This window comes from Rhinolophus ferrumequinum, chromosome 12 (assembly GCF_004115265.2).
Source record: "Rhinolophus ferrumequinum isolate MPI-CBG mRhiFer1 chromosome 12, mRhiFer1_v1.p, whole genome shotgun sequence".
Taxonomy (NCBI): Eukaryota; Metazoa; Chordata; class Mammalia; order Chiroptera; family Rhinolophidae; genus Rhinolophus; species Rhinolophus ferrumequinum.
The window spans coordinates 41015256-41541045 of record NC_046295.1 but is presented as its reverse complement, the minus strand read 5'-3'; the positions used below and the strand labels follow the sequence as shown (position 1 = coordinate 41541045).

Here is a 525790-nt window from a genome sequence, read left to right as displayed (position 1 = left end):
CCAGGGAAAAGTTGCAGTTCAAATTCAAAGGCAGTCTACTGGAAAAATTCCCTCTTTTTCTGGGGAGATCAGTCTTTTTGTATTAATACTTTTAACTGATTGGATGAAGCCTACCCACATTATAGAGGATAATCTGCTTTACTCAACACCTACTGATTTAAATGTTAATCTCATCTATAAAATACTTTCACAGAAAGATCTAGAATAATGTTGGACCAAATATCTGGGTACTGTCACTTAGCCAAGTTGACACATAAAATGAATCATCACAGTGCTTTTCAAATTTAAAAACATTGAAAAAGCACAAAGAAGCATTTTTTATTCAATTCCACCCCAAATCCAAACACATAGGAACAAGAAATCTCAATATTTATTTAGTAACCAATGTTCTCAATATTTCTATTTTTAAGATAAAAGTTTATAATTTAATATTTCTTTGAAAGGAGAAAAAGGAATTAAAATGAAAATTCAAATAACTATTTCTTTGCTATAGATATAATATGTTCATTCCCAAAAGATCCTTCTGCGGCTCAGTAAACACATGATGTAAAGACATTAAGAAGCTGGAGTATCTCTCTCTCTCTCTCTATCTCTCTCTCTGACTCTCTCTCTCTCTTTCTCTCGTTTCAATTTTAGACAGAATCTCCTTTCTATTAGGGAAGATAAAGAAATTACCACAATACACAACCTCCTGACTGCCCCCTCTCTCTAGTTTCCAATATTCATCTGTATTTGTAAATTATGTTAGTTTTACATTGTTAAGGTTTATAAAACTTAGATTATGTGGTGAATTAGAAATCCCACAGTTGTTTCATTTTAATTTTATACATAAATGTATTCAGTGTGTATTACCATTTCTTTTACCAAACCTATATTTCTGACCTCTTAATTTTGATTCTTCTCTTGGTTGGCTAGATTTTGTCAATGAATCTTTTACTTTTTCATGAAAGATTCAAGAGTGCTATGTACACGGTGACTAACCATCCTCTTCTATCTGGGACTGTTGGGTTTTAGCACTGAAAGTCCTGTCTTTTCGGCCTTGAAGCCCATCAGATTCTTTCTTTAGTTTTGACATTCAGTAACTTTTCTTAGTTTTTTTCTGAAGACAGGATATACTCTATCATTATGGAGCCTAAACTCTTTCATTATTTCAAGTAAGATCTGTTCTTGTTTTGCATCATCAATTTTTTTTTATGTTCCATTTCATTCTTTTCTCGTCTCCAGGAATTCCAGCTATATATATATATATATATATATATATATATATATATATATATGTTTTCTCTCTTTATTTTTCTATGTTTCCTTTTAAGTGAATTCCTGGGTCCTACCATGCTTTCTCAATTCTGTCCCATGCAACGTTTCCCCATCAGATGTTGGACTTCATGAGGGCCATGACATTAGTAACTGAGGGAGAGCAGAGTTTGACACCTCAAAATATAAGCCTTTTTTAAGATATTGATTATCTTCAGCTAGTTATTTTTAAAAAATGAAAGATGGGGGTGGGGGCGGACTTTGATCTTCTCCCTTACTGATTAAAAGAATTTAGAGGGCCGGCCCGGTGGCTCAGGCGGTTAGAGCTCCATGCTCCTAACTCCAAAGGCTGCCAGTTCAATTCCTCGAGTCCCACAAGGAATGGTGGGCAGAGCCCACCCTGCAATTAAGATTGAACACGGCACCTTGAGCTGAGCTGCCCCTGAGCTCCCGGATGGCTCAGTTTGTTGGAGCGCATCCTCTCAACCACAAGGTTGCCGGTTCGACTCCCACAAGGGATGGTGGGCTGTGTCCCTGCAACTAGAAAACAGCAACTGGCCTGGAGCTGAGCTGCGCCCTCCACAACTAAGACTGAAAGGACAACAACTTGAAGCTGAACAGCACCCTCCACAACTAAGATTGAAAGGACAACAACTTGACTTGGGGCAAAAAAAAGCCTGGAAATACACACCGTTCCCCAATAAAGTCCTGTTCCCCTTCCCCAATAAAAAAAAAGAAAAAAAAAAGGAAAAAAAAAGAATTTAGATAGAGGATCTTTCCCAGGAAGCCAACTATTATCATAGATAACTATAGTTTAATGTGACCTAGTGTGTGACAGACAGGGAGGAACCTAGCAAGGCACAGTTGATCAAAGTCTTCTCTGTGTCCCATTGTTCAAGATGGCCCAGGAAACATTTACTTACCAAAAATTTGCTTTTCCAACTCCATGTGAGTTGCGTTCCTGCCCTGTGAAGTCCCAAACCACTATCCCCGCCTCCTTCACCTTAGTCCTGGCAAATAACCCTTAACTGCCCAATGTGTTTTCAGGTCCCATATACTTAGGGGACCTCTGTATGTACTTACATAATAAATTTGGTAATTTTTCCTATTCTGTCTCATGTCAGTTTGATTATAAGACCAGCCAGGAAGAACTTTGAAGGGTAGGAGAAAAATTATTTTTTTTCCCCCACATAACATTTACTATTTACTCCATCATCCCACTTGTGAAAACCTACCAAGCACACTGCTCTTGTATATGCTACTCCATTATACTTGATTTGTGCTCCTTGAAACTTTGAACAATAAGGAAATGTTGAAGTGACTTCATTCTGTTCCTATTACTTAAATCATTTATTTGGCTCCTTTATTGAACACCTCCTACATGTTAAATATTATGCCAGGTGTTAGAAATGTAAAGACATATAAAATAGGATCACTGCCCTCAAAGAAATTCTAGTCTGGTGGGGTGGGGGAAAAAAAAGACATACATATAAACAGGTAAATTTTCATCTTCTTCAGTAAGTGCCATAATAGAAGAGTGAACTAATTGCCATAGGATCACAGAGGCTGCAGCGTCCCTTGAGCTGTGTCTGGAAGGATGAGAAGGAGGTGTTCAGACAAGGTAGTAAGTGTGAAGGAAGAGAGCATATTTGAGGCAGAAGTAGTGACACGTACTGCTGACTTGAAAAGAACATATTCTTATGCTCAAGAAATAATGACAAATTCAATATGGCTGGCGCATAGGAAATAACATGTAAAACATGTGACTGGGGAGGCAAGTTAGGGCCACATGACTTCTACTTTGTCCTAATTAACACTTTGACCCTAGAAAACGGATGTTGATGAGTTTAAAAGTTCTTGGGAAGCTCATACATACTCAAATCAAGCTTTCTGCATAGCACTGCATATCTTCACATCAGTTATTGGTTTCTTTCAGGTTCATATTTTATATTTTCAGCTGATTATAAGAATGTTCTTCTATTTTTGGTTTTCTTCATTCAGCCTGGATGAGGACTGGGGGTAACTTGATGTTCCCCTCTCCTAAAGAAATCAATCCCATCCAGCAACCTCTTTCCAGTATAATGTGAGCAACATGAAGAGAGGAGAGGACAACTACAGAAATTTAAGGAAAGAGTTCTTTTCTGAGAACATAGTATGTTTTTTGTTTTGTTTCGTTTTGAATCTGAGATAAAGTTTCTGGCAATACCTTTCCATCAATGAATAATTTGTTCAAGGTGTTACTCAAGGGAGGGTTGGAAGGAAAGTTAAGTACATTTACTCAGTTGATTTGTATTTTCAGAATATTAGAGCCCACAGAACCGTACTCCTTGATTCTGGAACCTGCACAAACAACATGGTATTTTTTAGAAAGAAAAAATGTAGAGTTTAGGGTTGATGCATATGTACCCATAAAAAAATGATAGCTTCTTCCTTTTAAGAAAAATCATTTTGAATGCATAGTCGGTAGATATAGTTTTTTCAAAATAGTAAATCCATTTTAGAAAACAATTTGATAACTTAATACATATAAAATATCTGGCAAATGATTAAACTTACAGGCAAATTTCCAGTGTTAGTAAAAAGGCCGATTTGGATGGAACTCAATGAAGTAATCCAGAGGGGACATAAGTGATAGAAGAAAGAAGCAATTGCTGGGAGGGTGGGGGTGGAAACAGAGGAAAGCGGTTACCGGGAACAACATATCCACTAGTCACTGTAGGCATAGTACCTGGGGCCCACGATACTTTTAGAAGCCCACAAAAATGATTTCCATTTTTTTTAATTAGAAGAAAAAAATGAATATATTATAATGACTCCAAGGTGGATTATATTCAGCTTTATACTATTACAGTTGTAATGTAAAATGTAGTTTTTCATATTTTTTAATGGAGGAAGGAGCCCATGAAAGAAAAGTGCTTAGGGCCATGAAAGACCTAATGTGGCTCTGGGGGTTACTATGGATGTTGGCTCAAAGGAAAACATAACCCTAATATCTTCAGTTATATTAACATTGGTAATGCTCACTTTTCACGGGCTGTGCGGCCCCATCCACAGAGCTATAGGATCTCAGCTCACCTCGCCAAATTTTCCCAGCTGTTTCTGAAGACTGCTTCCACGTGCTCAGTGACAGGAACAATCAGATTCATCCGTGCCACCCCTTTATTACATCCTCTGCCAAGAAGCCACATCAGGAGATGCCCCACCAATGAATGGTACTTGAACTGTCACCTACTTCAGCTTTTCTATCTAGGTGCTGTTTCCCAAATTCCAACTCCTCGAGGGGTCAAATGGCACCATAGTGCCTTCCAACCAAATCCAGTGTTACAGCTGTGCTGCGTACATCCAGGAACACAGCGACTCCTCAGCCCACAGATCTGAATGGCAGGAACTCACTGAAGAAATCCTGGAACGGCACTGCTTATCACTGGAGCCTCCACAAGTCCCTTGTGTAAATTAGCAGCTCCTGTTAGTTCCTGGTCTCTGTGCCTACACTAGGGAACAAGCAGTGCCCTGTCTGCCCCTTTCCCATTGGTTCCTGTCTCTTGTCCCAAGCATCTCTGAAAGATCCATCCTTTTAGGAAAATATACACATAGCACCTTGGGTGCTGCCCATGCATTGATATACGTTTCGTATATATAATTACAGCCAAATATTTCAAAAATAAATATAAACTTTCAAGTATTTCAAAAGCAAACACACACATGAAACAAACCTTTACCAAGATTGTTAATGCGGTATATAACTAATATTTTCTCTTTTTAGCATTTAAGTTCTGGTGAATAATTTTGATCTATGACACCTGACAAAAGATGTACAAATGACAGTTCTAGACCTACAGCAAAGAGATAAAGGAAGACTATCATACTGGATTTTGAATCTCAATTGGAATAGCAGGTCCAGATAACAACAAAGAAATGGTCAAAGAAACCAAGGCAAAAATCACCTGGTAGCAGAGAACTAAGAAAGAAAAACCCCGAAGCAAGGTAACTCCTTTCTCACTCTCAATTACTGGCAGTGACATAAGAATCTAGGAATTTAGAACCAATGAAGAGGGAAAGCGATTAGGAAGAAAAGCTCTGGGAAAAGGTATACTCCTCATGGGATAGCCATTTAACTCCGAAGAATCCAAAAAATTAACTTGGATTATTAATAGAATTAAGATTTATTCACAGAATTAATAACTTAAACATTGAATAGAATTAATATAATTAAATGCTTCTTTCAGGTAGAAATAGGAGACATGATCTTCCAAATAAATTTATTTCAAATTAAAATTATATTTTTCACCCCTGAATTTTGTGTACTGCTGCGAGTATGAAATTATACTTGTTACAAAGTGATGGCATGTTTAAACATATAGTGTCTACACACAGGCTCAAACTCCCTGAAAGTAGGAGTCATGCATGAGGAATGATTTCATCTATCAAGTCTGACATGAGTCCCACCAACAACTTGGGAGAAAACACAGCTTTTGGATGTGAATCTAGGACTGTAGTTTCAGAAGAAATCTGTATGAGTTGGTGCTTATGGAGTGATCTGGCCCTGATACACAGGATATAGAAACATCTCATGGCAAATATGAAATGGAAAACAGAGCAGATAGCTGTGTTACGATCTGAAACCATCTTCTGAAATTTATGTTTCTCATATTTCCTGACTTACATTCAATTATCTCCTTAATATGTTTGGCAAGGTGTTTTTGAAAATTCTAACCATACTAAGGGAAACCAAGAAAAGCAATTTTGTTTCTGTCTGCTTGAGAGATTTAGAAGGGAAATCATGCTCTCCAGGTACTGGTTTGTTGATGGCAGCAGTGACGAGAAGATTCCCCAAGTCGGGAGTGGAACTTAGAGGCACAGATGGGTCCTTCTCATTTGCGACTTCTTTTGAAATGGAGAATATTTGTCTTGCTCTTTCTTAAAATTACATAATTTTATTCACTGTAGAAACATTTGAAAGTGTAAATAACATATTTAAAAATATGAAATCATTTGTAACCTCCCCACTCAGTTGACATAAAACTGTCAACATTTTAATGGGTATCTTTACAGATCTGTTTCTACACATTCATATGTATGTATGAATATTCAAAAGTAGGATCACACTGTATATACTCTTTTGCAATCTGATTTTATGTAACTCTTTTTTCATGTCAATACATGTTTGTCTCACTCCATTTTCTCAAACTTGAGCATGCATTAGAATCACAGGAAGAGCCTGATACAACACAAGTCCCAGCAGACATTGATCCTCTAGCTGGCCTGTCCTCATGCCAAATGCAAGAGAAGCAAGGAAGGGAAGAAAGTACCCCTACCTTCTATTCCTTGTTTCCACAAACTAGTAAATAGTACTATGAATAGTGATGTTCTGGAAACTAAAAGTGCTTAGTTCAGTTTTCACCTGGGTCTATCAGCCCAAAAATGATGTAACAATTCTCAGCCAAGCATTGCTCATAGCAGTCCTAAGCTAATTTCAGTAGCAGATGCTCAGAGTTGTTAAAGGACAGTTTGGTTTCTTTATGTACTCACACAAGGATCATACATAAATTTGATAATTGGAAAATGGGTATTCATTTAAAATAAGGTGTGTTAGTTTGAAAGTGTTTGTTTCTTCTTCACTGAAATGCCTGTATCATTTAAGCAAGAGGTAATGAAATTTGATATGGAGATGTATTGATATGGAGATCATTTTTGACATAAAAAGTGACTACAGTGAAAGGGTTTTCCATGTCTCCATGAAGCAAACCAAAGAATTCTAAAGAATAAAAATATTTGAACTTCATTGTCTTTCCCCTTTGTATTAGTTTCCTATTGCTGTTGTAACAAATTACCAGAAATTTAGTGGCTTAAAATAATATGAATGTATCCCCTTATGTTTCTGGAAGCCAGAAGTTTGAAATCAATTTTATTGAGCTAAGGTCAAGGTGTCCATAGTGCTATTTCCTTCTGAGACTCCAGAGGAGAATTCATTTCCTCACCTCTTCTGCCTACACTGCATTCATTGCATTCTTTGGCTCATGATCCCTTCCTCCATCTTCAAAGCCAGCAGAGTAACATATTCCGATCTCTGCTTCTGTCATCACATGACTTTCTCTCTGACTGACTTGTCCTGCATCCCCCTTATAAGGACCCTGTGAGTTTGTCACGCCCACCCAGTATAATCCAAGGTAATCTCTATGGAAGCCCCTTGATTTAATCACATCTGCAGTCTCTTACCCAGAAAGGTAACATAGTCACAGGTTCTGGGGATTACGATGAAGACATCTTCGGGGGCCATTGCTCATTATTCATCCTTCCATGTCATTTTATAAGTTAACAATGTAAATTGAGAGAGAAATTATAAATCAAGAGATATTTAATTTAGATTGGTAAGGAAAGTTACTGAAAACATGCAACACATCAGGTGCTCCTTGTTTAGCTCCAAAATTTCTCTCTTAAAATTTTGTTGCCTGGAAAGTACACTAAAAAGTTTTTAAGAAGTTTTTTTGCGGTACAATGTACATCTAATAAAGTATACATACCCTCAATATAGTCAGATTAATTTTTGCACATTCTGAGCTAAGGTGGAATAAGGCAAGCTTTGCCTTCTTACTTCAGCTTTCATACTGTGATGTGCGTTGTTCACAGTCTATTTACTACTATGTTTTTCTCGTTTTTGTGCTTTTTCTTGGTAATTTCATTGTTTAAAATGGTCCCAAGTGCAGTGCTAATGTGTTGTCCAGTGTTCCTAAGTGCAAAGAAGCCTAGGATGAGCCTTACGGAGAAAGTGCATGTGTGAGAGAAGCTTCAGTCGGGCATGAGTTTTAGTGCAGTGTGCCGTGAATTCAATGTTAATGAATGCCCAATGTCATACATCCAGGAAAGGAAAAGGAAATTTGCCAATTTGTGTGTGAGGCCACTCCTGAAAGTGCTAAAGTAACACTTATATTGCACGCTGAAATCCTGGAAAAGCAGCTAAATGCGTGGGTTCATGAGATGCTGACAGGTTTTGTTTTTCTCTTTTTAAGCCAAGGAAATTTGTGGTCATGTTATCTAGAGTCAAGAAATGTTAAGCTTTTTACGGCTGGTGCTGCCTGTCTCACACGTTCAAAAGACGATAAGGCACAAAATATGTTAAATTTGCAGGAGAGGCTGGTTCTGCAGATAAGAAAGCTTCGAAACAATTTTTAAAATATCTGCTAAGTGTTTTACAGCAAAGGGTTAGGTGGATGAGCAGATTTTTAATGCTGCTGAGACATTTGTTGTATAAAAAAATTGGCAGACAAATCTGTGTAAGGCCAATAGTATTTCGGTTGACGAAAATATTGTGAGTGGAGGTTCCTGGGAACCCTGTATTTCCTCTAGGAGCAATAGTTCAGTATTGGCTAATTTAGTGTTTGCCTTGACTTTATAGAACATAACTACCACAGAGCACAAGAATCGACTGTACTTGTTTCACCCTCATAAATTTTGAAACATGAGGAAAGACCCAGATATCTGTTTTTTATCAACCCTTTCATTTGCTTCTGAAGCAGTCTAGAATTTGAGGGTCATTGATATAACTAGTTTCCACATACTTCTGAAAGCCTATCATATCTTTCAGAGGTATCTTTGTTTTCTGATCTTTAATGGGATCTGATGGTGGACTACTTGGTCTACGTGATCACACAAGGATTGTTTTTAACCTCCTGTGATTGGCTACAGAGGAAGTTGCTTGTGTAACTTTTTTTTTTTTTTTTTGCAAATACTGGCTGATGATTCCTAAGAGAAATCCCATCTAACTACTGAGACATCCTACATCCATCTATTCATCTTCTCACCCATCAGATTTAAGATGCATGTGGGCAGCAACCCTGAATATTTGGTTTATTTGGGTAAATCTAATACCTTCTCAGTGATTTGCCCATGATAGACACTCTCCCCAGGCATTGTGATAGGAATTGAATTCTTCCTATTAAATCATTGGTTCTCAAGCAGGGATAATTTTGCGTCCCAGAGTACGTCTGGCAATATCTAGAGGTATCTTTGGTTGTCACTGGAGCTGGGGGTGGGGGTGCTAAAGATATCAAGTGTGTAGGGGCCAAGGATGCCACTAAACATCCTCCAATGTACAGAACAGCCTCCGCTCCCATAACAAAGCATTATCTGACCCAAAGTGTTCATAGTGCCCTGGTTGAGGAAAACCGCTGCAATGGATATAACAATCACAGTTGGCCATTTCTCATCCTCTGACACTGCGCTCCTGCCAGAGACTGTTGGAATAACACAGCAGCACTGAATCGTGTCCCCCCCACCCCCACAGACCACCTCCCTTCCATGCAGCAGTTATATGGAGAGAGACCTGGGGAAGGCTTTCCTTGCTCCTGTTCCACTGGTTTGTTGGTGCTCATCCTAAGCCAAGAATGCGTGTACTTTTCTCCCCAAGTTTTTATAAACACACATCTTCCCTGTTTTTATTATCCATCCCTATTTCCTTGTTTGCACCTCACACAAAATACAGTCCAGCTTCGGAGGAAGCAGGTGTACCCTGACCCCCTCTATGGAGTTTCTATAAATGGCTTGGTGAAAAAATGCATTCAGGGGCGCACGAACATGCATTGCCTTCTCTTTCTCCTCCTCCCTTGCCTTCCCCCAGTGAACAAAAGGAAACTCGACCTACCAGAAATGCAAACTGCAACGGCATATATGCTGGATTGCCCTCCAGTTACCTTAGTCACATGTTCAGGCAGTGAGGAAAGAACACCAGATTCCTAAAGATCAAATTTCCTGAACAGAAATATTTGTGAGCAGGGGAAAAGAATGACTGGACACTTTAATTCAGGTGCAGCGTTTAGTTTTCAGTAAGGTGTGGTTTCACAGAGACAATAAAGACAAGCTGAATGTAGCCAAATGTTATATGGTTGTGAGGAAATCTATATATTTTCCCCCTCTATTGTTATGATTTCTGTCTATTTGGGAGTAAAATAATATATCTAAGAGGAGATATTGTTTTCCTTGAGAGAGGTGAATTAAATTGAGCAAAGTAATTGTCTTTATTCCTTTGTCACATATTTAATGAGCATTTACTGTATATGATGCTCTGTGCCAGGCCCGGAGATAGAAAAATGAAGGGGACACTGTCCCTGCCCCAAGGAGCAATATTGCCTCTTAATTTAACATTTTAACATGCATTTTTTCATTAACAATAATACAGTCACAGACTGAGAGGAAATATTTGCAAAACACATACCTGAGAAAAGACTGTTATCCAAAATATATGAGGAATTCTTAAAATTCAACAAGAAAATGAGCAATCCAATATAAAAATTGACAAAAGACCTTAACAGACACCTCACCACAGATGGCAAATAAGCATGTGAAAAGATGCTCCACATAATATGTTACCAGGGAATTGCAAATTAAAATAATGAGATACTACTACACACCTATATGATCAAAATCAGGAACACCGATAACACCAAATGCTGGTGAAGATGTGGAACAACAGGAATTCTCATTCTCATTGCTGGTAGGAATGCAAAATAGTAGAGCCACTTTGAAAGACAGTTTGGTGATTTATTATAAAACTAAACATACTCTTAGTATATGATCTAGGAATCATGCCCCTTGGTTTACCCAAAGAAGTTGAAGTTATGTCTATACAAAAACCTGTACACAGATGTTCATAGCAACTTTATTCATAATTGCCAAAACCTGGAAGCAACCTTGATTTCCTTCAGCAGGTGAATGATAAATAAAATGGGATACATCCAGGCAATGGAACACTATTCAGCACTAAAAAGAAATATGCTCTCAAACCATGGAAAGACATGAAGGAAACTTAAATGCATATTACTAAGTGAAACAAGCCAATGTGAAAAGGCTACATATTGTATGATTCCAACTATGTGACATCTGGTAAAGGCAAAACTATGAAGACAGTAAAACGATCAGTAGTTGCCAGGGGTAGGGAGGGGAAAGATGAATAAATGAAGAACAGAGGATTTTTAGAGCAGTGAAACTACAGTGGTGGATACATGTCATTATACATTTGTCCAAACCCACAGAATGTATACCAAAAAGGAATCCTAATATAAACTATGAATTTGGGGTGATAATGACGTGTCAATGTAGGTTCATCTATTATAACAAATGAACCGCTCTGGTGTGGGATATTGATAGCGGGGGAGACTGTGTGTATGGTAGGAAGCAGGGGATAAAAAGGGAGTCTGTAACTTCTGCTCAATTTTGCCGTGAACCAAAAATGATCTAAAAAATAGTCTATTTTTTAAAAAATCACACCCAACTACATATAGGTATACAAGTAAGTCCAAAGGCCTCTTTTACATGGTGGCAATAAACTCCACACATGGTACTGTGGAAGCCACAAATCAGAGTGGTTATTTATATAAGGCGGGTGTGTGTGGTAGAGGGATGGTCAGGAAAGGCCTCATAGAGGAGATGATGCCGGAGTTGAGTGTTGACAGGTGAAGGCATTCTAGTCTGAACTCCTGGAGAAATGTGTTCTGGCAGAGTATATATTGTGAATGAGAACCTTTTCTGATGTATGTCCTTTAAATAAATTCAGCTAGATCTCTCTTAAGCAATTAAAGGCAGAATTTATTGGATCTTATGAATGAACAGGGCTGGGCTCAGTTTTGGTTAGGCTTCTCAGGTACCGTAAGATGAGGCCCTTGTCATGCCCTGATGGGTTATGATTCTCTCCTAAATCAGAAATTTCTCCTGTATGTGTCTCGACCTATTTGTGGCCCCCTACTCTTTCTTGTCCCTGCCTACAGGCCAATTTCTGAATTGTTACTTCCCGGAAAGCATACATTCCCCTCTCAAAACACTGATTGAGATTTTCTGAAGATATGAGGGGAATGATAAAATCAGGAGGACCACTTGTCCTGGTTGTAGCACTTTAAGTCCAGGGCCCTAGGAACTTCTCCAGTCCTGGGCAAATCAGAATGATTGGTCAGCTGAGATCAAGGAAAGGGTTAAGACTCCCTTCACAATCTCCTCTTGCCCTCAAATTCTTTCCTTAGGCTGCTGCCCCGCCACGAACACCTCCATACCCTGCACAGTCCTTTGTGGTCTTTGAACTGGTACCTCTTCCCCTCACCTTCCTTAGAGAAAAACTTCAGCTTGCATAATTCCCTCAGCAATACAAAGCCAGCCCAATATGGCTCAGCCAAAGATTACCTATGATTCCTCACAGCCCCTAAGGCCACTCTTCTTTGTGTGTGTGAGAATATATTTATTACATTTGTGAGAGAAACAGTGAGCAACTATAGGAAAGTATACTTAAACGGGGAGTATGGCTGGAAGTTGGAGGTTGATACTTGCCATGTATTTTATGCCAAAACATTTCCCTCTCAAACCTTCCATGCTTTTCTCAAGTGTTAAGATTGACAGCCTTCTCAAAACTATTCCCCTTTCTGGCTTCTCCACTCCTCTCTCTGGCTTTTCCTCCTACTTTTTAAGACTATTACAGTATGTCTCAGGAATTCTCCCCAGCCACTTCTCAGGAACACCCTCACGACTGACAGACGTTCACCAGGCTTCCACTCTTTCTTTCCTCTCTCCCTCCACACTCTTTTGGGGGTGATATCAGCAAAACTCAAGAATAAGCATTAATTCTTTTTGTTTTCATCCCTTTTCTTTCTCAGTAAGCATTTGTTTATTTATAAAGAAAGAAATGTTATACTCAAAGTAGGGGAGGGTCTGGGAAAAGAGATGGATAGTTGAGATGGTAGAATGGAGATGAACTGATCTGAGGAAAAAAATTTTTTAAAGGTGCCGTTCGTTACAGATTCTTGTACTTCTCAGATTCATATACTTCTTTGTCCCCTTTGTAAATTGAGCAAATAGCAACACCCACTCTGAAGGTTGTTGTGAAACAATGGATGAGGACAGCTTTCTCTCCATTCCTCTTTCACCCACACCAATGTTTTCAGGTTTGAGCTTTGGTGCTTAGCAATGTGTCCCGAGGCCTTATTCTCTGAATAACCTGTAAGATATTCTGATTGTATAACCTCGATGGAGAGAATTCTTACTGAGAAAAAAAGGGATGAAACAACAATAGTTGTGTAAAATGCTTAAAATGTGCAGTAAGGAAATGCTCAACAAATGTTTACTGTTATTATTATTACCTCAGTGGGCTTTAGAGGACATATTTTAAAGAGTATTTTTCTCTGAGTGTAGGGGTAAGGAAATCTTCCCCATAAAGAAACATTTCTCCTTTGAATCAAGTTAAATAAAGCAATTCTGGCTGGGCCAGGAAGAGTTTATTAATAAGTGTGATGACAAAGAAAATAAATTAAAATACCAAGTACCATTTAAGGTAGTAATTAGTTCTGCAGAAATAAATCCTTTTTTTAAGGAAAAAAAAATTTGTTTTTTAAGAAAGCATCAGTTTCTGTTTCTTAGCTAATTTTAAAGGCCTTCCTAACAAGGCCTTCTTAAAAGCTAATCTTAAAGAGCCTTCATGTGAAATGCGCAGAATCCTCGAGTTAAACAAGATCCCCCTTTTGCACCAACATTGGTCATCAAAGTTACTCCCAGGATCATATATTCTGGATAGACGCTAGCAGAGACTGAATATTTTCAAGTTCTCTTGCTGAAGGGCACATCTGTTTTGCATTGGCATGTAGCTGAAAGAACCAGACTATTCTCACCTAACAAGCAATTAAATTAACATGTACTTGGTATCAGAAAATGAAATTCCATACATAGATTCTAAGGAGCTAGAGGCAGACTTGCTGCCAATCTAAGCATCCTGAGATCTTGAAGGCAGGTTGACAGTTCCTTGTAGGATTGGTTAAATTATTTTTCTGGTTAGAGCTACAGAATTCTCTCCATCGAGGTTATGCAATCAGAGTATCTTACAGGTTATTCAGAGAATAAGGCCTCGGGACACATTGCTAAGCACCGAAGCTCAAAGCTAAAAACATTGGTGTGGGTGAAAGGGGAATGGAGAGAAAGTTGTCCTCATTCCTCTCCCAAGTAAAGGCTGGGAGTGAGGAGTTTCAATAGGACTCTCGAAGGCAAACCATATGTGGAAAATGCTCCAAATAAATATTTGGTAAGCAACAATTATTTGGAGCTGGAAGGAATCACTCTCAAAATATCAAGAAGTGATATTTCAGGGAAATTCTGAATTCTCCTTTGTGTTCAATATCATTTTTTTTCTTTACAGAAATCACATTACATGTGATTTCTTCCATTTTGCTTACTTCACTTAACCTATAGTAATTTTCCATAGCATTAGGCATACTATAAGAATATTTCATAATAGCACATCATGAATATTTTTTTAAAAGTGCATAATTATTCCTCTGTCCCTGGACATTTATGTATTTTTACATTTCCTCACAAATAGGATATGACAAACATTGGGTGTAAATGTGGATTCAGTTCTCTGATTATCCCTTAGGATATTTTCCAAGAAGTGAATTATCGATCAAAGAATTTGAATGTTTTAAAGGCTCTTCATAAGGTCAAACTGCTTTTTCAGGAGGTTTTAACATTCTTCCATGCAATATGAGCATGCGTTTCTTAACATAATATCATAAGTATTGAGGATGAATTTAAAAATAATAAAAAAAGACCCTGCTAATTTGGTGTTATAAAAATTGTGTTGTTTTAATTTGGATTATTCTTTTCGCATTTCAATTTTTTATATTAGTCATTTGTACTTTTCTTATTTCATATTCTGTGAATTGTTACATCCTTTGTTCACTTAACTCTTGGCATCTTAATTCTTTTTAAAAATGTAAGGGAATTGAGGGGTAATAAGGCATGACCACTAAAGGGTACAGGATTTTTTGGGGGGTGATGAAGTGTTCTAAACCTGACTGTGATGGTTGTACTAAAAAAAATCATTGCATTGTAAACTTCAAATGGGTGGATGATATAGCATATGAGTTATATCTCAATAATGCTACTTTTTAAATATCAGCATAAATAACTTCCATATTAAGGTAGTCAGCCTCTCTCAAAGTTTGTTTGGCAAATTTTCCTATTCTAATTGCCTTTTGCTTTTTCATATTTAGAAGACAGATACTTGTAGTTCAATCTATAATCTGTTCCTTAATGAATCTTCCCATTGCTTTTATTTGGAAAATTACATCACATGCAGAGATAGTCACTGATATGTTCTAGTTTATTTTGTTTCCTAATCCATCTGGAATTTGATGTAAAATATGAGGCTGTAATCTAAATGTTCTCCAAGTAGGTACTTATTGAGTAAGTTTACCCTTTCCTTCCTCACTATGTTCTGATGACTCCTTTACAATAATTTACACATACCAACATGTATTTCTGGGTTATTATAGGTCTGAGAGTTCAAATTAGCAGTACACTTTTAATATTTTTAAGCTTTGAAATATGGCTTCATATCTAGTAGTGCAAGACTTCATTATTTTCCTCTTTCAAAGCATTCCTAGCTATTCTTGCACATTCTTTCAGGTCAAATTTAGAACAATTTTATAGACACTTTGAGAATATAACTAGGCTAACATTTAACTGATATACTGATTTTAGAAGAAGGGACACGTTTAAAATACTTATCAACTAGGAGCACAATGTATTTTTCCATCTATACAGGTCTTCTGTTTTCTTCATAGAGGTCCCACACACATTTTACGTTTGTCTACACCTTTGTCAGAGTGGAGAGGGGGAATTCCCACTCCCTTTACCCTTCTTTAGATCTTATAGCTAGACTAGTAATAAAATAAAATTGAAACAAGACTAGATTAACAGAAGAAAACCCTATTTAATACATGTGCACAGGAGAATCACAATATGATGCTCAGATCATAAAATGAGGCTCAAAGAAATGATTGAACTAGGCACTTTTCATATTACTTAGACAAAGAAACAATAAATTTCTAAGAAATTGACACAACCAAAAAAAGTTAGTGCTCATTAGAAAAGAATGTAAGTGAGGTTTGGGCATTTGTTCGTGAGGAATTTAAACAAAGTAATACATTAGAAAAGAGGCGAATAATTTGATTGTACAGACTCTTCGACTGTTTAACTTTAACAATAAGGAGTGTCTTCTAGATGTGGGGAGATTATTTCACATGGGAGATTTATTTCCTTCATTCCAGGAGACAAACGTCAAAGTGTCCTTCTGGCACCAAGTAACTTTAATTCAAAGTACTCAGTATGCCATTGTGGGATATTTGGGGGCAGCCTGTCTTGGGCCCTGACAGTTCCCTCCTCTGGAACTTCCTTGGAAGTCTCATATATTAAAAGGTTTACACAGAAGCGATGCTTTTCAGCAATGATTGCATAAGCTCATCCTTGCTGAGCAGTCGGTGTATCTAGAGCATGATGATTTTAGAATCAAATACAGGCTCAGCTGTTAACTTCTGAAGGGAGTGTTCCCAAAGTTTTCATAGTGGTGTTAAACTCTTGTTCTGTTACCATGGAGAGATTTAAGATCACTTTTTTCCAATTCATAATCTCCAAAGCTGGGGAATAAGACTCTCAATCTGTAAAGAACTTGGAGTTGTGATATGCCAGTGGATTTTCTATGATTTCTCAACTGGCACATTTATGTGGCACAACTTTATGAACAAAGGAGCCCAAATTTGTAATTTGGCTGGCATTTGGAGTAGAGTATTTAGTGACAGAAGAAGCTAAGTCTCCAAGTCTATATCTTCCTGACCATTTATGTAGTTTATAGCCACATAAAATAAAGAGACCAATGTGGTTTATAGACAAGGTTAAAGTAGAATCTGTAATTCCCAGGATCTGAAATACTTCATGATGTATGTCACTATCCATATATCTCCAATCTCCACATGCTCCTGCCAATCTGTGAGAGCAGAACAGACTGTGAAATAGCTGGCATAGATGTCTGGTTTTGGCAGCTATAAACCTCGATTCTGTCACCTGGCCAAAAAATCCAGATTTTTGGTGTACCAATATATAGACTGTGGTATTGGGCAGCTTAATCAGGAGAGCAGCTGCAATACCATCAAGTTACACAAGAGTGGCTTGTGAATCTTCGGAAGCATTTGGTGATTTGACAGGAGTCTGTGTCCAAAAGGGTAGTGCTAGTCACTTACAATCTTTTTGGCAGGCTTGAAGATGCCACCTGTGGAATCAAACCAGAGTTTGCAATGTTGTCTTAGTATGTCACCCAGGAAAAGTCCAGTGTTATGCTTGCTTTCAATGCAAAGGAAATTTTTTTTCACCTATAGACTTTATCTGGGTAAGAGACATTCCTTGAGCTTCTACAGCTTTCCCCAAACCCAAATGACTCACTAGAAAAGGATGCAGAATGACGTTTGTCTTGTCATAGATACTATACCTTGTTCATCTATCTTGTGTACTTAGCATACCAGGTGTTCACATCAGCAGCAACAAAGACTAACTAGTTCAGGTTCTTTTGCACTATTGAGATGTTGACACACAGTGATCAAATTGATTAGTTATTGTGGCCAGGGTTAGGTAAACTGGCATAAAGTGATGTTTAGTCTTTGCTCAACATGTTGAAAAAAAGATTATTAATAAGAGCAACACAAAGGTTGAAGAAGAACCCAAAGTGGACACTTAGAGAGAGGAAGACTTAGAGAGAGGAAGTAGGATAGAGACGAGCACTCTCCAATCAGCCTTCTAATAAATCATTAATAAATGTGGGAAATCCTAACCAGAGCAATCAGGCAAGAGAAAGAAATAAAAGGCCTCCAAATTGTAAATGAAGAAATAAATTGTCACTTTTTGCAGACCCCATGATTCTTTATATAGAAAAGCCCAAAGACTCCCCCAGAAAACTATTAAAAAATAAACAAATACAGTAAAGTTGTAGGATACAAAATCAATTATACAAAAATCCATTGCGTTCCTATATACTAACAATGAAATTTCAGTAAAAGAAATGAACAAAACAATTCCTTTTGCAATTGCAACAACAACAAAAATATTAAGAATAAACTTAACAAAGGATGTGAAGAAACTATACACTGAAAACTATTAGACATTATTAAAAGAAATTGAGGAAGACAAAGAAATGGAAAGATATTCCATGTTCATAGATTGGAAGAATCAACATAGTTAAAACAGCCATGTTACCCAAAGCAATATACAGAATTAACGCAACCTCCATTAAAATCCCAAAGGCATTTTTTAAAGAAATAGAACAACAACAAAAAAAGTCATCAGATTTGTATGGAACCACAAAAGACCCTGAATAGCCAATGCAATCCTGAGAAAAAATGACAAAGCCAGAGGTATCACACTCTCTCACTTCAAATTATACTACACAGCGACAATAATGAAAACAGAAAGGTATTGGCAGAAAAACGGACACACAGACCAATGTAACAGAAGTGAGAGCCCAGAAATAAACCCACATATATATGGGCAAATAATTTTTGACAAAGGAGCCAAAAACATACAATTGAGAAACGAAGGCCTTTTCAATAAATGGTGCTGGGAAAACTGGAAAGCCACACGCAAAAGAATGAAACTACACTGCTATTTGTCACCATATTCAAAAATTAACTCAAAATGGGTCAAAGACCTAAATGTAAGACATGAAATAATAAAATACATAGAAGAAAACATAGATGTTAAACTTATGGACCTTGGTCTTAGGAGGACTTTATGAATTTGACCTCAAAGGCAAGGGAACTAAAAGCAAAAATAAATGAATGGGACTATATCAAACTAAAAAGCTTTTGCACAGCAAAAGAAACCACAACAAAACAAAGTCAACCAATCAAATGGGAGAAGGTATTTGCAAACAACACCTCCAATAACGGACTAATATCCAAAATATGTAATGAACTCATATACCTCAACAACAACAAATCAAACAATCTAATTAAAAAATGGGCAGAGGACCTGAACAGATGCTTCTCCCAAGAAGACATACAGAGTGCCAATAGATATACGAAAAGATGCTCACCTTCTCTGTTAGGGAAGTGCAAATCAAAACCACAATGAGATACCACCTTACACCTTTAGAATGGCTATTATCAACAAGACAAGTAATAATAAGTGTTGGAGAGTAATAACAAGTGTGGGGAAAAAGGAACCCTCATACTCTGCTGGTGGGCATGTAAATTGGTACAGCCTCTATGGAAAACAGTATGGAGGTTCCTCAAAAAATTAAGAAGAGAATTACCATATGACCCAGCAATCCCTCTTCTGGGTATCTACCTGAAAAATTTGAAAACATTTATCCATAAAGATATATGTACCTCTATGTTCACTGCAGCATTATTCACGGTAACCAAGACATGGGAGCTTCCAAAGTATCCTTAAATAGATGATTGGATAAAGAAGATGTGGTACATATATACAGTGGAATACTACTCAGCCATAGGAAAAGATGAAATACTGCCATTTGCAACAACATGGATGGATCTTAAGAATATCACCTAAGCAAAATAAGTCAGACAGAAAAAGTCGAAAATAATACAATTTCACTCATATATGGGGCATAAAACTCAAAGCAACAAGCAAACAAAACAAACACTCATAGACACAGACAATAGTATGGTGGTTACCAGAGGGTAAGGGGGGGTGGAGGGTGGGAGATGCGGGTAAAGGGGATCCAATATATGGTGATGGAAGGAGATTTGACTTTGGGTGGTGAACACACAATGCAACATACAGATGACGTATTATAGAATTGTACACTTCAAACTTAGATAATTTTATTAACCGATGTCTCCCCAATAAATTTAAATAAATAAATAAATAAGGGAAAATGTGTTCATTAATGAGAGGATTTTTTTTATGTTGTTTTGGGGTTTTGTTTGGGGGTGCTAAAAAGGAGGGGAATAGATAAAAGCAAAGTTTCTTGATGTGTGATCTTGGGAAAATATGTGTACATCATGGTGCCATCTGCTTCCAGGGTGTGGGAATTAGCCTTGGAAAACCTTAGATTAAAGTCCCCTTTACTGATTGTCTCCCAGTTGTGAAAGTGATGGGCTGGGTCTGTTTTGGCATGGCTTGCATGAATCCAGAGGATTTTTCTTTCACTTTGATGGCAGTGTAAGTGGTTAGCAGTACCTCAGTAAGGTCCCTCCCAGTGAGGTGACAGTGTGTGTTCTAAAGACGTCATATACATGTGACCTCCTGGCAAGGCTCGTCCGTTGGTGGAAGCCATGCCTCTTTTACCCATTGGTGATATGCTTCCAGCATACTAGTGAGTTCTTCTACATAGCTAGTCATAGCATCAAATTGTTCACTTATGTTTCCATAATGTTAGTTTATTCCAGGAATGGAAGGTTTAGAGATACCATCGGGTGTCCACATACTATTTCAAAAGGGGTTAATTCATATCTCCTATTTGGAATATTCCAGACCTTTATAAGGGCCAAGGGCAAAGCTTCGGGCCATTCAAGTCCGGTTTCTTGACATCTTTCTTATAGTCCTTTTTATGTCTAGATTTTTATGTTCCATTCACCCTAATGATTAAGAATGGTATGGGGTACGAAATTTTAATGAGTACCCCAGAGTTTTTGCAAGCAGGTGGTTTATCTCTGCTGTAAAATGAGTTCCTTGGTCTGATTCAATCCGTAAAGAAATGCCAAAGTGAGGAATAGTTTCAGTAATTAATTTCTTCACCACTGTTGTGGCATGCGCACATCTAGTTGGATGGTATTCAGTTCATCCACTAATCACAGACAATAACCAAACAGTGAAAATAACCTACAGCTGGAGCCAAGTCTATAAAAACCCATTTGGAGGGCTGCAAAGCACACTGAGGTCTTAGGAGGACTTCCTGAAATATACTGATTTCTTCCAGAAGTTTGGTGAGATTTACAAGTTGTACACTGGGAAATAATTTGGTCAGAAATTTTGTGGATCCCAGGGCATAACCCGTTGTCTTTTCGTTCCGTAATTATCCCTTGTCTCCACATAGTATGTCCCATTTGGTGGAATATAAATGCAAGCCAAAAAGCCAAAAGGAAAGGAGCTACATAAGTATGTCTGTTAGGCCTGACATAGAATCCATATGATAATTGCCCAGCACACTTTTGTATCCATTCGTCTTTTTCAGATTGTGAAGTATTTGCCTGGTAGCTAAGAAGACCACTGAGGGGTTAAGGCAGGTTTAAAAATTGGGTAGGGAAAAGATAAGGGGGTCCGTTTTGAGCTGCATATTTAGCAGTTCGATCAGCCCACTTATTTTCTAAACATATAGTATCAGTTTCCTCAGTATGGGCTGGAGAATGAACAACAGCAATTTTAGAAGGAAGGTGAATAGCTTGTAAGAGGGAAGCAATTATACCATGTTTCCCCGAAAATATGACCTAGCCAGACTATCAGCTCTAATGCGTCTTTTGGAGCAAAAATTAATATAAGTCCCGGTCTTATTTTACTATAATGTAAGACCGGGTCTTATATTAATTTTTGCTCCAAAAGACTCATTAGAGCTGATAGTCTGGCTAGGTCTTATTTTCGGGGAAACATAGTATGCCCATTAGCAATAGCAGTACCTGCAGAAGTTAAGAATCTATGGCATTTCTGAATTGTGCCAGCAGCATGACAGATTTCAAGGGCCTATTTAGAGTCTGGAAATAATGGCAGTTTGTCCTTTTGCTAATGTGCAAGCTCTAGTAAGAACTCTGAGTTTAGCCACTTGGGCTGAGTGGTCTGGCAAGAATTGTTTATCAAACGTTTGTGCTTTGTCATCTACCTGTGAATGGCCTCCTTTCCCTTTGAAGTCCCAGGCCTCTGCCCCACCTTCTTAGTCCAAAATGGCACATAAGCCTCAACTGCCAGATTTGTCCTCAGGTCCCATATTCTTAGGGAAGCTCAGTATGTACATACATAATAAATTTGGTTATTTTACCCTGTTAACCCGTCTCATATCAATTTGAGTATTAGACCAGCCAGGACTTCTAAGGGTAGAAAGAAAATTATTTTTCTACCCTACAAAGGCAATCACATAGAAGGGGGTAGTAAAATAGCTGGATTTAAAGTATTACAATAAAGTAAAATGGGGGCGGGGTTAGTTAAAAGTGCCTATTTACAGATTGACTGTCGCGGTGTGGAGAGTGGTTGTTACATCCTATAAACTTGCAGAACAGTAGACACAGCACGGGCAACAGAGATAAGTGGAGGAGCCTAATGTTAGAGTACTGGCTCTGTCAGGTGTGGCAGCTGTGCTTACCACAGGGCAACATGCCGGCATGCCCAGGGCTATAGGGCCGATTTGGTGTGAGAAACATGCTCTAGGACATATCTGAGAGGCAATATTGTCCTAGAATGCCTGCAGCAATCCCATTATTTTCATGGCAGTATAAATGGTTTGTCTAAATTAGGTAAAATAAGAGCTGGGGCTGTGGACAGAGCTAATTTCAAGGGTCCAAATGTGGTTAATACCTCTGAAGGCTAGGAAATGGGCTCTGGGAGAAGGGGATACAGAGGTTTAGCAAGGGCTGCGAAACTACCATGTTTCCTCGAAAATAAGACCTAGCCGGGCCATCAACTCTAATGCATCTTTTGGAGCAAAAATTAGTATAGGACCCAGTATTATATTATATTATATTATATTATATTATATTATATTATATTATATTATATTATAGACTGGGTCTTATATTATAGTAAAATAAGTCTGGGTCTTACATTAATTTTTGCTTCAAAAGACGCATTAGAGCTTATGGTCCGGCAATGTCTTATTTTCCGGGAAACATAGTAGGAATCCACGGATGGCCATAGCTAGCTGCTCCTAAAAGCTTATGTACGTGTTTTTTTTGGGGGGGAGAGGAATGGACAAAACTGACTCCAGGCATTTCAGAGTGAGTTTTTGAATGCCCTGAGATATCTCATATCCTAAGTAAATAACAAGTTGTTTGTTCCCATTGAAGTTTAGATCTGGTGGCTTTATGACCTCGTTCAGCTAGTGCCTTTATGAGAGTGACGGAATCTATAAGAGTTCCCTGCTCAGTTTTATTACAGAGCAAAAGGTCAATATATTGCAGTAGTGTGAAGCAACAGAATCTAAGTTGGCCTTAAGGACTTGGGAAAATATTGAGGAAGACTCACAATATACCAGAGGTATACAAGCCCATGTTAATCGTCTCCCTTTAAATGTAAATGAAAAAAAGAAATCATGAGCTGGGGTGCAAAAGGATTGAAAAGAAAGCTGAGCAGAAGTCAACTACTGTAAACTAGACTGCATTAGCAGGAATGGAGACGAGAATAGTAGCCAGATTTGGGACTACAGGGTGCCAAGGCATTACAAGCATTTATGGCTCTTTGGTCCTATACAAATCAATAACTTTGATTCCCACCTGAATCAAATTTGCCTTCTTTTTTTACTGGCAAGATTAGACTGTTACAGGGTGAGGAAGTAAAAATTAATATACGATGTTTTAAGAGGGAGTCTATTACAGGATTAATTCCTGGTTTTGTATCTATAATCACTTGATTACACAAACTTTTCAGCTCTGAGTTGTTTAACACCCAGATGCAGGGAGGAAACCTTTCACCTGGGAGATTTATTTCCTGTACTGACGGTAATGAGGGAGGGTCAAGGTGCTCTTCTGGCATGAGCTGCTTGTCAAGTAACTTTAATTCAAAGTAACCAAATTAAATATGCCATTATGAGGTATGTGGGGGCAGCCTGCCTTGGTCGCTGACACATTTTACAGAGTTTGTTCCCATGATAAAAGGTAATACACTCCCGTTATGTCTTAAAACTTTTTTTTTTGCATAACTATAGAAAAACTATTAATTTTAGATATCTGGAAGTATTTGCTTATTTCATGTTACTTCTAAGACAGATTCCTGAGCTTTTTACTTGGACAACCATGTCATCTGCAGTAATAAAGTCTTTCCCAATAGTTATAACTCTAGTTTGGGTCTTATTGCATCAAAAAATTTAAATCAATATTCTTATGACAAGCCCTGAACACTTTAAGCACATATTAAAAGTTATTTGACGAGCAGGCTTATAAAGGATATATAAAGGTCTAAAGCTTTTGAGAAAGGTCTGAGGTCAATCAATTTTTCCACTTTCTAGTCTGTTTCATCTAAAATGGGGCTGGGCTAAAGTGTACCCAGAATGGTTTAACTGGTGAGGAGAGAGGACATTTGGAGCTGACACTCAATATTTGGTGAGAAGGAGCTTCCCCTTTCCATCAGCTGTGCCTTACACATTGCAAACCACAGCAAGTACCAGATCCTGTTTAGGGTCATTCAGTAGAAAACCTTAGTGGAAGACTGCTCTCCACCCTCAGCAGACAAGCTGGAGCTAGTAATGCCCTAGAATGCAATACTGGCTATTAAATTGCATTCTTCTAAATCTTTTTGCACAATCTGTGTTAAATTTTCTGCCCTTGCCATACTCTCTTCCTCACAGACGTTTCCGCCTGTAGAATTAATCTTATATTTTTAATCACTACTGACACACAACACTAGTTGGTTACAAAGTACCACATCAATGACTAAATTTAATATCTGAGTGCTGGTAGCTAACAAAAAAAGAATAATTTGTGGAGACAAAGCATTGGTTTCTGAATGGCTGATTTTAATGGTGGTATATAAGTTCCAAATGCATTCAGTCATGCCCACATTCAAAAGAGTATAACCATGTTTACCATGAAACAGTATTATATTTATTTTATATTTAACATAATGAGAAATGATTTTTATTTTTCTAAGCAACTGGAAAAGTCCAGTTCAATTGATCCTACAAATGAATTAGGGGAGGCTTCCGCCTCCCCTAATAACTACAAAAGAAAACTCATTTATGTTATTTCATTTAAATGAATTGTATTTGACAAATGATATAAATACATTTTTAGAGACAGTAATGCTTCACATTTGCAAGGCTGAACAGCTGTCTACCATAGTCTGGGAAAAGCCTAGGTAATTGCCTATAAAAAAGAACCATTTTTATTAACTTGCCCTTAATAAGTCAGATTGACTCTTTTTGCAGTACTTCATTAACTAGAATAATCCTTCTATCAAAAAATTGCAGTCTATGTATGTTTAAGGATTTTTTTTGAATGATTTCTAATAATTCCCTACAAAAGATCTTAAATGAGAGTAAAATTTGTGTTTAATAACTGATGTATATGAAACAATTTAAATAATTTATCTTTCCCAAAGAATTTGTGTTTTGCCCCTCCTGAATGTAATATGGGAATCCTTTTGAAACTAACTTTTGATTCTTTACATTGCTTGTCCTGGGGGTATAAATTTCATTTGCTTTAAGTTAAGTTGAAAAGTATAAAAATAAGAGTCCTGATAAACAAATTCTGTATAGTCCCAATAACAGGCATTAGCAATAAGGTAACGTTCAGCAACATTTCAACAAGTGCCGTTCTAGAAAGATGAGGTACCACAGCTCCATAAAAGATGATGGGGTCCAAGTTTTAATGTGGGGTTTGAGGCCATGGACTCTAAAGTCATAATTTTTTATCTGTGTTGGAAAAAAATCCCTCAAAACTTGCCCATTCAAATGTAAATCAGATGCAATAATACTGTAAGTGTTGAAATGAATGATAATTTTGGATATTTGTAAATAATTTTTTTTTTAATTTTTGATTTTACTAAAGTCAAAACTCCATACAATTCAAAGCAAATGGCACAATGTTGACAACCAGTGACTCCAGGTGAAGCTTATATGGTGTTCCCTGTACTATTGCTGTTAACGTTCCTATTGATTTGCAAATTTTCAAAATAAAAATGTCCATAAGACAAGACAACAGGAATGAAGTAAAAATATAAGACATAGACACAAAGTATGTGTCACTGAATATCACTGGTTTTAGAGTACAAAAAAACCCACAAAAGCCCTATCTTATAGGTAAAATCTTTCTGCTAAAAGAGAGAATGGGAGAAACATTTGACATGCATTAAAAGAACAACCTGGGTTAGAAAGCATTAGAGGTGGAACGCTATGCACATAGCACCCTCACTGCTGTCATCTCTAGAGTTTTCAAAGCTGCCATATCAAATCACACAAAACATGGCAATCCACTGACTTGCATGTTTACAAATGATGATAAAGGTTTGGAAAATGTGAAACTTTCAGGAGGATCCGTATAACAAAGGTCTCCATAAAATGAAAATACTTTCTAACTCTGAGGAATAAAAATGTTTTCTGGGTTGAAGTCCTGAAAACCATCTGATATTATGAATTTCTCATGTGCCGTTTAAGTTGGCTAGGCTTTAAAAAGTAAAGTACATGGTTTAGATTCTTGTTTAAAGTCTTGGCTAAATGGTAAAGCTTCACATTTCCTGTTAGATCTTTGGCTGAACAGTATCAGTTTAGCAAAAGAACAGGGTTTGTTTTTTGTGTTTTTTTTTTTAAATCTTCATTTACTTTGAGAGGAGACAGTACAAAAGCAACCTCAATTCATCTCTTCTGGTGAAAAAGTAAAGTAAAAACCATATGGTGTGAATAATACCAATATTGAAACAATCTGCCCCAGACTTCATGGTCCCTTTTGGATTCCCAGGCCTTCAAATACACCATGTAGAACAATAGCACACCTCTTCCCTCCTCATACGTTCCGAGAGAGACGAAAACTTACAACCCAAGGGCTAAGGAGCAACCAATGCGCAGGTGACATGGAGAACCAAGGACAGTGGAAGCCAGTTCCTTTCAAAGGGAGACACAAGTGACATTAGGATACAAGACTCTGGGAGGTTAGACACAAGCAAAGAGCAACAGCCTTAACATCTGCGGATAGTGCCAAATGCTGGTTTTTAACACTCATCATAGGCCTCAGAAGTTGTCTAAATGTGACTCCTTCTCTTCCCCACTCCACACCTATTTCATCCTTTCTGTTTTAGTTCTTTCTGTTTTCTGTTTTAGTTCTCTACACTAATTATTGTCAATCCAATCATATAAGAGAACTGAAGCAATCATGAAACTGGGGTACCATGAAAACAAGTTCTTACATAGCTTAATAGCAATGTTTGGGGGGAGGAGTAGAGACAAATGTTTGGAAAATTGAGTGTTACTCTGTAGAAACTATAATAATAAAGATATCTTAACTCTTTTAATAACCTAAGATATCTTTTCTAATAATCTAAGATGATTCATAGAATCAACTAAACTAGAAATTGCCCTTTTTTGTTTTTAAAAACATATGTACATTGGTAGAAGCAAAAATTAGTCAGAAATATTTACATTCAGTCAAGCCCATTTTCTCAAGTTCCCTGAGAAGACATACACAGATACACTACACAATGCAATGTTACAGCAGAAAGTAAATTATCCGTAAGAATCCTTTATAGTAAAGGCAAATTTCTAATTCAACAAATATAACCTACAATATAAATTATATCCTTAGGATTGGTTGTTACTATAAATTCATTCAGATCAGGAAAACGATCATATTTGAACCTCTCAAAGTAATTTTGGCACAGGTCAAATCATCATTTTGTTAAGTCCCTGAGCTCTTTTAACAGGCTGGTTTTTGCATTCGGCCTCTTTCCCGGCCACATGGGCCACCTCTCCCCACAATGCCTCACATCCTGCCCTGGCCTCATGTTAACTCCAAGCCAATGTTTAACGCCATAAGCTTTCTAACGGAATGTGCTCTGCAGACACCATGTCGCTTCTCTGACATGGAAGAGTTGAAGTCCCTGGTCCAAAGAGCTCCCCCTCCTGTTTTTCTGAGCAGAAGAATCAGATGAGGGTACGTCTCATGTAGCCTTACTATCTAAAATTGCGTACAATGAATGGTCAGTGTTTTAACGTCTCCAGGGCTTTATGCCTCAAATGCTCATCCAAACACTGGATGGCAAAGAGGTCGATATCTGTGTCAAACTTATTAGCAAACAAGTGGTGCTTGCGCAACATCCAGTTCAAGTCACCTGCTCCAAAAACACACACGGAGCGTACGTGGACACCACTGCAGGGCGGGTAGGGGGCGCCCTTGGAAACATCACCTTCAAAGTACTGCCACTTGACAAACCTAGCAATTGCATGCATGTCGGACATGTCATACTTATGGCTTAGGGACAGTGAGCCTGGGACTTCAGGGATCCTCTGAATAGTGGCCCAGAGATACTCATCTGGGCTGTATGTGTCTTTTGCCCACTCCATAAACTTTTGGATTTTTTCATTCTCTAGCACATACTCCACATAATTCCTACTGACCACAAAATAGGCACTGCCTGAAAACAGAGGTGTTTCAAGAGGAGGCTGTAATTTGTCTGTCCCTGTGTTTGTCAGTTTTCCATTAACAATGGTATAATGCTTTTTCCACCTTTCTTTTTTATTGGATGGCATTTTCTCAGTTTCTAGGTTGTTTTCTCCGTTTAACGACTTGAGCGTCCTGACAATTTCCAGGTTGGTTTTAATAGGAAAATCCATACCACAAAGATTTATCAAGTACTTCCAGTCTGCACTCATTCGGTAGAGGTCCTGCATACAGTTGAGATCCGCCTGAACCCGACTCCACGATGCATACACGACAGTCTCCAGCCGACTGGCCACAAAGACGTTACTGAAACAGGATGCAATGCCAATCACCGCAGCCAAAAAGGAATCCTCTGATTTTTTGTCCACATGAATGCAATAGAAATTCTGAGGCATGTAGATGGCCCTCAAGAGCCTGTCAAGCATTTCAATTTTGTGATGAACCACTATGGAATATGCTATTGGAAACTTTTCCTCTTCTTTACTAAGGGGTTCTACAATATACTTGCGCTTCTTGATGAAAGAAGTACAATCACTAGTCATGTTTATATAGTCAAAGTTTGTCCACCGAGGTCGCCTTCCAAATTTCACTGTTAGAATCTCAAGTTTTGCCTTTTCGATTTCATTTATATCACCCTGTAAAACTTTGGTGCAGTTAATATTACTACTAGGATTCTCTCCGACCAGCTCCAAATGTTCAACACTGACAAATTCAGGCTTTTGATAAATTCTTAAAACAGAGAAAGTAACTAGGGAAAAAACGAGAAGCAAGAAGTAATATTTAGTGGGATAAGAAAAAAGTCTCCTTCGTAGCAACTTCCTCAGCATTTCAAACAACAATCAGGGACTTTCCTTTATTAAGGGTGGTCTTCTAGGCTTCCAGGAGTAATGATTTTTCTGTCTGTCGTGTCCTTGAGAGTTGTCAGTTTGCATTTATTAGTACAAAGGCATCTTGAAGTGGAAAAGAGAACTAAAACAAAAATAGAAATGATACATATAAATACCGTCTATCATGACATCTTCTCAGGCTCAAAGACTGTCCTCTTTGCTGCAAGGTCTGATGTTTAAAACAAAAACAAAGTAGGTCAATCAGAGGAAAAGGGGTAGTATTATAGGAAACCTTCAGTCTCTAATATTAATGTCAAATTGTTTTAAAAGAAATTTGAGTACAAGGATTTGCTAAAATATCCTACAATAAACATTTTACCTCTCAGGTATATTAAGGTGCAAAACACAGTTGAAGACCTCGGTTGTGATTATTGAACTCTCCATAGTTGGTGGGTTTTTTATCCTGTGCCAGTTCTAATTAGTCCCCCTTGACTAGAAATCATTAATAATCTGGGTTCCTCCTGACAGATCCATTAAAGCCCATCAGTTGGTAACAACAGCCTTAAATATTTGAAGAGATCAGATCCATTCTGCCCTTCACCAATTTAGGGGTGCTCTTAAGGACAAGTTCAAAAATGGCTGTAACTTCTAAGAATCTTTGAAGGAAAAGCAGGTCAACTGAATTTTCAAATTGGACCAGAGAGACTCAGTTGAAACCAGGCCAGATTTGTGACTGTTTTGGGTTGACCTTACGACATACACAATCCAAAATAGAGACACAGCCTGAATTTCTTGCATTGGTTATATAACAGGTTATAATAGTTAAGGCTTGCAGAAAAACAACAGTTGTATATAAATTATAATTTATGACAGAACTTAGTCTTATTTAAATCAGGAACCAACCCACTTTTATTATATAAAATGTTTACAAATATTTAGATATTGTTTTGTTTTCAAAAATCAATTTTATAACTTGGCAATTGGTTCTATAAATAAAAAATGCTATGTTCTAACAAAGAAAGTCAAATACCAGCAACTGTCGCCATGCCAGATTTTTAGAGATTTAAAACTTATTTTTAACACCAGAATTAGCACTAGAACTTTAAAGTATTTAATTAGGAAATAAATTGTGAATATTAATAATACAAACAAAAGTAAATGTTGACAATTATTAATACAGAATAATGTTACAAAAAGTATTCAGACTTTTTACCTTTTAGAATTAAGGAAAGTCTGGCTCATTTAGTTCTCTGATTCCAGGTAATAGCCTGTTGCCCATGTAGACTACATCTCATGCAGCCAGATTTCTTAATTTTACCAGACATCCAGCAATGGTGTTATGCCTCATGAGGCTTTTTAAAAAATCTGTGAAATAAAAAGGGAAAAGTGTGAAGGGATGTGATGCACATGGAAGTATACACATACTCAGAAATTATGCTAGTGATCTAATCCTACTTTTTTCCTCCAAATTATGGTGTGTTGATTTCTCTCTTTTAAAATTTCCTTCTCTCCAGTCTCACTTATTTTTCTAATGCTATGTTGTGGATTGCTAAAGGTTTAAAAACACCCTACAAGTCAGATCAAGCTTTTTCAATGAAAACTCTAGTAGCATGTTCCAAAGTGTGTGCCAAGGAACAGTTCAATGGTCCAATATGATTGGAAAATTCAATATATTCTGTTCCCATTGTGAAGCATCCCAGTGCTGAATGGTTCATTAGAAGACAATCCTGCAATTGAATTAACTGCGTATCTTCTTCCAGTTCTCTTGCCACCCCACTCTAAACTTCTACTAGAAAGCAAAGACTGGGAAATTCTGCTAAAATGCTTAACCATCTCAACCATTAAAACATCAGATTTTTAAACAAAACTATGCCCTTAATAAGCAATCCCTGCCTCTTATTGGTTCAAAGCATTTGAGAAAATCTCTGTCTAATCATGGCCTCACATAACAAAGAATGTAAACTTTAGAAAATTAACTCAGGAAAGTCACTAAACAAGCAAATAGCAACAATAACAAACCCTGGGTTGAGCAGGAACAGAGGTCTGATTTCCAGAACTGACATATTATAAAATGTCCACTTTCAACGAAAAAATTACAAGGCACATAAAGAAACATGAAAGTCTGGCTCATATACAGGAAAAAAGTAGTCAACCAAAGCTATCCCTGAGGAAGCCTAGGCAGTGGACTTAACAAAGACTTTAAGTCAGCAGTTATAACTGTTCAAAGAGTTAAAAGTGTAAGAATAATATGTAACCAAATTGAGAATTTCAACGAAAAGATAGAAATTATAAAAAAGAACCAATAAAAATCTGGAATTGAACGTACAATAACTGAATTGGAAAAACTGACTAGAAGGGCTCAACAGCAGATTTGAACTGACAGAAGAAAGAATCAGTGGAACTGAGGACAGCTCAAATGCAGTCTGAAGAAAAAAAGAAAAAAGAATTAAGAAAAATGAACAAAGCCTCAGAGACCTGTGAGATACCAACAAATGTGTAATAGGAGTCATAGAAGAGAAGGATGGGGGAAGAGAGGGGTGGGGAAGAGAAGGAAAAGGGGGAGGGCTGCATAAACATGTATGGGGAGAGGGGTAGAAAAAAAATTTATATAATGGCTGAAAACTTTCCAAATTGATTTTTTTTTTTTTTTTTTTTTTTTTAGGAGAGCACAGCTCACAGTGGCTGGTGCGGGGATCAAACCGGCAACCTTGGTGTTATTAGCACCACGCTCTAACCAACTGAGCTAACCAGCCACCTGCCAAATTGATTTTAAAAAATTAATCTGCACATCCAGGAGGCTCAATGAGCTCCAATTATGCAAAATGGTATAATAACTTTGGTAAACAGTTTGGCAGTTTCTTACAAAGCTAAACATGTGCTTTTTGATTCAATCCAGTAATCACGCTCCTACGAGGTATTTATCCAAACTGAAAACATACGTCTACACAAAAACCTGAATGTTTATAACAGCTTTATTTATGATTGCCAAAAAATTGGAAGGAATCAAGATGTCTTTCAGTGTACCACAAATTGTGGTACATTCACAACATGGAATGTTATTCAGTGATAAAAAGAAATAAGTTATCAAGCTATAACAAGATTTGGAGGAAACTTAAATGCATATAGCTAAGTGAATGAAGCCAATCAGAAAAGGCTACACACTGTATGATTCCAACTATATGATATTCTGGAAAAGGAAAAATTACAGAAACAATAAAAAGATCATTGTTTGCCTGGGGCTTAGTGGCAAGAAGGAACAGATGAATAGGTAGAGAACAGGGCATTTTTGGGGCAGTGAAACCATTCAGTATGATGCTATAATGGTGGTTACAAGATGTTTTGCATTTATCAAAACTCACAGAGCTGTACAACACAAAGAAAGAATGACCCCTCTTAATTATAATTAATAATGATATATCAATATTGTTTCATCAGTTGTGTTATGGGGTACATGGGAATGCTGTATTTTCTGTGCAATTTTTCCATAAGCTTAAAACTGCACCAAAAATAATCTATTAAAATCTAAAAGAATTAATCTGCACATTCAAGAAACTCAATGACTTCTAAGGATAATAAACTCAAAGAAATCCACATCTAGATAATTCATAGTTAAACTGTTGAAAAACAAAGACTAAGAAAGAATCTTGAAAATGGCAAAAGAAAAGTGATTATACAAAGGGTCCTAAAAATTAATAGCTTCAAATAGAAACAATAGAGACCAGAAGGTAATGGATAACATATTCAATGGACAGAAAGATAAGTATACAGAATATATAAAGGATTCTTACAATTCAAAAATAAAAAATACAAATAACACAATTGCGGCACCGGTGGGATTTTTTAAACAAGAGAAGTAGAAGAACTATCCTAAATAGATTTTTTAAGAATGTGAGTACATAGGAAATCACCCCAAGATTCCTACAGAATATGCAGTTCTTAATCAAAAAAGGATCTCACTTCAAAAAAGGCCTAGGTCTTTACCATACTTACCCACATCCTAAACATCCATCATGCTTTGAAAATGCTTTTTAAAATGTAAAATCATTAGTCTTAGGTTTTAACAAGATGGATAAGTGTTTAAAGTAGATAAGTGTGTGAAGTAACAAGTCTATTTTATTAATAATGCTTCGTGTATTTATCACTATGGTGAATAAAGAAGATAAATTATTGACAGAAATTTTATTTAATCAGCCTAACTTCAAGACATAGAACATTCTCTTAACTAAAACTTGGCTAAGAGTTAGGATAAAGCTGAAGGGGAAATAAGATTTCATAGAGAAAGGATTTCTATAAGGAAATGGGAAGCAAAATGTGCACATACTATACTATTTTAATGGAACTTCAGTCATCAAACATTACTTAGTTTAAGCACACACACAAATAATATTCAAAATATTAAAAAATGAATAACAAAACATGGCAGAGGTTAATATTACTGGGCTCCATATTCCTTCACATTAAGATTTCAAACAGAACATAGAATACTTGAAGAATGTCGAGTGGGAATAGTCATTGAGGCCAACGACTGAACAGTAAGAACCACTCTAAATAACAAAAGCTCATGAATTCTGCGAGAGTAAGAAAAATATAAGTCCCCCACACTAAGTCTTCTTCACCCAGACTCTACTACAGGACTTGGCAACAGTCTTAGCAAGTGTCCTGGAAAAGGTCCCTCACTGATGCCTTTCCTAAACAAGAATTCCCTGTGGATTCCACCATGAATATTTTTAAGTAGAAAAACACAACCTAAGAAGAAATGGTGGAAGAAAATAATTCTACCGTATAAAGAAAAAAAGGAAAGCCAGTACCTAAAAGCAATGGTTCTTAATACATGGCTTTTTGAAATTAAAACCAAGAAGCACAAGAATACTAAATTCTATAAAAACCAAAAGTAAATGATGCTTTTTTATAATGCTAGTAATAAGGAGAGATAATTAAGGAAGGGATGAGAAGAAAAGTATCAAATGCACTGAGGTCACTAGAAGTGTTCCAACATAAAATGAACAACTTCAACTGGTCAAGATCAGGCTGCAGTTGAGTACTTAGTGGAGTGGGAGGACAGACAAAATGACATCAGGCAGAGAGAGAGAGGAGGCAGCAAGTAAAATTTGAAAAGCAGATGGAGGAAAGATAACCAATTAAGCAGACCCAAAAATCCCAGGCTGACAGTAGGGAAAGAAAGAACCAGCTCTATTTATGCTACAGGATCTCCAAAAGGTTCAGGGAAATGGTGGCACAGATATCAGTAAGGGATACGTGTGTTTAAAAAAAAAAAAAAAAAAAAAAACAATATATATATATATATATATATATATATATATATATATATATATTCCCTTCCCCTTGAATATATATATATATGACTGACCGGCAGCTGTTTACAAAACAGTAGGATCTCCACTGCAAAACCTGGCAGAGACCCAAAATTTAGTCTGCAGAGGTACTCTAGGCTGGGGAACACCAGGCATATTGGAAAGCAGGGTTCCTAACCAGGAAATGATGGGACTATGTGAACCCAAGGACAATGAATATTGAGATCTCATTCCCTATTTCCAGGTGTCAACTCCCAGAACTTAGACAGCCAAGCCAACACAAGAGTTTATTTACTAGGGAATCCATTCAGGCCAAGACTTAAACATGCTGCTTACATTGGGAGTTCTCCCAAATGTTCAGAGGAAACAAATAGATCATACACAGGGTGAAGAAAACTAATAATATCCTCAGAGAGTGAAGAAAAGATATTACATCCAGTCAATCAATAAGTGAGGCAGATTATGTTGTCTGAAAATGGGAAAAACAATACTCCCATCCCACCCACTCTTCTGCAATGTAAACTTGCCACCTCCAATCAAGAACTAGGCAAAATTCCCTTCTCCTTGAATTTGGACAACAGTAGAGTCTGGCAGAAGTGACACTAGGTGGCCAGCAAGGTCACATCAAGTAAAACCATGCAGCTGCCACCTGGTTATCTTGAAAATGTGCTCTTCAGAAACTCCATTTTAAAACAAGCATCCATGTTGTAAAGAATCAGCTTCCATGTTGTAAGAAGCCACGTGGAGAGACTATGCATTGGTACCCAAGTCAACAGTTGAACCCACTCTTCAATTCATCCTAGCCCAAGTGCCTGATATGTAAGTGAAAAGGCACCAGAGGAATCTAGCCCCTAGTCACTCAATCTTACGAAATTTCTGATCCACAGAATGTGTGCTAAAAATAAAATAGAAAACTTTATGTGACTACGTTTGGGACGGTTTGCCTCATAGCAATGACTAGAACAAACAGGAAACCACATAAAACAGAATACTTAGCAAATAAAAAGAGCTCTTAAAAATGAAGCTATGATAGCAAAAATTGAAAAACTCAATAGAAGCACAAAGTTGAGAAAAACTTTCAGGGAGTGAAGCAAACAGGCAAACTAACTGATGAAAAAATTAGAGAAAAAAAAGACAGAAATTTTAGAGAACCAGATTAGGAGACCTACCATCTGATAATAGGACCTCCAGAAAGAGAAAATTAAAAAATGAAAGGAAGTCATTAATTAAATAATTCAAGACTCTTTCTCAAAATGAAGGAATGGTTTTAGCTTGAACAGTCCCTTGGAATACTAGCACAATGAATGAAAACAGACCCACAGCAAGACACATTCATTAATCATGAAATGTCCGAACATTGGTAAAAAGAAGGATTCCAGAGAGGGGGAAAAATAAGCCACATAAAACGTATTCGGAAGCAGAAAATGCCTTCACATTTCATAAAAACCAACCACAAAAGCCAGATGATTGTGGGGCAATGCCTTCAAGGAAGGAAGGAAACTGAAGGAAACTGAATTTCAGAAAAGAATTCTTAGAACCAGATGAACTACTAAATAAATTAGGGTAAAATAAAAACATTTTACACTTTAAGACAGGTGAAATCTTAAAATATTTACCTTTATGCACCCTTTCTCAGGACACTCTAGAGGATGAGCTTCATGAAAAGTAAAGCATAAGCCAAGAGAGGGGAAAACCTTAGAATCAGAAAGGGTATCTAACATAAGTAGGAAGAAAAGGAAATCCCAGGACGATAGTAAAGGAACATCTTAGGCTGTGTAACAGGCCAGCAGACAACCACAGCTGGCTGGGGCAGATCAGAAGGCCCTGGGATAGATGTCTCCAAGAATATGAGACTGATAGAACAACTGATGGGAATAAACATATGGAAACCCGATTTAACAACTGGCAGAGTCTGGGGGGAATTTATAATAACTACATTGAAAACAAAGCAAATGAAGGGGGTTGGAGAGATAATTATTGACTCCAAAGAAATGAGTCATGCAATGAAGAAAAAAAAAAGCAATCAGAGTATACAGCGTGGCTTAGCTCTGAAGAACATCAGTCCTAATAATGTAAGCACTATTCTTCCAATCAAGATTCAATAAACTACATCAGGGGCACAGAGCAATGGGAAAGATGGATGTGAAAAGAAAGAGGTTGTACACTTTCCCCAGCATCACATAACTGACCATTGTGGGGATGTTTTGAATTACATGCTGCTCCAAGCCAAAGTCCTCTTTCTAATTTTAATCCCCCACGTCTCATCTTCAACAGCTCAAAATGGTAAGGATCAGACAGAAAATGTCAAGTGGAGGAAAAGGGTGCAATTCAGTGCAAGATTGTTTTCAGTGATAAATGGATGAGGAGGTACATGTAAAGAAATCCAAAAACCACTGATTATGAAATCTAGATTTCAGCTTGGAATAAGTAAGAAACATTAGAAGCCTTTACAATGTAAAAGATAGTGTAGTGGTATTTTAAAATTAAAATCTACTGGATATGACTAGCATATGCCTCCGTATTTTAAAGTGAACCAATTCTAAGAGATGATATTCATCCCAATCACACACGTACTAGTTTAAGTTAATTTAGGAAGTATCACTATATAAAGAAGAAAATGGAAAAAAAAAAATTTGAAGAAATGAGCTACATGTAGCTCGGGTTATATTTTCCTTAATTCCTTTTTTAATAATAAAAAGAAAGGCAAAGGAGGAAAAGGGAGGCAGAGGGGAATAATATATATTTGATTATAAATTAGTATGACATAACATATTCAGAACTTGAAGGGAAGGGTCTAACATATTTACGTGACTATACACATCCATACGTGCATACGTCTAAGAATAATCAGCATTGTCCTGTTCAGCCTCTAATTACATCTGAGACTCCTAGACAAGGAGCAAGATAAGAAGGGCTCTCCATGGGTTAGCTTTGTTAACCTTATTTGTTAAGCTTAAAGCTGACAGATATACTGTCAACTTAAAATAAAGGAGAATTCAAAAAAGTAAACTCTTTGCAACAATTTCCACCAAAGTTATTCTGGTTTAAGTCCAAACAAAAATATTAGAGATAAGAATAATTCTACCTATTGCTTTTTACCATTTTTAGAAGTAGTGGCAAAACTCTTTCTTAAAAAAGTACATATGCACACACAAATAGATGCACACATCTGTGTGTCTGCACAGGTATGCATAAACAAATAGCTTGGTGGATGAATCGGGGTCCATAAGCTATTGCCCTTCTGTAGTAGGAAGCATGGTCTACATTAGGTCAGTTGCCTCTCATCCCACTGAATACTCCTCCAGGGCTCAATTTCACTGACTCTCCAAGAACTATTTTTTCTGTGGCCCAAAGGCTGCTGTGAGTGGATCGAAATACCCACTATTGTGATTGATGCCAAAGCCATGCAACTATCTCAGAGAATCGTGACTCAAGCAAGGGTGCCCAAATGCCAACCCAAAGCAGGCCAAAGGAAGGAGCAGGAAGCAGCTAAAATGCAAGGCAATCCCTTCTCATTCAGGGTGCAATTCTTTCCACCATCTGCGCCTCCTGATCTGGGGGTACCTAGTCTCTGCTCCCACCCACAGGTTTGCCCTGCCAGGAGGGTGGTCTCTGCAGCCTGGCTGCTGTCTGTGACTTACTGCAGTAAGCTATGTAGCATTTCTGCAGTCTCACATTGAAATAAACTCCTGAGACCCCAACCATGCCTGCCCCTCCAGACTGGCCAAGAAAAGTTCTTGGGGTCCCCATAACTTAGCACCATGAATAAAAGCACCAGGCTCTACAGTGTAGGCTGTTATCTCCCAGAATTCATCCCAGAGTTTTCTTGAGCTCCAGCTAAGGAAACATAGGCCATAGGGGACCTTCTATAATCAGCTGTAGACCATGTTTCCTGTGCCCCTTCTAAAAGGGGACTTTCTACATGACGTAAGATATTATAACTAAGCCACATGATGTGATGAAGGGAGAGAAGGGCCCAAATCACATCTCCCTTCTCCAGACCCCCACATCCCAGAGCCCGGAACAGAATGTGGCACAGATAATGACTCAATTATGTTTGTGGAGTGATCAAGTCCCTTTCTATGTTCCTCTGCTAAACATTTAACATCTATCCTCTCTCCCTTTTAAATGTCAGAGAAGACTTCTGTTTCTGGTTCTCTATACTTACAACAAGGACTAGCTTATTTAGAGAGTATATCTAAAAGTATGATCTGTTTAAAGATTAAATGATAAGTGATTTTTTTTTAAGCCCAAGCCCCTGAAACACAAATAATATAATTGAAGAAACGGCATCAAAATTTTGAAAGGTAGAAGGGGTGAATGGGAACTGCCTTGGCAATCTCAGAAAGCTAAATCTTAAAGCAAGCAGTGGGGACAGCTGAGACAATCCAATTTATAGCACAAAATTACAAACCCAAAGTACAGCTTCCACCTCCTCCCCCTTAACAGCAATCACCACCCTTTCTACAAAGGCTCCGAAATTGGCAGCACAATTCCTCTGAAAGCAGTGGTGAAATGAAGTTAAAAATTAATGACAGCTTGAAAAATCTATTTAAGAGGCAGTTAAAATGACCAGGTCCCTCCCTGTATTCATCATAACCCAGTGTATACCCTTCTTAGCCCCAGTAGAAGACTCTGGAAAATGTAAAACAGAGGGTATATGGCCTGGAGAGCGCAAGTCACAGTTGAGAGTAGCAGTACCAGGTTGAAAACAAGGCAATTGAATCAAACTTCCTTGTTCCAGAATATTGGTAGGAGGCGTATACCTTCCAGGCTTATGCCTCAGAGAACAGAGAACTACCTGATATCCAAGAAAAGCTCATGACCCAAAAGAGATCAAAACAAACAGAAAATGAAAAACTAGGGTATCAGTTAACGATTTCTGTATAACCAACCACAATCCTTAGTGACTTAAAACAACAACGATTTCTCACTACTTTTAGTATTGATTGGGCAGTACTTCTGGTTTTCCCTAGGCTCAGCTAGGCAGCTGCGTTTACATGGAAGACTGTCTGGGTTGAACGGTTTAGTATGGCTTGCTCATGTCTGCACATGGTACTAGATGACAGCTGGGTGTCTCTCATCCTCCACTAGGCTAGACTTGCTTCTTTACATGACAGCCTTGGGCAGTGTTCCAAGAGAACAAACGCAGCAGCTCCAAAGCCTTAGAAAGCCTAAGCTCTAGAAAATGCACATCACTTTTGTCACATTCTATTAGAGAAAGTCACCAGGCCTGCCATGATTCAAAAGGAACTAAGGTTCTACCTCTGGATGGGAAGAAGAGAAGCAAAATCTGTACAAAATATTGTGAAGGGGCATTTATACTGCAATAGGCAAATTTGTACCCATTAAATATTCTATCACATGGAGAAATTAAGGTCGTGTAAAGAGATGAAAATTTCAACAACAGAACCCTAATACTATCTGCAGAGACATAAGAGAAACTATTACAGCCATGAATCAAGAATAGGCTACAAAAAAGCAATAAAGAACAAAAATGAGCCTCTAAAGATGAAAAATATGATAACTGAAATGAGAAAACTCAATTGAAAAATTAGAAATTAAAGTTGATAAAAAGCTCCAAGAAAGGAGAGCAACAAGGCAAATAATGGAAAATAGGAAAATTAGAGGATTAATACAGGAGACCCAATATGCAAATAACAAGGGGTTCTACAGAGAAAGAAGAAAATGAAGGGGAGAAATTCAAAGACAGAATTGATGGAAATGAAGAACACAGGTTTTATCAGATTGAAAGATCCCTATTGGTGTATATCACAATAGATTAAAAACAGCCCTAACCAATAGATACCTCATGATATTTCAGAACACAGAGAAAAAGAAGATCCTACAAGCATTCAAGAGGTGATGTTAATAAATTCAAAGAATCAAGAATTTGAAAAGGCATTGGACTTCTTCAGAGCAATACTGGAAGCTAGAATAAAATAGTTCAATAAAATAGAATAAAGTTTATCATTTATCCCCTCTCTCTTTTGAATGCCAAAGAATTCAAAATTGAGTTTAAAATTTCAAGGGTAAACTATTTCAAACTAGAATTCTAAATTACCTGCCAGGCTACTGGTCAAATGTGATATAAAATAAAGACTCATACATGTGAAGTCACATGCACCTTTTCTCAGCAGGCAACTGAAAGAAGCATGGTGCCAAAAAATGAAGTACACCAATAACTATAAAAGCAGTAACAACAACACCACCACTTTGGAATGCTCAGTAAGCTCTAGGAACTCTTATAAGTGATTTACATAAGTTAACTCACAGAATATTCATGATAACTCTACACAAAAGGTACTATTTCTCCAGATAAGGAAATGGAGGCATAAGAAGGTTAAATAACTACCAAGGTCACATAGCTGGTAAGTGGAAGAGCTAACATACACAATCCAGCTCCCATGTTTGTGCTGATATACTGTCTATCAAGAAAAAGACAAGAACTAATAATCAAGAGATTATTGTAAAAGAGAGGCAATAGAAATCCCCAGGATTACCCAGGATTACGAGGAAAAGAGATCCCAGGATATGTATGGGTCTTAGGAAGAAACCAGTCTTAACTGAACCAAGTCAAATGACTATAGAAGATATTTCTTTAAGACAAAATCGACAGAACCCCTGTGGTAAAGGAAGAGGTTTTAATATCTACGGTAGAGGTCAGAGTTGAATTAGTAAAATAGACACAATAAGCAAAAAATATGAAAATAAGACATCATCTCCAGAGAAAACAAAAAAAGTACAATAAAAGAAACTATAGTATCCTACTATAGTTCAACTTCTACATGGTCATAAAAATATAAACATTGAGTTGTGGTCTAACAAACCTTATGATAATATACAGAGGATCTCAAGACTACGTTCATAATACTAGGACATCATTGACCTTTTTCACTTCCATTTTCTTACAAGTATACAACGTACGTTTCCAGAGTTGCATGATCTGTGATTTCTCAACAGAATGAGTGCAGAAACAAGTCTTTTCTATTAAGCTGTTTTCTATTAAGCCAAACATTAAAGAGATTTGCAATGCAAACCATCGCTACTCTTCTCACTAATTTCTATGAAAGCGGTTTTCATTAAAAAAATATTGTGTTAATATGTAAAAACTTATCGTTATTTTCACATAAACAACACTTACTTCTTCTCTGTTTGACTAACAGGATAAATACTGATCAATATATGCCACCTAAACCAAAGCTCTTTGTGATCAATAATTGTTAAGATTGTAAAGGATGCTGAAAACAAAATTTTCAGAACCCATGACTGGGGGAATGGGAAAAAGGCTGGGAAGTGAGTACATGGGGGAAGGGGTTTGGAGATAAAAGAGAATTAAATCCTCTTTAATAGTACAAAGTCAATAGGAAGAATCTAAAACTGAAAAATCTAGGAACCGTATAAGTATGTTATTTAGAAATATGGACATACACACTCAAAGAAATCTGTAAAAAGTTGTTCTAGGGATACGCGGGTCTCCCAAAAGTTGTCTCTTCAATCCCTAGTAAATGGTTGTTCTAGGGATATGCGGGTCAGTGTGGTAGCCACCAGTCATATGTGGCAATTGCACACTTGAAATGTAGCTTTTTAAGTTTCGACTCAGAAAATGAGTTTTTTAAGTTTTATTTTAATGAATTTAAATTAAATTTTAAAAATTGAAGCAGTGTAAAGGTCTTTATAGTAAACACAACTTTATTCTTTTGATAGGAGTCCATGTTACTTTAATGGCTGCACTGTGTTAGATATTAATGTTGTTTACATGTATTGGTACACAGGTGTCATTTTAATACCTCATTAATACTGTTTTTAGACTGCTTATACTGTATACTGTATTACAAAATTTTGAATATACTGGGTTAAATATAATATTAAAGTTAATTTTATATGTTTCTTTAATGCTCTGTACCTAAGTTTTTAAGTTAGATGAAATTAAGTAAAACTAGATTTCATCTGTGTTATCATATACAAAGCAAAAAGGGGAAAGTCTGCATGTCTGAATTAAATGGCATGAAAAGTTCTATACAATTTTTTTTCATTTATTCATTATACTACTTTGGGACAAAATGTCACTTAAATAATTACCTCTCGCATTTCATTCATTACTGGAAATCATATTTATTTTTTTCTGTTCCTGACACTTTCTTCCCTGGACACACAACCGGAGACACAAGCAGCTTATAGCCTGAGAAAGAAACTGAAACCTAGTACTTCTGCCTACAGATTTGGCAGAAGAGATCGAATACAAAATACTCCCCATTCTATACCACAGAGTGGAAGGCTGGAAGTCCATCCAGAGGAAAAGAAAGGATCTAAGAAGGCTTCCTCAATCACAATTGACCTGATTCTTTTAAAAGGGGTAGGATGTGGATACTAGGAAACAGGAGAGAGATGCATTCTCTACTTTTATACTTGCTAAGGAAGTGGAAGCCTGAAGCAAAGGAAGCCTGAAACGAAGAAAGTGTGATGTGCAAAGAAAAGCAGTTTTAAAAAGGGAAGGTGAGTAAGAGATAATTACAGATAATATTTGCCACTCAGTTTCCATCACCCTAAAGACCTCCTTCCCCATTGTATTATGACACAAAGTCTATTTCTCAATATGGCAAACTACCACAATGAATAAATTTCTAAGCACATCTGTGGAAACAAGGGCAAGATTTCAGAAACGAAATCAGAAGAGAGATGATACACATGGGACACACACACAACAAATGATTAAAATGCTCACTCATGATAAAGAGCCCATCTGAGAAGTAGCCTGGTAGGCTGTAGAAAAGTTCTGCACAGAAGCAGCAGCGGTAGTGGACTGGCTCTAGGGTCAACTCTGTCCTCCCCTGGAATGGCCCCTCATTCATAAAATGAGCTTTGTTTAGTAATAATGAAAATGCCCAGACCTTCCCCAGAAAGGAAACTGGGGGAAACCAAGACACTATTTTAGAAATTTCCTTTGCAGATATAAAGCAAAAAGTAAGTACACGAGACCACAGAGACTAGGCTTCATTTGTTGTTTGACCTCTGAATGCCTTTTCCTTATCCACCCTTTACACACACACACACACACACACACACACACACACACACCACACCTTGAATGTTTGAGCCTAAAGACCCATGTTCTTCATTCTTCATCTGGATCTTTTTATAAATATCCAATGATTGCTTGAAAGGATGAAAGAGGACCCAATAACTGGATAACTGGTCTGGGTTAGTCCTTTTCCCAAGAACCCAGAGATAATATATTAATAGACTCAAAAAAGAAAAGAAGAAAATGGGATGAAGTCATCAGCAGGGCCAGACACGAAGCATCAGAATGAACTTGCTGAGGGCTTCTCTTTCCCAGGTCCATCGCTCTGTCCCATCGAATTGTCTGTGTCCTTTGACCATCAGTGGGGCCTGTGACTGAAGAAGCAGGGCTTGAAGACACTGGCTCCAGCTCAGTATTAAGGCAAAGATGGAAACGAGGAAATGCAGGGCTAGAGCAGCTCAGCTCAAACAGGATTCTATGATCATGTGTCCTTAAAACTTAATATTTGTGTTTTCCACAACAACATAAAAGTCCCACTATCTCTCTACTATTAGTATTAGTGCTTTCTCAATATCCTTCAGCCACCTTCCCTTTAAAATAAAATGTAGTGCTAGAAATATATATATGAATTTACCCCTACCAGTTTTATACACTCCCTTGAAAGTCAAAAGAATGCCCAAGATTATACTGAAATATCAGAATTAAGTGTGATATACATATACAATGGATTATTTAGTCTTAAAAAGGAATGAAATTCTGATACACGCTATAACACAGATGAACTGAAAGCATTATGCCAAGTGAAATAAACCAGTCACAAAATCAGAAACACTGTATGATTCCACCTATATGAGGTACCTAGAGTAATCAAATTCATAGAAACAGAAAGTAGAATAGTGGTCACCAGCGTCTGGGGGCAAGTTATTTTTTAATGAGTACAGGGATTCTAGGATGATAAAAAGTTCTGGAATGCAGAGTGGCACAACATTGTGAATAATGACACAGTTTTAACCTCGAGGGCTATTAATTTTTTAACCTCTTTGTTCTGATTTGAAAACAGATGTAACTGGCTTACAACTTCACTAGACACCTCCGGAGTTGGTGAATACAGTTAGACAGTGCTACTTAGAAGCTTTTTAAGAGAAGACGGACATTAAAATAATTAGGAGAGTATGGAGAGGTGTGACCCCAGGTTGTCTGAAACGCCCCCCCCCCCAAATAAAAAGGATCTTTGCGAGTTTAGCGTCATGAAAAATTTGGGAATAAAGAACAATGGTCACATGACTGCATCCCTCTCAAAGACCGGGGTGTTTCCTGTTGCCTGCATGGCTTTATCCTGTTTTATTCTTTTTCTTTAAAGTATGAGTAATGGCTAAACCAACTTTGGAATGAGAGAAATCCTGTCCTCTAAGGCAATGGAGTTCATTTGCAGAGGATGACCTTGACAGACTTGAACAGGAATACCTATATTTATTTAAGTACACACACACAGATAGCTGTTTTGTTTTGTTTTTAAGGAACCTTCAAACTCATTATCACTGCCAGCCAAAAATAAGTATAAAAAGTTCTCATTGTTCACTTCAAAATTCCAGATTGAGGAGTAATAAACTTTTTTTTCCCTTCCTTTGTAAAATTTTCATCCAATACTAGGTAGTTTATAATACAGAATGGAGCATCATAGTTTTATGGAAACAAAATTTTACATGTGAAAAGTACTTTAAAGTTCATTTTGTCCACTCAGGTTTAAAGATGAGGACACTAGGGCTCAGAAGTTACATGGTTGGCAAGGCCAAAAGTCAAGAACAAACCTTTAGCAGAGACATCTAAATGGCGGTCCTGGGTCAGTCCCACAGGCTTATCACGTAGCCCATACGTCCTGGGTGTTCTGAACAATGCCAATGTTAAATGCTCTAGCCTCCTAAAGGCTTCCTGGGTTCCAGAAATTCTAATTCCAAAATACTAGATTCCCTCATTTTTATAGAAAGTTCTAAAATTCCAGGTCATACCATATGTCAAGATTTTGGGCTTGCTAAAAGTGATTGTCAGAGGAAATATTCTCATTTCATACAACATAATATAAGGCTAGCCGTTACCAAGAAAGTGTTCTTTTTGCCTGACTTCTTTCAACGTGTTAAAATCTAGCTCAATCTCTTAGACATGGTCCCTTTCCTGAACCACAATGATTGCCCGTTCTTTAAAATCCAACCTCATTGACTACTGGAAGCCTCCAAGCAAACCAAAAATGTGAGGTCAAACAGAATTGAGTACAGTTGACCCTTGAACAACACAGGGATTAGGGGTACTGACCCCCACACAGTCGAACATCCGTGTATAACTTTTGACTTCCCCAAAACTTAAAGTCTACTGTTGACTGGAAGCCTTACCAATAACATACAGTCAACACATATTTTGTATGTTACATCTTTTATATACTGTATTCTTATAATAAAGGAAGCTTAGAGAAAATGTTATCAAAAGCCTAAGAGAAAATACATTAACAGTGCTGTATGTATTTATTGAAAACATCCCCATATAAGTGAACCCACGCAGTTCAAACCCATGTTGTTTAAGGATAGACCGTATAAATCCTAACTATGCCAGATCCTAAAGTGTGGCTTCAGCAGGCTACCTAACCTCTCTAGGCCTCAGTTTCCTCATCTGAAAAGTGAAGCTCAGAATTACCTTGATTTGGTTGGTGTTGATTAAAAAACTTATAAAGCCCCTAGCAGGGTGATTGGTACATAGCAGTTGTTCGATGATCATGAGTTATCACCACCATCTCACTAACTCAGCGAACAGAGCCATACATGTGCTTGGTGAGCTCCTAGTCACGGGGGTCTAGTCTTAGGCTTCTTACCCACCTCCTCTACTCACATTTCCTGGGCCCCACACAGGCTTATTCAAAAAAGAACTATTTCAACATCCACTAGCACCCTCCCCAAAAAGGTAGGGCAGTTATCTTGGATGCTTTTTGCTAAATGTGCCTTCCAGCTCTTAGTCTTATTCTGATAAGTAAACTGAAGTACAGTACTTAAATACTCTAAATTATACTGTCAGGGTGTACCATGAATTCAAAGGAATCTGTGTTGGTTCTTACAGGGTATCTATAAAGAAACCCAAAACGACTGGCCTCATACTGGGTGGCTCTCCTCCTGTCTTCATGATTGACCTTACCTGTCTTAACCTTTCCGCACGTTGGTCTCCTCACTTGTGCACAAGAGCAGTTGGGTTCGGTCAGGGGATCCCAGCTCCTGAGTGATGCAGCACTTTGCTCTTCCTCAGCAGAGGGGTGATGGACAGGGACAGGGGAGGCTGAGAGCTAACTGGGCTGCGTGTCAGGAGAATGGAGGATGAGAGGGAAGTCCTGAGGCAAGACAAAATGCTAATCAGACTGTATGTCCACAAGTCCGTGAAGAACCTCCAAGTTCAAAACAGGCCTCCACAACAGATGCCACTTTGGTGTGTGAATTATTTTGAGCTGAAGGCAATCAAGACCCCACAGGCTCTTGAAAAATTTTTACCTCTCCTTAAAAAAATTTATATTAGGGGCCTTGCTTATAAGACTTATCACCAAAGATAACTTTTTTTAAAACTTTATGGGGGTATATTGGGGAACAGTGTACTTCTCCAGGGCCCATCAGCTCCAAGTCGTTGTCCTTCAAACTAGTTGTAGAGGGCTCCAAGTCCAGTTGTCATTTTCAATCTTTAGTTGCAGGGCGCAGCCCACCATCCCATGTGGGAATTGAACCAGCAACCTTGTTGTTAAGAGCTCACGCTCTAACCAATTGAGCTATCCGGCCACTGCAGAGATAACTTTCTAATGCGATCTATAGGGCAGGGTAAACTTGTCACTGAACGTCTGCTCATCCTGTGAATGATCTTCCTTCTCTGAAGCCCTGAAGCACCTTACCTCATCCTTAGTTCAGAATGCCATATATATTTATCTCCTTTTCCCGTTCTGTCTCTGAACCTCTTGTGTATGTGGGTTTCCCACATGTATGTATGTAATTAAATTTGGTCATTTTCTCTTGTTACTCTCCCTCATGTCTATTTGAATATTAGACCAGCCTGATGAAGCTAGAGGGGTAGAGGAAAGTTTCTTCCTCCCCCACATCTGACAAGTTGTTTTCTTACATTGACTTTTTTTTTAATTGATAGCCATTTGATGCACTGATACAATATGTGTTCATTTCATTACTATTATGGTATTTCTTCTATTTCCTTAAAAGCTGATATTAAGTTGATGGTGCTTTTACAACCAAAGTTATCTCAGAATTAAGGAAATTGTTAATGTTAGTAGTTAGCAAGTACTTTGCCAAGCATTTTACATACATTTTTCTCTTTCCTTCGCACAACAAACCTATAAGTAGCTATTTTTATTCTCACTTAGCAGTAAGTAAGGAAACTGAGGCTTTAGGTGTTTTGAAAATGGTCATTTACTCCAGAAAAGAGGTGGGGTGGCTCAACCCAAAGCTGACTCCCCAGGGGATACAGGGTACAGAGCAGTCTCACTTTCTGGCCAAGAATAACACTGAATCCAGTTATTAACACCTTTGAATTATACCTCACCCAACCTCCTAACCTTTCAAGGAGCCTCAGAACTTTCCAAATATTCCTGAGGTATTGAGCTAGCTGCACTTCAGTTTGTACAGAATAAACCAAAACAAGCCTCCAAATAAACTGTAAATGTGCCGTGGAAAAATTTGAGAAGCATACACCCAAACTATGTAGTGACCATCTTTTTTTTTTTTTTTTTTTTAAATGTTTTTCCAGGACCCATCAGCTCCAAGTCAAGTAGTTGTTTCAATCTAGTTGTGGAGGGCGCAGCTCACAGTGGCCCATGTGGGGATCGAACCGGCAACCTTATTGTTAAGAGCACCTTTCTCTAACCAACTACCGGCAGCCCCAGGGATCATCTTTTTATTTGTGGGAGGCGACGGGTACTTATTCAAACATTCTGTAATGTTTGAATTTTTATTTACTTCAGGAATTCTTTTAATTGCCAATTGACATAAAATGGCCCCAATCCTCCAACATAATAAGCTCCAGTTAAATATGGGTACAAAGCATTAAAGATAATTTCCAAACAAACAAAAAGCCCTGTACAGGCCCAGTACAGGTATCATAATTTTCGTGCTCCCTTCCGATGCCTGTGCAGGGACACGACTGACTTGCATTTGGGCTCAGATGTAGCAGTAGGCTGGGATTCAGTTTGCGATTCTGCTTTTTCCATTTAATGGATATCAAGGTGTCTTCATTATTTTGGCACAATTAGTTTGTGGATTGTGGTTTGATACTAATAGTATTTCCAAATTATATTGTTATAAACATGAGCTATAAACACTTATGCATATTCTCATAGCTTTGTTTTCTCTTGGCTTTTGAAAGCATTTCCTTGGAATTCCCAAGAGTAGGATTCTTGGATCAAAACAAATTTCTAGGCTTTTGATTGCATTCCAAATGGAGTATTCTTACTTATACTGCCACCAGTAATGTTTGAGTACCATTTTCTCTACATTTACTATATAATTATCTTAATTATGTACTACATATTCATATACTGTATAATTATTTTTGTCAATGTTGCAACAGTAAAATGGTACATCACTGAGGTTTCATTCTGCATTTTGTTTTTATTACTAGTCGCTCAATATTTTCTCTTGAGTATGTTTACATGTAAGAGGAAGTGGGGTTTGGTAGCAATGATTTCAGCTCTGGCCCCAGAGCGCCCAGCTCAAAAACTGGGCACCATTACCCACCAACTCAGACTTCAGTAAGCCCTTAAACTCTCTCCAAGCTTTAGCTTCTTCACTGGTTAAAAAAACAAAACAAAAAAAAAATTAATTAATTTTAAGTGATTTAATTGGGATAAGGATCATATATACCTTAGTTTTTATAAAGAATAAGTGAGCCAACCTGTAACATGCTTATACTGTATTTGACACATAATGAGCCCTAATGAACATTAGCAATTTATTCATTATTATTGTTTATATTTTTTCTTGTTTGGACTTGGGTCAACTCTTTAATTGATGACCAAATGTAACTTTTTCAGACCTCCCAAAATGAGAAACTGTATTTCAAGTTTACTAACAAATACCTGTACACACTCAGTTTAACTCCATACCAAAAATCTATTATACAAAATGGAATCCTAGGTTCTCAGGGAAAAACCCAATCATACAATACATACTACATCTCCCTGATATCAAGGAATTCGTACAATGGATATTTGCTGAGTCTTCTAGGGGAAATTATAGGCATGGTCAATATAGTTAAAATCTATTTTTGGAACAATGCATCCATTATAGAGCTGAAAGGAACTTTGGAGAGCATCTAGTCCTGCTACAAACACCAGCTATGGGAGCAGTTACTAGGTCATGGGGGTGGAGTGGATTCTATGATCCAATATTAAGAGAAATGGGGTCATAAAGAAACACAAGATTCTATCCTCATGGGTCTCTTATTTCTTAGCGTTTAAGACAGTAATGCTCACTGTGGATATTGAAAGATAGGGACATGGTATTTAGCGTTCCTCAAACTTATCTGACTGAGAAAATATTTTAGAGAAAGGAGCATATTACCAAACCATAAGGAAAAACTCCATCTAGTCCCAAATCCCACTCTCCTCTTTAAGTCACAAGGAACTTGGGGCCCAGGGGATACAAGTGATTTCTAAGGGTCAACAACAGTGAGTGAAAGGCTGAGGCTAACCAGATCCTGGAATCTCACCCTGTCAGAATGTGTCCTTTCACACCCTATTGTATTACCTCGACTGAATCCTTTTTTTTTGGGGGGGGTGGGGGGATGCTAGTGGTGGTGGTGGGGGACGGGGTTGGGAGAGCCACCCAAAGAACCTCAGATGAAAAATATGACATTCCTTTGTGGTCAATGTCCATTAAACATTGGTTCCCCTTTTTCCTTTCATTCTTTCAATACAGATCAAATTTCATAACCAAAAAAAGAAAAAAATATCTGTATGAGTCCAACATGAAACCTAGCATATTTTTTTTAATTTACATTTTATTTTTAACCCCTTTCAAAAAATGGTATTATTGAGCATGATCAGTCTACCTTGTAAGGCTGACTTTTGCACTGTTCCAAAAATCATATCCACCATCAGTAGGTCCCTTTCCTACTGAGTCCAATTTGGCGCAATGTCTGTAGACACACACACACACACACACACACACACACACACTTATATATAATATGTATATTATATATATATATATATATATATATTCCTGTATTTTTACAGCCACGTCTCCTATTTTTAGGGAGCTCAAAAGTTCTAATAAAAGGCTATCAATACAACATGGTTAGATTGTCTATAATGTACTTTTAAAATACTTCAATATAGACAGTAAGATGTAAGTGCGTCAGGATTCATATCCTGGGAGCTGGGGAGGTTAAGAAATCCAGACACAAACACAGTCCTGGGATGGTCACACTCCAGTGGCAGTGACTACTGAACATGTGCTTCAGGCATTTTCATTGCAAACAGAGGTTTTGCTACTTAGCAGGAGTGTTAGAACTGGATCTCCCTAGGTGAGTTTAATGACTTCGATTGGCATAACAGATATGAGAAACAAGTGAAGAAAGATGAGATCAGGGTGCTCCATCTATGTGGATGGATGAGGGATATTCCAGAGCCAGGTTCTGCATTTATATCAAAAGGACAAACAAGCCTGGCAAACAAGTAGCCTGCAATTGCTCCCTAGGCACATTCCTGGGTCCAGCTGCTGATGCCAGGAAAATTCATGATTACTTGACTCCAACCCGATGGTCAGCTAACTCCTGCTGACGCCCGTGCCTTAGGTGAACCTTGTGTGGGAGTGTGAGACATGCAGTCAGAGCCCCTTGGCCAGGTGACCTGAGACTTGCTTGCCTGGAGGAAGGTAGCCCTCACCAACCTCTGTTTACCAGAAAGACCCAAACTGCCTTGGGCTGGTTTGTGGACCACAGCACCAAGTTGGCTAGTGGATGAAAGACTGAGACAGCACGTGGCCTATGTTTAAGTGACTTAAAACATTTATTTACCTCTCTGGAATCAAAGGACTGACACGATGATCATTTAAAAAGCCCAAACCTAATCATCTCTTCTTCCATTTAAAACCCTTTAATGGGTTCCCACTACCTTTCTGTTAAAGTCCAAAATCCTAAAAATGATCCAAGAGGCCTCACTCATCCCAAGCCACATTCCTGCTTTGCTCTCAACTCTTTCAGCCTGGAACTTCAACCCCTATTTCACCTATTTCCTACTCATTTCCCAAGCCTTTTAAAATATCTGTTTTTAGGGAGCTCTACCCTGAGTAATGCCTTCTGCTAAACTAGGTGAGGTCCCCAGGTTAAATGTTCTCTGGACATCTTGTGCTTTCCTGAAGTGCCGCTTATAATGTGATAGCCTGTGTGACTATGTACTTGTCTGCCTCCCCAGCCCCATCTCCTCTAGCCACTAGACTAAAAGTCTCATAAAGGCAGGGAACCCTCCCTCCTGTTCCCAGATGTAGCCCCAGAGCTGACAATGTGTGGCAACTAACTGGTGCTCAGCAATAGCTATTTAATGAATGCATAAATAAATAAGTCACTCAGATACCCAAGACACTCAAATTTGGCTACCTCTTTAACAAAGGAAAAATTAATCACTGGAGAAATTGCTTAGTAAATTTAGTGCATTGATTACCAAATATATGTAGGACTCCTGACTGAAAATGTTAGTATAATCAATGAATCAGAAACTGTAGGTGTTTTGTGGAAGCAATAACATTTTCTGTTTAGATATGCATTTGTGATCACCATCCTTTTGTGAGTTATTGACAGAGTTTTACATGGTTGTGCAAACTGTGCAGTCACACAAGACCCTTTGCTTAATGCTCACCTGCCTGTCACCATCTTGAAATTCTTCATAAGTTTTAAACAAAGGGCCCCACAAATTATGTAACCCGTCCTGAGTCTTACAAATTAGTTTGATTTTTGGAAGAGACCCAATGGATAGCCAATCTCTAGCTAAGGACGCATCTTGTATAACGAAGGCTGTGTTTTCAGCCTCCCGAGCTTAAGGTCTGAAAAAGAGGGTTAGAGTTTCAGGGCATTCTTTTTTCTGATATAAGCTATATTATGTAGGACTCTCTTTCATAAAATTAGGATTTTTCAGACTACAGAAATACGTGATTGTTTTAGTTCTTACTGTTAGGTTAAAAGCTTTTTAATTTTCCTAGAACTAAATTCTAGTCTGAACATGATTTACACTGAGTCTCATTATTAAAATTTTTGCTTAGAATTTTTTGTTTGGGGTCCTAATATTAGGGATTGTGTCAATTTTCCCAATTCACCAAGCATAGTCCATTAATTTTATCACCTTAAAAAATGGAAAACCATTGAGTATACTAACGGGAGAAAAATGAGAACTGTAGAATTGCTTTTCAGCTTCCAACATTTTAAACTTTAATAACTACATCAGAATTTTTGGAGATCAACATCTCTGGAGATAAAACCTGGCAGGACACATGCGACTGTTCATGAAGAGCACTGGTTTAGTCACCTTTATTATAATTTCTTTTTTTAATGTCAGATATTTGGTTAAACTTTACAAACAGCTTCTCTAGTTATTAGAAGTTTAAAGTTATTTGTGTTTACTTATAATTTATTTCATAAATGTCTACAGCATTTTAAATAGTGGCTCATTTTTTTTCTCAATTGAGTGACTTTGTCTTCCAGTGGACATTTGTCAATATCTGGACATATTTTTGGTTGTTATAACTGGAGGAAGAGGACTACTGGCATCTAGTGGGTAGAGGCCAGGGATGCTGTTACACATCTTATAATGCACAGGACAGTCCCCACAATAAATGATTATCTGGCCAAATGTGTCAAAAGTGCCAAAGTTGAGAAATCGGTCTAAACATACATGGCATTTGCCACAAATAGGCAACAAGGAAACATGACAACCCTAAGCTATGCCTCCCTTGTCACAAATAGGCAACAAGGAAACATGACAACCCTAAGCTAGTCCCCAGAAGAAACACACTGATTTATATGAAGTCATTTGGGAACTCCCTTTTTAAGGCAGGGAGTTAAGCATTGATGTCCTGAGCTAGAACCATGAATATCATTAGAATGAATATTAAAGATAGTGACATGATTCCTTGGTTGGCCCATAAAGGACTACTTTACTCAATGCAGTGGAAATAATATACACATCATAGATAACAGAAATTGAGAATTAGAAGAGATCGTTTTCAACAGTATTAATTTGTTTCCTAATACCTCGTTTCATGAAGAAATATACAGTATCTACATAATAGATCAGAATTTTTCATTCACCTGAGAATGCAAATCACCAGGTATAGCAGTTTCTAAGACAGAGATTTGAAAATGGATGATGTGTGAACCAATTTTATTCCTTGTGTTTTTTTTAAATATGAGCCATTATTTATATTAAATCAGATTACACATTAAAAAAATATTTTTTTTTTCAGTTATTTGTGGGGGAGGAGGCCAGTAAAAGAAACTCTGGCCTAACTGGGCCAGAATTTCTGCATGGTTATGAGGAGGGAATGGCTGATACCCACCCAGATTTTAGCAGGTCCTTGGCAGGTCACCTGGGGCCAACCAAGGCCCACTTAGCTCTCTAATACATGAAATTCAGTCCCTACAGATAGTTGATTGTGTCAATAGTTGATAGCGAAAACATTTTTCTCAGTGTTTAACAACTAAATTACAAATGGAAAAGAAGCAACTTGTGACTCAGAGGAGTTCTATAACTAATCAAGAATGAGTTATCATTAGTGAAGGATGGAATCTGGTACGTATTCTGGTCAAGGCTAAGGAGCTTTCAGGGCCCAGCTGAAGCAAAGGCAGAGGAGCTGACAGGTAAGCTTCAAACCCTAGTCATGAAATGGAAAAAAATATCAACTTCTTTCATCTACCACTAAAACTTTGTAAAAGTAAATTCACAGTATGTTACATTGTTTTTTAAAATAGAGAAGTTAGCCATTTCTAAGATTTCGAAGTTTCCCAAAGCTACAATTTTGAAAGCCTGTACAAAATTCATTAAGCACTAGCAGATACCCTGAGCTTTTCCTTCTTGCCAGAACTGAAATCTGTTACCAAAATCTTCTGGCAGGGGGGCTTGTCTGGAACTGCCTGGGCTCCTAGCAGGTAATTTACACTGATCTTTAAAAACCATTCACCCCTCCTCCTCCCTTCTATAAAACAAACCTGCCTTTCAGAACTGTTCTGAAAGGGGGGCAGAATGCCCAGAGGAGGGGACAAGTTCCTGACAGAGTCCCTCACCTACCACTCACTGAATTCAGGCCACAAAAAAGCCGTGGCCTGTTCTCATCTCCAGACACCATCGCTTTCTCTGAACAATGTATATCCTCCCAATTCTCCTCTTGTCCTACTATTCTTCTAGAAAGAAATAACATAAGCAGAAAGTGCACAGGATGCCAGGTGACTACGAAACTCACCTTCACCTGGGCAGCCCATAATGTCCAGCCTGGATCTGCAGGCAACATCGTCCACCGTGAAAGATGAGAAGTGCGTGGCAGGCAAGGGTTTCTGGGGTTTGCTCTGCATCTGAGAGAAAGCGCTATGAGCGAGAGCTAACACTTCAAAAAGCTAATAACCAAAAATTGGAAGAATCTGAATCAGAAATTGGGTGCTAACAAGACAAAATCAAAAACGGAAACCTAGGAAAGGAGTTGACTGTTTAAGAAGAATCACCTGTTTTCATAATATACCCAGCAGCGCGAGTTTCCTAGCCTTGCACGAAAAGGACAGGGAGGGAGCCGGAAGACAGGGAGACGCCTCAGGACTTCGGAGTCCCCCAACTTGAGTCTATATTCCAGTTGTTCCAGTCGCCCAGGGTAAGTCATTTATCAATCTGGCATCGGCTTCTTTATTAGTAAAATGAGGGTAATGTCTCTTGGCAGGGGTACGGTTAGGATTAAATAAAGTTAAAGCCGCTGGCACCCAGGGGACGGCAGTGAGTAACTGTTCGCTCCTAGCATATCCACCCCAGCAGCCGACTCTTCTGATTCCTACTCTCTGCGGACAAGGGGGAAAGAGGCCAGAAAAAGTGGCTTCAGGTGACACTGGACACCAGAGTCCTGGCCCCGGGCACCACTGATCGGACGGAAGAGTAAGGTCGAGGTATGGTGTCCTGCGCCATCCCCGGCCCCGGGCGGACACGCTTGTTGGCGATTCCTACCAGACGATCTCTCTTCCAGCCCAGGCTCCGCTTCCTCCGCCCGGAGAGCGCCCACCCCGCTCGGGGCAGCTGGGCCCAGGCGAAGAGCCGGCTCCCTCCTCCCATCCTTCCCATCCCTCCCCCGCCGCCGAGCGGCCGTGCAGGGAAGCCGATGGGGAGTCGGTTACCTGCATCAAGAGTATGGTCCCGGGGCGCCAGAGGGTGCGGTACCGCGCAGCGCCCCAGAAGAGCCACGCGGAGCCACCCCTCACCTGCCGCGCACTCGCCCAGCGCTGCGGTGCGCTGGCAGCGGTCTGGTACCGCACCTCCGGGTCTCAGAGCCCCAGCCCGCGCGCCACGCCCCTGGGGCCGCCCCTAGGCCCCGCCCATAGCCTATGCGCCTCGCCTACCTCCGCGTGTGCGGGGCCCCGCGCGCGGCTCCTGGCCAAGGTCAGCGCGCCCTCTGGGCATTACCGGTCTCTGGGAGGGGAGCTGGCGTCCGACTACTCCTCTCTTTGATTTCTCAGGATCGCATTCGTTCTTAGTTCTCCAAATGGCTGGGCGCTCGAGTGGCGTCTTTTTCAAAACTTTGTGTCCCCTTCTTCAGAGGCAGGAAGCGCGAGAAGTGCTGCCTTTTATGATTTTAAAAATGAAAATACTTTTTATAACAAAAAAGAAAACAATGCCGATTCTTTATATCATATATAATTTAGAGATGACTGTGTATTTTCTTCCTGATGAGCCTTGCTTACCAAATTAGCATTTCAAAACTCACTACATTCATGTCTATTTTCACATAAAAACTAATATTAAATTAAGTGTAGAACAATCCACAGTGTCATGCAGAGTAGTAAACACATCTCTCCCATCCTTACAGCATAGAGCATGTGTCATTTATAAAAGCTGATACAGTCTCCTTTGTAGCAAAAGGAATGTTGTGTGTCTTCTTCCACTGGTTTTTTACCTCCTGGAGAGCAAAACAGGTTTTTATTCATCTTCGTGTCACTTATTAATTTAATACACATGTATTGAAGTAAATGAAGGAACTAACATTATACGCAGTGCCCTCCCACCGTGTCTTGCTGGGGTTGTAGGTAAAGCTGAGACCCTGTGAGCAGATGGGTTTCCCTGTAACTGGAAGATTGCCTGCTGACCATCCTTCTAACAAAAGAAGGTCGTTGCTCCGGGACCACCAGGTAAATGGAGAGGGTAGGGCTGGACTGGTCTGGAGGGAATCACTGTCTCTGAGGCTCAGAGTCGTGAGCGACTGCTAAGCTCACAGTTCATGTTGCAGTCTCTTCCTGCAAGTCAGGGAGACTAACCCCCCAGAGACTCTCCCCAGAATCTACCTGGCACTAACAGGCCTCCACCGTAGCCGTGGCACCAGCGAAGAGCAGAGCACGCAAGATCTTAAATGCCTTTCAATAAGCTCTTTATTCAAACATCAACCATCAATACACCAAACAGTAAAGCACACAGAGTAATACAATAATTGGATATAATAGAGTAAGGAACAAGTCCCAAAGTCAATCAGAGTCCTGGTAGAGAGAGGCAGGGTGGCTGGTCTGGGAGGTTGGTCTGGCAGAGGTTCTGTCACAGGGGAGCAGAGCAAAGTGTAGGATTCTCAGAGCAGAGTGACAGCATGTCTCAGTCGAGACTCGCTCTCTGAGCTGCAAAAGTCCTTAGTTCTTATGCAGTTCTGAGTGCCTTTCAGACGCCACTTTATCAGGTCAGCCAGCACTCTGACATCCTCTTATTTTCCGTAGTAGACATTCGGAGTGTAGCTGATCACACCCAATTACAGGGCAACCAGGCAGCTCCCTGAACGCTGCTCCTAACTTTTCTTTGCATGTCCAAAATGGAGTTACTCTTGCTCATTCAATATGGAGGCACTCTTGCTCACACAAAACTCATTCTAACAGCTTCCAGGGGCTCACTCACTGTCTTGGGCTTTAAACCTGATGAGGTCAGATGGGGGAAGGGGTAGGATTCTTGTTTAGAAGTGTCCACACAGGATGACAGTGCCCCATAATTGAAGCTAATAATAACAATTACAAGCAGAGTTAATGAAATATTCCTGGGGGAAGGTAAATCTTACCTCTTTCCCAAGGAGATTCCTCCTCTAATGACAATCTAGGAAAATCTTGCTTTAATTATTTTAGGAAAGTAATCTTATGATACATTATGTGCAAGACATAGAACAAGAGGAACACATGAGCTCTTTTTAAACTTTTATATTTTTATCATGGAAACAAAAGTACAAACCCAAAATATCACAGAATTTGCATTTTGGTCAGAACTAGAAAAAAAGTAATTGCAATTTGTTTTCTCCATCTATTGCTTATCTGGATGTCTTTTTTTACTAAGGGAAAAAAGGATATTTTAAATTCCTTAAGTAAAGCCATTGTGAAGGCAAATATGTTATGAAAACCCTCATAATGCATTGTGAAATTGAATTTATAAATTTTATCAATTTAATATCTGAAACTAAGTATGTCACTTCTTTCCACTAGACTAAACATGTTTCCTCTATCCTCACTTGACCCGTTTTTTTCTTACTGGGCTTATGTCAAGGATATTTTAAGCTTGTTTTTAATCATCAATAGTTAGTATGCCTACAAGAATACTCTTTTTGATTTCTAAAGGGATGATCAAATTTGCTTGCATTTGAATTATCTACTCATATCATTAAACACTCCTATCTTAAAAAGGAAAAGAAAAGAAAATACGCCTATCCTATAACGCAGCAATTCTACTCTTTGGCATATATTCAACCATTGTATTTTTTAATGCAGTAACCACTATCCACATGTGGCTATTGAGCCCATGAAACATATCTAAACTGCATTGAAATGTATGGTAAGTGTAAAATACACAGATTTTGAAGATTTAGTATAAAAAATTTTTTTAAATATCTTATTTAAATTTATTTTAAAATATCGATTATAGTTGAAATGGTAATATTTTGGATATACTGATTTAAATATTAATTTTTAATTAAAAATAAAAAGGTGAATAAAATTTGTTATTAGCATAATAATTGGAACTTTAAATATATATTGCTGTTAAAAAAAAGAAACACAGGCCAAAATGGAGTCATTTTTGCTAAGCTGAGTCACCAAACCAAAGCTTAATAACTAACCTAATTGCAATTTCAGCCTCTCCCAAAAGTGGGATTTTAAACTAATCACTCTGGAATTTCCTGGTGAAATAGTGAAGTACTACTCTGCCCTGTAAACCCTCTGCTTTCTATTAAGAGAAGGTGTCCTTACCTGAAATAATTCACTCTTTTAACTTCTTAGTCCCACGCTTTTTCTGCATATAAAAACCTTCCCTTTTGTACAACTTGTGCAGTTTCCTTCTAGTGGCTGGGTGGGATGCTGCCCCATTTATGGATCACTTTGTGAAGCCAATTAGATCTTCAAATTGACTACATTGATTTCTGTTCTTTAACATTACCAAAGCAGTGTTAATTCTGCTCTCTAACAGAATTTGTACTATTAATATATTGTACTTCAGATATATTATGAGCATTAATGGATTGATCTAATCATCTAACTTTAACGTGTGATTTTGTTTTGATAGGAAGATTAATTTCAAGATCCAGACAATGGATTTACAAATTAACTTTTGGAATCTTTTGTCAGTTGGATACTGCATGGATCCCATAAATGTAATCTACTTATTTTTAATCACCATGATAACATATACCAATGATAAATCTATACAAGTGGTTCAGAAAGTATTTCTGGGTTTCTTAGCGTGTCAGCGTCCAGTCAGAAAACAGAAATCACAGCAGTTATTTTTACAGGGAAATTAAGGAATTGTTTAAACAGGCAATGGAGGGTTGAAAATGCAAGAAGGGAAACATTCTGATAACAGAGAGATAGTAACTGCGGGAACCAACTGCCATTGAAAGATCTGGAGAGATAAGTGTGCGGATTATCAAAAACTAACAACTGGAAGTCCCTAGGCAGCTGTGACTCAGACCTCCAAGGAAGCAGTGGTACCCAGCTGCTGGTGGTATTTCTAAAGGTAAAGGTTGAAGGTTGCTGGATCTAAGAAGGTAGATTAAAAACTAGGAATTGCAACCAACTTTTACATCCAGGGAAAAGAACCATTGCTGGGTGACACTGGCAGCTACAGCAAGCTAATAACAAGAAGCAAATGTTTCTCCCTCCTCCAGACTTCCAGTCTCCTCAAGCACCCCTTTTGGCAAAACCTTACAGGAAACATGGTTCGCTGTGCCATAAGCACAGCATCACCAAACAGGGTACAGAAGGATGGGTTTGAGCTGCAAGATATACTTTAATAACCAGCACAAGGATTGAACTTATGATTACAAATATCAACTCTCCTAGTATTATAGATGCAGGGAAGGGCTGATAAACACAGCTGTTATAGCGGTAATTGATAACGATTGTAATACATTTTAAAAATATTATAATAAAAGTGGTTAAAAGTACAACTCAAGTAAGGCAACAATGTTGAACTTGACCCAAACCTGTGCTCCCAGAAGACAGCAATGGTTAAAGAAACCCTCACACCCACACTGTTTTGTGTTCCAGGAAACAGCTTACTGTGAAGAAACACCACATTTGCTCAAATGACTTAGATAAGACACAGAGAACTCACTTGTTTATCTGTAAGGAGACTAGATACAGACCCTCCAAATTCTCTTTTTTATCTCATAAATGATTAGCTGAGCTGTTTGTCCCCACTGACCAATCTGCATAAAATGCTTGCTCACTTTACTTGATCAAACTTTATTCAGGCTTCTCTCCTTCCCTGTCTTTGAGCTTTCATCCACTCTCAGCCTAAGCCAGTACTGGAATGCAGAATAAACCCCTAATGGCCCCTTCCCAGCTGATCTCAAAGAAAACCATTCCTGATCAATTAATTATCCATCATGCCACCTGCTTACCCCACTCCTTGAGACCATTTCTTTCCAGCCTTGTGGACTCCTCCCTATGAAAGAAAAGCCCTTTTCTTCCTGACCTTTCAAAAGTTTGCAGATCTTACAAATGAAGCATCCTCCCTATTCCAACCCCTCCTCCCCCGAATGCAATACACCCCTTCCTGATTGTAATAATCCTTTTGAATTCCGTATCTCCCCTTTACCTAATTCCATATTTGGTGTTTATTTGACAATTTCATGGTGTTGTGACTCAGCTCAAGATTAGAGCTCATCTAGAAACCTCTATCATCCCCACGTAGGTAATGGTACCACGTTCAGCAATTTGAGGATCCTTTGGTGAGTGCAGTTCTCCAGTTAGTGCTCTGGACATCTTGTCTGTTGAAGAGTTATTTCAATTCTTTCCAGAAACAAGATAATCGTTTTCAGCAAAGGTTCTTTCTTTGGCCCTCCTGTGAGACCTCTTCTGTTTTACCTTGGTCCCCCAAACCAGGGCTTGGTCCAGGTCATTAATCAAGTGGGACTCTTTCTTAGCTCCTTTAAAGTTTATTGCTTTGGGTTAACTGTTAATCCCACAAGTAACTCTTACCCTATCAGGCACTGGCTTTCCTCTTCTCTCACTGACTGCATGCCATAATGGCACTAGTTTAATATCTTCAAGAACTGGCAACATGTACTAAAGGCAATTCAGAATTTCTTTGGAAAATTTGGGATCTTCCCAAACTGGCTCATCTGAGACCTCTTCCTCCCACTATCTCTATTTCTCCTTTTTATCACTTGAACCTTCTCTTCAGCTGCCTTAAATCCTTTGGTCTGTTCCCTTTCAACACCTCTATCCACTCCACCTCCTATCCACTCCTGTCATACCCTTCCCTACCCAGTCCAGCCCCTTGAGATTTAGGTCCCCTCTATTATGCTCACCTCCTCTTCACCCCTGCCCTAGATAGCATGAGATGGCCACACACACCAATCCAGATACTGGACAAATGAGATTGATAACAGTTTATTAGTCACATGGACTCACAGCCTGGGGGAGGAGGACACTGCCTGCCTTCAGGGTCACATGGGAATTATACTCAAGGGCAGAGTGAATCCACAGGGGCTGTGGGAGGCAGGCTTTCTAGTAATATGTGATGACTTGTGTAATTTGGGGGGCTGGCAGGGAACTAAAACTCCTTAGATTGAGGATCAAGAGGGTTACATATGATCTGGCTAATAGGGGAACTAGCTGAATGGGGAGACATTCCTCCTGGGTGGGGACATCTCTGGCAAGAGTAGGGAAACAACCTTTGGGACGCTGTAAGGATCAAAGATGTCAAGGCAGCACTTGAAATTTCAGACCCTACAATACACCCTGCCTCCATCAGAGGCTCTTGAGGGGCTCAGGGACCCCAACAACAACCACTTGATCCTGAAAAAGGTTGTTGGAAACACAACGGATATTTTAGGGTATTTTCTCCATTCATAGGCTTTGGAAACACACTCATGGCCACTAGTCTTTCTTCAGTCCCTTGCCTAAAGTTTAGTCCACAGATTCCATAAGACTTCACATCAGGTTTGATGTCTATTCACATCAAATAGAGTCTACTTCACAAATATTGATGGAAACGCTTAAGCCTCATATTGAGCAAGTAACCACCTGCCAAAAACACAATCCTGGGGAGTGGCTGGTTAGCTCAGTTGGTTAGAGTCTGGTGCTAATAACATCAACCTTGCCGGTTCAGTCCCCACATGGGCCACTGTGAGCTGCACCCTCCTTAAAGAAAAAAAAAACACAGTCCTGCTGAGAATGCAAAGGTGGAAAAATGATGAACAAACTAGCTCTGTTATATAACCAATGAGTTGAAATGTTGAAGTTATAAATTCTCTATTTGTCCCTGTTTCTATGTTTGTGTACATATGTTTATATATCTATATTATTATGTACGTACATTTTCCTACCACCAATGCTATCACCAAATTAGATAATAAAATTCCTTAAAGGTTCTGAATTCTGATTGACTTGGAGATAAGTAAGTGCTTATATAAATTAAATATTCCTAAAATTCCCAGAAATTAAGAAAATTGAACTTCTAATACTTTCAAAAGTATTCTTATAGAACCTATCCCAAATATTTTTAAAATTCAAGTTCACATAATAGGTAAATCTTTGGCAAATGAGACTAATAAGGTTTAATTAAAACAGCTACATTTTCTGTGTTGTGAGGATTAAGTATAAAACAAGCATACATTTTTATTCTATTTGGTAAGTTCTTCCTGTACTTATACTGGTTTACTGATCAATAAGTTAGTGTTACATCTACTACATGTTTAACATTATAAAATATGTAAATTTGTATTTAACCAAATTGAACCATTATCCAGACAATAATTTCAACAATAATTATGTATTATAACATGTCAGCTTGAAGATAGTTTCTGTGGTATTTTAGGTATCTTAAAACCTTAGACTTATGTTAAATTAGATGAGCTAATAGATATTCACTAAATATGTAGATCATTTCTGAGTAAGACAGAATGCTAGAACATAATTTTAGGTTTGTGTAAACTTAATTTTTTTGCCTCATTTTATGGTACGGAGAGGCTAAATATATTTTGATCTATTAATAAACATGTACATTGCCACATTGAGTAATTGTATAAGGAAGTGTATGACTATAAAAAAATTCATGAGATGTATATTCTTAAGCTCAGCTAGTCTGCTACAATATGCTGGTGTATGACAGACAGCTCACAGTTAATGACCTCATAGTTTTCTCTGTGAACATATTAGTTTGCTAGGGCAACCGTAACAAAGTACCAGAGACTGGAAGGCTTAACCAACAGAATTTCATTTTCTCACAATTCTGAAGGGTAGAAGTTCAAGATCAAGGTGTCAGCAGGGTTGGTTTCTTCTGAGACCTTTCTCCTGGGCTTGCAGATGACTGTCTTCGCCCTGAGTCTTCTCATGGTTTTCTCATTGTGTGTATCTGTGTCCTAATTGCCTCTTCTTATAAAGACACTAGTCATATTGGATTAGGGCCCACCCTACTGACCTCGTTTAACTTAATTACTTTTTTAAAGACCCCATCTCCAAATACAGTCATGTTTTGTGGTACTGGGGGCTAGGACTTCAACATAAGAATTTTAGAAGAACAAAAGTCAGCCCATAACACTGGGTGAGATGCTATTTGGAGAAATAATGCCAAAACGAAACAACTTTGTATGCAAAGTATGAAGGATGTATTCTTTTTTACAGAAAGGGAGAGTAAATTGTGTCCCAAACTAAAATTACTGGTTGTTCCAGGATGAAAAAAGTGGACAAAACTAAAAAGGATGTAGAAAGTTGTAGAAGGTTCTCAGGGAATTTTGTTTGTTATTGTCAAAGCTGGCTAAGATTTAATGGCTTTATTTATAAGAATTTTTTTAGTGCTTTAGTATCAAATATTATATTGATATAAAACCAGAATTTGGTGTTTTTCCTGTTAAAGTGACAAAATTTTCTTGAATCACTGGTCTGCTCTTAATAAGAGATTTTCCTTTACTTCCTGAGTAATCTGCCTAGAAGGCAAAGATTCTGTGTCTTAGAATAATTTTCTGTGCCTGATGTTGACTTTATTATGTTCTTGATTATTAAAAAAAAGTCTCATTTTGGAAAGAGTCATGTTCTTTATAATCATTTTATCTCATATGTTTACTTTTAAAATCTTCCATTGCCACTTTGACTTTGGATTAACTTCATTTTTGCGTGCCACATAAACACATTTTTTTGCCAGTTGCATTATTTTTGGAAATAGTCAAGGACGACCAACAGGGCTGGAATTTATAACCCAAAGATGTATGCTATAGATAATGTATAGTGTTTCAACACTGTTTTTTAAAACAAGTTTCATCGAAAGTGTAGGGGTTCACAATGGGTTACCCTAAGATATGCCTCTCTGACGTGCAGATTATTTCAAGTTGAAAACAATCATGGCCTAGAAGGTTCAGGAAGAACCTTTGATCTTTCCCCTTACTGCCTGAAAGAATTTAGACAAAGGACCTGCTCCAGGAAGGACTGTATTTTAATATGAACTAGGGATGATAGACAGGAACATAGAAATGTCCGTTTGATCAAAATCCTTTCTGAGTCCCATTGTTCCACGATGGCCCAATATACATTTGTTTATTAAACAATAACTCTTTTCATCTCCCTATGAATTGCCTTACTTCCCTCTCCTTAGTTCTGAATACATATATACTTCATTTTGCCTTACTGTCTTTGGCATTTTCATGCTTATGTGAATTCCCCATGTGCAAATAATTGAGACGATTTTTCTCCTCTTAATCTGCTGGATGTCATTTGAATTTTTTGACCAGCCAGAAGAACTAAGAGGGAAAGGGAAAAGTTTCCCCACCCCTGACAGTAGAAATATGGTTATGTTGTGATAATATCATGTGGCTGTTAAAAAAAATGGTGGGGATATCATGCTATATTGTCATAGGAAATAATGTTAATATATCACTACACTCACTATATGCATTATTACTCATGACCAAAGATACAGATAAGTAATGCACATACGGTCATTTCCAGGGATTTTTACATTCTATTTCTTAAATGTTTGAGTGAAGAAAAATATACATATAAACTTTGTTTTGCAATTGCTATACCTTTAAAAATATATTTCCATTTTGAAAAAATATCAAATACACGAATAAATAAGCTAGCACGTAGAAAATGTAACATTTCTGTCAAAAAGGAAAAAAAATGTACAGTGAGCAGATGCCTATCATGATGTTCACCAGGAAAAAAACAACTTAAAAGAAGTAGCTGTTGGATGGGATTAAAAAAAAAAAATGTGGCATATCTGTGCAATGGAATGCTTAGTTAAACAAACCAACCAATCAACCCCAAAACTGATTCACACACAATATGGATAAATCTCACCAACCTTATGCTGAGGCAATCATGCCAAGTATATAAGAGCACATACTGTTTGATTCATATTTATATATTTGAAATTTTGAATACATTAATCTAATCTGTAATAGCAGAAAGGAGAGTACCTTGTTGCCTGGGGTGGATGGACGTACTTTTGGGGGTAATTTGTGAGGCTAGGAGCAGAAACCATCCTATCTTAAAAGCTATCTTGACTTGCTTTGTACCTTGAACTTGCCGGCTTGTATTTGCCTTAGGCCTGGAGAAGTCGCCTGGAATGAAACCATCTTATTCTAAAATCCATCTTGACTTGCTTGCTTTGTACTTTGAACCTGCTGGCTTGTGTTTGTCTCCTGGGGTCTTATGGTCAGCAGGCCTGGGCATTCTAGACTGCGGCATTGGGCCAGGATGTGGAACAGGAGGGCATGGTCACACCCCCAAAACCCTTTGTTGCGGGACACAATGCAACAAAAAAGCCCCTCAAGCATTGAAGGGGGACACAGCCTCTTTTACCCCCTCCTATAAAACTCCATACCCCTTTTTGCTAGGAGAGGTGATGATGCTCTTTTCTAGCCTGACCTCCCATGGCTCAAACACGCCAAATAAATTCTAATAGACCACGTTTGATCTCCCGTGACTTACTCCTCCAGCCATGCTCAACAGTAATTGAAATGTTCTTTATCTTGATCGTGGTGGTGATTACATGGATACATACATTTCTCAACTCAATGAACTATATACTTACAATGCATACATTTTATTGTATGTCAGGGGAGGAAAACTAATTTCCTCTCTACTTTTCTAGGTTCTTGGCTGAGATACCCTTCCCCTGTAAAAAAATGATAGATTAACAGGAGAAAAACAAACAGAAGTTGAATAATGTGGGAGACACCCAGGAAAACTGAGTAACTCTCCAAAATGGCCCAGACCACCACCTTAACTACCATCTTCAGCTAAAGACAAAAGATGTTGGTGGGGGATCAGTTATGAGAGGTGACAGGTAAGGCACAGTAAATAAGGTATGGTCACCGTGAAGAGTTAAGTCTTTAGGTTGCTGTTTTCTCCACTGAGAAGAATTTCTAGAGTTTTAGTCACCCGCTCTTCCTGATACAGAGGAGACACTTTTACAAATGGAGAGTTCCTATATAAATGTAAATGTCTCTACAAAAGGGTAACTTCTACTTAGTTTTCAGAGTTTCTCTTGTGTCTGCTGTTTCTTAAAAATAACCAGCTCAAGATAATCCTTATGCCAAACAGGCATACCTATTTAGGGGTGACAAATTCTACTTTCCATGTAGACTATACCTCAGTAAAATTGATTTTTGTCTGTTTAAAAAGACTAGAGGGTGTAAGCAGAAAGAGAGCATGTGTTTGGCAGGATCTGGACACACTGAGTTTGCAACAATGATGAGCTCTAGGCTTCTGGAAATACGCCTGGCCTCCAGTATTTCTTATCTAGAAGCTACCTGGAAAGGGATGGCTGGTGCAGCTATGCGACTAAATGAACTCTTTTGAGGGTGAGAGGGCCTCAGAGAAATTGTGGGACATTTTTACAATTATGAGGCACTGGCACAGCAAAGGAAGGGAAAGGGGTTGGAGAGAGCAGAGCAGAAACATATTAACACTGTGTCCAGGACACCAGAGAAAGCGGGCTGATATGTTAAAAGATACAGAAGTGTCAAGTAGATTCACAGAGTATTTCAAGCTGAGCAGTAAAATTCTCATGGTAAATGAACAAGAACGTTCCAGATACAAAATTGTTTAATACTGACTTTCAAGTTGAGGTTGAAATGTAGCAGAGGTGCCCTCTGGTGGTAGAATCCAAAACCAAATGTGTAAACATAAAAACATTTGAGAAACGGGATGAAAATCGACTCTAGTTTTTATATACATTAGATCTGAGAAGTAAATATAATTCATTTGTACCATGGGAAAATCCACTGCAATTAGCTAGCATTATGTAAAATAAAGATTATAGATAGACTTATGCGATGTGCTTATCTGATAGACTTCCATGTCTAGTCAAGAGGGAGTAACAGGGATCAGATTTGCCTTCTGTTAAAGACAACAGTCCCAAAATGCAGTCGCTAATGCTAAGTCCAAGATTAATTACAATTTTGGCTCTCCCAGAAATGGAATCTTCAACAAGTGTAGGGCTGCAGAAATTTTTCTTTTTACCCTTCTCAGTTCTATGGTTGGTCTAATCATCAAATTGACATAAGACAGGCCAACAGGAGAAAAACAAACTTAATTTAATACATATAAGAGTCTCATAAAAGTAGGAGTCCCAAAGGCAGCCAGGTAATTGAAGCTTATATCACATCCTGAGCTAAGGAAAGGGGTAAGGATCTGGGGGTACAAAGTGGAGGAAGGCCATTCACAGTAAGGGGGAGGAGATGTTTCAAAAACAAAGGTTGCCCTGTCATGCAGGTAATTTCATAGGTAACAAAGTATCTTTGATAATCGCTCTCTTCCTGGTACAGGCCCCCTTTCCAATGTAAATTAGGTAGTTGTGGGGGAGGTTAAGTTTTTCCTGATTGCCTTTAGCTCAAAATAATACCCACACCAAAGAGATATTTTGTACTATAGAAGCAAATTTCTTCCCCTTAACTAGTCTATCAAGAATTGTTTGATCAGCACTAGTTAGGTGATCTATCTGATAGACTCCTGCCATCCCCTAAAGGAAAGTGACCTTGCAATAATAAACAATCTGCTTTTTGCTTAGTCCAACTTTCTTATTCCTGCTCAATTCTGCCTATAAAAGCCTTTCATTTTATATAGCCCGTTGGAGCCACTTTCTATCTGCTGGATTGGATGTGCCTCATTTATGAATTATAAAATAAAGGCAATACGAGCTTTAAATTTTACTCAGTTGAATTCTGTGTTTCAACACTTCCCAGCTGAAACAAATAAGAAATCATACAAAAATACATTAAAAATTATTTCTGAAATCAACATTTTTCAAAATTAGACAGCAGGCAGCACAGGGTAGTGATCCCTGAAAAATGGGAAACAAATGAGGTGAGCCCTGTGATTGCCCTGGGAGATGTGTCTAGGCTGCAGCTCAGGAAGGGGTAACTCAGGCAGAGCTCAGCAGCCTCCCTGAGATACCAGATGGATCCCATACCAGACACATAACACTGCTACCCCCTCCTTCAATCCTCATCCTCATTTGCTACCCTCATACTTTGAAATTGATAAATTTCCTGCTTTCCTCAAAACTTCTTGTCAGTATTTTGATTCCTTCCCTTCTCTGTCCCTGAATTTTGAATGTGCCTAAGACTTTGTCATAAAGTCACAAAATGTCAGGGTTGGCAGAGATCTTAGACACTATTGAGTCTGACCCACTCATTGCTGAATACTTGAGTTATGCATACAACATTTTGATCATATATGAGCGTAGTTGTCCAGCTTCTCTATGAACACTCTCCATGCTGGGTTCTTCCTCTCTATTCCATCTTCAGGAGCTCTAATCTTTAGATTCTTCTTTCTCATGGTAAGCTGAAACAGGCCTCTCTGAAACTTCTGCGAAATGGTCTAGTTTCTCTTACTCTCACTCGTTTCCGCTCTAATCTAGACCGAATAACAGCCCATGCATGGACTACTTCAATCGTTGGATGATCTCCAGTGTATTCTGTCTTTCAATTAATTCGGTATATAGCAATTCTTACCTGATTAATCTTAAAACACGGTTTTGATCCTGTCTCTCTCCTGCTTAAGAACTTATAAGGGCTCCCCCAATATTATTCCTTTCAAAAAAAAATGTATTATTTTCTTAAATGTATTCTTTTTATGAATGCCATTCGTACACAGATACAGAATTCAAAATATGTAAAAGGGTATATACATACTCTTCCAATTTTCCTTCAGAGATCACCACGGTTGAAAGTTCTGGGGGGATTGCTATTGTTGTTTTTCCCCCCGGTATCTTTCTAGGGCATTTAATTAAATGTATATCCTTTGCATGCCTCTAATGGTATGTTTCACTGATCAATTTTGCCTTGAACCACACAGAGGGCAATTTAGCCATATCCATCTAGCATATCTGTTCTTTACCTTGCTTTTTTTCACGTATCATTTTTTGGAAATCACTCCACAACAGTTTATAGAAAGCCTTTTAGCTTTTTTTTTTTTTTAAGTCTGTACAGCACAGGGGATTACTAAGATATTTAAATAGATCCCTAATTGGCATTTAGGTTTGTTTCCAGTTTCTTGCTATTACAAACAGTGCTGCAATGAATATCCTGGTACACATATGAAATGTATGTGTAGAATAAATGGCCAGAAGTGGCATTGTTTGGTTAAAATGTGCATGTACAAATTTGACATTGCCCTCTGTGTAGTTTTCTTCAAGGGTGAAAGTGATTTGCAAAAGATACCACCAGACACAGGTCAAGGAAACAAGTTCCTTAAACCTAAGTAAAAGGTACAAGAATTTAAACTCTAAGAAGAGCACACAGAGCTAGAGATTCAGCAGCCAACTCTACCAGAAGGTAAACTTCCCTGGACACTGTTAATTGGGTGAGGAGCCTATTAGGTCTTCAAGAAATTTCCTCTGCTGTACTCTCAAGAGGGTTCATGCCCTATCTGATTCTCTGCATGGTCTGGAGACCACAGTTGTGTGTTTGACCAGTGATGGGAACTGATAATAACCCCAGCTCATTCCTGAATAATCATTGCAAGAGTGAATTGAAAGTCAGTTTCACAGGATAAATTTCCTAGGTGGACAATCCCCTTAGAAGGCCCAGGCCTGATGCTATGCTTCCCATATAGACTCTGAACCAATTTACGCTCTCACTAAACAAACATATGACTGCCTGTTTTGACACATACTCACCTACAGAGCAGAGAATCCAAGTTTTTACCTTTGCCAATTCTGATAGGTAAAAATGGAAATACATGGTTTAAATTTAACATTTCTGTCATGTGCAAAGTTGCACATCTTTTCATAGAATAACAATAAAAGACATATAGGTCTCTAATCCTAGCAAAGCCAGCTCTTCCATTTGGGCACTTGAACCCCACCCTTCTGTCATGCTCCAGAACATTACCCAACAATATTCTCTTTTGCAACATCAATATTTATTCTTTCTACTGAATCTTTCTTATCAGCATACAATAATGTTATTTTGCCTTTCTTTATAAAGCTTTTCTGGAGCCCCTTCCTCCTCTAGCCACTGCTCTAATTCATATTCTCACTCTCTTTCTCTCTCTCTCAGCCACAAGAGTCATCTAAGAGACTCAGAGAGAGAGAGAGAGAGAGAGAGAGAGAGAGAGAGAGAGAGAGAGGGAGAGGGAGAGAGAGAGAGAGAGATAGAGAAGAGAGACGATGAGAGGAGCGAGAGAGAGAGAGAGAGAGAGAGAAGAGAGCGCAAAGTTAGGCAATCTTTTTCTGGAAAGGGCTAGATAGTAAATATTTAAGCATCGTGGACTATATGGTCTCTGCTGTAGCTACTTAACTCTGCGCCTGCAGGGTGGCAGCAGCCACAGACAACACGCACATGATTGAATGCCGCATAGCCATCGTTTGCCTTAGTTTCCTCCCAGCTTTGCAGAAAGCTGACATCAGTTCACCCTTGCAGTGATCAGTCAGGATGTTGTTGCAGCTGTTCCTGTGCCTTGTATTTTGGCTGGCGTCTAGCTGGGATCTCCAGAACGATTACAGAGGGTCCCGGGGACATAAACCTCCCATGAGTACAGCAAAAGGGAGTTTCTGGAAGAATCTGACTGTGTCAAAAGCATTGTCTGTATCTGCTCTCTCCAAATTCTGTTAAACCCTCTGTAATCTAGTGCTTCCTGGCACGCCCTTAGGTAAAGGGCTCTTGTCAAATTCAGCTTCACAGTACTACATCCAATAGGCGTTTATCTGAGCTCATCTTCTTGTCATCTCAGCAACGTTTTAGACAAATAAGCACTCTTTGTCCTTGAAACCCTTTCTTCAACTGAGCACTGAATCCTCCTGTTTTTCTTCCGTCCTCCTTCTAAGCCTGCTGCTTCCTCCTCAACTTCTAGCCTCTTAATAACTGCAAAGCCTCAAGGCTCAGGCCTCAGATCTCGTCCCTTTCTCTCCTGCACTCCTTCCTTATGACCTCATCCAGCCTCCTGCTGTTGAACATATCTATATGTATCATCTATGTATAACATTGACATCTACCTAATTTTTATCTCTAGTGTGGAGCTCTCTTCTGCACTCCAGGTTCATATTTCCAGGTGCTTAGTTGACATCTCTACTTGAAGGTTAAATCAGCACCTCAAACAAGTCCAATAAGCAGTCCATAATCTTCTCCCACAGCCTGCTTCTCCTGCCCTCCTTTCCCTGTTAGTTATTCACAAGTCTATCCACCTAGTTGCTCAGGCCAAAAACTTTTGGAGACAGGCCTATCTAGCCTCTCTCTCTCACATAGCACATACCCAATCTGTCAACAACTGTTTGGGTTCTGTTTCAGATTATATCCAATTTATGATCCCTTCCATCTACCTTCATTGCTGTTACCTTGGTCCAAACCACCACCTTCTCTCTCCTCCATGCCTTCATCCCCCATAAGCCTAGTCTCTACCTAGCCACAAGAGTCATCATTTTAAGATGTAGGTCAGAGCTCTCAACTCAGGGTAAATGCCAAAGGTTTTACAGTGGCCTCTAAAACTCTGGCCCCACAATTTCTCTGGCCTTATCTCCTGTACTCTCCCCTCACTCACGCAGCTCTAGGCACACAGCCTGCCTTTCCCCATACTGGGCCACACCACGCATACTCTCATCTCTGAGGTTGTGTACGTATTGCTCCTCTGCCTGGAAGACTCCTCCTCCAAATACCAGACTGGGTTCAAATATAACTTCACAATGTTATCTTCACTGACCACCACATGTAAAATGACAGTCCATCTCCCCAACTCTTCCTGTCGCCTTTCACTGGTTTATTCTTCCACAATAGCATGTATACCATCTAAAATGCGCAACAGTACATTTTACTTAATTTTTTAAAAAATCTGCTCCCCTTCCTTACATAGAAAGCTTTTTGTGAGAGCAGAGGTTGTTTTAAATCTGTCTTGTTCTTGGTATATCCGCAGCATTTATAAAAGTGCTTGACTCAAAGTAGGAGTTCAGCAATATTCGATGAATGAATAAGGGGGGAAATGAAGGAATGAACACTTTGTGTTTACCACAATTGTAATGACTTAACAACACAGATTTATCATCTTATAGTTCTGGAGGTCAGAAGACTGACACAGGTCTCACTGGCCCGAAAGCAAGGTGCTGGCAAGGCTGCACTCCTTTCTGGAGGCACTAGGGGAGAATCCATTCTCCTTGTCTTTTCCAGCTTCCAGAGGCTGCCTGCATTCCTAGGCTTGTGGCCCCTTCCTGCACCTGTAGCCTAGCAGTGGTCTGAGGCCTTCTCACATCAAATCTCTCTGCCTTCATGTCTCCTTCTGACTATCTCACTCTTTGCCTCCATCTTCTTTTAAGGACCCTGTGATGTCACTGGGCCCAAGCAGATAATGGAGGTAATCTCCCAAACTTAAAGTCAGCTGATTAGCACCTTTGGTTCCATCTGCTATCTTCATTCCCCTTAGCTGTGTAATATAATATATTAACAGGTTCCAGGGACTAGGATGTGGGCGTCTTGGAGGCAGGACATTATTCTGTTCACCACAGGAAGGAATCTATAGGACTTGCTCAGGAAGCAGAGCTCCACCTAAATCAACTAAGAGCCCAGTAGATCGAAGTTACTAAGCGCTGGCTGCTCTGTGAAGGAGGCTCTCCCCAGAGAGCAGCTTCCCCTCCACTGCCTTCTGCGAGCTGTGCCTCTACTCGGGACCTATGGCGCCTCGCAGTGGTCATTCAGTCAAAACTCCCTCTCAGATAGCAGTCCACAGACAAGATGTCAGTAAGCGCCTTCAAATCGAGGGGTACGTGTGTTAAGGTTTCCTCTTCACAGCATTCGCATTTTTAAAGAGTTTATTTCAGCTGTAAGTCACAGAAAATATCTGGTTTATACAATTAAGAGTTTATCTTTCTTACAAACCAGACCTCTGGAGGTAGCAGCTGCTGGTACTGGCTCAAGGACTTAACATCAGCACCAGTTGTCTGTGCAGTCGTCTTTGTTTGCCCTGATAATCTGGAGGGGGACCTTCTCCACCCAAGAGTCACATCTGTTTTCTAGGCAAGAAGCAGGGGACAGAGCAAAGATGGCACCACTAGTCATATCTCTTGCCAGAAAAAAAAAATCTTTCCAGACATATGCGTAGACTTCCCTTAATGTCTCAATGGCCAGAACTTGTCACATGGATGCTTGCAGCTCCAAGAAACTCTAGGAAAATAGGGACAGTATTATCATGGTTGATTTAGACCAATCATGATTCAGTATCTGCAGATCGGCCCTACTGTTGCCAAAAACAGAATTTCCATTTGGTTTGCACAGGGGGTGTCAGGCTTACTAAATATATAGGATACCTAATTAAATTTGATTTTCTGACAAACAACAAACACTTTTTCTTTTCTAATTGAACTGGCATTCTGTGCTTTATCTGGCAACCCTAAGTTAGCAGCAGAAAGGGGGGAGTGGATGTTGAGCAGGGAACTCACAAGATCTGCCACGAGGGAGATGGCATTTTATTCCAAAAGCCAAATCTACGTGGGAAGAAATTACAGGCTTCAATCACAGTCTGGTGAGGAAACGCTTTTGTGACAAAGTCTCTTAGGTGCATGTTGGCCTTCCACTCAGGCAGTTGTAGGATATCCTGTGCAATCTGTAGGTCAGACAGGTCTTCAGTGGGGTCAACAGGAGGTTTCTACTTGATAATCCCAAATCAAATGGCTTCTCCTTTCAGCAAGTGTCTGTCCTGCTCAGCCAAGGCAGAAAATTGTTCAACAGTGGAAAGCAAGATAAGAAAATGACAGAAGCAGGGAATGTACAGTTCTGTTCAAATTAATCTGTGCCATTTTGACTCATTCAAGTACTGGTAATGATGGAGTTCGTAATTTATAACGTTAGCATTCAATCAGAAAAAAAGGTAATTAAAATATGAAATTAAATTTAAAACATTAAATTTTAGAATAAAAACTGTCCCTATCAACTCCTTTCCTCTCATTTTCCCCACTGTAATTTAAATATTCTGTAACCACCAGTTATGGGTTCTGTGGCCTGACAGTGTCTTTGGTCTGGATTTTTTGACATTTGTTTCAAGCCAGAGCTGTGAACAGAAATATCTCCAGAATCACACGGTATGAATTGCTATACAACAAGATTAAACTAAACTATTTTGATGTTGATTCTGACCACATGTGAGCCATTTTCCACAGCTCTGAGTCACATTTTATTACTAAACCAAAACCATATTATTAATTAAAAAAAAAAACCACTATCACTTTACCTCTTCAGGTTTCAGCTTTCTCAGATATTAAGCTTTCATATTAGTTTCATAATTCAGAAATTAATACATGATGGTGATTCCATCAAATTACCTGTTTCACTAATTAAGAATCTCCAAATTCTTTTTGATCCCAGGAAACTCAAAGAATAATACAGCATTTATCATCTCTTATGCCCTAATGGGAGCAGTAGCTAGTCGAAGGCGACACCTTCTATACACCTTTATTTAACAGTTCATCTGTGGTCTTCCTTGTATGAGTCATATTTCTCTTGGTGTCTCAAATTTCCCATCTGTGAAACAGAGAGTCTGACGGCAATATAACTGTTATTTGAAGTACTTTGAACAAAATGGTTATAGTGTCTTAGCATAATGTGTGTTTTTGTACACCAAGTAGTGCAGCAGTCTCAAACTTGCTGCACATTGCAATCATTTAGGGAGCTTTAAAAATACTGGTGTCTGGAGTCTGCACCAGGGATTCTGGTTTAACTGGTGTAGGGTGCGACCTTGGGGATGGAATTTTTAAAGCTCCTCAAATGATTCTAATGTGCAACAAAGTCTGACACCAGGGAGCACTCCTCCCAGGTAGCTAAAAACAGGCCTCTTTCAGATGTGCCACTTCCTGGACCAAGTTCCTGAATATTCCCCAATTGATGCAGCCTTTATCCTCTGGATAACCACCAGGAAGGAGGCAGGTAGGTCAGTGGGATCCAGGACCCAAGCCACACTAAGGGGTACTCAGGTTGGAACACCGATCTAAAAAGGACCCTGGAGTCTGACCAAAACGAACCATAATACCATTGTGACTTATACCATCCTCCCCACCAAGGTGGGGATATGTAAATTGATGTCACCCTCATTCAGCAGGGTCTTGATGGATTCTGGGAACTGGGGACGCTTTGTTCACAAGGCAAACAAATCTTCAGTCTCAATATAATCCCTTCAATTGCCTTGAAGATGGTATAGCTAGTAGGTGGGATAAAGCCTTTTGAAACTTTTGTGGGGCTTGAACTGAATAGTTGTTAGGAAAAAAGGTCAGAGAAAAGGTGTGGAGTCAGTTGCAGGAAGAGAAAGGCAGCCCAAGAGCTGCCAAGCCAAGATAAGAGGTTTGGGAGAAGAGATATCTCAAAGGGGGGATTTACTGTTTTAAACGCAAAACCCTGACACCATGTTATCCCGCCGCGCTCCTCCAGCTCCACTCTAAAACCCTGAGTAAATTTTATTTTCCTCACTAAGGCACTATCCTAGTGCAAGGAGAGCATGTTTTCGAAGAGCTCAAAGAAGAGGGGAGAACATCAGAGTATGAGTCACAATATAAAAAAAGGGACATGCACCATTTACCGAAAGTTGGTTTGCCCCCATCTCCACTAAATATAAGCAGACAATAATGAAAGATTATTCCCTTAAAAGAATACCAGGTATTAGCCCGCCCAGGCACCCACATGCCCCAGATCTGCAATGGGCAGAAAAATAAAAAGGAGGAGGAGAGGGGAGTTAGAGTTATGAGAAGGTTACAGCCTCTGAGTCACCAGGAGGGTGGATTATGACATAGATGGCTGACTCCACTGCCAGAGTTTCTGTGATTTAGTAGGTGCGACCCATTTCTAACCAGTTCCCAGGTGATGCTAACATTGCTGGCCTGGGGATCACCCTTTGAGAACCATTGGTGCACAGTGTTCTCATAGACATTATTTCCTAGTCTACTGTTTATTATGGTCGGTTCTTTGAAATTTTAACAAGTTTTATGAGAAAAGAAGAGTCTGATAGTCAAGTGAAGTGGGGAAATACTGGATTAAAAGAAATTAAAAGAGGTTTCTTTTGAGAAATGGAAATAACTTGCTCTCTACACATACACAGCTTACCGTCTATATTTATCTGATTTTCCCATTCCAGGAAATTCTTACTCCGAAAGATGAAAGGGCAAATAATTTTGTTGTTTGTTCCAGGAACTTCCTGAAAATCTATTAACCCAAATACTAGACTATTCAGTTTACCCTCATTAAAGTAAATATACTTTCCCAGGAAAATAGGTAGCATCTAAAGACTGTTTGCTCTTAAGGATTCACCTACAAATTCTCGCCTCACTGTGTTCACCAATTCTGCATTGCTATGTCACAAACTGCTCAGTTTTAATGAAGCTCTGCATCAAAACAGCCACCTTAATCCAGACCCCACAACACCTCATAAATAACTTGTCTTTGCCCTCACCTGAGAAACTATTGAAAAGTCTGCGATGATACTGATTCCCCTTACCTCGACAAGCACTGAAGTAAGCCTGGCCTTCTCCATGGGTTATTTTTGTGGCATTTTCAGGAAGCCAGCCAGCATTCAACAACCTACTGTCTTTGAAAGTTGCTAAGAGAGTAAATCTTAGAAGGTCTTCTCACAAGGAAAAAAAAAAAATTGTAACTGTGAGGTGATGGATGAACCAAACTTGTAGTAATCATTACACTACATATACATATATCAGTCATTATGTTGTGTATCTTAAACTTATGTAATATGTCAATTATATCTTAGTAAAACTGAGGGGAAAGCTTGATAACAACAACAACAAAACCAGTCTATTACCTTAACTTCCTATACTAGGTTAGATCCCTCCTCTTGACTCCCTGTCTTATTCACAGCCCAGCAGAGTGCCTGGAAAATAGTAAACATCCAATGAGTATTAACTGAGTAAATGAATGCAATTTTTATGCTATTATGCATTGTGACTTTCTAAGTAGGTAAAAGTGTGACTGTCCCAATGTTTCTATGACTTACAGAGGAAATGCTCCTCAGAACACCCTTTGGAGAACCCTGTCCTAATTTTGTCTCACAGGTATCTTTTGAAAAGGTATGGGAACTACTGATTAAAACTGCCATTTTTTTTTTTTTTTTTAAGTCAAGATATATTTTATTTAAGTCCCTACATCTAGCAAGATGTATTAGGTTGACGCGAAAGTAATTGCAGTTTTTGCAATTGTTTTTAACCTTTTAAACTGTAATTACTTTTGCACCAACCTAATACCACTTGCCTTTTCATGTACATGAGGCAAGAAAATCCCCTTTGTTCTTTTTTTAACATTATAGATTTTTTAAAATGTATTTTTCAATTACACTTGACATACAATATTATATTAGTTTTAGGTATACAGCATAGTGATTAGACATTTATACGCCTTATGAAATGATCACCATTATAAGTCTAGTCACCCTCTGACACCATAATAGTTATTACAGTATTATTGACTGTATTCCTTATGCTGGACTTTATATCCCATGACTATTTTTATAACTAGCAATTTGTACTTCTTAATTTCTTTCACCTTTTTCACCCAACCTCCCTAAATCCCCTCCCTTCTGGCAACTATCAGTTTATTCTCTGTATCTATGAGTCTGCTTCTGTTTTGTTTGTTCACATTTTTTGTTCTTTAGAACCCACATATAAGTGAGATCATAGGGTATTTGTCTTTCTTAGTCTGGCTTACTTTGTTTAGCATAATACCCTTTAGGTCCATCCATGTTGTTGCAAACGGTAAGATTTTATTCCTTTTTATGCTGACTAATACTCCTTTGTATATATATGTACCACATCTTCTTTATCTAATTGTCTGTTGATAGGAACTTAGATTGCTTCTATACCTTGGCTATTGTAAATAGTGCTGCAGTGAACATAGCGGTGTATATATCTTTTCGAATTAGTGTTTTTTTTATTTCTTTGTGGAAATAAAGAAGTGGAATTGCTGAGTCATATGGTAGTTCTACTTTTAATTTTTTGAGGACCCTCAATACCGTTTTCCAAAGTGGCTGCACCAATTTACAATCCCACGAACAGTGCACGAGTGTTCCCTTTTCTCCACATCCTTGACAACACTTGTTTGTTGAACACTGCCATTCTTATTCCTAAAGGCAGCCATCTGATGGCTGAATTTATTGGTAAATTTAAGACGCTTCTCTGTGTGAAAACGCTGATCTCAGGAGCTCCTTCCCATTCATGATTAGAGTCTTTATTATGGACTGAATTGTGGTCCCTCCTCCCATCCAAATTCATATGTTGAAGCCCAAACCCCCAATATGACTATATTTGGAGATAGGGCCTTTAAAAATATAATTAACATTAAATAATGTGATAAGGTTGAGGCCCTAATCTGCAAGGACTGGTGTCCTTATAAGAAGAGGAAGGGACACCAGAGTTTTCTCTCTCTTTCTCTCTCTGTACACGCACAGTACAAAGGCCATTTGAGGACTCAGCAAGAGGCAGCTGTCTACAAGGCAGAGAGAGAAGGTGTTACCAGAAACCAACCCTGACTGCACCTTGATCTAGGACTTCTAGCTTCCAGAACTGTAAGGAAGTAAAATTCTGGTAATTCACCTAGTCTGTCGTATCTTGCTGCGGTAGCCCAAGCTGACTAATATAGCTATTTTAGGGCTGAACCCGGAACTAGTGAGTCAGATGAACACAACCCTTGACCTATGGTTCAGGGAAGTCCTTCTAGCCCACCTTCTCCCTGATATCACAGCTGCTGTCAATGATGCTAATCATATTATTACTTTTGTATTACTTTGCATTTTACAAATTTCCGTCACAGGCATGAGCTCAGGGGACTTCATAATAATTGAGGGATGTATGGAGTTTTACTGATGGACTGGTAACTGAAGACTTACTTAAGAATCACAAACACTAGAAAATGGAAGGGCAGAATCTCGTGTTGTTTCATATCTATCACACATCATCCTGTCTGGTACATGAAAAGGAATATTAAACTAGATACTAAATATTTTTAAATATAATTGCCAGTATTTTAACGAGGTAGTTTTAATTTTGATGGGCCACATTTTTTTGACTAATGTAATATATTATATGTTACATAATAAAGCATGTGTCTGGTCTTTGTCCCAGGTTCCTTGCACAGAGCTTCTAAAACCCTTGGAATTTCCGGAGTGACAGAAGTGTCTTTGTTATGCTAACGATATGACACCTGACCTCTGGGGATGGGAGAGAGGCTGCAGGTTGAGTTTAGTCATGTGGCCAATGATTAAACCAGTCATGCCTCCATATTGAAACGCCAATAAAAACTATGGATTTGGAAGCTCATTGGAGTTTCCTGGTTGGTGAACACATTAATGTGCAGAAAGGGTGACATGCCCTGATTCTACAAGGGGAGGGCAAAAAGCTCTGCATGCCTTCACAGACCTCACTCTGTGTGTCCTTGATAGAAACTATAATTATAAATATAGCACTTTCTTGAGTTCATTGAGTTGATCTAGCAAATTATAAAACCTGACTGTTTCATGGGAACTCCTAAATCTATAAACAGTAGGTAATAAATTCAGGTAACCTGCGGACATTACTTGGGGCTGGCAACTGAAATGAGGGCAGTCTTGTGGAGAATGCAGCTTTTAATTTGTGGAGTCTGATGCTACGGTCACTCCAGTTGGTTAGTGTCAGAACTGAATTGCAGTACATTCAGATTGTGTTAGTCCAGTTGGGGATTTTACCAAACACTTTTAACACGCAAATTTACTTTTCTAACCTTTTTCCAATAGTAAAATGTTCCTTTTAGAAAATACAGACAAAAGAAGATAAAAATTATCTATAATTCCACTGCCCAAATTGAACTATCCCAATATATATTTTTCCAATTTTTTTTGTATGTATGTGTATGTTATTTTAAAACATGAGCACTATGCCAATAATTATATGAAAAGATGTACAATCTTTCTAAGAAGAAGAGAAATACAAATTAAAATGGAAACAATAACAAGACCCTGTTTTATCCTTTTCAGATTGGCAAAAAATTAAAAAGTCATGTAACACCAAATGCTGTCAAGAATGTAGGGAAATGGGAACTTTCATCCACTATAGTACATTGCAAAAGAAATAGCCACATATTTCTCTGATTTCTGTATGCATGACGCTTTGCAATGTTACTTTGCTACTTCTCCCATCAAGTGATGGACTATATTCCTCCCCTCCTTGAATCTGGCCTTGGCCATGTGACTTGCTTTGGCCAATGGGACATTCACAAAAATGATAAAAGCAAAGTCTTGAAAAACTTCTGTTCATTATACTTGTCTGGAACTTAAGCTAGAACTGACCCCTAAATGGTGAGAGGCCATGTGAAGAGAGGTTCCCAGCTGCCCGGCCATCACAGATGAGGACTTAGACATATAAGTAAGTCCATCTAGAAAATCCAATCCCAGACAAACTTACCAGACCTGAAGAACTGGTCAGTTTGCCAACCTAAAGAATTGTGGGGGAAAAAATAAATGTTTAGATCTAAGCCACTGAGTTAAGGAATGGTTTATTACACAGCAAAAACCAACTGATACACAATGGAAGTATAAATTGATACCACTATTTTGGAAAGCATCAAGGTAATATCTAGTGAAGTTAAAATGCATTATTCAGTCCTTAACAATTCAAATCTTAAATATACACCTGGGAGAAAACCTCACAAATATACCCAAGGAGATATGTACAGGAATGTTTGTTGCAGCCTTGTACATGTCATAGGAAAAAAAATTGTAAAATCTCAAGTGATTTACCAAAAGGAGAAGACAAATTTATGTTATAGTGTATTCATATAATGGAATACTATGTCACAATTGGAAGGAGTAAGCTAGAGCTACATCATGATTTAAAATGAATGAATCTTGAAAATAAAAGTTGAGTGAAATTAATGTTTGAGATTGGTTATCTTTCAGGCGATGAGGATGTTGGTAGGAAGAAAATACTATTGAATTGGGGCACGAAGATCATTCAGCTGGCTCTTAATATTTTAGTTCTTGAAAAACTAATAAGAAAAATGTATGTCAAATATTAACATTTTCAATATCAGAGTGGTAGGTATTTATATCATTCTCTCCACTTTTACGTATATTTGAAATCACTCATAAAACTAATAAATTTACATGTATCTATTTCATCTGTAAAACAGCATTTGTGATGACGGCTTAATAGTCTAACGTAAGGAGCCGACATTTCTTAAACTAATCCGTTAATTTTTGTTATCTAGGAGATTTACAATTTTTCACATGCATAAAAGGGGCTGTAATGAACATCTTTGTATAACACTGATTTTTTCATATGATTTATTCTCAGAAGTATAACTAGTGGCTCAAAGTATTCACTTTTTAGATTTCTAATACTTATTTTCAAATTGTCCTTCAGAAAGTAATACCAGGGCCGGCCCGGTGGCTCAGGCAGTTAGAGCTCCATGCTCCTAACTCCGAAGGCTGCCGGTTCGATTCCCACATGGGCCAGTGGGCTCTCAGCCACAAGGTTGCCAGTTCAATTCCTCGAGTCCCGCAAGGGTGGTGGGCAGCACCCCCTGCAACTAAAATTGAACATGGCACCTTGAGCTGAGCTGCCGCTGAGCTCCCGAATGGCTCTGTTGGTTGGAGTGCATCCTCTCAACCACGAGGTTGCCCGTTTCAACTCCTGCAAAGGATGGTGGGCTGTGCCCCCTGCAATTAGCGATGACAACTGGACCTGGAGCTGAGCTGCGCCCTCCACAACTAAGACTGAAAGGACAACAACTTGAAGCTGAATGGCACCCTCCACAACTAAGACTGAAAGGATAACGACTTGACTTGGGAAAAAAAAAAAAAAGTCCTGGAAGTACATACTGTTCCCCAATAAAGTCCTGCTCCCCTTCCCCAATTAAAAATAAATAAATAAATAATAATTAAAAATAGAATTACAAAAAAAAAAAAGAAAGAAAGTAATACCAATTTCTACTGCTGCCAGCAGTATATGACCACTTTAACTGAATAATTTTGTTGTTTATTTTCTCTTTGCCAATTTGAGAGGTGCAATTGCTATTTGATTTTGCATTGTTTTAATTATAGTAATGGTATATTAGTTTGTTAGGGTTGCCATAACAAAGTACCGCAAACTGGATTGCTTGAACAACAGAAATTTCTTTTCTCAAAATTCTGGATGCTGGAAGTCTGAGATCAAGCAAGGTGTCAGCAGAGTTGGTTTCTTCTGAGGTCTTCTCCTTGCCTTATAGATAGCTATCTTCTCCCTGTGTCTTCACTTGGTCTTCCCTTTGTGTATGTCTGTGTTCAAATTTCAAAATAAGGATATCAGTCTTACTGGATTAGGGCCTATTCTAATGAACTCATTTTTACTTAATTACCTCTGTAAAGACCTCATCACCAGATAGTCACATTCTGAGGTATTGAGGTTTAGGACTTCAATACATGAATTTGGGGGTGACACAACTCATAAGAGACAGTGAATATTTTTTCATAAATTTATTATCCAAATTAATTTTTCTATTGCAAATTTTCATATTTGTGTCCTTCGACCTTTTATTGTATCCTCTTATTGGGATTTTCACTTATTGATTCCTAGCTACTTGTCATAAAAATTGCATGTTGTAAAAAAACAATTAAAGAAAATTTAGGTGATACAAACAAACGGTATTTAACACTTCATGAAGTGGATAGTCTCCTTTTAGAGAACTGCAAAATGGGGTGGAAGCAGGAAGCTTTTATTAGATAAAGAATAAAAGACAAGGATGAGAAAAATAGAAAATATCTTACTGGCTAGGGCCATATAGTCAAGTTTGTTTGGGGTGAGAAGGAGCAAGGAAGTATAGAGCCCAGGGTCGCCTTGGTGTGGGGGACTGGCTGAGTGGATACACTGTGTTTCTGGTCAAGCAGAGCATTTACAGGGACATGAAAGTTATCTAAGTTTTGGTTTGCTAACAATCCCCGGAACAGGGGAGCCTCCATCCTAGAAAGTTATTTCAACAATGTACTTTTTCTTAGTTTGTCACTGGTTATTTAATTTATATATGATAAATTTAGGATTTTTGTTTTCCTGGCAGAAGTTTTATGTAGTCAAATGAAACAATCTTTTCCTTTGTAGTTTTCTACATTGAGTGTCCCAAAGTTTCATAAAAATATATATCTAATACACACTAAGAAACTTTACTTATAATTTATAGGTAATTTTACCTATAATTTATATTACTTTTACAGTTTGTTTTTTACATGTAAATACTTAACATTTTTGACATTTAAAATTTCATACAGATGGAAGTCACTTAGTATATGCTATACCCAATGGAACTAACTTTATTTTTTCCCAAATATTTAGCCACTTACCTAAACTTGGTAGCCCATATTTGGGTAAATATTAAGTATACTAAAAATAAAATAAAAATAAAATTACTGTCACTTGTTAGCCTTTTGGTAATGTTCTTCATGTGTATTTTTGTGATGGTTCAATGTCCTTTATTAACTGAAAGTTCTGGAAAAAGTACATTTGACTATTGATTTTACTTGTAGGTTGGCTGATTTCATTTTTAGTGTTTTCTGAGATGGGGTAAATGAATCATGTTTGCCTTTTACCGATATGTAACTTTTGGCCTTTCATTTTGATTAGGGCACAAAAACAGATCTAGCTACCCATCACCCAGTTCTATATATTCAGAGCACTCTGCAACATACAAATGTTTAATTTTAACAAGTTCTGTTTAGCTTTTGAAAAAAGGAAGGACTTTTTAAGTATTGAAATACTGGATACTTTTCACAACACTAAACAGGATAGTAAAGACTGATTTTTGTCTATCAATAAGGATGGATTTTTTTTCACTAGGATGAGAAAATACCTCTTCAATGCCCTTCTCCTCACCCTTCTACCCCCCACTTGCTGCCAGTGGCTCCTTAGAAACCACCGAAATTCAGAAAATGTGTACACAGTCTACTGCTATTACCTTTTATTCAAGAGTAAACCACTCTTTTGAATCTCTACTACCTAGTGCTGAATGCAAGGTAGAAAGGAAAATATCCACACATAGTTCTAATAAGGTAAATTTCATTGTGAACCAACTCTCCAAACTCTGTCAGATTTGAACAAAAGCAAACCTTTGACCAAATTATTTCAGAAACATACACCTGATGCTGAAGTTGAATAATATCGAATGTCAACTATAATTAAATATATATACATAATATATATATATATTATATATATATAATATATATATACTATATATATATTATATATATATATATCTATGGAGGGGGGGAGAGAGAGAGAGAGAGAGAGAGAGAGAGAGAGAGACTCACAGGATGTGGAGTGCAGCATAGGGAACATATCAACAGAATTGTAACATCTATATACAATGTCAGACGGGTAGTAGACTGGGGGGTTATCACTTTGTGAGGGGTGTAAATGTCTAACTATTACATTATTTTGTACACCTGAAACTAATAAAAATAAATTAAAAATAAAAATTAAAAAATTGTTTCAGAAACAATCAAAAAGTATTCTATCTCAATAAACTCTTTGCCATTCCACATTGTGAAGTTTAACAATAGTATCACATTGACTCACTTCTACCGGTTTCACCCAACTATGTCATAGCTTTTGTTATCCTTAGAAGAGTTGTTGACCTCTCATCTCACTGAAGAATGGAAAAAGTCAGTAATATTATCTGTCCCTTTCTTGTTGCAGATATGCAAGGAACATGCTATCTAGGGGGGGGAAATCTCATAATTCTTTTATTCATTAAGATCTTTTTAAACTGGTAACTGTAATGACCTCAAAAAAGGAAAATATGGCTACAGGCAAGGTGGGTGGTGGGGACGGTAGTAGGAATTTACTCTTCACTTTATATCATTTGTACCTTTTCAATTTTATACCTTGTGCATGTATCATATATTCAAATTAATTAGTTCTTTTAAATGTCATTTTTAAACAGCAATTTTTATGTTAGGGATCAACTGCATTTGGAATAAATACAAGTCAGAATATACTAATATGTTCTGTACCACTGTTCCAGATAGAAACAATTGATTAACATTTTAAACAATTTATTTTTAATTGCTTTCATTAATTCAACCAATAAGTATTTAGGTAAAAACTCTGTGCCAGGCATCAGCCAGTAATCATGAAATAAGATGGTGATGATTGTGATGGGCCTAAAAGGGATTATGCACAGAAAATCAAAATGGAGAATGTTGAGGTTATACAGATTATGCAGCAATCCATAAAGCAATCATAAAGGTGAATGATGTGTGAGATTTGCCATAATCTTGCTGGGATGTGATGAGGTGCTGGAAAAGTACACTATGGTAAACACTGAGATGGGTAAAAAAAGATGAGGACATATTTTGTTGGATATGTCACACTTCTTTATCTGCTGCAGGAATGGCATTTTTCATTTACATTTTTCTTTTGCTGCCTCCCTAAATTATAATCCTTGCTTTATAGTTTGAAGAGGGAACCGAAGTGGAATTCCTTTTATTACTAATTGTTATTAAGGCAACTATTATAATTTTATATATTTCATAAGTAACTTTATAAATGATTGCAAATAAAATTTTCTTGCTTCATTATTTGGATTTAAGGCAGATAAAAGACAAATTCATGACCATATGTGGTTCATACCTTCTTAATTTCTAAGTGCCACAGAAGAAGTATTCTAATTCTCTTCAAAACTTAAAAAAAAAAAAGTCTACATTCTAGTGCAAACAAACAGAAAGTTGTGCAAAGTTTGCTTTAGTTACATATGAGGTAGTTGCTATTGCTTCAGTTACTATTATTACCAGGAAGCAGAAGATAAAGTTTGGCAATAGAACTCAAAACACTGAATAACAGTGATTTCAGAGCAGAGCATAGGAAATCACAATGGAAAAACAAATATGGTTTGAAAAATCACAAAGGAAATCACAAAGGAAATCTCAGTGGGGGGCATGTTCGTTTATTTTAAGAAGGGTGGAGAGAAGTATGTTTCTATAACACAAGTATTAAATTATCCTTAGTGTCTGATTACCTTACTCAATAATTGTTAGAGTTTATCTCCTATTATTTGTTTTCAAGACATGTTTCCATTTCATTAAAAACTGTTCAATCTTCTAAGCAAAGCTCAAAGGCTATGAATGAAATTTGACCACATTCTTTTCACATCTGTAATAAAATTTCAAAAATTCAGAGAAGTAAACTTTTTACAATGTAAACAAATTTTTCATCAAAAGTGTCTTTTGATAGCACAATATAACTTATTTTTTAAGATAACAGATTTAACAGGGATCTCTCAGTTATCCCACTAACAGAAGGAAGCTATTTAATTTCCCGATGTATTAGAGTTTATAATTTGGTACCAATAAATCACATTTTATTGCCAACAGAGGAATCATAATACCTTGGTGTACTATAGAAACCAAACGAGATAAACAGAACATTCTCTCTTAAGCATCTAATGTTAATGTTATGACTATATTAACATTTTCCAATTCAGAGCTTTCTTTTCTAACTACTATAAAATAGAAACACATTAGAACTGGTACACTGATTTGCAAAACACAGTGTTACTAAATATAGTATTTAAATTTTCTCCAAGAAGAAGCTTAGTTTACTTCTGGCAAATGACAAAAATAATACAATTTAGTAATGAGTTTGATGTCCTTTATTGAAGAGAAAACAATCCATGGACTGGGGGAGTACAATGCCTCATAAGCAGTGAAATATTCTCTCTTAGGAAGTTTGGGCAAGAGTGAGTTTTATAGGGGGTGGCCGGTTAGCTCCGTTGGTTAGAGGGTGGCTAATAACACCAAGGTTACCAGTTTGATCCCCATATGAGCCATGATGAGGTGTGCCCTCCTTAAAAAAAAAAAAAAAGAAGTGAGTTTTATAGAGTCTTAGAAGGGACAACACAGAAAGAGGGGACAACACATAAACAGGAGGTCAGAGAGGTCCTTATAAGTCTAGCAGGTCCTATTTTCTAGGGTGAGATAAATAAGCTAAAGCTGAGTTGGAGGATTGTGATTGGTATATGTTACGCTTCCTTGACAGGTGTACAGCCTGTAAGTACAGGCTGATTTTTAGGCTGCGATTGGTGATGTGGGCCCAGATACTGGGGCCACCTGCATTTTGTGAGTCTTGATATACATATTATACATATTAACTTTATCACTTCACTGCTTACTTGACAAAGGAAATTTTCATTTGCAAAGATATCTCCCTTTCCCTTGCTAAGAAAAAAAAAAGTCTTAACAACTGTTGTCAGTGGAGAAGCCATTCTATACCCTTGTTTACCATAATTTTCCTAGTCACCATCCTATAACTTGCCTCCCTGAGCCAGAATCACAAACCCCTTTTCCTTTGTTTTAGCCTAAGATGGTATATAAGCCTGAGTTCTAACACCCCTTTGGGTTACTCATTGCTGGCTACTCCATTTGTATATGTACTACATACATGTTGATAAACTTCTGTTTGTTTTCTCTTATTAGTCTGACTTTAGCCAGTCTCATTTGTGGGGACCCAGATGGAGAACCTGAGATGGGTAGAGGAAAAGTTTTTTTCCCTCTCCTAAAATATAGAAGGTCTAATTCACATGTGCTTTGGTATTGAGTGCTTCATTAAAAGAGAGATGGAAAGAGTCCCATTTTTACATAGTGTTATATAAATTGAAAACTACAGACTGTCTTGCATCTTGCTTTGATCATTTAATGATAAAGCACTGGAAAGTATTTGGAGGTTGAAAACACTTGGGGCGTTTTAGTTCTAAGCATTAATCAATACAGGAAGTACCATCTCTTTTTCAAAACCTTAAAAGCAATAGCAAATTATTATGTGGCATGTTGTGCAGACAATTCCCACCTGCCTACTGCTCCTTATACCCCATTTGTTCCTTTTTAATGACTGAGTTTATGTGTCTATGGTCAGATGGTCAGAATACTACATTTGTCCTTCATAGGTCCATACCAGGCAGTTTTTCTTACCTAATCATCTTTGGACCCATCTGCTAAAATAGACTATGTCTGGGACTGAAAAATGGAGCAAGAAGAACTAGACACTGCATTGACAAACTTAAAAATTTTTTTCACATCAACATCGCAATTACACTGGATAGAGTTGGAGGAAAAGTAGATGACTGGCAATCCTTAAGAAATACATTCTATAATGTATATTCACTACTCTCTCCTGTACTGCCTCAAACAGTGATGTCAGGCACTCAACACAATCTTATTGTTTGACTAACACTACTTTGGCCACCAAATCACGTTTTTCTTTTTTTAAAAACAAATATTGGATCATCAAAGGGACTTTGGTTTCTGGCCTGACATGTAAGAAGATTAGAAGTTACCATTCCATCCTACCACAAGAAAAAAGCTGAACAAACTGAAAAATCAATAACTCTTAGATCTGTCAGAGAATTGAAGTCACAGGGCAAATGGCTGCTCCCAGAATTGGAAAGACAGATAGGCAAATACAAACAATCACAACTGACTGGAGCAGGAACCTCCTTAGAACCATTGTCGGGGTAGGAAAACCTGAGCTGTAATTAACGAGTTGGCAGAGTGCTCAAGAGGGTCAAGTCTGAGCGATAACATCTCTAGCAGGGGATGTGAGTTTTACTTCCTGGAGCTTTACCAGGGAGGTGCTGATAGTGAATATCAGAGAAAAATCCCCTTTTGGCAGGGTGAGGGAAAAGTAACCATTTTAAATATGACAGCATTCTGTTCTTTTTAACAATGTCTGCCCTCAGGTGAAATTATACGTGTGTTTTATCAGGGGCCTAACCTACTGGGATTTTATCAGAGCCTAACTGAGCTGGGTGGAGAGAAATACTCAGATCCAATGCTCTCTAATGATCCTGTTCCACCTAAGGTGGGAAAAAACTAAGAGGCACTTGTGAAGGTCATATCCCATGAGTACAGGCTCACCAAAAGACCAGAGATCTAATCATAGGACTATAAAATACCCCCCTCCCACCACTTACCATCACATTACTAAAGGCCCATTTACAGCAGTTCCTTTTACTTGGTATATCATGTCTGACCATCAACCAAAAATTACAAGGCATACTAAAAGGCAAACAACAACAAACAAAACAAACAAAAAAAACAACAAAAAAACATAGTCTGAAGAGATAGAACATGCATCCGAACTAGACTGATGGCAGGGATGTTGCAATCATCAGACACCATGTATTTAAAACAACTGTGATTAATATACTAAGGTCTGTAATAGAAAAAGTAGGCAGAATGCAACATAGGTGGGCAATGTAAGCACATGGATGGAAATTCTAAGAAAGAATCAAAAAGAAATGCTAGAGCTCAAAAAGAAAAAAAAAACTGTAACAGAACTGAAGAATACCTTTGATGGGCTGAGAAAAGAATCTCTGTGCTTGAGGATATATCAAAATAATCTTCCAAAACTGAAAAGCAAAGAGAAAAAAATATTGGAAAGGAACATCTAAGAAATGTGGGATGACTACAAAAGGTGTAACATATGCATAATGGGATTTCCAGAAGAAGAAAGGAAAAGAAGAAATATTTGAAGCAATAATGAGTAAGAATTACCCCAAATTAATGTCAGATATCAAACCATAGATCCAGGAAGCTCAGAGAACACCAGGCAAGAAAAATGTCAAAAGAACTGTGCGTAGGCACAAACTGTAGAAAATCAAAGACAAAGAAAAAATTTGAAAGAAGCCAGAGGTAAAAACATCTTACCTATAGAGGAGCAAAGATATCTTACCTATAGAGGAGCAAAGATAAGAATTATATCTAATTTCTCCTCAGAAACTATGTGAGCTAGAAGAGAGTGGAGTGAAATAATTAAAGTGTTGAGGAAAAAAACCCCACCAATCTAGACTTCTGTATTCTGTGAATTATCTTCGAAAGTGTAGGAGAAATAAAGACTCTCTTAGACAAATGAATGTCAAGAAAATTTGTTGTCAGTAGCTCTGCCTTTCAAAAAATGTTAAAAGAAGTTATTTAAAGAGAAGGAAAATGATATAGGTCAGAAACTTTGACATGCATAAAGAAAGAAAAGCATTAGAGAAGGAATAAGAAAGGTAAAGAAAAATTTTTATTTTTCTTATTCTTAACTGATCAAACAGATAACAGTTTGTTCCAAATAATGATAGGAACAATGTATTTGATTATATATACTTATCTATAAGTGAAATAAATGACACTAAGGATACACAGAACAGGAGGGAGGAAGTAGGAATATTTTGTTATTATAAAGTACTTGTATTATCTGTGAAGCAATATAATGTTATTTGAAAGTGGACTTGAATTAGTTGTTAATGTATATTACAAAGTCTAGAGCAATCACTAAATTTTTTTAAAGATGTATAATAGATATGCTAAGGAAAGATAAAATGGAATCATATAAAATGCTCAACTAAAACCACAAATGGCAGGAAAAAAAAGGAAGACACAATTATTAACAAAGAACAGGTGTAATTAATAGACAACAGTGTCAAATGGGATGGATTTGAATCTAACTATATCAATAATCATTTCAAACATCAATAGTCTAAATATACCAACTATAAGACAGAGTTTGTTAAATAAAGTGATTAAAACATAAGATCAAACTGTGTGTTCTCTAAAAGAAACCCACTTTAAATATAAAGACACATACAAATTAAAAGGATGGAGAAACATATGTCATGCTAATACTAACCAAAATGAGTGGGAGTAGCTATATTAATTTCAGACAGCAGACTTCAGAGCAAGGAAAATTATCAGGGATAAAGACAGGTATTACATACTGATAAAGGTATCACTTATCTAAGAAGACATAACAATCCTTAATGTGTGTGCACCTAACAATAAAGTGTCAAAATATGTTAGCAAAAACTAATAGAACTGCAAGGAGAAACAGATAAATCCACTATTATAGTTAAAAACTTTGACACGCATTTATCAGAAATGGATAGATCCAGCAAGTAGAAGATTAGTTAGGATCCAGCACGATCTAGCAACTGTATCTAATTGGTATCTCCAGACTACTTCGTTCAACAACAGCAGAGTACACATTCCTCTCAATCTCACAAGGAACATACACCAACAAGGACCACATCCTGGCCATGAAACACACCTTAACAAATGTAAAAGAATAGAAATAATACACTGTCTGCTCTCAGACCACAAGGGAATTGAACTAGAAGTCAATAACAGAAAGAGAGCTGGAAAATCACAGCTCCAGTATTACTTGGAGATCAAACAACACAATTTGAAATAACATGTGGTCAAAGAAGAACTGCAAGAAAATTTTTGAAATATTTTAACTAAATAAAAATAAAAATACAAATTATTAAAATTTGTGGGATGCAGCAAAAGTGGTGGTTAGAGTGATATTTATAGCATTGAATATACTATATATACAGAGGGTGCCAAAAAATGTATATACATTTTAAGAAAGGAAAACTGTATTAAAATTGTAATAATATATATCCATAACAAATGATGAATACAAGTCATGTTTGACTTCTGCAATTACAAGAGGTGCTCAAAGTGGTTACCATCAGCATCCAGACACTTCTGATTACGGCGAACTACTGCTTGAGCAACATTGACCAAAGTGTCCACTTGCATGCAGTTTTAGACACCCCCAGTATATAGATGTATATTAAAAAAGAAGACAAATCTAAAATTAACCATCTAAGTTTCCATGTAGGAAACTAGAAAAAGAAGACTAAATTAAATCCAAAGTAGAAAGAAGGAAAGAATAAAAATGAGCAGAAATCAATAAAATTGAAAGTAGAAAATCAATAGAGAAAAATCAATGAAACCAAAAGTTGTCTTTGAAAAGATGTATACATTTTTAATCTACACAATTTAACTGGTGACACGTTTTCAATTTAAACCACTCTAGATGTGCTTTTTTTCTCTCTTCAAAATATAGCTATAGTCCATGCTGAAAACAACAGCAGATTAATTTTCTGTGCAGCTCTATTATTTTATAAATTGGGCAGAAAAAATGGCAAACCTTGAAATTTTATATCTTAATTGTGTAAAAGAAGAAAGGAAACATCAATAATTTTTGAAACAAACTGAAATAAATAAATATGTAATTACTTCTGGTAACATCGATATTTTTGCCATGGTTGTCACATGAAATTGAGAGAACACAGGATAGAAGGCTTTCATTGAAGGTATAGAATGGCCAATTTTATGATAAGTAAATCCTGCCTTTAAAGGGATTTTTAATTCTGAAAAGGTAGTTAACCTCTCTTGCTAGAAATTTTTAGCATATCTTTTCTTCAGTATAATTATTGTAGCAAATATATAATTAACATTTTTTTTAATGAGACAGAGTCTGCATTCTTCCATTGTATAATTCTGGCTTCTCTCTCTACCTTATCGTTCTTAATGAAACATATATTCAAAGGAAGCTCCAAATATCATAACTTTTCAAATTAGAGCAATCTATTATCAAATACTTCTGTAATTGAGAAAAGAGGAAATCTAAGTGCATGAATTGAAAAAAGAGCAAATCTAAGTGCATAAAGCAGTAAGCCAAACCTTTCTACTAAGTATAGAATTCTTCTATGCCTAGCATAGTGTCTAAGGTGAACATACTTTCTTAACTTTGAATTTCCATTTGCCTTTTTAATTTCAAAAGTCAGTATGTGAAAAAAAATGAAGTGGTAATGTGCCACCTTGTGGATGCATGAGGAATGGACTTATATAGGTTTTTGTGTGTGTGGTGAGAACTTAGTATTGTACTTTTTGTTTTCTTCCAGTTATACAAGCAATAATTGTTCAGTGCAAACAATAGTTTTGCAGCTTCTTTTATGCATTTGAAATTAAGGAGGGAGCGTAAGATTACATGGAGGTGGGAGAGAAAGGCAAGGGGATTGGATTACAGGATAGTTAATAAGATTATGTGCTCTCTTGAGGGTGGTTATGGCTAGTTTCAAAGGTGTGTTAACCTAGATATACAGAAACAATGGTCAGGGATAAGACTGGGAGCAACTAATCATGGCTTCATATCCTGATGTCAGTCATGGCACTGTTCTGTCCGGTTTCCAGGGCATGCGGTCCAGGGGCCGTTTCGCTTTTATGAGTCCAGAGCTGAAACATAACTAAGGCCAAGTTGTTATCTTTATTTAACTAAAATCTTATTCTAGTTTAAGTTTTGGTTATTATATCTGGTAATGGTTGATAGACTTGAAACTTTATTCTTAATATGAGTTTGATACTGACCAGAACCTAATGTCCTAAGGGCTTAATTATTAGGTTGGTGCAAAAGTAATTGGGTTTAAAAGGTTAAACATAATTGCAAAATCCACAATTACTTTTGTACCAACCTAATAGAAGGAGTGGACATACAGTACATGCACTGGTAGGAGGACTGGGAAAGAATGCAAAGTGAGTTATAGTTCTATCCAGCTAAACAGAGCTAGCTTGATGAAATCAGAATGCATGTTGTCATGCAGGGTCTCTGGTCCCGCTCCCCACATAAGAACGCAGGATATGGCAAGGCCAAAAAGGAACACCAATGGAGCCATGGATGGGGGATTCATACCACTATAGTCTGCCTGGTGGCTGGCTTGGAGACACAGGAAGCAGGCTCCACATGATGTGCAATCTGCCGTCCGCTTCTCTGCCAACCAACCAACCCCGCAACATAGCCACAGTAGTTATATTAGTGGCTAATGGCTAACCGGTAACAGCTGATGGCCACCCAGCCACAGCGGCTGGCCATCTAATAACCGAGCCAGCACCTTTCCACGTGAGGTCGAGAGCCTGGAAACTGCTCTCTAGGACTCTGTCCCTACACATTAAAGAAATGAAGTTCATATGCAGTTACGTGGTGGGGGAGTCAGTTATGGGAAGTTACCTGGAAAAGCTTAGTAAAGAAGGGGAAGATTGTTATGCAGATTTAAGCCCGAGCCTTCTTTACTGATGAATTTTGTAGAGATTTAGATCCCCTCCTGTAGGGACAGAGTCCCAGAGAGCAGTTTCCAGGCTCTCGGCCTCACGTGGAAAGGTGTGCTGGCTCGGTTATTAGATGGCCATCAGCTGTAACCAGTTGGCCATTAGCCACTGTGTTTTGTGTATAACTGCCGTGGCTACGCTAGCAAATGGATTACAGTTAGTAAGCACGGGTTGTGGATGGTGCAGATTGTGTGGATCCTACTTCCTGTGTCTCACACGGCTGCCAGTGAGACTGTTGCAGAAGACCCCTTGTTGGGGGGGGTACTGGCGGATGTTTGCTTCTTGGGTCCCGACCAGCCGCCATCAAGAATATAGTAGTATGGAACCCCTACCTATGGCTCTGTTGTTCCTTTTCGGCCTCACCATATCCTGCGTTCACCTGCCAGGAGCAGGAGCTGAGTCCCTGCATTACACCTCCCCTTCCTGGTACAGTGAAGGAAACACACAAGTGGAGTTTCCCTTACAAATGTCCTTTTGCAAGGGTAGGTTTTCAGAGCTCTTCCCACATCTGCTGTTTCTTTAATTACCCATCCTAAACTAATGTCCCCAAAGAGGCATTTTTGGGGTAGCAAATTCTGCTCCCCTTCAGTAGAAAAAGGTAAAAGAGAAAAATTGAAACTTCTCAAGAACAACAGGGTGACCTTGTGATTGACTCAGTCAAGTACTGTGTTTCCCCAAAAGTAAGACCTAACTGGAAAATAAGCCTAGCATGATTTTCAATGACATCTTCTGACATAAGCCCTAATGCATCTTTTGGAGCAAAAATTAATATAAGACCCGGTCTTATTTTGGGGAAACACGTATCTTGTGAACCCTACTTCTAGAGGAAATGTTTACAGTTTCAAGGGTCAGCAGGCTCACAAATTTGCCTTGCAGTAGAAATCAAACTTTTCATCAAGTTTAAGTTCTCAAAGACACACCCTACAGAGAGGCCACTTGGGTATATGGCTGCATCCTCCTCAAAAAAAATTAAAAATAAAAAAACAAAAATTGCATAATTATAATCTTCCACTAGTTAACTGAGGTTACAGCATTACAGACAAAGGCATGCTCCCCTGGAGCATATATTATATTTATATTATATTTAGATTTATATTTATATTTATATTTATATTTATATATTTATATATATATTATATATATATATTTTGTTATTGTTGTTTTCTCAACGTAAGACATGCTCTTTGGGTTTTCATGGAGCTTACATTCCAATATAACTTCAGACCAAGATTAAGTGGAGGGCCACTTCCGGCACGTAGTCAGAGAAAGCCTTTGTGAAGAGTTGATCTCTGAGCTGGAATTTTGGAATCTCAACAATGTTTAAGAGCGGAATGAGTAGCGAATGCCAAGCAACCTAGAGGTTGCCAAGGAGGTATAGAACGTCTCTCTTTGGCGTCAGGATCGTAATGAAAAGGAGGAAAGAAAAAGAAATACTCAGTTCTTTCACAGCCCCCTGGCTGACAAATGGGTTCCCGCACAGTTCCAAACGCTTGGAGCGGGAAAAAGCTGGAAGTGGCTAACGGGCTGGGGGCGGGGCCACCTCGGGGGCGGGGCTACGGAAGCCGAATGAGTGGCAGGCCGCTCGGCGGAGAAGTCCTGCGCAGGCCTGTGACGCCCTGGGGCTGCGGGTCCATCGGCGCTAGCCTGCCCCCTCTGCGGTCCTCGCCCGTACCCACATTGATTTCCGCTGCCTCTGGGGACGCTGAGACGCAGCCTCTGAGTCGCGGGAGAGCTTCTGTTGGGTCAGCAGCGCAAGGGGCTTGCCGCGGCCCGTCACCGGCGCTTCCTGGCCTGGCCTGCTGTGCGCACGCCCGGCGGGCCGAGCTTCCGCCCCTGCCTCCCGGCTGGGCCGGGGTCCGAGCACCGCCTGCACGGCGGCTCCGCCGGACCGGCGGACCGGGCCGCAGCCCGCGCCCGAAGCGGACGGCGTCATGAGGCACCTGCCTTACTTCTGTCGCGGTGAAGTGGTGCGGGGCTTTGGCCGCGGCTCGAAGCAGCTAGGCATCCCCACCGGTGAGCGCCGGCGGCGTGGATCCCGGGAACCCGGCTCACGTGGGAGGGGGACGTCAGCGGTGGCGGTGGGGTGTCGGGGTGGTGGGGTTGGGGGGGGTGGGGGTGGGGTTGGGGGGTTGGGGGGGGGGGGTTGCGAACAGACTTTCCGCTGTGTTGAAGCGGAGGACCTTTGGTCGGGCTCAGGGATCAGGTCCTCGCCCGTGGCTTTGAGCTCTCCGGGGACCTGGCTTCAGGAGTGGTAAGGGTAGGAAGCTGGCACTGGTTTCCCTGTCCCCTTTCCTGCCTCTCTTTCCAGCTTTGACAGAGCTGCCAAGTATGGCACTAGTCTTGCCCATGCGATTGTGAGCCAGATGGGCTGCATTCTCAAGCCAACTGTAGGGTTTTCTTTTCTTTAAATCTGTTATCAGAGTGTATTACAGGGATCACGCAGGCAGTTGAATGAGAGCCATCTTTTTTGGCCTGTCTTAGGTTAGTTTTAGTAGTCCGGGCCTGACGGTATGTTTAATTTAAACTTAAAAATACGTATCAGAGCCTCCCCTGGACCTACTAAAGCAGTCTTGGAGCCTCCGCGTGTGTATTTCGAAAATGAGAATCTTTTCAAGAGATTGCGAACCTCCTTAAGAAAGGTCAGGTCTAAAAAATCTGCTGGCTGTTCATGTACTTGTTTTCTTCTACCTCTAGAGTGGCTTTTTTTGTTGTTTTGTTTTGTTTTTGGAGAGTTTTATACACTTGTATAATCTGATACCTTGTTCCTAGTCTGTCCGCATGAATAAAAGGAAGAAATTTGACCCAGAATACAGAATGATGGAATTGATAATATTAGCAAAGCCCTAAGAATTTTGTGACCCTATTTTTTTAGACTAGCCTTGCTTGCGATTTTTATAAATAATACCATGCTCTTAACACTCAGAATGTTTACTTCTGTTTTTAGCTAACTTTCCTGAACAAGTAGTAGATAATCTTCCAGCTGATATATCCACTGGCATATATTATGGCTGGGCCAGTGTTGGAAGTGGAGATGTCCATAAGATGGTGGTGAGCATAGGATGGAACCCATACTATAAGAATACAAAGAAGTCCATGGTAAGAATTGTGTTTTGCTCTGTAGCTGAAAATCGGATGATGATTTAGAGTAATATGCAGTGTTAGACGTGCATACGAGGTCTGACAAAATTAAGTTCGCAAGCAGCACTGTAAAAACAGCTCAATAAGGTTTCATAACCTTTGTATATCCGGGCCTCACAGCTGTGTTCATGTTGACGCGTGGCAGTGGCTTGCTGAGTGGCGTTCATTATTGTTATGTGTGTTTATGTGTGCCATCGCCAGAATGTCTGAGTTTGAATTAGAGAAACGAACAAACATTGAATTTCCTGTTAAACATGGCAAGAGTGAAAGCGAAATCAGGAACATTAGTCCAAGTTTATGGGGATAATGCCATGAAGAAAACGTCAGTGTACAAATGGATTAAACGTTTTTTTGAGGGGAGAGAACTGATGAAGAGAGGTCAGGGCGGCCAGTAACAAGCAGAACTGATGGAAACATTGCAAAAATTCATCGAATTGTGCATCAAAACCGTCAGCTGACTGTGCAAAGCATAGCAGACCAAGTAAACATCAATAGAGAAACAGGAAAATCTTAACCAAAAATCATGGCATGAGAAAGTTGTGTGCAAAAAACGATCCTGAAGGAGCTCACCAATGAAAAAAAGCAAAGGGAGTTTTTAGCCAGTAAGCAAATAACTGTATTGGAACACCCTCTCTACTCACCTGATCTGGCCCCCATGACTTCTTTTTTTTACCGGAAGATAAAGGAAACATTGAAAGGAAGACATTTTGATGACATTCAGGACATCAAGGGCAATACAACGACAGCTCTGTTGGCCATTCCAGAAAAAGAGTTCCAGAATTGCTTTGAAGGGTGAACTAGGCACTGGTGTTGATGCATAGCTTCCTAAGGGGAGTACTGCAAAGGTGATCATAGTGATAATTCAGCAATGAGGTATTTAGCACTTTTTCTAGGATGAGTTCGTGAACTTAATTGTCAGACCTCGTACAGTGGTATGTATTACATTAGTGGTAATCACAGCATAGTCCAAATATTACATTTCTGGCAGCATACTCGAAAGATTAGAAAGTGAAGTATTTAGTTACTATTTGAATGAAATAACCTTTTTCATCCTTTAATTTTCAGTCTATTTGTGTCTTTGGCTCTAAAGTGAATCTCTTGTAAGTGTGTAGTTGGATCCCTTCTTTTTAACCATTCTGCTAATCTCTGCCTTTTGATTGGAGATTGAATCCAATTACATTTAAACTAAGTACTGATAAGGAGGGACTTAACGTTATTACTATTTGTTTTCTGTATATGCTTTACAGCTTTTTTGTCCATCATTAGGCTTTCCAGCTTTTTTGTCCATCATTCCCTCCGTTACTGTGTTTTGTGTTTAGTTGATATTTTTGGTAGTATTCCCTTCTGATTTTAATTCTCTTTTGATTCCCTTTGTGTATTTTCTATAGATTTTTTTTGTGTGGCTACCATGGAGTTTGCGTTTAATATTCTAAAGTTGTAAAAATCTAATTTAAATTTACACCAATTTTAATAATAGTATACACAAACTCATAAATTATATTTTTATATTTTGTGTGCCCAATAACAGATTAATAATTTTTATGCATTTTTAAAAATCATGTAGAAAATAAAAAGTGAAGTGACAAACCAACTTTACAATAATGCTAATTTTTAACAGCCCATGTATTTACCTTTACTGGAGATAAAAGTGAAATTTTTAAGAGCGAGTTTCATAACATTGAGCTTGCTCCAGTTAATGTAGTTCATTCACCCTTTAATTAGTTGGTTGCCCTGTTAAGATAGGACTGCTTACTACATGGGTGGTGCTTTCTGATTGGATTGCAGGGTACTTTTTTTCTCTTTTAAACCACTTTGAGAGTATATAGTCTGCTCTTCACAGGACCCACACAACTGAAGTGCTTAAACTTTTGGTTAGCTCAAGTGTGTGGAAAAAACAGTTACAGTTCATGTAAATTTCATCCTCTTTGAAGAGTTTATAGAAGTGTGTCACATTTGGAAAACCAAAGGGCTAAGTGCTGGTACAAGCAATAGAAATGGCCCAGAACTACATAATGAGGCAAAGAATTGAAAGAACAAAATATTTGTTTTCAAGTAGGAAGAGAGAGGAAATGTAGGGAAGCCCATCCCATGACTAATTTTTCCTTATTAGCTACTCAGATAACAGAACTATTGCTATAGAGCCAGTTAAGGAATGCCTTGGACGTCCTTCCATACTTAGGAGAAACTCAGTTTTTCATTGGTAGGAGGTTCATGGGTTTTTCTTTTTCTCTTTGCCAATAACACACATATATGATGTGCCTGTTCCAGTCCTTTGCCCTTTTTAGAAAATTGGGTTATCTTACTGACTTAAAGAAGTTCTTAGTATGTTCTAGATCCAATTCCTTTGTTGGAACTATGTCTTGCAAATATCTTTGCACACTGTGTTGCTTCTACGTTTCCTTCTAAAAGCTTGTCTTGCTTTTCTCATCAGATTGATTGAGTACAGTGTAGGGGTGGGTCAAAATTAATTGTTGACCCACCCAGCTCTTGAAAATATTGTCTTTCCTGACCCCCTGCAGTGTCACCTTAGTATCAAATCAAGTGACTTTATATGTGTGAGTCCAAATACACTCATACATTGACTTGGTCTATTTCCTAGTTTATCCTTGGGCCATTACCATGTTGTCTCAATTTTCATAGCTTTTTAATAGGTCTCTATCTGATTGTATAAGTCCTCCAGGTTTGTTTTCAAGATTTCTTGGGTAATTTTGGCCTTTTGCATTTCCATATAAATTTTAGAATCATTTATCAGTTTCTATCATTTAAAAAAGACTTGCTAAGATTTTATTGGGACAGCATTGAGTCTGTAGATCAATTTAGGGAAAATAGATATCTACTATTTCAATGTTTTGTAATAGTGTAAGGTCTTACATAGCTTAGTTTCGTTTTTATTCAAAATTTTACTGAAAAGAAAGAATGTAAGTCAGATTTATTGGTTCATAGTATTAGGTTGGTGCAAAAGTAATTGCAGTTTAAAAGGCTAATAATTGCAAAAACTGCAATTACTTTTGCACCAACCTAATACAAAGCAATGGGGCACTTTATGTTTTCTAACTCTAACCTGTCGATTACAGATGAGAAAACTGCGCCCCAGAGAGGTTAAGGCATGCCTTTAGCCAAGTATGGAACCTCACATATTGGATTCTTAACTCAGTGCTCTTACTACATTACTGCCCTGCTTCGTAAACACTTTGAATTTAACGTAGTATAATATATAATTTCAGCTCTTCTGTGAAATAAAGCTCTGATAAGAGCTTTATTATAAAGAAGAGTCCTGTTTCTAATGTCCATATTTCCTTCTTTTAAATTGCTTAGAGTCCTTTTTTTAATGGGCTTCATAAAATCCCTAAATCCATTAAGTTGATGCAAAGGTTTACTTAGGAACACTTGGAGAGAACCTATTTTAATGACCTCAAAGGATCATGACCCCCACCCCCAACAAACCAAAAAGGTCATGAAAGATTAGGTTATTTTTTTAACAGAGAGAAGAAAGCTCTCCTTAATATAAAAGTCTCATGTGATGTTTCCTTTTGTTTTTGAATAAGACATTATTAAGTAAGTTACTCTTACCTTTTGGTTTTATTACTGAATGATCTAGCAGTAATCTTAGCTGATTTGTAGTAGATGTTTCAGATTTAATGATCACTTCACAGATTAGATTTTTTTAAAATCGCACACTTCAAAATATACCTCTAGTCTCAAGTTACATGTTTCTAAATTGTTTCAACTTCTCAGTTTCCAGTGCCAACTAGTCCAGCCTCAACTGTTGTGTATGTGCTTGCTCTCTACATTAATTTTTCCTACATTAATTTTTTGAATTCAGATTTGTTCTTTATAGGAGCCTACTGAAATTCAGATTTTAGAGTATCTTGTACCTCCTGCACCACTTTGCTTCAGCATGTGTTGTACTTATTTGTTACCTCATTCCTAGTGAGGAATGGGCTCTTTTTGCCCTACGTCAGTCTTCAGTCTTCTAACCCTGAAAGGTTTCTATAACTGGCATGTGTCACAGACACATGGATCCTGATTAACTTTAGCACTAGTTCTGTTACTAGCATCTCCTAATACTTCCCTCCTTCTCTTTTTGGTATCTTTGCTCAGTTTCTTCATCTTGATAAGACTCTTAGTCACTTTGGTGCATGTTAGTTTTTTCTATAAACAGCAAATCATACCAGATTTGTGGATAACGTCTACCCCAGTAAGAATGGTTACATGTAAGGTCAGGAGCAGGAACACGAGCAGTGGAAGAATTCAGGAAAAACTGCACTTACATTTTCACCTGTCTTTAGAAATATAATGAGGGTTGGTTGTTTCATTTAAATTACCCACCATAAATGTGAAGATAGATTTCAAATTTCAGGCGCTCTATAAATCTGTTTTGATCTTGACTGCAGGAAACTCACATCATACATACCTTCAAAGAGGACTTCTATGGGGAAACCCTCAATGTGGCCATCGCTGGCTACCTCAGACCAGAAAAAAACTTTGATTCTCTAGGTAAGTTCTTATTTAGATCTTAAGTATTACTGCAGCTACTTCTACTGCTTCTACTAGTAATAACCATGGCAGGACAGACAATATTTGAACATTTAATATGTGCCAGGCTCTGTCTCAAGTGCCTTACATAATGTAACTCATTTCATCCCCACAACAAACAGATGAGGAATTATTTTGTCCATTTGCAATCAGGAAATTGGCACAGATAGGTTAAATAATTTACCTGAGGTCACACAGTAAGTCCTAGAAAATTCAAACCGAGCAGGCTGGTTGCCTCTCCCACGTTAGAAAGTTAATAAAATCTTTATTTCCTTTTCATATTTTAAGGAACAAGTAAGAATTAATAAGCTGTGATGACTAATGGATGCTTTGCAATACTTGATATAAGAAATAATAATAAACATTTGAAACAAATGGTAATCAAGTACCTTAGTGTAGTGTGATAGTTTTAATTCTGTTATAGTGATTCTTTTACAAGTAAATACTGAAGAGAATTGATAGTGAATATTTGTTTCTTCCATTTGGTATTTGCAGTGTATCTTTTTGCTAATTACTTTCTCTAAGAAATTGCAATAAGATTAGGGACATCTTTTGTGTACCAATGACTTTTTACTTAAACCTGGAAGGAGGGATAGAACAAACATTTATTGGGCATGTACCCAGAGCCAGAGACACTGCCAGCCTGTGAGGAGAGATTTTAGGAGAGGCTGAACAAAGGAGTAGTAAAAAGCAGCAGTTTTTCCTCATTTTTCCCTGTTATGTTCTCTCTGCAGAGTCACTTATTTCAGCAATTCAAGGTGATATTGAGGAAGCTAAGAAACGACTAGATTTACCAGAACATTTGAAACTCAAAGAAGACAATTTCTTCCAGGTTTCTAAGAGTAATATAATGAATGGCCACTGATGAAAAATCACCTTATTTATTCATTCACTGTTTTCAAGTATTTTACTGCTCATAACTATGTAATCTCATCTTGATTATATTTTAAAAATCAAACATTTTCCTACAGCTGTGAATTAGTTTAAACAGTACGATGTAAATGTAGTTACCTTATTATACTTGAACTGTTCAATTAAACCCATCATGCTACAGTACTAAAAAGATTCATTTTAAAAATCAAGATTCTTTTTATGTAAGATGTTGATTAAAATTTACTGCTATAAAGGTCTTAAGTGTCTTGTAATGGAAATGAAATGCATATAGCTATGGGTAAAAAGGCAAGTCGCTAGTTTGAGATGAAAACAGTTCTCATAGTAAAGTACTAGTGTGTATGTACTTGTACAGTACGTGCTGCTAAACACAGAAGGCTTATAAAAGTAAATGTGTTAAATAGAGGTTTGATAGTTTCTCTAAACCTAAGGGCGGAAATTCATACTTTGTATTTTTGATATTTTGTGCATTAATATATTACAAACATGAAGACTTGTGAAATTTTCATTAGTCATTTCCTTTATGAGATCAAATCATTGTATTATGTTCATTTTTGTTATAGCTGCCTTAGTTCTAATTGGTCTGGACTCTCTCTGCCTATCTTTTTTTTGGTCTGTCTTTTAAAACATTAAAATGAGTGTTTTTCGGATATCTAGGTCTCATTTTTGTTTTGTATAAATCTTCTCTCTTTTTAAGAGTAGATATTCAACATTTTTTTGACTTTGATTCTTTTTTCTTTAAACAATTATCAGTGTCAGGTTTTCCATTTAGACTATCCTACAACTTAACAAAGGATTGCACTGTCTCTACCATTCCATATTCCATCCCTTCACTATATGAGCAGTGACTAAGTACATATCTGTTTTGCATTTTAGAAAAACCTGAAATCTTCATCTTTAGGTTTCCTCGAAGTTTAAATGAACACGTAGTAGTTCATTTATATGTATCAGTTTCTAAAGAACACAGATTGTTTACTTTCCCCAGTAGGGAAACTATTTAAGAGCCAATTAAACTACAAAATAGAAAGTTATTTATGTTTAATGTAATTATATGTTCCTGGGCAAACAGACCGTTGTGGTTGTGTATGCACAATGTAATTTAATGATAAGAGTGCTTGTAGCTTCCTGACAACAAAAAAGGGATATTAGGCCACTTGAGGTTTTCGTTTATATAGGCAGAAAGTTGAAATCTTTGGATACTTAGAAAATTAAGATTACAGATTGTTTGGACCCCTGAAACAGTACATTGCATTTTTCACTTTGGCACCAGATTTGGTGAGGGGGGATGGAGACAAATGTTGGAGAAGGAGGAGCATGGATAAATTCTGTTGGATTGTGGTTTACTTTTTGGTGTATGAATTTATGACAAACTATGTAGTATGTGTCTTTCATTTCTTCTCTATAAACATGCTTAGGAAATGTAATTTAATGTTAGAGATCCTATACTTGAAAGAAGCCTCAGTGGCTTTATTAAGCAAAGGTAAAAACAAACATTGAAAATAAAAACATATCTGTGTTTGAATAGATTGCTGCTTTGTATGTCCTCAGTGAGTGTGAAAGTTCTTTGATACCTTATATTTTGTTATGTAGCAATCACTTGAAAATTGTATGTTGTGCAAGTTAGAAGTTACTTAATAGTGTCTTACGTTATTTTTTCAGTTTTAGTTTTATTGATGTATTATAAGAAATTGCAGTAGCACCATTTTTGATTGGAATGATTTCAGGCTTTGAAATAAATCTTGACTGAGTAATGTCATACGTTTTCCATGTGACCTTTCTAAGTAGCATGGCGTGATGAAATCGCTCTCCATCCCGTTCTGCCCCACCTGGAATGTGACTCACCCTTTGTGCAGTGTATCCACACTGTACTCACTCCCCGCCCCTTAGTCACTCAGGAGCTGGCTGGATTATCAGATCAGTTCTCAGAGAGACCACATTCACATACCTTACAGTATATTGTTAGAATTGTTCTATTTTATTATTATTTATTGTTAATCTCTTTTCCTAGTTTATAAATTATACACTGTGATTGTATGTATAGGGAAAAACGTAGCATATATAGGGTTTAGTGCTATCCACTTTTTCAGGTATCCACGGCGGGTCTTGGAACATATTCCCTGCAGGTAAGGGTGGACTACTCTACTGTACAGTATTTAATTAGATTGAAAGGAACTTAACAGAAGGGAGGTGAACGTATGTGAGTGGCACTTGTGAATATATGAATTCACGTACTAACCCCACAATGTTCTCTTGATAGCCTCCCAGAAACTACAATGTCTTGTGTTTTTAATGGCCTTAACTTTCACCTAATGTGTAAGTTTCTAGAGGCCTTGGATTATTATTCATTCTTTTAGCACCTCTGTATAGAAAGTGCACTGTATATAGTTGTACATTTATTAGAAATAATAAATACTGGGCCCTTCATACAGCAGCCATCCCCAGAATTAGAGATAGCTTCACTGGGAACCCAGCTCGTGGGACAAATAATTTTTTAAGCTTCCCTGGCTCTACCTTTTTTGGTTCTGTTTTATTTTCCAAGTCAAAATCTAGGCTATGGATGAAACCTCTAGGGCTGGAATTTTGTTATTTTTTAAGGCCTAGTTTAAGTCTCGTTTAATTATCTCGTTTTTCTTACAGAAAAATTGTGACTTCTAAAATTTTTTATTTCTAATCCTTCATGAATTAATACTTTAAAAAAATAAAAGTTACAAGAAAAATAGTCACATTTGGATGTCTTGGCAATGTCAAAATGCTCTAAAACATTTACGAACACTCCCAGTTTCAGTAATAGATAATTCATAGGCCAGTAGCAGTCAGCAGACCACGCTGGGTGGCGCTGTAAGCTTTCCTGTTTTGCTATAGCAGGATTGGCAAACCTTTTGTAAAGGGGCAGAAGGTAAATTCTTTAGGTTTTGCTGTAGTGAACAAGCAACCACAGACAATACATAAATAAATGGGCCTGGCTATGTTTCAAAATTTTGTTGATGTGGCAGGAAGGATTTGGCTCACAGGCCCGTAGTTGGCTTATTCCTGAGTGAGAGGGATAGTTTTTCGATCTTTATTAGGGCATGGTAAGATAGTAACCTCTTTCCCAATTACTATGCAAGTTTTAGGTAATTCATGTGAACATGTATAGGTGTGAAAATTAGGGGAGGTTAGGTATGGATTTAAAGTGGTATTGGCATTTTAAAATCTGGAGTTTCCAGGTGAATTTAAAATGTTTACTGTTTTAGTTGGAGGTGTCGATGATCACAAGATGCCAGCATTGGAGGGGAACTGAATGTGCCCCCCCAAATCCATATATTGAAGTCCTAACACCCAACGTGTTAGGTGGGGCCTTTGGGAGGTAATTAGGCCATGAGGGTGGAGCCTTCATCAGTGGGATTAGTGCCCTTATCAAAGGATTCCAGAGAGCTCTCTTCTCACATGTGAGGATACAGTGAGAAGTCAGAAGTCTGAAAGGAAGCAGTTTGCCACCCTAAAATATGCCTTTTGGGATATTGTTTTAAGCTAGTTACGTTTAAGAAAAGAAAGACTCAGGAAAAACCTTTGACTTTCCCCCTAACTGCCTTAAAATAATTGATACCTCATCCAGAAAGGGAGAGATCATCAGATAATTACAGTTTAATATGACTTAGGTGTGGTAGGAAGGAATCTAGCAAGGCCCATTTGATCCGAATTCTCCCTGGGTCCCATTGTTTCAAGATTTCAAGATGGCCCAACAAACATTGGTTCACAAAACATTAACGTGAGTCTCCTTGTAAATTGTCTTACTTCCCTTCGAAGTCCTAGACCCCTACTTCACCTTCCTTAGTCCAGAATGACATATATACCTCATTTTGCTTTACTACCTTTGGAATTTCCGTGCTTATGTGAATTCCCCCTGCACACATACTAACACTTGATTTCCTCCTGTTAATCTGCCTTATATGTCATTTTAATTATCAGTACAAACAGAAGAACTTTATCATGATAGGGGGAAAAATTACTTCTCCTCTGCCACATCTGTAACCCAGAAGAGGGCTTTCACCAGCGCCTGACCCTGATTTTGGACTTCTAGCCTCCAGAACTGTGAGAAATAAAGTTGTTGTGTATGGCACCCAGTCTATACTATTTTGTTATAGTCGCCTGAACAGACTAAGACATGAACGCTGATGTGAAACTTAAAATAGACGACCTCTTTCCTCCCTTCCCCTCCATTTCCCTCTCCTTTGTTGTCTCTTCCCCTCCCCCTCTGCCTGCCCCCCTCTCCTTTTCTCTCTCTGATGGAAACAGGCCTGAGCAGTGAATTAGGAGTGAAGAAAATATGAACTAAGACATCATCTATAAAGTATTTGTAATTCTCTTTGTAATGAGATTTGAGATGTCAAATTGCCTGCGTCCGGGATATTGGTCTTCATAGAGTGTTTTAAAATACCAATGTTCTGAACCGGTACTATTTCCCTGGGTTAGCCAGGACAATGAGGAGAGCAGAGCTGCTCAGGGGTGTGTGGGAAGGGTGGGTACCAGTCCCTGTACAGTTAAGAGTCTTGAGCAGTCACTGGGGTTGTCTTATACTGGAGCCTCATCTTAGGAAGGAGTTAGGTTGTAAAGTCAGCAAGCATGGCCGAAAGGCAGATAAGTCAAAACTCCCCTTGGAAACTTAATTTACTTTTAGTTACTAAAACCTGGGCCTTTTGAAACCCAAACCTAAGATTTTATTCTTTTGTGTCTCTGTATTTTGGCTAAGGCCTCATTATTCTGGGATATTAGAGGCCTGGTTGAGTTTGAACAGGTAAAGATAACTGAACAAATAAAGATTATTTATCTCTCCCATACTCTGTCAAACGAACCCATATACCATATTTCCCTGAAATAAGACCTAGCTGGACCATCAGCTCTAATGTGTCTTTTGGAGCAAAAATTAATATAAGACCTGGTCTTATTTTAATATTATGTTAAATATTTAATATATTAAAATAAGACCAGGTAATATAATAATAAAATGTAAATAACATAACATAACACCAGGTCTTATATATTAATATATAATATAATATAATATACCAGGTCTTATATTAATTTTTGCTCCAAAGACGCATTAGAGCTGATGGTCCGGCTAGGTCTTATTTTGGGGAAACACAGTAGTTGAATTCTCTTAAGTTAAATACAAGTGTTATGAATGCACTATACGCGTATTTTGTCTATTCCATAGCAGACCTAAGCCTCATATGTTACTGTTTTGGTTGGTATCTAACTGGTAGTAAGTAACAGAAATGGATTCTGGCTGATTTGAGCAGGAAAGGAATTTATTGGGAGAATAGTAGCTCAGAAAATGGATGGAAAATTGGGAACTGGGTGAGAAAAGGGGTCCCAAAGGGTCAGAACCAGAGCCAGTCACATCACAGAGCCAGTTCATTGAGGACAGTGGCATTGGTGCTGAGTGAGGATGCCACATCTTCCCACCAAAGGCCAACAGAACCACATCCTACACACTTCTGGCTGTCCCTGTTGCTCAGGAAAGTAATGTTTCTATGATTAGCATCTGATTGGCAAGCTTCGGTCCCCTGCCCCTGTGTTAGCTGCAAGGGGGGGCTGGAAAACTGAGTACTTGGCTATTTTAGTTTTTATACATGATATATTTTTCCACCAAGACTCATAGAGGGAGAAAGGAATCCCTAAACATGAGCGTGTCAGATGCCTGGCAGTAAAACAAACAAAGCAACAACAACAAAAAAACCCACTACTATTATCTACCACTGAAGGAAATGAATTCTTCTGAGTGAGTACGAGCTAGCCAGCCAGTCCTTCAGCCGTTCCAATAAGCATTTCTTATACTAAGTTACAACGCTCCAGAGACTGATAAAACCTCTTGTATCATCTGAAGAAGAAAAAATACATAATCCATAATGTTTCCCTTTTCATCTTGATTTACAGGAAGCTCAGGGCTACTGTTTAATCACAGTAGCTCTAATAAGTCCCTAGAACTGGGATTTTCAGAATGTTCCCAAAGAGCCCTCGGGGCCTCATGGAAGTGCGCTGGGTGATGGGCACGCAAGGGGATCTCTGCCCCTCCCCACCTGCTTGCTTTAAGGCAGCTCTCCTTACTGTTTTATATCTATAGGTGCTACCAAAGACCACATTTGATTAAAGGCCTCCATTGCTAAGTATACTTTTGCTCGGACTGATTAGCCCACTTGCCTCCTCCTCTCGGGGTTCCCATTCTCTATTTCCATGTCAACAATCTCATTTTGTACACATAGTAGATCACAGCAGGACAGCTCCCAAGCTTTTCTGGAAACAAATGGATATAAATCCTAAAAGGTCACTCTGTCTGGGATATTGAGAATGATTTCCTGGTGTGGGTTCTGCTCGGATCCATGTAAACAAACAGCTACTGCAAACTATGAGTCACTCATGGGAATTCCAGGTGAATCTCAGGGTCCTTTCAGGCCTCTCTGAGCCTTCAAAATATTTTCTATAGCTGCCCAGGGAGTTGTTTTTTGTTGATAGATTTGCTGGTGTTTTCTAACTTATTAAAGACTCCCCAATCCAGGACAGTATTTCTGTCAAATGAAATTTTTTGTTTTGTTTTTGAACCTATCTCCTGACCCCAACAAAACCTAACACCAATATTCTGAGGTTTCCATCATATTTCCGAACAGGATTTCCCCCTGGCCCTTAATAGCCTAACCACCTAGACCTGTTCTCTTCTGTTCCTATAGATTTAATTTGAATACTTTTTTTGAAGTTTTAGAAGATGGAAGGAAGTGTTATATTGGATTCTCTGCTCTTTTTGAAAGTTTATCTTCCTTTTCAGACAGTCTGGCAAAGGGATAGGTAATATGAAATATCTATTACTGCAAGCAGTTTAGGCCACATTGAGGATATCATGTTCTTTGTAAGAACACAGTTTTAAAAGTCAAACACAGATAATCAGGTACACACTGAACTATCAAAAGAGCAGTAAGTCCCCCAAGTTTCACGGTAGAGATTCAAGATGTGAGTGATTACATTCTCTCCATTTCATCTCCTGACCAAGTGGTAAATTTTAGAATTTTTAGCAACAGGAGCTTCAATGTGCTTTTTATTTACAGCACTTCATGGTTCCCTACCATAAGTCAGAGACATCTAGCTACATGTCATCGGTACCACACTTCAGATGAAGAAACTGGAAGTCCGAGATCAACTCAGCAACTCAAACTGCAGAGGTAGAAAATTTCAGAGCCAAATACGGAACGCAGGTCTTCAACCTCTTTCAAGAGGGAAACAATGTTAGTAGACTCAGGCTTAGCTGCCCGGCCATGTTGAAGTTGTGTACACGGGACCCTGGGAGTTATGGATGGTGGAGTGTGGGCGGTGACGATGCCCAGGCCCACCAGCAAGCGGCTTTTGCAGGACATGGCAGCTCATCTTTTGCTTGGCTCTTGCCTCCACTGGCTGGAGTGTTTCAGGCACAAGGATAGCATTAACAAAGCTGAAGATCAAACTTTTAGCAGAGGCATCAAAACGCAGAAGGTTCACACATAAACTTGAATCAACTTGACACGCTGGACAGAAACAAGGTCTCTGAGTCTGGAGGAATCGGGATATGACAAGAATCCAGTAGACAGATTGGACAAGGATAGTCAATTATATGTCCAGGAAGAGTGCCCAGGCTGAAGCCCTAAGCCCCTGACAAGCTCCTAGGGTTCCTGTTTGTATTTCATTGACATCCTCTTTTGTTCCCTGTAGAGTTCCATTATACAGGGACTCTCCACAGTAAGTGCATGTTCCCTACCGTGTTTCCCCGAAAATAAGACCTCACCGGAAAATAACCCCTAGCATGATTTTTCAGGATGACATCCCCTGAACGTAAGCCCTAATGCATCTTTTGGAGCAAAAAGATTACTTTTTTGGGGGAACATGGTAGTCTTATTTTTGGGGAGGAACATGGTAGTAATCCACAAATTGATTCTTATTCTAGACCCTAAGGCTTTGCGCATTTCTCCCTATTCCCTCCACTTAGCCACAGCCCATCCACCTGTAAAATCATGGAACTCTTCTTTATATTCTTGGAAGAGACTGCCAAGGGTAAAATCTTTGTAATTGGTGATGCTAAATCCCCCATGTTAAAAACTAGGTCCTAGAAAATCCAGGTCATGCTAAGAGAATACGAAAGCTGTTCTGTCCTTCACCCTCCTCCACCTTACAGAGATTTGGAGTTGAAAAGGGGAAGGAGGGAGAATTCTTTTGGAGATAGATAGTGTGTTCTGTCTGTATCTTCTTCAAGGGTACCCATTGGAGCTTGTGTCCCCCAGGTTTGGAGGAGGGACATAAGAATTGTATGAGAAGCTGTAGCTAGATTGGCCTTGGACAACAGACCAGAGAGAGGGAGACAGAGGGAGGCGCTTTCACTCGCAATGGAGGGGAGAGGATAGGTGGCAAAGGTGTGTGCTTTCCATGGACCAGATATGCAGATGTGGCTGGAACCATACCTGAAAGAGACTCCACCCAAGGTGGCAGCCTGGAATGGTAAAGTGACCCAGAAGATAGGAAGTAAAGTGACCTCAAAGGAAGGATTTCCAGAAGCCCAGGGTCTGAAGAGCCCAAAGGAGGCTTTGGGTGCACCACATTGCAATTGAATTGCCTAGAGGGAAAATTCAGAGTATCTGCTTTAAGCTCAGCAAGTTCAGGGTTAGCCAGGTAGGGCTGGGATCTTTTCCTCTAACTCAGGGTTTTCTAAGCTATACCCTATGAAGTCAAACTAGTGGATTGTGATCAGTTTAAAAAATAGTAAATTAAAATATGCAAAAGATATCATGTAATTTGGAACTTTTGCTTCAGGTTTATCAAGAGGTGTTGGTGTAAATTTTCTTTTCTTTTATTGTGGATCACAGTTAAAAAAAAGTTTGAAAGTTCCTTTTTTACCTTCCTTGTGTTTGGTTCTGGAGGGGTTAGGCAGCTGCAATCTGGGAGATTAGAAACAAGACCTGCGGAGCCAGCTTCTATGCAAGTTATTTTACCTCTCTGTGGCTTAGTGTTTTATCTATGAAACACTGCATAACAATAGTGCTTACCTCATAGGGTGTTAAGATGATTAAAAGGATTAAACAAATTGATCCATGCAAAGTGCTTTTAATAGTACCTGAAAAACTGTATGTACTCGATAAATGCTAATTATTGTTGTAATGGTGGGTATTTTTTCCCCTAGCCAAAGATAACATTGTAACTTGCCACCATCTTAAAAGGACACAGCAAATTCTTCCCTAGATCATGTGCAGAGTCCAGTTTTATTCATCTGTAGACAATGATTTCTGTGAGCAAATAGCACTCCACAATATTTATGGAGCAACTATTGTGTGTTAGCACTCTGCTATGTGCTATGGGTACAAAGTAGCATGAGATAATGTCCTTGACTCTCAAAGAGATTCCAATTTATTTGACTTTATCTCCATCACTGCCATGTGTTGCCTGGTATATTTCAGGTCTCCAGGAATTATGTGTTGAATGCATTTCTAAGGAAGAAATCATGAACTCTCTACCTCACCCAGATGCAGTAAATAAGTGAGCATTGTGCCCCTTTTTTTCTGGTACTTTCAATATGTGGAGAAAAGAACAGCAGCACAGGAGACTTTTATGCAAATACCAAAGGTCTTCCAAAGTCTACATTTGAGAAAAGATGAATTTGCTCTTGTAGACATCCTCTGGTGTCCATTTCGTAGTGTTTATTGAGAAAAATTTTCAGGAAAGAAATGAAAAGGAAACAGATGGTGCCAAATGACAGAGGAGAACCTTACAGATTTCTTCTGTCTTTGCTGCTCAGAGCAGCTGGCAAGCCAACGGGGGGTGTGTGTGGGGTGGGGAGCAGGGGATGTGGTGTAGACTTCTGAATCATTCATGTGGTCTGCTCCCTCCAGTCCCACATTCCCGTCCTTCAGCTATGTAAACAGAACTCTGATGTCACAACCCAAGGAAAGTCAGGCTGGGTATGTATGGCCAGACCTTCCTCCTCTCCTGCAAAGCGTGGCAAAGACTTCCAAGCAGGCGACACATGAAATTTTGGGACAATGTAAAGTCCTCCCCACCTATTGCCTTGGAAGGAGTGTAGAGATGCACATAGGTTGGACCCAATGTCACAAGGTGTCTTTTCTAAAAGGGCCAGGACCTACCTTTTACAATGACTAACAGGAAAAGTTTACACTTCAATTGTTCTGCAGTTTCCAAGTTTATTATACGCAGCCAAATATATTATCTCCTGTGACTTGGCCAGTGTCATGCAGAGCCAAGATGGAAGGGAAGATATCCTGGATTTGAAGAGCATCTCTCTTTCACAGAAATTCTTCCTCTTCCACATTGAGACATCTTCCTCAGGGTTTTCCTTATATCTATATGTTTAATTGATCTTAAAAAGCTCTTCATCCCTTTTCTCCAAAGCTACCTACCACTTTGGGTATCTAAATTCTTTAGCCCCCTTGCTGGGGGAGGTACATGCAGTAGCTGATGTAAGCCTCACCATTTCTGAATGTACTGAAGTCACAGTCAGCTTCATGGATGTGCCACCTGGGCGGTCACACAGGGCCTGGTGCATTAGTTCAATGCTCTGTTGCTACCATCTTCAAATTCTTAATATTTTTTTACACTGGGCCCCACGAATTATGTAGCCAGCACTGATAGATCCAGTTAGTTTCTGAGCAACCACATGCAGATGGTTGGCCTGCGAATATTGTTTGATTTCTCCCAGTTCCCAGAGTGTAAGTAGCATGCCTGCCTAGGATGGACTACAGGTAACCAGGGAAATAATATTGACGTAGCACCTTCCAGCTTACTACCGACTCTCTCGCATGCATTATCTCCTTTAATCCTCACAAGCAAATGGCAGGAGGCAAGCCTATTTGAAGCTATCAGAAATCCATCTACAGGGGACGAAACTGATTTGACAGGCAAACAGCTCTTTAAAACTGAAAATTAACTTTTAAAAAACAGGACAGAGACATTATCCAGATGTTATACAGCTGTGCTGCGAAGCAAGTTACAAAGGCAATAAAGGACTCAGCATGGAGTATGGCCAAAGGGCTCACAGGGAATAAAAATTCCAACCCTAGGCAGAGAGAGAGAGAGAAAGAGAGAGAAGAAATGAGACAGCCACTGTTCTTGGAGCAACCTGGAGCTTCAGTCACAAAGATCCTTTATGATCCCTCACAGACCAGGGATAAGTTTCACAAAGTCTGGCTGAAAACTCCTTTGTCAAGGATTCTATCTGCCTAGTTACTTCTTGATTAACAATTTGATTTGGTTGTTATGTCCCTTTGTACCAGGAACAGATCAATACTGAAAACACTGCTCAAGCCACCTTTATAAGCTCGCCACCCAGAAACCTAGAATCTGGAACCCAGACCAAATACCACCTTTGGATAATGCTGCAGCACTCAGACTGGGTTTTTTACTTGCTTCCACCTAGTTGTCTGACCCTGAAGACCTGCCCCTGCCTGCCCCGTGTGCTCTGCTTCCAATCTGATGTGTGAAGTGCAAGGCCTTGCTGCTGCTGCTGCTGCATGCTGAGGGCGGCTGGATTCGAGGGGAGAAGCCCCACGAGCTGCAACCGTGTCCTCAGCTCACAACCATTTGGGGGCAGAGGGAGGCAATGGAGGACGACTTTATGCATTTTCACTTCCACAGTTTTACTTCCACACTCTGTTCTCAGCCACTTTCAAATCTTGTAAGAAATTTTCTTGTAAAAGTGACCTAGATAAGTACTGGATTGCTATCCTCCTTCCCTTTCTAATGGGCTCCGTACACTCCTAAGATTACCTGTGGCTTTGTAGCTAAACCCTAACATTTGAGTTTTTCAAGACTTGGGGAGAAAAGAGGAGTTTCTTGTAGAAGCCTGGATTCTCTTGGACAATTAAGGTATAAATAGGATTTGTATTAAGAAACTATTCTGTTAGGGTGGAACTATGGTTGTTTATTAGAGAATGAAAAACTGTGTGGAGAGAAACATTTCATTAGAGGTCAAGGATGTAGCCAGTGTGTTTATTGAATGTATGGCCCTTTAACCAAACCCTTTATCATTTCAGGGAAGAATGAATTAATTTTATTTTGACCTGGTTTTGGAGTAAATCACTGTTCAGGTTCTGAAAGAACAATTTCATGTTTCTCTACCTGCTGAGAAATCAAGTAAGAAAATACAGTTAATGATCTGGTTACTTGAAACCATTCATTCCAGCGCATTTGCTTTGCTGAGGCCTTGTTAACAAGCTCTGAGTAGTGTGTCTTTGGTTCCAGATTAAGTATATAGAACAAGTTGTCTACTTTTCTCTCCCTCATGTGTAATCTTACTTCACTAATCCTTTCAAAATAGTAGGTTTGTGAGAGCTTTCATCGCTGCTAAAATATTATGGGAGGAATATGAGGACGTTAGCACTTATAGAACCCCTTCCCTATACCAGGCTCATTGCATATGTAATCTCATTTATTCCTCATGATAATTTTGAAAGGGCTGGAATTCAAGTTTCCCATACACAGCAGAGAATCAGAGAAGTACAGTACTTTGCCCAAGATTCCACGTAAGAAAGGGTCAGACTTGGAATTCTATCCCAGGAATCTGTAACCCTCAGACTCATGATATTTCTGGTATGCCAAACCATCTTTATGAAAATGAATACAGGAATGGTGAATCTAATCAGGGCATCTGCCACCAAGATTTAAAAATGAAAAAAGAGCTTCATACTTAGGAATAGTTTACAAATGGACAGAATGAGATGTAATTATTGAAAGTGAAGTGAGGGCATAGTTTGTCAAGCTGGCACTGAGCCAATGTCTTTTGACATTTGTGGAACTTCCCCACTTCTTAGGGTCATTAATGCCTTGAGAAACAAGAGCACAAGAAAGAAGGAATGATGTAGGAAAAGAAGGTAGGGTCCACCGAAGATACTATCTGCTTGCTGGCCTCTTACTATCTTCAAGGGCTCCAGGTAAGCCCGAGGACTGATGTCTTTCATCACATGTAGTTGAAATTGACCTGTGATTTCAAGTTCATGTGAAAAGTGCTTGCCATTTTACAGACCATAGGAAAGTCAAGATAGAGACTTACTGCCCATTCTTACTGAGCTCTGCAGATTCTTTTATTCTCCTAAACACTTCCTTTAACTGTTCTCCCCAAAAGCATAGATGCATCAGTTTGCTTTTTCTAACAGTCTCTGTGTTATCATGATTTTAATTGTTTTTTTTTCCCACCAGAATTATTGCACTGTTTGCAGTCTCATTTTGTGGTTATTTGTACATGTATCTGGTATTCTGCCTCAATATTGAGCTCTTTGGAGGCAGGTAATGTTTATCTTTGCTTTCTACAGTTTAGCTTGCATAATTCGCATAGGTTTTTAATTTCAGGAGTATACTTAAAATGGTAGTGTACATAAACTTTTATATCTTGCTTATTATTATATGTAACTATCACAGCATATTTTGTATAGTCTTTATGAACTTACTTGTAAAGTGTTGTAGTTTTAAATTACAAAAAAATGAACGTTTCTGTGAACACTTTGGTTCTGCTTATAATATTACCCAGCAAGGAATTGGTGAATTCAAATAGAACAAACATCGAAGACTCAACACATGTTGCTGCATCGATTTCCAAAAGAGTTTTATTGGCTCTGGTCGGCAGAATCCCATAATACCCCCTCAAGATTTCCCATTCTCATCCCCAGGACTGTGAATATGATGAGACATCATGCCTGTGATTACGTTACATTATAGCCAAAGGGAGATTCTCCACCTGGGCCTAATCACATCACAGGAGCCTTTTAAAAGCAGAGTTTTCTGCAGCTGGTAGCAAGAGGGAAAGTCAGGAAGAGTCAGGGCATAAGAAGGATTTAGTGTGTGAATGTCGGCTTTAAAGCGGAGAAGGAGGCACATTCACAGGATCAGAGTGTAGCTTCTAGAAGCTGAGAGTGACCCCAGGCCCACAGCCAGAAAAGAAAGCAGGACCTCAATCTTAGAGCCACAAGAAACTGAATTCTGCTAGCAACCCAGATACCTTGAAAAGCAATTATTCTTCAGAGTCTCCAGGTAAGAGCCAGCCTGGCTGACACCTTGATATTGACCTTATGAGACCCTAAGCAGAGAACCCAGTCAAGCTCATCTGGACTTCTGACCTATAAAACTGTGAGATAAGAAATGGATATTATTCTAAGCTTCTAAATTTGTAGTAGTTTGTTATGCAGTCATAGAAAATGAATACATTGACGCACTCTATACCAAGTAATATATGAAATTGTCCATGTCACTACAGGTAGCAGTGGACAGAACTCCAGAATTGTGTGCTATAATTAAAACAGTCTGCTAAGACATTATTGATTAAATTTGTTTTTCTTTGCTGGTAGAAATGAGCAAAAAAAAAAAATTTTGTTGGCTTCTGATAGCATTGGAGTGGGAGAACTAATGAAAAAAAGACAGGAAATTCTGGATGAGAGATTTGATATTGAGAGAAAGAAAATATCACAGAAAAAAAGATTCTATGTATAAAGAGTGGTGTGTTGAAGCTGGCTTGTCACAGTTTATGAAAGCCAATGTTAATTTTTCAGGAATCTTGTGAGTCAGTTAGATATAGTTATTATTAAAAAATAAGGTATAACACTTTAATTAAATAAGTTATATTAAAAACACAGCTGGGCTGGCCCCATGGCTCAGGTGGTTGGAGTACTCCTATAGCTGAGGTCGCCTGTTCGATTCCCACATGGGCCAGTGAGCTGCGCCCTCTACAGCTAAGATTGTGAACAACAGCTCTCCCTGGAGTTGGGCTGCCGTGAGCAGCTGGAGTTTGGCGATGATTTTTTTTTTTTTTTTTTTTTTTTTTAGCATTTCTTCCCAGCTCCACATTAAGTGACATCACATTTGAAGCTTGAAATTGGCCATGATGGGGGTATTTACACTATGGAAACTGGCAAATGCATTTTGTCAGCCAATGAGATACCATGGAAGTTTTTCTGAGACTTGGATCAGAGGAAGGGTCTTTTTCCTGTCAGACACAGGCCCAAGGGAACGTGAAGTCTGGCACCCTGGCAGACATCCTGCCAAAGTGAGGAGTGACCTCCGGTGAGAATGGAGGCAACATAGCAAAAGAGAGGAGAGAGAGAGAGAGACACCAGTGCATGATGTCACAGTGAGAGCCCTATTTCCAGCAATACCTGATCCTAGACTTTTTGATTAGGTGAGCCAATAAATTCCTTTTGTGTATAAGCCAGTTTGGGTTAAATTTTCTATCGTTTATAGCTGAAAACAGCCTAAAGGATACAACAGAATTTGCTTCAGGTCTAAAATCATTCCCAGCCACCAAAAAGCCTTGACTGATAATAATTTGCAGGGATGGTAAAACTCCTGACCTCAGCCTTGTTCTGTTCTTGTGAGTTATAATTCTGTGTTGGACAAACACGTGTTGGCTTCACTTAAGGGTTTAATAAGCCTCATATCATTTCCCTTGCACGCTGGGATCAGTTCTTATCAATGAACACTTTGTTAGAGGCATTCTCCTCAGGCTAACAGCTACCCTGCCCTACCTTTCTCTCCCTTGATAATGGAAATCTTTCATTCTGGGTGGGAAAGCCCCAGAAGATGAGTTATGATTTTTTTCTAACCCCTTCACAGTCATCTCATTACCCTTTATCAGATACAGTTGACCGTTGAGTAATTCAGAGGGCAAGGGTGCCAACACCCTCAAAATTGAAAAGCTGCACATAACTTGATTCTACAGTCGGCCCTGCACATCTGGGATTGGCTGAATCCATGGATACGAAACCAGCAGATACAATGAGCCAACTGTACTTACTGAAAAAAATCTGCATATAAGTGGATCCATGAAGTTTAAATCTGTGTTGTTCAAGGGTCAACTGTAGTTGCTTTCGAGCACAGGCCTCGGCTAACATAGGTGTCTGCGTCTTAATTTTTAACAAAAAAGTTCAAAAAGTAAAAAAAGAAAACAAAAAAAAAATTAAAACTAGGAAAAAGCTTATAGATTAAGGATATAAAGAAAATATTTTTGTACAGCTATACAATGTATGTTTTAAGCTAAATGTCGAAAATAGTTGAAAAGTTAAAGAGAAGTTTATAAAGTAAAAGAGTTATAGTAGACTAAGTTTACTTTATTATTGAAGAAAGAAAAATGCTTTTTTACAAATTAGTGTAGCCTAAGTGTACAGTGTGTATAAAGTCTGCAGTAGTGTACAGTGATGTCCTAGGCCTTCACATTCACTCATCACTCACTCACTGAGTCACTCAGAGCAACTTCCAGTCCTGCAAGCTCCATTCATGGTAAGTGCCCTATACGGGAATATACCATTTTCGTCTTTTATGCTATATTTTTACTATACCTTTTCTATGTTTAGATACACAAATACTATTGTGTTAAATTGCCTACAGTATTCAGTACAGTAACGTGTCATACAGGCTGATAGCCTACGTGTGTAGTAGGCTATCCCATCTAAGTTTGTATAAGCTCACTCTATGATGTTCGCACAATCATGAAATCACTTAACGACGCATTTCTCAGAATGCATCCCCGTTGTAAACTGGTGCTTGATTGTACTAAGTGTATAGAAAGTGCTCAGAAATGGTGTGTTCATAAGCAAGTCCCTGTAGAATGATCTGGTCTCGATTTAGTTTTATTTCCAACTTTACAGTTACTTTCTATGAACTGGAACCTACCAAGCCCCTGGCCAGCCTCTTGGTGCAGTTCCAGTCTACAAGGATATTCTTAATACTTCCAAGTTATTTGCAGACAGGAAACCAAAAAGTGACTTTGTTTCCCAACCACATATTTATCTATTTAGATAATTGTTACCATAGAATACAAAAGATGTCTAAGAATAATGTAGTATAACTAAGAAGAAAGAAGGAAAGATGTCAAACTGAACCAATACACAGCATGAACCTTCTTTTCAGGCTCACACAGAGTAACAACAATACAATTTTTCTTAGTATGCAAGGTCATCTTGACCTCATTTAATCTTTAACTGTGTATCATAAACAAATATTTTTCTTGGAAAACAATTTCCAGGCTACACAAAGAAATGTCAAACTCAGTTTATCAGAGCTTTAGAATTATCAGGGGAGATGAAAAACACAGTATAAACAAAAGTGCTTATTTCTATAGGCTACACTCTGTAATTACACAGCAAGAGAGGAGAAATTCTTCCATTGGTATCATGGCTATCTTACATGTATTTTTATTTATTTCTAAGAATTACAAATGGAACTATCAGGTTCAAAAAGATTTTGAAGAGATGATTTTAAACAATCAAAAAATTTTGGAGGCATATCGTATGCATGTATGATGCACGTGATCTCTTAAGAATTTCTTTTTTTAAGATGAGGTTGGCAAACTATAATCTGGTGGCCAAATATGGTCCAGCAGCTGGATTAAGCTTGTGAGCGGGAAGTTGGGATTTTTGTACTGCCTTGAGCTAAGGGTGGTTTTTATATTTTTCGTGATTTAAGAAAAAAATCAAAAGCAGCATCATACTATTTTATGATATGTGAAAATTATTTTATATCCAAATTTTAGTGTAAATAAAGTTTTATTGGAGCACAACCCACCCATTCATTATGGATTGGCCGCATTCATGCCACAATGGCAGAGTTGAGTAGTTGTGCAAAGCCTAAAGTATTTACTATCTGGCCTTTTCCAGAGTGAGTTTGCCAACCTTTACTTTAAGAGCTTTCCCCTATGAAACAATGAGGCCTTCTATAAACTGTAGACTTCTTCACAGAGATTTTTTGTGTTAGTGGTACATCATGTTTTTAAAAAAGAAAATGCATAAATTTAGTGAAGGTAATATAGTTGCCATTTCATAAAATAACAGACATGCCTTTATCAGATTTAGGATGCTTCTTTTCCCACTTTATGACAGTGTAGCATAATTATTAAGGACATGCGCTTTAGGATTGTTCTATTTCCTTGAATCTTGATTGGCTTTCTGTCAGCCTTGGGCTAGTTACTTAACCTCTTGTAAGCCTCATGTTTCCTATGAAAACAGAGTAATAATGGTACCAACCTCATAAAGTTACGGTGGTATTACATGATTTTTCTAAAAGAAATTATTTAGCTCGGTACCTGGTATGTGGTAGGTGTGCAATAAATTTTTTAAAATTATCATCATCACCTGAAAATGTCATCAACATCTGAAAATTTCTGGTGGTTTGTTCCTAGTACTGCCTAGTACTGTCAAAAACTTCTGTTTTGACAAAGAAGTCTGCAAAATTCACACAGCAAGAATCCCTCTCTCTGTATTATCTGCAGAAAAACTGCCCTAGGTGCATGAATCCAAGCATGTATTTGGCAGGAAAGTGGAAAAAGGGAGGTCTAGGATGTCTAGAAACAAAAATCACAGGAACAAAGAATGTTGGAAGGCTGGTCAGCAGCTGGATTAAGCTTGTGAGCCGGAAGTTGGGATTCTGCATGTTAGACTCAATTCCAAATTTTTCTATGGAGAATCCACAGTTCTGTGACAGGCTGTTGATGAAAGCTTTCTGCTTTAGTAGCTAAAGTCTTTTATTAGAGTGGATGTAGTTTGGTCATTTCATATTAGGTTAATACTGCGATTTTGTTTTTACTACTTGATGTCTTAGCTGATGTTTCCAACTAGAAACATTCTTATAAAATCATGAGGGTATAGTGCTGCAATTCTTGGAAACTTCGTGATTTCTTTCCTGCTGGGATTGCTGCTATCTCCTGCCTGAGCTTGTTCTGCTTCTAGAGTTATAATGACCCTGGATTAAGGCAGAGGAACCAGAGCCCACTGAACACATGATTCCTCAGCTAGAATGCTGCCTCCCTTTTTCTCCCTCATCTCGAAATAGGTCGTGACCATTGTCAGCAGAGGTGGTCTCTTTTGCTCACCAGGAGTAATCTGGAGTCAATTGTTAAATGGCATGAGAACCTTCTTTAGTTGGTTCTTACAAAACGAATCTCTGCCTAAAGAGAGCTAATGGGAGAAGTCCTCTAAGACAGACAACCCTTTCATCGCCCCATCCCCAAAAATCGTTTACAGAAATATCAGAATTCCAGAAGGCAGTGCAGTACATATTTCCACAATACAGCCAAGAAACAGAATTTTTATAAACCCGCTTCCCTTTTTCTTTTTTATTTTTAGTTTTTATAAGAGTTAGTTTGAGCCAAATTGATGACATATGCTGGGGAGCGAGATTGCAAATGGTTCTCCACTTCCTTAAAAAACAAAAATCACGTAAAACATGTTATACAAATCTGACTTGTTTTTACTTCCTGTGTTTCGTGTCTTGCCATATTGTTTGGGGGAAAATCCCTCTGGATTTCATCCTTGTTCCTCAGTGATGGTGGAGCAATTATGGTTAATCAAGTTTAGCCACTCAAAGAAAGAAAAATATACTTCAGCATTCTTACATACTCTAGTTGGTGTCACGGTTAAGAAGAAAATACAAACACGCATACATCAGCCTGGTGTGTGAGAATAAAACCCACCATTCTAATGCTCACATGCATGCCTGTGAGTGGAATGGAGTGGTGTGGAGGTGACCTCTGTCACTGGTAGGAGTAGCTCTCATCGTCGTATTCCAGCTCATCTTCATCATCATCATCTAGCAGCCCATACTTAAATTTCCGGTAGACAGTGCCATCTTGGCCCATGTAGACGATGTCATCTTCGTCATCGTCATCCTCATCATCCTCGCGGTCCCTGTACTCAAACACATGATCCTCTTCAAAGTTGGTGCTCTCGTGATGGCTGCTCTTATAGGAGGTGTAAGACTTGCTAGGGTCAGCCAGCTTTTCATAGCCAGCCTTATCTGCTGGCGGGGCTTGGCCCCGCGATTTCCTCCAGATGACCACAGCTGCCCCGAGCAGAAGTACCAGCACAATAGAGGAGGTGATGAGCAAGGCTGTCTTGGAATGCCCGGGCGCAGACTCTATCTCACTGGCTCGAAGGACGCACTCATCTGTTGGAAGATGATCCCAAAGGAAGAAGGCAGAGGGGAAGGTTGAAAGAGAAGAGACGGAATGGGGGAAAATTAGTTTCTGAGGTTAAGAATTGCATCTTTATCTTTTAAATCTAAAGTGGTAGGATCGCTCTCTCTGATTTTCTTAAAAGGCACACCACTCTACAAGATTGCCATGGGTACCCCCAGGAGAGTCCCAGTCTATGTCTGATGATGCCATCAAACCCTCAAGGTAAGTTTGAAATCCAAAGGGATCCCCTCATTCCCATACCTCATGGATCAGTTGCCAAGTGTCTATCCTTATCAATGAATTCTTCAATTTCTCTCCTGAGAGAAATATTCCATCTTGGGCGATGCCTCACTTCTTGCTAAATAACTGACTTTTTCTAAGACTAAGATCTCTCCCCAGCTACCTTTAAACCTGGTCCAACATGATTATGCTACCAAAGACAAGAGCAGATTATTTATAAGACCATTGACTCTTATCGTTGTGTGGGACCTTAGAAATTACTTCAGTCAATCTGCTGCTTGACAGTTGAGGAGACTGAGGTCCATAAAGAGGAACTGAATTGTCACATTGTCAGAGCTAAGAGCTTGTTTGTGGAGCAATCAGAATTCGAACCCAGGAATCCTAATTTCATGCTATAGTCTGGAGATATTAGGGTAAAATGTTCTGACAACTGTTTTTTGACTTTTTGGCATTCTGTGGCCCTAATCTGTCAGGAAGAGAAGTGCCACCTTTAAATTTCTTCCATCATAATTAAGATTTCTGAAGTTGAGAGCTCTGCCCCCTGTCATTCATCAGGCTCTGTTTTGATGCCTTCATTGAGAATATGGAGTAACCAAAACTGTCAGAAAAGGAAAGATTAAACCATAACTTCAGTGATGAGCTAATTTTTCTTACTTTTCACTAATTTTTTTCAGGTTGTATGATTTGGGTAAGTTACCTAATTCCCCCCCCCCCCCCATTCTTTAACCCATCAAATGGGAGAATGACAGAACTAGAGAAAAAAAACTGGCAGGCTGTGTTGGATGTACAAGTTGAAATGCACACTAAATTTTCCATAAATATTTTCTTGAACCACTTGATTCTGCCCCCAGGATTCTTTTATGAGAGATTCTAGGTACATTGTAAATGCTAGCTTAATAATATAATACTGCTGCCAATTTTTTAAGGGCAATTATTTTTGCTTATTATATATTGGCTGATTACATCCTATTCATTGCTACTCGGTCTCTCTCTCTTTGCTAGTGATAAACAAGTTTTTCAAGTTTTCTATTTTATTGTAACTTTCATTGTCATGGGATTTTGCTCATTAAGCAGAATTTCTTCTTCTAAAGTAACAGCACTATCATTATGGCTTTCATTTTGAGCAATATCAGCACAGAATTTTTCCCTGGAGGAAATATTAAAGCACCAGAGGGATGGGTAAGCAATCCGTGTGTGGTACTTGGAGATAAATACTGCCTGAGGCAGGAGAATCAATAAAAGACCTTTGGAGGTTGTATCAACTGCTAGGGCGCCATATGCAATCATGTCTTGCTATTCTACAGTCTTAGGCCTGCAGAGTCATGGTCCGCCTCTGGGATTTGGCTTCTTTGAAGGGGCAAGTGTCTCAGTGAAGAATGAGTAGGTAAGCAAGAGTGGTTAGACTTCCGCAGACTTGCCTGAGGGGGCTGTTCAAGAGGCACAGAAGGTACAGGAAAGGTGACTGACTAGTTTTCAGCTGGAACAAGCGAACAGAAACTCTGCACCCAACATGCACACTTCTGGTTTCATTTAAACCCATGTAATGAGGGTTATTATTCTTAGCTGACACAGCATGGATATTAGGCAATCATACCCTGAAGGTGGATGTGTACGAGGAGCTGGGGAAATCAGCTGCTTGTGGGGGGTGGGATTGCTGATAGAAGAAAATAATCAGTTTTTGGAAAGATGCTATTTTGAATTTAGTTCAAAAGGCTGATAAACGAAAAAAAAAAACACACAGAAATGGCAAGTAGCAGTTTTGGATCTGGGATTTACTTCACTTATAAATAGATGTGCTCCCATAAATATAATGTCTGCTTTTGTTGGGCCATGATACATCTGAACCCCAAGGAAATGATCTGCTTCAGGACTAAAGAATATGTTTTAAGAATTTATTTTTTATTTTTAAGAATAAATGACTTCATTTGAAATCTTTCTAAGTTTGTGGCAAATAAAGACCAAGTACCCATACAGATGGAGTTGGGCGTGGGAGACAATTGGGGGATTGGGAATTGGTACAAAAAGGTTTGTTTCTTCGTAGCCTTCAATGAACTTCATTTCTAAAATGCTTTAAGTCTCTAATGGGAAGCCTAGATTTGGGCTGATTTCCATAGAATGATTCTTCAATATAATATTGTCTACCCTTTTGTAGCACTGACAATTTGAATTAGATTTAAAAGAAAATCTGAACAGAAAACAAAAAATATATATAATATTGGTGTTTCCTTGATAGTTGATTCTTTTCCTTTTTTCTCAGGAGAAAAGAATAAAAAAAAGGAATAAAGTAAATTTATAAAGATGAAATTCTAGAACTATTTGAGCTCTAACGTTCGAGGCAGTATGATAATGGAAAGATTGTGGGCTTTGCAGTCCGAAGAACCCACATTCTAATTCTAGATGAGCCTCTTAACATTGTTGTGAACTTGGGCCTGCTAATCAAACCCTTTGAGCCTCAGTCTCCTCATCTGTGAAATGGGATTAATAATATCTACTTATATGAGATGATGGACAGGAAGTTTCAAGTACAGTAGGCACATAGGAGGCATTCAATAAAAAGGTAGCCATATTGAATCTCCGGAACTTTCTATCCTCTCCTGCCTGCTCCCCTCAGCTTCCTGAGGACACGCCCTTTCTTGGCAGACTGCTCTTCTTCTCTTCTCACCTGTAGTATCCTGGCAGTCACAGCACTCCTGGGTATCAGTGAGATCTGAGGTGTTGCAACAATGAAGGCAGCGGCTGTCATCCATGTGCAGCACCAGGTTGGCAGGGCACACAGTGCAGTTCTTGGTACCAGGTCCTTTGCATTCTATGCAGCTCTCGTGGCATTTTTCACAGTTAAATTTCTCCCCCTGTTAAGAACAATCAGGAGATGCCTTTTGAGTGGGGAGGGATTAAGAAAGCACTGGAGTTCCCAGATAGGAGTTCCATCTCGTCTCCATAAAAGAGGGAAGCATGCAGGGGACAGCAAAAAGGTGGTTTGGGTTGGGTCCATTTTAACTGTTCAGGGTGAAAGACAACCGTCTGCACTTGGATGGAACCATTGCTGGGACTTTTCCTTCTGAGATCTGCTGGTAACAATAGTGGGTAAACAGGCTTCTAGAATAGTTCAGGTTACAAACTGACAGCTCATGTGCTGACCACCTTGACCAGGTTGTCAAGGATAAGTTTTGTCTGGCCCATAATACATTGACCTTCACAGTTTAAAATATTTTCAATTCATTGCACACATTTCAAAGTTGGGATATTTCACATGTAAATTCATCATTCCCACATGGCAATGTGACTCTCTTATTTGATACTCTCCTGTTTGATATAATCCCCACTACTAGCTCTGTCGCCAACACATAGGTGAAACATCAAATTCCACTTTTCATCAAGCTTGCACTAGGATTTTCTTTGATGGAACACTCTTCACTCATTTACATTACCTGCTTGGACTCTGCCCCAGAATAATATAAGTTGTGATTGTTTAACTACAGCAGTTAAATCTCAGTGCGGAGGGAATTTAGTGAGAGATAAGGAGAAAGTGGCACATTGCTCCTTCACTTGTACTGGAAACGTAGATGAGGGAAGATAGCTTCCTGTTTCACTTCTGTGCTGTGTAAGGATGGTATAATAGAAAAAGAAGGAAAAGACATTATCTTTGTTGAGCACCTTTGCACGTTTACAGGGCCACTAAAGTGCTTTCTCAGTTGTTATTATCTCATCAAATCCTGGATTAGGAGTCAGATCCCTTGGGTTCAATCCCAGCTTTGTTATTTAGGATTTATATGGTCTTTACCAACTATTTAATCTCTGAACCTGACTTTCACCAAAGTGCAATGAGGGTTATTGTCAGAATTTAAAGGGAGCTCATAGGTGAATATGCTGGTCGTATTAATTTCACCATGGAGAGATTTACTTAATTTCTAAAGTTTGGAAACACAAGCAAGAAGTTAGTGGACTCAGAAAACCCATGGTTTCTAGGCAAGCAAATGAAAATATATCTCCTAATACACTAGGAAGAGATGGAGGAAATGAAAGACCAACATCAGCTGTGTAGTTCTGATATTATTTAGATGTTTCAGGTTAGACAGCAATGAGGTAAGAAAGAAGATAAGACATTTTTAATGTCTGACATAATATTCCTATGCAGACTTGAAACTTCTAAGGTTATGAATAATGAATGCAGAGTTAATTCTGAGGCCTTCATTACTTACCTTCCCCATTATTTATCTCAGATCTTAGTTCCTTTGATGGAAATTAAAACCACAGGGTGTTGGGGCGGGGGTTGGGTAGCACTATTAATCCATGATGCAATGGTAGAAGATTTATAAATATTAAACCTTAACTATAGTGAGTATAGGAATTTTAGGACTTTTTAAACTTTGCCTAGAATAACATAGAGAAAGTAGCTCATTTCCCTCTGTGGAAATGGCAGAAGGCACACGACACCCAGCTTCCAGTACCTCTCCCACTCTGTATTCCCCCACAAGACAGTCCAAGGCACAGATTCCTCCTACTAGGTGGTAATTCCACACACAGGATAAGCATTGCAATACTCCTTTTCCTGAAAGAAAAAAAAAAAATGATTCAAAGTTGTGAGACTGACCTTAGATTTCAACCTCTGTCTTGGTTCCAAAACACGTAAAAGCAAGGAATATGTCAAGTAAATTGAAACAGAAGGGTGAATTGATTGAGGATGTGATAAAAAAAAAAATCTACTACACACCAAATGAAGACCTAGAAATTATCCAATTATTTCAATCAATGTAAACTTTCAGTCTGGAAATTGAAGATTTGGAGATGATAGATCTTTTATTAAAGCAAGAGGATTTTCAAAATGAGAAATTACATAGAAAGTTTATAAAACCTTCCTTTGTCATTCTGCTAATGTTTAACTAGTATAGAGCACAAAGATGATATCAGCTGATTTGGTTGGGGTGGGGGGTCCCAAAACTTGGTGAATAAATTACGATTAGGCAGTTTGTAATTGAGAAATAACACTAGACTTGGAACTTAAAATGCTAAGGCTAAAAGGAGCTAACAGATCATTTTGTCCAGGGATTCTTACTTGTGGGAATGGTGGTGATAGTTTCCTTTAAAATTCTTTGGAAAATTATAAACTCTCTTCTCAGAAATTTGACATCCTATTTGTTTATTATTCATTCATTCATTCATTCATTCATTCATTTATTGGGGGATACTAAGTGACATTTAATTCTTAGGTCAGGGAAGCAAAAAACAAAGTACTCTGGAATTAAACAAACATAGCAAATGATGTCTTAGAAATAACCTGTTTGCTGCTTAAAATGAAACCTACACCAATACCCTAACCCAAACAAGAACAGACAATTGTTTAGCTTTTGTTTCATAACCATAAACTTAACTCTGCAACCCAGCTAGATTTGGAGGGGGGGCGAGGAAAATACGGAACCCAACGAACTGCAGTGAGAGCACAACGATTATGGGGTGTTCAAAGCAGATGGGGGTAAGGAGTGCTCTCCTGAGGTACAGAAGGGACGGTCCGGTGGTTAAGATAAAACCAGTCGAATTCATCAGAGTTGTCCACAGTCAGCAATGGCGATTTTCTTGCTCGTCTTGCCATTCCTGGACCCACAGCCTTCCATGGCCTCCACGATATTCAGCCACCTTTCACCTTGCTGCAGACCACGTGCTTGCCATCCAACCCCTCAGTCTTGGCAGTGCAGATGAAAAACTGGGAACCATTTGTGTTGGGTCCAGCATTTGCCACGGACAAGATGCCAGGACCCATATGCTTCAGGGTGAAATTCTTATCATCGAACTTCTGCCCAAGGACGGACTTTCCACCTGTGCCATTATGGCATGTGAAGTCACCATCCTGGCACATAAATCCCGGAATAAATTCTGTGAAAGCTGGAACCTTTATAACCAAATCCTTTCTCCCCAGTGCTCAGAGCAGGAACGTTTTCTGCTGTCTTTGAAACTTTGTCTGCAAACAGCTCAAAAGAGACACATGGCCCAAGGACTCGCGGTGGACAACAATGTGGAAGAACATGGTGGGGTTGATGTGGTTGCGCGCGGAGGCCTCCGGGGCGGCGGCGTCTGGAAGGCCTGTTTATTATTTTTTAAATAAATGAAAACTAAGGCCCAGACATGTGAAGTCACTCATTTGAGGTACATAGGTAATGGTTGAGTCATGATTCAAATTCAGGTTTGTTGACACACACAGTCCAGTGCTCTTTCTATCAGATTTATCTGCCTTAACACATGAACCGCCAAGTAGAGGAGGTCTGAGTCTACAGGCTCTGTTTCCTGTGGTAATCCCTTTCTCTCCTAATTCGGAGACCCCAGGAATGACTGACCCAAGCGTTTCCTTCTGTGCAGACATCAAGGGAGAGCTCTTGGAGAGAGTTTGGAGACAGGAGACCTGAGCCATAGTTTCTTCACTTAGGAAGGCCCTGGTATTTTTGCTGAGGAGTTCCAAACAGACATAAAGGACATGGAATGTGCTTGATATTATGAGTTGGAACTTGTATAGGTCTCCCCATCAGAAGAATATTGTAAATTAAAGAGTGGTTAGTTGAACTTGAATTAGAATTGTGAGTCCTGTCCTTCCCATTCAGTATGGAGTTAAATCCCCTTTTCATGTCTGATCTATGAGCTCAATCGTTTATAATGTTTCTATGGAAAAATGAATTCTGAGCTATGAACAACATCTTAGAGAGTAAAGCTTTATTTCTCAACTGCTTCTTAGACTGGGGGCTGTCTGTAGTGATATAAATTCAAAGCCATTCTATTTTTATTTTACCTCTGGCTTCATACAGAATTTCCCACATGTCTGGAACATAATTGCGGTCTCTGATGAAAGAATCAATCTTCCCCTACTTCCTTCCTCCCTACCCTACATTTTTCTAAAATATAGCTTAGATGTCTTACTCCAATTTTAAAATATAAAAGTGTGGGGTTTGTTTTTGTTTTTGTTTTTCTTTATAAAGAGAATTAAGGGTCGGAAAAATTAAAAGAGGGGGAAAAGGCAGCAAAAAGTTAGGTTACAAAATGTGTGCTTTAAGGTTGGTTACATTTTTTTCAGACCAGCAGCCATTTGGCTGAGGCCTAGATCCTGGGCCATCCTTAAAGGTACTACCTGTCATCTTGGGTAACAAATCAGCAACTCCATTTACATCTCCTACATTCATTTATTACAAAACCTCCACACTGAGGGCACCCAGAGTCTTGCAAGAGGCAGTTTGTTAGATTCCAGAATGTTCTCTATTGTTTTCAAGTTTAGCAGTCTACATTTATCATTGCTTCTAAGGATCTGCAGGAGCCTTGGGATCTATAAAGACAGCTGTGGTGTTTCCTTAGAATTCAGAGCAGCTCACCATCTGTTCTCCCTTGGACTGACCCCCATGGGATGAATTCACCAATGCAGAGCAATCCCTGGGGGCAATTCATGGCATCATTCACACAGAAAGAGAGGCAGCTCAGGAGAGGTGGGAGGGTTTGGCTACCCAGCCTGGATTTTTATTTCAAAGAGTTTTGTGAGGAGAATAAGTAAAAAGTTAAATGTATGAAGGCAAGGAATGAGCTAAATATGGAAGAATCAGTTGCCTATGAAGACATATACATAGTAGGCCTTAGTGTGCTATCCCCTGACCTACCGTTCCCCTGTACCTCAGTGCTTTTAATATTTTTTAACACCCTAATATTACTGGGCAGTCAAATGTGAATGACATACAATGTAATTGGCAAATTACTTATGTAGGTTGCTGAATTTTTCTTGTATCTTTCATGCATGCATGATGAAATGCATGATGGCTAATGTTTTAAGGAGGAAGGAATTCATACTTTTTTTTTTTCACCCAGTACGAAGCTCAAGAGAAAACCTTTCCCCAAATTTTGTAATCTATAAATTGCAAAACCAGAAGACAGCACGAAGATTCACCAACCAGAAAAGGACAGGTGTGTATGGTGAAGAAAGGACAACAGAAAAAATGAGTGTCAAAAATTGAAAGCTTCAACTTGGCAGGTTCGAGGTTCAGGTCAAATACAGGAAGGGGAGGCACAAACACTCAGGATGGCCTCAAGATTTACCCAAATATGCCCAGTCATCCCTTAGATACAATCTCAGGGAGATTGTCCCGATGAAAAAAATTGCTTGAGTTGTTTATTTATTTTTAAAATTTATTTTCAATCACAGTTGACATTCGATATTATTTTATATTAGTTTCAGGGGGTTGGGATTATGTTTTACAGAATTAGCAAATCAAAATATAGCAGTTTACCTGGCAATCCTAGTTAGAATAAAAGCCCCACAAATCTAATAATGGTTGTATCAGAGATACCTTCGACTTTTCAAAACACCTTATAGATAGTTAATATTTATCATGACACGGCCAATGACAATGCCAACTTTCCACCACTCTCCCACTGCACCCCCAATTCCATGTATTCTCTCATTTGTTATCTTATTCTGCTTAGAAGTTTTGAGCAGTAACTATACGTGCCTCCAGAATGAAAAAGAGAGAGAGAGAGAGAACACAAATTAATTATTTAATGCAGTTGGTTTGGAAGGGTTTCTTTCAAAGTTTAAAGTCAATTGGAAATGGGTGAAGAGTGGGAACCACTGGAAAGAGTGGGGAAGGGCCAATGGGAGGCATCAGATGGGTCTCTAAGGTCCCTCTTCTCCAGTCTGCCCAGCTCTGCCCTTGCTCAATTTCATAATAGGATTCAGGCTAAGATTTCATCTAAAGAAGAGGCCTGCTGCTAACAGCCATCTGAACCGATTAGTCTAAATTAGATGTGCTGTCCGGCATAGCAGTCACTAGCCACGTGTGCTATTGAGTACTTGAAATGTGGCTAGTCCAACTTGTGTTGTAAATGTAAAATAAACAGCAGAGCTGAAAGACAGTACAAAAAAAAAAGAATGTAAAAAAATCTCAATTTTTATGTTGATTACATGTTCAAATGACAATATTTTGGGTATATTAGTTAAACAAAGTATATTAAAATTAATTTTTCCTGTATTTTAAAAAATGTTATTACAAAAAATGTAAAAGTATGTGTATAGCTTGCATGACATTTATATTGGATACTGCTGAAACACCATTCTGTGAGATACATAAAATAAATTCTAGGACTGGTATGAATAGCACATGACCATTCTCACGTCAGTTTAGATTGTTCACTAGTGTAAAGCACTTTTCAGCTAGGAGTAATTTAATGTTTGTATTACTGAGAATCACTCTAAAACAATAAAAATATTGTCATTGAGCTCTCTCTCCAAGTTCTGTTTTTTCTTTTTCTTGGTATTAAGACTTAGTTCTTTCGGTTACAGTTGCAACCAGCTCAGGAAATTGGGGGCTGTGACTCTGGCCCTCTGTTTCAGAGAAACGCACGGATCCCCGCCCAAAGCAGGAAGAGGAGGCCCCGGTGCAGAACATCAAGACCAACCGCCCTGCAGCAGGTACCTCAGCCCTGCTCAGCTGCCCGGCAGGTAGCCTGATGGGCGGCAGGGGCCTCTGAGCCAGTAGCAGCTTCCACTCTTCCAGTTTTATTTTTTCTTGTAGCTTTTTCGGCTCCTCTGATTGTAGCTTCTCAAGCTTTTTTTTTTTCCTGATTCCGACGGAGTGCATAATTCCTCTGTTTTTATTCCCTCTTGTGAATCTCCCTTCTTTTTCTTTCTCTAGTTCTTGCTTTTTTTATTTTATTTTATTTTATTGGGGAAGGGGAACAGGACTTTATTGGGGAACAGTTTGTACTTCTAGGACTTTTCCAAGTCAAGTTGTTGTCCTTTCAGTCTTAGTTGTGGAGGGCACAGCTCAGCTCCAGGTCCAGTTGCCCTAGTTGCAGGGGGCGCAGCCCACCATCCCTTGCGGGAGTCGAACTGGCAACCTTGTGGTTGAGAGCCCACTGGCCCATGGGGGAATCCAACCGGCAGCCTTTGGAGTTAGGAGCATGGAGCTCTAACTGCCTGAGCCACCGGGCTGGCCCTCTAGTTTTTTTTTTTTTCTTTCTGTTTCCTTTGTTTGCTTCTCCTTTGCCTTGTTCTCTTGGCGCTTTTGTTTTCTCTACTGTTGCAGCTCCTAAGGCAGCCCCTCAAGCTGCCGTTTCTTGAGGCTTCACTTAGGGGTTTGGTCGAATCAAAAGAAACCTTAATGTTGCAGGCCACAGCCTCGCCGTCATATGTGAGCTTTGTCCTGCGCAGGTGCTCTTGGCTGGCGTGAAGCCCATGTACTCCAGATGCCGGACCTACACCTCGAAGACCAAGTGCTCCTGGAAACTGAAGGTATGGAAGTTCCTGCCTGTCATATCCCGGTAGGGGGGCAGCACCTCCCGGTAGGGGTCCATGTCTCCGTTTCCCCAAACACCTTGACCAGAACCTCCGTGCCTGGGCTTCTCCAAGCCCGACTCCTTTGGGGAGAACCATTTTTCAGGGTAGCCCCTCCAGGTGAATCGTATCTGCCTATTTTCTGGCAGCATTTCGTTCATATCCTTTTCATTGTGGAAGAAGGAGCCCCAGTCGTGTCAGGTGGGGGAATTGATTGTGAACTTGGTGACGTGCTCCTTGAGGATGGTCTTGCCGTGGAGGCAGGCCAGAAAAGGCTTACGCAGACTCTTGCTCTCCACCTCGCCCTCGAGACAGATGAAGGCCTCGGTGCTCTTGGAAATCTGGAGTGTGGAGAACTGGTGGTTGTGCTCCATGCCCTTCAGTCTTTCTATCACGTCCCAGTGGGATGGACTTCTCTGGCTGCTTCAGCTGCGGGAGGGCCACACTGATGGTCATCTTTGTGATGGGCTTGAGATGGAAGCCAAACAGATGGCAGAGCTGCACTGCCCGAGACGGGTCATGGACTATAGTAGCCGCTGCCATAGCTGGGGCTTTGGGCCTACATCCCTGGCCGCTGCCGCCCTGGCTGCAGCTTGCTGCTATACCCTCATGACCTCAGCAGGTGTGACCTCCCCTACTGGCGCTGCCACCATCTGCTGAGATGCTCTTGATCAGAGGTGCCCCTGATGTGACCCAACACCTCCACCTGCTCCTGTGACAGTGCTGAGAGCTAGAGCTACAAAGATAAGACATTAATTTGTGCCTTTGAGGACCTCAGTCTACCTCAGCGAGGGACAAAGAATAAGTAAACAATTACAAAATATTCTCTCTGGGCTGCAGGGACCTTGACTCTCCTGTTCACAGTTGTGTCGACACTGTCTGGCCATAGTGCTGGATAAATATTTATTGAATAAATAAATAGATGAATGAATGCAGAGTACTAAAGAAACACAGAATGGAGGGGTTAGGGAAGGCTTGCTAGGGGAAATGCTGATTATAAAATTTATTTAGAAAAAGGGCTAGGAGGAGCCAACATAATTTTGAAAAGAGTAACAGGAACGTATCCTACCAGCTATCAATATCAACCTAATAAGTTTTAGCAAAATATTGTAGGAGGTATTTCTTTCCTAAATGCTGAGAAGAATTCACCGTGATCATATTTCTGTGTCAAGCTATGGAAGAAAATGAGCAGATTTGGATTTTAGAAAGATCACTCTGGCAAAAATGTACAGGATGACCTGGGTTGGGGTAAGACCAGAGTTGGGGTGACATGTTGGTTACTTCAGAAAGTCAGCTAAGAGAGGCTGAGAATGAGGATAGTGAGAATGGAGAAAGAGATCTGAGTAGAGAAAGGTTTAGAAGAGAGACTGCTTAGGAGACAGAATCAACAGACCTTGAGATTTACCTCTGCTAGAGGGTAGGTAGGTTGGGCAGGAGGCAAGAGGAGGATGACTCCAAGGTATCACACCTGGGCAATTGGTTGGACAGTGGGTCTATTAACAGAAGGAGTGACTCTCAGAGGAAACCCAGATTGTGTTTACTCTGGGACAGATAAGTAGGTATCTGGAAAGTAAACATGGAACTTGGGAGAATCTGAGGCAGACGTCTTAAGTAGTTGTTGAAGTAATGAAAGATTTCTCTAGGGAGATTCCAAGCTCAACAGGTAGAGAAGGAAGACAGAATAGGAGGAAAACACTTCCCGGAAGGGCAGAGCTTATATCTGGGCCTTGAAGGATAGGAGAATCTGAAGAGGCAGCAGTGTGGTGCAGGAGCAGCCCATGTCAGAGTCAGATGTGGAAGCTGAGAGAGAGCAAAGGGTGCTGATGCTGGAGAGGACTGGTGATGAGATTGACAAACTAGGAACCTCCAAAGGTGGTGAACAAAAGAGAGGGGCTCAGTAGGATGGAAAACTTTTCATTTTTCCATTTGCACATGCAAAATGATAGCTACACCCTCACCTTTGCATTCTTTGCAAATTGGGTGGCATCTCTCACAGGTGTGCGTGCTGTGGTCTGCAAAGTAATGCTCTGGGCAGGTGCGATGACACTCTCCCTTGGAGTGGAGCAGAAAGAAAAATGTATCGCAAGACAGGCAGTCGCTGGGCTGCGGGCCCCGGCACGCCTTGCAGCTCTTGTTACACCTCTCACACCGTCTAGTGGAGTTTTCTGCATAATACCTGAAACCGAGGAGGGGAGCAAAGACTGAATTCTAAGCTTTGCTTCTAAGTGGAGTGTGGTGGAAGAATCATGGTTACTCAGACAGTATTCATTTACAAGCTGGGTTACTTTAGACTCTTTACTCGTTAGCTTCATTACTAATTATATTCACAAATCTAATGATTCTCAGGTTTCTTACCCTTAAATTGGGCATGACAATCCCTTCCCTGCTATTTGTGAGGATTAAATTAGATAATACATATGAGAGGACCTAGTACTTATCTCACGTAGTAGTGCCACATTGACTGGTCACTACCTTTGCTTTCTGTATACCCACCTGCTTTTCCACTTGAAAATTCAAGCTTTAAGTTGCATTGAATGGGATCAGGGAATGGGAGACATGTTAAATGTACCTCTGAATTCTTCTAATTTCTCAATTTAAAAAAACATCTTGAAATAGAAGGTGACATGAGTGATATTTATGTCTTCATAATAATAGCTGTAACCTCTATTGAAAAGATTTCTGGGGGCTGACTATAACTTCATTAAGTTTCTATAATACTATATACCTGATAGTACACTAGGGACTTCATCAATTTAGTATTTCACCTTGTTGAACCTAAAAATGAGACACTAGAGTGCGGCAGTTAGGAACTTGCCCTTTGGAACAAGACTGCATGGGGTCAAAGCCCAGCCATCCCACTTATGAGCTGTGCAACCTTGGGCAAATCACATAACATCTCTGTGTCTCAGGTCTATAATACGGGGATTACTGTAAGTACCTAAAATTAAACAAGTTATTACTGAGAAATTTATTAAAATAGTGCCTGACATATTATTGATTAATGTATGTTAGTGATAATTATGAATTTTATGATTAATCCTTATAGCAAACCATATGATTTACATATTATGATTTCTATTTTACACGTGTAAAAATTGAAGCTCAGGGAATTTAGACAACTTGCGTAACGGTAAACAGCTAGTAAAGTGGGCAATGTGATTTGAATTTACCTGTTAAGTACCATTGTAACAGCAGTGCATTATTTGAAGGAAAATTAAACATTTTCAAGTAAGATAGAAGAGAGAAAAGGAATCATTGTCCAAGATGAACTTCTAGAGGTCATATGACACATGTTGGCATCTCTGGACATCTCACACTGAAGCTTTGGTTTCTCTGGCACAAAACTATTAGCTTCATTAGGTTTTGTTTTGTTTCATTTTGTTTTATTTCATTTGTTTGTTTCATTTGTTTATTTTTTTCATTTGTTTCATTTGTTTCATTTTGTTTAAGTTCTACTAACTTGTTGAAAACTAACACCATGGCTAGATAAAGTTGAGCCTGCTTCTACGTAGCCATTTGTCATTGGTCTGAATGAGTACACTTGTACCTCAGTGGCCCAGTTAGTGGCAAATCAAGGCTGGTTTCACCTTCTGCAGTTAGGTGGAGAACAATTAATGCTACAAGTCAATCACTGAGATTCGGAGGTATTTGAGTGACAAGGTGATGAAAAGAGAACGAAAGAAAGCACCAACAATGAATTGAATTATTGATAAAGATCACATAAGATTCAAAACAGAAAGCAACAGGGAAAAGTATAAACCCACACAAAACAGAGGGAATACACAGGATTGAAGTCAGAAGATCTGATTTTTAGTTTTGACTCCACCATGTATTAGTAACTGTGACTTTGGGCAAGTCATTCAACCTCTCTGAGCCTTGCTTTCCTCATCTGTGAAATGGAGAGAATATTAACATCATAGGATTGTTGTAGAATCAAATCATAACGTAAAGATACATAGTGAGTGGAAATACTATGTAAACTCTAAAGCAGCATACAAACATTCTTTACTAATGTTATGAAGATGAAGAGAATCAGTAGAAACTGTGGGAAAGAAAGATTATCAATGCCAAGTAGGTTTTAAAAATAATCAAAGGGTAGTGCTAAAAGAAAGAATGAAGACTTTAGTAGATCAGTTTAAAAGAAGAATATAGTGCCAATGCTTACTTTGGTGACTCTTGCATGAAAATCTCTTGAGCCTTACAGCCTTGAAGAGGATCTTGTGCAAAAGTACAAATAATAACAGACCTCTAAGATCCTGCTCTGAGGTTAAACACCAAAATAACTGTGTATGTTGGGACAGGGTGCAGAGAATTACATACCTGCCTTTCCAAGGGAAAGAGATTTAACATCTGAAGTTTATGCAATGCATGTGAATCATTGGTTTTACAAGAGGAACCATTTCAGTTTAATATGTGCACTTCTACTTCATTCATACCCTATTCATTCCCCATTAAAGAGATTTATGGCAACCCATGCCTCTCTTCTGAATGGGCAACTTCGCACACCATGGAACAATTGTCTTCTTAATTCCATGGTCGCAATCTATTTAGATCACAGGATTTTACCCCTTTATTGTGCTTTAGAATATTTAATGACTTGATTTGAGGAAGATGGATATTCTTTACATGGGATCCACATTTCTTCAGGCACTTATTAGAATGAAGGGGAAGGGCTCAGGCAGGCCGCCCCATAACCTCTCTTGTCTGGCAGGGTCCTATCTTCATTGATCTATATGGCTGGTGTGTTTTGGGTACTACTAACGTGTGTGCTTCTTTTCTGGGTGTTGTAGTAACATGTGTGAAAAATAAGAGGTGATTTTCTTCTAGGAGCTTGTAACTTTCTTGGGAAGAGATATATAAGAAGAATAAGTTCTTGAAGGTCAACGTCTGTCTTACTCTTTTTATACATACAAGGTGTTCTTCATTAAGCATGTGTTGAATGAATGGGTGAATGAATGAGGCAAATCAAAACATAAGGCAGTGCATAGTACTAAAATGAGTCATCTAGCAGTGATTGCTTAGAACTGAAGAGATGTGCCAATTTGGGCGAAAGCATTTGGGGAAAGTCTAAGGTTACAACCTTTCAATTTGGGTCTGGAAACTCTCAATGCTCTAGTTTACTCACTGGGAAGGAAGAGTTAGCAACAGGCCTGTAATCAATCTTTCTCTTTACTGGGATGCCTGTGGATAAAAAAGGGATGACCCAGTCAAATCCTCTTCCAAGTATGCTTGTAAGAAGACCTGGTAAATACACTGGTAGTTTCTCCTAGCAAAAAAATAATAGAGAGTGCTTAACTGTAAAATGCTTTTGAAGGATACATCTGTGTGTCTAGGTTGCTTATAATAATGAATCCTGGAATTTGTGGGTTTATGAGGGCATGGCAGGTTGAAGAATTAGTGGAGAATTAAATAGAGATATTTAACTGAAATTGTTCCTTTTGTGAAATCTACGTTCCACATGCATCACTTAGACCTCTCATATTAAATCTGATCAAAATAAATCCTAATGAAGATGAGAAAGCACCTACATTCATGGTCTTGGACTTCTCTAAAGGAAGAATACTTCACCTCTGTCTTGTGATTGCTTATATCCTTTGAATTATTAGTGAAGTTTGGCCTGTGAGTTTGATTTGACAATCTGTCCCTTTGTGTACTTTCACTGGGTCACTCGCCTTTCCTGTTTCCTTTTCCATTAGTATGAACTGGCTGAAATCCTTTAGAGACTGTTAGACCTGGGTTCAACTCTCATCGTTATCCCTTGCTAGCAGTGAGAATTCAATCTGGTTATATACACGTTCTCAGACTTAGCTTCCTCAGCTGCAAAATAGGTTTGCTAATAGTGAGATCTGGAGTGGTTATGCGATTAAATTAGGGAAAAGTCTGTTGAGCAGCTTACCCTTCCCTGCACTGGGGCAGGCACTCCTTTCCCAGCTGGAACCAGCCTGGTGGGCAGGAGAGACACTGCATGCTGTGTCTTCCTTCACATGTCCTACAAGAGCTGTGGCAGGGGGCACACCGGTGGCTGTCCTCATCAGCATAATAGCCCTCGGGGCAGTCCTGCACACAGGTTGTGTCTGCCAAAGGAAGAAAAGACTCTGTCTTGGTATCAAGTATGACACGTGTCTCCCAAACCTCCTCTCTTTGCTCCCCACTGTGCACCATGGAGAGAGGAGAGGATGCAGGAGAATTGAGACAATGTCCCTGGGGCTGATGGATATCGTGGGGAGCTAACGTGAATGTCCAAGAAATAGAATCAACCATAAGGCCATTAGGAGTTGAAAGAAAAGAGAGGTCAGAGTGGACTGGCTGTGTTGGGCAGGACAGAAACCACAGCCTGTCAAACATCGAAATGAGCTAGAGTATGTGTGGGTCTCCCAGGAGAGGGAGTACATTGAAAGCAGGGCCTGGGGTAGCAAGAGTCAGGACTCCATCAAAGAAAGCAGAAAGTGTGATGACACGTTCCCACAATTTTAATTCTCCATTTCCAGCCTTGAATATATGCCCTCTAATAATGTATAAGATTTTACCCTCAGTCTGCTGTGCTGTCCACAGTGTGACTCTTGAAATTTAAATGAATTCAAATAAAATAAAATTAAAACTTCAGTTCCTCAGTTGTATGAGCACAGACAGAGACCATTTCCATCATGACAGAAAGTTCTATGGACATTGAGACTGTTTTGCCCATGTATTTAACAATTAGATTAAAACCTCAAATCCTGAGCTCTATACAGCAAGAAGGGTTGGAGCCGGGGTGTTCAGCCCCACACCAGCCCAGTCTGTCCTCCACCAACCCCAGTGGAGCTGCTGATTCTTGCCTTTTCTTCTTCCCGAACAATATTTAGGGGTGGAAATTGAGGGTGGTTTAATTAGAAAGTAAAAACCTGAGGTTTGCTGGCTTTGCAGGTCAGCACGCAGTTCTTAGAGGTAACTTCTTCCCCAGATTCTGCTTAATCTCACTGAATGGAAGTCAGGCTCTCCTGAATTTTTAGTGTGAGCCACTGGCGAATTCTAGGCCAGAAGCCAGTTTGTCTCCGTAACTCCAGTGGGTGAAGTGGGTAAAGGGCATATGTGCAATGTTCCTTGTACTATTCTCACTCTTGCATTTTTTCTGTAGGTTTGAAAATTTTCCAAACACAAAGTAAAACATTAAAAAGAAAGACACCAATATCTACTGGGCACCAGGCATTGTGAAAGGTAGTTTCCCAGATGGAGGGAAAGACAAAACCCGCCTCAGAGGAAAGTGACTCACTGAGAAGGAGGCTGTGCCTCTGGCAGGTGAGACACTGGTCCTCGGAGGGTCCTGAGCAGCGGAAGCACTTAGCGTGACAGGGCTTGCATCCCACAGCCCCCTCCTCCCAGTACTCGGAGGGGGCGCATTCTTTGTGAGGCACACACTTCCCGTGGTTGTTCACTCTCAGGCCTTCCTGACAGGTCGTGCAGGTCCCAGAGGATGAGCAGGACTGGCAGGACTTGTGGCAATCTGTGGGTGGGTGGGAGCAGCAGGAAGAGAGTGAGAGAGGGCCAGGTCGCCCAGTTCCCCTGGAAGGAGTATTCACATTCCTTCCTCTTTTCTTCTCGAGATTTCTAGGGCTCTGTGCCAAGGGTGTGGAGCTAGGAGTTGGGTACAGCTCTTGGACTCTGGGTAGAGCATTCTTGTTGCAAATTGAGAAAAAATTCTCTGTAATAATTAGACATCCCATTCCTGCAGCAGCCACCTCAGAAACTTTAGTAAGACTTACTGTAATTACCCAAACTGCAACAAAATGATAATAAGCAATTCTGCAGCATCACGGGCAGACACTCGTTTGTGGCCCGACTTTCACCACAATAACTCCTCTATTTTGCGGTCCTCCGGTGACTTCCCAGAATACCTTGAACTTACCATAACATTGATATGTATTATACTTACCTATTGACAAAAAAGGCCTCTTTTATATTCATTTACAAATGCACAATGCCTATGAGAGAGCCTGGCATATAATAGGCACTCAGAAAATATTTGTTAGACAAAGAAAATAAAAGCAGTTAACCTAGGCATTTTAGCAGTGCCATTAACCTCTGACTAGAATTTTCTTTTCCCAGATCTATGTGTGGTTTGCTTCCTGCATTTATCAGTGATATGTTCCAGGCCTCCCTCTCTAATTTCATCTCCATTCTGCCCAATTTCCTGTCCCCCTTCCCTGCCTTATTTTCCTGTTGATTTATCTTCTTTAGAGTCTGCCTTCCCCAAAAGAACGTAAACTCTAAGAGGGCAGAATTCTGTCCGTATTGTCCCCAGCTGTTCCTTAGGCCTGGAAGAGCACATGGCACATAGTAGGCCCCCAGTAAGCACTCCCTGTTTGACTCGACACATAATATTACTACGGTGATTGGCATCATCTCATTCTATCTAGATCAGGAAACTGAGGCTATATGTGCTAAGTCACTTCACTGGAAAAGGGAGGGTCGGGAGTGAAACACAGGACCCTAATTAACGTTAGCTCTTGCTATTTCTGCTCCAGTGCTTTGGGAAAGGTATGGGATTCTTAGAGGTGTCTATGCTATCTCGTAGGGGATAATTCAGGGTGATCAGAATGGATCCCAAGTCCTTGTGTTTCTTAGAGGAGATCCTGTTTGGAGATTGCATGGTTCTGGATGCTTTTCTACATCCACCCAGATCTTAATGTTTAGCTCAGGTCCTTTGTTTCTTCTTTCTGGAAAAGAAGGTGGTCACCCTTTTTTTTCCTAGTGCCAGCTTCCCTCAGCCTCCCTCTGGACTGGTGGAAGGAAGATGCAATAACATTGCAGGGAGAGACCTGAAGACAGTTTCCAACAGTAGAGTTGGTCTGAATGAGCCCAGGCACCTGCATTTGTCCAAAGGTCCTTAGTTTATTCGAATGGGCAACCATGGGATGAGAACCAGGGTCCTTTCTCAATGACAAAAATAAATCTGGTAAGTTAAGTAAATGTACTCTGAGACCTGTAAAATTCTCTATATGCAAATTACTTTTATTTTTGAACACCAGAGAAAGGTCAGAAGTTGAACCCCATTTCCTGCCCTAGTACAGGTAAGATGGCACTGCAGGCCTTTGGCTGAGTCTCTAAACCTCTTGTGGGAACAGGTCCCCAGCTCCCATACATCCCATGCTGACTCCTGTCTCTTCTGCTTCGCAGGCACAGTGGCCCATCTTCAAGTCCATGTTCTTTGGGACATTGACACTAAAGAGTGCTTTACTAAAACACACAACGCGTATATCTGGATCATAAGGCTAGAGCAGAAAGCCTTCAGGAGTGAGATACATCTTCATGTCCTGCCAAAAAACATTTCTCTGAATCCGTTCTGGGACATAGGTGGCCCAAAGTTTCTCCTGCCATGTGAGTTCACCCTCGAACTCGCACTATGCTCAAGGGGCCTGCTTCTCAATCTTTTGTTTGCTTGGAGGCAACCCTGGGGGCTAAATTACCACGGGTTGCCTAGTTTGAGTGAATCCTATGACTGTAGTTAACAATGCTGTATTGTATACTGGAAAGTTGCTAAGAGAGTAGATCTTAAATGTTCTTACCAAAAAAAAAAAAAAAGTAACTATGTGAGGTGATGGATGTGTTAACTGACCTTATTGTAGTCATAATTTTTCAATATATATGTATATCAAGTCATCATGCTCTATACCTTAAACTTACACAAATGAAGTATAACATGTCAATTATGTCTCAGAAAAAAAAAATGGGGGGAGAAGGAGATAAGTCCCTTTTCCCAGAATGCTTCTCTCACTTGCTTGAGCATTCCTCTAGTAATGGGCAATTTGTTCAGTTTTTCTGTTTCCTGATAATTAGTAAGAAGAAAAGAACCCATGCCCAGAGGAAACATAAGGACACATAAATAATAGCAGATTCTTTCTCGAATGTGTAGAGGTTGATGTGCTGAGTGGGAGATGGAATAGGGGACCCACGGCAGGAGGAGCCGAGGGTGATGAGGAGGGAAGGAGGGCAGCTTTCGGAGGCAAATGATGAAGGGAGATAGAGGCACCGAGAAAATCCTCTGTGGCTCGCCATTCCTTATGCTGCTATAAACCTTTACGAGTTAAAGTTTTCGGAAAAAATCTTTCATTTTGGCTGACTTTTGAAGGCCCATTATCTGTGTTGTAAACATTCATGTGAGAATCCTTTTTGATCAGCTACTGTTGTGAGAAGTGTCAACATGATTCATTGCTGATAAAAGGTACATGATCAAAGGTAACAAATGATTCATTTAAAGAAAAACAATAAATTAGAGCAGATTGAAAATATGAGGGAAAGGGGTGGAACATCAGCTCTGGAGCTGGAACTGTGCAAACCCTGCTTTGTCTTGGCAGAAACCCATCATCCCATTAGGCTCCCTGGGATGCGGCCCTCGGCCGTGTACCCTGAATCTTTACCTTTGCAATCTTTAGTCTCTTTTTCATAGTAAGTCCCTGCTGGACACTCATTCAAACATTGTCCATCATAGAGAACCAAGGATGAGTCAGCACAGAGGTCACAGTCGTCCGCTGAGGGGCCACTGCACTCCAGACAGTCTTCATGGCAGGGAACGCACTGGTGCTCGTCTGCATAGAAGTGTTGGGGACAGGACTGATGGCAAGTATCCTCATATAGGAAGGACCCAGGCATACAGTCTGTGGGGGAGGGGAATACAGCAGGTTACCCCCAGGAGATAGGAGAAAGGCATTCACTTCTTCCACAGTGGCTAGCCCATCGCCCACTACTTTGGCTCACTTGACCTGAGTGTACACTTGCCCCACCCCCATCCCACCAGGACACATCCTCCATGTCACACAAGCCCTGCCTTGGGTTTGGAGACTACATATGGAGGCCCCATTAGATGGTGCTGGGTTTATATCCTGAAATGCTTAGAAGTGCAAAAGATTATAGTGCTGTGGCAGACAAGTGATAGCTGAGATGCTGGAGGTATTGTTCTGGAAACCCGAAAAGCATTACCAGATTTTTCAAGCTGTATTGAGCACCTCAGGCTCTATTTAATACTGAAAGCAGTTTAGGAATTCTTAGATTAATTTTTCATTCGCTGATAGGGTAGACCAATGAAATATACATGGTTAATCAGTATGAAGAATGCATTGCGTGTTTATGTTCATTCTCTTCTTTTGGAGGGAATTCTGGAAAACACTATAGGTTACCCCAAAAGAATCCTTTGGATAGGACAGCATCAGTTAAACGAATCTGTCTTATTCTGCAGAGGAAATAAGCCTTTCTTGGGAGATAATTCCAGAGAAAAACTCCTAATCAGAATGCTATTCTTAGAGTTGCTGGTAACTTGGGACAGTGCTTGGCACACCTAAATGCGCAGTACATACATGTGGAAGAAATCACGTACAATGGGCTTTTGTCTGTCTTAACTTACAGAATCCATAATGGAAAGGCTTTATCTCACCCTCACTTTCCTCAGTGACGTGCACAGAAGTATATAAGTTTCAGTAAAGGTAGGGACACTGGTTCCCCTAGTCCTGCTTGGATATCCCACCCTCCAATAGTTGGCCCCAGCCAGGTGGCTTGGCAGAGCCACACTCTCTCCCGAGATGCTCCAAGATACCTTTGCACGTTTTCTCATGGATGCACTCCTGACACATCTCTGGGCAATGCTTGCACACCCCCTCCACGGCCACGTGCCTCTCGGAGCATGTTTCCTGGCACACTCCCTGGTGCAGGACAAGGCCTCCTTCACAAGAGTGGCAGTTGGTGGCATTTCCATTACATGTTCTGCAAGGGGAGCTACAGCGTCCACATGTGCCATCTTCTGCATAGAAGCCCCTGTAGGGAGAAGAGAGATGGGCTGGAGAAGCCTTCCAAGTAGGGAAATTATTCACACCTGATGGCAAAGGAGGTAGGACTGAAAATGGAAGGAGTGCTACTATTGTGGACCAACATGAATCCATCAGATTTCCTGAGGAGGTGTGGTCAAACATCAAGTCTGGAAAAATAAAATGAAAGGGTAGATAGCATCCTTGTGAATTTGGTTTGTTTGAAAACAACTTTTGTTAATTTATATTTAATTTAGTCATCTTCTGATTTCCCTATTTTGTCCCCTAATTTTCACTTCTTTTTTTGTTAGAGCCTTATGTTTGAGTAGAAAATGTTTTTTATTCCATTTTATATGTGTTTAATGAAAAAAATTCAATTTAACAAATTCAAAACATTATTTTTAAAAGGCTCAAAAGGTTTAATTCCCTGTAAAATCGGAAGCACTTTGCTTTTGGATATTCTCAACCAACCTCTAATGGCTTTTTCAAACATACACATATAACATTTGCACACAGCATCAAACATATTTGGAGCACTGCTATTGGAGGATTTGTTTGTGTGCTTCACTTCTTCCAGGTGGAGTTCTATGTCTGTATATATAAGAAAGGCTCCGTGTGACACATTGCTTCTGGTATGGCAGTTTCTGTCAAATAAAAACATGTGGTGTGTCCTCATCCTCCTTATTCACTGGATCTGGCATCATGCAACTTCTGGCTGTTCCCCAAAGTCAAAATGACCATGAAAGGTAAATTTTTTTAATCGATTCAGGACATTGAGGCAGCGACAACAGCACAACAAAAGATACTCACGAAAGAGGACTTTCAGAACTGCTTCAGAAAATGGCAAGAATGATGGGATAAGTGTGTTCAAAGTGAGGGGTGAATATTTTGATGGGGATTAATGGCAATGTGTCTTACTGTAATAAATTTTTAAAAATTTAAACATTCACTATAATTTTTTATCACACCTTGTAAATCTGCCCAGTAATTTGTCCTCCTGTCTTTTCCTTGCATTAACAAAACTTATTTGTGGATACTTTATTTCACTGTTATTTTTATTTAAGAAGATAGATGTTTCTTTTTGGGAGAAACGGCCACCTATATTAAGCTGTTAAATTCAAAGTACTTTATATTGAAGTCTTGGCTCAGGTAAATATGTAATGTGAAAGCTGTGTCTGGAAGGTTCTGGAGCTTTGCCTATAATTTAGACACCCAGAGTGACAGTGCTTAAAGGAAGACCATTTTTCTTCTACCAGAGCTTCAAATCTGTTCATATTTGGTGACTATGAACGCAACTTATGTTTTACATTGTCTTTTGAACAATCACTATAATGATGTATCTTACTACCGAAACTTTCTTTTCATGAATATATATATATATATACTATATTTGAACAAGTAGTGGCCACTAATGCTGACTTATATATAATTCTGAATACCTGGATGCTGTTTTAGTGCAGGTTATGTTGCTGTTATAAATCTTGTTGCTGTTTTAGGATGGATCACACCCAAAAGGGCAATTTCTCAGAAATGTCAACAACTTGAAAATACGCTGTATAAAAGAAGCCAGTCAAAAAGATCATATTTTTCAGCATTCTATTTATGTGAAATATTCAAGAATAGGCACATCTATAGGGACAGAAAATAAATTAGTTTTTGCTTAGGGCTGGGGGAAATTGGGAGTAATGGCTCAAAAGGTACATACAGAGTTTTGGTTTTTGGGGGTGATGGAAGTATTTTAAAATCAATTGTGATGATCACACAACTGTATGAATATACTAAAAAGCATTGAAGTGTACACCTATATGGCTGAATTGTGTGGTGTGTGAATTATATGTCAATAAAGCTGTTATTTAAAAAAAGAAAACCCAGTTGGATGAGAAAGTGGCATTGTGCAATGACAGTACACATGTACTTCAGTGCTGGAGAGATTTGGAAATCTGGACTGTACTGTGTATTAGTTGTGTGATATTGGGCGTGCTACCCCTGTCCGCATCTGTAAAGTGGGGGAAATAATGGTGTCTGCATAAGAGGATGCATGTGAGGATTCATGGAGTGTACATTCGAAGCGCGTAGCGTAGTGCCTAGGTATCACAGACACTCAACCAGCAGCTGTTTCTAAATGGGTTCTTTTCCCTTGGAATTTCTTAGCTCTTTGCGTACTTAGGCTCTAAGAAGTACAATGGTGGTTTTTTTTTTTTTTTTTTTTTAGATAAATAAGCCATTTATTTGTGGCTAGAAAATAGAAATTGGTTGTTTATATTAATTAAATATTGGCAAGAATTGCCAAATTTGCCATTGTACTTCATTATGTATAAATTATCCTACTTAGATTATATCTTTTTTAAAATTAATTAATTAATTTTTTATTAATTTCAGGTGTACAAAACAATGTAATAGACATTTATCATTTATATCCCTCACACAGTGATAACCCCCCCAATCTACTACCCCTCTGACATTGCATGCGACCATTACATTTCCACTGTCTCTATTCCTAATACTGTACTCCACTTCTTGTAACTACATATATATGTACACATATATATACATACATATATATACGTATATGTATATATATATATATATATATATATATATATATATATATATATATAAAATTGTAGTTGGCATTCATTATTGTTCAGCTTCAGCTTCAGGTGTACAGTGCAGTGATCAGGCATCTACACCATCCCTGAGGTGGTCTCCCTAATGGGACAAGTGTCCATCAGATACCCTACAAAATCTTTACAACATTATTGATTATATTCCCCCAATTGACTTCCGTATCCCCGTGGCCATCTTGTGGTTACCGATTGTGCTTTCTAATCCCCTCCCCTTCTCCCTTGTCTCCACCCCCCCTCCTAGAGAACATTATGCTAAGTGAAATAAGTCAGACAGAGAAAGACAAATACCATATGATCTCACTTATATGTGGAATCTAAAGAAAAGAATAAATGAATGAACTAATCAGAAACAGTCTCAGAGACATCGAGGAAAAACTGAGGATTACAATGGTGATCGATGTAAACCTCCCCTACTGTGTTGTCGGCCTTTTGCAGGCTCAGACCTCCTTCAGTTGATCTCAGTGTAGCTTCCAATATCAATTCTCACACCCAGTAGATGCTGAATATATGTCTATAGAACTGAATTGAATATGTGAAGGGAAGACTGAGGAAATTGTCTTTCCTCTTACAAAGAGATAAACTAGGAGAAACGTGCCCTTTCCCATCTCCAATAGTTACAGCGTGAGGTGGTGATGTGTGGAGATGGGGCAGATAATGTGCGTCAGGGGAGGAAAAGCTAAGGAAGATACAAGAGCAAAATGGAAAGATTGTGCGTTTTTAAGGACGTGAAAGGAGCCAATACTGGATTTCTAAATGCTTTGTTAGGTACGATAATAAACCCTGAATTGTCTCAGTTATTCTACTTGGCATTTTTGTTGCTTGTCACTGGAAAGTTGCCTGATATATCCCCACTTCCCATTTGATATCCCCACTTCCCTTTCAGTAAATCCTGGAGGTGGGAATAGTGATAGGAAGAGTGAAGGAATTATAAACCAGGGGACTAAGGAAGCCATGAAAAAATCCATAAATAATTAACCGGGTATTTATTTATTATCTGTGATTCATATCTCATCTACTTTCAACAGTTAGAAGAGGTTCACATGTTCCACGCCTATCACAGTCTTACTTCTGTGATGGAAAAAAGACAATTACTTAATCATAAATACAAGGTAGAAAAAGAACATGTTTTCACAAAAGTAAAAATATATCCATATAATCACAAGAGAGGTGTGCATCTGGCGTGATGTAAGTTTTGGCTGCCGTGGCGCACCGTGATAGTAGACAGTCAAGAAGGGGTACTTATGTAGGCACGGGAACCAGGGAAGAGAAGAGTACTTTGGTGAATGAGAAGGAATTGTCCCTAAAGTACTGCAGGAGAATGAACATGAGCTGGAAGTCAAAGGAAGAGGGAAACTTACTCAGGGCACTTGGTGTAGCACCTGCCTTCGTGGAGGAAGAGAGGGTATTCTGCCTGAGTCTGGCACTTTTCGCAAAGATTGGCTCCTGAGCAAGAGGCACAATCCTCTGTACAGTTCTCACAGCTGCCACTCCTCACTGAGGGCCACATGCCTTGGGGACAGGCAGAGACGCAGGCCTGAGCCAACAGATATGAGCCTAGAAAACCAGGGAAGAAGGCAGGTCAGGCGGTCATTGTGGGTCTGCTCAAACAGCCCACACATGCATGCTGAGAACCGACGCTCGCAACAGCTTTTTCAACTGCTCCAAAGACCCAACAATCTGAAAGACTTATTTAGGTATACCAAAATGTATCAGTGATGTTGTGTCTTGCAGGATGAGTTAAATCTCTAGAAAGGAAATTCACAACAGGAGACTTTTGCCCTGTTTGTTTTTCGTTTTGTTTTGCTTTGTTTTGCTTTGCTTCCTACTGAGACTGGGTCACTCTGGGGCTTCGCTTTGCCCAGCGGATCAGGCTCTTACCACCTTGTCTTCCTGGGATAAGGCAGTTACACAGGCACAGCGTGATGGGATCAATTCTGTTCCCCAAAGCCTATCTTGTTAGGACACTAACATAGTAGCAAGTCTTCCACCCAATGGAGGATCTGTCTATTTATTTTTAATTGAAAAAAATCAGATAACATCATTATTAAAGAAAACAATTTTAAAATCCCACTCAACTGCAAAATTCCAAGAAAATTCCTTCAATTTTTGTGTGTAAACATCTATATTTTGAAAGCGCAGGATCATGGTACACCTATTATTTTAAATTCTGTTATTTTTGCATCCCATCTCACTGTTAACATTGCATATTCCAACATAATGATCACCTGAATGGGAGCATAGCATTCTTTTTTTTTTTTTATTTCTAGTTTTAATTATTTATTTATTTATTTATTTATTTATTTATTTATTTATTTTATACTTTAATTTTATTTTTTTAATTTATTGGGGTGACAATTGTTAGTAAAATTACATAGATTTCAGGTGTGCAATTCTGTATCACATCATCCATAAATCACACTGTGTGTTCACCACCCAGAGTCAGCTCCCCTTCCATCACCATACATTTGATCCCCCTCACCCTCATCCCCCACCCCCCAACCCCCTTACCCTCTGGTAACCACCAAATTACGTTCCCCAGATTAATTTTCAAACCCGTGGCCATCCTGTGGTCACCGACTGCCCTCCAATCCCCTCACCCTCCCCCCCACACCCCACCCCTCCCGCCCATCTAGCAACCCTCAGTTTTTCCTCTTTGTCTCCAAAACTAACATTCTTAATTCTTAATGTTAATGCACCATGTGAATAAAATATCCCCCTAATTCAGGAAGTTGTTATTTCTGATGTTTTGTTTTTACAGACAATGAAGCAATTAATTTAAGTTGTTATGTTGTTGCCTTTTTTTTTTTTTTTTTGCTCCCAGAAATGTATTAGAAATGAAGAAAGAAATAACAGGTAGACTATTTATTCCCACTTAGATTCTGTAAATACTCTTGTTTTCGGTTAATGCACTTGAAAAGAGCAGTGTAACCTCTAGAAATGTCAAGTACCCAGAAACCCTAACAAATTCTGTAGCCAAAGCCATCACTAACGTCATCATGCTTTTGGATAGGAAGCATTTCTTTTTTTTGTTTTGGTCTCTTGAAAGCCAGCTTGTATTACAGGTCAGGGTTTGGGTCCCTGTATTTCTCCAGTGTAGCCACTGTGAGAGGAACACATGAGGGGACTAGATCGTGTCCTGCAAACCCCTTACCTAAAGATGATAATATACATGAGTTACAATGAATTGGCTTGGCCACTGCCACCTCCTGTCACACTAACCTTTCGGACATGAAGAACACAGGGTTGCAGATCCATTGCAGGTTTTACAAGAAGAATGACAAGGCTGGTATTCTCTTAAAATGTCTGTGTAGGGAAAGAAACAAGAAGTCAGATTCCTTTGAGCAGGCTCATAGCATTACAGTGTTGGAGAAGATCTCACGGATAATCTTGTCTCCCTTCCTGCCCCAAATAGAATCCCTTCAATTTTATATTACCTACATGTGGACACCCGCCCATTGCCTATTATGTGGATTTCATTCATTCATTTTTTTTCTCTTACTCCTTCATTGACAACTGATAATCAAGACTTTCTCAGCAAAATTCCAGAGACAGGATAGCCTTAAACAGTAAGCAGATATTTAAGCTAACAAACGTTACTTCTTTCATATATTAAAAATATGTGGAGCGAGTGTTTGTGTACTTGTGTGTGTGCATGCATGAGAGAATTTTCAACTCAAAAGTAATCATTTATTTCCCCAAGATTCTTAGATGACCACTTCTCTTCACTCCAAGATGATAATAACTGAGACGTTATTGTGTCTTTCATGGAGAAACATTTTGTTTTTATTTTTGTTTTCTTCATTCTTTGAAACCAGATCTCATAATTGGTCAATGTTTGGGTCTCTGTATTCTTTAGAGTACCCATGGTGGAATGCAGCCTAAATTTATCTCATCTTAAATTTGTCCCAAATTATTGTTAAAAATCACCAAAATGGAGCCACTCATGAGCGTTCTGGTTGGTCACGTGATAAGCAGGCCATCCCAGGTTAATATTAACCTGGGAAACATTAGAGCTGTTCCCCCTCTCTCTTTCCCTCTAAGAACATTCAATGAGCAGGCTTTTCCAGGAAGTCAGCAACTCCACGGGAAAGTTTCAGAGACATACATAACAGCCTCAAAGACATCACCCAATCAATATACATCAAGATCGTGACTAAATTTCCGTAATTGCTTAGAAATGAGCAGACTGACACAGGGGAAAATTAGAAAAAGAAGTTCTAGCTCAGAATATGTGATACGAATGACCCTGAGCCTCAGTCAGTTGTTCTTGTTGGTACCTTACCATCCCCCCTCACATCGTCCCTCCTTCCCTCTTTTCTTCCTTCCCTCCCTCCTTCCCTCCTTTCCTTTCCTCCTTCCCTCTCCTGCCTTACAAGTCCTTTCTTCTATTCCCGAGAGTCAGTCTGGTAGAGTTGGCTCTCTAGGCACACCTGCCTTCAGATCCCAGCTGTGCTGCTTATGGGTAGGGTAACCATGGTTACAGTAATTAAATCTCAGAGTCCTACTTTTCCATGTCTCTAAAATGAGAGAAAATGATTCTTCCCTCCTAGGACTGTTGTGAAGACTAAATGAGGTACTGTGTGTAAAGTGTGCACACACAGCTCAGTAAATGGCATTTCGGAACTTCTGCTTTCTTCTCTCTCCCAAGCCCCTCGTTTGTTTCCATTCCACCACATTTCTCAGGCTTCTGTTTTATTTCCCTCTCTCTTTCCTCTGTTCTATACCTGGAGTGGCACCGGGAGGCTTGGCTTGGTTTCTATGATGGCACTCATGGTTAATGAGCTGGTGAGCCTTGTTAAGGAGAAAACTAGATTCAAAGGTAGGTATGGATATAGATACAGAGATATAAATGATTGTCCATCCTGTCATGCTGAGTGGCAGTCTTTTTTCCTAGTTTGGAGAGAAAACTTTGCCCTGGTTTTCCAGACTGACTGACTGACTGATGTATTTACTCTCCATGGAGGATCTGTAAAGAGCTAAATTAGCCCTGGGCAGAGCTATGCTAGTCACAGTATTTTCACAAAAGAGGTCCGAGAGACTCTCAACACAACTGAGTCTTTTCACAAAGGCTTTTTTTTTTAACCCGATGATATCATTTAACCCAAAAAAAAGGGCAACAGAGAGATGAGCAACATTTCTGTTGTTAACATCAGTTCTCACTAATCAATAGGAAAATTCAAATCAAAACCACAACGTGATATCACGTCATGCCTGTTAGAATGGCTGTTATCAGAAAGACAAGAGAGAGCAAGTGTTGGTGAGGATGTGGAGAAAAGGGAACCCTCGTGCACTGTTGGTGGGATTGCAAATTTGTGCAGCCACTATGGAAAACAGTATGGAGGTTCCTCAAAAAGTTAAAAAATAGAGCTACCATATGACCCAGCAATCCCACTTCTGGGTATGTAAGTAAAGGAAATTAAATCACTACCTAAAAGAGATATGCACACAGTGTTCATTGCAGCATTATTTACAGTAGCTAAGACATGGGAACAACCTAGGTGTCCATTGATAGATGAATGGATAAAAAAGATGTGGCATATATGGGCAATGGACTATTATTCAGCCATAAAAAGAAGGAAATCCTGTCACTTGCAACAACATGGATGAACATTGAGGGCATTATGCTAAGAAAAACACAGAGAAAGACAGATTCCACATATATGTGGAATCTAAAAGAAAAACCAAACTCATAGAAACAGTTGCCAGGGCTGCTCGTGGGTAGGGTGGAGGGAAGGATGAAGGTGGTCAAAGGGTACAAACTACCAACTATAAGATGAATAAATTCTGCAGATATAATGTACAGCCTGGTGACTATAGTTAACAGTACTATATTGTATAATTGAAAGTTGCTAAGAGAGTAGATCTTAAAAGTTCTTACCACAAAAAAATAACTATGGACGTGATGGATATGTTAACTAACCTTACTGTAGTGATCATTTTGCATTGTATGCATGTATCAAATTATCATCTTATACACATTTAACCTACACAATGTCATGTGTCAGTTATATCTCAATGAAGATGAGAAAAAAGATACTTAATGGCTGAGAGGAATTATTCAAAAAATAATAACAAAATAATATTCAGCAGACATCGAGCTCCTTGAAAATCTTTAATATATGTCCAGGCAGTGGGTTGATTTTCTTTTGGTTTTATTATTTTTAAATTCAAATGTTGTAGTCACAAAGATATGAGCTTTCATTAATGTTTTCATATTTGTATAAAATATGATGCATATATCTACACATTCACATGTATTTATAATTACATATATCTCACATTTTGGCAATTGGAGATTTTACTGCGCTACACTTGGTGTAAAATTTTTTGTAATGCCCCCATATTTCCACTAGAGGGTGCTCTGCACACACAGTTGACAGCAATTAAGCATGGGCAATGAATAGACCCACTGCGAGGGCTCTTTATCATAAAAGATTATTAATGACTGTCTCAACAAGGAAATTTTGACTTTGATCACAGTTTTTCTTTTTCTCCACTCTATAAATTCTATACTGGACATGATCTCAAAAACAAAAATCACCTTGACCAAGGAAATGTAGTGTCTGTCCTTCAAAAATAATTATAGCTCTATCTTATAAAACGGGTTCTTTTTTATTAAACAAGTAATACTCACATGGTTCAGATGTAGAAAAGGCATATACTGTGAAGTCTCCCTCCTAATCCCTTCTTCACTCTTCTTATACAAACTGTATCTATTCACACTGTTTATCACATTGACTTTGTTGTTGTTGTTGATAACAGTATATTTAGAAGACCTCCCGTTCTTGTTTATGGCTCCATAGTGTGCCATGGCATAGATGTATCATACTTCATTTTTCTAGTCTCCTATTGATAATCATTTAGTTTTTTTCTAATCTTTGCTATTTCAAATAATGCTGCAGTGACTAAGGAAGTAAAAGGTGCTTTTTCAGGCTATTAAAGAGCTGCAAGGACAGAGGCTTTTCTTGACAGCCTCCCTCTCCCCGGCATAACCACTTAGCACATCAGAAACATCTTTAAATGTTCTAGAAGTCTCCACTCCTGAATTTCTTCCCAGTCTTTCCTTTTTGAGCACGCACTTATATTTTACGCTGTGGCACCCTCCTCTCTCTGTTTCTCTCTTATGACTTCTTCATCCCATTTGTTCCTCACCACCCAGCTTCTTGGGTTGGTTTCTACATCACAGAGACTCTCTTAATTTATTGTGATTATCTTCTCCTCCCTATTTCCCTGTTACCTCTTTTGATTTGAAACTTCCACCTTCGTCGCTCCTGCAGCACGCTCTTCACCAAAGATGGGCTTGAAGTGGGCACAGGCTCTTTTTTATTAGAAAAAATAAAGTTTTATTTTTTTTTAATGCAAAAGGATAAAGGAGATAAAGTTTGCCTATAATCTTACCACCCAGAAATGTCTGCTCTGCATATTTTGGCACATAGGTTTCCTATCTGTCTATTGAATGTGTGAGTATCATTACATATGTATATATGTGTGTAATCACTTACATCTTCTGCATGTATAATACCTACATTTTGCACTTAATATGAATCTTATAGGATTTTCTCTTGCCACTGAAATTCCTTGTAAACATTATTTTGAATGGTTTGTGTATTTATTTGCATGAACCATAATTCACTTGATTTCATTTTTCTTTGTTAGTATAAATAAGCTGCCATCAACATCTGTGCGAGTGTATATTCCTGGTTAAGTCAGGACTCTGCCTGGCTATCAGGCATCCCAACTGACCAATATTTGCTGCCTTCTTTCTGGGACTACTTTTCCCAGACTTGTATGCTCTCTAGGTCCCCCAAATTGCTTCTTTCATGAGCTAGGGAAGTGAATGTGTTTTGAAAGTGAACGCGTGTTTCATGCGTTAAAACTAGATCAGGTTAAAGAGTTAGGGAACAGATTAACTTTTATCATCATTACGTGCCTGGAGCTTTATAAGTGTCCTCTCATTTAATTTTCAAAATGCCCCAGTGTGAAGTCGTTTCATGCTCTCATTTTATAGATGAGGAAACTGAGGCTCAGAGAAGATTAGTGACTTGTTCAGGGTCACATACTGTGTTTCCCTGAAACTAAGTCCCAGCTGGACCATCAGCTCTAATGCAGATTTTGGAGCAAAAATTAATATAAGACCGGGTCTTATTTTATTATACTATAAGACCCGGTATAATATAATGTAATATAATATAATACCAGGTCTTATATTAATTTTTGCTCCAAAAGACGCATTAGAGCTGACTGTCCTGCTAGGTCTTATTTTTGGGGAAACACGGTAGCTAGTAAAGAACAGAGCCAGGACTTGATTCAGATATGCGTAACTCTAACGTCTACATCCACTAGAGAGATATTTTAGTAATTAATTTGGATTGTAAAATCATTTGGTAGAGGCCAAAGCAGTGGGATACTAGTAAAATGGTTCTTTGGAAAACAAAACAAAACAAAAAACTTGATTTTTTTTTCATGTTTGCCAATTTCTGTGGTATAAATACTTCCAACATAGCTGATTTCAAGCTGCCAATGATTTTACAATCCACTTATAAAATTCCTGGATATTTAACAATCAGTGAAAGTGGATACACTTGGCTTCTTTATACCACTAGACTAAAGATTTAATTACTTACCCAGACACGTATGTTTTCTGCACTCTGAGTTCTGATTGGTTAATTAAGTAAACATGATGTCCTCATTTGTGAGTGAGGCAACTGTATACATGTAAAAGTCCTTCAAACAATCAGATTTTCATGGCATCTTTTAAAGTTCTCTAACGTTCAGTTCTATTAGGGCAACATGTCTCCTACTCTTGAGACTTTTTTTCACGCGTGAGTGGCTTTCAGTGTTTGTGACTGACTCTGGATTGGTAGTCTTTCTCAGAGCATAGGAATTAAGATCAAAAGACGGTGTAAGTGATAAATGATTAGGACGTAGTCAAAGATAGAAAGTTGATTCACTATGTCTATGCTTTGTAAGTCAGACTACCTTCAGAATATGTAATTAGAGCCCACTACAAACATGGTTTTAATCAAAGATGGGACTAGGTGGGTAGGGGAAATGTGCAGGAATTATTCCTAGGACTTTCCAATACTACCAGGAGGAAAACCACTTAAGAAAATCCAAATGATTTAACAGTAATGGAGTAAACTGTTGCCATTGCCAACAATGGTTTCAGGAAACCAGCTGAAGCCATGATCTTCTTTCAAAGCCCGTGGCCTGCCACACCTGAACATTTCTACCAGTGGTGGCTCGGTATGATCGCTGAGTCACTGCTGAAGCCATTAGCAGCCTGCTTAATATTGGTTCTGTGACTGCCACATAGCAACACTGGACTAAGTAATCTTTACAATATATTAGAATCGGGGACAAGGGACCTGGGGATAATCTATACTTCTGTGCAGTGGCTTTCTGGTGGAGTGAAGAACAATGAGTTGAGCAGCCATCTTTGGAGATTACTTAGTCTTGGCTGGAGGATTTGCCAGGCATGGTCTGATGTGTAGGAAAATCTCCATCCTTGGGCTAAGATAGGAGGTATTTCCGCTCTGTTGATAGTTGATGAAGAATGATGGCTCTGTCATCATTGTCACTCTCATTGTGAATAGCCACCTTATTCAAAGAGCTGTTCAGGGAACTCTAGTTGGATTTTTATTTCCAGGGGATTTCCCTAGTACATGCTGACATAGACAATGGGGGCAAAAATAAGATGCAAAAATGAATCTTATTGTTTCCACTGGGGAGTAGTGTGTGTGAAGGAGTGGACGGAAGTTTGTCTCATCTTACCTTTCCTACCTGGATCTGCATCTGTGTTTAAAACACCACCACCACCTTGTAGGTATCACCTATGCAGCTACATTCTCTCATAAACATTCTGTAATCGGTCTGGGTTCCCTCAAAGTTGACCGAGGTGACTGCAATCTGCTTTCCATCATCTGAAAGGTGTGGTTAATTAGTACTTTTCTCTGGAACCCGCCACTCTCCTGTTACACCCTCGACTGTGTGTGTGTGAGTGTGTGTGTGTGTGTGTGTGTGTGTTTAAGGAAAAGGTCAGGAGAAAGATGTAGGCCTTGGCTCAAATACTCCCAGGACTTTATGGACTGCATTTCCATTTACTATCCACTTCAGTGGTGCCTAACCTATGCTGAGGAAGCTGAGTCTTACCTTGTTCAATGAAGGAACAGTTTTTTCTCACTGTTAATAGTCTGTATGTCTTATTTCCTAGATCATAGAAGTGGAAAAGTGTAGCCATGTCATTGGCTTTATTGCTTTTGTCCAGCCATGAGAAACATTCTCATCTGCTTCGCGCATCCCTTCTTAGTGCTAAATCCCCAAATGGACTAATTCCTTCCTCTCTTCACAAACATTACATTTTGACAGTAGAAAATACAGAGGAGTGTGTGTGGTGCTTCGACAAAGGGGAGCAATCAAGGCCTGGTTTCTGCTTGCAAAGTGCGTAGTCCAGTTGAAAGGGACGTGTAATCATTTGGGGGATCAAGTCTGCTTTGCCACTTGGCTCCCTGGACTTTTTTCATCATCTGGATACCAGATAAAATACAGATGTTCTGAGCTAGGAACACAGCACCAGACTATTTTCCCCTTGGCCTGCACTGCCTCTTAAATGCTTGAATGGCATACAAACTTGTTTTCAGCATTTTGGTTCAGCTATAATTCACGGGAAATATCCCAGTCTGGATTGAATGATTTTCTTCCCAGCTCTGTCTCTGAAATCAGCCTGTGTTCTCTGTGGCCTTTGGCTGCTGGGTTTGCCATGGTCTCTGAGATGCTTTTCCTTTAAGTCACATATGCAGTGCTGTTGTAGTAGTCAGCAGCCACAAACGTCTCTCCTCTGAAACCCAGCAGGAGCCTTTTCTCCTATCCCAGATCTCTCACTCTCACGAGCCCTTAGAAGACCTGTCCCAAGCAGACCGCCTTTCAGCTGCTGTTGTTTCTGTACTGAAATAACCTTTTAAACAAATCCTAGCCTTGAAATCAAGCAGAGAGCATCTCTTGTTTTCGTGAGGGTCTCTGCATAGAATGTGAGTCAGATTTTTCCAGCAGGAAGAGGATTTTGTTTTTCAACCACCTCAGACATGGAGAGGCCACTGAAGTTTATAATTGCTTTACAAGGAAGCCTGTGACTGTGGCTCTAGGGTGAGGAGGCCTGTTCTGAAGACTCAGGTGGCAATGCATATATGCAGGCCTTTACTGTTAGATTCCAAGTTTCCTCCATCTTGCCCCTTCTCAGGACCCCCGCTTTCCCATTTGCAACTGGAGAGGGCAAGTTTTAGAAGGCAAGCTTGAATGATGGCAATTTCTAATAAGCCAGCCAGACAGATAAGTTGTTTTAGCTTAAGTTCCAACACTTTAGAGTTTTTCCTTGCCTAACTGAAAAACTTACTCTACTGGCTGTTTTCCTTTATTTCAGAATAGCTTCTATAACATTCGTGTATCTTTCTTTGGTAAAGAGATGCACGAATGTGATAGAAGCTATTCTGAAGTCTTCAAGAAAATGGTAGTTTAGCCATTTCTCTGGAGGTCTGTTCCATCTTAGTAGAAACCCAAATGGCCAGACCAATTGTAAATTGCCCTTTGGGTTTTCCCTCCTTGCCAAATGCCAGTTACAGCCTCCTTCCCTCTCCTGCCCAGAGCACCAAAGAGACCCAAGCTTGATTCTCATTCCAAGTGTTTCAATGCCCAGCCTTCATCTAATGGATATTTCAAAAGCAAGGGTTAAAGAGGGAAGGAGGGAGGCAAGAAGACAGCTAGACACCTGCGATCTCTTTTGGGAGGCACATACCATTCCAGAAGTTGCCTTCCATCTGGGTCTTGGTGGGACCCACACACGTCCCATGCAGCAGCTGCAGTCCCCCTCGGCAGCTGCTGCACTTGTTGTAGCCAAGGCCGGTGCAGGTTTCACAGGATCGGTGGCAGGGCTCACATTCACCCATCTCTGCGTCGCCGTAGAAGCCAGGGCCACATTTCCTCACACAACTGCCGCCTACATAAGAACACAGAGAGGCAACGTGAAGGTGGGATGAACCCTGGTGGCTTAGCTTGGTGCTCTCTGCAGGGCCAAGTTCTAAACGGGCTAAAGGGAGTCTAAGGGACATTTTTATTTGAATTTGTTTTTAAAGAAAGCAAGGTGGTGTTAGCTTATTTCAACCGAGAAATGTGTTTTTAAGAAAATCTAACACTTTAAATCCTCTTTTAAGTGAGAATTTAAATTGGCTATCAGTTCAAAGAGTTAAGAGCATAGAATAAAGAACTTGACACGCTCGATGCCTTGAAAAACTGTACATAAAATGAATTCTATAGAGAACACCCAGAGGTCCTCGTGGGCTTTCTGCCCCACTCTCTCTCCCATAAGCATCCAAGAGCACTGGACTAGTAGCTCTTTAACTGGAAGCCTCACAGTGTATTTCTTTCCTAAACATCCATTACCATCAGAGTCAACGAATTGACCAAAACCCAAGACAAAGGATCTTGTTTAACTTTTACAGCGCTCAGGAATAAAACGTGGATCACGTCTCAAGGAACAAGTCATGGTTCTGAACAGTCCAGGCGACTTGGATTCCAAAGCATTTGCCTTCATCCTCCCGCAGCCCCCACAGTCACTCTTGTTTCCATCAGCTTGGAGATATTTGAGATTAATTAGTGAAATAGGAACTATGCTTCAGTAATCAAAGCAGAAGGAAGTAGTCCTGGCTAATGTTTATTTTCAAACCAAATTAAAATTCCTCCTTGGACAAGAGGCGCCAGCACACAGAGAGAGACCCTGAAGCCAATCGAATGGCCCTCCTATTTCTGGATGGAGTTCTGGAGCCCTGTCTTCACGTTGTTCCATGCCCTTTTCAGGCTTACCCAAGAGAAAGAAGCCCTCCTCACACCAGTAGCACTCATTCTGGTCACAGTTGCCACAGTTGGTATCACACGCTTTGCATTCAAATTCTTCAGTGTAGGTCTTCTCAGGACAGAGTTTATAACAGCGGTGTTCAAACCTAGGGGAAAAGATAGAGTTTCTTCCATGAGCTATGTTGATGTATTTCTTTTAACCACCATAATTTAATCTCCTTAGATATGCATCGTTTTAAAAAAGTGGGTTTCAAGGGAGAAAACTTCCTCCTGGTCTGTGTGTACCCTCTAAACAAGTCATTAACCACCTCTCTCGGGACCTCCGAGGCCCTGATCTCAGGGCAGCTGGGAGGAGGCTGGGGAGAAGGAAATGGGTCCCGATATTAATTTATGAAGTACTGATTATGTGTCAAGTATTAGTTCATTAAAACTTCGGCACACTCCCCATACAAGTAGCTGTTACTTATCTTTAATTTCTAAATAAGAGAACTGAGTCTCAAGGTTAAGTGCTCAAAGCTAATAAGTAGTTAAAAGTAGAACTGGGATTTTAGCCAAGATCTGTTTGAACAGACCGTTTGTGTACTTTTGCTACCTGGTACCAGCAAGGTCTGAAACAGCTGTGTTGAGTTCCAGAAGCTTACCAAAATGTCTGTAACCAGATTATTAACATCAATACTGAAGTGCCTTAGCTTTTATCTGGATGTATTTTTATGTATTACGTCCATTATTTTTATTCTACAGTAAAATGTGTTTCAGACTCAACTGAATTACCGTTTCATTTGAAGGGGAAGTGGAAGAAGTTGACCTTCGCCCTTTGATAAATTTTATACCATTAACGAGATATCAGAGGAAGGCTTTGCATTTCTTACTTAACAACTTTTATTGTACAGTGTTGTATTAGCTGTATTCAAAGTCGGTAAATATTCTGAAGGGTTATAAATGTGTGTTCTACCCTTAGAAATATCAGGCATGTTCTTTTTAGCAAACAGTAGGTCCTCACTTAATGTGGTTGATAGATTCTTCGACTTCAAGTGAAATGATGTATAATGAAACCAATTTTACCGTAGGCTAATTTATATAAACAAGAGTTAAGTTTCTACAGCATCTTAGTGTTATAATGAAATGACATTGTACGGAATGATGTTATTTAAAGATCTGTTGTGTTCGTTTCTCAAAGGGTTTTATGAAACATTCTCATTAGTGGGCAGTGGTGAGTTGGAGAGGCTGACAGGTCTGGCTCCAGTTTAACAGAGGATGCTCTCAAGTGACAAAGGAAGTAGGTGCAGGTCAAAGGGGATGTTCTAGAATCAAAATGAAGAAGGGTAGTTAGGCTGGAGGGATGCAGAGTCATAAGGGGGATAAAGAGGAGAATTCCTCATCCACTTCTACACGGTCACTATTTCTTTGAGTCTAAGTCCTTCTTCATTGGTTCTCCAAGGAACATTTTGTGCCCCTAACCATGTGACATCACCAAGGATGTTTATCTCTGCTGTTTATCTCTGCTTGGGGTGTCTGTGGCAGGCCATATGCTGGGTAAATGCCAACTATGGACATGCTGACAAATTTCTGACTAATTTACTGTCATCTGGTCTACCTTCTAATAGTCGAGTCTGGGGGCCTCTTCTCCACCCCTCTGCCCCTGTTTAAATGGAACAGTAACTTAAATCAGTATGTCAGGAGTGCAGGGATGTAGAGACATGGTCAATGTAGAGAATAATAGTCTACTCTGCGAAAGCTGAGTTAACACCGTAAGTTAAGTAATGATAAGGGTAACTGACTGTTTTTAATACGTTTCAGCTTGCTGAGTTTCCCTTTCCCTCCCATCCACCTCCTCCCTTTTAATGTCCTCTTACACACTGCCACATTTCAAGTCTGTTGGGATTGAGCCCACATTTTGGTGCAATGTGAGGGAACCCACAGCCTCTCTGAGCTTCAGTTTTCTCTTCTGGAGAATAACATTGATCCTGTGTCCGACGATGTTCATGGAAAGGTGAAGAGGAAAAAGGGATGAGAGTTTGTTAATCACAAAACTCCCTAGTTCTTAGGATGACAGGGAGGAATAATACAGCCTATGCATTATGTGGGCCTTCCCTTTCTTTTCGTCTCCCTTCTTTACTTAGTTTTTCTCCCAAGATAGGCACCAATGTACCCTGGAAGAGAGACTAGAATAGGAAGGGGTGGTAACGCTGAAGCATACCATGTTTGATTTGTAGGTTTGTATTAGAGAACTTGAGGGTGATGGTTGTCTGTGTTTCATTTAACATAGCTAATGTGGCACCTGGCTTCATCCTGGACAGTCCAACTCTTGGTAAGGAGTAGGTGTCCATGCAGACATATGGAAACAGCTTGCCTGGGGTTGGGTATTTTATCAAGGTCTGTCCAGAACCAGCAAGGTCTGGATCTTGGTAACCCATGGCAAGATTCCTAGACACCAGTGTCAGGTTGGGTGACTTCCAGGACCAAGAAAGAGAAGGCCTCCTTTTGAGGCAAGAAAACAGCTGGGCTCTTATTGCTGAATCCAAGAACTGTTCATTAAGAGGCTGACAGGGCAGAGTTGCCTCAGGCTATAGGGCCTCTTTCCTTTAATCACTGATTTAGGATTAAGTCAGTAATGCTTTAACTGCAGAAAAGTTAGTGCCATGAAAAAGAAGGCCAGACTTACATGTAATACCCTGTAGCGCATGATGTGCAGGTTCCTGGATCATCTGGAAAAAAATTATAATAATGAAAAATAATAATCACCAAGAGTTCATTTGGAAAAATTTTGGCTTGAGACAAATAATCTTCTAGGATAGTTTTATGAAATGTACTATCCAGAAATTGTATTTGAACAGATTGAACCATTTTTAATTAGTAACAAGATGTACGCTATGATTTATCTTTATCAAAACTAGAAAAGTAAGAAGTCTTATAAGTAGTTGGCCTTAACTTTCAAGGAGGAATAGGCCCAAGCTACTGGGTTTTCAAATTACAGCTCAGAAACCATCCACTTTGAGAAACTCCAGGCTTCTGCTAATGTAAAGGCATCACACACACACGCACACACATACTTGGAAGGGGCTTCAGGCTTCTACCCCTGAATATTGGGTTTTCCGTGAATTACCCAAATGCCTGCCAATGTGAGGAATTATTGGGAGGCTCCTTTGAAACCTGGACAATTTTTTCTCCCCAATACAGTATCTACTTTGTGTTCTACACTTCACAACCCCCTTAAAGAAACTGTCCTGTTCTCCTTAGGTATAATGATTCAATGTTTCTTTGTTGACTCAGAGAAGGACTCTTTCCTGCAGCTTTCAGGGGACTTAATGAGAGAGAAAGGACTTTGAGAATCACTGACTCAGTCTATTTTCCTCCTTCCTAACCCTCCCTGAAAGATGCCAAATCCCAGATCCAATGATTTAGGAAATGCTATGACTTCCTCTGGTCTGCAATCCTTCTGAGTGAGAGTTACCTCGAGCACGTTCTTTCTATCTGTTATATTCCAGTCCTGCTCTTGTCATTCTAAGAGGAGATGGAAAACAACTGCTCCTCTTTAAAACATTCCTCTTGGTATATGAAGATTTTATGTTACGTTTAACTATATTTAAACAAAACAAAATAATGTCCTTTGAACTTGGTGCATAGATTTCCTTTCTGATCTACTCTAGGCTGTTTTGGTTTCACAAAGTCTGCCTCTTGGTGGTAGACCTTTGCCCGGATCTTTAGCCAAACAATCACCTTGGGTCCTCCTAGGGTTGTCAAAAGACAACACTACTATATGTTACACATAATACAACCAATACATTGCACCGAAAGTAATGGTGGAAACATTTCTAGAAGAGGCTCTACCATTTACACAGGGATCCTCAGAACCTTCTGGAAATAGCCTAGTGATCATGCAGTGGTGTGGACATTGGCCTGGGAACTGGGCTGCGTGTTTCTAGTTTGAAGTTTTAACCCTGGGTAAGTATCGTGTGAACTTGCATAAACATCACTCTACTTGCTGGGTCCTGATTTCTGCAGCTGTGAAATGATCTGGTTGGGTAACATGGTTGCTAAGCCTTCCCAAAAGTTAAAAGTTCTGAAGTTGAGTCTAGCAGGAGTTGGCAAACTGTCCACCCCAGGGTCAAATCTGGCCATGCTCTTTCATTTGCATGTTGCATATGAATACTTCCATGCTACAGCGTAAGTGCTGAGTAGTTGCAACAGAAATAGAAAATACTTGCCATCTGTCACTTTACTGTACAGAAAATGTTTGCTGATCCCTGGTTAGAGCAGTAGTGGCTCATGACTTTGTCATACTGACTTTCGTTCGGTAATATGGTTGTAAACGTTATTTTTTTTTACAGCTGGCTGCAAAGTTCGTTTTAGGGAGAAAACTATCTATATTAATACCTTGTAAAACTATTTGGGGTAGAAGTTTAATCAGAAGGATTGAACAAGAGCCAAGACAACCAAGGAGATAGCCAGGCCTTTTGTAGGAGGCCATGATTTGCTTCTGGGAAGAAAATGGTTATCATGTCTGGGTCAACATGGTTTGTTATAGGGTGACCAGAGCAGGACAGTGAAATGAACCATGAGCCAGGCTAATTAAGTGGAACCAGAAATCTGAAGCTTGAGGTACCATAAGAAAGAAGAGCTCACTGAAATTCTTCGAATTCTTGGGGGAGGGCTTTCTGCTTCCACAGTCTATGGATTGGGGATCAGAATCCATTTGAATCCAATGGGGTTGCAAAGACCCCATTAACACTAGTGGTTCCACTAGGTAAATTTTTAACCTGCCCAAATGTTAGCTGTCCCCAATGAACAGATTTGACTCTGACAGTTTTGCTAATTTGGCAAGGGCTGGGGAATATCTAATCCTATTCTTTCATGTTCTGGCCGTCCCTCCCACCTAGGAACTTAATGAGTTTGCTCTCTGCTCCTTTAAGCAGGTCAATGATGAAAATGTTAAATAGAAGCAAGCCTCAGAAATATGCATAACAATGTCATCTTGAGTCCAGGGACTTTTCCAGCCCAGTTGCTCAGTGAATTGGTACCTTGACAACAGTTTGCGTAAATGAATAATGCATAGAACAGGAACTGTGCCTTATAACAGCTTATGAATGCCCATTAGTCTTTCTCATTATTACCAGTTGTTCTATAGAGTAAGACTTATTTAAAAAAAAAATTGTACTCCATAAGACCCATGAGTCAGATATGAACTAAATGGATTTAGCTTGCCCACTGAGAGGCAGCTGTCATGGAATGGAGGAAAGACAACGATCTTAAACCTAAAAATTGACTCTAAGTCAAGTTGGCATTTGGATGGTAAGGAGGGGTGGCTGAAGGAGAAAAGATGAATTTTCCTGGCTTCGTGTGTGTGTGTGTGTGTGTGTGTGTGTGTGTGTATTTGTGTGTGGTGGGAGGTGAGGAATGGAAGAGTCTAAACAAGCTAGAATTGTTAACTGTTTTGGAAGGTGTTATCCAAAGTAGGATGTTTAAACAGCTCTGGTTATTTGATCTTGTCAAACTTTTGAGCTGAGAGAGCATATTTTGAGGAGGGAGGAGGCAAGTTCAGTTAGAATTCAGAGAGAGAGCCTCACACATTTGGAAAAAAGCCTTCAGAAACAGTTACTGGCTTCCAGCTACTCACATTCTCACTAAGGAGAATGTGTGTGCAGATGCCTTGTCAAGTTGGGGAAAGAGCCTTCCTTCCTTGAGAAAATTCATTTTTCTGATTTCATGTTTATGGGATGGGGTGGGCAGGACCACAGACAGTGTCTACTGTTTCTGGAGAGGTTTCCATGATTCTCCGCATCACCTTTGCGTGGTTTCATTGGCGATCATCGGTGCTGGAACTCATGGTACACTTGCTGTCCTTATGGAGACATCGATTCCTTCAGTGGTTCACTGACATTCTTTGCCGTTTTATTATGTTTTTAGAAATACCTATTGCTTTCGACGTTGAATATGGAGGGATCAGGGCTACATTAGGAGTTATGTACATCTTACTTACAAAATGTATTGGAAAGGGGATATTTTAAAATTGAGGTGGAACTGAGCATTTTAAAATGTCTAGAGAAAAAGAATTTATTTTTATGGTTCACATAAACTTTGAATCACACAATTAAGGAGACATACAAGCTAAAATGACTCTAGTTTGCTGTTTCTAAATTTGTTGTTCTTATTGTATGTTTATTTTTCATTTGGGGGAGACAGAAGAAACTTGGTGTCTTAAGAATAGCCCTTAATCATATAATACCTAGATATGCCAGAATTAGCCGTGGGTTAAATATATTGTTTAGGCAGAACTGACTGTCTGCAAAAGTGTGGGGAGAAGTTAATGTGAGGCTGTGCCTACCTTACCTTTGGCTGCTTCTTTCAAGATTCATTTTCAGGCTTCTAGGTCTTTCATTCATACCCCATGCTGGCCAGGCCTCCGTCTGCCACTGCCTATTGAAACCTCTCTGCCCTGAGTCCCATTGCTGCAGAGACCTTCTAGGTTACTGCCTGGGCTGATGACTAATGGGCATGTTAAACTTGTGCTCCTGGGAGGCTGCTGCGCTCTGACCTCCCTCAGTCCGTTGTCAGGTATCCTAGACTCATTAGGCTCCTTCTACCTTGACCTCTAAGGCCACAACTGTAAATGTTTCGTAAAACAGCACCCATCTTGTTGTAATTCAGTATACTCTGCTTTTTCCATATGATCTCAAGCCTTTTGGTTCAATTACCTTCCCCGTCTGATCACTAATATCCTAGGCTAGACCAAACTTGGGACTCTATTTGCCTTCCCATTGCCTCCCACACTTAGGTAAAGTATCGAACCAAACTGATGCTCCGCCCATAGTTCATAGGTTTCTAGCCCCAATGACTCTCCAAGCTCCATGAGAACAGAAATCTAACGCAGTAATCTCCATGCTTTTTTGATTGATCACCCAAAAACTAGCAGGTGCCTGCAATGCATATACAGAGGGTGCCAAAAAAATGTATACACATTTTAAGAAAGGAAAACTGTACTAAAATTGTAACACTCGATATATATTGATAACAAAAGATGAATACAAGTCACGTTTGACTTCTGCAGTTACAAGAGGTGCTCAAAGTGGTTACCATCAGCGTCCAGACACGTCTGATTATGGCGAACTACTGCTTGAGCAACGTTGACCAAAGTGTCCACTTGTATACATTTTTTTGGCACCCCCGGTGTTTCTATACTTTTTTATAAATATTGAATTAATTAGAATTAATTAGAATAAAAATTGCTATTAAGGAAAGAAAGTGCTCAAATTATGAGTTTCAGGAGTCATTAAGGCCATGAGTTTGGAAAGTCTCCTCCCATAGATCTTCCCTGAGGAAGCTGGCCTTTGGGTTATCTTCTTCATTTTCTGTCCCACTCCTGCCCACTTCTGTTTTCTCATCTCTCCGTTTTGTTTCTCAGCAATTCCCCAATCCCACATCACCAGGACAAGACTGACGTTCTTCCATGGGATGTGCTTAAAACAGTGGCAGATGTTTGTGCAAACTCCCTTTTAAAAATTCACTTTTAATATGAATTGTTTTTTTCTGATAGGATTTTGTAAAGGAGGCAGATGACTAGGATAATGGGGTTATTCTTGGCTTTGCCTCGGACTCACTAACCAGACGAGGGGCTGTCACTTGGACCAAGCACTTTTAAACAACTCTCTTTATGAGCATCTGCAGCCTTGTTGGAGCATCAGCAGAATGTCCACACCCTACCGAGATATACTACTGCTTCCTTTGAGGGGACAGAAGAATTACAAGCAGCCAATACTTAAATTGTTTTGGGGAGATAATTAAGCACATTGTCAATAATGCATATGCTCCCAGAGTAAATATGTGCTTAGTTATTAGATGATGGTGTACACATTTTTAGGAGAGTCACTGACATTTTTCAGTCCACCCGAGTATAATGAACTGGGTAAGAGATTTATATGCCCAAAGAGTGCAACTAATTATAAGCCCCAAATAGCACGAAAAATTAGTACATAATTCAAATAGGCCTTGTACTTAGAATTGCTTCAAATAATTAACACTCAAATATAAAATGGGCCCTCTGATAGCTTTGCCAAAGCAGAAGATTTTTCTGGAAAGTTTAATGGTGCTGGGATACAGAGTATTTGGTTAGGAGACTTTTGATGATTTTCAATCATTTTGTTCTCACTGGTGTCCAAGGACAATGAATAAATATTTGAATTGGAAGTAGTGCAAATGGTGCAGCTGACAATGGGGCACAGCCCCCTGGAGCTACACAGTCGTAGAAGAGACCTGAATAAATAATCTAGATCATTGTCTGCAAATGTTGGTTAAAAGAGGGCTCAGTTCTTTATTGGACTCTAGTTCTCCACCTAGTCCTCTGATTCCAATAGTGGAATATCATAATAGGCATGCTGTTTCTGGATTTCCATCCTTGTCTAGACCAACTAGAAGTGGAAGTGTTGGATGAATATATACAGCTGAGTTCCTATAAGGATCACTCACTACAGCTGTATGTTCATTCACTTATTCACTCATTCTGGAGCTTACATTTTAGGGTGAAGACAGACAATAAAAGGAAAATTGGATAGTTATTAGATATAAATTAAATGCAAATCTTCAATAAATGCAAGAAACAGCCACTAAAATGCAAGCTCCATGAGGACAAGTTGTTTTGTTTTGTTTCCCTACACTTCAATACCAAGAGTATTGCCTGGCACATAGCAGATATCCCAGGAATATTCACTGAATGAAGAACACATACATAAGCACATAAATTCAGATACAGGCTTAGGGAGTGATGAGACTAGAGTGGAGAAGAGAAGCCTCAATGTAGATAGGCTAGTTAGGGAGAGAGCTTTTCAAGCATTGACATTTGAGTAGAGATTTGAATGATAACAAGGAGCGAGCCACGAGAAGTTCTGAATGCAGAGTGTTCCAGACAGAGGCCAAGAAAAGCTTGATCATTTCAAGGAACATTAAGAAGGTCAGTGACGCTGGAGGGGATAAAGAAAAAGGGAGAGTCTGGAGATGAGGCCAGGGCCGTGTACAGGATCAGATCAAATACAGTCTTACAGGCTAGGGCAAGAGGTTTGCATTCTAATCTAAGAATAATGAGAAGCTTTATAGAAAAAGATCTGATGTGATCGGATTTAATTAAAAGATCATTGTGGGTGCTATGTGGAAAATGAGTTATTTAACTGTAGAGATGGTTTCATCTATTGCATCTTGTAAAACTAGGTTTCTATGTAACACATTTTAGAATCACTCTTTTAAGGAATATACTAGAGGAGAAATGAGGAGCGCTCAGCAGTAAAATGGACTTGGCACAATAAACAAGTACTTAACTGATTCTGTACTATAGTTCATACACTGCTTTGGATATTATAAGGAATATATACAGATAAGAAAGGCAATCGCTACCCTCAAGGAGTTTGCAATCTAGTGAGGGGATAATAAATAACAAAGCTATTTAGAGAAGAAACCATGATGTGGCAAAATGTAGCATAAAAAAACCTCTAATCTGGTACACCACAGAAATACTTGTTTAGGACCTAAGAGAAACGAAGGTATGATTCTCCTTATGTTTTCCCACTTAAGTAGGTTTTAATATCTCTTTTTGAATAGAAAAATTCAGAGCATTTTTGCTATATATTTAGGGCTGCCAGATAAAATACAGCACTAAAATAGGAACCCAAGGACTATAGTTTTTGTGTAAGTTTGAATGAAAAATAAACTTGCCAGGAAAAGGGACAGGAAAAACACCATCCTGGTCTTAGCCTTGGCCTTGGGTAGATTAAACAACAACAATGGCAACTTTTCTGAGAGTTTGTAACTGGACACTGGATCTCCTGTAGATTTATAATCAGAATTCACGTCATCTCAGTGTTCTGGAACATCTCAAAAGGAAAATTCAAAATAAATAGTCCCAAGTAGGTAGTGTCCCAGGGCAATTGCTAGAAACAAATGTAAGTCCTCTCTAGAGAAATGTCATTTTAACTTAGATCTCAAAGTATTCTCACAGACAAATTTTCAAGGGAAACAGTCACAGTTTAAAATAAGACATAAACTACACAAGGAAATCAGGCACTATGAGAGAGAGTCAGCAGAAATAACAGCAGCAGGATCTTTTTGTTGTTAAAGAGCATCTTCTTCAAGTGAAAGACATAAAAATTTGAATTTAAAACTCAATGGTTAGATTAAACTGTAATATTTAGGCATAACAGAAAGAGAATTAGTAAACTCAAAGAAAAAAGAAAAGATAAAAAAAAAAATTTCAGTCAGAGAGACAAAACCAAAACAGAAAAGAGTGGTAAGAGATATGGAGGTTAGGAAGAGAAGGAGTTGAAATAAATGTGTTGAAGTTCTAAAGAGAGATAATAGAGAGAATGGGAAAGAGACACTAGTGAAACACAGTACAATGCCTGAGAATTTTCTAGAACTGTTAAAAGATACCAATCACCAGTCCCAAGAAACAGCATTAACATATATATTATTTTTTTAATCTACAAAAAGACCTATCACAGTGAAATTGCAGAATAACCAAGAAAACAAACAGCTCTTAGTCTGTGGAGAAGGATAAAAAGACGTTACATGTGAAAAGAAGAAAAACACCTTGAGAAGAGGACTTGAAAATTTAGTGGATAAAAGAATATGAGTCTTCAGAAAGATGCTAACATAGTGGCAGAAAGTTCTTTAAAATTTTGATGAAAGACCAGGAATCATAAAATATAAGAGCCAGAAGGGAACTTTGGCTCCAGGCCCAGCTCAAATATCCTAAGAGTATGAAGCATTTTATTTGTTTGTTTTGAGGCCTCTAGTTCTGACAGAAGGAGTCTTTTTTCTGAGCTTCCAGTAAACTTCATATTAATACTGTGGCTATTATCCACTTGAGGTACAGTGAATTGTTAATGATCTGCCATAGCCAGGAATATATCTTACTCACCTCCGCAACCCTATTGCCTAGTTTTATGCCCACCGTTAATTCATTCCTTCAGCAATTATACTTTGAGTCCTTCTATATGCTAGAGCTACAATGATGACTAATTCCTAGGACAATGTGGACCTAGATTCAGGGTCCAGTGGGGAAAGCAGAAAATAAAGAGACCTTGCAACAAATGTGTGATCAATGTCAGTAATGGGATTATGAACAATTTACTAAGAAGAAAATAGGGTGATAATCTAAACCAGGCCGTGTGTGTGGAGGGGGAAGGCAATAATAGAAGGGTTCCCTGAGGAAGTGAAGGCTTAGATGAGACCTGAAAAAACGAGTTTGAGGGGTGGGAGGAGAGAAAGTAAAATCCTTTCTATGTGGAAGGCCTGAGGGAGAGAGAACTAAATCTATGGAGACAACTCCTTTAGTAAAAGGACTCGTGAGAGTCCCATCGAAGTAATTGCAGAGGGAGTGACAAGATCTTAGAATACAGCACAGTTGCCTTCACCTTAAAAACATATTGTTTTTTAAAGAAAAACATAGGAAAAATGCAAAAGTGGATTGCAAAGATTTGGCATAGCTAGAGTAAAGAGTAGACGTTGGAGCTAGAGGAAAAGAAAAGGGACTGGAGAGAGAAGACTGAAGAGACCAGTGGCTAGATCGTGAAAGAAGCTTGTATGTCATGCTTTGTAGTACAGACTTTATTCAGAGCCCTGGGAAATCATTTTAGGTTTGTAGACTTGCTTGGTACAAGGTTGCCACAAATCTTTCTAAAAAATGCAGTGTCTGTGAAGTGCAATAAAGTGGAGGGCAATAAAATGAGGTATGCCTGTATACATCGCTGTTGTTTTAGGTCACTCAGTTTGTGGTACTTTGTTAGAGAAGCCCTAGGAAACTAATACCGTGATACAGTGAGTAGTTACGAGGCACCATTTTCCTCTGTGTTCTGCTTTGATTGTTAAAATATTTGAAAGATAGCTACTAGAGCTTCTTTCTAATCCACCTACTTCTTTTTAACAGAAAGGGGAATGCTGTATCCTATGTGACTGGTGAGTTTGAGAGAAGGAACTCAACATGTCTGGTGTGACGGGAAGTTTAATATAGGCCTTGAGACACTTCCGTTGGGCCTCGCACCAACAGTTTACCCAAATCATTCGATTAAGAGCTCTCCGCCCTGTGCATAAGGGGTCCCCAGATATTTCATCATTGCAGTTTTCAAGACCTTGCTTGGAATCTCCAATCTATTCAGGATACCCTGCCAAAGTTGAACTGCCTAGAGCAAAACAGAATAATCCTTTTGATAGTGAAATAAGAGTCCCGGGTTGCAGGAGCCAAGCTGGAGAAGGCCAAGGGACTGAGCCTGCAGTCCCACTGACATCATATTTCTTGTTACCTCTCAATTCAGACAATGGAAGAAGGTTACAGAAAGCATAATCTCTCATTTTCTGACTCTGCTTAGGTGCATTTCACATTCTCAGCATTCAAGGAAACTCTCCAACTAAATATATTGTTAGAAAAAAGGAAAACCAAGGCAACATACATTTATCTCCCTTGCTGCCTAAACAGAAACAAAACTGCTGAAAAACAAATTTTATTCTCCAACAGACATATTTTCTGGTCATTACTTTTTTACCCAAATTGCTGGTTTGTGTAAACAAACTGAAGCTTGTGTAACCAATTTCTGTTATCTGGGGGGGAAAAAATCTAAGAGCCATTCTGTGTGATACGCTCTTAAAAAAAAAAAAACTACAATTTTAAAAAGATATTTTGAAAGACTCTGCCTATTCATCATCAGGAATATTTTAAAGAAGTGATGTTTTCTTTTGTGTATCTTCAAGTCTCTATAGCAACTGGATCACTTTCTACTCATTAATCAGGAGGCACCAGCCAGAGAATCTATCCTTCCCCCCTGGGTTTGGAGCCTTTGTCTATTACTCTACCTTATAAAAACTTCACAGATTTTGCAAATCGTTTTCTTCAAAAAGGTTTCCCTTGATCTGACTGTTTTGCTGTGTTCAATACCTTATTCATTACTGTACATTTTCTCTTCTGTGCTATTTGATGGCTTCTGTGGACTACTAGGTACGTTTTGATTGCTTCTTTCTCTGTACTCCTGTGCTTTTATTTCTTAGAGCCATGGGAGGTTTTGCTAAGTCTCCAGAGCCATATGGTAAATTATACCAAAATCCTTCCACTTCCTCTTCCTCGTGTATATCATCAGCCAGAAGTGCGGTGTCCAGTTAAAAATGGAGTTTTGTTTCCTTTAATGTTCTTTCTAAGCTCCTCCTCAAAATTCAGCAATCCCATCCCGATTTTCATCAGTAACACTTGGACCTGCTGAAACAGCGATGAGTGATGAGCACAATTTGGAGGGATTCAGTGACCATCTTTCCCAGCCACTGAATAGTTGGTGTGTCTGCCAGTTGCTGGATGGCTCTAGTGGTCATGCAAAACAGGGACGGAGGACCTCGGAGTGCCTTTAGTGCAGAAGCTGCTGACTGGAATCTAGTTTACAGAAATGTTTTGTTGGCCAGCATGGTGTAGACCCATACTCTGTTTCAAGAAATCAAAAGATTTCCCATAAAAAGTCTGGATTACCTCAAGTTCTGCCTGCAACAATTGATGGGCTGAACAGCAAATGAGTCCTCTAGATGGGTACGCCGCTGTGGACCTGAGTCCCCAGTTGGCACCTGACCATGGTACCTGCCTACCACCTGTAGGTATTTGAATTTAGGACACTTGTTCTTGTTTGATTTCCACCCCTCTCCCCAACTTTTACAGATAAAGATACCGAGACTTAGAGTTTGCAGGGCTTGATCTCCTACAGAATGGAGTAGACTAAGTGCTCAGGAAATGCATTTTAAACTGACTGTGACTGTAACCATACAAATCCACACAGATAATCATCAAGAAATGTTGCAGCAACTCTTGTCAATGTGGGCTTTTGGAAAAACGCTGTGTGTTAGTTAGAATAAGAAGGAAATTCTTTTTCAGGTATAGAGAAACACTTGACCAGGTGCTGAGCATGTGTATGTTTATGTATATATGTGTGGGATGGAGTGGGCAAGAAGGGAGAGACCCTTTGAGTACATTCTCCAAAAGTGGCAGCTTTTCAAGATTCTTCAATAGTAATAGATTGAGCTGAGAACTGGGAATTATGAACAAGACGAAAGAGTGTTAGAAGCCACACTATGAGCACAGCATTGATTTATCTAGAGAAAGCACTGAAAGATTAGAAACATTTTTATGTCATTTGTTCCCCGCCAATTAATGAATGTCTCCAGCACACAGAGTCTATCTATTCTTTTGGTTCCATGTTAGAACAATGCTATGTGTATGGTGTAAGCCTGGGCCCCCCAGCGTGTGTGTGTGTGTGTGTGTGTGTGAGTGTGTACCCACAAGCACGCAAGTTTTGTGAGCAATGAAATACTGATCAAAAGGTAATACTCTTCAATTTTTAAGAACGCCTTCTCCTTGAAACCATTCCCATAGAGAACAAAAATTAATAAATCTTGATTGTTTTGATCCTACAGAAAATAAAGCAAAACGTTGGCCATAAAAAAGAGCTTAGGCTGTGGTAATATTTTAAGCAATTCATGGAGAAACGAACCCATTATCATAATAAAAATGAAAGCTTAGCACCCGCCAATGAGGCAGGTCCCCCACCCACCACTGAGACACAGTGTCTTGTGGTGACTGGGGAAGCAGCAGATGCTCTCCTGTAAGAGCCTCCAAGAGCCTTAACACAGGAGCTTTGTGATGACGGAGAAAAGATTTTGTGGAACAGCCAAACACCCCGTTTCCACCAAGCCAAGCTCTTCTTCTTAATGAACCTCATGTGACCACTCTAACAGCATTCCAGTGGCACTTAGGTCTGAAAACAAGAGGGGTTTCACAGTATGATTATGTCTACACAATAGCACATAATGTAGAAAGCAGGCTGAGAATTATCTGCCACATTTGGGGGAGAGCTCTGCCCCACCATGAAATACCTTATATTGGCTGTCTATCTAGTATGATTCTTTCAGATAATTGCTGGCTGTGTCTTCCTTTCATTTCATGTTTTATAGGCCTGATTGTTCTATGAAAGCTCTTCTATTTTCCTTCTCCATGGCATGGACACATCCCAGGACTAGCTTGCAGGGTGCAGTTAGAATAAGGGCTCCATTTCATAAAGCTGGTTGTTTTGCAGTCGGCTGATTCCTCTCTCAGACACTATAAAGATTCTCTCCCCAAAGCCATTGTTCCTCCTGCTATTTCACAGCTCTCCAGGGGCCTTCATTCATATTGGCAGGTGATAAGCTATTTTCAAGTCATGGGTAATCATAGTAATTCAGCAGTTTTCCTTATTAGCACTTTTGAATGGAGAAAGTACATGGAAGCTGCTCATCTGTGCTGTCTCTTTTCTCTAGGTTTAGAGCTTTTATGCTCCAGATGGGCTATGTTGTTCGTCCAAAGGGATTAAATGAAAGAGTGTCTACCGATCTTTCTAATGGTCACAAATTACATGGACGAGAATGCTCAGCATTTCTTTCGTCGCTTTGAGAGAAGCCGCTGGCTGTGTGGGACAGCCATTGTTATTTTCATTCCTGGTTCTTGAGACATTATTGAAGGAGACATTATCAAATGACAGACGCACATGTGGGTGCCTAAGTGTAGGAGTGTTCCTTCTTGGTGATGAAGCAATTTTCTAAAGTATTGATACCTTTTAGGAATCTCCAATATTTTCTAAAAATTTTTAATAGTGATGGAAGGGGGGCAAGCTTGAACACGGGAAGAGCAAAAGCTCATATATTTTGGTATGTGTCTAAAAGGGGACAGGATTCAATTTGCATAAAAACCCCACCACAAACACCAATGGTCTTTACTAATGCTGAACGATTAAAGGGCTTATTTTGCAGTGAGAACTAAATAGGTACACATTTAGAAACATTTAGAGACACCTGTGATTTACCCAAGCCACCGTGATTCCTCCTGTAGGGCCATTATTGTCTATTATGTCTACGTGTAGTAAGTACATGTAATTATTTCTTACAATGGACTATTTACTTCATTCATCTAACATTTTGACTGATAGCTTTGCTACCTTTTTCAGGAAACACATTTATTTAGCTTACTATATAGATATTTCTAAGCACTATGCTAGTGTTTCAGCGTCTAATAGATTATTTGAAAATTGTACTTTCTTTGACCAGGGCTACATTTAATGTACCTAAAGGGAAGTGTGAGGAAATTTTTTGTCTTTATGCTAATTTGCGAAGCTATACATTCTAAAAGTCTGAAACAATGGGCAGACATGATAATATAGGTATCAGATGGAATTACAAATCAGAAGAAAATATGCAGCTTGAATTGGCACCAAGTGCTAACAATTTGTTCTCTTTATGGGATTGCAAACTTGGATAGTTTTTCTTTTAACATTTTATTTGAAAATAACGTCAAGCTTCCAGAAAAGTTATAAGAATAAAACCACTTACCCTTTATCCTGATTCACCTATTAGCATTCCATCTATTTGCTGTATAATTTGTTCACTTGCTCTCACGGTGTGTCTGTGTGTGTGTGTGTGTGTGTGTGTGTGTGTGGTTTTTTCACTGAATCATTGAAAATAAGACACATACATTATGGCCCTTTACCCCTAAATATTTCAACATATATTTCCCCTAAAAATAAGTACATTCTCTTATATAGCCACAGTATAGTCTTCAACTTAAGGAAATTCAATGTTAGTAAATATACCTATCTAATCTACTGTCTGTATTCCTTTTTTTTCAATTTACCCAATAATGTCTGATAGGGATCTTTTCTTGGATCAAATATTGCATTTAGTCACCTTGTCTCTTTAGTCTCCTCTAATCTAAAACAACAACTTGGGTCTTCTCTGTCTTTTGTGACAATGACATTTTTCAAAGGTAACAGTACCTTTTTTATAACCTGTTTCTTATTTGTCATTTGCCTATTATTTCCTCTTGTTTAGATTCAGGTTAAGTGTTCCCAGTCAAAGTACTGTATAGGTCATGTGGTATCCTTTTCAAGATATCATACCCAAAAGTACCCAATTCTATCTGTCCATCTTTAGTTATGTTAATTTGGTTTTGCATCTCAAGAAATTTCCTCCTACTTCAATCCAGAACAATACTCAGCCCCTGAAGCTGGAGAACAATTCCTTTAAAACAACTGAAAAGGAAGCTATTCCAGGAGAGGTAGAAAGAGGGATTTCAGAATTCAGCATCAAGGCAGAAAGAGATTTTTGAGATAATGAAACAATATTAATAATTATGTCATTAATAATATTTGTAAGAATTGCTAACATTTGAGTCCTTCCCATGTGCCAAGCATTTCGTTACATATTTAAATGATGTATTAGTTTTCTATTGTTGTCTAAATAAATTACCACAAATTTAGTAGCTTAAAACATCACAGATTTATCATTTTACAGTTCTGTGAGTCAGAAACTGGTTTGGGTCTCACTAAGGTAAAATCAGAGTCATGCCAGGGCTGGGTTCCTTTCTGGAGCTCTAGGAGAGGATCTGGTTCCTTGCTCAGATCAGTTCGTTACAGTTGTAGGACTGAGATCCATTCCCTTGCTGGCTGTCAGCTGAGGAATGTATCCAGCTTTTAGAGGCCACCTGCATTCTTCACCGTGGGGGTGCGGGGGAGGTTCCCTTCAGCTAGTTTCAAAGCTAGCAATGATGGCTTTCTCCTTCTGTCTCCTCTCTCTCCTTGCAGCTGGAAAGGGTATCTACTTTTACAGACTCACGTGCTTAGATTTAGCCCAGCTGGATAATCTAGGATACCATTCCCATCTTAAAATCTTTAACCTTAATCACATCTCCAAAGTCCCTTGTGCTGTGTAAGGCAACACAGTTATAGGTTCCAGGGATTAGGGTGTGGACTTGGTTGGAGGAACCATTCTTCTGCCAACCACAGATGGATTACCTCATTTAATACTCACAAGATGCTTTGAGGAAGATACTGAAATTATCCCCTGTATCCATTATGCTACCAAAGCTTAGAGAAGTTAAATGAATTTTTCTCAGAATCATACAACTGGTAAGAGGCTAGGGCAGGATTATCTTTAAGCAGAAGTGTTTATCTAATCTGGAGGATTAAAATTTTTATTTTAGCAGCAAAATCCTTTACCAAATGGAAAGTTAGGAAAAATCAAATACATGAAAAAGATGAAAGCAAAGCTGTTTTGGCTAAATTGGGAGAAGTGGATGGTGGGAGAGGGAGAGGCTTTACAGAATAAGGGTCAGGACCACTGATCCATCCAATCCCTTTGTTTCTAGATGAGGATGTAAATTCTGGATACAAACGTGAAATGACTTGCCTGGAGCAAGTTCTGGGACTGGAGTCTGGCTCTTTCACTCCCCACAAGGACTCTTTGAAACCATGCACCACAGATTTACCAGTTAGCAGTTGGCGCATTTATTTGTTCAAAAATTATGCATTCAGCATCTGCATATAGTCGGCAGGGTTCTAGATGCTGATGATACAACAGTAAAGCTAATATAAAGTCCCTGACTGCCTGCCTGGGAGTTACATTTTAGTAAAGAAAGAAATACAGCAAATAAGTTTTAAAAGTAAATAACAAATTAAAATATCAGATAACTGTGTTTCATCTGTCAGAATTAAAATAAGGTGATTGATCCATCCAATCCACACAATTGATGTGTGTATTGTGGACGGTAGGGTGGGGAAGAGGAGACCAAGCGACAGAGATAGTGTGGCTTCTTTAGATTGGGTGCTGAGGGGAAGCCTCTTAGCAGATGATATTTAAACTGAGATGTGATGATAGGGAGGAGCCAGCTACATTAATACCTCAGAAAGAGCATTCCAGGCGGGGGGAAGAACGGCTAGTGCACGGCCTGGAGACAAAAATGGGCTGGAAGTAACCAAGACCAGGACCCTCTAGTGTAACGAGCGGGTGAGGATAAGGGGAGAGAGGTAAGGATGAGGTGTGGAGGAGACTAAAATTAGTAAGGCTCCTTTGATGAACACACACATCTTTCGGTTGTCAAGCATCATTTACCAGTTCTAGCTTGAGCCAAACATAGAATTCTCAAGTAAAGGACCGCTGGCTTGTTGGCAGAGCAAAAACATAATGCCCAACCAATGAGGTATTTGTTCATTGGACAAGGTTCCAGTGCTTTTCCCCAGGTACTTGCTAAGTTCCCAAGTGGTCCATCCCAATAACGCACAGTTGGGCACATAATGTGACAGTTGGACAATGGCTTTGCGTAATTGTCATTAGCCATGGTAAAGTTAAGCTGTTACTGAGTTCCTGATTCTGATTTACATTTTAGTATTCAAGGGTGTAATTACTATACCCAGTCCCAAGGAATAATTGACAGATTTTATGTTTGAAATCTCAGTAGGTCAAACTTCCCATTTGTAAAACTTTTCAGTTGCTCCTTTGACTAGCACATAAAAGGAATTTACTTCTGAACTGAGACCTTTTATGCCAAATTTTTACATCCTTAAATATAGTATTTTATCACTACCATAAATGGTTCTTAACTCACCTCCCACAGACCCTTCAGTGCGAAAAGCATGAGGCCTCCCTAATTCACTTGTTTCAATTCATAGAAGATTTCTAAGTTGAAGCCAGGTCATTTGGATAATATTTCAAATGTACAGGCTCCCTTTCTGCTAAACATAATAAATCTGCAATTTTACAATTGGCTTGGTCAGCTAGTGTGATTCTACTAGGCTTTCCAAAAAGCATCCCTTCAAAACGACCTCCTTTCTCTTTCAACACTCACCTCCAGACCTCACCCAAAGGCTTGATGTTATCACTGAAATGTTGGGGACATGGTAATATGGAGACTGCATTTTTAGGTTGATTTATTTTTTCTAGTGGAACATCCAGACTTCTAGCAATTATTTTAGGGCATAAAATTCCATTATGATGATAAATCAAGCTGTCAGCTCTTTCTGGTCCAAATTAGGGGGTGGAGAGATTGAGAAACTTTTGTACTCTAATATTCCAACCTTTGCATTTCCGGCTTATACATGTTACCCCTCTGGAAGTAATGCCATGTCTGCCCTTGGATTTTTTCTTGTCCTGCTGACCTGATTGAATGGGGACCGCTCAAGAAGAAATGCTCCTTGCCCAGTGGTCTCATGGGCCTCCCAGTTCCTGGTGGCCACGGAACAAGGGACTGAGAGGTAGATAGCCCTGGGCTGCCTGCCTGGTTCATACAAAATATTTACTTGTCTTGCCTAGTGGTAGATAGTTTATAGATAGTCAGAACACACTGTTTTTATGGAAAAAATGTGAAAGAAAAAAAGAAAAGTTGGCTGCTATGGAAGGTCCATAAGCACAGCTGGGAGGAACAAAGGTTCGACTGGCCCGGTCATATGACCAGTGAGAACATGACTAATGTTTGGAGATGTCAGCATGGATACCCCTAGCCTTCCAGTGCTTCAACTTTGAGGACTTGACCAAGAGGTGGTATCTGGAGCATGGCCCTGCCCAGACCGTGTTCCTGAGCCCACTACCTTCTCCAGCTTGCTCTGCTGTTTGGTCCCCATGGTGCTTCTCAAGCCCTGGGCTGGCCCACTGTGCTGGAAGCTGAACTGAAGGCTGTTGGTAGGGCTGCAGCCAAGGTTTCCCTGGTGGGAGGTGCAGGGAGACTTCATGGAAAGGATGAGCCTGGACTCCTACCAAATTATCCTCCTGTTGACTTTTAGAAGGCTGGAATTTCAGGCTGTCGATATGCAGAGGCAGTTTACTGACACTCATTGTTGGCCCAACTCTTAGTTGGAGACCTGCCTTTTGAGCAGCTGGGTATCAACATGCAGATACTCCTGCCTCACCCACATTCAGCTTCTGTCTATTCTGGTGTCAGCTCTGTGACTTAAATCAATTTTTTTCTCCTCAACCAGTGGAGCTGGAAGCTCTTCCGACCATCTGGTAAAGGACTGTGAAATGGCTATGTGGCAGTGGCACTGGGAGATGGAGTGTTGGAGGTGAGATGAGGACAACTAACAATAGGCACACAAGCCACAGATCCCGTATGTCTGAGTGCCTACTTGGTACCTGGTGACAGGCACTAGCTAAGTGCTTATGACACAATGGCACACAAGTTAGATGTGTGGCCTCAGCTATACCAACAGGCCTACTGATGATGGCAGATATGACAGGGAAGAAAAGGGTAGAAATGGAGAGAAAGCAAATTACATTTTATCTTGCTATAAATAATAGAACCTCTTGGTTTCTCTCTCTTAGCCTAAAATATGATCATCTTTCTAGTTTTCATTATAATCTCTAGGGCCATATTAGGAGGTAAAAGGAAGGGCATTTGTGGATGTTTTCCTTTATAAAACAGGATGGAATTAGAAATAAAAAGTGTATGGGACTTGCCCAAATATTTCCATTGTGGTTGGGGAAGGATAAAGATAGATACTAAGATTTCAGACTCCATTTCCCACAATGCCACAAAATCAAATAAGACCTAACCATTCAAAATTCTAGTCTCTACCGCTGATCTCACTTTTATTTTTGTTTTAAACCTGATGGACAGACATAAGCTGAGGTCTTGTTTGCTGAAAAGATTTCAGAAATATCAAACATATTTCGCTACCAAAAAGTAATTTGGCAACAATTTTCCATCTTGTTATTTTTAAACACGCACACGAGACATTCTGGTTGGTTTCTAAGTAGTTCTGTAAAGGTGAAATCCATCCAGCAGTCCAACTGCCCCTTGCCTCCAGACCCTGAAAGTTTAGTGTTGCAGACGGCACATTGCTTTCAGGAACGGCAGCCGGTCTGCTGAATCTCTCACCCTGTATGCTGTGCTCAGCCACACTCTGTGCTTTTGTTTGACTACTAGGTTTGTTTTGAAAGTAATTGGCTCAGTTCTCTTTCTGCAAGTATACGTGATCCAGACAGCCTTGGCTTGCAGCTAGACTTCACAGGTCAGTTACACAACAAGTAGGAGGAACTTTGATTATACCCGGCTCCGGGGGAAAATAGCGTAATAACAAAAAGAGCCAAGATGATGAGCTAATTGCTCTAGAAATTGAACTCAGGATACCTCACCACTATTTTTTTCTACCCCATAACTGTAAGAATATGAACTTGAATGCAGGAGAAGAAGAATAGGGAAGTTTCAGGAGACATAACAAAGGAGCATAAGAGTACAACCAAGAATGAAATAAATATGGCAGATTGACCTTTTCACAAAAAGGGTGTCTGAGTGCAATCTGGAAAAAGAGCAAATATTTGGATAGTCTATGGATTTAGAGCCAGACAGTTCTAAGTTTGGATTTGGCTCTAAAACTTGCTAACTATGTGACTCAGGGCAAATTACATAAGCTCTTTGTGCCTTGGTTTTCTCTTCTATAAAATGGGGATAAGCATTTGAACAGAGAAGACAGTATCAGAATTAGAGTCCGTGTTTGTAAAGTGCTGGCCTAGCTGAGGACCTAGCATGGAATGGACAGCAAGTTGTAATTATTGTAATACAATGTATCTGTCTCTGCTCCAGCTTCCATCCTCAACAAAGTATTTTAAACATGATGTTGAAAATATCTGTTTATATACCCATGTTGACCAGTGGTTTATATACCCATCTTAATCAACTCTGATTGCACATCAGAATCAGTTGGGAGTTTTTCAAAAACACAGATGCCTTACCGCAGACAAATGAAATCAGAAACACTGGGAGTGGGTCTCAGCACTGCATTGTGTAGCCCCCTCAGTGATTTTGATGTACAGCTATGGCTGGGAACCACTGGCCTTTCCCAGGTACCTGTGAGCCCTTTGACAGCAGAGAACGTGTTTTCTTCTCCTTTATATCTCCATGCTTAGCCTGTTGTAGATGCTCAGTAAATATTTCTTGAACCAAATTAAAAAAAATTAGAGAAAGTTGTCCAAATTCCCCAAACTAGGTTCATATGAGCTCATTTCTGAGGTAGCTGACAAAGGCAAGAGATACCAGCATATTGTTATTCTCACAATAAGGATTTGGAAGAGTGGGGTAAAGAATGTCAAAGTCCTTTCAGCTGGCACCTATAATGACACCTATTGACTACATGTCATTTATCACTGGTCCTCTTTTTGACTCTTCAGTTGCCAAGGGATCAGAGAAGTGAGACAGCAGAATATTTTGGGAAACTCCATCAGTTAAAAAAATAGCTACTTCTTTAGAAAAATTCCTTTGAAAGAAAGAGAAAGTCAAACACTGCCAAGGTATGATAATGGGAAAGATCAGAGAGGCAGAAGAGAGAAGTCAGTGGAACAGAGTGGGCACATGTTTGTGACTATTTCATGTACAAACATATGACGTGAGACCACGGAATATACCCATAACAGTCCCAGGCATTACCATGGTGAGAATGTCATTAGGGTGTTCACAATATCTGTTTCTCTTTTACAGGCACGTGACAAGATTGCCTCTCCCTACTCTGTGATCTTGGGCATGTACGTGTGACTTGCTTTGACCCAAAATAAATGAGTGGGAGTTACAAGTGTCGCATCCTGGGGACGCCTTTAAGAGCCGGTGTACTTTTCTTCTGCCACAACAAGGAGATGGCTGCTCCATCACCCTGGATCCTGGATTGAGGACCATGTAGAGCACTCAGCTGACTCGTGATGGAGATGTAGCATGAATGAGCGAGAAATAAACCTTTGTTGTTTTAAGTTCTTGAGATTTAGGAGTCATCTGTTCTCAGAGCACAACCCTGCCTATCATAGTGCATACATATTACAAAGAGCTCCTAAGCCAACTACTTCCTGTGAAAAGTGTAAATAAAGTTAAGCAGAAGGTTGCTTGAAATTGTTTAGCAACTCGATCACTTCCCATAAGCATTAAATTGGTCAAGTTTTAAAGCTTCTCTAATCCTCAGTTTCCCTATCTGTAAAAATTGTTGGATTGTAGATGTGAAAACACATCATCTACTTTAAGTGTTTAGCCGAGTGCCTGGTGAACGATGATGCTTGATAAATATCAGGTTATGCAGACCTATTATTTGTGGAATAAGTGAAACAAACGATGGGAAAATAGAAAGGACAAAACAATGCAATAAATATTTGCTAAGTGAATTAATGAAGAAAGCCAGGATGAATAAGGGACCATGAAACTGCAAAACTTCTGCTAATTCTTCCGACATTGGGTTCTTTTTTAAGGTTTTGTTTATGCTAAACCCCATGTTTGAAATGAAGTATCATTTAGAAAATGCTGGGAGAGGGAAGCTCTAATGATTGAAAAATAAAAAGTTATTTTATGTGTTTTTTAAGACAGCATTGCCTAATGGAGTTTGCTTGTCTCTCTTTAGCAAGTGGTGACAAAGCATTTAGATTCCAATTCTCCCTCTGAAGCTGGCTTGAGTTTGGCCTTTTAAAGAAAAGAGGCATCCTGAACTGCCCTTCCCCATCTATCCCTGGATATGATGATAGCTAACCACCTGGGTCACGCGCTGAGGTTGGTGTGACAGGGACTGATGCACTAGGTCACTGGAGAGAAGGTCCTTTATGAATGTTGAATTTTACTTTTATAATCAGCAACTTCTTTCCAATTCAAAGGAGACACCAGCCTAGTATACGTTTTATTCTGCAATGTCTTTGGTTTGGAAGGTACCAGAACAGTTTGGCACTGCTCTTGTTCCCCTGAAAATTTGTGGAAAAGGTCCAATGGGAGATCGGGGTAGAAGTGAAATAAATAGTGATCCATGACTACAATATTTGATTTGAGAAATTCTGTATGTCTGCCCCACTGGGAAACTAAGCCATCAATTTCACGTCTCAGATATCTTGATTTCTCTCTTCTATGAATGAGGTCTCACTCCTTAATAGAAAGATAAGGGAGTAAGAAGAAATGAGGTTGGTTCTCTAATTCCTGGATCTGAAGCTTGAATTTAACGTGGGGTCAGGGTAGAAAGAGTGAACCTCATATTCGCGTGGAGGAGAGAGGGGTGTCTCCTGCCAATTACACCTTGTAATGGATCCCACTTTCCAGAGAGGAAAAGAGTTCCCGTGCAGGGGAATGAAACTGAAGGGAGGTAAAGTGGCAGAGATGAATTCAGAGTAAGTGGAACTGTACCTGCCTACTCTCAGACTTGCTGTTGTGAGGGTCCCCCTATCTGGCCTGCCCCATCGCACAACATTCCAGAGGTAGGTCCTGAAGCTGACAGCTTCAGGGGAACAGTGACCCAAACCAATTTGCATGACTACTATGAACACTTTCACTGTTTGACTAGTAAATTCAGATATGTCATAGAGCATAAAGTTGTAGCCAAACAAAGTACAATGTAAAGGGGCAGAAAATAAGGTTTTCTTTTATCTTTTTATTATTCCATAAAGTATAATACTCTTTGCTCTAGAATTAGAAGGGAAGAACATTAGGTGGTATGGACAGAATAGTCATAAAACACATGGATTTTGGTGTTATGCTACCTAGAATTTAGTCCCTTCAAAGTAGCATTTTGGGTTTCTTCAGATAAATACCCAGAAGTGGTATTACTGGGTCCTTTTGTCTCTTGTTATAGTCTTTGTTTCAAAGTCTATTTTGTCTGGTATAAGTATTGCTACCCCAGATTTTGTTTTTTTTTCATTTCCATTTCTATGAAATATCTTTTTCCCATCTCTTTACTTTCAGTCTTTGTGTGTCTTTCAATCTAAAGTGAGCCTCTTGTAGGTAGCATAGGGAAGGGTCTTGTTTTCTTATCTGTTCAGCCACCTTGTCTTTTGATTGGACCATTTAATTCATTTACATTTAAAGTAATTGTTGATAGATGTGTAGTATTGCCATTTTATCAGTCATATTTTTTATCTTTTTTTTCACCTCAAAAAAGTCTCTCTAACATTCCTTGTATTAGGTTGGTGTAAAAGTAATTGTGGTTTAAAAGGTTAAAAACAATTGTAAAAACCACAATTACTTTCGCACCAACCCAATAATACTGGTTTGGTGGTGATGAACTCCTTTAGCTTTTTCTTGTCTGGGAATCTCTTTATCTTTCCTTCGATTTTCAATGATAGCTTTGCTGGGTAGAGTCATCTTGGTTGTAGGTCCTTGCTTTTCATCACTTTGAATATTTTGTGCCAGTCCCTTTTGGCCTGCAAAGTTTCCATTGAGAAATCAGCTGATGATATTATGGAAGCTCCCTTGTAGGTAACTAACTGCTTTTCTCTTGCAGCTTTTAAGATTTTTTTTTCTTTGTCTTTAATTTTTGGCATTTTAATTATGAGGTATCTTGTGTCTTCTTGTGGGACTCTTTGGGTTCCACTGATTCCATCCTCTGCTTCATATAATCTGATTGATTCCCTCTAATGTATTCGTCATTTCAGTTATTGTGTTTTTCATTTATGACTAGTTCTTTTTTTTTTTTTTTTTTGAAGAATCAGATAGGAGCAATCAGGGTGTCGCAAGACCTGATTACGCAGAGACGTTAATCACGAATCATGCGAACTCCAATCATCATGTTCTAATCTGCCCTCCAAAAGGAGGAACAGGTCAGGATCATCCTACCTGACAATGAATGGTTCTTTTTAATGTTTTCTATCTCCAATTTTAGTTTCCTTTCTCTTATGTTTCCTATCTCTTCTCCCTGAGGTCATTGAGTGTCCTTATAACCAGTGTTTTGAACTCTGCATCTGGTAGATTGTGTGTCTCCATTTTGTTTAGTTCTTTTTCTAGAGCTTTGCATATGTTCTTTTAATTTGGATATGTTTTTTTGTCTCCCCATTTTGTTTGCATGCCTGTATTTGTTTCTATGTATTAGGTAAGGCTGCTATGTCTTCCAGTCTTATTAGAGTGGCCTTATGCAGTAGGTGTCCTGTGGGGCCCACTGGTGCATTCTCCCTGTTCACCAGAACCAGGTGTTCCAGGTGTGTCCCTTGTGTGGGTTGTGTGTACCTTCCTGTTGTTGTTGAGTCTTGGTTGCTGTTTGCATGTCTATGGGAGAGATTCACACTTGCTGTTGTGAGAGCTGTTGGGTTTGGTTGTGAGGACTGGCCATGACTACAGTGGAGGAGCTGTGGTGCAGGGGCTGGCCCTACAGAGCAGGATTCATTTTAGCAGGACTCTGGTGTCTGCCTATTCTACCCTTTGGATGTGTCATCCTAGGAGGTGGCTGGGTGATGTTCCAGCTCAGTCCAAAGCTGGTCACCAGGTGTGCCAGCCCTGGGATCTCCTGGGAGGGGACACGCTGCAGGTCACGTTCAGCCACTGCCTGTTATCTGCCTGAGGCCACCTGGCATGAGCCACAAAGCAATTTGCAGATGGCTGCCACCTGCACTGGGCCTGGTGGTATCTTGAGAGGCCAAGCCATGAACCAAGACCAGCTGTTGCTAGTGCCAGGCTTAGGTCTGCTCAGACAGAGATACAGGACACGCTGAAACCATATGCTGGTTGTTTGGGTTCTGTGAAAGTTTGAGAGATTTTAGGAAATTCTGCAGCATGTGCCAAGAAAGGAAAAACCAGTGGAAGCAGCTTGGGTGTTCTTGAAAGTTGGGGGGAGCAGGATCTCAGGGAATCACCTGGGTTGGGGCAAATGAAAGGTGTTAGCCAGGTTGATGGAGACATAGATATGTTGGCCACCTGTGTCTGCACGCTGGGAAGGCGTAGGGCTCACCAAAGAAACAATGGTTTTTGCCAGCTCCTCTGTCTGGAAGAAAGCATCTCCTCTTGCCCTCATCCTGAAGTCACACAACTCAGTTCATCCTCTACATCCCTGGTGACTTTCAAGCCACTGCCCTAGCACTGGGACTCAGAGCCAATGATTCGGTTAGTGAGTAAGTCTGTGTGTGGGCCCTTTAAGAGGAGCACCTGGGACTACAGCCACTCTCTGTCTCACTCAGCCACAATCTTTGCTGGTTTTCATAGCCAGAAGTTATGGGGATTTCTCTCCCTGGCAGTGGAACCCTGGGCTGGGGAGCCTGGTGTGGGGCTGGGACCCCTTGTTCCTCCTTTTGGGGGGCCTCTGCAGCTGAGATATCCCTCCTGATTTTTAATGGCCACACATAGGTGTGGGATTAGACTGTTCTGCATCTCTGTCCCTCCTACCAGTCTTGAGGTGGCTGCTTCTGAATATCTTTAGTTGTAGGGCTTTTGTTCACCTAGACTTCAGGTGATAATCAAAGATGGTTGTTCTGTAGTTTAGTTGTAATTTTGATGTGGTCTTGAGGCAAGCACAGCATTTACCTACTCTGCCATCTTGACCCAAAAGTGCTACAGAATACTTTTACACTCATTAGTCCAGATTTCAAGGTACGTGTTTTCAACCACTTCTCCAAACTTCCCTTTGCCTATTCCCTTATATTTATTTATTCCTTCTGGAGAATCGGTACATTCAGTGTCCTGAAACTCATGACAGAAATTCTTCCCTCCGAACCTTTATCCTGCTATTGTCTAGGTCCAAAGCCCCTCCATAGTGTAACTCTTCCCACTTATCTATCTAAATTCCATGGAAACTCCAAGGCTTATCTCAAGTCCCATCTTCTGGAAGCCTTCCTTGACTACTTCTGTGCCCAGGGATTCCCTCCTTTTCTAAATTCTGTTGGTACAAACATTTGTCCCCTTTTTAGCGGTTAATTTATATGGCCTCTTTCTTCTTCTTTTTTTTTTATTTTGCATTTACTTAAATTTAAGAATTTGTGTATATTTTTTCCCCAAGACTAGGGACTATAGCCACTTTAGTGACCAAATGTTTAACGGATTTTCATCACCTACTTATGAGCCAAGATAAAAGCACACTAACCTCTATTTTATTGACAAGATAAGGAAGTAAAGAGCTCTTATGCAATTTAATTAAATCTACCATTGAGTCATTGGTGACGTAGGTATGGACCCCAAATCTTAGGTCACACTTAATACCACATTTCTTAAATTAAAATCATAAAGGATGCCTTAAAACATTAGGTAAAAATGATTCCATTTCCTTATATTTTCAATTAATGAACAAACATAATTTATTACACTTAGATTTATCTCAGTTGAAATTTCCATTTAAAATACCAATTAGAAAGACAAAGAATTCAACATCAAATACTCTTGAGACAAAATGGTATTATATAAAATGCTATTTGTTTTCATCCTGATAAAAGGCTCATAAACAAATCTGATTAGAGAAAACATGGAAACTGCATGAAGAGAAATTATTCCTTCAATCTTTAATTTAGGTTGGGTTTCCTTTCAACGATCCACAGACCCAAATGCTAATTAGTTTCAATATCTTGCCTAAATTTACACCAAAATACATTCCTGGAATTTAGTGGCTTCCCTATTTTTCATTTCACATACAATCCAATGGTGCTGTGTGGTACAGACTGTTACTACCACCCTTTCCACAGGAGAATCAGGCAGGCCTGGGGGGAAAGGAAGAGTCAGTGATGTGAACCAGTGAATTATGTGAAGACTGACAAGTGCTTTCTATTATATGATGGGGATTTCAACTCACTGTCACCACATTGCTTTCTTCTTTAAGGATAGTCTTAGGTTTGAAGCAATAGAGTCATTTTTGCAAAGGAAAACTTCCAACTCCTGACAGACTTTTGTGTTTTACATACCAAGTGAGTTAGAATAATTAAGCATTTCTTAGGTCGAGTTTATTTCTCTCGCATCATTGTTCATCTTCAAATTTGTGACCTTGAGAAGCTAAGGAGAGGCCAAGTCCCTGCACTGTGAAACATAGCTGCTGTAGGTATCCCCTGCCAATTAGCCAACAACCAGAGGAAAAAATGCCTGTTCTTTCCTAAACCTGAATTTCTTGAACACAAGTGACCTATCCATTGCTTCAAAGGGGAGCGTTTCTTAATGAGACCCTGTTTGTATGGGAGTGAGTCTATTTAATGGATATTGATGATGACACGGATCATGACAACAATGACAAGAGTCCCTGCGGAAGGAATGACAGGATAAGGATGTGTGAAAACAGACACAACTATTTCAACTCTTTAACCAGCAAAGAAAGATGACATACCCAAGCTGCATCCCAGACATCCTTCTTCACAAGGTATGCATTCTTCATAGTCTGGGTCTTGAACTTCATCTATACAGTGAGAAGAGTGAAAAACAATTCACTTTCACTGAGTGGAGACACATCAGTTGCTACGTTGGTGCATAGCTTATTTTTAAGCAAGTCATAGAGCAATTATGAAACCCAAAACCATCTTTAAGAATCTTTGTGTTACACATTTTTATCTCCTTTATTAATTCAATCAATTAGATCAGCTTGATTGGTGCAAATAGTAGAACAAAATTGAACTATGTGCCATGCAACTTGTGTTAAAGTCAAGCAAGTGGCTTTTATTTATGAAAGAAATAAGTTCTGCTTCTGGGAATATGGAATTGGGTATATAAATGAACAGGCTCTATCTCTTTTAATCTGTCCTTCTAAATACTTTTCTGTTAATTTTTAAATCCTGTGCAATATTAGTAAACATTAAGAAGAAAAAGAATGTGTTTCAATTATTCTGGAACTATCTTGGGGCTCTCTTCAGCATCAGATTAGGCATAAGTCTTATACAAAGCAGTGAAAGTCTGCAGCATTCCCGCATGGAAGAGAACAATAACTGTAAGTGCTGTTTTTAAATCTCCCTCTTCCCACGTGAGACAAGGAATTAGGCAATAACAATAACATATGATTCACACACCATTTTAATATTTTTAGGTAGTTTAGGTAGCTGATCCTCATTGGCTTCTCCCAGCAGCCGTCTTGGTGCTATGAAGAAACCAAGCAAGGCATAGAGAAATCACACTAATTTTGCCCAGAATCTCATAACGAGTAATGAGGAAGGAGAAAATTGTCAGCCAGGTTTTCTGATTCTAATCTCATTTTCTCTCCAGTATACCCTGACCTCAAATCCTTCAACTCAAGATCAATTTCTATGTGATCAGCTGCACTCCTATGCCCTTGGATTGTGTCTGGGGAAACCCAGAGAACAGGTGTGTGGGGGAAGAGAGAGGAGCAACTGTCATTGTCCCCACTTGACATATAGTCACTCAGTTATCCCAGGCAGTGACAGTAAACCAAGAAGACAGTTCACATCTGTGGGACATCTAGGGGTGCAGTTCCTCATGTCACCTCCTGGTGGAGGGAGGGCAGTGGCCCCAAAGCAGCGTTACCTTGTCCACACTCTAACTTCTGGCAGGTGTGGTTGGTGGGTACTATGAAGTAGCCATTGATACATCGTGTGCAGATGTGTGCGCTGTGGCAAAGCTCACAGTTTTCTGGGCAGTGCTGGCAGGTGTGTCCCTCAGCAGGGTAGTGCCCCACTGGGCAGCTCTCTCGACACTCCCCCTGGTACAAGAAGCGTTCCCGGCCGTATTTATCTGAATAAACAGGGACAACAAAAGAGGGAAAATGTACACAATTAACCATGAAGCTAATATAACTAAGACCTTTTATTAAAAAAAAAAAAGATATGACTGACTGCTTAGGCTCCTTGGGGACTAGATGTATAAGAATGGATTTAGTGAAAAATGTAGTATCTGTATACTTGTATTATAGTTGAAAAGTTTTTCTTGGGCTCCTTTTGGTATCTGTGGAAGCTCGAAGACTTGGGGGCTATAGAGATCCCATGAGAATAAGTAAATGTTTACTGATAAACAGGTTTTATGACAGTGCAATCTTTAAGAATGATTTTGACTTCTGTTATCAAAATCACACACTTGTGTTAACTAAGGTCCGAACATTTGCACAGCTGCCAATTTCTATAATGGCAGCCTATTGAAGCACAAGACCAAGCACTCCTCTTTGACTCCTTTTGCAGCATTCCTGAAACTTCCTGAGCGTCTGTCATGTCAAGACTGGACTCTCCGAGGAAAGAATCAGCAGTACCCGTAGCATGAAACTGGAAATTTGTTCCTAGATAAAATGGAAAATTCTAATTCTATAAACAATTGCAATTAATGAAAATTAATTATTTTTCATTACAAAAGTATATATTAAAAGACAAGATTAATATGGTACACCGAGGTTTCCTGCCCCCACCCTCCTGGAGGTTTTGTTTGTGCTGAGTGTGTTTAGAACATCCATCTTCTCTGAATCAGGTCTCCCATATGCTCCAGTCTCAGAAGAACAGCTGATCTATGCTACCCAAAATAACTGGGGTCTAGTGTTCACTCATCATGTGATATACCACATGTGGATCCAGAATCATCGACCTTCAAAAGGCAAGGCTGCTGGTTTTGTGGACAAAGATAGCACAGACCCTGTGTTGCAAGTTCAGAAACTGAAAGTCAGTATAAGATTGAACCACATGAAACTGCCAACATTCAACTACCTTTTTTTTACCCGTAAACTCAGCATTCTGAAATGGTTTAATGTAATGTTTCTTATTTAATTAAAACCTTTGTTAAAATAGAATTTAAAAACCACACGCATGGATTTGGACTCTGAAGCTGCCTGTTTTCTGATGGTGATTTCATGCCAAAAGTCTACTGTTCCTGTGGGAACAAAGAAAATAAAGAGGGCTTCCGTAGAGGTGATGCAAAACAATGTCTGCGGTCTCTCAGTTTGAGTTAAGAGAACATTATCCTCTAAAGGAAGGCGTGTTTGGGAGGATGTAATGTGCATTTGGTGATTCTACTGCTATAGGTCAACATTGTGGAGCATAAAATCCGGATCTGTTGGAACTGGAATCTCAGGAGACTACAAAAGGGTTGACCTTCCGAGATATGTTCTTCTCAGGCACATCATGAAACTAGCAACCCCCATTTTCTTGACTCATTCAGAAAAGATCCTTTTTTTCTGAGAGCTAAACTTCTCAGCTACAGGTGGGAAGATCTAAGGGAGAGCAGTGAGTAACCTACTCTCCTCTTTATCCACAGTTATAATTCTCTGTATCTTCCCCTGACATTAAGTCAGGATTCAGAGGCCGGGGGGCAACCTGGCATAGAATGTGTTGTAAATATATATTCGCTGAATGATTGAATGATTGAACGAGTGAGTGAGTGAATTAATATTCGGCAATATTCCTATTTTTCCAACACATCCAACTGGATCTTAAAATAAAACTTTAGGATGATTGAGTCAGATATCAGAGGAAATGGGACTCTGTCCCACGTGGGTCAAAGCGGGACGGGGCTGTGAAGGGAGGCTGGAGAGGAGTCAACGTCACACTGCAGACGACCTTCGAGATCATGGGATATAATCCAATGACAGCAGGAACTTGGAGTTATTAAAACTGGGACAGAGAAGGCCATATTTGTGTTTGGAAATGGTTACTTTGTTCCCACAGGGATTTGACAACTCCTAAATGGCATAACTCATGGCTGGGGAGACCCGGACACAACATCTATTACAGTATTTCTCTTAAAGACTGAATGTGTCTGTCTTAATTTCCTAGCTTTTCACTTTTACCTCAACAAATCTTAGCTTTACTGTCTATCTCATGTCTGACGTCACATTTGCATGCCCTTTCTTTCCCCTTCTCTGGAAAGACACCTCTTAGCTCCTCTCTCATTTCCTCAGGGGCAGCGAGTCTGTGTCTACAATAATGTAAACTTGTGTCCTGACAACAAGCAGAAACTTCAAGGTTGTACATACTCTCGAATGAACAGCTGTCTAATCTCAACCCCTTGTCCCCAGAGATGAAGCTTCTGAATCAAACCAACTAATGTCCCATGGGAGAACAGGGTTGAAACAACAAAGACCAAGTGAGCAACCCGACTCCCTCACCGACTCCACAGGAGGTACAGCTGGAAGGCTCATTTCCTTGGCATTCTTGGCAGGTGTAGTGGCAGAGATGGCATTGGTTCATAAATTCAAATTTGCCTGAGGGACAGTTCAAAACGCAGCGGCCATCATCAAAAACCCTAGAGGAAAAGCAGACTTTTAGAGTTTGTAAGGGTGACTTTCTGGAATAGCCTTAAGTGTTAGAACATGTGGTGTTCATGTTTCATTGCACAAACTCGGTTTCATTGTTCCAGAAACCAGGGAGATGCCTGGGACTGATCATCTTAGACCATGTGGAACATTAGTCACGTACCCATCCTTGTCCCAAGGTTTGGACCAAACAGCAGGGATACCAGAAACTGGCTGGGGATGCAATCCTGATTCTGGTTCCAAACTAACCAGTGCCTACAGGAATGAAACGCATAACGTAGGCCCCAGCCAAACCCAGCCCACAGTCCGATGATGGTCTCTGAACTTTCAGGACACTCAATGGGACTTTGAATCCAGAGGCCTTGGAGAAAATATTCTTTCTTTAGTTATCAGAATGCCCACACTTTGCAAGGAAAAGGTCAACTCCAAGGTCTTTCAAAGGGTAGAATGAAGGACTATCCTATAGCTTAGGTGCTATACATAAAGTTGGTGCATAAGGCAAGTAATCAGTGAACTCAGATTTTGAGTGTCATTTTTGCAAGCATTCCTGATGTATAGGGTACTACAGTCTCTATTTTCTGACCATGTTTGCAGTCACCTACAAGAGCACTGCACATAAGTTAGCATGTGGGCTTCTAGGACCTTTGGCTTTATACACATACAATATATATCATAACATGGTGGTTAATATTTTTGTAGTTTTGCTTCTCTTTTGCCTTTGCAGAGTAATCCCAAGGGCAAATGTGATAAAGTGCATCTAAGATATTTGCTCAGAAAAAAATGAAACCGTTTCCCAAGTGCAAGAGTCAGATAGGTAATATGAATGATGACGTGAGCTGGGGGGCTCCATCCCTAGAGTTTTTAATCTGCAGGTCTTGGCGGGAGAGAGCTGAGAATTTATACTTTTGACAGGTTCCTGGGTGATGCGCATGCTGCTGGTCTGGGGAACACACTTGCAGAACGGGAGCTCCATGTGGTGCTCACTGATAGTCTGGATTACTACGGAACTGGTCCAATGATTCCTAAGTAATACAGGTGGTGCCCAATTGGTGCTTTGTGGAGCTTCTTTTGAGTAGTAGTTCTTGTATCAGTTGGAAGGTTAACTGAGCACGTAGCACATACATGGCCCCCGAAGACATAACACATAACACTGGCATCCAGGCCTGAGATTGCTGAGGGCCTGCAAACGAAGGTAGGGTTTCCTTCTCTCTCCACCACCTCTCTCCACTCAGACCGGATGTCACATGGAAGGCCAGGGAGAGGGCTCATGCAACTTGTTCTTGGAGTGGCACTGGCTTGTCTAAATCCCACTGTTTCCTACTGTTTCCATAGCGAGAGCCAGCCCTAAACTGGAGATAAGCATTTTCATTCCCAGGCGTGGAGGAAATTGGGGTGGGGCAAGGCATCCTGAATAATGTGTTACTTGCAATCTTCCATCTTATTCCTACTCCCTCCCAGTCTGTGTCATTTGCATCTGTTTGGAGACAGAATGGGATTAAAGCCAAGGGCAGAAGATAGAAGTCCACCTCATTCTTTTCCCCCCAGGTTCTGGTCACCATACCCAGCACCACTGTAGAGAACAATCTATTGGCCTATTACAGAGCATGGAGTCCCAGCCCTAACCAGACACACACACACATCTGGTTGTCCATGTCAAAACAGATCCCCTGCACCCTGGTGTATACTGAGAAGACTGTGTGCCCAGTCCAGAATTTTAGCGGATGGCACTAATGCCAACTGGACTATCCTGGCCCCACCCTCCCTCTGCCTTCTGAGCTAGAAGATTTTTCAAGGAATAATTTGGATGTGGCTAGTTAAAAAAACAAAACGCAAAAAGCTGCCTTTAAGAAAAACTGTGCAAGAACTTTCTGAGGATTTTAAACAAGGAAGCTACTCAATGTTCTGCCCAAAAGGAGAATGGGGTATGTTTATTTGTGAGGATTCATTTACTTGCTAAATTCGGTTGAAAAAGAGATGGAAAGTACATCATAATTTTGTCCTTTATAGAAAGAGATGACAAATTGGGGGAAATTATTTCTATTGAGTGAGGCGATCTAATACTCTCAATGAAGGGAAACATTTAAAATTATCCAGAAACTGGGAAGAGGAGTGAAATAGATAGTGTAATACTTCCATGTTTATGTGGGGAAGGAGCTGCCTTTTTTATGTGAGTGCTTGATTTTAAGAAAGTATCAAGCACATACGTGTGCTTTAAATCACTTCTCTTCACCTCTACCCTAAGGACAGCACAGGTAACACACCCAGTTTTTGTAAGAGCATGATTCTTTCTAAAGATCGAAAGATCTAGAAAACAGTCATGCTGAAGTGCAGCCACGGAATTGCGTCATCTCCCACGCTTCCCCCAGCACCCTCAAGAAAACTTGCTAAGGAACTTGAAGAAAAGTACCATTTCAAGTGGCACAGATTTCCACCGAAAGCAACAAATTTTCTCTAGTAGAGGAGAATACATACCTTATTCTGGACTCCATTGGGCTTATGCAAATTTTCTTTAAAGGCAACTCAAGCCATCTCTGGGACCACCAGTCACACAATTTGTGGATTTCTGAGGCATTCGGGCAAGCTAAGCTCTATAAGGGATGCACTTCTCTCCCCAAGTCACACATGCTCTTGGCATTTTTATAAGCAGTGAATCATTCCAGGTCCAACAGGGCTCATGGAAAGAAAGGAAGCGGCAAAACCAAGTGCTAAAGATCTGGGCAGAGGTGATGTTCTCAACATTGGCACGAAAATTTCCAGAAGCCGCAGAGTGTGTGTGTGTGTGTGTGTGTGTGTGTGTGTGTGTGTGTGTGTGATGTGAGCTGGAACAGAAGAGATGTCAAGTCAGGGTTAGCTGGTCCTCTGTGCTGATTGTTCATTTGGCCCAACTAAAGTCATCACAAGGGCACTTAATGTAATTTCTTGGTACTTCAATGTTTGAACAGAGTGAAATCTGGCAAAACGTCTTTTTTTTCCTGAATTCATTGAAGCAGATCAAATAAAATATTTGAGGGTGGGTCAGAACAGAGAAAGCTTTTAAATGCTTTTAATTAGTTCATTGACTCTGTAACTCCTTCAGGACTGGGATGAGAGATCAGCTTGGGTAATGCAGACTACGACATTACAGAGCTCTACATGGTATAGAGCAGAGGCAAACTTCCTCCAAGTTTTCCGTTGTCTTTAAGGAGTTAAACTGAAGGGTTGATGGAAATGTAAAGGGAAAACTAGAAAGTGAAGAGAGGGCTTTTTAAATTTTGATTTGTTGTAAAACAACTTCAGGGTTCAATTATTTTAAAAAATCATTATGGAAAAATTTAAATATATATAAACATATGTGCAAGAAATAACAGTACACCCCCATTGTATTCATCATTCAACTTCAATAATTATCAACACATGGCCAATCTTATTTCATTTCTATCCCCACAGATTTACTTCCCTCCCATGTTGTTTTGAAGCAAACCTCTAAACTCTTTTAAGGGTGAAAATGATTCTACCAGGACTGGAGATTTCCAAAAACTTAAGAATAGGAAGAAACTCAGACAGACCAACTGTGCTGGTTATTCTGTTTGTCTCCCTTTACCCTTGCCCCAGATCCATTTTCAGCATCCTGTCGTGCTGTGTCCTGGAAGTGTGCCCAGGAGGGACTGCATCTCCAAGTTCACTTCCCTCACTTGTGGTGTTTCCCATTGGCCTCCAGTTAGTTTCAGACAAGGGGAAACACCAGCAGGAGATCTGAGAGTGAGAGGAGAGGTTAGGGTATTTATTCCTCCTGAAGTCACAACTCTGCTTCTTCCTTCCATGGTCTGGAGTGCCTGTGTCCTCTGTAGCTCTAGTTTCCATAACGCATCCTCTTGTCCAGTGCAGATTTGGCGTGCAGATCAGGCCTAGGGTGTTAAAGCTGCCCCACTATTGCTTGTCCCTGAGGGCTTCACTATCCCTTGACTTTGAGCTCCTGAGTCACCTATAAGAATTTACGGGCCTTGTACCTAACATAGAGCCAGACATAAACCAAATGCTCAAGACTATCTTGAATGGACCTGATTCCACTGAAAGAAATACTTGGGAAAATACTTTGCTGCCCTTTCAAGAACAAATAAGTCAACATTATCATCTTTCAAAATAGTCTCTGTCTCCTCATCTTCTCAATCCCCTTTCAGGAAAATGCAGACAAGAAGTCAGGTAGTTCATTGTTATGATACAATGCCCTTTCTTGGACACATTTGCATATTGACATCAAGGAGGAGAGATGGGGAAAGAAATGGAGTGCTCAGGGAAGAAAATTGTTCCTGTGGAACAAGGAAAGATCCATACACATACTTTTCTCTCTTCAAAAGCTAAAGAATGGGCTGCTTAAACAAGTTAAATGACCCAAATGTCCCAGGAGGTGCATCTCTGATCTTATACCAATGGACTGTGATGGTTTTTTTTTTAATTTTTTTTTTTTATTGCGGAATATTGGGGAGCAGTGTGTTTTTCCAGGACCCATCAGCTCCATGTCCAGTTGTTGTTCTTTTTTCAATCCAGTTGTGGAGGGTGCAGCCCCATGTGGGCATTGAACTGGCGACATTGGTGTTAGGAACACCGTGCTCCAATCGGCCGCCTGAGATTTTTTAAATGGCCGTTTATGGTAGTAGAATTTGTTTCTCACTTCTTGTGAGCCTGAGACAATCATGACTTCTGCAATATACACTGGATGATGGTAGCTCCCTTATAAAACAAATGCTGAAAAGTTCCCTTAGTTTGAAGATGTCCAAACATGCAATGGAATTTGATTATTGATAGCGTGAGGAGTTAGACGAGAAATAGGACCCATTTCGGAATGCTGTCTGTATCTGATAGTATGCCCTGAAGCTGGTTTAAAGCACATTCAACATTTAGAGGCATAGATAAAGAGACACTTGGAAAATGGTATCACAGTTATCATTGAATATCTTTTTCCTGGAATATAAAGCTCTTTTCAATTAAAGTATATTTGACATACAATATTATATTAGTCTCAGGTATACAACATAGTGATTTGACATTTATATACCTTACGAAGTGATCACCATGAGAAGTCTGGTAACCATCAGTCACCATGCAGTTGTTGCGATGTTGACAGTATCACCTATGCTATACATTACATCCCCATGACTTATTTGTGTTATAATTATAAGTTTGTACCTATTAATCCCCTTCAGCTTTTTTGTCCATCCCCCCACCGCCCAACACTCTGACAACTATCAGTTTGTTCTCTGTATCTATGAGTCTGTTGGTTTTATTTTGTTTGTTCATTTGTTTAGTTTTTTTTAGATTCCACATATAAGTGAACTGATACAATTTTTGTCTTTCTCTGACTTATTTCACTTAGTATAATACCCTCTAGGTCCATCCATGTTGTCACAAATAGCAAGATTTCTTTTTTATTGCTGAGTATTGAAAGTTCTTAAGACTTTTGTTATTTTGTGTCTCCTTCCTTCTGTTCCTCCTTTTCTCCCTCCCTCTCTCCTTCTCTCTATTTCTCTTTTCCTTCCTTCTTTCTCTTTTTGAGGGAGCTATTTAGAGAGCCAAGCTCATGATTGAATTATTATTATATGCTGATCACTGTGGGGGAATAAAGAGACAAATATACCACAGTTCCTACTCAGGATATTACAATCCTGTGGAAGAATTAGATGAAATGACCGTGTGTAAGGCAGAGAGAACGTCCAACCTAGAGATTCACCTGCCACTGGAGCAGCCTGGTCATACTGGACTCTGGGAAGAGACTCTGCTTCCTATGCGTTTAGCAGAACAATGATGAGGCCATTCAAACCCTCGGTCAGCCAACAAGTAGTAAGTGCTAGACTCAGAGGAGTGTTGACTAAAAATTCAATAGGCTTCCAACTCTCCTCATCAGCAGTTCCCAGTGTATAGCAGAGATGCCCATTCCATTTGGATACTTGCTATTTCCTCATTCATTCAGCTATCAAAAATATATTGTGTACCTACTATTTTCCTAGCACCGTGGTTCTTTGTGATAGAGATACAAAGATGAGTATTTTAAGGGGTGTACAGTCTAATGAAGAGATAGATTTGTAAATGAATGTCTTAAAATGTTGCATTTTTGGAAGTTTATACAGTGTACAGGGGAACATAAAAAGGAAGAGGTTAATTCTCCTGGGAAGAGGTCAAAAATGCCTTCATAGAAGAGTTTACCCTTGAACTGATTCTAGAAATAGGAGTAGATATTTGTTCGGCAGATGGAGGTGATGGTTGAGGGATTGGATGTGCAGAAAGGAATGAGATTCCAGGCATCAAAGGCAGCACCATTTCATCAATGAGAAAGCACCTCTAGTGTCCAGGGTGCTGATTCTTGTAGTGGGTACTGGGCATCATAAGGAAAAGACACTGCAGAGATGGGCTGTGGTCAGACCACAGAGGGTTACTATGTCATGGGAAGGAGTTTTTTCTTTGTCTTGTAGACCCAATAGGTGCCTCTAAGGTGGTAAGCACCACCTTCTCTATCCTGCAACCTGTAAGCTCTCAACCATAGGAAATACTGAGAGGCCACTCACCTTGTGTCAGGGCAGCCAGTGCAGTTTTCCTGACTTGGCCCCCAGCACTTGGCACACGAGGCTTCACAGATCTGGCAGCGTCCATGCTCATCAAAGTATTCTCCTAGGGAACAAAATGTAGTTGTTTACGTCATTTCTACATGGCAGTGCTGCCTGGGCTGTCAGTCTGAGAGCAGCCAGATCTCTCTGTGGCTGCCGAGAAGCAATAGAGACAACACAGAGAGGAGAGACCTTGAAGAGCTTCAGTTGCCAGTCCTAAATCCTGACCTTATAATAACAACTGCTCCTCGCCCAAGGGCCTTGGAATTTGGAACCTCAAAAAGTTATGAAGCAATGACATAATTTTGGATCTAGTCAACATGTGCTCCAGATTTTATAAATAGAGAGAAGCCAAGGGGGGCTTCCTGCAGGACCCTTTTATGAGCTCCGACTGACTTTCATGTTAAAGGCTGAAGGCTTATGGCCCACAGAGACCCCACTTATAGCCTTGGTTCAAGTCAAACAACAAGCCGGACCTACCCAGATCTTGTCCCATCACTCTGGGGAGTATTGTGGTTACTAGTCAAGAATGGGAGTTGAAGCTTGGCTGACATTTGACAGATGTCAGCTGCATCTCACCCTGAAAGAGTAACAATGAAGAGATAGCCAGAGAATTCTTCATTTAACTGGAAAACTTATCTTTCCGAAGGAAAAGCACATATGAGGCCTTTCCATAGAAGCAAGTCCAGCCTCACAAACTTCTTGTGAACAAGTTTGTTTTGAATTGAAAAATTACACCTATGGCAGGGTGGTGGAGAGAGGCCAACCTCCTTGAAGGTGATAACCCAGTGATCAGTCTCTACTCTTTGAATTCAACCCTCTGCTCGCACGACACTCATCCTCTCTTCCCATTTTCGTAAAAGAAATTGACAAGTTCCTTCAGTCTGATCCAAAGAGCCACTTTGTATGGTTTAGAAATTGATCATGTTCAGGAATTATAGATTCAGATTTCAGCAGAGTCACAACCTTCACTTGCCTCCCATCCCAACTTTCACAGCCCTTGTAAGTGTGTTTGAAAATTGTCAACCTGAGATTCAGCCAGAATAGTGAGGTAGCAGAACTCGCCCATGGTTTAATCAAGTGGTATTACTGAAACTCTAAGATTCACTTACTAGACCATTGTAGTTGCATGGAAAAAAAAAAAGCCCTGGAAACACAGGCTTGATTGGTAAGGAATGGAGGGAAATTCACTCCATACTTTTTTACCACAGCTTTACTGAATGAGTACAATTGGGAAAGGTAAAACTTACATACATAAATCTCCCACTTGCTAGCACTAAACCCCAAACATGAAAACAAAGAGATAGCTAGAGTTTGTCCTTATATAGCACAAAAAGCCTTTCATATAGAGTTATCCTATTAGCTTCATTACTACAGGAGAAATCACACATTCCGAGCAATGCAAGTGTCTGACAGTGGCACACCCTGCACAGCCTGGACTCTGCTCTTCTGTCTTCCAGTTGTTGCCAAGGTACAGTGTGGATCCGGAATCTGAAATAGAACTTTTAGAATGGGACTGTTGTTCTTAGCCCAGGAGTAACTCTCAGGAGCACTAGCCCCCAAAGAGTGAGTACCAGTGGTGGCAAAACATGCAGATGTACAAGTTGTTTACTGCACAAGGTGCCTGCCCACATGGCCAAACGGGAGTGGAAATCCAGCCATGCACTCTGGTGTTGGCTGCCTCTGCCTCTGTAGGGGGCATGTTTTACTAATTCACACAAAGGTGTTAGAATGGACTAATTGCATTCTTGGTAATCAGCGGTCCCAAGGCAGGAAAAAACGGGGATTTCTGTCCAGTAGGAGTGGTGATTTCAAGTTGGGACTGTCTCACACAATGTAGGCATCATATTTATGTAGCCTTCTTTGTATTTATTCAGGCTCCCCTATTCCTCCTCTTAATTACTGTCCTTGTGTAATCTCTTCCACTCTTGGTGTAGGAGCCACAACTAATTGAGCTGTGTGATTATCAGTCCAGGCATCAGCAAGATAAAGAACAGAGGATCCGGGGCTGACCTGGTAGGAAGAAGTAGATCTTGCCTACATTGCCAATGCTAATAATTTGCTAATAATGGGTGACAGCAATGGTGCTTATAGAAACTGACATAGTGGTTTGGTACTCCTAACTACTGATATCCATCCACCTTAATATCCATGGTGTATTAGATCCAATACTAGGGTGGGATTTTAAACTAAGTACACCTTGCTCTGCTAAATTCAGTGCTACTGAGATGGTTCAGTGAGTTAAACCATTCTATACCCAAAGTCTCCTTTGTGATTACAGTGATTCATGGCTAGGTCAACCAAGGGCTATTCAGATATTACTGTGGAAATTTTCAGTTCTCCACTGTATCTCTTCTTTGCCTCCTCATTGGCTTTCATAAGCCAGTAGGTGGCACTGATTACTTGGCCTTGTATTTCCTCGGTCTGCTCAACGATAATGGCCTCTACTGGCACTCACAAAGACAATCATGTTAGATATAATCCTTACTCAGAGTTGCCCCATGTCTGAGATTTCAAATATTACTTCCAAACACAACCTTCTTATGCCCACTGTGACTAGGTCACCCCCACTTTGTCATCCTTTCATTCATCTTTTTCGTCCCTTTTTGCATTTCTCACTGGAGCGAAGCTGAATCTTCCCAAGACCCTAGCTCCACCCATTCTTTCCCAGAAGGTGACCTCATTACCAAATTTGCTGATAAGATACCGACTTTCCTCAGCATACAGTTTCTCACGGTCAAAATTGTTTTCTATCTTCTCAACTGTTCATTTGTCTCTGAGGAAAGTATGTTTCTCTTCCTGGCCATTGTCAGCTCTCCATCTAATGATCTTAATCTTTCCTCAGGATATTTCTTCATCAGTCTCTCTGTCTTCAATCTTTTCTTCACATCTCCTTTCATCCTCAAAAGTTTTCCCCAATCTAAAGCATGGCCAAGCACATTTCTTCCCTGATAAGTGACCCTTAAAACATGTTTTTTCCCTCCTACCATTTGGAAACAAAATAGAGAAAACCTCATAAACGTCAAGCTTATGTAAGAAAGTCAGCGTAGGACAGCTTAACTGCACCTCTCTCAAGTCTGCATGCCTCTTAACTGTGGAGCAAACTCTGGCTTTAGAACAGATGAGAATAGAGGGACCTGCCCCAATTTTCATATTTATGTAGATGTCCAATTAGTTACATAAACAACGGCCCCTAGCCCTCGCAGGCACAAGTTTTCTGCTGCACATTTGAAACCAAAGAAGCCAGATTCCAAGGACATAGTGAAGTTGCTTTTTTTTGGTTGTTGGAGCAGCAAATTCTTCTCATCTGTCTTTATTGCACAACGAAGCTGAATGTTTATTACAAGAGTGATATACAAAATTCTTAGAAAAAAATCACTTTTAGCACAGACGTCAGGGGCCAATATTTTATTCTCCATCCCATCCGACAAGCTCTTCCTTCTGGTGTCTTCATCCATTATTATTATGTCCAAATTGTCTTTCTCCTGTGATAAAAAAATTTTTTCCATTCCCCTTCTAGATCCTTTCTCATTTCCTTCTACAATAGTTCAAAGGATGTTGAAGAAGTGGTGTCTCATGGGGAGGAGTAGTGTCTCAAATGTTGAAGCCACAGCTTAAAAATCAATACTTGTAAATCTAAAAAATTACAAGTAAATGGCATGCTCTGCCTGTTCCACCTCTGCTAATACTGCAGCACGTGTTTGCGTCAACAGGTCTACGTTACAAATAAACCTTGTAAAACCATCCAGAATTCGTAAACCTTTATTATATCATCCACAGCTACGAAACATGGTTGAAACTAACCTAGGAATATTTTTTTTTTAGGCTTATCTAGCCAGACGAGCTTCGTTTCTCCTGCAAAGATGCCATGTGTTCCTTTGTACCTCGTAATATTTCCTTATTGATTAGAGCCGATTTTGTTGTAGAGTTTAAGCAAATAAATATATAAAGTAAATAAATTAATAAACACATAAGTAGATAGATTATGATGTGTGAGTCCAAAACAACTTTTGTTTTAGCAAGGGTGATTAGTACGAGAAAATGGGAGGAACATTTGATGAGAAATGAGCCATTCGATTTGTGATCTGGTTATTTCAGTGAGCAACCTTGGGGGATTGAATTATCTGCAGACCTCTCTTTATGTGCCTCATCACTCAGATTACAGAAATCATAGAGTGCGACTTTCCTGAATGACTACAACCACAAGTGCTAATCAAATAATGTTATCTTTTTGCAAGGAGGCCAATACCTAGTTTTCACCTTAACATACCACTGTATAAAGCCAGTTTTTATGAAAAGAATTCCATACATTTATTAATTTCCCCCATCTACAATTAATACTCAGCTATACTTTCAACTAGTTATATACTAATGAAATAATTCAATTTTTAAAGCATCATTAAATGTGGAATTTTACAAAGGCAGAATGAATATCAGGGAGATAGAAGGAGAGTTCTCCTTCCACAGACTGGAGGTATATAGAGGCCACCACTTTTCTATCTCATCCTTTCAACAACAACTTTCTCTTTTCTTCCCCGACAGGGTTTTCTGATTGACAAGCCTCATCCTTCCTGGTCTCATGGTTTTTTCATTCCTAAGTGCTGGGGTTCACCTGTGTGGTTTGCGCAGACACCCTGAAACACTACTCTGGCATCCTCATGGGTTGACACTCCTGTAAAAAAGATGGAGTGAAGAAATTGTGGGTCCAATACACTTGCAAATGTTTAGCTTCCTTTAGTCTGCACTAAAGCACAAGGAATTAAGACTTGATCCTTTTCGTTTCTACTGTTGTTTTGGGCCCTAACCACAGTCAGGCTGCTAAGAAAAAAACGAGTATCTTAAGTGAAGTCTTGGCCAACACACCTCAAATATAGTGGTGATGTAGCAGTCACACAGGCTCCCATTCATTGACACCTACCGTGTTACAAATGTTTTTCTTTGTAATGTTTAATTCAGACAACAGCCCATTTTATAAATGAGAAACAGAGGCTCAGAAAGATAAAAAATCTTGCATAAATTCATTCAAATAGGCAAGTGGCAGAGTTGGGCCGTGACACAGAGGTGTCTGAGCCTGAGCCTGAGCCTATGCTCTTTCTGCAATATTTCCCTGGTACAGATTCATTTCCCATTTTGCTGTTCCAAGTAGCTTTGCTATTTATAAAAAGACAGAACTGAGCACATGCCTTGTCTAAACCTCTTGGTGAGGTAAGGGTATCAAAAAGGAATTCACTGTGAAAATAAATAAACTTTGAGCAGGAATATTGCACAAAGTAGATTTACTCTAATGATTGAATATACCCTCCAAATTTATTTTCTCTGATAAAATGGCCCTCCATTTATTAAAAGGCAATTCTGCTTATCAAATTCAGATTTTACAAGCTGTTTGCTCTGTCCATTAGGTTAGACGCTCCTAAGAGGAACACAGAATTTTTTTTTTTTAATGAATAAAATAATTGGTTGGAGTTCTGCACAGGGATTTTCTGCTTAACTGCTGTCTGAAAACAAAATAAACTGGCTCTTCAGATGTAACTTATAACCAGAATTATAGTAACCTCTTTCTGGTCATTTATATGAAAATCTAGTACATATGAATTGGTTCCTGCATATCTTGTTCCCAAGTAAGATAATTTTGCATTGTCTCTGTGTTAGTGCACAGTCACTGTAAGTCCTAACTTAAAGATGCTAAAATTAAAAAAGCTGAACTGTTGGTAGCAAGACCAGACACAAGGGGGGACAAAAGGCATGAGTGTGATTATTATCTGCAATTAAAATTAATTTACAAATTCTATCATTGACTAATAAGGAAATCATGAGGAAAATCATGAACACTTTCCTGTAAGCAGGGTATGGTAGATGGAAATGCATTTATTGCCTATCTGCCACTCTGTTTATTTAGGGGTTGTCTTTGTTATTCCTGTAAGTGAGCCTAGAATTTCTATAGATTCTCTAGTGCACTCAATCCCCTTACTCCTGAGGGGTAAGATTTTATCCTCCAATGTTCCCACCATGTGTAGCTTCAGAAGGACCACTCTCATGTACAGTATCTGATGTACAGTATTTGATGCATTCACAGTGAGGGGATATGTGGGGTTCAGGACATGGTGGCCGGTGTAAGTGACCATAACGTGAGAGAATAACTCATTTACCTTTGGGAAAACATTACTGATAACCCGAGGCAGGTTACACTTGGGAGACACTGCGAAAGGGGATGACTGGAGAGGACAGGTTGTTGACTAGAGTTTCCGTGTAAACCCATGAGTGAGCACAGCACAAGGACTAAAGGCTGTATCACTTCCTTTCACTTTGGAGGTGATGAAGATGGCAGGATTGCCGCCCACAGAGCCTTCCTGACACTTTCGAACTAAACAAGCGTCCTTGAACGTGCATGGGATAAAGTCCAGAATCCTTCCCGAGGAGCTTAAAATGATCAAAATATTCCCTGTGATGATGTGGCCTGTGATGGTGTGAGTCCTAAAACACAGGTACAAGAATGAGACTTGTTATCATCCACTTGCATTTCTATGGTGACCAAAGAGCCTCCCTAACGGCTTTTACAACTTGCTCTTAAACCCTTCAAAGTACCACTGCTGTCACTTCCCGTACTCCAGTGGCCCATGGGAGGGAACATCCTCAATCCACCCTCCTTCTCTTCCTCTACATTCCACTCCCAAAGTGCTGACTTTATCTTTCCTCTTCCACACTCGCTTAGTCTTTCCTCAAGCCCTGCCGGCTCGTGCTAAACCAGTGCAGCCTAATCACTAATTAAGAGAAAAGAGATACTCTTGGGAAGAGAATGAAGTTGCATTCCAAGGCCTAGGGCTCCATCTGCGCTGTAGCTGATCCTTGACTGTAGCGGGTAATTGAAAATTTTGTCTTTTATTGGGTCATCATTAACACTGCCGATCCATGGGCAGTAGATACTGCCTTCTAAGAAATCTGTTGGTTTGTCTAGTGACAGGTCTGAGGGGCACCCAGAACCCCTCAGTCCCATAGTGACTGGGGAGGCATTTGATTAGTCAGGCTGCCATATGTTTTATTGGGAGTGACCAAATAGTGCTTTTTAAAAAGCCTAAGTGTGGAAGTAAAGCAAGGAACCAAAGTTTGTAGTGTGCCTCCTGAGAGCCAGCCTGGTAGGAAACACTATGTTGGGTAAATGCATACGTTTTGGAGTCATCGCTACCTGGGGTTTGATTTTAGTTTCCTTCTCAGGCCGTCTGACATTAATCACTTGTTCCCTGATGTTCCTCTTCTGTGTATTGTGGATAATACTCTCATTCTCAGAATGTGGCTGGGTTCAAATGAGAAAATAGACCACAGAACCCAGCATAATGGATGACAGAATATTAGTAATAATTATCAGGTACTTTGAATATGTCATCTCACTAAACCTCCAATAATAATGTGGGGTAGGAGCCGTCAGCTCCATTTGACCAAATAAGGAAATAAAGCATCAAAATGTTAGCTCTCTGTACATCACTCGAACCTGGTCTGACTGGATTACAAATTGTGCCTTTTCTACCACCCCTGAGGGGACTTGAAGAATGTATTGGCTGCATATGTTGGTGATAACGAGGCACCTGAAATTAATGACCCTGAGAACAATGACCTCTGAAAGTAATTCGGCTGCAAGATGCAATCCACGGAAGTTAACCTTTATAACTGGCAGCCCCTGGGAGACAGCTTCCCTGGGAGACAGTTCCAGAGCAAAGGCAGCTTCCCCTGCACTTCGCTGTGGAAAATTTCAGAGCCAGGGCGATGCCCTTCTCAGGGTACTGAGGTAAAAGTGTGTAGGAAATAGGTGAATCTCTGTGAAAAGGGGCACACAAAGCTCCTCAGCAGAGTTTCACCGAGTAGGTTCAGAACGTGGCCCCACTGTGGAATGGACACTGCGCTTGGACTAAATGCTGCTTCTTTAGGTGAGTGGCCGGGAGGGACTTTGCTTCCTTACTTGGTGGGTATTGGGACAAATTGCAGTTTCCTCTCTCTCTCTCTCTCTCTCTCAGTGAGGGTGAAGCACATAAACAGATGAAAATGAAAATGGGGTCAGTGTCATATATTATGAATGTGTGTGTGTGTTGTATGGGTGGGGTGGACGTGGGGGCTTAGTGTTGTGAGGCAAGAGGCCTCAGAATCCCTCAATGTCAGGGAAAACGTCTCAGATATTTCCCTGCCTACCAACCTCCTCCCACACGGTTTGCATCCTATCAGAGCTTTAGACTCTGTCCAAAGCATGGCATCCAGGACTGGAACCTCACCTGGCACCACCTTAGAACGTCACTTCCCCCACCTTAGAGATTCCTCTCATTCACACTGTGTGCTTAGATGACCTCGAGCTGTCCTCTGCCCACTCAGAAAGGAGTGAGGCAGGTACACGTGAACTGCACGTATCCTTCATGTGGATTCCAGTGCTGCCTTGTGCTAGCTGTGTGAATGTGCACAAGTTATAAAGCTTCTCTGAGCCTCAGTCAACTCATCTGTAAAATGGAAATAATCACAGCTATGTCATTAGAGTGTCAGCAGGATTAACTTAGTTAACATGTGAAAAGAGACTAGCACACAGTAAGTGCTTCATCAAGCACTTTTATTTTTAGCTGTTGCTGCTTCAGGGAGCAAAGCGGTTCCCTCAGATAAGCAGCACGAGAGAGTGAAAGAGCTTTAGAGATACTCAAACCTCAACTCACTCCTTCTGGTGTAGATGGCTTTGAACATTTCTTAACCTTTCTTTAGATTTGTAAGTTAAATGGCCCCAAACGTTGCAGTTCCCTGTTCTTTTCCTGATTATTATCAGGTAATGACTTTATATTGAGGTTGACTTAGAAATGCATGGTAAACATAAATAAAATATCTAGAAAAGATTTCCTTTCTCCACAACTGTTCAGGGACTACTTAGAGGAGTGGACTCCAATTTTATTAACCTTTTTATTAACTTTAAACCACTCAATAGGCACGGTCCTGTTTGATTGGTACCAAAGTGTAGTCAGTTTGTCAGGAAAATGGCAACCCTCTGCCCTCTCACCCTCCACCATCAATCCACCATTCTAGGATTATTAACTTGCTAAAAAAAATTGTGAGCTCCCCAAAGCAATATGTGACAGAAAGGCAGGTCAGTTATTCCTCTGTTGCCCAATGGTATCCCTCTTGTCGTCTCACGGAGACATCTCTCAGGAATAACATAAAGTTGTGACTATAACTGGTCTTCACTCAGCTCTTAACACAGTGGTCAGGAATTGGTTACGAATTAATTTGTATGCCCTTGATGTGAACCCAAGGAATGACTCAGACGTTAATAATTTCATGAGAGGATTCTGGCCCCATCAAAACATTCCAGAATGGTGTGACTCAATGTGCTCATGTCTTACCTGGTACCTCAATGCCTTGATATCTCCTTTAGATGCCCTACACGCATCCCTCCACCCCTTCTCTGCCAGTGGTTCTGCAGTGAAATTGCAGCCTCTGCATCCTTCCACCATATGGAACTGAGAACTTGCCTTCCCAACCGAGTCATACAGGGAAGTCATGCTGACAACAGAGGAAGACCTTGCAAAACAACTCTGCATTCACTGGAGACAAAAATAGCTCAGAAAGTCTACAGGAGCCCTGAGAACAATTCATTTCCTCTGGGAGAAGCACAGCCTTGGCTAGAAGGTAAGCAAGTCAGTACATATTTGAGTTTGCAGTCTCCTCCCTTGGGCCTGACTTCCAGTCTCCATAGCCAAGCCCCCTGGAAGCAGACCCTCGGCGTCTCCCCAGGGCGCAACAGTGCCTTCCTTCACTAGTCACATCGCTGTCCTGGGTGGGGTGCGCGGTGCTCTTCAGCATCGTTTCTAGGAAATAGGCAACCAAGGCAACCAGTCTGGTCCCCATGTTAGGAGTTCTGGGCCCTCAGCGCCCAGCCCGTGGCTGAGGTCTGCGGCCACCAGGCAGTGAGGCGGGGCTCAGCATCCAGGACTGGGAAGCCTGCCTTTCTGAGGACACTCAGTTCCGTGATCCCCACAGGCAGAGCGGGTGAGTCAGGCTCTCCGCCCCTCCCCAAACTCCCTCCGGCGGCCGTCTGACCTGCTTTGACTCTTCTTGCTTTCAAGGCTGCTCTGGAAATTCGTCTTAACCACATTTTATACGGTATAATGTGCCTGGGGTCCCGGACCCTCCCAGAGAGGGCCAATTCATCTTCCTGCTGTTCATATTGGCTAAAATAGGCAGGGACTGGCTGTTGAAAAGCTGCCTGTGGGCTCAGGGAGTTTGAAGTCTTTTGCTTATGCAATCATCTAGTGTAATTTAGGTTGCAATTTTCTAAAGATGAATTTATAAGATGCCAAGATTTTCTATGGGATAAAAACAAGTGCTTACTACAGTAGCACGAATGAGGGACATGTGAAACTGATATAAGGAGCAGAGTCAGGAGAAAGATGTGTTGTTTGGACATTAGAAATCTAGGCCTTGGGGTCAAAGATCAGGAAACCTTTCCTGGGAAAGCTGGGTGCTTTTTCAATGCTTTCACATTTAATTCTCAGAGCCAGCTTGTGGAGATGAACACTTCTCATTTAAAGATGAGAAAACTGAGGCTCAGGAAATTTAAGAACTTTGTCTAAAGTCACCCAATCAGTGATACTAAGAACAGCTATGACTTATTCAGTTATGACTGTATGCTAAGAATTGTCCTGAGTGCTTTACTAGTGTTAACTCAGTCCTTACACCAGTAACCGCATGAGGGGAAGAAGGGTACTGGGAACCACCGTTCTCTATCATCTTCATTTTTCTGTTGAGAAAGTCGAGGCAATGAGATAGCAAGGGACCTACTAAAGTCACCCAGGTGATGGCAGAGCCCAAGACGTCAGACTCCAAACTCTAGTCCTTTGACCCAGCTTTTGCTGCACTCCCTTTCCCAGAAAGTAATGGAGATGGGATTTATCCCAGGCCCAGCTAATTTAAATGCCACGTGCCCTTTCCACTATGCTGGAAATTCAAGTAATTGGTGGGTGGTTGCATGTGCATATGTGTATGTGTGCGAGAATATGGGGGTAAGGTCAAAATATTGCAATCCTAGATACCTCAATCATGCATCCTGTAACTGTTGCTTGCTTACCATTTTCTGGGGAATGTGTTGGAAGAAGGTCCAGTAACTACCCTCCAGGAGACAGAATCAGCTCACAGAAAATACCAAGAACATAAGCCAATATAGAAACAAGTGTTCAAAATCTAATGGTTGCACAGGGCAGCTGATTGTACCCCAGCAGGGTTATTTTTAGGGTCCCCATGGCCTTGCTGCATGACTAGAAGATTGGTTCTAAACTTGCTTTGTGTTTTGGGGAAGAAATTCATTAAAGTTTTTTGTTGTACTGAAATAAAATAGACTTAGGTTTGAAAAGAAAGGGGACGTGTCTAGGGGGACAAGGGGGGAAAGTGGAGACTGTTTCTAGAGAGGGGAGCCAAGAAAGCAAAGGCTGAAACAAGCGTGACGTCTCTGTGACTCAGGCAAATAATTGGGCAAATAACTGACGCAGAAATTGGGGGAAATGAAAAAGGAGTTGGGATAGAGGATATAGATAAATCACGGAACATCACACAGAATATCAAATGGGTGCAATTGGCAAAGGGAGCCATTGAAGAAAGTCACTGACGGGAACAACTTCCGCGGACGATCACCGTTGTCAAGGGAGACTGGATGAATTGGAAGGGAGAGTTCAGGAAGTCAGTTAGGAGATGGCTTCAGTAAACCAGGCGGGAGGGAATGGAGCTAATACAACCAAAATGAAGACAGAGTGGTTCCCAGAAAGCAGTTATAGGGTCTCAGGGAGATAGGGGTCTTAGAGCTCTTCTACTCTATCTACCTTCTTCTCCCCTCTTCCAGGGATTAGGCATAATTATGCTTTTCTAGTCCAGTGACTGCCCAGGGTTTGAATGAAAATAGAAAGGGATAGGGAACTCATTTCCTCCTGTTTGATTTTTGGAAAACTCTGATTATCAGAAATGTCTTTGTAGAAAGCCAAAATTGGCCTCCTAGTAAATGTCATACATTGGCCATTTCAAAAGAAGAAATAGCTACTCTGAGCAAAGAGTATGATATTTATGGGAATAGTGAGAAAAGTCAGAAGAGCTGAGTCCGAGGCTCAGACACAGGTGGATTTAAGCAAGTCAGGTAAACTCTTGAGTCTTAGTCACTTCTGTGAAAATGGGATAAGATATGTCCTGCCGAGTTCTCTGCTCTATTTGGAGGAAGAAATGATATGCCTTGTGAGAATGCTTTGTAAACTTCAAAATGCCTCATAAATAAAAGAAATGATTATTAATGCTGCACAGGAGGGAAAGAGAAAGCTGGATTCAAATGCCAGCTCTGCCACTTTCTCTAGCTGTGTGATTTGGGGCTACTTCTTCAATCCTCATTTCCATCGCTGTAAAGTGGGATAAAAACAGTCCTATCTCAGAAAGTTGTTGTAACAACCATATTTGATAAAATACAAGCACTTGGCACAATCTACCTGATATATAATAAGTGATAAATAAATACTATTATTGATAAATGATGACTGCTTGCATTCAGGAGATGAATGGAGAAAGAGAAGGCTCAAGACATGGTCTTGAGCAAGTAAAGAAATGAAGGTAATATTGACAGGGCCTGAGAATGGGAGGGAAGCTGGTTGGGATGATCTGGCAGATGTTTTGAAACTGCAACTCCTGGCATAGCTTGGTATGTTTATATACATGCCACAGGCACTATTTTGACAGTAGCTGTTTTTTTGGGGGGCTGTTCAACGTCAAGTGGCTTTGTTGTCTCTCTGATACACATGTAACAAGAGTTGGTAGAGTAAGAGAAAGTGTAGGCGTTCACAGCTCATTCAGCCTAGAGCCATGCCATAAACAATCAGGAGCTCAATGCATTGTTACCAGATAGAGTATCATGTTTAGATGCCAAGACGGTGAAAGAAATGTCACCACCTACACTTTCCTGTGGAGGGGACATGCGTCCTTGGCCAGGGTGACTGGCAGGAAAGCCATGCATCTCAAATGTAAAGCCCATGCCGAAGGAAGGTAAATTGTTACACATGGTGCTTATCACAGAGGTTTTAGCCTCTGACATGGATTTTGTGACCATTCTAAAAGATGCTTTTCAATCAATTACCAAGTCTTAGGTAAAAGATGAACTAGCATCAGCAGGTTAAAGACACGTGTAGTGGAGACAAAGCTGTGGGAGTTTTGAGGAGCAGTGAGAATTGTCCTTATACCAACCAGGCTAAGTGCCTGGTAAGGTAAGAGCATCAGATTGATATCTTTTGTGTTCAGGAGAGAGTGCGCTTCGGAAAGTCTCTCTCTCTCTCAAGAAAGTTTCTTCTATTGACGATTAGACAAGCTGATCTCCACCTAGGAGTTCCCTTTTTACAAATGAAGAAGCTGACAATGAGAGTTTACACAGCTTGCTCCAAATCTTACAATTTATCTTGTTTCCTCTCCATATCCAACTATGCTGAGGGGAAATAAAATTGTCTTGGGAAGATGTAGAGAGAAATAAAGGCAAATAATACCCAGAGATGATAGAAACCATGCCATCTCTAAGTTGGCAACGGACTTGAGACTGAAAGGATGTTGACAGTAACATTCAACTAACTCATCTCATATGATAAACTTCTAGTTACTTATTTTAGAATTTCTTTTTACCGATCTTCAAGTGTCTTCTATAAAGTGGTGATTCCTAAATAGCTCTTCCCGGTCCAGATCTATCTCCTGAGTTCAATAATCCTATCTCCTATTGCCCACGATACTGTCCACCTGGATGCTTTTCAGTTATTTCCAATTCAACACGTTCAACAAGACTAATCTTACCCCAGTACTGACATCCATCCTGCACTCCCTGTCTAGGTGAGTGCCACCAGCACCCAGTCAGGAGAGCCAGCATAGGGAACTCATCCTGTACCCCGTGTCTCCCTCACAATTTCTGTCAGTTCTATCTCCTGAACATCTCTCAGTTCTATCTCCTCATCCCCATTTCCAGCACCATCACATGACTTCTCGCCCGATCTTTCCCATCCCATGTGCTAGATTTATCTTTCTAATTGGTCTCCTGGATTCATTATCTGCTCCCTGCCCCCATTCTGTCCACTCTGTAACCAGAATGGTCTTTCTCAAATTCAAAATTTCTACTACTCTCCTACTTAAAATCTTCCAATGCTGCTCCCTCAATACAGAATAAAGCCCCAAGGAAAGACTTGCAAGATCCTTCAAAATTTGGCCCTTGCCTCAATCTCTAGCCTCCTCCCCTGCTGCTCTCCTTATGAATGGTAGGAAATTCTTTTGGGGCCCCACACGTATCCCTTGGCCATGTCACCGTGCAGAAACCAACTTCCAGGGGGCGTATTGCTGATATTAGTATGATGTTTTCTTCAGTGCTTCGGAGTGCAGGCCAGAAGAACCAGGGAACTGATTCTTAAGAGTTTTTCCTAACCAATGAATGATGGGGATTTGGTGTATGGAGACCACAGTTCCATTGCTCCTCCCGTGAGATAACTCTGAGGCTTGTGCTCTATATCATTTTCCAGAGTTTCCCCATGGGACTGAGCTCCAGTTACCCTGTGTGGTAGTTGGCTTAATAACATGACTTTTATTGGCTGACTTTTCTTTCTTCTCTCGCTTTCCCACTCCACCACTGGCACTTTCTTTTATTTCCCAAATAAATCTCTTACACTTGAATCTTTGTCTTAAGGTTGGTTCCTGGGGGAGACCAACTAAAACACATCTTTCTTAGAATATCCATTTGGTTTGTACCTAATCCCTTCTCTCTTCTTCCAGAGAAACTTCTCTTTATTTACAACTCAAGTTGCCTCCTCTATGAAGCTTTCTCTGTGTCTTTCCACCACACCATTATGCAGCTGAACTGTTTTTTTTTTTCTGTGCTGTGTAGTGATTTGTACATATTTTAAATTTGTCCTACTTATCAACTGGTATTTCTGCCAACATGTGCCTCCTCCACAGGACTAGTTCAGTTTTGAAGTCAGGAATGATTTCCATGACCTGGACCACTACGTGCCACATGATAAAGTGGTCAAAACATTTTGGTAAATAAATACGTTAACATGTTTTGAGTTAGGGATGTAAAAAAAAAATAAAGTCGCTTGATAGCTGCAAGTTCCATGGAAATGTATTAATTCACTCGATATATAATTGTTGAGTACCGACTACATGCCAGGCACTATTTCAGGAATTTGGAAATAATAGTGGGCACGACAGAAATCTCTTCCCTGGTAGAGGTTACATTATAATACAGTTATAATGGAGTTAAAGGGTAAGCCATAAATATAATAAACCAGAAAATTTTGTGTGATTAGTGTAGTTAGAAGCTAATCAATGCTGTGGAAGAGAAAGGCGAAGAGGAGAGGAGTGTTGGAGAGGGACAGTGAGGAGAAGGAAGGATGCAAGTAGAATATAATGGGACCCAGAGACCACAGCAATAGAACCCAAGAAGAAGGTGTGTGCATTAGGCTGCAGTTGTTCTGAACGTTATTTGACAGGGTTAATTACGAACATGCAGTACAGCAACTTTTCTTACAGGAGACTAGACATTTGTACTTCAGAGTACACTAGCCCTATTCTAGTTCGGCTTGTAATATCCTTAGTTTAAAATGACTGCTTTCCTAGACATGTGGTCCCCAGGCCGATTGCCTGCTGTGAATCCAATTTTCAATGCAAAATGTCTTTCCAGCACAGAAGTGCACTGCCAATTTATTGAAGTTCACGGAGAGAATGTATCAGTTGACAATAGCGTATTAGAGAGGGAGCTCTGGTTCAGGCAGTAAAGTGGAAGGATGAAGCAGACCAGGGACTGTGCATCCAGAAAAGCAGAAATTCTCAACTAAATTCACATCACAGTTACCGTGAATCTGCTTTTCAGCAAAACCACCCAGATTGGGGGGGGGGGGGAAATCGCATGAACAATCAAAATGATTGTGTTCTATCTAATGCACTAATAGTTAATATAGCCAAATTTACCCTTTGAATATTCTCACATAAAAAGAGCCACAAAGAGTAGGGGATTAATGAGGTCCAGGGGGGACGTAAGAATATTTTTAGGAGTGAATGACTTAAAAATGAGATCGACAGAGATTCAAAGGGAGATGACGGCTCACTATAAAGGGAGGCTCTAAAAATAAAATTCTGAAAATATAAATCACAAAGGGGCTCGATGATGAAGAAGAAAAGGCAAGGGGTACTTAAAGAAGCCAGAACCACTTCCCAGAAAACTCTCTGCTGAGAGTTTGTTATTTAAATATCTGTCAGGAGGCTGGAACTTGCAGGATTTCCTGCTAGGAGCCCCCATCACTGCAGGGGATGGGATATCGAGGAAAGCCGCTTACACCTCTCAGCGGCTCCCTGGAGCACGTGAAACAATCCAGATCCTTTACAGTCAGACCCCAGTCTGCCGTGTTAGCTCATGTCTCTCTCACTGCACCGCAGCTCCTATTACCCAAGGCTCCAACAGGGTGAAACTGGCACTTTCTAGATGCTCTAGGCTGTTTCACACATCCCTGTGCCTTTCTAGTCCCTTTCTCCAGCTCTATCCTTCCACTCCTACCTCCAGCCAGAGGGCTGACAACCCTCTCCATTATATCTCTTTAGAACGTTTATGGAGCACTTCCTCTCCAATTTCTTTTCACAGCACATGTTGACACCTCAGGGAATTTTCTCTCCAGCATTTGTGTGTCTTCATTACAGTACAGAACTCATACAGGTGGGATTGCTCATATTACATCCCTTGAGCCTAGCACAATACTTGGTTGGCACATAGAAAACGTTTAATAAAAGGTGAGTAAATGAAGAGTTAATAAATTAATGTAAGATAAACACAAAAGAGTAGCAGGAAGCACGTAACAATCTAATGAACATTTCTTTAGTGATTTAAAGGGGACCACACTGCAACATCCTCCTGAGGGTGTATTATTAATTCTGTTTTACTGAGGAACAAATGGTGGCTCAGAGAGGGTCAGACAACCTGTGTAAATGTAGTGGGCTGAACAAGGGCTCCCAGAGACAGCCAGGTCCTCTTCCATGGAACCTATGGATGTTATGTTGTATGGTAAAAGGGACTTTTGTAAATATGACTAAATTAAAGATCTTGGGGTGGGCAGATTATTCTGCATTATCAAGATGGGCCCACATATTCTTATAAGAGGGAGGTAGAGGAAGATTTCACTGCAGAAGAAGGTGATCTAATGACTTCAGCAAAGAAATTTAAAAATGCTACTGCTGGCTTTGAAGATGGAGGAAGGGGCCACAAGCCAAGGCGTTACCACTTAGCAGGAGCAGTAGCAATGAATGTAGTGCTAGACACTGCAAGACAAGGAAACAAATTCTTCCCTAGACACTCTGGGAGGCTGGTACTACTGACACCTTTTCTACCCAGTAAACCCATTGCCTACTTCTGAACTCCAGACCTGTAAGAGAATAAATACGTATTGTTTTAAGCCACCAAGTTGTGGTCATTTGTTACAGCAGGTATAGGAAACTAATACACAAATATTCCAAATGCAAGTCAGAAAAAGAAGAGTCAGCTGATGTGTTGTCCTGACTCAGGAGCTCCACCATTAAGACCTGTGTAGTATTGTTTTTTGTTTTGTTTTGTTTTGTTTTTTAAGGAGGGTGCAGCTCACAGTGGCCCATGCAGGGATCGAACCAGCAAACTCGGTATTATCAGCACCATGCTCTAACCAGCTGAGCTAACCAGTCAGCCCCAAGACCTGTTGATTTTGGATGAGTCATTTAACCTCTTCGTCTTAGGGCACCATTTTTGTAGGACAAGTGTCAGACAGTAGCCTTTTTCCTTGTGTGTAAGGTGAGTGGAGAAGCAGCCAATGCTCCCTTTATCACTGACTTTGCAGGCAGGACGGTTCTGGAAAGAGGCAGCTGGAGGCTGAGTTTGCTGTGCCCTGCCCACCATGCCAATGTCCCAGAGCAGCCCTGCTAGGGAGAGTCACATGGAGCACCCTGCAGCCCTGCGAGAGTGGGAACGAGGTATATGGGGCCGGGAAAGAGGTTCCCTTAGTAATTTATATGCACCCACATGCAGCACCGTGTATCATCTTGTTTACGCTTCAGTAGTGATGCCATTACTTCTTTTTTATAGATGAGGAAAGTGAGGATTAGAGGGATTAAGCAATTTATCCAAGGTTAAAGTGACCAAGCTGGAACTTAAACCCAGGTCTCTCCAATCTAATTACTAGGTCTTTGCCAGTGGTTCACCTCAGTGCCAGTGGTTCTCAAGGTGGGAACAGCAGCATTGGCATCACCTGGGAATTTATTAGAAATGTAAATTCTCAGCTTCACTTTGAACCTACTGAATCAGAAATACTGGGGTGAGGGTGGGATCTGTGTTTGAACAACCTCTCTAAGTGATTGTGAAGCACTGTTTGAGAAGCACTGTTCTTCTTAGAGTCCTTTGGAAGGATAAATTGCCCTTCTGGCCCAGGCCCAGGATGCTTGCTGCTCTGAGTAACCACTTAGCATGAGCAGTAGCAGGTGGCCAGTGTACACGGACATTTCAGATTTGCCATCCTGAACTGTGGCTGTGGTATAAGCAGTTTTGATCAGAGGTGTAGGAGAGAGGAGGAGGCACCAATACAGTCAGAAATTCTGCTGACTGCCTAGAGAGTGGGTTTAATATGAAACACTTAGTAAGGTACAGATAAGTGTCATCTCTATTCTATATAAAAACTGGTAATTAGCCTGAAACAACAAAAGGAGACTGATGCTGTTTTTGTTGGCATCATTAGCTACATTTTAAAAGCACCTGCCTGTATCTGGAATTCTCAATGCTAGATATGGTCCCTGTGTTCTTGGAGCTTACAAGACAGAATGAACTAAAATAATCAGTAGCCCAGAGAACAGATATCACAGAATGGGGAAGGGCCAGAAATTAGGTTCTGGAGGAGGGTTTCAGGCCTGCATGTTCTCCCAGCCTCATGAAGGAGTTAGTGTGCTTAGACATTCCTGGATGATATATCTATTAGCTCCTTTTTTGGCACACATATCAGAGGTCAAGTTGCCCCAGTCCACTCCCAAGAAGCCCTCCATGGTCTGTGAATGTCTAGCCACCTCCTCACACTGTTCTGTGGGAACAGAATAGGCGGGTCTTCCTTCTCCAGTTCTGGATCGTCGTGTTTTATGCCCACAGAGCTGGAGTGGGGGGTGGAGGGTTGATTAAGGACAAAGGACAGTAAGGTCTAACCTAGTAGTGACATAGGAACAAACCAATGTGTGTATATTTTGGTGGAGAAAAAAGATCACAATCTTCCTAGACAGTAGCCCTATGAAATAATAGGTATTAAGTGATGAGAATGTGGAAAGACGATTTTTCAGCTTCCGGTTTTCTATAATCCTTGAGAGTTACATATTTTAAGATAACACCTTTGCTGAAACAACTTTTGGTTGCTCCTCCCGTGCTGGCTCAGCTGCTTCCAACACTGTTTGCACCATTCAGGCAAAGGTTACATCAACTCAACACTTATCCAGCCTGTGACTTAAAGATTCGATCTTACATAATTTAATCTTCACCCTCCCTCATCCCAAGCAGGAGATAAACCAACAGAATCACCAATGCCTTATTTGTCCTGCTTCTATAATTGTGCCACAATATTTTATTTTATTTCATTCATTCATTCATTCATTCATTCATTCAAAAACTATTGAGTAAATATTATGTGCCAGTAACTGTGCTAAGTATGAACGATAACATGGTTGAAAATGCCCTCATGGAGCTTACAGTCTAGAGTAGGAGACAGACCTCAATCAAATAATCACAAAAACAAATGTGAAACTGTAACTGACAACATTGAGGGAGGAGTTAAACAGACATGGAGGGTGGGGGTGTGGGTACAATGTCTGCAAAGGCTCCACATGAAAGAGGCTTGGCCAACTTGGCCGATGAGAGGGACTGAAAGGAGGCCAGAGGACAGAGAGAGAGAAGCAACTGGGGGAGGGGAGCAGAATTGGCCAGGTTTTGCAAGTCCTTCAAGGATCCTGTATTTACCCAAAAAAACGACAGGTTTCAGCAGGAGAGTGTTTTGATCAGATGTGCGTTTTGAAAATTCCACTTTGGCTTCTTTGGTAAAGCAGGGACTGGAGAGCGTGCAGGAGAATGGTTTGCAGATTGCTTTTGGCAAGTGACAATGGTAGCTAACCTAGTGTGTTAGTGGTGGGAATGCAGGGAAGAGAAGAGACTAAACTGATACTCAAGAGGGAAGTTAACTAGATTTGGTGATAGATTAAGATACAGGGCAAGAGGGAAGGACCAAGGTTGAATCCCAAGTTTCTGGCTTAGGTAACAATGATAACCAACACATATTGTGCCTAAGACATACAGGCACTGTTCTCAGTGCTTTCATCATTTTAAGTCATTACTCCTCACAACATCCCTAGGAAAGAGGTGTGATTATAATCATCCTCGTTTTACAAATGGGAAAGCAGAGGCACAGAGAGACGAAGAGTAATTCCTAAGATCACTAGTAAGTGACAGAAGCAGGATTTGAATCCAGGCAGCCTCTCTCCAGATTTTGTGATTGGAACTATGACATTGAACTCTCTTGAAAAGGATGGATAGAAGCACATTTATATAGAGATGGATAGAAACTTATCTAGTAATATATTCTAGGTTCCACCTAGTCTCCTTCACTCATAATCACATAGATAGGTGGGGTCGGTAGGGGATGCACTGCTTGACTAGAAGGAAGGCTGAGATGTGGAAAGGAGAGAACAGTTAGGGGCAGCTGTGCCATCAGAAAAAGAGTGCTGGACTCTGGAGCAGGAATACTTCCCTAATTACATGACCTTGAGAGAGCGATGGACCACTCTAATCTTCTGATTCCTCACCTTCAAATGGGGACAACCACATTCCGTTGCTAAGTAATGAACACAGAAAGTCGTAGCACCGTGCCTGACCTAAAATAGGTGATCAGTAAGTGAATAATAAATTTGAATTTGCAGTAAGGGAAGTAAAGAAGAATAAGGCTCACACTTGTCCATCTGCCAAAAATATGGTTAATCGTGTAGCTCATTTAAAAGAACAGGCATGGAAAATGTTCACAGGACAGAAGTGAGTCTTTCATCTCAGTGAACACAAATGGTGCCAAGGCAGAGCTTAATGATGAGATGGCTGGGTGGTTGTTAAAGCAGGTACAGACGGACTTTGTTGACTGATCAGCTGCAGAGAGTCAGTGCTTGGAGCCTATAAACAAACCTCCAATTCAGGGAAATAGTGCAGGCTCGCAGGCTGGGGTCAGAACACCCTAGCTGCCCAATAGTTGTTTCCTTGGCCTAATGTGCTGCTACCTTGCCTCAGCTCTGCTGGTTAACGGCCAGCCAAGCACTGGCTCTGAGCTGCCTAATTCCTCGGTGTGCATCCTTTAAAGATGTGAAGTTTGCAATAGTGGCTCTCAACAAATCAAGGGTAGGCTTCTTAAACTTTGATGTGCTCACAGATCATCTTGGGATCTTGCAAAAGTGCATATTCTGCTTGAGTAGGTCTGATCTAATTGTATTCGTTTTCTTCTTATTAATTTTTATGTTTTTGAGGTATCATTGACATATAACATTAGTTTCAGTATACAACATAATGATTCGATATTTGTGTATATTGCAGAATGATCACCACGAGAAGTCTAGTTAACATCTGTCACCATAGTTAGAAAAATTTTTTCTTGCAATGAGAACTTTTAAGATCTCTCTTAGCAACTTTCAAACATGCAATTCAGTATTATTAACTATAGTCACCATGCTATGTATTATATCTCCATGACTCATATATTTTATAACTGGAAGTTTGTACCTTTTGACCCCGCTCACCTATTTCACCCACCTGCCACCTCTGGCAACCACCATTCTGTTCTCTGTATCTATGAATTCATTTTTGTTTTTGTTTTTTTTTTTGGTTTCCAGCATATAAGTGAGAACGTATAATATTTGTCTTTCTCTGTCTGACTTTTTTCACGAAATACAATGTCTTCAAGGTCCATTCCTGTTGTTGCAAATATGTATCTCACATTTCTTTTATTCATTTATCCATTGATCGACACTTAGATTGTTTCCATGTCTTGGTTATTTTGAATAATGCTGCAATGAACATGGTGCACATACCTCTTCAAGATACAGATTTCATTTCCTTCTGTTATATACACAAAAGTGAGATTGGTGGGTCATATGGTAATTCTATTTTTAATTTTTGGAGAAAATTTCATACTGTTTTCCATAGTGGCTGCACCAGTTTATAATCCTCCGAACAGTGCCAAGGGCTCTCTTTTCTGTAAATCCTTTCTAGCACTTGTTACTTCTTGTCTTTTTGATAATAGTCTTTCTAACAGGTGTGAGGTGATGCCTTATGGGGTTATGATTTTAGTTTCCCTGATGGTTAGTGATATTGAGCACATTTTATGTATTTATTGGCTGTCTGTATGTCACCTTTGGAACAATATCTATTCGGATCTTCTGCCCATTTTTTAATTGGATTGTCTGATTGCTATGGCGAGGACTTCCAATACTATGTTGAATAAAAATGGTGAGTGTGCATATGATTGTCTTGTTCCTGATCTTAAAGAAAATGCTTTCAGCTTTTCGTCATTGAATATGATGTTAGTTGTATGTTTGTCATATATGGCCTTTATTATGTTGAGGTATGTTCACTCTATCCCTGCTTTGATGAGAGTTTTTATCATAAATAGATGCTGATTTTGTCAAATGCCTTTTCTGTATCTATTGGTATGGTCATATGATGAATTTTATCCTTCATATTGTTTACATGGTGTATCCCATTAATTGATTTGTGGATATCAAACCTACCTTGCATCTCAGGAATAAATCCCACCTGATCATTGTATATGGTCCTTTTGGTTTTTTTTTAAGATTTTTTTGGGGAAGGGGAACAGAACTTTATTGGGGAACAGTGTGTACTTCCAGGACTTTTTTTTCCAAGTCAAGTTGTTGTCCTTTCAGTCTTAGTTGTGGAGGGCGCAGCTCAGCTCCAGGTCCAGTTGCCGTTGCTAGTTGCAGGGGGCGCAGCCCACCATCCCTTGCGGGAGTCGAGGAATCGAACTGGCAACCTTGTGGTTGAGAGGAGGCGCTCCAACCAACTGAGCCATCCTGGAGCTCAGCAGCAGCTCAGCTCAAAGTGCCGTGTTCAATCTTAGTTTCAGGGGGCGCTGCCCACCATCCCTTGCGGGACTCGAGGAGTTGAACCGGCAACTTTGTGGTTGAGAGAGCCCACTGGCCCATGTGGGAATCGAACCGGCAGCCTTAGGAGTTAGGAGCACGGAGCTCCAACCACCTGAGCCACCAGGCCGGCCGTGTATGGTCCTTTTAATGTATTGCTGAATTTGGTTTGCTAACGTTTTGTTGAGGATTTTTGCATCTATGTTCATAGGATATTGGCCTATAATTTTTTTTTTTTTTTGAAATGCCTTCTGCTTTTGGTATCAGGGTAATTCTGGCCTCGTAAAATGAGTTTGGAGCCTACTGTCCTCTTCAATTTTGTTTGTATAGTTTGAGAAGGATAAATATTAATTTTTGTGAATGTTTGGTAAAATTCACCTGTGAAACTATGTTGTCTGGGACTTTTGTTTTTGGGGGGTTTGTTTTTGATTACTGATTTGATTGTTAGTAGTTATCAGTCTGTTCAGATTTTTGTTTCTTCCTCATTCAGTCTTGGAAGATTTTATGTTTCTAGGAATTTGTCATTTTGTCCAGGTTGTCCAATTTTTGGCATATATTTCTTGTTTATAGTATTTCTTGATAATCCTATTTCTGTGGTGTTTGCTATCACTTCTTCTCTTACATTTCTGATTTTATTTATTTGGGCCCTCTCTCTTTTTTTTTTTTTAATGAGTCTAGCTGAAGGTTAATTTTAGTTATCTTTTCAATGATGCAGCTCTTGGTTTCATTGATCTTTTCTATCTTTTTTTTTTAAGACTCTTTCATTTATTTTTGCTCTGATCTTTATTATTTCTTCTATTCACTTTGGGCTTAGTTTTTCTTTTTCTAGTTTCTAGTGTAAGTTTAGATTGATTATTTGAGATTTTTCTTCTTTAGGTAAGCATATGTTGCTATAATTTTTCCCCTTAGAGCTGCTTTGGTTGTGTCTCATAGACTTCGGGTCATTTTGTTTTCATTTTCATTTGTCTCAAGGTATCTTTGGATTTCTTCCTTGATCTTGTTATTAACCCATTCATTGTTTATTACATGTTATTTAGCTTCCCTGTGTTTGTGTGTTTTTCAGTTTTCTTCTTCTAATTGATTTCTAGTTTCATATCACTGTGATCAAAGAGGATGCTTGATATGATTTCAGTTTTTTAAAATTTATTGAGACCCGTTTTGTGGTCTAACGTGATCTATCTTGGAAAATGTTCCACGTGCTCTTGAAAAGAATGTATATTCTGCTGCTTTTGTGTGAAATGTCCTAAATATATCAGTTAAGTCCATTTGGCCTAATGTGTCATGTAAGGCCACTGTTTTCTTACTGATTTTTCTGTCTAGATGATATATCCATTGATGTCAATGGTGTGTTAAAGTCCCTATTATTACTGTATTACTGTCAATCTCTCCCTTTATGTCTGTCAATATTTGCTTCATGTACTTAGGTGCTCGTATGTTGTGTGTGTGATGTCTATGAGAGTCATATCTTCTCATTGGATTGAACCCTTTATCATTATGAAATGCTGTTCTTTATCTCTGTTTATAGCCTTTGTTTTAAAGTCTATTTTGTCTGACATAAATATTGCTACCCCAGATTTTTTTTTTTCATTTGCATAAAACATATTTTTTCATCTGTCTGTGTCTGTCATTTGACCTGATGTGGATCTCTTGTAGGCAGCATATGTATGGTTTTTTTTTTTTTTTTAAAAATCCATTTGGATACCATATGTCTTTTCATTGAAGCATTTGGTCCATTTACATTTAAAGTAATTATTGATAGGTATGTAATTATTGCTATTTTATTAATTGTTTTCTGATTGTTTTTGTAGTTTTTCTCTGTTCCTTTCTTACTCTCTTGCTTTCTTCTCTAGCATGTTTATGATTTTCTATAGTGTTGTGTTCAGATTCCTTTTCTTTATTTCTTATATATCTCTTCTAGATTTTTGGATTATGGTTACCATGTGCTTCATATATAACATGCTATGTTGATAACAGTCTATTTTAAGTTGATGGTTGCTTAAATTCAAACACATTCCAAAATCACTACCATTTTTATTTACACCCTCCACAATTTTTTTTGTCATTATTTTTTAATTGTTTGTGTGTTGTGTATCTCTTACTTTATTGTTGTAATTACACATAGTATTCCTACTTTTGTCTTTTAGCCTTTGTACTAGCTTTATTGTTGGTTGATCCACTGCTTTTATTAAGTGTCTTTGAAAGTGAGAATTGTTTTCTTTCTTATATTTTCTTTTTCATATTTTTGTTCATTCCTTCTACAAGACGTCCCTTTAACATTTCTTGTAATACAGTTTTAGTGGTGATGAACTCCTTTAGTTTTATTCTCTTGTTTAGGAAGCTTTTAATTTCTCCTTCAGCTCTAAAAGATGGCATTGCTGGCTAGAGCAATCTTGGTTTAGGTTTTTGCCTTTCATCTCTTTGAATATTTTCAAAGAGAAAATATTCCCTTCTGGCCTGCAAAACTTCTGTTGAGAAATCAGCTGACATTCTTATGGGAGCTCCCTTGTACGCAACTAACTGCTTTTCTCTTGCTTCTTTTAAGATTCTTTCTTGGCCTTTAACCTTTGGCATTTTAATTATGATGTGTCTTGGTGTGGGCTTCTTTGGGTTCATCTTGTTTGAGACTCTCTGTGTCTTTTGCCAGTGTAGGGAAGTTTTGTTATTATTTCTTCAAATAAATTTTCAGTCACTTGCTCACTCTTTTCTTTCTGGTACCCTTATGGTGTAAATGTTGGTATGCTAGATGTTGTTTCAGAGGTCCCTTAAATTAACTTCATTTTTTTCCCTTCTTTTTGCTGTTCCAATTGGGTGTTTTCTGCTACCTTGACTTCCAGGTTGCTGATTTGATCATCTGCTTCACCTAATCTGCAGTTGTTTTTCTCTAGTGTATTCTTTATTTCAGTTACTATATTCTTCATTTCTGAGTGGTCCTTTTTATGCTTTCTATCTCTTTGTTGAAGTTCTCACTGAGTTAATCTATTTTTACCTGAAATTCATTGAGCATCCTTATAACCAGTGTTTGAGCTCTGTAGATTGTTTGTCTCCATTTTGTTTAGTTCTTTTTCTGATTTTTGACCTGTTCTTTCATTTGGTACATTTTTCTTTGTGTCCTCATTTTGGCTGACTCCCTGAGTTTCTTTCTGTGTATTAGGTAGGTCTTCTACCAGCCTTGATACTGTGGGCCTTATGTACACGGTGTCTTGCAGAGCCTCCCTGGTCAGTCTCCCTGGTCACCTGAGCTGGGTGCTCCAGTGGTGTTCCCTGTGTGGGTCGTTTTCTCTCTCCTGTTGTAGTTGGGCCTCAGTTGGTGTTGGCATATCAGTGGGTGGGTTTAACCCTTAGGCTGACTGGGTGTGAGGGCTGGCAGTGACTATAGTGTACAAGTTGTTATGCAGGGGCTGTCCCCACGGAGTGGGAGTCACATTAGCAGGGGTATGGTGCCAGCCAGTCTGCCCTTTGCGTGTGTCATTTGTGGAGTTAGTTGGTGGTTCATTTGGAACATATTTCTATGTTTCTTCATTTTCCTTGATTCTCTGTGTTGGTTTCTAGTCATATGATAAAACAGCCACCTCTCCCAGTCTCTAAGAAGTGGCCTTGCAGAGGAGATTAACCTTATTATTTAGCCCTGATCTAGCTCTTGGTTGTCTCTCAATTCTTTGTGATTATGCATGCTGCATATTTTATTTTTACTGGATCCCAGTAGTTTTGGGTGTGCCACGAACTGTCACTATCTCAAAAGGGAGGATTTCAGGCAGCACCTAGATTCAGGGTGAATAGAAGCCAGATCCAAAAGCCAGACCTGAGCTTTAAAAGCTCAGGCAACAGCTTTTAATGTATGCAAATATATACGTTTTGTGGGACCGCAAGCATACATCCCATTGGCTGCTAGAGCCAGGCTATCTAGAGATATCCCCTGGGTGGTAGGAATAAAAATCAGCGCACCAACAAGTATACAAGTTCTTTCCCCTGAGGTACTAACCACTTGGAGTGAGGCAGAAGGAGAGTGCATAGATGGCGTCCATCAACCTCCATTCCAGTTGTGCATCTAAGTAAGCCCCTAGATGTGTGTCAAACCAGAAGCCTGCCCCTCAGGGAAAGCTCCAAACAAACATATAGGCTTTTTTCACAGAAATACTGGGGGTGTGTTTCAGTCTGCTGTCTGCACAGGTACCTGGGGATGGTAGACAATCAATAACTGTCTGTTTATTACAGTCCCTTGGACCTAGGAACACAAGCCCTGCTTGCCATCAGAGCTAGGTGATCAAGGTGATCAAGGGGTGTATCTTGGGCTGCAGCCACAAAAAGAGGGGCACCAGACATGTGTAAAAGCTCCTCTCTGGGAGATATTGGCCTTCTGGCCGTGGCAGAGGAAGAACACTAAAATAACAACCACCCTCCAAGGTCTGGTGAAGATTACAGCGGGCCCTTTTGTATGTATTTAATTAGAAGCCTGCCCCTCAGGCAGGAGTCAGGCAGATAAGCTAATATGTATTTGTTTTCTGTTGCTGTAACAAGTTACCATGAATTTTGTGACTTAACAATACCTGTACTTATTTTCTCAGAGTTCTGTAGGTCGGAAGCCTGGGCACAGTGTAGCTCAGCTACTTCTCTCCTCCAGGTTTTACAATGTTGAAATCAAGGTGTCTCAGGTTGCATTCTTTCTGGAGGCTCTGGGGATGAATCCGCTCCAAGTACATTCATGTTGATGGCAGAATTCAGGACTGAGTGCCCCGTTTCCTTGTCACCTGTGGGCTGGGGAATTGTTCTCAGCTTCTAGAGGCTCCATGCATTTCTTGGCTCATGGCACCCTTCCTGTATCTTCAAAGCCAGTAACTGTGGGTTAAACCTTTCTCCCTTCTTGAATCTCTCTGATCTCCTTCTCTGCCTCATGCCATCCTTGCCTCCTTCCACTGCATCTTTCTGACTGACTCTACCTTGGGCCCATATGGATGATCTCATTTTAAAGTCAGTTGATAATATCCATTAATTCCATCTGCAGAGTCCCTTCACAGCAGTGAATAACTTGTAGATGGGACACTTGGGACACTTTAGAACTCTGCTACCACAATATCCAACTCCCAGCTTCTGTTGCCACTGCATACTTTTCATGGCAAGATCTTAAAGCATTAGCTTTATTGAGTTTGTGTGGAGGTTTTGTGTGTGTTTTAGGGCTAGTGATAGACTCTCCATAAAACCTATTGGGATTTTCTTTTGACATTGAATAGAATGGCTGGAAGGGTCACAGGGATGATGTTGCAGATGGGGAAACTGATGTATAGCCACATAGAGGGCTATACTGAAGTTATACAGAATCAAGATTAGAACTTAGCTGTCTCAGTGTCGGTGCCAGGCCTCTCTCCTCCCTGTCACTTACTCAGTTCACTCAATTATTCATTCATTGATTTATTCATCTATTGATCAAAGAGTTGTCAAGTACCTATTCTGTAAGAGACATTCCGCTAGATTCATGAGATGTAAGACAGTTATAGACTTTGCCCCCAAGGAGCAAACTTTGTGGTGAGAATTACATACATCAAATAAGTACTCCTACAATTGACTAGATATTTATAATATAATTGATATGATAGTAAAGTAGAGGCTTCTATGAGAGTTTATAATAAGGAGATCTAACTTTGTCTAGAAGGATCAGAAAATGAAGAAGTGACATTTAAACTGAGGTCCAGATAATAAATAAATGTTAGCCAGGTATAGATGATTAGGAATGGGATAGTATTAAAGCAGGTCAAATGGGATGTGGGAAAGTCTAAGGCACAAAGCAGAATAGACAAATCAAGGAAATTCAGTGTGGATGAAAATATGAAGAGAGGGAGAGAATGGCATGAGATGGATTTGAGAGTTGGGATGGGTCAGACTGACCATGGCCTTGACGGCCATGGAAAGGATTTCAACTTTATCCTAGTGAAATGGGAAGCGATGGGAGGGTTTTATACAGTGGAGTCTTGCGTGAGCTTTGAATTTTTAAAAAGAGCACTCTGGCTGCTGTGTATATTAGATTGGAGGAAGAAGGTGAGCACCAGTGGAGTGTGGACACAAAGGGTGTATATTCAGTGAGGCTAATTAGGCGGTGTTGCAACAGCCCGGGTGAGAAGCAGCTTGACCCAGGATTGTGAGAAGTAAGATAGGGACAGTAAAGGTGAAGGACAGAAAACGGATCTCAGATATATTTTGGAGGTGGAATTGTCTTGACTTGCTGATGGATCAGATGTGGGAGTGGGAGAGAAGAAGGGAAGAAAATGACTTCTGCTTTCGGTCATATTTGTGGCTCTTATGACACAAGTCAATTTAAAATCACATTCCTATACATACTAAAAAGCCTTACATTTTCTTAAGGTTTAACTTTTATTATATTGTAACAGTTATGATTCATGTGGCAAGAAAATCCTGTTTAATACCACCTGGAAAAAAATTTATGTTTTACCAGATTTGTCAAAGAAGCTCACAGAATTTCTATTATGTGATGACTTCAGCATTGTAATGTTTCTCCATGTTCCCTGTATCTCCATTCTGTTTCTTCATTTCATCTGGGGCGAGAGAATGCAAATGATGGTTTCCCAGACAAAGATAAATTTGCACAAAAGGAGGCATCACATCCTCATTTCTTAACAGCCACTGCCTCATTTCTCTTAGGTCCATTCTGACTTCTTTTGCTCACACGGCCCATTGGTCGCTACTAATTCTAATGATATCCAATCCTAGCTTGGTCACACAAAGCGCTATGTGGCCATGGTGTGTGACCCGGGGTGGATGTTGCTGTATTCATAAGAGGTAACATGAACCCTGGACCATATATCGTCAGCTAAAATGTATATAGTTGTCCCTCGATATCACGGGAGATTGGTTCCAGGAACCCCCAGATTCCCAAATCAGTGGATTCTCAGGTCCCTTATATAAAATGGTGTAGTATTTGCATATAACCTACACACATTCTCTGGTATACTTTAAATTATCTCTAGATTACTTATAATGACAAGAAAAAAAATTCTGTACATGTTCAGTACAGATGTAACCATCATAGGCCAAACTACATAGTACATGTCAGCAACAACGTAACTTTTCTAAAATATTTTCAATTCCTGATTGGTTGAATCTGTGGATGCAGAATCTGTGGATATGGAGGGCCCCTATAATCCTGATGCAAGCTCCATAGTCACGGCCTGCAGGTTGTTTTTTGACACATCTTCCTGGCTGTTATATTTCTCCTTCTGGAGACTCTGATATCAGATTGTCTGGGTTTAAGTTAATCCCAGCTCTTCCATTTACTACTGGGGTGCCTCACACATTTATCTCATTTGCTTCCTCATTTGTAGAAAGAAGATAAAATTAAGCTATTAGGAGTCTTGAATGAAAAAAACCCATATAAGGCATTTAGCAGTGTTTAGCAAATAGGAAGTACTCCAAAATGGGAGTTGTTAGTATTGTTTTCAATGTTTGGGATGTGAGATACTAGTGTATCACTTCCTTCCCTTTTGCTCTTCTCTGGTAAGGACAACTCAGGAGGTTTTGTCTTAGAAAGAAAAGAAAATTCTGAGCAGGCCCTTGTTCCCAAGTCTAAGCTTGCCAAATTTATTGCTCTGGTCATGGATACCACTGCTAAGAGACGCTATGGGCTGCCTCCCATACGTGAGTTCATCTGACAGCTGAGCTCTGCTTAGTACCCTGTCCTTTCATTTAGTTGGCTCAGTGTAGCCATCAATTAATTCGCGGGGGACAGAAGCATTCTGTCTGAATGAATGCTTCTCAAATATGTTGGCAGGAGGCCATGAGTTGACTTGATGGAGTCCTTGAATAAGTCAGTTAACCTCTCTGAAAGGAGGGTTGATGGCAATGATAACAGGGAGGTGGAGGAAGGGCAACAGCCCATCCAAGCTCCTTTACAAGTTGACCTCAGTCGTTTTTCCATCTTCTCCCTCCAGCTGCCTATCCTGCCCACTCTCTGCCATCTCAGTTCATAAGCCCATGGAGGGTTTTTTTGTCTCTTATCTCTCGAGATTTCTTCCTCAACATCCTTGCCTTCTTTGATTTACGAATTCCTGCTTATTTTTCAAGACTCTGGTCAAATGTCATTTCTCTCTTATGTCTTTTTATTCATTCATTCTACAAATATTTATTAAGCAAGGCACTGTCCTAACCATATAAGATAGACTGTGAACAAGATGGACAAAGCCCCAGCTCTCATGGTGCTGATGTTATAGTGGGAGAGACTGACAATAAATAAGTAAATGAACCATAGAATGTCATGTTGTGATAAGTGCTGTGAAAAGACCAAAGGCTGGCAGATGTGGGGTGAGTGGTGAAGGGAGCTGCTTTCCAAGGAAGTGGTTTTTGAATTAAGACCTATAGGATGATAAGAAACCAGCCAGGTGAAGAGCAGGGGTTTTGATGCACAAACAAGTTGATTGTGTTTGAAGAATAAAAAGAAAGTTGGTATGACTAAAACATGAGGAGCAATGGGGAAGAGGGCATGAGAAGAGGTCAGAAGATCTAATGTAAAGAGGTCAGATTTTATTCTGAGTGAATAGGCAGAGGTGAAATCTGATTTTGAATTTGTAATAGCACTCTCTGCTATCCATGTAGAGAATGGATGGAGAAGGAGAGAAAAAAGAGAAAAGAGGAAAAGACAGGAAGAGAAGCAGGGAGCCTAGTTAGGAGGCTCCTGCAGTAATACAGGCTGGAGATGATGGTGGTGTGACCCAGAATTCCAACTATGAAGTGGGGAGTAGACCCTTTAGAGATACATGGTAGAGGTGTCATTAAAGGAACCTTGCTAATGGATTGGATTTGGGGGTGAAGAAAAGAATAATCTTAAATTTTAGGTTTGAGCAATTGGGTGGATGAATTATAATGCCATTTACTGTGATGGCAGACATTTGGTGATAATAATGTTTAGGGGACTGGAGAGTCTGAAGGCTGTTTTGGACATGTTAATTTTGAAATGCCTATTAGACATCTGAAGGGAAATGTCAAGTAGCTGTTTGAATCTACAGGAGGGAATCCTGAGGAAAGAGATCAGGAAGGTATATATATATGTATGTATGTGTGTGTATATATATATATATATACACATATGTATATATATATATATACACACACACATATATATGTATATATATATTCTTTAAGAGTTGCAATTGGCTAGTTTGACCTGTTGCATTTTGTAGATATTTAATGAAAAAATCATTGACTTTTGTTCGTTTTACAGGGGACTAAACTGATTTTTTAAAAAAATGTTTCAAGCTACTTTTGGATGCCCTTGGAAAGCTTGTAGTGCAAAGGCAGAGAACCTTTAGTACTTAATTGGTAAACGAGCTGCTTCTTCCTCTGGATTCCCAACAATATTTTTTATGACCCTTTGAAGGCACTTAAATAGTTTCATATTATAACCATGTGTTTTTGTGTCTTTGTCCTCCATTAGACTGTAAGATTGAAGAGGGCAAGAAGCACCTCAAAGCTTGGTATATGACCGGGACTCAGTGTTTATTTATGGAAGCATTAATTTGAGCTCAAAAGGAGAAAAAGCCAAGTCCAGAGATACAATGCCCTTTCTATCTGCACTTGGGAAAAGACTCTTACTCCCTGCCTTGCAACATATGCAATATGGACTTGTTTATTCTCTGGCACTCTTAAAAAGGGAGGCAGTGTTGTGCAGAAGGTTGAGGCTGTGTGGGCTTGAATTCCCGCCACTCCCTCTTACTAGTTGTGAATCTTGCATCAGAGAGTTCATCTCTATAGGCCTTTGATTTTTGTGTGGGCCAAATTAAATAAAGCTATTTTAGTAAAACTCTTGTCAGCCTTAAAACACTAAGGCTGTTCTTAAGCTAATGTGTTCTTTTCTAAAATGTGAAAAGGTCTTAGAATTCAGGCCTTAGGGAATGTTTCTGGTAATTCCTAGTGAGTGGGGATGCAAAATATCTTTTGTTGCCTGACACCTGGCCCTGAAAAAGCAACAACTGCCCCCAAACAATGGCCCTTTAGAGAAGACCTTGTAAGAAAATCCTTCAGTAATAAGACAGTCAAACATCCTTCGAAGTCACTTGAAGGTATACAGTGGGAAGGAACTGCTGGCATTCCCAGGTCCCAGACTGGCCCTGTGAGACTTAGTGATGCTGCATAACTGCATCCTTCTTGTCCAGGAATTGACTCTGGACCAGATTTTCACCTCTCATGATGAAGAGGAGACATGATATATGGATTACAGCCTCACTTCTAGGTTCCAAGTAGCCCCAACAAGCTACAGTGAAATTAAGTCCATTCTGGCTGTGCCCTGCTAAAGTTGTCAATGGCTCCAAAGTATTCTGCTGAGAACTTCAGATTTTATGGGTTTGTGACAAATATAACATTTGGAAACGGATGTCAACCAGGGAAGAGAAGCAGGTTTATACATTGTCGAGACATATTGAATCTGGGGCCCAGGGCTCAGCTTGTGCTGAGGTCAAGCTGTAGCTGGCCTTCGTGTGCCCTTGCTATTTTGTATTAGATGATGGAAGGAGGGCGTGTTGAACTGGCCAGGCCAAGTTAAAATTGCCTCCAGTTTTGTCCATACTCGTCAACCTGCTGTCTGTCATTGCCCGTTGGGTGAAGCTGAACGATAATATGAAAGCAGTTAAGAATGCATGCCTACTTATGTTTTAGCTACATGACATTCGTTTTACGTGAGGGGGAAAAGGTGTTAAATATTTCCATGCTCAGATGTGCCTAAAGTGCTGATCACTTGACTGAGGAATTTTAAGTTAATAGTTACTACAATATTCACTTCCTCTTCTCTACCAAGCACTCAGTTTGTGAGTTCCTGAAAATGAAGGGTAGACTATTGAGGGGAAAACAATGAGTCTGATAGCAATCAGCAGCATGATGATAAGTCCCTGATGCTGGGGGCTGGGGGAGACTAAGAAAATTCCAATCCATCCATAGATGATGTCGATTATTACCAAGGTCTTCCACAGGTGGGGAGGTTGAGGAGGATGGGTACACAGTCTTCTGGAAAGTATAACAATGTAGATTCTTCTTGATGAATCTATCAAATGTTGACTCATTGTCCTTTGTGGCAATGGACTAATTAAAACCATGAAAACAATTCACTTGCTTCCTTGCACATCTCTTAGGCAACAAGATTGCTGGCAATGTTCTTACTGCACTCGTTCCATCTGCTTAGTGAAGCCTCATCCTCCTAGATCTAATTCTAGTTCCACCTGCTCTAGGAAACTCACCCTGAACAGTCCAATTCAAAGGAATTTCTGCCTGTCTGAACTTAATAACTTAGTGTCCCATTGTAGGTTTCGAATTCACTACTTACTGTTGTCTTACAGTTTAATTCTATTATTGAGTTGGGCTACATAATCTCAACTTAAGTCCATATGCCTCAGCTTTTTATTTGTAAACAGAGGATAATGCATGGACGTCTGCTCCAGAGTTTTTGTGAGAATTAAGAGAGGATATGTTTCCATCAGTACGTATATACTCTGTATTCCCATACTGTGAAGCACACGCACGTGGTAAGATTAATTTCTCCCCATCCCTATAATGGGATTTCACGACAGCAGAGGCTCTCTCTTAGGTCTTTATCCCCAGATCTTTAAACCTAATTGGAACTCAATTTGTTTGTTGCTTTTCCTGATTTCTCATTTCTTTTCCCAGAAGGCAGGGCACTGAATCTTCAGAGCTAGAGATTGCAGCTCAAGCAGGGCTCAAAAAGATCTATAATCCGTGTGTGTGTGTGTGTGTGTGTGTGTGTGTGTGTGTGTGTGTGTGTGTCTTTTTCTAACTATTCAGTCCTACCTCGTGGTAGGAACTGGAGATTTATTTTAGACAAAGGCACCTTCTAGGCATCCAGGGATACAGCCACGGTCAGTTTTATACAGGATGTCATTAAATTGTACAAGGCCATCTTTTAACAGTGTTCACACTGACACCAACTTGTGGCCAGCCCCGTGGTCCCCACCTCTCTATACACTGTTCTCCACAGCCTGGGGAAGCCCAGGGAAAGAAGCAGGCCCAGAAGGCTGATACATGCAGATGACATCTGCACAATCCGGTAGAAACTGTACGAAGCTTTTATAGAAGTTTTTCACAACCTTTCTAAAAATAGGATTTTAAATACATTCATGACCAAACCTAAACTGTTCCTTTCATATCCTGCTGTTACTTTTCCCCTCCTTTTCAATTCCCACCTCTGCTCACCTTTTCTTTTCCAACTTTATGTAGATGCTTCATTCCTCCCTGCCCTTTCCTTCATATTCAGCTTCTATGTGGAAACAGAAGTTTCTCATTACCTCACCCTTTCAGAGGTGTTTACACATGGGTATCGACAGATCAAATAAACAGGAACTTAGGTTAATTTAATAGAAAAAATAAAATATGGAATAACATTGATTTTGGCCAGTATCAATTACAACCGTTCTACTATATTTTACAAAAAAACAACTGAACATTTTACACATGTACAGTATTTTTCAGTAAAAGTGGATTTGGATTTAACAATGGATCACTAATTAAGAATAAAAAGACAAAAGAAAACAGAAGATAGGACTTTTGTCTCTAGACGGTTAGAGCATTTGTTATGTCTCCAAACTTTGTACTATCCATTACATATATCTCATTATGAATATATATATTTATACATAATATATAACATTAACTTAAACTTTGAAAGCATTATGTTCTAGTTAATAATATTCTGTAGATAAACGAGGCAGTAACACACTAGTAGTTAAACCAGTATTTCCATGATGTGCACCTGCATGGCCAGTGGGAAATGGAACACACATTGGTGGACCTGATGAACTTGGCTGTCGTATCGATGGCTATTTCTCTAAGAACACACACATCATTTTTATCTTTCCTATTATAGTAACTTTGTGCCTGAAATATTATGGGATGGTTCATTAAATGGATTCCTTCGCAGGCAAATCTGGTTTTGTCACCTGCTTGAACTTGCTTTAGGCTTGTGCTTACATTTGTCCATTTAAAGACTGTGTCTTTATATGACTCTATATGCCGTACCCAGGATTAACTTGCTTTCTTTGGGTCAGAAGGGCCTGCGGTTTTATGAAGAGGAAAACTTCCTGGCAAATCAGTTGATTCCCTAGTTACTTATACATCATGTGACTCATTACCCCTCCGATGCTAAGTAAGAAGTTCATTAAACTATTTACTTATTTATTATTCACCTTGGGTTGGATGATAACTTTGATGTCTGGAATGAATATTTTCAAGGTAGGCTTTTTCCTAGCTTGTTGCTTAGATGGGGACCTTAGCATGTATGTCCCAGCTCCTTCCTAGGATAATCTTTATTGATATCATTCCTCTTCTCAGTTGTGAGGCCAGTGACATTGAGGAAGTAAAAATAAAGGCTGTGAGATGGCTAGTCACACTCAAAGCAAATGAGGTCACCAATGGAGCTTTGATATGAAAATATGAGGAAACTTGATTAGTCTACCTTTCCCTAAACAGAGAAACTCAGAATTGGTAAAAAGATCTATCAGGCTTCCTCATTTTTGACCACTGATCCAAAATAGTTTTTACATAATTCGGTCTTCTAAATTCCAGGACGTGTTTAAGGAGTCATAGAAAACCAGGGAAGACATTTCCAAGAAAACAGATGATCTCAATGACATTCAGTGTACAGGTGTAACATAGCACAGTTATAGAGGGATAGAGGAGTGGGAAAATAACAGAACCAAGAGGGTACAATCATGCCGCCCATATTCAATTTCCAGTTTTATTTTCTGAAAATGAGAAGATGAAAAAACTTCTAATAAGCACCATTGAAAAATGTGGCCCGGCCAATGTGGGCACGAGCTTAAATATTATTTAAATAAATTCCATTTCTTAAAAAATACAGGACCTTTTAGAAACTTTTGACTCCAGGAAAAAAATTTCCTACATCAAATCCAAAATGCTTCCCACCACAACAAATGGAATTTCTGATGGCCTTTTAAAAAATGCTATGGGGATAATGGCTAGATAGCACCAAGAGATTGTGCAGGGACTACGAAGTGAACACTCTGGACTTCAGGGGAGGTGGACCTGTCTCGCTATTTTGTGTAACTTTGCATTCTGTCCATCACCAATTTGACTATGCAGAGTGATCCCATTTGACCAGCTACGTGTAAAATAACCCAATCTACACTGGAAAAGCCAGTAGCAGCAAGTCTATCTGATGAAACCAGTGGAGCAGACTTATCAAGTGAGCATAATGCCAAAACTACATAATGCACGAAGTCAATTACGTGTGGGAAGTTTCAATGTTCAACTGTGAAAAACTAAGACAAATGACACAGAACACAACTCTACGGGATGTTCTTAATGCCCGTAGGTCCAGTTTTCTGCCATTTCCCCCATTGATGGACTCAAGCATGGAAGACGACTAATGCAAGAAGAGCTTTTTGTTTCATTTTGATCTATGTCTACGCTTGTGATTTTTTGAAAGGTATTTTTAGGCGTCTCAAAGGCGGGAAACAAGCAAGTAATGCAAAAGGGAAAACATGGACCTTCAAAACCAGGGCAGGAAATCAAACCATTACTTTAACGTCAAATTTTGGCATCGAATGCTTTGGTCATACAATACTGTCTCTGTGGTCCTGGCTGTTTAGCACTAAACACCCAGTTATAAAAGGTAGGCTTGTTGTAGGTTTATTATTTTTTTTTCCATTTAAGTTCTGACAAAACAGTTCACCATCTCCCTGCACAAATTTGAGAGAGAGAGAGAGAAAAAGAGAGCAAGAAAGAGAGAGGTGGCTTGCTTTTTTTTTTTTTTTTGCTTTTTTTTTCTTTTTAATAATAATATGGAGTAATCTATAAGTCTACAGGAACAAAGAAATCTAGGATGGCAGCTCAGCCTTGGAATGTACATGTTTTGCAGCAAAGTTGTTGAAGAACCTTCCGTTGGCACAGATTATTCTTTTTCACTAGCATACAGAAGCCTCCTTCCGCCCAGGACTCTTCCGTTGCTTTTCCAGGAAGTCAGCAAGAGAGAGGGGGAGTTGAGGACGAGAGCAGCATGATGTACACACACGGAAGAAGGTTTTGATTGGCCAGAGAGGCAGATTGAGGGATTGGAAGAGATCATTCAGGAGCAGTCAACAGGGAGGAAATTTGGTCCACCCAAAGTGATTTCAGTCAACAGCATTGTTTTTCAAGGAGAGATATTGCAGTCCAACGGGAAATGTGATTGGTATCCATTTGTAAAAGGAAAAAAAAAGATTAGAAAAAAGAATAAATTAGAAATCAATAATAATCAAGGAATTTTCATTTTTAGAATTACCTAGAGCAGAGAGTATACAGTCGTTTATACTATATTTCATTGGCTCTAAGACATTGGATTTAAGATGCACCACTATTTTAAGTACTACCATGACAAAAATGCTTTTTATTAATTGCTGACACAATACTCACATACAAATTAGAATTTTAATTTTATGCTTATTGAAAGTATTTTTTAAAACGGATATAACATGCTGTTTTGTTTCTGTGCATGTGCAGTAACTTTCCTTTGAATATTGGACAAATTTTTTGAAGCAATTTTGAACTGTAATTAAATTCAATGCAAGAAGTAGTAACAGTATGCCTCAGTTGACCAGACATCTCTGTGACTATATTCACAGGCAATGACAACTATGTCACGTCAACCTGCTAGGTCAAAAGCAGTTGTGACCTGCCATGAATTATAAGATGCTTATGATTTCAGAGATGATAAAATGTAAAACATGTTGTCTTAGAATCACTGAAATATGACAGTTGAAAGAGAATAAATAGTACATCCTAAATGAACTCGCCAAGTGATTTGAAAAGCCTGGTGAGCCATCAATAATACCCTTTCTTCCCAGAGTCAGACTCTGGGTGGTGAACACACAATGTGAGATATAGATAGTGTATTACAGAATTGTACACCTGAAATCTATGCAATTTTACTAACAATTGTCACCCCAATAAACTTTAAAAAGAAAAAGAATACCCTTTTTCTTTTTCTTTCTTTTACAAGTTTAATGGTCTTTATAATGGTAATATGTAATATCTGAGATCTACACAGAATATATAACATAAGAAAGCATAATAGTATGAACATCCATGAACCCATCACCCAGAATGTGAGTGTTTCTGATTCTTTTGGATCTGTCATGTACTTATTTTTCTTCTTCACTTTTAGAAGTAAACTCTGAAATTTGTGGTTACCATTCCCTTGCTTTAAAATTTTTTTTTCAATTACAGTTCACATACAATATTATATTAGTTTCAGGTGTAAAACATAGTGATTAAACATTTATGTACCTTACGAAGTGATCCCCCTGATAAGTCTAGTACCCATCTGACACCATAATTATTACAATATTATTGACTACGTTGCCTATGCTGTACTTTACATCCCCATGACTATTTTTATAACTGCCGATTTGTACTTCTTAATCCCTTTCACCTTTTCCACCCATGTCCCCAATCCCCTTCCTGGAAATTATCAATTAGTTCTCTGTATCTATGAGTTTGTTTCTGTTTTGTTAATTTATTTTGTTTTTTAGATTCCACATATAAGTGAAATCATACAGTGTTTCTGACTTATTTCACTTAACAAAATACTCTTGAGGTCCATCCATGTTGTCACAAATGGCAAGATTTCGTTTTTTCTATGGCCGAGTAATATTCCATTGTATATACGTACAACTTCTTTATCCATTTGTCTATCGATGGACACCTAGGTTGCTTCCATATCTTGGCGATTGTAAATAATGCTGCAATGAACATAGGAGTGCATGTATTGTTTTGAATTAGTGTGGATTTCTTCAGATAAATACCCAGAAGTGAAATTGCTGGGTTATATGGTAGTTCTATTTTTAATTTTTCAAGGAATCTCCATACTGTTTTCCATAGTGGCTGCACCAATTTACAATCTCACCAACTGTGCGTGAGGGTTCCTTTTTCTCCACATCCTTGCCAAGACTTGTTTGTTGATTTATCGACAATGGCCTTTCTGACATAGATTAGGTGGTATCTCATGGTTTTAATTAGTATTTCTCTGATGGTTAGTAATGTTGAGCATCTTTTTACATGTCTATTGGCCATCTGTATATCCTCTTTGGAGAAATGTCTACTCAGGTCTATTTTCTAATTGGATTGTTTGTTCAGTTGTATGAGTTGCTTATGTGTTTTGGATATTAAGCCCTTATCTGATGTATCATTGACGAATATTTTCTCCCATTGGATAGGTTGTCTTTTTGTTTTGTTGATGATTTCCTTCACTGTGCAAAAACTCTTTAGATTGATATAGTCCCATTTGTTTATTTTTTTTCTTTCCCTTGCCTAAGGAAACATATCCAAAAATATATTACTAAGAATGATGTCAAAGAGTTTACTGCCCAAATTTTCTTCTAGGAGTTTTATGGTTTCGGATCTTACATTTAAGCCTATAATCCATTCGGAGTTCATTCTTATATATGGAGTAAGCAGGTGGTCCAGTTTCATTCTTTTGCATATATCTGTCTAGTTTTCTCAACACCATTTATTGAATAGACTCTCTTTACCCCAGTGTATATTTCTGCCTCCTTTGTCATAGATTAAATGACTAGATAGGCATGGGTTTATTTCTGGGCTCTCTGTTCTGTTCCACTGATCTATGTGTCTGTTTTTATGCCAGTATTGTGCTATTTTGATTATTATGGCCTTGTAGTATAGTTTGATATCAGGTAGCATGATACCTCCAACTTTGTTCTTTCTCAAGATTGCCATTGCTTTTTGAGGTCTTTTATGGTTCTTTATAAATTATTCTGTGAAAAAAGTCATTGGTATTTTCTTAGGGATTTTATTGAATCTGTAGATTGCTTTGCATAGTATGGACATTTTAATATTCTTCCTATCCACGAGCATGGTATATCCTTCCATTTGTTTGTATTTTCTTCAGTTTCTTTCTTCAATTTGTCTTATAGTTTTCAGGGTATGGGTCTTTTGCCTCCTTGGTTAAATTATTCCTAGGTATTTTATTCTTATTGATTCAATTGTAAATGGGATTGTTTTCTTAATTTCTCTTTCTGATAGTTTGTTATTGGTGTACAAAAATGCAACTCATTTCTGAATATTAATTTTGTATCTTGCTATTTTACTGAATACATTTATTAGTTCTTTCTTAGAACTGCTTTGGCTGTGTCACATAGATTTTGAGTTACATTTTCATTTTCATTTATCTCAAGGTATCATTTGATTTCTTTCTTGATCTCATTGTGAACCCATTAATATTATAGGTGTAATTTATTTAACCTCCGTGTGTTTGAGTATTTTTCAGTTTTTCAGTATTTTTCAGTATTTTTTGTAATTGATGTCTAGTTTCATACCACGGTGATCGGAGAAGATGCTTGATATGATTTCAGTCTTCTTAAATTTATTGCAACTTGTTTTGTGACCTAATGTGGTCTGTCTTGGAAAATGTTCCATGTGCACTTGAAAAGATTGTACATTTTGCTGCTTTTGGGTAAAATGTCTTAAGTGTATCAATTAAGTCCATCTGGTCTAATGTGTCATTTACGGCCACTGTTTCCTTGTGGATTATCTGTCTGGATGATCTATTCATTAATGTCAATGAGGTGTTCAAGTCCTCTACTATTACTTTATTACTGTTGATCTCTCCCTTTATGTCATCGATATTATGTCATTATATATTTAGGTGCTTCTATGTTGGATGCATAAATGTTTATGAAATGTCCTTCTTTGTCTCTTCGTATAGTCTTTGGTCTATTTTGTCTGATATAAGTGTTGCTACCCCAGTGTTTTTGTTGTTTCCATTTGCATGAAAATCTTTTTCCGTTCCTTTACATTCAGTTTGTGTACGTCTTTTAATCTGAAGTGGATCTCTTATAGGCAGCAAATATACAGGTCTTGTTTTCTTTTTATCCATTCAGCAACCCTATGTCTTTTGATTGGAACATTTAGTCTACTTACATTTAAAATAATGACTGATAGGGTTTTAATTTTTTTAATAAGCTTTTAATTTTTTTCTGTTTTTGTAGTTCTTCTCTGTTCCTTTCTTATTCTTTTGCTCACTTCTCATGTATGTTTATGAGTTTCTCTACTGTCATGTTCACGTTCCTTTCTCTTTATTTCTTGTATATCTCTTGCAGATTTTTGGATTGTGGTTACCATGTGCTTCATATATGTTTATAGCAGTCTATTTTAAGTTGATGGTGGCTTAAGTTCAAACACATTCTAAAATCACTACCATTTTTGCACATACCCTCCACGTTTGTTTTTGTCATTATATTTTAATTCTTTATGAGTGAGATTTTGTGAGTATCCCTTAATTTATTGTTGTAATTACACATTATCTTCCTACTTTTGTCTTTTAATCTTTGTACTCGCTTTATAGTTGGTTAATCTATTGGTTTTTACCAAGAGTTTTCCTATCAGTGAGAATTGTTTTCTTTCCTATATTTTCTTATGCATATTTTTGATCATCTCTTCCAAATGAAGTCGTTTTAACTTTTCTTGTAATACTGTCTTAGTGGTGATGAACTCTTTTAGCTTTTTCTTGTCTGGGAAGCAATTTATATCTCCTTTGATTCTACATAATAGCCTTGTTGGGTAGAGTAATCTTGGTTTTAGGTCTTTGCCTTTCATCACTTTGAATATTTCATGCCAATCCCTTGTGGACTGCAAAGTTTCAGTTGAGAAATCAGCTGATGATCTTATGGGAGTTCCATGTACATAACTAACTGCTTTTCTCTTGCTACTTTTAAGATTCTCTCTTTGTCTTTAACCTTTGGTATTTTAATCATGATGTGTCCTGGTGTGTACCTTGTTTGAGTTCATCTTGTTTCAGACTTTCTGCGCTTCCTGTTTCCTTCACCAAGGTAGGGAAGTTTTCAGTCATTATTTCTTCAAATAGGTTTTCAATCCATTGCTCTCCCTCTTCTCCTTCTGGTATCCCAGTGATGCAAATGTTGGTATGCTTAATGTTGTCTCAGAGGTCTCTTAAAAATATATATATATTTTGATTCATTTTTTCCTTTTTTCTGTTCCATTGGGTGTTTTCTGCTACCTTGTCTCCCAGATCGCCACTTTGATTGTCTGCTTCATACAATCAGTTGATTCCCTCTAATATGTTCTTCATTTCTGACTTTTTTTGTTTGTTTTCTATTTTTTTGTTGAAGCTCTCACTGAGTTTATCTATTCTTACCTTAAGTTCACTGAACATCCTTATAACCATTGTTTTGAGCTCTGCATCTGGTAGATTATTTGTCTCCATTTCGTTTAGTTCTTTTTCTAGAGTTTTGTTCTATTCTTTCATTTGAGAAACATTTCTTTGTCTCCTCGTTTTGGCTAACTCTCTGTGTTTCTTTCTATGTATTGGGTAGATCTCCTACTGACCTTGATAGAGTGGCTTTATGTGGAAGGTGTTTTGCAGAACCCAATGTGCAGTCTCCCTTGTCACTCAACTGGGTGCTCCATAGGTGTCCCCTGTGTGGGCCCTCCTGTTGTAGTTTAGCCTTGATTGCTATTGGCATGTCAGTGGGGGGATTGACCCTCAGGCTGACTGGCTGTGAGAAGTGGCCATGACTATAGGGATGAGTTCTTGTGTGGGGAGGGGCTGACCTCACGGAGCAGGAGATAGTTTAGTGTGGCTCTGGTGCCTGGCAAGTCTGCTATTTGGATGTGTAGATTATGTAGCTGCTTGGGTGGTGCTTTTGTTTGGTCTGAAGCTGGCCACCAGGTATTTGGTTCTGGGGTCTCTTGGGAGGGGCTCTGGTGCAGGCCACAGCCAGCTCTTGCCGGTGCATAGCTTGGGGCCACCTGGTAGGAGCTACAAAGTGATCTGTGGTTGGTTGCCACCTGTGCTGGGCTTGGAGGTGCCTGGGAGAGGCCATGTTGTGAACCAACACTGGCTCCCTTAGTGTCAGGTTTGGGGCTGCTTAACAAGAGGTACAGGGCACACTGAGGCCAACCACTGCTTGTTTGGGGTTTGTGAACCTTTGAGAAATGTTAGGAACATCTTCAGTGCAAGTCCAGACAGTCAGCTTGTGTAGAAAAGCCACGGAAATAGGTTCTTACTGGGTGTGTGAGTTGGGTGGAGCCCCAGGGTATCACCAGAGCAGGTTAATGCAGAACTCAGATTTGGTGCATGCTGGCTGGGTTGGGACAGAATTCAACAAAGGAACAATGGTGTCTATAGCATTTCCAGTCCTTGTCTTGAAGCTAGTGAATTTAGTTCTTCCTTCTATGTCTCTGCTGCTTTTTGAGCTGCTGCCCCTGTACTGGAGCTCTGAGTGAGTGAATCTGTGCTTGGGCCTTTTAAGACCTGGAATGCCTAAGTCTCTAGCAGCCTGTTGTCTTTCTTGAATACAATCCCTACTGGTTTGCACAGCCAGATGTTACAGGCACTTCTCTTCCTGGCACCAGTGCCCCAGGCTGGGGAGCCCGGTGTGGGTCTGAGATGCCTAGCTCTTCAGGGTGGGCCTCCATAGCTGAACTATTCTTCCCAATTAATTCCTTGTTGCCACACTGAGGGTGTGGGACCTGCTTGTTCCACATCTCTGCCCCTTGTACCAGTCTCGGCATGGCTGTTTCTTTATATCCTTAGTTATAAGAATTCTGTTCAGCTAGTCTTCAGGTAGTTATTAATGATGGTTCTATAATTTAGTTGTAATTTTGATGTGGTCATGGGAGGAGGTGAGCACAGCATTTACCTACTCTTCCATCTTGACAGAGTCCAATACTCTCCTTTAACTGACCTGAAAATGGACTCATCACAAATTATTTCTTTTCTACTACTGCCCACAATCCTGACACTACACTTTACCAAAGCACCATTTGGCATACCTTCTCACATACTTACCATGGTTTCAGGAAATTAGTTAAAGCATCACAAACATTGAAATGACTGGTACCAACTGCTAAGGGTGAAAATTTCAAGTCATAGATCAATCACTTAAAAATCTTCATCTGCTTTCAGATATGAACTTATGAAAATTCTAGTCATATTCAGATGTAGGAGAACCCTGTTTTTAAGTAATGGTAAGGAGTACTTGTTGGTAACTAAAAAGTGATACTTACATGGTCCTGGGGGTGCCATCACCTAATCGTCTCACCACAATATTGTGCTGTGAGAATCGGCCCTAGCCAAGAAACCTTGTAACACAAAGCCTGAGTGGGCCTGTCCTTTCCCTGCCAGACCTGTCATACATCAGAAAAGCTATGAAGATGCAGTTACCTATGACACTCCATGGAAACGAGACCCTAAATGATGTTTTATCAGTGCCACTGCCTGCCCAGTTTTTTGATGTTTTTTGACATTCCTAATAGTGAGTTGTAGAATAACCATACGAGGTCAGTAATATTATCCTCCTCATTTTTACTTAGGAGGGAAGTAAGGCACAGAGAAATTCATAACCTGCCCAAAGTCTGGAGCCCAGATATGAATAACAGTGTTTTGACTCCTGAATCCACATTCTCCCAGCCTTAGTTCTATTCTCCTTTTTGTGAAATTTCTAGAAGAGGAGTTATTCATAGGAAAACAAAGAGTAAACCCAGGGGAATGATCTTTCAGGGAAGACTGTCCAAATACATATTTTTTATTTCTCTATTTACATAATAATCCAAAGATGTTTAGAAGAGCAAAGGTTCAAAACAATTTCTACATCATTGACATGTACTGTGTGTATAAACTTTAGGCACAAATTTTAGGACCCCTTCAGAGTGAACTATAAGGACAGTTTAAGTTCACAAAATGTTGCAATTGGAATAATTTGAAATAATTCATTTTACAGATGGGGAAACTGAGGTTAGAGAAGTGAGCAAACCTGGCATTTGCCAAATTGTCAGGGGGATTGCAGTAGAGTCAGAGGTTCCCAAACCTGACTGTACATTAGAATCACTTGAGACGCTTCTAAGAATATCCATACTCAGGCAACACCCCAAGACCAATTCAATCAATATTTAGGGAAGGTGTGGGGGTCCTGGCGTTTGGTAGAAAAGAAAAGACAAATGGAGCAACATTCAGAAGTTTTAAGCTCTATACCTGGTTCTATCATTAATTCCTAGCCTCATGGGCTTAATGAACCATTCAGCTATCATTTGATTGTTATTCACATATCAAAATTATAGACAAGTCAAATAATACACAACCTAATAAACTATAGCATCTCCATGAATTTTATGCTGTTATTAAAAATGTAGTTTCTAAAGACTTTATAAAAACAGGATTATATTTATATCTAATGCTCAGTGTAAAAAGCAGGATATAAAATTTCCTGTACATATTGCAAAAGACAGGAAAGAAATATATCAGAGACTAACTGGAAAAGACTACATTATATGATTGCAACTATATGACATTCTGGAAAAGGCAAATCTATGGAGGAGTAAAAAAATTAGTGGTTTCCAGCGGTTGGGGGGAGGGAAGGATGACGCAGAGCAGAGGATTTTTAGGGCAGTGAAACTGTCCTTTATGATACTAAAATGGTAGATATGTCATTATACATTTGTCCAAACCCATAGCATGTACAAGACCAAGAATGAACCCTAATGTAAACTATGGACTTTGGCTGATAATGGTGTGTCCATGTAGGTTTATCGACTGTAACAAATGTTATCACTCTAGTGCAGGATATTGATCATGGGAGAGGCTATGTGTGTTTTGAGGGGATATATGGGACCTCTCTGTACTTAGTGCTCCATTATGCTGTACATCTAAAACTACAAGGTTTATATTAATTAAAAAAATGTTAACTGGCGCCATCTTGGCCAGTGGGACTATAGGTGATTTATTTTTTCTTGCAATTAAAAATACCTCCCTCCCCCAAACCAAAAAATAAACCCCATTGAAGTCATAAGTTCAAGATGAATGCCAACAAGATATTGGCCATGTCCTATCTGACCCACGCTTGATAGTTTCTTTTTTAAGTGGAAATATATTAGGCCTTAAAGTACAAAGATCACACTTTGCTCAGAAGATCAAAAACGGCAGTTGTACTCACCATCCTTGCAGATGGCTCCCATCTGACACATTCCTAAGTCTAGGAGATACCCACTGGGGCAGCTTGTACAGTTTTTGAACCCTGGACCATTGCACGTTAAACAGCTGGTGTCACATCTATGGGAAAAACATACAATTTGTCATCCTTTCACACATCAGGCACAAGAAAAGATGTGTTTACTATCAACCTCTTAATTTCTTAAGCTTAAGTCTCTCTTTGAAGATGACACAAAAATGTTTTCTTAAAGTAATTGCTAGGTTTGACAACATTAAAGAAAACCTAACAGGTAGATAGTATGATTTTATAAAGCAGTAAGCATGTACTTAAAAGAGATATATTACCTTAAAGGTTTACTGTAAAGGTTTTAAAGTGCTCCTCATGCAAAAAAAAAAAAAAAAATCAAAGATAAATTGTTCAAGTTTCAGGGCAGTGTCCATAGGTAAATGTTTGCACCTTATTTTATCATTAATAATTCTAAGTTCCATATTATTTATGAAGCCAGTCAAATAAGGAACCCAGTAACTAAATGCAGGACTTGAGGTGTGGATCCACTTACTTTTTGCAGGATTTATATCCATGCTCTGAAGAGTGGTCAAAGTAATAGCTGATACTACAGCTCTGCACACATCTTCCATCCTCCATGAAGTAGCCCTCTGTGCAGTTAATGCACCCATCAGCACCTGCCCCTGAAAAGCCAAACAAATGCAGGAAACAGAAACAAAACCTCAGAAGAGGTTGCATGATGGATTGCTTGTTGCAGTTTATGAAAATGCCGTTAATATGCTGTCATTTTAAGAGTTGTAATTCAGTATTTGTGCTTTTTTCTTACATTCCTTGGGGGAAAAAAAACCCGTTTTAAATTGAACCGATTTGCCAAGAGCATCTCATCTTTTGGAAAGAGAAGCAGATATCACTGGGGTTTTTAAGTTTCTCAATGAGAATAGGCTGCTGAGGACTGATTTTCAATGAGAATACAAACATGCATGATTAGTGGAAAAGAAATATGCTTCCCTAGCATTTGCTTTAAACATGTCAAGTGGGTTTGCATGAGTGATGGCTAAAAACAGATAAAGGCCAAACCAAAGCCAGAAGAATACACGGAAGGACTGGGGGAGAGGGTACCAGCACAAGTGGCACAGAAGCGGTGGCAGGGCTGACAGTCCTGGCCATTGAAGTATTGTCCGTCCTCACAGGCGATGGAACACCGGGATCCCTGCAGGCTGAAGACACAGACTTCTGTGAGCAAGGCAAAGAGGTCATGATTCCCCAACTCCATATGTAACAAATATAGCTTCCCCCAGAGACCTGTGGGTTTGGCAAAGCTTCAAAGCAGGGGAAATAGCCCTTGTACCCTCTTTATTTTTTTCCCTCTCGATGCCTACAATGCTTCTCTGTGCCTTATTATAATGTCTGTAGCATATACATGTGTTGCAAGCTTTGGGGACATTCCTTTGAATTGTTAGACTGGCCTACACATCTTACACCCTGGAGGTTTTAAGTATTTTATGGATAAAACAATCACATTACCTAGTAATATGCCTAACAATTCCCTGATATCCAGACCTACTACATAATAAATTTAAAAGTTGTTTCATAATTATAAGTGCAATAGGAACACATGGTAAATGAATTAGAACTGAATAATAGCACACAACCACCCTTACCCAAACTCCCAGGAGTAGCTTTTCTATTTTTGTTTTTAAGTGTTTCTGATTTACTTCTTGTTGGTTCCCACAACAGAATTCTAATATACTTTTGCCTCTGTTTCTTGATTTATTTTAAACTCTAATGAATAATTTAGCATAATTACCTACCTACATTTCTGCTTCCACAAACATCTCAACTTTTCTTAGTTATATTAATATTTAGTGTTTCTAGGCATTATCTGTACCACATTTTCTCTAGCTAGCACTCTTAATATTGAATGAGTTGCTAGAATGTCGAATGAGGAATGTATATTTTCTTCACTCTCTTAATTTTTATCAGCTATGATATTTCTTATAGTCTACTGACTGATTCTTAAAATTCAAAACAAATACATAAAATTTGCAATATTTAACATATAAATATCTCTCACTGAATAACTAAGTAGTATGACTACTACCAGGGTGAAAAACATGTGATTCTATGTCAGCCAATGGGTGATACCAGAAGAAAGGTATCTACAGTAAGCAACAGGGTCTGATGGGTTCTATTTTATTAGACACTTTATATTGCTCCAATTCACATCTGGACTTTGCTCTGTATATGGGTCATACCAATTTTATAAAGTAAAATTTATTTCAGTAAAGAAATATACCCAGTAAAGAAATTTGGAAAGAACAAAACCAAAGTAGATGAAAAAGAATCCCAAACAGTGCTGTTAATATTTTAATCTGTTTCCTTCCAGTATTTTATCCATAGATGTTTTTCCATGTTTGTTCTTACCCACTATTTAAAAATTTACAGGTCTCTTGAGACAAAATGGTCAACCCTAGAAGCCCCTAACAAAAATAGAGGGAGCCTCACGGAGACCGAGGGCAGCATAAGTGGAAGTGTACTCCATTCATAAATATCCTCACTGTCCAGAGAGAGCTGTCATTTACAAAGAGAATCCCTTCCCTTTCCAGAGAGCTGGAAAAAGGACAATTGCATCAAATAGATCCTTTTGTGGAAGGAGACAGGACCACCAAAAAACTTATCAACGTTTTTAAAAAGCTGCGTAGTTTTTCTAATACAACTCATTACTTCTGAGGTTGGCATTTATTCAGGAGACAGAGGCTGCACTGTGTGGGGAAGGAACAAACTAAGTGGGATGTGCAACTACTGTGAACCCTGAAGCTTTCTGCTGCTTCCACCATACAGGGCTGACATAGTTAACGGACCTGGTCCCATGAACACCTGGGTTCTTTCTGGGATAAGCCAGCTAGGTTAGAGCTATGCTTGTCCCACATGCTCTGGCATCCGTGGCTCCTGAGCACTTTAAATGTGACTAGTGTCGCCAAGGAATGGAATTTAAAATTTTAATTTCAATTAATTTCAGTCTAAGTTTTATAAATTGGCAGTTGATTCAGTTCTTGGAAAAATTTTGAGTAATTTTAGAACACGTTGGCTACTTTCAGCTAAATTTTATAAAATCTAAATACAGATCAAAAAAATTACTGTCTGAATTGAGATATGGTTTAGAGGTAAAATACACACCAGATTTCCAAGACTTGGTACAATAACAGCAAAAAAATGTAAAATATCTCACCAAGCATCTTTTATATTAATTACACATTGAAATGATAATATTTTGGATAGATTCAGTAAAATAATTTTTTTAAAGTAAACCTCACCTATATCTTTTTACTTCTTTTAATGTAGCTACTGGCATATTTAAAATTAACATATGTGGCTCTCATTTCTATTGGAGAACACTGGTTACCTTACTGTATAAATTGTTCCTTAAGAAATATAGAAAATAATCTTTATTAAATAACCTTTTATTTCTCATGGACCAATTGTGTATCAGACATTGGAATAAGTGCTCTGGAAATGTTATCAGTTAATCCTTATCATAATCCAGCAACATAGGGGTGATTATCACCATTTTATAGATGAGAAAATCGAAACTCAGAGTGGCTAAGTGACTTGGCCAAGACCACACAGCTGGTAAACAGCAGAGGGGGATTTTGGTCCATATCTATCTTCTTTCTTTTTATTATACCAATCTGCTCCTTCTCCAAAACGTATTAGGCTGACTAGACTGATATTTGTCAAGACTGTCTTGAGATGAAAGGTGCTAAGCAAACTAACACTGAAAGCAATTATGAAAAATAAGTAAAGCCACAAATTAATAAATCGAAATAAAAATGATGTTGTAATATTAACTAATGTGAAGAATTAAACCTGTCTAGACTCTAACTATTTCAACTCTGATCAAAGGTGGAAATAGAGGTACCATAAGTACTCAAAAGAGATTGAGTGCAGCAGACCTCTAGCTCTATGTAAACCCACATTCCAACTCCTCACTCAACAGAGGATGGTCTGACCTTCTCTATGGAAATCAAGAGACTGCCTAGTTCCCTTGAGGGGCATGTTGTTCTCTTACAGAATCTATCAACTATAGTAAGGTCCTCACTTAACGTCATCGATAGGTTCTGTGACTCAGTGAAATGATGTATAATTTGGGGCTGTATAAAATGATGTATAAAATGAGGCTAACTGATATAAGCAAGAGTTATTTGAGGACCTGCTGTATCTGGCTTTAGCAGTCATCCATTAAAGCCATCCATTCAAGGAAAACATCTCTAGGTGTTAAATCTATGTGCATACCATAGCATAATGGAACCAAACCTGAGGTACTTAAGAGCACGATTGAAATAATAATAAAGAAGAAATAATAAAGATAAGGGAACAGTTTCTGACCATCAAAAGAATGAATCAGGAGGATTAAAATTACCTACAGTAATTTTACTGACAGTAATCCTTGCCTGGCACACTGCCAGTTAAAAGGAATGAAGAAAGCTTTTCAGATGGCCATTTTTATTTATTTGTATCTGAGCCATCTTTTCTAAAGAGAATTTTATTTGATTTATAAACCTTCCTTAGTCAAGATGGCATTCAATTTTTCACATATAATGGTAGAGGTAATGTTAAGTAGCAATCAAATGTTTGAATAAAAGTCAAACCAGGTAAGAGGGTTATTTATATTGAGAAGCTCCTTGGACAGTGTTACTTGACTGTCTTACCTTAACCCATCCCTACATTCTGTACAGTTGTGGGATTCAGTACAAGTCTTGCAGTTTTCACTACATTTCCGGCAAAGATTTTTCTCTGTTAAAAAAAAAAAGTAACAAGGTTATAAATCAGTTGGTCAATTGGATTCCATAAAAGCATGTGGAGATATTCCAATGTTTGCTATACTACACATGGCCTTGAGCAGAAAATTGCTGGAAAAGCCCCACAGTCAACATTTGCTATCACTTCTCAGCAAACCAAATATAGGTAGGAATTGTAGCACTTACAAATACCTTAGAGACAGCCACCATTTTGCAGACAAGAGAACTACAGCCCACTTAATTCTTAGTTGAATACTTTATTAGCGTTTTCCCTCTTCTTCCCATTCTTTTTCTCAAGCAGGGTTTCCTAACTTCCAACAACAAAAATCCCAATGAAGCTGGAGCAATGCTACTATAAAAGGGTGAGAAGCAACGCTTGTGGCCGTGGAATGGCATGCTAGATCCCCGGGCTCACAGCTTTCAGGACTACTCTGATGAACTATACTAGAAAAGGGAACCTACATTTAAGATGGCAAGGTAAGAATTATTTCTTTCATTGTCTAGAATAGTGTCTTGTACTTTACAGCTACTGTGGAATTGATATCAATATTACATTTCAGATAATACCTGTATTCTGGAGAATAGAAATGTATTCGATTGAAGAAATACACTGTGAATGCTGGCTTTGTTTAATACCAAACACAGATCCCCATTAAGAAAAAAATGGCAAATGCATGATTGCTCTATAGTGTGAAAAACGGTGATTTATCATATTAAGTAAGACTTTTTACCTTAGGTGAAACTTTTCTGGAGACGTGATACCTTTTCTGAGATGCAAATAGATTATAACCACATTTATGTGTAGACTTGAATGAAGCTTTGTTCCTAGGCTTCTCTTCCTCTATCTGCTCTTGAAATGTTGGTATTCTTCAGAGTTCCACAGAGAAACAATGCTTTTATAGATCCCTATAAGGTCCTCCTGGAGGTCCATCTCCTTTCTCAAGTTTAAGCCCCTCGGCATAAAATATAAGTCTTTTACAACCTTTCGGTAGTTATCACATGGTCTCCCCTCACTGTGTCACCGAGAATACTGGACGTGGCATAGGATCTGTAGTCTGAGGACCTAGATTTGCATTCTGTTTTCTGCATTTCCTGTTGGAAGGTTCAAGGTCTTTGTTCGTCCATTTATTAAATTCACGTTACAATAATGTCTACCTCTCAGCCTGTCTTGAGGACTTAATGAAATTATTCAAGAGAACTGTATGAATTTGAAAGCACTGTAAATGTGCTGTCAATAATTATTACTAGTCATGCTCATACATGATCACTATGTTGTATGTAAATGAACCCACTGATGAGGAAACTTTAGGCAATAACAAAAGACAACTACACAGAAGAAGAGAGATGCATAGACCACTCTTATCAGCAAAGTAATTGTTTGAGCCGCCTTCCTTAGAACCAAATTTCTTTTCCAAGGCTCATCCTTCTTGATAGAATTTTTACTTTTTTTATTTTCAAGGAATACCGCTTATTTCTGTGGATCTCTTATTAACCCTCCCCTCCCCCACTTTCTCCTTTCTTCATCAAGTTGTAACTCATATTCCAAATTTTGGGGAAAATAAGAACTACAGGGGAATCCCCACCCATTGCTCCAGGGTACACTGAGAGAGCCCATCTGCCACGTAAAGGAATGCCTGCCTTTGAATCAAGAGAGAATTTGACTTCTTTAAAAGCAGGTGTATTCACTTTAGCATTGTTGCCTCATTTAAAAAAATAAAAAAAAACAACAACTTTTGTTCCTTTACTCTTGGGTTTTCTTCTTTCTTAGGTTGTACAGAAACATGAAATTTTAGTGTCACCATATACCATGGTGGGATACCCTTCTTGAGACAAACTATCGAGAATTCAGAAATAAAGCAAAAGTAACTGCAGCCCTTTTCAGGGTTATCCCAGAGTACTAACAGGTAGGCACGCCCAAGGATTATTTAATTCTCCAGAGAATGTACCTTTGTCTGTTTACTAATGATAGATAATTAGGACCCAAACTCTGTGAAGTACATGTTAATTTATAGATTTTTGTTTGGTAAAGTTGCAAATGATATCTATCCATTTGAAAAAATAAACTAAAAATTCTAGTTGTAGTGGCATGTAGGAAAGTATTCAGTTTAGTCTCTAACTCAGCAAACGGATTTCATTTTGCCTTTCCTCGTGGACTACAACACTCGATAATCTCTGAACCTATTTGTTATCTTGTAGTTTCTCTCATTAATGGGTTAAAAAAGTATAAGTGTTCATTCTACATTTACATGAAAGTCATGTCTTGAAAACTTTTTGAAAAGTATACTTTGCTATCATATAGGCCTGGTGCTTTTGGTTAGTGTGCAGGAAAGAGCAGGCCTGGTTGCTATCTTCTGAAAGCCTGCTTGTAAGGTTGGTAATTTAGGTTGGGAACATAGATTGCAGGAGGGTTTACTCCATTCTTACTGATAAGAGATGCCTAAACGGTTTGTACAAACAATATGGTTCATGCTGAACACGAACTTTCCTTCTAGAGTCTGGAATTTTGTTAAGTGCCCGTCAGAAGATGCCTTCCTGACCCAATAACAACTATGGGCACCGAGACCCTAAGGAGGTTCCCTGGTGGACTACATTTCACACATGTTGTCACACATTGTTGCTGAGGAAACCAAATGTATCCTGTGTGACTCCACTGGGAAAAAACTCTTGGAAGCTTAGGCCCGGCTTCCGATGGAGTTTGTCCCATGAGCCTTTTCCCTTTGCTGATTTTACTTTGTATTCTTTTGCTGTAATTAATCATAATTGTGCATATATGAGCACAACTATTAGGTTGGTGCAAAAGTAATTGTGGTTTAAAAGGTTAGAAAAATTGCAAAAACCACAATTACTTTTGCACCAACCTAATAATATGTTGAGTCTTATGGGTACTCTTAGCAAATCACTACCTCTGGGTAGTGGGCTTGAGGACGCTCAGTTAGTTACAGGCATTTTTACATAAATTCTTCTTTTACAAAACAATTCTAAATTGTTCTCTTTAAAAAATTGGCTAGATCCTGGCTGATATTAAGCAAGGCCTCGATTTCATTGAGGAGGAATATTCCTCCCAAGGTCATGCAAATGAAAACCTTACATTTGTTCTCTAAAACACAAATATTTGAAATCAACTCACTGGTGTCCTGATATGATCCGTCAGGGCAGTGAGTAACACAGCTGTTGGTTTCTTCATTCAGGAAGTATCCATGTTTACAGGACAGGCACTGGTCACCATGGCTGCCAAAGCAGGCCTCGCAGTTGGGAGCACACTTTCTGCATCGCTTCTTGTCGGCGTGGTAGTGGCCAGGGGGGCAGCTGGAGACACAGATTCTGCATTGTGGGATGATAAGAAAGAAGGGCAACGTCACCAATGACTGAGTCCTCCAAATAGCTGTCCTTGGTCTCAACATCCTTTTTAAACCATGATGGTAAGTAACAGCACATCCAAAGGGCCAAATTCTGTTGGTTAAAGCATTTTCCTGTGTTGGGTGCTGAAGTAGCAATCTAGTTACACAACACCAAATCCACCAAGGTGTTTCTTGGTCCAAACCACCTTCCAGTTTGGGTCTAGCTCTTTAAAGGGGATGATGGTTAGCAATTGAGTCTCAAGAGGAAAGTTATGGCATTGAGTTGAAGGGAAAATATGTGGGAACCATGATTTTATTCAAAAAGGTCACCAATAAGGGGTTACTTCTATTTTTGTGTGTGTATCATATGGAGTGTGTATGTGTGGGGTTGACAGTGGTGGTTTTTTTTTGTTATCCAAATTAATATAAATATATTTAAATTTATGTTGCTTATGATAAACTTTTTTAGAAATAACTTCCTTGTTTAATTGAAGGACAGGCTTTATTTATTCACTCAACAAATATTTACTGAGTACCAATTAAATGGCAGGCTTTTTGCTAACAAGTCTCAGAGAGATAACAGAGGTGCAGGGATAGCCAAGGGCCTTTCCTTTAAGGAATTTAAACTCCAGCATGGATGTAAACAGGAATCAGGACATGTCTGTGTCTGTCTGGATGAATGGAGTGTGGAATCACCACAAGTCAGACCCCTATAGTGAGTTTTTGCCTGAAGGAAGAGGGAGAAGGTGGCAGGCAGTGAAAGTCATGGCTGGAGAGCATAGCCTCTGAGGGGACAGTCACTGTTCCATGGCCCTTACCTTTAGACACATACTTGCAGAGTTTGCGGCAGAAGCCAGGGGCTCAGAGGCACACGGTCCAAGGAGGTCTTTAGTGCCCAAAACGCAACAGTGAGGATGAACAGCGACTAGCACCTTTGCCACATTAAGGGCTTGCACATGGGGGAATATGGGAGAGCATCCATTTGGCCCATGCACTGACATTTTCACAAAGGGAAAGTGCAGCTGTAGCATCAAACATCAACAGCATGGAAAAGCATGGAGGGGAAGACCAGGCATGTGTATAGATATGTCTCCCCCCCCATCCTTCCAAATGTGAGAAAGACATTTGCAGTATTATAGCATGTGTGTATTCCTTGCTGTTGAGTTAGCTCTGAGTCCTAGTGACCTGGTAAATGCGTGATGTCTACAATGTCCTGTCCTCAACAGCTCTGCTCAGCTTCTGTAGACTCATGCCTATGGTTTCTTTTCTGGAGTCAATCCATCTCCTATCTGCTCTTCCTCTTTTCCTGCTGCCTTCTGTTCTTCCAGCATTAGTATCTTTTCCCAAGAAGCCTGCCTTCTCATGACATGCCCAAAGTAGGATAGCGTCAGTTTTGTCATTTTTGTCCCTAACAATGATTGAGGCTTAATTTGCTCTGGAACCCACTTGTTCGTCTTTCTGGTGGTCTAGGGTATCCGTAGAGCTCTCCTTCAACACTATATTTTAAATGAATCATTTTTTTTTTCTTTACAGGTACATTTTGTGTTTTGTGATTCAGTATTGGTTTCACCATGTGACTTAGACAAAGAGGCAGTGGGCTTGTGCAGCAGCATCTTGCCTGTGAGTAGGTCCGGAACACGGGGATGTCTGGACCACGGTGACCCTGCGGGAACTCCTGGAAATACGTGGGGCGTGGTGTGGAGGATCTGACTCGGCCTGTCTCTTACCTGGTGTTGTTTTTCAGCTTGTAGTAGTAGTGCAGACAGTCATTGCAGTGGTCCGGTCCTGGCCCGTCACAGCCGACCTCACTGCACTCAGGGTCACAGGGACCTTTCCAAAAGAAATGAGAACAACACTTAGAAAACAATGATTTGAAGTACTTTGGCTTTACCTTGACTTGGGTATAAATTTTTTTTTTCTATCCAGTGAAAGTTTCTTTAAGATAGAAGGATAATATAATGCTCAATGTGGCGGTAAGCCCAGAGATAAACGCTACACATTTTTTGGGGAAACCAGTTACCTAAGTATCAAGAATGTACATCCTAGTCATGGCCTGGTCTTTAAAGCACATATGGCTGCCTTGTGGGAGATAACAAAAATTTCAGAATTCAAATGAACAATGCCACTGTAGCAACTGGGAAAACACCAACTGCAATTAAAAATGCATATTGATAAAAATGTCAGATTTATAGAAAAATGAGAAGTTAAGCTGTTGACAAAAAAGGAAGAAAAAGATTATTATTCAATCTTGGACCAGCTTGCCTGTCTCCTCCAAGGTCATTAACGCCACTGAATACCTCTGCGATACCGTAGCTAGCAAGAAACATCATTATGGCATCTGGCACAAGCTTCGCAGTTTGTAGTCTTGGATTACAAAACAGGTACTTCAGGCACAGATAATAGATTTAAAATTGCATCCTACCCATACGCCAATGGGCAACTCAACAAAAGAAAACTATACATAAATTTTAGAAATGCGAGCAAGCTTAAAGAATTCCAGACTTGGCATGAAGGCTCCTAATCTCTCTTGTTACATATTCTTTGATACAGAACTAGAGAGAATGCATAGTCTGAAAAAAATGCCAAAAAGATGGAGCTATTTGGTGATTGACGAAAAGCTTTCTAATGACATGTGATAGTTATAGACATTTTGCTTTATTGAACTAACTCCCTTTTTCCTTGTTCTCCATATTTTGGGACATTTAGCCTCTCAATCTTCAAGCTCTTTCCCACTGAAAATTCACGTGATTTTAACTAGCAATAAACATATTGCATGTAATGTACAAACAGTAAGTCAATGGTGCCAGAAATGTTTTAAGCCATACTTACTTTAATCAAAAGGACTTACTGTGGAACTTTGGTCTCCTTTAGTTATTATGTGACTATGTTCTACAGTTACTGAATCACAGGAACATAAAATGGTAGAACTGGGGAAGAGAGACTCAGAGAAAAATATAGTAGTCAAACACCCTCACTTTAATGATGAGAAAACAGATTTTCCAAGAGTTACATTGATTGCCCAGTATCATACAGCTAGAAGAGTTGGAATCAACATATGTCCTGATTCTTAGTCCATGTCTCCTGCTTAGAGTAAATCATGTACTGGAGATGACCTTTTGATCTGAATGGAAATGAGTCATTTTGAAATTCTGCAAACTTGAAATATGTTTCTGATTAATTGCAACAAGAGTCATTTGATGGCACTGTTTACCTCTATTTTCCCAAAAGCCTTAAAATTGATATCTAAACTAAATTCCATAGTTAGTACAACTTGGGACATTTCAGCTGTCTTCTGCTATGATACTCGAAAAGTGTGTGCCTGCTGTGTAAGGGTTGAAGTTCAGCTGGCTCTGAGTACCCTAGTCCCTGGAATTCAATGATACAGTACAGGGATCTGGTTATGATAATGCCATCTGTGCCTCTAGGCTAGGGGTGTCCAAACTGCGGCCCACAATCCATTTTTTATTGGCCCGCAGCAAATTCCAAAAATATATTTAGTTTACTTAAATAAACCAGGTGAGGCAATACGTACTTCACCTCGAGTGAGTGGCCCGGCTGTTTGTGTGTTTTACCGCATATGGCCCTTGGTGAAAAACGTTGAAAAAAGTTTGGACACCCCTGCTCTAGGCAGCCCGACTTCTTAATAAAGGTGAAAATCATAGCTCAGAAGAAAAGAAGTCATGGGTGGCCCTAAATTTTCACCAGATGATTTCTACAATTAAAAAGCCCTCCCAAAACATTTATTTTTGATATGTGCCAAGGGGTCTGCATGGCAACTTCACATACTGTTTCTTTCATAATCTTAAACTGTCCCAGATGCAATTTAGTATTTTAGGTTGCAGTATAATAACGAAACAATTGTTTTTGTTCTCTCACAAGTGCCAATATGGACATTTTGAAGATGTAATGAGAAAAAACCCACAAAGATGTGTAACTGTTCAGAATTTTAACATTATCAAAATTTTAATTGGAAACATACCATAAGGCACATAGTAATAGGTTACTCTTATATTCCATTTATGTTTTTAGATCTATTTTCTCTTAACAGAGAAGGCAAAATGGTCTGATAGTTATAACATGAATACTAATGTTACAAGCTCAAAGCAAAATAAGGAAAGCTAACAGAGTCTAGCTCTGGTTAGCTCAATTGGTCTGAATTATCTTAGCTTATTATTGGTTCTGTAATACTACCTGTTTAGAATAAAAGGTACTACATACATATTTAAGTTATTCTGTTATGGTTATAAACAAAGTACTTTTATCTTTAGTATCTATAAAAAGAATCTCAGAGAGCTACAGGAAAAAATATTTCTCCTTTAAAGGTACAGTAAACTGCTATTTACAAACAGTTCTGCATTAGGAGAAGCTTTGCTCATTAAGTGTCATATTTTAGAAGGATTGAATGCTTCTGGAAACGGTAGCCAATGCAACAAAACAGGAATCAGAAATATATTGGGGAGGAGAAAAACAATTTGCAGATGATATGGCTACAGTACCTAAATTGTCTCAAAAAATGAACTTAGAACGTATGAATTGGTAAGAGAGTTAAGCCAAATGGTCAGATAGTTATAAGATAAATATGCAACAGCCAACAGATTTCCTAATTTCCAGCATATTAACTAGGTAGAAAATATGGAATATTTTCCATTACAATAGCAATGAGACCGAAAATAGGAATAACACTAATGAGAATACCACTACATAAAATTAAAATATTTCAGTAAAATAAAAACATGGTCTATTGTTTTGAATGGAAAGATTATATATTTCAAAAACAGTTCATCCATTAGAGTGAATGTAAATTCAAATTACATTCCAATGGGATTTTTAATGGGGAACTTAAGACTTGCTATGAAAAGAAGCAGATATATATTCATCATATTTTAAAATATATCATGATATTAAAAAAGTGTGGGTGCTATTGGCTTAAGAATTATTAGTTTGATAAATCGGAAAAGGTGGTACCATAAGAACTTAGATATATTTTTATAAAGGAAATATCCTAAACTATTAAAAGAAGGTAACTCAGCCAATGATATTAGTCTATTTGGAAAACAAAGACAGAACTTCACTTCACACCTATATAACATAAACCAAAATAAGTTCCAGATGAATTAATGGCTGAATGTAAAAATCAGAGATTATAAGAAATTCATGTGACTATTTAGCTGATTTTAGGGCTAAAACAACGATTTTAAAAAATCACAAATGTTATTATCTGAAAATATAAACCTTACTCTCCAATTTTCTTCGTCTGTCAAAACAACACAAAACAAAAACTACATTTCAGAAGCAAGTGATAATTAAAAAATGTTTTCAGCAAATATGAGATAATGTGAGAGACAAGAACATACAAAGAATTCTTATAAATAGATAAGAAAATTGCTGCCAGTTTGAACAGAAAATTGCTGCCAGTTTGAACAGAATGGGTAAAAGACACTTTTATTTAAATCAGAGAACTACAGTAAGTCCTCACTTAAAGTCGTTGATAAATTCTTGGAACTGTGGCAAAAGAACATATAAGGAAATCAATTTTACCATAGGCTAGTCGATATAAACAAGAGTGAAATTCCTAACTCATCAATGTTATAACAAAACAACGTTGAATGAAACAACGTTATCTGTCGACCAACTGTACAGAAAAAAAAATGTTTAGATTTACTAGCAATCAAAACTATAAAAATTTGAAAGTGTTCTTTTCTTTTTTTAGACTTTTCCTTCTACTCAATACCGGCAGGAATGAGTTCAATAAACACATAGCTGTCACAGTGCAGACTGGTATATCTTTGTCTGGAAAGCAATGTTTTAAAATTTATCCAAGTCCTAAAACTGATTATTCCATTTGATGCAATAATTCTCAGAAATAATTACAGGTATAGACAAAGACTGATTAATAATGATGTTCATCCAAACCTTGTTTAAACTAGTGTAAAACTCTAAGCAAACTACGTATCTTGAGTCATGGATTAAATATATTACAATGTGATCACAGGATGGACAATTAAGAGCACAGGGAAATATGCTCTTAAGATCTTTAATGGAGAAAAGAATAAGAAAACTCTATATACAGTGTGGTTTTAGCTTTGAAGGAAAAACACATGGATATTTGTGTATATGAATATATACATACAAATATTTGAGGGGATAGAAAAGAAGATGACGGAAATATATTAGAATATGGGTGGAAGTTTGTCTCTGCATGGTGGGATGCATGAGCTTTCTTTCCTTAGCCTATGTCCCTGTAGGAAGTCAGCTCACCTGCATAATCCTCTGTGCCATAGTCATCGGTAGGGTCCTCCACTCGGCTATAACGGACACGCTCCACTTTAGGAAACTCGTTGGTTGGTGAGTATGGCTGCACAGAGGTGCCGTAGAGTACCAAAGACCATTCTTTCAATTTACCTTGGGAAACAATAAAACCAAATCATGATCAAACATTTACTCTTTAGCTTCATAATTTCTTTAATTCCTTCTTACCTAAGAAAAAGCATCAGTAGAAGAATTGTGGGAAGCAGATTCATATGAATCATTGCATCAGGTACAGGGCTAGAAAGGTATATTTGCCATTGTTTGCAGAGTTATTAACTATTTATTCACACAGCACATATTTACCGAGCACCAACTACAGGACAGGCCTTAATTTAATCAGTATTCATAGGAAGACCAAGAAACAAACACAGCTCAGCTTGCTGGGCTGAATTTCAAATTATGGTTATTGAAGAGAATCCTAGAATTTTACAGAGCTTTTGTTTCTCTAGGTAGAAAAGTCTTATTTGAATTTGACACAAATGTTTGGTGATACCTGACTTGTTTATCAGTAAAAAGATAACAACAACTGTTTTGTTCCACCGGATTCCTGACTCAGTCATTCGATGTTATCCTGTTTATATTATCCCATAGAGTAATATTATCCCTATTTATATTATCCTGTAGGCCTGTACTGTCCAATCACAGCCACTAGACACCTGTGGCTATTGAAATTTAAATGAACTAAAATTGGAAAATTAAGTCCCTCTAACTACATGTCAATTGCTCAGTAGCCAAGTGTCTTTGGTGAATACTGTAATGGACAGCACAGATGTAGAACCCTTCAACACTGCAGAGTGTTCTACTGACCAGCGCTGCAATAGAGCATTTTCTGGTCAAGGGTGCCTTGACCAATGAGACAAACGACAAGTGTTTACCCTCATCTGGATGGTATGCTCACAAGGAACACTGTGCTTTAGTTTTAGTCCATATTCATTTATTTCTTAGATTTATACAACTGAAGTCTTTAATGCAAAAAAAACAAAAACAAAACACAAAAAACCACATACACACACACACACACACACAACAAAACAAATGAAAAACTGCCCCCAGGCCATTAAGTTTAATCAGATTCACATAAAAAAGAATTGACCATAAACAGAAATTAGTAAGAGAAAACCATTAAAAACATGGAAATATGCTGGCAGAAAGGATACTCCTTAGGACCCGTCCCCTCCTTGGCTTAAAACAAAGAATCCAGGCATGGTCCAGGGCTAGGGCTCTACTACAGCCAGAGAATGGTGAACTTCAGGTGTTACCTAATTCATCTATTAGCATCTATCATCACCATCAAATTGATGCTTACCATTTCTAAGTGCTTACTACTGTGTTTCCCCCCAAATTAGACCTAGACGGACCATCAGCTCTAGTGCGTCTTTTGGAGAAAAATTAATATAAGACCCGGTCTTATTTTAATACAAGGATGTCTTATATTTTAATATAAGACCAGGTCTTAATATAATATAATATAATATAATATAATATAATACAATGTAATATAATATAATGTAATACCGGGTTTTATATTAATTTTTGCTCCAAAAGACGCATTAGAGCTGATGGTCTGGCTAGGTCTTATTTTCGGGGAAACACCATATACGCTAAGTAAGTTTTATCCCGTTAAATGTTCATAACAAGATAGGTACTTGTATTCCCAATATAGTTGATATAAACAATGATGAAGAAACTGAGGCATGGAGGTTGATAACTTTCCCAAAGGCAGTCAGAGGACAGACTGATGTGAAAACCCATCTGGGGATTCCAGTTTAAGATGGCAATATAGGAAGATCCTGAACCCACCTCCTCCCATGGACACAGCAAATTGGTGGCTACATATGGAACAATTTCCTCTGAAAGAAACCCCAAAATCAGCTGAGTGGCTCCTATACATTGGGCAAACAAGAATAAACCCATATCCAAGCGGGTAGGAGAGGCTGAGACACAATCTCACCATAAATCCCACTGCTGGTTTGGTGACCAAGAAATGGGAAGGAACTCGAAACCCCAAGCTTCTCCCTGAGGAGCAAAAGGTTTGAACTCCACATTGGGCAACCCAATTTTTAAGACCAGCACCTGAGAGAGGAGCTTCCTCCCCTTACCCCCCCAAAAAATCCAGCTTTGAAAACCAATGCAGCTTATGTAAACAAGTCCTGCAAAGCTATAGCAAACTGAGAAACAGTTCTTAAAGGGCTCCAGTGGACTCACCCATCTCAGGGCCCAGTACAAAGATAGCTGACTGAAAAGCACCTGGACTTTTTGTAAAACAGGCTTATTTGCTTATTTTAAATCACCTGCCTGGGGGCGGGCATCTAATTTAACATACATCTAGAGGTCTACTGAAATACTCTCCAAAGATGGAGCCCAGCAGGTGCCATCTTTGCACTCTCCCTCTGCCTCACTGGTATCTATCTTCAAGAAAGGAGTTTGTACTTTTATCTGGCACTGCAATTTTTGAGGCTGCCACCCAGGAGACACCTCTCGGTTGCCTGTCTCTAGTGACCAGCAGGGCTTATACTTGCTGGTCCCATAGGACTGCAAAGAAAATTGACAAGCCTTTAGTTAAGATTCACTAAGGAGAAATAAGAGAGAAATCAAATAAATAAAATCAGAAGTGAAAGAGGAGATGTTATAACAGATACCACAGAAATAAAAAAAGGATCATAAAAGACTATTATGAACAATTATACACCAACAAATTAGACAACATAAAATAAATGGATAAATTTCTAGAAACATACAACCTACCAAGACTGAACCATGAAAAAATAGAAAGTCTGAACTGACCAATTAAAGGTAAAAAGATTGAATCAGTAATCAAAAACCTCCCAACAAACAAAAGTCTAGGACCAGACAGCTTCCCTAGTGAATTCTATCAAATATTTAAAGAAAAATTATACCAATCCTTCTCAAACTCTTCCAAAAACAAAGAAACAAAAAATAGAAAAGGAGGATACACTTCATAACTCATATGAGGCCAGCATTAACTTGATACCAAAATCAGACAAGGATGACAATATTCCTGATAAACACAGATGTAAAAATCCTCAATGAAATTATTAGCAAACCAAATTCATCAACAGATTTAAAAGATCATACACCATGATTAAGTGGGATTTATTCCCAGGATGCAAGGATGGTTTAACATTTGAAAATCAATCAATGTTATCCACCACATTAACAAAATGAAAGATTAAAATCTTATTACCTCAATAGATGTAGAAAAAGCGTTTGACAAAATTCAACATCGACGTGTGATAAAAACTCTCAATAAAGAGGATATAGAGGGAACATACCTCAACATAGTGAAGGACATATATGATAGCTAACTCAATGGTAAAAAGCTAAAAGCTTTGCCTTTAAGATCATGAACGAAACAAGGATGCCTGCTCTTGCCACCTTTCGTCAACACAGAATTGGAAGTCCTAGCCAGAATAATTAGTCAAGAAAAAGAAATAAAAGGCATACAAATCGAAAAGAAGTAAAACTGTCACTATTTGCAGATGACATGATATATATATCCTTAAATACACCACCAAAAAACTGTTAGAACTAGTCAACAAATTCAGTTTCCCAGACTCTGTTTCCTTCACTCACAATAGTTCTCACAGAGTGGCCCAGGGAGGTGTGGCTTGGTTTCTATGTTGGGACTCACAGTTAATAAGCTGCTCAGCCTTGCTACAGAGGAAGCTAGATTGGTAGACATAAATATAAATATATATGGGTATATAAATGACTGTCCATCCCGTCATGCTGAGCGGCAGTCTTTTTGCTAGTTGGGAGAGAAAACTTTGCCCTGGTTTTTCCAATAGACTGACTGATTGATATACTCTCTCCCTGGGGGGATCTGTTAAGAGCTCAATTAACCCTGGGCAGAAAAATGCTAGTCACAGGATTTTCACAAAAGTGGTCTGATAATTCTCAACATGACTCTTGTCCCAAAGACCTTTTTAACCTGACAATATCACTTAACCCAAAAGAGAAGGCAGCAGAGAGATAAGCAACAATTCTGTTGCTAATATCAGTCCTCAGTAGTCAACAGAGAAATGCAAATCAAACCCAAAATGTGATATCATCTCACACCTGTTAGAATGGTTATTATCAAAAATGTTAAGAAACAATAAGTGTTGGTGAAGATGTGAAGAAAAGTTAAACCTTGTGCTGTTGGTGGGAATGTAAAGTGGTACAGCCACTATGGAAAATGGTATGGAGGTTCCTCAAAAAATTAAAATAGAACTACCATATGGTCCAGCAATGCCTCTTCTGGGTATTTATCTGAAGAAACAAAAATACTAACTCAAAAAAATACCTAGACCCTCATGTTTACTGCAGCTTTATCTATGATAGCCAAGAAATGGAAGCAACCTGTTCCCATCAATTGATGAATGGATAAAGAAAATGTGGTACATATTACACACATACACACACACACACACACACACACACACAGAGGAATATTAGCCATAAAAAAGAAGGAAATCTTGCCATTTGTGACAGCATGATGGACTTTGAGTGCATTATGCTAAGTGAAAGAAGTCAGAGAAAGACAAATACCATATGATCTCACTCACATGTGGAATCTTAAAGAAAACAAAACCAAAAACGACGCACACAGAAGAACCAAGCTTCACAGATACAGAGAACAGGTTGTGGGTTGCCAGAGATGGGGAACAGGGGTTTGGCAAAATGGGTGAAAAGGGTCAAAAGGTACAAACTTCCAGTTATAAAATAGTAAGACCTGGGGATGTAATGTATAGCATGATGACTAAGTTAATAATACTGTATTGCATATTTGAAAGTTGCTAAAAGTAAATGTTCAAAGTTCTATCACACACACAAAAAATTGTTACTATGAGGTGATGGATGTTAACTAGACTTATCTGTGGTGAACACTTCACAATATACACAAATCTCGAACCATTTTGTGGTTCACCTGAAACTAATTATGTTATATATCAATTATATCTCAATTAATAAAAAACATTCTGGATCCAAATCCTGTGATCTTAAACCATTATATAATAACACTGCCTTTCTGTTCATTTCCGGAAGTTTAGGAACCTGATAGTTAAAACCGAACATATTCTGTGCCGCATTGTTTTCTGACATTTGCTTTGGGCCAGTATGTTGGTTAACATGTGGTTTGTCCTCTGTCAGCTTTTCTTTGGATTCACTTGTTAGGGAATATTCTTTTCATAATCAGGGTGTTGTTTGGTCTGAGAATTTAAGTAGTGGCAAGAAATGAATGACCACCTGAAACTGATGACCTAGCTGATTGTCTTTAGGTTGCAATGCAGAAGAGAACCCTCTTTCCTTACAGTGTCTCTCAAGTGTACAAGTGGAGCATGTAACACAAGGACGTCACAGGAAATTCAATCCATCAGTCACACTAAGACCTCATTCATTCAACTTACAATTTTTTTGGATCTAAAAATTTACCCTCATAAGTGCTTTGAAGAATGCTGCCTCATAATCAATTATTTCCCTTACTGTCATTTCTGAAGTACATCATTAGCCCAGTGAGGATATCCTTGCTGGGTAATCCATCTCTTTTACTTTTCACTTATTATGTAATTTTATTTCCTTAGAATCTCTGCCACAAATCACATTAAATACAGCCATATTTGAGCCATCATTCCCCCTACCACCACTTTTATCACTTGCTAAATTCTGTAGATTTTGCAGTTGATACTGCAACATTCTGTTAAGAAATAGCTGTGTAAATACAGAATGAGAAAAATCCATTCTAGGTACTTGCTAACATATAAACGCATTCTGCCCAAAGTATAAAACCCACAATAAGCTTAATGTGCAACAAAACAAACAAAAATACTCCTGATGGTTTTGTTAATATGTATTTAAGTACATACACACGCGCCAAAGTCCCTTTCCAAAGTTGTAACTAATCCTGAACCAAAAGGTTGGTTGAAGGAAAGATACTCGAAGATCATATGTTTCTATTAAAAAAAAACATCTCTAAAATGATTGGAGGGGACTGGGGTTAACCATGAACATTTATAAAGGAGAAGTCAATGCTATGACTATAGACTATCTAGATTATCTTGGCTACTGCAGAGAGCTTTCAACACAGGGAATCCTAGTAAACTGGATAGACTCTGAATTCCTTGAGGGCAGAGAGATTTATATTCATAGCCCCTAACTCTTGCACACAAATGCCAGATCAACCAGTAGTGTTCCCCTAGGGCAGTTTGCTCGCTTGGAAAGAACATTTTATCACTGACATTCTTTAGAATTGCTGGTGTATGGTGATAACAAAGAGCAGAATCACTTTTAGTTTTATCACTGTCCTAAATTCTCAACAGAGAAAGCACCCCTGATGTCTGTACTCTATGCTGTATCTCCTGCCCCGAAACTTGGTACACAATTGCCATATTTTGACAGCGTTTATTTCTCTGGGATCTCTGGACACATAAGAGCCCTGTAGTGACACCTGCTGATGGCTCAACAGGGAGCCACCCTTTGGTCAGTGCAGCACAGCCCTGTCACCACACTGCCATTGCCCCTGAGTACCGACTCCATGTGTCTCCACGGGCATAGGGTTAAAAGAGGAGGGAAGGAGAAAGGAAGGTCCTGGGAACTAAGTATACGATAAACAAGTGAAAACGTCTTTGATTTCTGGATAAAACCTTGGCAACCATTATATTCAGGCTGATGCTGGAGGTCAGCTGGACCCAGATACTCTTTAACAAAACTTTATCTTTTTCATCGTGACCTTGCCACCATGATGGTTTTAACCTCTCTGGTTATGGGACCGCTGTGGTAACACAGATGAACCACATCACAGAATTAAGAAAAAGAGATGGCCAAATTACGTGGTCAAAAATGGATCTCTCAGAATGAGTAACTGGTGGACACCTGTGTTCACCTCTGTATTGTGCTGTGTGCCTCCTCCCTACGCAGCCCACCGTACCGAATGGCATACACCTTTATAGTTAATTAAAGAATGTCTGGGTTAATTTATTCTGCCATCAGGAGAGGGCTAGAATTGGATGTCAGTCCTAAAATCATTCTCAGGTCTGATTCTTCTGCAAATGGACTGGACAGAGCATTGAGAAGCATGAATTTTTCAGGCAATTGAAGATGTGTCCACAGCTGCTGGGCGGGGAAGCTGGGTTAGTTATCAAACAGATCATTTGTTACTGAGCCAAGTACCCAATAAGGCTCCATCATAGGCAACATAGGCTACTGCAAAAAATTGTTCAATCTCCCACCCCATGCTGCATTTGTACTTTCCCTTTTATTAGGTTACAAACAAGCTTCCACGAAGAGGGAAATAGGACATAAGCAGCAACAAGAGCCTGAGACCACCTTAAAAGACCTCTGTTAACATCATAATTCATATGTTTTGCCTATCAAGGTTTCCTTTTTCCTTAGCTCTTGGGTTCACGTGGGGCAGAATACCATCACTCATTTTCTTTAGTGTTAACCAGTTTAGCTGGCATAGGCCAGCTTAGTATCTGGCCTGCTCTGAAATTTAAATGTGGAGTAGTAAACTCATAAAACAGACAACTGAGGAAATCTGTTTCCTCTTGTGATCAGGCTGTTTAATCCGTTGCAGGTGGACATGGCTGGCTTGTTTATGGACAAAGAAATTAAGGGAAGCTGGTGAGAGATGTGGATCCTATATTCTGAAAACCAATCAATAGCTGTCATGTTTTATCTTGCACTTATATCTAAACATTTATTTCTTATCCTTAAATTATTATCTCTGAAATCATAATCTTGAGAACTGGAGTATATGCAGACAACTCAACACACAGGATCACATGGAAAAGAATGATGTTGACATATGAATGTGAAACACTCCTTGGCCAAAATAGACTCCATCATGTTTTTTACACAGCAACCCAAATTATAGAAAGGAAGTTCTCACCTGGAGTCTTGAAGTTCCTCAGCTGAGAGGGAGTGTCATAGACTTCAAGGATCCAGTCACCAGCAGCTCGTTCTCCCCAGCAATGAATGGTCATGAACTCCCAGTTTTTAAATCCTTCCATGGAATGATCAAAAAGCCTGAGAGAGAACCATTAAAAATTATTTTATCTATTATTTAAAACCCAGTTAGGGTCAAGTCAAGGCCATGATTAAAGATCTCTTTGTATCCATCAGTCTGTTCAGCTCAACAATGGCGGTTGTAGTCGTCTACATCACTGATTAGTAGATCCAAACATACATCATTTATTATTCCCCCATAAGGAACTGGGCATGGGGCTGGCCATGCAATAGCAAATACAGAAGGCATAACCATTTTGGAATCAGGGAAACTAGGTTGAGACTTTACCCACAAGACTGATTGTACCAAGTGTTGAAGATGTGATGCCACAGAACTCCTTACACTGTTGATGGGAATACAAAACGGTACTGCTGCTCTAGAAAACAGTCTGTCAGTTCTAACCACACAATCCCCCTCCGAGAAATGTATCCAAGAGAAGTGAAGACATATGTCCACTCAAAGAACTCTACGGGAATGTTCACAGCAGCTTTATTCATAAAGGTCAAAAACTGTTAACGACTCAAATGTCCTTCAGTGGGTGAATGGATAACAAATTACAGTATAATCATACAATGAAATACTACCCAGTAATAAAAATTAATGAACTACTAATAAACACAACACCATAAATAAATTTCAAAAGCACTAAGCTGAATGAAATAAGTCAGATACAAAAGACTACATACTATATGATTTAATTTCTATGACATTCTAGAAAAGGCAACAGAAACAGATCAGTGGTTATCAGGCACTGGAGGGAAGTGGGCGGGCCATGGTGGAAGTTTTGGGAGTGATGGAACTGTTGTATATCTTGAAAGTGATGGTGTATGGTTACACAACCATGTAGGTATGATAAAACTCACTCAATTAGTCACATGAGAAAGTGAATTGTATATAAATTATACCTCAGTAAAAAGACTCTACCCACTAATCTTATCTAATTTGAGGAGTCATGCTTGGAACTGCAATCTAGATTCTGCTCTTCCAGCCCTTCCCATAATTTTCTACCTTTTTAATTCCCTACATGAAATCTCTCTCTACTTGAAATAGCTAGAACAATTTCAGTTTCCTGTGATGCAATCCTGAGGGATACAAATATGAGGGAAATAAACAGAATCCTCATCAAGAATAAGATGTTATTAGATAGTATATAAAACTAGCACATTAAGAAATAGGTGTTAAAAAAAAAAGAAATAGGTGTATCATTTATATCAAGATATAATGTAGATTTGACTACCCAAAGAAATAGCCAAAAGATTTCTGTAGAGCTTGGATCTAGAAGGTGGAAAGTAAAAGATGGGACAAGAGGCATATTTTTTAAAAGAACTTTTCTTTTAAAAATTATGTGCATCTATGACCTTTTCTTGAAAATATAATGAAACAAGAAATAGAATTTGAGAGCCATAGAGGGAAACAGAAAGGGAAATATATCTCTGGCATTGTCTTAGGAATAACCATGTCCAGTTACTGGGACATATTTGTCCCTCAGTGGAAACAAATGCAAAGGACACGGCAACTGGATGTTGATGGCTATTCCAAACATGCAGTCAGCTCTTTCTGCTTTAATTTCATGTTCACCAAACAAACTGGTGGTAATACTTTGACTTTCTATGTAGATCTTCCCACTGGGAGAAAATGTGCCCTTTTAAAAACAGAAAAGTAACCACTGTAATCTTGTTATAACTTAATATATTATAAGAATTCTGATTTTTTTCAAGAAAAGTATCTTATCAATGTGTTTGAGGCTCTCTCTAAAATGCCAGCTGGATTCTAAAGCTGAAAGGTTGGGTGGCACAGCTGTGGGCTGTGTTAGGTCAATGGCCAACACTCAGTAGTATTCCGTAGAGACAAGCTGTAAACAGGAAAATCACCTGCTACATGTTCCTGAGCTTTTGAAAGAAAAATAAAAATTATTTAGCAATAGTCTCAAAGTGTCCCATGGTCAAAAAATTTGGAAAAGCCTCAGTTTATGCTGAACAGTTCTCCTTACTGGAGAATATCTCAAATCTTTAGACTATTCAAATATGTTTTGTTAATTTCCACATGGGGTTAATGACAGGCAGTGATTTTCAAACCTTACATGGACAGGAAACCATTTTCCTCCTTTAAAGAATATCTGTATATTATTTATAAAGTTTGCCTCTGTGGCATTTCAATGAGGACCTCATTGGACCTGGCAGTTTTCCCCCATGATAACAGGGATAGAAACAGTGGCTCCTTAAATGCACATTTCCACACTGTAATTGATCTTCAATAGATTAGGCACATTTTATGGAGCTCCTCAATCCATGTGCTATCACGAGAGGGCTCATTTCACAAGGTTATGGCTTAACACTGGACTTGGCCAGGAAGACATCGATGGCTCATTATATAATTGACTTACATATACAATCCTTCATATATGTAGAATGTGTGTATGTGGGATGAGGCGGAGGCACAGAGGTGGGGGAACAGGAGCTTTTCCAAACTGCGCTTCCTGCCAGAGACATGATACTAAGAGGAATATGTTGACCTAGAAATGGATGGAGGCGGAAAACCAGTCTAGAACCACTTCTTAGCCCACAGCTCTAATTTAGGCTCTCATTCATTGAGGCCATTGTGCCATTTGAGGGCACTGAAGCAATAACTTGTCACATAATACCTTTCTAAGAGTGCTGAACTTAAAAGCAATTCCCAAACAGTTTAGACAGAACATTTGGCTCCTTGCCTTATGTCCAGAAACTACAAAGGAGACTTGAGGCTGCCATCACATGAGGGGCAGTCTTGTTTCCACAACCCCAGCCAATTTATAATTACTCATGGGTCAATTATTTCACTGCTGGATTAGCAGACCCTACGTTTCTTTCCTTCCACCCTTTCCTGTCTACCTTTGAAAATCATTCCATTGCTACCAATCACGTTTAAATCATATTGGGAACAAAAATTAAATATAAACTCGGTGCCAAGAATAAATATTCATAAATCAGCATTCAATTAAGTGTTTCAAAGCCCACATATAAACAGGCTCTGTCTATCTGGCTAACCAGTTACCCCGTGGTCTCTTCACTTTATGCAGAGCTGGAATGATCATTACTTTCATACGGACATAAAAGTTGAGGAGAGGAATTAAAATGTGGCCAAACACAATCATTACATTTTGCTAAAAGAGTTGATGGGGAAAGAAATAGACACTGATTACTGCTGTTTCAACTAGCGGGGCATTCAGTTTTCTAATCTCACCCTGTCCTTTAACTCTGATTCAATACTTAAACTATTCCCTATTTTTAGCACTGTAACATTTAAAAACACTGTGTTATCTGCATATAACAAAGAGCAATGTCGCTAGTAGACTAGATTTGTGTTGCAAGGGGCATACTTTCTCAAGACAATCACGTGTCAAACCACTGGACACCTGCTAAGAAGATTCTAATTGTGTGGTCTCTGTACATCAACTTAAAAGTCCAATGCTCAATTTGAACATCAGTGCTGTGCCAACAGTGCAGAAACCAGATACATGCCAACATTATTAGTATGGATAAAATGTCTATCAAGCAGGGCCAGTGTGCTGAAAGCTGAAGCAGATTAACTCCATGCCTGTATCCACGTCTCCTGTTGCAGTGAAACCCTGTTCTGTCCGAGCTGACTTCATAATCTGAGCTTGATGAAATGATATATGCATGTGGTGGCACAAATTATGCATCCAGTTATTAAAACGGTGCCCCACAGCCCTATCCCTGTGAGCGGTTTCAAATAAATTACTTTGGATGATACGTGGTAGAAAAGACTGCCATTAAGTGTAGTACATCCTTTTGAGGAATTAACTCAGGAAATAACTCATATAATTACCATAAGCTTTCCCACCCGCCGCTCTTTCTCACTTAAAGAGCATAGCCAGTCTATCAAGGCTATAACATTCTTCTATGCTGTTATGGCAGTTATTTAACAAGACATTTTATACATACTGACAACTATGTGTTATATAATTATTTCTGAAATTGTAAATGGGTCTTAATTTCAGAATCATCCACTACTAAGCCAACAATATTTATGTTCACTACAGAATTAGACGTTAGACCAATATTTTTGGAAGTTTTCTCTCTTTAAATTTGGTTTTTATAAGTGCTTCATCACAATTTAACTTAGAGCTTATAGAATGCTTCAAGCACTCATTAGGCTCAATTGTACTTCAGTGTTTCATTTTTTTTAGATGTTGGCTTTTTTAAGTTTTAAATACTTTGTTGCTGAAATAGGGTATTTAAAAACACTATTAAGTCATTCTCTTTCATAATCTAAATCACTTCTTTAAGAAAGGTTTAGAGAAAGGTTCTAGAGGTTTGGAATACCTAAAAAGATGAGGTGTTTTTTTTTTTTTTTTTTTACTTTCAACATGCATACTATTAATAACTAACTCAACAATCCCAAAATGCATTACTTTTTGTGGGTATATGATGTAAGTACTTAATATTCTTGAAGATTTATTCCATTGTATAGTCGATGGCTTTTATCTAAGTATCTGCTTTATATTTTAAACTCCTTTGTAACTTGCACAGCATCCAGCACATACTGCTCACAAGTCTTTTGATGACACAAAAATAACAAGAATGTGTACGAAAAAGCTGGATGATCTTTAAAATTGATGCTGCTTAAAGAGTGCTCTGTGGACAGGCAGCCGTCAGCATCACCTGGGAGCTTATTAGAAATGCAAATTCATGGACCTCACCCCAGACCTACAGAAGTAGAATCTCTGGGAAAGGGGCCCAGCCATCTGTGTTGGATTGAGTCATTCACCAGGTGTTTTGAAAAGCACAGCGTAAATAAAGGTTAGCTCTTATTAAATGCTTACTATGCCAGGGGCTGGGCGGAGGACATAGCCTTATGTTATCTTATTTAATACTTGTAACAATCTTGTGACGCAGATACTATTAGGTCTGTTTTCTGGATGAGAGAATCACTGTTCCAAAGTCAAAAGCAAAAATTGGTGAAATCAGGATAAACCCAACTCCATCTAACTCCAAGGCCCGGTACCTCATTTTGAATGAAGGAAGAAGGGTCTCATGGGGAGGCCTTACTGGAATGTAAAACTTTCACTGCAAAAGTGTAATTTATACTGCAAGTCACAAATGCATCCGTATTGCATGACACTTTACAAATGTCAGTTTTGTCATTGAACATTTGGGTAGGGCAGTGACAAAAATGATTCAAATATAAACACCGCATTTAAACATAGTTAATTATAGAACGCTATAGGTTTTGCAGTCTAGAAAGTGAACCTCCTCTCTACTTAAGATATAATTAGAAGCAGAGATATTCAGCTGTAATCAAATTTAGAAAGGGAGGCAAAGTTTCAGCTTTCAGTCAGAGGCCAAAATTTGGAACAGAGAGCCAACAAGCTAAACTAAATCTAAAACTCAATGAGTTGGGGGAGGGGGAGACTTAGGGTAGAAAAAAGATGATGACAGCTTTTCATAATTCTACAACAAATGCAGCTGAAGGAAGAACCTGATAGAACAAGCTTTTGTGTGTAAAATTTTACACAGGCAGAATTTGAATATGCCATAGAACAAAGGCTTATATCAAATGTGGCTCTTGTCTAAAAACATTTTAAGGGACTGAAGCCTACCTAGCTCCCCCCACGATGTTGGACTGCTCTCATTTGTGCTGATTATTCAGTCTGGCTTTTTGTTAGGCAGGGTGGGTGTACAGGCCAAGAGGAGGACCAAAAGGGTGGCAGGGCAGGGGAAAACAAAGGGAAGAGAAGGAACTAACCGTTTGTCCATTCTGGGACTGCTCTGTTTATTCAGGGCTCCCACCCACTAAATTATCAACCTGGCTTGCCAAGGGTGCTTGCCTGCTGGGCTAATGGGGCACGGAGCTCAAGTTGGACTAGTTCTGAATGCTGCTGAGTGCCTTCCAGGGCTCAGCACCTGCAGATGTTTGGGTAAACGGCTCCTCCTCCAACAGCTGTTCTCCACAGGAGTTCTAGCAAGTGCCCTGTCAGCCGGGACAGGGGGGCACTGAGGGGCTCCAGACGGCCCACACAAACCTAAATTGTTCAAGGACTTTGTGGAAAATCGACTCCCAAGGAACTTCTGTGGTGAGGGGAAACACAATACTGAAGAAATTCCTCACAGGAATGTCTAGGAAAGTAAGGTCTTCTTGAAAGCTGACCATCGCCCCTTTATTTCCTTTGGGAATTTAATCTTACGACTAACATTTTCAGGTTCCAAGACTATGACACCTATTTTGTCAATATTGAAAAGGAGAACAGTCACAGGTAATAAGGGAGGGGCCGTCACTGTCATCTCAGGTCTTCCTCTCCCTGGTTTTCCCTTATTGTCAATGTGTTTGATTTTTGCACCAGAATGGGGAGATGACACCGAGTGAGCCTCAGATTCGGGGTCTGAGCTGGCTCTCAGCATCCTTCCTTCTCACAGCAGTCAACACACAGTCCACCGTGGGAAAAAAAATCACACCTCATGAAGGAACAGGAGAGATCAAATGGGGATGACCCTTTGGCACCACAGCTCTACCTCTTCATCTCAAGGGACCCCCACTAGGGAAACTTTATATTTTCAACTTTTCAGAATTCCTATCTTTTAACTGCATAGTATTCTTTTCTTTATGTGGTCCTCAGAAATCTTGATTTCTTTGAAGGAAAGATCAGTAAGTATCCAACAGGAGAACTATTTATTGCTCTCATTAATAAATTTGGAGAGAGAAATTACTTTTGAAACCTGACCCCACTCACCTTTTCCTTGAGGTAAAGCGTTATTGCCTTGCAGATGAACAGGAAGGACCCCAGGAGCGAAGGAGGTCTTCCCTTAGCTCCCTCCCCACCTTTTTCTATGCTCCTTGTCCTCCGCTCCCAATCGTGGGAATGTGCTTTGAAACAAGGCCAACGTGACAGGACACAAGGACGCCGTACCACTAGGTCAGAGACTGAGAGGTTTTGAGTAGAGATTTCCTCTCATAAAATTAAAGCTTCAGAATATGCCAGAAGGAGAAAATGCCAAAAGAAACGGTCTTTCCTTAGCTGCCTCGGTAGGAGGGATGCTACTAGTGTCAAGCACAAAAGGACAGGAGAGCCAGGCCCTGGAAGGTGGCCAGATGTGGTTCTGGGACCCGGTGCAGCTGTTTTACATTTAAGGAATCGGCTGCTCAGAACAGTGTTTTTGGGGAACTGTAGACAAATGAATTCATAATATCCTTCACATCTCTCGTCCTCCAGCCCCTTTCCTTTACTCCAATCTGTCGAGCTCTTTTTGGTGGTTACTTACTTTCAGCAGTGAGATGGAAGATATACAAAGAGCAGCACTTTAAGAAATGCTCCAGACCCTGAAGACTTGCACTCTGGGTGCAAATCTTATTCCCAAGGGGTCTTGATCAGGGAAATTGAGGTAAACCTTATGACCGTCAGTCACCGAGCGTCTGAAATGCCTGTTTCTTTTCTCTGACACAGATATGAAGTACTCTTGGGTTCAGCGCTTTGCAAAGAGTAAAGCAGATGTCCGCTGTTGAAGAATGCATGTGCAACTGAAGCCAGTGACCTTGTAATCCACCAAATGCCTGTGACGGAATCCACAGCGCCTCTGCTCACAAGTTTCCTCTCTGAAGTCATTTTGGGGGAAGCCAACAAAAAATTCCAAAATATGCAGGAAGAGCCTGGAAAGTCTGAGGAGGCTGAGTTTTCCAAGCAAACAGCAACTGCGAAAGGGTTGTTTTTCTAGAATGGAGGGGGCTTGAGACATAAGAGCCACAGATGTGTGAAGCAAACCTTTGCACTTCACAGTGTTTCACCTACATAATTTTTCAAGTTCAACACAGATGAGTAGTGGTAAAGAAAAGAAAAGAAAAAAAAAGCAGAGAAAAAAAGATCTTCCCTGGCTTTGGTAATAAGCTGCTGTGATCTCCAAGGAATCATGTAATTGTGCATCTTCAGGCCTTGCTGGCTGGAAAGAAGCATCAGGCAGGTAATGACAACTACCTGGCTGCCAACAGCTGAGACCCCTGTCTGTGGAGGGAGAAGGGCAAGCTCAGCGATCTGATGCCAAAGCATCTGTCTGTTCTGTGCACCAGCACACACTTTTTCTGGCTAAGCTGAGCTTCATAAATACTAAGCCCACGTCTCCCCATGCCCGAATGGAAGACGTTAGGTTTTAAAGAATACAGCAAGTCTTCCAAGCACAGAAGTAAAATGCATTTGAGGATTTTAGAATCTGTACTCCTGGGCGGCATCACCTAGAAGTGCTATTTGTTGCTCTTTCTTTTTTCTCATAATCCTATAGCAGATGAAGTTTGGGGATTTTGAAAAGCAACTGGCAATCGCTCAGTCCCACTTTCGGTTCTGCAGACTTGCACTGGCTCCTGGACTCTCAACTCCTCTGGTCTGACAAAGATCCCTGCTGCCGTGGTCACTGGGCATGTGGACACGTGGCTGTGTCTACATAAAAGGTTGGCTTTCATTTGGACTCTATGTGTCACTGACGATAAGGTTGTTTGCTACCATTAAATGTTCTCTTGGAGAAGAAAATCGAATTAAAGAACCTTTTAGGCTTCTGGTTGTGGTTTTTATTTTAGAACCATAATGGAATGAGGTGTATAGGACAGCCTGACATTTCCCCATCTGGTCCCACTTGCTGACAAGCACCCCCGCCCAAGCTCCCAACCACTCGAAAAGCCAGGGGAGCAAAAGAAAACTTGTGCTAGAACACTCTGGTCTTTCAGCAGGAACCTGGCAATACAATTACCTGCTGGAGAAATGTTTGGAGGGAGTGGGGAGAAGGAAAGAGGCTAAGAAGAGAAACTGAGTGTCCTCCTGCCCCCTTGGGCAATAAAGACTAAAGGGTCAACTTTTAAAACGGGGTCAGCAAACTACAGTCAGTTCTCAAGCCAAAAACAGCCTGCTGCCTGTTTCTGTAAATAAAGTTTTATTGGAACACAGCCACGCCCATTCATTAATATTGTCTACAGTGGCTTTTGCACTCTTAATGGCACAGTTGAGTAGTTGTGACAGAAACATGGCCTGCAAAGCTCAAAACATTTACTAACTGGCTCGTTGCAGAAAAAAATTTGCCAATACCTGTTTTAAAACAAATATAATTTCCTTGAACTTCGGAAAGTGCTTGGGCAAGAGAATTCAGTTAATCTGCCCTAAATGCCAGCAAATGTTTAAGGGCAGGGGAGAGAATCCCAGAGGCCTAAGGAGTTAGTGCTCTGTATTTCTTTTTTAGGATAAAGAACAACAGGTGGCTTTCAATTTTTTTTGCAGCATCGTTTTTATATTACCCAACTATTAAATGTTATATACTGTTTCATGCCTACAGATTCTAGGTAGCTTCCCACTTTGTACTTATGTGTGGACAGTGAGAGCTATGACAGTCCCATCGTGACACCTAAGGGCCCCCTCAGTTCCTAAGTAAGTAAGCAGCAGCTGGCCCTTTCTTCCCTAAAGAATAGCTGAGTGTTGGTGTGATTCCTACACACTGGTGGGCTAAGGACATCATTGTACCTGTTGGCCAAAAGCTGGGACCTGGTTCCTGAGGGCGAGGTCAGGTAGATGGCCAGGTCTCCCCTCCTGGGGTGGGTGATGGTTATGCGCACAACTACATGTTCCAGGTAGTTGACATGGTGGTTGGGGTTATCAGAGCAGCCCGAAGCTTTGTAGATGGAGCGCACTGCACTGTTGGGGCGAATTGTCCTGCAACAGAAAGACAGGGAGTTTGAGCAAAGTCCATGGCAGAGCCTGGCTGAGAGACCCCGCAGGCCTAGCATGAGATTACATGATGTAATGTAAGCAGCTAGTTGCTGGATACTAAAGGACACAGTACTATCACCCAAAAGATTGGGTCATTTAAAGGATTAACACTGGTTAGACAGTGAGAAAGATGCAGGTGAGAGGAAAAGGGGAATTAAGGTTCTTTTATCTTCATGCAGCTAGTGGATATCAAACTTGAGAATCTCACCTTATTAAAATAGAGGTTGCTGGGCCCAGGCCCCAGAGTGTATTCAGTAAGGCTGGGGTGGGTCCCAAGAATGAGCATTGCTAACAAGCTCCCGGGTGACAGTGATGTTGCTGATCTCTGGAATACACTTTGAGAGCCACTGATGTAGGGTACTGTGGTACAGTGAAAGCCTGGGGATTAGCATGGCCTTGGGATTTGAACCTGGTCTACCATTTCCTTGCTCTGTAACCCATGGGTACACTCTTCTTCTTGCCTCCAGGTGCCTGTCTTCTTCAGTAGCTTCCTTCTGTCCCATTGTTCCCAGAACACTGGGCTCCAGCCATACTGGCATCGGTTCAAGTTCTGGGATAATTCAAGTTTCCCACCTCAGGGCCTTTGCACACACTACTCTGTTTCGAGGCCTTTTTGTTTTTGCTGCTGTCCATATGGCTGACTCTTCCTCTTGCTTCATGGTCAAAGCTTAAATTTCACTCTCTGAGACCATCACTGAACCATAGGAAAAATATGCCCCCCCCTTTTTATTTCCGCATTTACTTATTATAATCTGTGATTATCTACTTATTACATTTTTTGGCTTAATTCCCACTCGGCTATAAGCTCCACAGGGCAGGAAGCATTTCTTATTCCCCTTTCTATCCTTTTTCTTTTTGCTTTTTTAATTTCTTTTTTTGTTAAGTTTTTTGTTCCTGTTTGTTATTTCCCCTTTCTATCCTTAACATCTAGCTCAGTGCTTGATATCCAATAAGTGCAAGAAAAATAGTTGCCGAATTGGTAAATGAATTTGTTTATGAATAAACAAATATTCCATTTGACTGCATTTCCTGATTTGTCAACTGGCAATAATACCCAAGTTCTTATAAAGTTTTAATAAGAAAACACACATGAAGTTTCTAGAACTTGGCTTAGCCCATAATAAGTGCTCCATAAATACTGGTTAACTTTTTACTCCTTTATCGTTTCCTCTTATTCTTTGCCACAAGAGTAGAATAGGAAAACAAACAAACAAACAAACAAACAAAACACTTTCGTCTATTTATTTCATCTATTTATATCTGCTTCCTAACAAATTTCCTCAAGAATTATAACGGCTCTGGTTTCACCCCAACCAAACTTCCTAAATTTCTTTCTGGGAGCCAACTCTCTAAAAAGAAAGCCAAAAGCAAAATACCAATAAAATCATGAAGATGAATCCTATTCTTTGAATTCAGCACCTAGGAGAGACTTCACACTACGGCTGGTAAATCCTGCCAGCACAGCCTCCAAGTTTGTGCAGCTGGAACATGGGAATAGGCCCTGAAATCACTGAATAAACTGCAATTTCACTCACTGCGTACTTTGCCACTCTTTGGAGAATTACACGGTATGTAATCACGTTTCCAGTACATAAGGTTTAGCTTTTTGGAGTACAATGACTTTTGGGGAATGCTTGCACCACCAAATAGAAGCACTGACAGAGTAGAAACCTTACGAATGCCCAAACTTTAGGGGTCCCCCCAAATTCTCTCTTAATAGATCTTTTTTTAAAGATCCTTGGGTTCTGCTAGTGTGGATTTAGCAGCCTTGCATATTAGGTATTCTATTAGAATTTTCTAATTACATTAGAAAAAAACTACTCAAAGTTTTAGCTTCCATGCGTAACAAAGGGCTATCTTGAGCACTGGCACTGGCCTGCTCTCTTTAAGGCCCTGTCATGTTGTCTGCTTGCGGCAAATATTACTTGATTTGTCGGTCTGTGCTCTCCACACACACGTGCTGCTGGGGAACAGTGGTCCACTTCTCCGCCTCCATCACCATGGCTTCTGCATCCATCAGTCCGAATCCATAGAGATGGCTCACTACGGAAAGCAAGAGGCTGGTCAGCTTCACCGTGGTTAGGAGCCACCTCGGCTATGCATGTTGACTTACAATTTCACTCAGAAGAGAACCCAGGCACATCCCTAGCTTGCTTTCTAGCCGTGATTTAAAAACAAATAAAACAAGTAAACAATCACAAGAAAATAAGATGAATGTATTATTCATTGATTCTGTATCATTACTAGTGACATGTCTAGCATTTATGAATTGTTACTACATGGCAGGCACTAGCGCATAGTTTTACATTTAATCCTCCCAACAATCTTAAGGTGTTAGTGTTATTATTATCATCATTCATGGATGAGAGACACAGAGAGAAACTTGGCTGGGATTCACTAGCAATTCAGTGGCTGGGCTGGATTCTAAGCCACATAGTTTTCTCAAATGCCTCACAGTTAACCACTTGTAGTCGCGTGATGACGTCATCGATTTCGTAAGATAAAATCATTAATGGTTTAAAGAGCAGTGACAATGTAAACTAGTTCTCCTAGTGCAGTAAGAAATTACATGCAAGAAATACCAGTTTTCTGACATGTCTAGTATTTAGGTTCAATATCCCAGAAGATATAAATTATTACTTCTCCTCTAGCATATGAAAAATTTATTAAACTTTATGCATGAAATATTTGGAGGCTTCTAGACTTTTATGCCACCTTCTTATCCTCACATGCTGTAATCTTTTAGTTCTCAATGAGAATACCTATTGATCTAATGCTGAATTTGACATAACTGTCTCAGAAACTTCAATTACATACAGGAAGATTTTAATGATGATACAGCAAGATCAACTTTCTAAAGGTACTTTGAAATCCCAGTTGAATACTTTAAATCTTCACCTTGTATTAAACTCTCATATCTTCGTATTTAATACAAAGTCATACTTCTACCAGATTTGTTGTCTAAAATATTTTCCTTAAAACATTAATTATATTATACAAAAATTTCCATAGCTGCCCAGGCTTATGGATTATTTAAATACTGCAGCTCAAAATTCAAGATGTTTGATGATTTAGTCCCATTCTACTTTCAAAATAACCTTCTTACCAAACCTTCTGCTTTAGAAAAGTCACTCCTTTTTTTAAAGATATGACACTCAAAGTTATATCTTGCTCTTTCTGTCTCACTGCCTTAGCTCACGCTGAGCCCTTGGCCTGGAAGACCCTCACTCCTCCTCTTTGTATAGTCAAACTGTACTCCTGAAGGCCTAACTATTCTGTCTTCTCTTCCTGAAATAGTCTCTGGCCAATATAAATCAGTAGATATTTACTGAAATTCAACCATCTGTGATGAGTGAACTTTTTTCTTTATAGTCTTATAACTCTAATTAATTTGTCAATCCATCTTCCCTCCTGCCCATCCATCCATCCATCCATCCATCCATCCATCCATCCATCCATCCTTTCTTGAGTGTCTTTATGTTCCAGGTACTGTATTACGCATTGCACTTTTTACCTGTGCCTTCAAATGAATTGCTAATTAACTTTGTCAGCATATGTCTTTTTCCCCCAACTACATTATAAACTGCTTGATGGCAGAACTGGATCTTGTATTTCTTCATATGTTCCATGGGACTTAGCAGAATGTTATACATATTGGAGAAAAAAGATATTATAGCATATATAAAAGAAAAATTGTGCTAGGATTCAGAAATATTGCTCTATTTCTGCTATTTGCTAATTACATAATCCTTGGAAAACAAGATAAAATATCTAACCCACAATTTCCTCACTTTGGGATATTATTATCTATCCCATTACCATTACTGAATTATTATTCTATGTCCCATGTGAAAAAAAAATCTGTTTAAAGAGCTATACAAATATAGTAGGGTTCATTATTATAATATGAGGTACTCAGTCAAGTCAGAACATACTGAATAAAACTGAATAAAATTACTTTACTATGGCAAGGATATATGTATGATTTTTATACGTGTACTTTTGCTAATTTTAGTATAAATTATTTATTTTTTCGATTAAAAAGTAACGCATGTTCATTGTAAAAACTTATAAATAAGTCCAGAAAAGAAGGAAGAAAATAAAACACCAATAACCTCATCATAATTTGGTAACTGCCATTAACAATTCTGTACATATAGTTTTAGTTACAGAATATTATGTGAAGCAATTTTGCCTCCTTAGTTAAAAAAGAGACAGAGTGGCCCACATGATACATGATAAATGTCAAGTTTGGGCTTAAGGAAACCCATCCATGAGGATTTTTTTGTTAAAGTTCATGTAAATCCTATGTTCTCACTTATCACTTAACCATAGCCTATATCATTTCACTGTGAACAGTCTAATGTATCTTCTTTCCCTGGGGGAATTGAAATTGTTGCCAAAGATGCTATCCCAGGCTCTCTAAAGCTGCATAGTACCCAAATACCTCCATGCTAGTGTCAAGTAGTTTCAAACGAGCACAACTTATCATTTTATCTCAGCTTAGGGAAAAAAGATGACATATTTGATTGGTATATGCCGGGGTGGGGAAGAGGGTAGGCGGTGGCTTGGGGAAGACAAGGGCTTTAAATGGTCTGTAAAACTGGGGTTGCCTGGGATCCAGTGAGCTGCTTTGGCTCCTGTATCCCCACCCCAACACCAGTAACTGTCGACCTATCAACCATGAGGACATAAATTAACACAGAGTCATCAAATACAACAAACACATCATGCCTGTTATCCACTTGAGTTAAGTAGAAAAGCACCTTGAGTCTTTACGAAGGCCATAAATTTGTTTCCTTTTCCGATTCAATTCCTAACCTCCAGAGACAATGTCCGTCCATGCAACTCTCAAGGTAGATGTTCAGAAAAGGGGCTCACTAGCTCCATTTAAACTAGACTGGTAAGTCAACAGAAAAAAAGTGCATTAATAGAATATTAATAAATGAGGGAATTAGATTAGATCAATGAAGGCCATTGAATCAGTAAGGGAGACTTTTAGTATTTTAAAACACTGGAAATTATAGGTCTGTCCACAATCATGAAACACAGCCTAAGGAAAAAATGAAATACATTTCTTTCTTTTTTTCAGTTGGGGAGGGTAGTGGCTAGCAATTTATCAGCTCTATGACTTCTGATTGGCTATTTATTTGTTTGGTAAATACTACTGAGAAAATAATTACACAATGAATGTCTTGGGCAGATAAACTCCTTCAAAACATGGTGTCAATAGGGAAAATAGCCATTAAATAGTTTGGAAGCACGAATCATTTTTTGAGATGTAATTATAATTGACATGTAATTTTTTTTTCATATATAGTATACAGCTTTCACACTCTAAAATGACCGACAAATTAAGAAACAGTGATCTGCCTTTTGGTGACCATTCAAATCAAGTCTGTGTTGCCATCACACTGTTACCATGATAGGCCACGGGAAGTACGATTTCCCTCCGGTGGCTGCAGAGCAGCTGGCTTAGAGGACAGCTTCCATAAAGATTTGTGAAGTGAATAAACACAACTGAGAGGAGAAATTTCATTTAATTCACCAAGTGGCATAAAGTGTTTACAAGAGAATGGTTAAGAGGAATTAGGAGGCCTGTTCTTTTTATAACTGACTCCTATAAAGTCATCATTAACCCTCAACATTTATTCAAGTAGAGAGCCCGTATTCACATCTTAAAAATTTATGATTATAGCAAAATATACCTTGGAAACAACTGGCTGTGATATGGTCATTCCATAACTAAAGTAGTTTTATTTATACACATTTCTTATGCCAAGCTCAGAGCAAAACCCGAGCCTGGAAATTACTTGATGCGGATCCAGTGGAACCCTCGCGGTGTAAGCACTGTGCAAAATGCAAAATTCTATGAAGAATTGAATTGTCTGACACTAGATGTATAGCTAGTATTTGTTCAAAGTTATTTAAAGGCTTCCCTGCTTGGACCAGTCAGAGTGACAAGAAAATAATGTTCTTTAGCAGATATATTTTCTTTTTTTGATGGGACAAAAAGTGCTGAGAGAAGCTAATTAATCACTAATCACTAATTAATTAATTACACAAACAAGAAAATGATTGCATAGACTGAAAGCAGATACAGTTAATTTAAATAACAGTTCTAGCGAGGAGGCCTAAAAACCCAATTCTAAAGAAAAGCTAGAAAGCTTAGCACAAAAAAAATAGAAGTTTCTGAGCACAGGAAGCTGTGAACAGGGAAATTTGGTATACTTTCATCTGTTTTAGTTGACTGTCCTTACTGGAGCCAGCTACTTTAAATCTTTTTTTCCTTTTCAAATATACTGAAGGGACATTTCACGATGACTCTAAAATGACTATTAGTAAGGCACTCTCTATATAATAAAGGACTTGGTTAAAAAATATTTTTAAAGAAGTTTCTGAGCTTCCTGAAGTAAACCTTTCTGCTACCAGCTGTCAGATGTACAGACAATGTTATGCAGCTTCCAGTGTAAACTAGGGCAAGCAACCAACAACAAAAACTGTACAAGAAGCCTGTGAGAAATCGAAAATTTTGTTTGTAACTGGAAGAAAAGCAACTAAACAACAGCCATCCATTCCTGAGTATTTAATATAAAAGGACAGCCAATTCCTTCCACTGAGGAAATCATTTCTTATGACTGGCGTGACTAAATGTCTGGGTCTGTCTAGAGTTGTCTTGGTTTTAACCAAGTCCTGTGTCTCAGGAAACCCCCATTCATGGGCAAAGGAGGAGAGTGGCCACCCTACATGGAACTGAGATAATAATGTGATGCTATTTGACTGGCACACAACTCACATCTTTTAATATCAATAATCTCGTAACTACCTAGAGGGTATACAGATATCCTGAACTTAGATTTGTGTTGGTTAAGATATACATAATCAGCAAGATATGGAATGTGGTCAATATATTGGGTTTAATTATTTGATTATTAGAAAGTGTTCATTTCAATACACTTCACCAACACAAGCACCTAACTTATCCCATCAGTTATTAGAGCACTCATGGGGCTACGGAGCACCTACTCTGTATTCAACACCGTGAGGGTCCAAAAGAAACAGAAATGATCTGTGCTCTCAGTCAGGCAGGGGGTGAGACAAGTGTAACTTTATGATTTCCCTAAGAAATAATTAAAAGCACTAACTGTGTAATCACTGTGAGTACAAAAAGACTTCAAAAGAGTAAGAAATCAGTCGAAAAGACAATGGATGTGCAGGAACCTAACAGAGACTGGGGTATAGGAAGTACTCAATAAATGTTAGCTCATGCTTGGAATCAGGTAGGAGGACCCATGAGGGGAAAAGTGAGGTTCGATTGGTGCTTTGGTGCAAGCGTGGGCTTCAGCGAGGTGGAGATGCAGGGAGGACATTCCAGGGGCCAGGACGGAGCCTCCTGGTTAAATAATCAGCACGTCTGCCTGTGGTTCACTGGGGCAGAGAGGAAACCAGCGGCCCTGGAGTGGGCAGTGTGTGGGTGAGTGGTCAACAGGGGATGGGCATTAGTGGTAAACGTGGCAGGAAATAAAGGGATGAGAGCGAACCTGGGGAGAACGAAAAGCCAACCACGATCGACTGTCGGGTATCCTCTGCCATCAACCAGACTGTGGTTGTTCTCATCTACCTACACGTAAACCACCAGACCAAAAGGTAGTTACCCACATTCCTGTCTTGAGGGGGCTGCTTGATCTGTGGGTGGGTAGAAACTCCAACCCGAGATCAAAGAGCTCCTGCAGCTGTGCAGTCCTCACACCTTTGGGTTCTTTGATCCCCAACAGCCCTGAGCCACCTGCTCTGAAATAACAGCTCCCACCAGGGACCCCGTGCCTCCCACACCTATTAATCAAACCAGGCCAAATGTGCAGAATAGGAGGGGGTGAAATATGAGAGGGCCTGCGACACTTTCTTTAGGTCACCCTGTCTCACATGCATAATGTAGATGCTTAAGTACTGCCTTTTTAAAGTAAAAATAAACAGCTAAATATCACAACATAAACCGGAAGATTCGCAAGGATGAAAAAGTGACGTCCTATGTCAGCATTTCTTTCAAACATCTCGGACAGATGAAAAGCCAGGATGCTTCCAGAATTATTCCCTTTCTTCAACATCTATCTCTTCATTACGTACCCTTTGATTTCACTCTGAAAGGCACATAAGCTTCTTAGAGAATCAGAACCACAGTTGCCGTGCTTTCTTCTAAAGCACAGTGCAAAATGCAGACTCCCTCAGGGCAGGAAAACGGAGCAGCTGGCACCTGCCTTATTCTGCATGGTTTGTTTTTATTTTTCTTTTGCTCTTCCTAAAGTCTCAGGCTCTAGTAACAACTCCAGCCAGATCCAAACATGCCAGCCGTCACCAGTGCTACTGAGAACTTGCATGTGGAAAGTTTCCAGACACTGATACTTGGCTGTCTGTGGGGTCTGCACTTCAAAGCTCCTCTCGGGATGGGTTTGGTCAGCAGCTGTAGGTAGTCAGACAGGCTCGTCATTACCCAGATGAAGTAAGGCAAGTTTAGGAAAACACTGCTTAGTCCTTCTTCTCCATGTACAATATACTTCATTATACATGGATGTGTACGCACACTATTATATTACATATGCATATACGAAAATACATATTTATTATTATGTTCATTTACAGAGTTAAGATAAGGAGATATGCCTACTTCTCTCAATGGCCTCTTTACACTTTAAAGAAAGAAGAAAAAAAGTCAAATTATTTTCTTCTTTTTCTGGACATTCCTCTTTTATTTGCTTCCAATATGATTATAATAAGTAAGAAGGTTTTTTTAAGGTAATTGACTAGTATTTCTAGATTGGAGGTAGAAAATCTATTTTACCAGCTTGGGGAGACCCAGCCAGGAATCCAGGGCATATGCAGATCACAATTGTGCTTGTTTTTAGGAAACTAAGCTTGTTTGGACAGAGATGACAAGATAAAAAATGTACGATAAGGCCTTTGGGCAAAAGCTAATTGAAAATTGATTGACCATATGTCAGCTTCCGGCCTCGACCTTCTTGGTGTAAAACTCGAGCCAACAATTACCAGAGGGGGATCTTAATGAGCCAGCAGCTAAAGTTCTTACTTGTGAATTATTCACTTTTTAAATAACTCTTCATTTAATCTTTCCGTTCCTTTTGCTTTTTCCTTACCATAGAATAGAAAATCTGGTTGATATTTATTTCAAGCCTTTTTACACTCAGTGGTTAACAGGGGTTGCAGAGATATGGTCCTTTCATTCACCCACACATCTATGGTTCACGTGATATGGACCCACTACCCACTGTTGATATGATGATCACAAAGCACAAAGAAGAGTGACAACAGAGAAGAAATCATTCTTTACCACAGGAAATACCATCTCATTAGGAAGAAAGCTAACATTTATCCTTGTAAGTTCCAAACACTATGTAAGGCTTCTCGTAACATTCCTTTTCACTTCCATTCAACTCAGAATTGAAGCTTAAGGGACACTAAGGCAATTTCTATTAACATCTCAGAAATACAGACCATTAATGAGAATTACATATGCTCTTAGACGAAATAAGACTTGAGATGGTTCTTAAATCTTTCAGTGAGATTTGGATTCATGGAGGTATAATGGGGGTCAGGGATGAGAACAGGATGCTGGGAATCATGGCTTCCTCAAGGAAGTCAGGTGGACCTGGCTGGAATCACGTGGATGAATTCAATCCAGAGACAATGATTAGTCACTGATCAAGGAAATGACATAATTTAATTGATATTCTAGAAAGTTTTAGGGAGTTGTAAAAGATGATTGATAGATCATGTTTTGGAAGTCCTGAGTTTTAAATGACATAGGGAGAATCTCGTGCAGAGATTCAAGATTAGTAATGGGTGAAATCAGTGTTGAAGATGTAGAACTGAAAATCATTAATAAGGAGGTGAGACTTGTAATTGAAAGGAAGGCAGGGATGCGAAAGAAATGCAGTGAAATTAAAAAATTAAGAGTATGTAAGAGGTAGAGATGAGTGAGGCAGGGAGAGAGCGTGAGGCAGGGAGAAAGGAAGGGAGAGAGCGGCAGTGGTGAGGGAAAGGGACAGGGAGAGGAGAGGGAGAAGAGAGAGAGGGAGAGAGAGGGAGAGAGAGGGAGAGAGAGGGAGAGAAAGGGAAAGAGAGGGAGAGAGAGAGAGAGAGCGAGAGCGCTCAGCATCAGATCTCAGGGAATGGCTAAGGTAAAAGGACGGGAGAGAAAAGAATCAGTCAAGTGTCAAAGAAGAACAGGGTTATATCTTTGCATCACAAAAGGCAAGGAAAGATAGACCTGGACTGGGTAGATCAAAAGCATGAAATCCCAGAGAAAAATAAGCAGCCTTCTGATTTGGCAAGTAGGAATGGCTGAAAGTCTCAAAGAATAATTTCACTTCAAAGGTGGAAGTCAAAACAAAATTGCAGAGAATTACAAAGGGGCTGAACAGTAAGGAAATGGAAGCAGCTAATTTAGACTACTTGTTGGAAATTTTCAGTTGTGTAAGGAAGGACAGAGCTAAGGTAGTAGGATAATGGAAAAGTTTGCCCGCCCTTCCACACCCCCATCCAAGATGGGGGGTACTAAGTTTGAAAACAGAGGATTATGGTCCAATTCACAGAGAGGAGAATTGAATGCAGCTGGGAACAAATGGCTAAGTGACTGACAAGGAATGGGACTTTTTTGAGAGCACCTTCCACAAAAGGTATTCCTTACTCAAACTCCAAAACAACAAAAAACAAACAACTGCTTCCCCCTGCCCCCGCTGATTTGAGAGACTGTTTTCATTTCTTGTTAGGATGGTACTTCATGGACAACATTCAAATGCACAAGAAATAAGTTAATTCATTACATACAGTGGATGACTTGAGCCAGTGGCTCCCAAACTTGCATGTGTACCAGGACGGACTTGTGAAAGCACACATTGCTCAGTCCCACCTGTTAGTTGTAAGTAAGGCCCAGAATTTGCATTTCTAACAAGTTCCCAGGTGATGTTGATATTGTTGGTCCAGGGACCCCACTTTGAGGGTATTAGGGCTAGCTAGCATCTCTCCTAGAAGCCCAGTTGATAAAGACTGGTTATTTAGGCTATCATCTCCAACACAGGACCAGAGTCTCTGGAGGAGTGATTCACAAATACCCTTCCCTCATGCCAATAGCGTAGGAAATGAAAGTTGTTATGCAGTACATCATACTGGCATCTTTTCATATGGGTCACCACACTCATTTTCCTTCTCCTACAGACATGTTAAGAAGATAGTTTTCCTAATTAACCTATGGATACATTATCCCCTACTCTTCAAGGATTGGTTGATCTGGATATTTCTTTTTTTGGATGCACTTTATTCAAGGAGTTAATTTCTATGCATTGTTAGGACATAATAAGGGTTTAACTGATTTGAGATACAAAAGCATGCTTAGTTAAAATGTAGCAACAGTAAATGCACTGAAGTATCTACTTAAATCTATCTATTTTATCTAATCTTTCACAAAAAATGAAGTACATTTAATGTATCAAGCATGCTTCCCAAAATAAGATGTCTAGAAGAAATTTTTGGGGGGAGGTAAAAATAATATCTTACATATGCATTGTATTACATATTAGCTACAGAAATCTTTACAACAATCCTATTGGCAAGATGTTATTCACATTTTACAGCTGAAAAAACTAAAAATCTCATGAACATTAAAATAACTCACCCAAAGTCACAGGGACTCAAAGCCAAATGTTCAGACACTCTTTGTATTGTATTTGTATCCACGGGTTACAACTGTCTATAAGACACACAGTATTTATTTCAACTAATTTCTCAAATCAATCCTCAGCCTCAGAACAACAAGGTGGCAAAGGGGGTAAAACATTTCAGGTATTTATCTATATATCACACATGAACAGTGGACCATTTTTATTCTCTTTGCCTTTTGCAAATCAGCTGCCTAAAAACTGCTCTCTTCTTCAAAACTCATTAAAATATCATGCACAGAAAAAGAAATATGTGGGGCTTGGAAGGAAAGTTAACATCTGGCCCATAACCCTTTCCCCTACTCTTGCTGAGAAATGACCTTCTTCAGTCATTTCTACCATGGATTTTTCCCTGACTGTGGAGATCTTATTAATATGAAAAAGATACTTTATTTTCTATTCATGCTTAGGCCTTTTTTTTTTTTTTAATTGGAGCTAACCAGACATGCACAGATGGAAGAATGGCATTGAGTGGCAAAAGCAACTTCCCATTTGTTAACATCCAGCAGCAATCACAGTACCTTTCTTTTTGGCTCTTTCAAAGATAACTCTGGAAACTTTAGGGTGGACCTTGTCTTTTGGTACAACACCATAAAAAGAAGCCTGTTGAAGCCATTATTGGGATGTGTGATAGAAGTTTAACTGCTTTAAAATGCCTAAGGCTAGCAAGATGTGGACGTGTGTAAAGGGTATGAATTGAGATTCTAAGAAAAATAAAAGTCTGGATCTATTTATTTCACAGAAGATGTATCCAGATGGATTCTGCAAAGCAATCGCCTGGCATGTAACTATACCTTGCTAGATGCAGTGGCCTTAGGAAGTCATGCGTAGAACTAGGGCAGGATTAATTTTCAGGATTTCTTTTTGAATCTTAGAGTCTGGTTTATATTATAGACACTGGCACCAATATAAAGATCTCTTCTGGAGAGGAAAAAAAGGATGGGCTAAGCCATCTTTACTAAAATTGTACTTTAAAAAGATGCAATCATAAAACCCTTAGTTTCTTGTTTATTTGGGCTATCTTACTGATCCTGAACCAGTTTTCACAACTGGAGTAGTGCCCATTTCCCACAGTCTCAACATGGTCACTGCACGTTAGAGTTCTCTGTCCCCGATGGGGGACGGAGAACTGATGCTGCAGCCTGAGCTAGGAATACTCATGTCAGGGTCAAAACTGATACGCATGTACTAATTTCAAAAACAGAGTTTCTTCTATGTACCTCAATCACATCTTTCCCTTTCACATTTAAAGCTCTATTCCTCAGAGGAAAATATGGTGTGTTGGGAGTACCTTCATAAGACAGCTTGATGATAATCACGAAGCTTCAAATAAAGCAAATAAAGACTTAGGCCTGTGCTCAGGTATCCTGTATATGTCAATATTTATAAAGACTTTTCACCCCAAATACAAATTTTCTCCTACTGGCCCCAAATTATACATTTGAATTCATGAAGCATCAATCATTTTTGGTCATGAAAAAGGGAGAATGTAAAAAGAATATGAAAAGAATAATAGATTTGTGCTTGGCACTCACTCTCACATAAAATTCTAAGGTTTTACTTTGAACTGTGTCTAGAGAGCTGAGATAAAGAGAGTGATGAGATCGTCACAGATATTGGAAAACTGTTTGACTCTGGTAACACTGAGTTACTTTACTAAGGAAGTTTCTGTGAAAGTCAAGGTTGAAGCAATAAGTGAAGGTTAAAGGGAACAAATCCATCTCTGAATAGATACCTTTGAAAAGATGCCCATGCCTTTGATAATTGTGGGAAAAATGCAACAGGGTTGCCCCTGTGGGACTTATGTGAATTAGCAAAAGGTGCACCCTTCTTTAAGGTGGACATAATCCCACTCTGAGGAACATGGCTGGGTGAGTGGATCACAGGCTGGATTTCAGTCTCCACTCAAGTTAATAACCTGTGCAACCCACTATGGCATCGCTATCATACAATCACAGACATGTCTTGCATTTTTTAGCGATCTCCTCTGATTCTTTAGTCATATGTGGCTGGAATTCAGTAGGGGTTTTAGGCTTCTAAGATACACAGTATTGAACTCTAAGGCAAAGCTGGCTCTGAAGATACTTCTGAAGGTAAAAGATGAAAAGAAGCAAACGATTTCCAGACAAAACTATCTTGCACACTATATTAAGAAAGCATACACATTGTAGCCTCTGGTGTGCTCAAAAAAAGCATTGCACCTTCCGAGGACTAAACACGATTATAAGTGTGCTTTAAGGCCAAGAAAAAGAATATCAATGAAAATCTTAAGAAAGAGAAAAAGCAATTCATAAACTGTACATGCTTCTGTTACTCTACCTGCAATAGTCTTATAGCAACTCAAGAGGCTCAGCAAAATGTTACTTATTTTCTTTAAATCTCTGCAAAGTCACATGACAAATGCAAAGAATACAACTGTATGTGAAAAATAATTCAAATATTGGAAGTTAAGTGGCTTTCTGAAGGTCATGGTGGACAATAACAACCAGCAAAAAGACTCTCGCCAAAGGAAATTTGTGAAGCCTTCTCAAAGAACAATTTCTTTTGTGACATTTTTCTAGAAGCAATCTTGTCACCACACCCTTTGCCCTGGGTTTATTAAAAAGCCATTTCAAAAATCATTTCTTTCTCTCCTTAAAAATAAAAAGAATTTAGCAAAGATGATTATATCTCCCAACTCTATAACTCTCCATATTTAGAAGGAGGCTAAGAGATGATAAAAAATTTTGCTGAATGTCACAGTCCTTAAGGTCAGGAATACACAATTGCAAAGCAAGATAACATGAAATGATCACTGCGAGAGAATTTTCATCCGTTTTAGCAAGTCAATTTCTTACAGACATGTAATTTGGGAGGACATATCATAGGACCAATGGATTTACACCATCAGTTTAAGAAATAAAACTCTTTCTGACATCAGACAAGCAACTAGAATCAACTTGCTCGAAAGTAATTACTACAATCCAACTCACTTGCTCAAAATCACTGCAGTGGCTCAATGTTTTTCAAATCAGATGAGAACTCCTAATTCTAAGATTGAAGTAGCTTTGCTGTCAGTTCTTTTAAATTACTTTCCTCCTCACACTATACCTGCCCTTTTTGCCCTATGGGTCCTCTCTCTTCTCTCTTACCTTGACTGTTGTTTTCACCATAGCTGTCTTATCCAGTTTTAATACCCAATCCTCCAAGCAATGCAAATAAAATAATGTATCTATTTAAACTGAGCAGCCGCTGTAGAAACTATTTCAGACAAGCTTCAGTTCCCAATAGTAACTCTAAAGTTCTCAAACATCTTGCACCCTCTTATATTTATAACCTAGACCCTCTTCTGGTCTAGGTTATGTAAGTGATATTAATGTAATTCATTAATGATCAGCAGATTATGTTTTTTTCCAATACTTTTAAGCCCATTTATTGTTTTTTGAAATCTAAATAGTCTTATAGAAAAATAGAGAACATAAATAAGGAAGTTAACTCTCTAACCAGAATCATCAACTAAAATCACTGACAAATGAAAACTGTAACTCAGAGAAAACAGACTACAAAGATGAGACTTAAAGATGCTCCAAAAAATGTGTGAATATGAAGTAGTGAGTCTAATATTTGAAAGTGATAGGGAGCTAGTTTCATTTCTAAGCTACACAGAGTATTTTAATTGCCACAGCTCTATGCACATCTATACATATAGATGTGCCCAGTTTATCACACAAAAATCTTAACAGAATATTGCTGTTTATTAATTCAATATTAAATGTTGTATGAGAAGGATGCATGACATGTAGATGATAATTCTACCTGAATGCATATTCTGAATGAAACACTGTGCTAAATTCTGTATATGAAGTATCATATACATTTCTTCATCTTCCCTTCGGCCACACCAATTTGGCTACGATGGCTTCCTGGCTTCTGCTTGAACCAGTGTTTGTGTATGCTGTATGCCTTGCCTGAAATTCTCTACATCTGGTTAGCCATTTGGATTGCTTCATCACACCTCAGGATCTCTATTTAAAAGTGGCCTTTTCTGACTGTCTAATGTTTAAAAAGTTATACATGAATAGCCATACCAGTTTTAATCATTATAAACCCAAACTGGATACAATAAAGACACCCATGAAAAAGTAAGGAAGTAGACAAATTGTGACATGATTCTAGAGTGGAATACTACTTAGCAGTAAAAAGGAATGAACTGCTCCTACACTTAATGATGTGGTATAAACCTCAAAAATATGACACGGAGAGAAAGCAGCCAGTTTCAAATGATTCTATTTATATACAAGTCTACAAAAGACAACCTAATCTATAGTGACAAAAAGTAGATTCCTGGTTGCATAGGATGGGCTGGGGGGCTAAGAGATGAGAAAGGAACACAAAAGAACTTTTTGGGGGGACAGAAATGTTCTATATCTTTCTTGACTGTGGTGATGGTTATAGATGTATACATTTGTACACTTAGAATGGTGCTTTTTAATATATGTAAATTTTCTCCGATAAAGAATGTATGTAGATTACCAGACACACTATTTATTTGTATACTCAGCTGTGCTGTTTTTTATTTTAAATAAATGCAAAACCTCATAAGAAAATGATTGTTAAATTTTCAAAGTCTCTGTAAGAAAATGTGTGTGTGTGTGTGGATTTTGATAAGGGTGTCCTGATTTAAATCCTTTGTGGGTATTTTTTCTTTTTACCTCCTCTTTTATTTTTTTAATTTATTGGGGTGAAAATTGTTAGTGAAATTACATAGATTTCAGGTGTACAATTCTGTATTACATCATCTATAAATCCCATTGTGTGTTCACCACCCAGAGTCAGTTCTCCTTCCATCCTTTGTGGGTATTTTATTTTGGAACTGGATTCAGAATCCAGTTTTCAGTGATTCAAAAAAATCCACTGCATTACTTTATAGTCACAATACACTTTTCGCCTGAGAACAGCATTGACTCTCATTGATCACTCTGTGTAATCACTGGGTTTAGGGCTTGATGATTTTGATATTTGCCTAAAATATCAATAGGAACCATAAAATATCAAGATTTACTACCATTAAGGAGACCAGACTCATATGCTGAAAGAAATTTTAAAATACTTGGGAAGTCCAGCATCATTAAAATTAGTGAAATCAAGTGTCATCAGGTGATCACACAAAAAGAGACATTAACTCTCTTTTACGTGTACAAGCTTTTGCATATTGTTAAAGAATCATATTTTATACTCACAGCTTTTGTATATCAATGACTAGACAGTCAATAAGATGTTGATAGCTACAGATATCTATCAGATATCTAGCAGTTCAGACATCTATCATTAGGTCCTATGTTGGGGCAATTAATTACAACTTTAAGACTTCGTAGGCTGAATTCAAGGTGACATTTAAATGTTACAACTAATTTGCAAAACAGAATTTAAGGATAGTTGTGTTTGAGATATGATTATAATCACTAATATGAGATTATGAGAGAAAAAAGTGTGAAGACATATTAGTGATAATTTTGTTACAAAACCCTTAATACATTTTCTCTAGTGCACTCAAGGTAATTTAATTAATTTCAACCCCCAAACACAGCATTCTAATTCCCAACATAGTTCCACAGCTTTATCCTCATTTCGGGGAGTAGAAGCTATGGTGTATGAAAACATACTTTTAAGATTCTTTTTATGTTTGGTATTTTCCATTTTCAAAGCACTTTTCATTCAACTCAGCTTTCTCATTGTGTTTGGTATTAGTTACCCACATTCTAAAAAAGAACCAAGATATAAAAACGTTAATTGGCTTCCTCAAAGGCCAAAGGAAATATCAACAACAGACTCTCTACTAGAATTTTAAGGTTCTTAAGACTGCGGCAAAACCACAAAACTACTCAAACATAATACTCTTCATTAGCTAATTACATCTGGTATACAGATAACAGTCATATAGTGCAAACACGTTTTAATTCTATTTTGAAGATGGATTTTAAGTGTGAAACCACACACAAGCTTATGTATAAACTTATGTACTTAAGGATAAAAGAAATACAACAAACAAAACAAAACACCCCAAAGTCTAACAAACCTAACACTATCATTCGAAGACCATCACGGAGAAAACATTTTTCATTTGTAGAAAATATTTCTAAACCTCACGTATTTGTAGGCATGAGTCAAACATGCTGATGGTACAAGTGGATATTTTGGATACAAGACACTAGATTAAGCAATGATCAAGCGTTTTGCTGTCAGGGGTTCTATATTACTGTTCCCATGTAGATATTTACATAAATCATCCACCAGACAAAAGAATAAAGGTAAAATATCTATATTATGTGTGATTCACATCTGTTTTGTAATTGAGCAAGAAGATAAGCTCATATATACAATGATGAATACATACAAAATGAAAGGTTTTAAGTTAATACAGATTTAATGACTATGAGTTCATAAAGCACAAGGGTGTAAAACATAAAATATTGAAGGAAAATCAGGTAGCATTTCCAGTGAGCAGATTTAGGTAGAATCAAATGCTTTCATTCCTCTTTTTCTTTACGTAATACAAGAGAAAAACTAAGTGCCTTATTTCTGCAAATAAGATCAGGACTGGAGTGAAACATCTAATTCTATCTCACCTCTGACACTGACTAGATGAATAATATTTCACTTTGACCTTTCTTCAAAGACATGATGGGCAGGTTACCAATTAAGGTGCATCACGTAGCTTTAACATAGCTACCAACATCACATCAGCATGCTAGGTAGCAGAGATGAAATATTATTTGTACTGTGAAATAATGAAGTAAAATACAGCTTTACCCTTTCAAACAGTAACACATCAGATATCACTTTATACCCTCAAAAAAATCCAAACAAACAAAAACCAACCAACCAACCAACCAACCAACCAACAAAAAAACCCAACCACATTTCAAAACCTTTAATTTCAGTTCAACACATGGCATGCTTTAACGATTTCAGCACTTCTAATTCTTTTAATAAATGTTACAAACTGAAAGCAAGGCAAGTAGGTATTAAAAATATATTGGAACATCTTAAAATTACCAGCCCTACCAGTGGAAATAAAATGATGGCAATTAAAAGTAATAAAGGTTATTAAAAGTTAAGACCTTGGAGGCTAAGAAGTCATGTTAGACTGTCAATTGTTTTCCCCATGGTGGGAAATCAGTTAGAAATTAAAAAAACAAAAAATGTAGTAGTTTAGTTGTGGTCAAAGAAAGAGTCAGTGGGGATGGGAAGATTTCAGCAACATGCTGGTAGAAAAAAAGAGACTTACATAGTCTGGGAGGGCAGTGAAATGGAAGGCGTGGTAACCTCGCTCACTTAGTTGTCATTTTTGATTTTCAATGACATTTTTTTCATTCTTTCGCCTAGTAAAGATGACAGAAGGTCCTAATTTATTATCTGATGTCTATTCCTGTTCCTAGATTTAAGAGAGTTTAACTGTATACAGTCATATAATCCAAACACAGACACTTTGAAAAAAAAAACAAACAACTAAAGCACCGATGTGGCATGCATTAAATTATAATTATAACTGTACCTGTTAAACCAGAGATAAGGACTTAGGGGAAAAAGTCAGCCCACACAGCCCAGGCACTTGGGGGAGACAGGGGTGGTGGATTGACAGGTACTTCTGATTAAAGCCGTAGAAAGAAGGGAGGCTATTACAACAAAGAGCTAAATTCTTCCTGAAATGATACCAGCCATGGATTCCAGAAGAATGCAGAATGAAAGTCCTCAGCATGGCTCTATGGTCCACATATCCAATATACACAAACAGAGCTGGTCAAAATGCACATTACACGCCACAATAGATAGTCTCTACGTTAGATGCCTTCTGTGGTTAGGCTGCATTTTACATGATGAGAAAACTATCAGCGACACTTAACATGACTTGGCAGATCATTTGGGCTTGACTGAAGGGGAAATAAAGGTGCAGTGTAAATGTCGTTTTCTGTATATCAATCATACCATGGCCAGATCAGATCAGGCAATGCAATGGGGCCTCTGACATTTCCTTCCACTTTTTGGGTGCACTTCAACATGTGTTCGGTTGGCATGCAGAAGGTGCTCAGAAAATATTTGTGAGTAAATGAAGATACCACATAAATTAAATTCCACAAAGAAAACCACCCAGATGACAAAATCCCTTGATTCTACAGCTGATTTGTACATTTTAAGGAGCACGAGGGGATATTCAAAAAAAGAGAACAGAAAAAAACAAAGAAGACTTTTCATAAGAAGAAACGAAAGAGATCAAGAGAGAAAGAAATAATACTGGAAAAAAAAAAAAACAAAAACCCTCAAAAAACACACCAAACAACTTAATGCCAAAGTCATCTCCTGGCATTGCAGATGTTGGTCAGTAGCAAAATATTGGAATTTGCATTTTAGTTCTCTAGTGGCGACTATCACTTCTGTTCATTTGGTCTCATACAAATACTTCCTTATTCTCATACGTCATCTCAATTAGATTCTTTGATAGGTGGGTGATAGTTACTCCATTTATTTTTAAAGAAATTATCTCTGGAGGAAGTTTTAAAGTCAAAAGGTGTCTGAAATTTAGCTAGGATTATTCACAACATGAACGATGTTTAGTCAGTTTCCATGGGTATGTGTTCATTGGTCTATGTTTATTTTGGAAAACAAATCTTCAAATGACATCTTAACTATAACAGATGATTATTATCATTTAAGAAGCAGCAGGATAGAATGATCTTAGTTCAATTAAAATTGTTAAAAATTAAGGTACCGTTAGCACAAAACTGTTGATGAGTGGCTTTCATCTCCGGGCTCCCTTCACTGTGAACTCATCTCACTACAGGATCACTTACAGAGTGCTACTATAACAAAAGCACAGAGAAAGCAGAAGGAAGTTCTCTGCACCCAGCTCATCATATGCAACTCCAGGTAATCCCGTGCTTCGAGAAAGATGTGGCTGAATCTGCAGAGACACACTCCTCACTTTTTCAAGGCCAACCTCCTACCCTGAATGGGAACCTGTCCATGCTTGTCAACAGGAAGCCAGTAGCTGCTTCTGGAGGGAATCTCTTCCACTTCCCAGGTCCATAATCCATGTGGGTAAGAGTGGAGCAAGTCTACCTTGAGGAGAGACCCACATCAGTCTAGAGCAGGGGTGTTCAAACTTTTTTCAACAGTTTTCACCAAGGGCCAAATGCGGTAAAATATACAAACAGCCGGGCCACTCACTCAAGGTGAAGTATGTATTGCCTCATCTGGTTTATTTAAGTAAACTAAATATATTTTTCGAATTTGCTGCGCCAATTAACAATGGATTGCGAGCTGCAGTTGGCCCGCGGGCCGCAGTTTGGACATCCCGGGACTAGATCATCTGGCTGTGTTCTCTGACTACGATGTACTGAATATGGGTATGTCTGAAGAAATGTTAAGAACTTTGTGTGAAATGGACTTGGCAGGATTTGGTGAGAGATTGTTCTTTAGGATGTTAGTTAGCTTCTTTGAAGTTAAGGTTCTTAAGTCAATGGATGGCGAGACCCCAAACCTGATTTGTTGCTATTCTGAGCTGCTTCTGCTTTACCTGATGAGAAGGAAATCCTGATGATGATACTGACATTCCCATTACAGAAGAGTACGTACCAAGCAATTTGGGAAATTATTTTCTTTTTTTTTTTTTTAAATAAAACACTCTTCAAACAAGTTAAATTGCTCAACATTAGGACGCAAAAACAAGCCCAGGGAAGCACAAGTGTTTTCAAATCCATTTCATGCATTCATCCCACTCAGCATTAGAACCATGTTGCATGGGAAGAGGGTGAGCACCCGTGGCCACATGCTTCTGTTTGCAGGCAACTTCTGTTTTCTTCTGTCTAAGGAGAAATGTTTGGCCATGCGTTCCTGCTAAGGAAGGCCTGCAAAAGCCAGTTGCCCTAATTTAAAATACGGGCTCTTGCTGAGCAATCATTGCATGAACCTCTTCCAAGAATTCACTATTTTTTGTTCGTTCAGTTCTTATTTCATAAAAAGCCCATCTTTCTCCAGTCCCAGTGACCTGCATTCTCTCCTTCCCCAAAGCACGCTGCTTCTACTGCTAGCCTTCGCCTTAATCACTTTTATTTGTAGGACACTGGGGAGGGAATGGTAATGCTTAGAGTAGGAAAGAAATTTTCATTTTTTAAAAAATTCTTCTTATTATGATCATGTTTAGATAAAATATGGGGCTTGCCATCAACAAAATTACAAAACAATTCCTCTGGGAGTCCAAACTGTTCAGGGTAATTCATCTATGAAAAAGGGAACTTTAATTGTTACTCTTGGCAGCAATCTAAGAGAAGAGTGAAATATTATACTAAATATTGCCACGTGCAATAGTAAAATGCTCTTTCCTCCTTGCCAGAAGCAGTGTGCAGCCCCCTTCAGAATCAGGTTTGGATCTGGCGACTTAGTCTAAATCCTCTGTTTCCCTCTCTCCAAAACCAACAGAGGTTTTCAGAAGAGCTGTGTTTTTTATTAGAACCATTTGCTCTTTCTAAGTTGCCAAAAAGGAGTAAGTAAAACTAAGACTTTTATTTGGTCTAAAGTTGATTCCTCAGCTTCATGGAGGTCAATGTACTTAGTCTGTGAACCTTCTGCTACGAAGTTCATTGCAGCGTTGAACCAGCTAAGGTTATGTTTTGGTCCCTTTTTTCCCCCAAGCCCCACCCTCCAGCCTCATGGATTTATATAGTGGGAGTTGGGAGCACGTGGAAGCTAATCAAACTGAAACATACATACAGCAAATTACATCCTGGATTTTCTAGAACAACTGAAATTTCAAATATATTTTTCGTGCCACACGTAACAATTACTGTTTTAGGACCTAGTGTCTTGATTCGGGCTTCAGAAAATGTGATCTCGACAAGTATTTACAACTCTTCAGATTAAAAGTTTATTGAACACTGCTGTGTCAGATAGTTTATGAGCATGGAAATGAATTTGATAATACTCAAAAGCAGAGGGATATTCTTGTTCTAAAAATGGGGGAAGTCTTTTGGTAAAGATGTTAATCAAAAACTATTTTATATGGTGTTGGTTACCTGGTATATTATAGGTTTTTGCTAAGCATGAGACTATAATAAGCTTTTTGCAAATAATTTTTTAAATTACATTTTATATTCCCAGCATGAATATCTGCACACATTGAGTATTATTCACTAAAGATATATTAAAATCGTACGTAAGCTATCATATTTAGATAATATAATTCAACATCTAAAATGTTTAAGTTGAGGCCCAGAAAAATTAAATGATTTGCCCAGGATTATTCATCATATAACCAATGATCTGAAGACCAGAACCTCAATTTTCAAGTAGATATTCTCTATTCTATGAGATGTCATTTTTCATTCATAGGAATATGTAATGATACTAAGATTATTTGGAAGTAAATTTAAGTCTGCAGATAAGACAGAAGGGAATTTTTGTTGTAACTTAAATTAATGGATAAAAATTTAGATCATCTGAAACCTGAGTAAATATACTAAACTTTAGGACATCTGTTTTATATAATTATTTTCTTTTATTATAACATATATTATGAATGACAACAAACAAAATGGCTACAGTTAGACAGTTTGCGGAAACGATAATCTCTATCAATCATGGGAAAAATAGTCAGCACTTAAATATTATGCACAATTTTAAAGACTGCACATTATAAAGCTTCATAAGAACTTTTAATTTATATAATGTCTTAAAAGTATGCCTGTTTTTCTGTTTGTGGAAGTTAAAAAAAAAACAAACCAAAATGTATAGAAAGCATGGCCTGGAAACTAACAGTGATACACTCAAGTAAACAATAAACAGGTATTATGCAAGTAAAGGTAATCACTATAGAAGATGAGAAAATTTTAAATACATTGTTACAAATAGCACTCAGATAATCAATGGCAGCAAATAAAATAATTAGGAGCCCCATAGGTCGACTATAGTTGGAAGTCGGTTGTCTTTTAAGAAATTGACATGCTGTGGGAAGCCAAGGAAATCTGCCTTATATGTATTGCTTTAATTAAAAAAAAAAAAAAGAATCTGCCTTTTATTTACTAAAAGATCAAGTTCTTTGTGTGACAGCACAAAATTTAAAGTTTCTTTTGAGAGGTTCTATTTCCTGCTCTCCATTTAAAATGGGGGGGAAAAAATAAAAATATTTTGCCTGTGACAGAATATGAAAGAAGTTCTCACCCTTAAAACCAGCAGCATTGGTTTTCCAGTCATTAGCGTTCAAATGTCCTGCACGGGAAGTCCTGACAATAACATGCTGCACGTCTCTCCAGGTCAGAAACGGACTGGGGAAAGACAAGGTAAGAATCATTGTACCAAAAAAAAAAAAAAGATGGGGGAAGCAGAGAGTCACAAGCAAATTAAAAAAGCGAAAGCAAAATGGCAAAGTACTAAAAACAAAGGGTCAGCGATTTGGGTTTGAGATAAACAAATGCCAAATGCCGCTCTTGTTCTCAACATGGAGAAGTGACATTAGTCTGAGGGAGGCAGAAAATGTAACCTTAACTTTAAGAAATAATATGATATTTGTCAGTGTAATTTAGGCTTTAAAAGGGTGAGGGTTTCCAGTTTCCTCAACAAAATGGCTCCCAATTTGGGCCCTTTGTGTAAGAGTTTGCATCATCCTCAGAAAATTACAATAAGCTAAAGTCAAACCTGAAGTCCTCTGGAACATCCCTTGTTCAGCTGTATAGACAGGCAATTGATTTGTAATTTAACAAAGAACTTAGTAACGTTTAACATTCTACGTGTGTGTGGAGTGTATGGAAAAAGTCTCAACTCAAACTGAATCCCCATTTTCAGTTTCATAAAAGAAGAGAATATTGTACAGGGCCCAAAGCTGGGCTCCAAGGCAAACACAGCTATGGGAGTATTCTTGATTTGCAATAAATAGTTATTTATTGGGAATCTATTTCTTGTGGTTGTTAGCTCTGAAGAGCACAAACAAACTATTGGACAGGCGATACTTTCACCGGAGAACTGCAATGTTAATCAAAACACAGAAAACAAATCCAAATACATATACACAGACTTTTGTTCTTTTTCAAAGTATATGCATATACCGGAAGGCATTTGAATCAGTGCATGCATGAAATTCTGATAGGATACTTATTGAATTTAGTTTTGAATGTGAGGTGTGACAATCTTTTTCTTGAAGAAATGGCAATTACCACACAGCTTGTGTAGTGATTTTTCTTTTCTTGTTTGCCACATTAATTTTAGAAGGGTATTTGCAAAGGATGGGTCAAAATTTGGGGGAGGGGAGACAATGACTCACTACCTTCCTTGAAGTGTGATGGGCCATGTGGTCATCTCTATGTCCTGACATATGCTCATGGATCAACAGTGGCATCTTCTAGGCGGAGGGAGAACCTGGTACCTATCTTAATTGAAGCTAATTTTCAATGATGGAGTTGCACATTACTTCACTTTATACTACATTTCCCCCATCGCAATCACCATATACATGTTTTTATGGATGGTCATCTAATGAGAAGGGGCCCAGTGATCAGATTCCAGCACTTTCATTTTCTACCTATGTGAAATTGAGTTCTCAAAAATCAGTTTCCCCACTTAAATTACGGATACTAATATCTACTTTACGTCATTGTATTGAATGAATCAAAGTACTACTAAGTACTTAACCTAGTGCCTTGCACATACTAAGCCACGAAGAAGTGGTAGATAGTAAAAAATTATGAGCAAAGTTTTGCAAAATTACAAGCTGTAGATCCTACTTGGTGGTTGAAAATGGAGACAGTTATAGTACTAGAGAGTTCTGATACTTATTTGTTATGACCTCAAATTAAAAACGAAAGGGGAGCTATTACTCTCATTTTCAGAGGGGGCAAGACTGGATCTTGACTATTTTGTAAGGTTTCATTAACAAAAGAACTTAACACTGAGGAAATTAAAACCCATCCACGTAAATTTTTTAAATATAAGAACAATGAAAACATAATCATTTTTGTTTTGTTTTGATACAACCTTCATTAGAAACCAATATAGAACCTAATAAGGCACGAAATTTTCATGAAAGAGATAGATCCCAGGAGGCAGGAAAGTTTTGCTTCTAAAACAAATAGCATGATGTGGCCCTTTGCTGCCTGATACTGAATCCACATAACAATTCAGTAGACTCAATGCACTACTGTGAGGAAAATCAGGCAATGAGCCAAGGGGTAATTCTGAATGTTAGTCGCAACATAAGATGTTCTAGCTCTGCCTGACATGTGATGCTAATCTCCTTTCTCTTTCCCAGTGTAGTTATTGAATGAGGGACAAAAGCAACAGCAAAAACAACAACAATAACAACAGCAGCTCAGTCTGGAAAGACATCCAGCCACTTACTTATGGTAAAGCAGAAGCCTGGAAAAATGTTTGTTTTTTTCATGAGCAAATGGCAAGATACCTAAAAGTATACTGGGATTTGATCAATATCTCTAAACCAACCTAGTGACTTAAAAATAACATGTAACACACAGTTAAAACTTCCATATTTTAAATCTTACCCTTTGGGGAAAAGAAAAAAAAAGAAAAAAGAAGAGAAACAAGTTTTCCATGTTACCTATCATGTGGGGGCAAGATTCCTTCAGAAATATCAAGGGCAAGGTTTTGACTATTGGGAACCTTAGCACGAAAATATAATAATAGTAACAGAACAGGGAACATTTATTTTTTACCTTCAGCAGTTGTATTCAGGTAGATTTGGGAAGCCTCCTGCATTCAACTCAGCCTGAAAAAATAAGTTAGCTGCTCTCATGCTGAGTTACAAAAACTAGTTCTTCTTGGAGTGCTTGTAATTAGAAGGAAGAAATTAGCTTCAGGAAATTAGAATTACACATGGAAAGGAGGCATTCGGATAATTTTACTCTGACGTTTGATAATGTACAAGTTCAGAAATAATTTAATTTCAAAATCCTGATTTTCACCAAAATAAAATGGGAATATAGGAAACCAGTGGTTTCCTATATTGAACCAGTGGTTTTTCTACCTGTAGGAGGATAACAAATGAGATCAGGAAACAGCCATAGGTGAATTTGCTAGTATCCTGAGAGAACTTTTATTGGTGAGGAAGTCTCATTCACATTTTATGATCTGTTGGTATTTATCCTGACAAAGATGATTAAATGTGAAGAAGGCAAACTATTAGACATCTGGTAAACCATGTACAGCGTGAAAGCAGAGGAAGGAAGACTGAATGCCCTGTGCTAGCGCTCTGCAGTTCACAATGGTAGTTTAGGACTCCCTAAAACCTAACCCCTTCTGACAAATACCCCGGACCGACACTTCACTGGCCCCTGAAAACCAAGACCCCTCTCATCTCTAAGAACAGGAAGACTGAGGATCAACAGCTTTGGGGGCAAGCAATAATCAAGAGGCTGAAAATCTAACCAACCTGGAGAAAAAGAGTAGTTTTGCTCAACCCTGAGCCTGGTGACCATTGCCCCAAATACACCACATGCAGTTATGCCACACATCTCTCAGGTTTCTTCTTGGAATTATTGACAAATACCCTTAAATAACAATATACACGAAAACGGTAGCATCTATAAATGCCTGCAAGATGTGGCTAGCTATGTATGACTTTTTAAGCAATAAAATATACGTGATCCTCTGGTGAGTCCTGTATATGTAACCTTTTCCTGTTACGAAGTTTTGCATCCTTTAATGGCCTTGTAATAATAACCAACATTTAGTAAGCACTTGGCCAGGGTCAGGCACTGCATGTTGTATAAACATGATTATTGTGTAATCTGAAAAATTGTATGGCATAGATAATATTTTTACTACCATTTCATAGATAACATAATTGAGGTGTTGAGTTACACACAGTAACTCAAGTACATACAGGTAGTTAGTGGTAGAGCTACAATTCAAACGGCTGCACTTGGCTGCAGAATGTGTGCTATCAATCACTAATTAACACCAATTCCAGATAGACCCACAAAGGTAAAAATAGATATACACACAGTGTTTTGATAGGTGATTCTTTGACAAGTGGATCAGGAAGTCAGGTGTGTCATATCATGTCCTCACGGTGACACAATTTTTGTACCCTCACTGTCTCTCTCAACACAGCTGGCTGATATTTATTTACCACAGCACAGGAGATTCTTGAGTCTTAATTTCATTTTAAGATTCCAGAAGCCTAACATGGGCACACTCTATCAAAGATAAACAGAAAGATATAAAACTAGGAAAATTATATTATGTTTATAATATAATATTTCATAGTTATGTAATGTCATAACATTATTCAATTTTTTTCTTAACACTATTTTTATGAACTTGTCACATTGCCTGACATGCTCACACTTTGATGGGGTTTACAGCCTGGTTAGGTAACTCTTCTCCAGTCAGGGAATCCCAGCTGAACCTCATCCCAAACATTTCTAGTTTCCAGCTGCAAAAACAGGATAATTAATGACACTATCACTACCTGGTGTTGGTATTACATTTTTGTCCTCAGCAGTGCACAGTATTTCATGGGCCCAACAGTAGGTTTAGAAGAAGTAGGACATATCCCAAGAGAAAAATTTTATGTAGTGCTTCTTGTTGGGCCTTTAAGTGCAACTTCTTGTGCTTAAATTTTAAAACAATTCTCTCCCCAAGAGTTTTCCCAGATAATTCTGCACATGTGTTTGAAATAAATCTGTATTTCATGGTCCTTAAAAATAAGGACTAATTTTGAATCTTGAGTGACTCACTCACCTGCATTTATTAAATGAAAAAAGAACTAACCTTCTCCCCAACCCTCAGATAGATTTATCATATAACCATTTAAGGGGAAACTGAGAAACAGGACAACACATACACATCTTAGTACAGAAAGAGAATTTATAAACAACAGGAGCAACAGGAAATCCCAATAATGAAAACTGTTTCCTAAACTGGGCAATGTTCTTTAAATATAAGAGTGACTCCATCTAACGTGGTGTTGAGCAATTATGTGGACCAAACCCACCAGGAAATTGCATGATGAACGAGGAATCAGCCAAATAATCCAACTTTAAATATTAAACAAAAAATCGACAACAAAACCAGTTTCCTTTTATGAGGTGTGATAAAAAAAATATGGTGAATGTTTAAATTAAAAAAATTTATTACAGTAAAAGATATATTGCCATTAATCCCTCTCAATATACACCCCCCTCACTTCGAACACACTTATCCGATTGTTCTTGCCACTTTCTGAAGCAGTTCTGGAAGTCCTGTTTTTGAGTGTCTTTAGTTGTGCTGTCGTGGCTGCCTCAATGTCCTGAATCGATTCAAAACGTTTACGTTTCATGGTCATTTTGACTTTGGGGAAGAGCCAGAAGTCTCAGGGTGCCAGATCCGATGAATAAGGTGGATGAGGACACATTGTAATGTTTTTGACAGAAATTGCTCTATACCAGAAGTGATGTGTGATATGAAGCCTTTCCACTGTGTGATCACAAAATACGGTGAATGCTGCTGCCGAGTGCCATCCGACAGAAAGGCAGGGATCTTCAACATGGGGAGTGGTGCCTGGAACCTTAGTAAGTGTGTGACAAGTTTCGATTTGTTTGGTGTAGTCAGTCGGGTGTGAGCTAGGTTGAGAGAAGGTGTGTTTTAAAGTGCGCCATAAATCATCCTCCATCATGACAACACTCCGTGTCACACATCACTTTTGGTATAAGGCAATTTCTGCCAAATATAAACATTATGGTGTGTCCTTATTCACTGGATCTGGCACTGTGCGACTTCTGCCTCTTCCCCAAAGTTAAAATGATTCAGGACATCAAGGAAGCCACGACAGCAGAACTAAAGACACTCATGAAAAAGGACTTCCAGAACTGCTTCAGAAAGCGGCAAGAACGATGGGATAAGTGTGTTCAAAGAAATAACAGCAGCGTGTCTTTTACTGTAAGACACATTGATGGGGATTAAGAGCAATGTGTCTTTTACTGTAATAATTTTTTTTATTTAAACATTCACCATATTGCTTGATCACACCTCATATGTTTCTTAAGAACTGTAAGAAATGAGAACAATAAAACAGAATGAGAACAAGCAGCCAGAAAATTATTATCATTGTACAAATGTTAAATAAGTCAATGTTTATGGGAAAAGAACTGATTATGAGCTGGAACAACAAAGATGAGGCAGAAAGTGTTTAAAGCCTGCTGAGATTGGTAAAAACATTATTCTGACTGCAGCCAGTGCATGCCAATGATGATTCAGGAATAAAATACCAACCATCCAACAAAGGAAACCAATCTTCTTTTTGGCAGTTAATGAAGCCCCCAAAAGGACTGTCAGATTGTCAGCCCCACTGCGAGCAAGAGTATATTGCTAATGGGAGTGTGTTCGTTTAGTTTTGTGTTCTATATTAATTCCAAAGTTCCAGGCCTAAAATTCAAAAGTTCCAGAAAACAGAGTTAATACCTCCAGATTTAGAAATGTGACTTGTATTGGTATCACCTGGATACCTACTTAGGATCCATCCACACCTGAACCAAAGCAAAGAAGATAAAATAAAAGAGAAAAATTGGTTCAGGACCACGCACATCAGATTTTTATTACACTCCCTTGGGAAAACAATCACTGATACCCTGAATTTAACATAAACCAAAGGTACAGAAATTTGATCTCTTAAACAGACTTAAGAGAAGATAGCCCCTAATTTGCAAAGAAAAATTCTGTCATTTAAATTGAAGTGTCTTCTTTCCTTTATAAACCCTGGCTTCTCTGCAGGGTTTGTCATTACACCTAAAAGACATCAATTAAGTTTTAACAGCCTTATAAACAAGTAATATTTTTTTTGCAAGCTCAATGATTATTTCCTTGAAACATTTTGCCACATAAACTCTTTTGGAATCAAATCTGATGAATGGTCAGACAGAAGTACACTAACTTGAGACCACATGCACTGACATCAATTCATAATAATTAAAATTTCAACCAGCTATTCTGTGCACTCAATTCCCTCCAACAGTATTACCCTGAGACCATAAATTCTGGCCACTTTAAAAGCTTCTCTCTCTTTATGCAAGCCACATCCTAGAATCTAAATCTGATCCTCATTTTCCCTCCCCACACCCAAACTTTGCCATCTTTTGAAGTAGACAAAATGTGACAATCTGAGAGCTTCCTTTCTAAGCTTATCCCAGTCAAGCTGAGAAACGCAAGTCTGGGCAAGAAGATGGAGGACATTGCTCCTTTTTCTGCTAATTTTTTGTAAGCTGTCCAGCACTTGGCATGAATAAATATGCAATTCTGAACTAACTGACCGAATCCTGCAAGAAGACATTGTTACCTCCATTGTTTCCATTTTTAATTTAAATTTGTTCTTAAAACAATAATAAATATAGCCTCTAATCACGTGAGAATGGTGTAAATTGTGTGTTACCGTGTTTCCCTGAAAATAAGACCTAGCCGGACCATCAGCTCTAATGCATCTTTCGGAGCAAAAATTATTAAAAGACCCAGTCTTATATAAGCCCCAGTATTATATTATATTATATTATATTATATTATATTACATTACATTACATTACATTACATTATATTATATTATATTATACTGGGTATTATATTATATATGACATGGTCTTATATAAGACCCGGTATTATATTATATTATACCGGGTCTTATATTAAAATAAGACCGCATATTATATTGTATTATATTACATTATATTAGATTAGATTAGATTATAAGACCCGGTCTTACATTATAAGATCAGGTCTAATATTAAGTTTTGCTCCAGAAGATGCATTAGAGCTGATGGTCTGGCGAGGTCTTATTTTCAGGGAAACATGGGAGTCAGGAAGACTTGAGGTAAATCATGACATCCTAGTTCTGTAACACTGGGCAATTTACTGAACCTCCCTGTGATTCAGCTTTCTCAGCTACAAGGTGGAGACTTGCTCTGTGTGGCGGTTGCAAGAATGTCAGGTAATGGATATAAAATGTCTGGCACATCCCAGGCTCCCAAAGACAACCGTCATTAGGATTTATCGAGATGAACAACCTGTCATCTCAGAATTCGACCACTTTCGGAATTTATACTAGCCTTTGACGAATCGCTGTTTAATTAAGCTAAGTTTTCTTCTATGCTCCTAAATTTTAATAGTATGTTGTTTAGTTTCTGTAACAAATGAACAAAATGGCATTTTTAACACCTTGGTATATTTTTGTTTAATGAAACAATAATTCTACTAAGATCTATCAAAAAGATTGGTTTTAAAGAACCAGTGGCATAGGAGGAAAGCTGACTGGCTGAGAAAGAAACTGTCTGTACCCATTGTAACAAACCCTCTCTATTTGTGGCCAGATCTTCTCTCTTCATGGCTGGTCATTGATGTGATATAGAGGATGGTGAACTGTTCTTTGGTTTGATAGTGGAGTTCTTTATAGTACCAAATATTAGAATAAGGACTTCGAGCATACTTATTCACTTCAGTGAACTGCCAGACGGAAATGTTTTTGAAACTCTTCTACACAGTTCAGGGATTTGCATAGTTTTCACCTCAAAAGCAGACCGTTGAACACTTGGATAGGCAGCAAAAATTGTTGCTTGCATCTCTGTTATTATTATTATTCTAAATTAATTTACAGCATTTTTCTTTTTTATAGTTAAATACAAACACTTAAAATGATTTTCTACAGACTTATCAAAGTATATTTTTTAAGCAAGGATTTTCAATGTTCAATTTTCATTTTAAACTTTAATGAAAATCACTAAGCATTTTGGATTCTAGTATTTTAAGTAAATATTATTCTGTTTATTTTAGAAACTGTGTTTATTTTAGAAACTCCTGGTTTGTTATGTCAACTCCTAGCAGTCTTTCTAATAATTAGACATCAATAAGGAACAAAAATTATTTTTAAACAATTACACATAAACATACACACTAAGGAAAAGATTGACTAAGATGAATAGAAATCTATTACAAAATTTTTGTAGGTATTTCAAATAACCCTATGGCTGATATGACTGGAATGAGAAAATTAATTTTTAACTTTGCTATACTTTACATTAAGAAAACAAAGCTGGCTTGTCACCTAAAGGAAAGAAGAGGGGGTGGGAAGTAACAAAAAACCCAAAAAACCTCAGCCTTTTTTCCCTGTCTCCGGAATTAAAGATCCAAGATATTCACGGGCTAAAAATGCAGGCACATAATTCTCTACTGGACAGGTACTCCTTTTTTATTTTCAAGACAGCCCAGTATTAACTCTGATATCTCTCCTGTTCTGTTTTCAGAGTCTCAACTCCCAGAGGCTATGGCAGGAAATAGGGGATACATTCCAACTTTATTTCTCATTGTCTCTCCTACTATATATGTTGGGACATCAAAATCATGTTTGCCCAGACTTCCTGATTGTGAGGGGTACACAAGAGATAGTGTTCTGACTAATAAAACATAAGTGGGACACTTCTGGGCATTTTTGAGACAGCCTTTGCTTTCCTGCTATAGGCATTGACTAATCATCCTTCATTCTTTCCTTCCTCCTTTTACCTAAATATGGATATGAGGGCTGGAACTGCAGCAGCTATTAAGAAAAGATCAAGAGAGTAACGTAGACTTTGAACTTGCTAGCTTTGAGCTTCTGAACCAACATCTTGACTTGTGGATTTCCTGTTGTACCAGTCACACTTTCTTGCTACTGAACACAATTCCTAAAAGACATAGGTCTAAAAGTACAGAGTATTAGATAGCACTTATTGAGTGTTCACTGTGTGCTGCACACTGTGAAAAATACTCTAACATTCATTATTTCAATATTTCATTGATTTCTCATGACAATCCTGTGAAACAGGTACTATTATTCCTTTTACTATTAAAATAGGACCACTAAAGCACAGAAGGGTTAATGAGCTTGCTCAGGGTCACAGCCTGAACAAGAGCTGAAATCGGCCATGGGCAGTCTGACGCCAGAGCCCTGGCTCTGACCCACTGTCTTGTGCTAGAGGGGCCACAGGGGAGCATCAGGTCAGCCATACTTGTAGGAACTGCCTGGTAAGGTTCGGTTTTGGTGGTAGGTTAGGAAATGATCGTGTCCTCATCTAACATACTCACTTTGGAGGGATCTTTTCTAAGATCCTGGTATTGACTGGGGTTTGTGCCCATCATCCCACCTCCTTCAAAGGCAGATCTGAGTAGGTCTGTGTTTGGATGCTAAGTGGAGCAGGAACAGTATCACACTGTTTATAAAGCCAGAGTTTCTCATTGAGAATGAATAAAAATAACAAATAAAAAAGAATGAAAGTAAAGGCAAAAAGGAAGGAAGAAGGGAAAAGAAACACAAGAGGAGAGTACAAGGGACAGGAGAAAGAAGGCAAGAGAAAGAAAAAGAGAGGCCAGTAGAGAACAAAAACAACAATAATGTGGAATCTATGGAACACATGGTGAAGAAAAAAGAAATAAATCAATAAATAAATCAAGCTGAGATATCAAAATATAAGTGAGAGAAAGACAGGACTATAGAGTCCTTAGCAAAAGCAAAGTTTGCTTTGGACAAGGTAAACTGATAGAGATTTGGATATTGTGGAAAATTGAGTTAATGATGTGGAAGGTGTAAGAACTTCCTGTGTATTGTTTAGGAAAATAATGAAGAGTTGACAAGAAAAGACAACATGATAGATTTGGAGGACAGAAAACAGAAACCCACTTCAGGATACTAGCTTTGTCTTCCTATGAGGACCACCATTTATAAAATCTTTACTATTTACTCACCAGGTTCTCCACTGGGTACCTACCATACATACATACATATATACATAACTTCACTTAATACACACAAAACAACCCATGAGATAGACATTATTATTTCCCTTTCACAGATGTAGAAACTATAGGAAAGTTAAATATCTTTCCCAAAGTCATATAACAGTGAGAACCAGAACTGGGCTTTGAAGCTCGGTCTCTCAGACCTGAGGGCCCAAGCTCTGAATCTCATGCTAGATTTTGCCAGTAATAAAAATTACATTAGATTGAAAATGTCCAAAGTAGATTGAAAGGACTCAGTAAGTTTCAGGAAATATTAAGAGTTGTATCCCCTTAACTCATCCTTAAATCCATATATTTTCATTACAAAGAAAAAATATCCTAAAAGCTGCTCTTCAGGACTTAAAACAAAACAGGATTTGTCTTAAGACGTCCTCTGCAAAGCTAATTTCAGCAAACAATGAAAGAACAGTTAAAGCTCTTGAAAGGAAACGAACCCAAGAATTTGATACTAAGCTCCTTGTCCTTCATGAGTAAATTCAGAAGACACACATCTGCAGGACTGAGAAAGCAGACTAACCCACCTCTCTAAAAACACGCACTCTGAAAACCAAAGTAAAACAAACAAATAATTTAAAGATCTATTTCAGCTGATGAATAAGTAAGTCTAAACTAAAATCCTTAGAAGGTGTAGTTGTTACCAAAGACTAGCGATAGCTCTAAAATAAGTTAAATAGAGTTGGACTTATTACTTTAACACAATTCTTCTGAAAAGAAAAATAATGCTAAGAAATAAATTAAAACAGTCTGTTGCATACATTCCAATTATGGTATTAAAGATTGAGAAAGAGCGTAGATAGGAGCAATAAGTACATAACAAGGAGTCAAAGGGGATGACTCCCTTATGATAAGATACATTTATTTTTAACTATTAGCTTTATTTTTTAAAATGGATATTTTAGTTACCAAATTTATTTTAAAATGTATTGTTTAACCTAAAACCATTAAATATATAAACTAAGAATTAAAGAATGTGCATAGATTTTTCCATAAAACACACAAAAATGTATGAATGGCAAAATTGGTTGCAAAAAATATGATATCTAAGACAAAAAAAACACTAAAAAGGACAAAGAAGTAGAATTTAGCTGAAAAATAAGATACTGTCTATGATAAGTATTTAACATCATGAAATTTGTGCATCAAAATGTAAGGATCAAGGACTTCAAGAAAAAAGCACTGAGGGAATCATGCTAGTGTTCAGATCACTTAATCTATTTATATCAGGAGAAAGAATATGGAGAATTTGTTTACATAATAGGCATAATTTAGTAGTATTAAAATATATTCCCTACAAAAGTAATTTCTTTTCTTAAGGATTCATGGATCAATTAAAGAATTTTGAAAGAAAAGTTGAAGATATATTGGGCCAAAAGGAAATCTCAACAATTGCCCTAAAGAAAAACAATACCTCACAAACCACCAGTGTGGTTGATTATCTGACCTTACTATCCGGCCACAATACAGTGGAAAAATAAAAGTCAATAATAAATCTCAAGAGATAAAATTTGTTAAACACTTAAAAGTACTATTTTCAGTTGTCATTCTACCAAAGAGGAAGCCAAAACATCATCAGAAAATAATCACAGCCAAAAGTGTGTGCAGACGTATATGTGCATCTTTTAAAAAATTGTATTAATGTAAAAGGAAAAATAAATGAACCATGATTCAACTAGGAAGATTCATAAAAGCACAAAGAGTGATCCTTAAAAAAAAACAGGAAAGATATTAATGAGACTAAAAAAAAGGACAAAGAAAAAAAACAGCATTACTAATGAACAAATCCAAGAAGTGGCCTTTTGAAAAAAATTAAATAAATAACAAGAACATCTAATAAAGAAAATAAAATAAAAACACTAATAAAATACATTCTAAATATAAGGCAGACATAAAAACCAATACAAGGTAATTTTACAGTATTAGGAAATCTATATCTAATCTATACCTCTATAACTATATGTAATAACTGTATTAAATACAGTTATACTACAGTTATATGTGTAACAACTTATAACACTTGGCCAATAAATATGAAAATATAATGAAATGGACATGGTTCTGGAGAATATAAATGAAAATATTAAAACTAAAAAATTTATCGAAGAATTACCTCTCAAAAAGCTTTAGGGCCAGATGGTTTTCTTCAAACATAAGGCAAGTGATCCCAAGCATCTCCAGAGAAAAGAAAAGTTGCAAAATTTCACAATTTATTTTGTGAATTTAACATCACTTTATATCAAAAACTGGTAGAGATAGAGGTAAATTTCAAGGTCAGGCCAATCTGGGTTAGGAAGCCTGACTCTTCACTTACTGGCTGTGCTACCTTATACATGAAGAATAAATAAAGCAAACCATAAAGAATAAAAGATGTTGTTTTCTGCCACAAGTGCACAATTATTATTAGCTAGCTGCTGTAAAATAATATAGAATGAATATGAACACACACACACACACACACACACACACAAACACATTATTCAGTAAAAAATAATCTCACTCAAAAAAATAAACACAAAGACATAAGTAAAATTTTCTAAAACTAAACCAATATCATCTTAAGTACATTTAATTCATGAATATAAGCAGAGAATAATAATAAATCTATTATTCTAATAAATCATATCAACAATGCTAGTATGAAAAACTACTTATTAATCAAAAAATACTAAGAAAACACCCAAATCCTATTCCTAACAAAACCTTTATATAACCAAAAATGCTGTAATTGGTTCAATGAAGAAAAGCAAACATCAACAAAAACTGAAACAAAAGGTTAACGAAAAAAAATAAGAATCCAGAGACAATCAGGATCTAGATATGAAAGCTTACTGTCAATCTTGATATTTAACAGTTTTGAACCACAGGCTAATATAATAGAAATAATTGTGATGATATCAGCTTCTATATTTTTAATAATTCCATATGTCTAACGTCATTTAATCCTAGCAACAATCTGGTGATTCTAGATGGTTATCCCAAATTTCAGATGAAGAAACTGAAGCTCAACAAGATTAGGAACCATAATTTTCACTTGTTCAAAGCTGCCCAGGTAGTAATAGTATAGAGGCAGGATTGAAACTGAAGTCAGGTTGACTCCAAAATTTGACCAATATATAATGACCAATTTGTATTATCTTCCAATAAGAACCAACATGAAACATATTCAAACAGAGATGAGTATTACTATTGTCAGGTGCCATGTATATATTCCAAAAAACAAACAAGGCAATGAGTTATAATATAATGTGAATTAAAGAGCCTAGCGATAAGAAAAACATACAAAAACAATAGCTCTGGTATAAATACTCCAGCTAAAGGCATAATGGTAATAGCAAAATAAACAGGTATTTACTAATTCAAAAAATAAATCTATACCAAAGAGTATAGAACTAAAGACACACCTAAAACTTTATTATGCTAGAGACAGATTTTCTTGAATGGGAAAACCAACTGTTGTAAAGAAGCCAAGATTCATACAATTGTCACTAGGATTATTTTTGGAACATGGCAAAATGTTTCTATACTTGAAAATGAACAGGTGAGAAAGTTTCAAAAATGTTTAGAGTGGAATGAAGCAATATTGTCGAAAGAACTGACAGAATAATAGTACAGAAAAATCTAAGAGATCTTCATAAATGCAACAACATAAAGAATGCAAAACAAATTGTTTTTGGAGGAGATAAATTACTTAACAAATGACACTGGACAAATGGAATCCCTATAAAAATTCAATTAGGTCCTCACACTGAACACCACAATAAATTCTAGTTGGCTAGACATTAATATTGAAAAACGAAACAAGAAAACTAGATGAAAATGCCAGTTGGCAATTAATAGATTGGGAGATAGGAAAAGACTTCTTAACCCAAGGGTTCTTCACCTCATCAGTTCCATGGATTACCCTACATTACAGCAAATCCCCTATATATGCGTACTTGGGTTCATTTAAGGGGGGGGGGCATATATAGTTTTAATCAGCATACATAAAATTCTCCAGAAGGTACCAAAAGATGAGGTCTGACTAATTGAAAAATTTATAAAGGACACATATATTTGACTAAATAATTAAAAAAAAAAAAAAGGAAAAAAGCTCTCCATGTCAAAACAGTATGAATAAAACTTGAAAGCAAATGATAAATTGATAAAATTTTTGTCATAACTACGGCCAAGAGGTAATTTAGTGAATGTTCATATGCCAATAAGAAAATTAACAACATGACAGATTAGTAGGTGATTGGTAGAGGATTCATAGCATTACTATCCTTTGAGTGACTTTGAAACACATTTCTGAAGTGCAATTTGAGTATCAGTCCTTACAATTCAGGAATTTCTCAACACCCAGTTTCCAACAAGTGAACGGAGAACACACCCACAAAGACCTGAAAACTTCTTTACTCTAATCTTGCTTGGTTTGCAGGTTGGATAAAGCATGTTTTGGTTAAAAAGGATAAAAAAAAAACTAACAGCAAAGGGATGACAAAATGAACAAGATCAGAAGGGAAAGATTAAAGGTAATAAAGTAGGAAATATTTTCACAATAAGTACATTGCATATGTTAAGAATATTTGGAACGGGCATCGTAGTATTAGGAGTTATTGCGCTATTCAAGCATAAAACAGCAGCTGAAAGTTGACTGTGTGGGGAAGACTTTCGATTTCTGTTTATATATTTCTGCATGACTTATATTCCTTTTTACAAAGAGTATTATTTTAGTGATAATTAATGTAAAAATAGTTCTATTGCTAACAATATTGTTGGTTATAAGTTTGCTCTCCCCAGGATATCCCAATGTTAAATAGTTATTTGCTTCCAAGAAGTTAGTGGCAAATGGAACTATTGGGTTGTTTGCAAGCACCACTAGGATAAAAAAGGCTTTTACACTTCTGGATTTTAAAGACCAGCACATTCTTTTTCAATGTGGAAATGAAGAAGATTGGTAACTTTTGCCAAATAAGGACAGCATCATTTCATACAATTAAGGAAATTTTGTATCAAAATAGATAAGTTCCAAATAAGTTGTTTAACATTTTTTTTTAAGTGCAAAATATACCTTCACTTTTAAAATAACCTACATTACATTACCATTATTATTCTCCCTTGCCTGGTGATCCTTGAACATTCTCACTTAATAGCGTCTCTATAGACCAGATGGTCTCTGGGCAAACTTCCAATGTTATGATTTCTCGGACAAACTGAAAACAATTATTTTATATTCCAGGTAAGGTATCACATGTAATTGAGAGTTTTAGGACAATGAAAATTATAAAATTGAATACATCTGCTATGAAAAATGAGGCTATTAGATGTCAACTCCAATGGCACCTAAATTCAGAGCAAGGAATAAGAATTCAGCATGACTAATATGATTACTCCCATATCATGCTCTCTCCAGGAAGCTCTCTACAACATCCTTTCAAGTCAGTTGTAAAGGGTTCTAATAGTAAAATAATAGGAAGACTCTTCTGACAGTCTATCTTAAATTTCACTCAATTCTCTTCCCTCCTCCCAACATTCCTAGGTTAGACTCACTCGTACATCGAGTTTTCTTTTTTAGATAAACTAGACTGCCAAATAAAGACAGAAAAGGTTTTTATTGTATTTTTTCTTAATGGAAGAATAATTTTACATCTTTGAAGTGATGCCCAATCAGTTTACAATATACAGGCATGCTCCTAAATTTGTTGTAGGAATAAAAAAAATTATGGATCCTGAAGGCTTTCCTCCTTTTCATTTGGCCTTTTGTTACCTAAAGCTTGGTCATGATTGCAAGCACTTATTGGATAAAAAGGTGAAACTTAGTTAACGTTGCAATCAAACAATAACTCAGGAAAAACTCACAGAAACCAAGTGTAAGTTGGATCACTTATATGACTCCAATGTCAGCGAAAATTCTATGATCTCACTGATTGTCCTTTCCTTATTTGCCATTAATCACCCTTTCCTACCCTTACCCCACCACGACCTTCTATCACAATACCAGCCTTTATTTTTTTCTTTCATAGCACTTAACATAAGGTGTGACTGTCTTTAATCTATACTTCCCTTAACTGGAAGCATAAGTGTAAGTGTGCCCTATTGGAGCTGGGTTCCCTTAAGTGTGCCCTACTGGAGCTGGGTTCAAAGCATCATATATATACACTTGGGCTCAACCGGGCTACCATTCCTGGCAGCTCCGGCATGAAACATTCATGTTTGGCTCATAGATGTATTCTAGTGCTCAGCACAGTGTCAGACACAGACTGAATTATACCAGAACTATAATGCTCAAGATTGCAACTATGGCTGTAAGATGTATTACAATTTCAGAGAGGTGAAAAAAAATGTCTATTTCAAAATAAAAAAAGATGGTAACAAGCATGACAATAAGTACTTCTTGAATTAATCAATCAACATTTAGAGTTACAACAAACTTTGTTACATTATACCCCACTAACCACTGCTACCTGATAGGATACCGAACCATACTTTTGAATAACCAATGGGAGAGTTCCTTCTCTCCATTTATTCATTTACAAATATTTGATTGCCTACTAGGTGCCAAACATTGTTCTTCGTGCTGGGGCTACTATAGTCTACTCACTTTCAAGACAGCTTACAGTCTAGGGGAGTTCCTTGTTGTGATCTATGGGCCACTTGCAATGGAATCCCCTGAATTATTTTGAGGGCTTTGAAAAACAAGATGCTGCATGGCTCATATACAACTAAAGTCGAAAAAAGAATTTTCAAAGTATAGCTGATATTCCCCTTCTTCTATAAAGTCTTCTTAAATCATCCCAGTTCAAAGTTTTGTCACCCTTCTCCATCCTCATGGCCCCTATACTTCATAGAACCCATTTGTTCTATGATGCCCAATCAGTTTACAATATACAGGCATGCTCCTAAATTTGTTGTAGGAATAAAAAAAATTATGGATCCTGAAGGCTTTCCTCCTTTTCATTTGGCCTTTTGTTACCTAAAGCTTGGTCATGATTGCAAGCACTTATTGGATAAAAAGGTGAAACTTAGTTAACGTTGCAATCAAACAATAACTCAGGAAAAACTCACAGAAACCAAGTGTAAGTTGGATCACTTATATGACTTATAATTAACCTTAACCATGAGTTGCTATAGCTCTTAAAACAGAAGGGTCACGTAGTGTGATGGTGGGCTCTGGCATCACATTGCCTTGAGTTCAACTTCCAGATCCATCAATCCTACCTGTGCAAACTTCTAAGCCTTACTTTCCACATCTAATATATGGTAATAACGTCTACTGGATAGCACTGCTTTGGATTAAATGAGAGATAACCGTTGAAAGAGCTCAGCTCAGTATTTGGCATAGAGTAAGTATTCATTGAAAGTTGACTGCTGTTTATTTTACCATTTTATTTTCTATTTTACCTTTTTGCACGATTAAGCACTATTTCCACATGCAATTGGGGCAATGACAAGAAGAATCTTTCTGTCTCATTCACTGGATATCACAGCCATGTGCTATGATCTTTATTGGTTAGCATGACACTACCAGGCTTCGCAGGCGTATTGTATTTCTGGGCTATGCAAAGAATATAGTTTGTTTCATCTTAGTCACACATATGGTTATTTAATAAGATTCAGAAACATCACAAATAGAGAAATAAAAACTTAACCTAAGATGGTAAAAAATAAGCCAATCTTCTAAACACAAAATGTCTTTTCTTTTTGTTTTACATGTTCTATTCAAGGTATAAGTTTATTTCACTATGAATTTGTTGCTTGGAGCTTTTGACACATTGAATGCCATAATCAACTTGTTGATGTCAGGCTGAATAAATCTTATATATGCTAGTGAAATGACATGCTTTTCAATCTGTCATTTATATTTCTCTTCTTTACTTTTCTCTCATACTGAGGACAAAAGTATCATGATTAAACATTTTTGAAGAGAGAGAAACGAAAGAATGCTAGAATCGGCTAAAAACAAAAACTAGATTCTAGCATCACTAGGAACAATTATGCTCTTTGAACAAATGACACGAAAATGTCCTAGAAGTAAAAATGACAGGTCAAGACAAGGTGGGCATAGGTAAGACTGAATCAAAACTAAGTTCAAGAACAGTTGGTATAAAAATAGGTGAATTTTAACTGAGTTTCAATACAGACCTTGGGAATATATCTGAGAATCTTCAAATACAAAGATAGTGATATTTGATGTAGCCATACAATAAATCATTTTGCAGAAATGCACTGAAATATGCTTTGATTAAAGAGATTAAGCAACAGACTATGATGCAATACTATAATGGACCCTGAAAAGTATCAGCTCCTCTTATTCCTAGCAAGGAAAATTATAATTGATAGTATTTAGGGTGTTACTAGATACTATCAAGAACAAAAATTTCCTGGCAATGAATAAAATCCACAAACCATCAAGAGACTAAATTTAAACACTAAATTTTTACATACTTCTTGCAAACCCACTAATACTTAGTATATTTTCTAAGCAATCTTTATGGGATAACTGCATAATGGTTAATTTGATACTAACACCCTATTTAAAGGACTCGGCGATAGATGAATAATTTATAATGTAAATAAATCCATATTCTTTATTTTCTTTCCTTTTTTAAAATGTAAATTGTCTGTCATTCATAGCAACCATTATCTCAGTGAAAAACATTTTCTAAGGATTAGTTAAATAAACTACAGGGGGAGCACAACCAAAGCACAATCAGTAATTGGAGGGGAAATTTTCTACAGGTTTTGTTTCAAGACCTGTAGGCCCAAGGATTTTGTCTCATTGAATATGCTTCTTCTAATTCTCAGAATCCCAGGGGAAGGGTATGAAAGGGTGTCTATTTCAAGAAATGGTACACAATCCACCCAAGAACTCAGCTAAGAAGCAAGAAATCAGCCTTGTTTTTCCTTTTCCCTAAACCCCGTTATTATTCATTCCGTTTGCTATACCTGCAAAATGTACATCAGATCTACTCACTTCTCTCTATCCCTATTACCATCACCTTGACCAGCCTACCCTAACCTCCCCTGAAGTACTGTATTAGCCTCCCAAGTGATTTATCTACAGCTGTACTTCTCCAAGGAGAAGCTAGAATGGTATTTAAAAAATTTAATCATGTCCCCTTCCTTAAAAGACTCCATAGATCGCTGTCATACTTACTTACTACGATGCCCTATGGGATCTGGATTTTTCCAACCCCTCAGCTCACTCTGGTCATATATATCTTCTTATTTCTCAAATCCAGTAACCTTGTTCCAATCATGGGTCTTCCCAACTTGCTCCTCCCTCTTCCTGGAATGCTCAGTCCAGTTCTTTCCAAGGTAGGCTCCTTCTCACATGTTAGCTAAATTTGACTTTCTTCATGAGGTTTTTCCTTTACCACTGTATGTAAAATAGTTCCATCACTGTCCATTATTCTACTCTGTCTCTGTTTTTCTTAATACTTATTTGCTTTTTAATAGACTGCCTGGACAAACAGGATGGAAGTTCCACATCTATCAATCCACCAATCACTTCACAATGCCTGGCATGGGAACTGAGGATTCATACACATCTGTTGAATAAATGAATCATTCCATCTAAGGTCTATGCTAGCAACACCGACATTCTCTTTATACACCTTCTGGAGATGAGAAAAATGAGATGAGATTAGAAGTTTCCTACCAAAATCACTTCTTATACACCATTTTTTGTTGTTGGACTTAAACTGGGAGAAGCTTCCTACCTTGTATTTTCTCAGAGTGGTATCATTGTTTATCAAATTATCAGGCATAGCATCCTTTGAGATAGAATTCTTGTCAAGGTGGTGGAAAGGACAGCATATCATAGATAATGATATAATTGCTATGAAATTAATCACATCCCAGAGAGCACTGTAAAGGTCTTTCCCACACCCAATCTTTAAGCATTACTGCCTAGGTTGAATCACAAATTGGATATTTATAACATGAGATACTTCTAACATAGACCATAGGATACTTCAAAACGACATTTGACCAGCTATACAAGGAAAAATTATGGGGATTGCAACAAAACTACGCTTCCTAAGAAACAAAATTATTAAAGTAATAAGAGCAAAATACACTCAGTAAAGAATCTATTTTAAAAAATACAGCTACGCAAAAAGAGGCAGGTAGCAATCACCTAATCACTTCTCTGTCCTTAGTTCAGTCTCTGAGCAATTCAACTCTCCATCAAGTTTCTTAGTCTCCTCATCTCAGGAAGGGGATGGAAAACACTGGCTAAATCTCAAGATAATACATAGTACACGAGCCTGTTGACCAGGGCTTTTCCAGTAATATAGGACACCTTTGGAAGCTGCACTGTTTTAAACCATTAGTTAAGGTACACATTTGAGTCCAGTGAAAACTGGCTTCTAAATAATGTGAAGTTGAAAAGTGCTAGAGGACACAGTGTATTGTCTGTGTGTATGTAGACATAACAAAGCTATTTTCATGCACAGTCCTGGCAGAAGGCCCGTGGTAACTGCTCTGTGGGTCTGGTTACAATTATTTCACTATAGGGAATATTTCAGGACAGTACATCCCTTCTCTGTCCGCTCAGCTTCAAGTGGAAATGTGTGCTGTTTTTACCTCACAAACCTTCTTTTCAGCTTTCCTCTTTGATTACATTTTAATTTTGCTCAGGCTATCCCAACCATTCATGCCACACATCTCAGCTAAATTCTAAGCCCAACTTACAACATTACAATACACAAGAAACTCTAAGATTATGTGAAAGGAAGAACGTTTGTGGTAACTTCTTTTTTATCCTTTTAATTGTAATCTGGGCATAGATGCCGATATTCTCACTATTCGTGCATACACTTTTTAAAAAATTCTTTATGAAATAAATGAAACTCTGTCCTAAAAGAAAAGAGTTGCTATGTTGACATTCTGCTATTTTACCTCAAAACCAAATGTATTTGAGTTCCCCGCCCACTGCAACATTTCACACAGCTGAATGTGGCCCTCAGGAGAATTTTTAATGGAACATTCTATATTGAAATGTGTTTTTAATTAAAACAAACAAAGAAGATAAGAATAGCTTACAAGATATCAGGACAAAGATGCTGACCCCATATTTAGATATGTTTATGTCTATCAAATCCTTCTTATGTGGCCTCCCTTCAAGATGTTCACTTCTAAAACTTTGATGCCCTTCAATTAGTTACTTTAACCCAGATTATTAAAAACTTCAGATTTCCCATCAAGTGTTCTAGGAATTAACTTCTCACAGTAATTTTATCTCAAATATTTTGGGCATTTCCCCGTATTTTTCTTCATTGGACGTATGCATAGGTAAGACAGATTATAATGAAATGTGAAACAAAGACATAAAGTGGTTGATCAATGGGAACAACATAAAATTTAAATATACGGGCACGTTAGGTTTGTCAGAAATGCAGATGGCAAGTTTAATTTCCTGAGAAAAGAATTTTGGGGGATAGTTTTTTGAAATCAACAGCATACTGTGTGACTCATCCTGGGGCTCAACAGTCTTTAATTCTTCCCACTTTGACCTTTCCGTGTTGCACATCACCCCTTTCATTAAAGATCAAAGGTAGAGGGACTTCTTTTGGAAGCTAAGACAGGGAATAACACCATGTCTTTATTTTACCTAGGTTAAGTCCAATTCTAGAGAATGATAGGTAAACAGGGTGAGAGATGAGTTGAGGCAGTGTGAAGAGAGGTCACTAATCATTTAGAGGAGCTGAAAGGTAAAAATAATTCATATATAAAATTGACCCATTTTGTTAACCTCCTTTTCTTTGTACAAAAACATAAGAACATAGGACTAAATGGATTGATTTAATATTTGTTTAGAATTGACCTTGTTCAAAACTTTGCGCTTAGGTGTCAAAGAAGATAAAAAAGTGCCATGGCACCAGTGTTCCAATCTGCATTACCGAGGCAGACCATTTCTATTTTCATTCAAGTCCTGCACCCTCTGCAACCTTTCCCCCAAAGCTATTTCATTGACTTTCTTCAATAAGTTGTGTATATGTGAAATGTACACTAACATTTACTGTACATTGCCTCCCTAAGAAGATTCTAAGATCCTTTGAAGACAAGCGACATATTTTACAAATATTTGAATTATACTCTGCCCAATTTCACTTAGCTCCTAGCATGATGTTTTCAAGTCCTTTTTGTGTGCAATAGATATTTGTTATATACACATAAATAAAAACTGTAAGGTACAATCCTTAATCACAAAGAGTTTAAGGCTCGTTTGGAAGATAATACATACAAAAACATCTGTAGTACAATATTAGAAACTGTCTAAATTATCTAGAACTACATTCTCTGTATGTATGTTCAATAATGTATGTTGTACGTATGTCTATATGGTGTATTCTATAAACCATTGGTAACAGGACAATTTGAAATAGGAGAAAACAGATAGGTAATAAGAAAGTAAATGAGCCTACCTAGAAATGTGTGTACGTGTATGTATACACTATATAGCCTAACAGAGGCAGCTAATATTAAATAGGTACTAGGTATATTTCTAACATCGAATAACAGCTGCCATCCCAATTTACTTATTTTCTAAATTTTGATCCAGACATATTAGGCATTCTCAAAAGAAGGTATCCCTGTGTCCCCTGAGATATGAAATTTGAGGAAAAGCCTTTTGGAACATCACTTAAAACAAGGGTTTGTAGAAGATTCTTTAAATCAAGGCATGTAGACTTTCCGTCTACAATCTAAATAGTTTCAAAAGTTTCTATCCAACTCACTTCCTTTTATTTACCATTCAATGTGCAACATTTCTTGATTACTGAACATACATTGTTCAATTTTCCAATGAGAGACCATTTGCAAGTCAAGGCACAAAGGTTTCTTCGGTGAACTTAAATTTTGAATTTCCTGAGATAATGCTGATAATTTAACATACAAAAATACTCTAATAAAATAGCTTTTCTTGGCTAATAGTTTCAGAATCAGAACAGGAAAACTTTCAGTAAAACAGTGTATGATTCTGAACACTATGTTTTTATGAATGTCCGTTATTTCAACTTCATTTTACACACCACTATATATGAGACACACTTGCTAGCAAATCTTTTTTCTTTCCACAGTCTACAGCTATGGTAATATATACTGGCATGGAGTAACACCTTACAGATGTTACTTGGCATTCTTCTCGGTTGCTTGCCTAAAACTATTAGTCATGTTTTACTACTTCCTTCATTTAAGAAACCTGTACCCAGGACACTCATTTTATTTGAACTTTTTAAGTTATTCGATAAAAAATGGTATCATTACCAAATGGTGATTAGTTCACTTGTAATCGCTGATTATATATTTCCTATTCATTCAGCTGAAAAACCAGAAAATTACCCCCAAATCCACAAATCCAAATAATTGAAATATTACAAACCTCTGAACCAATATATGTGTGATGAGGGTACCACAACACAAAAACCATTTTCTCCCATCACTAAGTATTTTCGCTTATTCTGAAATTGCTCATGATTTTTAGAAGGGTAAAGGATTTAGAGCTTTCTGCACCTGGGAAACATCTAGTTGACTAAAGAGGCAAAGTTCATGATTATTAGACTGTCAGAGGTGGTTGTAGAGCTTAAAAAGGCTCCAACTCAGGAAAAAAAGGAAAGGAGGCAGATTTACAGAGGACCTGAGAATCCTTCCAGTTTTGGGAGTAGCAAAGCTTTACCCAAGTGTCTGGGGGTGTGTTATAGTGGAGTTGTTGCAACACATGTCCTTACATACCCTGTAGGGAAAGGATGGCCTGGGAGTCCTAGTAGCTGTCACAGCAGAAGTAATTCATGACCAAACTTTTGTTGAGCTCAGATAAGAGATCTGGACACTTAAAGCTTATCTGTTTCTATGTTTTGTATTTGTTTTCTTTTCTCTTAGTTTCCTAAGAAGGCTTTTTGGAAAAGCTCCGACCTTAGGGGAGCAAGAAGAATTAGAATGGCAGAGAGGTCAATGGTTGCAGTGTCCTCCAAGATAGGACCCTCAGTCTTATGATCCAGGCAAATCTGCTACTGCAGGCAAGCACCTGGGGACGGAAAGGCTAGGGGAAGGCAGTAAGGATTTGATAGTCTCGTCTGAGTAAATACGGTAGCCTAGTGAGAGTAGGAGAGACGATGCATTTCTCCTTGCAGTGCAAAGACAGCTGGGACACGCAGTTAACTAGGGATTGGCAGCCCCTGCTTGCAGCTTTTCACCTGACCACTCACGCTCATCCAGTGACTCATGTGACTTGAGAACGGGGTACATATCTGAAGTGTTGGCAGTGTCCTGAGCCATAATTCTGCCCAGCTGTGGCTGTCTTTCCTCTCCCCTCACAAGGGAATAACTTATAAATCAGGCTCTTCAACTTGTGAGAGTAAAGGTTGAGTCTCAAAACACCAAGTTTCAAGTGTTGTCGAGAAGTACTAGCATACAAGGAGATTGCCAGGGTGTGGGCGCTGGGTGAATGAGTGAGGTGCCTTTGCCAGCGTTTGGGTTCACTTTAAAACAACTGTAACCTTGGTACACTATTATGTGAGCTCCTTGCTACAATTTTGTAGTTCTACATAATTTTTACTCATGCTGGAGTAAAATGCTAGTGCCTCATTGATGCTAGTGCCTGCCTGACCTTAGTTCTCAGGTCTTAGTTCTCAAACCTCTGAGTTTTCTGACTTCTTTCCCCTAATTTTCAGCTTCACTTCTAGGCAAAGGTTGGCCTGGAGCACAAACCAATGTAGTTACAAGAAAAGCTTTATTCTTTCTAATTTTATCAGATTATTTACCATCTACTTTGGCCCCATGATCGAACTAGACTATTTACAATCTTAAAATACAGTGGCTTTTTCCAGGTAAACTGTATCTCGGGAGCTTCCTTCCACTCATCACTGTTTCAGCAAAAATCAATCTTAAAAATGCTCAAAATGCAAAGGGGAAAAACACAGATGCATCCTTTCAGTGTGTTCTGAGCCCCAAAATGGTCTTATCCAACTGAGTGGGCTGTTTGAGGTGTAAAGATTTTTCATTTGAACTTTAAATAATCGTTAAAAGAATTATTGAAAATATTAGTTACAGTAATAGCTCAAGGAGCTGAGTATCATGTAGCCACAGTTACGATACTAGGTTGCCAAGTTTGAGATTATATTCCTTTTTGGGGGAGTAGGGAAGTACAGGAAGAATTCCTGATTTTTTTCCCTTCAATATTTCATAAACAGGAAAATGATCTGGAGGAACAATGTAGAATTTCAGAATGAAGATGATATATTTTTCAAAAATCCAATTTAGTCACCAAATTGAAAACACAGATACTTGAGACTTCTGCTGTCAGAACAGTCCAGGGAAAAGTTGTAAAGTGAGAATTTAATAGAACAAATGCCAGCTCCTTGCTAAACCCAAACTTTTAACACTTTGAAAGATATAATATGCTGAAATGACTTAATATGTAACGTCATCGAAAAGAAAGAAATCCCAGCATCACTGGGAGCTTGAATCTCTCTCAACATCCAAAGATATGACACCTGCTATAGTCCGAATGTTTATGTCCCCCCAAATCCATATGCTGAAACCTAATACCCAATGTGACATTACGAAGTAGGACCGTTGGAAGTGATTAGATCATGAGAGTGGAGTCCTTCTGAATGGGACTAGTGTCCTGAGAAGATACCCCAAAGAGCTCCCTTGCCCTTTCCTGCTGCCACATGAAACTATCTAGGAAGTGGGTTCTCACCAGATACCACATCTACCGGCATCTTGATCTTAGACTTCCCAGCCTCCAAAACTGTGAGAAATAAATGGCTATTGTTTGTAAGCTATTCAGTTTATGGCATTTTGTTACAGCAGCCCAAACAAACGAAGACAGTCCATATCCAGAGCCTGTGTTCTTCTGCCTGTCTCAGTCCAAGATGTTAAATGACTTAGCAATGTACTATATCCGTGTTACACTGAGGCCCAGCTGCCTTAACACAGGCCCTCTGTCTTACAGAGGGGCAGCTGAAAATGCTGGGAAGCCACCTGTGTATTGAGAATACAAAGTCACTTTTTATTGTAATACCTGAGTCTTGTTATGATTCTTGTAATCTTTTCTTGTCACCTGCTATTGTTCTACCTCAGAGTACAACTAGAGCAGGAGTGTCCAAACTTTTTTCAGCGTTTTTTACCAAGGACCATATGCGGTAAAATACACAAACAGCCGGGCCACTCACTTGAAGTGAAGTATGTGTTGCCTCACCTGGTTTATTTAAGTAAACTAAATATATTTTTGGAATTTGCTGTGGGCCAATTAAAAATGGATTGCGGGCCGCAGTTGGCCCGCGGGCCGCAGTTTGGACACCCCTGGACTAGACGAAAGAATCTTTCCATTCTTCCCTAGGGCAGGGGTGCAAGGCTAGTTTTGGATTAACACATGATTACTTCAATTCTTTTTTTTTTTATGATTCTCTTATAAGGACAGCCTCAAAAGTGCAGGCCCACAATCCCTTTTCTAAAGTCCTTGCACCACATGTATTTAAAATTCAAACTTTTTTTTTTTAGCTGTCTTGTCCATAGCATATATTGCACAAATTTCCAGTGGGGTCTGAGCCAGCACTTCATAATCAAATACATTAATATTTCTGTAGTGAAATATATACATTTTCATAATAAAGACTGTCAACAGCCTCAAAGCAAATCGGGGAAAGCTTTGCCATTAAATGAGTTTTGGTGTTAATTTTCCAAAAGAACTTTCAGTTTTCCAGGCATTTGGATTTTGGAATCAAAAGTAAGAGAATGTAGATATGTATTAGGTTTTCAGAGTTAAGACAAATTAATCTATTGGTGCTCAGAGAAAGAAGAGATGGGATGTATTGCACATCAGCGCAGGGGGCCTTCCCAAAAGGATCTTTTAGACACAGAATTTAACTCCATTAAATGGAATGTAAGGTATGTGAACTGTCCTTGCTCCTGGTCACCTGTCATATGAACTTGAAACACTCTGTCCCCAAGCATGAGTCTGTGACGGTGCTATTGTCACAGAATCTGAGCTGCCTCACTGTTCTGCAGGGAAAGGACCCAGAAATGGGCAGACTTGATCACTCGGAGACTCACGGAACATTCCCAGACTAGAATAAAAACCTCACCACGGCAAGAGGGCTGGAGCCAATTGGCAAGCTTGCCCTATGACTCCATGACAAAGTCATTACACACTTGGTTCTTTAGGGATGCAAAAACCAAAAAAGTCTCTTTCCTTTATATAGGAAAAAACATGTGTTAAAGTCCTAATCTTTGAAGTTTTCAAGATGGAATTAGGATGATTATATTCTGGGTTGTTGTGCTAGGGACATAATAGGGAAAGGGTAAATTGTCATTGAGATGAGGGCCTGTCGCCAGTGGAGACATATGGAGATAGAGGCTTACTTGGCTTCCAGGGCCAGTGCAATGATGCCCGCAGCCATGGGGGCTGAGGCTGACGTCCCAGTGTGGTTGTCCGTGCAACGCTGCCTCAGATCCGTAGTGATCTAGAAGACAGAAATAAGAAATTTTAGGCTCTGAGATCAATGTGAATCACATGCCAGTTGAAAGAAATTTCCCCATGACAGTGGAATGGAGGCATGTTGAAATAGTTGTATTAAATTCCTGCTTCCTGTGCTCCTGTGACCTTATCACTTCCAGAGAATCGCCCGTGTAAATCAACTTTGAAAGGGACGGGTTTGGAAATTGGATTCCACTTCTGTTAAAAGCAGGGTCAGGATTAGGGTAAGTCTTTGGCCCAAAACATAAGGGTTGTGCAAGTGCCTCCTTAAATTTTACTTCCTAGACATCTCACTTGCCTCACCCTAGTCCCAGCTCTATTTAAAGCTAAAGTTCTTTCATTACCCCAACATTTTTCTAATAAGCAGACATGTTGAACGAGCACCCAAACACGAATTTAGGCACAGGTAGCATCAGGAATAAAAGCACACAATCTGGGTCCTTGCCCTCCCAGAACTGCTATGTTGGGAAAGCCGCAGGTTTTAAGCAAAAGGTAAGCTGTGCCATAGAAGGAACATTTGCTTATAGATGTGTTTTTAGAATTCAAAGAACTGTTACATGGATGAACTAAGGATTCCTCAAAGATTTAACACGGATGCTAAGAAGAAACTTCAATCCAGTGTACTTGATATGACATTACAGCACTAAATGCCTGCTTGTATATTATAGAAGGAAATTAGCCATTTCTCCATTTTCTAAATCAAAATGCGAAAATGAGATCACTTCAGTCCCTCCTCTCTCAAACCCAGATCACTTCTGCTGTGGCTGAATAACACGCCCATCAGCAAGGGCAGTGTTTCTTGACCTTTGTTTCATGACCATTTCACTAAGGAAAAAAAGATGAAATTCAGATTTTCCTTACTAAGAGAAATCAACCCTATGGGATAAGATTTTGCAAACCATTATAATAGCTAAGATTTTAAAAACCCTTTCTCCCTGACGGGCCCCCTTGGAGCTGTAGCACTCCTGGTGGGAAAACACAAGGCATATGAGATGAGATGGTGGCCTTATTGCCGTTATTGGACGACACTGGTAAAGCTTTCTTCAGCTTTCTTCAAGACACCTATATTCCCCATATTTTACAGGTGAGAAAACTGAGGTAAAAGGTCATCAGAAAGGTGTAGGAGAACAGAGGCAGCTGAAAACACAGTCCTGTTGCTCCATGGTATAGCCTTCAAGAGGAATGTGGACATTAGGTGAGTTGGAAAGAAAACTGATCTTTACAGGAAGAAAGTAATGCATAACTCCTTAGAAATAAGTCCTCCCCCCAAAAATTTCACATGGGGATGTCTGAGTAGACTTGTTAATTATTTGTTTTGGATCTAGATTGACATCCTGACTGATTTAGCTTCACATGAGGCCATCAGTTCTCACTGTCTTTCCTTTGTTCCTTTGACACGTCGAATTACCAGATTATCTATACCACGCAGGTACCAACACACAAGAAATGGAAGCGTAAACAAAAATATATAGAACCACCTAGGTATGGTGGTGGGAGAGAGAAGACAAGCCAAGCACTCTTTTCATGAAGAATTGAATAGTGTGCAGGAGTCCTGACGGCATGTTTAACAAGCAGGGAAGGTTGTTTCTTGGTTAACAGACGTGACTAGCCATCTTCTGAACTTCCACACTGACACTAGCAAGATGTCAGGGTAAACAGAGCTCGTTCCACTTCTGAATTCAAAAACTTTCTGTATTTTCCAATTGTTGACTTTATGAATGTAATGAAGGTATTTCTCTTGTTTTTGAGTTGTGGTAAAAATCACATTATACAAGTTTACTCTTGACAACTTTTAAGTGTACAGTAGAGTGCCGTTAACTATATGCATAGTGCTGCACAATAGATCTCTAGAACTTTTTCATGTTGCACGACTGAAACTCTACCCATTGAACAACTCATTCTCCCCTGCTCCCCAGACCCTGGCAACCACCATTCTGCTTTCTGCTTCTATGAGTATGACTACTCTAGGTGCCTCCTGTAAGTGGAATTACAAAGCATTTATTTTTTTTCGTGACTGGCTTATTTTAGTTCAAGTCCTCAAGGGTCATCAGTGTTGCAGCATATGGCAAGATTTCCTTCCTTTTAGGCTGCGTAATATTCTACTGTATGTATGTACCACATTTTCTTTATTAATTCAATAGACATTTGGGCTGCTTCTACCTCTTGGCTTTTGTGAATAATGCTGCAATGAATATGGCTGTGCAAGTATCTCTTTGATATCCTGTTTTCAATTCTTTTGAATATATACCCAGGAGTTGGACTGCTGGATCATTAAAAAGGTATCTGTACTGCATTTGAAATTACAGGCAAATTTGTAGCCTCATTTTCCAAAGGCCTGGTCCCCAAATCAATGAATAAACAGCCCAGAAGTAGCCTGTTTCCATGTTTTCAGATACGCTGTTCGTGAGAGATGGCCTTTCTGCATTGTTCCCATTTTACCTCATCCTCATAGTCATATTCCTTTGCCAAGTTTTATTTTTTTCAATGACTTGTGCCTGGATTCAAGATTTGTCATAATGTTTTCCTACTTGGCTCACTTTGCTTATTCTTCAGCTGCACCAGACACTTTCAATGCACAGAAACAAATCCAGAATAAACACTCCAAGTGTGTGTAGCACTTTGAGTCTGATAAATAATCACCTCCAGCCAACCTCGAACATGAATAATAAAAATTTTAGGATATTAAGTTTGCAATAGGAATATGCCCCATTCATATGTAGACACCAGGTATACACATATACCAAAAAATGTATACACACTTTAAGAAAGGAAAACTGTATTAAAATTGTAATACTCAATATATACTGATATCAAAAGATGAATACAAGTCACGTCTGACTTCCGCAATTACAAGAGGTGCTCAGAGTGGTTACCATCAGTGTCCAGACACTTCTGATTACGGCAAACTACTTTTTGAGCAATGCTGACCAAAGTGTCCACTTGTATACATATTTTTGGCATCCCCTGTATATTATATTATACATATAAGAATATGCTTAAATAAAAAGCTACTCAGTACTTTTACATATAAACACCAAGTCAGTGGTAAACACTATTAACACAGGCAAACCTGTGGAATTCCAAATCAGCATTGTGCTTTTATTATTATTATTTTCAACCACTTTAACGAAATGAAACTTGAGTAGTGAACAGGAGTGGAAAGGGAGTGGAGCAGGAAAGTGATGGAGAGGGGGAAGGTTGAAAGGAATGGAGAGAAAAAAAACAAAAACATCCTCACTCCCTTCTCATCCTGCTTTAAGTGGAAATTCCAGCTGGGTTATTTCAAGAGGAAATTACTGTCAGTGGTAAAGATATTTAGGTGTAAATTACCAGAAAGATCTAAGGAAGGGTTTTCATCATTAAGAGAAGCCACAGTATCGAGAATTTTTATGTCTATCTTTAGAAAGAAAAAGCAAAGACCACCAAGGAGCATGCAATCTTGCAGAAAAATGATGTTCCGAAAACTGGAACCACATGGGGTAACCCCATTAATCACAACGCTTGCATACAAGATTTGACAGTGCAATTTAAAGGAAAAGTTGCACTCGGTCCACATCATGGGGCAGGGAGTCCAGAGATTCTATGTGAAAATGGAACAATGAAGCACTTTAAGTTTAGAGTCCATTTTAAAGAATGTCTCAGAATTTGGTTTCAAGCCTGGTGGCGCATTCTGCACGCTCCAAATTCCCTCAATTCACTCCCCAAATCAGAAACAGAATTTTTCTCCACAGAACTTCTCAGATTGCTCAAGAAAATATCATTTCTGTCCATCAGAATGAAGGAAACAGGAGATGACACCAGGCCCCAAGCCAGATCAAAGCTGTCCTGATCAGCAAATGAGATTTTTAGCCTGTTCTAGGATGAGTAGCAGATGGTTGTTTGGACTCCACAAAGTTAAGGATGTCATCTTTATTTGGTGAGAAGGAGTGGGTATTGTTTAGGTCCAGTCAGGCTTTCCCTGAGAAGAACCACTTTTTCCCATCCTAAGACCTTATTTCCCAATATTTCACATTTCATTACTTGAGCTGATTGAATTTTTTACTCTAGCTTGTTGATGTAATTCTTTAGGGAATCTCCGTTCAAATTGACTTTGGCTCTAAGAGACTCTACAGTTAAGAGTTTCTATCTCCCTGATATCTTGTGATTTGTTTTGAAGATGCCATATTGTCTTATATCTGTTAAAAGAGCAGATGAACGGACAGTTTTGTAACATAAAATGATTCTACTGTCTATAGGTTGGATTTGTTTCTGGTATTGACTTTGATTTGGGTTCGAAATGTGTCAAAAAAGCTGTTTCAGATACAGGTATGAGAGAAAAACAAAATCTTAAATGTATCAATAAATAAAATAGAAGAGGCTGATTTATTAAGCACAGAAAAATAAAAAGAATATGAGGACTGATTAATGCTTTCTATGTTAACTGAAGTCACAAAGACTAGTGTAAAATTCAATCATGCCTGACAAGTCCACACAAAATTCCACTCCGGCGTTGCTATGAGAATCTATAAATGTGAAGTGCAAAAGTAAGGTCTTGCCTACAAATATGAGATTGCTATCACCAAAGAAGGATCCCAACTTATATCAGTCTTGCATCTTGTAATGCCCGCTCAGTGCTAGGATTGGAACAGAGGTACAGTATTTGCTAAGTTGAACTGCGAAAGTCAAGCTCCTTTATACTCATTTCATTCTATACTTTAACTTTCCCACTTATTAGGAAAAATTTCACAGTCACTTTATCGAGTCTTCAAACAAAACTCACATAAATTTATAAGCAACCTACTAGAATAATGTTTGTGTGTGTATCATATATATATACATATATATATATATACACTATATATATATACACAATATGTATATATATATATATACAGTATATATATATATATACACACACATATATGTATATATATGTACAATATTTATATACATTTAGCCCCTGGATTGCATGTACATATATGTGTGTGTGTGTGTATATATATAAACATATATGTGTATATAATATATACATATGTATACATATATATATATACATATAAAATATTGCATATATAATATATACAATCCAGGGGCTAAAGTACAGCTATTACTCTCACAGTAACTATTGCTATCACCAGCTACACTACTTCTAAAGCTACCACCAGGAGCAACTTGCAATGAGTAAGACAATGTGTAATAGGTGTTCAGGTGTGCACTCATGAGTATATGTAAAATTACATTTATTCTCACAAGAACGCTGCAAGGAAGACAGACTATTTATTAACTGGCTCAGAGAGACTAACTTGCCCAAGAACTCACAGCTACTGAAGAGCTGGTATGTGGTAAAGTATTAAATCTTGAAAAGGCAGTAAAAGAAAAAGCTGAGTAAAAGAATGCAGTCATGTGCTCAAGCAAGGGTGGCAGTTCCAAACCATCACCAGCAAAATGGCAGAACAGACCTTGAGATCCAGCCCAAATCAGCAAGTAGGCATAGTGATTCTCCTTTTGGGCACAATCAATATTGGAACTTTTCAGTAACAAACTTTCCTTTCCTTTTTTTTTTTTTTTAAAAAAAACATCCTCAAGAGAATATGTACTAAATTTCCAAACAAACTAAAGACATCTGGATTTGCTAGTCTTTTACTCATGAAAAATAATGACATTTCCCAAATCAAAAGGGGAAACAGAGACATGATAGAGTAGTGACTGCATCTGAATAATGAATTGGGTAGTGGAGGGGGGAAGAGGGTGGAGGGAGCAGGATGTTTCTGCCAAAGGAAATGTGTAGCTGATTAGGAACATTAAAAGCAATAAGATAATTCCTCTACATGGAATTGGTCATTCAGGCCAACCTGAGATACCCCAGGCAGCAAGTCTGTTTTGAACACAAATGAATAAAATTACATCAGGAGAGGACTGAGCAGAGCATGTATTCACTAAACCTTGGCTCACAAAATCCTACCCAGGAGGAATACTATGGCCCCTGTATTTCAATCACTGAGACAAATTACTAGAGGGAAAAATAAAAAGGCAAAGCCTCAACTCGTCCCCAAAGAAAGAGATAATTTAATGATGGGAGTGACTGGGGAGAGGGGGGAGCTTTATCTCCAAAAGAGAACTTGGCAGAAATTTCGGGAGGTAGTGAAGGGTTATAGACGGGATATTTAATGGTCTTTGGCACAAAGAATGGCTATGTGTACAGCTTTATCATGTAGCAAGATAGAAAATTGCCTCCAGGAGATTTTCTATGCTAAATATATTGTCAAATGCTCTTTGCCTCTCACCAACCTATCAGTAAAAACAGTTTCTCTTAAAGAAACAGAGCACCTCTATGTCTTCCTGTGACTATGTAAAAAAAAAAAAAAAAACACCAAAAAACAAAAAACAAACTGAAGCTTCCATCCTTCTCAATGTCTGATTAGTCATTTACGCCTGAATATTTATTAAGCTCAGGTTCTGGGAAGGAACATAACAAAGTTTTCAACCTCAAGTAGTTTCCATTCTAGTCTTATTGACTGTGAAAAACAGTCAATAAGAAAATGTATAATTGCATGTTGAGTAGCTCTAAGGATGCTAGAAAGAAAATTGAACTGGGTAAGAGTAGAGCATGGTGGAGGGAAGTGCCACTACTCAGGGAAGGTGAGGAAGAATATCCTTTCTGAGGTGGAATTTGAGAAGAGACATAAATGAAGTGGTTTCTGGTCTAACAGACGTCACTTCTCCCAGGAGAGAGTCCTGGTTTGAATTTTGAATGTCGCACAAGGTATAAGCTTGGAGAGTTAGTACTGACACTGTACGTCAGAAACTAGCAACTCAGATCTACAGAGTTTTAGGTTTTTGTAAGAAGACCGATTATTGTCTGAGGGGGTTATGAAAAGGTTTAATGGCATGAAATTCAAAAGAAGTGAGCCAACTTGTGAAAATCAATGGATAATTATATATTTCAAATAATTAAAAAAAAGAAAATCACTGTGAGAAAAACTCAGAAGGCAAAACAAAAACAAAAGCCACCATTCTTTCATATAGCTCCATGCTCCATGTCCCTAAAATGTATCCAGAGCATGACAGCACATTGGTTACAAGATGGGCTTGGGCCGGGGGGATCTGTCTGACTTTCGTTGGAATCTGGGCTTCACCACGTGCTAGCTGTGTCTCTCTTAACCTTTCAAGCTTTAGTTTTCTCATCTCTAAAGTGTGGAAAATACCCGATCTTCCTACACTGGGCTTTGAGGATACAATGAGATGACATATTTGATGTACATAGTGCAATGTTAGGCACACATTAAAAGAGCAAAAAATGCTATACTCAGCACACATTAACAGAACTAGAAACATATTACATGTCTGACGTGGAATAAGATGTATACGATATTGTTAATAAAAACATACTATTTCATAATATGGCTTTAAAATTACCAGTCATTTCAACTGGTTTCTATTTAGCTTATAGAGGAGCATCTTGTTGTAGTAATCTTGATATTTTGGATGTTTCATTTGCTGTAATAAGATGTAAGTCCATCCCTGATCCAAATCTACTAAAGCATGAATGGAATACCAAAGTCCACAACTGAGCTAATAGTAGTGGCAGGGAAGCAAGAGATGGAGACTTAGCTATGTTTTGAAAGCGAGGGCAAAGTTTTCCTGCTTGCATACCATGAAAAGGCATTTTCTTGAGCACAAGTAAAATTTATTTAACAGAAGTGCTTTCCCAGAAGCAGAGAGGAGACGTTTCCTCTCTCCTGGCTCTCCAGCAGCTGCCTTGGTTCAAATCACAAAGGTGCTCTGTGAATGAGGAGGAATGACAACTGTGCTCTTCTGGAGAAGCTGCAAATGCCAAAAGAAAATGAATGGCTCAGGGAAGAGAGCCCCAAGTACAAAGGGAGACACTGCCATTCCTATAACACTCAATCATGGATGCCACTAACAGGATGCGGGCATCTCCAAGGAACCATAGGCGTCTGGTTCAAAGCCTGATGAAGAAAAGGTCCCAGGTGCAACCCAGGACTATTTATCATTCTGACATCTAGAAGGAAAAGGGGTCACCTGCATCATAAAGGGCTGATGTTGCCAACTCTATTCATGTTCAAACTGTTGTTAACATGTTCACAATCAAAGTGCCTTTCTTTATGAGCTGGGTGAAACAGATTGCAGTATTTTAATGGATTGGAAAAATGGAGGTGCAACAAGCACCTCTGTTAACAACAGCTGGAAAAACAACCAGCCTAGCCTCCCAGGATCCAGCAAGCTACCCTCACGTAGGGAACAATACCAACCACTTACTGCTCAGCTCATTGTGCTGTGTAAATATCTTACACTCAGGAAAATCTGTGAGGTTGGTGCTGGTTTCACCTCTATTTTATAGATGAAGAAACCAAGACTCTGTGAAAGTCACTTAGCCACTGAGTAATCTGTCTGAAGCTGGAGACTATACCTTGAAACAGCTACCAAATTTCCTCTCTAATTGAGGATAATTTGGAGATTCAGGAAAAATAAAAGAATCTAAAAACGAGACAGAAAAAATGACTAATAAGCTGCTGCCACGAAAATAGGAGAGATTAAATAAGAGGTAGAAATGAGTAAAAGTTAAATATATAGTGAAGCAGCAAAGGTTTTGATTGTGGAAGAAGCAACTAGGGAATATCCTTGAATCAAGGATATTCAGTCATGTTATCCACCTTCTGTCTCAAGCCCTATCCTGGACCACCGAATGGATCAATTTGTCCATCCATGGGAGAATCATAAATGACCACCCTGTTATGGAGGTCATAACAGCTACCACATAATCACAGCAGACAGTCATGAAGGGACCAGGAAGGTCAAATCTAGGGAGTAAATCTCACAGCAGTGATTTTGAGATCCCTTTGTCCACACTACGATCTGGGACCCAGGCAACCCTTCCTTCTGATATTTTGCCCATTGGATTATAAGTTTCACTTAAAAAAGACAATTATGGAACTTAACAGTATCTTACCCCCAGCAATCACCCTATAGGGATAAACTGGACTAGATGGGCATGTTTACTTTGAAGCAATGGTGAGTTTGCTTAAAATACCATCAGACTGGAGAGGTACAAGAAGAGAACTCTTATTCCAGAGAGTTCTCATCAGGATTTTCATGACTCAGAACTGACTGATGCCACTCAGTACTAATGGACATGGACCATGAGTTCTGAGAGACAAGGTCTTCATATTTGAGAGCCAAAGGAACATTCCTAGATTATAACATTTCCATACTGAAGGTAAAATATCACAGAGGGTCACTTTCCCATTAAGAAAGCCATGAAATTTCAAAACTTCTCATCTGTACATTTTACCCTTTTATATTTTACTTTGTATTGCAGAGTTATGTTTACTGATGATTGATGGAGGTACTTAAAGATGGATTCATGTGTATATCGTTTAACCCAGTTATTGTGGATAAACAAGGGAAAGATGGGGTCAGATGGGATCCGTATATGGGTAGTTTTTATTTAAATCAGTCTGCAAAATGTCACGAAAGAAGGTCATAAAAAGTAGCTGAGAAATCAAACATAAAAATCATATAATAACCAGGAATCAATCCAAGTGGATGTGGATAAAGAATTACACGAAGGAGGTAGTGTCTTATCACCTGTATTTCCACTGCCGTGGAAAAGACAGATGTAGTATTAGAAGAGTAATCTCAAAGCAAGGTCTTGGCTAAATGCTAAAAAGTGTCAGGGATAGCAGCTTTGTCCCACTTCAGTAAGACAAAGCCCTAGAGAGTTTACAAAACCATGATCAGGAAAAGAGAAAAGTGCAAAGGAGTTTGAAATTTAGAATCAGCAGCACAGTGCTGGTACACCCAAAGTCAGAACATTCTTGAGCACCAATGGATCAGGTAGTATGCAAAGCACTTTTCTTTACTTCTTCAATAATCTTTGTAACACCATAACAAACTACGTACTATTAACTGTCACCCTTGTACAAATAAGGGCATTAAGACAGAAAAATCAAGCAACGCATCTGAAGTTATCAAGTTAGTAAATAGTTCAACACCAAATGAAACCCACGCAGGCTAGTCCTGCAACCTGAACTCTTAATCATTTTGCTGTCTGCATAGAGAGCAGGGCATGCTAGTAAGCAGGTAATCACACAGGACTTCTGTACTTCTCATTCAGGCAGACTTGATGCTGCAATATTAGAAAAGCACCTTTTGTACAGGTTTAGTTCATGTTAAATCAGCAGAGTCCAAATGGAATTCTGGGTTTTCTTTCATAATTTTAGTTTTCAGGTGGAATTAGCTGTCCTTGGAAACCAAAGCCCTGCCACTAAGGCTCAGAGTCAGTGTGGGGACACAGGGACAGTGCACTGGGCTGAGAGGTCTAGAGTCTAGTCTCTTCTCTGTCACTAACTCACCAGGTGAACATGGACCATTCAATTGTCCTCAATACAACTAAAGCTTAATCAGGTCTAAGGCCCCTTAAATGCTGGAAATGTAATGACTGGGCTGGCTTTTTCAATGAAATGGTACCATTTTATAAATACTTCTGTTGAGTAATTAGCTAATGGGACTTTTTCTTTCCATATACTACTTATGCATATAAATTTTTGGTTTTCCTTTTGTATGTCAAGGTGAAAGATAAATAAATAAATCATGACAGACATGCAAATGGCACATACTATTTTCTTATCGTAGGACTCTCCGCTGCTGTAGGTTGTGGCCAGTGTGGAAGAACACTCTTCCAGGTACCAAGGCTTCTTTCCACTCTCGGCTGTGCTGCTGATGGAGATGGTGTAGATGCTGTTGGTGTAGCCGTCACAGGAGCAGTGGTCTTTGCTCCTTCCGCCATTTCCTGATGCCCAGACAAAAACAGAGCCGAGACCTCGTCTCCCCTGTTCACAAACAGAAAAAGTTAAAAAGTTAAATGAGGGAAGACAAGGATCACAGGCTCTAGATGAAGAGAAGATTAAAATCAACAGGGCAGAATCAAATATTTACAGGAGAGGTGTAATGTTATTTTAATAACCCGCCAAAGTTAAGCTGGTTTTTTTGAGGTAAGAGGAGTTGCATTTGGAAAGTAAAATAATCCAATGGACAGCATGGTGACTATAGTTAGTAGTACTGTATTATATATTTAAAGTTGCTAAGAGAGAAGATCTTAAAGGTTCTCATCACAAGAAAAAACAACTGTAACTGTGTGCTGATGGAAGTTAATTAGACTCACTGTCATGATCATTTCACAGTACATACAGATATTGAATCATTAATGGTGTACACTTGAAACTAATAAAATGTATACGTCAATTACATCCCAATAAAAAAGAAACTAAAATAATCCCTTTCAGATGACAAAGTCAGAGAAGTAACAAGAGCATCAATGATGACAATAATAAGAGCTAACATTTATTAGGTACCTACCACGGACCAAGCGCAATTCTAAATGTTTTACTTGAATCGGAATCAATTCTTCTAATAACCCTATGAGAATGGTACAGTTTTTTTCTCCATTGTACAGATGAAAAAATGTGGTAAGTAATGTTTCTAAGATCATATAGCTAGTAAGTGGAAGGACAAAATTTTAACCCAGTCAGTCCTCAGAATAGTATTTTTATTAATCATAAATCACTATAGTCATGTAATCTTGCTCTAAATATTTACATTCACCATGAAGGGGATGCTATTGTGCACCCTCATTTAACATGATGAGGAACATGAGGTGTAGAGAGGTTATATACTTATCCTGAGATAACATCGTCAGTGAGTGGCAGAACTGGGTACAATATCCTTCTTTCCAGAGCTGTGCCTCCCCAAGCATGATGTGGACACTAATCAGTAAGGGATTAATGGCTGGTACCAGAAATAAAATGATTTTACGATCAAAAGTTTGGGAACATTTGAGTTAAGCAAACCTAAACAGGTTCCCTGATTGCAGAATTTAAGAGCTTGTGACGTGACAACATGGTTGGACCCAGAGGGCATTATGCTAAGTGAAATAAGTCAGATAGCGAAGAACAAATACCATATGATTTCACTTGTATGTGGAATCTAAAGAAGATAATAAATGAACAAACAAAACGGAAACACGCATAGATACAGAGAACAAACTGACGGTTGCTAGATAGGAGAGGGATTGGGGGACTCGGTGAAAAAGGTGACAGGATTAAGAAGTACAAATTGGTAGTTACAAAATATTCATGGGGGTATAAAGTATAGCATAGGGAATATAGTCAATAATATTATAATAATTATGTATGGTGCGAGGTGGATACTAGACTTATGGAGGAGAATCACTTTGTAAATTATATAAATGTCTAACCACTATGCTGCACACATGAAACTTATATAAAATAATACTACATGCCAACTATAATTAAAAAGTAAAAGTTCAGATATTAATTGCTAAAAAAGTGATTGTCCAAGGGGAAGGGGGTTACAGTCTGAAATAATTTCTAAACATATTTGACCGTAGATACTTTCTTCAGAGGGACCCATGAAGTTTTCCTTACACAGCTAGGGGATGGAATCACATCCTTTGTGCCAAATCTTGTCATAAACTAAAATAGTCAAGAAGAAGCAAAGCATAACATAGGTATATTGAAGCATAGTGGCTCTTTGGTTCTATAAGATCAGGTCTTTGGGAGGAAAAAGAGAAATAAGCCAAAGTAAAGCATATTTCTAGGAAGAGGTGAGTCCTTGAGAAATTTTTACCATTTTAAAACTAGAGGGCACACTGGAGGATATCTAGGCCAAATCTATCATTTTGTAATCAGGAAGTGAGAACCAAAGTCACAGAGCTAGTGATGGCTGAGACTCTTTCTTCCTTCCAGACCCTAACTTTCCAGTCTTAGGTATAGATTAAAGTATTTGGGATGTTGTCCTGGAACTTCTGGAAAAAGCCAAGAAAAGAGCGACAACAAAGAATTTGGAGTATTTGTGATAAGCTGTCTCTGACTCTGAATCCTCACAGAACAGAATATTTATGACATGATTTGACCGACTTGAGCATAGCTTTCCTTTTGTCATGCAACATGGAAAAATCCAATATGATTATAGACAAAAGAGAACAATTCATGAAGAGAGAGAAGAAACTTCTGGATTCTATTGCCCGAGACAGCTGGGCCTGGTTTACCTTCCCTCAGTTTTCCATCAAAATATTCATGAAACAGAGAAAAAGATGCAAAGACCACTAAGCCATCATAAACTAAGCATTAAATACTTTGTCAATTCTAGAAGGAATTGCTCCTTAACATGGTGTGGGTGCCGGATTGAGAAACTCTAGGGGCTGACATATCTAGACCTCAGAAATAGAACATTACAGCAAGAGAAGGAAGAAGGTTCCAGTTCATCACCAAATGTACCCTATTTATCACACACTAAGGGGCTGTATTGTAGGCAAAAAGACGTTACATGGGAGCCTTACCTAACAGGTCAACAGAACAAAAGAGATAATGAAAAAACTCACCTGGTTTAAACAACACCATAATAAATAATAGGTTAAGAACTACAAAGCAAAGAGAAAGCACACATGGCAAATCACATTTACATATCTATGTAAAATTATGACTGTGCCTGGGTATAAAATTCAATGAAAAGATCTTTAAAAATGATTTCCATTTTTAAGAATATTTAATAAGGAAATAGTCAAAAAAGAAAGATAGAAAGATAGAAAGAAAGAAAGAAAGAAAAGAAAGAAAGAAAGAAAGAAAGAAAGAAAGAAAGAAAGAAAGAAAGAAGAAGAAAGAAAGAAAGAAAAGAAATAGTCCACAAGATACTTTTATGTTCACAGTGTAGTGACAAATGTAGGATACAAAATAGTATGGTGTCAGTGTAGGAAAAAAATGTTTGTATGTAAAGAAGTTAATGTGTGTAAGTTATATTATAAAGCTACCATAAAGTGATAATGTAAAAGAACTTATTCTGTTTGGTCAGATTAGGAAAGACTTATTTTCTTTTCCATACCATCCTTCCGTGACCACGTATGACTTTTATAAACAAACACATTTATTTCTTTATTAAGAGGAAAAACAAAGAACTGATTCTTCAGAAATAAGTTTACTTTCTGATCTAGAGGGGTGTTACACATAGAAGGATCACTGTATATTAAAAACAACAGAGGCTAACATTTATAGAAACTTACAGCACCAAGCACTGTCCAAACATTATTTGGCACAATTCGAGTCTATAGCATCATCATTTTATACATGAGCAAACTGGGGCTCAGAAATGCTCAGTAATACCACAGCCAGAGCTTGAAATCCAATTGGAACCAAAGCCTGAACCCTTAACCCTTACAGCAGTCTTCTTTTGGGCAAAAGAAGGCTGGCTTATGTTTGTTATACTGTTTTTAGCGAAAACTCCAATGTCTTCACTGAAGCTTGGCATTAGGATCTAAGAGCAGACCAGCCTCCAAGTTCTCTCCAGACTTGGTGGCAGAATTAGGTTGTGACCCCAAAAGTCCCCTACAAATCCCAACCTGACAAGGACTCCTTCAGAAGTATGACCACAAGTCATTCTATTCTGGCAGTCTCCACAGATGACACCACTCTGGAGGAACAATGAAGTTGCTAAGGGGCCTTTTAGAGATCCACTGGGCTGTGGTAACAGTGGTGACAGGATAGTGGGTTGTTGATACCCTGGAAACATCCTTCCCAGACAGAGGTGATGTCCTTGTATGAGAGAGATAATCTGAGGTGATTATTTCACAACTGGGCATAATGAAGGGAAACCCTAAAGGACACTGTGGTGTCAATAACCCCCCACCATGCCTCCTAGGAGCGGGGGAGAAGAGAGTCACTGGAGCTGGGGGGCAGAGGGGCTAATGGAGTTGAGAACTGGTCAGGGGACACACCAACCCATATCGACCCTGCAGGGAGGGGGCCAGGGGAATACAGACTGAGACCCAGCCTCCTCTTCCCTCCTCCCATTTTTTGCCAGCGTAGCCCACTGGCCAAACCCTATCAGAAGCCAGAGGACCTGAGAGCTCTTAGGTAGAGGACATAAAGATCAGTATCCCTCAGCATGGAGTACATGGAGAGAAGGGGAGCGGGGATCTGGAGGCTGGAATGGGAGACACCTAGCATCATCCTTAAGGTGTATAATGGACTGTGCCCTCCCCCCACAAATACGTATGTTGAGACTCTAACCCCAATGTAACTGTATTTGAAGATGGGGCCTTTAAGGAGTTAAAGCTAAAGAAGATCATAGGACTGGGGGCCTAATCTAATAGGACTGATGTCCCTTACGAGAAGAGGAGGAGACACCAAGAGTGGAGCCACAGAGGAAAGGCCATGTGAAGACACCGTGAGGAGCTGGCCATGTGTAAGTTGACAAGTATCACCAGAACCCAGGCACCTTGATCGCACACTTTTAAACTTTTAGACTCTAGAACTAGGAGAAAATACATTCCTGCTGTTTAAGTCACCTTGTCTGTGGTAATCTGTTACAGTAGCTGGAGCTGACTAACAAAAGGTGAGAGGAGGAGATAAAGGATGACCTGCCCCCCAAGGAGGCTACAGAATATACAGATGCTGCCGGCATTCTATCCATCAGGCAATCTGACCTTTATGCATGTATGTATGGTTTATGATTAAAGACCCAGAAATAAACAGACTGAATTTGTCGGCTGAAAATGCAAAGACAGCTGCTAAAGATACATGGGGTTAATCTGAAACAATTAACAATTCAAAGATTTATTTAGTACAGATGCACAGGGGATTTTCATTAGTGTGCAATATTCAGAAAACCAAAACATATGTGGTGACAAAAAAATCTGGAAATTTCTCCAAAATTCAGAGTAATTTAAGAACTAAAGCATAATGCGGGATGTAGGGAGAAGGAAGGTGGGCAGAATATTGTAAGGAGAAAAGAATCTTGAGACACATATTTTCCCCAAATATAAGAAATAACATTTTCTAGTTTGGTAAAGTATTATGATTGCAATTGGTTATTTAAATATGGCTTTGAATGAGGAAAAAAAAAAAGTTCTCCAATTTATTTGAGTGCCAAGTTAAAAGTTAGTAAACTTAAGGCAAAATATATTGTGAAATCCACACAGGACCCATTTGACTAAACTCTAAATATTCTCTTTCATTGTGTATCTAATTGTGCATGTGTTTCTTCTTATGTATGCCCCACAAAAATCAATTTATAATACCCCATGGAGTTATCATTAAAGGCTAGAAAGGAACTGGATTTTCTTGTGGTTCACGAGGTCAAACATAGCTACTTTATGCTGGATTACCAATTAAATCATACACCCCAAGCCAGGTTTTAAGAGCAATAGAGTTTGATAGAACTAAATTTCTTCCTTTAAAATGCTGTGATAATTTTTCAGCCAGTACAGTAAGATTTTATTTGGTATTTTAATATTACTTTCTTCTCCCAAATTGCTTAGACAGTATTTTTAAAGGGACATGAATAAGTGACTGAAGACTTCTTGCAATACAAAAAAGAAATGTGACTGGACACTGTGCTAGGTACTTTCATATATATATTCATTAATTTAGAGCAATACCAGCAAGCTATATATACATTTTTATAGATTAAAAACTGTAATATTAAGTAACATGCACACTATCATATAACAAGAATGAGGCAGAGACAGGAGATGGAGACCCCAACAAGTTTGATTAGAACCTCCATATCTGTATGTGTCGACACAGAAAGACAGTAAAACAACTTTCACTTAACTGTGATATCTTCCAAGTACAGCCTGAATACTCTGTTGAGCAAAGCCCCTCACCATTCTGCTCCCCACCTTTAGATGACAGTTGTCCACTCAGTGAGAAGAGAGCACAGCCACTTATGGAAGTCTTCCATATACGGTTCACAGACAAAGGGGCTTCAGGATGGAAGAGGTTGGAAAAAGACAAAGACACCTGCAACTACTCAGCAGCTAAGATATGAAGGGAGAACTGTTCATCTGTTTAAAGCTCTAGGACATTCTGACTAGCATTTCCAAAATAAATACTGTTCTGTAATAGAGAAGAATTCATTGAAAGAAATAGATCTAGTCTACAAACATAATATAAAGGTAAAACAAGAACACCGCCGAACATTGAAAGGTATTTGTAGTGCTCACACAAAATGTTTGTTCCAGAATTCTAAAATGTATATTGCTTTTTAAAGCAATACTTAATAACTCTTTCAATCATTATCATCAATAGCACAGATGATTCCCATGAAAATGAAAGCCTCTTAGGATGACCTAAAAAGTAATCAGAAAAGATATATACTCCATAATTGAAAACAAATTAGGAGAAGATGGTCACACCTCCATTTTCAATCCCTTGCAGAGACACTGTTGTAACATGGTGGGAGAAAGTCACCCACCCTTTGGGATGCACCAAGAGAGTTCAGTCATAGTACAGATGCAATCAGACATCTTTGAGAAAGAGCATACTAAATCCTGAGACTTATTCCTTCAATCAGTTCATTTGGGAAAGATGGGGGGTGGGGGTAGGGAAATTATATAAGACAGAATTGGACCTGGAGAATAAAATGGGCCACTCTCCACCAAAACACAAAGGAATTGAATGAGACAGATATGAGATGTTTTTAAAAGAGTAAAAGGAGACATGGCCTCTGAGGTTAGGAATCTGCTTTATGTCAGAACAATCCACGCCAACGTGCTAAATTCGTCAGCCCATAGTACCCTAACCTAGAAAATAAGCATGCCTGACTCTTATTTTTATGATCGACTCCACAAGTTGGAATGTCTGATGTAAAGAATATACAGGTTTCACTTGATTCCACTTCTGCCCTCAGAATATTTAATTATTGTGCTCTCAAAACTACTAAGGTAAACAAGGAAAATACTCTATTTATTTTAAAACCTGACTGTTATTAATTATGGTTTATGTGATGATTTGAGCACAGCCAACAACTTGGTAATTCCACTTGTTTCCAAGTAAAAATTCCAGATTGAAAATGCTTAACAATGGAAAGCAACAGCTTCCCAAAGATGATTTCAACACATAGCCAAAACACAGGAGAGTGTCCTCCACCCACACCTGCTCCCTGCAGCCTTCTATCAGCCCAGTGTCTCCCCTTCCTGCTGTTATCAATCTTTCTATACCTGCCTTAGTGTGTCCACTACCAGAGCTGCCCATGTAGCACGGAATCAGATTTGGAGGAAGGGACTGTCTGCACATGCACAGACTGACTTCCAGAAAACACTCCATGGGAGTGTCTTCACCATTCTCGTTCTATGGTACTTCCTTTCACCTGTCAAAAGATGGTTGATGAGGGCAAAGATTGAAAAGACAAATGCAGTTATCTTTTTCTAAAATACTAAAAGTGAAAAGCATAGAAGTCTTTTGTGGAGAGTAATCTATTTCTCCCCATTTTTGTCTTTCTGCCTTTTCTCATGTGACATGACTTCACTCCCTTCCTTTCCTCCCTATCTCAACCTCACCCATCTTTTCTGCCCCACATCAGGTTTTCTGTATTCTGACTTGCTGTGTACACAATAGGTTTCAAAGCCATGTGTATTAAGCAATTTTTTTATGTTATGTTGACTTTTTAATAATACACTGAAAACACTAGATGCAGTTATTAGCGATCATATTAATTGTACCACACACAAAAGAAAATCCATTTTATATGCTTCCGGAGCATACCAAATGCAGTCAACTTCTGTTTTAAAGGAACAGAGAGCCTGACAATAATCATGGGATCAGCTGGTGGTGACAATAGTTGCAACCAGTTCTGGTAAAATGACAAAATTTTCAATGCCACATATAACCTCCCTTTAGGGTCTTTTTTACAGTATCATTCATGTTCTAGTACAGGAATGAGCAGCGTGATGCACTGAATTTAAGGAACATAAAGGTAACTTTAGCTTGGTTTTCTAAAAGGGCATTTCGAGTAATGTGGTCAAACATTAGCGTAAAGAATAATTAATCCATGCTGCAAATGCAGAACTCCCCCACAACCAGGTTCTTACTTTATTGTGTAAATAAAAAGAAAACAACAGCAAAAACAACAAATTGAGTTGCTTATCCACCATATCTGCTAGGATATAAATTCAGTAGAGCATCAGCGAGGCAAAGGCTTGGTAAAATTAATCCTGTTATCCGAGTTGCCCTTTCTTCAGAAGGGGTACACTGAGGGCTTGCAAACACAATATAGCTCCTTACACTTTATCACCGAATTGCACAATAGTGTGACCTCTGGCTTCTGACAGCAGTATTACAGCAGTGTAGATTTCTTTTTCTTTCTTTATTTTTATTTTATTATTTTATTTTTAAGGAGGGCGCAGCTCACAGTGGCCCATGTGGGGCTCGAACCGGCAACCTTGGTGTTATTAGCAGCACGCTCTAACCAGCTGAGCTAATGGGCCACCCCTCTTTGTTTATTTTTAAAGTATAGCTGAAAGAAGAAAATCAGTCTTTCATGAAAGAAGTATAGAATATCTAGTGAGAAATAAAAACCAGGTGTGTTTACTAATGGAAATAAATATGCTTTCAAGCAAATAACTTTCCTATTAACCTTTAGATATTCTTACATCAGGAACTTCACATAATAAACATTTGGAGCTAAATAAAGTGCTATGGTATTATTTAAAACTGGACATATAAGAGGTTCATGCAATGAAACTTTAAAGTCTTGCGTAATGAAATTAAGTTAGCGGGGCTCGGACCAGATGGATCCAATCTCATGTCAACCAGCGCTCATCCCAGTGACTGGTACTGACACTGGCTGCTTCTGAAAATGCTTAACATGGTTTAGGGAAACACTGCTTGATTAACACCAGTGAATTACAGGGGAATAAACTGCCCCCCCCCCCACACACACAAAATGTTCTCCTCCTGCCCTATCTCATTTACTAAATCAACAATGCCCAAACAACTGTCTGTTTTTATTGTTCTATCTGTGGTCAATTCATATCGGTCAATTTTTTTCTCAGACCTTGTTTTCCTCACCTGACTCACTGAAGCCTCAGCAAGATGCAGGTTATTTACTTCCAGTCACTACCACAGTCCTCCAAGCTCTGAACCCTGTCTGAGCTGTTCTCCAATGGTGTGGAGACTACTAACACTGGTTGGGAGGAGGAGCATGCAGATTAGGTGGCTTGATTCCTCATTCCAAGCAGCTGAAAAAGTACATGTGAATCTCATATGCTCTCCGAAGTAATCATAATCAATAACTAACAGCACCAACACAGCTATTCTGAGTACAGTGATGATCCCATTATTCCCATTTTGGGGAGAAAAAATATATACTTGCCAAAAGTTTCTACATCTTGGGTCATCTCAGAGCAAAGGCAAAATCATCTCAGACTTTCAGGAGATCCAGGTTTATGAAATTGAAAAGGACATTTCCAATATCAACATTAATTACTTATTTTGGAAATGCCCAGAAAGATACCATCACATTTAAATTTATATCGAAGGAGTAGAATTTGAAAAATTCCTTTCATAGAGAATAAAAACATTTATTATCAAAAGGGGTATGAAAGGAATTTATTGTAAATGTTTGAAAGGCACTTGGAAAGAAGAATAGAGGGATACTCCAGCAATAATGAAAAGTTTATACTCTAAGTTAGTTCTAGGTAACAGAATGCCCCACCGTGGACTGGTTCCAACTGCAGCTCCACTCTGAAAGGGTAAGCAAGCTGCCCCTCTCTAAAGCCCACCATGGGGGTTGGCTGTCACAAGCCTCTGCTCCATGAGACAATAACCTTGACCTTTTCTGGAGTAGCTCATAATATAGAGAAAATCAGCCCTCTATATTTTCTTCCCATAAAAGCAAACCATACTTTTGAAAAAATTACAATTGATATGAGGCTTACATCGTTTACAAAACTCTGTGGTAGCTACTCTGGGGTTCTTAAAGCTGCATCAAAGGTGGCCCTTCCTCTGAGGAGGAGATGAACAGTTGGGCTGAGCACTTTACATGTGAGATCTGTCAATCTTCACAACAGCTCCATGCAGTCTTATCATACCCTTTTCTCAGAGAGATGGAAGCTCCATAACTTAGTCACTTGTTCCATGTCAAAACGCTAGAGAGAAACCAAACTGAGATTTCAGCCTGGCTCTCTGCAACTTTAAGGCCAGTACATTCTACATCACCACAGGCTGCATGGAGGGATGAAGAGAAGAAGACACTACAGTGAAGTTCAGAAGTTCAGAATATGCCAAGTCAGTTGTCTGGATGATAAATTTTCCAGGAATTCAGAGAAGAGAGAGGTCTCTGTTGCAGTGTTCACTTTCATGACAGGAATTACAGCTACCATTGACTGAAAACTGCACAGACACATCCATATGATGTACCTGACAGGAACCAATATCACAGAGTGTGGTGGTGAAGAGCACAGGCTTGGAAGAAGACAGAAACTCATCGGAACCACAGTCATGCTTCCTAAAGGCCAGGTTACCTAATTTGCCAAGAGTTAGTTTCCAAACCGGTAGACTGAGATAGGTCCTGTGAGGATCATCCCTTTGCTTAACTCAAGTGGCTATCCAAATTAAAAATCATGTTTACAATTCTGAATATTAAGTTTGATTGTTTTCATCTGAAAGATGAGGAATGTAGGCTCAGGTTAAGTGAAAAAAACATCTGCTATAAAAGTCATATATACTTTTAAATCACTTGACACTATCAATTCAGTTTAATTTATCCTTGTTTATTACACAACGGCCTTTCTTTTCTGGTTACTGCCATATTTTGTTGTAGAAAATTGATCTGTCTTTCTCCTCCATCAACTTTTCAAATCTATGTTCAGAATCACAGAAACTCATGATTGGTATGGACCTTAACTTGACCTAATCCAACTCCTGTCTGATTTTGTATCTTCCCTCTAACGGAGCCATTCAGTCTCTACTAGAAGGACTCCTGTGATAAGGACTTCACTTACTCCCCAGGTGGCCCCATTGTCATTATAAATAGAACAAAACAAACTAAAAGAAAATAGGACTGCTACTGATATCTGGCTAATCCACCAGTTAGAACAGAGGGATTTAGAATGGAATTTGCAAAAGTTAGTATAAACTATTTGTAGAGTTAAGAATGAATCTCTAAACTAAAACTGAAAAAAAAAGATGACAATAAATATTTGACATTTGCACCTACACAAGGCTAGAATAGATTTGTGATCCTTCCCATAAAAATGCATCGCAATTCACAATAACACAGTAATCTAAATCTAACACTTGGATAGCAGACATCTTTGTGAAGATTATAGAATGTGAAACTGCATATGCATTTATGACATTTCTTTGTTTCCAAAATGGATAATCTTATATTAGGTCCACTTGACAAATCACTTCATAACTTTGTTAAAACTCTAAAGACAGAGTGTTCCATCACCATATTGTTAGATCCTAAGAGAGGATTTTTAAAACAAACCTCGGTGAAAGTCAATTTTCATTAAGTGGAACCAATATTAAATAAGCTCCCTTGTTTATCTTTGCCTACCCATATATCTTTCCAAAGTTTTACAACATTTGCCAACTAATTTAATAGCAATCTGTCATTTATTAAAATGCAAACTGGTACCAATTCTGTTACAGCTGGGTGTATATCAGATAAAAACACATCCCTCCCAAGTGGAATTGGTTAATTTTATTATGATTATTATTACTGCTTTTAATATACAAGCTCATTATATCCTTTCTCTCCCTTCCTGGTGAACATATGCCTTTAATTTAAGGGTGAAGAAATGTGTGTGTGTGTGTGTGTGTGTGTGTGTGTGTGTGTGTGTCTGTGTGTATGCACACGTGTCTGTGTGTGTAAGAGACAATGTGTGATTGTAAAGCAACCTTGTGCTTTCAGCAAATATTCCAAATCTCCAATTAGCTGTAAAATCTGGTAAATTGATAGGAAATTGATGATGATCAGAGACTTCATAAGAGATTCAACAGCCAGGGATGTGCCAATAGATATTCATCAAATGCTCTGTTTCCATCTGGACCCCTAAATAGAAGAGCAGAGTGAAAAATAGGATAAATGACACAGTTCTGACAAGGAGATTAGGGGCCAGTGATTCTGGTTTCACCTCTTTATGTTCCACATCCTTGACGTTGGTTCTGTATTGAATTCATCTGAATGCTTTAATATCAAAGCTTAAACAGCTCAAAGAAAAATGACCTGAAATTGAAAGTTTACTTGTAGATAAAATGGCAAAGCAGAATCTGTAAGCTGTGTTGCTACAATATCTCAATGAGGTACACGATTTCTCCAGATAAAGATTAAACACCAAACCATTGCTTGTTATGTAGTGGGTACTTAAGAAATAGTTCTTGAGTAAAATAATAAGAGGAGTACTGATAACTTTAATATAGGGTTTTCTGATGGGGAAAGGATAAGATTTGATTCCAAGTTTTTTATAATCTCGTTTTCTAAAGGATATTATTAAACACACTTGTGAAAAAATTGTGAAATGCTGTCAGTGCATTAGATGCCTGCTGCTGAATATCAAATGCACCAAGTATTATTAAAATCTAATAACTCAAATGGAGCAAAAACGATGACTGCAAGGCAACTAGACTGCACACAATAAGTTTTGTTATTGTGTGCTGTTTAGTCTGTCCTTCTTATTGTTTATCTAATTCTATTCTCTGAAAGGACTTTGGGAGTTTGCTTGCACTTCATTTAGAACATTTATTCATCATTATATGGTGAGCTCCCCAAAGACAAGTGCTGAGTATTATTCATCTTTCACTGCCACCCAGCAAAGTGCCTGGAATATTATAATCACCCAGTGAAGGTCTCCTGAATACAATCACAAATGAATGAATAAAGAATCTGTCAAATAAAACTTTTGGCAATTACCTTCTTATTCTGACACTAAACCGTGGGTCACCTATTATCTGAAACACTGTCAGCTGACTCACTCATTTTATAAAATCGTTTTCCTATTTAGAACTGCCTGGGGAGATGAGGGCAAAAGTTTCCCCTAAGGGAAGTCTCTGCCAGTCATACCAAGGAGGCAGGCCAAAGAATTACCATGGTAAGTGGAATAGTGTCCGTTTGAATGAGATCAACTTTTAAACTGTCTTTTCCTAAGATGATATGTAAGATTTTGGTTCTGAGACCCCTGGCAAAATTGTGAGACAACTATGTTCCCTCCTAAGAGGCTTAGAATGTTCCTTGCTGGTCTCAGGGAGCAGTGATGCGTTTTGAAGAGAAGACAAAATGACAAGATTTACATATAAGAGTACTTCTTTGGCTGCAGTGTTCATGCTGATTTCAAAGTTGAAGCTCAAGCTGGGAGGATGGACATTTTGGAAGCATGCTACTGCCGAAGTCTATATGAGAGATGCTGGCTCTACGTGTGAGGACAAAATGGCAGATTCCATAGACTTTTGGAAAGTAGTAAAGAAAGACTTATTGGATAACCGGGATGAGGAAAAGCAGAAATCACAATTTCTAAGAAGAGAGAATGAGTGAATGGTAGTAACACTCACAAGTAAATACATACCCAAAGAAAGGTTGGTAAAAACGATTCAACCACTAAAATTATTTCCAGTGCTAACGTTCTGACTCTAAAGGTAAGAACGTTTAACCGGATTTTCATAAAGCAGCTCTAAAGTATTTAAAACAAAATTAAATTTAACAGAAATTCAAAGTCATGAAAATAAAAGCTTCTGTGTGGTTCAAGTTTAACATATTGATTAAATAAAGTTAAACACATTTCTTTACTGCAGGAGTTCTCAGAGCCTTTAACATACTATTAAATTTCCAAAGGGAGCATATAATAAGTGGTGTTTCTCAAGCACATTTGACAGCAAAATCCCTCCCCCCCCACCTTTTCTAAGCATTTTATTAATTATTGTGTTATGGAATAAACTTTAAAAAATACCCTCTTGGATATTTTGTCCCATTTATTTTGGCCATTCCTCAACATTATATATTTACCTTCCCTAAGGATCATTCAGCAATATGGAATTGATTAAACCCAGAGATTTTGAACAATCAAGACTTTTTATAGTATTTTGTATGATTGGTCAGTATTTTACTTTTATTACCATTGCCTTTTCAGTGGTGATAATGACAGATTTGTAACATGGTGAGAGACTTTACTATGTTCCAGGAACTCTGCTTCGTATTTTACAGGCTTTAGTCATATAATCCTCACAACAGCCCTAAAAAGTAATTACGACATTTAGGTCCATTTTATAGAGGAACAAACTGATCCTCAGAGAGGCTAATTAACTTGAACATGGTAAGAAAGTATTAGAACACACTGGAGAGTCTGAATTTGGTCTGGGTATATTGATCACCAAACAATACCATGCACGTTAGTAACTCATTTCCAAACTATTAATCAGAAACAATGGAAGTATACCCCTTAGTAAATTTATTCAGTTTATGTAGCAAACTGGTATGGAAGTCATTCACACATTCATTCATACATTAGTTCACTCATTCACTAAACAGACACTGTTTTGGGTACTTGGAATACATAGAGAACAAAACAGTCAAATTCTGGGCCTTTCTGGAGAAGAAAATTAATCAATAAGATAAGTAAATATAACAAAGGGAGGGATAATAATTGGCAAGAAGGGGCTCTGATGAGTTGGGAGCATGTGTGTGCTATACTGTGGACGGGAAGAACCAGGCAGGCCTCCTTGTTAGTAAAAATTGTTAATAGAGTTCAGACAAGTGCACTGGGTTTCACATAAGGAGGTCACTGTGACCTTGACAAGAACAGCGTCAGTGGAGTGGTGGGTCAGAGTCCTGATGTAATCGCATCAAGAGATAACAGAAAAAAGAGAGCTTGTGAGGGCAAGTATGAACAACGGTTTCAAGGAATTTTGTTGTAAAGGGAAAAAGAGAAATGAGGTCAAAATTGAAAGGACATAAGGAGACAAGAGTGGGATTCTCCTCTCTCTCTTGTGAGATCGGAGTTTAACAGTATGAACATATGTGGGTGGGAATAATACAATCGAGAGGAAAATTTTGATGATGACGGAAGAGAATTGATTAAGCCCTATCTTTGATGAGGTAAGAAAGGATGGCATCCAGTGAAGAAATGAAGGAGGTAGATGAAGGAAGAACACAATTAATTCACCACAGGAACAGGAGAAAACCTAGAGTATATGGTCACAGATGAAGCGAAAAGGTCAGATGTGACAACATAGCAACGACAACATGTAAAATGACTTACTAGATTTCTTTAAGACCCATGTTCTGACTTCTTTAGCTATGCTGAATACCTATTTTCTGTAAAATTGGGGAGACCAGTAGCTATCTTATGAGATCATTGCGAAGATTAAAAGTTATCTATTTTAGGGCTTAGCAGAGTGACTATAGTATAGCAGACTGCCAAATGTTAAATGTTGTTGCTGCATCATCATCATTAATATTATTAGGAATTGCATGCGGCCCAAATTGTATACCTCTAATTCTTGCGTTTTATTTTATCGCTCCTCAGCATCAAATTAAATGCAATCTTTGGGAGAAAGAGCAAGTTGTCAACTGTGACATGGTTTGTTCAACATAGTTTCTCTAATGCAATTTGGGTACATTAATTCTAAAGAGGCTATAAATTGAATCAATTCTGATTTTGTTAAAGTCTTGGAAAACAGTGTTACATTCTACTGAGCCAAATGCTTATCTTACAGTAAATAAATAGGGAGCATTCTGAAATCCAATACTAGCTACGTTTTTTGATTAGCAAGCAGAAGGAATGGGTACAATCAATATTGGACTCCCTGAGCGAAATGTATTTATTTCCTTTGTGAAAATCTTCCTTGATACTTATGCTTCTCTCTGTTACCACTGATCTCTCTAGTTGTCTCTACATTGCTGCCACCCTAGTCCAACTCATTATCAACTCTTTGCTGGACCATTTCAATCTTCCACTTGTGCCTTCTCATCCCTCATCCCACATACAGTTCATTCTCTCCACAGCAGTCATCTTTTAAAATTGTGTATCTCATCAGGCCACTATTCCGCTGAAAACTTCCAGTGGTTCTCTGTAACAGAATAAAATGCGAACAGCCTCCAAGGTTTAGGAAGCCCTGCTGATCTAGCCCCTTTCTACCACTCCCACCCATCTCTTACTGCCTGCTTTCTGTTCATGTTGCTCCCAAAGCCCAAATTAGCATTCAGTGCTATGAGGACATGCACACCATTTTCCATTCAGGGTGATTTGCTCTTGCTGTTCCTTCCTTCTGCACAGAACATTCTTTCCAAATTTCTTCACGATTGGCCTTTAATCATGTATGTCTCCATTCATTTGGATACATGTATGTATCCAAACATGGATAACAGAAATGAATTTGGATATTGGGAGGTTATCTCAATGAAATTGAAGATGTGCTTCTAAAGGCAAGTGATTAAAGACGAGTAAAGATTTAGGGAGAACAAAGTAAATGGCATTACAGAACTCAGAAAGTCTACACAGACTTTTACCATATTATTTTTAATCTACCTCTACAGGTAACTCAATGGAATTATCTAGAGCCATACAGTGTGGAAAGGGTAGAGGAGAGAGGGATGGGGGACTGAGGAGAAATATGAAGTGTTTTGGAAGGACATGTTCTCTTTTGTGAGGGAAATATATATATATATATATATATATATATTATATTATATTATAAAAGAAAAGAAATATATATATATATGTATTTTTTTTTTCCTTTTCTTGAGCACCTATTATGTTCCAGGTATTGTGTCAATTGCTTTACATGCATTACCACTTCATTTAAGACTCATAATATCCCAGTAAGTAAGTACTATTATCACCCTACCTTAGAGGAGGAAATGGAAGCAGAGAGGTAATTTGATCTATATCAGGTCAAAGAGCAGTAAATGACAGATCCTGGACTTAACTCGAACTTAAGTCTGAAGATTGTATTAAACACATAAAAACCCTATCCTGTTGATTTCATCACATTTAAATGGGTCACTGCTGCTTTTCCCTAATTGGATGTGCAATGCTGGAACTAGAGAATAATTTGTTGTTTTCAAGAGTTTTGTGCTGTTGTTACTACCTTAACTCTAAAAGTAAAGGGTTTCTTTGAAAACTAAACTCCTTTTATTTCTGGATTAAAACCTTGAAAGATCCCAGTGAAATACTGAATAAATTATGGTTATCTCCACACTCCAAAAATTTTGAAACATTAGAATAAGTGAGTTCTATTTTTATGGATTGCCCTGGAAGGATGCCCATGATACACTGTGAGGTGAAAACAGCAATGTGCAGAGGTGTATGATCCCCAGCTGTATATGAATCTGCATAGGAACATGGAAAGATGTAGTCCATACTCTTAACAATGGTTATCTAGTTGGGTGGGAAATCTATTTTTAATTTCATTTTCTAGTATGATTTATTATAATAAGCCTGGGTTACTTTTGTAATTAATAATGAGTTTGGAGTAACCTTTCTCAAAATTATTTATTTCTAAATATTATCTTCCTGTAAGTTTGAACAGCTTTCTCAGATGAACTTGTTTCTAATAGTAACCCTTGCTTCCTTTAACCAAAATACCCTTTTTATTATTTGTTTTACACGTTGAACTTCCAGTTAGGATTTCAATCGAATGAAAGATTCCCTAGCTAGAAAAAAACTGAAAACCATGGGTCCATATCATCTGATTCAATGACAGCTATTACGTATGGGCATAGTCTCTCTATAAGTACACTCATGAGATCATGCGCATTACTAATGTAAGTATTTTACTCATGAGAAATTCCAGACTGCTCTTTATTATATTAAGAGCCATACTCATACAATTTGAAAACCAAATATGAACTAAGCTCTATTTGTTTAGCTTGAATGACTGCTCTGTTGATGGCACACAGGGAGAGAATAGTTCAGAGTTTTGGTAAAGAAATCACCAGATTACTTAAGAGTGTATTCATTTGGTGTTCAGATACCTTGAAAGGAAAATACTAGGCAACAATTTAAAACATTATCCTCTAGCTCAAAAGGGCTCTAATGTAGCTGAAAATTGACAGAGCTAGAAAGCATGTCTTAACAAAACCTGAACTATCTTTTAGTTAGAAGTATATACATAACAAGTGTATAAGCTTTCCCTCCAGGCGATATCAGAGTAATCAGGTGACAGCTTAGCTCAGTCTTCTGATTAAAACCCTAACATTAATCCCACAAAGGTGAAAGAATCATTACTATTGGTACACCAGCAGCAACGTTACATGAATCAACTGCATGCATTATGTTCCAAAATCTGGGCTAATATATAACAACCCTGTGGTTAGCATAATTCGTGGCAAATTAAATTCAACAAACATTGACTGAGTATTCATTAGAGTCCAATGTACTCTATACGTTTTGCAAAGCCCATAAAGATGGGAGGAACACAAGCTCTGCTCTCTAGGGACTTCAAATTTAGTGAGGAAGAGACACACAAAACTAACTCTGATATAAAGAACAATTATGAGAAAGACTATATGCAACACCAGTAAGAATATAAAGTATAGAGGGTACATGGTAGGACTGTCTCATACTTCATTTTAGTTTGAGCAGCAAGAGGGATTCTGGGAAGAGATGACATTTGAACTGAGGCTTAATGATAAAATAAGCTTTCATAATTACAAGCATACAGCATCCTTATTTTATATTTAATTCAATAATTTTTATTGAATTACAATAAGGCAGGATTTTTAAAATATGTATAATTACCAGAGGGTAAGAGGTGAGAGGGGATAATGAGGGTAAAAGGGATCAACTATATGGTGATGGAAGGAGAACTGACTCTGGGTGGTGAACACACAACGTGATATACAGATGATGCATTACAGAATTGTACACCTGAAACCTAGGTAACTTTACTAACCAATGTCACCCCAATAAACTTTAATTAAAAGAAAAATATCTGTAATTTGAAACAGACGTCTTAGCATTAGATTATGTGGTCAGTTTTGGGGGCGTAGTCATGAACTTTTTAGTGAAATCAAGGAAATCAAGTGAAATCACAAGTCAAGCTGCCTGGTTAGGGAATGCGGGAGCCAGCATAAAGATAATATTGTCCTACGACAGAGGTGGACCTAGGGAAGGAACTCCAAAGACAGATGTCCAGATGGACATCGCTGGATGATTTAACAACACCAAGTGGAGCGTTGCAGTAGCTCTACTTCTCCTGAATGTCACAGTCCTGAGAATACGTTTCTCCAAATGCAAAATTAACACGTGAATGAATATATTTCCTGTGAATAAATATAAGCATCCAAATATACCTCTGTTCTTCTCAGGGGAAACTCTCTAGCATTTAGTTCATTTGCAGAACAAATACAGCATCTAATCCCAAAGGTTCAGCATCTCTTTCAATTAACCAGTCTCCTGGCTCAGCCTATGAGTTCCACCTATTTCTGGAGCACTGGGACCCCAGTTTCATAGATGGCGGCATGAGAATCATCACCGATCGACACCGCATGAGCTGAGGTGCTTTTGAAACCTACCATTCTGACGCCATTTTCAAAGGCTTGCCGAGTGAGTGGAGCTGGTCCATCCACAGTCTTGCCGTCATCATCTGGGCCCCAGCTCGCACTGTAGATGTGCACATGCTGAGGGTTGAAGCTAACTGATTTTGCTTCGACCATGTCTGTGACGTCTCCATCCAGCATTCGAACTCCTTCAAGACAGAACGGAGATAGCCTCATTACAGGCTTCACTTATATGATGCCCAAACAACTCAAGACTTACTGCAGTTACAGTATTTTGGGGGAAAAGAATAAACTTAATCAACACTTAAGTGAGCATCTTTTCCCCAGAAAAAGACAATGTAGACTTTTCTGAAGCTTTCTTGGGGAGAAAGAAAGTTACGTTGCATGTAAAAGAACAAAACTTGTTTAAAATCTTTTTCATCCATTGTTCTCTTTTTCTAAGTTTCTACAATCGCTCCCTTCTCTTTATCCCTGTCTTAAGTGAACAGTTGACAGAGAGCCTCACGCAATCCATCTCCCCTAAATGTCTCTTTATTAGATCGCTTGTGTTCATAATTGATATAAAACATTCTGACCTTAACAGTCTTACAAAACTTGGAAAGCTGCCAAGTTAGGTTGGTCTAATTTCCTCCGTATTTAATGTTGTCTCCTAATCTGTAAGACTGATGTGAACTTAATACATTACTTCTTTGCCAAGTTATTTATAAGTCAAATAATAAATGAGAATGCTCTCTGTGCATGTAACACATCAAATAATTCTCAAAGGGTTTTAGCAATGTTTAGTCATTAATCTTCATTTAAGTATATTCCCACCAGACAGATAGGAATTTATTATTAACCATAATTTGCAAAAATAGACACAGATACTCAAAAATAAATTACATATCAAATGCTCAGCTTTCCTTTTTTTCCTATTATTTTGAGATGTACAACAACCAAATGTTAAATAAACATAACTCCTTCAGCTTAAGCTAAATACTATCACCGAGCATTGTATTATTTTAAAAATATATCTCTATAGTGCAAATTCACTCATTTGGAAAACACTGTTATCTAGTAGGATTTCAAGTTTTTATTAATTACTAGTAAACAGGGATTAAAAAATAAAATCCCAAATCAGGTAGCTTTAGATACTATGTGGTTTGAGGTGGGACTTCTGATAGAAATAAAAATATTCTTTAAGAACCTGTATCTTCTTTGTGCTTTAAAAAGTGCTGAACTTTTAACTACAAAACTTATAAACAGAAAAACACAATGGCAATGAATACTGATATAGCCAGTACTCAACAACTGTTAACATTTTGCCACCTTTTCTTCATCTAAAAATATAAATATTGGTCTGAACAATTTTAAGTTACATGACAGGTATGATACTATATCCTTTAATATTTTTATAAAAATCATGGAAATAAATACCCCATCAACATTAAATTTTCCCTAAGTATCCCTAACGACATTGCATTTGGTTGTTACACCCCTGACAGTCTTTTCCTGCAGACTTTTGGATTTTTGAAAGAGATTTATGTAAACAGGTTACATGGAGAACAAAGGATGGGAATACAGTCAATAATATTGTAATAGCTATGTATGGTGCCAGATTTACTGGGGGGATCATTTTGTAAATTATATAAATGTCTAACCACTATGCTGTATAACTGACACTAATATAAAGTAATATTGAATGTCAACTGCAATTGAAAAAAAAAAGAACAGGTGTTCCAAAGAATTTTTGTTAAATAAAAATTAAAAAAAAAAATTTACGAAACAGAAATTGTGTTTAGAAAGTTTGTCAGAAGTTTTTGCGGGAGTAGTACGGTGCTCTGAATGTACTGGGTCCTAAGCAGCCATTGGTTTGTTTTCATTTGACATAAATATTCAAAACTCGCTTGCATGATTTTTACCAAAGATTTGTACTTTCTAATTTTACTTTCAATTTAAAAGCATAAAATGAAACTATTTTACTTGTACTGGGAGGTCTGAAATAAACATTGGACAAACTAGTATCTCTAACTGCCAATATGCAGGGATAGCTACACAAAACCTGAATTCAGTTTTTACATCATGTAATTTATGTGTACACACACACACACACACACACACACACGCTTGATAAAATCATAGGTAGAATGTAATACTAATTTTTGATCAAACACTGACAAATAAGAATTTTGTTTCCTCAAGTTTAAAAGACGAAAGATTGCTTTTTCTTCATTTAACTGCAAGCCTTCATTCCTTGGGTTTAAAAGATTAAATTTATAATTCAGAATGCTCTTGTTTTTAGATGATGGAACATTTGTGAATTGTTGTCATACATTCATTTTTTTACTGAGCTCCTGCTCAGCTAGGTCAGCCAACAGTTTAGGAGTATCTGTGAGTGTCGTGCGGGGCGGCCTGTGGGGTCTCAACTCCCGCTCCCCATATAAGAATGCAAGACACGGTGAGGCCAAAAAGGAACACCCACGGAGGCATAGATGGGGGAATCGTACCACTATATTCTCGCTGGCAGCTGGGTTGGAGACACAGGAAGCAGGAACCATACTATCTACAACCTGCCGTGCACTTCTCTCTGCCAACCAACCTCACTTGCTAGCTGCAATTCACCTCTCTGCAATCCACAATCCACACTCCGCTGCTTGCTAGCTCAGCCTCCACTACATTCTCGCTGGCGGCTGGGATGGAGACACAGGAAGCAGGAGCCACACTGTTCGCAACCCTCAGTGCTCCGCTTGCAGACTCAGCCACCATCTTCTTGCTAGCCCCCCACTTTTCTGCTAGCGTAGCCACGGCAGTTATATTAGTGGCCAATGGCTCACTGGTTACAGCTGACGGCCAACTAGCCAGAGCTGATGGCCATCCAATCACAGTTGATGGCCATTCACCACCGGAGCCAGCACCCCTCCACATGAGGCTGAGAGCCTGGAAACTGCTCTCTGGGGCTCTTTCCCCACAGTGAGATTTACATGTTTATCTCTTCATTCCCTCAAGGTCAGTGAGTGCTGGGTTTGCACTGGAGAGAAATGTCAAGGACACGGCTGTGTGTCTGTGTACGTGAGAGACTCTGTGCTCTGGTCGGCAGGAAGGATTGACTGGGAAGCCATCATAGTCATGTGATTTTCTTGAGAAGAGCAGGGACCTCTGGCACCCTCATGATTCTTCAGGGAAAAGTCTTTATCTTTTCCTTTCCTTAGCTCCTCCATAAACCTTCCCCTTGATAGCAGATGCTCTCAGAGTACAGCTAATTACTGCATAATAATCTACCATACAGTAAGAATTCAGGGAGTAAAGGAAATTCAGGGAATTCAGGAAATAAAGGAGAGAAAGAGGTCCAATTTCCTGAGGGCTGACATTCAAGGTAGTCTCAGAAACTCTTTTCTTAGCATCATTATTAAAGATCCCAAATATTTCATGTTACAAGACCTCTGCATTTATCCTAGAAAGGACTGTCATTTTTATTATTTAGATCCAACTCTATTTACCACTTGGAAACAAATAGTGTATTGGAAACAAGGATGTCATCCTGGTTCCTGGAACTTCATTCATCATATGACACCCATTAAGAGGCCCCAGGGGACATCTCCAAAATCACTAGGATTTGTTACCATCTCTTACAATGTCTTCTTCCCATTTTATGTGGCCATGGCAATAGGATATAGTAATAAAGATGACTACAAATAGGAAAGTAAGAGTTTGTTTTTATTAATACCTGGATTTAAACGGCCGTGTTTGCGTCCTTGTAGTAAGTAGTAAGCTTATGTATATTTGAGTTTGTGCATGTGTAGATATATATGTGTGTATATATGTGTGTATGTGTGTGTGTGTGTGTGTGACTGTGTGTGTGTATGTATACACACACACATATATATATATATATATATAATTTGGTATTATTAATGATAGCAGTCTTACTACATTATGGGACTATAAAAGGAGATTTTACCATTTACCATTTTAATTGCAGTTAAAAGAAACTTTTTGTAAAGCCCAAGGAAAAGAAAAGATTTTCTGCCTTACCAGAATTTCAAAATACTTCTTTCCATAGAGATATTACAGCCTAATGTTTTATTATTAGTTCTTTCTGACCCAAGCACCAATTATATAGTTCGGTAGGTCAATGACCCCATTTTCAGTATTGGACAATCTTTTTACATGCCTGTTTAAAGAAAGAAATGTTTGTGTTTGGAACACGTTAGGGGTACTGCTTCTGAAGCCTCTAACTGTATTTGATAACATGTTAACATGGTCATTTTGCTGTCAGCAATAGTTGAACACTCTTATGCAAACACATGCCTGTCTTTAGTTCAAAAAGGTACTGAAAACCAGTTAGCACAAGAGTTCTTGGCTCATTTCTATGTCCATGTAAATTTGTTTCCCATACCTCCAATCTTGGCGTTGAAAGCAATTCCGACTGTGCAGTGAGAGTTGTTTGCTGCGGCTGCCACTTCTCCAGCACAGCGGGTCCCATGCCTGCAGGGAGAACACACACACTTTCTAAAGTAAGACACTCCATTCACACAAACTCAACACATCATTGCCACCACTCAGACTTCAAAGTGGTGAAGAATATATCAAGCTGAGGGTTCTTCCTACCGAAGTAACACTTAGTCTGTCCAATTTTTAGCACTTAATTATATTGTTTTGGATTATATTCTCGATACATTTATTTTTGATATCTTGCTTTCCCAACAGGAAAAATCTCCCTGAAGGCTAAAATCAAAATGAATTCTTCTCTGTATTCTCTAAACCACCATTGTCCAATATGATAACTACCAGCCATATATGGCTATTGGGTACTTGAAATGTGGCTAGTGTAACTTCATCTTAATTTTTAATTTAATGCACTTTAAATTAAATTCAAAAACTAGTGCTCAATTCAATTATTAGAAAATTTTTCAATGTTCTTATGAGACTCTATTTCTTAAACTGTAAATTTAAATATAGATCAAGTATCTCCAATGGAAATTTATCATCTAAAATGGGATTGCTGTTAAGTACACACTGGATTTCAAAGATTTTTATATGAAAAAAACATGAAATATCCCATTAATAATTGTTTTATATCAATGACGTGTTGAAATATCTTATTGAATAAAAGATATTACGAAAAGTTTCCACTTTTTACTGCTTTTTTAAAATGTAGGGCTAACGAGAAAAAAAAAACTTTTTTGTTTCTGAAAGATATTCCCTGTTATTTCTCATTACAATAACTGTGTTCCCTGGTCAGAAAAATGTTGTAGCTGAAGATTGAAAAGAACGTTCAAGTGTAACGGACAATCTGCCTAGAAATGGTGGTCTAAACCAGTGTGCTGAAAATAATTCTAAGGTTTGGCTGAGCCCACAGAAAGAATGCTAAGACTGATGACTAATGTCTGCTCTGCCTGCAGAAGAGGGGTGTGACAACCAGTATGGTGTATTTGTCATTGCCACTGAAGTCCAACGCCCACCTCCCTTCCCTCATTTTTAGAGATGAGGGCACTTAAGGAGGCACTGACTTGTAAAGAGATCTGTCGAAAGCAGCAAAAGAGTGACTAAAACTCAGGCCCCACAAATTCCATTGTAGTGTTTTTCTATTTTACAGCACAGGTGCGTCAGACCCCACTCGTCATGGGATATGACCACTGTCTGTGCAACTATAAACAAGTTACTGCGTACAACTGATAGGTACACAACTTTACACAAAAGAGGTATTTTATTCTTTTTCCACTTAGTAATGGCATGCATATATTTCTATGTAAATATTAATCTATATATAATTTGAATGGTTGGTATTATACTACATAATCTTTCAAAATGGTATATATGTATCTATATATGTATTTACCCAGTTTTTCACTAATATTGACAAGGCTATGAAGAAGGGTCTTGGGTATATATATATAATTTTATGTCTTGGGACAAATACCTAGAAGTGGAATTACTGAATCAAAAACTACTGAGAATATATTGTCAAACTGTTAACAGTAGATAAAAGTAATATAACCAAACACCATAAAAACTGCAAAATTAATATTACTACAAAACATCAAATTTTTGTGCATGACAAAAAAAAGAAAGACCATAAGCCAAGCTGAATGACAATAGGAAGAAAGAGAGAAAGCTGAACAAATCCCTATGTATATAACCCTTGTATGAGTTTTTCAATCTTTTTCATTTTTGCCAATCTGACATGAAAAATGTTATCTCATTGTTGCTTCCCTTTTTATCCCCTCTGATTATGTCCATCTTTTGAAATATTTATTAGCTATTTCTATTTCTTGCTTGTGAATAATCTTTTCATGTTATCGCCTTCCCATCATATCTGTTACACATACTCGTACATTTCCAAATTTGTTATTTGGAACATAACTATCTTAATGGCAATTTTAGGTTGTCATACACAGTATTTAATTTTGATGTACTCATAATTATCTTGCCCTTCTAATATCTGGTTGTGCCACTTTAATCACCAGAAAAACGACACATTTTTAAAAGGGAAAACATTTGTGAGCCCCAAGCTAAACTACTAATTTTCCCCATAAATCTATTTATGATTCTTCATTAGGTTCTTACTGCATATTACTTCATGGTATGAGTTATTTTTACTCAAATGTCAAATTCCTTTTATGAGTCTATTCTTCTTATACTTTATTGTATCTATTTTAATTAATTGAAGTGCTACTGGACCATATGGATTTCTGTTTTTAATTCTGCTCTAGTTTATTATTTGGCCTATAGATTATTTAGAAGTGTGATTTAAAAATTTCAAATGTATTTGGGTGTTTAATTCTGTTTTTGATATTAATCACTGACCTGATTACTTTGTGATAAAATATAATTTTTATGAAGCAACTGTTTGAATTTTGTGATTCAAACAATGGCTAAGTATGTGATCAGTTTTTATAAATGTTCCATGTGCTTGAACGGATGTATTTTCTCCAGTTCTTTGTAAGTCCATTATATCAAGCTTGTTCATTATATTGTGGAATTGTTAATGTTGGATTTGCTAATTTCTTTTTCTAATGTTCTTTGCAGTTCTATGAACTTTTGTTTTACTTAGAATAGGATTACTATATCTATCTAGTTAAACAAACCATTTATGAATATATAGTAATACTCTATGGATCTAAGATAAAAATATCTGGTTAATATTTAAGTTATTTACCTGTTTGCTCCTTTTATGTTCAAACATTATGTGTTCATATTAGTTATATCTCTTATAAATAGAATGTATTGTTTTTTTTCAAGCTAGGTTAATTTAACCATCTTTTTCTTTAACTTGATAGTCCATGTACAGTAACTGTATCTATTAATATATTCATGTTCATTTCCGTGTATTTTCCAATTTACCAGCTTGAGTTATACATTCTGTTATTGAGTAGTTATCCTAGCTATTTGATCATGGATACCGAATATCACAAAGCCTAGAGTCATCAAATGTTCAACCTTTTTCAAACAACTCTGACTTTAGAATGTTTCAACTCTGATTACCCACATCTTGACACATGAGTTCCCCACGATTATAGTTATTCATTGGATTTTTTAACACTAGAAATTACCCATTACTGTTACTACTTTGAACAATCAATGTTTAGCTAGATTTACAAATGCATTTATTTGCTTTCTTTCTTTTTGTAGCTCATACTTTCTTATGGAATCATCGATTTCTTTCTGAAGAACATTCTATAAGTGGACACTTTAGGGAGTATTTTGGTAGCCCAAAGTATTTTAGTAGCCTCAGAAAATTACTTTATTTTACTGCTGTTTTGAAAAAATAATTCCTGTGGGTTTAGAATTCTACACTAATAGCACTTCAAAGATTCCACTCCATTGTCTCTGGCTCCCATTGCTTCTGGTGAGAAATCAGCTATCTTGGCAATCTAGTTCTCTCTGAATGCTTTTCAGATCTTTTCTTTGTCTTTTCTATTATGCAGGTTCATTAAAAAGTTGTATATATGAATTAAAAAAAATTGTTTCATGGAATTCCTAAACCTGTAGTTCAATGCTTAAATTTGCAGAATTCTTAGCTAGCACTTTTGAAAACTGCTTTTACATTATTCTCTAGTTCCTCCCTTCAGAATCCCAATTAAACATACTTGTACATTAGACCTTTTACACTATCTTAATCTTTAATCTTATATTCTGCCTTTCCTATCTTTCTCTCTGTGTACTGCATTCTGTATAATTTGCTCAATTCTGTATTTCACTTATCCTATCTTGAGCCATGAATACTATGCTATTTAATCCATTCACTGCATTACTCATTTCAATTAGTAAATGTTTCATTTTTTGAAGTAATTTTTCATATGTTCCTTGTTAATTTTGATACTCTTTCTTAAAATACTTTTCAATATTCATTTCTCGATACACATGAATTATATCTAATAATACTAAAATGTGTGACTCTAATTCTGCTCTCTGTTTTTACTGCTAGCTTATTTCACGGTGATATTTTCCCCATGTGGTTGGTGAATTGTCCATTTAGGAGGTCATGCTGTTTGGGCTTTTATCTGGGTGAATTCTTTTAGGCTGGTATGGGAAGCTCACTGTTCTAAAGAAGATTTAAATTCGTTTCTACCACATATCTAGGTATACACCAACCAGGGCGTGTTCAATCAAACTTAAAATTTGGGCCATATAAGTAATATGAATTACAGGTACAAATCCCATGAGTACAGTGAGTAATACTTAAAGGGTAGCAATTTATATATCTGCTTGTCCCATCTATTACATAAGTTGAAAAGTCAAACATGTTCTCTCTGTGTGTAGGTTTTCTATTTTATAGTTAATCTACTGAATATGGTGCATCAGGGATTCTGTTTTATGTAGAAATATTCTCTCACTCATTGGACCAAGGTCTTAATCTCCTGCCATCCCTGGGCTTTTTAAAATCCAGCTCCAGGCTGACTTGGATTGGTTGCTCACCCTGGCAAATACCTGGTATCTACCTATTGACCACCTAAGCTGATAGATTTGAGCTTTCTCAGAGAAATACTCTTGGTGTCCCGTTAGCTCAACCATGCACTAAAAAGTTCTTTAGTATTTTCACAGGAGTTTTAGATGTACTGAAATAGAAGAGATTTAATTGAATATCTACCATATGACTATCATTAAAAATGGAAGAACTTGGTTCTGTAGTCCTAAAATGTAATAAAGTCCTGCACATATCATGTGCTTCATTAATGTACAGTGACTGCTCCTAAGTGAAGAATAGAGTGACTATTTCCTTATAAAAACGTTTCTTGAAAAGACTTCTGTACATTGCTCCACATCAGGATGTATGAATCATTTTGGGGAAACAGAGAAGTTATCACTCTACTGCTGATGCATATATTTTAAATATCAGGTAAATAATATATTGCAGTGTACGGAAATTGGGGGTCCAAATTGCTAGCTCAACTACATTTAAATAGCCCACTCTCTTCAGATGACAACGATCATTAGCCCAAGTAAAGAACCAGTTATTTTTTTATTTTTATTTTTGTATCTTAGTTAGACTCAGTGTTTTGACATGTATATAAACAAGATGGAATTTCTTCCTTCTCCCAAAGAACAAGGGTGGTCAGAAACAATATTCCTGTCAATTAAATAAAAAAGCCACAAAACAGAGAAAAGTCTGTGTTTCAGGTGTATTTTTTCTTTAGAAACAATATAATATACTCATTATATTACGCTCTGACCTACATGCACCTAAATATGAACTTTACTAGCCAATTCCCACATAATATCCCTTGGAAAATTAGTTACCTGTTTAGCTTTCTTGCATATGTTCACAATTATTACTAAGACACATTTTCTGAGACTTCCAGAAGATAACCCAATTATGTAAATTATAAGGATATATAGTCCAACGATTGGATATCATATCCAATAAAGTGGCTGTAGGAATTAAAAATACATCACTTCTCTGATTCTCTTAAAGATACTGTCGTTACTACTAGAGCCCCGGTAAGTGTAAGATGTCTTATTACATAATTTTTACTTGAATAAACCATTTTGTCTCTTAAAGAGCATCTTCACTTAAAAATCATTTCAGCCTTTGTTGTACTGCTTTTTCTTATTTGGGGAAAAAATATTTTTCTCATCGGCTCCATTACCTATTCCCAACAATAAATCATTGTAACTAAAGGTCTTAACTTTTACTTGAACTATGTGATTGACAAGATGGAAAAATCCGAGAGTTATTATTAAGTCATTTCTTAATATTGAGAACACATATATGTGAAGTGAGTATAGAATATAAATTCATGGGGTCTATTATATCTTGGTAAGTGGTAAAATACTACCTTCACTCCTTCTTTTGCTTTCTCCCCCAGTCACACTGCTTTGTGCACTTTTTTCTTCAGTATGAATTAGTGGGGATGGAAATATTAACTGAGATTTACCATAGATCTGAAAATAAGATATAAGCTTAGCAGTGAATCTGAGACATCAAGACACATTCGGAAGGTCACCCTTGCAGTTGCCACTGCATTGCTTGAAAATCAAAATTCCACTTGTATGGAATCAAGCAATGGCAACTGGGAGAAAGACGTCTTTCTGTTTAATTTCTTTCTTGGAATAAACAGCTACAGCTGTTCATGGATGCACCTATCCCCTCACTGTTTCTAGTCCCTTTTGAAATCGAGTGTGCCCATTCTCTTTGGCATATTTTGAATTTGTTTAAATCTAAGTGAAAATCTTCCACTTTATCTCAAAAGCCTCCTTAAAAAGGAAGAGGAAAGTAAGGAATAACGTTTTTGATGTGTTTTCCAGTATATCACTTAGAATTGCTGTTTCTGACTGCTGATGTTATTCTGGATAATATTACCACTTGATATTTGTAGCACACTCTCCACTTCTCAAAGTATTTTAGCCTCATCTGATTCTCACTTCCACCCTGAGCAGTAAGCAGAAACAGATATTACTTGTCTTATTTTACAAATGAGAAAACTCAGTCAGGCAGCTGGTGGTAAGGGTATAACATATAGCAGGGCAAAGACTAAATCTGGGTCTCCCGCCTTTTCACGATTCCAGCAAGACCTACCAAGGGCCCGTGTTCCTAGAGCTTCGATTGATTGCCAAGATTTCATGACTTCTTTGCCTGCTACTCTACTCATTTTGTCAGGTAGAGGCAACTTTATTCCTTCCTTGCTATTAATGCAGGATATTTGGTAGTATGTTTTATAGAACCTTCATGATAAATTATTCAACTTGAACTAGAAGGAGGAAATGCTGGGAATCTTAAAAACGAAAACTTAAGAAGAATGGAAAACAGCTGAAAATGGATTTTCAACCCTATCTTCAGTGAAAAGCTTCCTGAGGCTCAAGACACATGTTAGGAAAAAAACAAAAAGGTAAATTAAAATTTTTTAAAAGCGAAAAAGAAATTACACAGTCCATTTTTTTGGTGATTAGTTTTTGTGAGACAATTAAGATAATAGCTTCAGAAGTGATTGCAATTATACATGGTCCCTGAGGCTTCAATAATATATATATATATATATATATATATATATATATATATATATATATATATATATATATATATAATTGTACTAGGAAGAAGTTTAGGAAAACTCATTGAAAATAACTGCTCTGGAATTAATGTTTGTAGTCCCCCCAATTCATATATTGAAACCCTAACCCAATGTGGTGGTATTCAGAGGTGGGGTCTTGGGGAGCTATTTACCGTATTTTGCTGTGCATAATGCACACTTTAGTGTCCAAATTTGTGAGGGAAAAATAAGGATGCACATTATGCACGGGTGCTACTAATTCCGTATCTATATAAATGTTTTTAATTCTTTTATTTATGCTTATGAGTTAAAAGTGTAACTCTAGAAATCAATAACGCTATCTGTATGCAACATAATACTCTGGAATATGATAATCGGCTTTGTTGAACTTACAACAATGAAGAGTTCTTGGCCTTCTATGATGTGTTAAATACTGTAAATTTGTTACCAATACATAAAATGTCTTGTACCTTGTATCTGTTCTTGTGTTTTGTAATTATTTGTTACATAAAATTTCTTGTACCACAACATGTTAAAAAGTAAACGCTAAAATTCTTTTATAATACAAAAAACAAGTACCTAAATGTAAACAAATGAAAACTCGAATTGAAATGTAAGTTTTTTCTCCTGAGTTTGGGCCAAAAACGTGGGTGCACATTATACAAGGCAAAATATGTTAAGTCATGAGGGTAGGGCATTCATGATAGGATTAGTGCCCTTAGAAGAGTCATGAGAGAACTTGCTTTCTTTCTCTCTGCCATGTGACAATACAGTAAGGAGGTAGCTATATACAAGCCAGGAAGAGAGACGTCACCACAGAATGAAATCTGCTAGTACCTTGATCTTGGACTTCATAGCCCCAGAACTATGAAAAATAAATGTGTGTTGTTTGAGCTATCCAGTCTATGGTATTCTGCTGTAGCAGCCTGAACTGACTAAGACAGTAATAAATAAATATACAAAATAATGTAAGCTTACATTCAGTGACCTTTGATAGCCTAACGAAAGAATATTAAGCATGAACTTTAAACTATGACAGTTTTTATACTTAGTAAGAGACATGGTGAATCTTCCTTTTGGATTTCAGGAGTAGATATAATACATTTCAAGAAATTAATAAAAGTTAGCATTTGTCAACTGCTCCAAAGTATGACCGATATGTTGTAGGCAAGTAAAAAAAATGAAAAATATATGTGATAGAATTAACTAGTAACAGGTCACTACTGAGAATTAGCATCAGATATAGCATTAGATAAATGATGAGTAAGTATTTTAAAAATCAGAAGAATATTTCTTTTGGAGGGCTAAAAGTATTAGTCTGACGCATACATGAATGCATGTAAAAGCTGGTGAAATTTTAATGAGGCCGTTGATTGTATTAATGCCAATTTCTTGGTTTTGGTATTTTTATATAATTACATAAATTGTCACCATTGGGAGAATCTAGGTGAAGGGTATGAGGGACCTGTACTATTTTTGCAACTTTCTGTGAACTCTTAAGTTTTTTTTTCTTTTTAAGTTTTTAAAACATCACGGTAGTTCAGAAGAATTTGTACAGTTACTTGTGATACAGTTATATTTATGGCCTAATGAGTTCTATGAGATTGTAATTCAAAAATGATATTTCACTCAGAACACAATTAACAGCAAAATAAATAAAACTCAAATGATCAATATACTGCTTTAAAAGTTTTTTCTTACCTTTGCCGTTTCCCGTCTTCCTTACCCTCTCCAGCCTAGACCTTTGACATCTTTTTTCCTCCTCCTATCCACCCCATCCTTGGAACATAGCCTATTTATTAACTGAATTCTCTGTTAAATATGCTAGCCCATGTCTAAAGGAAAGAAGAAATAGCTTGGTTTATCAGAAAACCTAGTTGTTTACCTTACTTCTGTTGTTTTCTCAAATAATGTTGCATACATGGAATGATGAAGTACAGTAAAACCTGTAATAGACACGAGTGTGTGTATGTGTGTGTGTGTTTGTGTGTGTGTGTGGTCCTGATCAAACCACCTTCCTTATCACCTCTCTTCCTACGCTTATCTCAGGGATCAACAGCAACATCAAGGCAATAAATAGGGTATTCGAGATTCCTGTTGATGAACCATACTAATCATGATGATGGAACAGGCCCTTTTTCTTGACTCCCTGGCTAATACTCTAGATTTACCCCATCATGATTTTTTGGCTCATGTTTTGCTTTTAGTGATTAGTTTTCCATGTTATTTGAGCTTGTTTCTGTAATTCAGTTGCCTATTACTGTCTACAGCCCCTAGTGATTCCATGATGTTATTCCTTCCCCATTGGGTCTATTAAAGGCCCACACCTCTGCTCTTCAAGCTCCCTAACCTCTATCAGAGAGTTCTGCTTAGTCTTTGAAACTTTGATCTACTAGTTTTTACCCATGTGGTTGGAGATTTAGGAACAGCCTGATCTCATTTTCCATCACAAATGGAAGACTGAGAAATTGTCTCCCGTACCCCTGACTATGAATCAGTCATTCCTGCTGATTCCTTTCAGGTCTGTTGTTAGTGACCTGGGAGTCAAGTGTTTCCTCTTAAAAGCTCACAAATGTAGACCTGGAGAATCCAAGTATTCCCTGGAATTGGAGGGTACGACATGATTCCCATCTTCTCCACCGGACAACTGTCTGCTTTACTGGGATAAGTACTTCCTACAATTCCAGAAAATAGAAATATAATACTCACTTTGTAAGTAAGCAATGAACTCTGTCAGAATTGCTGTTATTTTCTTGAAATTATCAAAGAACCTCCCAAGAAATATTTTAGTTAACAATATTAGTCCCTTTCTCCTTCCCTCTTCCTGTCCCTCCCTCCCACCCTCCTTCCTTTCTCAAGTCCAGTTAATTCACATTCTATGTCCTAAGGATTTTTTAAGCAAGGGGCATACAAAGTTGAAAAATCGAAGGCTGTGATGCTTGCAACTCTGGTGGAGAAGATTCTAAGTAAAGGATTAACAAAACATTTTCCTCATGTGAAAAAGTTACTTTCGTTTAACTTTCTAGCTCTGTTCCCCTTGATATCTGATAAAGTTGAAATGTCAGCTACTAAGCAACATTGCTTATGGTAAAAGTGAACCCTGGTTGGTATGTTGCCATGAACTGGGATGTCTGTGGCCAGGATTTATAAACACATGGTGAGAAGTCTTGGTTTTGGACTTCTCAGAGTAGACACTGGAAGTTGAGTGTACCCTTCCTTGTATGGCCCTGAAACCTATATTCATAGGCTATTATTGCAAGAAATATTGTTCCTAAGAGTATGGGGCTTCTAAGACAAAATGACGCACACCTACCTACTAGCTCACTCTTGCACAGCTGACATTTCACTTGGGTGGTAGGGGTGGGAGGACAGGGGAAGAGCAGAAAATAGTCCGGGGACTGGTGAGCACTCTTGCTGAAGACATACAGTGGACGTTTCTCTACTGGTACATTATAGTTCTATCTTCTAGTTATACTTATGGCCTAACGAGTTCTACGAGTTTGACTGACCAATTGAACCTAAGATCACTGAGAGGGGTGTTCTAATATTTATGCAAATAATCACCAAGTATTGAGGTACATGTTAATCAAGGTTTATGTACAAAAGTTGTAAGAATTTCTGCTCCAAGAGTTCTGGCTTAAGGTTGGTGTCTGCGAAATTGCTTGGTATGCAATCTAAAGAACCTACTCCTCACACTTCAACTGGTTTTCCTGTAATTTCACATCATCATAATTAAAAGAAAATTTCATCATTAGAACTCACTAAAGCATGAAATATGAAGTATATACTCAGTGTATATGCCAAGAGACCAGAGAAAGATCTATAAAGATAATTAAAGAAATAATGACCTGTATCAAATTATACTTCTGATTTTTTTGTGGTCTATTTCTTTTTATACATATTTCTCTTCTCCAGACATATACTGAAAACTACCTCATATAAATAATTCTAAAGTAGCAAAAACAAGAGAATGGGATGCTAGACAATATTTCAACTTTATGTGTACTTCTGTATTTATGACTACTATTATTACAATGACCTAATTAACTATATGTAATGAGACTAATTCCATGTCCTGGCCCATAATTAATTAACTTTCGTGAATCATTCATTCAGTAAATGTTTGTTGAGTACCTACCACACGCTGAGGAATGTATTAGTCACTAAAGAGTCAATAGTGAGAAAACTAAATATAATATGATATAGTAGTTTCAATAAACTCCATTGGCCTGGAAATCCTGAATAATAGGCAATAGTTTGCAAGCCCATGTTCATTTACCAGTAAGCTATTTAATGGTTCTGCTTCTACTGGCTTTTGAGAAAACATTCAGGTAAAGGTATTATTCAATACTACATGCTATAAAATACGATAAAAATATCTGTTGCTTTGCTCAAAATCCACTTAATGATTGACTGATAGAGAAAGGTGATTATTTTAAATTTCTGACTTCACTTTGTTTAGAACTGTTTCCAGCTCATCAACGAGCTGTCAAAAGACTTCTGAAGATGTGAGTCAGGACCTAAAATAGGTGAATTTTACATAATCTTATTTGTCTAAAAACACAGGTAAATTGTCATAAAATTTGGTGTCGCTTCTGCAATACTCAGACTTTGGCGTCTGAGAAAGTGGGTGGCGCTTGGTTCCAGGGTCCTTTTGCACCCCGAGGAAGAAGTCTTCAAGTAAAGCAGCTCAAACACCTTATATTCATTAAGCTATCATTGTTTTAGCTTAGCTACACCAAGCAACTGCTAGGTGTTTATTGATGGCCATTCCTGGTTCTCCGTGCAGAGGTCATCGGTGCCATTTCCTCACACACTGGAAGGTTCTCAACATCAAGGACTTATGAAACCAACAATTAAGGAATGCTCTCTCCAAAACATATAATTTATCATAATCCCTAATTATCCATTCAACATTTTAGCATGTACATCATAGTTCATTTAGAAATAACATGAGATGTGTTTTTATTATGATGGTATTTGCATGAGCTTATGAGCAGGGGTTGGCAAATTATCTGTAATTGGCTACATGGTAAATATTTTAAGCTTTACAGAGCCATGTGCAGTCTCTATCACATATTTCCCCTCCCCTTTTTTAACCCTTTGAAAATATAAAAACCATTCTTAGCTAGAGATCTGGGCGGATTTGGGCAGATTTGACCTCCAGTCTGTAGTTTGCCAACCTGAGGCTTCTAAGCATGAAAGGTAAAAACAGTCACAGCCACTTATGTCTTCTCAGGAACCAAAAAACACATGCTTCTACCTTTTCTACTTCTACTTCCCATGATTTAATAACTGAATGCTCTTTTATGGAAATGAATCTATTCAACAAATATAATGTACCAAAATATCCACTGATTAATAATTTCCATTTGAAAGAATGCTTAATACAATTTGCAGTTTAGAGATCAAATCGATGTAGGTGGTAAGGATCACTTATTTATTATTTGCAATGTAGGTTCTCGTATTTAATTTAATTTCACCTGCCTAATTAGCTTGCACTACATGTACTTTTATCTCTATTTTATAAGTAAGGAAACTGAGATTCTTCTGCATTAAGTGACTTCACCAAGGTAATGCAGCCAGTTTACTGCAAAAGAACTCCTAACACCAAGTGCTAGTGTTTGTACAACAATAAGTGCACAATACATTTATGGAAGAAGTTGCATACATCCAGGCACACAGATATTTAGCAGGGCCAGAACAAAGTAATGACGACTTGAGACCTTGCCTGAGAGAAATGCTCAGAAGTTGCACCTTTGAAGCTACTTGGATCACTACCCACAGGTCTTTTTAACAGGGTACCATAATTATTACGCTTCCTAACTAAGCAAGTAAAAAAGATATTCACAAATGATTCTATCACTAATGAAATTATTGCTGACTCAAGCATCCCTGCCCTTTTCAGTGCCACAACTTTATGTCTCTGTGTAAACATAAAATGCAAACAAACAATACAAGGCAAATCAAGCAAATCAGTTGCCTAATGAACTTTCAAAAGACACAGGTTTTTATACAAGCAATGAAAATAATATCAGAATAGCTCCCATCACACTAAAAGCCATGGTTGAAAGAGGACCCAAAACAGAGAGATTTAGTAAAAATGGAACAAGGCTGGCGACGTGACAGTGGCTTTAAATGAGAATGATTTGTCAATAAAATGATTCCAAATGGCCCTTGGAAAAACCGATAAAGATTTTTACAAACTGAATCCTTTTATGGCTATACTAAAATTCAAATTTCATAATATTATAGAAAAACTATAACTTTAAACATGATTCATTTTTGTTTGATGTAAGAATGGCTTTTGCTGCGTGTTCTGCTAGATAATAAACTACATGTATTTTCATCATTTTAGTTTTATTGTTTAAAATAAAACACCATTTGCATCGTTCATTACAAGACTGGCCACAATTTAAGTGGATTCCTTTTTAATGTTTTCTCGCACCAATACCCACTTAACCCAATAATGAGTCCCTCCTGCAGTGCTTCTCCAGACCAGTAAGGTTGTGGATTAAGTAACAGAATAAGGAACTTGCTTTCCTCTCTTGAGAAAGCAGAAGCAGTCACAGAAGTCACTGCCATGTCAGCAATTGGCTTGCTACCTTGACCTTCAATGTGTATTCTGTGCAAGTCCCTTTCCATATCCTAAATGCTTTTTTTCTCAAGTCACTAGAATGCATAAGCTGTTTACGCCAAAAATCATCAAAATGATATTTCCCCATGAATGCAATGTGATAATAGAAAATGTCAGGCCTTGAACTGCACGCTCAGCATCAGTAAAATTTCCCTTCAAGTATTCATGCATTTTCCTAAGTCTAGGATAAAGATCTTATTTCCTTAGGTGACACATTACTTGCTTTGGCTAGGTATGAGACCACACTTAGAGACACAGGGGCAGCCCTTGGCTAGAAGCCGTTATGTCTGGTTTTGTTTATTAAAGTTAGACATTGGGACATAGAGAAACTCCTTTATAAATCCCAACAGAAGTGTGTTCATAGACTGTACTGGGTAATATTTAATAACTAGAGTCACATTCCTTCTTGATCTCGTATCTGAACATCTTAAAATATAAAAGAAAACATTCAGATTGATTCAATTTTTCAGACTTCAGAAAACAATTGTATTCATAGTCAAAATTTTATGTTAAAGCATTTATTTATAGTTTTGTTCATTATCTTCCCTATGAAATAGTTCTAGAAAGTGTATAGCTATAGGTGATAATCTCAGAAGTGGAAAATCCTTGTGGCAACATTAACATTCTCTCAGGAGTGACAATTTTCCATCTTGCCCTCACCCCCACTCCCTTTACCAACAGATGATTTTTTTTCCCTCTTCGCGTTACAGATCACTGAGGTCACCAAATTGTCTCCTTTCAACATTTTGACTACTTTCCTGTTCAGTGCCCATCATTGGGAAAGCAGGTGGACAACCAGGAAGGCAATCACAGGCCAGTTAAATCATAATGAGGTAAGGAACTTTGTGAAGGGTGGAAAAGCGATTTAAATTGGTTAGTCAGAAGAGGCACTGCTGGATGTTGTATGTGTCCGATAACCATCAGTCAGTAGCTCAGGCAATCATAAAACTGTGTCCTTTTCAAAGGGAGAAAAGCGAAATGACTTGGCAAACATTTTCTTTTCCTCTCCCTTTGCCACTTGAAAATGGAAGAATTCTGGATACTTGCTGTTAACCAAATGGCATTTACAGCTCTCAGTTGGCATGGGGCAGCTGAGAATCTAAAACGAGGAATGCTTATTCCATTTTCCATTTCCATGGAAACCAGTCACCAACTGGTGAAAACAAGGTAGATCAAATTCTGAACAAGAATGTTGAAATAATCAGTTTTAAAACTTTTCTCTTGCTTCAGGATGGAGAGCATAGTGTAATCTCAGGACCACACAGAGATGTGTGTGTGTGGATAAGCAATTCAGCACTGCTTTATTGCTGCAACTCTTTTCATAATCACAATAATTATTGTATTCACATGAGGTTTTTTTTTGGTCACTCTTTGAAGGACAAATTGCTATAAATCCAATAAGTAAGTCATATAGTAAAATGTGAAAATTAAATGACTTTTTAAAAGATTTTATCAAGAGAATCTTAGAGGAATCAAGTAAACCTAAGAACTTCTTTCATGAGGAAAAGAAATGTGATTTCCATAGAATGGGTGGACTATGATCCGTTTTCTTGAAGACAAAGTAGTCAGTTTTTGAAACTCTACTATGAAAATCCGACTTTGGAAAGACCATTGAAATAACCGATTGTTACAGGGCAAAGATCCATTTAACCTTTCCAAGAGAATTTCAGATTCATGCACTCCCCTGCCAAAAAAAATCCGGATACATTTCCACTGTTTGCACATTTGAAATATAAATGTTCTAAATTGGATGGAAATAATTTCCCCCAGAAAAATAACAGGATGAAAAGTGGCAATGATTCATTTCACTTGTAGCTCTGTCCCTAGGTATTCCTGATGTCAAAATCTCTAAGTTAGCTCTAATACCATGTGTTATTACACAAGCTAGTAGGACCTATAGTATCCTGAACACGCAGAATGCAATATCTGTAATTCTCACAGCAAACTGCAGGTAGCTACTATTTTTGTCTCCATTTTATACATAGACGACAATGAAGTCTCCCACTGGCAAAAATACTTACCCCAAGTTATTCCTACAATCATTTAGCTTATTTCCCCATATCAGACTTTCACATGCACAGTTGTTCTGCTCAGACACACTTCCCTATTTCTAGCTTATAATCCCAGTTCAAAAATATCGCCATGTCTATTTCCCATCTCATTAATTCTAATCTCTTCATATTAGTAAAAGATAAATACAGGCGGAAATATCTGATCTTAATCATTGCTATTTTTTCAGTATGCACAACTCATTTATGATCAGTATTTCTAATTTTCAGCTAAATTCTAAATCTGGAGGTGTTCCTTAAGTTGGTTGAATTATTTCTGATTTCTTTCTTAGGTATGCTGAATATTTAGGAGGTCTGACCTTATTTTTAAGACCAACATTATAGTTAAATAAGAATACAATAAGAAAGATTTGTGTGTGTGTGTGTATATATATACATATATATGTATAATGAGACAGAAAGAGAGGAAGATTGATTTTATTAGATTTCAAATCTATCAAGGAATTTTCTCAGAAGTTTTACTAATCAGTAATTATATGTGCATGGCCCATTTTCTCCTTTTCATCCTAAAATTACTTAGTGAAAACAATTTTTTAAAGCTTATACTACTTAATTCATCTCATTTTAAGAAAGGCCAGTACATAATACCTGAAAAAAAACAAACACCTAAATCCAAGGTTAATTAACTTATAATTTCCTTTCTGATGGCTAAGAATGAGAATCAGTTGACAGGTAACTTGCCATTTTCTTTCCATGCAAATTGTCTCTTTTTTTCATAGGAGTGATGAATTTTAAGTGATGGATCAAACATTCCATTTCTACATACCGTAAGTATATTACTAGTTTGATTTTTAAGTGCTATTCTCTTAGTAGATATTCAAAAAGTCTTTTCTGAATTAAAAACTATACTCCATAAAATAACTAAAAGCACTAAACTCTCATAAACTAACTATAATTATTTCCATGAGTTAAAAAGTGTGTATTGCTTATTAACACTATACAGACACGTGCTGTTTAATGGCAGGGACATGATCTGAGAAATGCATTGTTAGGCCATTAGATGAATTATGGGAACACGGTAGGGTGTACTTACACAAACCTAGATGGTACAGCCTACTACACACCTAGGCTACATGGTATAGCCTATTGCTCCTGGGCTGCATGTCTGTACTGCATGCATAAAACAACAAGAGATTAAATCACGTACAAGAGAAAATGATGTAATCAAGAGACATGGTAAATACAATTTGTATGAGTCTGCTGCCTGCATAACACGGCACACTGTTCTACAGAAAAAAACTATTTTACATATAAGTAGAAAGAGTATACCCTAAAATAACAATAAAAAGTACAGTATAATGAATACATAAACCAATAACATAGTCATTTATATCATTATCAAGTAATCAGATATGATATATAATTGTATGTGCTATACTTTTATACAATTGGTAGTCCAGTAGGCTTATTTACACCAGCATCCCTACAAACACGTGAGTAATGCACTGCGTTATGACTTTATGCGGCTATGACGTCACTGGGCAATAGGAATTTTTCAGCCCCATTATAATTGTAAGGGACCACCATCATATAAGTAGTCTGTCACTGACTGAAATCTCATTATGTGTCACATGAGCGTATTTAAAGAAAAAGCATTTAGCATCACGTTCCAAATACAGTTTATTATGTGACACAAAGCATCCTCTAGAATCCAGATTCACATTCATAAGCTATATGAACCTGCCTTGAATTTTACTTTCTTCCTTTGGAAAGAGGGGGCACCAATGACATTTATTTTCAGGTTCTTGGCTATAACTGAGTGACTTAGGCAGAAAAGTGGTTTATTAAAAGGATACTGGGAAGTTTAGAATTGTTCGGAGCGCAGAACAAGCAAGGAGGCTAAGGATCAAGAAAAACACGTAGCTGCTCTATGGGGAAAGACCTGATGAGAGAGAGGGAGAGGAACTCATGCAAGTGAGTAAGAGCTTACCTGGCCTCTTCTGTCACTAGCCTGCACAAGTGCTGCTGGTTTTTAGAATCTAGACCACATGACCTGTGTCCTAGACTAAAGCAAGGGAGGATGAGCAAGTTAATAGTATCGGGCATTTTCAGCCACCATATTGGTGAGTGGTACTGGCTCTCCTCCAAGACTCCTAAGACAGAACATTCCTTATACATAAAGAATTCAAATAATGGGGACCAAAACAATTACCTACTACCACCTATCTGATAAGAATTTTTATAAGTCAAGTGAGAATACATATAAAAATGCTTTGTGAATTCTAAAGTTCTAGATAAATTATTATTTTTTAGTAGATGACTTCTCTGCATTTGAGAAGGGATCTGATATGACTTGGAAGAACTAATGCCAATCAAGGGAACCAGACCACCTGCTCTTTTATCTCATTCTCTCATGGAAGACACATACTGACCCTGCTGAACTCTATTTAGACTTTGCTGAGTTTATAGCCCAAGGCAAAAACAACCAAGGTTCCTTTGGGGCACCAAGTTGTTCTCTACTTTACCACCCAAATCACGTACCAAGCTTCTCAAAGCCACAGAACTGTTCACAGGAAAACCAAATAAGCAGCTTGTGTATATTTTTTTAAATTATAATAATGACATAGCGATAACTTTCCAGGTTTGAACAACATGTAGTGTTTGTCCATGTATTAGCATAAGCATGCTTTTATAGGATATTGCTCAAAACATTCTTTCAGTAAATAAAAGGATCATTCAATTTTATTTAACAACTTATCTAGCAGTTACTTGGGCCTCTCTCCCCCATATACATTTTCCCATTTCACTACAAGTATACGTGTAGGAAATCTATATGTGTCACATTCATATAGATTTCAGAAACCTACACATCGTGTAAGAAAAACACGTGAATTTAAGATATGAGTACCATTATTAGAAGTTTACTCTCTTAGCATAAGAAACAAGATTGTCTTAATCAAACACAAGGAAAAAACAAAACAGATATGAAGAAGTTATGAGTATTCTGTTTCAACCAGGATGAATTAAATATGAGTTAGTTTCCCTTATATTTGAAATAAGTTTTGTAATGGGGATTCTAACATAGAAACACAATGAGGAAATTAGAAGACAATAAATGGAATCAACTAATAGAAAAACAGTACACATGATAATAAACTATGAAAGAAAGAATAGTCACCTTCTCATATTTGCATTGGAGTTGCAAAGATTGCAATAACGTGAATGAACACTCTTACAAACACAACAGTGAAATAAGTAAGTTTTGTCCTTATATATCCATGTTGTGGAATGTGGTTCCACCATAATGCCACTAACGTTACTCCCCATCGAGGGCTGACCCATGTGTTACAAATTCAACCTATAGAAGAATTAAGCACAGTTACCGTGCATTCCTACATTGGGTAGAAATACAGTCACAATAACGGGGGCCTCTACTGTCCCATAAATGGTAGGCTTCAAAATGTAGATGATAAGGCAAATGCATGGGTTGCTAGTGGAACTGCTTCTGAGATTGTCCCTCACTTTGGGGACCCCTTTGGCCTCCACTGGAATTAATTTCAACAAAGACAAGTCCTCTAACTCTTTGATTTTTTTTTGCCTCATTCAAATCCCATTATCCAAACTCCCCCAAAATTCATCATGTGATAGATAAGATGGGTGGATAAAAGATAGAAAAAAAATAAGCAAGTATTTTTGTTTCAAATATTTCCACTCTTTGAAAAGCATTAAAGGGGCTTATTCTTTTAGGAAGGGAAAAGAAATAAACAAACTTTACAAAAGACTCAGGCATTGAATAAAATTAACCACACAAGTCACAGTGAAAACTGCTGAACAACTTGAGTTCTAGTCAATCACTTAGTAGAAACTATATAAACTGGTGCCGCGACGGGCAATTGCTACACATAAATGTGTGCTTCTTTCCCTACATCACGACCATAGTATGCCAGAGCCTACGGGAAGATTAAGGTATCAGGATAGTGGAAAAAGTAAAGGATCTGTGACAATCTGATATAGGAGCTGCTGGAAAGTTGGGGAGGAAATGAAAGTCTATATTTGGTAATTGGGACAGACATGGGAGGGGGTGTGATCCTGTGAGGATGGATCTCAGTGGAGGAAAAACCCACCAAAAGCAAAAAAGGTCATCCAAAATTTTTAGCAGTCAGCTAATCTTGGCCCAGGATGTCACAAGGTATTTTATCTGCAATTCATGCAAATTCAAATGCATTTACTAGCATATGTAAATTATATGCAGATGGTATAGGGATATCTAAAAATAGGAAGAGGTAAACCCTTCTAACAAAGGTCAGTCCTTTCTAAAATTCAAGAGATGGCAGCTTGTGATGAGAACACGTGGTGGAGGAAGTGGGGATTCAAATCTGCTGAAAAATCACAAGTAGCCCACTGCTCTTTTCAATTCCTTTGAGCTATGTTCTATAGGCAAGAGAATTCGCCATAATTCCCCAGAGCAGGACATAAGACTCCATACCCTTGTCAGGGTATGAAAAGGTTTCTGATGCCAATAGGCTCTCCTTGGACACAGTTTTCTCCTATAGAGAATCTTTCTTTCATAGCCCACATTTCCAGGGTTTATGATCAAGCTAATACTTGTACTCTCAAGGGTTGTCATTTGGTGAAAAAACATTGGGAAGGGTCTCTTAGCTGTATGATTCCAACTTCAAACATATTTCCATGTAAAGAAATGTGAAAACTAACTACCTGTCCTCTGAGAATTAAGATTAAAATTTATCAGTTATTATCACCCTTAATAACATGAATAACATCCATATCTGTGGCGCTATGTAGTTTCCCAAAACATTATGACTACCCGGTACTCATTCAAACTTATTTTTAGGAAAACCTGTTAATGTACATTAGAAGTGTTTGAGAACAGAGACCCAAGCTTTAGCTTTCCTATGCCAACCTCTGATCTAAAGCCTTCCTTTTTCTTTTCTTTCTTTCTTTTTTTTTTTTTTACTATAAAGCTTTCTGTGTCTGCTTTCAAGTCTCTTCAGGTGATGGGAGCTGGCTCCCTTCCTAGATAGAGTAAGATCTGAATAAACAGCCTCTAGTCTCATTTGGGCGGCCTTCATTCATTCCCACAGAACAACATCATTATGAACACAGGTCTACATAATCATTTTCTGTAGTAAGTGGTCTTTTTTATTTTTCACAGTCACATGTGCATAAGGTGTTGGCAATCTTTGTGGACAAAATCCCTCTCTGGAGAAACAGAGACCTGGACGTGGCAGCAGGCTACGGAGGGTTTATCGATCACAGTGGTGGTGCTTCATTCTGGTGATTACAGTTCTCTCAAGGTAGTAAACTTACTGAAGCACGTACTCAACACAGCAATTAATTTCTCATGCACCTAACCACAATTAATTTAGCTATGAAGGTACATAGATGGTGTGGGAACAATAAGCTCAAATTGGGACTCTGCCACTCAGTGACAAAAGGCACTTGACAACAGGCACTTCATCTCTCTGAACATGAGCAATAAATGAGACGACATGCAAATGTGCAAATTTTATTATCAGTTGCTCACACTGTATTCAGATATAGTCATATAGCAATTCCTATAGACTTAGAGATTCATTGGTAGTTTAAGTTAAACAGAGACATTGAGATATTGATGTAGCAAGGGAGGCTCTGATAAGAATGCTTCTCCAAGGCCACAGATAGAATGAACAATAAGGCTGGGACTGGTACCCAGTTCTCATCTGAAAGCACAGCTTTTTTTCCTGTATCACTTTGCCTTCTTTGGTGACCTACTCTACGAGAACTAATCAAATATGTTCTGATCTAAAGCACATGTTTTCTATCTTTCCACCTTTATTAAGGATTGCAATTGAAATGTACATCTACCACTGATATTAAACACACACACTTATCTTGAGTAGACTGAAACAATAGGCTTCTATTGTAATAACTGAATTGCTAAAACATAAAAATCTCTGTTAGCTTGTAAAAACAAAATTCTAACTTTAGTTCTGTAACTTAGAGGGCATTTCATTTGAAGAGAAGGCAACCAATATCTAAATAGCATCTTGATAATATTCAAATGAACAGTCAGTCAGTCTGCAGTTTGATTATATTTTCAGCATGTTCTTTTGGTATTTGTATAGGGTGTGAAATACATACAACAAGGGCTTTTTTCCTCCTTAGTTTGCCTTCTCATTCAGCATCTAACGTGAGTGTCCACTGGCTAATTACATTTGAAAAGTCCTGAATGCTTTCTCTAATGCTCTATAATAATACAAAAAAATATACTTCCAGCATTGACTTCTCAAGGTCTTCATGCTCTAAATTTTAAGTATTTCTAGATATAAGGAAACAAAAGAAAATATAGAGGTTCAAGGTGGAGGTTAGAGGAGAAGATTAAAAGAGAAAGATAAATAAATACACCTGTCTGGAAACCCTGCTCAAATGCTTAATCCATTATTTAAAAAGGATGCTTATCTCTTTCCCTTACTGCAATTTCCATCTGCTTTAGAGGCCTCAGGAATTTGAGTTTGTCTTTCAAAAAAAAAAAAATTAAATTGAAGTAACTACCAATTATGTCAATAGTACACTGGGTTAGCATAAATTATACTCAAACCTCATTTTAACCTATAGCATCAATCAGATCTTTTATCAAAACTGTTACCGAGAGCCCCTAGAGAGTAAGTCCCCAAATCCTTGAGGAGAATACACTGAAATTAACAAAGGGAAGCAGAAAGGGGCCTTAAAACGGCACAATCCTGATCCTAAACCCTGGGGTAATTAATGCATTGCTTTATAAGAATGAATATTTACACTTCAGTTGAGAGGTACCTAGGAATTCTAGGTGAGATGACCGATCATCTCACCTAGAATTCCTACCTACCTCTCATCTAACCTAGAAATACATTTTCTGTATTTATTCAGCTCTCGTTAGAGAATAAACAGGCATTTAGCTAAATGATATATGAATTCAAGTATTTTCTTTCTTTCTTTACTCTACCAAAGATACCAGGCTAAAGAACTAACATATCTGTGTTCGTCAAGGCCCAATCAGGAAACATTGGGGTCTTCTATATTGGGTAATGTGAGAACATTTATCAACAGACTCATAAGGATGTGGGCGGGGTCTGGGGAAACCAATAGGGAACAGAGCAGAGTGCCAGACTAGGAACACAGGGCAACATAACTTTCAGGAACCTTGGGAAGGAAGTGGTTATTTATACCCACAAAGGGTAAGCTCTTAGGAGGTCAGCTTTAAGGCCACCTCACAGGAATTATGATCTTCAGAGACGAAGCTAACCCCTAGTGCTTCAGCAAGGAGGGAGCCAAGAATAAACACCCCTTCTTCACTCTTCTGCATCCTACTAATGTCCTGCCTGCGCCTTCTATTGACAAATTCAATGGGAACCCAGAGGGCAAAGGAGCCCATTAATGTAGTCTCTAAAGATCCGCTTTCTGGGGTACACAGCAGAGTGAAAGGTGAAAAAAAACCCAATATGCAGCACAAGGTCCACTATATACAGAACACCATTTAATAGGTTACTACTTTGACTGGGCTATATTTTGTTAATTCATCTAGATGAGCCAATCAGGTCAGTAGTCTTATAATTAGTGTAAGTAAGACGACATAGACATTTTATACCCCAAACTCTACTGGAAATCCTCTTCTCAGTATCTGTTCTTGCCTCTCTGTTCACTACCTTGGTAACTGTGATCACATCTACAGCAGGAAGGACTTCGTAAAAGAAGTAAGTTCACAGGTGCCGTAAAAACTCACTGGAGAGCAACCAGCTCAGATGAGGGAGGGTGAGGGAAGGCATCACAGGGGAACCAACAGGATTTGAAGGGGGAGGAGGAAATATGCAGGCGCAGATGGTGGAAGGTTGTACAGCTGTGGCACTTTCAGGGAACTCCACAAGTCCTGTCAGGCTGATCAATAAAGGGGGAGGAGGAGTAGACACACAGAGCAGAGTTAATAATGAGGGAGGACTGGGGTCATGAAGGGTCTTGTAGTTTTAACAAAATGTCAAGACATTAAAGGATTTTAATGGCTCAGAAATATCACTCAGCAGGATGGGGTGAGACTGGAGACAGGGAAACCATTCTGGACATTTGATAAGGATGCAGGTGAGAGAAGGCGGGTAGACTAGTAGGCTAGCGAGGAGGAATGGATGGGGGGTGTGTCTTTGGAGAGCTATTACAGAGGACTGAAATGGTGAGAACTGTCAGGACTAGGTGACTCATGACTGTTGAGGGGGAGGGAGAGGGACGGCTGGCTTCTGGTCTGAGAGAGGCCTTTTCCTATTGTGCTACAACTCTCTGTGAGGCCCCAGGACCCAGATATACTTCCCAGAACCCAGAAGATGATCAAATTGTTACTTATCTCAATGCATTACATCATGAACCAATGTGATAGAAAAGAATTTTCTAAAATACCTGTTGCAGGTTCTTTCATGGACATAAAATCTATGGCTATATATGAAAAGTGTCAGATATTTTTCACAGCTGTCTGTTTTGTATACATTCAGCATCTAGTCTGGACATTTGTGGTCAATGTAACAAATTCATCTGATAGTCACTGACGTGGCAACTACTATGTAGTATAGTTTAGGTATTGTAGTTATTTTGTAAAAGGATTAAAGGAAAACTTTTGAAAATATTTGGAAAACAAATCATCCTCTGACAATGGCCTTCCTTTTCTTTGGTAGGTTTTGTCTGACCTATTTAGCTATAGGATCATTTTAGCTTAACATATTTGGCTAAATCCTGAAGAAATAATGTTTCTTCTACATTAAGAAACATTAAGGTCATAGAGCTAAAGGTCATAGATCCAAAGTGTGGTTTTTTCCTCTAGTATTGAGTTAAAATATTTCTGTATAATGAGAAAACACTGTCTACATTAATTGGCTTTGCTTTGGGACACTACCTCCTGACAATAATCCTCACCTGCAAGAATTAAGAAAGAGAAGTAAGCGTATGCATGCGCGCACACACAAATACACACACATCACTTTAATTTACGTAACATGGCAACATTCCTAAAACCAGAAATTATGTGTGAAACAAGACTAAAGAACCAGAAGAAATGTGCTTCCACCCACCCTGCTTAACTCTTCCTAGAAACAAAGATAAGAAACAAAATGAAAAATCCATTCCTTTTGGGAAATGAATCTTTAACCTAGGGGCTGGTTTATTTTGAAAAGGAATTGGATTCTGGTCCCACATATCACACACTCAAAATATAATATCATGGTCTCATCTTCCACTAAATACATTGCTATGACTTTTAAGCAGAGGGAACATTTAACAAGAAGCAACCTAGGGGAGGGACAATCTAACTCAGACATCAATAATTCATTTATCAGAAATAGGAGTAGTGGTATGAAATGCCAGGAGGTTGTTTCATTTATAGGGAGGCATTTTCTATTTTAAGCCTAGAACAATGCAGTCAGCTTTATTCAGCTAACTAATATGAATGAAGGCAAAGATGAATTGGGACGACAAGTAGTCTGGACTCCTCTAATAATGCTATTTCTTTAGCATCAGTTATTTAGGTCTGACACACCACCATTTGGGGACCTGAAAAAGTGACAAGAAAGGGATTTTAATAACTTTTGTACTCCAGAGGCAATTACCTTCACCCCAAAGCTTTGGCACTAGAAATGTAATCATGTAAGTCTAAGAGAAATGATTTGCATGAAGCTGTGAGGGTACATTCCCTCTTAGTACTAAAAAATGCTTCCAATGTTATACCTTCTTAGTAGTAAGTTATCTCCAACTCAACCCGTTAGTCAGTAGCCTCTATTATTTCACCATTATGTCCCTCAAGCATTTAGCACAGCATTGTTTACAAAGTGGGATATCAATGAATACCTGTTGACTGAATAAACAAAGAGCCAAGTATGAAATAACATCAAATATGCTCTGAAGCCTACTGGTCAGATCGTACAATGAGGAGGCAGTTGCATAGCATATGCCCCAACTTCCTTATTCTGATGATGATTAGAAATTCCTCCCCTTCACTAACTTAGATCAAATTTAAGGACTCATGCACCACCGACGGAGGTGGGGAAATGGAATTAAAGAAAAGCAGATTTACTGGAGACTGAATCATCCAGAGCTCCCAGCCCCTAAAGAAGCAGACAGACCTAATTACACCTCTACCCTTGGAAATAAAGACCTCCAAGAGTTAGTTCAGACTTGAAATGTTCATATGCATATATATTTTGAGATAATTGTAATTTTTAACTGATTATTTATCAAGAACTGGATAAAGGGATGGAGCACATAATGATAATAACAACGGCTATAATTATCTAACACCTATTATACCGTCATCAGTATGTTTGGTGTTTTACATATTTTATTGCTACTCTTTACAAGTAGTATTATGTCCACTTTAGAGATTGAAAAAAGGTACTAAAGCTCAGAGTCATTAAGCTCAAAGACTATAAAGATAATCAAGGAGAACCAAGGCTAAAAGTCAGCTCTTCAAACCCAAAACCACTCTTATTTCCTGAGGGCAAGTGACCTCTCTGCAAACAGAATTATCTGTCTATGGATCCACATTTAAAGAGAGATCCATTAATCATATCTATAATTATGGTCTAATGAACAGAGAGGATATCTTAACCCTAAATGCCTGAATACAGGCTTATAGGTGGCTAAAAAAAAGGCCAGCACTTTTGAAAGGAGATAAAGGAACATGTGATGTCCCAAGTAACTGCTGACTTTTGTAAAACAGAGGTGGTGCACTGGGGTTACACCTCTGAAAATGCCATATTTCACTGTCAAGACTACAAATCTAAGCACACAACTGGAATAATACCTATGCCCTCCAATAATCAATCAGATCCACACCATACTCAGTGAACCATGGACAGTGCTGAGAATGGGCCAAAACAGGATACCCGAGAACACCTCAGAGTGAGCAGGACCATGGTGATTCTCTTGAAAAGGTCTTGGGGAGTGGCCAAGTTTGAAAGGAATCCTCATCAAGAATATTTTTTGAAAAGCAGACTGTAAAAAGCTATCAAAGTCAATACTCAAAAAATTGTCATTACATATAGGCTTTGTGAATAGCAATGTTAGTCACAGGTCACACCCATCCTTGGAGAACAGTCACCATCACCCCCTAGAGTTTCAGTTCAAAAACTCAACACATGTAGATTCAGACAGAACTGGCTACAGGGCACAATACATTTTCATTTTCTACCTATAGCCCCTCTTGTCTCTCAAAATCCTGTACCAGGACACTTTGGGTGTTAACATGATCTAGACTTTCCTATAGCTTTCCTGTTTCTCTTTTGTCTTTGTAATTGTTGATGGGATAAATTTAGCTAATGGATATAATACAATCAGTTCTGCTATAATGCTTGCCTTGAAAACGCACATTTTTTGATTGATATAGCTCATCAACCAATCAACAATGGCTGATATGTTAAAGGCTAATTTGAACATAATGGGAAATTTGCATCTGTTTTTGCACACTTTTGTCCCAGAAATTCTAGGTGAATGTATAAAACACACTCAGCTGCACTAAACCCTGTAGAAATACACAAAACACACAGAGCTACACACCACAGGAGCACAGTGGCCCACACTTGTCCACACTGGGAGCTGTTACTTCCTATATAATTTCAGATCACTCTTCTTCCACTCACTTCGCAATGACTGGCAAGCTGCCATGCTTCCTCCCAAAGGTCATCCTGGTGGGTGTCCTCCACTCTGCTTAACTGTCCCCTTTTCCCTCTTAGCCTATTTTGTAATTTTCCTCTCAATTCTCCATTCTTTGTAAAACTTTTAATCTTTATCTGTTTTTTTCCTCCTTTTCTTTTGCACATAGAGAGGTAGGCATGTAAATAGGAGTTAATATAATGGACACACACTTCCACAAGCAAACTTCAGGTTTTTTTCAAGATAAAGTGTCATAGTTATTGTTTTATATATTTCTTAACCAATCCACATGGGCTGTTGTATTTAATAGGTCCCTATCATTTCTGTGTATGTCACTGATGAAGTTTTTGAGTGTCGAGCTCCAACTCCATTTTCTTATTACTCTGTAATTTGAGATTTTGCAGAGTGCAAGTATTTTTAGGAATGCATATGTCACATTATAACAGAATAGGCTGTGTATTGAAATTTATCAACGATGACTTTTTAAGTATTGAAGCTTCACGTTTCTTCTTCAGTGATTCATGCTAGTTTGTAAAGTAGGTTAAATATATTAGCTCACATTGCCTCAATTATAATCCTTGGTGTGGAATTTACAACAACTTTAAACAGTGTAATCTAAACAGCAATGACCAAGTCTGAAAGAAAACGATCCAATTTAATTTAGTTTCCTTACTCTTTCTGTTTAGAAAGCTCTGGAAAATTCTATCTACATCAATTTGCATATGCATGCTTTCACCACTAAATCTGATCTGTAATATTTACTCAGTTGTTAATATTAACAAACAGCATATTTTCCACAGCAACTTTAGTGAGGCTTCTTGGTGGTAAAAAGAGAAAAAAAGAGAACCCATGTACAGTCACAATTATCTAGGTCATATAATTTTATCTAAACTTACTGACTTACTTAATCAAATAATACAAGCTGAGAAATTTTTCCCTAAAGAAAAGCTCAGGCTGGAAATAGTACATAATAAGTGGGCACAACACCTCTCTTTGGAACTGCTGCAATTCCCAAACTAAATACGTACATAAAAATTCAAATGATAGTATCTAAATCACAGCATTATCTTGCAGGAGCTTTGCAGTAAAAGGAAAAAAGTTAATGTGACCTATAGATTAGAAATATCTACTAATCTTTTAAAGAATCTAGGTCATCATGAACAAGAAATACCATCCCCATTTACTTTCTGAAGAATATCAAGATATTCTGTTATGAAATAGATGTGCATTTTCATTTGCATTCACAATATCTAGTGTACTAACTGGAAAGTGACAATGTGGTTAAATGGGTTTCTATGGTTCTTGACTATGGAGATAAGAAACGTGTTTTTTACATGGCAAACCTTACAAGTAGTATTTCAGGTATATTAGTGGAAAAAACAATCACTACAAAGAGGAGAGGAAAGAGACTTCAAGCACAGTATTCAATCAAATTTGTTGAATTTCATAGAGTAAAGTAACTCTTTCGGGGGATACTTTGGTTTGCCTCTCCCTTTAGCACCCCATCCCTAAACAAATGGGTCACAGGTCAATTAACTCTTGAAGGGCAATATTCCCCAGCTGCTGCGCCCTCAAGATTTGGACATGCTAAATCATTCCCAAAAGTTTCTCTCTCTCTGTCTCTCTCTTTCTCTCTCTCTCTCTCTCTCTCTGTTTCTGTCTGTCTGTCTGTCTCTCTCTCTCTTTCTGTAACCATTCTTTCTTTCTCAATTTGCAACCATTCTTAATATATGGACCGTCCCTTTTTATTACCCAGAAGCTGTAGTGGAAAGACACTTGTTTCTCTTAAAGCAAATTAAGGATCATTTGTTACCAAGGATTTCCAAGAAAAAAATATATATCCTTCAGCATAAGCAGAAAAGCAAAACTCCTTGGCAGCCACAAGCCAGCTACCCCTCACTTGGGCCTTACTTGTTCTCGTTGCTTGCATCGTAACGAGGCATTGGGTCCAAGTCATTCCCATTCACGTCACAACTGGCCAGAGCATCCTATGGCCACAGAGGAGAGAGCAAGAGAAGGGAGACAGCCAGTCATTAATTAGCCATTAACCTGAAGGCTCGTGCATTCTTAAGCACATTTCTGCAAGAGAGTAATGAGATTAAATAACACATTCATGGTTCCGTGGAATCAGGATGCCTTGTCAGTAATAATCAGTGTTGCATTTTTTTCCCCCCGCCACAGACCAAAGAAGTGCCCAGTCCATTCTTGCCAACACTTTTGGTCTCAGACCAGAGTTGGCCTTTCACCAAATTTTTTCAAATATGTCCTCAATTACCACCTTTTCTGTGAAGTACTCCTGGATTACTACCTAGAAGCAAAGTGATTTATGCTCCATGGAGTCTGCCTCTATCTTCATTTCTCAAGTGTGCAAATTCCTTATCAAAATTCAAAGATTTTTTTAAAGACAAAAATCATTCACAAAATATTGGCAGGTGAATTAAAAGTCAGTATTAGAAATTTATTGTATCAGATATGTTATGATCTCTATTAGGCAATATCTGTCTGGTTTCAGATGTTTTATCTAGTATAAAAAAAGTTTACACTTCAAATTTTTTACTAATACCCAATGGCCTTACCAAAATAATGAACAAAGTTCTATTATATGTCAAGGTTTCAAAATGAGGCAAAAATAGCTCTGAAACCAAATTTATATCACTATAGATAAAACTAATTTCGGATGTTTTGAATTTTCTGATGCTTTATGATAATACCTGATTTCAGTTTTAGTGAAAGTAATTGCAATCTTTGTATACTGTCTTTATCAAAGGCTTTTCTTTCTGAAAGTAACTTATGGTACATACAGTCTGAAATGTTTGGGGGGAATTAAACAAAATACACATTACATATAAAAATGGTAAGTGCCTGTTTCTTGTACAAAGGGGGACACGTAGCCCCTTAGTGGTCATTAAAGCATGGAGTGTAGCTAGTGTAACTTACTAATTTTACTTATAAGGAAACAGAGGCCCTAGACAGGTTAAGTAACCTGGCCAAAGGCAAGAAACAAATTGTCTGTGGAACCAAGACTTGGAACCCAGGCCGGCTGTCTGATACCCCATCCAATGTACTCTTCTCTACTCCTCACAGCTCTGACATTAGGAGAACTGAGAGGGCACCAGTACTGCTAATTACACAAATACATTCTGGAATTTTCTTTCAAGGGGGATAATAAAATGGAAAAAGTAAAGAATGCAATTACAATTAGGTTAAACCTATTTATATTTAATCAAATACACTCTAATGCAGTGGGGAGCAGGAACACACCATAAAAAACACATTGAAAATGACAAGAAAGACTTCTTTGCTAGGAGATAGGTAATCAGAGTTCTATAGGACCCAAATTAACTCATTTTAGTCCTCAGGCCTCGGTTTCTGCCCTATCAAATGAGGAGACAGAAGTGAAGTTTTGTTTTAGCGGTAAAACCCTGTGGTGTGAAAAGACGCAAGTTTATCTGAGTGTGCTTGGAGGCAAGGTGAGGGCAGCCACTCAAATGTTCTGCTCAAATAAGAACTAAATGAATGTACAGTTTCTTCATTTTTTTTTTAACCTTAAGTCATCTAATTAAGGAGAAATCATTTCAATTTCTTTTACAATTTTATTGTAAAAAATTAATTTGTGAAGTTTCTTGGCTGAATTTTTAAAACAAAACAGGGCAATAGGTAGAATACCGGGAGGAAAGCTAGTTGAAGTTGATGCAAGTGTAAGGTGGTATTGGGTAGTCTTGTGTGAAGGGATGTTTTCATAGGTCAGAAATGTGGGTGACTGTGGGAGGCAGTGATAGTTTTGGAAGTGTCAAGGAAATGGATTTGGAAGTGTTGTATTTGCAAAGATAAAATGGAGCCTTTTTGGGTTTGAGCGACAAAAGAAAAACTAATTTAAGAGAAATTAACAGTCATAAAATAAGTGAGACTGAGCAAATGAGAAAGAAACACTGGAGAAAATACATGGCAATTTCTACATCAATTGTTTCATGAGGAAGAGAGCGTCCAGAGAAGCGGTGGACATAGAGAAACACACACATTGAGTCCCACTAGCAGAGAAACCAAGCCTTCCCATGCCGTATCCTCTCTGAGTGAGTCTAGGACAACCTCCTTTAGGGCCACTGATGTGTCCACCATTTACTGAGGAGCAAACAGGAGAGAGAGGCAACAGGTGTGCTAGGATGGCAAGTCCTTGGTGCTGATGTGCAGAGGGAACCGACGGGCTAGGCCCATCTCAGAATTCTCTGCCACCTCAGGGCACAGTAGGATGGGCTTGGCTTGCTGAAGTCATTCCCTTAGTGACCATGAACTGGAACACAGAAGAGAAAGATCTGAGGAGATGCAGTACTCCCAGTTATAGCCCAGGATTCTCTGTGGGACCCTTCCATAAACACGAGGTAATCCTTCCCACCCTGGCCCATGACTTTCCTCCTTAAGGGTCAATATGAGTCCTATAAGGGGACGTGGACTTCACCATTATTTAGAGCTGCTTGTATTTTCAAGGATATGAGAGGAAACTTGTCAGCTGATAGAAAAATCACCAATGTGAAGAGAAACTCTTTTCAATACCAACATGAAGGAAAACTCACATAAGCCAGAATTTTGAAATTAAAAGGAATCATGAAGGAATAGAGAGAGATGTTGGTAAAAGCAATTGAAGTTTAAGTGGGTATGTAGGGATATCAGGGTCCCTGGGTAGAAACAGTTGTCAATAGAAAAGAGGTGAGAGGAGAAATCAGGAGACAGGGTGTGAGTGGGAGCCGCCAGAAGTCTCTGCTGAGCCCTGACAGGAATCAGAGAGTTGTCATTGGCACATAACAGGGAATCACTGCAGGCTCTTTAGTGACAAAAGAAATGTTTTAGGGAGAACATCAAGGTATCAGGCAACACGAATTTGGAGCAGATAGAGAATGGCACATTGGGAGATAATTATAGAACTTTTCACCAAACTTAGGGAGGAGAAGCTGATGGAAGGGACAATTCTGAAGAGTAGAAGACAGAGGGGTCACTGACACATTTCCAGGCAGTGAATATCACAGTGCTAGAGCAGACCGGAGACCCCGGAGGCAAAACCCGACCTATGTCTGGGAACAAGCTACTCCCTGCCCCGCCCACCCTGCAGTGGGCACAGGATATCATGACCACAGTTGTCTATGAAAGTACTGAGTTCCAGCACTGTCGCTTGCTCTGTGACTGTGGGCTCATCTTATGTTCTCTCTGAGTTCTGGAATTGCTGTTCCTTCGTAAGAAAAAGAATTTACTGATTCCTAAGGACTATTGGGATGCTGATTATTAGTGTCCTTTAAAAAAAGGAGACAGAAAGAGAAAGAGACCAGCAGAATAACTTGAGAAAAGTTCTAAATACAGTTTTCTCCATAAAAGAAACAGAGTGCTGTCTGGCTGCGTGCATGAGATGTTGAGAAGAGCGGTTATTGTCCGTAGCAGGTGGCGTTGGTGGTGGGGTTTCTGCTACCTTATCATCTGCTTTTTGTCGTCAGAACATCAAAGGCACTTGAAAATTGAAAGCATTATCTCCTGCTTCCTGTACTGAGAGTGCATCTCTTACGTACAAGACAGGGCCAGTATATAGAGACTGTTGTATCTGTTTGCTGCATTTTTCAGTAGTTCCCCCCTTTTTGATAATCCTACCACGAGTTCCCTTGCGTCCAAGGAGGGAAGGTGTTCTGACCACAGCAAACACTCACATAGTTTTGCATCAGATCTGGATGGGTTCTCTCAATGCCATCGTCCAGGATGGTGACCACAATGTTCTTTCCCGTGTAACCTCTCTTCCAGGCTCCTTCAATATTCATGTCTGATTGGCAGGGATGTGTGTTGTCACTGCAGTGCTAAAGGAGGAAGAGGGAAAATTGGACATTGCAGATTACCAAATAGTGAGGAGATGGGAGAATTACCTACTTGTTAAGATACTGCATTAAAAATTAACAGAAATTTGGTGGATTGCTCATTAAAGTAGAAGCACGGATCTCTAGCATGATAATAGGGGAAGGTAGAAGGGTAAATGTGGAAAGGCAAGTGAAAGAGAAATCTTTTGTGCCAACTCTGACCTGTTCTGATATCACTGATCCTTTGGGAAAGCATAACAAAATAAAGTATATTTCCACAGCAGAATAATGGATATATCATTTTATTATTAGGATGTATTAATGACATACAAAATGGCACTGTAGCATTTCATTTCTAAATCCACACTAGGTAACTGAAGAGCATATACTTTATTATTTCTTAACCGGCCACCTAGAAGCTAATCCAGCTACAAATGAGTACTAACTCAGGCAACTTTTGTACAGTGCCACCAGAGGTGTGTGACTGTGAGAAACCCATGGACAAGAAAAAACAAGTTTTTTCAATCTCCTTTCAATAAAGTAACAATGGCTGTCGTACCATAGTTTGTAGGGGGTAGACACTCATTCTGCACTACTTTGAGAAGGGAAGAAAAATAGTGCAAAGTCCAGAAAGGTGACATACACAGGAAAATGTGTATGAGAGCTTCAAGGGGTGGGCTGCAGAAACATCGAATCTTAGCTCATTATGTATTGTATTACAATGGCTACAACATACAAATATATCGAGAAATAAATTAATGAGGAGCTCATCCTGATAAACCATGTTTCCCGAAAAATCAGACCTAGCCGGACCATCAGCTCTAATGTGTCTTTTGGAGCAAAAATTAATATAAGACTGGGTCTTATTTTAATATAATATAAGACCCAGTCTTATATAATGTAATGTAATGTAATGTAATGTCATATAATATAATATAATATAATATAATATAATATAATATAATATAATATAATACCCAGTCTTATTTTAATATAAGATCGGGTATAATACAACATAATATAATGTAATATAATACCGGGTCTTATATTAATTTTTGCTCCAAAAGACGCATTAGAGCTGATGGTCCAGCTAGGTCTTATTTTTGGGGAAACATGATACTGTACTAGCATTCATCCAATCCACGCAATTATTCCTTCAAAGTTCCATCTCTTTGAAATGTCTCTCTGAGTAGTGTTGTTGTCAGCTTCTTCAGACTCAGCAGAGGAACAAAGAAAAAGAGAGGTACTGTAATATAATGCCACAGCAACACAAGCCACCCAGGTCTGTCACCATTCACTATTTTCTTCCTGCTTTGTAATAGTTCAGCATTTTGGGACACGAGCTTTGCGTGCTGTAAGCATAATGGAGACCCTACTGCCATCGATTCATGGAACATACACTTCATCGAGCACCTACTACATGCTGGGTGTGGCAGTGGACGGGCAGATGAGCTCCCTGTCCTCATGACCCTTTAAAGGGGAGACACAGACAACAAACAAACAACCAGGACCACTCAAAGCACTCCTAATGTTGTAAAGGAGTTAAAGAGGGTGGTAGGATGGTGAATGCTGAGGGGTCTGACTATACCACGTTCGGTGGGATGTTCAGAAAATGACTCCAGTCTCTGAGAAAGTGAAACATGAGCGGAGACATGACTGATGAGAAAGAGCTCATCTGCCCAAGAGCCTAGAGACCAGTGTCTTGGTAGAGAACATGGCAAATGTAATCACTTTAATGTAGGAAACAACTTAGCACACTGAAGAAAGAGAAAGCAGGTGGGTATTCCTGAAGCTTAGTGAACGAGGGAGAGCATGGCGCGGAAGGCAGCAAATTAGAAGGAAAACCCAAGTCAGGTCATCCAGGACTTTGTAGCCATGATTTGGCTTTCACCTGGAGTATAACCTAAATGGAAGCTCATCGCTTTCCAAACGTCATCCCTCAAAAGCAAATGGTAACTAGTCGCAGATACCTCTGATGCCCCCGACATAAATTTAATAATTTAGTCTCTAAATGAGACTGCCTTTTGTTGAATGCTATAAACACATTTGAGTAGTTTCAAGGAATCATTCTAACAAAGGATGTACCCATTTTTCACCACAGATAATATTAATTTGATAGAAAACAGGGGCTTATGTATTTTATGACTATTTGCATCTTTTTCTCCCTTGCTTGATTTCTTTCTGGCACTTGAGGCCCTGTACACACACACTCTACTACTACACTGATCCAAATTCCACTCTCCCAACTCTCCCCAGTTTTCCGGGCACAGCTCACGACCTACCTCCTCCCACAAAGCCTCTTCGTGTTCTTCAGCCGACTCGTCTGTCTCATCCCCTGCCCTGAACTTAGGGTCGGTCTTTCTCTCTCTCTCTGTCTCTCTCTCTCTCTCCACAATCCAATCCCCAACTCACTGAATTCTCCTGAACTGCTTTGACTATTGAATTTTGTGGGTAAATTTTGTCTTCTTCGTAGAAGACTATGCATTAAAACAAGTAGGATTTAAACTAACTAGGATTTCAATAAATATTGGCTGATTGCTTGCAGGCTAGAAATGAGATTATTATATCCTCAACTTTATTTCCAAGTTCACAGCTGTCATTATGCTTCCTGCTGCAACCTCATCAGAGATATCTAGCTAGCGAATGCTTGGTTAATGATCACAAAAGAAATAGTGCAGATTTCCAAAATGCCTACGTTTTTATGAAGTCTCATTCTAGCCAAGACTTTCGGCCTCGTCTCACCAAGTACTTTAATTTAACACAAAGCAACCTTGACAGGTTTCCATTTCATTTTTTCTATTTCCAAACCTGCTCTGGCAACGCGTGGTATCATTTGTGACACGAAGTAATGTTAATGTGGCCAAGAGGTGGGCCAGAGGAAGGAAACGCACAGGAAATGGGTAACCCACAAATGGGATAACCGTCCTGGAGTGGAGGGATGCTGCCTGAAATTGTAATTATGAAAATTGAAGAAAACCAGCCGTCTATGGAAAACATGTGTGTTAAAAGTGGAGCAATTAGGTTTCTTTCTCCCACCTCTGCTTCTGTTGAATCTGACTTTACTATTTAATATTTTTGTACCACTTTTTTTTTTCTTTACATCGCCAAAATAGGTAGTATTGGTAGAAGGGGAAAAGGGGGAAATATCCAATTGATACTTTCACTTTGATAATTTAATATGGGGAGTATCTAAAAGGTCACGGGGGAAAAAAAGATACTCAGAACTTGAGGTGTTTCTTGCAAATAAGTAATAAAGCACTGTGATCGGGACATTCAAGTGATAAAGTGGATAAGAATCTAGAGACCTAATTTTTCCTTATTGCATTTATTGCAACACATCTTTTAGGAAATCACCAAGTTTCTATTTGAATAGTTTCAATGACAGGGAGCTCACTTCTTTACGAAATAGCCAATGATGTGTTGGTAAGCCAGTTATTAAAAAATAATTCCTTATTTACAGTGTTTGCTAATTTCCATGGTGTAAATACTCACATGGGCAGTTTTAAACTACCACGCTCACAAAATTCCTGAATGTGTAACAATAAGTTTTCATGAGCTGTTAGAAGGCGGATCCAGCATACCACTGGAAAGAGCTCACTCCATTGTCAGTCTTGCTCCATCCACTGCTGATGAAGTCATCCCTTCCAATGGGTCTGACATCTGCTCTTCAGTACTTGGGAACTTCTGGGAAGTGTCTAGTCTTAGTTATCCCCTTCACAGATTCAGGCAATACTTTTACTCCCTCTTGCATTTATTTGGAGAAGATCTTTCTTTCATGTTGCTTTCTCAAAGCTACCTAAAGAAATTGACCTTGAATTTTTGTGAGGCCACAAGCTGATGGGTTCTCCTTGGGAAACAAAAGTAGAGATTCTGTGACTGCAAAACTGAAGATGACTTCACAGGATTTTGAAAACTTAAACTATGCTAGGAAGTTTAAGACATTTACTATTATATTTATGGGTCAATTTGATGGACTTCTTTTGCCCTTTGTTATCACACATGCAAAAAAAAAAAAAAAAAGATACCTCTGGCCAAAATAGATCCAATGTTAAATTATTCAAAGATGATTATTCAAATTGTGGATTTTCCAAAAAGTCCAAAGAAGCCCAGTATGTTTCACCACCACCAAACTCAGCACAACAGCTAAGGACACTAACTAGGAGAATCAGGCAGAGGAAAGGTTAAATTCCACCTCTGCTACTTTCGAGCTGTATTACTGTCAAGTTACCTAAAGTCTTAAAAGCTGATCTGTTATTTGACAAAGTACATAAGAAATGAGTGCTGTTATTATGCTCATGTTTTTGTTGGTAAGAACACATTCCTGGGCGGCATCTATGTTCCTAACAGTTTATAGAAGAAGACCTTGGGTTTTTGTGGTTATTTGTGTTGTTTTTTTTAAAGGAGAGAGAGACTACTACAAAATAATGAGATGATGGTTTTCTTCATTTTCTGATTAGGTTGATTAGGCAAATGTGAAAGGGCAATTGATCATTTGTAAGGATAGCTGTTAGAAAGTGGATCCAGCATACCACATTTTTCACATTTGGGGCTGGGGGCTGGAAACTGGGGATGGGGTATAGGAGGAGAGAAGAGTGTCCAATTATTTTCTGGTACCTTGGTTAAATGACCTTCTATGAATCACCATGTTTTACTCCACCCATTTATACCAGCATTCCAACTCTGCTAGAATCATGGTTCGTATCTACTATTATATAATTTTGACAGAGGATCATTTCTCAGTTATAAAATTTGAATGAAAAAAATATCAGAAAACAGCAGATGTTACGCAAAGAAAAGCTTGTTGTATAAGCCTATACAGAGGAAAAGAGAATAAATTCACTTCTTAACATTCTACTCCTAAAATTGAGGATCAAGAAATTGAGGCAGTATAATTAACCAATCTTTGACAAAGGAGCAAAGACAATACAATGGATCAATGACAGTCTTTTCAACAAATGGTGCTTGAACAACTGGATATCCAAAACAAAACAAAACACAACAAAAAAATACAATCTAGACACGGACTTCACATCCTTCACAAAAATTAACTCAAAATGGATCATAGACCGAAATGTAAAAATGCAAAACTAAAACTCTTGGAAGATAACATAGGAAAAAACCTAGATGACCTTGGATATAATGACTCTTTAGATACAATACCAAAGGCATACTCCATGAAAAAAATAATTGAAAAGTTGGACTTCATTAAAATTAAAAATGATTGCTCTGTGAAAGACAATGTCAAAAGAATGAGAAGACAAGCCATGGACTAGGAGAAAACATTGGCAAAAGACACATCTGATAAAGAACTGTTATCCAAAAAACACAGAGAATTCTCAAACTCAAGAAAACAATTTTAAAAATCGGCCAAAGACTTTAATAGACATTTCATCAAAGAAGACATACAAATGGCAAATAAGCATATGAAAAGATGCTCCACATCATATGTCATTAGAGAAATGCAAATTAAAACAACAATGAGATACAATGACACACCTACTAGAATGCCCCAAATCCAGAACCCTGTCACCACCAAATGCTGATGAGGATGTGAAGCAACAGGAACTCTCATTCACTGCTGGTGGGAATTTAAAATGGTACTGTCACCTTGGAAGACTATTTGGTGATTTCTTACAAAATTAAATATACTCTTACCATATGATCCAACAATTGCACTCTTTGGCATTTACCCAAATGAGCTGAAATTTTATGTCCACACAAAAATCTGAACATGGATGTTTATAGCTGCTTTATTCATAATTGCCAATACTTGAAAGCAATCAAGATGTCTTCAGTAAGTGAATGGATAAATAAACTGTGCTGCATTCAGATGGTGGAATATTATTCCGCACTAAAAAGAAATAAGCTCTTAAGTCATGAAAAGACATAAAGGAAACTTAAAAGCATATTACTAAGTGAAAGAAGCCAATCTGAAAAGGCTACGTACTGTGTGATTCCAACTATGTGACATTCTGGAAAAAGGCAAAACTATGGAGACAGTAAAAGGATCAGCGGTTGTCAGGGATTGGAGCTGGGGGCATGGATAGGCAGAGCACAGAGGATTTTCAGGGCAGTGAAAACACTTTGTATGATACTATAATGATAGATACATGTCATTATACATTTGCCCAAACCCATAGAATGTACAACACCAAGAGTAAACCATAAGGTAAACTACGGACTTTGGGTGTATGTTGTGTTAATATAGGTTCATCAAATGTAATAAATGTACCATTGCATTGGGAGATACTGATAATAGGGGTGATTAAGTGTGGGAGGGGGCTGGAAGTAGATGGAAAATCTTTATACCTTCCTCTCAATTTTCTGTGAAGCTAAAACTTCTCTAAAAAATAAAATATTAAAAAATAAAGAAAATAAATGTACCACAGTTTCTTAATCCAGTCATCTACCGATGGGCATTTTGGTTGTTTCCATGTCTTGGCTATTGTGTATAGTGCTGCAATAAACATAGGAGTGCATAAAGATTTTTGAATTGGAGTTTTGGATTTCTCCGGATAGATTTATACAATGGAGTATTACGCAGCCATAAAGAAGAAAGAAATCTTACCATTTGCAACAACATGGATGGACCTAGAGAACATTATGTTAAGTGAAATAAGTCAGACAGAGAAAGATAAGTACCATATGATCTCACTTATTTGCGGAATCTAAAGAAAAGAATAAATGAATGAACTAACCAGAAACAGTGTTGGAGACAAAGAGGAAAAACTGAGGATTGCTAGATGGGCGGGGGGGGGGCGGGTGAAGGGATTGAAGGACAGTCGGTGACCACAGGATGGCCACGGGGTTTGAAAATTAATCTGGGGAACGTAATTTAGCGGTTACCAGAGGGTAAAGGGGTTGGGGGTGGGAGATGTGGGTAAGGGGGATCAAATATACGGTGATGGAAGGAGAACTGACTCTGGGTGGTGAACACACAATGTAATTTATAGATGATGTGATATAGAATTGCACACCTGAAATCTATGTAATTTTAATAACAATTGTCACCCCAATAAATTTAAATAAAAAAATAATAAAATAAAATAAAATAAAGAATTGAGGCAGAACAGCCAAATGATAACTGGATGCTCCAAGGATATAGTTAAGTGAACATTTTTTATTTAATTTTGTGATCCTCTTTGAATCTTTCCAAACCTGACACATCTTGAATTAGAGACTTTGAGTCCAAAAAATACTTATTTAATGAAGCCAAAAACAATGAGCCAACAAACAACTCTTGTCTCCTTTTAGGAATTTCCACATGTCTTATCTTAGTGTTTAGCGAACTGGTTTCAGCTATCTCACTGGCCTTGCTGCTAAAGGGTAACCAGGGTTTCTAAAACATACTGGACATTTCTGAGACACTAAGACCAAGTTTTCCATGTATAGCCCATGGCACCTGCCAGTGTTCACACCATTCTCAAATACTTCAGGTCTAAAAACTGAGTCAGGGTTTCGAAATCTAGGTCTGAAACCACTGCATTTCTTCAATTTTCACACTACCTAGCAGTTCAAGTCATTGACACTGATCTACTACTTTTCACATTTCTAACCCAACTTTCGCTTCCAATCTGTCTCACTTTCATTCAAACAAAATTTTTATCAAGAGCTGGCCATATTCTCCCTATGCTCAAGTCCTGGAAGTCTAGTCTGTGTGACAAATAAGGAATTTTACAAAAACACACGTTAAGTATTACAATGGGGGTTCTCAGGGTACTGTGAGAACGTGGAACCTAGTCGGGGAAAGTGTAGAAAGATTAAGAGCACATCCTAAAGAAAAATGACATTTAAATTGAGCCTCCAAATATGAGGTGACCAGCCGAAGGACAAGCAGAGCATGAACAGGATATGTTTAGTTTTGGTAAGGATATAGAATAATCAAAGAGTGGAGTGTTAAAGGACCTGAAACTCAGAATAGCTGGTAGACACGAGAGGTGATGGGGGATGAGAAAAATGGAAAGAGATGAGACTGGAGAAGTAGTACAGGCAAGACTCTAAATGTTCTTTTATGCCTTTTTTTTTTTTTAAGTGTGAGCTTTCCCATAATTCAATGTAAAATCATTTAAGGGTTTCAAGATAGGGATTGACATGGTTTAGCTGTATAAAATCCATCGCCAACTTTAATTCCAAAGAGAAACTCTTGATCTTCCCCCTCTGACTCCTATAAAGTTGCACATGTCCAGGATTCTGTCTCTTCCATGCCAGTATATGGCATCTACGATGTCCCTACTTCTCCACAAACATCCATCAGCAAATCCTTCAAAACAGCTCTTGAACCTGACCACTTCTCACCATCTTCATGGCTATACACTGATTCAAGCCACCATCATCTCTTACTCCTCTATAGTTTATTCTCCACTTAGCAGTCAAAGTGATCATTGTAAACTATGTTGGATTTATTCTCAATAAGGATTCCCAGTAAATTCCCAACCTCCAATGACTTTTCCTCACACTTTCAATAATAGCCCACGTCTGTTTCATGGCCTATAAAGTGCTTCATGATCTGACTGGGAAGCTGTCTCCCTGACCTCTTGACCTACCCCTTTCTTCCTTACTCATCTATTCCACTACATTGTCCTCTTCCATCCAACTCCACTCCTGTCTCAAGGCCTTGCTACTTGCTATTCTCTCACTGAAGAATTTTGTCCCTCAGATACCACATGGCCCCTTCTTTTATGGTCAAATATCACCCCCCAAGAGAGCCTTTCCCTAATCAATCCATCTGAAATAGTATTCTGGGTCACTCTCTACCCTTAACTCTGATATTTTTTTCATAGCATGCATAATTACTAGATTATATATTGATATACCCCTTTATTATATGTCTCTCACTCTGGATTGTAAATTCCATGAAGGCATTCACTTCATTTTACTTATTTCTACATTCACAGTGTCTAACAGATAGCAGAAGTTCAATAATTACATGCCAATTGAATAAACAGATTGAGGTACAAAAAGTCACTCTGGGTCCTATAGAACATGAAGTAAAGCATGGAGACCAATTAAATGGGATACAGTTCAAGTGATCAAGAGATGACAATGGTCTAGGTTAGTGGGAACAGCAGAAACTACAGTATTTGATACACAGCAGGCATGCTAAATATTTGTTGTTAATGACAATAAGTCAGTATGATAAGAGAAAGGGGGGATCAAGAATGACCAAATATCTGACTTGAGCTATAGAGGAAATGGTAGGATCACTAAGAAAAGAAACACAGGAAGAGAAACTTTGAGTATATTGAGTTCAGTTTTAGAAATATGGAAGTTGAAGTAACATCCAAATAGGAGTAGCCTGTAGCAATTGGATCTGTGGGTACAAAGCTTCTTTTTGCACAGGTCCATAACTGAATTCTTCCTAAAATTTTGTCTTCATGCTATTTCCCATCTCAAATCTTTTTGATGTCTATGAAGTGCTAACACTGGTCTCTAAGCTGCTCCGCAATCTGGCAATGCACCTACATAGTCTGGTGTCATTTGTTGCCTCAAAATTTAAAAGAATTCCTAAGGACAGCAACATAATGTGTAAATTTGATGGTCTTAGCAAAATTCAGGGTCACTATAAGATGTGGCTAATAGCAAAAATGGGCACAAGTCTCCACCGTTCCAGTACCTAAGGTACTTGCAATTACTCCCATCAAGGAATGAAGTTATTTCTTCACCTTTTGATTCTGGGCTAGGTTGATTTGCTTTGGCCAAAAGAATGTAGCAGAAGTGATAGTGGCCCAGTTCCAAGCCATCCAATCCCTTTCTCTTGTAATCCCTTTTGGTTGCTCTGTGAATGAGCCAAAGTAGCCTACTAAAAGATGAGAAACCACATAGAACAGCTATAAGCTGTCCCAGCAAAAACCATGCTCAACTAGCTAGTGCCCAGCTGACCCAGAACGACTCATAGATGCATTAGTGAGCACACATGAAACCAGAGAACTGTCAACAGTGCTCAGGCCAGACTGCAGATATGCAGAATCATAAATCTAATAAGCAGCTGTTGTCTCAAGCCACATTCAAATTCTTGGGAGTACTTTGTTATATAGTAAAAGCTAAGTAATAGAAAAGATTATCAGCCTGAGGGAAGCCAAACCAGTAGGAGAAAATCGGTGTGTTAAGCTGAAGCAGCTTATTTAGCAGAGGAGAGTTAGCTGTATAATTGGGGAGGAAGAGCAGTGAGCACAGAAAAATGTATCAAATATAGGATTCTAAAGCACTTAATTCTAAGATTCCTATGCATTCATTCAAACGTTCCCTTCATGGTAAGCTCAGTGTTCTGCTTATCTCATCCAGCACTCATATCAGCAATCTCCAATTATACTATATGGGTTTTACCTTCCAATGAAATTGCAAGCCACTTGTGGCAATGGATTTTGTATTATGTATCTTTATAACCTCTAGAGTTTACAGTAAAAATACTCAATAATTCGTGAATTGATATTTGTGTCAGAGAGAAGGCAGAAGTAAATTCTGAGATAAAATGCAGGAGGAGATAATTTACGTAATTAAAACATGTAATGCAGGTAATAGAAAAGGTTCAAATAAGATCTAGAAATCTCTGGCTTCTGCACATTTGGCTCATAATAGAGTATCTGCTTGTTCAACTTTGCCAATGAAAAGATTCAATAAATAACAACAGAAGTGTGTAGGGACTGAAACTTTCACAAGGAATTATATAAGAAGACAAGAAGACATTCATTTGGGTCTGCTGATTATCCTAATGTGCCACAGATAACGTTCAATAAATACTCCTGACAGAATAAGTTGGAAGAAATGCAACATAGTGACAAGTGAGTAATTGTCCTCTTACAGACATAGTAGAAAAATTCTCCTAGCTGGAGAGGAGCTCAAGGGAACAGGTCTATTTCCTTTGGAACAACACAGGGCATGACGGAAGTGAACACTTCTCAACTCTTCTCTGATTTTGGTCAATGGCTCGATTTCAATAGTAAGAATAATACTAATCTACTACTCTTTGCCCAAATTGTGCAATTAGTAAATTAATAAGTTGTGTCTGCGTAGGGATGATCTCAATTAAAATATTTTCCTTAAGTGCCTACAAAGCCAAGAAACAATTCCTACATTGAGCTCATAAAAATGAATTTTAGAAGCAACTGAGTTGCATTATTTAACATCGGAGCTCATGAAAACAAATTTTATAAGCAACTTAGCTGCATTATTTAATAATTACATGAACATTAGCAAGAAGCAAACCTCATTCTTTTCCAAAACTAATTTCTTTGTTTACATTGTTTATAAAATTCTACTTGACTACAACTCTTCACCCTCTTGGTCTACTCTGCATAAATCTGAATCAGAGGCTGCTCTCTCCTCTTTTTTTTTTTTTTTACCCAGGTCTCAACAAGAACACATCCCTTTTGAAAAAATGAGTAGAATGAAGTATAATTCGGATAAATATAACCAACTGGCTTTGGAATTCAATTGTCCCACTACTTTTTATTTTTACAAAGTCACAAAAGAAATTTTGAGAAAAAATGATAGAGAACAGTTTTTTCTTTTTTTTTTTAGATTTGTAGCATGTATTAGCAGTTTTTTCTAATATTGGAGATGTTTAATGTGAGAGAGAAAGAATTTGAATATCAATGGAAAATATTTGAATAGAACCTTACTAATGTTATATTTCTTCATTTATATTACTTCATGAATAGCAATATTCTTATAAAATGTAATGGGAGAGGTAGCTATTTTTCAGGTGAGAAAAAAAATCCATTTTTCAGTTGAAAATATAATAAAGAACAGTGATACACTTATATAAGATTCCCCCTAAACCTTCAATAGTTCTGTAATCAGGTTTCAACAACATGGTTATTATCTCTTAAACAGATGAATGAATGGACAGAGGGATGGTGGGATGGGTAGATGGACAAAGGATAACGAGACAGACAAGAAAACAAACAAATCATACATGTAGGTTTACTTTCCAAGTCCTACCACTTTTTTCTTAAATTTTTATCGAAGGCTTTGCCCCTTTTAGGACCTTAAAGAACTTCTGAATGGCAAAAGCCCCTCAACCTCTGTAAGTCAACCTCTCAAGCTCCCAGAGATAAGATTCTCCCCCAAAATATTTTCAATATCCGATCACAAATGTGACACATATATACAAAGAAGAGGATAAAGAGGAAAAGAAGAGGAAGAGAGAATCAAATGCACATATCAATAAACCGTGCACATTCAAGTGACGTCCAGAACTATTTGATGGAAGGGGGTGCCTTCCATCATAAGAACCCCTTTAACCATTGAAATAGACACGAGCTTAACTTGTTTAAATTGAGCATACAGAGCAGCAGGAATATGGTCTTAGACATTAAAGGTAGTTCTCCATATTTTTGTCTCAAAAAAAGACATCAAAGTAGATAACCTTAAAGGACAAAAAAGATCCATTTGTCTGTTGGAATTACTTATAAAAAATAATGGGATGTGGAATTTCAAATAGTCTTCTCAGATTTTTGTTTCTCTCTAGATCTCTGAGATTACTGACTCAACTTTCTGAGTATTCTGAATGTTCTTGCCATGTCCTCTAGTAACTTATTACCTCAAATACATTTATTTCCACAAGAAACTTATAATTGTAGTACAGAAACTCTGAAAGGAGGGAATAATATTACAAGTGTGTCAGAATTCTTAAAATTAAACCATTATATCAGAAGAGATAGGCTCATCAAAACCAACATGGTCATAACAGGTGCAAACAAAATCTGAATTCTGTTTTGCTTTCCTGTCAACACATTAGCCCACTTGGACATACACAAATATTTTCTTTTTCCCAGTAACATGAATTTCTCAGGTATACTCCCGTCTTTATGTTTTAATATAACCAAAGAATAGTCTTAGTATATATAATGGCACCAAAAAATAAAAAAAGTGTACTTCTTAGAAAAAGAGAAAACTCCTTAGTGTCAATAAATGTAGTTTATATTGCAAACTCTTTTCTTTTTCCTCTGTAGTACAAGCCAACTACAAAACTTAGTGTCTGAGAACAATAATTATTACAGTTCACAGTTCTATGGGCTGACAAGGCTCAGCTGGGTGGTTCTCACTGGGACTCCCATGCAGCTGCCGTCAGATGTCCACTGGGGCTGGAGGCATCTGAAAGTTTGATTGACAAGGGGTTTAAGATGGCTTCTTCATTCCCGTGAATATCTGGATAATTTTCAATCTTATGCATAAAACTTACCATTTCCCCGAAAATAAGACCTAGCTTGACAATCAGCTCTAATGCATCTTTTGGAGCACAAATTAATATAAGACCCGGTGTTATATATTATATTATATTATATTATATTATATTATATTATATTATATTATATTATATTATAATATATTATATTATATTATATAAGACTCGGTATTATATTCATTATATTATATTATATAAGACCTGGTCTTATTTTACTACAAGACTTACTTTACTTATAGTAAAATAAGTCCGGGTCTTATATTAATTTTTGCTCCAAAAGACGCAATTAGAGTTGATTGTCTGGCTAGATCTTATTTTTGGGGAAACACAGTAGTTATTAATGTATATTTGTTACAGTTATCTGCAAATCCTTCTAAAGAACATATATGTATTGTATAATGATTTTATCCCATAATAGCTAAAGGAATGGCAGTTATATTAGTTTTTCTACATCTGTTAACTGTCAAAACATTTCATTTACCCACTTGTGTTTCATTAGTTTGTTCTTAGCTTTCCAACCAATACTGATTAAATGCTTTCTAGATGCTGAGTCTACATCAGGAAACAAGAAAACACACAGTTCTGGCCTTTACATTCAAGTTGGAGCACATAGATAGTACAGAGACAAATGAGACAAACAATACAATAAGAGACTATGGTAACAGTTATGAAGGAAATAAAAAGGAGACCTTGGATAACATCAAGGGAAATATGTCATTAAATTATACCTTGAGTTCTTTACAATTCTACTATTATTGAGCTGACCTTTATTCAATAAACACAGAAACTTCATTTTGAAAAGAGATGTTTATAGGTATCAGGCAATAAACCTCAGCCTTAAAAGAGCAAGTCCGAGCAAAATTGAGGCTCCAGACCTATTGCTATTTAAAATTAAATAACAAAGCAAAACAAAAAAACCACTTTCAAATTTCAAATAAAAATTAAAAACCAAAAATTTTCCTAAGACAAAAACCTCATAGTAATAGAGTGTGATACGTGCTACTGCTGTGATGTAGCCACAGAAAAGCAAATCTATTTATACTGCAAAGCAAAAACAATCTCACCTCTGACAATCAGCAAAATCAATTCAGATAGCTACTAAAAAGCCTGCTTTAATACTTGCTCCTAGACTGAGTAAAAATAACTGTCTGAATCAACCTGACATCTTTGCTTTCATTGTTCACTTGCAGAGATATACAGCTAGTATAAAATCTACAAAGCTGTGTGCAAGAAAAATGAAACATTTTACTTGAACAGGTCAATAATATGTCTAGAGCTTCTTCTACTGTGGCAGTAGTAGGTAACTCAGAAAAGATAAAGGATTCCATAATGCATTTGATTAGGTACTCAATAAAGGAACCTACAGAACAGACTGACTCTTTGACCTGGTGAGATCATCTCCAGACCATGAAGTATAATGAGCAAGAAAACAAAGTCATTTTTATCTTACCCTAGGAAGCATGATTGCAAATTATTTTCTTATAAATAAAAAATGTTGAATCCTTTCAAGAATCTAACCAAGCAACTTGCTTTAATAACATCTTACAAAATGTATTCTGTTAGAGTAAAACAATAATTCAGAAAAGTATGGCTATCAAAACATAGTGGCACATATTCTTTATAGAATATGGACCGTGAATTTTCTCTACAGTACCTCTCTATAGTAATTCTTATACATTCAGGGTAAACTGGAACACTGCTCCTATAAACCAGGTCACATCCTTTTTCCATTCACTAATGAAAGGAATGATGTTAACACAATTAAATTCAGCACTGATGTTACAGCTTTCCCCAGCCACATTCATCAGGACTATACACAGATTTTAGAACAGTTTCCCAAGCATCTGTTGTCTTTTCTACCTATCTAACTGGCAAGCTCTTCATGGGTAACTTCACAGATGATCATGGTCCAAAACATCCCTATTCTAATAGTGGTATGATTTCACCTAGGATTTAGGATATGGCTTCCAAAGTGAAAAAAATAGAGAAAACGTTGAAAGATGGTGGAGTTGCAGAGGTCCAAACAGCTGCTCAGCCGACATGGCAGAAAAACCTACACCTTTCCATTTCATTCTGCAACATCTTATTTTCAGTAGAAGGGAAGAAAGGGCACAATGTCTGGAGTGGTTAAGATTTAGGTGGTTTTCATTATTCTGTTGGAACCAGGATTAGATTCTCTAGAGCTTAGTCTGCATATGAAGAAAATGGAACCTGCTTCTTAGGGAAGAATTAAGCACATTTCCTTCTCTTTGCATTCCTACTATAGTAATCTTAATTCTTCCCTAAGAAGCAGATTCAATTAAACTAGAAGATATCATAGTGAATAATATGAATAAAGTGACAGATCACTATACCCAAAAGACTGTAATTAAAACAAACAAAAATTAAAACTTCCTTTAAAATGATGGGTTCAATCTATAAATTCCTGAAGTTACTTTCTAGTGAGAAGAGTTTGAATTAGTTTGAAAGTTTTTAAGCTGCAAGGAAAAGAAAACCAAATGAACCACAGTCAGAAAAGACATTTAGTTATCACTCAAGAAATCAGGAAGTAGGTGACTCCAAGTTAGGGGCAGCAGCTTAATAACATCACTAAGGAATCAGACTCTTTGTACCTTCTCAGCCACCATGCTCAGCTGATCTTTGTCCTCTGAAAGTGCCTCCTGGTTGCAAGATAACTGTCACAGCTCCCCATATTATATCCCTCACCTTCCAAGCAGGAAGGAAGGAGAAGTCAGTAAACATTTTTTCTCACAAGAGAAAGAAGCGCCTCAGTTAGAGCCATCATTAGATGCTTGCTTTACATATTTATTTATTGTAAAAGTTATTTATTGTTTATCTGAAATTAAAATTTAACATTATTTATTTATTTTATTTATTTGCTAAAGCTGGCAACTTTTTTTTTTTTAATTTTTATTGGGGAATATTGGTGAATAGTTTGCTTCTCCAGGGCCCGTGAGCTCCAAGTTGTCCTTCAATCTAGTTGTGGAGGGTGCAGTTCAGCTCCAAGTCCAGTCACCACTTTCAATCTTTAGTTGCAGGGGGCGCAGCCCACCATCCCACGTGGGAATTGAACCGGCAACCGTGTTGTTGAGAGCCTGTGCTCCAACCAACTGAGCCATCCGGCCACCCCCTGGAAGCTCAGCGGCAGCCCACTGTCCCCAAATCAGTTGTGGAGGGCACAACTCACTGGCCCACGTGGGAATCAAACTGGCAACCCTGTTGTTCAGAGCCCAAGCTCTAACCAACTGATCCATCCGGCCACCCGAAAGCTGGCAACTTTTAGTACCACTGGTTTAACAGAAGGTAATTTTTGTAGAATGGTAACAGTTTGTCTGTTACTGACTATGTGTCTCCTAGTTTAATTAATTGCATCTGCTTCTTAGGGAAGAATTAACATTACTATAGTAGGAATATAAAGAAAAGGAAATGTGTAATGTTCCATTTTCTTCATATCCAGAATAGGGTCTGGAGAATCTAATCCTGGCTCCAAAAGAATAATGAAAAACCACCTACATCTTAACCTCTCCAGGCATCCTTCAAAAAAGACATAGATCAAACAAGGAAAAAATATTAAAATGTTGATAACACATAGCTACATCATAACTAGGAAAAAAAGAATAGAATGAACTTCAAATTACTCATAAATAGGAGAAAAACACTCAAAGCACTCATCCACCAGAAACAGCTCAGGGGACCACCCTAGAGCAGAAAGTCAGGCAGAATCCTAATGGTAGTGGAACACATAAAGAGAAAGCTCCAACCTCAGTAGGAACATACTGAGAACACATTGAAGACCTGGAGAGAGCTCAAAGTGCAAAGGAGCAAAGATGGCAGTCATGGGAAGGCATCACTTCTAGGGGAGAGAGAGTAACTTGGAAGAGGCACTCCTTGAATACTTGATGGAGAAGGAGATAAGAAAGAGATGAAAAGCAGAAGTAGAAGAAAGGAAGGAAGGAAGGAAAGAGGGGGGGGAGAGAGAGAGAGAGAGAGAGAGAGAGAGAGAGAGAGAGAGAGAGAGAGAGAGAGAGAAAGAAAATCCAAAATAAGAAAAAGGGAATTACAAAATCAGATGACCAAATACCCTCCCCCCACTTCCTCCAAAAACATTTCCCAAAACAAACTTCATTGTACTAAACTAGTAATACACTTTAGCACTATAAAACTTAATAAGTCATCCAAAATCCCACATCTTTCTTGCTACTAATGGTCTAGGAAAATAAAACATTTCAAAATGAATGGAAGTCAGTAGACAAATATCCATTCAATGTTTGTCTAAGAACAAAATATAAGGTAAATTAAAATACTGCCGCTTATAGTAATTCTGCTAAAAAATCTGCAACAGAACAAAACACAACACCCAAACCTAAATGAAATACACTAAAATAGAATCTGTAGATATGAAAATATAGCTCAAATTAAAAACTTGAAAACACATATGGACAGAAAAAAACAGAATAATGAGAAACTAGAGTTGACTAAACCTTGGAAATAAATAAAAAACAAACTATATTAGAAATAAAAAACAAATTACGAGAGAATTGATTCAATTGAAAATATAATGACGAGCACGAAGAAAAGGCATAAATATATGAAAAGAATAAAAAATAAATATAGTAGAGGTTGAAAGGATCCCAGAGCAAGTACTGAATAAAGAAAATAGGTAAATGAAATCCAATATGCTTAAAACTGTGTCAATTTTTAACAGTTCAGAAAGTCTTCACTTAACATTATTGATAGGCTCTGCAACATTAAGTGAAATGACGTTTATTGAAACAAGTTTTACCGTAGACTAATGGACATAAACAAGAGTTAAGTACATTGGAATCACATGAATGTTATAAAGAAACAACTTTGAACAAAATGATATTATTCGAAGACCTGCTATACACTTTAAAGAAAAAATTCCCCTGGGCCTCTAACTAAAAAACAAAACAAAAAGAAGTCACTTATATATTAAGAAAAATCAACCAAGGTATCCTTCAAGTATCAAAACTATAAACAATATTTTATACAATTAAGAATTCAGGGAATACTACACTTGCAAGTCCTTTTTAGGTAGTCGCAGAGTTTATGCTTCTCCCAACCAAGATATGACTGGCAGAAGAACTGATGGTGTGCATGAAATACGAGTATATTTCATTGTAAATCTAAGATTAAAACAAAGGTGGGAACAAGGATGGAAGAAAAGTACATGTTATGTTTCCTGACAATGTAGAAATAATAGACTTAAAATGGAAGGAGAAAAGAAACAGAAATGGTAAAGCAGAATAAGCTATTGAATAGTTGGACAGGTGAGAGTCAAAGGGCACTGTTTAAAGCTGACAAACCAAATATAGAAGCCGAAGTGAGAAAAAAGGAACTGAGATGATATAAAAGTTATTATAATAATCACTAAAATAAACCAAATCTTCCCAAAAGCCAAAAGAAATTATTCAAAAACAAACCACATAGTGAAATACAGTAAAAACAATACAAATCACAAATAACACATAAACACACACACATAACAAAATAATATGACAGAGTTGAGACTTTTTGGTCATATCTATAAGTTAGTGAGCTTAAAAGTCTCCACTAAAAAAGTACATTAAAATGAGTGACAAGGAAGAATTTAACTCCTAACATAAAATAATTCAAATGTCCAAGAATAAAGGGTTAAGATAATGCAAATGATACAGAAATAGACATTATGATTCTGATATCAGATAAAATACACAGAAATGCCATTTTTCACTTATCAAACTAGACAAAATTCAACAAGTGATAATACGGCAAGGAGAGGGGAGCAGATCTTCTCAACATGCCTAATAGGAATGAAGACTATTCTCGCACCTGCTCAGGGCAGGTAGGCATCTAATAAAACTACATTTGCTTCTACCTTTTCACTGAGCAATCCCACAGCCAGAAATTTACTCTGATAATACACCTCCAACAGCACACAAAAGTCTGTGCACCAGGTTTTTCAGTATGGAGTTATTTATAGAAACAAAATTGTGGAAACAACCGAACTGCACATCCATTGATGTCTAGTTAAGTAACTTACGGCAACTCGCCCACAACACAGCGGTGAAAAAAGAATTAAAGCTCTCTGTGAACTAATACGGAGTGATTTCCAGGATACATTAAACGATGAAAGCAAAAAGGAAAAATACATTGACAGCATTCTATGCATTTTATTTTGAACAATGTTTTACATATTCCAAACTGAAATTAAGTAAATAAATAAAATTAAATATATAAAGATGGGGGAGTTAGTTCTAAAATTGGACAGAACAGAAACAAATTAACCACTAACCTAATTGTGTATCAAATTAATGATGTAATCGTAGAGGAAAAAAAGTGTTTATTCAAGCAACTTGATTCAAGAATTCTAACTGTATCACCTCTATGAGATATATTCTAAGAACAAAAAGAAATCTTGAGTTTTACATAAGTAAATCTGTTGTTGGTAGTGATAGTGGTGTAGTCATTCTAACACTCTTTTGTGTGTATGGTAATAAATTTATTAATATTGATGAGAACCATGACTGTCACCATGGGAGGAGAATATAGAGCTATGAATGGGTTAAAAAGAGGAAGAACCTGTGAAATTGGATCGGAAAGGGAAGTGCCACTATGAACTCCAGATATGTATCCTAGGCTCTGTCCACTGAAAAACGGACACTGTTACCACCCTTCCCACCAAAATCTTGACTTTTAAATATCACTTCTCAATAAAGAAATCATCTCCTTGGAGAAATGGCTATTTCTAGGTCTGAGGCAAAGAAAATATAAGGCGAACATTTGTTGAGCCATAGAGGAGAAAGCGCTGAAATTGAGGGGGGACTTCTCAAAACGACACGAGTCAACTGGCAAGGTAGCCTACTCATCAAACTCGGAGCAATTTAAAAACCAAGAATGAATAATGTCAGTAATAGGTCATTACATTTGAAAAGAATCCAGGAGCTCATAATGATATTTAAAAGGAAGAGGAGTGAAGACAGGATTACAGAAAATCATCATCTTGCAACCATTGATCTAATGATTGTTAGAATCATCAATAGATACTAAAATCTTGGGGGAAAGTTGACAGGGAGTAAGATATTCACAAGTCTCAAAATATTAACTCTCAAATGTCATATTAATTAGAAAGACAAACTGTACCTTAACTATGGAGAAATTCAGCAGATAACTCAACCAACCAAGTAAATATTAACATCACTAATGGAAGTTCAACATTCTACCTCTGGACATGAATCACTGAAAAGGGTACAATCTCACCTGGATAGTTTTTGTACCAAAAATGTTTAATCTCTCCTGTAGTCCTGAAAAAACCATCGAACAAATCAAAAGTGTGAGCTAGTCTATAAACTACCAGCCTGGACTCATCGAAATCATCAACAGAAAAGACCACTCCCAACTCCCACACCTACCCCAGTAAAAGTAGGGGAATTCTTCTGGATTAAAGGAGATATAACATGGTAGAACAAATAATGGCAATGTATGATTCTGCGTTCTAGATTAAAAGGGATAGATGTATAAAAAATATTTTTGTGTCAATTAGGGAAATTTGAATATAGATAGTAAATTGGATAAGATTACTATTAACTTTCTTAGACGTGAGAATAGTATTATGGTTATATAGGAAAATATTCTTAGGAGACGCATCCTGAAATATTTAGGGATGCATTTTTACACTGCCTGCAACTTACTTTCAAAATTCAGGAGGGAAGAAGCCTGTGTGCATGCGTGTGCGTGTGTGTGTGTGTGTGTGTGTGTGTTGAGAATACTAATTTTTGGTAAATCCAGGTGAATGGAATGTATGTGTTCCTACTATTCTTTGAACCTGCCTGTAGATTTCAAATTTATGAAAACCAAACACTGGGGGTAAAAAGTTCCAGGCACAATTAAACAAAATTACCAAAGGGTTAGGTCCCAAAGGGCACAGAGCATAGAGCTTGTGCCATAATGACAAACTTCAAGATGATCCAGGGCGAGGCAGCTGGCATCTGGCAGCACTGACAGCCAAGTGGAAATCAAGCCATTGCCCTGCAGCTCGCTCACCCACTGGCCTTTGGACACTGTGACCTTGCTGAGGCGAAATGCCAGCTATCTCTTCTTTAAAGCCTTCTGGTGAGGGCTTATCAACAGCTGCCTTCACTCTGCCCATGGAACACACATGACAACGATGCCCATCCATGCCCCAAGATTTTTGATAGGGTGGCGTGACCTCCTTTCCCGAGCCTCACATATCTCTGTGGAGTCTTGCTATCTCTTACTCACTACTCTCCCTCTAAGTCACTTTGTCCTAAAGGTATGTGACAAGGCAGATAAGTCTCAGTGGTCAGAAAACAGAATAGGGAAGGAGGTGAGGAGAGATGGAAAAGATGTGTACCCCCAAGAACTTTTCTCAGAATACCAAAGCAAAGGTTCTCATTTTTCAATTAGATTTGAACGAGGAACTACTGACAGCTCTCTTGCAAGGAACAGAAAGCTTGTTTGGAAATTAAACCAACAATCAGAGAGATCAGAGCTACATTAGGTGGCAGAAAGAACTGGGTTCCAGCAGACATGCTTTATTTTCTGGATCAAGTGAGGCGTGCCATTCTGGGCTTACATGAGCCAATAAATTCCCCACCCCCACTTCTCCCACTATAAATACAGTGGATTCCTTCCCCTGTTTGGATTAAACTTTCTGACCACTTACAACTCAAACAATCTCAATCAAAACATTTCATAAAAACTGTATTTTACAAATAAATTAAGGAAACAACTACTTGTTTACATTTACATGCCCCCTCATCAATTCAAAAAGCATATAATTCATAAACCACCAGCCTGGACTCGTCGAAATCATCAACAGAAAAGATAATAAGGGCTCTAAGAAGTCCTGCGTAAAAAGGAACCTTTTTAAATTTGTTCAAATCAGTATGTACCAAACCACTCAATTTTGAAGATGTCTATTAACAATCATTAGAAAACAAATCATTCATTTGCCTGCAGAGAAATACTGTCACGTATCATCACTTGATTTCACTATCAATTAATTTCCACATTAGGAATCTGAGGTCTGGGTAATCAAAGGTCCAGGTAATCAAACTGAAGATTATAACTGAATATCAAAAAGCTCAAGTATACTTGCAGGGGTCTCCCGGTACTTTTGTGCATGCATGTACTATACTGTTAGATATTACAAAAAGTTAGCTATCTCTCAGCTTGCCTCTGACCTGGTGAGCAAAGTATATAACATTTTCATATTTGTATCCCCAGCAGGTCAAATTATGTGGGATACATAGGAGGAGCTCAATGAATGCTGCTGAATGAATAAGATCATTACCCATTTACTTTTTCCTGTGAGAATTACATTTCTTGTTGTTTTCCTTCATTTTCCCTTCTGCTACACATTGAATTAATGCTTTCATTGAGCAGTCAGCGGTAACTCCTAGTTCTTAGTCCTGGGAGGACAGAACTAATTCAATGCTCATTAGTGTGTACAACTAGTTTAAATGATTTGTTCACTGCACATTCCCTTATACTTGTCCAGAATAAATCAGGTTTGATCATTACGGATCTCTTTAATCTTTCACTTTCTTGGACAAACCTCTACAATTAGAAATGTTTCTAGTCCTGTTTTACTTCATCTTTCAAACTGATAGAGAATGATAAGTTTTAACACACTCTTTTCTAAAGTAGGCACATTAGGGGAAATAATTATATGCTATTGTGTGTAGGCCTAGCAGAGTTAACTTCATCCCTTAAAAACAGAATATTAATTTCCAGTCATCAGGTTGTTGAAATAGATAGTTTCACTCCTCTTCATCTATTGCCTGAAGAAGCTAGAGCAATGTATGTCTTTGTGATACTGTCTATCATTTCAATGACAGTACAGAGTGTGAAATAAACCAAAAAATGTTGATAAAAAAAAAACAACTGTGATAGTAGAATAGACTGAAAGCCATGGACATGTGAAATAAAGATTTTTATTTTTAAGGAACTGAGAATGGTTAATCTTGAGAAGATTCTGGGGCAGCATGAGAGCCATTTATAAATGTTTGTAGAGAGACAAATATTCCGAAGTAATTGCAAACAAGTAATTTGACCAAGTGACATGTGTGGGATACATTGTTAAGGAGAAAGAGAACTATATACAATTTAGATTGTTTGCAGTTATCATAGTCTGTTGGTAGTATTGTCATTCTGAGATAGTGTTGCATGTAGTGTGAGATAAAACCAAGGAAGAATTCTATTAATGTCATTGAGAACAGGATTTTCAGCTTGGGAAAAGATGTAACTGATGACGGTAAATAAACTGTAGGATGGACTTTAAGTTGAAAATATCTGTATATACTCATGGTATATCATGTATATATATATAATGCATATTTCCAACTCTGTTCACCAAAAAGACCTAAAGATTAACCCAATAGTAATGAAAATCTCAACACTCATATTGTGAATGCTAAATATCTATTTCAAAAATAAAAAAAGGAACAAGGGGTTTATGGAGAAATGGTTGAGTCCATGCCTGGAAAAAGAAATATGTAAATGTAGGACAACTTGTCGTGCCAAAAAAAAGAATACTAGAGTCATATCTAAAGGACGTAGAAGCTAATCTGAATAGGTTCTCACTGACCAAAGATGGGGCAATTTAAGCAAGAACAGGTTTACGACTTCGATGAAATAAAACATATCAGATACATTTAAAATGATGAGTTTCTAATAAAATGAAAAAAACTCCATCAGTTACTTTTGGTGGATGCTAGAGAAGTAACCTCTAATAAATGAAAAAACTAAGCATTAATCTTTCCTTTCCTGGAAAAACTGTTTTTCATTGTACCACATAATTGATGAGAAGTCTCTCTTTATTAACGAATTCCAGCCAACATTTTACAAGAGTAAACTCAGGATAGATTAAAGACTTAACACAAAGACAACCTACCCAATGGGAGAAGATATTCACCAATGATACATCTGATAAGGGGTTAATATCAAAAATACATAAAGAACTCATACAACTTAACATCAAAAAACCAAACAGTCCAATTCAGGGCAGAAGACCTAAATAGACATTTCTTCAAAGAGGGCATACAGATGGACAACAGACATATGAAAAGATGCTTAACATCACTAATCATCAGAGAAATACAAATTTAACCCACAATGAGGTACCATCTCACACCTGTCAGAATGTCTAACATCAATAAATCAACAAACAAGTGTTGGTGAGGATGTGGAGAAAAGGGAACCTTGTGCACTGTTGGTGGGATTGCAAACTGGTGCAGCCACTATACAAAACAGTATGGAGGTTCCTCAGAAAACTAAAACTAGAACTACCTTATGACCCAGCAATTCCACTTCTATGTATTTATCTGAAGAAATCCAAAACACTAACTCGAAAAGACATATGCACCCCTATGTTAATTGCAGCATTATTTACAAGAGCCAGGATGTGGAAGCCACCTAATAGACATATGGATAAAGAAGATGTGCACATATACAATGGAGTATTACTCAGCCATAAAAAAGAATGAAGTCTTGCCATTTGCGACAACATGGATGGACCCAGAGAGTATTATGCTAAGTGAAATAGGTCAGACTGAGAAAGACAAATACCATATGATTTCACTTACATGTGAAATCTAAAGAACAAAATATATGAACAAACAAAACAGAAACAGATTCATTGACGCAGAAAACAAATTGATGGTCGCCCAATGGGAAAGGGGTTTGGGAGGATGGGTGTAAAAGGTGAAGTCATTAAGAAGTACAAATTGGCAGTTAAAAATAGTGACAGGGACGTAAAATACAGCATAAGAATTATAGTCAATAACACTGTAATAACTATGTACAGTGCCAGGTGGGTACTAGACTTATCAGGGGAACACTTCATAAATTATATAAATGTCTAACCATTATGCTGTACATCTGAACTAACATAAAATAATATTTAATATCAAGTGTAATTGAAAAAGAAAAAAAGAAAAAGAATTCCAGCCCATAAATGAAGAAGAAATCACAGAAAGAGATCACTATTTTGCAAACCCTAATGAATAATTTAAAGGATCTACACCACGGTAGCTGCCAATATCACAAAGAGAGGCAAGCAGACATTGTGTCTCATGATGGAAGTACAAACACCAACTAGGTAGGACGTTGTTTCACCTTCACGCTCTTAAAATAAACTTGAGCTTGAATCTGATGGAGCCTTTAGCTCTTACTACTTACCAATTTATTGATAATATTGGGAATAGAACATGCTAAATGACCCCATGAGGAGGCAGTCAGCAAAATCTAGACCACATGATGCTCTAAATAACCTAGATTCTTCAATCACAAATTCCAAAGAAAAAAAAATGGAAGTGATCTATAGAATAAAAGAAATTTAAGAGATAGGAATTAATATGTATGAGCCTTATTTGGATCTTGACTCAAGTTATAAAGCAAAAAGTTATGAGACAATAGGGAATATTTGAAAACTGACTGGATATTTGATAACACAAAGAAATCATCATAATTTTTTTATAAGTGATACTAAATATTATGGTTTTATTGTGAAAAAATAGTCCTTACCTTATAGATGTGCATACTTTAATATTCAGGGACAAAACAAAATGAAGTGTGTGAGTTGCTTTAATATAATCAGAGTGGAGGTGGCAATAAATGAAAGAACATTGGCTTTGAATTGATAATTATTGAAGTTGGTGATGGGAACATGAGTGTTCATTACATTTTTCTCCCTACTTATGCTTTGAATTTCCTAAAAGTTTCTGTAAGGTTTGCAGTGAAAGCTGGTAAAACAGGGATCAGAAGTGATCCTTAACCTGGAATTTAGACCGGGGGAGTGTGTGGAGTGACAGGGAATATAAGTTTCTGATAAAGCTCACGGAAGCGTTATTGAAGGGAAGTGTTCATTATGGAAAGAATGGGCTATCTAAGTCAAATATATTTCTGGTTACAGAAAATATACAAGGTGGGTACTGAGTATGAGCTGCGGTCTTGAATCAAGTGTATTTTTCAGGCCCATTCCAATTATGTAGTCCATGAGCTTTTTTCCAATATCTTCTGAAAGACCACCTGATTCAAAGTACTAATTGCAAAAACACTCATAGCATTTGTTTCTTTGCGCTTGTGCAGTGTGCATGCGTGTAAAGCAGAGGGCCTGGGATACAGAGCGAAGGAATGAAAGAAAAATGAGAATGGGCATAGAAAACATTTCAGCAGAACAGGACTGATCTAAAAAATATTACGTAGACCTGCTGTGCTTAACTTCTTATTACTGCGGAGAGTCCCGCTGAATATTTTTCAGTTCACTGAAAGATAAGGATGGTTTCTCTATCACTAGGTAACAAACCCAAATACCAAGTTTTTAAGACATTAATTTAACTACATTTCAGGAAACCATGCACAGAGATTATTTGGAGGACACAGTCCTGTGCTACCTGGGCATAATTTTCTTTCCTTTGCTCCAGACATGCTTATTTAGTATGTCTTAATCAGAACTTCCATCCCAGAAGGTTTTTTACAAAGGTCAAAATTCAACTCACCAGGAAACTAAAAGAGGAAGAAAAAAAAAGACAAAAAAGCTACATTTCGGCCAAGCAGTCCTTAAGATTATTCTGTAAATCTCGTACCAAACACCTGAATAGACACCATCCAAACTGTTTTTAGTTTTCTTAGCATACAGGAAGAAATTAGGTTTCTTATAAGGTTCTTCTTTTAATCAAAGGAAGAATTGAATGCATTTTTGACTTGGTCCCCATATCATCTATCATCAAGAATATATTGCACCTTTCTTTGCATTATGAACTCAATTTTGATTCTGACCTATGCAATTAAGCAATCAACTCCTATTTCTGGAATTTATAGTTTTATTCTATGTGACTCACCATAATCTGACTTCATCTGAGGTGCAGCAGCTCTTTCAACTTGTACCATTTGCATATTGAATTACTCATTGCTAGCCTGGAATCCCAGTCCCTAGGCTGAGACAGTCTACCAAGGATTATGTTGTTTTTACATTTGAAACATTGGAAAAATCACATTTATGTGCATGTGCATTCTATTTGAAGATGGTTATTACTTTCTCCACCCCAGGCAACTTGGGCGTTTTCTTCTTTTGGATTCTTCTCATTACTGGATTGCTAAGATTTCTTTTACTCCATTAATTTCCTGGCCAAGTTCACTGTCAACCAAAGTTGAAGAAAAACAGTATACCTGATGCCTCTGTCTCAGATAATTTTAGAAATTGAATTCTCAACAGAGGATATTTGAAGCCACCGTGATCTTTTAGGAAGAGTCAAACTCAGTTCTGTGAATTTGGAAAATGATGAAATCTAAATGAACGATTCTCTCCTCACTTTGTATCAACAAACATTTATTGAGTGCTTACTAAAAAACCTAATTATTGGCACAGAAATGGGTTTAAAAAAAGCCAAAAATGTGCCTTGATCACTAGAACTAACCCCAATACTGGGTGAAAAATAAAGGAAAAATAAGGAATCCAGAAAAAGTGCTTGATAAAAGAACTTCAATCAACATGTTAAGAAGACAACCACCGGTTAAGTGAGCTCAAGGATCAAGGCTAGTTGCTCTCCAACATAAAATGAGTTACTAATTAAAGAAAAATCATGACTAAAACGTTGATAAAAACAACTCTGTTTCTGTTAACAGACCTGTCATCATGTTAGAGTCAGGCCCAAAGGGCAAGACTACCCACATATTTTTACTGTTAGAAAGTAAAGCTGAGACGATAAATTACCAGTATGTAATAAATCACATTTTGCGAGGAAATTCATAAAGGTTGTAATAATTTGCACCAGGCAAGAATGAATATTCTCTGAAGTAATTTTTCCACGTGGATCATTAATTACTGGCCTCCTCTCGAAGCACTTTTACTAATTAATTATAGGTTAACTTATTCCTAATACACTCCCTTCCATCACAAACATCCTGTAGGACAATGAAATCATTATACTCATCGTGAGTTAATCAGGAAGTTCCCATTAGGGTTCTGCTATGGCACCCTCAGTGAACTGCCATCAACTGATTAGGCAAACTGACTGAAATTAACCAAAGTCCTGCCCATAAAATGTTCCACTTACTCGTCATTAAAAAAGGTACCATTTACTATTTTATCGTTGGTGTCAGGAACATTGTAAATGCTGGAATAAAAAAAAAAATCTCTGTTAAATATGAACAAAGAAATGTATCCATGTATACATGCATGAAAAAACATCTGCCTCATAGGAACTTTGATTCAGTTCAGTTGGTATTTTCTAGACTGCAAAACAAATACGGACCATACTTGGGATTCATATTTGCTTTTTCGTGGAATTATCACTTATGAGTATTTTTCCTGGTGCTAACTTATTCATTCAGTGAGCACAACATTTTCATAAAGGAGGAGCTATTATGCCAACTCAGCCATTCATGTGTTTGGCCCCCTAAATATTCTTGGCTGGCATCTGGGAACTTGAACATGGGGAAGGCTTCTCACCATTCCCTCATAAGAATGCCACACTACGCTTAAACTGTTTATGCAAAAATATGGTTTATGCTGAAAACCTTCTCGGAGTGTGGAATTTTGGTACATGGTAGGCACTGGGTAGCTATATGAGCATCCCCCCGATAAAAACCCTGAGCATTGAGTCTCTAGTGAGCTTCCCTGATAGACGTTTCATACGTGTCACAATTCATTACTGGAGGAATTAAGTGCTTTCTGGGTGACTCCACTGAGGGAAATGTCTTGGAAGTTTAAGCCTGGTTTCCTTGGACTTGCCTCGTGTAGCTTTTCTTTTTGCTGATTAGGTTGTACCCTTTCACTGAAATAAATGAGCCATGAGTATGACATATATGCTGAATCATGTTGGGTCCTCCCAGTGAATCACCAAATCTGGAGGTGGTCTTGGGGATCCCCAATACAGGGAACATACTGAGTTTGAAGTAGTAATGAAATGAAAGCGTGGTATACTGCAATGGGGAGCTCATGAGGTGGGGCTGAGCTGGAAATAAGACAGAGGTCCATTGGTTGTATATGCTCTCCCTAGACTCAACATCCAGATCAACTTGCCATGTGGAACTAGAGGCAGTACAAGGAGGAATAAATTTTAAAAGGTATCTAATCCAAAATCCTCACTTTTTCAGATGAGCTAAAATACCTTTCTACAGGACACAGAGCTAGTTCAAAGCAAATACTAGTATGCCAAAACCACATCCCAACCCCTAGTAGTTCCTACCAATAAATCATCTGCTGCCTGGCTGGAGTCTGTCCTTTCTCAGAAGACCTCCTGCTTGGATCAAGACATGCCACATGGTTGCAGATTTGCGCCATGTTGCATTTTCAATTAAAACAGCTAAGTGGGATATTTTTAAAAAAATGATTTCCAAGCTGCCAGGACAATAATGCCACAAACTCCACCAGATTTTATTAGAGCCAAATGACAGTACAAGTCATTAGGAAAATGTGTGCCAACCAGAGAATCAGCAATACCTCAAACTCTTGGAGTACTGAATGCAATCCAGTTGGCTGAGAAAGAACCATGTGGCTTAACATCATTTTTTGCAATTACTATACTGGCTAGTTCATAGTTTTTGGCAGACACACCCCACACGCATAGCCGAACTCAGCTAATTTTCACTCTTCTGATCGACAAATAGGATTTTTTTTTTTCCCCTCAGAAAAACCACCCAGAGAGCTTCATGAAATCTGAGGTAGTGCATCAAAAGGGAAGCCCAATTGTTATAGCCTGGCTTTAAATAATGCATATTAAATAGGCCACCCAATATTTATCATCAAAAAAATTCTACTGTGCTAAATTGATGAGTTAAGAATATCAGTCATATTAATGACTAGAATCTGAAAGTCAAATAGCGATATTTCCTGAGCCCTTCTTTCCTTTTCTCTTTTGAATTAAGTATGCCTTCCATAAAGCAAGAAAAAAAATGAAGTTATTTACTATGGGCTTCTCCAAAATCATTATTAGTTCTTAACAGTTAGACAAGAAATACCATACAATGCTACATCAATTTCTTTATGTAATAAAATATTTACAGAACCAAAGGAATGAAAGAGCTTTTCTATTAAACTTATGTTTTCATTCAAGTTGCATTTCCAGGTTGTCTTCTCGGGGCTTCATCAATAGCCCAAGTGTTGAATTTCATATTCAGATTTGTGTTTTATGATGATTTCAAAAAATGTTAATCTCTTCTGAATTGAATAACTCCTTCCATAAAGAGCAGCATCCTGTCAACAAGAGGGAGCTCTCCCCCACTGTATTTCAAATCCAGCATCTGTGCTAGCTCTGTATGGACGAAGGGACCCTATTAGGATAGGACTCATGGGGTTCCTTCAACTACATACATAGATAATGTTCTATTCCTTAGCTTTGGCGTGGGTGGACCGGCATTTGTGGTATTCTTTAAACTTTTTGTATGGTTTTAATATTTTACAATAATTTAAAAAATATTTATCTCCCTGAATTTGCTCAATCGGCATTCACAGACCCTTGAGGAGGTGTCTTACTTAGCCTCACCATCTCTCGAATCAAATTGAATTTTCCTTCCTAGGGTCAAAATGGTCCATTAAAACCATTTCTATTACACTGAGTTCCCAAAGACTTGGCCAAATCTTCACACCTTTCCTATCAGATATCTTTTGTCTGTGGAGCGTCTTGAAAGAATACGTAAACCAAGGGTATTTTCAATTTGTGCAAGGAAAGTGAAAACATCATCTCATACTAAAGCTGCCAGCTTCCCAGCTAGAACATTTTGTCAATAAGAGGTATACGATCAAGAAAAACAAGATAAATTGACCAAGTGTGCTTTAAAATGTCCCATAAATTTAAAAGCCCTTCTTCTCCCCGCTGATTATGGAAAGAGGAAGCCAGATGTGTTCACATAAACCTCATGCTAAAGTATGGTAGTGCACTGAGATCTCAAAGGGTTCCTAAGAACCTAGCTTCAGGATCACTGGGATCTTTTTAAAAATGCAAATTCCCAGATCTCTGCTGAGGGTCATGAGAGGGCAGTAATCCTTCCAGATGATTCTGATGCCCGCTAGTTTGAGAAACAGCAACGTACAAGTTGGAAGTCTAGGCATTGGAGTCAGAATGACTGGGTTTGAACACCAGGATCAGCCCCAGGTAAAGGGTACGACTTTGACCAAGTTACTTAACTTGTCTAGGTTCTAATTTCCTCATCTGTAAAATGAAGTTAATAATAGTTACTAACTCATTGGAATGCGGGCAATAAGATAATATATGCAAAAGTTTGGCAAAATGCTTGACGCATACTCAACACTCAATAAATGTGAGCAATTCTTTTCTCTGTTATGGAGATTATCACAGATTTGCTTTTATTCCAGTTTACTCATCTATTTATTTGATTAGCATTTATTGAGCATTTACCACATGCCAGACCTGGGCACTCAATAACACAGGTTGCTAACTGCACACGAGAATAATCCAGAGAGTTCTGAAGACATCCCACTGCCTAAGCCCTACTCTATATATACCAAAACATAAAGAATCTCTGATAGTGGTGCCCAAACTTGGATATGTTAAGCTTTTCAGGGTATTTTAATGGAAGAGGCAAAAATTACAACCCAAAGCTCAAGCAGCAGGGGCCCGAGGTATGGACATGCTCACAGAGAAATTTTTAGTTGGGGTTGTTGGCCCAGCAAGCTCTCATTGGCATTTATATGTTCCTCTCCTGCTTTACTGATCTTAGGAAGCACAAATCACGTTTTCCAACATCTTCAGTGCTGGTCACTATGCCAGACAAAGAGTAGATGCAGAAGTTTGTAGATACAACGAGAAGTGAGCTCTATTTCTGGGACTGTGCCCTCCCAATTCCTGGAAGCCTGAGCACAGTGTTTCAGGACAGAGGAGTGATTATATAGCTATCATCTCCATAACAAACTCTTGTAAATGAACATTTCCCTAAATATACTGCCCCGACCTGAAGGCTAGACATAACGGTTTCACACACCAGTCTCCAAGGGGAGGAGTGGCGTGGGCAAAGCTTTTAAATTAATTAAAAGAGACGCTGAGGCACACTTCATGCCACTCTTTAATCTCCATTCTCCTGTGATAAATACAGAATGACAGGACGAGGCTAACAAGTTGAAGGCAGGGCTCTATGGAATCTCACCAAGCAGCCCTCAGAAACTCTGCAGTAGGGCTCAGGGCTCAGAAAAAAGGAGGAGGAAGAAATCGCCTTGCCTCTGCTGTGTCACTGATGTGTCACCAGGGTGCTCTGAAGAATACCCACTGGACATATTATTCCACTCTGCTTTGACTAGTAGCATTTAAAGAACAGATAAAAAGGAAATAGCATGCATCGTAATTAAGAAGTCAGAGAATAATAACAACAATTATGATTTATAGAGGGTTTTCTAGTGTCAGGCACTGCTAAAGGCTTCTCATGCAGTATTTCCTTTAATTGTGGTAACCGGCTTCCCAATGATCCTTACCTCCAAGTATATACATTCTTGTGTAGTCCCCCTCGTACACTAAATCAGAGCTAACATATGTGACTAACGAACACTTCAAAAATAACTGTCTGTGACTTCTGAGATTACATCATAAAAGACATCATCACTTCCAACATGACCTCTTGAGTCACTTGCTGAGCCATGTCAAGTGGACACTCAAGCAGCCCTACGGTGATGTACCGGTGAAGAGGACCCCGCCATGTAACTACGCCACCTTGGAAGTGGATCCTCCAGCTCCAGTCAAGCCTTTGAATCTTCCAGCTGAAGCCCCAGATATCACAGAACACAGAAGTCATCACCACTGGGCTCTGTCTGAATGCCTGACCCACGGAACCCAGGAGATAACTGTTTTAAAAACGAAATTCTGTGATTTATCATTCAGCAACAGAAAATGCATACATAAGAGCTAGATACTCTTATATGATAGTTGACAAGAGTTGAAGTGATTCAGGCACAGGCACAATCAGTGAAGCAATGGGGATTTGAATCTGGATTGCAGATTTAAAGTTCTGGCTCTCATTTTGTCGTACTACTCCTGACAGATAAGCTTGAGGTGTTTAAACTATTTCCCACCCATCTTACCAAGCGAAAACTAATTATTTAATAGAAAGCTTGGAAGCACTTTGGTTGTCCCCAATGAAAAAGATACTTTGTTCATCCCTACCTGGCAGCCACCATCCTGCATTGTAGTTTAGCCATTTCTCTAAAGACAGCAGTTTGGAAGTAAGGAATGTTGGAGTAGTGTCTTCCATATGGTAGCCTTGTGAACAGTAGAAGAGTGTGGATAGCGTGTCGTGTTAATCCTATGGATTCCATCAACTCGCCTGGTTTGGCAGCTCTGCTCTACCATTTTCAGGTTAGGAGATCTGAGGCAAATTACCTTAACGGTATGAGCCTCAGATTCCTTGTTTTATAACAAGGCCAATATCAACACACACTTCTGTTCGTACTGTTAGAAAAACACTACATTGCCTGGCATGTAGTAAGTGCTCAATAAATATTACCTATTTGAATTATTATTATCAAATTATGTGTTGAAAAACATCCAACATTTTAAACGGCCAAACAAAAGCGCTTTCCTCAACCTTTTCTCATACTGAAAGAGAATTTCCAAATAAATAGCAGTGGTTTCTGGGAGTGAAGAGATTTACTCTACAGGCACTGAAACCTTTGGAAACATCTTGGCCACAGTTCCTACTAGAGCCCAGCCTGCCCTGCTAGAGCTGTGAGAAAGGCTCCAAAAAAGCTGCCCTTTACCTCCATCATCCAGTGGGACACATGCAGACAGCAATTTGGCTCTTTCTTGCAAGAAGAAAAGTAAGGCAAGGAGATTCCCCCTCCCCCTGGCCTTATAAACAGGGGAGGAGAGGGATTTTGCTTCCATCCTATCTCTTAATCCCATTACATTCTTATCATTTTGTCAGTGCAGACAAAGCTCCTTAGCTCCTGCCAACACTCACTCTAACGCCTTCCCCTGAGGTTCATTCTTTCTTGGTCTTAGAGCTAATAGGCTGTCAAGTGTCTTACTGTCCCTTTAGGTGATTTCTACTCAAATGTTGTTTAGAGTCCCACCTCCCTTTGAACTTAGCTTTATGGCTCCTGTTTGTTTTTTTTTTTTTTTTTCCTAAGCTCATGAAAAAGTTTCCTGTGTAAAATTCTGTTTAGGGTCCAAAATATTTCCACAACTTTCTACTTCTGGGTATGACTAAGAAAAGGGAAATTGGAAGAAATGCGAGCCACATTCACCCATCTCCGAATAAACACAAATTACTGGTATCACAAGGTGCTGGGTTAACTTCTAGTATATGGCAGCGGGAGATATAAGTGACCCCTCCACTGCAACAGAGGAGATTTTAAAAAGTATTAATAAGTAGGAAACAAAGTACCAAATAAGGATGCCGTGAGTGGCAGGGCTGGAGGGCCCTGGAGAGCAGAAGAAGGAAAAAAGGTGACAGATGAGGACCTCTGAGAGCAGGAGCAGTCATCTTTGGATAGGGGATCCGAAGGAGGGGAGGAGCATCCTGACCTGAGGAAGCAGGAGAGGGTGGGAAGAGCACTCCAGGTAGAAGGAGTGAAAGGCAAGGATACAGGAAAGCATGAGGCAGGAATGCAAAACACTACAAATTTTTCGAGAAGCAAGGACAGAGACTGCAAAACATAAAGTACATTAGGACAAATATACTGCCAAATACTAGCAGTAAAGAACGTCTTTTTGCAGATTACAGCGCATATTGGTGCCACACAGATTTCATGATTAAGAATAAGTGACATATTCTAATCAAATTCTCAGGGACCATGAACATAAAACCCTAAGGCGAGAGAAGTATATTTTCAAAGGCAGCAATGTCATGTGAACTTGTAGACCACTCTTACCAACACGTTAAGTAAGTTTCCCTCACTGAAGATTTTGCTTGAACCACTAAACTAGCTACAAGTCCAACTTTCCAACTCGATTTTTCCTATTCTAGTTTTTAAAACTATTACCGAAAGTGAGAAGGCACACATCAGATCACTTGAGTCAGGGATCTGTTATTGACAAGTAGAGCCATTTCAATGATTTCCAAGAGCCAGTATCCATTAACCTGACTGGTTTCAAGGTGGAGGAAATGTGTGTCAGAGGTGAACGTGATTATTGATAGGCCTAAGAGTGTGCACAGCTTAATACATTTTTCTATCTACTAGTCCAAACTTAGAAAGCTACTATACAAAGTAAGTTTTCAAACAGAAATTCTGTAAATTGTAACTCCCTTCGCTTTCTCCTTACAACCAAAGTACTAAAGCCCAAAAAGATCCAGAAACCTCCACGCTGCCTTCCATAGTGGCTGCACCAATCTTCATTCCCACCAACAGTGTGTGAGGGTTCCTTTTTCTCCACAGCCTCTCCAACACTTGTTATTATTTGTCTTGTTGATGATAGCCATCAGATGATTGGGTAAAGAAAATATAGTACATATACACAATGGAATACTATTGTGCCATGAGAAAAGATGAAATAGTGCCATTTGCGACAACATGGATGGATCTTGAGATTATTATGCTAAGCAAAATAAGTCACACAGAAAAAGTTGAGAACCATATGATTTCACTGAGATTGGCATATAAAACTGAAAGCAACAAAGGAATAAGAAACAAAGAAACAAAAACTCATAGACACAAACTATAGTTTACTGGTTACCAGAGGGTAAGGGGGGAGGGGGATGGTAGATGAGGGTAAACGGGGGCAAATCTATGGTGATGGAAGGAGAACTGACTCTGGGTGGTGAGCACACAATGTGACATATAGATGATGTATTACAGAATTGTACACTTGAAACCTATGTAACTAACCATTGTCACTCCAATAAACTTTAATTGAAAAAAAAAATCCAGAAAACATCTTAGGCCATCAACCAATCTCAAATGATGAGTTCTTGAAACAGGAAAAAGTTCCTGGGGACTGTTTCTGTATCCTTCCAGTCCCAACAGATGTTACCTGTACAACACGAATCTGGCCTGGCCCCAGACCAGGAGAACTTACCATATACCACATGCTTGGCCACTTGGGATCATTGAAATAAGTAGACTGGGCACGACTGAAGTCATAATCTCTCTTGGTCCGTTTTTTCACCACTTGCTGTTGGATCCATTCCACCTGCCAAGCAGAAGGACATCTGGTGAGTGTTCAAGTTCCGTCAGGGTTAGCATAACATAAATGACAGTCTGAAGTATTTCCCATCTTGAGTCAATTCTGTTTAAGTCACAGGCTTCACTCTGGCAACTAGAATCTCTGAGTCCAGGGGCTCAGAGATTCTCTAAAAACCTAGTTTTATTTTATTTTCAATCCAGGTAGATTTTTGTTGTTGTTGTTTTGTCTTTATGACAGATCACTCATGTCTCTCAACAATATGCTAGTCTTTCAGCCTTTTCAAAAAGCATACTTTATTTACAATTTATTCAATTGATAGTGTTAATTTTAAGGTAATTTTTTTCACCCTTACCTTATACTAAAGGTTAACAAACTTTTTCTATAAAGGTCCAGACAATAAATGTTTTTGGTCATATGATCTCTGTTGCAACTACTCATTCTGACGTTGTAGCACCATTAGGCAATACAGTGTAAATGAATGAAAGTGACTGTGTTCCCAATAAAACTTTACATACAAAAACAGATGGCAGACTGGATTTGGCCCACAGGACACAGCGTATGACCCCTGCCTTATACTTTACAACAAAATTTTTTAATGTTCTGGGATTACGCATCAAATTTAAAAATCATCCTGGGATCAAATGCTTTAGGATCACAAATTTTCAAAAAATGGCTTTCTACAACATAGTAATGGTGGAAAAAGCACTCTTTTGGTGAATCAGAAAACCAAACCTCTAGACCTGTCTCTGGAGAAAGAAAGAAAGAAAAGAAAGAAAGAAAAGAAAGAAAGAAAAGAAAGAAAGAAAAGAAAGAAAGAAAAGAAAGAAAGAAAAGAAAGAAAGAAAGAAAGAAAGAAAAGAAAGAAAGAAAGAAAGAAAGAAAGAAAGAAAGAAAGAAAGAAAGAAAGAAAGAAAGAAAGAAAAAGAGAAATTACTAAATTTTCTGACCCATAGGCTCCTCGCCTGCTCTAAAATTCATTTCAAACCCACCACATTTGAGAAAGTCTTAATATTTAGTTGCAAATTTTGCTTAAACAAAGCAACTTGGAACTCTGAGTTTAATACAGAATTATAAACTAAATGGTAGGCATATAAATTAGGGTATTTTAAAAAACAGGTAATCATTAAGGCAACATTATGGAAAAATAAGCCTGTTCCATTTTGATAGAGCGTCTCAAATGCAGTATCAGTCCGATGGCATTCTACAATTTGTTCCCAAATTTTCCCTTGTTTAATTATTCTGGCCATAGCTAGTTTTAGTCCCAATACTCTAAAATGTTCTGTTCCACCATTTATCCCTTCTCTCCACAAAGGAATTAAAAATGGGGGGACTTTGTAGTCCACTACTGTGATTCCATACCCACCCATTCAGTAAAGATTTCAAAACCTCTCTTGCCTACTTGATTAAAGATTACTGGAGGAGAAGGAATACTAAGGTACTGATTAACAAGCTTAAAATGCTTAGCTGGAAATAAAGTACTAAAGGCCAAGAGCCAAACTAATAAATTTCTATGTTTCTCATACTGGGAAATACATGCAACAGGAATATTGATATGCCAGGTGTATTTAAATAGTGACTTCTCAGGTACATCACTAACAAAGCAAACTAAATCTCACGGCCTCTTAAATAAATATGAAATCTATAATATTTACGATTAGGATCACAGCTAAGCATCATGTACGTATGTGGTTGCTCTGATAGGTCATTTAAGCAAAATTGGTACAGAAAAAAAGCCAACAAATGAAAAATAATATTCTAGAAAATGAAAAGTTTTTCTGATACTGTTTTAATTAATCTAGACCAAGTGACTCTTTGGCACCGAATCATTCTGTACCACCCCTCTGCCCCTCTACACATACAAGCACACTGGATAAAAGGTGTTACATGTTATTTCTTTAAACTATTGGACAGTAGTTGTCAGGGAAGCTAATAGGGACCTTGTTTTGTCTTTAATCCAATAGACCACATTTTAGAAATCACATTGAATCTCTTATGGTATTAAAAATGGTGTAATTTTCTTTTTTTTTTTTTTAATGAAGAGAGTAGTTTTTAAGTAACTGTTTCTAAAAACGCAGGAAAAAAACCAATTTTCTTCTCAATCAAAGTGGGACACCAAGCATGGGCATGCATATACTTTTCAATTTCCAGGAAACATTTTAATCTCTTCATTTCAAACAATCTTTCCAAGAAATGAATTTCATTCACTCATTTATTCACTCCAAAAGTTTAAGTGCCAATTCTATACCAGACACTGTGCTGGGAATATGAAGATGAGAAAGAATAGTCTTTGCCTTTGAAAGACTTAACATTTTACCAAGGAATATTTAGCAAGTATTCCACAATTCTCTACTTCATCCAAATGAAATTATCACCATCACTGACATCTGATGCAGGCCCTATGACTGTATTAATCAGACCATTTATGAAAATTTTGACTATGCAAATTACATTTGTAATCCTTATATTCCTGTCTATAAGTCTTATCCTAATAAGACTGAACAATTTCATATTTGCACGCTTGATAAAAGAAAACTACAGGTCTGTTTGGATATAACTTTTTTCAAACTAATCCTATATTGGCAGTTGCTTTTCCTACCAGAGCCACCATAAATTCCGAACTGCCAACATACATGAGTGTATAAACCAGAAAGTGCCAAATCTCCCCCAGTGTGGACTCAATACAGAGATTTCTAGAGATCAGGACAAGTCTGTACTGAGGCAGGGGTGGACAACTGTTTCTACAATGTACTTTACCCTACACACACACAAATGGGATAAGCATGTGAGAAAACCAAGTGATAGTCATTTTCCTAGATGAACTATATGTACTAAAATAGAACAAAATATCTTACCAAACAGCATCTCTTCTGTAATTTTACCAAACAAAAATGCTTAGTTACAGGGCTTGGTGGTTAGAAGGTGGCACAGCAACTTGGCATCTAGATTTGACTATAAGTTACTCTGTCTGATCACAGGGTTGTAATACTCAAGTAAAGTACAGTGGGGATTTTTTTTTAGAGTCAGATACCATGTATTTTACCTCGGTGCTTTATGAGTATGCGTATATAGCCCTACAATTTTTGGAAAGCAGGGAAAGCATCTCTTGGATCGGAAGATTTCTATGACTGGAAACACCATATTTGTATTTTTAAACTATTATCCATATGTCTGTCCTTGAGCCCTTTAAGAAAAAGCTCAGAGGTAATGCATTACACAGATTTCATTTCTTGCCAAGAAGCCCAATGCAAAGAAAAGACACTTAGAAATTCATCTTCATAAAACTATGGTCAGCCCAGGAGAAGAAAAAAAGTACACGCTTTCTCTCACTGGTTTAACTTCTGCAAGTGCTATTTCCTATGTATTAAGGAACTACAGTTAACCCAGAATATAAAAACTACATGATCTTGAAAATCATCAGTCTATCCTCCATTAATTTCAACATACATGTGCTACCTGGTTTTAAGGACACTCCCTCCCTTTATTCACAGAGCTCTCCCTCCTCCCTACTCAGCCGAAGTGAACATCAGGCATTCATCTCTTCAGAATCTTTGCTAAAGATATTGTCTTTCATCAGATTTCACTTGTCAAGCCAAGCATATTAATTAATAATGATGGGAAGCCTACCCCCACAATCTCAGCTGAATTCATATTTCATTATTTTGGAATTTACCAGCATTCTGATACCATATGCATGAGGAAGGCAATTTGTCACCAATAGGAGAAAAAGATGTTGTCATACGAACATACATTATACATGTTACTACGTAAATATAAATGGAAGACAAAATATGGTATCATGAGAGATAATACTACATGGTTTCACTTATATGTGGAATCTAAAGAAAAAGTCAAACAGAATCAGAGAGTAGAGAAGTGGTTGCCAGGGGCTGAAGGGTGGAGGAGGAAATAGAAGCTTGTGAAAGGATACAAACTTTCAGCTATAAAATGAATGAAGTCCAAGATCTGATGTATAATATGGTGACTATAGTTGATAACACTGTATTGTATAATTGAAATTTGCCAAGAGTTAAACTTAAATTTCTCACACACACAAAAAGAATAAATATGTGAGGCGATGAACATGCTAATTACTAGATGAAGGGGTCCTTTCACAATGTGTGTGTGCGTGTGTGTGTGTGTGTGTGTGTGTGTATCAGATTGGTATACACTGTAATATCTTACAACTTTATATGTCAATTATGCCTCAATAAAGCTGAAATTAAAAAAAATTATGGTGTCACTTTAAAAATGTGTGCCTTTTAGATATTACAATCTATTAAAGCTAATGATTAAAACATTCTTTGGTAGCAAATATGTACATATATATCAATGGAATAGAATGGAAAGTCAAGAAACTGACCCAAAATATGTAAGAACATAGTATATGATAAAGGTGCTATACTAAATCAGAGGGGAATAACAAATTACTTCATAAATGATGTTTGAACAACAACTAACTGAGGAAAAAAATTAAAATTGAAACCATTCTCACATCTTACACCAGGATCAATTCCAAATAAATCATATTTAAATGGAAAAGTAAACAAATAAAACCATAAAAGAACCATGAGAAATATGAGAGATTTAAAAACATAATCTAAGAGTGGAAAATACTTGTCTAAGTATAATTGGAAAAAAAGTGATTTAGAAAAAAATTTGATGAATTCAAATACATAAAAAATAAATTTGGTATGGCAAAAAAGCTTCAAAAGCAAAGGAAAAATTGGGGAAATGTTTACAGTTCCCACCACGGACAATAGGCTATGTCCCTAATATATATAGAGCTCCTACAATCCATAAGAGAAAAATTCAAGTGGAAAACAGGCAAAGGCTACGAGTGCAGTAATCTCTGACAAGGTAAATTAAGTTCCTTAAACATATAAAATATGTATGCCTTACCTCATGCATATAAAGACAAAATTAAATTAATATTACACTAAGATACCACTTTTCACCTTTCAGATATAAACAATCTAAATATTAATAACTTACTGATTAGTGAGGGGGTGAGAAAATAGTCATTCTCGTATAATGGTAATAAAAATATAAACCTACAAATCTATAAAGAGTAAATAGACAATATCTACAAAATTCTAAAAGAAGTTAATTCTAATTTTAGAATTTTACCCTACATTTTTATTTACACATGCAAACATGCAAGGTTATTTAGTGAAGCACTGCTAGTAATAACTGAAAGTTGTAGACAACTTGAATATACTCATATATTGATAGGGATCTATTATATAAATAATAACAGCAACACAATGGAGTACACTGCAACCACAAAAGAGACTGAAATGGACTTCATGTACTGGCAGAGAACAGTCTCCACGATACAGTTTAAAATGAAAAAAAAAAAAGGTAAGGTACAGTCTATAACGGATACTTCAATTTTTGCATCTCTCTGAAGTGATTACACAAAAAACCCTGATAACACTGGTTGCTCTCTGGGGGAATAATTAGGTGACTGGGACATAGGATAGGAGGGAAATGACTTTTAAGACCTTGTTACTTTTGAACTATGTGAACATGCTACCTATCCAACTTAAAATTGCTGTTAATATATTCCATTGGTCGGTTACCACCATATAGCCTAATGACTTCAAATGTGACCAAATGCTTAAATTACAACATATTTTTAAAAATCAATAAGGAGAAAAACTGTATAAAAATGTGTCTTAGAGGCTTTTATATTATGTTCTACAGCATGATAAACAATACGAAAAGATGGATATATAACAAAGTGACAGGAATTTGGGGAACTTGGTTTAGAATCTTACATTTGCCACTAGCCACCTGTGTGACCTTGTAAAATCTTTGTGGGCCTCGTTTATCTGTAAAATGAGAAAAGATAGACTAAATATGATCTCTGGTCTCTTTCTTCTAGCTTTGAAATTTTATCTATATAGTCTCTTATTCTGAATTGACCAGGAATAAAAAGTTTGTGTGAAATGCAATAGAGAGGTGAAGTAAGTGCTCCAGTTGATAAAATGTCTTTGGTCATTCTGTGAACAGGCAAGATTAATATTTAGAAAGGAATGTAGTAAATTATACTACTCTTTTCATGATTTAAATAAAACAGTTGCCAGAAAATAAAATATATGGGATTCCATGTTTCAAATCATTTTTTTTTTTGTCTAGCTTTGACAAAATGGGGAAAAGAACATGAAGAAATTTCTCCCTGTGTTCGAAAGAGAATAAAAGGATCGTGAAGACAATAATTGAGTACCAACAAGTATGCTCCCAAGCCCTAAAATCTGAAGCCAACATAGCCCAAAAGGTTTCTAAAACTCTGGTCAAGAAATCAAAGCTAATCAATGAAAGAATCAGAGAATCTACTAAAAGTATGTGTTTAGAAGAGAGTATTCTATTCTTTAAATCTTGTTCCATCTAGCAACTAACTGGTGATTAGTGAGTTACTGAAATATTAACATTGTTATTTTATTTGAGTCACTCTTTTTTCTTTTCTAAAGGAATTGTCTGAATTTGGCTCATTTCAGATAGCTACCTGTGAACAAAATATGCATTACTTTTTATTTGATGGAGAATTTTTACTCAACTTGCTTGACATAGGCACTTTGAATCCTATTTAATGACTGCAAACATCAGAGGCTTATGTTAGAAAGTCATCTAGTTAGGAATATGAGGAATCATACAATTTTTGAAAGGTCATTCAGAAGAAAGCTGTGAAATAAATACCACATATACATTCAGAACAGTATAATAGAAGATAATACATGCCAAAGTGAAAAGCTTTAACTGCCATACAATTTTATAATTAGTTGGCTTTCCAAGACAGCCAAATGTTTAGAAATGTGTTATCAATTTAATCTTGCTCTATTTTGTTTAGTGAAAAAACTCATTACATTATTGTTCTAACTGTATTACTTACTTTCAGAAAATTAAAATCATTTTTCTCCCATTAAACTATTCCACTATTCTTTGCACGCTTCTACAACTTAAATTTCCTAATCTCTTGCCTGTTGTTTCCCCCCCCCCCCACTTCTGATAACATGTAAAAGGGGAAAAACAAATGGTTACATCCAATGGAAGCAGTAAAATGCATTCCTCACCCTCAAGACACTTTCTTTCATTTGTCTATTCTACTCAACAAAAATATTATATTGAGTACCTACTATGTGACAGACTGTTCTGGATGCTACAGAATGGCAGTGAACAAAAAGACCAATTTCCTGCCTTCAAGCAGTTTCCAGGCTAGTGAGGGTAAGGCATTAAGCATGGAAATCAATAAAAGATTATTACATAACAGATTTTCATAGTGTTAAATGGTGTCATGTAAGGAGGTCAACAGTGGTTGTAGAGGAGGAGGTTATTTCAGACAAGGTGGTAAAAAAAAGGCCTCTTTGAACGATGTGATATTTTAATAGAATCCCGAATAATAAGGAACCAGCCACATCTCAAAGAAAATAATACAGGCAACATTAGTAACGAACGCAAAAGCCCTAGAATGCCCATCTGATGTACGTCTTTTTGTCGATACCTCATCCATGGGCCGCAATCCTTCAAGGCCTAGGAGTAGGTATACGAGGAGAACATTTTGCCCTCCAGTGGATAGATGAGGAGGGAGATTCAAACACAATATGAAAGCGGATTCCCAAACATCTGGTAAACTAACGCTGGGCTCTGGGTACCAGGAATATGATCCAGGAGGTGACACAGGTTCAGGGTGGGCATGTCATCAAGTCTTCAGCTGATAGGGACAAATTCAGCTAAAAGAAGGCTGAAGAAGGCCTTCTAAAGCATGGGGACGTTCTTACCCAGATCTAGAGATGTTAGGCACTATAAACTGGTCTAGTAAGGTTTTGATGCAGATTCTATCCTTCCAATTATATAATAAAAATCACAGGTTCTGTGTCACCTAAATGGCAGAGAAATTATAATATGATTTCTAGGATAGAAAGGATCCCAAGTACGAAGCACAAAGAAAAGGTAGGGGCATAAAATACTATTTAGTATAGCAGCAGATGTAGAATACCTATACATGGGAATCAGAAGACATAGTTACTTAATCTTCCAATCTCAGACATATCAATTACCAACTCTGCAACTCCATGAAAAAAGGACATAATATCTGTTGTGGGACAAATCTTATAAAACAGTTTAACGTTAGGTTATATTTAAAAAGAAAGGTACAGTTGACAATTGAACAACACAGGTATGTACTGCACGGGTCCACTTACATGTGGATTATTTTCAATAAATATATTGCAAATTTTTTGGAGATTTCCTTACTACCACGAAGCAATCCTATTGATTACACTAGGCTACCATAAAATAATTATATTACTGTTTCCTTATAATCAATGCATAAATCATTACACCTGTAAATAAATATAATTTCTTTTCCACATTATCTTTTCATTTTTGATGTCTAGTGTTAGTATATACAGTGTTTTGCATCATTTAAGACAATAATTATATAGATGCTGACAGAGACAATTCATCTTGTAAACAGATGGTGTAAATTACAGCGCCGATAAATCCAAAACAACACTCTAAATGTATTGTCCTTATGATTTTCTTAATACCATCTTCTTTTCTTTAGCTTAATTTATTGTAAGAATACAGTACACAATCATATAACATACAAAATATGTATTAATCGACTGTTTATGTTATCAGTAAGGCTTCCTGTCAACAGTAGGCTGTTAGTAGTTAGGTTTTGGAGAAGTCAGAAGTTATACGCGGCTTTTCAACTGCATGGGGTGTCAGCACCTCTAACCCCCACGTTGTTCAAGAGTCAACTGCAGTTATTTCTGGAGCTATGTGTAAAAATATCTTCGTGTATGCTCTTTATACATTCAGAGGAGTTGAGCTGGGCTAGACTATGCCACAAATAGGCAGTGCAGAAAAATGAAACGGGAAAGCATGCTCCCTGAGTTCCTGGCAGAGTACCACCAATTACCAGCCTGGGCACTTTGGACAAATCACACAGTCTTAGCATTCCATATTCTCATCTGGAAAATGACATTATTGTTGTAAGGATCAAAATATAATGTGCTATACAAATGCAGGCTTCTGCAGAACTTACTACCCTGTATCCTAATTTCATGCTTCCTCCTACTTCCTTAGAAGAAAGTAGGTTTTAGTAGTCATAGTACCAAAGCTTGGCAATAGCCCCTCAATAAAGAGACATATTAGGTTGGTGCAAAAGTAATTTCAGTTTAAAAGTTTAAAAATAATTGCAAAAACCGCAATTACTTTTGCACCAACCTAATAGATGAACAGACATTATTTTTGCATTGCACTAATATATTTTTGGTAGGAATGTCTAAATTTTCTAGTTATTAAAAAAAATAGCAGGAAATTTTAAATAGGCTGCCAAAAACGGTGTATGCTTCATCCTACCAAGTATAATAGAATATTGTGTATTTCAGCCACAGAAAAATCGTAGCATAAGGATGATTATATTTCTAGCAACAAATGTATTAATGAAGGATGTGTTCATTCTCTATATAATTCTGTATTGTTACTGTATCATGGAACCCTTCTCAGTTTGACCCCCTACTTGAAACTATTGCTGTACAGATTTTTCTCTTTTGAGATGGGGCCATTTCCTCCACCTTCCCAGTCCAAATCTCAGAAGCAACAAAAGACAGGGTCTACCATGGAAATGGAGAAACATAGAAGAATGAAGTAGTTGTTGACACAGGTCGAGAACCTGGAATATCGCTGCAGATACCGGAAGGCACTCACAAACTACAAGGGCCTGGGGTTCAGTAACGTCAATGAGTCCCACAGTGCTCAGTGCTGCATTCTCCCCGCCTAACAGAGAGCATCCCCAAGATCGTAGTGATCAATGACTAGTCCACAATCAAAGCACACAGCAAAGGAAGTGTGATTTTAAAAGCAGATATGGAAGGAGGAATATAAGAAACCAATGCAAAGCTAAGCGGGAAAAGGTGCCAAACTGATAAGAAATGTTAGGGCATATATCTTTAAAGAAAACTTATTTGCAAATATTTAAATTTAAGATGTTGCCCATCCCGGCCACTTGTAATAGTATCCATAAGCCATAGTTTGGGTTTTTTTGTTCCTAATTTTTACTGGATATATATATACACACACACGCACACACACACACACACACACGTGTGTGTGTGTGTGTGTGTGCGTGTGTGTGTATATATATATATATATATATATATATATATATATATATATCCAGTAAATATATATATATGGAGAGAGAGAGAGAGAGCTTTACTTTTACTTTTCCAGGAAAGGTAAGGTAATTTCAAAAGATTTCAGGTTCATTTTCCCATTCATGTGTCACTTCTTAAACTTTCTTAAACTCCTCTGAAGGCAAGACCCTATACTTATCTCAAATGTAATATATTTGTCTTTGAGACAAGTTTAATTTGTTCTCTGGAAAAAAATATAGCTCCTTATTCCTAGTCATGCCAAAGTGCTTCCCAGTGTGTAAAACAGAATTCGACTTTTGTGGGGGGAAGAAAAAAGTGTGTGTGCATGCACATACAGATGCACGCAGTATATGGAGTGGGGACATTAAAAGGAAAAGCTGGTGATATAAAGTCATTAGATACTTGGTGAATGGCAAGATTACATCCAAAGAATCTTGCATTTTCGAACCTGGATTGTAGGTTCTTCTATTTCAAACTTTAGGACAATTAATTTAAGCAATGAGAGGAAATTTGAAAACAATTTTGATTGCTTAAAAGTATTAAAAGGAAATGGAATTCTAAAGTACCTAAAACTAATTCTACTGTCTTGAGTGCCACCTGGGGTTAAATTCACACTTTTGATTAAATGCAATCTTAATGCAGGAATTAAAGTGGGATAGCATGTAATTCCCTCCAGCTTGACTCTAAGATCAAGATTATCACTGCATGAAAAACACAGTGGCATGACTTCATTCTGCATATATTTGTCTTTTGAATAAGCATCTTTTCAAGTGATTTGAAAGCCAAGGCAATGAAATTAATAAAATCCATTCAACATTTAAAGTAAATATAACTAAAATCTCATTCTGCCCTCAGTATATTTGAAGTTTTAGATATCTGCAAGAATGACTATTTTCTCTTAAAACCAAGGGTCAATCACTTAATGGATTTGGGTTCTCTTGGACCAATCCTGCAACTCTGGGTATAAATCATTCAAGATATTCCCAGATTTGTAGTTGCAAAATTGGATGTTCTCAAGTTGTGCATCAAGTGCATACAAAGATGGGCATTATTTTGTACAGAGTGGAGAATTGTTCAATTCAGCTGAGATTATTATAAAAAGAGGCAAATGCTGGCAAAGGAAAGGGCAGTCATTCCCATTATTTCTCCAAGCAGAGAATATGGGGTGATCCGCTAAACATCAAAAGTATGTCAGCATCTTACTTCTTAAGTTAACATACTACTTAACTGCATAGCTCACAAGCAATGATCATGAAACATATTCATCCGGGAAGCAACTCTCTTCCTTAGTGACTAATTCAGCTCCACTTCACATACTGTCTTGTTCTTCTAGCCAGTTAAACATAAATGGCAATGGCGTTTGTTTCAAAATTTCCACAGATCCAACTGTTATCATTCTGATATGAGTGGAAAAATTTGAGGGGGCAGAAAGAGTACATAAATTCAGAATTGGATACCCAAAGTTTTCATTTCTTTTCTTTTTCCCCCAGTGTGAGGCATTCTCAATACTCTGGCAGCTTCAGTTTTTTAATCTTTCCAGCATCTCTTCATTGTCAAGATTTCAAATCTTGGAAATCAAGAGACTACCAGTTGTTACGCTGGCAAAGTCTAGCACTATGAATCAAATGGGGTTGGGTCAAAAATCAATGTCTTTTCTTCCTCCTCTTGCTATAAGATAAACGTGCAACTTTAGGGGCAAATGCAACGGAGTCTGCACAAGTGCTCTATGTTCTCTCGAGGCTAACCTACGTTTTTAAACCTAAAATGAGCACAAAATCCAAAAGCAAGTAGAATGAAGTCACTGATGGGAAGAAGTCTGGACAAAGATACCCCCATGGTAGGCCCCCAGGCAGCAGAGAGAAATGAGAAAGGTCAGCCTGCAGAGAGGGTCTCTGACTTGGGTTTCCATTATATTCGCTTTTTTCCCTGAACTCTACCCTTCTACTTGGCAGGGAGGGCAGGGGTGTTTTGCAACAAAAACACTGGAATTGTGGCAGCTCTTAAACACCATCATCACCCTCTGAAATATTTAGCAAACAGCTACTTTGGTCAGGGTGGGGGAGAAGCATGCCTTTCGGCCTCAGGTTAAAATACTGTCCAAAATCCCTGGGCCAACGGCAAAAGGATTGGCATTTTTTCACCTAAATCCAGTTGCCTGAAGCAAACCAAATGTTTTCTCAATTTCAGTGCTGCTCCCTCACCTCAGAAACCACTGCTAAGGCTTCCGGGAAGGTGGTACTTGACAAAACTTGCAGGTCCGAGCACATAAAAATCTGGAGCAAGGTCTGATGAGGAGAGCCCTGGCTGGAACTTCCGTCTGCCCTCTGCACAGGCGAGGCAGTGCCTGGCTCCCAGCTTCCCGGCAGGCTTCATGTCATAGCACAGGAGTGCCAAGTCACTCCACGGGGCCTCCCTCTCCCTGAACTTGTAATTCATACCCACCACAGTCAATTACAGGAGCCCTGGGGCTGAGGCTCGGGAAAGGAGACAGAAAACACATTTTCATCACTGTCATCAAATCTGACACATTTTCAGTGTGAGGACCCAGAAGCTGCATCTCTCCCCCCATCAAGCTTCCTGCTTTCATGCTGTGTGTTTTGGATGGCTTACCCTGGAGTCTGTTGTGTCAACGTTCATGGAAATGTGATGCACTTACTACACCCGGGGGCTGTCAGCAATTCTATGTACCCCCTCCCCCTCCAATGAGTTTCACTCTGGCACACGGGGGCTCTCAGCACTGGAGTGAGAGCTGGTCTGGACCACAGTTGCCAGCAACCCTACTGAGTCCTGGCTACTTGAGAAAGGGCCGTCAACATTGCAGCACCTGCTGAGTACACTCCACAGAGACTTAGTTCAGTGTAACACTTAGCAGCTCAGAATCGAGGTGAGGGAAGCAGAGGATGAAAACTGAAACGACAGGCTAGAAAGAGTTTGAAGATTAGGCCCAGATTTCATGAAGGTTTGCCTTTGGAGGGTAAGGGCAGCGTCCCTGACTTTCTGTAGTCCCCACGGCAGCCACCCTGTGCCTTGCCCAGAGCAGGCACCCAGTAAGTGTTTACAGAATGAATGGCTGTATTAACTGCTCTTTCAGTAAAGGAATAATTTTGGTAGTCCAGCTGTTTTTCAGCCCCAAACATATAAGGGAGAGCAGAAACACAAGCTCTAGTAGCACAGGAGTTCTCAGCCTCTGGAAAAAGGGGGGAAATAATCTTATGACACTTTCAGATAGGAGCCTTTTGGTTTAGGCTCAGGACAGACCAATGAAGTCACTGATGCTAAGCCAAGGAATGAATCACATAGGTGATGGTGGTGGTTTTCCTGGTACTCTGATTTCCAATGGGGAGAGAAATCAGAGGTTATAGCGATTTTCAGAGTACAACTATTTGATTTTTTCATGTTTTGTGCAAAATACCACCCAAACAGTTCCATCAAGAGATGATTCTCTTACCGGTGGGGAACCTGAGGCAGAGTGAGGTTAAGGGACTAGATCAAGTCACGGGATAATAAGGGACGTGAAACAGGAATCCCAATCAAATAAATCCATGCCCATGTTTCCTTCTATAAAGCATCGTGGCTCTCTTCTGAAATACCTTCTTATCTGATAAAGTGGGTTGGAGGAGTGTATCTTTTTTCCTCCAAATCACAATCTCTATGCCTGGAGATTGGTCAAGGCTGGTCACTTTACTATGCTAGAAGCTTTACTGGGTGAAAGGTGAGGGAAGGAGGAAAAGAGTAGGACAGAAAATGGCATAACACTGGAGCTTTTAGCATCTATGCAAGGAATTTTGCAGAGGTCCTCAATTACTCAGTCAGAAGCATTTTAAATGCGGTAAGAGACTCAGTCCACAAATGGCAGGAAAATTGTCTGATGAGTGAAAAATAAAAATCTGAATCAGGAAAAGAATTCTTAGCACAGCCTTGGCAGTGATGATAGAAATCCTTTTTCCCTCAAGAGCACCTTCTGACTTGCAATTAAAGCCCATATAAAGTTCAAGGCCTGAAAATTCCACTGCCCCCCCAAAAAAAAACAAAAAACAAAAACCAACTCACTCATTGTAGCCAAAATCTGTAGTTACTCAGCTGCTCTGAGTTAGATTGAACTGACAAGACGAGACAAAGGAAGACATGATGGCTACTAATTAAAAGTTGGGTTTCTGGAGTCCAGGGAACAAATGTTTGGGAATTCTTGCTCATCCACTGAAAAGAAGGCTAACCTCAGACAAGTTGCTTAACCTCTGAACATCAAATGGGGAAGATAATTGAATGTGAAGACTAAGTGAGCTGATTCATGTCAAATACTTAGTGCAGTTTCTGGCACAAGAATACCCACCATGCAACCATGGTGATGTGTTGGTATGCCAAACTATGCCCACCAAGAAGTTTCTTTCTTTCATTAGCCCAAGAGCTGCAAGCTTGAGTTTAGTCCCAGTTGACCAGAGTGTGACACTGAAGGCAGAAGTTTTATAAAGGCCCACTGGAGTAGAAATCAGGAGATCTGTACTATCCAGTCGGGTTACCTCAACTTCAATTGTCCTTACTATAGCTTGAGGGGTTAGGCCAGATCAGTGATTACAACCCAGGGGCTCAGAAAGTTGCCTCCAAGACCAAGGGGATGAGGTTAAGCGGTTAGGCCAAATAAATGCCCCCTCCTTCCCACCCTACAAAGTGGGCCATCTCTTGAATCAAGTGTTCTGCTTCAAACCAGAAAAGAATCTCAAAGGTTCTGAGATCCCATGTGGTTAAATTCTTCTGAATTGCTGAAATTTTTAGATCTACTTTTTATCTAGCATTACGACAATTTTCATGAACTTCTGAGAACTGGCATCCAGATAATTAAAAAAACATATATATACAAATATATATTTATAACACACACACACACACACACACACACACACACACAGCTGTTCGAAGATATTTCTCATTGTTCATTTTGTGCAAATAAGCTTTCCAACTATTTTTTCTTACAGAGTAATCAGCTTTGGGTTGAAGACTGGAAACAAGGAAAGCTATGTTGATGCCAGAATTCCACTGAGGCTAGCCATGATTTTTCCCCATTTAAGCAGATTTCCAGACCTTCTGTAGAACAATTCTAATGAATACAATGTCTTAGGGTTTACCAAAATCACGTTTTAAAAAGGAAGTAATGTACATAATGATGTGTATAAATAATTAATAAGCTCACAATAAAGATCACAGAAAGATTCCTCAAAATATATCAAATGGTCCCCACATTGACAAGAGAACTGATCTTTCTCTGTGAGACATCAGATCTCACAACTTTTCAGCATTTCCACAGCCAAAACCTGAACTCAGTCCCTCATTTTCTCATATCTTGGTCACTGAAATCCCTAATAATTTCCTGGTTTCATTTCTATAAAATTTGGCCCTCATTTCTTTCATTTTTCGTGCTCTCTCCAGGGGACCACAGTAGGTAAATTCTTTTATCCTAACAACTTCTTGGTGAGGGTGTCTTTCCTTGTATAGCGCTTTCTGAACAGCCTAGGCTTAACTCTACCACAACCATTATTAAAAGCATTTCAACTATATATTTATGATCAGGCTTCTCCACGAAAGCATACATTCCTACAAGCAAGAGACTATATTCTCCATATTGGTGTCCCTGGCAGTTGGCAGATTACCTAGCTGACAACAGATGTGTAGGAAGTGTTTGTTAAATGAATGACTTTGCCTGTTAACGCATAAGACATATTGCAGGACTTTGTAACGGACTGGCATTCAAGTCCTTGTCAATCAGTCTCATTCCTGAGACTGACCTCAACACTTCTTTGACACAGGCGGTCCTTGCGAAGCATTCAAATCACTTTGATTCAACACATCTTTATTGTGCACCTCGTAGGTGTGAGGCATTGGTGTCTTATCACTGAGTCCACCAATTTAACTCTGACATCTGGAGCAGGGAAGACACACTGCCCTCCAGCTGCTCATAGCCCAGTGGGTGGAGTGAGTATACATGACCCATGGAGCATGGGTCAATGTCTTAGCAACAGAGGATTCCCCTTGGTCCCTTCTCTAAAATATTCTATCTTGCAACCCTTTGAAAGCTTTAGCATGCTCTTATGGCTACGGTATGTTCCGTAGGTCAACAACACAGAAAATGGGAACTCTAATCTAAAAGGAGTACTGGTGAAACCTGTACATCTAAAGCGCATCCAAGGTGCTTCCAGGCCCTGACCAACAGCTGTCACCTTGCATTTGTCGTAAGACAAGAGAAGATGAATACCTCCTTCCCTGTAGTCCCTTGGTTTCCCAGACAGAGAGGACCAAAAGGCACGTAGAGGCAGAACTAGGTTTGCTTTATGTAAAGACATAACCTCCCGTGATGAATGGTTTCACAATATCTGTTGTGTAGGAATAGGATAGACAAAACTAGATGCCTCTAGATTTAATTCGAGGAAGCAACACTTACTATGGAACCCTGCCCCTAGTGATTAGACCTGTCTAATTATGGGTTACCTCATCTTATTGTGGGCCAAAGTGCAGGGCACATGCGAGGAGTTTCGTTGAAAACAGTTTCTTTCCAATCGTCCCACCACACTCTTGGGGCCAACGTGTTATATACTACGTTTATTGACAGGTCAAAAAGACACACTGGGGAGTCAAACATGGGCAGTTCCACCTGCAATTGACTAAATTTTATTGAAATCTGTAAAACCACTAAAAACATGACTCTCTACAACAAGAGATTTTTCAAGAGTATATTCCCACAAGGTTAGGATGAAGAGCTGCTCTCTTTTTGGGTGGTGTATCCAATAAACATTCTAATTGTAGGCAGGTACCAAAAAAAAAAAAACCCAAAAAAACAAAAACAACATAAAAAACACTATTGAAGGAAGCATTGCAGGTAACAACCATGATGTCATTTTTCACTTCCTAGCTATCCCACACCTGTCAGAAATATGACTCAATTATCAGAGTTTTTGTTTCCCAACCACCATGGTTAGCAATCTCTGCTAGGCATTTTGGCCAGTTCCCAGCCAGGAAACAACCTGCTGAGTCCGACTTCCATTAAGGACTCTGGAGAGATTTCTCCTTCCTCTGACATACCTCCAGGGTGAAGAAACCATGGCCCTTTCTGGCCCTGTCTCAGCACTAGCTGATAGGCACCCAGGAGTAACTTCTAGATGGACTGGCTGATACAGGGGCTTAGTGAAAAGAGCAGCCACCATGCCATCGCAGGGCAAACCCCCCTGAGGGCAGGAACCATCTCCTTGTTTCTATCCCCGTACGCCTTACCATACTTGTCACCCACCCCCTGTGAACTCTCTAAAGCGCCCTCGATAGCTCCCATAGCCCACCGACTGGATTCTACTGCCTAACTACAAAGCCCATCATCATTGCGAACCTGTGGCCCTCAGGTGGCAGTTGCAGCATTCAGGATATTCTTCCCAAGAATTCCCTCCTAATTGGGAATCAGTGCCTGAAAAGGCAAACAGCTAGCTTTCTGCACCATTAATCTTTGCTTCACACAACTAAGAAAGGGGAACATAGCCTTACCAAATAGTCATCAATAAGCACCTGATAAAGGCCTATGCTATGCTTCAGCTGGCAGGCTCTCATGTTCTGCCACAGATTCTTGGTCTTTTGGGCAGAGATCTTAGAGATCATCTAGCTCACTTTACAAATGAGGAACTTGAATCCAAGTGAGGTTACAATTTATTTGTGATAAGAAAGGCCTGCCCTTTGACCACCATTACAGAGTCTAATACTTGATGCTTATAGTGTAAGTATAATTGAACCAATATGGGTAATCACATGGGCAGGAAGAGACAAAGGTGTTATTTAAAACAAACTTCCGGCTTTCTAAACTTTAACAATAAACTGTGACCTTGGAATACAGGCCCACAAGGAATTAGTCTTATTACACATATACAGTAGAGATGCAGCAAGGTCTTAACTAGCGAAGTTGCAAGGAGCCATGAGTAAATAATGGCCTTCATCAAACTGAAATTCTACTGTGCTTAGTCATGCATCAGCATCTGTGAGCTTTATTCTTCAGTTATACATAAACACACACCTAGTAACCATCAAATATCAAGGACAAACATCCCCGGAACAAAAGCAGCACTGATTCTGGGCTTAGTGAAGGCAGCCAGTTTTTGCTGGGGTTGTGCTGCCTGAACCATTACTCTTTCCACTTTGGCATTTTTTTTTCCAACTGTATTTTAAATACCAGTTTCATTTTATTGCTTTTATCTCAAGGTGTGTTGAAAATATTCAAGAACACTGAGATAATGTCAGGAAGAGTGTTCCAAGAACACTATCTAAGTTCTCAAACACATTAGTCAAGTAATGCAAATACTCACTGTCTTGGGGTAAAAACATCAAGAAAAAGAAAAACACTGGGGAATGTGGAATTCTTAGAGCTCTGACTTTTTTGTGTTCTGGCCAAAGGACTTTCACCCTGTTATGATCTGACCCAAGTAGGGAATTTAGAGTGTCCAGGTCTCCTGTCCCTTGCCATTCGAACTCACACACAAGTAAACACGCTCTCTTGAGACAGGAGAACAAGGTGGCAGCCTGTGTCAGCAGATTTGCTCACCAACAACCACAATGTCGGTCCCAGGTCCTCCACCTATATAGTCTCTAATCCTTTCAACAAAAGAAAAAGTGGATGTCATTTCCATTTTCCAGATAAAGAAACAGATTCAAAAGGCTACACAGTGTCTGAGGTTACCATGAGAACGTGCAAAGTTGGGATTCAGACCTGCTCCTAAGCCACGCCTTTAAGCCCCGTGTTATGTGCAATCATTGAATTCTTTAACCAAAACTAAAAATGAACTCAAACAAATGCTCTTCCACTACCTGCCCCTCCCTCGCCTGACACAAAGTCTACACCTCTTTAATTTGGCTCAGAACTACACGAAACCTAAATGCCAAGATGCTCTGTGTAACAGACATTGTCAACAAGATGACTCAGGTGACGATGCCTCCCGCTAGTTCCTCTTCTTCCAACTTATTTTAAACACAAACGTTCCTTAGATTTTCACTGTAAATTGTTAGAACTGGAAATGTGAGAATAATTTCAGAGGAAAGCTGTGATTTCTATGGATTTGCCAAAGTATGCAGCCCCGAAGAGTCAAAATGATGTTATTTTTCCCCCAAAGTGGTATTAGTAGAGTGATGTCTCTTTTAATTGTGTCAGATAAAGTACCCCCAAAATGCTAACCCGTGAGCCATAGCTCAATCTGATCTTTTAACTTTGCTTGTACATGGTAATTTTTAAACAGGAAAAGGGGAATAATGTAAATAAAGCCAATAATAATAATAGCCACAATTTATCAGGCACTTTCTGTGAGAGAAACACTGTATTTAAACCTTATCATGTAATCCCCATAACAGTCTTAGGAGGTTGGTTGGCATCATGTAAATGACATCATTACGGATCAGGAAACTGGGACTCAGAAGTATTTAGTTCTTTGCCCCTGTTCCCAGAGCCAGTAATTGACAAAGCAGGATTCAGACAAGATCTGCCTCCAGAACCCACAAGATTAACCATTACACCCTGTTTCTTATGAAGACAGGACCAGTGCTGGGTCCGTCAAGGGGCCCATTCAGGACTGTTGCCACTCATCACTTTTGTTGGTCCCATTTCAATCTGAGCCAGCCAATCAGGCGTGCTGTCTTATCAGCTCCCTGACACCCACCGAGAGGGCCACTCTCTACAGATGGGGCAGATTATGTGTGCCTATCACAAATGCTGGTTCTCGGTCCACTTCCAAATCTACTGAGACCTCCCAGGAGCAGATGGCAATGACTATGTATCCGGGTGCATTCTGTGCCTTTCCAAAACTCAGCGGCATAGTGGAGCCGGCACATATACCGGCACCACAATTGAAAACCTACTATGCATCTGCTATGAATACCCAGTTGTCAAACCTGAAAGCTTTTTTGATTCTCGTGGAAGAGCCACCCTGTCACATTCCTAGCCCTGAACAACCAGCTGGCTCCAGGATAATGACTCTGTCAAGGGACTCTCTCCCCATGTGCTGGCTGATTACTTGGCCATGGCCCAACTGGATCTGAGCCGTCTGAGTTGCCAGGCCTGGTCTCAAGCCAGGAGCTTTCTCTACATCCTCCTTTTGACCCAGTCGCCCAAGAAGTCTTTCTGAATGAGCTAAGGGAAACATGGTATATCCACCCTGCAGGGTCCAGATCAAAGCCCTTCTCTTCCAAGAAGCCTTCCATCATCCCTCCCAGCTTCTCCTCATCTTTCCAGGTCTTGGTTCCACTGTCACTTCATTCAGAGAGGCCTTCCCTGACCACAAGCAAAACGTGGCCTCCCTCCCCCAATTACTCGAGCATCACCCTGTATAATTGCTTCCCAGGGCTTAACACAATCTGAATTCAGGCTGATTATGTATGTGTATCGGTTTCTTTTCCCTCTTCCCCACAGGAACTGTGCGCTCTCCCAGGAGAGTAACCTCACAGCCTCCGTGCCCTGTTGTCTGTGGTAAGTGCAATGCCAGAGACACTGCCAGTAATTAATACCTAAATCAGTGCTTTCCAACAAAAAGAGAATGAAAGCCACGTGAGTCATTTTAAATTTGTTTACGGCCACATTAAAGAAGCAAAAAGAAACAGGTGAAATAAATGTAATAATTTTCTTTAACCTAGTACAGGCATACCTTGTTTCATTGTGCTTTGTTTTACTGTGCTTCACAGATGTGTGTTTTTAACAAATGAAAGGCAACACCCTCCACCAGCAAAAAGATTTACTACTTGTTTTATTGTAAGACTCGCTTTACTTCAGTGGTCTGGAACCGAACCCACAATATCTCCAAGGTATGCCTGTACATCCAAAAGGTTTTCATTTCATCATGTAAGCAAGAGAAACTATCAATGAGATGTTTTATGGGTTTCCTTCTTTTTTTTTTTTGGTTCTAAGTCTTTGAAATCAAGTACATATTTTGCACTTACAACACATCTGAATTCAGATGCCAAATTTTATTGGAAATATTTTATCTGTATTTGCATTCCATAAAATTGACAGTTGAAACAGCAAATTCACTTAAACACTTTCTAAATAACTGAGTCACGTATGTTTTAAAAATTGGAATTTAAAGTTAATAAAATTAATTCAGTAAAATGAAAAGTTCAGTTCCACAGGTGTCCTCGCCATGTGTCAATAGGCACAATGGCCACAGGTGGCTGGTGGCTGCCATGAAGAGTCAGATTTGAATGATTAAATGAGAGAACGGATACTAAAAAATTGATGGATCACTTAACTGTCAAGAAAACGTTGGTGCCACTAATTGCTTGAAAAGCCTTAACTTTCTTGGATTTCTTCTGAAGTGTAAATTACTCTGTAGCAAGTCTGTGTAATTGTGAATCCCTTCCATGTAGGGATACAGCAACCCCACCATTTGGGCCATGAGTGGGAGATAAGGTCACCTAAGAGGCACTCGAAGCAGTCGGGAGGCCTGGACTTCAGGCTCAGCCCCGTCACAAAGACTCAATTCAATTCAGCAGCAACAAGAACTGGTGGCATCAAGGACGCTACTAAGCCACACAGCTCTTTTGCTTGATTAACAAAAAGCCGTTCTTCTTCCAGGCAGTTGCTGCCTGATCCAGTCCTTTGGCACACTTTACCCTTTTCATTCTAATAGATTATGTACATATTTCAGTTTCCCTCATAGGCCAGTCATCAACTAGGGGCTGGTAAGAGCCTTCTTCATCACTGAACCGGCTGACTAGAGGTCCCCACTGGACCAGGGAAATTGCAGTTCAAACCTGTCGTCCTGGTGTCATCTGCACCCCTTTTCACTCTCAAAATTCTGGGAGATTATAATTTGTCATGGAACGTCTCAGAGAACTGAGACCCCAGCAGGCACCTGAGAAATAGCAGTTGGTGATTAATGAGCAGAGCATGGTGGGAGACCTGAGGATGCCTGATTCTCACCTGTGGCCTCCTTCTCTTCTGTAAATGCAATCTGGGGCAATAATAAACAAAAGCAAACCTGTGATATATCCAAAGAATAAACTGACCTTTAAACTAACAAGATGTGATTTACCAATCATTGGTGTTTTAAATTTCCATTTGCTCTTCCTTAATCAAGCCCTTTCCTCATGAACAAATGTCCTGTTTTCTTTGAATATTAAAATTAGTTTTTTCTCTGATAGTTTCTCTCTATTGCCCTGCTTTTTCCCATTTCCTTTCAATGATTAGCTGCCCACAGAGCTTTGGGAGATCTCTTAGATTTCTCACTCCGTTGGAAGCCTAGTCTATTGAACTGCCCTGACCTCCATTTCAAACTAATCCTATTCCTTCCCACTTTTTCATTTCCCCTTCAATTTGCTAGTTTATTAGAATGTGACAATTGCTCTGATTGATTCTTCTGACCTATGTGGTTTAAGAAATGTAAGCAAAAGAAGGCTTTGTCAGTTTTATTTTACAGTTGAAAAAGGAACCTATCTCTGGTCTACGTTATTTCCTACAAACTGCTTCACTCTTCGAGTCTTTACCTTATACACAGTTAGTTGTATACACATCTGTCTCCATCACACACCAAAAGTAGGAATTCGAGCATGGACTTTGGTGCTGGACAGAGTCTGAATCCCAGCTCCAAATTTTAAAGCAAATTTAAAATGACCCACGTGGGTTTCATTCTCTTTTTATTGGATAGCACTGATTTAGGTATTAATTACCAGCAGTGTCTCTGGCATTGCACTTACCACTGACAACAGGGCCCGGAGGCTGTGAGGTTATTATCCTGCTAGAGCACCCACCTCAGAGGGCTTTGGAATGGTTAAATGAGTTAATACAAGTAAGCCACTTACAACCATGCCAGACCCATACTGAGTGCTCAAGAAAAGGCAGCTATTGTCATTACTCATCTGTATTTTTCCCCTGCAGTGAGCACAGTGCTGTGCCCTGCTCACGGTGAGTGTCGAATAAATGGTCTTTTAAGTTGAATGTTTGTAGCTGCAAATGAGACCAATGCAAGTTGACTCTCATAGGGATTCTTAAGTTTCGCCTGGCAAATATCTCAGTTTGTGCCATAGCCACAGAGTTGGCCCCAAGCCCAGCCACCGCTGGAATGTGTACAACTGCTGGACATGGGGTACTAGGTAAGAAGTTATCTGGGTTGCTGCAAATCCTTCTCAAATCTGAGGGCTATCAAATTGCATGTGCAGCTCATTAGGGCTCAACAGCATCACCTTTTAATATTCTATCGCTTTACATATATATATATAATGACACCCTAGTACGTACAAGATGAAGCCTCAATGCTTCGGCATGGAATAAGCAGTGCATTGAGACCTGGTTCCTAGGATACCTACCTTATCAGCCTCTTCCCCTGTCCCTCCCCACTTTACCTGTCCTTCCACACACACCTAAGCTCCAGCCAAAATGAAATGTGACCTCAACACTGCCCTTCTCTGTCATACACCCGAAGCTCGCCAGTTTTCTTCCTTAGAATGTCTTGTGCCACTTCAATTTTCTTGTCCACAGGCCAACTTCTATATTCAAGGGTTGGTTCAAGGGTACCCCCTCCTCTAGGAAGATACTCCAGATTCTCCAAATAATTGCCCTTTTTTCTGTGTTCCCTCTGAGCTGTTGGCACACTTCCATCAAAGGTATAACCACAGTGCATCATAATTGTCAGCTTCCATGTTTCTCTGCCCACTCGATTGCTAACTTCTGTGGGCATGCATCCAAAGTAGACTTGTGGTGTTGACTGAATGAATATACTGCTTTTAAGTTTACAACATATCTTTTGCATAAATTCACCTCTCTAACCTTCACATCACTCTGAGTTCTTATTATCATTTTCATTTTATACAGAAGGAAACTTTTGCTCATAGAATTGAAATCATTTACCCAAATGTGCACTGTCAATGAAAGATAGAGTATTAGTTCTTCTGACAAGGGCCCAGAGTCTTCCATGGAAAGAAAATTCCATGAGCATTAATTATCTCTATTTCCAAAACAGCCCTGCAAGACAATCAACTGAGGCACACAGTGTGTTCACGAATCTCATGTAGCATACAGTGGCCTGGTTCCTGAACATAGGTTTTTGGCCTCCAAAGCTCATGTCTTTCCTCGGAACCAAGCTGTCTCCACATGGCACAATCCATGGATAAGCCTGGGCCCTCAGAAAGCAGAATTTCCTCCAGCTGTTGTTTACGGTCAAGCTGAGCAAACCACTGTTAAGTATACAGAGTGAAATGTCCTAATAAACTTGCTTCATTCTCCACTCCTGAATTCCACTCTATTCCAACTGGGAAAGGAGCTAGGAGAGGTCAAGTCCTGACCACTGTTGAGCCTGGACTGGGTCAAAACTGAGTTTACTCCAGGCCAGTCACAGGGCTTTGCTCTCACCAAGGCATAAATGCTCAGTAGGTTCACCCCCACTTAGACCTTACACTTACTATTGCTAATTTGTTACTTTTACAGTATCAACTTTTCCCATTTAAAAAACAGTTTCAAATCTCATTGGAGCATCACAACACTCCAGTTAGACAGGGCAGACATTGTTCCTAATAAATGACAACACACTGCATGGGACAAACCATCTGGGCACAAGGTAACTGTTCTTTCCTCCGTTTCATAAATGATCACCCTCAGGTGAGAGACCAGTGTGCCCACTCCTGGATCCTTGGTGGGATGCTAAATGAGAACAGAATCTCTCAAAACAGAAGCGCCTAAGAGAAACAGTCATGCCATGCCACTACCAGCGAGCAATCACTCTCGACGCATACCTGACTGTTTACTTTAGGAAGCCAGACATTAAAACAGAGATGTTCTCATCTCTTCTTGACTAACAGGAAATGCTAATAGTAACACTACAGTGTACTTCAATAGACTATTTTAAAGTAAAAAAAAAAAAAAAAAAACAGAGAACTGTGAAAATTAGAATTAGAAACTACAAAGGGAGACACTCAGGTTAGAACCCTGGAGGCAGAGATGAACAAGCCAGCTAATTAGAAGGACGGCGACCCTACTGCCACCACATGTCAGCTTTCCACAGGCAGAAACACGGCTGCATTTCTCAACAGATGGTAGCCAAAATCAAAAATTCTGTTTTTGTCAGAAAACAGAAAAAAGGATTTTTTTTCCCCCAGCAACAATTTCGGATTCTTTGGTATACCCACAAATCATCAAGTGTAGGAAATTTAAGCTAGAGTCACTAATTTGCTATTTATTGTAACAACACTGCCTGGTGTTTATACAGCACATTCCGTTCTGTGATCTCCAAGAATGTTACGATCCTTTCCACTAAAACAGATGGAGAAACTAAGGCACGTGAGACCACCCATACAGTCACCCTGAGGCACCAAGAGCAGAAGCCATCTCATTCATCACTCAGCCCACATCCTTCTGCCAGGACTGAGTCAAATGTGGTTTCATAACAAGACACAATAACCAGAAAAGGGTGGGCTTCATCTAGCACAGGAGCTCACATCTTGGAAAAGGTGGGTATATAGGAAATTCCATGAAATCAACCCTCAATTTGACTTACAACCTGAGAAATAGGCCTATGGCTGGGTCTGTAGACGACAGTCACCTGGCAGGATGCCAGGGGGTCAGTAAGGTCCTGATATGAACTTCCCTACCCCAAGTCTGCATTGTCTTCCTTAATATTTGATCCCCAAAGCTTCCATTTCTGCCCAACTGCAAATCCTCTGGGGAGAAATAATACTTTAAGCTATTATTGATTTTTTATAACTTGTGAATTTAGCTTCGAGAGTCAGTCTGAGAATTGCTGAGGAAGAGAATATGAGGATGCTGAGAACAAAAAGATGTAAAGATACAGGAGAGAGAAGACTTCAAAGAGGCAGGCCATCAAGAGAAAACCGCACCTATTTTGTAATCCTGCCCAAATTTCAAGATATTTTATCTTCTTTTCTAATTGACCTTCAAACAACTATGCCTTCTAGCCAGAATTCCAATATTTCTAGGTAGTTTGTATCTTAAATTATGCACACCTCTTTCTACATATCTCTTAGGTTTTTCAGAAGGTAAATTTGAGTCATCCTATTTTGTCCAGGAATCTAGCATTATTTCAAAGAAACATATGATTGATATTAATATATGTTCACATGAGTGATGAAATGTTGAAAGCCCGCCCAGAGTTTACATTTCTGTGGGAGATTATCTGGGAAGTGACCGAGGACATCCATGGGCTTTGGGAAATAAGCAACCTGGTCAGTAATTTACTAGCCCTGTGGTCCTGGGAGGGTTTCCTAATCTGGTGGCTCCTTCCTGACCTCTCTGGAATATGAAGGTAATAACACCTACTCGCTCCACAGATTATCAAGAGGATTAAAGTGGGTAACATAGTGAAGAACCTATTACACAGAGATAAGACGGGAAAGAATCAAGGGCTTGCACTGAGAATTCCAAAGGATTCCAAGGCCAGAAACCCAATGTATGTTAACCAGAGGTGGTAACAAACAAGGCAACTGGGACAGACTTGATCATACCGCCATCAAGGATTACTATTTTAATATAAAATGTGTTTGTAAACAGGCAGCCACCAGTATGAATGACTAAAGAGTTAGAGGCAATGTCCATGTAGTGGTGAAGCTTTAGTGACTTACTCTCTATGCCTTGAGCAAATTACTTAAATTACAAATGTTGTCTCATCTGTAAAATGGGTACACTAATAACAGTACCTGGTTCATCAAATGATTTGAGTTAGCAGATGCATTCTCAACATGGGTGATAGCATCTTAGAGGGTGAAAAAAAATCTTAGATATTAGGATGGTTTGTGGCCCTTTAAAGTTCACCCTGTCTGCCAAAAACTTATTCCTTAATATTTAATTTTTCTCATTATGGAGTATTAAATTAAATTCAAATTAATTTAGTTAAATTTAAATTAATTTTAAGTTAATTTAAATTTAATTTTTCTACTTAGGGGACAATAATGAAAAAAAAGTTGAGAAACACTGAGTTAATATATATAAAGCACTTACAACAGAGCCTGTCACATATTAAGCATGCAAGTAGTTATTATAATTTTTGTTCTCATTTAGTAGGAGCAGTAGTATCCTGGCTCCAATTAAGTATGTAATAATTAAGTTAATTATGAGCTATAGTTTAAAACTAAAGTTTAAATGTTTTAAGCTATTTAGAATTACTTAAATCATTAAAAATGACTTTAGAGTATGTGTCTTGGTGAGAGGAGATTTAAAGAGTGGGAGAAGGGAAGCTGATTTTTCAGCCATGACTGAAAGTTCTAGCTTAAATAATGTTAATCTTTCTTAATTGCTACTTTTCACCCTCCTGCTTTTTATCTTTGTCAGAAAGAAGAAAAATAAATGCACAAGAGAGCATGGTACACTGAAAACAGCAAATGCTTCGCTGAGGCTACCTAGTAACCTCACTGGGTCTGTTTCCTGAAAAGAAGTGAATCTTCTTCAAAAGTCTGTCAAGAGTATCAAGTGACAGAATATTTGTGAATCGCATAGCAGTGCTCAGTATATACTAGTGGCTTGATAAATACTAGCTTTTCCTTCAAATTATGTATTTTGAATTACTGTGAAACATACAGTGGAGGTTTTCATTAGGATACAGTCAACGTTTAGTGTAGAATTTAAAACATTTCCAACCCATTTTTACAGGAAAAGGAAGGAAGGAAGGAAGAAGGAAGGAAGGAAAAAGAAAAAAATGAAGAGAAAAGGAAAGAAAAAATGAAACGAAAGAGAAGGAAAGGTATTTTATAGAGCAGATAGAACAGCAAGCAGATAGCATTTCAGTGATGTGTAGACCACCACTACTAACTAAAAATTTCATGTGCTTTCTCATAATTTTCCTTTCTCTGTGGCAAGTGCTGCATAGACCTGGTCTCCTGTTGAGAAAGCCCCAGAGCAAAAGGGTACAGCAGCTTTTCAGGCCACACTTTCCTGTGAGGGATTGATTTGGCTGTTAGAGGCTTCTGGGGAGTATGCATGTATTTCCCCTTACATTTTCTTGAGGTCTAAATCCACTTGATCAGTGCAGCCATACTCCCACCTCATTCTCATTAATAGTGTCGTTCTAGAGAGCAAGTATTTTAAGTGTAACAAATTGCCATTGTAACAGCAGCAATTATGAGTAAATTTGATCTTGAAAGAAGCCAAGGCACTGTAACTCAATAACTTTGTAACAGCTATCATCATAATAAGGATAAAGTACCACAGTGTTTTCCTGGGTGCTTCATCAACTTCCTCTAACACTAAGATGGGGGAGGGAGATGTTCCAGGATGAACTTCCCCTCCCTCCCAGGAGGTTCATTAACCAACTTGTGTGCTCCTAAATTCATAAGCAGCATCAAGGTTTATAAACACAGAGATAGATTATTGATGTTATTTGACTGTTAAAATGACAGATGAACCTAATCTGAACAATAATGTACCTAAAAAGAAAAATGCTTCCTTGATGACCATCTCAGAAACTGTGTACAAACTCTGCAGGGGAGGAAAAATAGGTCTGTTTCTAGAAACAAAATACCAAGTATGTTGCAAAGTCACCTGGTTTTCTATGTTTCCATGTACTGTTTGGCCACACAATTACCAATTATTAACCAATGCAGATGGCCTTTTATTTCCCAATTGAAGTATATCAGTTTAACATCTTCCAGTGCAATGCTAAACACAAAGTTTTCTGTAACACCATTTCTTTCTCTATTCTCAGTTCAAAGAAGGGAAGGGAGCTTATCATCCCACAGGATATTACTGAGGCCCCTAAGTAAAATTCCATTTCTTCCCATAATTCATATAATAGTGACAAAACCACATTTTTTCTATCATTAAATTCTGGTTATTCTGACTACAGTTTCAGAAGGGTAGGGATTTCATAGATGCTTATTAATACATTCTGTGGAATAATTGAGTAAATGAGTAAAGCTGGTACTTTTATTTTACTAGCTTCAACTCAATTATGAATGCACACATACACATGAATGCATGTATGTAAATAAAACTTCCAAAATATTTCTGCTTTCACAAAAAATGTAAGAAGCAAGAAGAGACATGCAGGTTTCATCCCAGTAGGCACTTGGCAGTGGCGTCTCACATTTGGCACTGGATTTCTGGTCAAAACAAAAGCACAATCCTGTGGTGAAATTCATCCCCTCATCGGTTCAGCTATCTAAACCCTGCATCAACCTGACTTACTGTTAAGCAACTTGACCTGATGTAACCACTGCCACATAGCAACCCAATGAAATATTTATTGGTGGCCTGTTACTGTTTTTTGGAGCCCTCCTCTCTCTCATCTCCCTTTTCCCCATCTCACTTTTCTTGATTCCTCACCATCAAATCTTTACGTGTGATGCTCAGAACATAAGGGTGGATTCTACATACTTGCTTCGGAGATGATACTGAAAAACTGAAATATTTGTATTACCCAGGAAAGGAAAATGCTCCAAACATACTTGAAAAAAAAAAAAAAAGTACCCATGAGACAGATATTTTATGAAATGCAGTTAATGATATTTTTCTCAGGATCCCAAAGTCAAAATGCAAAATGTAATGTAATACATACTGACAACCTGGATTTACAAACTGCAGATTTCATAGGAGTGAAATAGCCAAATGATTTTCTTCTAGCCATATAGTTCATACTTCTAGCAACCCGATTGCATATCTGTCTAGTGTCTGGTAGTAGACTGAGAATGCACAAATAAACCCCACAAGCTGGATGGTGCAAATCCACCTTATTAGCAGAACTTACAAAACCATATTCCATTCAGTTTATAGCATCTTTACTCGTAATCATCCAAATCAGCTATAACCCAATTATCCTTCAATCAGTAAATGGAAAAACTGTGGTATACCCATACAATGGAATACCACTCAGCAATAAAAAGGAACCAGCTGCTGACACACACAACCACAAAATCTCAAATGGATTATGCTAAGTGAAAGAATTCAGACTCAAAAAGCGACATACTCTATCTATTCTGTTCAAAGGACATTCTAGAAAAGGCAAAACTATTAGGACAGAAACACATCAGTGTTTCCCGGAGGCTGGGGGTAGGGGAAGGGGCTGACTAGAAAGAAGCCCAGAAATTTGGGTGGTGATGAGACTGTTCTATATATTGATTGTGGTGGTGGTTACACATCTGTATAACTTATTAAGACTAACTGAACTGTACATCATAATGGACAAATGTATTACGTGTAAATCATACCTTAACTTTTAAAAATAAACCCTTCAAAACTAAATTATGGTAGAAAAAAATCAAACAGTTATTGCCTCTGGAGGGAGATAGCTGACTGGGAAGGGACTTGAAGGAATCTGTGGAGTGATGGGAACAATCTATATCTTAAAAGGGGTTCCAGTTACTGGTACTGAATCTGAATAAGCATTTCTCAAAATTCAAGGACTGTATATGTTACATTTGTGAGTTTTAGTGTATGTAAATTTTGCACCAAAAGAAAAAACTGAAAACAAATAATGACATCTATGTTGAAGTATTTGGGGGGGATGAACTGATGTCTGCAATATTTGAAATGCATCAAACATTAGACAGATCAATAAATGAATAAAGATGGAAAAGTTCATCGATATGTAATAAAGGAAACATGTAAGTGTTAATGGTGGACTCTAGATGTTACGTATAGTGTTCATTATGAATTCCTCAATTTTGCTGTACATTTGAAAATTGTTTTAATAAAATGCTGGGAAAATCTATTCTAATTCATATATACATAATATAACAAGGATTTTAAAGATTTAATAAAAACATATGCCATTAACTAACTTAAAAAGATGTACGGTATCATTTTTCCTATGACTATCCTTTTCTAGTCATATCACATATTACTCAGACTCAACGCTTGTAAATTATGTCACAAATGCAGAGTTGTGCCTGTCACTTCACAGTTTGCTCAATTACAAACTTGAATTAGACACACAAGGCTGAACGTGGGCTCTACTTATCCACTGGTGATAAGAGAAGCTTACCCTCACAGAATGGTTTCACAGTTCCCTGCCACAGTATTAGCTCACTATGCCCATGCTGGAACTGGTGCACAGGGGAAAACAGTCTCTAAATTTTATTTCCAATGAGATAATCCCTACGCTCTCCGAGGTCTGAGCTGTGGAGTCATGAAATTGGAAAAAGCCAGCTTTATGTACTGATGATTTATCTTGTTATCTTCACTATGGTCTACACATGGAGCCTTTGCCCTCTGGGATAATTCAGCCGTCTCACATTCGGTGCCAGGCTGGACTTCTGACCCTGCTCCTATCAGTTAATACTAGCTATTGGTTAGAACTTATGCCTATGGAGTTGGAAATTTCTCCTGTGAAGGAGTGCTGCTACAACTACACAGCTTATAATATTTCCAAAACCTACAAATCTTCAAATTGTGTTGCTTTGCCTATAATCATACAATCAGAAAGCTGACAGTTGATCAGTGGGCTACTAAATAGATGCTTTCATTTAAAATGTCCTTGTTAGTTCCCAGGTTAGCTGTAGTGCTCCTCTCATTTCCAACACACACACACACACACACACACACACACACACACACACACACACCACGGTTTATAGAGGTTTAAGGGTCAGATACACAGAGCTCAGTCTCAGAGAAAACTGGCTTTGTCCCTTGGAATCAAGGACAGTGTGTGTAAAGCATGATGACTATAGTTAATAATACTGTATTGCACATTTAAAAGTCCCTAAGACTTTTAAATCTTAAAAGTTCTCATCACAAGAAAATAATTAAAACTGTATGGTGATGGATGTTAACGAGACGTATTGTGGTGATCATTTTGAAAGGTATACAAATATCGGATCATTATGTTGTATACCTGTAACTAATATAATGTTACAGTCAATTGTACTTCAACAAAAAAGCAGGAGGAGGAGGGGCAGAGGGGATGAAGAAGAGGAGGGTGGAAGGAGAGGAAGAAGATGACGACTGACAACAAAGAAGATCAGTAGTAGTTTATGCAATGTTTTACAAGGGGCTGAAAGACTGTCTTTCTACCAAACAACAAAGAAGCAATTATTATGGGCAGTGGCACTTTAATGGCTGGATTACAGATACTATTATATGCTGGAAAACCAATCTAAATGTCCCAACATACATGTAAGGTAAAATAAATGTTGATTATTCCATGCAGGATCCTTTATACTGATATTTCAAGGAATACTTCACAACATGGGTAATGTGGGAAATCTCTTGACTTACTATTGTCATGTGATACTGGGATTTGGGTCATTCTTTACCCTTAGCTGTGCCTCACTACTTGTGCCAATGTCTCAGTAATGGTGTGTTTTTTCTAATTCTAATCTCAAAATGACTTAAATATAAATTAGGGTTGCTAGATTTACCAAATACTAACACAAGACACTCAGATAAATTTGCATTTCAGAAAAACAAGTAATTTTTATAAGTATATCCCATGCAATATTTGGGACATGCTCATACTAAAAATCTTTTATTTTATCTGGCAGCTCTAGGTATAAATATAACCTTGAGACATGTTAGTGAAAAGCATTTTTAAAAGATATTAACTGTTACCTTCAAAAGTCTCAGCTTTATAGTGTTGTCAGAATTGGGTATGTGTATACAAACTGATCAGCAATGAAGACACTGAAGTTGTTAAAAGATTTTGGTTACATTGGTTCAGTCATCAATTCAAATGGAGATTGAAGCCAAGAAATCAAGAGAAGGCTGAGACTTGGAAGGGCAGTGATGGAAGAATTAGGAAAAATCACCATGAGCGAAGATGTCTCATTAGAGATCGGGGCTAAGATGATCCACACGCTCGTATTCCCAGTCACTATGTACAGATGTGAAAGTTGGACAGTGAAGAAGGCTGATAGGAAAAAAAATTTACTCACTTGAAATGTGGTGTTGGAGGAGAGCTCTACAGGTATCGTGGACCACCAAAAAGACGAACAAGTGGGTCCTAGAGCAAATTAAACCTGCAACATCACTGGAGGCAAAAATGACAAAACTGAAGCTGTCCTACATCGGGGACATCATGAGAAGGCAGAGTTCTTTGAAAAAGACAATAATGGTGGGAAAAATAGAAAGCAGCAAGAAAAGAGGAACCTCAGATATGAGATGGATTGACTCCTTAAAAGAAGCCACAGCCACGAGTCAACAGGAGCTGAGCAGGGCTGCTGAGGACAGGACACTGTAGACATCATGCATTCACTGGGTCGCCAGAAGTCAGAACCAACTCACCAGCACATAACACACACAGAAACTGATGCTGAAAAAAGTGGGTTTTGGCTTCAGGCCTGGACTTCAGATTTGACGAGATGGTAAGCTCCACGAGGGCAATGACGAGGTCTCCTTGTTTGTTTTTATTTCTGATGTCTAGCCCAGGACCTCATACACAATAATCTCTCAAAATTATCCATGGAGAAAACAGACGAATAAATGGTTGCACCCCAGATCTCTCTTTCATGCTACCTCATTTCTGGGAGATTTCAGTTTCTCTTGCATTAAGAAAGACCCCATTTTTTCCCAATTCTCCAAGAAGTCTCCATTTTCATCCTTTTCTCTCTGTGGATAGATGGGTTGAAAATGGGCTCCTGGCTGGTCCGAGGAATAAGTCTGCAAAGCATGTCCACATCTTAAGGGACATTATTTTAACATTCCATCTAGAGCAAAGGCTGTCCTTGAGCTGGGGCCTGGCAAATGTGCCCCAAGGACACAGTCCTGTTACTTGCCTGTTCATTTGGCTGCTCTTTTGGACTTTTTTTTTTGCTTTTTTAGAATGACAACCTGGGCTCAACAAACTCATATATGAAAATGCTTGCTTACTTTACCAATGGATTAAAAATAAAAAAAAAGCCTCACGTCCACCAAAAACTTTCATTAATTGTATCCATTCTTGATTCTATCTGATTTTATTTTTGGCCTCTTCTCTTTCCTACCTCCAACCCACTCTCTCCACCACCACCACCACCCTCCCACTATAGTTCTATTTTCTAATTTCCATGGACAGGCTTTTTGAAATTTGTTCTATTGTTGCTGTCATTTTAAAAGGTATCCTATTTCTCCAAAAACCACATTAAGTATTTAATTCCTTGGAAGAATTTCTATTAAATACAGTGTTTTTCTATTCAGAACTGCCTTCTAAAATTCATGAACATCAGTAATAACAATTACTGTTCTGATTATCAGATTTTTGTATCTGTGAGACATGTACTGTGAAAACAAAGAAGCACTGTTACTTGTTCCTCATTTATCACTTGCATTGCTGAACAGGTAAAGTCTATATCTGTTTCAAGACTGACCGGGTTAATCTCAAGTCTAATTGCAAAATCAGCTCTTTCAGGCAAAATAGTATCTAGGGGGAGAACTGAATGTGCTAAGAAATAATTCTAAGTATTGGGCAGAAAAGTAGAAGGAGGAAGTTTGGAAAGACACTAGAACAGAGAATGTGAAAAGGGCACATCTGATTGGCAATGTGGACCAGCAGTAAAATCACAAGTGACGTTGGTTCAAGATGGTAATTAATGGATTGGAATAAACATTAGAAAATGGTGCATCTGCTCCATGATTTTACAAGTGAAATAAGCCCAACAAGGAATGACATGCTAATAGGAACTCTGAGTCAGGAGTAAAGCTGAGACCAGAATCCAAATATGCAGTCCAGTAAATGCCTCTTTCGTTTTTTTTTTATATGACAGTGTCTGTCCAATTGGCTGCTCCCATATCTGCACATTAAAATGAGACAGTATGTCACCACAAAATGATTTAAGTTCTAAGAGAATTGAGACAAAATTGTAGCTGCTAGGTTTATTATTGCCTTTATCATTTATTTTCCTGTAAAAATTAATTTTAAAATAGCATTCATTTATTAGTTCATTCATTCTGAAAGTATCATGTATGTCATACTATGTTATAGATGGTTACTAGACATCTTATTGGAAATGTCAAGTATGTGAGAGAAGGAGGTAGAAATTGAATGCAAGCACACCAGTATAAAGGTCTGCTTTCTGAGGTCTCCAAAATTTACAGGTGAGGTAGAAGAGATGCCATCAATGAAGAAAGAAGGTACAGGAAAGGAAGTGTTTCAAGAAACTGAGAGTCATTTTTCAAGAAAGAGCAAATAATTGACCCTCACGGCAAGTAAGAGTACAGTCAGATGAGAACAGAGATGTATCCACTGGATTTGAAATATCAAAGCGTTGTTTGTGTCAACAAAAGCAGTTTCACTATAAATAGTTTTTTTAAAAAAATACAGTGTGAAAAGGTAATTATTAAGAGTTTTAAAATGTGTTTGTGTATCTTTCTAAACTTATCCTGTATATAACTACACACACATACACACAGGTCTTTTTTTTTTTAACATAAATGGTAATACTTCCTATATGTTCTTTTCATATTGCTTTACCTTTAAAAATTATTGTAGAAAATTTTTCTTATCAGTATGTATAGATTTATAACATCATTTTAATGGCTACTTAGTGTTTTGTTATAGGATGTAACTTGCACTTTTGATTTTTACTTATATATTCAATTCATTATTCCATATTATACCATATACTTCTCTAAGTACACGCATGAACAATGATGAGTGTTCAGATGCAGGGAGAATTGATGGACAGAAGATAAATGCTCACCCAACAGAGATCACAGCAGAAACCGAATCCAAAGGCTCTTTCTGCTGCACCATAATGCCTCCTTTCAGGTTGTAAGAACTGATTGCCATTTGGTAGAGTTGAGCACAGAAAAAACACTCGCAAGCGCTTATTAACAAACCAGGCCATTGCAAATGGTGATGTTTTAATTGGATTTCTTATTTACTCTTGCATTCATTGAAAGAAATACATGAATCAGTATTTCTCTTCAAAACCAGACAATTAAAATGACTTAGGGTTTTGTTGTTGTTGTTGCTGGTTTTCTGTTTCTTGGCTGTTTTTGCTGATTCCCGAGGTTTGTTTACTGATTTTATTCTAACTTGCCCAAAAGTTCAACAGGTCTTGTGGCTCCAAAATTCCCTTCTTAAGATCTGCTATAGACTGAATGTATTTCCCCCAAATTCTATGTTGAAACCTAATCTCCAATGGATGGTATTAGGAGGTGGGGCTTTTGAGACATGATTAGATCATGAGGGTGGAGCCGTCATGAATGGAATTAGGGCACTTAGAAACAAGTTTCTAGAGTTGTTCCTTCTTCCTTGTTCCTTCTACCATATAAAGTTATGGCAAGAAGACAGCAATCTATGAACCAGGAATCAGACCTCACCAGACACTAAATCCGCCAGCATCTTAGCTTGAACTTCCCAGACTCCAAAATGATCAGAAACAAATTTCTGTTGTTTATCAACTACTTAGTCTATGATATTCTGTTACAAGTAATCCAAACTAAAACAAGACCTATCAAGAAATTTAGAATGCCATTAACCTATACTTTCTAGATCCAGCACCTACTTTTCTTAGAATCTGACACTTTAGGAATAGTACAGAAACTACGAAAATAACCAAGATTTTACAGTTAGTACCTTTCCTTCAAGTGGCTGAAGTGATTTATGTAAATTCCATAATCTCTCCTCGCTCCCCATGACAACCCTCTTCCTATTTTCATGGCCATAACTGTATTTGCCATTTGCTCTCTGGCTTAGCTTGTTTCCTCCAACCTTCACTTCCAGTTAAGACCATTTCTCTCAGTGCAGTAATAGGTGTCAGTGGAAAACTGGAAAAAGCATAACAGAAGCTCCCCGACGAGCTCCTCCACCCTGTCTTCACCCACCATAGCCTTTGCTTCAGAATTTGAATGACCTGAGTCTTTTATTTATGCCTACAAGATATTTGCATTTCAATTTAGAGCCTAAGACCCAGAGAAATATCACATTTGAGCCACTCCAATACGGAGCATGAATGACAGAATGAAAACAGGTGTCAGGTGAGGGTGAGACCAAAGCAAAGTCAGGAACATGCTGATATCCGTCTTGCATGCTTCTTCCCTTTCTCCCGACACAGCCTATTCAAGGGGGTCACAAATTGGGATGCGCCTCAGATGTGTTTTCTTTTGCCCACACAAGTATTTTAAAACTTTTGAATTATTTGGCAACACTTCAAATCGGGAGATGTTATGTAAAAATCTAGATGTGCCAGTTCTTCTGAATTCGAAACACCAAGCCAGCTTGTCAACATGACAACAGGTGCAGCTCAGTGGCATCTGCTCCTCACACATAGCAAGGGTTATACACTTTGCTGTATGCCCAATTATTTTATATCTGGCCCATCTCACTCATTCTTGTTATCTACACTCTCACTGTAGTCATGTTTAAGTGTATAACCTTTCCAGATGAAGTACTGCCAAGTGTTCTCTAATAAAGATTTGGCAACCTTTCCAAAATAGCTGAGAATTTATTTTTTTTAATTCATTCGTATCTATAAGGGATTTGGGTAGTGACAAAAACTTTCCCACCAGATAACCCAGCAGCATACAATCTGACTCAGGTTTCTGACCATCCAGACATCTGGAAGAATGGAAACAAGACAGAAAAGATGGAGAGTTGGAGAACATGATGGGATCTGCACCCACATACTTCCTCCCATCTCTCCCATACTCCTAGCCATTTTGTCACCATAAATGCATCAAAGGCTGCAAAATTATGGCTGCAATGCTTCCCCCAAGAGTGTATACTTTCTAGTAGGGTTTTCAAAGGTGCAGAAATGGTATCAAAACTTAAGACAGAATTTTATTATAATGGTTGCATTTCATAGCTGGTGAAAAGGTGGTAAAGAAAGTAGCTTGAAGGAAGAGAGCCCTCCAATACGCCTCTTAGCCACATATCCATATCCTTTCTGCTCATCATTGGATCCAAGCCCATGCTGTTTCCAGAAGAATTCAAGGCATCCTCCAGATACTGGGTAACCACTTGCATTCACTGGCGAGACACTGAGAGGCAAATGTGCAGGGACCACGGTCACGTACATATGCTAGCAACATAAAGCCTCAGGTACCTGCCTGTAAGAACACAGCCACTCATCCCACACAGCTGGATGAACACAGACTCAGGAATGTGATATGATACAGCTGCACTTCACACAAGAGAGGCAAACCATGAAGCTATTATCACATTAAAAACCGAAAAGCAGAAAATTAACCTACTAAAGAAAGCAACCCGCAGGAGCACGAGCTGGAATGAGGACAGGTGAGGTGAGAGGGAATGTCGGGAGCAGTGGCCTAAACACGAAGCGCTGGAACTCAGGGTGAAACGAATTTTGCAGCTGCATTAAGGCCAAATGGAATCATATTAATGACAACACATGACTGTGATTCATGCATGGGAACCAGGTAAGATTGAGCGCAGATACTTCTGAGCATATATTTCCAACTAGAGAAGGTTTCTTTACCGCCAAAGGCCTACTCGTAGATCAGGTACATGTAAAGAACTTATCAATGATTTGTCTCAGGGTTAAGAGATAGCAAATGTGCTGGTTGTCTCCATGGATCGATTACAGATCAATCAGCAGTGCTGCTGAAATTCTGAAATTATAAAGCGAATCTATGGAGATGGGGGTTTGACTGACAAGAGGTAGATTTGTACAGCTTTTCAGGAACCTGGCAGTCTTATACAGTGAGGGACTCCTGCACGCTTATTCCAACACATGTACTTCACTCTTGTTACAAAAAGAGAAACTCCAGGCACCTGAAAATCAAATGTTGGTCACAATAGATACCACCTGGATTAGTAAGGAACTTAAATTTACCTTTCTTCTTTCACAGGTCTGATTTCATCTGATCTTGCTAAACTACCTCCAATCACTTCATTTCTCCCCTGTTCTTTTCCTATACCTGTTTACTTGTCATGGTACAGATGCTCTGCTTTAAAATTCTCATCAGAGGAAATGGCTTAGGTATATATGTAACAAATAGGTGTAACCTCTGTGAGCTAAAGCCTTGCACTTATTTCTGAGTCATAGTTACAAAGGGACACTTGCTGTTCCAGGAGAATAAGTGAGGGGCTTCACATATTTAAGAGAGCTGATGTATAAGTCTGGATAGCAAAAACATCTAATGGGTAGGAGTTACAGGCAAGTAGATTATTACTCAACTATTTAAATCTCTTTGATTAAAGAAACATTTGCCTTGTCTAGTATTGAACGCTTTGTCATTGGACACACTTAACAGATCTGAAAAAAATTCCTCCTAGGTGTGTGATGGAGGGCATGCCAGCATTGGATAGGAAAGAGGTAAGTCTGATCCTAAGGAGCCTACGATTCTGCAAGAAATAATGTTACATGAATAGTTTCTCCATAGAGATACACAGCCATACACAGCCAGGTGAGGAGGCAAGGTGACTGAACATGAACTTTAGGCAGAAATAAGACAGGAGAGGTGCCCATCCCGGACCCCATAGCAGGGGCTGATTCTATCCTAGATAGGGATAAAAACTGACCTGTAAATAGAGTTGAAGGCAGAAAATGTTTTAGAAAAGATAAGAGGTTGAAAAGCCAGAAGCTTTAAGATAAAATCTAATGGGCAAAAGAAGCTGCGCTGGTATATTAACTACATGTGGGTGTAGTTAATTAAGACATGGGTGCCTAACTTAATGGTAGTTTATTATTTATTTATTTTTTAAGGCTACTACAGTAGAAAATTTAGTATTCTGGTTTTTCTGTTCTGGGTAAGAAGGAGAATGAAAGAAAATGATCTTCTCTGCCCCGGGCCAGGTCAGCATGGGCAGCTCAAGAGCCACAAAGGACTTGCATTCCAGACCATTCCAAAGGACTTGCATTCCTTGACCAAAATGCCACAGAGCTGGCAAACATTTCTGTACAGATTGATGAGAGGCTTCTGAGAATATTAACGCAAGACTGTTGTTTCTGGAATTTAGCTTAGATCTCCTGGAGAGAAGTTGGTCAGTCCAAAAGAAAGACATAGATAAGAAAAGTGTAAGACTCACTGGTCTGACTGCTGTAATACTGTACTAACACTTTCTGTAAAACTCTTACTACTGTACTAGCGATGCTATCTTAGGAGAAGTCTGTGAATTTCTGTCATTTAAAAAGCTAATCATAGCATAATGTTAACATATAGGAACCAGGCTATTCTTGTTCTCCCGGCTCATGTCCCAACTGACTTTCTTAGTACCAGGGGGGTTGTTCTTACAATGTTGCTACTTTTGGATTTCCTTTTTAGAACCCTCTGAATAAAAACAAAAGCACTGGGGGGTAGGAGGGGGGGTGCGGAAAGAGCCACGGCAATTTAAAACAGCAAGTATAATACGCCTGGATCTGCTTAGTGTGTTTTCCATTTCTTCAGGAAAGGGTGATCAAAAACAACTTTACGTATCACCAGTCTTTTCCACCAAGCTATTTCACAAGGTCGCATCACCCAAAATCACAAATGTGCCTCCACTCTGTCACACAAATCACTCACCATACACGTACCTAAGATTAACGAAAAGGAGATCTGCCTAATAAGGCAAGTCACACCTACGCTTGCTTTACATTCCCAATGAGATCAACTGGGAGTGAAAAAACACGTCAACCTGTGGAAGTGTACGTAGTGGGTCCCCAAAACATTCAAAGGGTCCCCAAAACATTTATTAATTAGGAATGGGAAAATAGTCATTTTAAAGAAGAGGAAACTTGCAGATACACTATAACCAGGAGATCAAAGTTAAAATCATGAGCCATGAAACAAATCAACATCGTGTTCCTCCTGATGTGATGCTCTGAGAACACGGCATTTCCCTGGTGTTCTTGCTAAACCTGAATCTAATCACGAGAGCAGATACTCTACCAAATAACTGGCCTGTTAGCTGCAAAAAAGTTGTAGCTCATGAATGAAAAAAAGAAAGAAAGAAAAACAGAAGGAAGTATAACAGCGTATTCAAAGGAGACTTCAACAAAATGACATTTAGATGTGATCCTGGCCCAGAAAAGAGACAATTGGTAAAATTTCAATAAAATCTGTTGATTAGATAATAATATTGAATCAATGTTTGTATCCAGATTTTTACCAGAATATTGACTGTTGTACTTCTGGTTATATAAAGAATACCCTTGGTTTTAGTAAATATACAGTGAAATATACGGAATTAAAGAAGCATTGTGTCTGTAATTTGCTTCCAAATTTTCAGAAAAAAACATATACATATATACCTATACATACATACCTGTATGCATGTGTATACATGTGTATAGATAGAAGAATGAGAACATGATCAAGTAAGTATGGTAAAATGTAAATGTGAACATTTGGGGACTCTGGGAAGTGTATTCAATAATTCCTTACAACATTTTTGCAATTTCTCTGTGAATAAAAAGTCTTTCAAAATTAAAAAATAATAATAATAACCTAAGTGGGTCTGAGCTTTATGAGGAGGGAGCTGGAGAAACAGAAGGAATGAAGTGGCCCCCCACCTCTCTGTTCCCCCATCCCCAACACTGAGAAGCATTGTAATGTCCTGGGGTTCCCTGAAAACTACTGAGGGAGGCCCTGCACTGAACTCCCTGCGGGTACCACTATGTCTCCAAATCTCCAGAGCCTAACACAGGTCCTGATATACACTAGAGCCTCAAGAAATGGCCAATGAATGAACTTAAAGAAACATCTGAAAGAAATTATGGGCAAACCCCAATCTGTGTGTGGGGACGGAGTCCCAGAGAGCAGTTTCCAGGCTCTCGGCCTCACGTGGAAAGGTACTGGCTCGGGTAGTAGATGGCCGTCAGCTATAATCAGATGGCCATCCGCTGTGTCTGGGTGGCCATCAGCTGTTACCGATTAGCCATTAGCTCCTAATATAACTGCCGTGGCTATGCTAGGGGGTTCGTTGGTTGGTTGGCAGAGAACGGACAGCAGATTGCGGATGGTGTTGCGGATCGTGTGGCTCCTGCTTCCTGTGTCTCCAACCCAGCTGCCAGTGAGGATATAGTGGTATGAACCCCCTATCCATGTCTCCATTGGTGTTCCTTTTTGGCCTCACCATCTCCTGCGTTCTTATGTGGAGAGTGGGACCCGCATGACACTGTGGTACTCCGTCTGCAAAGTTGGTAGCATTGTGGCCCTCTTATATAAATGGCTGGGTGGGAATGAAGGGCAGGAGGCGTCAGAATGAAGAGTAAGATATGGTTCTTCCCTGAGATGTCCTTTTTATTGAGGAGGAAGGAGAACTGAGCATGTACCCTAGGGTTGGTCTGTAATGATCCTGCTCTCCGGACTGGGAGGAGGGCATACATTCCAGGTACTGTATGTCCCAGCATCCAAGGTCTCTCTTGGATCCTGCATAAACTATTTGATGCACTGAGTTAAGATGAAATAAAGACCGAGATTCCCCCAGGATAACGTTAAGGATTGAATAGCTCCATATTCAGTAAAGCCTTCATCATGAACACAAGACCTCGTTACATTCTGTTGTTACTTCCCAAACCAACTCGTGCTTGGTTTTTCAAATTCACATTGACTACACATATGAGATCTGAAACTGGAATTTTAATTTCCAAAGTTCTTGAAAGCTTTGAAAAAGTTGTTTAAGAGATAAAAAGAAACGTGACTTTGCTTTGAAAACTTAGCTAATTCAAAAACATTGTAACAGATTACTTTTCCAGAAACATTTAATTCTAAATAGAGATGAAGGGAAAAAAAATAATCCACAGGCCACCGCAGTGTACATATTAGGGGAAGTTCCTATAAGCCCCAGAAAATTGGAATCTACAACAAATATGCTTTTCCTCACCACCAAGATACAATTTCACAACCACAAACACCGTAATATTCCAGAAAAAAATTTAAAAAGGCAAATCATGGCACATAACAAAGGGCAGCGCCCCAAACTGCAAACCTGATGTGCATATTAATTCAAATATACACCTTTTTGCTTTAATAAGGAATATAATTTTTAAGGACTCTCTAGGTGGGACTGCTATGCTCACTGGTAGGGACTTGTTCACCAATTTATTAGAAAATAAGCTCATATGGTAAGTCCAAATCATAATGGGTTAAAAAAAAAGTCCCTTCCTAATCAGTAAATAATAAACAGTGAGCAACAGAGGAAAGGCAGGTTGGTACAGCTACCCTCATTTCCTCTTTACTGGCCACGTCTGGGAGGCCAAATAGTTCTCTGTCAGAGTCAGTCCCTTCCTCTAACTTAGTGAGAACAGATATTTCACACATTCTCAGAGTTTTGCTTGCCAGTTACTAGTTTATTTGTCCTCAACACCCATTAGCTTCCTATGTCCCCATTCAAAGCTGCTCCACCTCTCTAAAATGGAGTGGGAGAACAACATACCTCCTTCTAGGTGCTCCCAGGGATATGTTGTCTATCTAACCCAAAGACTAGGAGGAAAGATAACGTGTAAGAAAAATACCTGATGAGCTCCCAACAGTAGGAGCTGGCTCCTACCCCTGCTCTGCTCATGAAACCTCTTCTCCCAGACGTGGTCTATTTCTTGGGCTGCCAATGGCAGGGCTCTATCAATGCCAGCTGAAATCACAGGATTCATGGTGAACTAAAGCCTGATCTGAGGGTTCTGGAAGAGACCCTTCTATGGAGTTCAGATAAGGCCTCAGATCTGCATGCAAATAGGTAAGATAGTGTGGTATTCTTAATACTTCAATACCTCTTAATCTCTCCACATACACTCCTTCTCATTTCTCCATGAGAACCCATACTTGTGACACTTGCACTATTCTACAACTGGGATGATAATGGCACTTCAGTATAAATCAAGCCATTGCCTATTTTTGTCTGAAGAGGAAGCAAAACATTGGACCAAAGGATAGTATGACAGCTCTTGAAAGCTGAGCCTTTATTCTGGTCATCAGTTCCTAGTGTGATATTACCAATGAAAAATGCAGGAGCTTTGCTTATTGGTCCCCTCCCAGGTGGTTCTTCTTACCTTTGGTTCCATTGAAATGAAACTGTGGGTTCCTCTGCTTGAGAGAACTGACCTTTTAATCGTCCTGCTATGGTAGAAGTGGTAGTAGTCCTTCAGGGCCCCGATCTGCAAAGATAGATGGGAAAGAACAAAAGAAAGCAAGTTAATTTATGAGAACAGTCTTCTGTTTTGCTGTTTTTCATTAAAATAAGAACACAAAACAAAAAAGGTCCATAAATTATGCAGTTGCCTGCTCTGCTGAAATGTTACTTGAAACTTGGTGATCATTTTCCAAAAGACGGACACGTAATATGAAATGGAGTGTCCTTCAGGCACTGACGGCGGAACTAAAGATTATAATGTGGCAGCTTAGCCTCTCCATAGCTCCCTTTTAATGTTTAATTTATGTTAAGCATTTTAAGTAATTCTGTATCACGCTATATCCAAATGTGGGAAAGAGAAAAAAATCAAATAGTTATCTGGTTATAAAAACACATTGCATTGTGTTTGCTCTGAGAAATTTACAACAAAGAACCTTGTTAGATTATTTATACCATTAGTTTGAAACGAGTCCTAAGTAGTTGATCATTCACAAAGAAAACACTACTTAATTTGTTTCCTGACTTCAATAGACAGTATAAATACATACCATTTTTTTCATTTATTGCAAAACTAAAAGTGGAATGGCAATTTCTAAAACAAAACAAAGATCATACATCTTACCAATCAACTAAGCTTCCTGTGTAAAAATAGTTCAATTCATTTTACCTTAACCATTTCTTTAACAAATTAGTCTTCTTATGTGTGTACCCCATTCTTTAGTTAAAAGCAGTTAGTTCTGTTTCAGATAAATAGCTTTGAAAGTAAGTCCCTGTCCACTTTAGGAAAATAAATGAACAAAATCCCAAACAATCAGATTCTCTCAGCAGATTATAAAATGTGGATCACATAATGAGAATTGAATAATACAACAAATGAAGACAAGGAGAGCTTGGCTCTAGTTCCAGCTGACACCAGAAGTGGCTCCTTGGCTAAATCACATATACTTACTATGTCTCAGTTTCCATTTCTATAAAATTGGACTTTGGGTTAGTTATTTTCTAAGATCACTGTAGCTCTCAAATTCCATTTTTTGACACTGACACTTTCCTTGCTTTGGGCAAATACATTAAGTGGCTATTTTTCCAGAACCCCACGGCTTTGCCCTAAAAGAATGACCACCATCAGAGTGTTTCCCAATTGGGACAATTCAAAAGTTAGGCTTTCCTAATTTTAAAAAAAAGAGAAGGCATTGGCCCCGCTTAATTTTTCCAGATAAAAGGTTTCTTTCTTATTCCCATCTTTCCATCACATTTTCAGTCAATGCCCCCACCCCCACCCCCCACACATACATTTCTAATAAGGATGATCAACCCAATTTCTGTGCTATTTAAGAGTCATCTCACTGGGACTTTATGCACTAATTGAATGTCTCTAATCATCATTAAAACTGAACGTCTGAAGTCTCACATTTTTTTACCAAAGTAGAAACTGCCCAAATGCACACAGAAAAGAGCCTAGACTCTGAAAACAAATACGTATGGAACAAAAACAAGGAAACCCCAGCTGAAACCACTAATCTCAGTGATCCTAGATTCTGAAACAGCAGCAAACAATGAGGAAGATGGCACCAATGTCAGTGCCAGTCTCCAAAAGTGTTTCAAGGAGGGATTTACAGGACAATTTTAAGATTCCGGAGGACGAAGGGTAGAATTCAAGGAGCCACGTAATACTTTATGAGAAAATCTTAAAATCCCAAAAAGATTAGTTTTCACCTCATGTTGCTTTTGTCAAGAGTGCTCCTTGAGAAAATAAAGCCATTCTTGTGGAAAGGAACTTAGAATCGCTGAGGAAGAACCTATCGCCAATGTGAAAAATGCCACTGCGCCACTGTCCACTCCACTCTAATGGAAGCTCGTTGATTACAGGAAATGAGTGACTTCAACTATTAACTATTAAGTTCAACCTATGGGTGAAACACACCTTGAAGACATATTCAGATCCTTTGAGGCTTCATTGGTACTGACTAGAATCCTGGCCTAATGTAGTGTGTATAGGGAGATGGAAAATGGAACCCTTTTCCTGACTTAACTTGCTCTGGGATCTTGGATGCATCACTTACCCTCCGTGGGCCTTTGTTTCCTCCACTGTAAAATAAGAAGGACACAGGAGGTATAGAGGACAGAGATCGGGCGTCAGAGTCAAACAGGGGATAACAATGTTTATGGGCTAGTGTGGTTATAAGGAGTGAATGTAGTAGTAACACGTGTATTACCTGGTCAAGTCATTGCCTGGTACATAGTAAATCTGAGAAGGTTATTAGTCTCCCTTATAAATTTCCATTTAAGTCCCAACTTCTCTCACCTCCTGCCCTCTAATTAACCCATCAGCTCTATTCCTTGGTTAGGATGCCTCTGGGTCTACCCTGGTGTCATCTCTTGAATTACCTTATTTCATTGGCAAAAATAAAAAGGGTTGACGATATGCTGTTGGTAAGGATATAGGCACAGACGGAGTTTATACAGGATTTGTAAAGAGCACAACCTGGAACAAGAGTTTTGAGAGCAATTTGGTACCATCAATGAAATTATAAACAGTAACTAACCTTTGACCCACCCTTTCCACTTTTAAAAATTTATTCTACAGATATAGTCACTTATATCTATTTATAAGTGGATGCTAGGGCAAATTTTGTACAAGGAAAAAAAGCAAACGACTAGCTGCCATCAATAGGTGATTGATCGCCAATGTAGTGAGTAAATATAGTTGCAAAATACGTATATAATATGACTCAATGTTTTTAGTAGAAAAAGGAAGAATGCGTATTATATTTATGCTCCTAGGCACAGGATATTTCTGGGAGGATACTTGAGAAACTGAAAAGAGAAATGTTCTTTTCATTGTTTATGTGCATGCATTATTTTCTAATTAAAATGAAAGAAATAATACAAACAAATAAGTGAAATAGCACGCACACAAATCCCATCTACGTTTCCAGTGGCAAATATACTCCCCAAACTCCATGTGATGGGTACAATGGCCCCACCATTCAGGCCACTAAGTCTCGAGAGCAGTAAGCTCTACTGTATCTCCACCTTTCAGGGATTCTGTTTCCTCTGTAGAGTTGTGGAATGGTGTTCACTGATTGACTGATGCCTCCTTTATTGAATGCCTACCATGTGCCAGGCATCTTGCTACTCTTCTGCCTGTTATCATATCTAACTTCATTCGCCCAAAAGCCCTTCAAGATACATATCATTAAATTATTATTAAATATCATTTGATATACAAGGCTATTGAGGCTCTGGAAGTACCCAAATGTACAAGGCTAGTCTTGGGAGGTGGTAAAATGTAAATCTTTGTTGATCGTCCAGCATCAGGATGAATTTAGTTAAGCTTCACGGTGCATCCTATGGATAGGCTCAAAAGAAGTATTCCTTCTGGTAAGGCTTCCTGTACTACAGAGCCAAAAACGCTGAACTCAGTGAAGCTGGGTTTCTGAAGCTGATAAAAGCTCTACCAAGCAAAGGCACACCACAGCATCCTGAGGCATGGTCTTGGAGGCATTGATGTGTTTAATGGTAGTTGTGGCAGATTTCTTAGTGTCTCGTTGCTAGGTTTCTGGGCATCCATTTGCACATCCTGTTTTGTTGGTATTTTGTTGATAAGAGCTACAGGGATGACAGAGGGTAGCTTCCTCATTTCTCGGGTTCCTGATTGAGGCAGAAGCAGCAGCCCTCATGGAGGCCCATTCTGTGGTATGGCTTTGGGAGCGATTTCTGAAAGATCGGCCTTCCTACAAGCTTTGATTCTATAAGCTTTTAACTGTCTATACTGAATGTCTTACCAAGGAGACCGAGTACTCAGTGTTAGGCTCCCCTGAATATCGAAAACTGAAGAGGTCAGAGCATCTGAAAAAGTAGCTACACATTTACATAACTGTACAACTCAGAGATCCTCCAAGTTACGTACCTCTTGAGTCCTGGACTGCAGGCACCCATGAGCCACAGGCTACTGGATGTCCCAATGTGTCTGTGCTGACATTCTATTAGGTGACTATACTTGCGTCTTCTCAGACCCATTTGCACCACCCTCTGCTCTCATATCTGTTTTCCACACAGTAGCCAGAATAAGGTTACGAAAGGTTACAAAATTTGGCTATGTCATGTCAGACCCTTGCCTAAAATCGGTTAGTGGCTTCCCTTTGCTCTTAAAATAAATACTAATAGTTAACATTTAATGTTACTTAATAATATAGTTTTAAAAGAAAATCAGAATAATATCACATCAACATTTATGCTGTGCAGGAACTGTTCCGTATGCTTTACCTAACACACTGAATAAAGACCATTGTCTTCTTCTGACCTACAGGGCCTGCGTGAACTGGCTCAGTGTCCCTCTGTAACCTCTCCTCAAATCACACCTCCTCTCAATTTACGGGACTCCAGCCACGCTGTCCTTCTTCAGTTCCTGGACTGTGTCATGCTTGCTGTTTCCGCTACCGACAGAATCCTCTCCTATCTCCACCCTCTCCACCTCTTTTCTTTTTCCTCATCTTTTATGTCTCACCTCAAGTCAGAAGTCTTCAAAACTCCCCAGACCAGATCAGGTTTCTTTATTATATCGTCTCACAGAGTCATAGGAACATACACCGGTAGTCATACTTTGATTAGTACAATTATTTGTTTAATGTCTGTGTCCCCGCCTATATGCCTGTATGTTCCACTGAGGCAGGAACACATATATTTTGCTCACCAGTTTGTTCCTAGCTCCTAGTACATGGCTTGACACATAGTAGGTTCTGAGAAAAGACTGCTGAATGAATGATATGAATATCCTTGAACTGCTAAAATTGCACACATTAGAGGTATATGTGATTCAAAATCTCTAGTGTAAGTATCACAGGACTATCAAAGTAAGGTTAATTTCAGCAAAAATGGTTGAATTCTGCCTTAACTGAAATACCAATTCTTCTAGACTTATGGTTCCGAAGGTTGTAGGCTGAGACATCTCTATGCATTTTTTTTTGCAAGACAACAGCGAAGTAGGGTGCATCCGTTCAATTATTCCACCTCATCCAAACAAAATAATCTGTCACTTCCCAAGATTATATACATATATTTAAACGCATGTTTATGTCTCTCATCTATTAATATGCATGTCCCTTATTGGCAAGAACTTTGTCTTTTATTTTTCTTTCAACAGCACTGAGCATGCTGAGGGCATTTAATAAACATTAAGAAGAAAAATGTCATAACATGTTGGGAGTTACTCAAAAGAAAGACAGTATATGAAAACAGAGCAGTAATATTATTTATAAGCAGGCATTCCATCTAGCTCCTCTGGGGTAATCTAAAACAAAAGATGACTGTGTTTACTATGTTATGCAATAGCAACAAGGGCCACAAAAAGGAACAATACATAACTAACATAGGGACATTTTATAAATAAATCAGGAACCATGGGAATATGTGAAGCAGAAAATCAATAGCAGATAAATCAAAGCTCAACCTTTCCCTTAAGACCACATAAAGGAAGGAGAATAATTCCTTCCTTCGTGGCCCTCTTAAGCTCCTCTTACATACAGTAACCCTCTCTTCCCTGCCCAACAATACAACTCTATACACAATACTAAGTGGACGAATTCCTTTTTTTGTTCCCAATTCTAAGTTTTTGTGCTTTTTCTTCCTTAGTGGTAGCCCCTTACCCTTATACGCAAACTTTTCCTATCACTACCCTTTCTCAAACCAAATTGTGTTGTTAGGTAAGGATTTTTTACAAGCTATTTTATACTAAGGTGTAAATGACTGGTAGGACTCAATGTCTTAGTTCTTCCAGAGAAAGAACTAATTTGATCAGAAGATTAAAACTTAAGCCAAACAAATGAGTTCATAGTGCTTGTAATTTCAAAAAACAACCATTGGAGGGTTTTTTGTTGTTTGTTTGGCAGTAGAAGGGAACCTTCGTTGGGTCCCTAAATTCTTATGTCAAAAGCAAGCTACTGACTTCTGAGCAAAGGGCTGAGAGCCAGAAGACCCGTATTTTACATTGGCTTTGCCTCTGATGATGAGCTTTGTGGCCTTTCAGAATTCATTCACCACTAACAATCTTACCTGTGTCTACAGCTAAAACCCGCACCACTCTAATTACTCTAGACATATAGTTTGCAAGTTATATACAGTTCTGTATGGGGATAAACCATGCCCGCTTGCCCAGGACGAAGGTATTTCCAGGGACACAGGACTTTTCAGTGCTTAAACTGTGACAGCAGCCCCAGGCAAACTGGGACATCTGGTTACCCTGAAGTGTCAAGAACCTATCAGTTCCCTCAGGCTGCTTGTCTGCCACGTTTTCCCTCTCACCCTCTCTAATTCATACATTTCTCATTCTGCACTCCCTTTTGAAAAATTATTTACCTCCAATCCACAATTTTTTTAAAGGGACAAAAATTTGAATGAACATCTCACAAAAGAAGGTATGCAAACGGCCAATCAGCACATGAAAAAACACTCAAGTGCAAATTAAAATCGTAATAGCACTATTATGTCTAAAATTTAAAAGACTCAAAATACCAAGTTCTAATGAGATTATGGAGCTTTGAAGCTCTCTGACTTTGCTAGTGGGAGTGTAAAATGGTTCAATGTCTTTTGAAAATTGTTTGGTAATTTCTTATGAAGCATACATCCTCCTCATGACCCAGACATTTCACTTCTAGGTTTTTAACCAAAAGAAATTAAAACCTACTTCCAAACAAAAACTCATACACAAATGTTATAGCAGCTTCCTTAATAACAGCCCCACACTGGAAACAATGCAAATGTCCATCAACAGGTGATGCATAAATAATGGTATATCTATATACCATTATAATGGAATGCCCAGCAATAAAAAGGAAATATATATATATATATTATATATATATATATGATGGATGAACAAGAACAGCTCATCATGCTGACACAAAAAGTCCATACTGTATATTCCAATGATACAAAATTCTAGGACAGTTAATCTATAGTGACTGATGAGTGATAACCTGGGTATGGAGGGGGGACTGATTGGGAAAAGCCTGGAGAAACTCGGAGTGTTGGGAGTATTCTGTATGTTGACTGTGGTGGTCATTGCATCGGTGGTAAGTGCTTAGTTAGGTGTGATGGAATCAGCTCATCACAGGCTTTCGAGATCCAATCGCATCTTTCCCCAACACCCTGTTCTATAATAGGACATTGATGACTTGAAATCAACAATGAGGGAAGTATTTACACATCAGGAAAAATTGACAAAACTACAAATTAGGGCTTCTTGTTTCCCCCGAGGAATCACTTGTTTAGTATTTATCAGCACACCACACGGTATATGCCTTTGTCAAAACTCATCCAACTTTACACAAAAATGGCTGCATTGGGGGGTATGTAAATGACACCTCAATGACATGATTTCAAAAGTTATAAATACTCCTCTTCTGATTTCTGCTTCTCTCCAAGCTGTAGAATGACTTGGAGAATGGGAAATGCAAGAACCCAGTTACCTGGGGCTGGAATTTATCCTCCAGCTCCTATTTCTCCCTATCCTCTCAGGTAAGTAAAGAACCCAGTCACGAAGACCATCGCTCTTGCTGACCAACCTCTTCCAATGCCCAAAGTTGACAAGTCTGAAACCTCTACTTGTTAAACCCATTTAGACCGAAAGTGACAGAGGCAGCGCTAGACATACTGTTTTCCCTTCATTAAAATGTCAAATGTGATTCCTCCTTTCTGCTTCTCTGAGAATGTTAAAACAACTATGATATTTACCTTCTGTGTTTGACTTCATAACATTCAGAGGACAACCAAAGAGAAGTCAGCCATGACTGCTTTCCTCAATCACCAACAACATTCCCAATCCTAGAACCTTTGTACCTGCCTTTCGTCTTCCTGAAATGCTCTTCTAGAAATCTCTATGACTCATTTCCTGGCTGCTTTCAGATCTTTGCTCAAATGCTACCTTCTCAGAGAGGCTTTCTTTGACCGTCCAATTTTACATTGCCACCACTCCTTCTGGGAAACCCCATCCCCCCTTCCCATTTTTCTCCTTAACACTTAACACCACTTAAAATATTGCACATTCTCTTTATTTGTCCCCTTTATCGTTTGTCTTTCCCCACTAGACTGTAACTACATAAGGGCATAGATTTGTTTTATTCACTGCTGGATTAGCTTTAGCTCCTATTAACAGTGCCAGGCATACCCAACAAACGTGTAGAATACATGAATGAGTGAAAGGCCCTTGAAAAAAATCAAAGCAACAGTGAGCATGTTTCCAAACCTTAGGGACGGTTTCTTGCTCATCTCTTTATAACCCTTTCTGTGATATAACATTAACATACAATGTAACATATGCTTTGTGCTTAATGAATGTCAAATGAATGAAATGATCACATGTAAACATATCTGGAAATTGAGAATTTACCACCAACAACCACATAATCATGCAAGTCTGCCTTTATATTTCTCAGTTTCCTCCCTTGTCTCCATCATAGTCAATGACTTCTTGGAATCACTGAACAAAAGTGATACTTATAACAAGGCTGTTGAATTCATTACAAAATATGAAATTAGAAGGCAAGGACATGCAGAAATCTGATGAACTGCTAACATTAACGGAAAATGAGCACAGACTATGTGCCAGGCATCACTGCATCTTCACAACAATATGAAGCAGGTATCGTTATTGCCATTTGACACACAAGAAAGGAGAAATTCACCAAGTGTAAGACCTTACCCAGGGCCACACAGCTAGTAGAGGATGAAGCTCAGATTGATTCCAGCCAGCCTAACTCCAGGGCATGTGCTTAAAAAGTTTCTAAGGAAGAACTTAAAACTACAGCTACCCAGAGATTTCAATTATCCAGAAGACTGTGCTCCTAAGAGTTGTACAGAGATGGGATGTTTTCTAGGGATATTTCTGGCCTACCTTCAGCAGATACAAAAATCAAAGTGTTGACAAGTATCTGAGAGTAAGAGAGTTCATAGGAGCAAGAAACCAGGTCTATATTTCTAGTTCTACCACTGACCCCAGGGAATTTACATCAGTGCCTTCATGTCAGTGAGAAAGTATCTTTAAGGCACACCTTTACCATGAAGTTCAAAGCGGCATTATAAGTTAAATAAATGTAATACCTGGCGTCAAGCATCTTAGGTGCTACTGCACTCGGCCATGGAACACCGCAAAATGACATGAAAACTATCTTCCTTAGACTTTAGTTTCAAGTTAATCACTCAGAGAATGCTTGTGGTTTCTTCCTAAATTTCTTCAGGTTCAGGCTCAGCATTTGAGCTCTTCAGAGAATGGAATTAGAGTCCATGAATTCATGGCCCTCCAAAATGTTCATGTTCTAATCCCCAGAACCTGTGAATATATTACCTCATATGGTGAAAGGGACTTTGAAGTTGTGATTAAATGAAGGATTTTGAGATGGGGAGATTACCCCGGGTTATCTGTGTGGGCCCAATGGAATCAATCACAAGGGTCCTTATAAGAGATAGGGAGCAAAGCCAGAGAAGAAACTGTGATGACAGAAGCACAGAGGTTAGAGAGAGAGAGATGGAAGCAGAGATCAGAGCAAGAGAAAGAGAGATTTTTAAAATAAACTGTGCTGCCAGCTCTGATAGATGGATGAAGGGGCCACAAACCAAAGAGTGCTGACATCCTCTAGAAGCTGGAGAAAGCAAGGAAATGAAGTCTCTTCTAGGACCTCCAGAAGGAACACAACCTTGCTGACACCTTGATTTTAGGTAAGGACTTCTGGCCACCCGAACTGAAGATAATAATTGTGTTGTTTCAAGCCATTAACTTTGTGTTTCTTTGTTAGAGAAGCAATAGGAAACTAAAACAAGGTAGAACTAGTACCTCAATAGACATCCATGAGAAACAAAGGAAATGAAACTAGGCTACTATTTGTATTGGGAGCCTTTTTATTCTTCATAATTTTGACTTTCTGGGTATTCAGCTATGAATTTCCAAATAGCTGTACTAATATATTAACAGTGTTTAACATTGGCCAGGCACTCTGCTAAGCACCTTGCTGGCTTTATCTTATTTATCTTGCTAATAAACAAGATTATCTTGCTTAATCTTCAAAATGAAATGAAGTCCAAGGTTAAGCAACTAGCCCAGCAAAACAGAACTAGTAAATGGCCTGTCTATTCAAAGCCGTTATGTAATTAATACTACTTATAACCCAAGCTACCCCTTGATGCTTTCCTACATTATATCTAATCTTTTCAACAACCCTGCAAATGAAGAACTACTCTAATTTTATGGACAAAAAAACGAGTCCAAACCTGAGAGAGGTTAAGTAATATGCCAAAGTGAAGAAGTGTCTGACTCAGGATTTGAAATCAGGTCAATCTGAGTCCAAAAAAATCTAAGCTTTTTCTAGTCACAGCACTATGATTTTATTTAAAAGTTACTCAAAGGGTTTTGTAGTGCCACATGCGATTCGATTGGCACACTCAAATATCCCCACCCCTTCCCACTTCCTTGCCCTTACCAATATGAGGCCTCATTATTTTATTCTAAAGCTACCTGATCATCAGAGTACAGGAGAATCTAGGTCTCTGTCATCTATCTTAAAAGCAGATAATCAAAAAAATCTTGACTATGATTTCCGAGCAAGCAAGAAACAAATATAACATGAATTTCACCAAGGAAACATAAAACACAGCAAATAAAGTAAGCACTGAATTTTCCCAGGTTCAGGGGAGAAATCTAGAGTTTGCCCCACCACATGCGACATGAGATTTTCCTCAAAGCAAATCATAGAATCTCAGAGTTGGAAAAGACAAAAAAAAAATGGGATTTTAATCTGATTTTTCCCTTACTGAATGCCGGAATCCATTCTTCAAACTGGCAAAGAGTACTGCACTTTCTGGGGCAGCCCATTTGTTAGAAATTTCTATCAGATAATTACCCTAAATCCACTTGTTACTCTTGGTTCCAGCCTATTGAGCCAACCTATGCCATGCCAGACGGCCAACACGTCCCTACTGGGTCTTCCTTGTTCTTGGCTGAACATCTAAATTTTTCCATTTTTTTCCACATGTGACAAGCCTTCACAGCCTTGTCTCCCCTAGATAAGCTAACATCTGTAAAGTCTTACTCAAAAACCTGGCGCCTATAATACAACACATCTCAACTCCAGGTACGGTGAAGCCAGGATGGAGTCCATGACTCCATGACCTCCCTTGGCAATGTACTTCTAATACAAATAGCTTTAAATTGAAATATTTTTAGCAGAATGAACTTGGCCAACAAAAAATAAAAAGAAATCCACAGAAACGCTTTTTAATTTGGCTCTCCTCCAGTCCATATTTTAGTATCTTAAATGTAAATGATAGAAATTTACATTTCAGTTGAATGTCATTTTCTATATTCTACTCTATGCTTTTACAGCCTGCCCAGACATTCATTTATTTATTGAGTATGTACTATGTGCCAAGCACTAATCCAGATACTGCAGATAGAATGAACAAAATAAAGTCCCTGCTAACAGGGAGATAACAATCTGACTTGATTCCAAAAAATCCCATTGTGTCAACTACAAGTTTGAAATTTATATCTTCTCTACTGAATCAGAATATTTCTCCTAAGAGTACTCAAATAATTTTTCACGTTAGTATATTACAAATAAGGATTGGGTTCAAATTCAACTTACAATATGTTTGTAATAGCTTTTTAAGAATGAACTGTAAATGGCATTAGGCTTTGATTTTCTCCAATGCATTTTTGTCTAAAGTGAATAATTATGTCCTTAATGTAAATTAATCCTTGTACTATATTCTTGAGATAAGAACATTTATTACTGCTATTTATAGTCAGCTATTTTTTAGAAAGAGTTTTTAAAAACCCATCTGTCAGTAATTTCTGGAGAAACTAAAAGAAATTATTGTTTACTATTTAAGCTATTCCACCTGCTTGAAAGACACACACACACACACACACACACACACACACACACACACGAAACAGAGTCCAAGAGAGGCTGAGAGAGAGAACACATAGCCTACATGGAGGTCTGTATTGTTTTCATTACTGATAATCTTAGCAACTTAAAGCATTTTCACATGTAGGGAAACAAACAGAAAATAGTACATATTTTGAGAAATGAAAACATTTCTAGAATTACCCCTGGAACAGTCACTTTTCTCTTTAGGTCCAATGACTCTCAACCCTTGCTATACATTAGAATTATATGGGGACTTAAAAAGTACTAATGTCAGCCCCACCCCACGCCTACCCCAGAGGTTCTGATTCTTAAGGTCTGAGTTATGACCAGGGCATCTGTATTTTCTTTTAAAAAGCTTGCTCGGTGATTCTAATGTGCAACCAAGGTGAAGAACCACTGTTTTAATCCATCCATCTCATTCTGCAGAAACAGAACAATTTACCCTGAATTCTGAGATCGCCAAATATTCCTATCTACTTAGTTAAAATAAGTTTAAATGAGGAAAATTACTAAGTCATTTGATTTTAGTATTAATGTAACTAGCATGTTTTGTTCTTTTGTTCATTCTTTTAATTATTTCAAAAGCCCTCCTCCACCCCCCAAAAAAATTTAGAAAACTGTATTTAGTATAAACATATTAGAAATTTCCAGTATTTTATTATACTGATAAACAGAGGCTATTTTGAGCACTACAGCATTTTAAAATGACCTGTTTTATTCTAAAAAGGGAAAATTCCAAGTGTAAAAGATGTGAGCATTACAAACATGAAAAAGACCTAATGCGTGCTCAGAACAGTTGATGGCCTTGTCTCTTCAGTTAAAAACAAAAACAAAAACTTAAAATGAGAAGCTCCCCCATATCTTTGCTAATAGCTGTTCAGATATGCCTTGTTCATTTGCCATTATCTGCGTCCTTCCTGAGGAATAGCAGAATTAGCATTTGCAGGGTAGTGACCCCAAAATTGGGCCCAGAGCAGAGGATGAGTAAGGCATCTGTGGCCTATGGAAGAAGGTAAGTGGGTGAAATTTCCATTCAGCTGTGAAATTCTGCATCTCGGCAGATGTGAGGTTGGGTCTTATTTTTATAGCTCCTGAGGCTCTGCCACTGTGGGCAACCATTGGCCATTTGTATTAATTAAATATGTCACAGATACACATCTATTAGAATAAATAACAGAAAAATGGCAATACCAACTGATGGTGAAGATGTAGGTAAATGGAAGTCTCATACATTGTTGTTTGGAATACTTAGAAAACAGTTTGGTAGTTTATTGTAAAATTAAACATTCACTTACTACATGACTCAAAAATCGCACTCCTAAATATTTTCCCTAAGAAAAACAAAAATGTACGTTCACACAAAAACTTGCACATGTGTTTTTATAGTGGCTTTAGGATAAATCTCAAATGCATTGTAAGGAAAAGAAGACCAGTCTCAAAAGGTTGCATACTGTATTATTCCATTTAGAAGACGTTCAGGGAAAGACCTTATAGACCAGAAAATACATTAGCAGGTGGAGGTATGGCAAGATGCTGATTACAAGGGAGCACTAGGGATTTTTTTTTTTTGAGGTGATAGAATTGTTCTTTATTATGGAGGTGGTTCTATGACTACGTGCATTTTCAAAACTTAAAGAACTATACAGTGAATTTTACTGTATGAAAAATTTACTATATGTGATTACCAGAGTTTATGATACCTCAATAAATCTGATCTCCCCCCCAAAGAAAAGTAGTCCCTAAGGAAAAGCCCAGTCATTGAAGTGATTAACTGAAAAGGTGATACAAACGAAAAAGCAAAAAGTTAAGAACTTGTTTGGATTAAATTATATTTTCAAACTGGTTTCATTCAATTGAGGAGCTTCCCTAAAGCCATACAACCACCTGTACATTTGGAATTACACAGGGCAAACGGCTACTTTGAGACACAGTATGTAAAGCTTTCCTTTAATCAAAGAAATTAAGTATTTCAACATTTCTTAGTAGAGCACTACTTTCACTAACACGACCACCTTCGGACAAAATACGACTGATTATGCTAAGTGATGGAGTGTAAACGGAAAATATGAGTGTAAAGTGAAAATATGGCTGGTAATTTTGAAACAAAGATGAGAATGGCTCATCAGAGCCTCCTGGGTGCTGTTAACCATACACCTAATATAAGTGCTTTGAAAAGTAAGTAAAAATCTATAAATTAGTGATTCTCGAAGTGTGGCACTGGGACAGGAAGCATCAGACCAGCAGTACCTGTGAGCTTAGCAGAAATGCACATTCCTGTGCCCCACGTCAACCTGAATCAGAATCCAGTTATCGCCCTGCTCAGCCAACTCTCAGTTCAAGAGGTGAGGAAGTGGCCACCAGGAATGACTGATGAAGCAACAGTCAAAAAAGATACAAGCACATTGCTGTCTATTTTGACCTGTGCAGCCAAGATGAAGTACACACCCACCTCTCCACATAACCATACAATCTACACAGTAAAAAAGGGTTTTAATTCTAGGTTTTACCCTTTTTAAAATGTTACGAGCCCAATCTGTGTTTTGAATAAAATTTGATTTCAGGTAGAATTTTATCCAAACTCAATTCTAGAAGATAATTAAAAATGTAAACTTAATTCTAGGAGATAATTAAAAATGTTAATAATGTTTACAGTACTAAGAAAGGGGTAGTTTTCTATGAGCGATCCGTTCATTTAATGTTCAAGTGAATAAAATTTCAGAACTAGAATTTCACAGGTGATATACATCCTAATAATTGTCACTATTAAACATTAAAAGTTGTCTTTCACTAACCATTCGGTCCTGCCATATTCTACTTTATGTGGACTATGTCTCCTTAGCTTCTGCTTCCCATATAGAAGGATCGATAATGATGTGTAAATTTTCAATAAACATCTCAAGCTGTAAAGGTCAGGACATGTTTTTCTTCCTCTATTCAAGTAAAGTGTTTTGCCATCTCAACAGATGTCTTAGTAGAGAAACTTTATTTTCAATCACCTGAATGGGAGTTCATCAAGCACAAGGAAGATGAATATAGTTTCAAATATCATCATATTTCAGTAGATACACTCAATTTATTTTAAAAAGGGCTTTCTTTACATTAAATTATCAATGGCTCCTCTTGGAGTCCTGCTTTATTGACACTATCTGTCCGTGACCTCCAAGGTCTATAAATTTATAATTCTGTATAAATGAACTATCTACCCTTTCAATCACCTAGGGGCAGATATTTAATCTGATGCTAGTTCCCCGCTGACCTCCAGTTCTTTAGCAGTTATGTGCTCATAAAGAACAAAATTTGAACATCAGGTTAAGCAAAATATTGTCAAGGCAGAGGTGTTGCCCCTCCCTTCAAAACCTGTAAAAATAAGGACAGTGTTTTGGATTATGTGTATGCTTTAGCACCATTTGTGATTGCTCACTTTAAGCTGTTTACAATCTTCTAAACAGGGTAAGTTACTTATCAGGCCACATGTTTTTGTCTTGTTTTGTTCTATGTAATAGCAAAATTAATTGCTCATATTCATGTGCTGTTTCCATCTTTAAAGTGCTTTGCCATACATTGTTTTATATGAGTAATATAGTTTCATAACCCTTCGTAAAACTGATGAATTACTTCTTGTTACTTTTGTAATTAAACAAAAATGCCTTTATTTGGCCTATATGGGGTTACCAGATCTGTCTTGTTTACCTTTTTAACAATCATCTCCTAACATCTTCCCCTTATTCACTATGCTCTAACCTCGCTGGCCTCCTTTCCAGCCTCAGGACCTGTGCCCTTGTTTTCTCATCTGCCTGGAATTCTCTTTTTTCCATCTCCCACTGCCTAATTCATTCTTGCTTTTTAGACCTTCACTCAAATGTTAGTCAGAAAAAGTGTTCTCTGACCTCCCTGCTAAATGACCTTCCCCAGTTACTCTCTATCTGGTCAAGCTGTTTATTTCCTCACTAACTTTTAAATTTTTGCCATCACAGTGCCTAGCACATAATGGTTGCCCAATAACCTGTTACAGAATGAATGAGTGAATGAATGAATGAATGCTGTGAAATAATTAAAGAATTATTATCCTGATTTTCCAAATACTAAAACGGAGTCCCAGCTAAATTCAGCTATCTATCAAACTTCATACTATGAGCAAGTGATAGTAACAAGATTTTTCTCGTACCAAACTCCGTGCTATTTTTCATTATTCTATACAAAACCTATTAAATAGGCTAAAAAAAAATCATAATTTGTGCTTGGAGTCATATTTTCAATTTTTATTAAAGTTCCAACTCTAACCTGATTAATTTTAGGATTAATATATTTATCCAAGACTGACTAAAGTGCCCAGCTTTTAATTTTTTTTCTTAATATAAAAAGTCAAATGACCTTTATCTTAGCAGCTTGCTTGGTCTTAAATATATGTCAAACCCAAAAAAGAGAATTTAAATAACCATTATGCCTACCAAGTAAATGTTTGTATCTATAAAATAGAAAGTTAGAAGTGATGTTTAAGAAAATGTACTTGGTGCAGTAGATTGAGTTTTAAGTATCTCCCTTCTATCATTCCTAAGTACTTACTGTTGACATAAAATATAAACCCAATACAGTGTTTTACCAAAAGAATCATTGCAATGTTTACAGATTTTTTCAGGAACTGAAGTCATAACCTTTTCTGGAAAAACACCTCATATCTGGATAAATGAAGAAAAGTAAGTGTATTTTATATATATTAAACTTCTCTCTGAGCCTTCCACAAAATAATTAATCCATGAATTATTTTAATATTCCAAACACTAGATATTTCCCGATTGCTGCATTTGTACTGCTCAAATAGGTGCAGGCAATTTAGTAGAAGAACAGGGCTTTGCAAGTTTTCTTCCCTCTTAGTTCAAACGTGCCAATATTCTGTAGCTACAGTAAGTTGTGAAATAGGTTTAAAGCCCCAATAAACTAAAGAGATAAAGACCCAAAGTGGGGAATGCTTTGGGCAGCCACAAGTATGTACTCCCATCTCAAGTGTATCTTGTTAATTTAAGCTCTCACAGTTTCTGCGTGAAATATGCTGATATATTTCTATTCTGTTATTTTAGTTACTGTACAGACTTTCCATAGGCCTATAAATGGAACTTATATGCTCAGTGTGATTGTATGCAACAACTTACCCTTCATCTCACAGTTCAACGAACTATATCAGCCAAGGAAAGTTGAGTTTAGCTTGCAGTCATGGGTAAAGGCACCCCGTTAACACATGGTCACATTATTACTTGCAAAAGTGATTACTATGCTCACCTCCCCCAAAATGAGCCTCTGACTTTCCTCAGGAAAGAGTTCTCTGGTTCCCACGGACCTACCAAGATGTTCACGCTTTAGCCCTCAGATCAATCATTTACTTATTATTACTAAACAACCACCACGGTAGAACTGACTTTTTGTTGTATCAAAATCAGGAAAAAATATCTAGCGTTTCTTATCAATGTAGTTTAATAACAAGAATATAAAAGTCAGTTTAATAAAAAGGATATAAAAGTCAGATTTTCACAGAACAAGGAAAAAAGATTGCTTCCAGAACAGAATTATTTGCTCATATGCCCCATCCTTATATATACCTTATATATCCCTTGACCAACTTTCCCCACATACATAGTCCCCTAAAGAAACATATGCCCTTATAAATACAAAAAATATTAAGAATTAGTGAATATATATATATTCACTAATATATGTGTGTGTGTGTGTGTGTGTATACACACACACACACACACACATACACAAAGGATCAAGATGACTAGAAAAGCTTCTTTACATTATTAATAAGGTAACTCTCAGGAGCCACATTTACAATCAGAGCTTGAAGATACGAGAACTCAGGTTTGCTAACTACCAGTTCAGTGCTCTAGCCGCACCTCTTCTTCGTGTTTATGATGAGGAGTCTAGGTGACACTATTGCTCACAACTCTAAAACCCAGTGGACCCTGTAATGTCATTTACATTTTAGGAGATATTGTTAGGACTCTTCCCAAGCCAGGGACTGTTGGAAGTGGCATTTCTTTCAAGACAAATAAATTTCCATTAATTAAAATATCACACACACACACACACACACACACACACACACACACACACACACTTTCTTCTCAACGATAAGAAACAACCAAATCCAATGTAGTAATTAGGGGGCAAAAGGCAGTGCCTTAATGGAATGCTGCATCCAGCAAGATTCAAGCAATAAATTTTATGGAACTTCATCATACTTTCACATCGCAGAGCCCTTTATGATAACACTCAAGTAAACCCATCTGATTGAGTTAATAATTAGTTTAAATCTGTTACAAGTTAAGGACACACAGACAAGTCGTCCCGGTACATGATGATACAGCAAATTTGACGCAATTTACAGATAATATTTTGCACTGCCTTTCATTTTTCTTTATTTCCTACTCTGATTAGAAAATAAAAAGTCATTAAAGAATTAACAGGACCTTCAATAAGACCTATATACCAATAGGCTGGATTAAAAGGGAAAAAAAGTACTCTCCTAAGGAATCACACAAGGTTTCAGAAGGACCTCCCAAAGGTTGAGACAGACCCCCCAGGTCATTTCTATATTTTGTAGTACCTGGTATACTATAAAATAATGTTAAAATATGCAACACATTTATTTAAATGTTTACCTGTAATACCAAAATATAACTACGCTATTCACCAGATAGTTTCAGAATGCACAATGCTTACTAAGTAGTGAAATATAGTAATGAGACATGGTATGAAAGTTTTTAAATGGACAATGTATTTCAATCCAGCCAGGGCATGAAACTGTATCTATAAGCTCATTGGTAGATATTTCGTGAATATGAAACCTGGAGCCAAATGATTTTCCATCCCATGTTCCTGGTATCCTGTCCACTGGGTAACATCCTGGAGTTCATTTAAAGATTTGTCACGTGGACAGGGCCTTTCACTATCAATCACACAAAAAAGCACAAATATGTGACATTAAACATCAACAAATACTTAGATACTCATATATTTGTAGCTATACAAAGAACCTCCTCTACCCCAAATGCAAACAGACTGTACTTAAGCAAAATCTGACTACTGAGGCTGGAATCATCAAAATGCAAATAAGGTTGAAAGTGAGCTCAAGATGCACATGTTTTGATGGTAGTGAAAGTGAGAAGGCTGAGACCAGAGTAGAGAAGAGAGTGCATTCCTCAGAGATAAAGAAGCTCTGAGCTCTGAGGGAGGAACCAGCATGTCTGGTGCCAGGGAAGAATTGAGGACAGTGATGGTTCCTCAGCCTGGCTGCTTATTTAAGACTGCTGATTCCCAGGCCCCACTTGAGGCCAATTAATCAGAACCACTCAAGGTATCTTTAAAGGCTCCCAGGTGACAGGAATGTGTATCCAGGGATTGAGGGCCACTGAGTCAAGGGAGCTGAGGATCAGGGAATGAAATAGCTGAGTGAGAACAGCTCCAATAATCAGGATTTGGGTGAGTGCAACTTCTAGAGCTGGTTTGTTCTAGAAGGGATCTAGGATGGGAGTCGGGGAGGGAGGGGTGTCCAGAGATAGGTCCTTTTCTTGTTCACCAACAGAGGAGAAGAAAACAGCTCTACAGAGCAAAACACATTTAAATGGCGGAAGCTATGGCAAGCTAAATTTAGGCAAACTTCTCCACATTAGACAGCGTAATGTCTCCATCCCCCTCGCACCATGTGTATGTATAATATTTAAACATTCTAAACAAGTGCCTCTCTTATCAAATCATAAAGAACAGGTCACATCTCTGCACAAAACCGTCTAAGGGCCTTCCTATTTCCTCAGAGAAAATCCGAAGTCCTCACTGTGCATGGCCTGCGAAGACCTACTGGCTTGCTCCTCAAAGTGTGGTCCCAGGACCAGCAGCCGCAGCAGTAGCAGCAGTAGCAGTATTGACTGAGAGCGTGTTAGAACCACAGAACTTCTGGCCCCATCCCAGACCTACTAAATCCGAATCATACATTGTAACAAGATCCCCAAGTGATTTAAATGTGCACTAAAATGTGAGCAGCGCCAACCTACAGGATCTGCCCCACCTCTCCAACCCCCCACCCCATGACCTCTCCAGCCCATCTGCTACCCAGCCTGCTCACTCAGTATCACTGCAGGTCTCCCTGCTAGTCCTTCAACATATCCGGCTCTCTCCTGTCCAGAGCCTTTGCACTAACTGTTCCCTCTACCTGAATGTGCCTGCAGGTATCTGTAAGCCTCATTTCTTTACCTCACCTTCTTCAGTTCTTTACTCATGAAAACTTCCCTAGCCGTCCTATTTACAACTGAAAATTGTTTTTCAGACTTTTGGGGGTAGATACCTAGGAGAGAGATTGCTGGGTCATACAGTAATTCTATTCTTAATTTTTTGAGGAACCTCCACACTGCCTTTCATAGCGGCTACACCAGTCTGCATTCCCACCAACAATGTAGTGGAATACTATTCTGTCGTAAGAAAAGATGAAATAGTGCCATTTGCGACAACATGGATGGATCTTGAGATTATTATGCCAAGTGAAATACATCAGACAGAAAAAGTCGAGAACCATATGATTTCACTGATATGTGGGATTAAAAAACTGAAAGTAACAAAGGAACAAGACAGACAAGAAACAAAAACTGATAGACACAGACAATAGTTTAGTGGTTACCAGAGGGTAAGGGGGGAGGAGGGTGGTAGCTGAGGGTAAGGGGATCAAATATGTGGTGATGGAAGGAGAACTGACTCTGGGTGGTGAACACCTAATGTGATATATAGATGATATAGTACAGAATTGCACACTTGAAACCTATATAACTCTACTAACTATTGTCACCCCAATAAACTTTAATTTTAAAAAAAACCTTTTTTTCCAGACATTCCCTCTTAGTGCTTTTTTCCCCTCCCCTCTCCTCGTTTTCTATCCATAGCACTTACCATGAACTGATATACCTTTTTTTTGCTATTCAATTGTTTATTAACAGTCTCCTTGTGGTACATTGCAAAATATGGCCACAAATTCTTTGCATCTCCTTTTATCAAGGGGTGAGGTCTATGTCTCCACCTCTTGATGCTGGGCTTGGTCATGACTTGTTCTGACTTATGGGATGTTAGTAAATAGGACACGAGCAGGACTTTGAAAGAGTCTTGCATATTGAGGATTCCTCTCTCTCCGGCTGCTGGGATACCTTCTATGGTTAGAATGTCACTATGGTTAGAAGCCCAAACCAGCCTGCTGGATGATGGCCAGTTACATATGCCCAGTTATCCCCATAATCCAAGCCAGCAGCCAGGAACTTGAGTGAAGACACCCTAGACGAACCAGGCCCTACTGACCCATCAGTTGACTGAAGAACCTACCAGTTAACTTGCAGTCTCATTGCATGGTTATTGTTTAAAACCACTGAGTTTTCGGTGATTGGCTTTGAAGCGAGCTGGTACACGCCTCCTGTGAGTACGTAAGTTTCAAGAAGGCAGGGATTTTTTGCCTGCTGCATCTCCAGGGCTTAGTAGAGTACTCAGCATAATGTGGATATTCTAAAAATATTTGCAATGAATGTTGAAGGACAGAGTAATAGCAAAGGGAACCCTCACAAGCGAAAGAAATTAATGCCAGAAATGGCCTCCATAGTTGAGAGACTAGAAGGTGGAAGAAAGACTTTCTGGATCCATTATAACCTGTCTCTTCAGAGTTAGGGTAAACTAAATAAGATTTCGACTTCTTTGGTAGCAATATTTTGGCAAAAAAATAAAAATCCACATATTCACATGCAGTGTTTCAAATTTACTCAAAATAGTCCAGTTTCACGGTTCTTAACTGTCTAAGACTGCCCAACCATGTGACCTTTAGAATATTTTTCACATTATGCAGCACTTACTCTCCTCATTTTAAGTTTTTCTGATTTTTAACAGCTCGCAAATCGGCAAACCAAATCACTGTATGTTGCTTCAATTCTATCCTGCCAAAAAAGAAAAATCTGCTGCTTTGGATTCATGTCAACAGTTGAAAAATTCAGGCCATACATTTTTAAATCTCAGATGTTCCCACTATGTCCACATCACATAAATCACATAAGTGCACAGAAACCCACATGTTTGTGAAGCTACTTCTCTAACAACTAAGGCATAATGTCCAGTGGAATGGGGTGGCAAATTTAAGTGGATTCTATAGCAGTGGCTGTCATAATTCTGACAGCACCGTGTCGCCCTTAGAGACTGCACAAGCAAGTGTTATTGGCAAGCAGAAAGCAAGTTCTCTATTAACAATGATTCAAGGTACAAAGTTAACATGTTGTTTTCATTTGATGGGGAAAAATCAAAGGCAAACAGCAATACACAAAGTTTCTGTCTTCTTGGAAAAGAAAAAAAAAAAAAACACTCAATTTTTTCTAAAGGCTTACCAGGCACGAACAGGTATATCTGAACTCATGGAACAAGTCTTATCTGGAGAGCTGGTGAGGCCAGAGAGAAGTAACTCAGTGCAATTAAGCTCTGAGATCTTCAGGGGTTTTTTGCTGTTGTTTTTCAGGAAATGCAAATCTCTGAGCAACAACATAACATATACACATTTGCAAATACCTAATATCTGGCTGCTGATTCTTCTTTAAACACATATAATCATCACTTGCATAATGAGCAAAATGTCTACTAGAGATCACTGAGGTCTTCCTATTAAGTCACAGGGTTCTTATCCCCAGTATCACAGAATCCTTTTTCCCCTTTTCCATCATGCCTCTTAGTCTATACTGTGTGCAAGGCTAAGGTGAAAGGCTAGTATAGCTTTGTATTAGTCGGAACGGGCAGGGTTCCACAGCAGGAACAAATGAACCCATGAATCTCAGCGACTTAAAACAACAAAGCCTTGTTTCTAGCTCGTGTTGCATGTCCATCGTGCATAAGCTGGGAGTGCTGCTTATTGCATCCCACAAGGACTGAGGCTAATGGAGCATCTACCACCAGGAGCTCTGCAGATCACAGCAAATCACACACCAGCAGTTATAGAAGGGACACCAGTCACTTCTACTCACATTTCATTGGGCAACTGAAATAACATGGCCACCCTTAACACCCAAAATAGGGAAATACAATCCTATCACATGACTAGGAGGAGAACCAGAAATAGTCAGTAGACAGTAGTAATGAATGACTGCTGCAGTCTCCATTTACTCCCTGCCTCTATTTCCTCACAGCCACTGATCCACTTCAGAATATTTTTCTGAGGGCATTTTAACTGCAGAGCACTCTTCTAGGTGCCATATGTGATACAAAGATGAACCAGACAGAAATCTTGTCATTAAGGGGATTACTATCCAGCAGAGGAGATAATACACACACACACACACACACACACACACACACACACACACACACATATAAATTGAATACAGAATGAAATGTCAAATGCCAGTAAAAAGAAGCATACAAAGTTCCACAAGAGCTTCAACAAAGGATGTTTTAGCCACAGGTAGTTTCATTTGAGAAAATGACATCTGAAAAGGGCTCAGCCGAACAAGTGAGAACTACATGGCTGCTCATATTCAAACAATGGCAAGATGTTTAGGCTGAATGATGTTCAGAAAAGAGAAGGAAGAAAAGGAGGAGGAAGGAGAAAGGGGGAGAGGAAGAAGGGGAAGGAGTGAGTGGGAAAAGGGGAAGTAAGACTAAGAAGAGGAAGAAGTCGTCTTTTTGACCAGAGTGGGTTCTGAGAAAATTCATCTGCCTTATATGACAAGCTTTCAAGGGGAAGACAATGGAGAATGGGTCAAACTAGTGCAATAGTCCAAAAAAGAAGTAACAAAGGGCTTAGTTGCAGTAGGCCTATCACAACTGAGAGGGAATAGTTCTTTTCTAGAACTGTATACAGCACGAGAACACTCAGCTTTCCCATCTCCCTTTCATGTGACCCAGAAAATATAACTCACCTTTCTCTCTATCTGCCTGAGCCTGAAGAATTGGTCATTTGAGGCTTAAATCTGATCAGAGTGAAGAGGTCAGATGGGGAGACCCATCTCCACTGAGAGTCTGGCTTATGGCCATGTCACCCAACCAAGATAGCCTTTCTTTCATAATTAAGGGGTGTTAACTCCTAGTGGATAGTTGCTCTATTTGTCCTGAGTTTATTTCCTATCTCCAAGGATATTTTTGAAGCCATTCCTTAAGGACTAAGCTGCAGGGCTTAATTTATGTCTGTCCTGAAACCTGCAATCCCTCTTCTCATGCAAATTTAACTTTAGTGTTTCAGCCTTTCAAAATCTAAGTAGGCACAGCCACGAACCTCTGACTATTGGAATATTCTACTGCTTATATTACATGAGCTTTAGGATCTTTCATGTATACCAAATATGCTTATTTTTACTACTCCCACTGATTCCACATGAACAGTACAATTGTCCTGTGATGTGAAACCTTTTCTTACTACTGACCAATTCCTTCATTGGGGGACTCTCTGTGCTGTTTTTCCCACTGCTCCCATAGATAGAAGACTTCCACTGCCACCCTCAGGGAGATAATCACAGCCACCAGGGTCCTCGGAGTTCCCTAAGATCCATGGAGAAGCAATCCCAGTCCTAGGATGACCTGGAACGTGGCACACAGAGTGGACAATGTCACACTTTGTACTCTGACTCTCACACTGAGAATTCTCACGGAAGTCAAAGCCAGAAGGAATGACCCTGCTGATCACGCCAAGGTCTGAAACACTTAAAGACAAGGGTTAGGCTATTTCCTGGGAAGCCCTGGACTTTAGAATCTACACACAAATCACTCACCAATCCTAGATTACTGCTTTGCACCATACTCCTTTATGGAATATCCTATGCACTGTATATGCACCTTCCTTATTGACTAGGCAGTAGAATGTTTTGTAATTTTTCTCTAATGTTCAGATTTAGTTTTCATTTTATATACATTGCATGCCTATAAAATACTTTAGGATTCAACCAATATTTAATGCTTACTTACCTGGAGCGAGATACCATGCTGCATGCTACAGAATAATAACTAAGTCCCCTAAAAGGGGCGGGAAGAAAAATTTAACTATACTAAATTCCCTAAGAGAATTCTGGGCAAACCATACCTATGTTTTACCTATGCCTATACTTCCAGAGCAAGATGAAGAGGTGACATTGAGCTGTTCCTCCAAGAAGAGATAGAATTTCCAGAAGAGCAAGGGCTCGGGTGAATATTCCAGGTGGAAAGACTGGCACAGAAACAGGAAAACATTGAGTATACTATCTGGGGGACAATGGGAAGTCCAGTGTGGCTTCATTAAGGACAGAACTGGAGAGACGATGGAAAAAGTACTTCAGGACAAGTAGTTAGAGGTCTTTACAGATCCAGCGAAGGAATCTGTTTAAACGCTGTAGGCAAATGGGAGTGACCGGTGGATTCTGAAAGGGAGACGGCACCACCAAAATTACAAGACCACCATCTGCAACATGAAGCCTAAACGCTTCTTCCCTGTTGACTAGACTCCACTTATACCAGTGGGTTACTGTTCCTCGGGAGCCTTTGCAGTGCTGTCTCCTCTGCATGGACCTCACCCCTTCATGTGATTGGCTCCTTTATAACATTCAGGTGTCTGCTCAAGGGTTTCCTCCTCAGTGAGCCTCCCGACCAGCCTACCTGAAGTTGTCTTACCCTCAGTCACTTTTTACTCAACTAATGTGGGTATTTTGCTTTCCAACAGCACTTATCATTTGAAATGATTTTATTCATTTCATTACTGGCTTATGGCTTGGCTCCTCCCACCATGATAGACGATCCATGTGAGCAGATAGTTTATTAAAGACAAATGTTGTAGTATTGTGCAAATTAGAACGGCTAATAAACAACAGGTACTCCAAAACTATTTTTTGACAGTTTTATTGAGATATAATTCATATATCAAACATTTCACCTATTTAAAATATACTATTCAAATGTTTTTAATATAGTCACAGAAAAAATGCAAAAATCACCACAATCAATTTTAGAACTTTTTCATCACCCCCAAAAGAAACTCCATACCCATTAGAAGTCACTCTCCATGCCCCTCAACCCTTCCAACCCTAGGCGACCACTAATCTACTTTCTGTCTCTGGATTTGCCTACTCTGGACATTTCATATAAACAGAATCATATTATATGTGGCCTTTTATGGCTGGCTCCTTTCACTTAGCATAGTGTTTTTAAGGTTCAACCATGTTACATAATAGCATGTATCAGTAATTCATTCACTTTCAGTGCTAAATAATATTCTATTCTACGGATACACTATATTGTTTATCCATTCATCAGTTGATAGACATTTGGGTTGTTTCCACTTTGAGGCTCTTATGAATAAATAGTGCTGCCATGAACTTCTGTCTGCAAGTTTTTGTGGGACCAAATGTTTTCATTTTTCTTGGGTATATACTTATGAGTGGAATTTCTGAGTTGTAGGGTAATTCTGTGCTTAACCTTTTAAGGAACTGCCAGACTGTTTTCCAGAGTGGTCACACCACTTCACATTTCTACCAGCAGTGTATGAGGGTTCCAATTTCTCCATGTTTTTGTCAACACTGTGATTATGGCAATCTGAGTAAGTATGAATTAGTATCTCATTGTGGTTTTGATTTGCATTTCTCTGATGACTAATGATGATGAGTATCTTTTCACGTATTTATTAGCCATTTGCATATCTTCTTTGGAAAAATGTCTATTCAGATCCTTTGTGCCCATTTTTAATTGAGTTATTTGTCTTTTTATTATTGACTGTAGGAGTTCTCGGTATGTTCTGGATACAAGTCTCTCATTAGACATGACTTGAGAATATTTTCTCCCATTCTGTGGGTTGTCTTTTCACTTTCTTGATGGTGTCCTTCAATAACTTTTTTTTTAAAATAAAACAATGAATAAAACTAATTTTTTAAGACAGAGGAAACCTGTGACAAGCTCATAAAGTATGTGGAAAATCAGTGGCAGGGAAGGACCTAGGGCATTCATGTCACCTGTTTTCAGCTGAGTTCTGTTTACTGTTTCTCACTATTTAGTCCAACCAGCCCAGAAACAATGACATAATCCTGTGATGAGTCAAAGAACGGAGTATTTGGTAAATTGGCTCATGAGCACTAACCAAATAGAAAGACGCCCCACGGTTAAAAAAAATAATAATAAAGAAAAAAGGTTTTGCTGGAAGCTAGGCTGTAATAAATTCTAAGTGGCCTACAATTTAGTTTTCTCTTGAAAAACTTTGAAATTGATGAATGGAGTCCCACACACACAGAAAAAACAAAACAAAACACATTAGCAAAACATAACTAGAACAGGCCAGGACGAGTAAGCAGTAAACTTCTAAACTTATAGTTATGGATATTCACTTGCAAGATTAAAGGCCTTGAGATTGTCTCTCCTCCTGTTTTGCATTCAAACTAGAGAGCACTGCCCAGTGTTATTTTGGTTGAGAAACTTCAACTAGTGAAAACAAGGTATAAGCCTGGGAACACTGAGCGATAGGGAGAGAACTGGTATATTTTTACAGCTGGAAGAGCTTCTCAGAGTAGAAAAATACCAGACCTTAAGTACTTATTACAAAAATATCAGACCTTAAGTACTTAGTACAAATACATACAGTATATGGTATGTGTATGAGTGTACGGGTGTGTGTGCTTGTGTGTGTGTGTGTGTGTGTGTGTGTGTGTGTATGTAAAGGCAGCAAGAAAGGACTTGCTTTTAATAAATGTTAACTAGTTGCAATGCTGGCATTGTATCCACATATAATTTTCTCAGGACAGAATTAACCTCTTAGATAATGCACGGGGGGATTAAACTAGAAACTTAATGCTTCCTTTGTGATGCTAACCCTAAATTAACAACCAGATTAACATACAAATACAAACAAAATTATTCTAATATTATATAGAGCAATCTAAAACTACAATATATTAGAAAGCAATCTATAAATAATTTTAAAAACATTTAAAAATAAATCTATATTCTTATAATGCAATAAAGTTTAGACTAATATAAAAGACAAGACACATTCAGAACCTAGCTTCATTTTTCTACATAAAAAGTATATAATGGGCAGAATATATGATATATAAATAAATTACAGGTATAATTATTATAATTGAAAGTTGGCTACATGAAACTTAAGGTGGCAGTAAACATAAAATGTGACATAGCATATGCCATATTAAAAGCATCCTTAGATATTATTTTTGGTTTCACATTCTCTGTTTACACTCTTCCCTCTATATTCAGTGCTCAATGCAATCTTTAGTTTTCAAATCAAATACGGGAAAGCACATTTGGGAGTTGAAAACAATCACCCATGTGTCTGTCTTTATCCCTTAAGTTGATACAGGACCTGCAATGCAAACAATAGCACACAGAAGTGTAAAGTAGAGATAATACCTAAATTCATCCAAAGAGAATTGAAGCATGGGGCAAACTTCATGTTTAGCTGCATAGTGGGTATACCAGCACAAATTACCCAGAATCCTCATCTTATCCAAACTGATGACCCTTCCACTGCCCCGACCTCACACTTTCTTACTTCCATCTAACCCCCTGGCCTTCACTTTTTCTCCATCTGGTCAGTCTACCAGCACGTCCACACCTTGGACCTGGTCATCATGCGGAAGAGCCCTAACTTGAAGCTTACCAAAAGAAAGGAAGGAAGGAAGGAAGGAAGGAAGGAAGGAAGGAAGGAAGGATGGAAGGAAGGAAGGAAGGAAGGAATAGAGGATGGAAAGAGGGAGAGAGGGAGGGAGGGAGAGAGAGAGGGAGGGAGTAAGAGAGAAAGATGGGATGGCTCCCATCTTTCTACTTCTATCACTCTTACCAAAGTAGCCCTCCATTCTCATTTTGAATTTATAGCCCCTACACCCACCCTATTACTTTGGCCCACCAGTCCTGTTTGGGCCCCACTACCTTCTTTTAAAGCCTGGACACTGTGGTCAAGCATTTCAAAGGTGGTACCCCTTGTATTCAAGAACTATTTGTTCCTCCCCACCTGCTTCCCACAGGCTATTTTTCCCTTCTCTCTCACCCTGGTAAATTCTAACTCCCTGTTTTATTCATTCCTAATTTCAAGTTCCTGAGCATTAGTGAAAAAAGCACAAAATAATACAGATTGGTTCATTTTTTCACTCATTTATTTAAACACTAGTTACTCAGCTATAACTAAGTACAAGCGGCAAATAACCTCATTCTATTTGGCAAGTCTTAGTCATTGATTCTTATCAGAATTTCCTCAAACTGTTCCAAAACATTGGAGCACCTGGACATCAATTTCACCCACATACCTCCCTCTCTCTGCAGGGGGCATTCACCTCTGAAGTGAATAATGAAATGCAGGTCATTCTGTCCACATGCTCCTTTCTTTTCTTCCCCAGTTTGAACTGCCCTGAATCTCTACTTCATTCCTCTTTAGTCTCATGGCACCAATGTTCTTCTCCTTTGCAAAGCTATTCCTTTCTACTGAAACCCTTTAAGGTTCCTATCCCAAATGCCTACTATGCTTCTCCTATGCCAGCTACTGGTGCTGGGATACGAGGCACAATCCTGCTCTCACGAGGAGCTCATCAGCTGACGGAAGGATAGATGTGCGACTGCATGTACACACACACACACACACACACACACAAATATACACACAATTAGGGTCATCGTATCATTTCTCTCCCAAACTCAGACATGTTTAAAAGTGAAAGGGGATGTAAAAAATACTTAATGGAAGTGAACTGTTTTACCACCGCGTAAATCAGTACTGTCTCTGGCAAAATGTGATGATGGCCACACTAATTATAATATAGGATGGTGCTTTCAAATACACAGCCATCACAATCTGTCTAAAAGTATTTAGCAACATTGGAAAAAGGCTCACAATACAATGTTAAGTGAAAACAGCAGGGTGAAAACAGTATATAAAAATTGATAACGTGGTTAAAAAAACAAAATATAATAACTGATATTCACTGAGTATGCAGTGTGTGCCAGGCACGATTTTAACTATTTTGAACTATTTAACTGTTTTGAATCCTCATAACAATCCTACCAGGAAAATATTATTCGATCTTTTTCATACGTGAAGAAACTGAGGCACAGAGAGCGTAAGACACTAGCCTAGAGTCCCCCCACTAAGAAGTAGCAGTATTAAACCTTTTGGTTCTAGACCTGTGATCCTAACTACCCCAGTACACTGATTAGAAAGAGATTAAGGGAGAGAATGGAGGTGGGCAGGCAGAGGTGCAATGAAACTTGCTCACTTCTACTGCCCCACAATGCCAACTCCTGCTCACTGTTCCATCAAGCATCGCCACTAAGAGCACTGGTCACCTCCTCCTCACCAAATCTGTAAGCCCTGTTTCACTTTTCATCTCCCTGGATTCTCTCTACAGCACTTCTCACTACTGCACACCCTCTAAAGGGGCACCTGTTCTTGGTGTTTTCTGATTCTGTATCTTCAGGGCCTCCCGGGTTCCCTCATCTACTTCCTTTATTCCTTGCCCCCTAAGTGGAGACACCTTCGGTTCTATTCTCAGCCCTCCTCCCTTCATGCTCCATCTCTTAGCAATCCTGTGCATTTCCACAGCTTCAGACACTGAGGATGAGAGCCAGTCTTTACTTCTTTTCCATCCTAAATTCTCTTCTGCCTAGAGGACATTTCTATCTGCATGCCCTTCTATCTACTGACAACAGAAAACCTGAACCTATTTTTTTGTTCTTCAAAATGCTCCCATGGACTGTTCCAAGTCTACAAATGAGTTCATCATTCTCCTGCTCCCACAGCTATAAACTTTGCAGTTATCTTCACCTTCCACTCTGTCTTCTACTTTCATTTAGTTATCAACCCATACTGAATCCATCTCTATAAGAACTTTCAAATCTATTCTCTTTCCATTATCACAGCTTCTGTGCTCATTACCAATAATCTTTACCAACACAATAGCCTCTCTGCCTTCTCTAGTTCATTATGGGCACTGCTACCAATGGACTCTCCCAGGCACGACTGAACCATACTGCTCTGCCTGTAACTCCATTAGTATTTGTCTTGCTGAACAACAGTTATAGGTAAAAACGTTCTAGCTCCTTGAGAGCAGAGAACGTGTTATGTGCGGTCCACGGTGGATTCTCATGTTTATTGAACCAATAGGTTGTTGCCTCTTTCTCAGGGACCTTTAATAGAATGTTGAAACTCCCTAACCTAGGCATTTAAGGCCTTACATAATCAAATTTGTAGGGGGTTTTTTCTCGTCCCACATCTGCTTTTCCTTATTCTAGTAATAGCATCCCTGTTTTCTTTGGGGAACAGTCCCTTTTCAGTTGGTGGGTTGCCCATCAAGGTCAAGATCTCTTGCACTTCAAGAATGAACATATGACCCAAGCTGACTCATCAACATACAACCACCCCTGTAGGCAAAGTGACTGGCCCATGAGTGGGGATATGACCCAATCAGGACAAACTGGAGTCTCTTTCAGGGATTAATTTCAATCCTGGGTAAGAGAGGTACTAAGAATCACATGAGCTTTACTGCTTTGTGGAAAGGGCCTATCGGAGAATGAAGCTGATATAGGGAAACAGAGAAACACCAGACATTAGCTCTACCTCTGGCCTTTCTGCCGGATAGGCTCACAATCACTTTTCTGAAACTCTTAGATCTATGTGCTTCAGAATTCCAAGTTCTTCAGCTGAGAAAAGTACAATGGGGCACATAATGAAATGTATTATACACAACTCTACTTGGATCAAGAACATCAAACTCATTAATATTTCTGAAATATATATATATATATACACACATACACACATAATACTCTAATTAATCTCTAATTAATGCCAGTTTAGGCCAAGATAGCTTTTGTCACAAAGAAAGTACAGATCAGGTAAGATCTGGTTGTAGAAAAGGTTCAGCTTCTGTTTTCAGAATTGCACATAAAGTCATGAGGATCTGTTTAAACCAACAGATTCCCTGTTTCCTTATCTGCTTGTTCATTAGTTTTATTTAAGCAGTATGAGTTGGGTTTTCAACACTTGCACCTAAAAGCACCCCATCTGTATTCCTTATGGACCTATCTATACTTCAGTTTTATTTCCTACTACTCTTCTATATATATTCACATTTGAGTCAAGTTAAAAAGGCTATGCTTTGATTCTTTAAATTAAAAATCTTGCAACTCCATATTGTATTCACCTTATAAAACCAAAGCTGTCCAACCAGGAGATGGGCAAACCTTAGCTGGCTGATTTTCTAGTCAGTTGTCCCAGCCCTATACCTTCTCCACAGCTCTCACTATCCCTTTAATGGGAGAATCAAGAGTGACACTGACTCGTCCCCCTTTTACACCCCACTAACTCCCCAGGGACAATCATAAGAATCTAGACAATTACAAGTTGCTCCACTTCAGAAAACCCATTAACTATAGCACTTTCTTACTTTCCTTTGAGAAGCTTTTGCATCACCGTGGGGCCCTTAGAGATCAGATCATGCTTCCTATGTCTTATTTTATTTATATATTCATGTTCATTATTAGAGCACTTGATTTCACAGTAACTCTGTGAAGCGAATGGAGCAGGTATGAAGGTCTCCTATCTGAAAAATGAGACACTGAGTGTGAGGTCGGTTAACAAAAGGAAAACCCTGGAGTTCCACTCAAATTTTCTGACTCCTAGTCTTACTTTCTTTGCAGTCTTATTTCCTTCCCAGGATTAACCCAAACTGAAGAGTTAATTGGCACTGATTGCTGCTTCTTGGTACCCTTAGATGTAGCGATATAATCTATTGAAACCAGTGAAAATGTTGCATGTGTAATTTCACTCTAAACTATGTTAAAATTTAACTTAGATAAAAAGAAAATTAACATATATGCATATATATATATATATATATATATATATATACATATGCACACATATGTCTTCTAGCATGCATGAATGTCTACAAGCATTCATTTTTACCGTCCAGGAAGCCAAAATGGCTTTCTTTGTCATTGAATCCAACCTGAATTGGCAAAATGATCAAGTCCCAAGGCAGAGCGATGGCTGGAGATACTTCAGCCTTGGGGAAAACCCAGACACTACTTCACAGAATTTGAACGGACAACACAAATACCCCTCCCTGCCCATGGGATGTTTTTGGGTCAGTATTCCCTCCCTTAACCAAAGAGTCAGACATTGCTGGATATTTTCCCAGCATACTACCCTGCTTCTTTGGCTGACCTTTAAGGTTAGGACCTCTGGATAATAAGCTCATGAAAGACAGCAAAAAGGCAAATTCAGCTGCCTTGGGGCGCACAAAAATGCAGTTTTTCATTCCAACTAGACCCCTAAGATCCCAGCGGCCACATACAAGCCATTCCTAGTCTATGAGGTTAATGCAACCATCGCCAGGCCAAGCACGCTGAACTGCTTTTTCTCATGAAAGGTATGTTCCTTACCTTTCATGAGAACAATGTATGTGAGAGAGGCTAGCAGAGATCAGGGCTAAGGTTCTTGGGTGTGAAGAGCTGCAATGCAAAGCCAGATGTATCAACACAGGGATCAATCTAGGACTCCCACATCAACTTACTTTTCTATTTATCAAATGTCTAAGGATTTAACTAGGAGATCACAGTCCACTCCCATACAACCCATCAGACTAGCCATGTCCCCAATTTCCAATGCAATCTATAAGCACCCAGAACTCACTCTCTCCACTGCTTATCAACATTTCAATCATCCCACATTACTCACGGGGCAAAATTAATCAGCAGAGTGGGAGGTCTTCAGGGCTTCTCTGAACAAGGATCTTCCTGCTAAAGTATCTCTTCCTACTGATTTGGAAAATGCTGCTTCAACAAAATACAAATTCAACAAGTACAAATTCAAATATGATCCAACATAATGTGCCAAGATAAGGTGCTTTATAAAATAATCAGTCTTCCAATATTTTTCTTCCCTTTCTTCCATCTCCAGCAAGCTTATCCTAGAATATTGAATGGGCGGCAACAAGGATGCACCAGGGAGGAGGTCACTGCCAGGGGAAATCAGCCAGAATGGTTTAGAATCCAACAGAAAACTAGTTTAAATTGTTAGTTAAAATGGAAAACCATTCTCCCTGTCTACAAAGCTCTGACTTCGCTCTTTTCACTCAGCCATCAAAAATTTATTTTCCTAAATAAGTCAGACTGAGAAAGACAAATACTATATGATCTCATTTATATGTAGAATCTAAAAACAGAATAAACAAACAAAACAGAAACAGACTCACAGGTACAGAGAACAAACTGATGGTTCTAGATGGGAATGGGTGAGAAAGGTGAAGAGATTAGGAAGTAGAAATTGGTAGTCACAAAACAGTCACGGGGAGGTGAAATACAGTCGGGAATATAGTCAATAATGTAAAAACTGTGTGGTGTCAGATGGGTACTAGTCTTATCAAGGGGATCACTACATAAATTGTATAATTGCCTAACCACTGTACTATACACCTGAACCTAATATAAAATAATACTGAATGTCAACTATAATTAAAAATATGTATCTAAATGGTGCCAAAAAATGTATACATATTTTAAGATAGGAAAAAACTGTATAAAAATTATGTTGATATGGTAACCGCTTTGAGCACCTCTTGTAATGATAGAAGTCAAACGTGACTTTCATTCATCTTTTATTATCAGTATATATTGAGTATTACAATTTTAATACAGTTTTTTTCCTTTCTTAAAATGTGTATACATTTTTTTGGCACCCTCTGTATATCTTGTCACAGGATGTAAAGTACAGCATAAGGAATATAGTCAATGGCATTGTAATAGCTATGCATTAATACATTGTCAGATGAGTCATAGATTGGATGGGTTTATCACTTTGTGAGGGTATAAATGTCTAGTAGTTATGTTGTTTTGTACACCTGAAACTAATAATTAAAAAATGGGAAAAAATTATTTTCCCAATCTTCATATTTTGCATCTCCCATTTAAAAATGGCTTCCTTTCTCCCTAACTAAAGTTTGAATCTCACTTATTTCAGATTCAGATTCAACAAACCTTTCACTGCAAGCCTAACAGTGTGCTGAGCATAGTCAACTGACTTTACTATCCAGAGATTTGTCATTTTACAGATGAAAGAACAGGGCTCCATTAAGTTCAGAGCCTTTTCTGCTTTCAAAGACCTTGTAAGTGGCATCTCCAGAGTTTCCAACTCTATTCTTTCAGTGGGAACTCCAGGTAAAATATTTCCCCAGTATTGCCTGCATCTGGCTTTATCATTCTGGAATCTTGCTCAAGATAAGTCATGTGGTTTGGGGAGGGGTTTCTGCTACTGGTAATCTCAGCTTGGAATCGAGGAGTATAAGCAATTCACAGAAGGATAAATACAGCTACTGCACATTGCAAACAACCTTCAAGGGGACCTTCTTCCTGGGTTCAAATAACCAGAAATGAATTCCTTCTGGTTCACAGATTTAGCCCAAAGGTTCACAATTAACATTATGTCAGGTCTTATTCCTTTATGTCATTCTCTAATCACTATACTATTAACTTAAATGGGTCAGAACACAGGATTAGTGAGAGAGGACGAAGGCCTCTTTCATTCCCTGCAGGCCAACAGGCAGGCACACCTATCCTCAGTCAGCCCAGCAGGTGCTGGTCTTAAGAGACTAAGAGGGCTTGGAGTCAGGCCTTGTAGGAGATAAAAAAAAGGGAGGGCATTCTACAGCTGACATCAATACCAAGCAAAATATGTTATATGCCAACATGACAACTACTATTAATAATTATGGCATTTCAGAATTTCAAGGCATAACCATTATGTGAAAACCTATCAAAACATAATGTGTAACCAAAGGCATGAAGAAAACCCTTGTTGTTCCTTCCAGGAAGTAAAGCATGTCCTTTTTACTCCCCCATTTGTTTTCCCGCTCGCTCTGGTGTTACTCTGCACATCCTATCTATTATGAATACACGAAGCATGTCTTTTTCTTTTTTTTTCTTTTTTTCTTTTTCTTTTCTTTTTTTTAGTAGAAATCTCAAGGCCAGAAACTTTACCTCTGGTGGCTTTTAACTGTGAAGGTATTATACAAAACATTACACTGAAATTCTGATAGTCAAAACTGTACCTTTATTGTGATAAAAATTCATTACATTATCCACCTAAAACATTATACTGAAGATATCAAAAATTCTACCAGGATATTAAATGACTTCAGAAACAATAACAGTCTCAATCCCAACTTGTAACACATGAGGTAAGACCCCAAACCCAAATGGGTAAAAACAGGAGAACATTCCAGGGATGTCTGCAAATTAGTTACTGCCCTCAACTGAACCACAGCTGGTTTATTGATGGCAAGAAAGAATAACAAAAGGATGTCTAAAGTGTTAAAAGGTCAGAGCAGTTAAGCATGGATAAGAAATACATTTGGCCCTTACAGTGCAATGCTATTGCAGATGTGGACTCAATTTACCACCCCAAAGACTTAGTATAGGATCACTCTCCTTTGATCTACAGAGGAAATGCTTTCCACTGTAAGAATAGCTGATCTTTTTACACGGCTTATGGCATCAGTTCAAGGGGTCCTCTGTAACCTCTGTAAGCACTAAATTTCCTCATTGGCCTTGTAAAAACCGCCATAAATAGTGTTTGGTATTATTTGTATGTAAACTTTCTTAGTATTACTTTTTAAACGAAAAGCCATGGATCTTCATTAGAAGGCCCTTTGTAAAAAGTCAGGTGAGGTTGCAGGACACTACAGTTATTTGCTTATTCAAAAGGGGTTTGGTAACAAAATCTCTCCCACTCTGCCAGATTCTGCAGTATCTAAATTCTAATTAATGAGTTCATTTAGATACAGGTATTTTGGTCCTTGAAAGTCATGAAGCTTCTGAGGTTCAAGAAGTACAGGTCTATTTGAATTAAGTAGCTATGAATTAAAACTGGATGTTTGCTTCCAGTCTACTGAGCCACTCAATCAGAATTCAGGGAAATGGGGATTTTGCTTTCTTCCTCCTTCCCCCATGGGATGGACAGATACTCTAAAAGGCAGGATTCATGCAGGAGTAGGCCTGGACCACAGAGACCTAGGTCAGAATCTTGGCTTTACCATTGGCTAGCTTGGTGACTCTGCGTGTCAGTTTCTCCAGTCTGTTTCTTCTTTGCTGTATGTGAAGTAATATCCATTAAAAATGGTCATTTTGTAGATTACAAAAGCAGTGTATGTTCAAGAACTTATCCTTCCAAATATGCCTAGTATATGGGAGATGCTCAATGTTAGCTGAACTTGAGATGCCTCTCTGGAAAGATTAACACGACTGTGCTTTCATTGTTACGCCTCCCAGTTACATCCCTGGTCACATGCAGCACCCAACTTATAGCTCATGCAAAAAGACTTGAACAGACTCAGTTTTCTTCCAGTGAAAAAAGAAGCCAGCAGAATCCTATCAAGCCATTTGAATGGAACTCTCCTGAAGATGACAGGCACTCAGGCAACAAAATCTGGCTAGCTTCCCTGACTTCCTTCCAAGCCTGTGTTTGGGAGAGTTGTGGGGTGGACACAGACTGTGCCCCTAGCCCTGGTCTCAGTCCTCCACAGAACTGGCTTCTCTGGAACATGTCCTCCCACTGTACTTGCGAAGTGTAAGACCTGGTGCTTCCGGCTCCTCGGAACTACAAACACACACACACACACACACACACACACACACACACACTCATACACCAGTCTCTCCCTAGCTCTTTCTAGATGCGAAGGGCAGCAGCAGCCTCTGCCTCCTCTGAGGGGGTTGGGTCCCCCGAAATCCAGGGCTCGCTTTCCTAGACGTGGAGTGCATTGGCATCAGAAACCGTGTATGCTTTCTTGCTTCAGTGGCACCGGCTGGCCCCCTCCTCTCGCTTCACCTGGCAGGGTACACAGGGCGCGTGCATCCCCAGAAGTTCCAGACACGCGTCTGCTGTGAGGGTGCCCCCACCAACCTCGCCTCCCACCCCAGGAGAGTCTCCCTAGGGTCTGGCCAGGGCCTCCTCTTCCGGCCAGGCCCGGAGAAGCGAGTGGAAGGGGGTGAGCACGGGGTAGGGGGCACTTTCTGGGTCCCTGTTACACTGCCCTCTCCACCCCATTTCTTGCAGGAAGGAGAGCAAGGAAGCCAAGACCATTTAGCTCGGGGGTACCTCCAAATCTGTTGCGCTAACAATCATCCCCATAACATCACTCAATTCATTGTCCCCCATCAGGGCAGCTCTGCCCAAAAACCTGGAGAGATACCCTACAAAAACCCTGCGCCCCGTTGCCTACCCAACACCCTCGTCCCTGGCTCCGCACGTCCCTCCTGAAGGAAGACTCGCTGTTTTCCCAGAGAACTCCGAGAGCGGGTCTCGGACGTTTCCCACCTTCCCTTCCGATCCCCTCTCCGGGAGCCCACACGCGTATCCCGCGCGAGAGGCCAAAAAGCTGGGAGGTCTCCCCCAGAATCTGCGCTCGCGCGGAGTCCGGCCCCCTTTTCCCTCCCTTTGCCTCCCTCCTTCCTTCCAGCTCCAGTCCCCGCGCCTCCTGCGCCTCCAGCGCCCAGCGGCTCTCTCGCCTAAGAGGAGGAAACTTCTTTCGGGGCTAAATTCAGTTCTGAGCAGGAAAAGCTTTCCTCTCCCTGCCTCTCTCTTACTCCTGCTCTCAGAAACCACACGAAGCCAGCATCAGGGGTGTGCTTATCCCCCGACCTCCCAAAAAGAGCTCAGGCTACTAGTGCTCTCCGACTTCCCATGTCAAAAGGTCCGATCGGGTCTGAAACCACCATGGGGGTATGCACACTCATGATTTTTCCAGAGACCCTACCTGTCCCTCGTGACTTGCAAAAAACAAGTAAACAAAACGCAACCCCAGCAACTTTGGGGAGTTGAAGTGTATATGTGTAAGAGAGAGAAAGAGAGCGAGAGGGCGAGAGAGCATCGCTCAAGAGTTAGAGCAACAGCTGCAAGAACACATCTGGAAGAGGGGGAAGGGGTATTGAGGAGGCGACAAGAAGCGCGATGTCGTGGGGGAAACCCCCCCCCCCGGGCAGCTTCAGGACCGAGGTCCGGGCCAGCCAGTCGTTACCTGTCCTATGTTGATGAAGCCGTACTTGCTAGCGATGCGGTTGGCCTCTGGGAAGCCGCCGGCGATTTTGACTGCCCAGTGGTTGGTGTAGACGCGCGTCCGGCACACGGGGAGCAGGCATGCCCCGAGCAGCGCCAGCACGCACAGCAGGTCTAGCCGTCCCGGGCAGCAGCAGCGGATCCCCCAGCCCATGGCCCCCGCGCTTCGCTGCCTCCCTCGCTCGCTCGCTCCGCGCACTAAGCGGCGCGCGCACAACTAACTTCTTCGGCCTGGGCCGCCCGGCGCGCAGCCCCCGGCCGCCGCGGTTTTGCAGCACTGGGAGATCGGCAGGAGGCGGCGAGCCCCGGCAGGGAGCAGAGCAGCGAGCCTCGCGCCGTCTCCTACACCATCCCTGGAGCTGCGGGGACCTATGCTCCCTGCTCTGCGGCCCGCGGGGCGGTCGGCGGGCGCTCCCCGGCTCGCGCTCCGGAGGCGGCTGAACGGGGCAGGCGCCCTCCCGCAGTTGGATCTCGCCGGGCTTGGCTCCCGGACTCTCCGATTCGCCCTCGCTCCTCCCGGGGCCCCCGAGCGCGGCGGAGGCGGCGGTGCAGGCAGCGGACGGGCGCCCCCTCTGCTGGCCCAGGCTCCTAGTGCTCGCTAGCTTGCTCCCTGAGCTCCCTCCGGCTCCAAACTGCGCGCGGGGAGAGTGAGCGGCAAAGGCAGCAGCGCCTGCTCTGCATAAATTACTCCCTCCGCCCCCCTTAACAGCCCTCCTTTCCCACATCTCCCTCCTCCTTTCCCTCCTCCTCCTGTCCGCCCGACTGCGGCTGCAGCCAGGCGCCAACCAGGTCCTAGTGCCGCCGGATTCTCCTGGATGTAACCTCTGGGGTCCCGGCGAAGCAAAAGCAAGACTTTCCAAAGGGCTGTGAGGAGAGTTCCGGCATGGACGTCGTGGTTTTACCCGCTTCTCTCTCCTCCCTCCTGAATTTGTATTAATTTACCGCCACTTCCCAAAATACTAAAGAGATTTACACGCTGATGCGAGTCAAGTGCCGCGAAGATTCATTCATCCTCTCTCTGAACCTCCTTAAATAACTGTTTAAGGAAGTCACTTGCGTGTTAATTGCGGAACAAATAACCCTAGATTTCCACTTCGTTCATTCTTCATGCTTTTCAGCAACTGTTTATTTTACACTTTCTGCTCCCGGGAGAAGCTACCACACAGGACCATAAGGAGCATCCGCTCTTGCAAAAGCCAACCAACGTGGCTCCAAAGCCAGGTCTGTTGCCTGCTGACTTTTCCAAATCTATGCATCCGATTCTAGGCAACACCACGGGAGAGTAAAATTCCAGTCGCGGAACTGAGGACAGATGTTTCTATGAATATTTGGTATGAAAGTGGATGGAGATAGTGGGCCAAGGGAATAACTTCATTCATTAGTTTCATTGAGTCTGATGACGGCTTCTTTTTCTCCACCAAAGGAAAAGTTTTCTAACTTTTCCAAGCATGGCCCTGACACAGTGAGACACTTTAATATAAAAAGGACCGCAGAGGAAGTTCAGATGAAATATATGGCCCCACTGCCTTCATTACTGTATCTTGCACTCTGAAGTGAGCCCGGTTTAACTAGCTTCTGCTGAACAACCTCCCCGCCGTTTTGGGGCCCAGGATGATTTCTTGTGAAAAGAAAATTTACCCTTTATGAAATAATTCAATTGACCTTAAAAGGATTCACTATATCCCTAACTCCTCCAGGCCCTTTTCCCCCCTTTCCTTTTCCAATCCCCCATTATCTTTCTTCCTAAGTATTGGCTAAATGTATTTAATTAACCCTCATACATAAAGCTTTGGGTAATGATTCTTTTATCTGCCTAGGACTTCACTCCCTCCACCCCCTCAGCTGAACAATATCTGCAAACTCAATATTCATAAATTGAAAGGTCATAAAATTCATAAAGTTAAATTCATAACTCATAAAATTATCATTTTAAGACATTTTACACATCATATAAGGTATGCAATATCATTTAATCTTCAAAACAAACCCACCAAATAACATTATCTTCAAATTACTGTTGAAGAAATGAAAGATCAAAAGAACTTAATCATGTGCAGAATGGTACATGTTGTAATCATTTATCTGACTGATTAGACACATCTCTTTTGAGAACCTCAAAGGTGCCGGGAATTGTGCTGGATACTGGAGAAAGAGGAGGAAGGGGAGGTGGGAAAGAAAGAAGGGATTAGTGGAATTCAGACTGAGTAACTCCAGAGTAAATGTGGTTCATAATTGTTGTTGTTGTTTATAGGTGGAAATGCATAAGCACTATGCTTGCACTTTAAGAGTTTTGGCACTGTCTCACCACTGGCCAGTCCCTCTGTACACACCACTTTCTCCCTCCCCAACCTGGAGTCCAGAAAGTTTACAATCTTTTAGATCATAGTTAATTGCCACTCAGACCACCTGCATCTATTCATGGGGACATTCGATTACTCCTCTAGAAGCTGATGGGTTTCTCATGGGATGAGAAGAGCTCAATCAAGATCCAAGTCTCAGTATACATCAGCCCCTCATTCTTTCTTTCCTTCAGAATTGTGGGCATTTGCTGTGAAATATGAGAGCCTGCAGCCAGTGCGAGGGCTACACAAGGTACTTCATGAGTCAAGTTTGAAGTATAGCCTGTGGATTTCTCTGGGACTCTGGGGTCATTATTGTTTAGGACTGCAAAGGCAGCACAAAATGCTTCTCTTTGAAAGCCATGTCGCCTCTGGGCTTCAACTTCTGAACGAAATGAAGAGGAATCACTGCTCCAGGTCTCCTGAGGCCTGGAGGTTGTTTCCTAAGCGTGGCAAAATTGCTCATTGATATTTTTTCTCCATGGTGTCTTTCTCTTTTTCTTTCCACTAACACTCTTGCCTTCTGTGAGCATGCCCTGCTTGGCACACACACACAGCATTCACTGCACTGAACATGAGAGAGAATTGGAAAGTGAGGTAGGAAATGAATGGGCAAACCACTTTTCTGCTTTGTAAACCAATCCCTGGGCCAGCATTTAGCTTACTCAAAGGATATATTCTTCCATTTGGATGCATATGTATTTAGAAAGGAAAAACTTAGTTCTGTTTAAAAAAGTAAAAAAAGATTTGGAACCCCCCCCATTCATCTGTCAAATCAAACATATGAATGTAGATCCATTCATCTTATTGTCCGTCAGCTTATGCAGTGATCTTCCACTTGAATATGTGTGCATTCTCAAAGAGTATAATTCTTAAACCTAAATAACACCAAAGAAGCCCATCTCCCATTGATGTACACATTCAGTGTCCTACTTTGGGATCGACCTTGATGAACCTGGTAGCTTCCTTGATTAGAGCCGGTTGGCCAGAATAAAGCCGCCAGATAAGAATCAATAGCTGCAGCAAAACAAACAAACAAACAAAACCCTATCTTTCATGACCTTAAATTCTGTTGGTGATCAATGTCAGCCCTATTACCAAGGCCTCAGTAGCCAAAGGGACAAGGAACCGATAGAGTAGCAATGGTTAGGGCAAAGCCAACGCCGACATTGGAATAGAAGCTGATCTAAGTCTTGCACAAACGCTTCCTTTTTGTATGCGATGAGCAGCACCGCCGCGTTTGACCCTGGACTCTGCCTCTGTAATGTGCCATATGGCAGGAAACCAGACAATTTTATTTCTACTCTGCCTTATTCTTAGCAACGTGTTACTTAATAATGAGGCCCCACTTGTGTCTGGCCTCTCTGCCAAGGTCCCTCATAGTTCTAAAAGACAATTTCAGTGAATTGCAATGAGCAGAAATCCAGGCAGTTTAGTAGAAGTAGAAGTGAACAAGAACTCCATAGGACTCATCTTGAAAGTCTGCAAATGGGAATCATTCTGGGAAGAGTTGGCCTCATTTCTTCCTCTGCTACATCCTTTGCTAGAAATTGACCTTTAAGATCTTTACTAAGCTGAGATTCTGTGAGTTAATGATGAATTGGTAATGGACAGTTTGGAGCTGACCAGGGGAGAAAAATACTCCTAGAAATTTTACTGCCCAGCAGAAGAGTATTTATGGGGAGTCTAACCAGTTTTCTAGTACATCAAGTATAGAATGGACAGTGCAACTTTGCGAAATTTAATGATAATAATAATAAATGGTAGTTATTACTACCATTTATTAAGTTCTAGTTACATGCCAGACACTGATCTAAACACATTGCAGGCCTTAATCTCATTTACGGAGCATCAGAGCTGAAAGAGACCTTAGATGTCATAGAATCTAACTTCTTTAAAAGAGAAGAAAATGGAGGCCAATAGAAAACTAATTTGGAAGACACTAATCCTATCATGGAAAAATAAGTTAACAAATGGATGCATAATATAAGTACAACAAAAGAAGGGTTACATTGACTAAGATGATAGTACACTATGAAGCTAGGATTAACATGAATCTAATATGCATATCTGGGTTAATAAAATAAATTCAATCAGGAAAATGGGAACTTGATTTAACATTTCAGATTCCTCAGCTGTTTAATCACCACCATTTAAAAATATGATTCATGCCATATTTGAGCCCAGTACAGGAGTTAATTCAGGGCTTGATATTACTTTTATTGCATAATATTTATATAATGGGACACTAACAGGTGACTAACATCCTGCAGATTTCAGGAAGCTTTATCGCTGTATTTGACCTGTTTAGGGTTGACTTAAATTGGATAGTTGACCCTTTTCTGTAAATATTTAAGTCCTACCAAGACAAACTCTTTCCCCGAAAGCTTTGCAGTTTGAAGCGAAGTGTAAAGGTTGCAGGTAAGTTCCTGCAGATACATATGAAGGAAGTGACACCAACTTTCTGTTACCTTCTAGCTTCTACCCCTTCTGGATGGAGGTGATGTTACCCCTCCCCACTTCAGACTCTAATTCAGGGAAAAGCAGGTAAACAAAGGGTGGGAAAAATCAAACCAATAGACTCAGGTCTTGGAGCTTCACCCACCAAAAAGAATAAATCCTATGTCAATGAGAAGAGTCAAGATTTGCTCTTTTTTGTAGTGTCTCTGACCCTTTTCTCTAAAATATTTTATTGGCTCCTTTATTCTTAAATCTCTCAGAAAATCAGGGGTTGAATAACTATTGATTCAACAACTTGATCTCCCTTAGGAAAACCGAGTTAAATAGACTTTTGAGATTGGGCAGCTCTAATTCATCGATGCCAAATGGGACATTGTAATTCAAAACATATTCAGTATAAATTTTACTTGTTTATCTGAAGCAAAATAAATTTTGACAAAATTATTTCACAGATACCTTGTATGGACATATCTTTTACATATATTGCACTTCACTATTTCCAGAAATTGAATATATAGACCACTCATCATTCACTGTAGGTGACATCATTTCATTCTTTCCATGCTGTATTCAGGATAAAATCATTCCACAACCACCACCTTTTTACCAACCTTCCCTACCCCCACTTCTGAATTTAGTAATCTATAAAAAGTACATCTTTGGTTGCCCTTAACCCTTAGATGCATGGTAAAGGTATTTATCAGTAGTTACTCCCGCGCTGAACTTCACTACAGCACTTTGCCTGGAAGAGGAGTTCAGTTTAAACTTATGTCAATGAGTTACTTCTATTCTTTCCTATTATGTATTAACAGCAGCAAAGTTCTATTTTCAAAAAGGTTCAAAATAAAATAGTTCATTGATAAATTTTATTTTTCTAAAGGCAGTAGAATATAATTCAACAGGAAGCTTCTCAGGGCTTTCCAATTTTCAAAAAGTGTAAGATTTCCCTGGCTCTGTGTATACAAGTTCCCTGTGATAGCTCAAAACCAGATACGGCATAAAGAAAAAACAGACTCTCATTTAAACTCTGGCAAGTACTACCCTTTTAATTCCTATGAATATCCTCAGAATATCAAGAATATCCTCCATAATATCAAGAATATCAAGAATATAAAAAACTAAGAGCCCACTAAATCACTGGAGACCCTGAGGCAGCTTCTCTCTTCAATTTTCTCTAAACATGAACAGTAAAAGCCTATTTCATAGACATGCTAAATAAAGCTATAATATAAATCCCCTGTTTAAATGCTAAATACTGCCTTCTGTGAGTGAAGATGAGACCAAGTTTTATAAAAATTCTGTGCATCATAGTTAGAGTTGGGGAAGGAAGGCATCTTTCTCTAGTACATCTGCACTGCTGTTTATTTATTTTAAAAATAATTAGAGCATTGTTT

The 525790-nt window shown here is 38.7% G+C and overlaps 3 protein-coding genes, 2 long non-coding RNA genes, 2 other non-coding genes and 1 pseudogene across 15 annotated transcripts; 3 read left to right on the top strand and 5 right to left on the bottom strand.

Moving 5' to 3' along the window:
• Nucleotides 1-26722: 26722 nt before the first annotated feature.
• Nucleotides 26723-56037, bottom strand: GCNT1 (glucosaminyl (N-acetyl) transferase 1). 6 transcript variants are annotated; one of them, XM_033123308.1, is made up of 5 exons: nt 55904-56037; nt 54994-55102; nt 46694-46883; nt 30399-30550; nt 26723-29327 (listed from the first exon to the last, which is right to left on the bottom strand). In XM_033123308.1, exon 5 carries the CDS (start codon nt 29183-29185, stop codon nt 27899-27901), a length of 1287 nt encoding a protein of 428 aa, XP_032979199.1. In that variant the 5' UTR covers nt 29186-29327; nt 30399-30550; nt 46694-46883; nt 54994-55102; nt 55904-56037; the 3' UTR covers nt 26723-27898. The 6 variants fall into 6 exon arrangements, with proteins under 6 accessions (XP_032979199.1, XP_032979200.1, XP_032979201.1 ...); XM_033123309.1 differs by having other exon boundaries at nt 46704-46883; XM_033123310.1 differs by having other exon boundaries at nt 46694-46847.
• TRNAI-AAU (transfer RNA isoleucine (anticodon AAU)) lies at nt 31865-31938 on the bottom strand. Its single transcript has one exon. It is a non-coding gene; the product is annotated as a tRNA-Ile (tRNA).
• Nucleotides 56038-96152: 40115 nt separating the features above from the next.
• On the top strand, nt 96153-103731 carry RFK (riboflavin kinase). Its single transcript, XM_033123891.1, has 5 exons — nt 96153-96374; nt 96422-96601; nt 97533-97684; nt 102121-102223; nt 102997-103731. Exons 1-5 carry the CDS (start codon nt 96155-96157, stop codon nt 103125-103127), a joined length of 786 nt encoding a protein of 261 aa, XP_032979782.1. The 5' UTR covers nt 96153-96154; the 3' UTR covers nt 103128-103731.
• A 15929-nt stretch (nt 103732-119660) lies between these two features.
• Nucleotides 119661-520248, bottom strand: PCSK5 (proprotein convertase subtilisin/kexin type 5). 4 transcript variants are annotated; one of them, XM_033123075.1, is made up of 38 exons: nt 519560-519785; nt 480530-480634; nt 436467-436580; nt 400152-400295; nt 396379-396455; nt 367068-367156; nt 362708-362880; nt 343015-343227; nt 332281-332381; nt 304354-304457; nt 282358-282475; nt 280187-280375; nt 270583-270719; nt 262641-262784; nt 258110-258212; nt 256172-256365; nt 252955-253039; nt 249365-249462; nt 248799-248928; nt 248243-248358; nt 201060-201162; nt 194377-194513; nt 191820-192026; nt 190675-190743; nt 163524-163566; nt 160871-161007; nt 159807-160007; nt 155256-155336; nt 151238-151321; nt 149377-149572; nt 145184-145401; nt 144015-144251; nt 140870-141100; nt 139517-139694; nt 135579-135796; nt 127775-127875; nt 125989-126175; nt 119661-123076 (listed from the first exon to the last, which is right to left on the bottom strand). In XM_033123075.1, the coding sequence occupies exons 1-38, from the start codon at nt 519749-519751 to the stop codon at nt 122664-122666; spliced, it is 5667 nt and encodes a 1888-aa protein (XP_032978966.1). In that variant the 5' UTR covers nt 519752-519785; the 3' UTR covers nt 119661-122663. The 4 variants fall into 4 exon arrangements, with proteins under 4 accessions (XP_032978966.1, XP_032978967.1, XP_032978969.1 ...); XM_033123076.1 differs by lacking the exon at nt 155256-155336; XM_033123078.1 differs by lacking the exons at nt 119661-123076; nt 125989-126175; nt 127775-127875; ... (13 more) ...; nt 194377-194513; nt 201060-201162 and adding an exon at nt 230730-230818.
• LOC117031984 (peptidyl-prolyl cis-trans isomerase A-like) lies at nt 128864-129307 on the bottom strand (annotated as a pseudogene).
• On the top strand, nt 133243-184409 carry LOC117031985 (uncharacterized). The gene is made up of 3 exons (XR_004424663.1): nt 133243-133578; nt 181642-181725; nt 184137-184409. It is a non-coding gene; the product is annotated as an uncharacterized LOC117031985 (long non-coding RNA).
• Nucleotides 187095-187230, bottom strand: LOC117032604 (U8 small nucleolar RNA). The gene has a single exon (XR_004424779.1). It is a non-coding gene; the product is annotated as a U8 small nucleolar RNA (small nucleolar RNA).
• Nucleotides 256334-278928, top strand: LOC117031986 (uncharacterized). The gene is made up of 3 exons (XR_004424664.1): nt 256334-256463; nt 257916-258002; nt 278138-278928. It is a non-coding gene; the product is annotated as an uncharacterized LOC117031986 (long non-coding RNA).
• Nucleotides 520249-525790: the final 5542 nt, after the last annotated feature.

Bases quoted from the DNA above. Each gene is read 5' to 3' on its own strand.
- GCNT1 (XM_033123308.1), bottom strand. From the start codon at position 29,185: ATGCTGAGGAAGTTGCTACGAAGGAGACTTTTTTCTTATCCCACTAAA.
- PCSK5 (XM_033123075.1), bottom strand. From the start codon at position 519,751: ATGGGCTGGGGGATCCGCTGCTGCTGCCCGGGACGGCTAGACCTGCTG. The intron at 400,296-436,466 runs GTAAGTTCTCCT...TTCCTCCTTTAG, and splicing joins GGCCAAGCATGTGGTATATG to CACTGCAGTGACAACACACA. The intron at 262,785-270,582 runs GTGAGAACTTCC...TTGTTTCCCAAG, and splicing joins GAGGAACTTCAAGACTCCAG to GTAAATTGAAAGAATGGTCT.
- RFK (XM_033123891.1), top strand. From the start codon at position 96,155: ATGAGTGGCAGGCCGCTCGGCGGAGAAGTCCTGCGCAGGCCTGTGACG. The intron at 96,602-97,532 runs GTGAGCGCCGGC...TTCTGTTTTTAG, and splicing joins GCAGCTAGGCATCCCCACCG to CTAACTTTCCTGAACAAGTA. The intron at 102,224-102,996 runs GTAAGTTCTTAT...TTCTCTCTGCAG, and splicing joins AAAAAACTTTGATTCTCTAG to AGTCACTTATTTCAGCAATT.